The sequence below is a fragment of the Odocoileus virginianus genome, chromosome 26 (assembly GCF_023699985.2).
Source record: "Odocoileus virginianus isolate 20LAN1187 ecotype Illinois chromosome 26, Ovbor_1.2, whole genome shotgun sequence".
NCBI lineage: Eukaryota > Metazoa > Chordata > Mammalia > Artiodactyla > Cervidae > Odocoileus > Odocoileus virginianus.
Genome location: NC_069699.1, coordinates 14,497,396 through 15,008,328, shown reverse-complemented (window position 1 = coordinate 15,008,328; position 510,933 = coordinate 14,497,396). Strand labels below are relative to the sequence as shown.

Below are 510,933 nucleotides of genomic sequence, written 5' to 3'. Positions count from 1 at the left end.
TGGATCTCTGAAAAAGTACTCGTGGTCAGTTCTTGATTATTCAGAAGCAGGTTATCCTAGTAGATTGTCTGAGCCCCCAGCTGGTACCAACCCACTCCCCTTCCCCAGAATATTTCACAGCTCAGTAACCCATGAAGTAAGTAGGCAAAGAAAAGAGAGATGGGCCAATTGCATTGCTACTTACCAGCCATTGGCAATGCATTTGATTAGGAAGAGTCCCAAGTAGTTTTGGAGTTCTTTGAATTTTTATTTTTTCTACTCCCAGTTAATCAGGAGTTGCCGATCCCCTGAGTAGGACCGCCTCCATGATTGGAGAGCATGCACTCGTGACTGCAGGGTAAGAGTGAAAAGCTTTGATTGTGGAATGGCACCGACAGGACTGTGATTGTGTGTGGGCATGTCCCACGTTTCTTTGGGAGATGCTTATTTGAGAGTGGCCCAGGTGAGAGTGCTGTGAGGCCGCCCACACGCCTGATGACAGCTGTTCTGGATGAGAGATGAGCGCAGACTGGCTTCTCCCCTCAGTGCATTGTGCCTGTTGTACGCCCCTGGAGGCGCCCTGGAGCCGGCCAGGCGGGGTACACAATCTTTTTAAATTCCATACGGTTGCCAGCTTATTTCTTTCACTGTTTACTGTAATATCCGGCGTGTTTTTATTTATCTAATTTTTGTATTCAGTTATAACCATGGTAGGGGTAGCAAATATCTGACAGGTGTAATCCCTGGTGCTGCAGTGGACCTTACTTCTTTCTTTTGGACAAGATAATACTGTGAGTCTCCCTCCTTCCTCCCCTCCAGTTTGTTTTCTCCTTTTTTCCCTCAGCCTCTTGCACCCCCTTTCTTTGTACCCTCTCCTCCAACTATCATATGCACAGTCTTCTCTCTTTGTGTGTGACTGTTACAGAATTTCACTTTTTCAAAATTCAAATCAGGTGTTTGCTCAAATGAGGGGAGATTTTTTTTTAATGCTGAAAAGTCAGCAGAATACTTTTCTTTATGTTGTTTCCCCCACAAACCCATCAGTCTGGGAGAGCGTTGGGAGTGGAAATCATGTTGCCTGGGATGCTGGTTTCTTTGTATATTATATAAAACGTATGTAAATGTCTCTCCATTGGGCTGGGGTTCGCATTCTCCCCGCGGCCGCGCGCCGGGGGGGAGGCCAGCGGGCAGGCGGCCCTCACCCTGCCTGGCACGCGCAGAGACCCCAGCCCCTCTGTGTGGGCAGGGTGCTGTCAAGACCAGACCTCGGGGGGGCGGGGGGTGGGGGGCTCTTGGAAGGGAAGAAGTATCACTTCTTTCTCAAGTGGAGTGTTTACACCTTGCTGTAACATTTGAACTTTCACAAGAGATGTAATAATTTTGATAATAAAATTCTTAACCATAATAATCATAAGTTGAGAACTCCTTTGTCCGATTCTGTGACACTGCCTTGCTTAGTTTTCCTGAAGCTATCCTTAAAGGGAGCAAGATGGACCCACATTCAGGGGAGTGTGCTCTTGGTGGAGTTGCGTTGCCCATAATGGGGCCAGGAATACAGATTGATCTTCCTTCACCATTTTATGAGTAAGATCAGGCAATAAGGGGGACTTCTCTGGTGGTCCAGTGGGTAAGAATCTACCTTCCAGTGCAGAGGACCCAAGTTCAGTACCTGGTTGGGGAACTAAGATCCAGCATGCTGTGGTCAACTGGCGAGCCCTCACACTACCACTAGAGAAGCCAGCACGCTGCAGTGAAGAGCCCGCGTGCCGCAACGAAGACCCAGCATGGCCCAGAAACACGTCAGGCAGGAATCGTGTACTACAGAGTTGCTGTGTGCTAAACTGTATATAAGGTGCTGGGAATGTGAAAATCAGACGGCCACCTGCTCCATTCCTGGCTGCTTTGCTCTCGGTGTGATACAGATGTTAGAATCTGAACTGTGGTAAAGAAATAAGCACGTGCACGTCGTATACAACTTCATAGTTAACCAGGCTCTTCCACTTAAGTCATTTGCTATCTCATTGATCCTTAAAATGTATAAGGTAGGTATATTATCTCCTATGATTTTTTTTTTATAAGTTTCAGAGGATACAATGTGTCTAAGATTTCTCTCATCCAAATGACAGTTTCAAACTGACAGTCTTGGAAATTTTGCAGTTTACCCAGGAAACAAAGATGCTTTGAAACTAACTAAAAATCATTTAACTAACTTTTCTTGCCTTAAAAATAACAGTCCAGCCTTTTTAGCTCTGAGGAATCATTTTTATGGTACAGGGTTCTCTCTTTGACAGAGCTCACCGTGAAGAAAAAAGTGCACTATTGTCCAAATGGACTGTATTTACTTCAAAACCACACCAACTATCAGTTATCAACCAGAGCTGGAACAGCCTTCGTAACCTGCTATGAGGCTGAGACAGAAAGGTTCCTGTGCTGAAGATCAGTAAAGGAAAGGGCTTGGAGATAAGCATAGCTCCTGAAGGAGATGCCGTTCCCTGCTCCTACACTCAAAACTTAACTCTGGGAAGATAATAGTTTGAATATTTCTCAAGTACTCCAGAAAAGCACACAGGGCAGTCATGATAGCAAAACAGAACCTTGGACAACTTTATATTATAGGAAGCCTAAATGTCCCCATCAGCCACAAAACAAAGAAAGCACAAGACTTTCCTGTTACCATGTTCTTTTCCAGAGGAAGCAGTGGCAGGTCTGTTGCATCTCAGAACTCCAAATGAACACTCACTCGGAAGCTCAGCAAGGCAGTGTGAGGACAGCAGGCAACCTAGGCTGGGTTTGCAGTGTGTACAGAGGGTGTGGGGTTAAGTCTGAAGGTGCGTTCGCAGTCTGGGCCCAAGAAAATTCTAAACAGAATTTTGCAGGGGTGAAGGATGATGTTAAATGAAGTATTTTGAATGAGTAAAACTAGGATTGTCTGTAAAGGTGTTAAATAACTTTACTTTGTTTTTAACTCCTGAGAGAAACAGTTGGCATAAAGCTAATCAAGACAGTCTGGCATTGAAATAAGAATAGACAAATAGGTCAGTGGAACAGAATATAGCACTCAGAAACAAACCCACACAAATACTTGACCAGCAAGGGCAATACAATAGAGAAAAGACAGGCTTCAACTAATGGGGCTTGAACAACTGGACATCCATATGCAAGAAAAGTGAATCTAGACTCAAACCTTACACACTTCACAAAAATTAACTCAAAATGGATCACAGACCTAAACATAAAAAGGGAAACTGTTAAACAAACCTAGATGATAACAGTCTATAAAGCATAACACCAATACCACCATCCTTGAAACAAGTAACTGATAAGCTGAACTTGATTAAAATTAACATCTGTTCTGCAAAAGACTGTCAAGAGAAGAAAAGCCACATACTGGGAGAAAATACTTGGAGAAGACACCTCTAATTAAAGGACTGTTACCCAACATACAAAAAGTAAGCAGACAATCTTCAGATTCAGTATAATCCTGACCAAAATTCCAGTGGCATTTTTCACAGAAATAGACAATCCTAAAATACGTATGGAACCACAGAATACCCTGAATAGCCAAAGCAATTTCAAGAAAGAACAAAGCTGGAGGCCAGTTTCATGCTTCCTGATTTCAAACTATACTACAAAGGCATGGTGATTACAGCAGTGTGGTACTGGCATAAAAACAAACACAGATGCATGGAATGGGACAGAGAACCCCAAAAATAAACCTGTGCACGTATGATTCATTAATTTATGACAGAAGGGCCCAGAATAAATAGGGAAAAGAGTCTCTTCATTAAGTGAGAAACCAGGACAGCCACATTTAAAAGAATAAAATGGGATAGCTATCTTACACCATGTTCAAAAATTTACTCATAATGGAGTAAAGACTCAAATGTCAGAACTGAAACGATAAAACTCCTCGAAGGAAACCTAAGGCAGTATGCTCCTTGCCATTGGACTTGGTGATGGTTTTTCGGATTTGACACCACAAGCAAAAGCAACAAAAGCCAGAGTAAACGAGACCTCATCAGGCTAAAAAGCCTCTGCACAAGCAAAAGAAAGGAAATCATGGACAAAATGAATGGGAGAAGATATTTGCAAATCATAACTCAAACATAAAAAGTTGAAATTAAAAAATGACCAGAAGATCTGTAAATACATTTTTCCAAATAAGACATACAGATGGCAAACAGGTACATAAAAGATGCTTCACATTACTAAGCACCAGGGAAATGCAAATCAAAAACTACAATAATGTATCACTTCACACTTATTAGCATGGCTGTTATCAAAAAGACAAATCAGTTTTAGGATCTGGAGAAAAGTGAACCTATGTGCACTTTTGGTGGGGGTGTAAATTGGTACAGGCTTTATGGAAACCAGTATGGATGTTCCTCAAAAAATTAAAAATAGAACTACCATACAATCCAGCACCACTGGTGGATGTTTATCTGAAGAAAACAAAAACAGTAACCCAAAAAGACATTTGCACTGCCAAGTTCACTTCAGCATTATTTACAGTAGCCAAGATACAGAAACAACCTATGTGTCCTTTAGTGGATGAATAAAATGTATATTGACAAGGTCAGCCATAAGCAAAAAATGAGATCTTGCCATTTGCAACAACACAGATGTTCCTTGAGAGCTTTATGCTAAGTGAAATAAAACCAGATACCATATGGTCTCACTTTATATGGGTAATCTTAAAATGAAGTCATGAATACAGAGAACAGATTGGTAGTTGGTTGCCAGAGGTTGAGGATAGGAGTAGGTAAAATGGGTGAAGGTGATAAAAAGGTCAATCTTAGACTTTATTAAATCAGTCTTAGGGATGTAACTACAGTGTGATGACTGTAGTTAATAATGCTGTATTTGCCAGTCACTAAGGGAATAGATCTTAAAAGTTCTTATCACAAGAAAACAATTTTGTAGCTGTGATGATGGGTGTTGATTAGACATTGTGGTGATCATTTCATAATGTATACATACATTGTTATTTATAAGAAACTAATACGTTGATGATAACCTCAGTTTTTTTTGTTTTTTTAAATTAGAAGTTGAGGACAGTATGACGGCAAATCTACATAGCCTTCACATTGTAGGTCCAGCCTACACTTCTAGCTATATTTCACTTAAATTAATTTTTATGTCAACTAATATGACTACTAGCTTCTTTATGGTCAAGATTTTACTATGTTTATAGAGTTTTGCATACAGGTTGTGCTTAACTCTTTGAGAAATTGACAGAAGGGAAGTGAGAAGGAATAGCACTTTTTTGAGAAATAAATGGATTTTCCTAATTAGAAGATCCAGTAGACAAAGTTGAGGTCATGAAGTATAACTTGAGAAAAATTGTTACCTGGAGAAACTTGGAAAACAGAAATGGTGGTAAGGGAAGGAGTAGTGTTTAATTTATTGCAAGGGCTTAGGAAGTCAGTCAGGCATGTTGGTTTTTAAAGACTCTTATTTCAAGATGTGGATACATTTTCAGGTCCAACGGTATTGATACCCACCAGTAGGTATATAGTCTACTAGAGCTCTTCAGTTCAAATAAAACTCTATTTAGGGTTACCTGGAGAATGCTTTCTTATCATATCATAAAGAAAACAGCCTTATTTTTAAATGGGCAAAAGACCTTGAACAGACAATGTACAAATGGCCAAGGAGCATGTGAAAAGATGTTCAGCAGCACATGTCACTAGGAAACTGCAGGTTGAAACAACAGTGTTATGTCATTACCTATTAGAATGACCAAAATCCAAAACAGGGACACTGTCACCTGTTGATGAGGATGTAAGGCAACAGGAAGTCTCATTCACTGCTGCTGGGAGTGCAAACGGATGCAACCACTTTAGGAAATAGTCTGGTAGTTTCTTAAAATATAAACATGCTGTACTCTACTGCACAGTGCAGCAGTCGTGATTCTTTGTGTTTACCCTATGAAGGTGAAAATGTATGTCCACACAAAAGCCTGCACCTAGATGTTTATAGCAGCTTTATTGATAATTGTCAAATCTTGGAAGCAACCAAGATGTCCTTCAGTAGGTGAATGGGTAAATAAACTGGTATTTCTGAAAAGTGGATTATTACTCAGCACTAAAATGAAACAAATTATCAAGCCATAAAAAAAATGGAGAAACGTTTAATATGTATTACTAGTAGAGAAAGAAAACCAGTCCGGAAAGGCTACATACTGGGTGAGTCCAGTGATAATGCAGAATTGTAGAAACGGTAACCAAATCAGTTGAAGGGACAGGAGGAGGAGTGGGCAGAACACAGTATTTTTACGGTGGTGAAACTATTTTGTATAATACTGTAATGAGAGATACATGTAGTTTTACATTTGCCCAAATCCACAGAAGGTAAACTCTAATGTAAACTATGGACTTTGGGTGAAAATGGTGTGTCAGTGTAGGTCCATCAGTTGTAACATGTCCCATTTGATGGGGGCTGTGGATAATGGGGATGTCTGTGCATATGTGGTGCAGGGAGAATATGGGAGATCTCTACCTTCTAACTTTCGTTGTAAACTTAAAATTGCTCTTAAAAAAGGTCTCTTTTTTCCTTAAGTGACAAAAGACCGGGGGGGGGGGGGGGGGCGGGGAAGCACATGTAAAACAGATGTTTCCAAAGACAGGCAAAACAATACCAAAAGTTATAATTCGAGAAAACTTTTCCTGAAATATTTCAAGCTACAAATTGAAAGAATATATTGCATACCTTGTAAATTCAACCCAGGATTCAAACCCAATATCAGAACATCCTAAAATTGTTGGGAGTTTAAAGAGAAGAAGAAGCAAAAATGAAAACCTTGGTGGATATCCAACCCTCCTTAACAAAGTTAGTTCTAATGGAAGAATGTTAAGCTCTATCAGGCTTCCTGACAGCAACACTTTATGGCGAGAGAGAATGATACATTTAAAATACTCAGACTATGAACCAAAAGTTTCATACCAACTATGTTATAGTAGCAGACTGTCATCCACATGCAAGAACTTGGGGAGCTTTATTCCTGTTAATTCTCTTTCGTAGCAATCTGTTAGAAACAGCTGATTGAGGTGACCAAACTGTCTTGAGAAACATCAGCAGGAAGTCTGATAGTTAATTATATGCAGTTAGAACTAAGAATGAATGCAGAATGTAAGGTGAGACTGCAACATGAGCTGGTTTGTGTGACCTGAGAATGTAAATACAGTGCAACTACAAAGAAATAAACAGGAAAGAATATGGCTTTACATATTCTTGAAATGATAGTTACATTGGTGGTATCATATCTGATGGCTTTAATGTGAGATGAATCCAGTCGTGAGAACCAGGGTTCACTTAGAGGTAAAAAAAAGTTAGAGATGTTAGGCCAAAACCTTCCTTGTATCAGTATTAACTTGATGTATTTTGTCACAGATAGATTAGATTGATAGATCCCATATCTACATATATATGTGTCTGTCTTAACTCTGTCAACTGGAAAGTCTTCTTAGAGAAATACCAGATTTTAGTCTGAGGGAGGAAACATACCGGAGCACCCTGAAACATCTTGTCATATCAGAGAGTGAAAGTGAAAGTCGCTCAGTCCTGTCCCACTCTTTACAACCCAATGGACTATACAGCCCATGGAATTCTCCAGGCTAGAAAACTGGAGTGGGTAAATGGTCCCTTCTCCAGGGCATCTTCCCAATCCAGGGGTTGAACCCAGGTCTCCTGCATCGCAGGCGGATTCTTTATCAGCTGCGCCACCACCGAAGCCCAAGAATACTGGAGAGGGTAATCTACCCTTCGCCAGGGGATCTTCCCAACCCAGGAATAGAACCGGGGCCTCCTGCATTGCAGGTAGATTCTTCACCAGCTGAGCTACCAGGGAAACCCATCAAGGGAGCAATGATACTATCAAAGACGATTTAAGGTTAGGTTGAACCAACTTAAAGAGGCTTCTGCTGACCAATAATACAACATTTCGAGCATTAATTATGATAAATGTGTCAGAATCAAATATGTTTAAATCTATGAGTTCATGGTAACAAAACACAAATAATTGTTCATGTTGGGAGAATATTAGGAAAGCAACTCTTTCTGAAAACTAGGAAATGAAAGAGTTCAGCATTTTTGCCTTTCCCATACAACTGTATAGGCTAAGTCGAAAAGGATGTTTCTCTTTATAGAACCTTTCCCACAAATAAGAGGATGATAGAAGTGGAGCATCACTATTTTTCAACCCCTAATTACACAAAAGCAATTAGACAGTATCTCTTGATGAAGAAAACAACTATGAAGCAGTCATTAAAATGTGCAAACACACACTTGAACGTGAATAAGCATCTAGATCCAATTTGCTGGAAATATAGAGAACAGAGGAAACTCGTTTAACTGAACCGCAAGAATAGAGCCAGCAAAATCCCAGCTATAGAACTCTATATAACAAATGGTCCAGTTTCTTCAACAAATTGCAAGGAGGGATAAAAAGGAAACCAAGTGGTGAAGACATATCCAAAGAATAGTCAAAATGAAACCATTTTGTTTGAAGACGCTCTCTTGGATGAAGAAGTTAAAAAGAAGGGAAGTGATTATACTAAAACTCCAGGCAGTGGTTACTCTTAGAGAAAGAAGGGGATAGTGTTTGGGAGCACTTGAAAGGCTTCTGGGGTGGTTAGCAAGATTCTCTTTGGTTATGGTTAGAAGATTAAGTATAATAGTTCATCTACCTGTATGTTTGCTTTGTACTGCAGTGTCTAACAAAACAAGGAACAGAATCTTAAATAGCCACAATGAACAGGCCAACAGCCCTGCAAAGGTCATTTGAGCCCAGGGCCTCTGTCTGACTTATTTGCATATTTCTAGAGCCTAGAGCAGTACCTGACTAGAACAGGCATTCAACCCATGTTTTGTTGAATAAGTAAATGAATCTGAAGAAGCCTCCAACCACTCAGGTTGAATTTCAATACCTAGGTGAGCTTTCCAGCACCTCCAGATCTGCATGGGTGCCAGCATATGACATCACCAGCCCTGCCCTGCCTCAGGAGATTTGAATGGGTTTTAAACTAGAGCTCTGTTGTAAACTTGGAGTCTGGCAAGTTCCACAGGCTTCACGCTCCTTAGTCACTTCCCATGATGACAGCCCTCCATGCCACCTGGCTGCCCAGTGCTTCTGCTTTTACAGCATCCCATCCTTCTGTCTCTCTCTGTCCCACCCTTCTTTTTAGTCTTTTCTGCAGTGCTGTTTTCTATAATAGACAACAAACCTTACCTCCTCCATATTGTCTTGACCTTAACTGAATATGGTCTCCTCCTCAGGACACCCTCTCCTTTGCAACCTTTGACGTGGAGGCTGCTCCTTTCTCTTCCTCCTATCGCGTGGAGGCTCTCCCTCAGTGTTTCCAGACAAAATACATCTTGTACCTTCTATTAAAATCTATTTCCTCTGCTGCTCACGCACTGGTTATTGTGCTTTCAGGCCTCTTCCTGCTGTGGTCTTCACCATCCAAACTCTGATTCTTTGATTCTTGGCTTGTCTCCTGCCCCTCCATTTCTGCCATTATTGTCACCATTTGGGTGGACATCCTAGCCAGGGTACCTTGCATCTCAAAATCTTTTTCAAGAATTACTCAGACTATTCAGGTCAAATACCCACCTTTCTGATTAGCTACAGTCTGCTAACCTTCCAGCTGCTTTTGTGTAAACCTCAGTGCTTTCATTTCTCCATTTTCTGCATCCGTCTGCCCCACTGCGGTCTCTCCGTTTCCCATACCCAGCCTTGATCTGTTGGTGGATCTCTGACTCGCCTTACCTTGCGCTTGGCTTTCAGTCTGTAGTCTGCCTTCTGTGCCTGCCCTCCCATCTGTTGCTGCCACCACACACCCAGTCACCTGTCAGTCCTTTTATTGATCCTTTTTTATCCTTTGACAATTCCATTAGCAACTGTTCTAAAGTTTCACAATTCTTACTCATTCCCTTCTCTTTCTTGCCTCCTGCTTCACTGAAGAATTGGATGCCATCAGGCATGCATGCGTGCGTGCATGTTAAGCTGCTTCAGTCATGTCCGGCTCTTTGTGACCCTATGGATGGTAGCCCGCCAGGCTCCTCTGTCCATGGGATTCCCAAGCAAGAGTACTGGAGCAGGTTGCCAGCAAGAGCTCCCTAAACCTTGTACTTAAACCCTGTACTTTACCCCACAAAAGAAGGTTTGCTGTTAGTCATTCTCTCTATCTTTAAACTCTTAACAGCCATGACCTATAAACACTCAGAACTGTTGCATATTAAAAAGAGATTCCATAGTCTCCTCCAGATTACATGCTGATCCTTGTCCACTGCTGGCTCACTTTACTTCACAGTTCCTGGAAAAATTTCACTGATGTCCCCTTCTTATACACACTTCTCCAGTGATGCTCACTCAGTCACCTGCCTTTCTCTCCCTGAACAGACCTCAATTCGATTCTACCCTCACTTCTGTGAACATGCTTTTACCAAATCTGACAGTGGACTCCTTGTTCCCAAATCTAGGGGACCCGTTTTTAAGTCCCAAGTCTGGACCTCTCCACTGCATCTGACCAGTTGAACATCCCCTTGAATTCTAAGTCCTTGGTTTCCCTAACACCACATTCTCACCATTCTCATCAGAGCTCTGACTCTTTCTGGCATCCATTCCTCTGACCATTATGCATTAGTGTTTCCCAGCATTTTGCAACTCCGTTCTCTCTTCACACAACAGTCACCCTGAATAAGCTCATTCTGTGCTTCACCTGTCATCTGTTGCCTGCATGTTCATGTTTATGGCCCAAATCTTTCTCTTGAGCCCCCAAAGCCATGTAAGTCAGCTGACTACTGGACAGTCCATCAGGATGTCCCACATGTATGTCTCAAATTGATTATCTCGTCCCCTGCTGTACTGGCAATTTTTCCCTTCAAAAAATTTAACTCTCCTCCTCAATGCCACTTAATCCCTTACCACCACCATCACCCATCAGTAAGTATAATTCAGATTCCTAAATGTTAAATTCTTTTACCTCTCTCAAAACCACTGCCACCACCTTGCTTCAGGCCAGACTTCTGCTTTCCTTTTTATTAAATTGTCCCCAACTAACTCAACCCCCATAATATATGAGAAAAGGGATCTACCTGAAATGCATATCTAATTGTGTCCTTTTTCTGCTTAAAATCCTTCCCTGTTGCTCTTAGGTCTGAACTGCTGGAAACAGTCTCAGAGCTTTGTCATCATCTGGCCTTTGCTGATCTCTCCAGATGAATCTCTGACCCTCCCTACCTCACATTTTACAGTTCAGCATTATTAACCTGCTCTTCTCCACAGGTTCAATTCTGTTTCTCATCTCAGCCTTTTTCCCCCAGCTGCCTTCTTTCATGAATGGCTTTCCCGGCCCCTGCCTACCTCCCTCCTGTCCATTCTACAGTAAAACCATCCATCCCCTGCTCTACCCACCCCGCCTAAAGCCATGTAAGGTATCCCTGTACCCACAGTACCCTGCACAAGGCAGATTTCACATTATTGTTACATGTTAATATCCCCAACCAGACCATTAAGACAAAGGCTCCGATTTTCTTAAGTTCTGAGCAGGTACTGTGCTCCAAATGTGTTGAATGAAGGCTCAATTCCCAAATGCAAAAATTGTAGTCAATAGAGCCGCCATCTGGGGCACGTGTAAGACCGCAGCACAGTTCACAGGCGCTCCCTCATCTGCTCCAAGTTCCCTGAGGGCGCTGTCGACACCCCTGCTTACTCAGTGGGGGTTTAGAGGTGAAAGGACTTGCCCACAGCCACTCAAGAGGAAAGGGTGGAGCCTCGTGTGCCAGTCCATGCAGTCAGGAGCTGGCAGAGACGGCCAGCTATTCTCTCTCCTGGAAACAACTCCAGTTTTAGTTGTTAACAGACTACATTCCAGTTAGGTGTGTGGTGTGACTCGGTCCTGTGGGATCTCAGGAAGTCTCCTTAAAATGAAATATGGGCCAAAGTGACAAGTCCAAACAAGGCCTTGAGGTGTCCTTGAGGATGAAAGCCAGGAGTGAAGATGGTGTGGAGTTCTGTGTCAGTCGTGATCTGGCCACCTTCATGTAAGGTCTGTTAATACACGGCTATACCTAGTACAAAGGGTCAGGCTGAATCTCACCCCTCTTAATCCCCTGGGGGCCAACTCAGAGAAGGAGAAGCTAGCATGGGTGATATATAAAGTGTGTCTTTATTTGAACATCATTCCACCTGCACTGAAGCTCAAATCCAGCAGCAGCAGAAGGGGTCAGGACCCAAATCAATGTTACCAAATTGGACAATGAACAGCGAGGACACATTCAGACGGAACTTACTAATGGAGTGTAGACAACACCAAGCTATCCTAATGACACATAGCACAGGCCCTCTGCCGGTCAGAGCTCGGGAGGACTGTGGCTCCCTTGTTCCCTTCTCAGGAAACTCCAGTCCCACCTGAAGGCTAGCCCTGAGCCAGGCAGGGGCCTGTGGAAGTTTCTCGTGCCAGGAAGATCCCAGCTTCTCCAAAGAGAGGGTTTTTTGGTTTCCCTCAGTTCACACTGGGAGCTGCAGAAGGGTGAACCCCTGTGCCCAAGCAGGAACCTCCAGAGGCAGCCAGGCAGAAATTTTTCCCACACACAGCCTTCTCTGAAAGCTCCCAACTTCTTGGCTCTAACAGGCCTGAAAAAGATCTTGAACCTACCCATGGTACTGATCCCCAAAGAGGAAAGTTCTCACACCCTGAGACCTGGAAGGGCGTGAGCAAGCGGCGCTCTGGACCCCCTCGAGGTTGGAGCTGCCTTGGCCTCTCCTAAGAGAGTCCTGCATCCGGCAGAGGAAAGCCTTTCTGGCCCGGGCAGGCGAGGAGAGGAGTGCCTCAGTGGGCCGCTCACACAGCTCAGCCTTTCAGCGACCAAGAGACTCAGCTGCGAACAGACCATCTCCTCTGCTTCAGCCTCCTCCCAAAGGCTTAAACCACGTGGCCAGGTGTGGGTGAGAGCAAACCACAAACATCCTCGCTGTGATGGCTTCCTGGCTCCGGAGAGCAATCTGGGTCCTGGCTTGCTGACGCTTCAGCCTCACCTGGGGCCTCTGGCTGAAGCATCTCCTTCCTGCTCTGTTCCCACCTCTGCTGAAGCCTCAGGGACAGGACTTTGGTTTGGTACCCACTCCAGCCTCCTTCCCTTCCCTAAGGTACCCTGGTGTTCCTCCAGCCCCACCAACAGTCTCCTCCTAACCCCAAGCTCCTGGGTGCACTGCCCACTGCCCCTTAGTCAGGGCAGCAGGGGGCTGGGTGGACGGTGACCGGGAAACACCGTCCAACCACTCCAAAGGAAACCTCCTCCATTTCTACCACTCACCCACTCCAGTGGTGCTAACCTGCTGGGCAATCACCTAGATGCGATTCCTTCCCAACAGGGTGGGGCATGGCTGCCTGGGCCCTGCCTCTGCCTCTCAGGAGCTAGGTCCTAAGCTTCCCGCCAGCAGCGCACAGGGGTTTGTGGCTCCCATGGGTGGCAGCGGCTCCCCATTCCCCATCGCCCTCCCCTTCCTTTCTTCCCCAGCACCTGGCCGCCTACAACTCCTCTTCCTCTGCCTCCTTACCATCCCTGTGCCTGCCTTGTCTCTGGCCACCTCCCCTCCCACATCCTAGTTCTCCATCCATCACATCCCCCTCTCTGGTCACTCTTTCACTACTTTGTAACACCTCATTCAATCTCCTTCTCTGTAGCTCCATCTCTGTGCCTCCTTCTCTTTCCCCAATCTCTGTCTTCTTCCCATTTCTAATCACTTTTTCCTGCTCCCTCCTCCTGATGGCTTCCAACATTGGGTTTTGCTTAGGATCTTGAAGGAACTCACTTCTGCGCGCCCCTCCCCACGAGGCTCCCCCCACCCTCTCACTCAGCTCGGGACCCTGGGGGGAGCAGGAGGGGGGGCACAGTGCAGGGGCCGGACGTGGGGGAGGGGCTGGGGGGGTGTTTGCCCAGGAGGAGGAAGCAGAGGGCAGGGATCAGGACTGAGCACGTTCCAGGTTTCAGGAATCCTCCCAGAGCATGTGATTCCAGATGGAGGACTTGGGCAGAGGATTTCTAGGGTGTCTCTTGGCAGCCCTAACTCTCAGGCCCAGTGGAAATGAACACAGGGCTGTGAACACATGGCACTCGCTGCTTTCCTCCCTCCTGCGGCCGAGGCCAACGACATGGTGACCACGAGCTTCCCCACTGAGCCTGCAGGGGCCTCCCGCTGGCCCTCCACAGTGGGCCAGGCAGCAGGCACCTGGAGACAGAAGTAGGCACACAAGATGAAGCTAACCGGCCACCCATCGGGGGGCTGGAGGGGGCCATCCACACCCCAGGCCAGATAGCTCTACCACCAGGCCCCCCAGGCAGTGACAGGAAGTCAGACACATCTATAGTCTCCATCCTGTGCTCCTGGTGGGGGGTGTGGGGGGGTGGCCCCACAGTTGGGGGAGGGGGGACAGAAGACCCTTCATCTGCCCCACACACACTTGCACACACACACACTCACACACATTCACTCATGCCTCGGCTCCAAGCGTGCCACTGGGTTTGAGACCCTGGGCAAACCACAAGGCGAGAGGTGGGCAGGGAGAAGGAAGAGGTGGGGACAGGGTTACAAGGCCTGGGGATGGGGACAGGGGGTACCCTGTTCAGAGGTGACCTGCAAGTTCAAGTTATGCAGAAAAGTATCAAAGAGGCAAGACAGTCTCTGCCCTTGGCAGAAGGGGTGGGGGGGACAACATGAGATGGGGCAGAGGGGTGAGGCGTCCCCTAATCCCCACTCATGGGCCCCTGCCCCAACCCCCAACCCTGACAACAGGGCCAAGAAGTCTATGCTGTACAAAACAGGCCAGGGTCAAGGTCCAGTCCCTGGTGAGCCGTCCGCGCAGGGAGGAGACGGCCGGCCCCAGGCCGAGCCACTTTCAGCCCCAGCCTGCAGCAGCCACGCGCCACCAAGACAGGAGTCTGAGTGCGGCCTCCTGAGAGGCCTGTCCTGGCTCAGAGTCAGCGCTGACAGGGCTCCAGTCAGCAGCAGACCCGGAGGCCCTGTGCTTTCTCCCTCGGTGCAGCTCGGATTCCTTCAGGAGAGCTGGAAGCAGGCTGGAGCAGAGGGGCCTCAGGGAGGCCGGTAGTGCCTGGAGCTCTGTGAAGAGATGATGGAACCGTTGTTGGCAAAAAAGAAAAAAGGTAGGAAAGAGTCCGGTCTGCCCTGGAGCAGTATCTTGAATGAGTTTCTGCAGGAGGTGGGGACCAGAGGAGGCGAGGATGGAGCCAGGCCGCAGCCCTCCAGACAGGGGGAGCCTGGTGGGGAGCCACAGCACCTCTTTCCCCAGAGACTCAGCAGGACCCCGGCCAGGCTGGAGAGGAGGCGGCGGCCAGGGGCTGGGGGCCAGCTCCCTTAGGTCAGCTGAAGGAGGTGCAGACCCCCAGGGTCTGCAGGGCCTCTCCCCTCCCCCAGGCTGCATGTCAGCCCCAACCTCTCTTCAAAGCCCAGAGTTCGCAGGCAGATAGCAGGTGAGGTCAGTCCACGATCGGGATCTTCCCTCGGAGCGTGAATGGAGGGATGAGAGGGCAGGAGACAGGACAAGCTGAGGGCAGGTCAACTCCTGGGCTGTGATTCCGGCCTTCAGGGTCCCTGTGTGTGAGCAACGGGACACGGGAGGACTCCCCATCCGGAGACGTCACCCCCTGGCCGCAACACAGAGCTTACTGTAGAGCCCACAAAATCTAAGAGAGACAGAGAGAGAGAATTGGAGAGAGTCAGAGGCCGCCCGGCACTGGGGCTCCCTCAGCCCCTCCTCAGGGCAGAGCTGCGTGGAGGGGTGAGCTGCACAGGTTCAGAAACGCCACCAGGCCCGACGAGCCAGCTCATTCAACCTGAGCCCCAATTTCCTCCTCGGTACAGCGGACATAACAGCCTACTCCTTCACAGAGTGACTCTGAGGGGTCTAAAGACATGAATGATGCCTGCCGAGGACTCTGCACATAGTAAACAGTGAAAATGCCAGCACCGTAGAGCTTAGTTTTGTCCCAGAGCGCTGTGGCTCGGAGCTGAGCTGTGAGGCTCGCTCACCTTGAGAGCCCAGTGAGGGAAGGAAATCCCAGATGCTGAAGGAAGGCAGACTGGGGCTCCCTCATGTCTTTTTTAGGGCGCTTTGGGGAAGGAGGAGAGGACGCCGAATGGGACCCACATGGCCAAACCCCCTCCGAAAGGCCGCGTCTGTCTTTGTACTGCACTTCTGGAAGCGGCCACCAGAGGGCAGGCTCCGACCTCACACGAAGACCATAGAAAGCAGCGGGCGTCTGACTCCAGAGACAGGCGCCTCAGCAGCCCAGGAGGGCTCTGAAAAGGGGGCTGGCAGCAGGGAAGAACTTGGCCTTCAGACTTGGACCTGGGCTCAAATCCTGGCTGCACCACTTAGGTGACCTCGGGTAAGTTACTGGACCTCTCCAGACCTCGGCCATCCCACTTATAAAATGGTCACGGTGCCTGCCTAGTGGGAAGCCGTGACAAGTGACAGCTTTCACTGAGCATTCACCACCTGCCCCCTCATAGGCACAATTTTGCTTCATTGCAGGACAGCCCTGTAAGGTGGTACCTTTCTCAACACTGTCATTTTTTTTTCCTTTTTCCAGTTTTATTGAGATATATAGCTGACATACAGCATTGTATAAGTTGGAGGTGTAGAGCATAATGGTTTGACTTATATACTGTGAAAGTATTAGCAACCAATTTAATTTTTTTCTAACTTACTAAATGCTTAATATATTGTGACCTTCATTTAAAACACATTACAAGTGCTCAGGGCTTGAGCACTTGAGCTTAGAAGCATCCCAGGTGCACTGGGATGACCCAGAGGGATGGGATGGGAAGGGAGGTGGGAGGGGGGTTCAGGATGAGGAACACATGTAAATCCATGGCTGATTCATGTCAATGTATGGCAGAAACCACTACAATACTGTAAAGTAATTAGCCTCCAACTAATTTTTAAAAAATGATATAAAGGGAAAATTATCAAACTGGAAAAAAATAAATAAATAAAACATTAAATTTACATAACCTACATTACGTGAAATAGGCTACAAAACCCTCAAAATTTTTTGGCATTCTGAAATTTTTACACAAACCACAGCTGGGGGAGTGCTGATTCATTAGACAAAATCTGCTCTTTTCTTCTTTCTCTTACTCCAGTAGTCACCTCTAAGACACGTTAGAGGAGGCTGAGTCTTCCCTATCATGGGGGGGGAGGGCAGGGTGGTCACTCTCCTCAGAGAAGGAAGCCTCATGGAGAACAGGGACTGGGACATGAGTCAGTATCACTCAGATTCCTCTAAGATGAGAAACATCTGACTTGTAGAAGGAAACCTCTCAGGAAGATGAAATGAAAAGGCTCTTCTGAACCTGGAGTGCCCCCCCCCGTCCCTTGTCTCCTCTCACGAGGACAGCTCTGAGGGGTTCTTCTGGGCTCAGGTGAGGTGAGTTGGGTGGGGTCTGGGGAGTCGAAGCCTAGCACTGGAGCAAGGGTCCCTATGGTCATCTGGTGTGCCTGTTTGTACCCAAGTCCCACTATGCTGAGAAGAGCACGGCGACTATGGACAACTCCACAGATCAGGTCTCTGAGGATCCTCAGGGGATAAAAAGACCCGAGTCTTACTTTTTTTTGTCCACCATTTTCATTTAGGTACTGCAAGAAACTGAGGCTCAAAGAGGTAAAGTCATTTCTTAGCTCAACCTACTTCCAACAGTCTGCCATCATGGTCCAAGCATACTCACACCACAATACTAGAGTACCTCCTGGCAAATGTGCTAATAACCACCACTATCATTATGCCCATTTTATAGATGAGAGACTCAGGTGAATGTAATTAAAGGCAAGTGCTGAACATAGATCAGCATCAGCATCTGCTAACAGCTCAAGGAAGGCTGAGACTAGGATAACGGTGAAATCCGATTTCTCAAGGCAGAAAACGGGCACGCAGACAGGCAGAGTGTCTCCCCCTTCTCCAGGGGCTGTGTGGGCCCCTGGGTCAGAGGCTTGACCTTCCTTTAGAAAACAATCTGGAATTATCACTACAACTGTGAGTGTGCAATTCCACTTCAGGGAAAGACACTGAGAAAGCAGAAGACAAAGACCAAGACAGTCATTCTTGTAATGACCTTCCCAGTAAGTCATTCTTGTAATGACCTTCCCAGTAACAGGAAAAAAAAGGGAACCTCCCTAACAGCCCCTACGAGGAGAATGGTTAAGAACCTACAATTCTGAAGTCTTATGTAACACTAAGCATTGAGTGAAAAGGACAAGACGGTCCTCCATAAAATGATAAAGATCTTAAAGACGTGCTCTAGAACTGAGCCCTAAGAGCAATCTGAGGAGGGATTTGTTTCCGATGATGCCTCGCCTGTATCAGCACGTGACCCTACCATGTATTCCATAGAGGGATGTACGTAGATAGATGCACAGGTAAGCCTCTGACAACAGTGGTTAAGGCTCTGGCCTTGGTGGTGTCAATTTTTTCTTTACTGTATATTAATGTTACCTGGTACATATGGAGGTTTATGTGTACTATACTAGGTATAAAGCATACTGTACCAAACATCTGTAGGCTCACCATGTAGGAACTTAACTCACCAATAATCTGTACCCATCCACCTGTCCCCCACCTCACATCCTTGCCTCTCTGCTTCCATTCCAACCATAGAGAACCACCATCCTACCTTTTGTATTGACCTTTTTTTGTTTTAAATACAATATTAAGCTGTATTTAGTATAGTGTTACTTAGTTTTTAGCTTTAAAAATTTTTTAAAATGTCATCTTCTGGAATTTGATTCCCCCTGCCTCAATATTATGTTTACAGGATGCAGCCATTCATTGTTACCTAAAACTGGCATTCATTCATTTCCACACTTGTAAACAACTCCATGATGTAAATACACCACCATGTATTTATCCATCCTCCAAGCTGTTTTTAGTTGCTTGCAATTTTGACACTGCTGCCGAGAGCATTTATGCACATTTCTCCCGGGTTTACACTCCTGGTAGGGTTTGCTGGGTCAGGCCCCTGCAGGTGTTTGGATCTGAGGGATAACCTCAAGCCGTCCCCAGGGCAGCCGGCCTCTGGCTACGGGCCCCTGCCGGGGCTTCCCTTGCCGTGGACGGTGTCCCGCCCGCCCCCGGCCGCCGCCCAGCCGCCCACTCGCCTTTGTTCTCCTGCTTGAGCTCCTCCTGCAGCAGGTCGGTCTGCCGGTTACCCAGCACGAAGGCGAGGAAGGAGAGGATGAGAGCGTTGAGGATGCCGATGATGGCCAGGATGTACGCCCAGCGCACCGAACAGTCCCCCAGGGAGTACTTCCCAGTCTTGGCCCCGCACATGTCCCGGATCGTCTCGGCGTCCCAGCCGTCGGGGAAGATCATGCAGCCCAGCACGAGGCACAAAGCTGAAGGGGCGCCGGGCCAAGCCCACCGCCGGGTCAGGAAGCAAGAGAGAAGGGGTTGATTACTTCCCAGAGCCTGAGGACCACCAAAAGCCCCCCGTAGGCTGGGACCCCGCACCCCCACTCCGCCCATCAACCCAAGAGCTTGTTAATCTCCTACCGACCTAGAAACTAAACTCTAGGAAGGCCTCATGCCTTGGAGAGCAGAAACGCAATGCCTTTGCCTGCCCCACCAGATCAACAACTCCTCCAGGAAGCCCTCCTGGAGACAGGAGAAAATAGCGAACCAGGGTCACCTCCTTCAGCTCCCTTTAGTATCTTGGCACATCGCTCCCTCATCCCCCTCATTCTTTTTTATTTCTGTCATTTACTCAACAAATTTTTATTCAGCATCATTTTCCAGGTTCAGTAGGCCACCTCCAGGCTGGGATCTCCCCCTCCTGGCAGTGAGAGTTTTTGATTGTATTTGCTGGAGTGATGTTCTCCTTTTAGTGTCTGAGAGTCCGAGAGAGACTGCATCACTGTGTCTGAGACACAAAGGCTCCCAAAGGTTCAGGCTGGAGCAACGGGGCCCTTGACCCCATGCCAGGCCCACAGGGTGCTAGACCCGGGTTTAAGATGACAGTCAGGACAAAGTGGGGGTGGTGGTCAGTTCTGCCGACTGCCTACGAGACACAGCTAGTCCCCAGGGTGGGTAGGCACCTGGCTTTGCCATCTCCTTCCTTCAACTACCACAGCACAGACTCCTCCCTGCCTGAGTTCTGCCTCTTCTGGTCTATCCCCCACCTTCCAACAGGACAGTCCTTCCGCACACCCCCAAGGATGTGTTCCTCACGCTGACACAGGGCGCCTCAACAGCACTCTGATCTTACACACACACAGGAGCAGCCCTTCATTCCCCTCTCCTGTGCTCGCCTTCTTCAAGACAATTCTCCCAACAGCTAGTCCATACAGTGTTCAAGTGCTCAAGGGGAGGCCACCTCTATTTAATGGCTGGAAAACAAGTTTGCGGCAAAGGGAATGGCAAATGCAAGAAGCCTTGAGGCAAGAATGAGCTTGGTGAGTTAAAAGAGTTCCAACACTTTGAAGATGCTCTTTAGAAACCCAAATGGGGAGGAAAACTCAGGGAGACATCAGGGCTGGAGATATAAATGTGGGTGCTGTGGACATGTAAATCCCCAGGGCTAGACATTATAGAAACTTAAGGGAAGGCCCAGAACTGAGCCCAGAGGTACTCTAATCATTTATGGGGCAGGAAGAGAGGAGGAGCCTCTGGAAAGGGCTTGATCCATTCATCTCCCCATATTCCCCTAACACTTTCCAAGACCCTCCAGGACCCTGGAGAGAGGAGGAAGGTCAATTGCCAGGGGTGAAGAAGTGGCAGATAAGGACCCTAACGTCATGGCGTCCCCAGGGCGCTCTGAGGGGTGGGGGGGGAGGGCACTTCCACCTCCCCATTCTTGGTCCTGAATCTCAGCTTGAGGCAGGGGTGAGGAAAACCCACCCCGTCCCTCTGCCTCCTCTCCTGTGTACAGTGTTTCCTCTCCCGCCCAGAGCATCCCCATCTCCATGGAAACGCGGCAGTATCCTGCGGGTGGTCCTCCTCCCTCCACAAGCTCAGTGTTCAGTGAGTTTTTCTTCCCCAGGGCTCTGCGCCTGCACGTTCTCTTGGTCTCCTTGCCTCATCACTTACGTGTCTCTCTAGTCGTGCATCTCCATTCCTTTCTCTTCTCCACCCTTTTCATCTTTTTTTGCCTCTCTCTTCACATGCCCTCTCTCCAGCTAGTCCATACAGTGCTCCAGCCTCAGTCGTGACCCTCTTTTTTCCTTAGATCTCAGCATTTGACATTCATTCAACACCCCTCCTCTTCTGTCTTTCTTTTCTCACTTCTCTTCACCTATCCCCTCACCCTTCCCCCTCTCTGACTCCATATATTCCACAAATAAATTCCAAATATCTTCCATGTGTCAGGCACTGTGAAGGCTGCTGGGGATACTGGCAGGCATGGTTTCTTGTCCTCAGGAGCAGAGGTGTGTGGAGAGGAATCAAATCAACACACAAACAGAATACTTATACGTGTCAGGGAATGGCTGGAAAGAGACCCAGGATTACAGGGACACGCAGAGAAGGCAGGGGCTGGGACCTCGCCGTCTCTCACTCACGCTCTCTGCCTCCTTTGCTCTGCAGTGCTCTAGGTGGTGGCGATGGGGCCCCAGAGCCTGCTCTGGGAACAAGAAACACCCAGAGGTAAAGCACACAGAGAAAAGTCACTCGGACAGGTTTCCTGCGACCTGGGAAAGACAGGAAGAGACCTCCAGGGACAGTAGGTGATCAAGAGGCTCAACAGTCAGTGTAATAACTGGAGGCAAGGCAGCCTTCAACATCCCCATTTGCTGGATGAGGAAACTGAGACTGAGGTCTTTCGAGTACAAGTTCAAGTATCTTTTTGAAGTAATGAGCTGGCTGAATTGGGTAGACACAGGTGCAAGGTGCAGGGTGGGGCAAGTGGGGTGTATTGTGGGATATATAGCATCCCCCTCGGCCTCTACTCACCACCCACAATGTCTTATGACACTGTCAAATGTCCCCTGGGGGGCAAAGCTGTCCCTGGTTGAGAACCACTGGTCTGGGGAAGGAGCTCTCAGATGGAGCACGACTGTCCAGTCACCCTAGAGTCCTCTGACTTCCCAAGCAGTCAGGAGGCGTTGTGAGAAATTTAAGGTGACACTATGCTAAATTAAATGAGTCAGTCACAAAGTTATTAATAATATGATAATGCCAACAAGTAGTACTGAGTGCTTAACTATGTGCTAGGGGGCTAAGCTCCTAAGATGCATGATCTTATTTAATCCGATAACAAATCGAGAGGAGGGAAAAATGATCATCCTCATTTTACAGATGAGGAAATTGAGGCTCAGAGGAACTAAGTATCATATCCATGTCACACAGCTAGGAAGTGGTGGGCTCTGTATTCAAACCCAGACAGGTCTTTACTTAACGTTTCTCTTTGAGCAGACCCACTTCTTTTTTTTTCTGGCCACACTACACAGTTTGTGGGATCTCAGTTCCCCAACTAGGAATTGAACCCAGGGCCCAGGTGTTGAAAGCACAAAGTCCTAACCACTGGACCACCAGGGAATTCCATAGACTTAGTTTTTAACTGACAGGCATTTACTTACAAAGTAAGCTTTATATCACTACCAAAGAAAGGAAACCAGGATCGTTTGCCACAGATGGAAGGAAACTATAATCACAAGTATGTATATCTGCTCAGTCGCTAAGTCACGTCCGACTCTCTGCGGCCCCATGGTAGAGTGAAACCCAAACATTGTTCTTAGGTTCAAGCTGGACACTTTTACCTGTCAGATGCTCTGAGCCACCTCAGAGTCCCTTGAAAAGGAAGGAAATTCTAAAAAAAAGAAAAAAAGAAAAGGAAATTCTGACAGGTGCTACAGTGTGGAGGGATCTTGAGGACACTATGCTAAATTAAATGAGTCAGTCACAAAAGGTCAAATATTGTATGATTCCACTTACATGAGGAACCAAAAGCAGTCAGATTCCTACAGGCAGAATACTGGTCGCCAGGGACGACAGGGGAGGGTGTGGGGAGTTAGCATTTATGGGGACAGAGTCTCAGTTCTGCAGGTGAAGAAAGAATTGTGAGGACACACGGTACGGATGATTGCACAACGGTGTGAATGTACTTAATGCCACAGAACTGGACACCTAGGAAGTGGTAAAATGGTACATTTTATGTTATGTGTATTTTACCAGAAAAGAGAGAGAGGAAGAAAGGGAGGAACGGGAACACAGAAAATGACATGATGTATTTTCCTCATGGATGTGTATGTAAATGCACACAAAAAATATCTTGGAAATACAGAAATCAAGTTTATAACCATGGTAGCCTCTGGGCAAGGAGAGGATGGGGACTTTGCCCTGTCTGTAATACTTCAGCTCTTCATGGAGTGAATGTATTACTCATAAAATCAAAAAACATAATTAAACATACTGGTTTTTCAGAAAATACACATATATACATACATAAGCTTGCAAATCTATAAGTCTATAAGCTTGCAAGTCTATTAAGAAGCAACTTAATGATGGGCACCTCTGAAACACAGCCCGGTATGGTAGAGGAAAGGAGGGAGACACTGTTTATTCTCTGCCCTCCCATACTATTGGAAGTGTTTAACATGTGCATAGATTACTTTGATGATAAAATAATATTATTATGCCCAATCCTTTTCCACCTATGTCTGGCCATGAAATCCTCTTAGCGGTGTAAGCCTTTAAGAATAATTTTAAAAACTAAAGGAAAGTTGAAAGGAAAAACGATACCTTGGGTTTAGGGAATAAACCCAGAATAAGACTAAAAAAGTGATGAATTAGTAAGAGGACATAAACAATATTTGTTTTCTTTAAAGTGTGTGTGTGCTGTAAATGTGCCTTTATTTAAAGCTTTTTAATTATGCATTTTATTCTTAGCTATTTTAGCAGAGTTTCATTATGATACCATTACACTATCCTCAAGGGACATCCACGGGGCCAGTCACTCCTAGAGGGAGGCCTTTGTTTATGCTCAGCTGGCCCCTCCATGCCTGATGTACCACAGCTGCTACCCATTACCAGGAGGTCAGACTGGATGCCCCCAGGGCCTTCTTTTCCTGAGCAGACTCCAAAGAGGTTTGCTATGGACTGAACTGGCTCCCCACAACATCATCTTTTGAAGCCCTAACCTCCAGTGTGAGAGTATTTGTGGAAGGGGCCTTGGGGAGGCAATCAGGGTTAGATGAGGTCATGAGGGTGGGGCCCCATGATGGGATGAGTGTCCTTAGAAGAGACACCAGGGCTCTCCTAGTGGCCCAGTGGTGGAGAATCCACCTGTGAAGGCAGGGAGCACGGGTTTGATCCCTGGTCTGGGAGGATCCCACATGTCACCGAGCAGCTAAGCCCATGTGCCACAACTACTGAAGCCTGTGCTCCACAAAAAGAGAAGCTACTATTGTGAAAGAGAAGAGAAGCTACAAAGAGAGAAGCAATGAGATGCCCATGCATTGCAACAGAGCGGCCACCGCTCACTGCAACTAGAGAAAGCTCACAGCAAGGAAGATCCAGCACAGCCCAAAATAGAGAAATAAAAATAAATAAATGTTTTAAAAAGAGATACCAGAAAGTCTGCTCTCTCTCCACACCTGCCATGTGAGGACATGGCAAGCAGGAAGGAGGTAGCGGTTTGCGGGCCAAGAAGAGGACTCTCCCCAGAACCCAGGTCTTGGAATTGCCTGAACTAAAAGAAAGTAAGTGCGAGCCACCCAGTCTGTGGTATTTTGTTGTTGCAGCTACATGCAACAATTTGGATGCATCTTAGAGTCATAACACTGGGAAAAACGGAATCCACTTATATAACATCCATACCGATAACCCTGGTCACTTCTAAGGAGGGAACTGAGGGGGTGAGGACAGGACAGGACAGAGACCTTGCACTGCTAACCTGCGGTTCCTTTTGAATTCAGGACCACGTGAAAAAAGTGACCTACTGAAACCATAAGGTAGGTGGGAGTTGATCACTAATAAGTGACTATTGCCAGAGATTTTTCACTCACTCAGAATGAAATAATTCAAGCAATCAAGAATCAAAATGCACAAGTCAAATGAAACTCACAGAAATAATGAATTAATCACACACACACAAAAAATAAAACCAAAAATCTCTAGACCCCTATTGACTGAGCTTGCCAATTTCTAGGAATTTAAGAAAATGTTCAAGAATGTACTCTAAGATCTAGCTATGTGGATGTCTATCACGTCATTATTTGCAAGAAAGAAAAGAAGGAAGAGATGCGAAGGAAGGCAGAGAGGGAGAAATAATAAAAGAAGGAAGGAAAGAAAGAAGCAGCTAATTATCCAACATCACAGGAATATTCGTTCATACCCTATTAAATTATATTGAGTAAGATTTAATGGTACAGAAATTACTCATGATACGTTAGGTTTCAAAGGATGTGAAAAATAACATACAATATAATTTTATTTTGGGGATACTTACATGGTTATAGCAATAGTTATGTAAGTTTACCACACCAGGTCCTATGCTAAGTATCTTACACACATCACTTCATTTAATCCCCACAACACTCTATGGAATAAGCACTGTTACTATCTTCTTTTTACAGTTGAGGACATAGAGGCACAGAGAGGTAATCCAAGTTATCTAAGACCACAGAGCTGGTAAGTTTACAGAACCAGGATTCAGACCCAGACAGTCTGGCTCCAGAGTCTGCTCATAACCAGTACTCTATACGATTGCAGACCAACAGTTAAGATGACTGCTTCTGGGAGAGTGAGATGACGTGTGTAATCTTGCTTATCCATATTCTCCAGTTTTCATACAAAGAACAATGGTAATTTGACAAAGCTGTAGGTGAGAGATACGGAGGAGCAGTATAGCACAGGATGCACGGATGGCTGTCCATATCCTGTATCCTCTCTGAGTCCCTTCCTCACTCTAGGAAGGTTTTTCTAGAAAGAACCAGGCCGACTTTGGGGCTGAGAGGAGCCTGGAAAAGAGTCTGTGTTGGCACTGCGACCACAGCTTTCCAAGGGAGTGCTTCCCCAGACCCGGTGCACCAGGGGGCTGTAGGAAGAACCCCCCTCTACCCCAGGACAGAGGTTGTCCTCGTGTCCTTCATACCAGCTCTGTCCTGCACCCCAAGAGCAGGGGCTTGTGGTACAAGGGAGACGGGGTCTCTCTTAACAGTCACCCCGACCCGCTGGATTTGAAGATCCAGGTCCAATCTCAGCGCCTCTGTCAGCTGGGGAGCTCAGGGGTGGAAATCCTGTGCCGGGGCTCCCCATGGCCCCCCCAGCACCCTGACTCCTCCCTTTCCCTCACCCCCACATCCCATCCACTTGCAGGGCCAACTGGCTTGACCTCCAAAACGTACCTCGGGCTGACCTCTTTTCTCTGTCTGCACTGCTGCCATCTGTCGAGGCCGCGTGGTCTCCCTCCCGCCTGACCGCGGCGGCTCCTAACTGGACTCTCTGCTCTCATCCTTGCCCTCGCTTCATCTGCTCTCCACTCAGCATTCAACGGAAGCGTTCCAAAGCAGACAGTGCACTCACCTGCTCAACACCTTCCCAAGTTGCCCCTTAGGCTCAGGATGATCCCTGCGGCCTGGTCCCGGGCTGTATGGCCCACGGGCTCCCTCTGCTTTCCTCCAAGCCACCCGGCCTCTCGGTCCCCACACTCCTGCCACACTGCACCTCCTTCCAACCGTCATCCTAACACTAACCCTAACTACCTTTCTTGTTCAGCCCTACTCCCCCTGCCCTGGAGGTCTTGGCACTGACTGTTCCCTTTCCCTGGGACACTTCCTCCAAGCCATTCAGTTCCTGGATTGTGGTTCCTGATCTCGAGGAGACTACAGTTTAGTCAAGGGACTGTTAGGAACACAAATAATTGTACCTGGTGTCACAGATGCTGTTACAGAGAAATGGGATACCCGTCACTTTGTGCAGTAATTATAATATTTGGGAACAGTATTTACTGCACCAGCCCTGGGTCCAGCCTGCACAGAGCCCTCGCGTGGCCTCTGGACAATCCTGGAATCTGCCGTCTGCTGCATCCCCCGCTGCCCTGGCTCAGCTCAAGGACTCGGTCAGGAGCCTCCTGCCGCTCTCCCTACTTCCTGCCTCACTCCTCCAGTCTGGCCCAGGCCCATCCAGGTGGCCCCATCCTTCCCTGGCCCCTCTGGCTCCTCCAGGAAGCTGTCCTTTCTCGGGGCTGTTCTTCTCAGCTTCTCTGTTGCTAATTTGAGCAGCTGCTCTGGCTCCTCTCTCCAAGCCGCCTTTTCTGGCTCCTCCTCCTCCTTGCATCTTAAAGGTTGGTGTTTCTGGGCTGTCTCCTCTTTTGCTTCCACACGCTCTCCCCTCTCCCCCGGGCCATTTCACCCACACTCAGACTCACATTTGCATCTCCAGCTGAGACCGCTCTCCTCAGGCCAAGGCCTGAAAAGCCAACAGCTGTCAGACCCTTCCTCTGACAAATTCAGCATTTCCCAGACTGAGCAGATCTCCCTGCTGTGTCCTTTGGGCATGTCATTCCAAGACACGATCGTTCAACGAGGGGACCTGGAATCATCTGCAAGGTCTGCCTGTCTTCACCTCGCCCCAACAGACACACACCTGCTGGGCTCCTAAACAGGTCTCCTCCTTCCCCTCCTCCAGCCTCAGTCCCTTTCACCTGGACCACTGCCACTGCCCTCCACCAGGCTCCTGATCGCCCATCAAGCCTCCATCCAGTCTGTTCCCTGCAGCAGCTGCCCAAGTCACCTTGCTAAACCCACATCTGGCCCTGGTCAATCCCATGCCTACATGCAATTGCTCAGAACCTAGGAATAAGACCCCAAATTCCAAGGCCAAACTTTCTAAGTTCTCTGCTTTTCTAGGTGTATCTCCCAGTTCTCAATTTTCAACCTTTCTTTTTTTTTTAATTGACGACAATTTTACCTAGATTCACTCTAACCTTAACTTCCCTCCAGTTCCAGAAGATGAGAGACCCTTTTTTTTTTTAAGATTTTTTTGATGTGGACTATTTTTAAAGTCTTTATTGAAGTAATTACAATATTGCTTCTGTTTTATGTCTTGGTTTCTTTTCATCATAAGGCATGTAGGATCTTTTCTTCTCCATCAGGGATCCAACCCACACCCGCTGCATTGGAAGACAAAGTCTTAACCATTGGATATGAGCTAGTTATTATTATAGTCTCCATTTTATAGTGGAGGAAACTTAGAGTCAGAAATTGTATAACCTTCCAAAGGACACTTTAGTTGGTAATGCCACACTCAGGATTCAAGTTCAGGTTGGCTGACCACTGAATATGCTGCCTCCAAAGGAGAGGGTGGTGGAGCTAGGACTTAACTCAGAGCTCATCATCTGTTTATTCAATAGACACTCTGTGCCAGGCAGACTCCTGATCCAGGGCTCTCATTATGCCATTAAACAGCTCTGGGATTAAAGGTTCATAATGATGGATAAGATGAAATGGAAATGAAAAGAATAAAATAAAAATAAAAGACTGTCAGAATAAGAATAGTTCAGCCCTCAACCTCTTTACACCTCCAGCCCATCCTCTCTACCAACAACCAGATCTATGCTTCCCACCCCCACTCAAAACACTCCAAGACCTTTCTAGGTATTATACTACACTAAGGAGCCATACTGGAAGGAACTGGTAATTTGCTTAAGCTGAGAAAAATAGAATTTCACCATGGAGAAAATACCCATAGAGAAAGTAAAAAAATAAACTGATGGATAATATTTGCAACTCATATCACCAAGAGCTAACTTTTAACTTATAAAGACTTCTTACAGATCAAAGAAGGAAAATACCATTAGCTTTGTAGAAAAATATTTATGAACTGACAGTTTACAGAAGAAAGACAGGAACACCTTGGAAATATTGTGGATCTAGTTCCAGACCACCACAATAAAGCGAATATCATAATAAAGCAAGTCACACAAATTTATTTTTGGTTTCCCAGCACATATAAAAGTTATGTTGACACTGTACTGTAGTCTATTAAGTGCACAATAGCATTATGTCTTAAAAAATGTACAAACTTAATTTTAAAATCCTTTATTGCTAAAATAAATGTCAAAACAATTACAAAGATCACTGATCACAGATCAATCATAACAAATAAAATCATGAAAAAGTTTGAAATATTGTAAGACTTACCAAAAACGTGACAAAGAGACACAGAGGGAGCAAATGCTATCAGGTAAATGGCACCAATCAACTTGCTCAACACAAGGTTGCCACAAAGCTTCAAATTGTTTTAAAAAAAAAAAAGGCAATATCTGTGAGGTGTAATAAAGTGAACTGCAATAAAATGAGGTTTGCATGTATATATAAAAGGCACTCAGCCTCATTCCTAAGAGAAAGACAAATTACTACCATAAGAGACTACTTTTTGCCCACTGGGTTGTCAAAAATAAAATATTTGATAACACATTCAGTTGGCAAGAATGTGGGGAAACAGGTACCCTCATATACTGTTGCTATGAGTGTATCTTTGTGTGACTTCTATGGAGGAGCCTATGACTGAATCTGTCAAAATTGTAAACACAGAGAGCATTTAATCTGGCAATTCCACTCTAGGTCTTTATTTTATCCTAATACTTATGTATGTGTCTTAATTATTTATATACAACATTATCCACTGAAATACTGTTATGGCAAGATGTTGTAAACAATTTAAATATTGATTTCTAAATGATGATGCATCCATACAAGAGTATATTATAGGGATTCCCCGGAAGCCCAATGGTTAAGACGTTGCCTTCCAGCGCAGGGGGTGTAGTTCAATCCTTAGTCGGGGAGAACTAAGAATCTCCACATGCCTCGTGGCCAAAAAACCAAAAACATAAAACAGAACCAATATTGTAACTAACTCATTAAAGACTTTAAAAATGGTCCACACCAAAGAAATCTTGGGGGAAAAGTATATTATGCAGCTCTTAAGGAAAAAGTAGCTCTCTATACACTGATTTGGTATAATTTCCAAATGTGTTGTTGAGTTTAAAAAGCAAGACAAACCAACTGTTTAGTATCCTACCATTTGTGGTGGTTTTTAAATATGTCCACAACTTTTAAAATATACTCTTTTCAAGAGGAGGAGCTGAATTCTCCTCCCCTTGAATGTGGGCTGGATTTAGTAACTCACTTCTAAAAATAGAGTGTGGCAGAAGTGGCCTGTGATGTCTGAGATTAGAACATAAAAGGCAGTTGCTACGACAAAGGAGGCAAGAACGCTCAATGGAAAAAAGATAGTCTCTTCAGCTAGGGGTATTGGGAAAGCTGGACAGCCACATGTAAATCAATTAAATTAGAACATTCCCTCACACCATATATAAAAATAAACTCAAAGTGGCTTAAAGACCTAAATATAAGACATGACACCATAAAACTCCTAAAAGAGAACATAGGCAAAACATTCTCTGAAATAAAGCGTAGCAATATTTTCTTGGATCAGTCTCCCAAGGCAAAAGAAATAAAAGCAAAAATCAGCAAATGGAACCTAATCAAATTTACAAACTTTTGCATACTGAAGAAAACCATCAACAAAATGAAAAGACACTCTACAGAATGGGAGAAAACATTTACAAACTGTGCAACTGACAAGGGGTTAATATCCAAAATATATAAATAGCTCATACAACTGAAAAGAACCAAATAGTCCAATTTTTAAATGAGCAAGGCAGAAGACATTTCTCTGAAGAAGACGTACAGATGGCCAATAGGTATCTGAAAAGATGCTGAACATCACTAACTATTAGAGAAATGCAAATAAAAACCACAATGAGGTATCACCTCACACTAGTCAGAATGGCTATCCTGGAAAAGTCTACAAATAATAAATGCTGGAGAGGATGTGGAGAACAGAGAACCCTCCTACACTGTTGGTGGGAAAGTAAATTATTGCAGCCACAATGGAGAACAGTATGCAGGTTCCCTAAAAAACTAAAAATAGAAGCAACATATGATCCAGCTATCCCACCCCTGGGCATATATCCAGAAAAGACAAAAAAAAAGCAATACATATATATACACACACAATGGAATATTATTCAGCCATAAAAATAATGAAATACTGTCACCTGCAGCAACATGGATAGACTCAGAGAATATCATACAAAACAGAAACAGACTCACAACTAGAAAACCAATTTATTGCTACCAAAAGGGAAAGGGAGAGGGGAAAGGAATAAATTAAGAATAAGGGATGAACAGATACAAAATTCTATACATAAAATAGATAAACAACAAGGATTTACTATATAACACAGGGAACTATATTCAGTATCTTATAATAACTTATAATGGAATATAATCTGAAAAATATATAACTGAATCACTTTGCCGTACACATGAAACTAACACAATATTAAATATTGTGTAAATCAACTATACTTCAGGTTTTTTTAAAAAAAATGCAGTATGATGCCCAAAACTATCTTGAAAAAGGAACACAGTTGGAGGACTCACACTTCCTGATTGGAAAACGCACTAGAAAGCAACAGTAATCAAGACAGTCTGTTACTGGCATAAGGGTAGACATACAGATCAACAGAACAGAAGTGAAAGTCCAGAAATTAACCCATAGTCAACTGATTTTAGGTAAGGGTGCCAAGATCATTCAATCAGAAAGAACTCTGTTTTCAGTAAACAGTGCTGGGACAACTGGATAGCCACAAGTAAAAGAAAGAAGTTGAACCCTGACCTTACACCATATACAAAGATTAACTCAAATGGATCAGAGCCCTAAGTATAAGCATGAAATCTATATAACTCTTAGAAAAAAACATACAGGTAACTTTTTGTAACCTTGGATTTGGAAACGGATTCTTAGATATGACATCAAAAGCACAAGCAACAACAACAGAATGATAAATTGGACTTTATATAAATTTAAAACTTTAGTGCTACAAAGAACACTATCAAGAAGGTGAAAAGATAGCTGTAGAATACTAGAAAATATATGCAAATCATATATCTGATAAGGGGCTTACATCAAGAATAAAAAGAACTCTTATAACTCAATAGTAAAAAGAAAAATAACCCAATTTGAAAATAGGTAAAGGGGAAGGGGATGTGGGGAGGAAAGCAATAGGTGAGTGAGAGATTAAGAGGTACAAACTCCCAGCTGCAAAATAAAAGAGTTATGAGTATGTAAGGTACAGTGTGGGGAGTATAGTCAATAACTATGTAATATCTTTGTACAGTAACAGAGTAACCAGAGTTATCATGGAGATCATTCTGAAATATATAGAAATATCAAATCACTATGTTGTATGATAGGAACTAACATAGCACAGTAGGTAAATTATACTTAAAAAAATCAGAAAAAGAAATCAGATGACTTGTGGTTATCAGGGGTGGTGGGGGTGGGGTGATACAGAATAGGATGAAGGTGGTCAAAAGGTACAAACTTCCAGGGATAAGATAAATAAGCACTATGAATGTAATGTGCAGCATTAGAAATGTAATTACCACTGTTGTATATTATATAAAAAGTTGCTGAGAGTAAATCCTAAAAACAAACAAAAAAGAGTAAATCATAAAGAGTTCTTATCACACAAAAAATTTTTTCTATTTCTTTAATTTTGTATCTACATAAGATGATGGATGTTCACTAAACTTATTGTGATAATCATTAATAATATATGTAAGCCATATTATGCTGTATGCCTGAAACTTATACAGTGCTACGTGTCAACTGTATCTCAATAAAACTGAAAGGAAAAAAATGGGCAAAGAACTTGAATAGATGTTTCTCCAAAGAAGATATGCAAATAGCCAACAAGCATGTGAAAAGATGTTTAATAGTTAGAGAAATGCAAACCAAAACCACAGTGAATTACCAGTTGATACCCAGTAGGATGGCTATAATCAAAAAGTCAGATAAAAAAAAAAGATAATAACACAAGTGTTGATGAGGATATGAATAAGAACCCTCACACACTTGCTGGTGGGAATGTAAAATGATATTGCCACTTTGGAAAACAATACAGCAATTTTTCAAAATGTTCAAGTTGCCACTTGAGCCAGCAATTCTACTCCCACATATATATCCAAGGGAACTGAAAACATGTATCCACAAAAACTTGTACACAAATATTCACAGCAACAGCATTCAAAATAGCCAAAAGACAGAAACAATCCAAATGTCCATCAGCTGATAAATGGATAAACACAATGTGGTATATCCGTACAATGGAATATTATTCAGCCATAAAAAAGGAAATAAATATTGACATATGCTGCATCATGAATGAAACTTGAAAACATTAAGCTAAGTGAAAGAAGTCAGTCACAAAGACCACAAATTATATGACTCTATTCACACAAACGGAGATAGAAATGGCAAGCCACTCATGTTCTTGCCTGGGAAATCCCATGGACAGAGAAGCCTGGTAGGCTACAGCCCATGAGATTGCAAAAGAATCAGACATGACTTAATGACTAAACAACAACAATTTATACAAAGTGCCCAGAACAGTCTTACTAGATAAGAGAGTAGGTTAAAAGTTGCTTAATGGAGGGAGAGGATGGGGATGGTAGGCTTAGGGGGTGACAACCTAAGGGTATAAGCCTTCTTCTTGAGGTGATGTAAATATCTTAAAATCAATTGTGGTAATGGTTACACAACTCTGTAAATATACTAAAAAAAACCACTGAATTGTACACTTTATACGTGTCAACTTTGTGGCACGTGATTTATATCCCAATAAAGTTGTTACCAAAAGAGGGGGATGCGCAATGCATCTTCTTATTTCTCTCTCTCAGATCACTCATTCTGAGGTCTCCTCCAACCCAAATCAAGCTTCAGCTGACCCCGGTCCTCACTGAGGTCTTGGATACAACTTCATGAGACATCTCGAGCCAGAACTACCCCATCTAAGCTGCTCCCAAATTCCTGTGACTCACAGAAACAGAGATAAGAAATGCGTAAGCCACTGGGCTGGGGAGTAATTTTCTCTGCAGCAATAGATAACTAGTATACCATTAATGAAAAAAAATACATTGTTGGCATTTGCTTGTATATACTCTATTTCTCAGAAAGGATAGTCAAGAAATGGTAAAAGTGTTTGCCCGGGGAAGAGACCTCTGGGAGGACATATATCTGATTGTACGTCATTTCATCTTTTGAATTTTGTTTCATGTGCAATGTATCAACTTTTCCAAAAAGAAAATGAAAGTCAAAGAATTTTAAACACTTTTTTAAAAAGTCAACAACTATCTGCTGCTTATAAAGTCAAAACTCCTCAACGTGGTGTACAAGGCATCCACAGTGCAGCCCATCTTTCCAGGCTCAGCTCTCACCTCCCCTCACACTAATTGTTTGTGGTGCCCAAAATGCACCAGGCTTTTCCTTCCCCCACACCTCCAATCATACTGTCTCTTGTGCCTGGCTCCCCTTCTCCTTCCTCCCCATCCTGTAAGATTCAGCTCAAACGCTGTTACTTTTTTAGAAGACTTCCCTGGCTGTCCTTAACGTGTCAGAAGTGCGTGCCCCCAAGATACCCTTGCATGATTCAGTCATTTCATGTGTCATCCTACAGTGTGATGATCTGATTTCTTTCCTATATCTCCCATTAGACTATGAGCAAGGACTCCTTTTTTTCCCCCCACTTGGCAATACCATGGGCTTCCCTGGTAGCTTGGATGGTAAAGAATCCACCTGCAATGTAGGAGACCCTGGTTCAATTCCTGGGTTGGGAAGATCTCCTGAAGAAGGGATAGGCTACCCACTCCAGTATTCTTGGGCCTCCTTGGTGTCTCAGATAGTAAAGGATCTGCCTGCAATGCAGGAGACCTGGGTTCAATCCCTGGGTTGGAAGATCCCCTGGAGGAGGGCATGGCAACCCTCTCCAGTATTCTTCCCTGGAGAATCCCCATGGACAGAGGAGTCTGGCAGGCTACAGTCCCTGGGGTCACAGAGTCCGACAGGACTGAGTGGCCAAGCTCAGCACAGCACAAACCACAGGGCATGCAGACCTTTCCTGACCGTTGATGGAACCCGCGCAGGGGAAGTTCGGAGGCTCAACCACTGGACCGCGTGGGAAATACCTGGGAAAGAGGATTCACGCAGGCTTCCCTGAGCTTAACACACAGAGGAGGCTGTCAGTAAGAAGACTGGTGTGAGAAAGAAAGGAAGGCTGTAGGGAGAGAGGGAGCAAAGCAGAAAATGAAAGAAGGGAGGGAGGGAAGGAAGGTGAAAGCAAGAAAGAAGGAAGGAAGGAGAGTTGGTGGAGAAAGAGAAGGAGGGAGGGAAAAAGGGTGGGAGGAAAGAGAGTCCCCAGATGTGCTCAGCAGTCTCACTGCATACAACAAAGACTCTCTGGATGAAGAAAACCCCAAACCAGGTGTGAAACATAACCCAAGGAAGTGGGGAGGAATGTGGATACATATTCTAAGCTGCAGTGACATTGCTGCTTGTAGCTCAGAGACCCCTGATGACTTAGGACACACACCTCGGGCTGGAAGAGGCTCACCTCTGGATTACTGCCCGGCCCCTGGTGTCCCCATCAGTCTCCCCAGCTCCCACTCCGTCTCACATGCTGTCTTCTCCATGGTGATTCTAGCACAGGTCAGTGCCTTGCACAGAGTAGGCTCTCAACACTCAATAGATGTGGTCAGAATCATCTCCCTTCTGTAGACAAAAGTCTCACTTTGTGACCATGAATCTTTCTCTTCTCTCTGGAACTCAGCTTTTTCATCTCGACAATGAGGGTGTGGAGCCAGCTGATGAATAGGACCCTTCCTAGCTAACAGTCCTTGGCTTCTCAAGGCCTCTGATCATCTCAGCAAGTCCAGAGTCTTTCACCTAAGCAGCAAGGGCTCCTCACAAGCAGCTCTTCACGCAGACTACGTCACAGGAATAAGAGTGACCATGCATCGGTTGATCACTCTACGCCAGGAACCACACTCAGCATTTTAGCCCCATGGCTTCCTTTCTTTCCATGACCTCTGAAGTAGGTATAATAATCATCTCCATCTTACAGAAAAGGGAACTGAGAATCAGAGAAGAAACCCCATTTATCCAAGGAACACAACTGGGAGGTGGCAGAGCAGGAAGTCTAAGTCCTCCAGCACTTCTGCACACTGCACCCTCTGACCTTGAACCAGGCTTCCAGCCAGCAACCTCCCCTGGCTAACCTCACTTAGCCCACAGGCAGGCACTGAGTACACCGACCTTACAGTTGTAATCTGTGTATTCACATCCTGGGTTCCAGTTCAGGGGTAGAAGCAGGTTCCAGATCCATTTAGACTCATAAGAAAGTTTCAGCTCCGCCCTTCGCTAGCTGTCTGACCTTTAGACAAGTCATTTTAACAGATGAAGAGCAAATGACATAATGAATGTGAAAATGGCTAGCACCTCGTAAATGGGAAAGACCAGATAAAGCACAGCAGAGAGATTCTGACAAGCCCTGAGAAGCTGACGCCTCACTCCACAAAGAGCCACCTGAATCTCCCAGTCTTTCCACTTAGCATTCGACTCTTCTGGCAAATTCATCCTGTCTTTATTCTCATCCTGAATGTTCCTTTATAAATCCTTCATAAATCCTTGAGCTTTCAAGTTAGACAGACAGGGTTACAATTCTGGCTTGACCGCTTACCCACTGTATGACCTTGGACAAATGACTCTCCTTTCCAAGGCTCAGTGTTCTCACCTATGAAATATTCATTAGGGTACCTACTCCATAGGAAGGTGTGAGGCGTCAATAATAGTATGCATGTAAATGTTTAGCATGTGGTCAAGCATATAATAAAGACTCAGAAATTGTTAACTGTTTTTTCCTGAAGAATAACAGCGGTCATAGCTTTGAACTACCTGCTGATTAAAATCTAAAATTTCTGACCCAGTACTCAGAGCCTCGCACACTAGAGCTCCATCATTCCTTCTTGGCCTTGTTCCTTGCTGCTCCCCTAAGTGAAGTCCACACTCAAGCCAGATGTGGCTTTCTCCCCTCTGTCTCTCCACCCATGATCTTCCTCTCCATTCAGAATGCTCTCTCAAACCTCACATCTGGCCACACCCAGCCCTACTCAAGCTTCACCTCACAAATAAGCCAGCAGCCTCCTCAATTGCCCTGGGTTTCCACAGCACCTAAGGCTGAGCACATATTAGAGCTCAGACTGTCCAGAGTGAGGTTTCTGTCTGCAACTGTCTAATCTACAGTACCTCTCCTCCAGTGGTCACACCTGATTTTCCTGCATGGGAATTTCTTTCTCCCCTATCAGTTCATGTGTCCCAGGAATGGGCATGTAGCGAGACCTCAGACAAAGTCTCACTGATTAATTAAAAGGCAGACACTTGACCAAAGCTGAGCCAATCAGAATGAGCCCTGGAACTTTTTCTGCAACCACTGAATAACAAGTGTTCTTTTGTCCACAGGCATTGCTAAGTTGAAGCAATGTAAATTCAGAGCTGCTGGTAGCCATACTTATCACCTTCAAAAGAGAAGTGAATTTAACAATAAGCCAACAGAGGGAAATCAGGAAGTGGAGAGAGACTTATTTTTAATGACATTATTTGAGCATCTGGATCCATCCATGCCTGAAGCCAGCACTCCTGACTATTAATGTATGTGAGCCAAAATCACTACCCTCTTTCAGTTCAGTTCAGTTCAGTTGCTTAGTCATGTCCGACTCTTTGCAACCCCATGGACTGCAGCACACCAGGCTTCCCTGTCCATCACCAACTCCTGAAGCTTACTCAAACTCATGTCCATTGAGTCGGTGATGCCATCCAACCACCTCATCCTCTACTGTCCCCTTCTCCTCCTGCCTTCAATCGTTCCCAGCATCAGGGTCTTTTCTAGTGAGTCAGTTCTTTGCATCAGGTGGCCAAAGTATTGGAGTTTCAGCTTCAGCATCAGTCCTTTCAATGAATATTCAGGACTGATTTCCTTTAGAACTGACTGGTTGGATCTCCTTGAAGTCCAAGGGACTCTCAAAAGCCTCCTCCAGCACCACAGTTCAAAGGCATCAATCCTTTGGCACTCAGCTTTCTTTATAGTCCAACTCTCACATCCACATGACTACTGGAAAAACCATAGCTTTGACTAGATGGACCTTTGTTGGCAAAGTAATATCTCTGCTTTTTAATATGCTGTCTAGGTTGGTCATCTAGGTTGGTCATAGCTTTTCTTCCAAGGAGCAAGAGTCTTTTAATTTCATGGCTGCAGTCACCATCTACAGTGATTTTGGAGCCCAAGAAAATAAAGTCTGTCACTGTATTGTTTCCCCATCTATTCGCCACGAAACGATGGGACTGGATGCCATGATGTTAGTTTTCTGAATTGAGTTTTAAGCCAACTTTTCCACTCTCCTCTTTCTCTTTCATCAAGAGGCTCTTTAGTTCTTTGCTTTCTGCCATAAGGGTGGTGTCATCTGCAATATCTACCCCCCTTTACCTTATTTTAATTTACTTAAGTCAGCTTGATTTGGGGTTCTGTCACTTCACTGAGAGACTGGTGACCAATATAGTGATTCAGCTAGATGGTAAGCTTCCTGTGAGCAGAGATTGTGCTTTATAGACTTAGAAGCCTTGAGGTCAGAGTTGATCTCAGTGTTGCAGCACCTAGCAGAGGGATGATCACTGAGCAAGTGAGAAATACACAAGGGAATAAGTATCTCTTTGTATTTTCCCAATGGTCCAGTGCTCTGCACTCAGAAGACTCTAAAATACTTGAGTAAAAGGACTTCCCTGGTGGGCCAGTGGTTAAGACTCCATGTTCCCAATGGAGGGGGGCAGGGGTTTTACCCTTAGAAGGAGAACTAATATCCAACATGCCTCATAGTGCAGCCAAAAACAAACAAAAAAACTGAGTAAATGTTCATTTGAACAAAAACTATACAACTGGCATTCATTTTTTTTTTTTTTTTTTTACTTTGCTGCATGGTATGCAAGATCTAGGGATTGAACCCATGCTGCTTGCAGTAGGAGCACAGAGTCTTAACCACTGGACTGCCAGAGAAGGCTCTCTACTTCTTATGTGATACAAACAAGGTCCTCTTCTTCTCTGCAGTTTCTCTGAGAATGACTGATTTCTCCCTTTCTAAGTAGAATGATCCTAGTGAAAAAGTTTTTCTAGGAACCCCACATGGCTGAAAGATATATTTTAAATCCACTAATCTGACTGATTAGTCCCCCATTGTACAGATGAGAAAACTGAGATTTAAGCTAAAAATGGTTGCTTAACACTGCATGGTGGGTCACAGGAAGAATTAGCTAAGATACACACACACACCCCAGCACAATGCCATGACTAGTAGTCCAGTGCTCCGGCCCCTGCCCTTTATGAAGCAAAGTGAATCAATCACTAACCCAGAGCTCAGAAATCTCTAAGTAAGATAGAATGAACTGCTCAACTCTGATAACCACCTTTGGAGTGAGGCAGTAAGACAAGGGAAAGAGCACTGGGCCAGGAGTCAAACCTAGTTTACTCTATTACTGGCTGTGTGACCTTCACTTCCCCAGACTCAGTTTTCTCTCTCTAAGATAGGAGTGGAAGAAGGCAGGGTTCAAAGAAGCTGATTTCTCAGATCCCTGAAATTCTATATTTACATGGGGTTGTTGCATATTTCATCAAATCCCCAAGATTAAACCCACATGGATTACAGAAAATTGGAAAACCAAGAGGTCAACAACCCATCTGCAGACTACAAAGTAAGATTCAGGAAATGGGAGTTCCAGCTGAGTTTATATTCTTTCTGGCTCATCTTATAAGAGTAGAATGGAAATCACTTTCTGGGAATTGACAAATACCCCCCCACACACATCCTACAATTCTCCTTTCTCATTTTCCCCAGAATCTTAAAAGACCTCCATCTAAGTTGATTGGAGTGACACGGACTTGAAACAAGCCCACCAGAATGTCCATACTGAATAAATGCTGACTTTGGCAAGGCAGTCCTTTTGAGAACTTGATTAGTTCTTCCAATGAGCCAATAATTCCTCCCAGCATTTGTAACAGTCCTCCTGGGCAAGCAAGTCTCCTGATTTTGCTTTCACACCTCGACTTTCATCTCCAGCGACCATTCTCAATTTGATCACCTCCTGTGTTTTCTACACTTGGCCATTTGCAAAACCCAGAGACCTCCTTGAAAAGATGGTGGTTTTCCCTCCATGACAATGTTCAAGAGCATATACCTCACAAACCAAAGATAATTCCCTACTGTGTTTTAAGCAGTGGAATCATCAGCAAGTGACAGAACACCTTCTACAGGAGGTCTCTTTTGAAGGGGCTGACACTTGTTGAATATCCTGAGATGCTTATTTTTAAACACCATCTTAGCTGCATGATCATCACATTTTCCCTCTTCTTTCTCAGCCCTGGAATGCTCTCAACTTTTTCCTTCACCAAATCTTCATCAGTCTTCCTCCTTCATATCCCTGCCATACCCTGGCCCCATTTTCCCCAGCCCAACTCTCTTCCCTGCCTGCAATTAGGCAAATGCCCAAGTTGCTGAATCTTCAAAATCTGTCTTCGATCAAAAGGTAGGCGGGGATGGGGGGAGGGGGGGTCTCTAATGGATCCTGGAAAACTATCTCAGCAGTTCCTACTCTCAAAAGGCCCTTCTCTGGTCGTTTGGGCAAGGTGTCTGTCTTAGCCAAACATTTCAGAGAGTCCCCAGAGACTCATTCTCACTAGGCATGGCACCAGAACCCTTTCTGCCTTTGGGGTGGGGGGCTGCTGAAGACTTGCCCTCCAGAGACCCATGTTTCCAGGTGTTGTTAACCACCCACATTTCAAACACTGGATAGACACAATAGACAGCCTTCTCCAACCCCCCTCATCTTTTCACGGCACTTCAGAGTTTACAAAATACTTTTTCATGAGTATTTGAAGTCTTCTCCACCGTTTTACAGATGAGAAAACCAAGCCTCAGAGAAGTAAACATCCAAGTTGATAACATAAGCAAGTTAAAGGTCAAAGTCAGACCTCTTGATTCCCCATCTCATGCTTTTTTTCAGTGCAACAGAAATCGCTCACATATAGAGTAACTTGTCATTCAGATAATTATTCCCCCTAAGACAGTCAAAAGAGACTCTCAGAGACCCTCAGAAACTCAGACAAAATGCTTAACACATCAGTAAACGCAATCTTCCCACATCCAAGCACACAAACCTATAGACTCAGCTCTAAGCCTGCCCTCTGCCCCAACGTGTCTCTCTCATAGAATCCCCTCCCCAGTGGCTACTGAGAGTCAGTGAAGGAGGTGTGTCTTTAGACAGAGGAGCAGAATCTATCTCTGATTCCTTCAAAAAGGGGTCTTGGAAGAAAGGAGCCCCGTCCTCGGCGTCTGTTCTAGGGGTCCCGCCCCCGGCCCTCCCCTACCTGCCAAGAGCTGCATCCAGGCGCAGATCTTGTAGACCGTGGCCGTGTTGCAGAAGAAGAAAAGCGCAAAGCAGGTGATGCAGCCGAGGATCAGCACCATGGAGAGCAGCACGAAGAAGGCGGCCGCCTTGAAGGCGCCGGACGGGATGGTGCTGAAGTCGGTGAACGAGCCGCGGCAGGTGAGCTCTCGGCCCGCCAGCCCGCTGCCCACACAGTAGTGGAAGAGGCCGAAGTAGCCAGGTTTGGGGGTGCTCACGCTGTCGCCCACCCAGTAGGGCTGGATGAAGACCACCACGTTGATGATGGCGAAGCAGATGGTGAAGATGGCCCATAGCACGCCGATGGCCCGCGAGTTCCGCATGTAGTGCTCGTGGTAGAGCTTGGAGGCCTCCTGCGAGGGCAGCATGGTGCCCGGGGGCGGGGCCGGCGGCGGCGGCGGCTAGCGGGGGCCGCCGGCCCGGGACCGACCGCCGGGCTGCCGGGCGGGAGCTGGGGACGCACGCGAGAAGCGGCCCTGAGCCAAGGTACCCGCGAGGGCGGGGCCTGAGGCGGAGCTGAGCGGACCTGGGGGCTGGTATGGAGGAGCTAGGAGGGGGTCATGAGAGTACTGGGGAGGTGTCGGGGTAGGGGGAGACTGGCACAGATCTCCAATTCGGGGACCTAGGAAGAGGCCATGTGAAAGTTGGGGGGCTGGGATGAGGGGGCTGGAATGAGAAAACGGGAGCGGGGGGAGTGCTAGAAAGTGGTTATGGTGGGGAGGGGGCTTGGGGACCAGTATTGGCGGAGTAAGAGGGGAACGTGGGGAGATGGAATGGAGGCTGGGGTCCGGTACTGAAGAATTAGCTAAGGGGTTTTACAGGGAGCTCGGAAGGGAATTTGGGGGTTGGTATTAGGGGTAAAAGGAGGTCTGGCATTGGGTGTCTAAAAGGGGTCCGTGGAGAGGGAGGTGGGCGCTTCCGTGAGAGGGTAAGAAGGGGATATACGGGGCAAGTACTAGGGGACTGGGAAGGTGATATGGGGGCTGGGACAGGGAGGGCGAAGTGGAAGAACCAGGATGAGGCTAGAGGAACATCGGGGAACCGGGACTGCAGGGTCTGAAGACGGGGCGGGGGGTTGGGAGGGTCCCTCAGAAGACAGGGCTGGATGGAGGCTGAGAGGAGCCTAGGTTTGGCGCGCCAGGGCTAGGGAGAGAGGTTTTCCAGGCCAAGGGGACGACGGACCGGGGCCGGCGGGCAGCCTGGGCCGCGAGTTAGTGGGCAAGGGGCAGGGGGCCGTCGCCGGGGCGCGGGGGAGCGGCCGGGCCCCAGTAGGGCCGGGGGTGGGGGGTGGGGGGCGGCTGCCCCGCGCCCAGGCCGGACGCGCGCGGAGGCTGCGGCCGGGGGGAGGGGGTGCGGGGAGACCAACCTGGGCCCGGTCCGGAATGGCGGGTCCGGGACTGGCACGGCCTAGGCGCCGCGGCTCTGCGCTCCCAGAGGCGGCTTGCCGGGCCCAGGCGGCGGCCTCTGCGCGGCCTCCATCTTGCTCGGGTTCTCCCCGGGGCGCGCTCCCGCGCCGAGGCGCGAGCTCTCGTGCACCGGCGCGGCCCGACGGAGGCGCGTTCCTGCAGCCGGCGTGCGGGGCGGAGCGGAACAGGAAAGGGGAGCTCCGCGTTCTGGCAGTCCAGTCAGGGAGCGGGGTAGGCACGGTCCTGGGAGTCCCCAAGCCCGAGCAGTAAGCCTCCTCCACAGTAAGGCCTTCTAATTTGGGGGACCCCATTTTCCCAGCCCGAGCTGTGGGGTTGCGGGGCCCACCCAAAGCTCATGGGAACCAGGGAGGGTCCGAGCAGGATATTAGTTGATAAGAGTTTGAACTGACCCCTGGCTCCCAAGTTAACTCAGGTAAAGCCTATCCCAGTGCCTCGAGTTGCACCATTACACTTCCAGTTCTTTGGGTCTTGGAGGCATTGAAAGTTCCCAGAGGCTCCTAGGAAACTGCCAACACCTCTGGGAGAGGGACCACCCCCCAAAAACTGTTAATAGCCATTCCCGGGGCGGGGATTCGTTGGCCGCCAGTGCATTAGGAGTTAGGCCTGGAGAGCAGGACCCGGGGTGAGTATGGGGAACAGGAGAGAAGGAGGCTGGGCTGGTTTGTCTTCCTACACTTTCCCAGTGCCTGACATGAAGTGGATACATCATGAGCGTGTAGTGTGTTAAAGGACAAAGCATCCAAGTCCAGACTCATGATTAGACCTGAGAACATGAGGGGGCATTCCAGGTGGGCCAGTGCAGGTCATTTCTTCCCTGCTGTGAAATAGCTTTTGGTTTAGGTTCTGCCAAGGTGGTCTAAGTTGGCATCCAGAAAACTCTGGCTACTACTTACTGTCTCCCTGATCTTGCACTTGCTCTTTGAACCTCTGTTTCCCCATCTGTAAAATGGGCAGATTAAGCCCCACTTGACATGTATTGAGGGGTGGTGAAAATAATGTTAGTACGATCCAAGGACTGGACCATACACAGGGATCAGTCTGATGAAATTTAGAACTATCTACAAAGAAAATAATAATAATAATCATCATGTGAGATTGCTACCTGTCTTTTTTCCTATGGGGAGAGGGAGTGGGTTTTTGTGGGTCTTTTGGTTGTTTTTGTGTTGTTGTTGGTTTTCATTTGTTTGTTTGTTTGCTGAGATGATGTACTTCTTGCTTTCTTGGAATTTTTTTAAAAGAAATGGTGTTGATAGTTAATGGCATTTTTTCCCTTCAATGTCCAAATTTGGCAAAATAATAGATAGGCAGTGTTGTTTCCAAATTAAGAAAAAAAAATTATGTGCAGTCCTCCACAATTTGAGGACCACAGACCCACATGAAGTCATTTCACCTGAGACAGTTTGCTCAATCGATTTGGTTTCCCCTTCCATTGGTTCCTTGAAGAGGCATCCAGACTGTCTCCTGAGAACCTAAGATCCCAGAAGCATTGAGCTGGAAGGGGTTGTGGAGAGAGCCTCATTCCATACCTTCTCCCACTTGACAGATGGAGAACAGAGCCCAGAGGAGGATTGACTTGTACAAAAAAGTGAGTCTTTACTGCCAATTAAACTGATCAACCTGATTCATTACTTTTTGTAACCTACCCAATAAATATGTGATAGGCTCCTGCAGCGTGCCAGCACAGCACTATGCTGGGCCTTGGGGAGAAGATGGCAGGTAAAATAGATGTGGTCACTGCCGTCCTGAGGCATACAGCTTCATGAGGAGATAGAAGCTGCTGGGAGGAGCAGGGAGGAAAGTTATCCTCATAGGGCACCTTGAAGTCTTCTTCCGTGGGTGCTCCTGGTATGGCCACTATTCTGAACATAACGTTACTGGAGCCAGAAACTCCATCTTTTCTCCTTATCCTGCCATGAATTATTGCCTTTTTTTTTTTCCTATCCTGCTGAGGCAAGCTAGGCACTCCAGGCCAAAAAAAAAAAAAAAAATCACAGAAGTCCACTTACTGTTCTCTATCCAGGCAAGAACTGAGAGTTCTTGCTAAAATGGGGTCCCAGCTCCTCACTGGTTGCTCTAGTCTAGCTCGGCAGAACACTGACCCCACCCTGGAAAGAGCTGCCTGCCACCCATACTGCCTTTGTCTTTAAAGAAACTCCTTTCCCCTCACTCAGTTTCTGGATTTGGTGATACTCACCCTCTATCACCACCACACTCCTCTCTTAAGTGAAAGTGAAGTTGCTCAGTCGTGTCTGACTCTTTGCGACCCCATGGACTGTAGCCTACCAGGCTCTTCTGTCCATGGAATTTTCCAGGTAAGAGTACTGGAGTAGGTTGCCATTTCCTTCTCCAGGGGATCTTCCTGACCCAGGGATCGAACCTGGGTCTCCCGCATTGCAGGCAGACGCTTTACCATCTGAGCCACCAGGGAAGCCCACACTCCTCTCTAGAGCCAGGCAAATGATCAGACCTGGATAGTGAGAATATTCCATTATTCAAGATACAATGATTGGCTCAAGGGTGGGCCCATAAACCAACCCAAATAGTTGAGAATGATATCTAGGTCATTTGTTGCAGTTGACAGGAAAGGTTTTTATCCTCCAACTGAGTTTGTTGAGCTGGAACTTCAGCTTCAACCAAAGAGTGGGGTATCTTTGACAGCAGAACAGTTGTGGACTGAAGTTGGAAACTATAGACCTTAAGGAAAAGATGAACCTGGCCTGAGCACCTGGACATTTTCACCTGGAGAAAAGCCCCCAGAACATTTCTAGCCAATATCCTAGCAGAGGAAAATCTGTAACTTCCTAGATACCCTTATGCCTAAAGTAAGTATTCAGTTACAATAAACAGTTATTAAGGACTTAAAACATTCTAGCTCTCCTGATTTTTGCTTTAAATATATTTCCTCATTTAATCTTCACAATAACCCTATGAGATCATGTTATCGGCTAAATTGTATCCCTCCTCCCTGCCCCCAAATTCGTATGTTCAAGTCCTAACTTCCAGTATCTCAGAAGGTGGCTATTTGGAAGTAGGGCCTTTAATGAGGTGGTTAAAGTAAAGTGAGATGATATGAGTGGGCTCTAATCCAGTCTCACAACTGTCCTTATAAAAAGAGGAGTTGAGGACAGACTAGATGATGACCATGGGAACACAGAAAGAAGCCATCTTCTGAGGGGCTTCAGAAGAAACCAAACTTGCTGATGCCTTGATCATGGACTTCTAGCCTCCAGAACTGTGAGAAGATACATTTCTGTTGTTTAAGCCACCCAGCTTGTAGTATTTTATAATGGCAGCCCTAGCAAACTCATACAAATAAGTACTATCTTACAGATGAGGACAGTGAGGTATGCCTGTATTACAGATGAGGGCAGAGAAGTTAAATTACTTCCCCAGTCACACCTCTAGCAAGTGAAACAGCTGGGATTTATGTCACGCCCACATTCTTAATTACTGTGCCCTATAGATAATTCTGTAGAGTGGGTTCAATTCTTCTCAACCACCCGGGTTTCCTTTTTATTTCCATATCGTTTGGTTACTGACATCAGACCATCTGGTTTCAAGTCTCAGTTTTTCATCCCTTAGATCATACACTGTAAGGATGCAACCTTTAGGCTATATATGGTCATGTTCATGGTTCCATGAGAAAGCCCAAGAGGATAAGCCAGTGTGTCCTCAGAGAGATGAAGAGATTCTTAATACTTTTAAGTGAAGTGAGTGAAAGTCACTCAGTCGTGTCCAGCTCTTTGTGTCCCCATGGACTATACAGTCCCTAGAATTCTCTAGACCAGAATACTGGAGTGGGTAGCCTTTCCCTTCTCTAGGGGATCTTCCCAACCTAGGGATGGAGCCCATGTCTCCCACATCACAGACTAATTCTTTACCAGCTGAGCCACAAGGGAAGCCCCAATACTTTTTAGAGCCTGTGACAAAAGTTATACCTGTCTTTCCATGGTTTTCTTGAATCCCACTCTTTGCTTTATGATAGTCTGAATTTGGGGGCAGGGAGGAGGGATACAGTTCAGCCGATAGCACAATCTCATAGGGTTATTGTGAAGATTAAATGAGGCAACATATTTACAGCAATGATTAGGGGAGCTAGAATGTCTAATATCACTGAAAGAGTCGAAGCAAAGGCCCTTTCTTTCTCTTTCATCCCTCAAACGTTAAATCTTGCTCTTTGACTAACAAAATCATTTATTACTTCAGCCACTAGGTATCAATGGTATCAGTGGCACCTTTTATTTAACAGGACCTTTGCTAGGCAATGGGGACACAAAGATGAGGAAGACCCAGTCCCTGCCCTGAAAGAACTCGCTGTCTAATCTCTCTTAGGAAACAGATGGGGTAGAATAAGCATGACAGAAGTTCACTCAGAGATTTTCAGAGCCACGTGCAGGGGCTCACTGGAGCTGGAGTCTTGAATGAGTCACTTGGACTTTTGGAATCTCAGTGGTTTCATCTATGAAAATGTCATCATTAAAAAAATACTCTTTCATGAATGATTAAATAATGTGCTTTATACTTGAAGCAAACTAGAAGTGTAAAGAATTGTTCATTCAATAATAAAATGCTTTCATAGCTGTACTGTGTCTCTCCTGAGAAGTATGTGTTTTTTTCAGGACTCTTGGGGTGCAAATGACAGAGACCCAATAAAAACTGGCATAAGCGAATAGGTTCCAGCATGATCCAGCCGTTTGTGTGATGGGAGTCATATCTTCCTATGAACCCTGCTTTCCCTTCTGTGGTTAGGTCCATGCTCAGGCAAGATATTCCTAAGCCATGGCAAGATATGTCTGCTGTCTTTGTGATCAGAGAATATGGTCTCTTTGAAACTCAGACTTTGGAATTTGTGGAAGATCCATTTGAGGCCTAGTACATGATTCATTTTCATAAATGTGCTTTCAAAGAATGTGATTTCCTTGTTAATGGAAGGAAGTTCTTTCTATGTCTATTAGCTCAAGCCTATTAATTGCATTCTTCACATTTTCTAGATCATTATTCTTTTTTTTTTCTATCTGCTTGATCCATCCATTTCTAGAAAAATATGTTAAAATCTCCCATTATGATTGACTATGAAGGGAGATGAGGAAATTTTATGGATTGATGGTAATGTTCTGTATCTTACCTGGAGTTTAGGTTACACAGATACATACATTTGTCAAAATTCAACAAACATGCACTTAAGATTTGTGCATTTCAGTGTATATAAAATTCATTTCAAAAGAAAAAATTGCAACCAGATAATCAACCTTACTTAATGAAGCCTTTAAGGGAAAAGTAACTGAATTTACTTTGAAATGCATACAAAATAAGATGGTGTAGTAAATGGATAGAAAGAATCAGAGATTGATAGATATGTGAAAAAGCAAAAGCAGAGTAGAAGTGTTATTGGTAGAACTAGACAGTAAGTATTTGGATGTATGCTCTAAGATTCTTCCAGCTTGTGGTACATTTGAAATTTTTAATTAAAAAATATTAGGGAAGAAAATCTGCCATTATGATTGATTTGCCAATTTCTCTTTGTGAGTCTATTGATTTTTTGCTATATGTATTGAGACTAAGTTATTAGATGCATAATAGCTTTCTTTTGACCAGTATTTTCCTTCTGTATATTCTTTTATCTTTAGTCTTTCTGTCATCATGTTTTTGGAGTGTCTTTTGTAAAAATCAAAAAGCTTCATAAAAAAATCTAGTATGAAAGCCTCTGTCTCATAATAGGTAAACATTGATCTGTTTACATTTATCATGATTATTGATCAATTTGAACTTATTTCTACCATCTAATTTTATGTTTAACCTTTACTGTGCTTTTTCTATGTATTTTTTTTCTCCTTACAAGCCTTCTATTTTTTTTCAAGTCTTCTATTTTAATGGTTTCATTTTCTTTTTTCTTGGTTTTGCTTCTCCTGGTTTGGAAGATCTGTAATTCATACTTTTGTGAGATGTTTCTCAAGAGAATCCTCTTGGTTTTCAATACCAGAACATCATAGAGATTTCTTATCTCTCAACACAATATTTTCTGGCCAATATTTCCATAAGAAAATTTTAAGTTTACATCCCTAAAATTCAGCACACTGTTCTAAACAAAACTCAGTGTTGAAAATAGCTTAAGCTATATTAAAACCACTATTGATACTATATCAGAAATAAGTGTTCTTTGTAAATTGTGCCTCCACATCCACAAAAAGAATGTGTATCTCAGATGTCTTTGGTGCGGAGAGAGAAATCAGGGTATCAGGTTATTGCACACGAAGTCGTTGAAGCTGTTTGCTAACAGCGGTAGCATTTGTTTGGTGGTTCGCAAGCAGAGTTTTTTATTTTGCTTTTTGTGTGTAGTAAAATATACATAACAAAGCTTATTCTTTTAATGATTTTTAAATGTTCATTCAGTGGCATCAAGTACATCACAATGTGCAGCCATCAACACTTCCATTTCCAGAACTTTTTACTCATCTCAAACTCTGTACCTATTAAACAATAACTCCCTATTTCCTGTGTCCCCCAGGCCCTGGTATCCTCTGTTCTACTTTCTGTCTATTAATTGGCCTCTTCTAAGTATCTTATCTAAGTGGAATCATACAATATTTGTCCTTTTGTATCTGACTTATTTCTCTTAGCATGATGCTTCCAAGGTTCATCCATGTTGTAGCATGTGTCAATATTGTATTCCTTTCTAAGCTTACTGTTTCATTGTATTCTATTTCCAAGGTTACTATTTTATCCATTTATCAGTTGACGGACATTTGTATTGTTTCCACCTTTGGACTATTGGGAATAATACTGCTGTGAACATTGGTGTTTAAATATCCATTTGAGTCTCTGCTTTCAATTCTTTTGGCTGTATACCTATTAGTGAAATTGCTAGATCATATGGTAAGCCTATGTTTATCTTCTTGAGAAACCACCAAACTGTTTCCACAGCAGCTGCACCATTTTACATTCCAACCAGCAATGCCAAGTGTTCTGATTTCTCCACATCCTTGCCAACACTTGTTATTTTCTGTTTTGTTTTGTTTTGTTTTATTATAATTGTCATCCTACTTGGTATGAAGTGGTATCTCATTGTGGTTTTAATTTGCATTTCCCTAATGACTAGAGATATTAAACATCTTTTCATGTGCTTATTGATGGTTCATACATCTTCTCTGGAGAAATATCTATTCACATTCTTTTCTCATTTTTGGATTGGGATGATTGTTTGTTGTTGAGTTGTAGGAGTTCTTTATATTCTCAGAATATGAATCTCTTATCAGATATATGATTTGTAAATATTTTCTCTCATTCAGTGGTTTGTCTTTGCACTCTCTGGATAGTATCCTTTGATACACAAATGTTTTAAATTTCGATGAACTCTAATTTATCATTTTTTTTCTTTTATTGCCTGTGCATTTGTGTTGTATCCAAGAAATTATTAACAAATACAATGATGTGAAGCTTTTTCACTGTGTTTTTTCTAACAGTTTTATAGTTTTAGCTCATATGTTTAGGTCTTTTTGACCTTTTTGATCTTAGTTCTATTTGAATTAGTGTTTGTATATGGTGTAAGGTGAGGGTCAAACTTCCTTGTTTTGCATGTAACTATTCAGTTGTCCCAGCATCATTTATTGAAAAGACTGTCCTTTCCCCCATTGAGTGGTTTTGGCACCCTTGTTGAAAATCAGTTGGCCTGTATGTGAGGCTTTAATTCTAGACTTTCTAGTCTATAGTCAATTCTATTTGTCTGTATGTCTATCCTTACGGTAGTGCTATGCTGTTTGAAGGAAATAGTGGTTTTAATCATATAAAATCTTAATACAATACACTGTCGCTTATGTGCAGGTGTTGCACTGTATTTTATTTATGTTTTAGGAAACTGTTTGTGTTTGGTGTTGACACATCATGCATTATAATTTTTCCCATTTAAAATAATGGGAACCACACTTCCTTCTGCTCTGTGCTTTCACACAGAACATCTGATTTCTGACACAGATTACTAATGTTAAGCAAGAGATTCTTGTATTTTATTTCTGTCCTTTATTGGTAACCCCACATTTGTAAACAGAAATACTTAACATGATATCTAAAGTAAATTAAGATTTTTATACTCCTTCTATGCCAAAATGGATATTAGAATATTTTAGCTTAGAATCATGTTCTTCCATTTTTGTTGTTGTTGCCTATATATTTTTAGTCCCATCTTCTAGTTCAGTTCAGTTCAGTTCAGTCGCTCAGTTGTGTCTGACTCTTTGCAACCCCATGGACTGCAGCACACCAGGCCTCCATGTCCATCACCAATTCCCGGAGTTTACACAAACCCATGTGCATTGAGTCGGTGATGCCACCCAACCATCTCATCCTCTGTCGTCCCCTTCTCCTCCTGCCTTCAACCTTTCCCAGCATCAGGGTCTTTTCAAATGAGTCTGCATTACATGGCTGCAGTCAGAGTGTTCAGTGATACTGGATCCCTAGAAAAGAAAATCAGTTAGTTTCCACATTTCTCCCTTCTATTTGCCATGAAATTATGGGACCAGATGTCATGATCTTAGCTTTTTGAATGTTGAGTTTTAAGCCAGCATTTTCATTCTCCTCTTCCTCCCTCATCTAGAGACTCTTTAGTTCTTCTTTGCTTTCTGCCATTAGAGTGGTATCATCTGCATATCTGAGGTTGTTGATATTTCTCCCGGCAATCTTGATTCCAGCTAGTGATTCATCCAACCCAGCATTTCACATATTGTACTCTCCATATAAGTTAAATAAGCAGGGTGACAATATACAGCCTTGATGTATTCCTTTCCCAATTTGAACCAGTCCATTGTTGTATGTCTGGTTCTAACTGTTACTTCTTGACCTGCATATAGGTTTCTCAGGAGAGAGATAAAGTGATCTGGTATTCCCATCTGTTTAAGAATTTTCCAAAGTTTGTTGTGATCCACACAGTCAAAGACTTTTGTGTAGTCAATGAAGCAGAAGTAGACATTTTTCCGGAATTCCCTTGCTTTCTCTCTTATCCAGTGAATGTTGGCAATTTGATATCTGATTCCTCTGCCTTTTCTAAATCCAGTTTGAACATCTGAAAGTTCTTGAGTCATGTACTGCTGAAGCCTGGCTTGAAGGATTTTGAATATGACCTTGCTAGCATGTAAAATGAGTGCAATTGTATGGGAGTTTGAACATTATTTGTATTGCCCTTCTTTGGGTTTGGAATGAAAACTGACATTTCCCAGTCCTGCGGTGGCCACTCCTGAGTTTTCCGTATCTGCAGGCATATAGAGTGCAGCACCGATGACACAGCGTTCTCACTTCTAGGCATTTACATTAGAAAGTGAGAACTTACATTCTTATAAAAGCCTGTATGTGAATGTTTAGAGTAGCTTTATTTACAATTATCAACATGGAAACAATCCAAGTAGCCCTCAATTGGTGAACAGATAAACTACGGTTCATCTATACAATGGATCCTACTCAGTAACTGAAAGAAACAAACTACTGATACATCCAACAACACAGCTGAATTGCAAATGCATTATGTCAACTTAAAGAATTAAGATTGAAAAGGGTACATACTGCATAATTCCATTTATGTGACATTGTTAAAAAAGCAAAACCCACAGTGAAAGAAAACAAACAATGGTGGGAGTTTGGGATTGCATTATGCACACTATTTTATTTAAAATAGATAACCAACAAGGACCCACTGTAAAGCACAGGGAACTCTTCTCAATATTCTATAATAATTTAAATGGGAAAATAATTTTAAAAAGAATAGACATATGTATATGTATAACTGAATTACTTTGTTGTACTCTTGAAACTAACACAACATTGTAAATCAACTATAACCCAATATAAAATAAAATTTAAAAAAAAAAAAAGAAAAAAAGTGGTTCAGGGTATGGTGAGGAGCCAACATCAGAAGAAATTTTGGGGAGTAGTTGAACTGTGGTTATACAACTTTATGTGTCTGTCATTACTGAAATGAGTGAATTTTATCATCTCTGAATATACCTCTGAGACTTCCCTATTGGTCCAATGATTAAGACTCCACCCTTCCACTGCAGAGGGTATGGATTCTATTCTTGATCCTGGAACTAAGATCCCACATACTGCATGGCAAGGCTAATAATAATAAAATAAATAAAAATTTTAAAAATTTATCAATAAAACTGACTTTTAAAAATTACACTTAGGATCTTTAACCTCTTGAGAAACCTGTATGTAGGTCAGGAAGCAACAGTTAGAACTGGACATGGAACAAAAGACTGGTTGCAAATAGGAAAAGGAGTACATCAAGGCTGTATGTTGTCACCCTGCTTATTTAACTTATATGCAGAGTACATCATGAGAAACGCTCGGGCTGGAGGAAGCACAAGCTGGAATCAAGATTTCCAGGAGAAATATCAATAATCTCAGATATGCAGATGACACCACCCTTATGACAGAAAGTGAAGAAGAACTAAAGAGCCTCTTGATGAAAGTGAAAGAGGAGAGTGAAAAAGTTGGCTTAAAGCTCAACATTCAGAAAACTAAGATCATGGCATCTGGTCCCATCACTTCATGGCAAATAGATGGGGGAGACAATGGAAACAGTGGCTGACTTTATTTTTCTAGGCTCCAAAATCACTGCAAATGGTGACTGCAGCCATGAAATTAAAAGAAGCTTACTCCTTGGAAGGAAAGTCATGACCAACCTAGACAGCATATTAAAAAGCAGAGACATTAGTTTGCCAACAAAGGTCCGTCTAGTCAAGGCTATGGTTTTTCCAATAGTCACATATGAATGTGAGAGTTGGACTATAAAGAAGGCTGAGCGCCAAAAAATTGATGATTTTTTTTTTAATTGATTGTTTTGAACTGTGGTGTTGGAGAAGACTCTTGAGAGTCCCTTGAACTGCAAGGAGATCCAACCAGTCCATCCTAAAGGAGATCAGTCCTAGGTGTTCATTGGAAGGACTGATGTTGAAGCTGAAACTCCAAAACTTTGGCCACCTGATGCAAAGAGCTGACTCATTGGAAAAGACCCTGATGCTGGGAAAGATTGAGGGCAGGAGGAGAAGGGGACGACAGAGGATGAGATGGCTGGATGGCATCACCTACTCAATGGACATGGGTTTGGCTGGACTCTGGGAGTTGGTGATGGACATGGAGGCCTGGCGTGCTGCGGTTCATGGTGTTGCAAAGAGTCAAACACAACTGAGTGACTAAACTGAAGAAATTTTTCCTTGATCTAGTTAATAAACATGTTCCTCTATATTTCCTTTAAGAAGCTTTATGGTTTTATTCTTTACATGTAAGCCTGTAATCCATTTTGAGGGGTTTTTTATTATTTATTTTTGGCTGCACTGGGTCTTCATTGCTGGGCTTTCTCTAGTTGCGGAGAGCAGGGACCACTCTTTGCTGTGGTGCTCAGGTTTCTCACTGCCGTGGCTTCTCTTGTTGTGGAGTATGGGCTTTAGGTGTGCAGGCTTCAGTAGTTGTGGCACATGGGCTCAGTACTTGTGGCTTGTGGTCTCTAGAGGGCTGGCTCAGTAATTGTGTCTCACAGGCTTAGTTGCTCCTCAGCATGTGGGATCTTCCTGGACCAGGGATCAAATCCATGTGACCTGCATTGGCAAGCAGATTCTTAACCACTAGACCACTGGGGAAGCCCTCGAGTTAATTTTTGTTTATGATGACAGTTTCATTTGAGGTTCATCTTTTTCATATGGTTATCCTATTGTTCTGGCACTTTTTATTGAAAAGACTATCTTTTCTCCTTTGATTGGCCTTTGCACCTTTGCAGAAATCAGTTGAATCACATTGAGATACCTCTTCACAACCACTAGGGTGGCTAAAATTAGAGAGATAGTAAGTGTTGATGAGGATGGAGAAATTAGAATCCTCATACATGGGTAGTAAGAATACAAAATGGAAAACAGTTTGGAAGTTTCTCAAAATGTTAAACATTGTAGTACCATATGACCCAGCAATTCCATTCCTCACATAGGAGAATAGTGACTAAGCCACAGCCTTAGATCTTGACACAGGAAGGATATAAGAAGCAGAAGTGATTCCTCCTGGGAAATTCTCAAAGACTAGCAAATGCCATAGAAACATATTCCCACACTGCCTCTAACTTGACCATCTGGAGCTTTGTATACCCTAAATGCACATAGTTTATCTTAATTTGGGGGCAAGTGAGTGTTCTTCATGTGTTCCAAGCTCAAGTCCTTCCTAAGAGAAATGAAAACATACACACTCACAAAAACTTGTGCACAAATGTTTATAGTGGCACTATTCATATTTTTGGCACAATAGTCAGAAAGTGGAAACAACCCAAGTATCTATCAACCAATGACTAGATACATAAAATGTGGTATAACCATGCAATGGAATAGTATTCAGCCATAAAAAGGAATGAAATAATAATACATGCTACAACCAAATGCACTAATGGTATGCTAAGTGAAAAAAAAGTCACAAACGATCACATATCATGTGACTCCGTTTATATGAAATGGCCGGAATAGGTAAATCTATGGAGAAAAGTAGATTAATGATTGCCTAAGGCTGGAGAAATGGGAGAATGAGGAGTGACTGTTAATGGGTATGGAGTTTCTTTTTGAAACTTTTCAAAGTTTTCATTTTGAGGAGATGAAAATATTCTAAACTTGGATTTTGGTAGTTTGCACAACTCTGTGAATATACTAATGTCATGGAATTATATATGGGTAAATTTTATGGTATGTGAATTATCTCAATAAAGATACTTAACAAATTGGTCATGTATGTTTGTATCTTTTTCTGGATTCTGTTCTGTTCCATTAATTTGTGCCTGTCCTTTCAACAATACCAGTTTACCTTGACTACTGTAACTTCATATTAAGCCTTGAAATTAGGTGGTACACGTCTTATAACTTTGTTCTTCTTTTGAAAATTAGTTCCCTTATTTTCAACATAATTCTTCTCATCAGAATGTTGATGTCTATCAAAATTCCTGCTGGAACTTTTAAATGGATTGGTTTGAATTTATAAATCTATTTAGGGATAACTGACATCGTAATAATATTAAGTCTTTTAATCCATGAACAAGGTATATTTTGGTGTTTTCTGTTTTATTTCTTTCATCAATATTTTATAGTTTTCAGCATGTGAATCTTATACAACTTTTGTTAAATTTATACTCATTTCATAGGCTCTTGTAAATGATACTGTTTACTACATTTCAATTTCTGATTGCTCATTGCTACTATATATATATATATAAGTACAACTTATCTTTTTATATTGACCATCTATTGAGTTGCCTTGCTAAATTGTTTATCAAGTCTAGTAGTTTTTTAATAGATTTGTTGGGACTTTAATGAACATTGGATCAAAGATTAAATCAAAAGGGAAATTTTTTGTTTTAATATTGGAACAAATGAAAATGGAAATCCAACATACCAAAATTATTAGATCCAGCAAAAGCAGTCCTAAGAAGGAAGTTACAGTGATAAATGACTACACTAAAAGTAACAAAAGATCTCTAAACAACCTAACTTTACACCTCAAAAAACTGGAAAAACAAGAACTAGCCCAAAGTTAGCAGAAAGAAGATGGCAAAGATCAAAGCAGAAATAAAATAGAGACTCCACAAACACTAGAAAAAAAAATCAGTGACACTGAGTTGTTTTAAAAAAAATAAAATTGACAAACATTAGCTAGACTTACTAAGAGAAAAAACAAGGACTCAAATAAATAAAATTAGAAATGAAAGAGCAGGTATTACAACTAATACTGCAGAAATGTAAAGGGTCATAAGTGACTACTATGAACAATTATTTGTCTACAGATTGGACAGTCTGGAAAAATGGATAAATTCCTAGTAACATACAATCTGCCAAGACTGAATGATGAAGAAACAGAAGACCTGAACAGACCAATAGTGAATAAGAAGATTGAATAAGTAATCAAAAATGTTCCAACAAAGAAAATGCCAGGACCAGTTGCCTTTATGGGTTAATTCTACCAAATATTTAAAGAAGAACTAATGCCCATCCTCCTCAAACTCTTCCAAAAAAATTTAAAGGGCAGGAACACTCCCCAACTCATTTTATGAGGACATTACTCTGATACCAAAGCTAAAAAGGATATTACAAGAAAAGAAAATGGCAGACCAATATCCCTGATGAATATGAATGCAAATATTCTCAACAAAATAAATACTAGCAAACTGAATTCAAAAGTTCATCAAAAGGCTCATACATCATGATGAAGTGGTATTTATCTCTGGGAGATGGCAAAGATGGCTCAATATATGCAAACCAATAAATATACTATGTTAATGTAATGAAAGATCAAAACCATATAATCATCTCAATAGACACTGAAAAAGCACTTGACAGAATTCAGTATCATTGCATGATGAAATCTCTCAACAGATTTTGTATAGAAAAAACATATGTCAACGTAGTGAAAGCCATATGTGACAAATTCATAGCTGACATAATACTCGATGGTGAATGGTTGTAGCAAAAATTAAGGATTCTCAGGTTAACTTTGTAACTCAACAATGACAGTGAGGATCTGACAACTTCCCATCTTTCCTCTCCGCAATCCATGTTTGTAATATTCTTTATTATGGTCCCAAGATGGCTGCAGCAGACAGTGCCATGCCCAGAGAAGAGGAAGAAGACTTTCCCTCTTATGCAACTCTTTCTACTCCGCAGGAGACTCTTCCCCAGAGTCCCTTTGCAAACTTGCCCTCAGATCCCATTGGCCAGGACTCAGTAACCTGCTGATATCTTCAAGAGAGGCTGCAAAAGTGACTCTGAGCATGCTCCACTCTCTACATTGGGAATTGAGCTCTTCCAGTGGTGAAGAAAGGACAAGTTAGAGTTGGAAATTGTTTTTCAGTAGGCAACATTCCCAAAGATTTCTAGGGGTGTATACCAAGAGAAAAAAAAGTTTGTTACCAACTCAGTCTACCATATTGGCTGAAATTCAGTATTACTTTTATAATTAGAATAAAATAGGGCTTAAAACTCTGAAATAAGAATTCCAACCATCTCACACAGATGAGTCTCCTGCAGACTACCTCTGCTACAGACCATGGTGTGTACCTTGACCTGTGAGTGAAATCAGTCTTTAACTCAAGGGAGCTGAAACTTCCAGATCATTAACTTCTTTTCAAAAAAATCAAAACTTCTATAAGCTTCCTTATAGCTGTTACTTTATGAAGAAAGTGATAATTTACTTTAAAGAAATATTGAGGAGTCAAACTAGTTATTGTTCTCATTTGCAATATAAACTTAATAGCTATAGTTTAATTATGTATAAGATGGACATTTCCAGCAAATGTATTATGTTGAGTTCCCAGGGCTTGGTGACATCACACTGCTTCTCTTCTCTAAATGTCTCTTCTGCTTGCCTATGAAAGATAATTCTTATCCCTATAAACAGCCAATGTTGGTTTTTCTCTGAAGTGTCTAATATCCTGTTTTGAAAAAAAGGACCAAAGAGCTATATAACTAAAACACACACACACACACACACACACACACACACACACACACAAAGATAAATTTTGGTTTACTAATTAAAAAATAAAAAAAGAATCCCAGCTATTTTAACTAACCTCCCAGCCATCCTCCCTAGCAAGAAACCCAACGTATTTAGAAAGCCTAGTTGACTTGAATGTCATTTAGTGCAACAGGAAAAAACAAAGAAAGCATTTGTTCTCGATTGCCATGTGTTGGGTCTTTGTAACACACGTTGCCTTTAATCTTCATGATGACCAGTGTGATAGATGCTCGTGTCCTCACTTTACAGATGAGGAAACTGAGACTTACAGAATACAAGTGCCTTGCTTGGGAATTTCCTGGTAGTCTATTCCCTGCCAGGCCCAGTGTTTGATCCCTAGTCCAGGAACTGAGATCCTGTGCACTGTGGCAAAAAGAAAACAAAAATGCCTTGCTTGAGGTTACACTGCCTGGAAAGCCAGCCCAGCCAGGACTGCCTGACTCTAAAGTCCATGCATTTTTCTTTGGGGATTCTTCCTCCTCTTTCACCATCCCAATGACTTGTAAGGATAGATTTGACACTCAAAAATGGAATTTCCCAGACTTCCTCTGGGCCAAAAAAATCCATCTTGAAGTCAGAAATCATGATAGTGGGACTCGTTATTAAATAATCCACCAGACAGGTCCTTGATTAGCAACTCTAACCTAGAATCTCTCTGGGAATACCATTTAGCTATATTAAATTGAGAGCTTAAGTTAGTCTGAACGAAGAGTTAATACTCTCTCTGATTCAGGCAGCTGTCCTGGGAGCGAGGTCCACTGGGAACTCAGCCTCCTGGTTCAGATTTTCAGCAGAGGAGATTCCAGAAGAGCAAACTTTCCCAGAGCATCTTAACTGCTCTTCCTCAGCACTCTGCGGGATTGCTCTTTAGCGTCTGTCTTCCCTGGTGCCTCAGTAAAGAATCTGCCTGCCGGTGTAGGAGACATGGCTTCTAATCCCTGCGTTGGAAAGATCCCCGGAAAAGGGAATGGCAGTCCACCCCAGTATTCTTGCCTGGAGAATTCCATGGACAGAGAAGGTTGGTGGGCTGCACAGTCCATGGGGTCACAAAGAGTTAGACTTGACTGAGCGACTAACACTTTCTCTAGAGGACAGTGAATAGCAAAGCTCAAAGATCCATTACTGACTCTCAGACCCTGCACAGTGCCTGACATATAGTAGCACTCTATACAAACTTGGTTAATTAGTTGACTGATTAACAAGTCATTCAAAGTACTAGCGTTCTCCTCCTACCCCACTGGTAGCAATGTAAGTTGGTACATCCACTGTGGAAAACAGTATGGAGGTTCCTCAGAAAACTGAAAATATGGGATTTCCCTGGTGGTCCAGTGATTAATACTCCCTCTTCCCACTGCAGAAGGCACAGCTTTCGTCCCTGGTTGGAGAACTAAAATCCTGTTTGCTGCATGGCATGGCCAAAAAAAAAAAAAAGAAAACTAAAAATAGAATTACCAAAAAAAAAAAAAAAAGAATTACCATATGAACTAGCAGTCCCACTCCTGGGCATATATTCAGACAGAACTACAATTCAGAAAGATACATGCAAAAAACAAAACAAAACAGAAAGATACATGCACTTCTGTGTTCATAGCAGAGATGTGGACTATTCATAATAGTCAACATTCAGAAAACTATGATCATGGTATCCGGTCCTATTGCTTCATGACAAATTGATGGGGAAACAGTGGAAACAGTGGCTGACTTTATTTTTCTAGGCTCCAAAATCACTGCAGATGGTGATTGCAGCCATGAAATTAAAAGACACTTACTCCTTGGAAGGAAAGTCATGACCAACCTAGATAGCATATTAAAAAGCAGAGATATTACTTTGTCAACAAATGTCCATCTAGTCAAGGCTATGGTTTTTCCAGTGGTCATGTATGGATGTGAGAGTTGACTACAAAGAAAGCTGAGCACCGAAGAATTGATGCTTTTGAACTGTGGTGTTGGAGAAGACTCTTGAGAGTCCCTTGGACTGCAAGGAGATCCAGCCAGTCAATCCTAAAGGAGATCAGTCCTGGGTGTTCATTGGAAGGACTGATGTTGAAGCTGAAACTCCAATACCTGGCCACCTGATGTGAAGAGCTGACTCATTGGAAAAGACCCTGATGCTGGGAGAGATTGAGGGCAGGAGGAGAAGGGGACGACAGAGGATGAGATGGCTGGATGGCATCACCTACCCAATGGATATGGGTTTGGGTGGACTCCAGGAGTTGGTGATGGACAGGGAGGTCTGGCATGCTGTGGTTCATGGGGTCACAAAGAGTCAGACACGACTGAGCGACTGAACTGAACTGAAGACATGGAAGCAACATAATGTCCATCAACTGATGAATGGATAAAGAAGCTGTGGTCCATACATACAATGGAATATATGTGTATATATAACTGAATCCTGCTGCTGCTGCTGCTAAGTCACCTCAGTCGAGTCCGACTCTGTGCAACCCCATAGATGGCAGCCCACCAGACTCCGCAGTCCCTGGGATTCTCCAGGCAAGAACACTGGAGTGGGTTGCCAGTTCCTTCTCCAATGCATGAAAGTGAAAAGTGAAAGTGAAGTTGCTCAGTCGTGTCTGACTCAGCGACCCCATGGACTGCAGCCTACCAGGCTCCTCCATCCATGGGATTTTCCAGGCAAGAGTACTGGAGTGGGGTGCCATTGCCTTCTCCGAATGGAATACTACTCAGGCATAAAAAAAGAAGAAAATAATACCATTTGCAGCAACATGGATACAACTATAGATTATCATAGTATGTGAAGTAATTCAGAAGGAGAAAACAAATACCATATATATCATTTATATGTGGAATCTAAAATATAACACAAATGAACTTATCTACAAAACAGACTCACAAACAGAACAGATTTGTGTTCTTTAGGGTAGGAGAGGGATGGAGTAGGAATTTGGGATTGGCACATGCAAACTACCACATATAAAAAGGATAAATAGCAAGATCCTCCTGTATAGCACAGGGAACTATTTCAATATTCTGTGATAAACCATAATGGAAAAGAATATAAAAAAGAAAATTTAATAGTGTATGTGAAGTAGTTTCATTATTTGTAAGTGAATCAATGTAAAGCAGAAATTAACACTAAGATTGTAAGACTGACATGACCCCTACTACTCTGCTCTAGCTTCCTTTACCTGGGTACTCATAGTCAACTAGTTCTCCATCTGAATTGTCTTTCTACTCTGAACAGACTACAAGACCCTAAACAAGAGTCTTCCAAGTTGGTGACCTTATAACTGCAACAGTTCCAAGGCCAGAAATCTGAAACAGGGGGCATCCTCCATTGCACCCTCTTAGAGGTCTATCATCAAGGCACTGGCCCAGAATTCAACGTCTCTTTTGCAGTCATTTGGGACACTTGGAGAATGTCCTTGAAAGTTTCTCAAATCCTTCCACACTGTCTCGAATGATCCCACATTTAACCTTGAAGGATAATCCCTATCTGGGCCCCTCCCAGTGTTGATGGGACTCTAACGGGTTTTCTGGTAAACTGCTGCGTTATTTCCTTAAAAAGCCAAGGGGAAACTAAATTGGAAATTAATGGCAAACCATATCAGATTTTTTTTTGATACCTGGAATGCACTCTCTAAACTTCACTTGCTCTGGAGCCTGAACATGGCCTGCTGGGAAAACTGGCAGAAACCTGAGGAAGGTGAAGATCAGTGTCAGCTTCCCTGAATCTCTGTAGCGCCTGGGTGAGGAAGGAAGGCACAGCGCTCTTGTGAATTTGGTTTTGGGGTACCAATTGGTTATCAATCCTTTCTTTCTTAGGGACAGTTATTGTTTTCTTGTCTGTTTAGTTTTGTGTCTTTAGATCTTGGTTCAGGTTTCTGCCTGCCTGGGGCATGCAGGTTGTCATCACTCACATCTATAGGTTAGGGGCCCCAAAATTAGACTGGACCAAAAAATGTGGTCTTACTGACTGTTGCCAAGGAGCTTGACAAATGTCACCTGCCATACGAATAAACAAAGGATGTTCTTGTTCAGTCGCTAAGTCCTGTCCGACTCTTTGTGACCCCATGGACTGCAGCACACCAGGCATCCCTGTCCTTCACTATCTCCCAGAGTTTGCTAAAACTCATGTCCATTGAGTCAGTTATGCCTCCAACCACCTCATCCTCTGTCGTCCCCTTCTCCCAACTTTAGTCTTTCCCAGCATCAGGGCCGTCTTCAGTGAGTCAGTTCTTTGCATCAGGTGGCCAAAGTATTGGAGTTTCAACTTCAGCATCAGTCCTTCCAATGAATATTCAGGACTGATTTCCTTTATTTATTTTTTTAATGAGGATGACTGGTTTTATTTTATTTTATTTTGTAGTGGGTTTTGTCATACATTGACATGAATCAGCCATGGATTTACATGTATTCCCCAACCCGATCCTCCCTCCCACCTCCCTCTCTACCCAATCCCTCTGGGTCTTCCCAGGGCACCAGGCCCGATCACTTGTCTCATGCATCCAACCTGGGCTGGTGATCTGTTTCACTATAGATAATATACATGTTTCAATGCTGTTTTCTCGAAACATCCCACCCTCGCCTTCTCCCACAGAGTCCAAAAGTCTGTTCTGTACATCTGTGTCTCTTTTTGTTTTGCATATAGGGTTATCATTACCATCTTTCTAAATTCCATATATATGTGTTAGTATGCTGTAATGTTCTTTATCTTTCTGGCTTACTTCACTCTGTATAATGGGCTCCAGTTTCATCCATCTCATTAGAACTGATTCAAATGAATTCTTTTTAATGGCTGAGTAATATTCCATGGTGTATATGTACCACAGCTTCCTTATCCATTCTGTCTGCTGATGGGCATCTAGGTTGCTTCCATGTCCTGGCTATTATAAACAGTGCTTCGATGAACATTGGGGTGCATGTGTCTCTTTCAGATCTGGTTTCCTCAGTGTGTATGCCCAGAAGTGGGATTGCTGGGTCATATGGCAGTTCTATTTCCAGTTTTTTAAGAAATCTCCACACTGTTCTCCATAGCAGCTGTACTAGTTTGCATTCCCACCAACAGCGTAAGAGGGTTCCCTTTTCTCCACACCCTCTCCGGCATTTCTTGCTTGTAGACTTTTGGATAGCAGCCATCCTGACTGGCGTGTAATGGTACCTCATTGTGGTTTTGATTTGCATTTCTCTGATAATGAGTGATGTTGAGCATCTTTTCATCTGTTTGTTAGCCATCTGTATGTCTTCTTTGGAGAAATGTCTGTTTAGTTCTTTGGCCCATTTTTTGATTGGGTCATTTATTTTTCTGGAATTGAGCTGCAGGAGTTGCTTGTATATTTTTGAGATTAATCCTTTGTCTGTTGCTTTGTTTGCTATTACTTTCTCCCAATCCGAGGGCTGTCTTTTCACTTGCTTATAGTTTCCTTTGTTGTGCAAAAGCTTTTAAGTTTCATTAGGTCCCATTTGTTTATTTTTGCTTTTATTTCCAATATTCTGGGAGGTGGGTCATAGAGGATCCTGCTGTGATTTATGTCAGAGAGTGTTTTGCCTATGTTCTCCTCTAGGAGTTTTATAGTTTCTGGTCTTACATTTAGATCTTTAATCCATTTTGAGTTTATTTTTGTGTATGGTGTTAGAAAGTGTTCTAGTTTCATTCTTTTACAAGTGGTTGGCCAGTTTTCCCGGCACCACTTGTTAAAGAGGTTGTCTTTTTTCCACTGTATATCTTTGCCTCCTTTGTCGAAGATAAGGTGTCCATAGGTTTGTGGATTTATCTCTGGGCTTTCTATTCTGTTCCATTGATCTATATTTCTGTCTTTGTGCCAGTACCATACTGTCTTGATGACTGTGGCTTTGTAGTATAGTCTGAAGTCAGGCAGGTTGATTCCTCCAGTTCCATTCTTCTTTCTCAATATTACTTTGGCTATTCGAGGTTTTTTGTATTTCCATACAAATTGTGAAATTATTTGTTCTAGTTCTGGGAAAAATACCGTTGGTAGCTTAATAGGGATTGCATTGAATCTATAGATTGCTTTGGGTAGAATAGCCATTTTGACAATATTGATTCGTCCAATCCATGAACACGGTATGTTTCTCCATCTGTTTGTGTCCTCTTTGATTTCTTTCATCAGTGTTTTACAGTTTTCTATGTATAGGTCTTTTGTTTCTTTAGGTAGATATACTCCTAAGTATTTTATTCTTTTTGTTGCAATGGTGAATGGTATTGTTTCCTTAATTTCTCTTTCTGTTTTCTCATTGTTAGTGTATAGGAATGCAAGGGATTTCTGTGTGTTAATTTTATATCTTGCAATTTTACTATATTCATTGATTAGCTTTAGTAATTTTCTGGTAGAGTCTTTAGGGTTTTCTATGTAGAGGATCATGTCATCTGCAAACAGAGAGAGTTTCACTTCTTCTTTTCCTATCTGGATTCCTTTTACTTCTTTTTCTGCTCTGGTTGCTGTGGCCAAAACTATGTTGAATAGTAGTGGTGAGAGTGGGCACCCTTGTCTTGTTCCTGATTTCAGGGGAAATGCTTTCAATTTTTCACCATTGAGGGTAATGCTTCCTGTGGGTTTGTCATATATAGCTTTTATTATGTTGAGGTATGTTCCTTCTATTCCTGCTTTCTGGAGAGTTTTAATCATAAATGCGTGTTGAATTTTGTCAAAGGCTTTCTCTGCATCTATTGAGATAGTCATATGGTTTTTATCTTTCAATTTGTTAATGTGGTGTATTACATTGATTGATTTGCGGATATTAAAGAATCCTTGCATTCCTGGGATAAAGCACACTTGGTCATGGTGTAAGATTTTTTTAATATGTTGTTGGATTCTGTTTGCTAGAAATTTGTTAAGGATTTTTGCATCTATGTTCATCAGTGATATTGGCCTGTAGTTTTCTTTTATTCTGGCATCTTTGTCAGGTTTTGGAATTAGGGTGATGGTGGCCTCATAGAATGAGTTTGGAAGTTTACCTTCTTCTGCAATTTTCTGGAAGAGTTTGAGTAAGATAGGTGTTAGCTCTTCTCTAAATTTTTGGTAGAATTCAGCTGTGAAGCCATCTGGTCCTGGGCTTTTTGTTTGCTGGAAGATTTCTGATTACAGTTTTGATTTCCTTGCTTGTGATGGGTCTGTTAATATCTTCTATTTCTTCCTGGTTCAGTTTTGGAAAGTTATACTTTTCTAAGAACTTGTCCATTTCTTCCAAGTTGTCCATTTTATTGGCATAGAGCTGCTGGTAGTAGTCTCTTATGATCCTTTGTATTTCAGAGTTGTCTGTTGTGATCTCTCCATTTTCATTTCTAAACTTTTGTTAATTTGGTTCACCTCCCTTTGTTTCTTAATGAGTCTTGCTAATGGTTTGTCAATTTTGTTTATTTTTTCAAAAAACCAGCTTTTAGCTTGGTTGATTTTTGCTATGGTCTCTTTAGTTTCTTTTGCATTTTTTTCTGCCCTAATTTTTAAGATTTCTTTCCTTCTACTAACCCTGGGGTTCTTCATTTCTTCCTTCTCTAGTTGCTTTAGGTGTGGAGTTAGGTTATTTATTTGACTTTTTTTCTTGTTTCTTGAGGTAAGCCTGTAACGCTATGAACCTTTCCCTTAGCACTACTTTTACAGTGTCCCATAGGTTTGGGGTTCTTGTGTTTTCATTTTCATTCATTTCTATGCATATTTTGATTTCTTTTTGGATTTCTTCTATGATTTGTTGGTTATTCAGAAGCGTGCTATTTAGCCTCCATATGTTTGAATTTTTAACAATTTTTTTCCTGTTATTGAGATCTAATCTTACTGCACTGTGCTCAGAAAAGATGACTGGAATGATTTCAATTTTTTTGAATTTATCAAGACTAGATTTATGGCCCAGGATGTGATCTATTCTGGAGAAGGTTCCATGTGCACTTGAGAAAAAGGTGAAGTTGATTGTTTTGGGGTGAAATGTCCTATAGATGTCAATAAGGTCTAGCTGGTCCATTGTGTCCTTTAAAGTTTGTGTTTCCTTGTTAATTTTCTGTTTAGTTGATCTATCCATGGTTTTGAGTGGGGTATTAAAGTCTCCCACTATTATTGTGTTACTATTAATTTCCTCTTTCATACTCGTTAGCGTTTGCCTTACATATTGTGGTGCTCCTATGTTGGGTTCATATATATTTATAATTGTTATATCTTCTTCTTGGATTGATCCTTTGATCATTATGTAGTGTCCTTCTTTGTCTCTTTTCACAGCCTTTATTTGAAAGTCTATTTTATCTGATATGAGTATTGCGACTCCTGCTTTCTTTTGGTCTCCGTTTGCGTGAAATATTTTTTTCCAGCCCTTCACTTTTAGCCTGTATGTGTCCCTTGTTTTGAGGTGGGTCTCTTGTAGACAGCATATATAGGGGTCTTGTTTTTGTATCCATTCAGCCAGTCTTTGTCTTTTGGTTGGGGCATTCAACCCATTTACATTTAAGGTAATTATTGATAGGTATGGTCCCGTTGCCATTTACTTTGTTGTTTTGGGGTCCCCTTTATACAACCTTTCTGTGTTTCCTGTCTTAGAGAAGCTCCTTTAGCATTTGTTGAAGAGCTGGTTTGGTGGTGCTGAATTCTCTCAGCTTTTGCTTGTCTGTAAAGCTTTTGAATTCTCCTTCATATCTGAATGAGATCCTTGCTGGGTACAGTAATCTTGGTTGTAGGTTATTCTCTTTCATTACTTTAAGTATGTCCTGCCATTCCCTTCTGGCCTGGAGGGTTTCTATTGATAGATCAGCTGTTATCCTTATGGGAATCCCTTTGTGTGTTACTTGTTGTTTCTCCCTTGCTGCCTTTAATATTTGTTCTTTGTGTTTGATCTTTGTTAATTTGATTAATATGTGTCTTGGGGTGTTTTGCCTTGGATTTATCCTGTTTGGGACTCTCTGGGTTTCTTGGACTTGGGTGGCTATTTCCTTCCCCATTTTAGGGAAGTTTTCAGCTATTATCTCCTCGAGTAACTTCTCATGGCCTTTCTTTTTGTCTTCTTCTTCTGGGACTCCTATGATTCGAATGGTGGGGCGTTTCACATTGTCCCAGAGGTCCCGAGGTTGTCCTCATTTCTTTTGATTCTTTTTTCTTTTTTCCTCTCTGCTTCACTTATTTCCACCATTTTATCTTCTACCTCACTTATCCTATCTTCTGTCTCCGTTATTCTACTCTTGGTTCCCTCCAGAGTGTTTTTGATCTCATTTATTGCATTATTCATTTTTAATTGACTCTTTTTTATTTCTTCTAGGTCTTTATTAAACATTTCTTGCATCTTCTCAATCTTTGTCTCCAGGCTATTTATCTGTAACTCCATTTTGTTTTCAAGATTTTGGATCATTTTTATTATCGTTATTCTAAATTCTTTTTCAGGTAGATTCCCTATCTCCTCCTCTTTTGTTTGACTTGGTGGGCATTTTTCATGTTCCTTTACCTGTTGGGTATTTCTCTGCCTTTTCATCTTTTTTAGATTGCTGTGTCTGGAGTGGGCTTTCTGTATTCTGGAGGTCTGTGTTTCCTTTTTATTGTGGAGGTTTCACCCAGTGGGTGGGGTTGGACGATTGGCTTGTCAAGGTTTCCTGGTTAGGGAAGCTTGCGTCGGTGTTCTGGTGCGTGGAACTGGATTTCTTCTCTCTGGAGTGCAATGGAGTGCCCAGTAATGAGTTTTGAGATGGGTCTATGTGTTAGGTGTGACTTTGGGCAGCCTCTAAGTTGACGCTCAGGGCTATGTTCCTGTGTTGCTGGAGAATTTGCATGGTATGTCTTGCTCTGAAGCTTACTGGCTCTTGGGTGGTGGTTGGTTTCAGTGTAGGTATGGAGGCTTTTGGATGGTCTCTTATTACTTAATGTTCCGTGTAGTCAGGAGGTTTCTGGTGTTCTCAGGTTTTGGGCTTAAGTCTCCTGCCTCTGGATTTCAGTTTTATTCTTCCAGTAGTCTCAAGACTTCTCCAACTATTCAGCACTGATAATAAAACTTCTAGGTTAATGGTGAAAAGATTCTCTGCCATGAGGGACACCCGGAGAGGTTCACAGAGTTACATGAAAAAGAGGAGAGGGAGGAGGGAGATAGAGGTGAGCAGGAGGAGAAAAAGGGGGACTCGAGGAGAGAGACAGATCTACACATTTGTCTGTTCCCAAAGTGTTCTCCGTAGCCCAGACACCCACAGAGATTCACAGAATTGGATTGGGAAGAGAAGGGGAAAGGAGGAAATAGAGGTGTTCTGAGGTAGAAAATGCAGAGTCAAAAGTGAGAGACAGTAATCAACACACTCCTGAATAAAAATGGGAACTGAATATTGGATTTTAAAATGTCCAAAATTTATATCACATACTGAAAAACAAAGATTAAAAATCTAGAGTAGAGGTTAGACTCTTAAAAATACAATATTAAAAACAAAAACACAAAAAATTTAGAAATATATATGAAGTTTGGTTTAAAAATAAGGCTTCTCTTTTTTTTTTGCAAGGTTATAGTGGAATGAAAATGAAAATTAAGGAGTAGTAGAGGAGTAATAGAGGACTTTATAAGAAAATAAGAGAAAAAGAAAAAAAAAAAGAAAAATAATTTTTTTCCTAATTAAAAAAAATCGTCAAAATATATGAAAATGAAAGTTAAGTAGTAATGGGGGAGTAATAGGGAATTTTAAACAAAATAAAAGAAAAAAATAAAAAAGAAAAGAAAAAAAATTTTTTTTAATTAAAAAAGAAAAGGTAAAAATATATCCAGGAATTTCTCTGGAGCTGTTGCGGTCAGTGTGGGTTGGATTCAGTGTCAGATAGCTCCTCGTTCCAGCTTACACTTCTCAATATCTATAGGCCCTTCCAGTGTAGCCGGTGTTACCTACAGGGATTTTAATCTGTTGCACCGGTCCTTTCTGAAGCGGTTCCCTTTGTTTATTTGGCTTCTGTTTGCCGTCTATTCAGTGCCTAATTTCCGCCCTGATACAGGCGGGCGGAGGTGGTCTCTTGTTCAGGTTCACTAGTTCCATCGCGCTGCGTGGAGGGTAAGCGCTGTTTTCCCCGTCTACGCTGCTCAGGCTCCCGGCTGCTCTATATGGAGCGGGCCCTGCGTTGGGTGCGGTTCCAGTTTTCGGGTACTCCACAAAAGCGAGGACTCAGTTGCGCCTGCGTTTTGTGCCTTCCCTGGCCTGAGCAGCTCAGGCAGCCAGGAGCTTGACGGATGCACTCTCCCCGGGTGTGGTGCGCCGTCTCCCCGCCACGGCCCCAGCCTCAGTTTCCGCCCGCGCAGGTCAGGTGTGTGCGCCTTGAGTTTAGCTGAGACCCTCCCGGCGGATGTCGACCATCCAGAATCTCAGGAAATCTTTGGTTAGAAACTGGAGGCCCATTTGCAGTGTGGTAGGGGATGCCACCTCTAGGGCCGAGTTTGCCCCTTTCCCCTCCCCTCTGCCTCCTGCCTCCGGTGGGGCTGGGCCGGCCCGCAGCCGGCTAGCTCCTCTGGACTTGCTCAGACCCTTTGTTCTGCGAACAGCCGGCAGTGTGTTCGGCCGGTTAATTTTCTCTCTCTCTTCTGCTGTCCCACAGTTTAAGTGGGTATCTCACAAGAGCTCCCTCCGATTGCCCTCAGGACACTCAGGCCCGGTCCTTACCCTAAGCAATGCTGCCCGCTCCTCTCCGTTCCGCCCCCACTTGCTGGTGGAGGATGCGGGCGTCTGAGGTACTTTTCTGCTGGGAGTTGCTTTTAGGCAAGTAATCTGTGGGTTTTATTTATTTTTCCTCCCAGTTAGGTCGGCCTCCGAGATTCGAAAACTTCCCCCAGTCCCGCCAGTGCGAGGGTTTCCTGGTGATTGGAAACTGCCTCTATTAAGACTCCCTTCCCGGGATGGGTCTCCATCCCTAGCTCTTTTGTCTCTCTTTTTATCTTTTATATTTTGTGCTACCTCCTTTCGAAGACAATGGGCTGCTTTTCTGGGCACCTGATGTCCTCAGCTAGCGATCAGAAGTTGTTTTGTGAAGTTTTCTCTGCGTTGAATTGTTCTTCCGATGAATTTGTAGGGGAGAAAGTGGTCTCCCCGTCCTAGTCCTCCGCCATCTTGGCTCCTCCTGATTTCCTTTAGTATGGATTGGTTTGATCTCCTTGCTGTCCAAGGGACTCTCAAGAGTCTTTTCCAACACTACAATGAAAAAGCATGAATTCTTCCACATTCAGCTTTCTTTGTAGTCCAATTCTCACATCCATACATGACTCCTGGAAAAATCATAGCCCTGACTAAATGGACCTTTGTTGGCAAAGTGATGTCTCTGTTTTTGAATATGGTGTCTAGGTTTGTCATAGCTTTTCTTCCAAGGAGTAAGCATCTTTTAATTTCATGGCTGCAGTCACCATCCACAGTGATTTTGGAGCCCTTTCTCTTTTTCTTGGGTTCCAAACGATGTAGCTGCCATCAAGCCAGCCACCAAGTCAGCCACCCCAACTGTGTACCCTGAAGTGAGTCAGGATGGAGAAAAGTAGCATCCTGGTCCTACATAGTTAAGGTGCAAATCAGAGGAATGATTTCAATGAACCCACACTCTTGCATCTTCCATGTATAGAAAAGAACTGAATTCATAAACTTGAGATATATGGCTTTCTTTAATTAACAGATGTTCTCACTACCTGGCTTTTGTTACAAAACTCCTATATATTCTGGCTCCTCCCTTACCTCTTTGGAGCAGCCCCTCACAGCTGAGAGGCTATCTTTCAGACTTAAGTCCTCAGAAAGTCCACTGAATAAATCATAATTCTCAACTTCTAGGTTGTGCATTTTTTCAGTCAACACCAGCTCTCAAGGGGATTATCTAAGTCTTTGGCTACCTTTGGGAGTGGCTCTGGATCTTGGGAGAGGTAGTATCTTTTGCACTCTCTCCGGGCATTCCTCTTGCACCCATGGGGTTGTTCAACACTGCCAGGAATACTTACTCTTTTTCCCAAATGAAGCCTAACAAGATATTTGAAAGGATTTTTTTTTTTTTTAAGTAGCTGTATGGTTAGAAGTTGGCCAGATTGGAAGCTCATGTAGATTTGGTTAGGAGCTTCTTTTTGGGCCCTCTCCCCTAAGGAAACCATGTATCCAGTGGGGAGGGGGGGGGGCGCGACAAACAGCTCTGAATTTAAAACGTTGGAATCTCTTGATTATTTGAACATCTTATCCCTGATATAAAGAAGCAAATAAAGTAGTTGGGTGGGTGGGTCAGCCTGTGATGTCATTCAGGTTGCAACCCAAGTTTTGGAGGAATTGAAGACAACTGTCCTTTATTTTGCTTCCCAGGTGCTGCTAGTAGTAAAGAACCTGCCTGCAATGCAGGAGTTCAATCCTGAGTTGGGAAGATCCCCTGGAGGAGGGCCTGGCAACCCACTCCACTATTCTTGCTTAGAGAATCCCATGGATAGAGGGTCACAAAGAGTCAGACACAACTGAAGCAACTTAGCACGCACATCGTTTATTTAGAACAAGAACAAAAAGCCTCACCCATCCTTTTTACCAATCCCCAAACCTGCCCTATTCATTGGAGGAACTTATATTCTTTCTCCTTGTCTTTGAGATTTAAATGTTGTACTGCTCTTTTCTAGGTAATTAAATTTGTAAATTTGCCAATCCACAAAATACTGGTATAACAGAGTGCAAAACGCAAACTTCAAGGAGGAAATTCTTATCAGAAAGAGAGAAAAAGGGAAAGGCTATTTGGAAGCTAGAAAAATGAAAAGTCTTGAGAGTTTTTCTCATAAATACTACTAAAAAATTTAAGGCATCTGAACAGGTCAGCTTAACTTATTTCATCTGTTTGAAACATAATTTGAATCTGCACCTGTTTCTTGGCTAAAATTTTAAATAGAAGTTTGCTTCTGTTCTGTGTGTATATATTTATATGTGTATTACAGGTGTGTGATAATTTTTCTACCTTCCGATGGTATTTCCAAAATTTGTTTGTAAAGAGTTCTATTTAATTGGGGCTTCCCTTGTAGCTCAGATGGTAAACAATCTACAATGCAGGAGACTCGGGTTTGATCCCTGGGTTAGGAAGATCCCCTGGAGAAGGGAATGGCAACCCACTCCAGTATTCTTGCCTGGAGAATCCCATGGACAGGCCCCAGTCCATGGGGTTGCAAAGAGTAGGACACAACTGAGCGACTGTCACTTCACTTCACTTCTATTTAATTGGCTTAAAGAAATTAAATATTTATATAAATAAAATATATTCTCAGAAATATAGAAACTAATTCAAGTATTTCTCAAGGTCACATGACCTAGGGTAATCCTGACGGGGGAAGCTAGTTTAAATTTGCTGGTTTATTTAAAACAGACATGTATTTAGAGTTATTCGCAATAAATACAACTCAGACATACAACTTTTATTCTACATAGGATTACTAAAAGTCAAATAAGCGCCTGTCACCCGTTACAGCTTTTGTTAGCCAAAAAGATAACCAAAGATGATGGTCAGTTTAATGTTTCATGAAATTTTCATGAATAATCCAAATATAATTGTTAAAAACAAGAAAATTAAATAGATGTAAGTAAAAGCTTACAAATGAACTTTTTCTTTTCTCTTTTTTTCTTTTTTGGCTGTGCAGCTCCGCTTACAGGATTTAGTTTCCCTGATCAAGGATTGAACCCCAGCCAGGGCAATGAGAGTCCTAACCACTGGACTGCCAGGGAAGTCCCTACAAATGAACTTTTCAACAATAATTATGCTTTATGGTAGGTTTGGCATCTTTGATGGTTCAATGGTAAAGAATTTTCCAGCCATTGCAGGAGATGTGGGTTTGATCTCTGGGTATGGAAGAGTCCCTGAAGAAGGGAATGGCAACCCACTCCAGTATTCTTGCTTGGGAAGTCGCATGGACAGAGTACCCTGGAAGACTATAGTCCATACGGTCACAAAAGAGTTGGACATGACTTAGTGACTAAACAGCAATGGTATGTCTACTTAAAAACAGTTTCCAAAATCTTTTTTACAATTTGAAACCCTGAAGCTATACTGAGATAAGTTATAGATATTCACTGACTATCTAGATCATTTCCAAATATGATAAAATACTGAAACATTAACTTCTGAACATAGGTTTATCCACTTTGGCTTCCTTTACAGAGGAACTAAAGATATTTGTTTCTGTTAATAAATGTGTTTTGTGCCACAGTGAAAAATTTACCATGAGGAAGAATAAACTTCCAGAAAATGTGAAATGTATTTTTAAGTTTACAGTCCACAAAATACTAATGTAATAGATTGCTTACTTCTTAGTTTTCAATAGGAATTAAGAATGCTAAAACATATACATAATTAAAATTACTGGAAATAATATAAGGAACATCTTTATAAAAGGAAAGTAGTCTGGAAAGCAAAGATTTTGTGTGTTACCAAAATAATTTACTGTACTTCTTTATCTTAAGGAAACTCTGAATTTTTTTTTCAATGAAAAATTTTATTAGGCTCAAATAAAATCAGACATGGAGCCCATTGCTTATTGAACCAAACCAGCACTGTCTTACCAGCTACAAGAGGGCTTTTCCATTTGATTTTTATTTTTGCAATTTGCATGACAATTCAATGAAGTTATCAAAATAAAAAGTAACTTTTCTTTATCAAACCACAAAAAAATTCATTATCCTATTCTATAATGTAATTGGAACTTAATACCATCCACCCCCCTTTTGCCAATTGTACAAAAAATTTTAACTTATTGCTAAATGCTGTTTTATTTATAATGTGTACTTAGATTATAACATTTTAGTCACTAGAGTTATCATACTTAAATTTGACAATTTTTAACAACAGCACTGCAAAATTATTAAAGAATGATAGGCACTAGAGGCCAATTATTTTAGACTATGCTTTTGATGGAGAGAAAGAACTCTAAAATTATATATAATGCCAAAAAATAAACACTTTTGATATGTGGAGGTTTTCAAGATTATTAGCAGTTTTATTTTTTCTCAAAAGCCTGGTCATATTTTTTTTAATAAATCTTTTTTTTTTCAGGCAGCTTGCCACTTTGTTTTTTAATTGAAGGACAATTGCTTTACAGAATTTTGTTGTTTTCTGTCAAACATCAGGAAGAAAAATATGGAATGCTTCACGAATTTGCATATCATCCTTGCACAAGGGCCATGCTAATCTTCTCTGTATCATTTTAATTTTAGTATATGTGCTGCCGAGACACACACAAAAGCCTAGTCATATTTTTTAAGACAGTTAATATGCAAATAACAAACCCTGAATCTTAAAAGACTAAGGGTTTGGGGTTTTTACAACCCTGTAACTTTCTATGGTTGCCTTCAAAGTCTTTACATGTTACTTTGGTTACATGAATATTTTCAACAAACTTACCCAAAATCAAATTATAAATTAATTTTTTTTTTACCTGAAACCAACTCTGGGATTTTCCAAAGAACCCCTAGAATGTTTATTCTCTGTCCTTGTAAAAAGAAAAATGTTAAGCTAATTAGGCTTATTTGATATGTTAAATTACAAAGGAAACACTCCAAGTGATATTTAGCTTATCTTTGTAGGAGTACATTATTAGCCTAAGTGTTCCAGGAATTATAAACTTTCTATAAATCTGATATGCCTTCTATAAAGTTATCAGCCATAATTCCAGTTATTATCTTAAAAATATTGGGTGTCACAGAAATAACCAAATTTCTTTGTTTATTCCATTGTAATGAACTCATCAGATCTTCAGTCATGGGCATTTTACAGCCCTTTGTCATTTATAGACAGTTACCTTTTTACTTTGTTGCTTTTGTAAAGATGAAATTCCTGGAGAGGACCTTATGGAGGGTTCTTGACCTCTATCATCACTGTCGAATTACAGGGTGTCACAACTTGAATGCACAGTGTTTCACAACTGAAGAAGACCCCACCTAACACCCGGCCCTGTGTAAATGTGGAGACCTCAAAATCCAGTTGACTACGGAGAGAAGCAGGCAACACTGAGGTAGACTGCTTTCTTCCAAGAAGTTAGATCAAGAACGTTTCTTTCCATTCCTCCTTTCTTCTCTGACCATCCTTTTTCAAATTCTTACATGATTCTACTCCCCACCTTTTGCCTTGCTCTAGCCTGAAACGATACTTGTTCACACGTCTCAGGTCATTACAAAGAAGGGTAAACTGACTCTTGGACTGGCTTTGATGCTGGTGATCTTGTCCTTTCTGGCTATCATAAACTTCTCTCTGGTTTCCAACACCTCTGTTTCTCTGGAACAAGCTCACTGCATAAACATTTCTGGGGAAAGGGGACATAATTACACAAAATATATAAACAAGTCAACTGGTTTAAAGATGTCCCCAGTTTTTTAGCTGGATTGGATCATGGGGACCCTGGCTCTGGAGTACTCTCCAAACCATGACTATTGTTTTGTTTCTAGTAATTATTATTGCCTCCCTAATAATGTGGGGTCTCCCAAAGTTTTAAATGCATGTAGGGAGCCGCTGATGGTTTCATCAGCCAACAGATGGTTTCTCTCTGACTGAAAGGACGAAAAGAGAACAGAGGAACGGAACCAGCTCCAAGACATCACTTGACATCATCTCTTGTGACTACTACACTGAGAACACAAGAGGCAATGGTGACTGAGGGTCATGTTAGTACTGGCACTTTTAAAAAATTGCTTATTTATTTAATTTTTGACTGCCCCGGATCTTCATTGCTATGCATGGGCTTTCTCTAGTTGCAGTGCACCAGGGCTGCACTGGAGCTGTGATGCGTGGGCTTCTTATCACGGTGGCTTCTCCTGTTGCAAAGCACGAGCTCTAGGGCATGTGGGCTCAGTAGTTGTGGCCGTGGGCTTAGTTGCCCTGCAGCACACAAGATCTTCTTGGACCAGGGATCAAACCCATGTCTCCCACACTGGCAGGCAGACTCTTAACCACTGAACCACCAGGGAAGTCCAGCACTGATATTTTTCCGAGATCAGACGAGATCGGGCGCGTTCAGGGTGGTATGGCCGTAGACAGTATTGATATTTTTGATCAAACCTTGTGAATGGTCAAGAGGACGATAAAAGGGAGAATTACTTACCTGGTGGCTCAGATGATAAAGAATCTGCCTTCAATGCAGGAAACCCGAGTTGCATCCCTGGATCAGGAAGATCTCCTGGAGAAGGGAATGGCAACCTACTCCAGTATTCTTGCCTGGAGAATCCCATGGACAGAGGAGTCTGGCGGGCTACAGTCCATGGGGTCACAAAGAGTCAGACACAGCTGAGCAACTAACACTGAAATAAATTTGTAGGACAAAGATTGGAACCACTCCTGCCCAGGGTGCCAGAGCAACAAACCAAAACTTAGTAACTTTGGTGTCTCTATTAGTGTGCCGCTTGACCAGAAATGTAGTATATCTGTTCAGCCAATCCCCAAACACTAAGCCAGCCCTGGGCTCTATACTTACTTCATGGTTTTTCATTCATTTTCTATTTTTCTCTTCTTGTTCCTTATTCTTTAGTTTCAGCCTGATCTTGCAGTTTTTTAGATCCTTGGGACAAAACACTGGTCACTTCATTAAGAATTAAAGTATGTTTAACACCTACATTTTCTTCCTTAATTTTTTTTTTTGACCTGCTGCTTAACTTGTGGGATCTCAGCTCCTAGACTAGGGAGTAAACTTGGGCAATGGCAGTGAAAACATGGAATCCTAAGCACTAGGCCATCAAGGAATGCCCCTTAATCATTTTTTTAAACAGTACTACTGTGGGCAAGAGTTCCTTAGAAGAAATGGAGTAGCCATCATAGTCAACAAAAGAGTCCAAAATGCAGTACTTGGATGCAATGTCAAAAACAACAGAATGATCCCTGTTCATTTCCAAGGCAAACCATTCAATATCACAGTAATCCAAGCCTATGCCCCGACCAGTAATGCTGAAGAAGCTGAAGTTGAACGGTCCTATGAAGACCTGCAAGACTTTCTAGAACTAACACCCTAAAAAGATATCCTTTTTATTATAGGGGACTGGAATGCAAAAGTAGGGAGTCAAGAAATACCTGGAGTAACAGGTAAATTTGGCCTTGGAGTACAGAATGAAGCAGGGCAAAGGCTAACAAGAGTTTTGCCAAGAGAATGCACTGGTCATAGCAAACACCCTCTTCCAACCACACAAGAGAAGATTCTATACATGGACATCACCAGATTGTCAATACCAAAATCAGATTGATTATATTCTCTGCAGTCAAAGATGGAGAAGATACAGTCAGCAAAAATAAGATTGGGAGCTGATTGTGGCACAGATCATGAATTCCTTATTGCCAAATTCTGAATTAAAGAAAGTAGGGAAAATCACTAGACCATTCAGGTATGACCTAAATCAAATCCCTTAACGATTATACAGTGGAAATGACAAATAGATTCAAGGGATTAGATCTGATAGACAGAGTGCCTGAAGAACTATGGATGGAGGTTTGTGACATTGTACAGGAGGCAGGGATCAAGACCACCTAAAGGAAAAGAAATGCAAAAAGGCAAAATGGTTGTCTGAAGAGGCCTTACAAATAGCTGTGCAAAAAAGAGAAGTGAAAGGCAAAGGAGGAAAGGAAAGATATCCATTTGAATGCAGTGTTCCAAAGAATAGCAAGGAGAGATAAGAAAGCCTTCCTTGGTCATCAGTGCCAAGAAATAGAGGAAAGCAATAGAATGGGAAAGTCTAGAGATCTCTTCAAGAAAACTAGAGATACCAAGGGAACATTTCATGCAAAGATGGGCACAATAAAGGACAGAAGTGGTATGGGCCTAACAGAATCAGAATATATTAAGAAGAAGTGGCAACAATACACAGAAGAACTATACAAAAAAGATCGTCACAACCCAGATAATCATGATGGTGTGATCACTCACTTAGAGCCAGACATCCTGGAATGTGGAGTCAAGTGGGCCTTAGGAAGCATCACTACAAACAAAGCTAGTGGAGGTGATGGAATTCCAGTTGAGCTATTTCAAATCCTAAAAGATGATGCTGTGAAAGTGCTGCACTCAATAAGCCAGCAAACTTGGAAAACTCAGCAGTGGTCACAGGACTGGAAAAGGTCAGTTTTCATTTCAATCCCAAAGAAAGGCAATGCCAACGAGTGCTCAAACTACCACACAATTGCACTTATCTCACATGCTAGTAAAGTAATGCTCAAAACTCTCCAAGCCAGGCTTCAACAGTACATGAAACGTAAACTTCCAGATGTTCAAGCTGGTTTTAGAAAAAGCAGAGCAGGAGGAGCCAAGATGGCGGAGGAATAGGACGGGGAGACCACTTTCTCCCCTACAAATTCATCAAAAGAACAATTCAACGCAGAGAAAACTTAACAAAACAACTTCTGATAGCTAGCTGAGAACATCAGGCGCCCAGAAAAGCAGCCCATTGTCTTCAAAAGGAGGTAGCACAAAATATAAAAGATAAAAAGAGAGACAAAAGAGCTAGGGATGGAGACCCATCCCGGGAAGGGAGTCTTAATAGAGGCAGTTTCCAAACGCCAGGAAACCCTCGCACTGGCGGGTCTGGGAGATGTTTTCGAATCTCGGAGGCCAATCTAACTGGGAGGAAAAATAAATAAAACCCACAGATTACTTGCCTAAAAGCAACTCCCAGCAGAAAAGTACCTCAGACGCGCGCATCCTCCACCAGCAAGTGGGGGTGGAACGGAGAGGAGCGGGCAGCATTGCTTAGGGTAAGGACGGGGCTTGAGTGTCCTGAGTGCAATCGGAGGGAGCTCTTGTGAGATACCCACTTAAACTGTGGGACAGCAGAAGAGAGAGAGAAAATTAACCAGCCGAACACACTGCCGGCTGTTCGCAGAACAAAGGGTCTGAGCAAGTCCAGAGGAGCTAGCCGGCTGCGGGCCAGCCCAGCCCCACCGAAGGCAGGAGGCAGAGGGGAGGGGAAAGGGGCAAACTCGGCCCCAGAGGTGGCATCCCCTACCACACTGCAAACGGGCCTCCAGTTTCTAACCAAAGACTTCCTGAGATTCTGGATGGTCGACATCCGCCAGGAGGGTCGCAGCTAACAAGGGGCTAAACACAAGGCGCACCCAACAGGCGCACGCGGAAACTGAGGCTGGGATCGCGGAGGGGAGAGGGCGCACCGCACCCAGGGAGAGTGCACCCATCAAGCTCCTGGCTGCCTGAGCTGATCGGGCCAGGGAAGTCACAAAACGCAGGCGCAACAGAGTCTGCGCTTTTGTGGAGTACCCGAAAACTGGAACCTCACCCAACGCACGGCCCGCTCCATATAGAGCGGCCGGGAGCCTGAGCAGCGTAGACGGGGAAAACAGTGCTACCCCTCTCCCCGGAGCACGATGGAACTAGCGAACCTGAACAAGAGACCACCTCCGCCCGCCTGTATCAGGGCGGAAATTAGGCACTGAAGAGAGTGGGAAACAGAAGCCAAATAAACAAAGGGAACCGCTTCAGAAGGGACCGGTGCAACAGATTAAAATCCCTGTAGGTAACACCGGCTATACCGGAAGGGGCCTATAGATATTGAGAAGTGTAAGCTGGAACGAGGAGCTATCTGACACTGAACCCAACCCACACTGACCGCAACAGCTCCAGAGAAATTCCTAGATATATTTTTACCTTTTTTTTTTTAAATTAAAAAAAATTTTTTTCTTTGCTTTTCTTTTTTATTTTTTCTCTTTTATTTTGTTTAAAATTCCCTATTACTCCCCCATTACTACTTAACTTTCATTTTCATATATTTTTACGGGTTTTTTTTTAATTAGGAAAGGTTTTTTCTTGTTTTTTTCTTTTTCTCTTATTTTCTTATAAAATCCTCTATTACTCCTCTACTACTCCTTAATTTTCATTTTCATTCCACTGTAACCTTGCAAAAAAAAGAGAAGCCCTATTTTTAAACCAAACTTCATATAGTTTTCTAAAATTTTTTGTTTTTGTTTTTAATATTGTATTTTTAAGAGTCTAACCTCTACTCTAGATTTTTAATCTTTGTTTTCCAGTATGTGATATAAATTTTGGACATTTTAAAATCCAATATTCAGTTCCCATTTTTATTCAGGAGTGTGTTGATTACTGTCTCCCACTTTTGACTCTGCGTTTTCTACCTCAGAACACCTCTATTTCCTCCTTTCCCCTTCTCTTCCCAATCCAATTCTGTGAATCTCTGTGGGTGTCTGGGCTACAGAGAACACTGGGAACAGACAAGTGTGTAGATCTGTCTTTCTCCTCTTGAGTCCCCCTTTTTCTCCTCCTGCTCATCTCTATCTCCCTCCTCCCTCTCCTCTTTTTCATGTAACTCTGTGAACCTCTCCGGGTGTCCCTCATGGCAGAGAATCTTTTCACCATTAACCTAGAAGTTTTATTATCAGTGCTGTATAGTTGGAGAAGTCTTGAGACTACTGGAAGAATAAAACTGAAATCCAGAGGCAGGAGACTTAAGCCCAAAACCTGAGAACACCAGAAACCTCTTGATTACAGGGAACATTAAGTAATAAGAGACCATCCAAAAGCCTCCATACCTACAGTGAAACCAACCACCACCCAAGAGCCAGTAAGTTTCAGAGCAAGACATACCACGCAAATTCTCCAGCAACACAGGAACATAGCCCTGAGCGTCAACTTAGAGGCTGCCCAAAGTCACACCTAACACATAGACCCATCTCAAAACTCATTACTGGGCACTCCATTGCACTCCAGAGAGAAGAAATCCAGTTCCACGCACCAGAACACCGACGCAAGCTTCTCTAACCAGGAAACCTTGACAAGCCAATCGTCCAACCCCACCCACTGGGTGAAACCTCCACAATAAAAAGGAAACACAGACCTCCAGAATACAGAAAGCCCACTCCAGACACAGCAATCTAAAAAAGATGAAAAGGCAGAGAAATACCCAACAGGTAAAGGAACATGAAAAATGCCCACCAAGTCACACAAAAGAGGAGGAGATAGGGAATCTACCTGAAAAAGAATTTAGAATAACGATAATAAAAATGATCCAAAATCTTGAAAACAAAATGGAGTTACAGATAAATAGCCTGGAGACAAAGATTGAGAAGATGCAAGAAATGTTTAATAAAGACCTAGAAGAAATAAAAAAGAGTCAATTAAAAAATGAATAATGCAATAAATGAGATCAAAAACACTCTGGAGGGAACCAAGAGTAGAATAACGGAGACAGAAGATAGGATAAGTGAGGTAGAAGATAAAATGGTGGAAATAAGTGAAGCAGAGAGGAAGAAAGAAAAAAGAATCCAAAGAAATGAGGACAACCTCGGGACCTCTGGGACAATGTGAAACGCCCCACCATTCGAATCATAGGAGTCCCAGAAGAAGAAGACAAAAAGAAAGGCCATGAGAAAATACTCGAGGAGATAATAGCTGAAAACTTCCCTAAAATGGGGAAGGAAATAGCCACCCAAGTCCAAGAAACCCAGAGAGTCCCAAACAGGATAAACCCAAGGCAAAACACCCCAAGACACATATTAATCAAATTAACAAAGATCAAACACAAAGAACAAATATTAAAGGCAGCAAGGGAGAAACAACAAGTAACACACAAAGGGATTCCCATAAGGATAACAGCTGATCTATCAATAGAAACCCTCCAGGCCAGAAGGGAATGGCAGGACATACTTAAAGTAATGAAAGAGAATAACCTACAACCAAGATTACTGTACCCAGCAAGGATCTCATTCAGATATGAAGGAGAATTCAAAAGCTTTACAGACAAGCAAAAGCTGAGAGAATTCAGCACCACCAAACCAGCTCTTCAACAAATGCTAAAGGATCTTCTCTAGACAGGAAACACAGAAAGGTTGTATAAAGGGGACCCCAAAACAACAAAGTAAATGGCAACGGGACCAAACCTATCAATAATTACCTTAAATGTAAATGGGTTGAATGCCCCAACCAAAAGACAAAGACTGTCTGAATGGATACAAAAACAAGACCCCTATATATGCTGTCTACAAGAGACCCACCTCAAAACAAGGGACACACACAGACTAAAAGTGAAGGGCTGGGAAAAAAATATTCCATGCAAACGGAGACCAAACGAAAGCAGGAGTCGCAATACTCATATCAGATAAAATAGACTTTCAAATAAAGGCTGTGAAAAGAGACAAAGAAGGACACTACATAATGATCAAAGGATCAATCCAAGAAGAAGATATAACAATTATAAATATATATGTACCCAACATAGGAGCACCACAATATGTAAGGCAAACACTAACGAGTATGAAAGAGGAAATTAATAGTAACACAATAATGGAGACTTTAATACCCCACTCACAACTATGGACAGATCAACTAAACAGAAAATTAACAAGGAAACACAAACTTTAAAGGACACAATGGACCAGCTAGACCTTATTGACATCTATAGGACATTTCACCCCAAAACAATCAACTTCACCTTTTTCTCAAGTGCACATGGAACCTTCTCCAGAATAGATCACATCCTGGGCCATAAATCTAGTCTTGATAAATTCAAAAAAATTGAAATCATTCCAGTCATCTTTTCTGAGCACAGTGCAGTAAGATTAGATCTCAATAACAGGAAAAAAATTGTTAAAAATTCAAACATATGGAGGCTAAATAGCACGCTTCTGAATAACCAACAAATCATAGAAGAAATCCAAAAAGAAATCAAAATATGCATAGAAATGAATGAAAATGAAAACACAAGAACCCAAAACCTATGGGACACTGTAAAAGTAGTGCTAAGGGGAAGGTTCATAGCGTTACAGGCTTACAAGAAACAAGAAAAAAAGTCAAATAAATAACCTAACTCCACACCTAAAGCAACTAGAGAAGGAAGAAATGAAGAACCCCAGGGTTAGTAGAAGGAAAGAAATCTTAAAAATTAGGGCAGAAAAAAATGCAAAAGAAACTAAAGAGACCATAGCAAAAATCAACCAAGCTAAAAGCTGGTTTTTTGAAAAAATAAACAAAATTGACAAACCATTAGCAAGTACTCATTAAGAAACAAAGGGAGGTGAACCAAATTAACAAAATTAGAAATGAAAATGGAGAGATCACAACAGACAACACTGAAATACAAAGGATCATAAGAGACTACTACCAGCAGCTCTATGCCAATAAAATGGACAATTTGGAAGAAATGGACAAATTCTTAGAAAAGTATAACTTTCCAAAACTGAACCAGGAAGAAATAGAAGATCTTAACAGACCCATCACAAGCAAGGAAATCGAAACTGTAATTAGAAATCTTCCAGCAAACAAAAGCCCAGGACCAGATGGCTTCACAGCTGAATTCTACCAAAAATTTAGAGAAGAGCTAACACCTATCTTACTCAAACTCTTCCAGAAAATTGCAGAAGAAGGTAAACTTCCAAACTCATTCTATGAGGCCACCATCACCCTAATTCCAAAACCAGACAAAGATGCCAAAAAATAGAAAACTACAGGCCAATATCACTGATGAACATAGATGCAGAAATCCTTAACAAAATTCTAGCAAACAGTATCCAACAACATATTTAAAAAATCATACACCATGACCAAGTGGGCTTTATCTCAGAAATGCAAGGATTCTTTAATATCCGCAAATCAATCAATGTAATACACCACATTAACAAGTTGAAAGATAAAAACCATATGACTATCTCAATAGATGCAGAGAAAGCCTTTGACAAAATTCAACACGCATTTATGATTAAAACTCTCCAGAAAGCAGGAATAGAAGGAACATACATAATAAAAGCTATATATGACAAACCCACAGCAAGCATTACCCTCAATGGTGAGAAATTGAAAGCATTTCCCCTGAAATCAGGAACAAGACAAGGGTGCCCACTCTCACCACTACTATTCAACATAGTTTTGGGAGTTTTGGCCACAGCAACCAGAGCAGAAAAAGAAGTAAAAGGAATTAGGAGAAGGAAATGGCAACCCACTCCAGTATTCTTGCCTGGAGAATCCCATGGATGGAGGAGCCTGGTGGGCTACAGTCCACGGGGTCGCAAAGAGTCAGATATGACGGAGCGACTTCACTTTCAATTTCAACCCTCACCTGAGACTTTCAGCTCTTGTGTTTGCTATTGATTGTTTTCTTGAGTTCTCAAAGACCTGTGACCATAATTTTTTTAAGTTGCCTGTTTTCTAATTGCATCACTTTATACACTGTTGTCTAATAATATGTGGTATTTAGAATGCCTTCTTAATTATTTTGAGCAGCCATTGCCTGTATTTTCTTAGCACCTCCTTGGTTTTCTTATGTGAACTCATCTGACAGGGAAATGCAGCTTTTTTGTTTGCCCTCTCTGCATACTGGACCATCTAAGTCAGTGTTCTAACTAATCCCTGACGGTCTCTGAGCTACTGTTCTACCAGACTCAGTAGTTATGTACTTCAGGAATTTTTCGGTAGAATTGGTCCTATTAGGAGACTCTTGGTGTCACCTTTGTTATCTTAAAAGCTGGTCCCTTCGCTGAGGCTCTTAATTTTTTGAAAACTTGATTCTATTTCAGCTGAAAATTGGCAAAGCTATTTAAAAAATTGATGGAAGCCATTTAAGAAATTGAAAAGTAATCGCAAACAACATTGGGTAGTTGTGACTTTCAGTTCTGTATCAGTTGAATTTTTGTGCTCTTTTCCCTGTGTAGGTGGTGGTTCTATTTTTCACCAATAAAACTTTTTATTTAAAAAAAAAAAAAGAAGTAAAAGGAATCCAGATAGGAAAAGAAGAAGTGAAACTCTCGCTGTTTGCAGATGACATGATCCTCTACATAGAAAACCCTAAAGACTCTACCAGAAAATTACTAGAGCTAATCAATGAATATAGTAAAGTTGCAGGATATAAAATTAACACACAGAAAAATCCCTTGCATTCCTATACACTAACAATGAGAAAACAGAAAGAGAAATTAAGGAAACAATACAATTCACCACTGCAACAAAAAGAATAAAATACTTAGAAGTATATCTACCTAAAGAAACAAAAGACCTATACATAGAAAACTATAAAACAATGATGAAAGAAATCAAAGAGGACACAAACAGATGGAGAAACATACCTTGTTCATGGATTGGACGAATCAATATTGTCAAAATGGCTATTCTACCCAAAGCAATCTATAGATTCAATGCAATCCCTATTAAGCTACCAATGGTATTTTTCCCAGAACTAGAACAAATAATTTCTCAATTTGTATGGAAATACAAAAAACCTCGAATAGCCAAAGTAATCTTGAGAAAGAAGAATGGAACTGGAGGAATCAACCTGCCTGACTTCAGACTATACCACAAAGCCACAGTCATCAAGACAGTATGGTACTGGCACAAAGACAGAAATATAGATCAATGGAACAGAATAGAAAGCCCAGAGATAAATCCACAAACCTATGGACACCTTATCTTCGACAAAGGAGGCAAAGATATACAGTGGAAAAAAGACAACCTCTTTAACAAGTGGTGCTGGGAAAACTGGTCAACCACCTGTAAAAGAATGAAACTAGAACACTTTCTAACACCATACACAAAAATAAACTCAAAATGGATTAAAGATCTAAATGTAAGACCAGAAACTATAAAACTCCTAGAGGAGAACATAGGCAAAACACTCTCTGACATAAATCACAGCAGGATCCTCTATGACCCACCTCCCAGAATATTGGAAATAAAAGCAAAAATAAACAAATGGGACCTAATGAAACTTAAAAGCTTTTGCACAACAAAGGAAACTATAAGCAAGGTGAAAAGACAGCCCTTGGATTGGGAGAAAATAATAGCAAATGAAGCAACAGACAAAGGATTAATCTCAAAAATATACAAGCAACTCCTGCAGCTCAATTCCAGAAAAATAAATGACCCAATCAAAAAATGGGCCAAAGAACTCAACAGACATTTCTCCAAAGAAGACATACAGATGGCTAACAAACAGATGAAAAGATGCTCTACATCACTCATCATCAGAGAAATGCAAATCAAAACCACAATGAGGTACCATTACATGCCAGTCAGGATGGCTGCTATCCAAAAGTCTACAAGCAAGAAATGCCGGAGAGGGTGTGGAGAAAAGGGAACCCTCTTACACTGTTGGTGGGAATGCAAACTAGTACAGCTGCTATGGAGAACAGTGTGGAGATTTCTTAAAAAACTGGAAATAGAACTGCCATATGACCCAGCAATCCCACTTCTGGGCATACACACTGAGGAAACCAGATCTGAAAGAGACACATGCACCCCAGTGTTCATCGCAGCACTGTTTATAATAGCCAGGACATGGAAGCAACCTAGATGCCCATCAGCAGACGAATGGATAAGGAAGCTGTGGTACTGTATACACCATGGAATATTACTCAGCCATTAAAAAGAGTTCATTTGAATCAGTTCTAATGAGATGGATGAAACTGGAGCCCATTATACAGAAGCGAAGTAAGCCAGAAAGATAAAGAACATTACAGCATACTAACACATATATATGGAATTTAGAAAGATGGTAATGATAACCCTATATGCAAAACAGAAAAAGAGACACAGATGTACAGAACAGACTTTTGGACTCTGTGGGAGAAGGCGAGGGTGGGATGTTTCGAGAGAACAGCATTGAAACATGTGTATTATCTATAGTGAAACAGATCACCAGCCCAGGTTGGATGCATGAGACAAGTGATCGGGCCTGGTGCATTGGGAAGTGCCAAAGGGATTGGGTAGAGAGGGAGGTGGGAGGGAGGATCGGGTTGGGGAATACATGTAAATCCATGGCTGATTCATGTTAATGTATGACAAAAACCATTACAATATTCTAAAGTAATTAGCCTCCAGCTAATAAAAATAAATGAAAAAAAAAAAAAAGAAAAGAAAAAGCAGAGCAACCAGAGATCAAATTGCCAACATCCATTGGATCACTGAAAAAGCAAGCGAGTTTAGAAAAACATCTATTTCTGCTTTATTGACTATGCCAAAGCCTTGGACTGTGTGGACCACAACAAACTGTTCAAAATTCTTAGAGATGGGAATACCAGACCACCTGATCTGCCTCTTGAGAAATCTGTATGCAGGTCCGGAAGCAACAGTTAGAACTGGACATGGAACAACAGACTGGATCCAAATATGGAAAGAATATGTCAAGGTTATATATTGTCACCCTGCTTATTTAACTTATATGCAGAGTACATCATGAGAAACGCTGGACTGGATGAAGCACAAGCTGGAATCAAGATTGCGGAGAGAAATATCAATAACCTCAGATATGCAGATGACACCACCCTTATGGCAGAAAGTGAGGAAGAACTAAAGAGCCTCTTGATGAAAGTGAAAGAGGAGAGTGAAAATGCTGGCTTAAAAGTCAGCATTCAGAAAATTTAAGAGCATGGCATCTGGTCCCATCACTTCATGGCAAATAGATGGGGAAACAGTGAGAGACTTTATTTTGGGGGCTTCAAAATCACTGTAGGTGGTGACTGCAGCCATGAAATTAAAAGAGTCCTGCTCCTTGGAAGAATAGCTATGACCAATCTAGATAGTATATTAAAAAACAGAGACATTGTTTTGCCAACAAAGTTTTGTCTAGTCAAAGCTATGGTTTTTCCAGTAGTCATGTATGGATGGATGTGACACTTGGAGTATAAAGAAAGCTGAGCGCCGAAAATTGATGTTTTTGAACTGTGGTGTTGGAGAAGACTCTGGAGAGTCCCTTGGACTGCAAGGATATCCAACCAGTCCCTTCTTAAAGATCAATCCTGTGTGTTCATTGGAAGGACTGATGTTGAAGCTGAAACTCCCAGTACTTTGGCCCCCGATGTGAAGAGCTGACTCATTGGAAAAGACCCTGATGCTGGGAAAGATTGAAGGCGGGAGAAGGGGACAACAGAGGATGAGATTTTTGGATGCTATCACCGACTCGATGGACATGAGTTTGAGTAAACTCTGGGAGCTGGTGATGGACACGGAAGCCTGGCGTGCTGCGTTCCCTGGAGTCGTAGAGTCGGACACAACTGAGCGAACTGAACTGAACAGTACTAATCTGTTACAAATACTGAAATATTCACAGATTAAATAATGAGATGTGCTTTAAAACAATTCTATTCGATGGGGAAAGACTGACTAAACAGGATAGATTGATAGTATTTGGATTATTGTTGACACAAGCTAATGGATACATGAAGGTTGATTATACTATTCTCTCCATTTCTGTGACTGTTTGAAATGGTCTGTTAAAAAAACAAAAATAATATGGGGCTTCTTAATCACAGAATTTCAAGCCAGTCATGATCCCCCTCGCCGCTCCCTTTTCCTTCAATAAATTGGGTTGACTATTGCAGCATCCTCCTCTCTCTGTAATGGTTCAATTCACTCTTCCGCGGTCTTTCCGTGGTTCCGTCCTCCTAGTTCCCGCGCTGTCCACCTCCCCCCACGCAGTCCCAATGGTTTAGCCTGGTTTTCCGGGGGAAACCCCGTGGGGCGGAGCAGGAGGCTTCTGCGAGTGGCCGCGGTCCCCTCCCCGGAGACCACTTGGACCGCTCCGCGTCGGGGGTGGGCGGGTAATCTTGGGGCAGGACGGGAGTCTTGGGCTCCAATTGGTCAGTGCCGGAGTAAACATCCGTCTGGGTGGGGCGGGACCGGAAGTGTAAGGCGAAGGCGGTGGCTGAGGCGGCTGTGGAGATTCTAGACTTGTACTTGGTATCCGCAGGTGCCATGTGCTGGGCTGAGCCGCGCTGAGGGGGCCGCGGGGCGCTGAAGGGGACGGGAGGCTGGGCCATGGCTGGCGCTCGGGCCGCCGCTGCTGCCTCGGCGGGGCCCTCGACTTCTTCGGGCAGCCCACAGCCACAGGAGCCAGGACTCGGGGAGCTGCTGGAGGAGTTCTCCCGGACTCAGTACCGGGCCAAAGACTGCAGTGGGACGGGCGGCTCTAAGGTGAGTACGGAGCAGCAGGGAGCACGAAGAGAAGGTCCCTGCCTTGGGAAGTAACTGAGGAAAGCCTAAGGTCAGGGGTCAGAGGATGGAAACAGAGGGAAGTTCCCAGGGTCTGGACTTGGAGAGTAAGGGTCCGGGTTTAAAAACCGAAAGGAGGAACTGGGGTCAGAGTGAACCAAGGAAGGACGACATTTTGGTTTGAGACAGAAAGGTTGGAGGCCAGGGATCAGCCCTAAGAGACCATGTTCAGAGATTAGAGAGGGGGAGCTGAAGGGTGGGGATAATTCTCTTGCATCAGGTATGGGGACAAATGCCCTGAATTCTAGACTTTTAAAAAGAGGATTTCTGCAAGTCAGCCAGAGATTAGAGTGAAGGGGCTGGAGGGGTGGTGCAGAATGTAGCAAAGAGGTAAACTGAGTTGTGTTGCCTCCTTAAACAGTCTCAGCATTACTTAGAATTAGATCCATCCCTTTCCTTCTCCCATGGAGTAGGAAAACAGCCCACACTCTCTATTCCTTTATCAAAAGCAAGTCTTAGTTCCTCTGTTTTTCTACCCTTGGGATTCCCTTCAGTCTCCTTATTGCTAGACCTGGAAAGCTTCCAGTCTGGTCACGCCATTTCCATCTTAGGCACTGCCTGGCAGTCTGATGGGAATCTTGCTGACTCTACCATCTTTCATTCCTCACGTGGTTTTGGCAGGTGTAGCATCAGGTTTTCCAATGGAATTCTCTTCCATGCAGGGCCATGAAACTCTGGTCTGGCTCCATACCATCAGCATCACCTGGGATGTTTATTAAAAATAAAGGTTCCTTGGTCCCACCCAGTCCTACTGAGTTAGAATTTCTGAGGTTAGGAACCTGGAATTTGTCATTTTTAATAGGCTTCTTAATGATGTTCATGTCCCTTGAAATTTGAGGTTTCCTCATTCCTGTGAGTTTTTCCTACTCCATCGGTCTTTTGGGTGGTTACAGGGTCAGTGGTTTTCCTGGGCCTCTTTTCATTTTACACACCCATGTAGATCAGTGTTGTAAAAAGTTATGTCTGACTTTCACTCCAGCTGGCCTTAAACTTTCTGACCTTTTGCAGGCTTGTTGAGATGTTACAGGTTTTATGTCCTTTTTCTAGGGGGCCTTTCCCGAATTGAGCAAAATAAGAGCAGTTTCAAGGGAGCTGTTCCTTCTATTTCATAAGCAAATTGTAAGGAGACACCTTTGTCTGCAGCTTCTAGTCATGACACTATTTAGAGCTTCTAGGTACTGTTCTGTGAATGGAGAATTGAGAAGCATCTGGAGCCAAAGGAAGATAATGTATTGATGCTGGTTAAAATAACCTAGAGCAAAGGTTCTTAATACTTAGGGATTGTGGACCCCTTTGAGAATCTCATGAAAGGTGTAGTCCTCTCTTTGGATGCCTAAGAAACACAGTTTCAACAACATTGAGGGCTTCAGAGTCCCTCCCTGCCCCCACCAAAGTTTATTACATGAGTTCATGAACTGCACGTTTAGGGCCTATGACCTAACAACAGGTCTGTTCCTTGTATTGAATTATAGAGGCACGCGGTTATCCCCAGAGATTTCTCCAAGGCAGGACCCGCCTAATTCTCAATCGTAGAATCTTCTTACGTTCATATCTCCTCGTCTGTGCAGGTTGAGCGCATTGAGAAGAGGTGTCTGGAGCTGTTTGGCCGAGACTACTGTTACAGCGTGATTCAGAACGTGAATGGGGATATCTGCGGCCACTACCCACAGCACATCGTGTTCCTGGAGTATGAGAGTTCTGAGAAGGAGAAAGACACGTGAGCATCATGTCACCAAGGCGTGCCCTTCTGGGAAGGCCTTAACATCTCATCCCCAGGGTCAGGAAAGTCTGTTGTTGGGCACGGCAGACTCTCTTTTCCCAGATGTTAAGCCTTGTTGGCATCCTGATAGCACAGCGTAGAAGAAGGAGCTGGAAGTCATGGTCCTGGACTCCTGTTTTACTCTCACCCTATTGCTCATTGTCCTAATACAGCTGACCTCACGCCTCCCCTCCCTGAATCTCAGTGTTTCCTTTGTTTAAGAGTCAGTGGGAGGTAAGCTTTGTGGACGTGCACACGTGCGTGTATAGAGCTTCAAAGCCTGAGGTCAGTGTACTTGCTGGCTGCATCACTAACTTGGGCAAGTTGTTTAACTGCTTTGGCTCTCAGTTTCCTTATCAGTCTCTACCTCTGTTTCAAAAAGTGGCTAGTGCAATCCCCGCTGATAAATGGGACTATTCCAAGCGTGATGTGTGTGCTCTAAGAGTTAGAAATAAGTGCTACTATTTATTGCTGCGGCTGCCAAGTCGCTTCAGTCGTGTCTGACGCTGTGTGACCCCATAGGCGGCAGCCCACCAGGCTCCCCCGTCCCTGGGATTCTCCAGGCAGGAACACTAGAGTAGGTTGCCATTTCCTTCTCCAATGCATGAAAGTGAAAAGTGAAAGTGAAGTCGCTCAGTTGTGTCCGACTCTTAGTGACCCCGTGGACTGCAGCCTACCAGGCTCCTCTGTCCATGGGATTTTCCAGGCAAGAGTACTGGACTGGGGTGCCATTGCCTTCTCCAACTATTTATTGAGGACCTACCAAAGCCCGGGTGCTTTTCCCTAAGGTAACAGTTCACCAGGTACTAGTGACACAGAGCACCCAGCACAGGATGCAGCCCATGGGCAGCAAGTAAACGGTAGCAGTTGTTGGACACTGATAAGTAATCAGGCTCATTACTTATAAGGCTTATAAGTAATAATAAGTATTTATAAGAGGCTTATAAGACTCTAGGAAGTGCTTCATGTTAATCTCAAAGTTTGTTCTGCTAGACTTCCTGCTTGTGTTGATTTTAAGGGAATTCCAGGAGGTGTTGCCAACAATATCTGAAACCCTGGCCCCAGGGAAGCGCTGTTATGAGAAGGGCTACAGTAGAGTCATTCTCCGGGGTGCAGCAGGCCATCATTGCTCACAGCACTGCTCAGAGCTCACTGGCTAGATATTCTGAGTCCTGGGCTCCAGAGCCACTGAATCAAAATCGCAGCATAACAGTACGGCCCATACATACATAGAGGTTGGAGAAGTGCTGCTGCAGACAAATTGAGGAGAAGGGTAGATCCTGCCTGTTGTGTGAGTGTTTGGGGAGACCCTATGGTGGAGATGCCTTTCAGCTGGAATTGGACAGACAAGTAGGAATGTCCCTTAAATGTCCTTAGTTAGGGACTAGCTTGTATGGGGTCTTGATCACTGGTCCAAGGAGTATAGACTTGTGGGTGTTAGTGGTTATTGGGCTAGTACCCTCTGAGCACTCACTGAAATCACAGATTTCAGGGGCCCTAAATCAGAATTTCTACATCACAGAGAGCTTCCTAGATGAGTCCTTTGCTATAGCCTGGAACCACAGGGAGCCAGAGAGGGCTTTCACATAGAGAAGTTTGCTCCTGTGTAAGATGGGAGATGTGTAAGTGTGCCCTCTAACCAGGTTGAGGTGGATTCCCTGAGAAAAAGGAACATATTGGGGGGATTAATTATATGTAGATCATAGCACTTGTATGCCTGCCTTTTCTTTCTATCACTGCCAGGAAGCTCCCACTTTGCCTAGCAGAGTCACCTTCCAGGCCAGGACCACCACAGTATATCGCTAACCCTAGAGGAGTTACAGTCTGTTTTTACTTTTCACTTCTTGCAAGGCCTCAAAGTGATACTAAGTGGGCCATGTCTGTTGAAGAGAAGGGAATATGTGCATGTGTAGGTGAGAAGAAATAGAACTTTTTGCTTCTTTACATGCCTGAATTTGGTGTTAATATGACACTAAGTTAGACTGAGTTGCACAAGGTAGAACTAGATTTAGGAAGTGGTTTGGTTCTATTGACCCACCTCCCCAGTTTTGCCCATCGTCTGGGAATAGAAGCCTGGATGGTGCTCTCTGAATGGCCAAGACGTGTTTGTCAGTAAGACAAACTACTGCCATGGGACACATCTCGGGGGTCTAGTTGGAGACCCTACCAGAGAGATGAAATCCTTACCTTTAGGTCTGGTGGGTAACACAGACCAATAAGTGAGCAATGCCATTGTAACAAAGGCCAGAATTAGGGCAAGTGTAGGTGAGGCATTGGGAGACAGAGTTAAAATTCTGCACTTGATAATTCCCACTGGTGTGTAAGCATAGGGTAGGGGGCTTCCCTCATACTGCTGATTTTCAGACACCAGCTGTATGTTCTACAGTTCAACTGAACTCTTGACACCATCTACCCAGAGATAGCTTCAGATCTACAGGTTAAGGGCTCAGTCCCACAAGACAAACATAAATACGTAGCCCACTTTCATTCCTTCAAATATGAGTATCATGTGTCAGACACAGCCCAGTGCTTAGCATGGTAAGAGGAAGATTCTAAGGCCAGGAAATAATAAAAATAAAAACAGGAACCACTGAGAACAGAAACTGAATTGGTTCTTTGAGTAGGGGACGCAGGACAATAAAGCACCAGCTAGCCTAATGAAAAAAGTGTGCCTTCCTCCACATAAGACTGCCCAGAGCCCTGAGGATAGAAGTGCTGGCATGTTCTCTCCTTTGGTTTTGTGGAGCATTTGTTGAATGGAAGTATTCAGCCTGGGAGACTCAAATGCAGTTTCAAGGCATTTAGAGCTGCTGGTGTGAGCTCAGAGTCAGTTAAAGCAGAAGGTGCTGGGACTTCTGGGCTCCCAGTGCAGAGGGCCTGGGTTCAATCCCTGGTCAGGGAACTAGGTTTTGCATGCCATAACTAAAGATCCCACATGCCTCAATTAAGACCTGATTCAGTCAGATAAATAAAAATAATTTTTTTTTTTAAACTCAGCAGATAGTGCTGACCTCATCTGTGCAAATGACCTGGGGCCACCAAAAGGTGGAAGGAAGACTAATGTAAGCAGTATTATGTGTATTTTTTTTATATTCTGTTGGCATCTGAGTTTAATTAGGCAATTATTTTGTACTCAGTTGACTTTTTATTTCACAGAGTGAGGGGAAGGTGGTAGAACTTGGTTTCCAGTGAGCCATGTTTTTTCTAGGGCCTGACTGATTGGCCTGTGCCAGCTTCCCTGGTAGCTCAGCTGGTAAAGAGTCTTCCTGCAATGCAGGAGACCCCGGTTTGATTCCCGGGTCGGAAAGATCCCCTGGGAAAGGGACAGGCTACCCCCTCCAGTATTCTTGGGCTTCCCTCATGGCTCAGATGGTAAAGAATCCACCTGCAGTGCGGTGACCTGGGTTCCATCCCTGGGTTGGGAAGATCCCCTGGAGGAAGGTATGGTACCCCAGCTCCAGTATTCTTGCCTGGAGAATCTCCATGGACAGGGGAGCCTGGCGGGATTCAGTACATGTGGTCGCAGAATCAGAGATGACTGAGCAGCTAAGCTCAGCACTCTGTACATACCGTGAGGAGGCACTCCAGCCTTCTTCCTTCCTTCAGAAAAGAAAAAAATCTTGGTCGTAAAAATAACATGGGGACTTCCCTTGTGGTCCAGTGGTTAAAACTCTGAGCTTCCACTGCAGGGGACACAGTTTTAATCCCTGGTCAGGGAGCTAAGATCCTGCATGCTGCACAGTGCAGCCAAAAACAGAAAGAAAAGGGGAAAAAAGTCTTATGTAGTCACTTCTCTATTTGAATTATAGTAAAGATGTAATAAATTTGTGACTTAAAATGCTTAGTAAAAATGGGCAAAAAGTCTTAAATCATACCTTGCAGAAACATACACCATGGAAAATTTAAGTCCTCTTTCTTTATCCTCTTGTTTTCTTTCTACAATCACCAAACTGCTGAGTCAAGTTATTTTTTTATTATTATTATTTTTTATGCTTCCTGTACCTGCTTTCTCTAACCTGTATCCTCAGATAAGAGGATTTTTCAGTGGTTATTTCTTCAAATAATTTTTCTCTCCCTGTCTCTCTTCTCTTTCTGAGACCCATATAATGCAAATGTTAGCACATTTGATGTTGTCTTAGGGGTCTCTTAAGTTCCTCTCATTAAAAAATTTTTCTTGCTGTTCTCATTGGGTGATTTTTATTTTACCATCTTTCAGATCGCTCATCTGTTCTTCTGTATCATCTAATTTGGTATTTATTCTCGCTACTGTATTTTTTATTTCAGTTATAGATTCTTATTTTTCTGTTTTTTTTTTTTCTTTCTTTTTTTTTGGATTGGAGAATAATTGCTTTACAGTGTTCTGGTGGTCTTTGCTTTACATCAGCGCAAATCAGTCATAGTTATATATGGTAGCGCTAGTGGTAAAAAGTCTGCCTGCCAATGCAGGAGACATAAGAGATGCTGGTTCAGTCCCTGGGTAGGAAAGATACCCTGGAGGAGGAGATGGCAGTGTGCTCCAGTATTCTTGCCTAGAGAATCCCATTGCAGGAGCCTGGTGGGCTACAGTCCATGGGGTCACAAAGAGTCGGGCATGACAAGTAACTTCACACAGGTGCATGCACAAACATATATATATCTCCTCTCTCTCTAGAGCCATTCTTCACCTCTGCATTCCACCCCTCTCGATCATCACAGAGTCCCAGGCTGGGCTCGCTGTGCTATACAGCAGCTTCCCGCTTGTTATCCGTTTTACACATCATAGTATATATATGTCAGTGCTGCTTTGTCAGTTTGTCCTACACTCTTCTTCCTGCTGTTTCCACCAGATCGTTCTCTATGTCTGTGTCTCCATTTCTTCACTGTAAATAGGTTCATCAGAACTATTTTTCTAGACTATATATCAGGTTTTTATTTGGAGACCTTGTTTTAACTTCAGTTTCAAATCCTCACTTGATAGTAGTTATTTTGTTAGTAACTGGCTTGAGAATATATCTATGAAGGCTACTAAGAAATCAGCAGTGTTTTCAGAAGACTATGTTTTTATTTATGCCAACGGAATTTAGATATGCTTAAAGAGGTACCAGTGGTATTTAGGAGTCACTGAACTTACTCCTTCTGAAACAGTTATTTGTGTGCACATGATATGCAGTGACACTAGCAGGACTGGGATGTAGGAGGGATGACACCCTCTCAGACTCAGCCTGGAAACTCAACCCTTGTAAGGAAGGAGCTTGACTATCTTCCTTCCTCTTCCTCCATTACTCTGCATAGCCGGGAGAGATTCCCACTGTTGAACTTCCTGCCTCCTGTTTCTCTTGGAACCAGAAGTTCTTACTGGCTGATGTGGAGCCTTTTGTTAAGAATCAGTGGGTGAAAAAAAAAAAAAAAGACTCAGTGGGTGAATCTGTGAGAGCAGACCCTTATTTTAAGGGTCTGCTATAGGTGTGACTTGCTTAAACTCATTTCTAAATGTGTCTTTTTGTGTGTGTTCTAGAAGCTCCCTTAGCAGAGCTGGGTGCGTTAACTTCCATGCTTGTCAAGGCCACGAATAGCTTCTTTTTCACCACCTTTGTTCCAGCATTCCCTGCCCTTTGACATTTTAGACTATTAGTGTTGGTTGAAATGTTGATGATGTATCAGAGGCTCATAACCATGTGGAATGTGAACTTCATCATATCCTGCCATCTTTGTGAAAGATCACAAAGATGGCCTCATTATTGCCAGAGGGTTCCCAACATATTTGTCCAACTTTTGGGGTGAAAAACCGAGCACCCTGGACATAATCAACATTCAGTTTGCTCCCTGTGTTTCTTCATTTTCAGTACCGTGTCTTCAGAGTTGCTCACTTTTTTGTTTTAATCTTAAAGGTTTTGAAATCAGGATGATTGCAGTTTTAGTACCCATAATCTAGCATTTTTTTTCTTTTCTTGAAAAGCATAAAATGTCTGTGATCTAGAATTTAGGAATCTGAGCATTTATTCAATTTGAAATGAATATTTACACACACACACCCCTAGCATGGGTTACACAGTACTCATGCACAAGCAGCCTAACCTACCTCTCTTGCCTTGTGTTAGGTTTCAGAGCACCGTGCAAGTGAGCAAATTGCAGGACCTCGTCAACCGCAGCAAGACAGCCAGGTGCAGAGGACGGTTTGTCTGCCCGGTGATCCTGTTCAAGGGCAAGGTAAGACCTCCCCATAGCCACTCTCCCTCCCTTGGAGGTACCTGGCTTAATGCAGAGTGTACAGTTGTCTCAGCAGTGGCCACAGGACAGAAAAAGGTCAGTTTTCATTCCAATCCCAAGGAAAGGCAATGCCAACGAGAGCTCAAACTACCATACAATTGCACTTATCTCCCATGCTAGTAAAGTAATGCTCAAAATTCTCCAAGCCAGGCTTCAACAGTACGTGAACAGTGAACTTCCAGATGTTCAAGCTGGTTTTAGAAAAGGCAGAGGAACCAGAGATCAAACTGCCAGCATCTGTTGGATCATCGAAAAAGCAAGCGAGTTCCAGAAAAACATCTATTTCTGCTTTATTGACTATGCCAAAGCCTTTGACTGTGTGGACCACAACAAACTGTGGAAAGATTCTTAAAGAGATGGAAATACCAGACCACCTGACCTGCCTCTTGAGAAACCTGTGTGCAGGTCAGGAAGCAACAGTTAGAACTGGACATGGAACAACAGACTGGCTCCAAATAGGAAAAGCAGTGTGTCAAGGCTATATATTGTCACCCTGCTTATTTAACTTATATGCAGAGTACATCATGAGAAACGCTGGACTGGATGAAGCACAAGCTGGAATCAAGATTGCCGGGAGAAATATCAATAACCTTAGATATGCAGATGACACCACCCTTATGGCAGAAAGTGAAGAAGAACTAAAGAGCCTCTTGATGAAGGTGAAAGAGGAGAGTGAAAAAGCTGGCTTAAAACTCAGCATTCAGAAAACTAAGATCATGGCATCGGGTCCTATCACTTCATGGCAAATAAATGGGGAAACAGTGGCAGACTTTATTTTCTTGGGCTCCAAGAAAAGTCACTGCAGATGGTGACTGCAGCCATGAAATTAAAAGACGCTTACTCCTTGGAAGGAAAGTTATGACCAACCTAGACTACATATTAAAAAGCAGAGACATTACTTTGTCAACAAAGGTCCGTCTAATCAAGGCTATGGTTTTTCCAATAGTCATGTGGATGTGAGAGTTGGACTATAAAGAAAGCTGAGCACCAAACAATTGATGGTTTTGAACTGTGGTATTGGAGAAGACTCTTGAGAGTCCCTTGGACTACAAGGAGATTCAACCAGTCCATCCTGAAGGAAATCAGTCCTGAATATTCACTGGAAGGACTGATGTTGAAGCTGAAACTCCAATACTTTGGCCACCTGATGCGAAGAGCTGACTCATTTGAAAAGACTCTGATGCTGGGAAAGATTGAAGGCAGGAGGAGAAGGGGATGACAGAGGATGAGATGCTTGGATGGCATCTGACTCAATGGACATGAGTTTGAGTAAACTCCAGGAGTTGGTGATGGACAGGGAGGCCTGATGTGCTGCAATCCGTGGGGTTGCAAAGAGTTGGACACGACTGAGTGACTGAACTGAACTAAACTGACAGTTGTCTTGTTGCCAGGCAAGTTTGGGTGGTTACCGGGTGCTTGGTGTGGTGGGAAGCAGGCCAGAGAATAAGACCAATTCCAATGCCACTTTTTTCAAGGGTGAGTCTAGGTAGGAAAGGGATGTCACAGCGGAGGACTCTACCCTGTGTCCTGGAGCCCTGCTACCTAGGCTCTGATCCCGACTCTGCTGCTTCCTGCCTGTGCAAGACCTCCATTTACTCCTCTGTCAAATGGACAAAATAATCATGCCTACATCACAAGTTTATGAATAGATTAGATCAGATAAGTTATTTGTCCATTCTTTCAGTAGTGTAATTTACCAGATATTTATTTATGTATCATATTCAGGTCTTAAGGTACCTCAGCATATATGATAAACAAAAATTTGCACCCTTATCAAGCTTATATTCTATTGAGTGTTGTTAATTTGGTACCCAAATAGGGTCTCATTTCACCTATTTTTATAATCCTTTGATGTATTAGATATTCCCATTTTGCAGATGAAATGAAGGCTCAAAGTGGTTAAATAATTTCCCTAAGTTTACTTTACACAACTTGAGAGCTGAGATTTAAACTTACTGCAAAATGCCCTCAAGTTACTACACTGTAGCTTAGGGCCACATAGTGTGGTATCAGAGGAACCCACCAAGATGGGCAGTAGTGTGGACTGACAGGCATGGCCTCATTAAGTGAGTGGAACTAGGCTACAAGCTTTGGAAGAAGAGTGGGAGGGTATTCCAGGCAGGTGCCTGCCTGGGGGCTTACAGTGAGGCAGGCATGAGAAAGGCTGGGAGACTACCTCATGGGAGTGGAAGTAAGTGGCGGAGCTGAGGTTAGAAGGGACTGAATGCAGGAGGCTTGATGCTGGCTGAGGTGTTTACATTTGCCAGACAAGCCTCTGTGATTTCTGGGCAGGGAAATACAGGATACAAATATCATTTTGAGAAAGATTAATCTAGAAGAAGCAGACTACTAGCTTGGAGGAGGGGAGGAGAGCAGAAATGTCTGCCCCCTATTCTGTTCATCTGGTAGGCACCTGCGTGTGCTATGGTCCTGGCACCTCTGGGACTTTAGTCCATTCTCCCAGCATGAAGGCAAGGGCTGGGGCAGGGCAGTGGGAAAGAGAAATGCTAGACTGATTCCTCTGCTTTTGTACCTTCATGTGACAAGAGGAGATAGGAAAGGAGAAACAGCCACAGACTCTCATAGGGTAAGTCTGTTTGCTCTCCTCTCTGCCTTTCTTTCGTAAAGTGGAAGAAGAGCAAATGTGACAGGTGAGTCAGGAAGCCACAGACTTCATAGAGTTGGTCTGTTTTAGGGGAAAGTATGTCTGGGAGTGAAGTTCCAGAAACTGATCATCTTAAAGCTTATTTATTCTCCCTTCCCCCTTTGGAAAATTTCGTGTTGCTCTAAGCTCTGACACCTCCAGTTTAGGTAATTGCTATGTGGATCATAGTGTTTGTCACTAGAAATTATGTAGGAAATACTCAAACCAGTGCTTCCCACAGTGTGTTCCATAGAACAGTAGTTTAAGGATACGCTTGTGCAAAGCATTCCCTCTCAAATAAGATTGAGAGACATTGCACCCTAGATTCACCCTGACCCCCGAGCTCCAGATTCAGGAGATACATTGGTAAGCATATGTCAGTGTAGGAAAGGCTCTGAGAAGTCCTGAAGCAGAGGAATCTGTGTGGTGTTGTCAGGTCTGTTCTTTCTCACTCTGCAGACCTTGAGGAGGGAGTTTCCAGAATGCACTTGGGAAATTTCGGTGAGACTGAGAGAAAGAGCCCCAAGGCAACACATTTCAGAGGGAGGGTGAAGAGTTGGAGGGATTATTCTTTTCTTTTTTTTTGCTGTACCCCAAGGCTTGTGGGATCTTAGTTTCCCAGCCAGGGATCAAACCCAGGCCTGATCGACAGTGAGAGCATAAGAGCTCTACCTGCTGGACTGCCAGCAGATTCCTTTGTTGGGGGCAAGGGTGGTATTGTTTTGAGGAGGCTTTGACACTTAAGGGCTTCACCATTCATCCTGCTTTCTTCTCCATTTGCACCTTCTTGTCTGTTGATGTGATCCCATTGTGTTCCCTGTAGCTTCCCCTGACTCCGTCATGTTCACTGGCTTAATACCTACTTACATGCATTTTATTCCTCTTGTGTTTGAAAATCTGCTGTCTCCTCTCTGCCGTAATCCCTATGAGTCCAGAAGCCGTGTCTTATTACTGCTGTCCTCCCACTGTCTAGCAGCTGCCCACCCAGCTGGTGTGGGCAAGCTCTCTAGGAAGACACTGCTCTTGGGTTACACAGTAGTGGGCTCTGTGCTGGGTTCTAGGGGGACAGGTGACTGAGACAGTCTTGTCACCCTGGAGCTCAGTGAGTGGGGAAGGCAGAGCTATGAACTTGAGGATCAGGAGATGAGGAAGAACAGGAGAGGGTCTTCTGTTGTGAGGTGGGCATCTTGTCCTCAGGTGGGTCTCCCAGCAGGCCCTAACGAGTTTGGTGACAGCAGCGTTTTCTGTCAACATACCCAGCCAAGCTGGGCCGGGGAATGTATGCTCAGAAGTGCCAACTTCCTGCTTTCTTCCAAACTCAGTCCATTGTGGCTAGTGCAGCTTAGGAACTAAACGTCTGATTTTGTTTCATTTCAGTTACTTTCTATTTTATAATTGAAGCAATGTAGAAATTTTTTTGATTAAACACAATTTTCTTTTGAGGTAGGACTACATTACCCTTTAAACACTGAAAATCATCCTATTTGAGATGTGCTGTAATTATAAAATACATGTTGGATTTTAAAGACTTAATCCAAAAAAATGTAAAATATTAATAATTTAAAAAGTGATTATATGTTGACATAGTAATATCTAGGGACATATAGGCTTTAAATAAGATATATTATTAATTTTTTAATAAAACTCAGTTCAAGTATTTAAGAGTAAGCTGTTCTCATGTGCCATTTTCTTCCCCATCACTTGTATCTGGTTTTTAGGCAATTAAAATTGGAACAGCTCCTCTTTCTCTCTGTTTCTTCCCTTAAGAAATGGGGAGCAGAGATCAGCTGCTTTTATTCTGCATGCCAAAGTTGGTACTACATTTACAAATCCTACAGAGCGATCTTCCTCATGCAACATTAGAGGTCACTCCTGATTAGGTAAATGGATAGCTTTCAGAGTGTATCCTGCTTTCTCAGTGAAGAGCTAAGCTTAAAGTATGGAATTGGTGGGCTCTGCATTGGAGCCATGAAGCCCGGGAGCAAGGTCAGGCATGGACCCACCCGTGGGGTACGGCTTCCCCCAGACTCCAGTTCTCAGGACCTTCCTGTGGAGGTTGGTGCTTCACTTGGGAAGCCAGCCAGTCGCCCATCGTCCCCGACCTGATGAGTCCCCTGGGCTGGGTGTGGCTGCCTCTGTGACCAAAAAAACAGGGATGGATCGAGGGGATTTGGGGAAATTGGGGAGCAGAAAGAAGAATCTGAGCCTTGAGAAGAGCTCTGAGCTCAACAGCTCAAGAGGGGATGTGTGTCTGCCTGAAAAAGATTTAATAGAAATAATGGAAAGAAGAGTGAGATTTGGTGCCACAGCTTGGATGATGGGGGAGGGGGACATGGTAACATGTGCTGGCCAAACTCAAACAACCACCCCCTGCCCCACTTGTTTGCTCATGAATCAGACCTCCCCCAATACCACTGGAATCTTGAGGATCCTCAGCCTGCAAATGGACACTCCATTGCTGCAACTTCTCATTACTAGGCTGGTCTCTTCCGAGTAGAGGATGTTATTTGAGGCTGGAGAGGGATCTGTGGGTGAACTTGGAGCTATAGGTAAACTCTGGCGTGTACGTTTTTATCTGGAGACAGTTTGTCATTGTCATCAGATTTGCAGAATCCTTTTGGACCCAGAGAAAGTGAAACATTCCCTCGTGGAGTGCATTCTGCTCAGGCTAGCAGGACTCTGCCCAAGCCCTTCTTTACAGGCTTCCAGGACAGCCCTACCTCAAATGCGTTCTGTCCCAGCACTGGCAAAGCGCCCCCCGGATTGTAGCAGCTTGCTCTTCTATCATTTGCCCCCTGTCCTAAGCTGCCAGTGATGACCTGCCAGTTCCTACCATGCCCCTTTCCTGTGGCAGCAAAACTGTTTCTTCCCCACTGTCTTACAGGTGGAGAAGGAGACGCCCTCTAGCAATATTCTACAGTCTTCCAGGGACCCTCCTTATACTGCCAGCCCGCATGACCCAGTCAGAAATTTCTCCCCTCCCCCAGTTTAATCTCCCAGCCACCCTCACTGCCTTCCTCAGCCTGTAGCTAAACCCTGGGGTCACCAGATCCCAGATACCTCTTCCCATTCCCCCACCCCTCTTGGATCTCATCAAACACAATTTTTAAAGATTCAGTCTTAGAATCAGATAGTGAGAGGCTTCCCTGGTGATCCAGTGGTTAAGAATCTGCCATGCAATGCAGCGGACATGGGTTCAGTCCCTGGTCTGGAAGTTGAAATCCCACACACGGCAGAGCAACTGGGACCTGACACAGCCAAATAAACTTTTTTTAAAAATTAGATAATGAAGTTCACACCTGTTGCCTGGTTTCTAGAGTTCTAGCTCTTGCAATGCTGCTTCAGTGATGAGCAAAGAGTAAAAGCATAGTTAAGCACAGTTACAGTTACTACATTCCTTTAGTACATAGGAAAGAGAAGGCAAAATTTCTTAAAAAAAAAAAAAAAAAAAAAGCCCCCAAACGTTTCTCCCTTAATTGACCCTCCTGCTCCAAAGTTTCCCTTCCCTGCGCTAAACAGTTGCAGTGACAGCACACAGGCTCTGGAGGGAGGTGGGTTCGGTCAGATCCCAGCTCACTCCTCACTGTGGGATCTCAGGCACTGCTTCATCTCCCTGTGCCCGTCACTCTTTTCATCTGTGACGCAGCAGCAGTGCCTGCAGTCAGCCACTCTTCCCTCATGGGCTTGTGAAAACCCAGTGGAAAGGTGGTGCTTGTGTTTCACTGACATACTGACATGCACATGTGATAATCACCAGGTCTTAACCCAGGTAAGACCACTTACACATGACAACCACTGAATCTACCCATTACCATTAGTGACACTCTGGTGCCTCTCGTTTGGGAGTGAGAACCCCTTGACAGAGGCTATAGCTTAAAATCTAGGCTTGCTTCAGAGAGACTGCTGTCGCAGTGGCCCTGATGCTGAGAAGACTTTGGGCAGCACTCCTGCACCCATTCTGCTGGTCTGGAATGATCAGAAGAGTTCCAGGGCTTCCCCCTACTGTGTGCACTTCAGAAAACCACCTGACTGTTGGTCAGAGGATACAAATTTCCAGTTGCAAGATGAATAAGATCTGAGAGTCTGATGTACAGCATGGTTGTTATAGTTAATAACGCTGTATCATATACCTAAAAGTTGTAGAGAGAGATGGTCTTAAATGTTTCCACCACACAAAAAAAGAAATGGTAATTACGTGACCTGATGCAGGTGTCAGCTAACTCTGTGGTGGTAATGGTTTTGCAGTATGTTAGTGATGCAAATCAGCATGTTGTGCACCTTAAACTTACACAATGTCATGGGTCAATTATATTTCAAGAAAGCAGGGAAAAGTAGAACCAAAAAACTCCAGAAAACCATCTGACCCTGAAAATGTGATTTCTCTCCCAGCACATTTGCAGGTCAGCCACACTGGCTGGATGGGGGGAGCTGTATGGACGCACTGGCTACAACTATATTTTCTCAGGTGAGCCTTGAGCTGCAGCCTCTGTGACTAAGAACAGGAGCCCAGCCATGGAGAATAGCTACCCAGGGCCACAGCGGTGGTGGTGGTTGTGGGGATGGGCAGCAACCTGGGGCGGGGGCAGGGACGTCTAGAGCCCCTCCCTTCATCACCTGAGAAGATGCTTGTGGTGAGAAGAATGCCAGGCATGTGGGGCATCAGGTCCTGGAAAAGGGAGGAGCATGGTCCTTGGGGTGGAACCAGGGGTCAAGCAGCCCTTGAATGGAGCCCCTGTCACACCCTAAGTGCTGACCGCAGGTTCCTCCCACAGGGGGTGCAGACGACGCCTGGGCAGATGCAGAGGATCTCACGGAGGAGGACTGTGCTGTTCGGTCAGTGCCAGGCAGTTATGGGTCTGGGCATGGGTGAGGGGCAGGTATGTGACCAGTGGTGGCCGTTTCCAGCTGTTGGCCGTGACATTATCAGTGGTCCAGGTGAGTGGATTGGCTTCCTTCGTCCACGTCCCTGAAACAGAGTGGCTGAAGTCCGCCCTGTAGCCTCACTGCAGCTGACTTTATGAACTACCTGAGCAGTCTCTCTTTATCCTGGCTGCTCACCAGGACCCCAGAGGGAGTGCTCCAGTCCTGGGGTTCCTGGCACTGCAGGCCCAAGACATGGCGCAGACACCTGTGTGTCTTCAAGCCCCATAGTTTCCAGGATGTTGACGTCCGGCCTACCAGGTGATGCCGGACACACCTGGCCTGGGGACTGTGGTCAGCACATCGGCGATGCGGGCACCAGGAGTTCCGCAGCTGCGTGACTGGTGCCATAAGGGAGTACAACACAGAGGAGTGCTTTAGGTCCCCAAAAGGGAGGGAGGGGGCTGGCTCCCACTCTTCCTACCTCCTTTCTAAATACTTTGTAGAAAATGACAGTAAGGGTGTTTTGGAAAAGCTCCTTTGCATGGTCTGTGCCACATGGAAAGTCTTTAACTGGTGTCAGGCATCTCTGGAATGCACATGAGCACCCTAGTCAGATCAGCTGCCCAAAATCACGGCTCGGAGCTTGAAAAGGCATCTTGCTGTGCCTAGCTTCTGCCTGCTGGTTCCACGAGCAGTGGCTCTGGCTTGCACACAGGAATGTTTGGCTCTTCCCCCGAGATCAGACGACCTCTGCCCCAGCCAGGCTGTCTTCCACATTGCGCACTGTTCTTGGCGAGGCATCTGCTGGGTTCAGCAAAGCAGTGGGCATTAAAAAAATAAATTAACGGTGACTGTTTATTTGTTCTACTTTTGCCTTTATCTGTATGACTGATCAGAAGGCAGCCTGGAGATTAGGAAAATTTCATCTTTCTCCTTGTTTCAGAGGCCTTCTAAGCAGAGGGAATTCACTTGCTAGTATTTTACAATCAGTTGATAAAATAGCTCTAAAAAGTCCATCTCCCAATGAGAATTCCAATCTGTTACATTTTGAGCAAGTCATATGGCTAAAAATGGTAATAAATGGGGGAGAGGGAGGAGGGTAGAGAGAGATAAACTCTAATGGAAGCTCAGAGACTCAATCAGCCACCAGCCTGCTGCTTTTTAGAACTCGGAGATTATCTTGAGTCTTCTGGCTTAATGTCAAGCAGCACCAGAAAGCCCTTTCCCGCTCCAGCTGCATATTGCTTCTCTTTGAAATGTGTCCCAGAGAGCAGGATAATCTCTTGGAAAGTCACCTTCCCTCACCTTCACTGGGACCGCTGTCCTGTCTGGCCCTCCCAGCCGCCCTCTCCTGGAGGAGGGAAACAGAAGTGCTCCTGTAGCTCCTGGACTTCTGGGAATGGACACTCAGTGCAGCTTCTCCCTCTGGCTGTCTTGTTTCAGAAGTTCCGACACGCATCTCTTTGATAAGGTCAGAGGCTATGACATCAAGCTGCTCCGGTACCTGTCAGTCAAGTACATCTGTGACCTGATGGTGGAGAACAAGAAGGTGAAGTTTGGCATGAAGTGAGTGCAGAGCACCCTGCTCCAAGTGGGTGGAGGCCATGTCTTCACAGGCTCGTGGGCTCGGGGATGGTGCAAAGCAGTCACCAGGGCACACTGGGTGCCAGGCCTTGAGCACCCTCTTCCTGTATCCTCGCACAGCCCTCCCTATGAGGAGGTTCTCTTGTCCCCCTCCTGCAGGGGAGAAACAAGCCACAGAGGTTAACTCACTTGCTCGGGGTGGTCCAGTAGGCACCGGGGGAGCCGCCAACGTCTCGCGTACTCTGCTGCCACTCCGCCATCTCTGGTGGATTAGTATCTCTTTTAAAGTGGATCTAAAAAAATAAGGTGGATCCAGAAAGTCAGTAGTCACTCAATTTTTATATGCTGTACGGACCAAGTGTTCAGAAGACAAAGAAAAATGAGAAAAAATGGAGTCTAGGTTGGGGTGATGAATTTGCGGAATTTTCCCAAAGTGTTGCTTGTTTATTTTTTTTTATAAAACTGACCTTTAATTATGCCATGTTTATCTTAGAAGATAAACCACGCTAAGGCTAAGTTACAGCTCAGCTGTCTGTAGGTCCCCCTGTCAGAGTAGTCCTCTGTCAGATGCTGCGGGAGCATCCTCGCCCGATGCTGGAGAAGACGGTGGAGAGGAGAGTCCCCCTCGGGGCCCCTGCTGAACAGCATCTCAGTGGTTGTGCTCTTTTCTCTCTGCACTCTCAGTCAGGGCGGCTGTGCTTCCTTCATCTGGGAGGCTTATAAACATTGGGGTTCTGTGGCTTCAGGTCCCACCACAGGTGCTGTGGTGTCGGGGAGAGTCAGCGCTCTCACCTGGTGACTTCGGGTAGGCAGCAGAGAGGTCCCGTTCATAATTGTTCAAAGTAAGCCTGGCTGAAGGGCCTCATCCCAGCTTGGAGAGAGGTTTCTGTGGCAGGAGGGGTGTTTGAGGCTGTGGTGGTGCTTGCGGGGACTGGCATGCATGGGTTGTGATGCTGTAACACGTTGTGTCCTATCTTGTAGTGTTACCTCCTCCGAGAAGGTGGACAAAGCACAGCGCTATGCCGACTTCACTCTCCTCTCCATCCCGTATCCAGGTAGGGGCTCCTTCCAGGGTCTGGTCAGGGGACAGGCTTCCTAGGACTGGGGCTCTTGCGGCCACCTGCAGGCACTGGCCGCTCAGGTGCCCTGGAGCTCCCCGGTAGCATGCACTGTCGCTCAGTGTGGGACAGTGTGGTTCCCAATCCTTGGCTCTCAGCTTAGGGTAGGACACTGTCCTGGCACGGGTTTGCCCTGGGAGGGGCCCAGGGATGGAGTCCAGACTCAGACCCAGCCTCCTGCACCCTTGAGCGAGTCCTTCACCGTGCCAGTCCCAGGTTTTCTCAAGCATCACTGGAAGTTGGTGAGGCTTAGCTCAGGGTCTTGTCGGATTAGGTGAGGTCAGGTTAATCAGCGTGCTCTGTGCGACTAACGTGTTGTTCTTGGGGTCAGCCACCAGTTGTGCCGTGCTGGCTATGGTGACGTTAGCGCTCTGTCCTCAGTTGCACCCACTTTGCAGAGCTCTGTGGTGAGCACACAGCTGGCTGCATGTGTCTCTGGCACAGACTGTATGCAATCTGTAGCCAGGGCAGTGTTCTCTACACTGCATGGGTCCATTGGTAGCATTGTAGCCTTCTAGCAACACCTGCTTGTTCAAGGAGGTAAGAGAGCCCTAACCTCAGCGCCAGACTTTGTGAACAGACAGCAAAAAGTGAACTCATTGTCCTTAAAACCTCTCTCTGCTCTTAACACCAGCCCTGCCTTCGGTCCTGTGCTGGATCTTGTCTCTTCATCTTGGAGCCATGGGGCCAATGGCAAGAGCAGACTGGTGACCCCAGGTTGCTGTCTTGCCACAAGTCCTTCTCTAGAAACTCAGGTTTATCTGGTGCCTGGTGTTCAGAGGGTATCCTCATCAGTGTGAGCTGGCGGTACCTGAACCACGACTGCCAGTGGCCTGGCTGTCTCACTCTGGCCTCATTCAGGGACTCTCCTCCCTCTTCTCTGCCAGCTCAGCATGTGGTGGCTTGTAGGACTGGGTGTGCATCTCAGCTGCAGCACTGTGTCCTTGAACAAGTCCCCTAACCCTTCCGAGGATAAATGAGGATAACGCTGTTTATTTCTGGGTGATGTGCCAGGTCCAGACCTGACCGGTGCTCGCTGACACTGGGCTGAATGACGGGTGCATGGGAGGAAAGGCTTGTTTTGGGCAGATGCTGAACTGTTATAGTGATGCCGTGGGCTTGGCAACATCAGAGCTGTCAAGAAGACGTCCCACCTGGGGGTCTGCATGAGGGCTTCCATAGTGTAGTTTTCAGGTTGGTTTTCAGACCAGGCTCCCCATTCTCAGGAGATGCTTCGGGGTCCCCAGACTGAAGTACTCTGCCTAATGGGAGAGCTCTGTGTTGGCTAAGGACCCAGGTGTCAGCTTTCTGTATTTGTATTCAGGTTCTCAGTAGGACTTGGTTTAGAAAAAATTGTTTAGCTCCAAAACAGTGGCACAGTATCCTTTCTGCTGTCATTGGGCAACTTGTTATAAGACTCCTGAAACTAATACCATTTGACCCAGTTATTCATTAGGCTGTAATCCAGCCAGCCTGGCCCGCAGATGTTCATCACATGAGTTTATTTTTTTTGCCACACAGCATGTTAGTTCCCCAAGCAGAGATTGAACCCATGCCCCTGCATTGGAAGGCAGAGTTTTAACCACTGGACCACCAAGGGAGGTCCCTCATCATGTCCATTTACACCCAGCCAAACATGGGTAATGTTTTCATTAATCAGAATAACAATTACGTAAATGACAGCACAGCCACCCATAGTATTGTAGAATGAGATACTACACAGTCATAGAAAAATGCTTAAGGCGCTCATAATAAGCACAATACAAAATGAAATAGTAAAATCTCAACTGTGTGAGAGGAAAAGTGCTTATACAAAGGTTAAGAAAGAAATACGCCAAAATGGTAAGATGATACTATTTATCTCTGAATTTTCTTCCCTTTTCCCAGAATATCATGGACTGGATCTGATAGTCATGTGTGTGTGTTGAGGGGAGAGTAAGGGGGGGTGGGTAATCAATAAAAATTCAGAAGCCTGGGGTGGGGGAGATGCCATGTGAGGGCACAGGAGAAGCACCTTTTACTTCTTGTGCTTATGGTCTTGAATTTCTTCATCTGCCTATGTTACTTCATAACAAAATTAACATTATCCAGACCAGGTCCTGAAATGCGCTCTGCTGCCATTTTGGGGGTCTCTGTTGAGCCCCTCTGATGAGTTTGAAGCCCAGACAGGAACTGTGGTGGTATCAGTTCTCTGTTAGACTAACTTAGGCTTCGACTGGCCCTTGAAAATGAGAAGTGTTCTGGGAGCACTTCCCTCAGGCCCCAAAATAGATGGGGCTGAAAACTCCCGAGCACAAGTCTAATTTGTTTCCTTCTTGAGTGAGCGCCTGCTCTCTCTTTTCTTTTGGGTCCATCCCTTTGCCTCTCAACAGGCTCAGAAGCCCACTGAGGTAATGAATGTCAGGCCTTGCCCTGGGTATCGAGGCTGTTTTAATTCCCTCCATTTCTCACAGTCAATTGCTTCTGTATCACACGCTGCTCAGAGCTGGGCCTGGAGCCTGCAGTGTTGATTTGAGTGCTTGAGTCTGAGAAAGCAGAGCCCTTCACGAGAGCTCTGAGGAATAATTGGTGTCTCTTCTAAGCCTGGGCTGATAAGCTCACGGCCTCTGTCTGATATTTATATTTCTTCTTTCTCCCAGTGAGGCACCCAGGAATAGGCTGAAGTGTTAGGGCTGAGTATTGTTGCCTGACTTCCCCGTCTACAGAGGGGCATGGGGACTTAGAGTGAAGGAGGGCAGAGGTGGGGGGTGGATAAGAGCCACGTCTCCAGGACACAGGGGCTCGGTCTCCAGATTTTTCCCTTGAGAGGAACCTTTCCTTTGTTCCCTGGGGTGACCTCAGGCTGAGCGTGGCCCAAGGAGCTGGAGAGTTCCCTGAGAATGTTGATGGCCTGTGGCTACCTTGACAGAATTCAGGCAGTTGTTCTGTTGCCTTTGGGGACCTCCGCAGACTTGGACCTGTGGCCAAAGGCTTATGTCCTTCAGAGTTTGTGTTGGCTCCAGCAGAGGACCTGAGAGGAATGCAGGAAGCCTCCCGCCATCCCCCTGGCCCTGGCCGTCCTGGCCGCGTGGTGAGGGCAGGCCTCATCCCCCCTGGATCGAGCCGCAGGGCTGCGCTGGGGCTCTTGGCTTCGGCTTCAACAGGAAAGTGGCCCCAGTCTGCTGTCGCCTGAGGGCTGTCAGTGCTGTGCCAGGTGGTCTGTGTGTTATTCCATTTTATCCTTAACCACTTGACGAATGAGAAAGTCAAGGCTGAGAGAAGGTAACTTGTTCATGGTCACAGAGCTAAGCTAAAGGCTGACGCTTGAGGCTGGGAACGTTGGCAAGGCCCTTTTCACTCATTTTCTCTCGATTCCTGAGGTCTTACCTTGGTGGTGGTTCTTAGAGCGTTTCGCTTGTCAAGATGGGCATGTGTCTGGAGCCCCTGTCCCGTTTCAGACACTGTCCATGGTCCTTCCCTGCATGTTACAATGCTCAGTCCTCACTGAAAGCCTGTGGGCCTGCTGTAGGCAGACCTCATTTTCCTGCTCTTCAATTTATTACTCTTTACATATTACATCTTCTATAAACTGAATGTTTGTGGGAACCCTGCATCAAGTCTGTTGGAACCATTTTCCCAACATTTGTTTACTTCATTTCTCTTTGTCCCATTTTGATAGCTTTCATAGTACTTCAAAATTTTTCATCATTACTACATTTGTTATGGTAATGTGTGATCAGCGATCTTTGACTTTACTGTTCCAACTCATTGTAGGCTTAGATTTTAGTCAGCAATTTTTAGGAATAAAGCTTTTTTTTTTTTTTTTTTTGCCACACCACGTGGCTTGCAGGTTGTTGGTTCCCCAACCAGGCGTTGAACTGGGCCCACGGCAGTACCCTTGAGTCCTAGCCACTGAACCTCCAGGAAATTCCCTCAAGTATTTTTTATATTTAAGGTATATTGGTTTTTTTAGACATCATGTAATCTCATTTAATAGACTATAATATAGTATAAGCATGGCTTTAATGTGTATTGGGAAACCAAAAGATTTGCATGGCTTGCGTTATTGCAGTATTTGCTTTATTGGAGTAGGAGCAGGGTGATCTTATGTGACTAGATAAGTTGCTGAGAAAGTGCTGCCAGGGTTCAAATTGTAAGCCCCGCTTTTGTCCTCTGGTTGTTGGCACTTCAGGGGTACATAGAGGAACCTGAAATGAAAGGAGAGGTGACCAGCAGCCACTGAGCACAGATGGAGAGAGAGGTGTGCAGGCAAGCGGGTCTCATCAGGAAGGGTCTGTGAGTGGAAACTGGAGGGGCATCGGAGGTGCCCGCCCGCCCTGTCCAGTCCCAGCTCGTGTCAGCTGGTGGCCACCTTGGTCCTCCAGCACCCAGGGGCGTCTCAGGACACTGGGCCAGGAAGAGTGGTGTTGTAACTCTGCCCTTCTTTTCCAGGCTGTGAATTTTTCAAGGAATATAAGGATCGGGATTACATGGCTGAAGGGCTCATTTTTAACTGGAAGCAGGTATGAACAGTACCACTTGTCAGCTTGGGTCTTCTGTTCCTTTGTGAAGGGAAACCAGCTAGAAAATTTTGAGGGGAAAACAGCTACCCTTTTCATTTCTTTTCTCTTCCCTGAATGAGTCTCATTTTTTTTTCTCCCTCTTCTCCTTATATATACATGTTTAAATTCTTATCACATAGTGTTTTCTCTCCCCCTTTAGTTTCTCCCTTTCTTTAAAAAGCTTTTCAGGGACATGGTAGGAGAGGCGCTTCATCTTTGCTTCACCACCTTCTGTGGGAAGAAGGGCAGCCTTCTGGTCCTCCCCAGTGGCTGGCAGTAGCTCAGGAGCTGCTGGAGGCTGATTCCAGCCCATCACCTCTGTCTCAGCAGCAAACACTCAGATGGTCAACTGAAAAACTCCACTCGGCAGTGATATCTGGTCCCTTTGATTTTTTAAGCTTTCCTTCTCAGGGTCGCCCAGGCATCTGGCTCAGAGAAGGCAAGCACTGTCGGGGGAGGGGGGGGACACCCTGCCTGCTCATGGTAGCCACAACTTCAGGGTCTCTGCCTGTCACCATAGCGTCTCCTGGTGGCCAGCCTGTGTCTTTCACACTGTCTCTCACAGTGTCTTTCTGTCCCCAGGACTACGTCGATGCCCCTCTGAGCATCCCTGACTTCCTGACTTGCTCTCTGAATATTGACTGGAGCCAGTATCAGGTGAGGGGACCCCTGGTGCCCACCCCACAAGCCCCTCAGGCAGAGGTCTGAATGCCTGGCTCACCTCCAATCTCTGACAGCCTAGGAAAGGAGGAGCTGTTGTCTGTCTGACTCTCTCTCCTGATTTGCTCTTGGCCCAGAAAATCAAAGCTTTCTGAACATGACTCACTGAAAGATTTGCATCCACCAGGGGGTTCTGTTTCCAGAGGAGGACTGCATGGAGTTTGCTTTTCCGGTTCTAGGACTTAGTGACTTTTTTCATTTTACCTTTTAAATGCATGTTCCATCAGAGGAAGTGCAGCACTCCCTGACCTGATTTGCTCATAGAAACCTGAAAGTTATTTCCATTGTGCGTCTCTCTTGTTACTGTCTGCCGTGGAAGGGGCGCCAGTCTTACTGGATGAACCCATCTGTCTACCACGTCTGGCCCACACTGTACAAGCCTGTGGCCCATTAGCAATCTCCTTGCCACCTGCTTCAGCCAGGACAGGGAGCCTCATTCTGCCCACTGCCTTCCCCACACCTATTCCCTCTGCCTGGCTGGCCCCCCACCCCCCACCCCCAGGCTCCTCTTGCCTGGCTGACACACTGTCTTCAGGATTTGGCTTGAGTGTCCATTCCAAGAAGACTTGCCTGATGGGCCACCTATCCCCATCCCTGGGGAGTTGGGTGCTTGCGTTACATTCCCATTAATCCCTGGGCATGTCTGTCTGGGAGTTTTCCACTGAGCTCTAGTTACTGATTTATAATAGAGCTGCTTCCCCATCTTCTGTAGACTGAACACCAGGAGGATGGGGAACCATGGCTTGTGCATCCTAGAACTGAAAATGGCCTGGAGCCAGAAGGCTGAGCCGCTGAATACCTAGAAAACATCCTGCTTCCGTCCTCTTTTCATCTTCCCCCTGGGTCTGGACGGTTCCCATTCAGCCTTGAGATCTCCCTCTCCCAGAGGCCCAGTCCCGCCCCCCTCCGTTAGGCAGCTCTGTGTTCCAGTATCACCTTGGACTTTGTCATCCTAGTAGCAGATGGTCTGTAAAGGCAGAGGCCATGCTTTCCCTGTTTTTTTCTTGTACATCTGCCCCCGGACACAAGGCAGATGCTCCCTAACTATTGGCATGAACCAGTTATAGGGGTGTTGGGTCTTCTCTGGGTAGGTGTTTTTGCAAGAGAGGGGACTTCAGAAGGAGAGCCGATAGGTTGTTTGTTGTGTCCCAGAAAGGTGGAACAGGCTGAGGAGCCTTGTTCCCTACTGTCAGGCCCCAGTGTGTCCCCAGACAGGCGGCATGGCCAGAGAAAGTGGCAGGCCTCCTCCTGAATCTGCTGTGTGCAGAGCCCTCAAGCAGGCCCCACCCAGCCATCACCTCTCTCTCTGCTGGCACCACGCTTTGCCCTTGTGCATACAGATCTGAGAACCACCTCCTCACCAAATTCCCTATAACTACATCAGTGCTGTCAACTGTGTTGACAGTATTGATGCTGCCAAGGAAGTCTGTCTCTCTGGGAAGGGTCCCTTATGTGCGAGGAGTTTTGTTTAGTGGAAAGAGGCCCTGGGTGTGAGCTCCTTTGACTGTTCTCACGGGGCTGTGTGACCTTGAGCTAGTGACCTCACTTCCCTCTGAAAGCAGAATTGACAGCAGTGTTTCAGAGTTGTGGTGAGGTTCAGATATGATCACTGCATGAAAGTGTCCTGTTAACGGAAATGCCGGACCAATTTAGTGATGATGATTAGGGGGCGACTCCTGGCTTACTGACTCGGGAGTGAGCATTCATAAAAGCCCCAGGCACGAGGATAGGGGGCAGGGCTTCCCCCAGCCATGCATGCTCTCTGGTGTTGCTCAGCCAGTTGGCCACACTGCGCTTTGTGTCCTCTTCCTCAGTCAGGAGTGAGCTCGGTCCTTTCAGCCCCTGAGCTGACTCTTCATCTCCCAGGTCCACCCATCACCACTCCCTTCACCCTCTGCCAGGTCACCCAGGCCCGGGGCTCTGGGCCAGGCCTCACTTGGCGATCCAACACCTACAGTCTTTCCCAAGTGTCCAGTCATGTGGACACCTGAAAGTCAAGCTGCCCAAAATGGAATTGTCAAAACCCCCAGCACCTCCAGGCCCTTCACCATTTACCCAGATGCTCAAACTAAAAATGTTGGGGATGGTGGTTCTTATCCCTCACATCGATGGCTAGTTCCCATCAGTTCTCTAAGTCTCTGCCCCAGGGATTTTCTCCAGTCCTTCCTGCTTCCGTCTCATGTCACTGGCCTAATGCAGGCTACCATCATCTAATGGCTAAGAGTGGGGCCACATTGAGGGGCAGCCGACTGGAAGTAAGGAACGTAAAGCATGTGAACAGGGCCTGGTAGAGAGCAGTACTTAGGTGACGGGCCAAGATTGTCATTGTCACTTCGTCCTTCCAAATTCCATCTGACTTTTCCTGTTATCCTCAGAAGTCCAAGGACCCTCACATGGTCCACCAGTTCCACATGGCCCAAGCTTGTTCTGGTGACTCACTGGCTGTCCCCTCCCTCTCCTCCAGCCACCCTAGCCATCTTCCCTAGGAAAGATGCTCGCCAGCTTTGCACGTGCTGTTCTCTATGCCAGAAACACTGGGTGCTTTCCTTAAACCCTTTTCTCACATGCATGTCACCATCTCTAAAAAGCCTTACCTAATGGTCCCTGAGGATCGGGCTAGGCTCACCTCCCATTACATGGTTCCACAGCATCTTACAGGGATTCTTTTAGTCAGCACGCCTGTAGCAGTTCACTTTGCCTTCCCTTCCCTGCATCCATGAGAGCTGGGGTTATTGTGTTCACTGCTGTGTCCCAGAGCCAGGCCCACTGTGGTGTTCACAGCAGTGTTCCCAGCGCATGAGGAGCAGTGCTGCCCTCTGAGTAGCCGAATGGAATCCCCTAGTGCTCTGCTTTTTCATTCTGTACCCAAAGACCCCTTCCAGCCACTGCTTCTCCTCACACAAACCCCTGACCATGAACAGGCACTGAAGGAACTTTCCACGGGTACCTCCTAGTCCCTAAGCACTAAGCCTTATAGATGCAGAGCCCTCATTGGACTTGGTCCAGGAGAAGAGACAACATCATAATTGTCATCTGTGTAGAAAGATTATCAGCCAGTGGCTACACAAGAAGACTCTATACGTAGATAATGGGGCTGGGCCTTTGTAGGAGTTTGCTAGCCAGGGGAGAGTACTCCAGGCATACAAATGTAAGCCAGATATGTGGTACTTGGCTCTGCACCCGTAGGCTTTTTCATGGCACACGTGGGGTGAGTCAGAAATGAGTGTAGATTTTCATGCATTTCCATGGTCCTCTTCATATTCTATACTCTCCTTAGACATTCATTTCCTCACTCTAGTATTCGAGGAAATAGACATCACAGTGTAGTGTGTGACTGACCACAGGCCTGGGGCCAGACCCCACCTCAGCTTAGCTGTGTGACCTTGGGCTTTCGCCAACCCAGTGCTCCCCAGTCTGTGGTTCCTGCCCCCGCCCTAGGCGCCATGGCCAGTAGTGTCTCCTGGCGCTTCCTGGTCATTGGTGTCCCCTTCAAACAGCTGCTGTGTTCGGGGGGCCCTGCAGCCTCGTCCTTGGTGGCCCTGCCATCTCCTGGCTGCTGCAGCCCTCCCCACACCCGTCCAACCACCCCGCACATCTGCCGCAAGTCTCCTGCCTCTCCTGCTCTTCCTTCCCTGGGACTCAAAGTGAGGAGGAAATCTGGACAGTGGTGTGTCTGACACGTTGAACCAGACAAGCAGAGAGACCCCCAAGCTGCCATGGGTAATAACTTTATTAATGTGGCGCTGCAGCAGCTTTCTCTGGAGCCACTGAAAGTGGGTCAGGGCTCTCCAGGGTCTGTGGGAGGGTCAGGTAAATGAGCCTGTTTTAAATTCCTGGGAAAACCATTCCAATTACAGGTGCTGTGTTCACCCTCCCCGTGGGAGCACTCTTGCTGGCATTCACCGTGGCCTCTCTGCACAGCCCAGACACTGAGAAGCAGTTGTGTTGAGAGACTGTCCCCAGCTCAGGGGGGAGGGGGCCATAGAACTGGGTCAGGCCCCTCCGTGGAGTTCCAGACTCCAAAGTGGGCTATTTCTCAGAGTGTCTAGTTTAGACCTTTTGCTTGGGCTAGAACAGAGGTTCAGATCTCTAATAAGCTTTTGCTTATTTTTTTTATCTCCTACCACATGGGCCTCCTGTTTTAAAAGTTTTGTCTGCCAGACTGCATTTGTTATTCATCGAAAGACAGTATAGTGAGTAGCAGTAAAGAAGCGATTGATGAGAAGGCTGATATTTTCCTTAGTTTCTATGCTGTAATGGCAGATGAAGTGGCTCTTGCAGTTTGGTGACAATGGCCACAGGCTCGAGGTTCTTTGTTGACTTCTGTTAACTCCCTGGACAGCTGTGCTTGGAGCCCAGGACACAGAGGAGGTTAATATCCAGCTGTTGCTAGTGGGCGTGGGGATATGGGTGGCCCGGGCCGCTGATGGCTTCCCCTTCCTCACTCTCCCTTTGGGAGGGAGCACGCCAAGGGTGGGGCCCGTGGGGAAGGGGGCGGGGGCATGTGGGAGTGAAGTCACAGCGCATCTGGGACGGGGCCTGTGACCATGAACTGGGGTACTTCTTGCCCCAAAATAACTCTTACTAGTCTTTTATTTTTAAAATATTTTATAAATTCCCATTCTGAGTTAAATACCTATTCCTGGAATCCTTTTCTTTTTCTTTTCCAACAGAGTTGGGACCTGGTGCAACAAACACAAAACTACCTGAAACTGCTGCTTTCCATAATTAACAATGACGGTGAGTCCGCTTCAGCCTGCCTCAAGCCAGTGGATGTTCGGGGTGTTCCCAGGTCTTGACAGCACCAGTGTGTGACTGTTGGAGCCTTTTGCTCTATGGGAGAAGGATATGGGGATTTGCTTATCATTGGTTGATTTATTCCATGTCCTCAAAACCCTAGAAAACAAAATTATGAACTTACGATCTGAAGCACACACAGGATGTTCCTACACTGGCTCAGCTGGCTGTGAGCTTTGAACCTCAGCCTTTTGTGTGAGGCTGCAGTGGCCTCTTCTGGTTCAGAAAGTTGAGAGAAAGTCAGTCTTGGCCTCTTCTTGCTCACATACAAGCCCATGGCAGGCCTGTTCTCCGGATGGTGCTCCAGCCAGTTTGACTGTTTTGATTGGATGATCCCATGATGCTCAGTGTCCTGGGGAAGTCTGACTCTGACTTTTCCTTATCAGTCAGGACTTGTGTGAGGTTGCACTTGCTTGAACAATATAACCAAGAAGGCCCAAGAGCAGAGCCAGGTGACAAATAGCAGAAACAGTCTCTCCTTGTCTCATATCCACTGTTTAGTTAGCTCAAAACCAGCAGTCATTTCAGACTTGTCTCCTGCTGTCTTAACTCCTCCAGAAGAGAGACACGGTCTCTGTCCCAGAGCTCACACTCATTGTCTTCGTTTGGGTCAGGTGCCCATCCTTCCACTGTGGCGGGGTTGGCGGGACATCCCATGCCTGCCCCTGGAGCTATGCTATGGTTCTGGGGTATCCTGGACCTCACCTCAGGCCTGGGCAGTGGCACAGCCCCTTCTCATCGCCTGTGTTTGCTTTTCTCCCGGCCACCTGTCCTGTGTTTCTGCATAGACGACAGCGGGCTGCTGGTGCACTGTATCTCAGGCTGGGACCGGACCCCCCTCTTCATCTCTCTCCTGCGCCTTTCCTTGTGGGCTGTGAGTACACATGGGCTGGGCTGGGGGTCAGGGAGCCTTCAGAGGCCTTTCCAGGGTCTGCTCTTGGGGAGCACTGAGCCTGTCTCCAGAAGCAGAGAGGGTTTGGCTTGAGGGACCTCAGGTGTCCAGAGCAGGAGTTGTAAAGTTTGACCCTCTTCCTGGGCTGTGGGGCAGCCTGGTTGTCAGGGGGCTGTGGGTGTGGTTCAGCCCCTGAGGCCGGGAGGGGGCCTCTCTCTGATCTGGACACATCTTTTCCAGGACGGGCTCATCCACGCGTCCCTGAAGCCTGCTGAGATCCTCTACCTCACAGTGGCCTACGACTGGTTCCTCTTTGGGTGAGCCTTTGGGGGACGGACGGCAGGCTGTGGGGTGGGGGCAGTGCCTCAGGAACCAAGTGTGTGCGTGGGTGCGGGGGCTCCTATGACAGGGTTGAAGGTGAAGATAGTCCCACCCCCTTGGGAAGACAGGAGGCACTGGTCAGGCCCCCCTGAGGCTGTGGGGCCAGAGCCATAGGCTCTCCCCGTCCTCCTGCCTGTGTGCTCCTGGCTCTGACTTCCTTGCCTTCTTGTTTCAGGCACATGCTGGTAGATCGACTCAGCAAAGGAGAGGAGGTGGGTACTGCTCACAGTCCACGAGCACATGTCAGGGCTCTGCGAGCTCTGGCTCCTGTACTCCAGAGAGGGACAGGATGGCAGTCTGTTTGGTGTCCACACTTTGGGAGCAGTTTCTTGCTTGGTCTGTGCTGGGGTCAGGCAGTGTGGCGGGAAGAAATCTAGCACCACAGCCCCCCGTGCTGCACCTCAGTCCCCCACTCTCTCAGGAAGGACACTTACCTGTGACCTTCATATGTCAGTCCTCGTCCCCTCTTTCTCTGCCATCCTTTTTACGGCTGACCTTGTTTTCTGCACTCAGCTTTGGAACCAATTTACAAGTCGTTGCTGTGCCCCTCACCTTTACAGCTGAAACCCAGAAGCTCTTCCTTGGCCTCTGTCCTCATCACACCCACTTGGCACCTTTAAGCCCTAGGGCCGTCCGTGCAGGCAGAGTCCTGCCTGCTCCTCACCACCAGCCCAGGCCCAGCCAGGGGCCCTGGGTCCCCTTCCTGTCTGGGCACTGTCCCTCCTTCCTCCTCTCTGCCCTGTCCACACAGCATCCTTTTTGTAACCTTCGCCTTGTTACTCTTTTTTCAGCCTATTTTCCCTATACGCAGACCTAGAGTTGGACTTGAGTATGTTCCCTAGTTGTGCCACTTATTACCTGGGTGACCTTGGAAAGTGTGATTAACCTTGAGTCTCCTGGTGTCCATCCTGACGCCTCACAAGGAGAATGAGTCCAGATGCCCAGCGTGGGAGTTGCACGCAGTGCTGTCTCTTTCTCCACACCCCCACCCCCCATTTTCTTGAAGCATCCTTCTCCCTTCCTGAGGCTGCCTCTTTCTGGGATCTTATCTTGTGCCTTTTTTTGTTCCTCCCTCTCAGCTGCTCCTCTCCCCTTGCAAATCTCTTCTGAGCACTTATCGCATCTGCCAGAACTGCAGAGTTCATAAGCCTGTTCCTTAGAGGCCTCCGTGAACTGTCAGAGGCGGTGACTTTGGCACGGAAGGCTTATGAGCCCCTCTACAGCCTCCCGTTTTGAGCCTTGCCCCAGGACCTGCCACCCGCCCACCACCACGCTGTCCCCACCCGCCGAGGCAGGCCAGATTTCACCTCAGAGACTGGACGGGGGTGCAGCTGAGCCCAGTGGGTTCTGGATTCAAACCCTGGCCATGTCTTAGTGTAACCAAGAGGGTCTCCTCAGCTAGGAGGGCGGGTAGAAGGTGGGCTTTTCTCTTAGCCCGCCTTCCCTCCTTCCCACTTCATACATACAAGATACCGATACTTTAAAAACATGCAAAAGGCTGGGACTTGTTAAACAGCCCTCTGTACCCTTCCTTTGCCTTTGAGATTCTCTGAGCACATTAGCATATTAAAGTCTGAAAAGGCTGTAATGAAGACAGCTATTTCATTTTATGTAAGAGGGAATTCCCTGGCAGTCCAGTGGTTAGAACTCTGTGCTCAGGACTCCATGCCTTCATTGCTGAGGACCCAGGTTCAATCCTTGGTCAGGGAACTAAATTCCCACAAGCCAAAAAAAAAAAAGAAATTATGTAACAGTTTTCAAACTGTACTGACCTTGGCGCCCTCCTTCCTCTTTTTGAGGAAATCTTACAGGGCTCTGGGATACTTTAGGTGTTTCTCCCAAGTGAGGGGTTGATGGACCACATCTTTCAGAATCACTGCAGAGACAGTGCATTGTGTGTACCTTGCAGAGGCCGAATGGACGTGGGTGCTGGCTGGAAGCAAAAAGGGTGTTTGCCCACAGAAACAGGGATGTGGATGTGGGGCCAGAATTCAGGGCCTCTGCCTGCCTTAGCCCGCCTCAGCGTTCATCCTGACCCTGGTCTCTGAGCAGTGCAGTCTTTGGGCCTGAACCACACTGTTCCTGGGTATTTCCCCTATGAAATCTGATTCCTTACCCTTCCATGATGTTCCTGCTGTGTCTTGCCTCCAGATTCTCTCTCCCAGCTGTCCTTCCCTGTGACTCTGTCTGCATGGTGTTCTCAGGAGAGACTGTGGGGGAGAAGCAGCTATTATCTTCATCTTTTTCAGTAGCTTGAGAACACATGTGTTGAACTTGAAGATGGTTTGAAACATCCCTGGCTTACCCTCTTGCGTTCTCAGGAAGCAAACATAGTCCCTTCCTTCCTTGCCCAGCCCAGGCATGCCTGCCTGAACTGCTGCGCCCTCTCTAGCACCCATTCCATTTCCACACCAGAATATCTGACAGGGTCCCCGGAGCAGGGCTGCTGTCTGGCAGGGGTGACCAGGGTCCCTGGCTGCCCTCTCCTGGGAGTCTAGCCACCTGGATCCTTCTCCCCAGAGAAGACTATCTTCTTATGTGTGCTGCTTTTTGGTCTGTTTCTTAGATTTTTTTCTTCTGCTTCAATTTTTTGAAGCATATCATCTCTGAAGAGTTCTCTGCTCTGAAGACACAGAGGTAAGGAGAGACCTGCTCTTGCTGGAAGGCAGGTGCACTGGGAGGGGCTGTGCTAGGGCAGGTAGTCTCGCTTGCCGTCTTCTCCCCGCCCTGCTTCCCCGCATGCTGGGCAGGCTGGCCTTCTGTCCCTGCCTTCCTTCTGAGGGCACATAGGGGTAACTGGGGAGGGCCAGAGGGTGAAGAGGCTCATCTTGTGACTAGGGGTGCAGGGCATGTTGCTGGAGGGAAGGGATGGGGAGACCCCCAAGCTGCCCATGCGACCACCTCCGAGGCCAGAGTCCTCCTCCCTTAGTTGCTGCAGAGGTGTGTCTGTGCAGCCCCCCACCACGGAGCAGTGTGCTCACACTTTGGCACACACAGGGGTCTAGGCCTGGTGATTGCTTTAGGACCCCTGTGAGGGTTGGTGTCTGTGCCGTGTTCCCTCACCTTCCAAGTCCAGGCCCCCTAATGTGTTGGGCCAGACTTGACCTCTGAGGGGCCATGCTGACAAGAAGCAGGCTTTGCTGGCCTCCCGGAAGTGAGCCTTGGCCTTTTGCAACAGGCTAGGTAGGACCTGTCTCCACTGAGTTCAAGCTTCTTTTTCAGTTGGGCAGCATAGTGGGAGACAGAGGAGACCTCCCAGTCCAATCTGGAGCTCACTGTTCTGGGTTCTGTTTATAGGAGGAAGAGTTTGCCAGCTCGGGATACAGGCTTCACCGTGGAAGATATCTGCATGCTGAGTGAGTTATGGGCCCTGGCGGACTTGTCTCTGTGCATCTTTCTGAGTATAGACCACATAGGGATTGTTTGTTCTAGAAACTTCTCTTTCCAGTCGTATGGTATAAAAGAGGTGGGGGACCCCTTATAGGTGAAGATAACGTGCTGACTGATGGTCCTGGCCTCTTTTCAGGGCGGAAGGACCGTGGCAGCACCACCAGCCTTGGCAGTGACTTCTCTCTGGTCATGGAGAGCTCCCCAGGAGCCGCCGGGAGCTTCACCTATGAGACTGTGGAGCTGGTCCCTGCAGGAGCACAGACTCAGGCAGCTTGGTGAGGGCCAGGCTGGAACTGAGCTTGCTAACAGCTGGGAGCCAGGGCTCCAGCTCCAGGGAGCCCCAGGAACAAAAGGGCCCCAACAGTCGGCCTAAGAGCTCAGCTGCCTGCCCTGCTGTCTCTGCTGGGCCTCAGAGGCCAGCCATCTGGTTGGGGAGTGATGCTGCCATGCTGGCCCAAGAGCATCAAGGGCCAGTGTTCCCTGTGGGACAAAGGAAGAAGCTGCAGGGCTGGGCAGGTGGGGTGGGGTGAGGGGAGGGTGTTAAAGGGACTTCATGGGGGCACTCCCTTGTATCAATTGCCTGGGAGGTGGGGCCAAGCTTAGGAAAAGAAAGAAGTACAGAGTAGGAAATGATGGTTGCAGATCAGGAGTTCATTTGACGGTCAGCTACTTTGAGAATCAGATGACTTTTCTCCCTGGACAAAGGGCTCGAGATTTTGTACAACACTTTAACGAGTTTTAAAACTTGTTCAGAATCTGTTGCCCAGCATGTGCACTGAGGCCAGTAGGTCAGTGTGTTTGGACGCCATAGTCCCTCTGTGAAGACCCAGCTCTCGTTGCCCATGGCCAAGCCCAGGGGAGTGCTTAGTGTACCCACTCCCATGTGGCATTTTTCCAGTGAAAGTAAAAACTGGGCCCAGAGACTCAGCTCAGGTGAGCAGAGGGTGGGCCTGAGGTGGTCCTTCACCAGCAGCCCTGTCTTCCCACCACAGGAGGAAGAGCCACTCCTCCTCTCCACAGAGCATGCTCTGGAACCGGCCACAGCCCTCCGAGGACCGCCTGCCTCCCCACCAGGGTCTGGTGGAAGCCAAGTCCTCCAGCTCCTCATCCTCGAACCATTCTGACAACTTTTTCAGGATGGGTAGCAGTCCCCTGGAGGTCCCCAAGCCCAGGTGAGGAGCTCCAAAGTCCTTCCCTCTTGATAAGACTGGAGCATGGGATTCCAGGGCACACGGCCTGGTAGGTGGTATATCCAGGAGACCAGAGGGGATCGACAGACTTGCAGGCTCCCCCACTGTTTGGAGGATGAGTTCATGTTTGGGTACAGAGTGAAAGCAGGTTCACAGAGCAATCTGAGACCCCTCCCTCCTGGAGCCCTGGCCGATGGGGAGTCGGGAAGGTGGAGCAGTTGTGATGTGATGGACAAGGAGTCGGGGCTGCCACCACCTGCTGCCTTTGCCAGGTCTCAGCCCCTGTGAATGCCACATTCCGATTAAAGAGGCGGAGCTGGGTCCTCTTGAGTTGCTTCTGGCTCTCCCATTCCTTGTCTGAATTGGTGGGGCACGGAAGAGAATGGACAGTAGGGAATCAGGCTAGATGTGTGTGGCTGGGGCAAAGCTCACAAGATGTTCACCCAGCAGGAGAGCAACTCAGCCAGGACGGACAGGTGGGCCTGGAATGTGCTGCCGAAATGATGTTTCTCTGGTGAGATTAAAGCTGAGCGCCGGGCAGGCTTAGGATTGAGGGATGGCCTGGCATTTGGAGAAAGGATTTCCTCACTGACCTCATACCTTCCATGTCATACAGCCAAGGAAGAAATCTTGTGATTTATTTTGTTTTCTAAAGCCTTGAGAATGTCTGGTCCTTCTGGAAAGAACAGAGCAGTGTGCAACTTGAGAGGTCCTTAACAAATGCCATGGAGAAAAGACCTTTAGCAGAAAAATCATAAGTATTAAAGTCCACTCCAGATTCAAGCCTAGCTCTGTCTGATTTTCCAGAATTTCAGGTCTTTCCTTGTAGCAGACAATTTACCAAAGAGGAAACTGAGCCCAAAGGTGGCAAACTTACTATATAAGAAAAGACCTGAAACTTTGGAAAATCTCCTTCCTTCGCCATCCTCTGGTTTTTCCTTTCTGGGCAAAGACAGGCACTGGAGGAAGGTGGGGAAGAGCACCCTCCCCTCGCAGGCTGAGCGGGTCAGCTCTAGGCTAGTAGGAGCTGCACTGTCCAGAGGGGTCACCTCTGAAGGTGAGCCCTTCAACTCCTAGCACCGCCATGTCTGACAAGGCTGTAGCTGAGTCTGGTAAGCAAAGGCCACAACCCGTCTGTCCCCACGGGTTGGCGGAGGCAGCTGAGCAGAGGTGGCACCCGGCAGATAAGCCCCCTGGCTGTGCTCGCTCACATCCTTGGTGCCACTCCATGTCCCTGTGTCGGCTTTCCTCAGGGCTGCTGTGGGGCTGCTGCGGCACCGCGTGACCCTCACTCTTGCGGGCTGGAGCTCTTGTTCACCATCCCTCCTTTTCTGCCTGTGCAACATTGCTGACAACTGGAAAGGAAACCAGAAGATTCCCCTAGACTCCTGGGTCCTCCTGGTCTTAATTGTCCAATTGTTAGGGCTCCCCTACTGAGGCAGTACCCCACCACACACCTTAGCTCTTTATCATTTTCTTCTTCCCGACATTCATTCCAATTTTGTGATCATTTCCCCTCTGTCTCCCCAGTGGTTATCCACCTGCACTGGGCTCAAATGCTTATGGTTGGTCCAGGATGGTCCAGAAGGCTGAGGAGGATTGGGAGGATCGGGGGTGTCCTCCTGAACTTGGGACCCTGTGAGCTGCGGCCTGGCGGAGGCGGCTGGAATAACTGGACCAGAATGGGGCTCAAGGCCTTGGAGAAGCATGGGGTGGATGGCTGTGTGGGCTGTTCTGATGGCTCTGCTGGGCTGTTCTGGCAGTGCTTGCTTGTAGCCAGGCTGGACTAGGAGACAGGGTTCCGGATTGGATGCTTGTTTGCCAGGGGTTTTGAAAGACTAGATTCTGATTTGGAGCATTCTAATTATAATTATGTATCTCCATTAACATTAAAATTAATTTAGTCTTTCTTATCTTAAAGAGCCTGAGGGATCCTGTCATTAGCTTTCCTGCTAATCTTCGGTAGCAATAACCAATCAGCTTTTTAATGCAGCAGGAGGAGCTGTGTGGAAAGCTATGTGTGACAGCCAAAATTCCCCTAATAATATGAATTCTCTGGGTTTCATATGCTGCAGAGTCCTAAATTCTACCAGTGTATCTCTCTTTTTTTTTAAATTAAATTTTTTTTTTTTTAATTGGAGGATAATTACTTGACAGTGTTGTGCTGGCTTCTCCCATACTACCATGTGTGAATCAGCCATAAGTGTGCACTGGGCTGGGCTCCCTGTGCTCGCTACACAGAAGCTTGCCACGAGCTGCCTGTTTTACACATGGCAATGTGTATGTTTCAGTGCTACTCTCTCAATTCTTCCCACCCTCTCCTCCCCACCCACCCCCCACCATGTCCATATTAGCATAGCTCATTTAAGGTAGGACTTGCTGGGAAAGAAATTGGGGGAGCTTTGTCCAGAGTTAAGAAATAGGTGTCGGGTTAGGAAGAAGGTTCTGTGGGGTGCTGATTCTGATCCAGTCCCAACCCCATACCCCTCACTGGCAAGACTGGTGGCCCTTTTGTATCCTTAGTTGTCACTACAGTAGCTTCTGAGTTGTGTTTCTGGACCACTGTTAAATCTCTTGTCATCTGCAGTGCTGGGCTGGGAAGAGGCAGGACGCCTCCCTGAGGCCTGGTCAGTAAGGTGCCCCTCTCCGTACGGTCTTGGTCTCTGCTCCAGGGCCAGACATCTCGGAGGCTGGGGATTGCTAGCATTGCACCGTCCTTGCCTGGGGTGGGAGGATGCTATCGCTGGGCCCAGCTGGAGGCCAACCTGCCTGAGGAGCAGATGAACTTGCCTGAGGGACATCCAGCAGCCTGGTTGAATAGCTGAGTGACAACATAGGCACCAACTCTGCTGCCCAGATAGCCACTCCTCCCCCATCCTTCCCCACCTACTAGCTGCTTGTTACAAGCAATGGGCTATGTCCCAGGCTGTGTTTAATGAGGCAGGGAAGCCAGGTTGCTTTATGTGACACATAGGGTTCCTGTCCCATGTTTGATGGGTTCTCACTTGGGGCTATAGGTCCAGACCAGGGATGAGTGGTGAGGAGTGTTAAGGCATGGCCAGCTTGAGACTGAGATGGGTAAGAGAAAACTTGGAGCCTCAAAAGACTTCTCCTTGGGCTGCTGCAGAAATGCAGAGGTCCCTGGTTCTCACACACTCACACACACACACACACACACACACACACACAGCAATGCTGGATGAGTGGTGAGGAGTGTTAAGGCATGGCCAGCTTGAGACTGAGATGGGTAAGAGAAAACTTGGAGCCTCAAAAGACTTCTCCTTGGGCTGCTGCAGGAATGCAGAGGTCCCTGGTTCTCACACACTCACACACACAGCAATGCTTGAAGTCCAGGCTGGGGGAAACTTGATAATCTTTCAAATCTGATAAATCTTGTCCTAGCTGTTGCTGAGTTTGAACACTTCCCTTCTGAGCTCATTTTTTTCATCCCATCATTAAAGTAGGAATAGTGATCTTTGTCTTCAGAAGTTTGGGTTTAAGTGAGGTGACCTTGGAAGCACTGTCAGCTCTACCATTTTCCAGTTTGAGGATGGCTTGGCCCCATGTCCCCTCCAGTCCTGTAGGTAGATGGGTGGAGGTGGATGCTGTGTGTACTTGAGTTAAGGTGTAGGGCAGAAGGGCATGGGGCTTATTAAAGCTGCTTGCGTTACCTGTGCCCTGGGGCTAACTTGAAGGTTTTCCCTCCTTCTTTCACTTGGCAGGTGCAGTTGCTTCCTTCTGGTAACTGTTTCCTGTCATCTTTACGGCATCCCCTCTCACCAGCTAATTTATTTATTTATTTTTTCACCAGCTAATTTAAATTGGCACTTACAAGTACCTCTGTGCTTCGTATAGCTCCTTGCTCTCAAACCCAAGAACTCAGTGGTTATGTTACTATGCAACCCTTTCTTTGACAAAAGCCTCAAATAGAAAGGTTCATTTGGAGCCTGTGTACTCAACTCTTGAAAAAGATGCAGAAGATGGTTGGCTGCTTGCTGAGATTACTCTGACCCCTGGGAATCATGCGTCCTGTTGCTATTTATGTGACCTGCTCCATGCCGCAGCTGTCCCTTGGCCGCTTCAAGCATGGCTCTTGCCTGGCGGTGCTGCCTGCCTGATAGGGGAAGTACAGGGAAGGTAGCCTAGAAGACCAGGAGCCCTTGCTGTCTGTAACCACATTCTACCTGGCTGTCTTTTTCCCATTGGAAGTGTGAGTCTCGATAGCCCTGGGGAGTGGGGTTAGGAGCATGGAACCCCCGTGTTCCCTGTTCTAGACGTCCCTCATCCTGCCCAGCCTCCTCTATTTCACGTTACTTTCATTCCCTCAACACTTTGCTGTCTAACAATTGTTTTCCCCAAAACTGGAAGAGAATGTTTATCTTAAACTTGGAGCAATAGATGAGGTTTGTGGAGGCAGGCTGACCTCAAGAGGGGTTGCACGGACATGAGACCCCAGCATGACCCAGAGAAAGCACAGGACCGGCCCCAGACTGTGGCCTGCAGCTTGCTCTTAAGTGTTAGTCAGCTGTTTGATTTATAAACAGTTAAGGATCACCAAAGATACAGCATCTGGCCGCCAAGCTTCTCCACCTGGGAAGAAGGAAGCCCTGCTCTGTCATCACCAGGGCTTCCACCAGGTAGCAGCCCACATCCTGTCCTCATCCACACCCTGTCGTCACACACCTTCCAGGGTAGACCAGGAGCAAGGAATATGGCAAGTCCCTATGTTTCAGGAGATTCCAATTCATGGCAGCTTTAATATGGACAGCCATCTGTTTTCCGTGGTCTCAAGGTGATTCTGTTGTATGACAAAACCGTAATCAAACTTGGCTCTAAAAAATAAAAATCTCTTCTTGTACTCACTAACTGTGGTGGAACCTTGGGCAAGTGTCTTCCCCTATCTGGGCTGCCATTTCTCTGCCTCTAAGATGGAGATGGTTTAGAATTAGCAGAGATGTAATGCTGGCCAGAGCTGCACTCAGTTTGGCCACTGCTTGCAGATAAAGCTGGCCTGGGGACCCAGGGGACTGTCACCTCAGTCTAGAAGTCCTTGACACCAGCCAGTTGGGTGGGCCAAGGTCAATTCATTTTTCAGTTCCCTACCCCCCTATACCACAATTCATGCTTCTGCTCTGTTTCTGGGTCCCTACAGGAAAACCTTCTGCTATTCTTGAATTAAAGGATAAAGGGTCAAGCATCAAAGATGATGCACCTCTGGGGACAGGGACCTGGTGTAGCTGATGGAAGGGCCTTGTTTGATGTTTCCCTATCTCCTCCCCCACCCCCACCGACTGGGCCACTGTCCAGAGACAGCAGAGAAGGCTTGGCTGTGAGTGGGGAGCTGGTGGCAGTGGTATATTCCCAGTGCAGCTTTCCTTTCCCCACATCCCGCAAACCTCTATTTGAAAAAGGTCTGATGAAGCTGTCAAGTTGGCTGCCTGATTCATCCCTCCCCTTTGGGCATAGCCAGTGAGTTTGCTGGGTTGATGCTTGTGAATACAAACTTTGGCTCCTGAAAGGCACTGCAGAGGAAGAGGGTGGGGCTCAGGGCACCCGTCACCCTCCTTTTCAATCTAGGTCACCACGTCCACCATCCCCAGGAGACTCATTCTCTCATCTCTCCGATAGGACCTCAGTGATCCTGGGCTCTGCGTTGCCCACCCTGCCCGTCTCCATGCCAGGAATGTGAGGTGATCCTGCCTCTCTGGCTCCTGGAGCAGTCTTGCTCCCCTCCTTGTGGTGCTATTGAGATTTTACTTGTTCGGTTAGGCAGAGCAGGCATGCCCTGATCCCTGGCTTTGGTTGCTGGCTCACCTTTGTCACCATGCTTTGCTCTTGTTCTTTTGCTCCTGTAAATCTTTGCATGAAGTATTGTCCTCACAGCTAAGCCTGCCTTATGGTCTTGACTCTTCTCTCTTGGCCATAAGCTATGCAGCAGTTTTTGCACTTTGGGAGAAAGTGGTTGACTCTACAGATGCTCTTCCAATAGGCCCCTGTGGCCAGGTCCCAGGGCTACCACAGCCCCACCCCCACCCCAACTGTTCCAGGGCCTCCCCTGTCAGGCACATGACTGACTACATCATCTCCCCTCTCTCTCCTCTTTGCCCCAGATCAGTGGACCATCCCCTGCCCGGATCCCCTCTCTCCACAGACTTTGGCAGCTGGCAGATGGTAACAGGCTGTGGCAGTATTCAGGAACGGGCTGTCCTGCACACAGACTCCTCTCTCCCTTTCAGCTTCCCGGATGAGCTCCCTAACAATTGTCTGTAAGTGTCTTGCTTAAGAAGACAGGATGCCCCTTCCCCTGCCTGTGTCAGAAGCCGCCAAGCAGTCAAGTGCTGGCCAGGAATGAGGTGGCAGCTGGCCCCAGGGAGCTGGCCTGGGCTCCCTGCCCCTTCTGAATGTCTCCACTACGTATACCTCACTGGTCTTGCCCCCTGAGGTGTGAAGGGGGCTGATGAGCTGCTCAGGAAGGGTGCTGGAGTGTGTTCACTCTCCCCAGCCTCTGACACCCATCCATGGGTGTCTTGGGGCACACCCCTAGGGAAAGCTGGCTGGACTCTAACTATAGAGGATGCTATTTCGGTCCAAGTCTTTGCCTGACATGAGAATCCTTTGAAAGCAGAACAGTGGGGTAGTGAAGGTAGGTGTATGGTGGAGACAGAGCCAGAATGGAGCTGGGTTAGCCCAAGGGCTGTGCTCCCAAGCAGAACCGAGGGTTCCTTGCTGTTCCCTGGCCCCTTTTGTCATCTGTTTTTGCCTCTGGTCAGGAAAGAAAATTGGACGGGAATACTAAAGCCCACGCCTATAAACTCCTCTCCCTCCAAGGCTCCAGTACTGGGCCTCCAGCTCAAGCAGTGCATCTACTTGAGCAGCTGCTTCTCAGGCTGCCCTGCCCCCTGCCTGCTCTGCTGTTTCACGGATGTCAGATGGCAGGGAGCCTCCGGTGGCCTGGGGAGCAGGATCTGCTTCTCAGCTGTGGCTGCCTGAGGGCCTTCAACTCCCCACCACCCACCATTGCCCCTGCCATGGGCTGAATGAGCTTCAGGTGCTGGGTGGTTGTCACCACCTTCAGGATCAGCTCATGCTCTCCAGTACTGACAGGTTGGAGGCAGGTTGCCCTTGGAAGCTGAGGCGGATTCTGCCTAGGGCAGGCAGGGGCCAGACCTTGGGATTCCCAGATGGTCCTCGCAAGCCCTGGCCCTGCATCTCAGGAGTAGCCCAAGGACTTCAAAGGCCTCTAGGGCTTGGCTCAGCCTTCTCTATAGCCACTCCCTTAAGCCAGAAATAAGATCTCTTAGAAAAATTAAAGACATAGTTCTCTTCGTGTTTCCGTAGGCTCTTGCTATTGAAGCCAAACACCCTAGGAGCTGCAGGAAGCTGACATCTCTTCCCCTGCATAATAGCACCCTCACTTACCTGGCATTAGCCACTGAAATGGGCAGCTTCAGCCCTGGATCCTGTAATTAATGCCTTAGGTAGTTCTCTGTGCTCCCAGCCATTCCTCAGGTTCTGGGTGATTCCCAGAGGAGGGCTAGGTTCTCCATGATCCCATGGCCTCTGAGATTGCAGGGTGGGCATGGACTCAGGGTTGATGACTGGTGAGATCACATAGTATGTGGGTTCAGTGCTTTGGCTTTGGTGTCAGAGAGAAATTAAATCCAAATCCCAGCTGTTAGGTTTACAAGTTCTGTCTTGGGGTTGAACCCTTGACTGCTGTGAGCCTGCTAGCTCATATCTTGAGAGGGAATGACACTGTAGGAGCTCTGCCCACCTTGTGTCCTCAAGCGGATCACATCCTCTCTGGGCTCCAGGTATCTTGTTTCTAAAAGAGGTTGTGATCTTTTCCCTTTCTGCCTCCCAAAATAGGGGGCAGTGAAAATGCGCACATATGGACCTTCAGGTAGTCCTGTGAATATGAACTACTAATCTGAATTTCTCCTGGTTATATGCTCTGAGGGAAAGCTAAAGAGGCACACATGGTCTCCAGCCTATGTGAAAACTAATTAGGAAGTAAAGAAGATCTAGGGCCTCGAATCTCCCCCACATGCCAAGAGAGACTTGGGAGTTGTTCATGGTATTGCAGGAGTCCAGGATCAGCCTCACTTCTTTGTGCTCCTGCTACAGTTATTTGACTTTTCTTCGCCCTAGAACTTGCTGCTACTTCTGCTATTGCTGGTGTTTCGCTCTCTCACACACACAAGCACGCATACACACACCCCACTCCCAGCAGTCTACTTTTCTGGGGTCTGTTGTCTCCATACGTAAGCCCTGGACTGTCATTTATCCTCATACCTCCAATGTGCTCCCCAGGCCCCAGGTACAAGTCATCTGGACTTGGGAATTGGGGATATCGCTGCTGCTTCTGACAGATTCACAGGAAGAATTACCCAGACGTTGGTCTCTAAGGGGAAATTTTGGAGGGAGTTGGTGTTCAGGGCTGGTCTTGGTGCTTAGGTGGATAGGAACGTGAGAGCTCATCTCATGTAGGTCTGTGACCTTTTCCCTAATTCCATCCCTCCTCCCCCTAGACTTCATAACTTTGAGTCCAGAGGTTGTGTGTGGTTGGTACCTCAGCCCTTTTCTATGCATGACCCTTCAGGTTACCAGATAGTCTCATGTGGAATTCACACTTCTTGTTATCCTTTTTGACTTGTGATAAGTGCCTGTAGAGGCCAGGAAAGGAAAAGTAGAATCAGAAAGGAAATCCTGCTGGAAAAGCCAGCCCCTTCCCCGAGGTTTCCCTGGGGACTGCAGTGACTAAAGGTGAGGGCTCTGGCCTCTCCAGGTAGGAAGAGCAGCCTGAGGGAGAATTTAAGATGGGAACAGGACCGAATGTTTGGTGCCTGAACCGCACGGGCAGCATGGCCAGGGGCAGATGCTGGCCTTGTACTGGCGAATGCAGGACAGCCAGTGGGGCGTAAGGATGAGAATGATGGATCCTGCCCCGGGATAATGCATTAATTCTCTCTTTCCCTCCCTCCCCACAGACTTACAGCCCTGAGTGAACGAGAGACCCGGCTACAGGAGGTGCGCTCAGCCTTCTTGGCTGCATATAGCAGCACAGTGGGGCTTCGCGCAGCAGCCCCCAGTCCCTCTGGTGCCATCGGTGGCCTGCTGGAGCAGTTTGTCCGTGGCGTTGGACTCCGGGGCACCAGCAGCAGCACCTTATGAAGCAGCCAGCCCACGACAGCTTCCTGATCCTCTCTCACCTGAGCGGAATCAAAGCCATGCCCAGCCAAGGGGTGCTTCAAGGTCGGGGGGGAACGTCCCTTCACCATCATGCACACGGCAGCCCCGAAGCTGAGCAGGACCGAGGACGGGGTTCTCCCACCCCCAGCTTCCTGACTGGTGTCTGCCGACCCACTTGTCACTGCCTCCCACCCTTGTTAGTCTTTGCCAGGATTCCTGTCAACTCTCAGAACTGTGTAGCATTTCCCTGGAGTCTTGGGGGAGGCTGAGACTTCACAAAAGACCTCCAGTTTCCATTCTTGTGTCCTGGGGAGGAGGGCTCACCTGCACTGAAAATGAGGCAGTTTAACACAGATCACAAAATGAAATCAAAGTCTTTTTGAACAGCTACTTTCTTGCATCATTTGGTTGCTGTCTTTGTGGAGTTGATTAGAAGGTTCTCACTTTCCTTCCTTTTGCTAAAAGAAGGAGCTTTTATAGGGGGGATGGAGGAACATAGGAAGCAGGAAGAGATTGGAGACTTGGATGTGCCTCTTAATTCCTGAGCCATGAGAGTCTCCAGTGAGATGGCAACACATTAGCAGTAGGCTGTTAAGGTTGGAACAGTGGTCCTCAGGCCTGAATGGGCCCCAGTCACTTGGGGAGCCTGTTGATCCATGCAGATTTCCAGGGCTTCCTGAAATTTAGACTTGAAGTTGCTGAGATCTTCATTAAGCTGGAATAAGGGGTGGGGGGAGTCTTTTTTTTTTTTTTTTTTGGCCATGCCCTGGGATCTTAGTTCTCTGGCTGGGGGTTGAACCTGCACCCTCAGCAGTGAAAACGTGGGGATTCCTAACCATTGGACCACCAGGGAATTCCCAAGTAATCTATTATTAACAAGTTCAGCAAACAATATGCTCCTGGTACAGGTGACCTGCAGGCCCTGCATTTGGTGAGGAATTGGCTTCCAGGGCCTGGAAGGCAGTAGGTGATATGGGGAGGGTGAACCTGGCTGACCACCACCGTAATTTACTGTGTGATCTGCAGTGAGTTGCATCCTCACAGAGTGTCTTCACCTCAAACACCATGAAGTCATCTGGGTTCAAAGACATGGACGAAAGGTTTTTCGCAGTGCACCGTTTACTGACCTCTGACTCTAAACACAGAAGAGGTCATTAGTGTGAATGCCCAGAAGAGGGAAATGATACCAATGAACATTTCTTGAGTATTTACTGTTTATAATCCACTACGTTAAATCCTGTTTATAGGTTATCTTGATGAAATTTTACAACACCTCAAGTATGTGCTATTATGGCCATTCTTAGCAGTGAACTGACTGAGCCAATGAGATGTTGAGTAACTTGCCCAAGGTCACACAGCTAATGAGAACAAATGTGTAACTACGCCTATTCAGAGACAGGAAGGGCCGGAGTGGCAAGGGGAAGAGCGGATTGTTGAGGAGCAGCTCAGGAAGAGCAGTCTACCCCGGTGCCCACTAGGTACCCAGGATGCCGGTCAGCATCCTGGACAGCGCTCGTGGGGGCAGGCCTGGCTCTCTCCTCGGGGAGATGCACTGGGAGGACTCTCCCACCTAGTGAGTGGGAGTTCGGATCTGTGTAAGGTTCCTGGCCTACAGGAGGCTGCTCCAATGGGGTGGGGGCCCCCCGCGGGGCCGGGCGGGGCTGCATTGCCATCTGGAGCCGCTGCGCGGCCGGCCACAGTGAAGGCGCGAGCAACCAGAGCGCACGCAGGGCTGGAGGGAGCACAGCCTCTGCCGCCAACGCCGCGGCGGCACATGGGCCGACCCCGCCGCCGCCGCCGCCCCTAGCAGCCCCCGTCTCGCAGCCTCCCGCAGCTCCGGCCACCCGACCAGCCATGTCTTTCAGCGGAGCCTCCGAGCGCAGCGTCCCGGCCACCAAGATTGAAATTACCGTGTCCTGCCGGTGAGCGGGCCGTGCCGGGGAGGGCTTAGGCATTGCCCCAGCACCACCCAGTTCAGGGGCTCAGCGAGCAGGGGGTAGACCCCAGGAGAAGAAGCATCCGGGCCGGGGAAAATCGCGGATGCAGACTCAGGGGAGTTGCTAGCGGACGCGGGGAGCGGGTTCCCTTGAATAGCCCCAACCACAAAAGAGGGCTCAGCCTGCGGCTTGAAGGGATGGGTCGCGGGGATCCAGTAGGATCTGCGCCCCAGGAGGGTAAAGTTCTGGGGGCTAACCCTCTTTCCTGGGCCCTTAGAGGCAGTCTGGACGCGTCCAGTCCGCAGAGGAACAGCTCTTAGGCGGAGATTTCCGGTGTTGTCCAGGGTGCTGATAACGCGGGACCCCGGCAGGGTGTAGTTACGGGGGAGGGAGGTGTGATTTGAACCCCGTGCCTCCCTAGGTGCCCACCTCTGGGTAGGGTACCGGCAGTGGGCTCCAGGATGATCCACTCGCTGTCCGTCTGTTTGTCTCTTTCTCTAGAAACCTGCTGGACCTCGACACCTTCTCCAAGTCCGACCCCAGTAGGCGGCACCAGGGTCGGGAGGGAGGGAACTTGGGGTCCGAGAGCACCTGAGGGGTGGGGAGGGGGCGGCGGGCCGACCTGACGTCCTTCCCTCCCCGCCCCCGCTCCCGCTCCCGCCTGCAGTGGTGGTGCTCTACACGCAGAGCCGGGCCAGCCAGGAGTGGCGGGAGGTAAGTCCTAGAACCCTCCCCGAGTCCACGGCCGCGCCTGGGAAGCACCTGCCCGCTTTAGCAGGCCCCGTGCTGATTGTCCACTCCCCATTCAGTTCGGACGGACCGAGGTGATCGACAACACACTGAACCCAGACTTCGTGCGCAAATTCGTCCTCGACTACTTCTTTGAGGAAAAGCAAAACCTGCGCTTCGATGTGTGAGCCCCGCCCAGAAACCCGGCTTGGACCTCCCCCAACCTGGATCCGCCCCCCAGCGGGCCCCCGACCTGGCTCCACCCCCAGGCCCAGTTCGGTGGCACTTTGAAGGACTCCTCTCTAGGCTTAGCGCCGCCCCCAAGTCTAGGTTGGCCACTCCCCAGGCCTAGTCCTGCTGACAACCCTTCTCCTTAATTGGCTCCGCCCCTTTCTAAGTCCCACCTCTGAGGTGACCCTGCCTCCAGCAGGCCCCGGACTTGACCTCGCCCTGGTCTGACTCCCTCTGACCCCGACTCCTGTCCAAAGGAGGTCCAGGTTGAATTCCAGTACAAGACTGCCCCATCCTCCACCCACAATTTTAACCTGGACTCGAAATCGGACCCCTTTTCCAGGCTCTCTCCCACCACCCCCGCCCCATGTTGGTCCCACTCTCTTCCCAGGTACAACGTCGACTCCAAAACCAACATCTCCAAACCGGTGAGCTACCGTTCCCTCACGGGCAGGCTGGGCACACAGGCGGCGCTCACTGCGTGTTAAACGACCCTCCTTAGAACCCTCCTACCCCTCAAACCCGACTCGACCTTCTTCGGCCCCGAACCTGCCCTCCCTACCCTCCTCTCCTGTTCCTGCCTCGGTTTCCCGCCTGTGCCTCTTACTCACTGCTACTCTTCCTTTTCGACTGCTTCTGGGACCCTCAGAAGGTGAGGCTGAATGGGGCTGGGCGGGGTCAGCGTGTGGTGTGTGTGAAAGGTGAGGGGTGGGATGGTATCTTGGCAGGGTAGAGGCCGTGGGCTCCAGATATCAGGACCAAGAAGGGCGGCTTGTCTGGCCGCATCCCTCCTCTGAAGTCCTGGCTGGGTGGTTCCACTGCCTCCAGTCACAGTGGTCAGTGCAGCAGCATCACCAGGGCCGGGCTGGGACTCTCACCACCAGCCACTCCTGTCCTCGCTGACTCTGTATCCCCGTGCAGGATTTCCTGGGCCAAGCGTTCCTGGCCCTCGGAGAGGTGATCGGAGGCCAGGGCAGCCGAGTTGAGCGACCCCTCACGTGAGCTGAACCTGAAGGGGAATGGGGGACGGGCGGGCCTCCGAATTCTCCTAAAGATGCAGCTGACTGTGTATTGTTGGAGGCTGGGATTCCCCTGGTCAGGTGCCTTCAATGGCTCCCATCACCTCCTGGGAAAATCCAATCTTCAGGGCTTTGCTCAATTCACTCTCAGTCCTGACGTATCTCCTCTCTCTCTCATTCTCTCTCCTCACTCTTTTTCTGAATCTGATTCAACCTTTAAGGTCCACTTCCAAGTCTTCCTCACTAAATCAAGTTCTCTGGAATTTACATTACATTCACTCACTAAATATTTATTAGCACATTTTGTATGCTATACCCTGGGCTGGGTACCAAGGATTTGTCCATTCCACAAACACTACTGAGCATATACTCTATGTGAGCCACTGTTCAAGTGGCTTGGGTTGCAGTGGTGAACGAAACAAAGGCTCCTGCCCTCAGGGAACTTATGTAACAGAAGAGGGAGAGAAATAGTACAAAACTGAAATGATAAATAAGTAAATTACATAATGTCCTGGAAGACATGAAGTGCTGTGGAATGAAAGTAGAACAGAATTAGAGTGACCAGAAATGCAGGATGATGGGTGCTGCAGTGTTCTATAGGAGGGTTGAGGAGGCCTCATGGAGAGGTAACTTCGGAGCAATAATCTGAAGAAAGTAATGGAGTGCGCTGTGCTGATATCTGGAGGAGGGATGTTCCAGGAGAGGAAACTGCCTGTGCAGAAGTCTGATGTGTTCAAACAGCAGCACAGAGGCCAGTGTAGGTGGAACTGGGTAAGCAGTGGGGAGAAAGGAGGAGGTGAGCTTGGTGAATTCACGGTTAGGGCCTGGGAGCCACTGTGAGGACTTTAGTTTTTACTCTGAGTTGGGAGTCAGTGGAGAGTTCTGAGCAGAGGAATGCTCTAACTTGCTTTCAAAGGATGCTGCTGGGTTGAGACTACATCCTGGGGGGGCGGTGGGGGGGCAAAAGTGGAAGTAATCTACGGTGCCAGCAGTGAAGGAGGAGAGAATTAGTTAGATTCTGGATATAAACTGAAGATGGAGCAGCAGATTCCTGACAGACTGAATATGGACGTGAGAGAATAAAAAGAGTCGAGGATGACACCAAGGCCTTTGGCCTGAACAAGTGGAAAGATGGAGTTGCCATAAATAGAGATGATTTTTTTTTAGGTGAGGGAGGAGTAAGTTGTGGGAAGAAGTCAATGAGGAGTTCAGTATGACGTATTGAATTTCATAAATTTTTATTAGACAAGTAGATGTGTCAAATAGGCAATAAGAAACATAAATCTTACATGCTCTTTTAGGACATGAGATTAGATGAGATCACTAAGGGAGTGAGGAAAGAGAGAGAAGACCAAAGACCAAAATTCCATGTGTTGGAGCTAGGAAGGGAGACTGAGAAGGAGCATTAATGAAATGGGATAACCAAGAGCGGGTGGTGCTGTCCTGGAAGCAAAGGATGTGCATCAATGACAAGAGAGTGGCTGATCATGTCAATGCTGCGGCAGTCAAGAAAGGTGAGGATTGGGAACTGGATATTGGGTTTAGCAAGACAGCAGTCGCTGGTGACTCTGCTTGTCAGAGTTTTGAAGAAGAGGTTTGGATAACAGCCTGGTTAGGGGGGTTTAGAAGAGAATGGAAGAGAGAAATGGGAATTAGGAATCTTTCAAGGAATTTTACTGCAAAGAGGAGAAGAGAAAAGGAGGGGTGGCTGGAGAGATCAAGAAGAGGTCTGTAATATTTTAACCTGAAAAAAATTATATCACATTTGTATGCTAATAGGAATGATCTAGTAGAATCTGAAAATCTGACATAATACAAAGAGGGAAAGAACTTCTCTGGTGGTCCAGTGGTTAAGACTCTGTTTCCAGTGCAGAGGGTGTAGGTTCGATCCCTGATCGGGGAACTAAGATCCCACATGCCTCATGCCATGATCAAAAAAACTGTGAATGGTCACAGTTGCTGGAGTGATGTCTCTGTACAGGCAAGAGGGAGGGTGTGGAATGTAGCACACAGGGGAGGGATAAATAGGCACATGGTAGTCATTTATAGCAACGGTAGGAAGGCCTCGTGTGGGAGAAGATACTGGAGGCAGGGTAGGTGTCTGGTGGGTCTGTGGACACTGTCTTCTGGTTGCTTCAGCTTTGTCAGTGAAGTAGGAAACAAGGTCATTGGCTGAGAGTGAGGACGGAGGAGGAGGCTTTTTGGGTTGAGGAGAGAGGAGGAGGAGTGCAAGCGCCATCTCACAGCACTGGAGAGTGAAGGGACTCAGAATGCACAGTCTGATTAAGGACCTTCTTGACCCTTGTGGTCACACATCTAAAATGAGTGTGGGTTTTCTTCTGGCCATATCCAGTTGCACAGGTGTGGTATGGGTTAGGCAGAGAACTGGATTTAACTCAGGCTGTGGTTCTGCCAAATAAGTAGACGGAAGTGAGAGAAGGGCTAGGGGAAAGGAGTAGGATGCAAGGGAGTGATTATTATAGTCCAGAGTGACTGGAATTCACACTGGGTGAGGAGATGAGGGAGAACATTAAGGAGAGAAAGAACAGTGAGAAGGCAGTAGCATCAGTGACTCGCTTCTGGGTGTGCAGGTGGAGAGTCCCTGCACTCATTACACGCTATCTTTTTAAAGCACAGAGAATCAGAGATCAAAAGAGCCAACGAAATGGTTCAAATTCTCATATCAAAGATGACGAAAATCACATGGCAAGTTGGAATCAAAACTTGAACTGAGAATATTCCCAACCTAGCTTCCTCTCTGTCACACTTTGGCTCTCCTGGAGTTTAGGGTTGGCAGGCCCATATCCACAAGGCCTCTGACTGCTTGGAGACCCAAAGCAAGTTGGAGATGGGTGTCCAGGCATATGCAAGTGTCCCTTCTTGGATCAGAAGAGGATAAGGCTGCCCTGGTCTTTTAGACCTCACTCTTCACAATCTTCTGAAAGCACAGCATCTTTGACCTAACAAACCAGTCCTTATGCATCAGGACTGTTGCATCACATCACATTCTACATCCCACCTGCCCCTGGAAACTCCCTGAAGGCAGGGTCTGGCAGAGCTGGATGGTGCCAGCCGGCCAAATTGTACCTAAAACAATGCCTGGCGTATAAGCAGAGTCTGCTTTGAGAAACAGAACCACCTTCATATCTACCAAGCTTACCAACTGCTTTTTATTCCGTACATTCATTCTGATCTTTTCACAACTCTAAGAGGTGGACAAGATTCCCATTACATAAAGAGAAAACCAAGGGCCCAAGGAAAGGGAAAACAACTTGCCCAGAACTCTAAATCCTATGTTTCCCATGCTCCCCTTATGAGGTGTCCACACAGGCTAAATTAAGCCCTTCCTTCCAGACCAGAGACCCTTCCCAGTCCAAGTCAGGTCCTACCCCACCAGAGATGGAAACACTCAGGACAGCCAATAAATGGCAAACTGAATCCCCTGGCCTACCCAATCCCAGACTGGCCACCCCAATCCTGTTTCCGACCCTCCCCCTCACAAAGAGGCTTCTTCTGCTTCCAGGGGTGTACCGGGCAAGAGGTGTGGGACCATACTGCTGACTGCAGAGGAGCTGAGCAACTGCCGGGTCAGTAAGGGCCACAGGCTAGGCCCAGGAGGCCCTCCTCTCCCCAGCTCCCTGCAGCGGGCTGTCTGAGTGTCAGTAGTCCAACTTCATCCGCAGGATATTGCCACCATGCAGCTGTGTGCAAACAAACTGGACAAGAAGGACTTCTTTGGGAAATCAGACCCTTTCCTCGTGTTCTACAGGAGCAATGAGGATGGCACGTGAGTCACCGCTCCCACTGTTGCTGTGGGCCCGTTAGGGCTCTTAGGCTGGGACATCTTAGACTCCATCAGGACCTGAGCCCAGAATTCACTTAAAGCAGCACCCAATATGTGCTTAAACCAAGCATATCAGGCCCGTCTCTGGGCTCAGTCCTACCCCAAAGGCAGGTTCCAGTCCTCTTGTCCTCTCCAGGTTCACCATCTGCCACAAGACAGAGGTTGTGAAAAACACACTGAATCCTGTATGGCAGCCCTTCAGCATCCCCGTGCGGGCCTTGTGCAATGGAGACTATGACAGGTCTGTGTCAGTATAAGCTAAGGAGTAGGGGGACAAGGGTGTGAGAGCGGGGTTCTTGGGCCGAAGAATGAAGGTAGAAGCGCCATAATAGCACTGGAGGATCCTGCTCAGTGAGACAGAGTTTTGGACATGGAGATGGGTGCCTGGAAAGGCAGGTGGATAGCCACATGGATGAATAGGTAGATGGACAGATGGATGGGTGGATGGATGAATGGATGAAAGGGCAAATGAATAAGTGAATGAGCAGATACATGGATAGATAATCAGGCAAATGGATAAACTGGTGCATGAATAGATGGGTATGTGGATGGGTGTATAAGAGGACTGGTGGGTGGGATGGATGAATGGATAGCAGATGAATGAGTGAATGGACTGCTGGGTGGATTAGTGGATGGATAGATGATGGGTGGATTAATGGATGGATGGCTAAATGCATGAGAGGCTGGATGGGTATATGAGAGATCGGTGGTTGGTTAGAGAGGCAGAGGGGTGACTGAAAAAGCAGGAGGGTAAACAGGTGGAATGACAGGTACATTAATGGATAGACAGATGAACGGGTGGTAGAGGGAATGGATGGGTGAGTGTAAAGTAGATGGACAGGCTGACCATATGAATTCACAAATGGGCAGTATGAAGATAGGTGAGTGGGCCCATAAGTAGATGGTTATGTAGACGAGTGGTTGATTAGATAGACAAATACCAGATGGCTGAGTGTTTGGTTGGGTAGATGCGTGGAGATACAGATGGATGCTTGTATGTATCAGTGAGTCATTGAAGGGCGGGATGTATAGTTATATGGGTGATAGAGTTTAATAAGTAATTGATTGGTAAATTTGTATGGGTAAAACAGTGATTAGATGGCAGGATGGATGGTTGAATGAACTGCTGCATAGGTCAGTGGCCATATAAGATGACTTAGGCATAGCTGTTAAGAACATGGTCTTTGGAAAAAAAAAAAAAGAACATAGTCTTTGGAACCAGGATGTCAGAGTTTAAATCTCAGCTCAGCAATTTACTTGTTATGGTCCTTAGTCAAGTTACTGGTTTCTGGGCCTCAGTGTCCTTATTCAAAAGTAATAATAGTATTAATACTTGCTTTACAGAGTTCTTGTTAAATTAGTCAGTGAAAGTGCTGAGATCAATGCCTGGAATGTGTGTGTGTGTGTGTGTGTACTCAGTTGTGTCTGACTCTTTGCGACCCTCTGGACTACAGCCAACCAGGCTCCTCTGTCCATGGGTTTTTTCAGACAAGAATACTGGAGTGGGTTGCCATCTCCTACTCTAGGGGGTCTTCCTGACCCAAGGATCAAATCCACATCTCCTGCATTACAGGTGGATTCTTTACCTTTTGAGCCATCAGGGAAGCAAAGGAATTCCCTGGCAGTACAGTGGTTAGGACTCTGCATTTTCATTGCTGAGGGCCTGGGTTCAGTTCCTGGTCAGGGAAATACAATCCCACAAGCCATGCAGTGTGGCCAAAATATTTTTTTTAAATCAGTAGTAAAGAATAGTAATAGTAGTACAAATAGCAGCAGCAGCAGCAATAGTAATAATGATAGTGTCAGTAGATAGCTGGGTACATTCGTGGACTGATAAATGGATAAGACAGATGGGAGGAAGGTTGATAGCAGGACAAATGGATGGATGGAAGGATGATCTGTGTATATTCAAGACCATCTTGACTAGATGGATGGGGGTGTCTCAGATTTATCCTACAAACCTAGCCTATGTTTATCTCCTACATTTCAGAACGGTGAAGATTGACGTGTACGACTGGGACCGGGATGGAAGGTACCACTGCCCTCTCCTATAATTAAACCAAACAGTTCCCTGAAATGTGTAGCACACTCACTAGGAACCGCAGAGTAGCCCTGGGAGCCAGAGATGGTGACGACCCTCAGTTGTCTCTCGGGGACACCGTCTCTTCCCTTCTCTCCCTCTTAGGTTGGTCTCTCTTCTGACCCAAGGCCCAGTGCCTGGCAGACCAAGTGGCGGCAGGGGATAGTGAGGGTAAAAGACTGGTCTCAGGGGTGGCTCCAAGCCAGCAGCAGTCGCTTACCTGCCCCTGGCCTCGTTGCAGCCACGACTTCATCGGTGAGTTCACCACCAGCTACCGAGAGCTGAGCAAGGCCCAGAACCAGTTCACTGTGTATGAGGTGAGAGCTCAGCCCCGCCCAGCTTTCCCAGGCCTCCACCCCAAGTGTGCTCAGTCTGTGCTTCCCTTCCTCTGTGTCCCACCATCACCGTTACCTTACTGCACTTAGGTACTTAACCCTCGGAAGAAATGTAAGAAGAAGAAATACGTCAACTCGGGAACTGTGAGTACTCCCTAGAGCTCTGGCCCTCTGTGGATCCTTCCGTTTCTGTCCCCAGCATGGGGACACACAGCATGACCACTCGGTGAGGGTATGGGAGAGCTATGGGAGCAGACTACTTGCACATAGTGATGTTGGATACAAGGTGGCGCCATTTTGTTTTCCTTTTGTTTTGTTTTTTATTGTTTTTCCCCTCACCTAAGGAAATTTGTTTGATCTTTAATCTTTTGCAGGTTTTTCTGGGGGGGAACCCTAAGTTTTATTTCATATACTTTTTAAATATACAAAAGTATATTTAATATACTTTTGGAAATCCAAGTATGTTTCTGATGGCTTCCCCTTTTGCCCTTTCAGAAATTGAACAGGGTGGGTCAGCGGCTGGAGTCAAGTGCCTCTTTCCCTTTCTCTAGCGCAACCACCCTTTCCAAATAGCAGGGCTGCCTCTTCTGTCCCACAGGTGACGCTGCTCTCCTTTTCTGTGGACTCTGAGTTCACTTTTGTCGATTACATCAAGGGAGGGTGAGTCACAGCCAAGCTCTGGACTGAAAGTCCAGCAATGTTTCTCCCAGTTCTGAGCCTCAGTTTTACTCTTCATTAATGGTCAAGATCCGATGAGATCTTGAAAACACGTGGCAGACTATAAATTGCAAAGTGCTGTCCATCGTAGTTCTCTCCATGGGGCTGCCTTTCAGCCCTAGCTTCCACCCCCCTGGGAAGATGACAGACCAGTGGTCCCCCGTAGCCTTACTGGAGCCCAGACAGAAGATATGGCTAGGCAAGAGGGAGAGGCCAAGAGAGAAGGAGAAGACAACCAGGCTCTAGGGGACGTTCTCCTTGGCTTAGTGGAGGCAAGCAGGCCTCGGAGAGGTACTTTTTTTCTCTAAACCTGATTTTAATGTAAAATGGAGATGTTAATTACTACTTTAGGACTATAGTAAGGGTTAAATTAAATTATGCATATTATGTCATGAGGTAGGCATTTCGGAATGAATGAGGCATGTGGGAACACACTCCCCAAAGTGTGTTCCATGGGCCATCAGCATCTGCCTCACTTGGGATTTTGTTAGAAATGTAGAATCTCAGGCTCCACCCAGACCATCCAAATCATAATTTGCCTTTTAACATGACTCCCAGGTGATTCAGATGCATACAAGTGTTTGAGAAATCCTGGTATAGTAAGTATTAGTCCCTCATTTCTCAATCCATCTATTTCCCCAACAGGACACAGTTGAACTTCACAGTAGCCATTGACTTCACAGCTTCCAATGGTGAGGCATGGATGGGGGAACAGGGTGTAGAGGGATTCTAAGGAAGTCATTAGGGATAGGCCTGAATTAAAACCTGGGAATAAGAGTTAACCTACCCAGGAAGCCCAGCCTTGAGGCAAGGCCCAGTCAGGCTAATACTGGGGCAGGAGTGTTGTGGAGGTAATGGTGGGAGAGAGTACAGAAAGGTAAGTGGGTAAATGGATCAAAGAAAATCGAAAGGATAAATAGCTCTAGGTAGCTTGAGAAGTGGATGAGTAAATGAATGGATGGGAGGGAACAGAAGTGTACTAATGAACAGGTGAAAGGGTGGATAAATAGGTGTGGGTAGACAGATGAATAGTGTGAGCCAGTGGGTCTGAGTGAGTACCATAGGCTGAAGAGGTGGACCCATGAGCTGGCATGTGGGTGGGCAAATGGACAGGTGTTTAAACTGGGAAAACAGATGAGTGGACAGGTGGATAGTGCATGGATCCATATGAGGACAGACAGGTGAATGAATGGGATGAATAGAGATGGATGAATGAGTAGATGGACAAAAGAATATGGTTAAATGGACGGATGGGAAAGAAAGAAATGGCAGGTTAGCAAGTGGATAGATGGCAGGCTGGCTGGCTGGATGCACAGGTGGGTGGCTAACTGGATAAGAAGATGGAGAAGCAGATGGATAGAGATGAACAGGTAGATGGATTTATGGCCAGTGGATGGGTGAATAGATGTATGAGCAGGTGGATGAACTGATGGATAGATATAGGGGTTGGTACATGGATAGTTTGAAAATGAACATTTGTATGACTGAGTAAAATAATGAAGGAGTACATGGGTAAAGAGGCTTCTCTGGAGGCTCGGTGGTAAAGAATCTGTCTGCCAACACAGGTGACATGGGTTCAATCCCTGGGTTGGGAAGATCCCCTGGAGAAGAGAATGGCAACCCACTCCAGTATTCTTGCCTGCAGAATTCCATGGACAGAGGATATAGTCCACGGGGTCATGAAAGAGTCGGACACGACCTAGAGACAAAACACCAACAACAGCATAAAGAGTGGATGAATGGATAGGCAACGCATAGATGCATACAAAGACTGGCAGGTGAACAGACAGATCATCAAGATGACCATGAGGTGGGGCTCCTGTTTCCCTACAGGGAATCCCCTGCAGCCCACCTCCCTGCACTACATGAGTCCTTATCAGCTCAGCGCCTATGCCATGGCCCTCAAGGCAGTGGGAGAAATCATCCAGGACTATGACAGTGACAAGCTCTTCCCAGCTTACGGCTTTGGCGCCAAGCTCCCTCCAGAGGGACGGATCTCCCACCAGTTCCCCCTGGTACGGTATGGGCCAGAGCCTAGACTCCACACTCTGGAATCTGGCCCAGCCAAGTTGACAAAATTCTTCTACTTAGATTTTCTTCTAAGGGTCAAGGACATGCAGAAGAGCAGGATCTAGGGGAGGGTGGCAGAGCAAGGAGGGGAGCTGGGTTGGAGTCTGGAGGGGAGTATGAAAGAGAGCGGTGGAGAAAGGCAAGAGTGAGCTGGGATCAGTCCAGCAGGGCATCTTCCCTGACAGAACAACAATGATGAGGACCCCAACTGCGCGGGCATCGAGGGCGTGTTGGAGAGCTACTTCCAGAGCCTGCGCACAGTGCAGCTCTACGGGCCCACCTACTTTGCCCCTGTCATCAACCAGGTGGCCAGGTAAGGAAACTGGATGGACCTGGGGGAAATTAAGGGGACCAGACAGGGGATTGACTTCCCAAGGATAGTGAATTTAGGCTTTGGGGAAAGGGTGAAAGTTTCAGTGTTGGCCAAGCTCTGGTATAAGGAAGTTACATCAGGCCTTATTCTGAGGTAGAAAGAGTGTCAGTGAACTGCCCCAACCCCACTTCCTGGGAACAACAAACCAGGCGTCTAGTTTGGGGAAGAGAGAAGAACCTATAGAACAGTGGATGAGGCACAAGCTTTGGCATCAAACCTGGGAGTGACCCTGGGTCCACCGTCACTAACCTCATCTGACCTGAAGCAACTTAACTTCTTTCTAAGCCTCCATTTCATCCATGTAAATGGGTATAATAATGGATGATAAAAGCATCTTATTTTTCTAGGGATATTGGGGATTTAAAATTAGGTAACAATATAAGAATAATTAGCACAGTGTCTGGCCCATAGTCAGTGCTCATGGTAGATTAAAATGAGCTCAAGTTGTAGATTAACGATGAAAAGTAACTTCTAAAAATAGAAGAGTAACTCCAAATTTTCAGAATAAAAACACAAAGCAAAGAAAATCCAACTTATATATCAAATGATTTTTAATGCAAAAAATGACTGAACTAAAACCGAACATATGTCAATGAACTTAAGTTGGATAAATTTACCTATTAAAAGAAAAAGTTTCTCTGATTGATTAAAAAATAATAATTCTACTATATGCTAAGGGCTTCCCTGATAGCTCAGTTGGTAAAGAATCCGCCTGAGACCTCAATTCGATTCTTGGGTCAGGAAGATCCCCTAGAGAAGGGATAGGCTACCCACTCTAGTATTCCTGGACTTCCCTGTGGCTCAGCTGGTAAAGAATCTGCCTGCAATGTGGGAGACCTGGGTTCGATCCCTGGGTTGGGAATATCCCCTGGAGAAGGGAAAGGCTACCCACTCCAGTATTCTGGCCTGGAGAATTCATGGCCTATAGAGTCCATGGGGTTGCAAAGAGTTGGACTCAACTGAGTGATTTTCACATACATACTATATGCTAAATAGAAGAGACCCATGTAAAACAAAATACCTCAGAAAACTTGAAAGTAAAAAGATGAAACAAAAAAAACAATAAAAGTGGAAGAATTTCAGGGAGATATATATATATATCCAGAGACTCCCTTTTCCTCTAATAAAGATTAGCTTATCTTCTAATTCATCATGAGATAATAGTTTCTTTAATTACAAAAGTAATGTAACATTGCTGTTGAAATTTTAAGGATGGAGAAATTAAATAAGAAATGACCCAGAAAATGGCCCATGAGAATGTGGAGATATATATATATATATAAAAACTATATATATTATATATACATAGTTATATATATATAACATATATAATATAACTATATATATTATATATACATAGTTATATATATATAACATATATAATATAACTATATATATTATATATACATAGTTATATATATATAACATATATAATATAACTATATATATTATATATACATAGTTATATATATATAACATATATAATATAACTATATATATATAGTTAATGATAGTCTTTTCCTTATGTAGCCATAATGGCAGTCAAATTTGATATAACATTTCACTACTGATCTTTTCACTTAATAATGGGACCTGAGCACATTTTCTTTTGTTATTGCTATTAAACAGATTTAAATATTATCTTGGGCAAATTCACTGATCCACTCATTCATTTACTGATTCAATGAATATTCCATAAAGAAAAATGTAGCATGAACGTGGGCTGTAGAGCTAGACCAAGTTAATACACCCACTCTACTACTTACTAGCTGTGTCACTTTGGGCACGACTCTGAACCTCTCTGTGTCTCTTTCCTCAACTGTAAATGAGAATAATAATAGCTACATCATAGGGCTGTTGTGTGGAGAAGGCGATGGCACCCCACTCCAGTACTCTTGCCTGGAAAATCCCATGGACGGAGGAGCCTGGTGGGCTGCAGTCCATGGGGTCGCGAAGAGTCAGACACGACTGAGCAACTTCACTTTCACTTTTCACTTTTCAATGCACTTCTCAGTGCACTTCCAATGCACTTTTCATACATTGGAGAAGGAAATGGCAACCCACTCCAGTGTTCTTGCCTGGAGAATCCCAGGGACAGGGGAGCCTGGTGGGCTGCCATCTGTGGGGTCGCAGAGAGTCAGACATGACTGAAGCGACTTGGCAGCAGCAGAGCTGTTGTGAGGACTAACTTAATATTCGTCAAGCACATAGAACAGTGCCTGCCACATGGTAAGTGGTATAGGTGTGAGCTATTACTATTATTATCATTATTACTATTCAAAGGGCATCTGTATGTGCTCAGATATCTGCTGGGGTGCTGGAGACTCAGATGAATCAGATCTAGTCTCTGCCCTTGAGATCTCCCGCCTTGGCTCAGGAGACAGAAATATAAATAAATCATTACCTTCTACAGGCCAGAGCTTCCCAGACTTTTCCAGCAAGTCGCCTATTGGCAAAGGCAAACAACTGCTTCCCCTAGGGGAAACTGGGGGCCTGGTTGAAAGCAGCCAACCTGAAAATGTCTTTGAAATCCCCATATTTTATCTTAACAATTCATGCAAATTTTACATGCTTCTGACATTATGTCCATATTTGCTATAATTTAAGGTGTGGGGAGGTGTGTTTTAAGTATACTTAGAGACATCTAGCATTATCCACCAGATCATATAGTGTAATGGGTGCTTCAGGTATCCTGTGACCTTGGGTTCCCCTTGGCATACATGTTGGTACACTCATGGGTGTAAGAACCCATGAAGGGCATGCAGCCCATCTTGGTGGGTGGCATCCAAGAGACCCAAGGCAGCCTAGTTGTGGAGGGACCTGACTGCTTGGCTGGGTGCAGAGGGCGAACTGGACTTTATCAGAGGAAGACGTGCAGAGCAGGCCTGGCGGCAGGAACTGCATGTGAAGAGCACAGAGGCACGAAGGGGCAAGCTCGGTAGACAGTGAACAGTACACCCAGATCAGAACGTGCAGTGTGCATGGAGGAGTAGCCAAAGAGCAGGCGGGAATGAAGCCTGGCGGCACCAAGAGCTCAGGCTTTAGGCTTAGTCGGTCAGGTGTGGACTGGGGCCCTGGCTTCACCACCCCTTTGGAATGTTATTACTCATGCCTGTAAACTTCACTTTGGAATAACAAATGTGCCCACCTCTTAGAATGGTGGTGAGGATTCAATCAGGTCATGTATGTCAAGTGTGCAGCCATGATTTTGATGATCACAGATGCCTCTTCGTTGTCTGCCACCCCACGGACAAGTGGGGCGCAGACTGACTTCCCCCGGCCTGTCACCCAGCTCCAGGTCTAAATGGCCTTGGGGGTGCCAGACTTCTGCAGGGAGCCACAGATGTGCCTCCCAAGTCCCCAAACCCTTCCACACCACCCCTCAATGCTCCTGCTCACAGATCCCTTTATGAGAGTTACCCATTGCTCTGACCTCCTCTGTCTTCTGTATTCTACCTGCAGCTCCTCAAACACACTCTCTCTCAGTTTGCACACGCCATTCCTTCTCCCTGGAGCACCCTCCCTTTACCCTCCCCCTCCCCCACCGCACCTCTGCCTCCACCTCATCCTAGCTAACTCCTACTCACTTTTCAGGTCTTAGGTTAGACGTCATGTCCTCAAAGCCCTCGCCTCATGGCATCGCCGTGCTGTAAGCATCCATCTCCCCACAGGACAACAGCCAATTCTCTGCTGCAGGCTCAGTACCAACTTGGTGCCTGACACAGCAGGTGTGCAGTGATTATTTGCAGAATGAGTGAATGACAGGAAACAGTGGCAGCCCAAGCCTATGAAGAGGCCGCAGCCAGAATTCAGGAAAAGAGCAAGGCTGCTAGGGAGGATCATGGCCCACTCCCACCCTGGGCCCTGGGCAAAATGAACTGTAGCTGTTTGAATTCTCCACTCTCACTATGCTTTCCTCTGGATTTTTTATATCAAGCTTAGATATCAGCACTGCCCGACAGAACTCTGCAGTGATGGATGCAATGATGGAGATGTTCTGTATCTTGTGATGTCCTGTATGGTAGCTCCCAGCCACATACAGATGTTGAGCACCTGGAGTGTTGCTTGGGCAAACAAGTAACTGAGATAATTTTATTTAACTTAATTTATACAAATTTCCATATGAGCTGGGGACTGTCTTACTGGATAGTGCAGCTCCATCCTTTCCAATCCTCACAGGGCTTGAGACTGGAAGTCAAGAGACCGAGTCTGCCATGGCCTTTGTGCTGTCTGAGGTCTTGTTTCTCTTATGTATAAAATAAGGGGACTGGTCTCAATGAATTCTGAACTCATTTCAGATCAAAAAATCTTGAGAGTCAAAGACTGATAGTGAGAGAAGGAAAAAGACTGGGAGCAGCTGTTAGATTGGCTGAGGAGCCAGAAGCCTAGGCAATGGGATGTGATGAGCAGAAGGGAGAAGGGAGAAGGAGAAATGGGTGAGAAAAGGGAGAAAGAAGGCCTTCAGTCTTTGGTCTTGTTCTTGTATAAACACCAGGATCACTCCAGGGCCAACAAAGTCGTGTGTGATCTGGGCCCCACCCCATTGCAATCATATGGTCCACGCTGCTCCCCTCACTTTCTGAACTCCAGACAGAGTAGACTTCCTCCAGTCTCATTACAGGGACTTTGTCCATGCTGTTCCTTCTATCTGGAGTGACCTCCCCCTCCCCTTCACTTAGCCTCCTCTCCCTCCTCTTCTCCTTCATCCTCAAACATTGTTTCCTTAAAGAAGTCTTCATTGACCTGGGCCATGTCAAGATCCCCTACAGGATGCTGTCATAGCAGTAGCTTTTTCTCTCCTAACTCTCCTCACAAATGCAATTCTACAGCTATTTCTGTGATTGTTGGTTCACTGTCCATTCTCAAAAGGATTTGGGGGACTGTTTCTTTCTCACAGTGCCTAACATAGCCTACCTAACACAGTAGCTACCATAGTAAACACTCTGTGAGTGTCACTGGAGGGATGGTAGGAGTGGGCAGGCAGCAGCTCTGGGAAAGGAGCATGAGCTTCCGAAGCCGCAGTCCTTGTCCTCTGCTTACCGGGCCAGCTGTGGACGTTTTAGGGATAGACATTTCTTTGGACTCTCTGGGCTTTCAGCTGAATTCTGATCTTAGCCTCTCCCCCAGGGCTGCAGCCAAGATCTCTGATGGTTCCCAGTACTACATTCTGCTCATCATAACTGATGGGGTCATCTCTGACATGACGCAGACAAAGGAGGCCATCGTCAGTGTAAGTCTGAGGAGGGTTCGGCAGGGAGGGGTCACTGTTAATAACTGTCCAGGGGTGGAGATTTTGCCCTACATGCAAGCTAACAAGTCAGGCTGCCAATTTCATGGATGCTGGCAGTGGACACAGACTTCTGGATCAAAAGCAAAGGTGCGTGGGACTTCTCTGGCAGTCCAGTGGTTAAGACTCAACACTTCCACTGCAGGGGGCATGAGTTCAATCCCTGGTCGAGGAATTGAGATTCCACATGCCACTATTCCCAGCAATAGCAACAGCTCAACTATCAGCATTGGCTCTGATTCACTAAGTCCCACTTCCCAGAAGATAATGTGCCAAGGGCCAGATGACCAGTGGTTTGTATTATGGAACAGAAACCCTGAGTGTAGAAAGCCTGAGCCTTTTATCATGGGCAGTAAGCATGCCTGCTCTTTGTTCCAGCAGGAGACATTTTATTATACTGGACGTAAACAAACCCGCCCTTTGCTGTGTATAGGAAGACCCTGTATCTTTCAAGGCTGTTACATATGCAGACATACTTGAAAAGACAGTCTGGCACAAAGAGAAATCAGTGCCTCTGCTTGTAAGATGTGCTGAAATATCACACACAGAGAGAACTGTCCCCCAAGAGTCACTTCCCTTGTTATGGCTGCTCACCCCAACCAGTTACCCTCTTTCCCCTCACAGGCCTCATCACTGCCCATGTCTATCATTATTGTCGGTGTGGGACCGGCCATGTTTGAAGGTGAGTAAGATGGGGGGTTTTCATGAGTGGGACCAAGAACTGGGGAAAATAGAGGAGGATCTGGGAACCCAGGCCTGTCTCATAGAGAAGATAGGATGGATGCCTGTGTCAGACCTTGGCCAAGTCAGACCTTCTCTGAACCCATTTCCTCATTATAACTGAGGTTGTTGATGCAAATACTTCCCTCCTGGGGCTCCTAGGATGATGGAATGCCTGGGAGGAAATAATAATAACTCCATTACAATGCCTAATATCTGTAGGACTTTGATACAACCATTAGGTGGTCTCTTGATGACTCCAAAGGGGAGCTAAGAGGCAGAGGGTAGCATGGGTTGTTGTGGGAAAGGCCAATCAGCTGAGGGGTGTCTTTTCTGCAGCTATGGAAGAGCTGGATGGTGATGATGTGCGCGTGTCCTCTAGGGGACGCTATGCTGAGCGCGACATCGTTCAGGTAGACCTGATATCATGGGGACAAAAGAAAGTCATGGTGTCAAAAGGCATGGTGGGAAGGAGGGGCCAAGTTTGCAGCCATTTCCCTTTACTGCCTGCCTTTCTTTTTTTTTCAATTTTTATTTATTTATTGGCTCTGCTGGGTCTTCATTGCTGCATGCAGGGTTTTCTCAAATTTATGGGAGTGGAGGCTACTCTCTAGTTGAGGTGTGTGAGCTTCTCTTGTTGCGGAGGTTGGGCTCTGTGACCCGTGGCCTCTAGACCATAGGTTCAGTAGTTGTGACGCGAGGTCTTAGGCGCCTCGAGGCCTGTGGGATGTTCCTGGACCAGGGATTGAACCTGCGTCCCCTGCATTGGCAGGTGGGTTCTTAACCACTGGCCCACCAGGGCAGTCCCTTTACTGCCTTCTTAATCACTTACCTTTCTTCCCTTCACTCTTTCAGCCTTCCTACATTCATTCAACAAATTCTTTTTGAGAAACAGGCAGGTTGCTGCAGCCATGGTGGATTCGTAGTGTAAGAGATCCCCAAGGCACCTGCCCTCTAGTGGAGGCAGCCAGTAATAATGGCACAGTTTATTAGATTGTGCTAAGTGCTCCAGAGGGACAGCAAATGCCACAGTAAGAGTCTGTAACCGGGATCTGATTAGGCAGGATTGTCAGGGAAGGCTACTATGAGGAAATGACATTGGAACTGAAATCTAAAGCAAGGTATAAGCATAACAAGCCTCAGAGAAGCAGCAGGTGAGAAGGCCCTTAGGTTCGAAATAACTGGCCCAATCATGGAGAAGGCAAGAGGCCTGAGTGGCAGGATCACAGCAGTGAGTGGAAAAGGAAGGCAAGGCCCTGCCAGTCATGGTGAAGTTTGGGACTTTGTTCTGAAATAATTAGAAAGCTCTTGAAGGATTTTAGATAGAGAAGTGAGATGGTCAGTCTCACATTTGAGACATGCAGAGAGGCTGCAGGAACGTGGACTGCAGCAGGATGAGGGAGAAGGCAGGAAGATCTGTTAGTGAGGAAGCCTTCGAAGCAGTCGAGGGATTTGGGTGGGAATAGGAGCAGTGAGGATGGAGAGGAGAAACAGGTTCAAAAGACAATTTAAGAAAAAATGTATGAGAATTGAATATTTGATTAAATGGCGACAGGAAGTCAGGGGGGCTTCAAGAATGATTCTTAGTTTCCTAGACTGAGCCCCTGGGTGAGTGATAGTCTCACTTACTGGGAAAGGAAAGGCTGGAGGAGGGGCAGATTTGGCAGAAAAGCCTAGAATTCAGGTGTAAACACATTGGGCTTGAGTTATCCAAGACAAATGAAAGGGGATGTGATATGGGCAACTAAGCTGTGACTCTGGGCCTTAAAGAAAAGAAGGTAGGGATGGATGTATAAATGTAGAAGTTATCAGGGAACAGGGTCTTTTTTTTTTAATTGAAGTACAGTTGCTTTACAATACTGTGTTAATTTCAGTTATGTAGAATAGTGATTCAGTGCTTTTAGTTTATACTCCATTTAAAGTTATTACAAGATAAAAGCTACACAATTTATCCTTGTTTCTTATTTATTTTGTCTATATTAAGTAGTTTGTACCTCTTAATCCAGGGAACAGTTTGTAAATATGTTGAAAGTGTATGAAATCACCCAGGAAGAGAATTAAGAAAGAAAAGGCATCAGATTTAGAGATTAGGCAGACCTAGAGCATTGGGGTTGGTTCAGGGAGGCATCCAGAAAGGTAGAGAAAATCTAGAAGAATGTAATGTGTCAAGAGTGGGAAGTGTTCAGGAATTTATGGTGAAATGTAATGGAAAGCTCAAGGGGAGTCAGCAAGATGTGTGACAATCATTGCCTGCTGGACTGATTGGGGAACATGGTGCGGTTGACTTCATTAGCAAGAGCAGTTTCAGTAGACTGCATGAAGCCAAATTAGAGTGGTTTAAGGGTGAATAGAAGGTGGAAAAAAAGTGGGTGGGGAGAAAGCAAATGTAGAAAGTTCCTCTAGATAAAGTGGGAAAGAGAGTGATCCTTAGAGATGTTAGGGGTCAAAGAGGAAGCCTCCTTCCTGCCACCTTCCCCAGTCCTCTCTCTCCTGGCCACCCATATCTGATCGTGCCTGTCGCAGTTTGTCCCATTCCGAGACTATGTCGACCGGTCGGGGAACCAGGTGCTGAGCATGGCCCGACTTGCCAAGGATGTGCTGGCGGAGATCCCAGAGCAGCTACTGTCCTATATGCGCACCAGGGACATCCAACCTCGCCCGCCACCCCCTGCCACCCCCAGCCCTACACCAGCTCCAGAGCATCCCTAAATAGCCCACCTAACCAATGCCCAGCAGTCTGCCCGCCTGCCCACCCATTGCTTCTGCTCAAAATCAGAGGCACCTGGAACCTTGGACCTCATTGGGAGGGCAGCTTGGAGGATCAGTATTGGCTGGTCGAGCCCTCTGCCCCATCACCCGCAGAAGGGCCTGGCACTGTCACCACCTCCCTGCCTTCTTGCCAATAATAAAACTGATCTTTACTCCACTTCTGTCTCATGGGTCTTGGGGAGGGAGGCTGGGCTGCCAGGGTCTGGGACACACCAAGAGAAAGATGGAGCAAGGACAGCTTCAGCTAGGGATCACCCCCATCCTCACACACATTCATCTAAGCCTTCTTCAGATGGTCTTCAAATACTTTAAGAAACAAGTGAATCTTTATGTGTGTACGTTTCTCCTGAGGAGAGAGGCCCATAGCTTTTTATCAGATTCTAAAAGGGATTCTTGACCTCAAAAGGGGTCAGCTTTAAGATGATTCTGTATAAATCTGCTCTAATCCATCTAGTTACAAGTTTTTTGAGTAAGGATATTTAAAAAGCTGATATTTTCTTTGAGTATTCACTACATATCAGACATTGATAAGTAATTTACATGCATCATCTTATTTAATCCTCACAGCAATCCTGTGAGATAAGCACTGTTTTATCTTTTGCACATGAAGAATCTGAGGCTCAGAGAGGTTAAGTCACTTATTAAACAGAACCCAACAGTTTGACTCCAGATACCAATGTTAACCAGCAAACCTCTTCCTGGAGTGCCAATTTTATTAGGATGTTTAGGGGAAGACATTGTATATGAAAACAAATACTTTATAGTGGGTTGAATGCAAGGTTTATACTAAGATAAATTAGAAGTTTCCAGATGTTTTGGGCTTTGCCCCAGAACCCTGGCAGACCCCTTCACGCTCCCCGTTGATGGCAAAACTGGACAGGCTAAGCAACAACTACTGTTTTACAAATAGACTCTTCCTGGCACCAAGTTCTCAAAAGCCTACCCCCCCCCAAAAAAAAAACTGACAATAGAGTTGTCGAGCTCAGGTTTACAAATAAGTAATATGAGGTAGGAAGAATTTAACAAATTGCCCAAGTTCACATGGCTACTAAGAGACCCAGTCACATTAAAAGTAGCTGTTTTGACATCATGAAGCCATTCCCCGCCTACCTACAAGGTTCCAGCATCTGAATCTTATTTTACTTACACAGTCCGTTTTACACCCAACCAGCATTTTGCACCGCCCCCAATCAGGCCGCTACTTTCAGATCCACACCTTCCCTCAGCCTTGCCCTTTTACCTTTTCCAAGCCCCGCCCTTTCCCTTCAGCCTCGCGTGGCTTTTCCCAGCTCTATCTTCTCCCCAACCCAGCACCAAGTTCCAGGCCTATCCAAAGCCCCGCCCTTTCTTTTCTGAGGCCCCCCCTCTTCTGTTTAGTCCCACCCCTCACCCCCAGTTCAGTCCCTATTCTCCTTACTGGGGCCTGCTTTACAGATGGCCCCGCCCACTCCCCGCAAACCCCGCCCCATAGACTGGTTTATTCTCTTCCAGCCCCGCCCCGCCCCTACCCATAACTCCCGGTGCCCCTTAGGCTGCAGTACGCGTCCCTCTTGCTCCTGGCCCTGCCCCCAGCCCCGCCCCGAGGCTCCGGCCCCGCCTCGCCGCCTTCCTCGGAGACCAAGGCCAGGTCCCTACCGCAGCCGCGGCGCCAGCAGGAGGGAGGGAGGCGGGGGAAGAGGCAGAGGGGGAAGGGAGAAGGGCGGGCTCCTTACGCCCAGTCCCGCGCTCAGCGTCCGTGCCGGCAGATTCGCTACAAACGGCCCGGCCACTCCGGATCCCAAGTAGCGCAACTTCTGTCTCCAGAAACTCAACTCTAAGATGGAGGCGCTAGAAAAGCCCTGTGAGGTGTCCAGAGGCCCCTCCGAATCCCAGAGAATGGCCTCTCGAGCCTCAGCGGGCGGGCGGGGATCTGTGGCGAAAGTGCAGCTCGGCAGCGCCGCGGCGCCAAGTTTACCCTGCGCAGACGCCGTCGCCGCTGCTGCTGCCGCCGCCGCTGCCACTGCCTTTGCCGCCACCGTCTCCACCGCCGCCGTCCCCGCGCTGCCTCCGGGAGCCTCCATTGTTCCGGCGGCGCCGGGTCCCGAGACCCGGCAACCTAGGGGCCTTCGAAAGGGGCGGCGGCCGCCGGAATTGAGACGCTCGGGCGCCAGCGGGACTGGGAGCGGCAGGGGTCAGCGCGGGAATCCCAGGGAGCCGGGCCAGAGCGTGGGGCGGCAGGGGGTCGGGGTGGCGTGGTCTGCAGTCTCCGGAATTGGGGCTCTCCCTCCCCGGCCCGTCTTTCCCCGCCGGCCTCCCTAAGTGGGGTCGGAGCCCCGGCGGGCGTCCCCGGCGATGAGCCCGGACTCGAGGTGGCCGGTGAGTGCGGGCCAGTGACCAGGGCGGGAGTGGCAAGCTGGGAAGGGGTAGGCTAGTTTTGTGGGGCACGCACTGAAACTGCCCGGCCCTCGGGCCGGGCCACTCTAGCCGGAAGAAGTGACAGTGCATTAGCCCCCCGCCCGCATCCCTGGGCAACAGTGTGTCCCTTCGGGGCTGCCTGGGTCAATGGCAGGAGGAGAGCCTTGTTCAACTTGTACACTTTGATCAAGGGGAAACGTCGCCGCATCCGGGAGAGGGCTGCGGGCACCGCCTGGGCCTGGCCTGATCGCTCTGGCCTCCGCCCCCTACTTCCTCCAGCCCCCTGAGAGCCTTAGGCAGATGCGGTCGTCATACCCCAGGGCCTGGGGCCCTCCCCACGGACTTTCGGGTCTAAGTTTCCGTGTCTCTTCTCTGCGCGTCTGCTGCTGAGTCCCAGCGGAACATTTGCCGGGGGCTCTGTGCTGCTTCGGGAGCTAGAGCAGCAGAGCTGCAGCCTTCACCAGGGACTCATTGAAACAGTAGAGTTTGTGCTTCTGATTGGTTTGTTTCAAGATAGCCACAGGTAGGAAGTAAGGGCAGTTTAAGTAGTTTTAATGAAATGGCAATCAGGGGTTTGGACAGAGGCTGGAGCAGTTCACTGGCTGGGTTAAGTCACAGGAGACAACTCTTGTTAGTCAGGGAGCTCAGGGTGGCTTTGCTTGGAATGGTGCCCAGCCCATAGTTAAATTGTTGAATTCAGCTGGGCCTGGAGAAATTGGGGCAGTCTCTGACCAAGCTGGGCTTCCTGGGGGCTGGTGCCATCTGCTGTCTCCACTCACCCAGGAACACTGGAGAGAAGGAAGGGAGGGCTCTAAGGACCAGCATGGAGCTGAGTGTGCCTGGACTGCCATGTTCCTGTTTGTACTCTTAAGGCCTGGTGTCATTCCCAAGGCCAGGGCATAGGCTTACCCCAGAGGCCTCAGAAAGTCATCCATGTATTTCTGCTGGAGTCCAGGACCAAATCATTTTGGCCACCAATTCAAACTTCCGCATGGGCTGACACTAGCTTTCATCCATCTCAGTCCCTAATCTGGTGATCCTCTCATTTAGCTATTCATTCAACAAATTATTTATTCATTTGCCAAAACAATATTGCATGCCAGGTTCTGGGTCTATGGAAATGGGTAGGCTCTCGTGTCTGCACTGTACAGCTCCCAGTCTAGTGGAAGGAGACAGAGAACTTTCAGTGTGGTGAGTGCTGTGGTGGAGCTGAGGATGAAATGCTGTGGAAACACAGCTCTCTGTGAGAGAGATGAAGAAATCATAACAAGTGACATTTGAGCCATGTTTTGAAGAATGAGTAGGAGCTCACTAATCAGGGAGGGTGGAAGGCATTTTAAATAGAGATCATTTTGCGGGAATGAGAGCTGGTAACATTCAGGGAATGGCAAGTTGCCCTGGTTAGAAAAAAATACAGCTATAGCTGGTGAAAAGCAGGATGTAGAAAGGAAGACTAAGGCCACAGAATGAAAGGTACACCCTGACTGTCATCATAAGGAATGTGGATATTATCCTGAAATCAGCGGGGAACATCAGGAGGCTTCTAATCAAGACACTGATATGATTAATGCTACTTGGTAGAAAGATCATTCTGGACACATTTATGTGAGATAAAGCTAGAACTGAGACACAGGGCAGAATGATCAGACAAGAGGTAATAATGCCAAGACTATGACCATGGTGTGGGCGAGATGGCGTTTGGACGTGCTGTAGAGGTCGGCTGGCCAGGACGCTTGGGGAGAGGGAGGGCTGGAGCGCGCGGAGTGGGCGGCCCAGGCCTATGCTGACCGATCTGTGCCTTCCAGATGTGACAGCATGGGGGTGGACTTTGACGTGAAGACTTTCTGCCACAACTTGCGGGCCACTAAGCCACCCTACGAGTGCCCCGTGGAGACCTGCCGCAAGGTCTACAAGAGTTACAGTGGCATTGAGTACCACCTGTACCACTATGACCATGACAACCCACCGCCCCCTCAGCAGACTCCACTCCGAAAGCACAAGAAGAAGGGGCGCCAGTCACGCCCAGCCAACAAGCAGTCGCCCAGCCCCTCCGAGGTATCCCAGTCACCCAGCCGTGAGGTGATGAGTTACGCACAGGCCCAGCGCATGGTGGAGGTGGACTTGCACGGCCGCGTGCACCGCATCAGCATCTTTGACAACCTGGATGTGGTGTCTGAGGATGAGGAGGCCCCCGAGGAGGCCCCTGAGAACGGCAGCAACAAGGAGAACACTGAGACACCCGCCACTACGCCCAAGTCAAGCAAGCATAAGAACAAGGAGAAACGCAAGGACTCCAACCATCACCACCACCACAATGCTTCTGCCAGCACCACTCCCAAGCTGCCAGAGGTGGTCTACCGGGAGTTGGAGCAGGACACCCCTGATGCACCGCCCCGGCCGACTTCCTATTACCGGTAAGGCCACCTCCACCTCCCAACTCTGGAAAACTGGTCAAGCAGGGCTTAGGAGCCAAAAATAGGTGACAAGCAACAGATAGGAAATGGCAGAGGTAGAGCATAGCAGCAACACACTGGCCCTGCCAAGGCAGAAGTGCCCCAGCTAGCGGTGATGGCACTTCCCGTACACTGCCACATGCCGGACCCTGCCCTGGGCGCTTTATAGCCATTCCCTTGTCTTATTCTCACAGCTCGCTCAGGTAGGTATTGTTCACGGGTGAGGAAACCACAGTCCTGAAGAAGGACCGGACTTATGAGCAGTCACATGCCAGTAGATAGCTGAACTGGGATTCAAACCCATATTCCTCTGACTCCAAAGCGGCACTATTTCTCCAGCATCAAAGGGCCCATTTGTTGTTCTTGACCCTTTTTACTCCATCACCGTGACCTTGGGAAAGGCATCTGTCTGGCTTTTGGTGTTCCAGTGACCCCATCTGCAGTGCAGAAGTAATATTCCTCTGCTAGCCTCAATGTAGAAGACTAGGGACACTGACTTCATAGAGTCCTAAAAGCTATTTGTAAATCTGCATAAGTAATTTCCCTGTTACTTGCCCAGTTATTGTCACCCATCCTTTAGCATGCAGAAGCAGTGTTTTCGTCACCTATGTTTCATACTCCTCCAAGAACCCTTTTATTTCATTTAACTGTTTCTTGGTATCCCACTTCCTTCCAAAAATTTGTCACAGTGGCTCCTAATAAAAATCACAGTTGAAAGGCTAAATATCTTCAACATGAGGTAAAAAAAAATGGAGTGGGGGAAGTATGGTAGTGAAACTACATTCAGAAACCCTAGCTAAAGGATGGAATAAACACCAAGTGTGAAACTTGTTTCTGAGAGTCTTGGCATCCAAGTCAAAGAGGGCAATTGGGTGAGTTAGTTAAGAAGCTGTCTTTGGTGTCAGCTAATCAGAAGGCCTGATCTCTGACAAGGACTTCTTAGAAAGGTTTTTCTGTGAAAGGTAGTTTTTACCAAAAGTGCAATAGTAAGTACTAAATCTCAGTTCTTTACAAGCAAATTTTGGGGAACTCAAGTGATTTTCTTTCCTCTCACCTCTGTTCACATGCCAGCCTGTCTTTTCCTCCCCTCTTCCATCCTTCCATCTGTCCAGCCCAGCTCCATGTCCTTCTGGCTTTTCACCGTCTCTCTTATCTGTTAGTGCTCACTGCCATGCCCACCTCCCAACACACAGACCCCTCTCCCCTCCTGATTCTTCAGCACTCTCTGCTCCCTTAGGCAGCACAGCTTAGCTCCTGTTCATTTTCTTCCTCCTTCCGCTCAGAGTCGCTCTTCCCTCTTGTGGATCAGATCTGTACTCCAGGCAGCGGCCCTCAGCTGGCCCCCTGCCATCTGTCAGGAGGTGTGTTGCATGTAGTTTGTTACCACTGTTAGCAGAACTGCCTGTTTGGGAAATTATTTACTTGTTATGTAAATGTGAGAAGATTCGAGGTCATCTCTCTAACAATACCACTGGCTCTTGCTCGCATCTGATAAACTTTCTTGAGGGGGAGAGGGAGGGTGGAGTGTCAGCTGGTGTGTCGGGAATCGCACACGACACGCAGCCTACCTTATCTGCGCCACAGCCTGTAATCGGAGTGTACTGTGGGAGTGTGCTCTGCACCATCACATAATGGTACGCGCGTCATGGCAGAGAAGAGGCTGAGAGCTGGTGCCAAGGCCTGGAATGGGCCAGATGGCTCACACTAGCCCAGAGCCACACCCTTTTTCAAGGATGAAGATGTTGCAGTCACCTTGGGGACGAGGTGAAGGGCTAAGCAAGAAGCTGCTTCTGACAGACACAGCACTTTAGTCTCTCTTCCCTTCCACTCTCAAAATGTCCTTCAGATGAACAACACTGACTGCCTCTTTCTGTGTGGTTAATCAGATATGGTCCTTGCCTCTATCCAGTAGTGGAGGGGTTAGGACACAAAAACAGTTACAATGCAAGACAGGGTCGGGCAGAGCTATACCAAAGCTAATAATCAAGCTAACATGTATTGAGTACTTGCTCCAGGTACTGTTCTGAGCACTTTATATTAACTCATCTAATGTTCCCAACAGCTGTGTGAAAGAGGTTCAGGTTAGTATCACCACTTTACAGATGTGGAAACCAAGGCCCTGAGAGGTTAGCTTACTTGCCTGCTGTCACCCAGAGCACAGCTCCGGAGCCTATGCTTGCCTAGCCCACTCCAGCTCGCAGAGTCACATTTTCCTTATGGTGAGCAGAGTGGAGGCCTGGGAGCTAACATTTATCTAGGGCCTGCTATGTACCACTTGATTTAGTCCATTCATTTTTGTAATTGCATTTAATCCTGATGTCTTAGGAAATGAGGAGTATTATCCTCATTCTCTCATCAATAAAACTGAGGTTTAGAAAAGAGCAGGGATGTCCCGGATGTCCCACAGTAACAGAGCCAGGACCTAACTCCAGGTGTGTTAGAGGCCAAAGCCATGTTCTTTTCCGTCGTTGCTCCCTGCAGCTTTATGACGGCAGAGTCAGGCCATCTGGAGTGCGCAGAGCAGGGGAGTGGGGAGCCTGCTGTGTACCCCAGCGCCTGGAGCCGCCCCTGGCTGCAGTCCCGCAGGCCCAGTGAGTGCTGTGGAGTGGAGTTTGAATCCTAGCTCTGCCACTTGCTGGCTATGTGAACCACCTGTGTGGGGCACTTAACTTCCCAAAGCTTCCGGTTTCCTCCTCTATAAAAGTGAGGGCAAGAAGAACATTGACCCAAGGACTGTGGGGAAGATAACTGTGATAACTTAGCGCAATGCCCGGTCATAGTAAATGCTCAGTAAATATTAGCTATCCTAACTGTTATCTCCCAAGGCTTTCCAGAGAGCAAAGAGTACCTAGATTCTGAGGGAGCCCTGAGCTGCTACTGCACCAGCTGGGAGAAGATCTACAGCAGCTCCATTCAGGACACAGCCAGCTGGTACTCACACAACTTAAATGTAAATTGGCAAGTGAAAACTGAGGACCTTCCTGCCCCCGACTCCTTGTACCATCACCCAGACCACTGCAGTCACGGGTCCTAGCCGCCCCATCCTTCTCCCTTCAGGATCTTGCTGAGCCTCTGCATCTCAGAGGAGGCAGTATGGCAGCTAGGACATGAGCTTTGAGCTCGGCATACCTGGGTTCATATCCCAGCTCTTCCACTTTCTCACAAGAGAGCCGGGCCAGGTGAATTCACTGCCCCAAACGTTAGGTTTCCTTTTCGGCACAACAAAAATGATGACAGGCCTTAACGGTGCCTGGAGTAAAGGTGAGGCTAGAATGAGACAACATATACATCAAGGCCGAGCCTGGAACAGGGTGAGTGCTCGGCAGATGTAACCCACGTTCTTTAAGGGAGGGAAATCTCAACCTTCTGATGCCGAGCTGCCTGTGTGCACTGCAGGTATATTGAGAAGTCGGCCGAGGAGCTGGATGAGGAAGTTGAGTACGACATGGATGAGGAGGACTACATCTGGCTAGATATCATGAATGAGCGGCGGAAGACAGAAGGTGTGAGTCCCATTCCACAGGAGATCTTTGAGTACCTAATGGACCGGCTGGAGAAAGAGTCGTACTTTGAGAGCCACAATAAAGGCGACCCCAACGCACTCGTAGACGAGGATGCTGTGTGCTGTATCTGCAATGACGGCGAGTGCCAGAACAGCAATGTCATCCTTTTCTGCGACATGTGCAACCTGGCCGTGCACCAGGAGTGCTACGGTGTCCCCTACATCCCTGAGGGCCAGTGGCTGTGCCGCCGCTGCCTGCAGTCACCCTCCCGCGCTGTGGACTGCGCCTTGTGCCCCAACAAAGGTGGTGCCTTCAAGCAGACAGATGATGGGCGCTGGGCCCATGTGGTGTGTGCCCTCTGGATCCCCGAGGTCTGCTTTGCCAACACGGTCTTCCTGGAGCCCATTGACAGCATTGAGCACATCCCGCCCGCACGCTGGAAGCTGACCTGCTACATTTGCAAACAGCGGGGCTCAGGGGCCTGCATCCAGTGCCACAAGGCCAACTGCTACACAGCCTTCCACGTGACGTGTGCCCAACAGGCTGGCCTTTACATGAAGATGGAGCCTGTGCGGGAGACAGGTGCCAATGGCACCTCCTTCAGCGTCCGCAAGACCGCCTACTGCGACATCCACACACCCCCAGGTTCAGCTCGCCGCCTGCCTGCCCTGTCTCACAGTGAAGGGGAGGAGGATGAGGAGGAGGAGGAAGATGAGGGTAAGAGTTGGAGCTCAGAGAAGGTCAAGAAGGCCAAGGCCAAGTCCCGGATCAAGATGAAGAAGGCGCGGAAGATCCTGGCAGAGAAACGGGCAGCGGCCCCCGTGGTGTCTGTGCCTTGCATTCCACCACACAGGTACGGGGGCAGCAGATGGGCGGGCCGGGGAGGGAAGAAGCCCTGTTGGAGACTGACAGTCCTCTGAGTGGAGACAGGCTTGGGTTTTCTTCTTTCTGTCAGGAGCTACCTAGAGGTGGTTGTTGTTTTCATATCAAAAGAGATTAGCTCTAGCAGGTCACCTGACGTTGACGTTAGGAGCCAGAGACTTCAGCTCTTCTCTGGCCGACTGAGCAGGTGTATTTGAAACTGCCCGCCTTACTGCTGGGGTGGTGGAAGTTAGGAAGACGGTGGAGTGGCCACCAGCCACAGTGGAAGAAATAGCCTGACTCTGAAGGGAGAACAGAATGGAAAAGAGGGAAGGAAATGCCCAAGGAATTGTGATACGGCCTCAACTGAGGGCTGTGAGCATCAGTTACTTTTCACTTTCTCTTGTGCTACCTAGACAGTTTCCTGTAGGTGACTGCTATGTCGTAGCACTTCATTTTAAAACCTTCGCAGGCTCGGCCTGAGTTGGGTGTCCCAGGGTCAGTTAGCACTCAGGGCTGCAGTGACAATAAGCAGTCTTAGGGGCCAGGCTCGCTCACCTCCCCCCACCAGTGAACAGGGTCAGTACTGGGAGCTTGGCTTCCTGTCTCCTGAAGTGCCCTTGACAGCCAGCTGTGTTTGCTCTTCTTTGCCCTAGCCCAGTGTCACAGGCCTTCTTGACAATAGATTTATTCCCTATTCAGCCCCACGCAGAAACTCTCATGAGCCAAAGTCCCCTGTTCTCTGTGAGAAAATCAAGGCCCAAGAGGTTTTTCTTCTCTTTGCTCTCCTGTTTCCCAGGCTCAGTAAAATCACAAACCGCCTGACCATCCAAAGGAAGAGCCAGTTCATGCAGAGGCTGCACAGCTACTGGACGCTGAAGAGGCAGTCGCGGAATGGGGTCCCTCTGCTGCGTCGTCTACAGACCCACCTGCAGTCTCAGAGGAACTGTGACCAAGTCGGGGTACTATGTCAGATTCCCTGTGGGCTCTGGGAACTAATGCCAGGGGGACGAGGACAGAGACTTATCATTGGCTTGTTTTTCTGTACCACCCAGCATGTGGGATCTTAATTCCCCAACAAGGGATCAAACTCGTGCTCCCTGCATTGGAAGCACAGAGTCTTAACCACTGGACCACCAGGGAGGTCCCCAGAACAGAGATTTGTGACTGCAGTTTCCAATGCATGAGGGCTTGAGCTGTTTGTTCCTTTAATCTAGACCTTAAATCAGGCTAAGGATGAAATCCTTACACATTATCCTTCATGCATTATTCCTTGTGTTCATCCTTTCATTCACAACAAGCATATACCAAGCACCAACTCTGCTGGGCTCAACAGACACAGTGGGTTGCAGAGTTTCCACATTAGTTGGCGAACCTACCAAGAGATCACTGTGCTCCCAGCTTTGGCTTTTCCTGCCCTTGACCCAAGTTTCCTGGGCTCTCATTGCCTCTGGCTCTCTTATCATCTCCTGATCCCCCTTTTGCCTCTTCAGAGAGATTCCGAGGATAAGAACTGGGCCCTCAAAGAACAGCTTAAGTCCTGGCAGCGGCTTCGGCATGACCTCGAGCGAGCACGGCTGCTGGTGGAGCTGATTCGCAAGCGGGAGAAGCTCAAAAGGGAGACGGTGAGTGTTCCCAGACCAGCTTTTCTTTATAGTGGAGAAAACAGACACAGAAAAACAGAAAACACAGAAAAGTATGCGTCCCCTGGCCAGGAAGGGACGAAGCTAATGTGAGAGTCGGGTAACCTGGAGCTCAGTTTGCTCTCAGGCTCATCAGAAGCAGAATGTCACAGGAGAGTTTTATGAATGGACTCCTTAATGATGTGATGCAGGTCGCTGGTGCTGGGAGTTCAAGGAAGGGGAAGTCCGCAGTAGTGAAGTGCACCCAGCAGTGTGGGGTGGGGAGGAGGCGAGTTCCCACACCAGCTACAGCCACCTCCCCCGACCCCTCCACCAAGGGACCAGCCTGGGCCTGGCTGATGGGGCCTTTATGTCTGTCAGATCAAGGTCCAACAGATCGCCATGGAGATGCAGCTGACCCCCTTCCTCATCCTCCTTCGAAAAACCTTGGAGCAGCTCCAAGAGAAGGACACAGGCAACATCTTCAGCGAGCCGGTCCCTCTGTCTGAGGTAACCGAATTGGACGAAGTAAGAATCCCTTCCCCTCACTCCACCTTCTTTCTGTTCCTCTCCCAGATGGACCCTTGCCGCAGGTCTGGGCCGGGGGCTAGGAGGGGACCATGAAGAGAGGGGCTGGCGGCTCTGGGGCTCCGGGGTGAACCGGAACCACAGGCATCACCTGGACTCTGTCTTGTCCCTGTCGTACCTCAAGGGCCCAGAATGGGAGGCAGTCTGCACTCCTTCCCCAGAGGCAGGGACTGAGTCTGCCAAGTGAATAAGCCCAGGGCAGGAAGACACTTTCCGGGTGCTGAACCCTAGAACGGAGAATTTAGAAGGCTCAGCACCTAAAGAACCATCTCTGAAGCCCTAGGTCCTGCCTGGCAGACTCTTCTCTCTAAAAGGTATAGAATGAGAGGCCTGAGGCAGCAGCCTCCTTACACGGCTTACTGAGAAGTCTAAAGAGCTAGAGGAATGCAGGGTGGTGTTACTTCCAGAGGATCCCCCTAGCCACTTTCTTATTAAGACCTCATGTGGCTCTAGGATTTGGCTATAATTTCATTACTGTTTTCCAAGCAAGTAAAAGAAGGCCCTGCGAGGCTAAGAGGCTTGCCAAGGTCACACAGCTTGTGACTGGAAAAGTCTAGACTAGAATCCAGCTTTCTTTTCCCCTGTGCTATACACCTGCCTCTGACTATAGTAGGAGGAGGTTGCTGGATGCATTTCAAGGGAGGTTGTTAGGAACGGGGTCAGGGGGAATGAGGAACATACCTCCACTTAGCCACCTCCCGTGTTCTCCAGGTACCTGACTACCTCGACCACATCAAAAAGCCTATGGACTTTTTCACCATGAAGCAGAACCTGGAGGCTTACCGCTACCTGAACTTTGATGATTTTGAGGAGGACTTCAACCTCATCGTCAGCAACTGCCTCAAGTATAATGCCAAGGATACCATCTTCTACCGGGCAGCAGTGCGGCTCCGTGAGCAGGGTGGCGCGGTGCTCCGCCAGGCCCGGCGCCAGGCAGAAAAAATGGGCATTGACTTTGAGACGGGCATGCATATCCCCCACAGCCTGACTGGAGACGAGGCCCCACACCACACCGAAGATGGTGGGTGATAAGTCACACACACACGTAGAGGCCAATGCCAGGGATGAACAGCTTTCCAAAAGTCCCCTCCTGGGAGCAGGCAGTGTAGGCAGGAAGCAGCTAGTCTGAGCAGTGGCAAACTAGCCCCAGGAATGCTCTCAAAGCCAGACTGGGTGAATGGAGAGCAATCCCCGCGTTTCTACATCTTGGTGCTACTATTTTACAGCCGTTCCCGGTGAGAAGCGGAGGGGAGAAGAGTGACTTTCTGGTTGCCTGCCCAGGTTCACGGGGCCCAGCAGGCTGCCCTAAGACTGACCTCTCATCCCCTGTTCCCACCCCCCTGCAGCAGAGGAAGAGCGGCTGGTCCTGCTAGAGAACCAGAAGCACCTGCCAGTGGAAGAGCAGCTAAAGTTGCTGCTTGAACGGTTGGATGAGGTGAACGCCAGTAAGCAGAGCGTGGGCCGCTCTCGGCGCGCCAAGATGATCAAGAAAGAGATGACGGCACTGCGGAGGAAGCTTGCCCACCAGCGGGAGACTGGACGGGATGGGCCTGAGCGACACGGCCCCTCCAGCCGGGGCAGCCTGACACCCCACCCAGCGGCCTGTGACAAGGACGGGCAGACAGACAGTGCCGCCGAGGAGAGCAGCAGCCAGGAGACAAGCAAAGGTCTGAACCCCATGGCATGATGGACCCAAGGCCAGCCAGACTTGGACTCTGCAGCACACACTCAGCCCCTGCCACCCCCCCAGGCAGAGGTCCCTCCTGCTCAGCTAGCTAAACTTTCTCCCTCCTTCCCCCTTCAGGGGCCTCTTAGCTGCCTCTCTCTGGCTATTTGTGTGAGAGACATTGTTCCCAACTCCCTGCCCCCCAAACGATCTCCGCTACTCTAGCTGAAGTTATGTCCTATATCCCTAGGGCCTACCGTAGACAGATGCCCTTCCCACTTCAGGCCCCTCACCGACTCTCCTTCTCTCTTTCTCTGCTCCAGGCCTGGGTCCCAACATGTCCTCAACCCCCGCACTTGAGGTGGGCAGGAGAACCTCAGTTCTGTTCTCCAAAAAGAACCCGAAGACAGCTGGACCGCCCAAGAGGCCGGGCCGGCCCCCCAAAAACCGGGAGAGCCAGATGACCCCCAGCCACGGAGGCAGTCCTGTGGGGCCCCCCCAGCTCCCCATCATGGGCTCCCTACGTCAGCGCAAGCGGGGTAGGAGCCCTCGGCCCAGTTCGAGTTCAGACAGCGACAGTGATAAATCCACAGAAGACCCCCCAATGGGTGAGCCTCACCATCACCCAGCCCCTCCAGTAGAGTGAGCAAAGCTGCCCTCCTTCCCAGTATAACTCCCACCTAGCCCTTCATTTGCCCTTAATATATCAGAGCTAGAAGGGCCCTTAGGAAGCCTGTCATTCAGTCTCCTCACTTTATAGATGGGGAAACTGAAGCCCAGAGACACTAACCCAACCAGATTCCCGTCCAGGGTGCCCTCCATTTTATCACTTCACCTTTTCTCTTCTCACTCTCCTTGGGGAAATCTCCTTTAAGCCACTCGTGTCCTAAGGCTAGTAACTGCCAAGGGAGGTGCAAGGGGTGGTGCAGGGCTGTGACCAGCGGTGGTGGACACTGCACAGAGCTGGCTCTGCTGGCCAAGGTTGGGGGAATTTTCCAGCACAGAACGGAAAGCCAAGCTCTGAGTCCCTCTTACCGTGGTAGATCTCTGATCTGCATCTTACTGACTGATTCCTTCCCTCCTGCCCCACCCCCAACCAAGACTTACCAGCCAATGGCTTCAGCGGTGGAAACCAGCCAGTAAAGAAGAGTTTCTTGGTGTATCGTAACGACTGCAGCCTTCCTCGGAGCAGCTCAGACTCAGAATCCAGCAGCAGTAGCAGCAGCAGTGCTGCCTCCGACCGGACCAGGTACCAGCCCTCTAGGTTTAGCCCTGCCTCCAGGACGGCATTCCAAATTTCCCTGTGGGGAGTGTGGTGGCAGCCATCTCCACCTGGATTAAGATGGCTCCGACCAAAGGTTCTCTGCAAAGTAAATAGAGCAGATGAGATTGTCACCATAATGAAATAGAGGGGACCATTCTTGGTTAAGTTCATGCTTTAGAACAGAGGGCTTCCCTGGTAGCTCAGATGGTAAAGAATCCACCTGCAATGTGAGAGACCCGGGCTTGATCCCTGGGTCAGAAAGATCCCCTGGAGAAGGGAATGGCAACCCACTCCAGTATTCTTGCCTAGGAAATCCTGTCGACAGAGAAGCCTGGCAGGCTACAGTTCATGGGGTTGCAAAGAATTGGACATGATTGAGCAACTAACACTTTCACTTTTCACTTAGAACAGAGTGCATAAACTGATTTGTGGTGACCTGGATTTGGCCTACAGACATATTTTATTTGGCCAGCATGATATTTAAAAAAAAAAAAACAAACCCAGAAGTGCCACATAAAATTCCCAGTTTCTGTATTCCCTTTAAAAATCAGACCTAGCAGTTCTGGCCACTGTTGCCTTAAGATGGGGCATACACTCATCACTACTGCTGTATCCAGCCCACTTCAGTCAGATCACCCCCAAACCCCTGAGGGCACTTGAGTCTGAAATTATTCAAGTAGCCTCTGCTTTCCAAAAGTCTTAGACCTTAGGGGCCAAGAGAAGACACCACCATGCCATTCCCCACTCTCGCTCTCCTCTGAGTTGAGCATCCCTTTTGTCCACAGCACAACGCCTTCAAAACAAGGCCGGGGCAAGCCCTCCTTCTCTCGGGGCACCTTCCCAGAGGACAGCAGCGAAGATACCTCAGGCACTGAGAATGAGGCCTACTCCGTGGGCACTGGCCGCGGCGTGGGCCACAGCAGTAAGTACGCCCGCCCAAAGCCAGAGGTGCTGGGGGCCTGGTGTCAGGGCCTTGCCAGACCCCTGGCTGCTGATCCGTCCCCTCTCTCCCATTCCTGTGAAGTTGTAAGGAAGAGTCTGGGCCGGGGAGCTGGCTGGCTATCAGAGGATGAGGACTCCCCCCTGGACGCTCTGGACCTGGTGTGGGCCAAATGCCGAGGGTATCCATCGTACCCAGCTCTGGTAGGCTTCTGCTTTTCTCGTCATACCCCTTGTCTTCCAGCCCCAAGACATACACTCAAAAGCAGCAGACCTCCTACTCTCTGCCGAGCTGCAGAGCGCATGAGTCTTTAGCAGACAGTCACTCAGAGGTCCCTCGTTAGCTTCTCCATCCATCCCTTTCTCTTCTCTTTACCTCTTGGGCTCTGAAATAGTTCAGCATGGGAAGAAGCCGAGGGTCAGGATTGCAACCCTAGTTAGATGATTACGTTTTTCTGTCCCCTCTTCAGAGGTAGTCTCCAAATTCTTGGATAGAGTAAGCCTCGGGGAAGGAGGAGACTGAACTAACCAAGGTCTTATTACACCCTTAGATCATTGATCCAAAGATGCCCCGGGAAGGTATGTTCCACCATGGGGTTCCCATCCCTGTGCCCCCATTGGAGGTGCTGAAACTTGGGGAACAGATGACCCAAGAAGCCCGAGAGCATCTCTACCTCGTCCTCTTCTTTGACAACAAGAGAACCTGGTAAGGGAGGAGGGGAGCAGTTGATGTGACTCATAGCCACAGATGCAACCCCGGCTATTGGGGGCAGGCTGCCAGGAAACTCCAGCACTGACAGCCTGGGTGATCATAAATCAGTGGGGGAGGGACTTAGATCGCTGAGCAAAAGGGTTGTGTTGACCAAGAGTCTGAGAGACTGAGTGGGCAGCAGCTGACAAACAGCTGTAGCTAGAAAACAGAGGACCATGAGTGACTGTGAAAAATGTAGGGGTGGCTCCACACCCAGACTAAGGTGGCTTCTAGATTTAGTTTTCCCACCTCTGCCTCCATGGTGACAAGATGTGGGGGATAAAGCAGACATAATCACTGGGTCTCTGAATCCCTGTTCTGTCACATTTACAAGTGTAGTCGTTTGTTGTTGTTGTTAATTGTCTGCGGAAGATATCTAATGTCAGTTAAGTCTGCCTGGAGCCCATGGGACAAGGTATCTATTTCAGGCTAGGTCATGGTTCCTTTTTGCACTCATAAATACCCTGTGGTTATCCCCCGGTGTGACTGTCAACTGGGCTATTTTCATCACTAGCCTGTGAGCGGTTCCTGGAGGGCACGGACTGCATCTCTCGGTTTCTGTAACTCCTACCAGAGCCTGGCCCAGAATGGGCACTTAGGAGTTTCTGAAGGAAGCAACAAGTGAGGGAGGCTGATGCTTGTTGTCCTCCCAGAGATAAGAGATGACTTTCTTAATCCTCGTCTCGTCCTACAGGCAGTGGCTGCCCAGGACTAAGCTGGTTCCTCTGGGCGTGAACCAGGACCTTGACAAGGAGAAGATGCTGGAGGGCCGGAAATCTAACATCCGCAAGTCAGTCCAGATAGCCTACCACAGGGCCCTGCAGCACCGCAGCAAGGTGCAGGGCGAGCAGAGCAGCGAGACCAGTGACAGTGACTGATGCTGCCCAGCCCAGCCTTCAGCGCCCTGCCGCCTCTCCTCCCTGTGGCTCACCGTCCTGGAGTGGCGCCGGCCTCTGCACTGACTCGTTCCTGGTCTTGGGGCCAGTCTCAGGGGAAGCTGGGTGGGGGAGGTCCCTCCCGCCCTGAGTGCAGCTGGACTGTACAGAACACTCCAAGGGCCCCTGGGGGCTCTGCGCAATGAGAGGGGAGGTCCCACAGGCCAGAAAGCTCCCGAGATCTCGCGGCATTGTAGCACAGGGTGGTGGGCCAAGGTTAGGACACTGTGTAAAACAGGCCATCCCACCACCTCTGCCTACTCGTGCCGGGAGAGTCCCTAACTGCCTAGTGGCCTGAGGCCCCTGAGGTGGTGTGGTGAGCGGGCATCTGCCCAGCCTAGCAGTGGGACTGATGTCTGTCCAGCCCGGAAGAGGGGCACTAGGTGACCCCCTCCCCTGCTGTAAATACTGTAATTAGCGGAGAATTTAAATTATTCTCATTTGTAACTGCGTTTCCGGGTCGCGCCAGAGTCATTTGGTACTAAAAAAAAAAAAAAAAGATTGGGGCCTGTCCCCACTTCCCTTCTTCCCATAGATTCCCCCACCTTTCAAACTGGTTTGTATTTATTTCAAAGGAAGAAAATATATTGATTCTTAGAAAATAAATGGTCTGTTTGGAATTCTTGGTTCTTGCCTTCTGCCAGGGCAAAGGGATGAAAAGGGAGGCTCTGTCCCTCAGGGATGGGAAATAATTGGGCTCAAGTGGTTACTGGCTGTTGCATTTGTAAGACAAAGATAATATGACAGCTCCCATTCCCTGTGTATTTCACTGAGTGGTAGACTCTGTGCTGAAGCACCTTTAGATCCACCCTTTTGTATAGTCCTTGCAATAACTATGGGGAAAGTTAACAGGATGGTTATTTCCATAAAGACACCAAGGTTTAGAAAAATTAAGTAACTTGCCTAAGTTCTCACAACAAGGAAGCTGCAGAGCTACGATTTGAATAAAAGCCTGTCTGCAAAGCAGCTTCTGTAACCAGTATGCCAAACTGCTGGAAGGGAAGAGTTTAGTGCCCATGCCTTCTTGAACTGCAGATGCTTCAAGTCCTTTGCCCGTTGGATGGTCCAAGTACTTCTTCAGAGTCACTATAGCTGTGACCTTCCCCTGTTTAGCTAGGGACTGAGCAGGAGTGCAGATTGATTCTTCATTCCCCACTTTGACACCTCTTCCGCTTCAAATACTGACTGGAGGAATGCCCTCTGAAGTGCTAGGCATCTGAGGGCTGGTGTCCTACAGAAGAGGCGAGCACAGGAAGCAGCCCCAGGGTCTTGCAGCTACTGAGCTGAGAGGCTACCAGGTTTACAGCCTTCTGCTAGATCCTGTGTGGGAGAGACAGACAAATCAGCTGCCAGTCTGTCTGTTAAGGAATCTGAAGGCTGATTATTCAGATACAATAACCAAGAATCACTATGCTAGAAGGGGAGAAACCGTCCAAATACAGTTCTTGTCTGTGGTTTTCGAGTCTCCAGGAGGGAAGAAGTTATATTGCTACATCTTCCCTGGACTAGGCAGCCGGCCCTGGCAACGGGGCTGCCCTAGGGCCACAGAGTTAGTGGTCCCGGGGCCTCTCTGGGTCGCTGGGCACAGTCCTGGAGTGGGCCTACAAGAGGCCCCTTTCGGTAGGGCTTTCAGGTGGCTGGTGACGCCAGATGGGACAGTCCGCGCAGAATCCTAGGAGACAGGCCTCTGATGAGGAAGTCAGTGAGGCCTAAGATTGTTCGGTGTCGAGGCTCTGGAACAAGCGCTTAAGAGGGCAGAAACTCAGAGAGCGAGGGAGTAGGCAGATTCCTCGGGATCCAGACGCTGTAGAGACATCTCGGGCTCGGCTGGCCCGGAGCTGCGATCCGGGCACGATTCTCGGTGAGGGGGATTCAGGGTAAGCAGACTGATGAAAGCGAGGATCAGCCAGAAAAGGCTCGTTGAGAAAGGCCCTAAGGATGCCAGGGGATAGCACTTGGTTCTGCGGCGGGTAGGCCCTGAGGGATCGCAGGGCTCGGAGGAAATCAGGCGCTGAGGACTGTAGCTTGAGGGCGCACTGTGCGTCTTGGCCGCGGAGCGCGGGGATGGGACGCGCCGGCGTGCCGAGTGCAGACAAATCCCACAGAGGAATGGCCAACAGCGGGCAGCGAGCCCAGAGCGCGCCAACCGCTGCAGCGCCTAGAAAGGCCCGCCCACTCTCCGCCACGCCAGAATCTCATTGGCGCCTCCTAACTCTCCGCGGATTGGTTACCTCTGGGTCCAATTAGCCTGGCCTGAGCCCTCCTTCCGGTGAGAGCGGTCTGCCCCCAGGGAAAGCGGAAGAACGCGTTACCGCGCGCTTCACAAAGTCCCGGTAGTTTGAGGGACTGGGTGGTATGCCTAAAGGCTATGAAGTGCGGGAGGGTCGAGACAGAGTGAAAGGGAAGAAGCGTTGAGGGAGCAGGGCCTGCGCGGAGTGGAGAAATTAAATAAAACTGCGGGCCTTAAATTAAGAGGCTAGGATTTGGTGGGTGAGCCCTTGAGAGGCGTGGTCTTTGGGGCGAGGTCTTTTGACAGGTAGAGCCCCTTCCGAGTGAGCCGGACCACCGCGGGGCGGGGTGGGGTCTGGCTGGAAATGTCAGGCATCTCCCTTCTGCCGGGTAGCATGAGGCATCGCACTCTAGCCTCCTTCCCGGCCCTATGGTCCTCCATCCCCTGTCCACGCTCTGAACTACGCCTGGACCTGGTTCTGGCTTCTGGACAGTCTTTCCGGTGAGTGACCCTGGCTCTTGGCTCCTCAGCACCGCAGGCCTTGGGTGCAAAGGAACGTTGGGGGTGAAGGAAGGGTACAAAAGAGACCGAAGCACCAGTGATGACCCTGTTAACTCCTTTATAAGGTGGAAATAATTAGCCTGCGCGGTGCTCTTGCGAGGATTACATAATGTAATTGATGTAAAAGAAAGCACTTGTGTTTTGCAGTTCGTGAGTCAGTTTTGTATATGGAGCAGTTATAGGATAGGAAGGCCCCAAAGGGTGCAGAAAGGGGCACTGAGTGCTAGGGCTGCCGTATGCCTGGGGGCGCAGGTGGAGGGAGCAAAGCCCTGCGCACTGGAGTGGCGTGCTGGCCGACCAGGTATGGACCCTGACCCAGAATGAGGAGCATCTTTACTGCACTGTGTACCGAGGGGACAAGGGCAGGGTTGGCAGGCCCACACGGGAAGAGCTAAAGGCCGTGCGACAGTACTTCCAGCTGGATGTCAGCCTTGCTCCACTGTATCAACATTGGAGTTCTGTGGACCCTCACTTTCAAGAGGTGGCTCAGAAATTCAAGGGTGAGTACAGAGCCTGAGGCAGAGGTTGGGTTGCTTGTGATTTGGTTAATTTACTAGGTTTCACCATCTGTAAAATGGGGATTATATCTACCTCAGAATTTTATGAGGATTAAAGAAGCTAATACATATAAAGTGCCTAGAATAGTGCCTGACACACAGTAATTATTATTACTACTGTTAATGTCCTGCTGACCACTATAGTGGAGTGATGGGAATATTGAGCCAAATCCTGGCTGTGTGATCTTGGGCTGGTGACATCGTTCATTCTGTAAATGTTACAGAGCATCACCTATGTGACTGGGAATACCACAGTGAACAAAACAAATCCCCAACCTCATAGTGCTTACATTGTGTGTTCTTGTCTGTGGAATGGGATGATAACACGGACCTCACAAGATGCTACAAAGAATGAGAGCTCCATTGTTACTGTCTTTAATAACGCTGTCCCTCATTCCCCTAGGCTCCCATTGGAGCCTAGGATCTGAGGGTAAGAAGAGCTCACTATCAACAAGTGATTTCTCATTTGCCTACCTTTCTGGTCCCCAGGTGTGCGACTCCTGCAACTGGACCCCATTGAATGCCTTTTCTCCTTCATCTGTTCCTCCAACAACAATATTGCCCGCATCACTGGCATGGTGGAACGGCTCTGCCAGACCTTTGGACCTCGGCTCATCCAGCTTGATGATGTCACCTACCATGGCTTCCCCAGCTTGCAGGCCCTGGCTGGTGAGTAGCTGGGTCCCTGCCTCCAGGCCTTAGAACAGCTTTCAGGGTCTGTTGAGTTCTCCCCTGATGCCTTTCTTCCATCTCACAGCTTCCTGCCTTTTAAAATACTGCCCTCATCCAAAACCACCCTGCCTGGTCTGGTCAGCCTCAGTTATACCTCATGTTCCCTGTCCCTGAAATGTCAGCACTTCAGTAGTCTGTGCTTTTTGTGCATGAGTTCATTGGCTCATCAGAAGACATCTGTATACAGTGTACAGTAGTTTGGGCTTAAGATACATGTTCTAGAGATCGCCTGCCTGGGTCTGAATTTCAGCTCTGGCACTTGACTTCTGTCTATATGATCTTGAGCTCATTATGTAGCCTCTCTGTGCCTCACGTTCTTAATCCATTGAATGGGATAACAATAGCTCCAACCTGTCAGAGTTTCATGAGGGTTGAGTAAAGGAATGCACAGTGCACCTAGCGTAGTGTTTGGCATATAGGAAGAAAGCAGAAAATTCAAATTGTTATCTCTGCTGTGAACCCAACAATTCTGCATCCCAAAACACACATGTTCTTCCTGGGAGCGCTGTGAGGGGAGTAGTTTACAGAGGCCAGTACATCAGTTGGCAGGTATGAGAGCCAGGCTGGAGGAAGTGCTTAGTGCCTGCGTGGCAAAGACACAGCCCCCGCTGGAGAAAACAGGATGTTCTGAGTGCTTAGAAAACCCATCTCGGGTCTCAGCTTCCAGCTTAGCAGTCATAATACCTCTGGGAATTCATTCACGTCTCCACGCTTCTCTTGTTTGTGGAATGGGAATGACAGTTTCCATCCAGAAGGGTTTAAGGCATGAATAAGGCAGCCATCTGAGCCACCAGGGAAGTCCTGAGCTTCCCTGGTGGCTCAGACTGTAACGCGTCTGCCTACAATGCGGGAGATCCGGGTTCAATCCCTGGGTTGGGAACATCCCCTGGAGAAGGAAATGGCAACTCACTCCAGTATTCTTGCCTGGAAAATCCCATGAACAGAGGAGCCTGGTGGACTACAGACCATGGGGTCGCAAAGAGTAGGACACGACTGAGCAACTTCCCTTCCCTAAGGCAGTCATGAGGTAGTGCAATGGGTTAAGAGCACCGGCTCGGTGTCCTCGACCTCAGTGCAAGGTCCCATCTCTGTCAGGTCCTTTCTTTTTTTTTTTTTTTTTTATTAGTTGGAGGCTAATTACTTTACATCATTACAGTAGTTTTTGTTATACATTGAAATGAATTAGCCATGGATTTACATGTATTCCCCATCCCAGTCTCCCCTCCCTGTCAGGTCCTTTCTTGAGCAAGTTACTTAACCTCCCCTAAGCACTCATTTTCTTCATCTGTAAAGTGGGGAGAACAGTAATATTGTCATCAAGGTCCTTGAGAAAAACATAATAGAAGCTGCTCCTGTTATTATGACTATTATTTTATTTATTTTTAGGTTATTTATCTTTGTCTGCTCTGGGTCTTCATTGCTGTGCATGGGCTCTCTCGTTGTGGCAAGCAGGGCCTACTCTTGATTGGGCTAGTTGGGCTTCTCGTTGCGGTGGCTTCTCTTAATGTGGCGCACAGCCTCTAGGACTCGTGGGCTTCAGTAGCTGCGGCTCTGGAGCACAGGCTCAGTAGTGTGTCACACAGGTGTAGTTGCTCTGTGGCATGTGGGATCTTTCAGGACCAGGGATCGAACCCATGTCCCCTGCATTGGCGGTAGACTGTCAACCACTAGACCACCAGGGAAGCCCTATGTATTATTTTAGATCATGAATGTGAATTCATGAATTCACACCCTTTGGAAAGGTTAAAGAACTCAACTGAGGAGTTCCTCCACGACAGCAAGTCCTTCTCAATCCCTGCTCCAGTGCACAGCACATAGTGCTCAGAAACATTTGTAGAGGGGCAGAACCCAGGCTTAACCCTTTGCTTTGTGTGTGCAAGTGTCCTGGGGTCTCCCAGAGGATGGCAAGGTAGGAGAAGGGTACTTAGGAAAAGCATACCTGTCGTTTGCAGGGCTCACACACTAGCCTGATGACAGGAAGGATTTGAGAATGTCTGACCCCTGTTCTCCCCACTCCCCCACAGGGCCAAAGGTGGAAGCTGAGCTCAGGAATCTGGGCCTGGGGTACCGTGCCCGCTTTGTGAGTGCTAGTGCCCGAGCCATCCTGGAAGAACGGGGTGGACTTCCCTGGCTGCAGCAGCTGCGCAAGGCCCCCTATGAGGAGGCCCACAAGGCCCTCTGCACTCTGCCTGGAGTAGGCACCAAGGTGAGGCCCAGGGTTGAAGGGGGTGGGTAGAAGCTACTCTGACTACCCATGAAGAGAGTAGCAGAGGAGGAGACAGTGCAGTCCTGAGAGCTGGGTGTGGGCTTGGCTTCTGGAGGCAGAGTGGGAGGGAGAAAGGATACCAGCAGATGTTTTTTTTTTTTTTTCCCAGCAGATGTTTTATTAGAGAAAATGTAGAATGCAGAAAGGGTATAAAAGACATTGCTCTTTGAATGCATTTTTAGAAAAACCATTTGTTCAGGTACATACACACACTGTCGTATGTGTGCAGAAATTTCTGGAAGGAATCATAGGAAACTCAATAGTGGTTACCTTTGGGAAGACAAATAAGATGATGTTTCCAACTTTTTTTTTAAACACCATACCGTGTGACATGCAAGATCTTATTCCCTGACCAGGGATTGAGCCCATTCACCCTGCATTGGGAGCTCAGAGTCTTAACCACTGGATCACCAGGGAAACCTTCCACTTTTCAGTTTGTTCTTCCCTTAAAATTATATGTACTTATAGAACTTTTAAAAAAAATTTTTATTAAAGGATAATAGACCTTCTTGTTTAATATCAAGAACGGTTAGGTATCAGAAAGATGATTGGAAATTTGGTATTTATTGTTTTCTTTTTTATATTTCTCTGAACTTTAAAAATGAATTTTTATTTAAATTATTCTTTTTAATAGGCTCTGAACTCCAGCCTAACATTAAATCTTGGTTCTGAGTCTCCCTGTCTGTGTAACTTTGTCCAAATCACTTCACCTTTCAGGACCTGTTTTCTTGTCTACAATAAACCTTCTTTTCAGGTTATGATGAAACTGGCACACATAAGATGTTTACCCAGTGGCACTCTCGTCACAGCTGTCTTTTAAATTATTAATAGAAAATACAGTAAGAGTGTCCTCAGAGTACAGAAGGAAGTTTCTGGCTTTGGGACTAGAAGCAGGTTGCTGACTGGGCCCTGCCATTCCTCTGTGGCTTACTGTGGCTTACTCTCTGTCTGTCAAAGGTGGCCGACTGCATCTGCCTGATGGCGCTAGACAAACCCCAGGCTGTGCCCGTGGATGTCCACGTGTGGCAGATTGCCCAGCGTGACTACAGCTGGCACCCAACCACCAGCCAGGCCAAGGGCCCGAGCCCCCAGGCCAACAAGGAACTGGGTAAGGAGAGAGAGTGGGATGTCAGGGCTGGGATGTGTGGGCTGGGGTGGTAGAAATACACCTCTCAAATAAATAAATAAATAAATAAATAACCAAAAAAAAAGAAAGAAAGAAATACACCTCTCCCTAAAACCCCACCCTTGTGGCTAGGGAGCACAAGGGGCTATTTAACGTCACCTCACCACTTCTGGTTTAGGTAATTTTTTTTTTTTTTTTTGGTTTAGGTAACTTTTTCCGGAACCTGTGGGGACCCTATGCTGGCTGGGCCCAAGCAGTGAGTGTACCTAGGCTTCCCCTCCATCTCCAGTCCAGACCCCATAGGACTTCTCCCTAGCCCTGATCTATTTTCCTCTGCCTCCATTGCTGTCCCAGTTGACCCTAAGGGACCCTCCACCCATGAACCCTTCCAGCTGCCCACACCGCCCCACCAGTCCTGAGCCGTGCACCGCCCCCACTCAGACACTCACCCCTCCCGCCCCAGGTGCTGTTCAGTGCTGACTTGCGCCAACTCCACCGAGCTGAGGAGCCACCAGCAAAGCGCAGGAGGAGGTGCCCAGGGCCAGAAGGCTAGGGGGGCACGGAGAAAGGGATCCCCGAACACCCCTCCCTCCTGCCCGCCCCCATCCAGTCTCATGTTGGAGAGCGGACTTCCTGCAACTACCTCAGGGGCCAGGCACCCTCAAATCAAGCAGTTTGCACCACCATGTGGGGTATAGGTTGTCTGAGGAGACAGAGCTGCCTGTGGTTTTGATCTCTTCCCTTTATTATAAGAAGGAACAATAAAATAGAAATATTTGTATGGAAAATGCAGTGGAGGGGTGGTACAGAAAGGGGTGTGGAGGGGGTGGGCAGGGTACCTCCCCAGTTCAGGGAGGGAGGGGGAGCAGGCCATCCCCAACCCTTCCTGCACAGCAGATCCTGACCCTGGATCCAGGCCCCTAGAGCTGGGGGTGCAGAGAGGGGCACAGTTCTGGGCTGGGCTCCACACAGCAGTCTCGACAGCAGCAGCCAGCCACCGGCCCTACATGGGAAGAGAGAGCAGAGCTGATCACAGGAGCAGACCTCCACTCCAGCCGGGCCGCTCTCCACGGACCTCCCCTGCCCTTGCACAGAACCCTGTCCTCACCCCCGGCTGCTGGTGCCAGGAGCTCGCCACGGCTCGCTGTCTGTCCCTGCCCCTCCTGGCTGGTGCCCAGCTGTAGCTTCCTCATGTGCCTCACCACAGCTGTGGCATTGAAGGCTTGCTGTGGAGAAAGGCAGAAGGGACTTTTAAGACAGTAGGAGATCATGGGGCAGGGTCTGGTGGTAGAATTCTTAATAGCAGTTCTGTTATTTTCATTCAAGTGATATTGGTTGATCCCTAAAACCCCCTGAAACCTCTACAAGACTTCATTAAATTATATTCAATCATATTATATAGTTACACACACAGATATAAAATGTATATATGTAGACATGTATAATTTTTCATATAATTCACATTCACATAATAGTCAACACTTTGTATAGCATTGTGTGTCAGATACTGTTCTAAACACTTAATAGATCATTTAATCTTCCCGAAAGTCTTTGAGGTCGGCACTATTGGTGTCAGCATTGTCAAAGGAGGAAAACAGGCACAGAGGTTAAATGACTTGCCCAGGTGTGTATCATTCTCTATTCAACCTGTCTACTGATATGTCTGTCAAATTTACCATGTCCTAAATCAAAATCTCCCCCAAAACAAGTTTCTGGCCCCAGGATCTCCATCTGTACCATCATCCACCTTGTCCCCAACCAAAATCTTGGGCGAGCCCTGGACCTCTCCTCCTCTCTCTTCCAGCATCCATTCTAACATCACTTCTGGTCAGTTCTGCCTCCCAAACGACTCCTAGTCCAGTGTTCTCTGTTCCCACTGTCACTGCTCTGATTCAAGCCCTCACTGTCTCCTGACCGCATGTCTGCCACAGTCCCCTAAAGGGTCTCCCGGCCTTCACCCTGCCTTTCAGCATCTTGAGAGCCCCTTGTAAAGGTCAAGTTTCAGCTGAAAATCCTCTGGAGCTCCTCAGCATCCTTAACATCAAGTCAGTGCTCTACTGTGGGACCTGAGCCCCCAGGCGGCCTGGCCCCGACCTGTCTTCAGCCTGGTTTCCTGCCTGCAGCCCCTTCAGTCCCGCCAGGCTTGGCACTTGCACTGCCCAAATGGCTGTGCTCTCTTCTCCTGGCCCTTTGCACCCTGGTTCCCTCTGCCTCAGACCGTATTCTTCTGTGCTAGGCTAATTCCTACTCTGCTCTCAGGCCTGACCAGTCTGTCAGGCCATGACCACTTTACGCCCCTTCCAGGACCCCATAACTTGGATTATGTCTCCTTGAGAAGCATACACTGTTCTCCCTCTAGTCTTGAAGATCAGGGACCATCACTGGAATAAAGTAGGTGTCACAGCATCGCATGAATGAATGAGACCCTTCAGTAAGCATCCCTGAGCATTTACTGTGTGTCCCACTTGGTGTGAGCTGGAGGCTAAATGGGGGTCATGGGCTCACCTTCCACTTGCTTTTGGCAAAGTTCTTCTTGATCTGCTCGCTCACCGACTGGTGAATATTCTTATCTAGGGCAGTATCTCCTGCAATCCTAGGACAGGTGTGTATAGAGGGCTGTCAGTGAAGGGAGAGGCAGGCCTAGGGGCCCCAGACCCCATCCTAGCCCGAGGCTTGTGGGATCTCTCACCAGGGGTGCTGCAAGGCCTGCTCACAGGTGAACCTCTTCTCTGGATCCTTCTCCATCAAGTGCCGGATGAAGTCTTTGGCTGAGCCCCCCAGACAAGAGCAAAGACAGCATGGCAGTGCCTGAGAACACCCCCAAGATAGAACCCACCCCCTCAGGTCTGGCCTGGCCTCAAAGCCAGATCTGTCCATGCACTGTCCCACCCCACCTGTACTCTTTCTCTAAGCCCCCCAACCAAACCCAGCTCTCCAGCTTTCTCCCTTAAGAACAGCTTGTTCTTAGAGAAGATTCGCACTGACGTGTAAATGATTGATAATGGCTTCACAGCTTTGCCACCTAACTGGAGGCACAAAAGGACAGATGAAAACATTAATGATGTTGTTTTAGGTACTAGGAAATCAGTGTGGGGAGGCAGTCTGAAAAATACTATGTCTGACCAGGGGCCAGGCAGAGAAAAGCACCCAGGGTGAGGTGTCTGGTCTTAAATTCAGTGCTTAATCTGGGGCTGGGGAATCTGGTGAAGTGAGGAGACCTTCCCCCACCCCTCCTCTCCAACCCCCCACCCAAGCAGATGAAGCAGGGACTGGAGGTAAGATCAGGGGAAGAAAGCAAAACCCCAAATACCAGAGTCAGAGATGTCATCCCAGTAAGGAGAGTCAAACTCGTACTCAGCCTTCAAGATCTGTTCAAAGAGTTTGGCATCATTCTCGTCATAGAAGGGAGGATAACCACAGAGCCTGGGCAGGGAGAAACTCATTCTCATTTCCACTGTCAGTGTACACATTGGCTCCCAGATGGAGCTTTGGTGCAGTGTTGAGCTTCATCAGGACCCCCAGGAAGGAGTTCCCCTTCTACAAAGTGGCGGATCTAGCTCTCTGCCTTGCTCACTCCTGTCTGACCCCACTGGCTTTCTACTCCATACTGTGCCACCATCTGTCCTTCCTCAGAGCCTTTGCACTTGCTCTGTGCTCTCTCTAAGCCACTCTCCCCGAACACTGAGTGTCTGGCTCCCTCACTTCATTCTGGATGCCACTCAGGCCACCTCCTCAGAGAGGCTCCTGACCTTATCTAAAACAGCATCCATCCATCCCCCTACCCTGCTAGATTTTTCTCCACACGTGTCTCACCACCTGCCATTATTTTACAGATTTATTTACTTGTTTACTTTCTGTCTCCCCTACTACTAGCATGTTTGCTCCCTGAGGGCAAGCACTGGGTCGCTTTTGTTCTCTCCTCAATCCCCAGTGCTTGGCCACAGTGGCCAGAAACATAGTCTCTACTGAGTGAAATAATACAGTCATTAACTGGTAGAGATAAATATGGATGGCAGGAAGGAAGAAATGGCACAGAGGAAGAAGAGAGCAAAGTAGGGGTGAGGAGAAGTCTGGAGTCATATCCGTAACAGCCACGGCCCCACTCACAGGATATAGGCGATGACCCCAATGGACCAGCAATCCACGGCCTTGCTGTAGGGCCTCTGGGCCAGCACTTCAGGGGCTGTGGAGGGAGCGGGACATGGTGTTAACAAGTCTCTCCCTGCAGCTCCCGCTTCTTCCCTGCCCAGCCCCAGACCAGGGCCCTCCGCACCCACGTATCCTGGGGTCCCGCAGGCCGTGGAGAGCACACTGCCAGGGTCTTCCATCTTGGAGAGGCCAAAGTCGGAGATCATGATCTTGGAGTCTTCGTCCAGGCTGTAGTACAGCAGATTCTCTGGCTTGGAGGGTGGAAGGGAGGGAAAGGAGGGTTGGAAATGGTCAGAGGCTAGCAGAAGCTTCTGCCTCCACAAATACCCCAATGAGCACCCCCGAAAAAGCCACTGTAGTTTTATAGCTGCCATCTTGGTTGGAGGCACAAGAAACTCAAGGAGGTTCTCAAGGAAGTTAGAAGTTCCAAAAAGGACAAGGACCTCGGGGGTATGGCGGTATCTCCTATAAACCTCAGGTGTGTATTGTGAAGCCCTGAAGAATTTTTGAGCACCTACTATGTGCCAGATCCTGTGCCGTGCTTGATTTCAGTTCATCCTTACCACATCCCTGCCAGGCCACTGTGAATAATCCCTCTCTACAGATGAGGAAACAGATGCCTTGAGAGGCAAAGTGACTTGCAGTAGGGGATCTATAGTTAGGCAGTGGCTGGGCCAGAATTCAAAGTCAGCTCTATTTCACCCCAGTGCTCTCCTCCTAGAGCAGAGTGCGGTGCACCACCAAACATGCACCTCATCATCATCTCTGGGGCTTTGGGGATTTCTGGCTTTCTTTGTGTTGTGCTGTCATCCAAGTTTTCTACAAAGAGCAAGTGGGAGTTTTATTATCAGAAAAACCTAAGATGTTACTGGGATAATCACCTTTCTGTTCATCTGAGTGTCAGAACTGGAATGGGCAGGAAGCAGTTTAGGGCTTACGAGGTCAGACAGAAAGGCCAGGCTCAGCAAGGGGGTGAGAGGTACCCAAGGTCACAGAAGTTTGTGGAGGCCCCACCCTTGGGTGCCCTAGCTCCCCACACATCCTCACACCTACCTTGAGGTCTCGGTGTATGATGCCCAGGTCATGCAGGTACTTGACGGCATCCAGCACCTGGAAGATGAGGCGGCTGGCATCCCGCTCCGTGTAGAAGCCTTTTTCCACAATTCGGTCAAACAGCTCACCGCCTGACACCCTGCAGCCAGGGACAGGGCAGTCTGGCCAAGACAGTGGTGGATGCAGAGAGACCAGGGAGGGGGCAGCAGGGATGGGTGTGAGAAGGGCTGACTCGGGGCCACTCACAGCTGCATGATGAGATAGAGGTGTCCCCCACTCTCGTAGATATCATCCAGGGCTACAATGTTGGGGTGCTTGATCCTGAAAGGAGAAATAAGGTGGTTCAGAGCCGACAGTTCAGCCACCTCCCTACTCATCTTAAGGAAACACTGCCTGCAAACCTGGGCAGGACGAGCCAAAGATCTGGGTCGCAAAGGGAAAAGCTGCTTTACCATGAGGTGTTACAATGTCACGGGAGGCAGCCGAGCACGGAGGCTGACCCGGCTCTGACCTGGCACAGCCCCGGGTCCTCGTCTGCCTCTGCCACATGCTATAAGGGCAAGTCTCCTCACCGCACAGTGCTGACTGCTATAGGAGTTTAACACTGGTCTGGGTTTATCAATTTGCCAGCCTCTCCCACCAGCATGTCACCTCTATAAGACCAGCAGCTTTATCCTGCTGACCACTGTTCCTCCATACCTGGTGCAGACTGCTACTAAGTCACTTCAGTCGTGTCCGACTCTGTGCGACCCCAAAGACAGCAGCCCACCAGGCTCCCCCATCCCTGGGATTCTCCAGGCAAGAACACTGGAGTGGGTTGCCATTTCCTTCTCCAATAGATGAAAGTGAAAAGTGAAAGTGAAGTCACTGAGTCGTGTCCAACTCTTAGCAACCCCATGGACTGCAGCCCACCAGGCTCCTCTGTCCATGGGATTTTCCAGGCAAGAGTGCTGGAGTGGGGTGCCATTGCCTTCTCCAGGTGCAGACTGAGTGCTCACTAATATTCACAGAATTGAATATAACCTCTCCAGGCCTCAGTTTTTTTAAAATCTGTAACATGAAGCCAGTGATAGTACTTCCCTCCAAGTATTGAGGTGAGGATCACATGAAGAAATGCAGGAAAGAATCTTGGCACAGTGCCTGGCACACAGTAAACACTCTAGAAATGAACCAGTGATGGTGAGTGAGTTTAATGGAAAGCTTGGCTCTGCCACAGACTTGCTGTGTGATCTTAGGCAAGTCCTTTGTCCTCTCTGGGCCTCAGTCTTCCCGACCCAGTGGTGGAAATGATTATTTCGTCCCTGCTTAGGGTGGTAGGAAAGCTCAGGTCGGGGGCTGGAAGTGGAGATTCTAAATGAGCTTTCCAGTGAGAACAGCAGGTTTCCCATCAGCATGAGCAGTTCAGACACCATCTGGTTGTCAGGGCATCAGCAGATGAGTGTTTTTAAACTTGTGAGGTGGTGTAATATGTGGGGCAACTTGAGGTAGGTCTAGAGATAGCATCAGCAGAAATACATGGGTTCAAGACATGTTCAAGGATTGACCTTTAGATCTGACTGGACATTAAACCATTGTAAAGAAGCAGTGGCATCTTAATCACATCTGTCATGTTTGCTCTCGTGCCAGGCACTTGAAGTAAAGGACCTCTAATGCTCCCCACATCCTACCAAGTGGAGATATTTACCCCCATTTACAAATGAGCAGTTTGAGGCTCAGAGAGGTTAGGTGATTTGCCCAAAGCAGAGAGAGGAGGGGAGTGGGACAGTTCAAGACAGGGTTGACCCAGGGCAGGGACAGAATATGCTCCACGCACTTGTGTAGGACAGCGATCTCGTTCTCCATGCTGCCCTCCTTGCCCTCCAGAGCCTTCTTGGAGATACATTTGATGGCCACTAGCTTCTGAGTCCTCTTATCTTCTGCCAGGATGACCTCGGAGAAGGCTCCTCTGCAGGGAGAGGGGATTCATGAGATGGTGAACCGGAACCTCAGCTTCCCTCCAGCCTCTCCTCCATCCCCCTATGGGTTTCGTGACCATCCCCAGGACAAGGAGGTGGAACGAGCCTCCCTCTATCACCCATTCACCTCTCTGGTGCCAGAGGTGCCCCAGCCTAGCCAATGAGAGTTGTCTATCCCCTGGCCACAGTAACTGGGTCCTGTGATGTAAGCTAGGTTGCTGGCACTTTGAGAATGAGGTGTTCTTTCCTGCTAAGTTGGTAGGATGTAAGCCTGGAGCTAATGGTAGTCATCTTTGCCAGCACTTGGGGAGAGCCTGCTTGAGAATGAAGCCAACACAAAGGAAATCAGAGCTAAGAAACAGTCAAAGAGAGTTTTCCTGATAACATCATGTGAGCCCCTGTATCCCATACCTGAAGTTTACCCCCTAGGCTTTTTGATTATGTGCATGACTGATTCATTCCTTTTTCTGCAAAAAAAAACCAATTTGAGTCATGGCTTATTTAACACCCTTTAGAACCATGAAGAACATCAGCATCACCTGGTAGCTTTTCAGAACTGTGGAATCTTGGGCCTCACCTTAGACCTACTAAAATCAGAAGCTGCATTTTAACCAGATCCAATACTTAGGCCACCTGATGCGAAGAGCCAACTCACTGGAAAAGACCCTGATGCTGAGGATTGAAGGCAAAAGGAGAAGGGGGCAGCAGAGGATGAGATGGTTCAGCAACATCACCAACTCAATGGAGATAAATTTAAGGAAACTCCAGGAGATAGTGGAGGACAGAGGAGCCTGGCAGGCTACACACAGTCCATAGGATCACAAAGAATTGGACATAGAGACTGAACAAGAGATGATGTGTATGCTCACTGAAGTTTGAGAAGCAGTGCTTTCGAAGAGACTTAGAAAGGAGCATACTCATTTTCACTAAAGTTCACTGGTTAACGAATGAGTGTTGACTAGTGCTCTCTAGAACTATTTGCTTTTCCTGGGACAAGAAGTCAGTCAATGAACAGCATCTCATGGTGAAAACTCAATCATCGACTAACTAGTGACTATGACAGCCTCATTGCTGGCTTCAGTCTTGTCCCTCTTCAATGTACCCTCTCTACTGTGGCCAGAATGACCATCCGGAATTGCAAATCTGCCACAGTCTTAAATGTTATCCTGTGGCTCATGAGATTAATTCCAGCCTCTATAGCTTGGCTTTGAGGCCTTACCTGACCTGTTCCTCTCTTTTCCTCAGTGTCTTCCACTCCTCCCCCCAGCCTCTGATTATAAGCTCCACCAGACTCTGTCTCTTTCCACACATAACATACCTCTGAGCCTTTGTTTATGCTATTCCTCCTCCCTGGAATGCCTTCTCCCAGTCTGACAAGTACTCTCCTACCCATCCATCAATCCCCAGCTCTAATGCCCCCCTCTCTAGAAAGTTATTCCCCACACAGAAGCTACTGCTCTCTGGGTTCAACAAAGTCCTCATTTGCAAACTTCGCTAGAACACAGCACACACCCGGTTGTCATTTTCCGTGGGCCTGTCTCCCTCATATGTTTGGGATCAACTTGAGGGGCAGAGGTCAGGTTTGAGTTATTTCTGGATTCTCACCATGGAGAACAGAGTCATGCCCAGCTTCAGTTCCAAAACCTAGGCCAGAACCCCCAGTTCTTGGCAGTCAGTTTAAAAAACTGGCTCCTTCATTCTTGCCTACTTTCTTCTTGTCACAGGGACCCAGAGCAAGAGCAGCCTCTGTTCTACCCCGTTAGCCAGAAGTGAAAACTCCGGGCCACTCGGGCCATACAAGGCCACCACAGAGCCTGGGCTGTAGGAAACAGGAAGCAGAGATCAAGTGGCCAGAGGAAGCACCACCCTGGACCCAGCCTCCCCAGCCAGCCAGTCCCAGAGTGAGGACCTTCCCCACCCCACCCTCCAGCTCAGGGACAGCTCCCCCTTCTCTCCTGCCTCTGAGACTCACGTTCCCAGAACATCGCGGAAGTCGTAAATGTCTCTAATGTCCTCCGCCTGCTTCCAGCTGGGGCCTTCCACTGCCCCCGGCATGGCCCACTGCCCCCTGGCCACAGCCAGGGCTCCTGGGAAAGGGAACGGAAGAAGGCTCAGCAGGGCTCAGACTTTCTTGTGGGAACTTAGTGAGGGCCCCATTGAGCACACATTTATTCATTCCTTGATTCACTCATTTGACAAAATCATCCAACATTCATTCACAGGCCATGGGTTCATTCAGCAACATCCATTCATTATATCCTTAAGCCGAGAGGAACGTCCTTCAGGTGGCAGCAAAATTCTTTGTTCAATAGTCACTCATTCATTCATTCAGCTCACCTCCCAATTTCTCCCTCTCTAAATCCAAACAGACGAGGGGACACTGAACTCTAAGAGGACACCAAAGAAGACCCCAGAACAATTTGTAGAGACACAGCCCCGGAGGATCCCCCTGTCCTCAGAACCAGCGATGTCACTGCCCCACCCCGGGAATTGCTGGGGTGTCTCCTCTCCCTCCTCCTCCCTTGCCAAGCCTCTCGGAAATCAGGTTTCCGGCAGCCTGGGCTCCCAGCAATATCTCAGCCACGTTTTTAAATAGCTCCTTCTGCTGTTACCACAGCAACAGCAGGCACAGCTGGAGCCACCCAGGCCTCCTGTTACCCCTCCCAGTCCTGACTCCCCATCTGGGTCCCAGTAGCCTGAGAAAGGGTCCCCCGCAACCTGTCCCCTACTGGCTTCATCTCACCCTGATCCAGCCTGTACTTTACTCTGTTGAGACCTCTGTCACAACCAGCAGTAGCGGGTGAGCACTCTCTCCCCAGTTATCAGACGGAGAATGGGGAGCTCAAGTTGGAGATAGATAGGATTTGGTTGGAGATGGATAGCTGCCCGATGAGGCTCCAGCTAAGCCCGCTGAAAGCAAAAGCCTTGGAGGGCACTGCAGCCAGACTAGGACCCACCCAGAAAACACAGCCTCTCAATCCCATCATAAGCCCACGGAAAGGGAGGTCAAAACACAGCCCAGTGTGCTGTGTGACCTCAGGGAGGGCACTTTCCTTCTCTGTTTCTTCTGCTGGAAAAAGAGGGGAAGGTGCCCTAACTAGAGCCCATGGTGTGAGATTCCACTCTTTGGATGGGACTTCGTTCCCGAGGGGCCTGACCACCCATCCCAGGGGCAGAAACTTCTAGGAAAGGAGACTTGATGGTAAGCTCCAGAGGGCAGAATTTTAAAATCCATCTGGAGGCCTGGTGAAAAAAAGAAAACCTCACAGTTCCATACATATCCCTGCACCAAGACCCACCCACAACCCTGAAACCAGACGCCTGCCCCCAGATCCGCACACTCCATCTCCAAATGAGTCTCTGATCACACATGTACACCCAGACATCAGCCCACATAAACTCACTCCCCCAGACACCCTCACACCCAGACATCTCTCCCACACCCCAAAACACATCCACACACACCAGGACAAGATGACACCAGACAGAACAGATACACACACACATACCTACCTCACCTGTATACTAGACATCCTGGATTCCTCACACCTGTCATCCTGCAGCTCCTGTACACCCCATTCAGTGGCTCAAATCATGTCTGAGTCTCGCGACCCCATGGACTATAGCCCACCAGGCTCCTCTCTCCATGGGATTTCCCAGGCAAGAATACTTGAGTGGGCTGCCATTTCCTTCTCCAGGGGATCTTCCCCACCCGGGGATCGACCCTGTGTCTCCTGCTAGGGAGGCGAATTCTTTACCACTAAGCCACCACAGAAGCCCTCCTATACACGCTAGAAGCTCTTAAACTCCAAATCCTTATACATCTAACTCCAAACATCCTCAGGACACAACTATATACCCCCCAACTCTGACTTACTACCCTTTGAGCCAGACTCCAGCACACACAACAGTTGGATACAGTCTGCAACAAAAACACGGATTCCCAGACATCCCCACCCAGACGGATACCCTTACACACCAACATGCCTGCAACTTCACATTTGATCCACTTGCCTATGCTAAGACATTCGCACACCCCAATACGGCTGCCACACATCTATACCTCCAAATGCCCAGTCCTTCCACACTCAGGCCCAGCTGAAGCTGAAGGCAGACACATACACACACATCCCTCCTCACCTTCCTCTTTTACCCGCTCAGTTTCCCACTGGCCACCTGGCACCTGCTGGGCCTGGGACAGAGCTGGGGGAGAAAGGCCCTACCCTGCCCAAGTAGAGTCCAGCACGCCCAGGCAACCCCTCCCATCCTTGGGAGAAGGTACCCAGAGGATGGGGGGTCCCGCCGCCCTCCGGCGCCCACGGTCGTGGGCGGGGCTGCTCCCGGGCGGTACCTGCGGCTGCCCCGCCGCGGGGCTGGCTGGGAGGCCCGACTTGGCTGGGGCCGAGCTCCGGCCGCCGTCCGCCGCTGCTGCGCGCCTGGCCCGCCAGCCCGCTCTCTCGCTGGGGCTCGGTTCGGACTCCGCTGGCTCCCTCCGCCCGCCTGCGGCTCTGATGTCAGTGGAGGAGGAGCCTGCGGCGGAGAGACTGGGGAGGTGAGGCCCCGCTCCGGGGCTGGGGAAGGGGCGCCCGGGGCGCGGGGCGCGGAGGAGCCCCTCGGTTCAGTCAGCGCAGCCGCTGGACTCGTTCTATCTTTCGTCTCCCGGAGGGTTCCAGGTTTCGCAAAAGGAACCACTGAGGCATAGAGAGATGAAGGGTTCAGAATCAGCAATTGGTCAGAAGCAGAGTTGAATTCGAACCCGAGTCTGCCGTCTTCCGAAACGGAAGCTGACCGTTTTCACCCTGTCTCTAGAAGTTTCTTGGAGACCAGTTCTGTGAGCTTCCTTAGGGCTGAGCTCTGTCCCCCTCCCCTCCCCGCCCCGGGAATTAGTCCCTGGGAAGGGCTTGGGCGACTGATGGGGGTGGAGGAATGGGGCCGTAGGCTAAGGCCAGCGCAAAAGTAAGCAATGGAGAGAGGCAGGCGTAGGGTGGGGGCCGCATTCTACCGGCGGGAAAACTAGAAGGTCCCTCTCTGAGGAAGAGCTGATGCTCTAATTCCCTACACCTGCCAGGCAGAACAGGTGTGGTGCCCAGAGGGCCTGGGGCGGGGACGGGAGGGGGAGGAGGGAGAGTTAAATCTGGATCCCGGGGGAAGTCGGCCAAGGAGGGTCACGTGACGGGGCCGGCGCCTGGGGCCCGTGGCTCAGGGCCAGGTTGGGGAGGGGAAGCCCGAAACCGCTCTGGGCCGGCAGGCAGGGGGCCAGAGGACCTGACTAACGTCATCCTGTGCAAGGCCTTCCTTGGGAAGATGGTGGGGCGGGGAGGAGCAACTCCCAGGAAGTCGGGGTGGGCCTGGACTGGAGCCAGCCAGAGGAGCCAGCCTGAGGGCCCCCGACTCCACCTCCATCACGACCGAGTGCTGCCCCCAACTTTTGAATTCCCGCTTTTTCCATCTGGAAATGGGGAGTTGTGCGTTAGTCGCTCAGTCAATAGTGTCGACTCTTTCTGACACCATCATTTGTAGCCCGCCAGGCTCCTCTGTCCATGGAATTCTCCAAAGAATACTGAAGTTGGTAGCCATTCTCTTCTCCGGGGGATCTTCCCCACCCAGGGATGGAAGCCAGTCTCCTGCATTGCAGGCAGATTCCTTACTGTCTCAGCTATGGGGAAAGGACGAGGCTTACCCCCAAGTAAGTTTCAACTGGCTTTTCCCTCTCTTATCCTAAAGACTGTGTTCTAGGGTAGTCAGTTTGTTATGCCTGTTTTATGGGTGAGAGAGGAAGATGGCTGAGGTTTCTAGGACAACTTACCTGGGTCACACTTTGTCTCCCTGAGTCTCAGTTTCCTCATTTGGAATATGGGAATATTGATGACTGACTCAGAGTGCTCCCGAGAATTCTATGAGCTGATGAATGTGAAGTGCCTGGAATACCATTGGGATTTAAAATATGACAGCTAAAATTTACTTTTACTTTAATATAAACAGAGGCTCAGAGAAGGGACCTGATTTGTCTGGGAATAAGGGGCTAAGGGGCAATTTCCTTCCCCCACATCTCCTTTCCACTGGTTAGATTCTTTAACTTGTCAAGTGACAGAATACCCAATTAAGCCAGCTTCACCAGAGAGATACCTGGGGCTTAACATAGCTGAGGCAAGACTGAAGGAAGAACACCATGGCTCAGCGTCAGACTGGAAGTGGAGACACAGTACTTGTAGGATTTGCTTCCTCTCATCTCTCCTTGTCTTGATTTTTCTTTTCACTTCGGTTTCCTTTCCTCTGCAGAGTGATCTCCTCTACCTGGCAACAAGCATGGTGTGAGAGCCCCAGCTTTCCAACTGAACCCAGCAAAAGAGAAGCTACACCCAGTTTCATATATCAGTTTCAGGGAAGGACTGTGATGGGCTCTGCTGAACTGACATGCCTGTGCTTTTACCCCTGAACCTGCTGGCAGAGGAATAAGGTACTATACAGGGTAAATGTAGTGTCATGGGCAGCCCCACCAGAGTCACACGGAATGAAGACGGCTATATTGCCCAAAGGAATAGCAGTGCTGGGCAGGCACAACCAAAATCCATCCCAGCCCTGCTCCCATCAGTCAGAAAAAAAAATCAGTTAATATGTTTTGTTACGTACTCTTCCAGACTTTTTATAATGTGTATACATATACCCATTACCTCCTATAGCCCCCATCTCCAATGAGCCCCCATCTTCAATGAGCATATTTCAAGGTACTAAAAAAGTAAGTCAAGGAAAGTCAAAATATATGGAAACAAGAAAGAAAAAAGTAAAGGAAGTAATTCCCTTCTCTTCTTTGTAATTAAAAAGTGACAAAACAGCTCAGAGATTGCCATCAGTTCTTGAATCCAACAGAAAATTAACCATTAGATGTGTGAATGATCTTCTGAGATTAGAGAAAAATGGAAGAAATCACAAGGGAAAGATGGACTGGCTTATGTGCAAACATAAAAACCTTTTTTATTGAGGTATAGTTGATTTACAGTGTGTTCATTTCTGCTGTGAAGCAAAGTGATTCAGTTCAGTTCAGTTCAGTTGCTCAGTCATGTCCAACTCTTTGCAACCCCATGGACTGCAGCACGCCAGACTTCCCTGTCCATCACCAACTACCAGAGTTTACTCAAACTCATGTCCATTGAGTCGGTGATGCCATCCAACCATCTCATCCTCTGTCGTCCCCTTCTTCTCCTGCCTTCAATCTTTCCCAGCATCAGGGTCTTTTCCAATGAGTCAGTTCTTCGCATCAGGTGGCCAAAGTATTGGAGTTTCAGCTTCAGTGTCAGTCCTTCCAATGAATATTCAGGACTGATTTTTTCCTTTAGGATTGACTGGTTGGATCTCCTTGCAGTCCAAGGGACTCTCAAGAGTCTTCTCCAACACCACAGTTCAAAAACATCAGTTCTTCAGCGCTCAGCTTTCTTTGTAGTCCAACTCTCACATCCATACATGACTACTGGGAAAACCTTATATATATATATATGTATGTATATATATGTATGTATGTATGTATATATATATGTATGTATGTATATATATGTGTGTGTATGTATACACATATATATTCTTTTTTATATCCTTTTCCATCATTCTTTTTATATTCTTATCCATTGTATCATAGGATACTAAATATAGTTCTCTGTGCTATACAGTAGGACCTTGCTGTTTATCCATTCCATATATAGTAACTTACATCTGCCAACCCCATCCTCCACTCCACCCCTCCCCTCCCTGCCTTCCCCTTGGCAACCGTGTACCCTGTGTCCGTGAATCTGTTTCTGTTTCATAGATAGGTTCATTTGTGTCATATTTTATTTATTTATTTATTGGCTGTGCTGTGGCACAGTTTGCATGATTTTAGTCCCCGACCAGGGTTTGAACCTGAGCCACAGCAGTGAAAGTGCCAGTTCCTAACCATTGGACCAGGGAATGACCAGGAAATTCCCTGTGTTATATTTTAGATTCTACATATAAGTGATACCATATTTGTCTCAGGGAATGACCAGGAAATTCCCTGTGTTATATTTTAGATTCTACATATAAGTGATACCATATTTGTCTTTCTTGGTCTTAATTAACTTACTGTAATCTCTAGCTGCATCCATGTTGCTGCAAATGGCATTATTTTGTTCTTTTTTATGGCTGAGTAGTATTCCATTGTATATATGTACCATGTCTTCTTTATCCATTCACCTGTAGTTGGACATTTAGATTGTTTGCATGTCTTGGCTATTGTGAATGGTGACATAAGGGTGCATGTATCTTTTTGGATTAGCGTTTCATCTGGATATATGCTCAGGAGTGGAATTTCTGCATCTTACGGTAATTCTATTTTTAGTTTTCTGAGGAACCTCCATATTTTTTTCCATAGTGGCTGTACCAGCTTATCTTGGAGGTTCACTTTTGTCCACATCCTCTCCAAAATTTGTTATTTTATAGTTTTAATGATGGCCATTCTGACCAGAGTGAGGTGGTACCTTGTAGTTTTGATTGTATTTCTCTAATAATAAGAGATGTTGAGCATCTTTTCATGTGCCAGTTGACCATTTGTATTTCTTTTTTGGGAAAATGTCTATTTAGCTCTTCTGCTCATTTTTTGATTGGATTGTTTTTTGTTGTTGTGTTGCATAAGCTGTTTGTATATTTTGGAAATTAAGCCCTTGTCGGTTGCATCACAATTATAAAAACACTCTTAACTTCTGTTGTTGGAAACAAACCCAAAACTCTACCTTATTCCAAGATCATAGCTAACAGTAAAAGGCAAACTTCAGACTGAGGAAATGTTTTAGTGACAATGGGTTAATATTTCTATTATGTAAAGAATATACAAAATTGATAACTAAGAACCCAACAAATGGTCAAAGGAGACAGATGAAACACAACGAACATGGAATATTCTCTACCTTGAAAGTAGTCAAGGAAGTACAAATTAAAAGAAGAAACCATTTATAGCTGATGTTAGTGTGAGCAATGGGTACTTCAGTATTTCTGGTGGAAAAATGACTTGCTAAAAATCTTTCTTTTGGAAAGCAATTTGGCAGTATGCATCAAAAGCTTAAATAATGTCCAACCTTTTGACCCAGGAATTTTCTCTTTTGGGAATCAATTTCAGGGAAATAATCCTAAATTAGGGCAAAGCTATGTGCTCCAAGATGTTTGAAGAAATATTTTTATAATAACAAAATTTAGAAGAAATTACCAAAAAGAGAATGACTAAAACATATAAGGTACATCTACCAGATGTACTACTTCACGACTTGTAAATTGATGGTACCTGCAGCCTACTTAAGAGTTTTCCTCTCCTTTTCTAGACATTAGGTCCCCAAGGACAGCACTTTCAATATTATTTCTCCTTCCATTCTTGAAGGCCCACAAGTTCTAGTCGAGCCCCTCATTTGGGGTTTTCCTCTGCCTCTGTGGTGCCTACCCCTACTTTCTCACCCAGGAACAGCCTATCTTTAGAGGCTCAGAGGTCCCTCTACTGTCTACCAGATCTCACTAAATTCTCTTGGCTAACCCAGGCATATTCTAGGGCACATATTCTTGGCCTTTCACTGATTCTCATCCCACAGAGAACCTAAAATTTTGTATGTGATGGTGCTGGCCAGCCCAGAGAGGGACGTTTATTTATTTATTTATTTATTTATCTTTCTGAAAGATCGTTAATAAGGTACCTTGGGAACTCAATTCATTAAGGAAAAAAAACCAGGTTGGTTTAACTATAACTGATGTTTCAGTGCAGCTCCAAAAGTCTTTATAAATACAGTCATTTGGAGAGGTGGTCCTGGTCCTGGATCAGATTATTCCTTGTGTTTCTGAGAACAGTAAGAAGGGGGAGAATTGTGATGTTGGGAATATGCTGCTGCTGCTGCTGCTAAGTCACTTCAGTTGTGTCCGACTCTGTGCGGACCCCATGGACTGCAGCCTACCAGGTTCCTCCATCCATGGGATTTTCCAGGCAAGAGTACTGGAGTGGGGTGCCATTGCCTTCTCCAGAGAGGGACGTTTAGAATAAGGCTTCTAAGGTCTAAGACCTGGCTTACAACACTGACTCACCACCAGCTATCTGATCTGGCCCTTCCCCTTTCTGTATCCTAGTTTCCTCATCTGTAAAGTAAGGGTAACAGTATTGCCTGCTCTGACATAGAGTTGTTGAGAGGAGCAAATTCATGTACAGTGCTTGGCATCACCCTAGCTTGGCGGTCCCTTGCATAACCATTCTCCCAGAGTTGTTTTAACAATATGTCCTGAGCTTTCATCAGAGATTGGGATAAGAAATCACCATGTGAAACTCAGTCTCCTTTTCCTGTCACATTTATGGAGAATATTATCTACATATGACTCCAGTTGAGAAATTTCAGCAGCATGACAAATTATTAGAATTTTTGTCAGTAAAACTGGGAGATGCCCTTTACTCTGATATCAAATGTTCTGAGACTGATTCATCATATTTCCATTTTGCACCTTAGCTTCCAGGAAGCTTAGAGCTAATTCTACTGGTTAATGACCGTGACTCCATTAAATCCGATGGGCTTAACTTTATGAAACTCATTAGACACACCTTCAGTTATGTTTTCCCAAATTCTTTTGAAAAAGAAAGAGACAAAGGGAAGAGAAGGAAGCCGGTATAGTTCAAAAAGAGGGCTTGACATGCCCCTTACTTTATCAACTAGAACATAGGTTTGGTTTCTCTAGGAGACATCCAAAATAATTGTCACTTAAAATAGAAATGTACAACAATCTGGTTACAGCAGTCTCAGGCTGGTACAATGACTACAAGGTAAGAGGAACCCTAGCTTTTTGTCTTTTTACTCACCTGTTCCTATGGTGTCTTGGACCACATGTTTTGAGAAGCGTGGCCACCATGCCTCATCCCAGCCGTGGGGAGAAGGGAGCATGGAAGGCACACCCCTTGGGATTCAAGCCCTCATAGTAACACACATCTCTTCCACTCACATCTGTCAGCCAAAACTTGATCACATGATCATACCTAATTGCAAAGGAAGCTAGGATATTAAGTCTTTCGGAGGCACATGTCCAGCTAAAAATCAGGAGTTCTATTACTATAGAAGAAAGGGAGAATATATTTGGGAGGACATCTGCCAGTTTCCGCCACATCCTCCATCTCAGATGTGATTCTTTGCACATGATTGCACTCCTGTCTGCTGCAGTTTCACCCTCACCCCCTCTTTTCAGCGCAGCCTCCCTGCTGCCATCAGAGTACTTCCCATTTTAGAGTGCTGTCATGGCACTGCCCTGTTCACAAACCACCCCTGACTCCCTACTACCTAGAAGAGTGACGCCCAGACTGTAAAATGCATCAGGAATCACCGCAGGGCCTGCTGAAACAGACATCTGGGCGCCCCCTGGAGCCCTGCTGATTGGGTAGATCTGGGCCCTGAGAATTTGCATCTTTATTAAGTTCCCAGATGCTGCTGATGTTTCTTGTTCAGGAACCACACTGAGAACAACCACTGACCTTAGGAATAAAGCCAGTGAACCTTAACCTGCCATTCAAAGCCTGCCCCAGCCTGGTCTCAACCTACTTTATGCCTCATCTCTCATCCTTCCCTCCCCCTCCACACATCCAGGGCTCCAGTCACACTGAAGTTCTCACCTCTCTCTAAGCAAGCCAGCTGTTCGCACCTCTGTGCCTTGCTGTTCCTTTTGTCTGGAATGTCTTCTGACCCTCAGCTTCCTTTCCACATTCTCCCCGAAGTCTTTCCTCACCCTCTAAATGAAAAGGAAGTGTTAATTGATCAGTTGTGTCCGACTCTCTGTGGCCTCTTGGACTGTAGCCTGCCAGGCTCCTCTGTCCATGGAATTCTGCAGGCAAGAATACTGGAGAGGGTAGCCGTTCCCTTCTCCAGGGGATCTTCCCTGACCGAGGGATCAAACCTGGGTCTCCCAACATGGCAGGCAGATTCTTTACCATCTGAGCCACCAGGGAAGCCCTCTGACCCTCTGAGCTGTTATTAAACCAGTCTCTGTCCCAAGTCCGTGCAGATTTTATACATTCTTCTGTCTGCTTTTATTGTCTTGTGTTTTGGTTGTCTGCTCAGCTGCCTCCCATTGTCACCCACGTAGTTTTAGCCAGGGTAACAGGATCACTGAGGTAGGAAACAAAAGTATGAATGAGGAAATGGAGGCAAGTAGATAGAGCGATAAATGTTTTTATGAAATGAATAAAGAGAAAAAGCAGTGAGTGAATTAATACATGAACAAGTGAATTATGGTCTGTTTATGCTTAGTTCTCTCCTTTGAGCCCTGAGCCACTCATCAGGAAAGGAATTTACTCTCTGACCATTTTTCCACAAACTTCCAGCCATTGCTTCGTTCTTTTTTTTCTTTGGCTACACCCTGTGGCTTGCAAGATCTCAGTTCCCCCGCCAGCAAATGAACCCAGGGGTCACAGCTGTGAAAGCCCAGAATCCTAACCACTAGGCCACCAGGGAATTCCTCATTGCTTCCTTCTTAGCAGAAGTCATGTGCAACCTTGCATCCCCCAGTTCCCCAGAGTGCTCAGGAGCTGAGAAGGCCTGGGGACCCACGCTAGGTCATGTTCCCTACACCAGGGTTTAACCTCTACCCAGTCCTGTTCTCACTCACCCTGGTGTTTCTGAAAGTTAAGTGTAAGGCATTGGGGACTCAGGCTAAACAATGGTAGTGGATAATTTTCAGGGATGATTTTCAGGGCCAACACACAAAAGACATGTTTTTACCAAATTGGTGATAAGGGGTCACTGTCATTTCCAGTTAAAACTGTAGCCTAGGGAATTCCCTTGCGGTCCAGTGGTTAGAATTTCACACTTTCACTGCTGGGGCCTGGGTTCAATTCCTAGTTGGGGAACTAAGATCCCACAAAAAATAAAAAAATTGGAGCCTTGAGATGCCGAAACTAATCTCCCCCTTCTCAAAGGGAACCCAGCTTTCCCCAAAGCCCATAAAGGAGGCCTTCTTTGGCTCTAATGGACATGGGTAGGCCATAAGAAGGGACTCCCTGTCCTGCTGTGGTTGTTACCTGTCACTGGTACTCCAGGGCTGTAACCATTCTTGCACTGAGGCTGTGTAGCCTCAGAAGGCAGTGAACCTTTTTGAGCCTGGATGTCCTCCTCTGCAAGGTAGATGTTACTCCTCACCTTGTAGGTGTGTAATGAGCATCAGATAAGACATGGGAGCGAAGCACCAGCATAGTACCAGGCAGAAGGTAGAGGTGCAATAGAGAATAACTAGAATTCTCACAACCGATCCTTGAAAGTTCCATTTTTTCCCTGATGAACTAGGCCCAGTCAGTCTTCTAGGGTTTTTCCTTCTATTTATAATGTCTACCTTCCTCTCTCCCAATTCTACCTAATCTTGGGACCTCGGCTGCCATCCTTCCTCCTCCACAAAACCGTCTCTGTTCCTGGAACACTGTGCTAATGACGCCTACTATACTTATGGTCTGGCCTAATGGACATGAAAACGAGTCCTAACTAAGAACAGGTGGTCTGTAGGCAGGGCTTCCATGTATTGCCGTACAGGTTGTGCACTACCTAAACCTAGAAGTACCATACACAGACTCTAAGGAAGTGGGGCCCTAATGTGTCATAGAGAGACTCAGTGTGCAAGTCAAACTGACTGAGCTTGAAACCATGCTCAACCACTAATCCACCACTTGAGCAGGCAAGGTATATCAGCTCCTAAGACTTAAGTTTCCTCATCTGTGACTGGGATATTATTAGTACCTACATGAAGGATGTTTGAGAAGATTCAATAGCTTAAAAAGTTTAGCAGTGCCTTGTACAAGGCCGAATTTATTGAGCACTTAATTTTAGAAATTAAGTGTGGGTGTTTCTGAGAAGGCTGTACAGAACCTCAGGGCAGTGAATCACTGAAATCTGCAGCAGCACCTCCCCCACCCCCCCACCGCCACATAGCAAGAGGCAGAGCCTCCCTCACACTGTCCTCAGGACTGCACACCACCCTTCTTTTTGCCAAAATCCACTTGTATTAGTCACATCTTTTCTAGTTGACAAATGACAAAGCTCCAAAGTAGATTAGCTTAAGCCGAAAGAAACATTTGTGGGCGAATATAACTGAACTCCAGTGGAGGATCCAGGGCATCAGCTATATCGTTTGAGAGCTCTTGTCTTCCATCTCCTGGCTCTGCTTCCTGAATTGGCTGTATTCTCAGGCAGACTTTTCCATGTGGCGGGAAAATGGGTTACTGCATGGTTCGAGCTTATAGTTTTTTTCACTCAAAAGAGAAGTCCTCCTTTCTTTCAGCATCCATAGAGCAGTCTTACGTAAGGCCTCTGATTGGCCCAGCTGTGGTCACTTGCCCACTCTTTGGACCAGTCATTGTGGCTAGAGGGATGGCAGACTGAGATTGGCCATACTGGTGTCACGTGTCCACCCTCGTCTGACAGCCCCACAGAGCCAGGTGGAATAGGAAAAAGGCAGTTCTCTAACAGGAGAGGTGTTGGCCGTCCTGGCCATCCTCCTTTAAGGCTCAGTTCATAGGTCACTTCCTCAGGGAATCTCTGCACACACCCCCGCCCCCAGATGTGGACCTCAACCTTCCCACAGTAAATTGCAAATTATTCTCTCTCTGACACTGAAGTTTAGGAACAGTTGGAGACAGAGACAAGACTGTTTATTCATCTGTTCTACCCTGTCTCCCCACTGCCTTAGGCTTAGTGGGGAAGCAGACTTATTTCTCATGGAGCGTGGTTTAAACACATTAGAGTCATCCCTTGCTAGTGGCTGGTTCAAGAATGCGCATGTAGGACCGAGATTGGGCTGGTGAGACCTAAGGGTGTCTGGGAAAGACTTCTTGGTCTTTGGGGTTGGCCGTGGAAGCCAGCCGGTACCTTCCTCCCCTCTCGTGCTGGACAGAAATAAGGAAGCATTTGGCCTCCATCAGCTGTTACTGGCTGCCACTGCACAGCAGGAAGGGAACCTACTTCAGGCAAAAGCTGCCACCACGGAAGTGTGGAGATACCCGGCCCTTTGGTCAGCCAGGGCTGAGGGGACGCCACCCTGCCCCAGGAGCACCAAACCCCTAGCTAACACGTGTCTTTACTGTCAAACCAGCCTGAGCTGAGCTGTTACCTGTGGCCACAGGCATCTTCAGAAAGTTCTCCCTGAATGAATGAGCCGGGTGAGTGGCCACAGGCTGACAGCCATCGCATGCCCTAGTCAACTCTGCCACTCACACCAGTTCCTTTCTACCCCACAGAATAGACATGCGGAGATTCTGGGTGCTTTTTAAAAAACCATGTTTCAATCTCTTTATTCTTAAGTCTGCACTTTACAAAACCACAAGGGACAAGTCCTTGAGGGTGAAAGGGGTGGGGACGGGAGGGGGTGAGGATGACCCAGAAATGAAGGCCCCCTCTCATTTGGGGGACCGAGCAGAGACTGGGCCCCAGGCCAGCCCAGCAGGGCCTCTCATGTTCTGGCTGTGTAGAGTTAGGCCAGAAGATGTCAGGGAAGGGCCCAGTCTCTAGAGACTGCTGCCATTTGACATTAGCTAGGCAGCCATAGGCCGAAGCTTCTGGAAGCCCAAAGGAAGTGGGCCTCCCTCTCCCAGGCCAGGGGAAGGCAGCCTGAGCAGGGGTGACAGCTACCCGTCCAGCAGCTTCAGGATGCTCTCACGTTCCTTCAGAGTCTTCCAAGCTTGGTCTTTCTCCTTCTTGGTGGGGGTCCGTTTCTTCTGCCGGGCAGCCATGATCTTGCGGAAGGCATCCATGACCTCATTGTCTGCCATGCGGACCCGCTGCCTCAGCTCCTGCCGGCTCACTTCCTCCTTCGCCAGCCTGTGGGGACCAGCCAAGCAGATGCTGTGGGAAGCCCCCTGACAGGGGCTCCTCCCTCTTCCAGACTGAGCCCATCTGCTACCCAGGGACCCATGGACCTATCCGTACCAAAAAGCAAAGTTACCAAGCCACACTTACGTGGTGCCCTGTGCCAAGTACTGCCTCTTCAAAGACAGTATTTCAATTAATCCTCATAACAACCTTGTGAGGTAGGCACTACTATTATTCTTGTTACCAGTGAGGAAACTGAGGCTCAAGGAGGGTAAGAAATGCCCCAGGATCCTACAACTAGTGAGCAGGAGATCTGAATCAAAGCAGGCTGGCTCCCAACTATCTTTAAAAGGTGTCCTGGTGCCAGCAAAAGACCTGCTTACTTTGGCATCCAAATTCCAGAGCCACCTAAGGGTCCAGGCAGCCTGAAGTTTACAGGAGGCGAGTGAGATGCCAAATTGATGCCTCTGAACGGAACTTGACCTATCAATTCAACTGATGGTGGAGCTAGAAGGTCACTAAAGAAATCCACGTAGTCTAACCTGTTGATTTTTCAGAAGCGGAAGCTGCTGCTCTGGGCAGATGCCTTGCAGCCTGTCCACGCAGGGCTGAGGGGTACACGGCGGGCCTTCGGACAGCCACTGCCCCTGACTTCCACACCTGCACAGCCCCACTTCTCTCTCCCCCTGCCCTCAACCTCCCTTCCTCTGTACTCTTTCATCTGTATTGTCCTCTTCTTGCCCTTGAGAGGGAACTGGAAAGAGGCTCTGGACTCAGCCTTGGGCTTGAGTCACAGCTTGGCTGTTGGCTGCCTGTGTGACCTTCGGCAGAGTACTCATTTTGCTGGGCCTTTATTTCCTCATCTGGTGCACAGGGAAAACTGCCAGCTGCTCTCTGGGCTGCAGCGGAGATGAAGTAAGAGGGCAGACATAAAACCCCCGGTACGTGGTAGACACTCATACACCCTCATCCTTAAATACCCCAGCACCTCAGCTGGGGTATCAGCAACTTTCTCTTCTAATGGTGCATGTCTTTGCCAGCCACTCAAGCAATGACCATAAGCCCTTTGCCCTGCCTCTCCTCCTAACCCCCAGCACCAGGTCTGAGAGACAGGCAATCTGGCCAAATGGATGAGTGTGCCCTGCTCTGTTGGGGCTCTGTGAGGTGAAGACACAGCACCTGCCTATAAGAAGCAAAGGGACTTAGTTGGGCTGTTTGTTTGTCTCCCCAATAAAATGGCAGCACCTCCCATGATCTCCCTCTGGTTACTGCCTGCATCCTTGTTGTGACCAATGCGGGGCAAGATGCATGGGAGTGAATACAAAATGAATGACATTGTACTTCAACACTGGTCAATTCCTGGTGAGAGGCTGATAATCACAGATGCCCAACTAAATGTTAACAGTTGATAATCTGAGGTAGAGAGTATATTGGTGTTTACTGTGCTAGTCCATCAGATTTTCTGCCTGTATGAAATTTTTCACTATAAAACTTGGGGGGAACAAAAGGTCTCTGGTTCAATCCTGAGTTTTGGCGCCAAAAACAAAGAACAAGAATAAAAAAAAAAGGATACTTTGGGAAAAAAAGAAAATCAGCATGGAGAGACTTAAAATAAGCCACATGACAATGTGAGTATAATTAACATCACTAAACTGTACACTTAAAAATGGTTTAGAGGGTAAAATTTTGTATTGTTTTTTACCAGTTTGAGGTAAATAAATAACTCACAGATGCCTCAGCTCTAGTCAGCGGAATTAGAATGTCTGAGATATAACCAGTGAGGTGGTGCCCAGCAATGACTTTTTTTTTTTCAAAGCTCCTCAGGTCTTCAGAGGCCCTGCCAGGTTTGGAAAGCCTGTCGTCAAGCTCCCAGAAGGTGACCCCTGTGGCCGAGGCCTCACTGGCCACCTCCTGGCCCAGTCCTCCTGTCCACACTCACCTCAGCAGGTCGTGCTTCTTGGTGCGGTTGTGGGCACTGAGCGCCTTCAGCTCAGCCTGCCGCTTGCGCAGCTCCGCCAGAACCTCGTCCTCCGAGTCCTCTGCGGGGCGGTCCTCAGATTCCAGCAGGCCCTGGGCGATCAGCTCCTCCTTGATGCGGCTCTCCAGGGACTTAGTATGAGGCACGCTGCAGGGGAGGCAGTGCTCAGCTCACGGGCCAGTCTGCGGGGGCCCCTCTGAGTGCCCAAGTTAGCAAACACCTTCCCTTCTCTCTGGGGCCCCCTCTCTGCCTGTCTACATATCACAATATAGAGACAGACACATTTGATCTTGTTTCAGACACAAGCAACAGATATCAATATATTATGTAAAATAAAATACGGGAAAACCTATAATGCTAACAACCTAGAGAGAATTATTATTTTGTTATCTGTTGTTATTACATGCCATTTTCTTTCCATATGGTATATACATAAAAATATGTATTTTATGTTACTATTATATAAACACTATACGTATCCTAGATTGTGTTACATATTAGTCGCACCTTTTTTTTTTTTTAATCTTTTGGCTACACCTCATGGCACTGTGGGATCTTAGTTCTCTGACCAGGGATTGAACCCGCACCCCCTGCACTGGCAGTGTGGAGTCTTAACCACTGGACAACCCGGGAAGTCCCTCTTCCCACTTTTATTATGGATTATTTTAGCTTCTTACCCACTAGGTACACACATTTAAATATATCTTAAATAAAAATAGGGTCATATTGTGCTACAACTGATGTTTTCCACTTATCACTCTACTGATCCCATCTTTTCATGTCAAATAACTATATTTCTCTAACTTGATTGATAGTTGCAAGTTATTTCATCATATGGAGTTACAACGAGTTAGCCAGTCAGTCCCCTCCAGTTGGACATTTAGGTTTACAGTGAGAACAGGGCCATGATGAAAACCCTGAACTAAGTCTGTGTATGCAGAAGTGCTGGGCCAGCCCACACATCTGACTTCTACTGGACTTTATCAAAATGTCCTCAGTCTCTCTATGAATATAAAGACCACCCCATGTTGGGACTGACAGAAGTCAACAGAAGCAGAGGCCAGCCTGTGGATAGGATGTCACTCACCTGAAGGGCTTGTTCTGATTGCGGGGAGAGGTGCTTGCCCCATCTGCCCCCGATTCTTTCCCAGACATGTCTGGAATAGGAGAGTCCTCCATGGGGGAAATAATATTTTCCTAGAAGAGCACAGAGATGTCAGAGGAAGAAAGAGCTGTAGTATTACCATTTTCCTGCTCCCCTCTAACCTACATGGACAGTCTTCACATACCGGAAATAATCTTTTCTTCTTTGCATTCCACCCATTCTGGGAAGTCTTCCCACACTGGCTCCAAAAAGCTTTGATCATTTTATAAATCTTGTTTTTGTACTGATACAAAAGGGGGCACAGAAGAGTGACGGCAACACTCGACAGCAGTAATGAGAAGAACTAGGGTTCGTCAGGCATTTGCAGCGAACCAGGGGCTGTGCTGAGCACACCGTGGCTGAGGCTGCTGGCTGTCCAAAAGCCATCCTCGCCTTTCTTCCACAGGAGCTAAGGGCTGCCCAGACACACCCCGCTTCCCAGCCTCCCCTGCGGTCGGGGTGTTCATGTGACAAATACTCTCCAGTGGAAGTGATTGAAGAGATGAGAGCCACAGCAGCGGGACCTTCACACACTCCTCCTTGCTCTCTTCTGTGGGCTGGAGTGCCGGTCACATCTGGAGTGACCCTGTGCAGAGCGCATGTTGACGACAGCAAAGTGGGCTTCCCTTGGGGCTCAGTGGAATGCAGGAGAGACATGGGTTTGATCCCTGAACCAGGAAGATCCCACATGCCGCAGAGCAACTAAGCCTGGGCACAACTACTGAGCCTGTGTGCCCCAGAGCCTGTGCTCCACAACAAAAGAAGCCACTGCAATTACAAGCCCAAGCACCCCAACTAGAGAGGAGCCCCTGACTGCCACAACTAGAGAAAAACCTAAGCAGCAACAAAGACCCAGCACAGCCAAAATACATATATACATTTTTTAAACAATTAAAAAGCCAGCAAACCTGGAGTCCCTATCTGATGGTGTGGAACAGAGATCTCCCCCAACCTCAACTGACCTGGAGCATGTGCCCAGAATGCTACATGGGAGGGCAAAATGCTATTGTGTTTGAGCCAGAGGGAAAACTGAGGCTCATAAGGTGAAGCGACATGCCTTGGGGTAGCCAGTGGGCATAAAGAAAGGGACGCTGAACCTGGGGTTTGAATCTTGCTTCTGCTTATTAGCTGTGTGATGTCAAGCAAACAGTTCCTTTTATGAGCCTCAACCTTGTTTGGTGTAATGTGGGGTTAACCACTATCTGCCTCTAACAAGAGGATGTGTAGAAAGCCCTTTGCACAGGGCCTTTCACTAATGCTCCACAAAAGGAACTGTGGAGTAGTGGCTACCCTGGAGGTGGGAGAGGTTAAACACTGGGAGGGGCACGAGAGGGCCTTTAAGGATACTGATGATGTTTTATTTTGTGATCTTGGGACTAGTTGTACAAGGGTGCTCATTTGTGAAAATCAATCAAGCTGTACATTTATGACCTATGTACCTTTCTAATATATATAATATACTTCAGTAAACAATTAAACTTTGAAACAGAGTGAGAGTGGTTCCTGTTTGGTGTTGGGGGTACTCACCTCCACCAAGGCCTGCAGCAGGCGCTGTGTCAGGGCACCAAAGGGACACCCGTCTTCTGGCTGCTCATGCTGGGCCTCAGACTTCTTCAGCAGGGCATCCACATCTGAATTGGGCAGAGACATGGTAGACTGGTGGGCTGAAGCTCTGGGAACTCAAGTCTTAGCCTGGGGTGGGCACGGAGGTGAGGAACTTACCTTTAGTGTCCAGTTCGGTCAGGGGCCCCATGAGGCCTTTCTTCTTGTCAGCAACGGCTGCTGCCCGGGCCCCGTCCTTCTGCTCCTCCAGCAGGTCCTCCTGTGCCCAGCGCTGGGAGTAGTGCTTCCCCAGGGGCGGAATCTGTGGGAGACATCCCACCCAGCCCCGAAGAGATAAATACAGGCCAGCAATGCCTGGGGTGTGGCAGGGTCTCTCTGTGCACTTGGAACTGCCAACAGGCTCTCTGTTCACCCTCATTCCTTCATTTATCTGTCTCCCAAGTATCTAGCCCAGGGCTGAGGCCTGAGCCTCAGGTGTGAAGAGATACAGGAGATAAAAATCTCTACACTCACAGTTTAGTAGAGAAGCCAGGTACATAAACAACTACAACACACAGAAGGCAATACAGGAAAATTTCCGCGATGTAAGGTGCAGAATGGTGTGTATACAGACAATTTCAGTTGACAGCTATTATCTCTAGAGAGAACTACAGGCCTTAAAGTTAGAAGTGAGAGAGAAATAGCTTATGCACTGTTTGAACTTGTGACTGCCTGTATAGATTACCTTTTCAAATAAGTTTTTTAAAAATTCAGACAAGTGGAGTGACAGTAGGTTAAGGTGTTGTGGCAGTGCAAAAGACAGACCAACCTTCTGCTGGGAAACCTGCAAAACCATTCTGATGCAGGTAACATGCAATAAGGGGCTGGAAGGGTATTAGTTTGCCAAGGGGAGATGGGCATGTGTAGAGGCCCAGAGACCAGAAAGGACCCTGTGTGAGCCTGGAGTGAGGGTAAGGTGCTTAGTGGGGCTGGCAAATAACAAGCAGTAAAGAGGTGGTGTGGCCAAGGAAACTGGAAAGGGGCACTTGGGCTGTGCTACCAAGGACTGAGGCCTGGACTTGAGTCTGTGGGTAATGGGAGCCACAAGAGGCTGTGTTGTAAGCACCTCTGATCATGATAGCGGACCTATGGGAGAATTCCCCTCCAACATTTTCCTGTATTTTCTACACTTTCTTTAACGGAACCTCTTTTATTTTCATCACAAAAACTAAAAATAAAAAACTTCTATACATTAAAAACATTAAAAAAGGGAGGGGGGATCAGGATGGGGAACACATGTAAATCCATGGCTGATTCATGTCAATGTATGGCAAAAATCACTACAATATTGTAAAGTAATTAGCCTCCAACTAATAAAAATAAATGGAAAAAAATTATAAAAACATTAAAAAAGAGAGAGAGGAACTTCCATGGTGGTTCAGTGGTGAAGACTGCTCACTTCTACTGCTTGGGGTGCAGGATCGATCCCTGATCAGGGAACTAAGATCCCACATGCCACGTTGTGCATCCAATAAAAAAGGGAGAGAGAGAATCCCTCCAGAGGGAAGCAAGTGTTAACAGGCTGTAAAGGTAAAAGTTGATGAATTTTTGAGCCAAAGCAAAGGGGATGACAGAGACAAAGGGCGGACCTCACTGAAGAAGATGCCTTAAGATGTAGCAGGGTAGAAGGGAGGAAGCTGAGAGCTAGAACCGGTGTCTGAGTGGGTTAATGGAACTGTCAGGAGGCTGGGGAGACAGAAAAAGGAAGATGATATACAGCTCTGTGATCTTTGATTCTGAGGCATCTCTGAGCCCTCTTGTTCTCCATCATGTCTATCTAGGCCTGGGGTCTTTACCTTGTAATGTTCAGCCTCATCTTCTGGGGGTTTCAGTAGCTCCTCTAGCGTGCGCACTTCCTCACTGGTGATATCAGCACAGTATGGCTCCACCGAAGCCCAGAATCTAAAGAGAGAAGCAGAGCCTGAGGGGGTGCCCCCTGCCCCACTAGCCTCAGCCCCAGGCCCCTCCACAGCCTCCAGTGCTCAAATCCCAAGGCCCATCTATGTTCCCGGGCCCAGAACCTGTTGGGGGCGTCATTCTTGGGGATACGTGGCACATCAATTGGGTCATCAGTGAATTCATATTCTTGGATCTTGGGCTGAAGGTTTTTGGATTTGGGTCGCCCAGGGCCAGGGCCAGGCCCATGTCCCGCCTTCCCTTCCAGTTTCTGCTTCTTGGGCTTCCCATGTTTGGGGGGAGCTCCAAGCTCATGGTCTCGACCCAGCTTCAGGAGTCGTCGGTCACCTTTCTTATCCTGCCAGTCAGTGAGGATCTGAAATTCAAAGACTGTCACTGAGAGTGAGAAGGAAAGACACAGGACGACTCCATCTCCCCATGAAAAATTAAGATCTGGAACTCAAGGAGGCTCTAAGTCTTTCCCCTTCCTCTTTTTATCTAGCAAACTCCTACTCATACTGCAAAACTCAGCTCCTTTTCTGTGCCCATCTCACAAGATTTTTTCATACACTTGTCATCACTCCATTCACTTGTCTGTACTGATTCACCTCTGCAGCACCCAACCTGGTCACACAGTGTTAGCAGGTCAAACAAGCAGATCACATGGCAGTGCATGTTAGCCCGAGGAAAATATGCTGGCAGTAACATTCTATTGAAGGCACGCATGCCTCCCAGCAAACCTTCACCTCAAATGTCACTGTGACTAGGAAGCCTTTTCTGTATCAGCTATCTAGCTTCTTAGATGCTAAAAGACAACCAACTATGCCACAGCCCCACTCGAAAAGCTTCCATGGGTTCCAAAGGACCACAAGTTAATTTTATTCATCTTCTGAGGTTCAGTTAAAATGGCATCTTCTTCCTATAGGAGTCTCTGGTACCTTGCAGCCCTAGGCCCAATCATGTCATCTGGTCATAACTAGAATAAACAGAGTACCTTGTCTCTTCAACAGGACTATAAGCTATTGAGGACCAGGAAGTTCATCTCAGCTATTTCTGTTCCCCAGGTTCTGGCAGAGCACCTGGCACACAGGGCTCAGAGGATGTTTATGCCATAAATAGAAATAATAAGAGTCAGACCAATAAATAACATTTGACATGCTTACTTAGTGTCAGACGTTGGGCTGAGCCTTTGCAAAAAATCTCTCCTAATCCTCACAAAAGTTGAGGGTAGGTCCTATTATCCAGCCCACTTTGCAGAAGGAGGACTGATCTGCAGAAGCAGGCAGTTAAGTTTTGCAACGTCACACAGCTCAGAAACCGCAGGATTCAAATGCAGGCCTCCCATTCCAGTTCCCCCAGTACTCCTAACAAAAACAGCAATTCACCTGATACGTGTCTGACCTCCCCTTCCCTTTACTTGGCGCACTCCCCAAGGCCAGAATTGTCCTAATTAACTCTACAGACTCAAAGCATTGTGAGGAGTGGGGGGTCCCTAGATGCTTAGTGAATAAGAAATCTCACAATTTAGAAGGATCATGCACTTTCTTGCATATTTTATGTGTCACACAAGCAATGTCTGGGTCTCTCTCTCTTCACCCCTGAGATCCTGTAACCGGGGCATCAGCAGCTGAGGCTAACTCAGTGAGACATCCCATAACGTGTCATAGTCCATCCCTGTAGTGGACTGCAGTGATGTCCCCTCTGTAGGCTATCACCTGGGTTTCAGCCTCAAGCACCCGCAGGCGCCGGCTGGCAGAGGAGAGCAGGGTCTCAAGCTCCAGCTGCAGGGTGTCCAGCTCCTCGATGCCGATGCCGTCGTCCTCAGAGCGCGCCAACACCGCCGTGTAGCGGGGACAGACCTTCAGGTGGTCCACAGACTTGAAGTCGTGGAACTGCAAGGGGCAGTCCTTCAGCTCACTCATGGCTCAGGACAGGGGAGCCTGTGGAGCTGGAGAGGAAAGGACCATTGATGGGGGGAAAAGTGGCACTAGAGAAGTCCAAGGGCTCCTTCCATCCAGGGACAGCTTCGGGGAGAGTCAGGCTTCAGCACCCTACTGACAAGGATGATGGCTTAGCTCCTATTCTCACAGCACCTACTGTGTGCCAAGTGAGGCGCAGACATTCTACTGGCTGCTCACTGAACTCCTCACTCAGGCCCAAGAGCAGGGACCACGCTCGTTTTACAGATGAGGAAACAGACTTTGTAAGGATGCGGCAGGTCCAAGCTTACCAACATGCAATTTGAATCCAGGTGGTTTTGAACTTTTTCACCTAACTGCCATGATATACCATACTACTATGCTTGTCTTTCTGATGCTCTTCCCTTCACTTCCACTCTTCCTGGGTTCTGCTGAGCCCAGAGTTCCAAGCATCCGGGACTTATGCTAATGTTCTTCCTGCCTCCCAGCCTCTCACTGTCTCACCCCTCCCGACCTCTGCCCCTTCTCTTTGCCCCAGATAGTAAAGAGATACCTGGATCTCTGGACAGCCAGATACAGCGGGATTCAAGCCCAGGCTTGACCAATATCTATGTAGCCCTGAACATGTTAATTAACTCTGAGTCGGTTTTTCTATGCGTAAAATGGAGACAAAAAGAAGCCTGAGTCTGTTTTCCCTTAAGTCTGAATCTGTAAAGTGGGGTAATAATGGTACCTACCTCCCTGGGATGTTCTGAGGATTTAGAGTTGATGCCAGTCAAGAGCTCAGTTCAGTGCCTGGCACAGGAAAAGTGGGGCTGGTTAATGGCTGACCCCACCCATGGATGGTCCCAATGTTCCGCCTTCAGGGTACCAGTCCTCTAAGGACACCCTACCGCGGCCCCCGCCCCCTCTACCTCCTCCTTGCTGCCTCCAGCGGCGCCGGGGCCGCGGGAGGGGCGGAGAGTTCCGGTCGGTGAGAGCAACCGCCCCGGAACTGGCTATGTGAGGGCCCCCTGCAGTTGACAAGGGGGCGGGAAGACGCGAGTACCGACCCCAGTCTTTTTTTGGGGGGGAGGGTTGCGGGCAGCGAGCTAGCCCGCTGCAGGTGGGATGCAGAAGGTATGCCCACGGGCGTACCCTAGGGAACCGCCCGGCGCTGGAGGGCGGGGCTCGGCAGCCAGGTTTTCGGCCCGGCAGTTAGTCTCGCCGAGCCCCAAAGGCTGCAGGTAGGAGGGGCCTGAAGATAGGATGGGGGCGCAGAACCGGAAGGATCGAAAGGCTCCTCCGCCTTGCCTTGCCCTAATATGGTGCCCAACCTGAGGTCGGGCTGCACTATTGCATGACTATGAGGGAAGACGGCGGGAATAAAGACGAGAAAGCCAAAGTTACAAGCAAGAGCTCCATGGGGAACGGGAGAAGCTTGAGTAGTGATTTTACGCTTCAGGAGCCTAAAGCTACTAAGACAGTCCTAACGGGAAAACTTTCGAGGGACCAAATGTTCTTAGCCTCGTCCTCCCCCGCTCGGAACACAGATGGTACGGTCCGGACGTCCGGGCGGAGACTGCGGCTGCGCTTCTGGAGAAAGGGCAGGCGTCGCGGGGCTGGCCACTTCCGCGCTTCCGCTTTCCGGCCCAGCCAGCGCCCGCGATGGTGAGAGAGCTGGGCCTCGGGCCAGGGACCCCTGCTGTTCTGCCTCTAGGCTCTGGGTCTGGGGGAGTTGCGACTTTGCAGCGGAGAGGCCCTGGGCCGAGGGATGCTGGGGGGTGCGGGGGTACTCTGAGGCTGGGAGAAAGAGGGCGGGGCAGGGGCTGAGGTGAGGAAGGGGCGAGCGGGGGACGCCTTCGTAAGAAGCAGGCTTTGAGGCTTCCTATTCTGTCCTTTGAAGCTGGCGGGGGATACTGAGGCAAGAAGGAAGCAGGAAGTGGCTCCTCCTCGGTTTGTGGTAGCGCCTCGAAGGCACGTAGTAGGCCTTATAGCCCGTAGTAGGGCCACTGAGGCATGTAGTAGGGATAGCTCCCTACCCAGAGTAGACCTTCACTATACACTCTTTTCTTTCTCGCTCGCTTGATCCCACAGTTCTCTGAGGAAGCCTCCATACTTCCTTATCCCACTCCTCATGTTGCCACCAGCTCTTACTTTTACCTCACTGAAGGATCTCTCTTTTGCTGCCTGCACGCAGACCCCTTCCTGGTCAGGATTCAACCGTATCAGCTTTAGTATGGAATGTTAAGCTCTAATGCCGCTGACCTTTCCCTTTCAGGAAGTCGTCCCTTTTGATAATTGTGGGTGTTTCTAAACGTCAGTTGAGTTTGGCTCACTGCCTTCCCCTTCTTTATCCTCTTCCTGTCGATACCTATTTAATGTACAGGTCTTCGTGACCGTATAATTTATGATGACTCTTAAGTCTGCCTTCCTCTATTTCAAGGTTCACCTGGATATCTTGAAGACACCTTGAAATTAGACATCAGGCTTAAAACTCTTCTCTCCCTAAATTTGCTTGTTCTCTTGTATTCCTTATTTTTGCTCTCTGTTTTCTTATCTCAGCTAGAAACCTGGGATATTCTGTTTTTGTTTAACTGAGGGGATGCCTCTTGATTTTTTTAAACATCATACTTGTTGAAGTATTACACAAGAAGATGCTTACTCCATTTGTGAAAGGGCAGACGTCATAGGGTTGACCACCTAAAATGTACCTTTTTCAGATTTGCTAGGAACTTTGACAAATACAATCTTGCCTGTCCCCCATTGCCCCAGGCCAGGCTCTCATTACCCTACTTAAATAACCCTCTGCTGGCTCTGTCACTTCCCTCTCCTCCAATCGATTCTCCACAAAGTCTGCATGCAGCTGTAGTTGTGTAACTTCCTCTTCAGAAAGCCCCAGAAGTTCCTTACCACTTTTAAGAGAAGAGCTAAAACTTCAGTAGCCTGGCATTTGAGATTCCTCATGAATCTCTGGACCGCCATTTGCAACCTCATCCATTGAATCTAAAATGCTTCCTGGCAACATTGTATTCATTACTACTTTAATGCCCCTATTTGTTACTCTAATCTTATTTTTTCATTCATTCACTTATTGTACAGAAACTGAGTAAGACAGTATATAGGAAATGTACTGACTGAGCAAGTTGCAGGGTATGTAAATTTGAATAGAATAGACACGGTCTGTTAACCATGGAGCTTTCAGTTCAGTAAAGGAGAAAATTACTTTTCTTGGAGCTATTTGAAGGGTGTATCATTGTAAATTATAATAAGTGCTATGAAAAGGGAAGTCAAGAAGGACCTCTGAGGAAAGAAGAGGCCTTCTCTGAATAAGCCAAGATCTAAACGATGACTTAGGCAAAGAAGGGGGAGAAAAACCTGCAAGATAGATGGTTCGGCATGTGTGAAAGCCTGGGGTGAGAAAGAACTTACCTAATGCAAAGAATTGAAGATAGTCCATTGTTGCTAGATGCCATTTCCTCTCCTGGAAATAGCATTTTCGTTTTTATCATTATAAAATCCTCCTAATCCTATTTCCATCTTCAAATCAAAACCAGTTTCTTCTGCAAATATGATTTGTAAATCTTAACTATTTCACATTGTACCCATTGTATCATAGTTACTGTCTGTCTCCCTGACCCGGTTGAACTGTTTAAGGATAGAAATGGTCTTAGTCATTGAATTCCCAACCCCTCGTGTGCCTGGCACACTATAGATATATACATTTGTTGACTCAAAGGGCAGATTGAAGACAGTCATTTACCTGTGTGCCTCTAGACCAGAGTTTCTCAACTTCAGCACTATTTGGGGCTGAATAATTCTGTTGTACATTGTAAGCAGTATCCCCGACTTCTGTCTATTCAATGCCAATAACTCCTACCCAGCCTCAGTTTTAAAAATGAAAAATGTCTTGCCATTGCCATATGTCCCCTAGTAGGCAAAACGGTCCCCTTTTGAGAACCACTGTTCTAGACTTAAAATGAAGGACGTCTTGAAGGCCTAGTCTGTTATGTTCACTGTCGTGTCTGAGAGCCAAGGACCTCAGTACTGCCTGGCTCCTGTGTAGCTGGACTGTGGGATCAGTGGATTTTGTGAGACAGATTCTGATTGTCCCTTGGGGTTTTCCTCCAGACTGCCACTCTCCGCCCCTACCTGAGTGCCGTGCGGGCCACACTGCAGGCTGCCCTGTGCTTGGAGAATTTCTCCTCCCAGGTCGTGGAACGACACAACAAGCCAGAAGTAGAAGTCAGGTATGGGAGGAAAAGGGGTAGGGGGTGATGGATGCAGCACCCAGAGATGACTGTTGTCAGAGGGGGCCATGAACTTCCATTCTGGAGTTGTCAGAACAACCATAATTCACATTTTTTGTCTTGCTGCCAGGTAAAGGATGGTTCCCAATTTGAAGTTCAGAAAATGGGGTCTCAGTGGGTTGACAGGACAGAACTCAGGGGAGAAGCTACTCTGGAGCCAAGATTTGCTTGACACAAGTTGTGACTTCTCAACATAGAGCCATTTAGGAAATATCTCCCAAGGAGGTACTGAACCCTCTAGCAATTTAAGGAGAAGACTTAAGAATTGAGTTATCTGAGATGCCATCTCTGCTGTTCTCAAATTTGAAGATCAAGGATCCTTCCCCTCAAAAAAACAAACAACTGGACTCCCATCCCCTACTACAAATATTCCATACTTTGGATTATTTTATCTGATACATGTTTTGTAAATAAATTTTTCTTTTTCCCCTTTGATGTTTAATGTGGTACATATACAACAGAGATAAGGATTGTTACCACAGTAAATTGATATGATTTGAATGTAAGAAAAATGACATGTTAAAATGTGCCCTGTTATGCTACTTAACATATATGGTTTCCACTAGGCATTTTTAAAGGATAATAGCTCACAGACACCACCAATACAGTTAACTACCGTCAAGGGATTCAGAGGCATCAAAATGAGAACTGAGTTGAGAGGGGTCATAATTTTGAATAAGTGAATTATTCTGGATTGATTATTAAGGGAGGCCAAACTGTTTGATTTTAGCTTGTCCTTATCTATAATGCAGGCTTTCTCATTCCCTAAACAGTGTATGGGTTTGCCTATAGTTATGAAAATAGGAAGCTGTCATTTGTAAAGCTCCTACAATGTGCCAGGCCCACTGTTATACATTTGACCGTTTTTGATCTGTCTCCAAATGAGGAAGTTGAGATTCCAACAGGGTAACTTGCCCAACAGAAGTAACAAAGGAGGCTGAATTTTAGAACCTTTTCACCCAGACTCCAGAGCCTCTGCTTTTTCTGCTGGAGAACATGCTCTCTGGCCCCCTTCTTGGAGCATCCCTGTTTGTGAGTCTCTTATTCCTTGGACTCTGTGGTTCCAGATAGTGATTCTAGAACCTGCCATGGAGTCTCCCTGACGATTCTGTTCTTTTATAGTACAGAGACCTCTGTCATTTTGTGTTCTCAGAAGTAGCAAAGAGCTTCTGCTACAACCCGTGACCATCAGCAGGAATGAAAAGGAAAAGATTCTGATGGAAGGTTCCATCAACTCTGTCAGGGTCAGCATTGCTGTGAAACAGGTGAGCTCACCCTAGATCCCCTGTCTCCCTGGGGAGGCCAGGGACCCCCATGTAAGAGGTCAAAATGCCAGATTCAGGGTGCAAAGAAACCCAGGTTCTCTTTCCAGGAAATAATTTGCTAAACTTATCAGATTTAGTAGAATAAAGGAAAGTCAGCCTTATCTTCTAGGCCTTGCTCTGGATTAGATAGCAGGTAATGTAGCAGCCAAGGCTACGAGCCAGTTTGGTGTCAGATCATAAAACTCTTCCTCATGAATGAAGAATAAGTTCAGTTCAGAAAAATAAGTAACAGTATCCAATTTGATAGCCATAAACTCCAAAAGTGAGATTTAGGGTAAGAAAATGAAGTGTAGTTTCATGTTTCTTCAATGTTTCACAAATGTCTGACATTCCCACTACCTCCATTATTTCTTCCATGTTTATGGACCACTTGGATACTTCTTTACTTAATAGATTTCTTTCAATTAACTTATTTTCTTTTACTTAAATTTACCATAGAAAGAAAAACAATATGCTTTGCCAGAATGAGGGCAACACTAAAATACAAGCACATTGAAAATAAAGCAGAGTCACACTTTTGCCTCCAAAAAGCTCTATCCCTAGGGCCTGCTCTTTGTTAAAAGGGGAGATTAATAAATGTTGGAGGCTGTTAAAGCCTTGCCAGCCCGTGATACAAAATTCGTCATCAGGAATATTGAGAGTTCCTCAGGGAGAAACTTTGGAGATTGTTTGATGTTCATTGTTATTAAAGTGGTGACCATCTAAGGTCATCTGATATTCTTCATAGTGTCTATCACTGACTGGAAAATGTAGCACTAGTGAAATGAGACTGGAAAGGGCAGATTTGAATATAGATGTGAATTCTGGAAGGATTGGATAAGAGATTGCGGCTTGCCAGGACTTCCCTGGTGGTTTAGTGGTTAAGACTCTGAGATTCTACTACAGGGGACTTGGGTTCGATCCCTGGTCTGGGAACTAAGATCCTGCATGCCACACAGTGTGGCCAAAATGTGTTTTTAAGTTAAAAAAAAAAATAAGATTTGGGTTTGTCAGAGTTACCTTTTTGGAATGGGTAAAGGCGAGATCACGATAATGCCCCACTAAGTTGGAGGGCTCTAATGTAGTGGACCCTCCATTTAGCTGGAAACCAGTTACTGCATGACTCAGACTTCAATACCCAACCCCAGTGTCTCCAGCGAACGTGGGGGAAATTGGGGTCAGAAGACCAGGCTACAAATTTCTGTTGGCCTTTAGGGAATGACTTTAGGGAAACACATTTGTTTTTTGCTTTTAACAGGCTGATGAAATCGAGAAGATTCTATGTCACAAGTTCATGCGCTTCATGATGATGCGAGCAGAGAATTTCTTTATCCTCCGAAGGAAACCAGTGGAGGTTTGTGATCCATGTGTTGGTAAAACCCAGAATTCCACTACTGAGTCCACTGTCAGTGGCCTGGGATTGTTTCTGAAACTGGGATTGCTTGCTCCCCCAGCTGTAGGGCACCCACAGCCTGAGTTGAGAAGTGGTCTTCATTTCGGCTGGAGTAAGAGTAAGGGGAATTAGCTTAGGAGGTTGGGTCTGTCTCAGCTGTGGAAAAGGCAAAGAAAGATGAGGCACGTTGCTCACCTTCCCAGAGCCTATATTGTGTGGCAGAAAGGGCATGATGAATCAGAATTCTAAACTCTGCCACCAACTGAGTCAGTCTTTCAAGGCCACAGTTGACATGGGGTCAGTTGTTGCCTGACTACTCCAGTGCTTGCTACAGGATTCTCTGCCTGCTCAACTCCTGCCAGTCAGTGAGTAAGCAACTATCCTGCAGAGCAGCAGACACCATTGTCAGACACATGAGTTGTTGGCCAGGCTCGCCCTCATCCTGAGCTAAAAATCTCTCCTGTTGATAGATCTAACCTCCAGGGCCACCAAGAATAAATAAAATTGCTGTTCTACACACAGTCTGACCCATAATTAAAAACCTCAATTCCTCCTCCTCCCACAGCATCTTCTTTTCTCTCTGGACTAAATGGTCCTGTTGTTTGAGATTCTTCTGTAACAAGATTTCAAGTCCTTTCACTCTCCCTTGATTCATTCTGAACACAACTATTTATACCACAGATAGTCTGCCAGAGATGTCTGACAGACAAAATTCTCAATTGGGATCAGTTGATTCAGCTGTTAGTTCCTTGGATCCAACATACACAACCCCACCAGAGCAGATGGGCTGCTGCCTGAAGGGTGTGTAGCTTGGGAGAAGGTCAGCTGGAAGCGCGTGGCTGAGCGACATGGAGGGCCTGGCTAGTGAAGTGCCCCAGGATGCTGATTCTCTCCCTCCTCTCCACTGTCTTCCTTTCCTAGGGGTATGACATCAGCTTTCTGATCACCAACTTCCACACAGAGCAGATGTATAAGCACAAGTTGGTGGACTTTGTGATCCACTTCATGGAGGAAATTGACAAAGAAATCAGTGAGATGAAGCTGTCTGTCAATGCCCGTGCACGCATTGTGGCTGAGGAGTTCCTCAAGAATGTAAGTGGAGTGTCCTTCCTTGTTTCCTTTCAGAAGTAGAAAGACCTAAAGGTTATGCTGAGAGCTTAGCATCTGGTGGGGAAATGGTGCCAACTGTGCGTAAATATTTTCTGAGGCCTCTAGGAACTCTGGTGGGCAGCAGCTCAGCCCCATGCTTTGGTGTGGGAGGGCCCTGAGGTTCATCTTGGAGAGCTATAGGGCATCTCCAGGGCCCTGGGCAGCGCCTCTCTTAGTCATTCATTTCTACGTCTCAGAATGTATAGAGTCCTTCCATGAATCTAGTTCCCTCCCCGAGTGAGTCAAGTTAAATCCACATGTGAATTTTCTGGGAATGTAGGGCAGTTAATCATAGTGTAATTCCACTTCTCAAACAGACTCGAATAGTTTCCTTTAGCGTCTGTTTCTCAGGCTTAAAGTCATGATTTCTTCACTCTGTTTTCCATCATTTTCATGGCTTCAGTCTACAGATCCCTCTTCAGTTGTTTGTGCCTTCCTGACAGAAAGGACTGCAGCCTTCTGAGGAGGACAGATTGTTTACATTGATGAACTGATGACACAGTTCTTTTTTAGACATTCACAGCATGCCGCCTTTTTTTTTTTCTTCTTTTTCCAAACAGTCTTTGGTTTGTTGACATGTTCTACTCAGAGTTGACTATGATCCCTAGATGGTAGAATCAGTGTTTACTCATACCAGTGCATACAGGTCCAGCCCAGAAGGAGCTCAGGCTCCTAAAAATGGAAATTACACCCACTTCCCCTGGGCCTGAATTATACTGAGGGCATTGTACAGAGTACCTGTGCTGTGCACCCAGGAGAGCACACCTCTTCAGGTCACACCAGTGGCAGTCAGACCACCTTTGTGTGCATCCGGGCCCACTGCCTCCTCAGGCATCTTACAGAACTTCTTGGCTAAGCCTCAGTTTCCTCGACCCTGAAATGAGACTGTCAATTAATATATACCTTTTCAGTGTAGTTGAGCATTAAATGAGGAAATTTGTATAAAGCCTATCACTTGGTACAGAGTAAACTCTCCCTGCAAATGTTATATGGCCAGGGCACGGGGGCATCTCTAAATTCAACTGAAGAAAGCAGAAAATAGTTCTTGTCCCAGTTTAATATTTGGCTCATTCATTCAGTAGTCATTTAGTTGTTACCATAATTGCATTTCTATAGTAATATAGCTGAAAAAGCACATATAAGTATCTCAGGGGGAAAAAAAAGACTTCCCATGTGGTCCACTGGTTAAGACCCTGCACTTCCAATGCAGGGGGCACGGTTTCCATCCCTGATCAGAGAACCAGGATTCCACATGCCGCATGGCACGGCCAAAAAAAACATCCAAAAAGCCAAGTATTGGCAATATCTCATTTAACACCTAAAACAATCTTTGAATCAGATGTTATCCTCATTTCATGGATGGATCAGCTGGGCTCAAGGCCGTCACATGTTTAAAGTGCCTCAGCCAGTAAGTGAGGGAGCCAGGACTCAGCTTTTCTGACTCAAAGGTCTGAGATAGTATCATGGCATCTGGCAGGGGTGACACTCAGTTGCATGTGAGGCTCGGGCCATTATGTGCATGAGTGAGGTGGGTTGTGTGGGGACCTAGGGAGCACATGCCTCACCCTAGGAGGGTCACCACCACCCAGCTCCAGCCCTCTGGCTTCATCAAAAGAATCTCAGAATCTGGATTTGTGTGCAGTGTCTTCTGTATTTTCAAGGTTGGCTAATTCATATTCATAGCAACTAGTTCATAATCTTTTAAACACTGAGCCAGACAGTGCTCCTCTTTGGGCTGAGTTCGGCAAGTGAGCCAGTAGTCCACAATGTCTAGTCTGTAAAATGTCCAGGGCGGGTCTGGGCACTGTGGGGGATACTTGAGGGCACAAAGCTTGTCCAGGGCCTATCCTGCTTGGCAGACCCCTCAGAGCTTGACGCAAAGCATCAGCTCCTGGGTCCCTTTCTGAATCCCCAGGCATTTGCACATGAGCCCCCGTTTCTACAGAAGGCAACCTCAGTTCAGCAAGCAAAGCACTGTGACAAGGCTTTTTGGCTGCCTCCATGGCAAAACCAAGGGGAGCTGTGGAAGAGCTCATATCACCTGTAATTTTTCTGCCTTGTTTAGAGCTAAGTTTTAGGGCCAGTGCCTGCTGATTTGAGACCAACTAGTGCACACCCACAGGGTGTCGTGAGACCCAGTCCTGCCCCACAGAAATGTGAGTTTAGCTGCAGCTCACAGATCAGCCCCCCTCCCCAGAACAGGCCTGCCAGGATACAGTAATAACCATTATTCACCGCCTCTTGGTTCTCTTGACAGTTTTAAACCACCTGGCTGGATCTCGCGGCCTTCCCCCTCAGGCTCCCCCGTGTCTCTGTGAAGTCATCCTGGAGTTAACTTCCCAGAGCAGCAGCGGTGACGGCAGCAGCAGCAGCAGCGGAGGGGAGCTGGGTCAGGGTGGGCATTAGATGCGGGAGGGGGGTGGTGTGCTTGCTCTCTGGGCCACAAAGCAGCAGTGGACCTGCCCCGAGGCCACATGTGCCTGGTCAGGCTGGCTTCTGATGTTCAGTCCCCTGGGCTGGGACGGATTTTTTTTTAACGTCTTGAAACTTAAAACTCTGTGCTTGTAGGAGACTGTAACCTTTTTGTCTTTTTTTTTTTTTTAAAAACCAACAAACAATCTCCACCTCCAGTGGCTGTGACTGGTCCCAGTGATTGTACGTTATTGGTCGCTGTGGGTCTGGGCGGGCCTGGAGCCAAAAGGCGACTACTGTTCCTCCCCGGAGCCATCCCAGGTGGGAGAGAGGGAGGTTTCAGACTTGTGTTCCTCTCCCTCGTCTTCCTATCTCCTTAGGCTCAGTAGAAGCGGTGGGGACCCTCTGCCAGCTTCCTGAGCCCTGCCTGCAGTTGGCCACCCAACACTGGTTGAGGACAAGGGCTGAACTGGTGGCTACCGGCCACGCCTAGGAGCTGGGGCCTGGAAGCTAGGCAGCCTTTGGCCTCGGGGGCCGCTTCGTGCCCTCCCAGCTGAGAGGGGTCGCTGTTTCGCCTTGTCTGTCAGTGCAGTGCCTGTGCTAGAGGTGGAGAGGTGAGTCCCCCAGAGCGTCCCTGCCAGGGCCTCCTGCCTGCCCCGGCTGCTCTGCTTCCATGCTGGCTGTACCTTTTCTGATTCTGGTGGATCCTCCCTCCCCTAATTAAAGTCTCTTTTTGCCCCTCTGGGGCTGCATGAGGTCTGTGCTCTGTGTGTATATGTGATGAAAGGAGGTGGAGCTGTTCCTTAAGACCATGTGGCAGGCGCTTGGACCTGGGGGTCCCCACCAGAGACAGCCTTGTGATTGGCCTCTGACAGTAGCCTGCTGGAGGACCCTAACCTGAGAGACCCATTGCAGTCCAGCTCCACCCATTTCTGAAACTGCTCTCTACCTGTATAGAGCTTTGACCCTTTTCACATAGTAAGCTCATTTGGGCTAGAATATAACATCAGAGAAATAAGCCCATTTCATGGCTAAGGAACCTGAGGTATCATGAGATGCAGCAGCTTGCCCCAAATCTCCCAGCTAGTGAGCAAGAGGGTGGAATTCAGATGCAGGACATCTGCCTCTACCTATGCTCTGATACTGATCACTAGCCACATGTGGCTATTTAAATTATTACAGTTGAAACGTTTAAAATTTATTGCCTCAGTCCCACCAGTGCTCAACACTTAAATGCTACTAATGCCTACCACTTCACATGGTTGTAGATAGAACATTTCCATCATTGCAGAAAGTTCTGTTGGACAGGATTAAACCCTGTTAGTGACACCTTGAAGTGAAGTTAAAAAAAAACAACACAACTTATGTTTGAGTCCTATTCTTAAGAATTTCATCAAGTTATTTATATTCTGTGCCTCAGTTTCTTAATCTATAAAGTGGAGATGTCAGACACTACCTGCCATTACAAGTAGTGAGTAAACAATGACTGATCTTTCCACCAACCCAGTATCCAAGCTATTGGTAACTTCCATTGTGCTGGTTGTTGGGGGTGACATTATCCCTGTCTCAGAGAGACTTGGGGGCCAGTGGAAGTGTTCAGTATGTAAATAAAGAGGTGCATTGAAGTGTTTCATGTTCACTAATGGAAGTCAGTGGGAGCCCACAGGGGGGTGTCTTTATAGAAGAGGATGCCAAGAAAAGTTTGAGAAGGGTTGGGCTTTGCTGAGTTTTGACAAGTTTCTTCCATATGGCCAAAAGGGGTCTCTTGAAACAGGACAAGGTACTGTTTAAAGGAAGGAGGGGTTGGGGATGGGGACAACTTGGACTGCTATCATCCCCTTTATGACATTACCTCTGTGACCTCCCCCTCCTGTCTTGCAGAATTAGGTGTGCCCTTCTGTGGGGCACATGGCCATAGCCTAGCTTTACAGTGATTGTTGCCCACGTGAAGGTGCGGTGAAGCTGGACATCCACTAGAGTATGGCAGCTGCTCACTCAGCCCTCACAGGACAGCAATGCCTGGGTGAGCCAGCCAGAATTCTAATTTGTCACGATCCATCTCCCAGGGTTCAGAGCTAAAACCAAATTTGCCGGCTGATCAGAACAGACTGGATGGTCTCCAATCAGCCAGTCCTCTCCTGAAGGCATACCTTTTGTTCCCAAAAGGGAAATTTTGGGACTGCTCAGTCACCAGCCACAGGGTTGAGAAGGTTAGGGTTGACTAGAAAGGTCTGTGGAGGACCCACCTTCACTTGTGTGAGCCAGTCTACCAGTGACTGACAGATCTGGGTTCCTGGGCTCTGCTTGAGAGGGCATTGCTCCAGTTTGCCTCTCACACTGTCCATTTGGTACTTGCCTGACTGATAGGCAGCCCTTATGAGTGATTATATGGACTTATGTTTAATCGTGTTTCTGTTTAAGAGTGGGGCTTTGGAGTCAGACCTGGGTTCCAGGGCTGCTTCTGCTATGCGATTTAAGACAAATTATTTAACATCTTGGAACCTTATTTATCTCACCTCTCACATTTGAGTGTGTAACAGTTTTCCTACTACCTCTAAAAAGGTTGCTTACAGTCTTGTCTTGAGGGCTGTTGCATAACTTGTTTTTTTAGTAGATTGAAACAATGATACTTATTTTCTGTTTCCAAGTGCTGTCTTTTTTTTGGTGGGGGGGCGGTCTGGCGGTTCTGCCCTTTTATTTTCCCCATAATACTGCCCTGGCTTTCAAATCTACCCCCAAGGACCTTACCGAAGCTCCATCTGCCAGGAGCTGCAGATCTGGTCAGCTTCCTTTTAGTTCCCCAGAAAAGTTCTTACCCTCTCAGGGCTGTTGCAGAAACTCCTCTCCCTGGAATACTATTCCTCCCTTGGCCAACTCCTCATCAATTTGCATTCAGTAGGTTTCAGTTTAAATGTCACCCCTTCAGAGAGGACATCATTGACCACTTTATCTGAAGTATAAAACACCTGTGTTATTCCTCTGTTGCTTGCTTTTTGTTTCTCTTCCACTGGGCAGTAAGTGCCATGAAATCAGGGACCATCTGTAGCTTGTTCTTCTGATCCCCAGCACCTAGCCCACTACTTAGCACATGGTCTTCGCTGAATACTGGGGAATAACTGAAGCCCCAGGAAGCGCTGGATAAGGAAATCAGGACCCTATTAGAAACTGGCAGGGCAGCCAGTGCTCTATGCTTCCAGCTTCAGTGCCCCATTCATGAAGGGTGTGGGGCAGGTAAGGCCCCGAGTTTGGCCCCGCTGGAAGTAGCCCCCGGAACTGCTACCTGAGGCCTGATTGTGCCAAGGGAATCGTTTCTAAGGCGACAAAAAACAGGGCGGGGCCTCAGAATGGAGGGTTGCAGGCCCCCGCAGGGCGCTCCCGCGAGACGCGACTGCGCGCAGAGGGGAGGCGGGCTCTGGGGCCCCGGGAATGCGCGCGGGCGCGCGGCGAGGGTCTTATGCAGGGGCACACCGCAGCGCTGCTCCTGAGGGCAGGGGAGCTGGGGGCCGCAAGGCAGGACTCCACCACCTGGTTTCGCCCGGAGGGGGGCCCTGTGTGCAGCTGGCCACGGAAGCCGCAGCTGCTCGAGCGCCGCGCCACTTCCCCCGCCCTATGGCCCAGGGCGCGCCACTCCGAGTTCCGGCTTCCAGAGGAGGCTCCGGCACACGGCCAAGACTGGGTCTGCAGTCCAGCCTCAGCGCGCCGCCTAGACTGCGCCCTCCAGCCCTCGGCCCACGACAGCCACGCCCAGGGCGCCGAGGATCCCCGCCCCGCTGGGCCCTCGCCTTCCCCGGCCCAGGAGCACACCCCGCCCCAGGACGGTGAGGCCACTTGCGGCCGCCCTTCCTGGCCCAAGGCGAAGTCTTGGGGCGGACGTGAGAATCCGGGGAACCGGAGAAGAGCGGTAGGGAATAGGCATCGGGATGAGGGTGGAAAGAGAAGGGGTGCCTACTCCACGCCCACTCCGCATCTTTCTGCAGGTTCTCTTGTCCTTTGGCGAGGATTCTCCAAGGCGTCTCAACACATGGGCCGGCTCCGAAACGCGAAGATCCACGTGGAGAGAGCTGTCAAGGTCGGAGGGGGTTGGGGAAGGGGCTAGAAAAGGCCTGGAGGGTGGCTCACTCTGCCTCCTTGCACTATATTCTCCCCTCCTTAGAAAATAAAGAAGAAAAAACCTTGATCCCACGCCTGTCTTCAAATACTTCTCCAGTTTTCAACACCCCGTCCACAACCAAAATTCTAGGCAGAATTCAGCTACTTTACTTTATCTGGGTTTCAGTCCTCAGCCCCCACCACTCTGGGTCCCTATCCTTCATCACTCTCATCAGGAACCTCTCTAGTTAAGGTCACTGGTGACCTCTAAGGAGCCAGATCCACCGGTCAGTCCCTTTTCTGTCCTGACCTTGGTTTGGCGCCTTGTGTCATTCTGCACCAACACACCTTTCCTCTTGGCTGTCTGCACACTCCTGCTTTTCCTTTCTCCCTCCCACGCAGCTACTTTTCAGTTGCCTTTGAAGACTTCCCAGGACATTCCTGTTTCCCTCTCTACACTTGTCTCCTTGGCTGTGAGTTCAATCTGTCCTGCTCCCTTTTCATTCTCTCTCCAGCCCAGCCTGACCTCTAACTGCATCCCTCCGTGGATCTAGTCCCCCACTTGATACCTCCATTGAGGGAACATCAAAGCATCTCAAACCCGTGTCTTAGACCATACTCTTCATTTTCCTGCCCAGACCTGTTCTTCTCCCTGCTCTTTGGTCTTTTCCATCTCCCAGTTGCTCGGGCCAGGAGATGTGATCTTTCTGTTCCCTCACCCACACATCTAATCCTAATTGCAAAACTAGTCTCTATTTCCAAAAGGAATTTCAACTCCCACCTTGTTCCCATCTCTGCTGGAGGCACCTAGAGAAACCACAACAGCCTTCTCACTAGTCTGCTTGCTTCCATCCTTGCCATCTGTTTTCCATAGGACAGCAAGCCACATTTAACAGCCTCCAATGATGTCACTCCCTCCCTTCACCTTATTGCTTCACACTGATCTTAATATAAAATTCAAGTTCATCCCAAGGCCTTCAGTGTCTTCCACACACCTCTTAAGAGGTCTCCGCTCATTTTCCACACTCCGTATACCCTAGCTCCCTTCCAGTTCCTTCTGACCCCTCCACCCTCAAGACCTTTGCATATGCTTTTCCCTCTGCCTTAACTGCCAGGTTTGCCCAGCTCTACATTTCTGGCTCCTTCCCAGCTTCCCTTGACTGATTCTCTGGATCCCCGTTAAAATCCTATTTCTTGAACTTCCCAGCCTGGATGTTAATTCCTGCTCTTTCACTTAACCACTGGGTAGCCAAGCTACTCTGTGCCAAGTGTCTCTGTGCCTCTGTTTCATAACCAGTTAAGTAGAGATCGGTTGCATGCGGGTGCTCAGTCGTGTCTGACTCTTTTGTGACCCCATGGACTGTAGCCAGCCAGGCTCCTCTGTCCATGGGATTCCCAGGCAAGAATACTGGAGTGGGTTGCCATTTCCTCCTCCAGGAGGTCTTCTCAACCCAAGGTTTGAACCCATGTCTCTAGCGTCTCCTGCATTGGCAGGCAGATTCTTTACCACTGCACCACCTTGGAATCCCCGAGTGGAGATGATAGTGTCTATTGAAAATACACATTGTTAAAAAAAAAAAAATACACATTGTTGTTAGTAATGTATTTAAGTGCTTAACACATAGTAAATGCTCAATAAATATTAGAAAATATAGTTGCTATTATGATTATTACTATGAAGGTTATTTTTCTACTTGTTTACAGTCTGTCTCTCCTATTAGAATGTATAAATTTCGTGAAGGCAGAGACCATAGCTGTCTGACTCACCATTATCTCCCCTGTGACCAGCACTTAGGCTATACTTACTGAAAAAGTATTTTGCTGTCACCTTATAGCAGAAGAAGATCTTTATGATCCAAGGTCGCTACCCTGTGATCCGGTGCCTCTTGCGCCAAAGGGGCTGGGTGGAGAAGAAGATGGTCCATCACTTGGGTACCACTTTGCCACAACCGCATAAGGATCTGGACAGCTCAGTAATGGGTGACAGTGACACGACTGAGGATGGTGAGATATCCCTCCCTTCCCACAAGCTGCTTGAGTCCCTTTCCTTTGGTTCCCACTGTCCCAAGGTTGAGGCTTTGATGTGGGGCTGAGGGGCAGGGACCGGGGCCTTCCCACACCTGGGCTCTACATCTACAGAGGATGAAGATGAGAAGGAGGCATTCCGGCCACCACAGCTATTTGACTTCGATGAGTTATTGGAATTTGATGACCTACATGGGACACATGCTCTGATGGTGAGGACCCAGCGGGCTGGATAGGGGTCTGCTTCTTTCAAGAGAAAGCACTAGAGTCCAGCTTGGCGACCCCAGACAAGCCATTTTGTAAATCTCAGTTTCCCTCTCTGCGGTAAAAACGATTGGTTCTCTAAAGCCTAGGTAGGCCAGTGGAGTGGTGAGTGACACAGATAAGGCTGGCCTTGGATCAGGGCTCTTTGCCAGGTTGTATCAGAAGCTGGCACAATCTCCACACCTGGTAATTTCCCCCTTCCAAATAAAACCCCATAGTTCATCTTCCTCCGTTGTTGGCAAGTGAAGGTTAGAAGGAAGGACTTAAAAAATTTTGAAAGAGGCTGGTATGATGATGGGGAGGATATGTGTGTTGAGATCAAGACACTTGGCTTTGAATCTTCGTACCACCACTTTCTGAGTTGGACTATGGCAAACTGCCATTTTTGTATGTCAGGTGAGGTTGAGGACTGGCAATTCCACATGGTCCAACATTGTGAACCTGGGACAAGTCCCTGAGCCTCAGTCCCCTCATCTGTGAAATGGGGATAATGGTAGCACCTACCACGTAGGGTTATGGTGAGGATTAAATGAATCGACATGGAAAGCTTAAGCACAGGGCCTGATGCACGGTGTTACTGGTTATCAGTAATCCTTCCTCCCAGAGTTCTAGGAAGGATGGGGAGAGGTGGAGCTCACGAGAAAATCTTTGTCACATGTTCTGTGACCATCAGCTTAGAGTCACTGCCCTGCCACTGAGTAAGCCACTAATGGCCAAGACCCAGAACGAGGTGTGGCATTCATTTGTGGAGTTTAGTCACAGCCTAGGGGCACCTGGTTGAAAGAGCTGCAAGCCAGCCTGCTCTCTGTTCATCAGTGTGTGCCCCAAAGGGAAGAGATGTCTTTTTTTTTTTTTGAGATGTCTTTTCTTAACTTACAAAAAGATGACATGTGAGCTAGAGGCCCCCTTGGGAGGATCCTGTCTCTCCATTGACCCACCTTGCCTAGCATGGCAGGGAGAAGCTTCCTCAGGCCTTGTGGTGCCCACATCAACCTTCCCTGTCTCCTCCCCTCTCCCCAGTCACGTATGGTTCGGAACGAGATCCCCTACTTCATCTGGACTACTCGTCGGGACATCCTGGACTGTCGCTTCCTCTCCAAGGATCAGATGATAAACCACTATGCTCGGGCAGGCTCCTTTACCACAAAGGTGAGCTCTTAAGAGCGCAGGCATGGCAGCTGCCAACCCCCCAGCTCTTGGGCTGGTAGTCCCTTTTTCTGCTCTCCTTGTCAGTAAGAGTTCTCAGGAGGTGGGGAGGTACGTGGTTCAGTTGGATTTGGACACACCTGTGTTCAAATCCAACCTGTGCAGCATGTCTGGCACATATAGACACGGTGACTAAAATAGACTCCAGGAGCCAAATAGGGTCTGGAGTAAAAACAAACACCATAGCCAATGACTATGAGCAGGGGGACCCTTCTCTCCTAAGCAGAGACTGGTTGATGGTTGATGGTCTGGCTGATGGTTCTATTATATCTTGTCTTGGTTAAGTGACTTCACCTCTCTGAGCCTCAGGCTCCTCTTCTTTAAATGAGAATTCCAGTAAGACCTATTCTCTAGGGTTATGGCAAGAATGATAGGCTTTATAATTGGGACCTGCTGGTCTATTACTAGTGTGGACTGGGAAGGAGTCCTCAAAGAGGCAGGTATTTAAGGATGCAAAAAGATGGCTAGAAGGGTGCAGGGAATTCTAGGCAGAGGGAACCACATGGGCAGCATGTGGAGGTGGAAATGAGCCTAGCAAGTGGGGCAGAGGCTCTGAGCCTGTCCACGCAGCATCCCCTTGAGCTCTCTGGGTGGGTGCCCAGTGTGGAGAGTTCCTTGGAGGCTGCCTGGGCAAGTCCCACCCTGCCCCCTCAGCGGCTGACTCCATAGGTGGGTCTGTGTCTCAATCTCCGGAATTTGCCATGGTTTGATGAGGCTGATGCCGACTCCTTCTTCCCGCGCTGCTACCGCCTGGGGGCTGAGGATGACAAAAAGGCCTTCATAGGTAAGGAGATACCATCCCCATGCCTGGCCCCTCAAGCCAAAGGAGGAGGGCTAAAGCCCTGGCTGGTGTTGGAGAGCAAAGGGCCTCTCTCATGCCATCATCTACCCCAGCAGATTTCCTTCTCCATCCTCAACCCTCATCTTTCCCGTATGTGCCTCCCTTAATGAGCCCCCTACCTTGGTCACCCCAGACCTCCAGAAGAGCTGACATAGTTTATCTTATTTTCTAGAGCAGGTTCTAAAATTGGTCACTTAGTTGAGTTTGGAATCCAGAATAAGTTCCAACCCCCTGTCAGATTCCACTGACTAGATCGGGTTCCAAGTCCAGTTCCAAGAAAAGTTTCTAGACTTTGGGGCTCACAGACAGAGTAGGCTCCAACTCCAGCACACACTCTTAAGTTCAGGTCAGAATTTGGATCCACATTAGACGCTAGGTTTCAATTAGTCTCCAAATCCTATATAGATTTGGGGCCAAGGTCTGGTTCTCAGGCTAGAATAAGTATCAAAAGTGGATCAGGACATTGTAAGTCAACTATACTTCACATAAAAAAAATAAAAAATCACACACATGCACAATAGAAAAAAAAGGTGAATCAGGAACAGGAGGAGGAGAAATCAGACAGCAGAACCACGCAAGATTCTGAAGGTGGAATATGAGCCAAGTCAGGTCAGATTCTGGGGCTCATTCCACAGTGGAAACAGAAGCCAGGTTCTAAGTGGGGTTCTAGAGTCAGAAACAGTAGTCAGGTTCCGGATCCAGAGTGGGGCAGGTCATGATCAGGTTCCGGAACCAGAACAGGCCCGGAGCCTAGGGGCTGAGGAGGGTATCCCCTGCCCCGGGAGCAGAAGACTTCTGGCTGACAGCTGCCCGCAACGTTCTCAAGCTGGTGGTAAAGTGCGAGTGGAAGTCAAACTCTGTCGAAGAAGAGGCCCCAAGTAAGTACTGTGGTCACCTCTGCTCCCCTAACCATTTATCCTCGTACGCAGCACACCTCACCCATCTGTCATGGTATTTTTCTCATCCATCTGCCCATCCACCACCCCTTCCTACCTGCTCTTCCGTACATCTCCCCTTCTTTCTGTCCACAGTCTGTTCATCCATCTGCTTCCCTACTTACCCACCCATCTCACATTCACCTACCCATCCACCCATCCATGCATTCATCCTTCCCCCCACTGTTGATCTGTTCATTCACCTACTTCTGTCAACTCCACACTGCCTATCAATCCACTCCACTTTCCTGCCTATCTACATACTTATGCTTCCACAGACCCACCTCCCCATCCATGTACTTCTTTTCCATCCTGCCATCTACCACTTAATCTATCCTCTGGCCCATCCACTCATCATTCTTCTGTCCCACCCACCCACTTAGCCACATGTCTTCCTATCTGTTTGTTAATTGACCCACTGCCTCGCTCAGTCCTCCAGTGGGCCTGGCATGTGGCAGAGTGCTCTAGAGAGGACAGACTTAAGAGGACATGGTCCATCCCTGCCTGTGGGGAGCTCAGATCTGTGAGGAGAGGCAGCAGTAAAACCATGTAGTTTGATGTGGTCTGAGGACCGCTCGTGCCTTGTGAAGGGGACCCAGACAGTCTCCCCCTACTTGTCGGCTCAAGCAGCTGCTGGCCCTTTCCCTTTCTGGACTCAGCTCCCACCTTGCAGCTTCTGTCCTGTAGCCCAGAGTTGCCAGAATTCCTCAGGGGTTTGGTGAAATGAGAGGCAGCTCGGCTGTGAGAAGGAAGCCCCGGCTCCTCCCGAGGGAGACCTCCCTGGGGCTGTCTCCTGGTGTGTCAGGAGCGGGGCTCAAGGAGCCTCAGGTGTGTCAGAGCCCCCAATCACGGAGGGGCTGCAGGTGTGTCTGCTGGGGCTCTAGGCGCTGAGATGTTTGGGGACATTCAGGGTGAGCCTCAAATGAATGACAGGTCCTGCACAGTGAGGGGCAAGGGCGAGCACCGGGACCCCAGATGAATTTAGAACAAAGCCCCGGGTGAGTGACAGGTCCCACAGCAGTAGGGGCTGCAGGTGTATTTCAGGTGAAGTCACGGGTAAGGGACAGGCCTTGGGGCAGTGGGAGCTGTGGAGTGTGGGATAGTGACAGCCCCCACCTCTACCCCATCTCTACAGGAGACAAGCAGCCGAAGAAACAAGAGAAAAAGCCAGCGTCGGTGTCCCCAGAGTTTGTGGATGCAGCTCTGTGTGCCTGCGAGGAGCACCTTAACAACCTGGCTCATATGGACATCGACAAGGACGTGAAGACCCCGCTCTACCTGAGCCCCGAGGGCTGGTCCCTCTTTCTCCAGCGCTACTACCAAGTGGTCCAGTGAGTGCCTCTGCAACCCGGGCCGTGGGGCGTGCTCTCAGGCAGCTTTCATGTTCACAGCTGATGGTCAGGGACAGAACCTCTCTGTCGAATGCCCACCGCCCCCAGCTCCTCCCCAAGTCTCCCTGTTTTCATTCACCCACTCTTCTCCTTCAGAACCCTCAGGAGTTCTCACTGCCTTCATATCAGGGTCCCAACTACTCTTCCCCAGATCCCCGGTGTAGCATAGTGACTAAAATCATGTGCTGTCAGACAGATCTGAGTTCAAGTTCTGCCTGTCCTATTTCCAAGCTCTGTGACCTTGGGAACCTCACTCACCTATCTGATCTTTGCTTTTCTCAAATGCAGAATAGGTTTAAAAATAATGTCTGCCTCAAAGGTAGGATTAGGGTAATTTTTATGATGTGCTCCGCACTGACTCCTAGTATTCATTCACAAAGTAAGACTCTGTTAATTCATTTAGGTTTTATCCTGGAAACCAGCATTTCGCAAAGCCTATTATATAGCATGCTAGTTCTGCATGCTGAAATGGAGTTTATGAAAAAAAGGGTTTTGTGATCAGTCACATTTGGAAAACACTGAGTGGAACAAAGTTAAAATAGGTTTCCTTGATACAGGACTTTTCAGAAGATGGTGTAAACTCCCAAGAGGGACAGAGTATGCAGTGTATCCTGTACTTATGTGACCCCAGCCCCCTGCCCCAAGTATCCTTAGAGGTTGTATTTGCAGGACACATTTTGGGGATAGGTTCTTGAGCAGAGGAAAGGAGTATTGAGATGGGCCTGGGCCTGTTGTAGGGAGATGCTCTTCAGCACAGTGTGTAGGAAAAACTGGCAGGAAGAGGGCATGACGGCATTTACTGAGCCCTTCCTATGTGCAGGCATCGTGCCAGACCCAAGAAATGAAGCAAAATCCGTGCCCTCAGGAGCAGACAGCTCAAGCAGGGAGACTTGCAGCAAGTCGGGGCGGGCTAAAGGCCTCAGGTGGCGTGGTGGTAGAATAGAAATGAACAGACAGATTTAATGATTGATAGGGGACACTGAAGAACTAGTAAATGAACTTTGAATGAAGGACTTAGCCAGCAAACCCACATCATTGTATATTTTTTTAAACACTAGAGAATGAAAACTAGGTGATCCCATACTTTCCCCTTAGCTGCCAGAAAACATAAAGCTGCCCTTCTGAAATTAAGCATCACTGGGGGACTTCCCTGGTGGTCCAGTGGCTAAGACTCCAAGCTCCTGATACAGGAGGAAACGGTTCAATCCCTGGTTAGGGAACTAGATTCCACATGCTGCCACTGAAAGAGCCTACGTGCCACAGTGAAAGCAATTAAAACCGAGTACAGCCAAATAAATTAAAAATATTAAAAAAATAACGTCAGGATTGAGTTATAATAGTCAGTGGAAATAATGTCAGTCCTTTGCATTCTGGATGTGGGGCAAGTCGAGGGCTGAAGGAACCTCTCAAAAGCAGGATTAGGGAATTTCACTGGTCATGCAGTGGTTAAAACTCTGCTTCCAATGCATGGGGTGCAGGTTCAATCCTTGCTCGGGGAACTAAGATCCCACATGCTACATGAAGCAGTCAAAAAAAAAAAAGTTAATTAAAAAATCAGGATTACATAAAATATTACCTCATGTAACATTGCACTGAATTGTTAGATCATTAGCATTAATTAAGTCAATATTTACTGCTGCTTCTCAGCTTTTAAAAACAAATCCACAGCTCACCAGGCAGGCTTCTTTTTTCCCCCTCCCCTGACCACCAGGTCGACTTTCCACAGAACTGCTTGGTTTTTTACTAAATATAAAATCATACTGTCAGGCTGAATATGCTTTTTCAAATTGCATATGTCCCTGCCACTGCCATGTGACACTTTTCTGGGCCAGATCACAGATTTGCTCAGTAGATTCTTTAGGCCACGGCCACAGAAACGTTTCCAGCAAAGCTTGTGGAAATAGGAGAGCCCAGGAATCGTGTGTGAAAAAGAGGCCTTGCCAAGACCCCTCCATCTGATTGTCCCTGTTCCCAGCCCTGCCCAGCTGCCACTGCTGTGCCCGCCTTAGTAACAGAGACAAGTTCTCCGTGGCTGGAGACATCCAAGAGGCTCCAGCCTCTTTAACGTCCGAGAGATGTTAAAAGAGAGGTTACCATCTAGGGGAGGCTTCCTTCCTATTCACTCAAAAGAAAAGAAACGGGATAGTTTGGCTGAGGCCACCATCTGGGATATTTTGTGACTTGGTTTAGTTGAGGACATTTCGTGTCCTGTAGGGAACAGGTTCCTTTTTGTCCCCGAACTCTTATCCATACAGCCCAGTCACTGCCAGAGACTTCCTTACTCAACCATTCATTCATTTAACAAACTTCTAGGGAGTACCTAATAAGTGCTGGGGTACTACTTGGGGACGGGAGTATAACAGAATAACAACTACAAAAAGTATTCCTGGTCTCATAGAGCTTTCATTCCAGTGAGCAGAGACAGGCAGTGACCAAATAAATGTAGGTGTCAGGTGGTAAGTGATCGGAAGAGAAATAAGTCTAGGAGATGTATGATACAGTTGTGCAAGAAAAGAATTAGATGAGGAAGGGGCCCGCCTATCCACCAGTGTTAGGTTAAAGATTAGGAGAGGAGTGAACTGCCAAAAACACTTGTGGATGAACAATTCAGGCAGGCTAGAGTTTGCATCCTGGCTCAGCCTCTTAACTCAGTGTGTGGCCTTGGGCACATCCCTTAACCCTGCAAGCTTCAGTTTATACTTCTCTTAAGATGGGACCAGTAACATCTCCCTGAAGATGGATTAGTGATAATGTATATAAAGCCCTTGACACAATGCCTGGCATGTAGAGGTGCCTCATCATTTGATGCTGGTATGATTAAATTCTGCCAAAGAGCAGCTTTAATATAATAGAGAGAGAGGTGGCAGAAGGTGGAGTATTGGAGTGGGAGGGGGTACGGTAGGTAGAACGTCAGCAGTCAGGGACAGTGCCCTGGGCAGGGTGGATCTGGGGCACAGCCTGAGGGCAGGGGTGGAGGATTGGGAGAGCCCTATCCAGGTCTCGAGGGGAAGTGTGTGACCAAAGCTGGTGGGACCATGGCCAGGGGCCTTGTGTCTCCCCTTGCCTTGTTCACCAGGATGCCCCCAGGCCCAGCCCTGCCCAAGTCCCATCATCTCCCCACAGCGAGGGGGCAGAACTCAGGTACCTCGACACTCAGGTCCAGCGCTGTGAGGACATCCTGCAGCAGCTGCGGGCTGTGGTGCCCCAGATGGACATGGAAGGAGATCGCAACATCTGGATCGTGAAGCCAGGAGCCAAGTCCCGTGGACGAGGTGGGGGCCTGCCCCTGCTTCCCCGTACCAGCACCCTACACCCTCCCCAACCAGAGGCTCTGGATGTTAATAGTACCGCCTCTGTTGGAGCCAAACTGCCTAGGTTCGAATCCCAGCTCTGCTACTGATACACATTGTGACCTTGAGGAAGTTATATCAAGTCTTCGAACCTCAGTTCCCCCATCTGTGAGGGTTGATGATAATACCTCCTATGAGGCCAGAATTAAATGAGGTAGTGCATGTACCACTCAGCATGGTGCCAGGCACAGTAGCCACCCCATGAATGTTGGCTGCTGTGATGACAATAGGGCTTCCCTGGCAGCTCAGCAGTAAAGAATCCGCCTGCCGATTCAGGAGATAATAGGTTCAATCCTTGGGTCGGGGAAATCTGCTGGAGAAGGAAATGGCAACCCACTCCAGTATTCTTGCCTGGGAAATCCCATGGACAGAGGAGCCTGGCGGGCTACAGTCCATGGCTTCGCAAAAGAGTTCAGACACAACTTAGCAACTAAACAGCATGATGATGATGCCAGCGCGTCCTCTCCTGCCCTGAGAGTTTAGGTTAATGCTTTAGGCAGGCCTGGTGGTCTCACTGCAGTTACTTGTCTGAGGGCTCTCCGATTTGACTTACGCATCCTTGTATGGTGTGGAACAGTGGTTTAAGGGTGTGGATGCTGAGAATCAGACTTCCTCAGGTCAAACCGAAGCTCTGCTCCCTAATATTTGAAAGACCTGGGGTAGGTTAATTAACCTCTTCTGTGCTTCATTTTCATCCTTGGTAAAATGAAGCCAGTCATCTACCCAAGAGGATTACATGAGTACAATATGGAAAGTGCTTTGATCCTATGCTTTTAGAGTAACTGCTATGTAAGTGCTGTTATTTTTAGCCACTATGTTGACTGCTCAGCATGAATGGAACTGAACAGGGCACCTGCTGCTGGAATGTTGCATTAGCCCAGCCTTTAAAAGAGCGTTAAGGACTTCTGAGATGTAAAAAAACAGACTTTTGGCAGCAGATCACTTCACATACTGCCCTTGGGAGAATTTGTTTGTGTCCTAGTGAAGCTGTTGCAGCTCCACACACTGTGTGACACTCTCTTGGGATGTCTCTCTAAAACTAGCATCATAGTCTTTTCTTCTTCTGTCTCGGAAATTGTCTTGTTGGTTTTTTCCAGGATTGAAAATGCATATTTGTTATTTTTTTAAAAACAAGATCAGACAGTACAGAGAAGTGGAAGAAACCAAGGGCGCCTTTGATTTCACTGAGATAACTACTGTTTACCTTGTGGTGTGTTTCTGTACTTGTGTCTATGCATGTTGGGTATATGTATGTTTTATTCTACATAAGAGCATACTACTCTGTAGCTTCCTTTTTTCATTATTTATCTTTCCATATCACTGAGTATCACTTACTTGTTTTCACCTTTATTTTTTCTTAATAGATCTTAGAGGTCATTCCATTTCAGTACATCTAGATCTGCTTCCCCCTCACCCCCATTTTTAGTTTATTGTTATAGTCACTTTCAAACATACACAAAAGCATAGAGAACAATACAGTGAATTCCAGTGTATTTCAACATTTTCTCTCCATTTTTAGTAAAACTTAATTGAAATATGTATAAAGTCCATTGACAAGGGTACACATTGTGAATATACAACTCAGTGAATTGTCACATAGGGAACACACTCGTGGAAACAGCACCCAGATTACAAAATAAAACATTACCTTTACCCTAGAGGGCCCCGGGCTAACTCCTGGTCTCTGCCTCCCTGCAGTGGAAGCCCTTATTCCGACTTACAATACCATAGATTGGGTTGCCTGTTTTTGAGTTTTATATAAAAGTACAGTATATACTTTCCTACCTCATTCTGTCTTACAGCTGCACAGTCTAATCTTATTTATATGTACTCTCATGGTTTTACTTAATCCTTTTCTGATGGATATTTAGATAGCCATCAGTTTTTTCCCTATTTATTTGATTATTGATTGGTTAATTGCTGTTAGCAACACTGATGAATATCTTGTGCAGACATCTTTCCATTTACAGTAGCTTTTCCACTTATTTCTTTAGGATAAATTCCTAAAAATGAAATTGCTGGGTCAGAGGTCATGAACAGTCTCAATCTGTGGCTACACAAGTCATCATGATATTGGGAATCTTAGTAATCACTCCGGGCTTTAGAGAAAGAATCTGGCCTGGGAACCAAGAACAAGTTGTTCTGTGCCATTGGCAGGCAGGCAGACTGTTTGGAGGACCAAGCAGTGAAGAAATAAGATTGATTTGTGAGTGTATGTGTTTGTTTGCAGTGTGATTGTTACTGTAGACCCTTGAACAACATGAGTGCACTGCATGGGTCCACATATATGCAGATTCTTTCACTTTGTACCTACTTTAGTAGTACATGGGAGAAGGCAGTGGCACCCCACTCCAGTACTCTTGCCTGGAAAATCCCATGGACAGAGGAGCCTGGTAGGCTGCAGTCCATGGGGTCTCTAAGAGTCAGACACAGCTGGGTGACTTCACTTTGACTTTTCACTTTCATGCCCTGGGGAAGGAAATGGCAACCCACTCCACTGTTCTTGCCTGGAGAATCCCAGGGACGGGGGAGCCTGGTGGACTGCCGTCTATGGGGTCGCACAGAGTCGGACACGACTGAAGCGACTTAGCAGCAGCAGCAGCAGCAGTACTACATGATCTATGGTTGAATCTATGGATGCAGAACTGTGGATATAGAGGACTACTGTAAAGATACAATAATTTTCAACTGTTTAGAGGGTTGGCATGCCTAATCCCTGTGTTGTTCAATGGTCTGCTATATTTATCAGCATTAAAACGCCTTATTAGCATAAGATGCTTAACTTCACTTGTTACAAAATAGATAAAATTAAAATAAGATACCAGTCTACCTAGGAGAATGGCAAAAATAAATCAACAGTGTTGGTAGTATGTGGGCAAACACACAGTCTCATACACTCTTACTTGAAGTGCAAATTGATAGAACATCTTTGTTCTGTAAAGTGAAAAAATGCACATACGCTTTGAGCCAGCAAATCTATATAGAGATATTTTTTATAGGTAATGAATAATTATGATGAGTTAACATTTACTGAATGCTCACCAAGTGCCAGGCACTGTTCCAGTTCCTTAGGATGTTTAAATGCATAGAATGCTATGCAACTGAGGCAGACACAGACTTTCCCATAACTTGCATGCCCATCCATAGCACCTGGAAGCAGCACCTGGCTTCTTTGGAGCAGGAAATGTGTGTGTGTGTTTTTTTTTTAATTGTGTACCCTTTTGTACTGTCTACTTTTTGCCTCTGCTCTTTTATATTCTGTTAGTTATTACGAAAAACTAAGCAAAGTCATATATGTATATGGTTTTAAAAAGGCCCAATACTGTTTAAATTTTTATATGTATATATATATTCCTTTCCATCATCAAAATTGGTTAATTTAAAAAAAAAATCCTTGGCAGATTCTCAGCTTTCCCAAAGGGAACATGGAGAAAGGCAGGCTTACCCACTCGGGCCTATCAATCCTTAGGGGATGTGCGCTTAGGATGAACTGTTTATAGACCCCTAGCCCATCTCCCAGCCAAAGCCTAACCAGCTTTGTTTCCTAACTTTGATCCCTAACCAGCCCTATTTCCCCCTAGGTATCATGTGCATGGACCACCTGGAGGAAATGCTGAAGCTGGTGGACTGCAACCCCATGATGATGAAGGACGGCAAGTGGGTGGTGCAGAAGTATATCGAGCGGCCCTTGCTCATCTTTGGCACCAAATTTGATCTGAGACAGTGGTTCCTGGTGACCGACTGGAACCCACTTACTGTGTGGTTCTACCGTGACAGCTACATCCGCTTCTCCACACAGCCCTTCTCCCTGAAGAACCTGGACAAGTGAGCCCCCCGCCCTCAGTCCCCTCAGTCCCATGAGCTCCTAATCTAGTCGGGGAGCTGGCAAGGAACAGTACTTCCAGTGCAGTGCTAGGCTCCAGACACAGCCTCTGCAGGCAGGCCGGCCCATCATCCATCCACCCATCCTTCCACCCAGCAGATGCCTACGGCACGTGTACCCTGTGCCATCCACTGTTCTAGGCACTTGGGACACAGTAGTGAATGAGATGAACCCAGCCCTCAAGAGTTCACATTCCAGCAGGGAGAAACAGACAAGCTGTGAACATAATCAATAAAATCATCAATGGGTTAAAAGGTGATACGTGTTATGGAGAAAAGATGTAGAGCAGGGTAAAGGGGGATCAGGAGAAATAGAGAGGCAGCATTCACTTGGGGTTGAGAGGAAGCCTGTTGAGCCCTGGATTCAAGTTCATTTTTTGCAGCTTCCAAGCTCTATGACTTGGGTCAAGTGAAACCCTGTTTGAGCTTCAGTCACCACCATCTGTAGAATGGAGCCAGTAACATGGAGCTCATAGCTGTCAGTTAACTGAGTGCTTGCATGTGATGAATGCTAAGCACTTCATGTATATTACCTCAGACGTTCATGAAAACCTGGCCAAGTGGGTACTGTTACTACCTCCATCTTTTACATGTTGAAAGGAGCACGCAGCTTAAATGAGTTACATAAGATTTTACCAGTCAGCGATGAAGACAGGACTTGAGCACATGTCTTGGTGATTACGGGCCCTGTACTCTGAGCTACCTTCTTCCAGGCACTGGGAGAGTTAACTGTGACCCTGTCACAAAGCACTTCACCCTGTGGCCCCATACCTAGGACCCTCAGAGAGGTCCTGAGCACAGACTGGTAGCGGCCCTAGAAGACGGCAGTGAGGATTTTATCAGCTCACGCTGCACAGTGCAGTGTGTGCGGGGCTGGTTCCGGGGCTTGCCTGCCCCACCAGCGTCTGGGTGGGTGGGGCATGGGGCGCCGGCCCTCAGCTCCCCACTCTCTGTCCTAGCTCTGTGCACCTGTGCAACAACTCCATCCAGAAGCACCTGGAGAATTCATGCCACCGGCACCCTCTGCTGCCCACAGACAACATGTGGTCAAGCCAGAAATTCCAGGCCCACCTGCAGGAGACGGGGGCCCCGAATGCCTGGTCCACGGTCATGGTGCCCGGCATGAAGGCCGCAGTGATCCACGCCCTGCAGACCTCCCAGGACACCGTGCAGTGTCGGAAGGCCAGCTTCGAGCTCTATGGCGCTGACTTTGTGTTCGGTGAGGACTTCCAGCCCTGGCTGATCGAGATCAATGCCAGCCCCACCATGGCACCCTCCACGGCTGTCACCGCCAGGCTCTGCGCCGGCGTGCAGGCTGACACCCTGCGTGTGGTCATCGACCGGCGACTGGACCGCAACTGTGACACAGGGGCCTTCGAGCTCATCTACAAGCAGGTGAGGTGGCCAGGCCCAGGCAGGACCCAGGGAGGCCTCCCCATAGTAAAGCTCGGGGCTCTGCAGTCACACAAACCCGGTTTGGGTCCTGGTCTTGCCACAGTGACTGGGTACAGACACGCCACCCTCTTGAGCCTCCATTTCCCTGTCTGTAAGATGGTCATGCTGTTACCATCTTTCTCCTGGGGTTTGGGGGATGAAATGAGTTAGTGTGTTGGATAATATTTCTAGAGGCTGGTAGCATACTGTTAGAAGCATAGACTCTGAAACCGTCCTGGGTTCAAATCCCTGCTCAAATAAATAACTCCTGTTCCATGAGGTTCCAGTAAAACAGCAGCCCTCAAAATTATAGAAGCCCTGCTGTTAACCAGAAGGCCGTGCAGCTCTGTCTTTTCACTCAAAATGTGTTCAAGACTGAATCTTGAGACCTATAGGTATACTCTTGAGATGCTTAAAAGATGTATAGCTGCTTTAAAGGGCCTAATAGGCATGGCTTGGATTTCTCTGAAGTTTTCTGTTTGTTTTTGTCTTTTTAGATATCACTGACATGCAACATTGTCAGTTTCAGATGTACAATATAACAGTATATGTATATATTGTGAAAAGATCACCACCATAGGTCTAGTTAACATATATTGTCAAACAGTTACAAAAATTTTTTTCTTGCATGATAACTTTTAAGATCTACTTTCTCAGCAACTTTCAAATATACAACATTATTAACTATAGTCATGATTCTATACATGACTTATATATTTGTAACTGAAAGTATGTAATTTTTTATTCCCTTCACCCATTTTGCCCACGCATCTGTTCTCTGTATCAGAGCTGTCTGTTCTCTGTATCAGTGAGTTCAGTTTGTTTTTGATTTTAGATTCTGCATATAATTGAGATCATACGGTATTTGTCTTTCTCTGACTTATTTAACTTAGCATAATACACCCATGGTCTGTCCACATTGTTGCAAATGTCAAGATTTCATGATTTTTATTTACTTTTTTGGCTACACCACATGGGATCTTAGTTCCCCAATCAGGGACCAAACTGATGCCCTTGCAGTTCCCCAACCAGGGGCCAAATCTGTGCTCCCTGCAGTGGAAGCGTGGAATCTTAATCACTGGACTGCCAGGGAAGTCCTGAGATTTTCTTTTTAATGGCTGAATAATATTCCATCATATGTTTATATATACACATTTTCTCTGTTCATCTGTCAGTGGATGCTTAGGTCACTTCCATGTGTTGGTTATTATAAATAGAGCTGCTGTGAACATGGACTTGCAGATATCTTTTCAAATGGTTTTTCATTTCCTTTGGGTAAATACCCAGAAGTGGAATTGCTGGATCATATGGTAGCTCTGTCATTAACTCCTTGAGGAACATCCATACTGTTTTCCATAGTGGGCACACCAATTTACCTTCCCACCAACCTGCACAAAAGTTCCCTTTTCTTTACATCCTTGCCAACCCTTGTAATTTTTTGTCTTTTCGGTGATAGCCATTCTGACAGGTGTGAGGTGATATCTCTTGTGGTCTTGATTTGCATTCCCCTGATGATTAGTGATGTTGAGTACCTTTTCATGCAACTGTTTCATGTATCTGTATGTCTTCTTTTGAAAAATGTCTATTCAGATCCTCTACCCATTTTTTAGTCAGATTGTCTTTATATATTTTGGGGACTTCCCTGGCAATCCAGTGGGTAAGACTTCACACTTCACTGCAGGGTGTGTGGGTTTGATCCCTAATTGGGAAAACTAAGATCCTGCATGCTTCATGGCATAGGGGGAAAAAAAGATTGTCTTTATATCTTTATATGTTATTAACCTCTTACAAGTGATTTGCATTTTCTCCCATTTGATAGGTTGTCTTTTGGTTTTTGTTGATTTCCTTCGCTCTTCAGAGATTTTTAGTTTCTTTATTTTTGCTTTTGTTGCCAAATCCAAAAAACCATTGCCAAGACTGAGTTAAGGAACTTCCTGCCTGTTTTCTTCTAGGAGTTTTATGGTTTAAGGTCTTATGTTCGTCTTCACTCCATTTGAGCTGGTTTTTCTATGTGGTATAAGATAGTGGTTCAGGTTCTTTCTTTTGCATGTGGCTGTCCAGTTTTCCCAACACCATTTATTAAGAGACTGTATATTCATGCCTCCTTTGTCATGACTTATTTGACCACAAATGTGTGGATTTATTTCAGGGGTTTTAATTTTGTTCCGTTGATCTGTGTGTCTGTTTTTATGCCAATATCATACTGTTAGATCACTGTAACTGTGTAATACATTGATTTGGCCAAAAAGTTCATTTGAGTTTCCATATGTGGTTGGGGTGGGGGGAGGAATGAACTTTTTGGCCAACTCAGTAGTTTGAAATAGGGAAGTGTGATGCCCCCAGCTTTGTTCTTTCTCAAGATTTCTTCAGCTATTCGGAAGTCTTGAGTGATTCCATACATCTTTGGAGATTGATTTTTCTATTTTTGTGAAAAATGTCATTGGAATTTTGATAGGGATTGCATTGAGTCTATAGATTCCTTTGGGTGTTACTTATTTGTGTCATCTTCAGTTTCTTTCATCAGTAGTATACAGGTCTTTCACCTCCTTGGTTAAATTTATTCCTGGTATTTTATTTTCTTTGATGTTCTTTAATCTCTTTAAGTTAGAACAGCCCCACTGCTTTTTTCCCCACCCATATTTGGATCTTTTGAAGGCAGACTGGTTGTTTTATGGAACTGTCCCACATTCTGGATTTACCTGATTGTTTCCTCATGGTGGTATCTAACTTCTGTTATCTGAATGTCCTATAAACTAGAAGTTAGGTCACACAGCTTGATGAGGTTCAGATTACACGTTTTTGTCAAGAACACTTGAGAGGTGATACTGGGTGCCTCATACAGCATCACAAGGCACCCATTGTCAGACTGTCTCGTGATTGGTGATGCTAAGTCTGACCATGCGGTTAAGGTCATGCTACGAGATCTCTGCATGGTAAGTTGCCTGCTTTGCTTTGCAGTGATCATTTGCTTTGTAAGGTGATTCTTTGGCAGTGTGCAGATGACACATTTTCCTGTCATCCTTTCCACCTACTTGTTTTGATACTCAGTTTTGATTCTTGCCTATTCTGTTAGAGTCACAGAATGGTACATTGCTATTTCTATCATTCTTTCTGCATTTATGAACTGAGATTCTTCCATAAAGGTGAGCTTGTCTGTTTCAGCTGGGCTTCCCATGAGCTCTGATATCTGTATTTTTTTTTTTTATTGAAGTATAGCTGATCTACAGTGTTTTATTAATTTTTCTATACAGCAGAGTGATTCAGTTACACATATACATACATTCTTTTTCCTATTCTTTTCCTTTATGATTGATCCAAGGATATTGAATATAGTCCCTGTGCTATACAGTAGGCCATTAATATCTGTAAATTTTTCAAATATTTATTTATTAGGCTGCCTCATGTCTTAGTTGTGGCGTGTGGGCTCTTCATTATTTTCATTATGTCTTGCGGATCTTTTGCTGCAGGGCGTGGATTCTCTAGTTGTGGCGTGCAGCCTCAGTGGTTGCGGTCCAGGGGCTTAGTTGTTCTATGGCAGGCGGAATCTTAATTCCTTGACCAGGGATTGGACCCGCGTCCCCTGAATTGCAAAGCAGATTCTTAACCACTAGACCACCAGGGACGTCTCCTGATATCTGTATTTTTAACAAGCTCCAAATGACACTGATGTTTAGATAGGTTCTAATCAGGATCTGTTGATGACATGGAAAACCCCTCATCCTAGCTCTAGGTTAACAGGAGTGTCCCTAGCAAGATAGAGGGGCTCTTCTGTGTCCAGTGCAAGAAGTACAGCTCGGCTTAATAGGAACCGAACATGGTCCAGGAGCTTCTTTCTTGGATCTTTCTCTCTGCCTCCCTCTGTATATTTGCAACTTCATTCTCTCCACAGAATGCTTTCTTTAAGGTTCTGCTTCCCTTGGTTCAGATGAGAATTTAGGCAGGCTCCAGGCCTCTTATCCGTCTGGGTGTTGTAATTCACATGCTCTCAGCAAGGAATCTGGCTCATCTCAGGAAGCTGTCCATTGACAGCAGCTGGTGGAGGAGAGCACACACATTCCCGGCCTGGGAGTTAAGGAGGGCAGGGGGGTCGAGGGGTGGAGGTGGGGGCCTGGCTAAGAGCACCGCCCACTCCGCTGGTTTATTCATCTCAGGGGCTCTGTAACCCTCCAAGTACTGATTCAGACCCCTTAGAGGACAGAGACGGGCTTTGAAATGTCTCCTGACCAGATGCCCCAGAAGTTAATTCCATCTACCCCTGCCCTAAGTCTTTCTAGACCTAGGATTCTAGCACCATGGTCTGAGCAGACCTTGTCTCCACTTCTTCCCCACAGCCTGCCGTGGAGGTGCCCCAGTATGTGGGTATCCGGCTTCTAGTAGAGGGCTCCACCATCAAGAAGCCCCTGGCGCTGTGTCACCGGCGGATGGCGGTCCGCCCAGCCCTCCCTCACTTGCTGGCCCCGAGAGGCCCTGGGGAAAGCAAGGCCTCAGGAAGCCCCGTCCACAGGTCAGCTCCTAGGAAAGGTGCTGGGGCCAGAAGCCTGGGGCACACTGAGAAGCCAGATTCCACTGCCACCACCTCAGCCCCTGGAAAGGGGAAGAAAGGCAAGGCGAGAAGTGCCACAGCCCAGGTCCGCCCCAGTCTCCGGAGGTGGGACACCCCCAGCACGAGGATGGGCTGCATCTTTAGCATGACCTTAGCCAGCAGGGACAGGCATCCCCACTCTTTGAACAGATTGCCATTGAGTCTGAAGAACCCGCAGGCCCTGAGTAAGACCCTTCCCCCCAAACACCCCAGGGCCTCAAGACAACTTTTTCCTGTTCTCCAAGCCCCTCCTGACCACCTGGGTTTGCCCCCACCCACAGCCCCACCAGAGAGTCACCAGTAGTAAGTAAAAGCACCGCTTACAAAGTATTTTTAAAAGCTGCACAACTGAATGACTGATCCACTGCCCACAAAGTAGTCACGTGGCGAGGCAGCTGTCCGCATTTTGAAGATGCCAGGCGCAGTCCCAGGTTGATCTCCCTCCAGAGCCTCAACTTTTCCTGCTGCAGTACTCTGTCTCTGCTGCCGTGCAGTTGCCTCTGGGGGAAAGGAACTGATATCTGTACAGCACATAACAGTTTAAACTGTGTCACTACCTGACCAGCTCCTTTAGTTCTCACAGCCTAGCGAGGGAGGTGCTATGATCCCCATTTTCCAGTGGGGGTATCAGGAAGTGTAAGGAAGTTGCCCGAGGCTGCACAGCTCAGAAGGGGCAGAGCTGGGATGCAGACCCGGTCTGTTGGACTTCATACCCTGTGTCCTTCCCATGGCGTCTGGAGAAGGAACGGGGTGGGCTCCACCTGCCCTCATCTCTCCCTGCCTCCCCACCCTCCACGCACACCTTGAGGGGCAGCTGGTCAGCCTCAGCCCCTCCCCAGCCCCTCACGGCCCCTCTTGCTCCCACAGCCCCTTACCACTTCCCAAGCCTCCACAGCAAGGCCCAGCTGCCTTTTCCCCATGTGCCCTGGCCCCAGGGGCAGGTCCTCAGACTACAGCACAGCAAGCTGGCGAGCACTAAGGCCCTGTCGACCACAGACAAGGCCTTGATGACTCTACCAACCGCCAAGGTTTTGATTTCCCTCCCACCTAACCCTGAGCTCAAGCTGGCACCCAACGCCCCGAAACCAAAAAAGGTGGGCCTCAAACTGTGACCAGTATCCCGCTGGGCAGTGCTGGCTACCCGGGTCAGGGCTGGAGGGCACAGCTAGAGGGTAGCCCCCAGGCTGGCCTGTGCCCCAAGGGAAGGGCTTGCATCCCTCAGGACCCCCTTCCCAGATTCCTGATCATCTCTCCTCCTTCTCCCCTCCTTTCACACGGAGGCTCTTGCTCCCCAGCGCCTTCATGGTCCCCACTTTGGAAGTAATGTGTGGTCTCAACCCTTTGAAGACGGAACTCTTCCTAGCATCTATAGGAAGAGCAAGATCAAAGGCAAATGCAAGGCCAGACTCTGTGACAGACCAAAGGCCGAGACACACCTCATGACGACACGGAGCCTTCCAGGACCCCTGGCCCTTATCACAGAGCGGGGTTTGGAGGGCACAAAGGACACGTGGCCACAGAAGCACTTGCTTCCATCATCACCGCCCTTACCCTGGATGCAGCACCAAATAAAAAAGAGCAAATGAAGTCTTCGAGGCTTGGCTCCTTTTCTATTGGAGGGTGAAGAGGGTATAGTGTGACCCTGTACTCCAAGGCCCAGGACAAGAGCCAGAGGCTGTCAGCAACTCCCCCCCCCCCCCCCCCCCCCCCCGGCCAAGCACAGCCCCGCACTCCCACCCAGTGACAACAGGAGACTCAGCGGAGAAGAGTGGACCTTGCTAAAACCCCAGCCCCTCTCCTGAGGGAGTGGGCCCATCCCTTCCTCTGCAAGGGGCCAGGTCACCTCAAAAGGAAATATCCAACAAGCCCCTCTCATCTGAAAAAAGCTCAACATTCTTTAGTTATAATGGGTTGAATGTTGGTATGCCTTCCTAGAACCTGTGGATATGTCTATTTGGAAAAAAAGGCCTTTGCAGATGTAAGTTAAAGTACAGATTTTGAGAAGAGATCATCCAGATGGGGCCTCAGTCCAATAACAAGTGTCCTTACAAGAGACTGAAGAGAAGACAAGAGAGGAGGAGGCTGTGTGGAGACAGAGGCAGAGGTTGGTGTGATGCGGCCCCAAGTCAGAGGGTGCTTGAGCCACCAGAAGCTGGAAGAGGTAAGGAAAGATTCTCCCGTAGAGTCTTTGGGTAGAGCACAGCCCTGTCAACACCTTGATTTTGGACTTCCAGCCTCTAAAACTGGGGGAGAGAATCCATTTTGTGCTATTTTAAACCATTCAGGTTATGGTAAAAAAAAAAGTTTTTTTTTCCTGTTTTTTGGCCTCGCTGTGTGGCACATGGGATCTTAGTTCCCCGACCAGGAATTGAACCCATGCCCCCTGCCGTGGAAGTGCAGTGTCTTAACCACTGGACCTCCAGGGAAGTCCCCAGGTTGTGGTAATTCATTGCAGCGGCCCTAGGAAACTAACACACTAGTCAAATCAAGATAAATACACTCTGATCCAGAAATTATTGCATGGCTGAATGAGAAAACGCAGACAGGCAGACCCACAGCAGCACTGTGGTCACAGCCTATGACCTAAGTGTCCATTAACATTGGGTGGATAGACTGCAAGCCCCAGCATTCCAACTCCATGCCACACAACGGATGCATTTCCCAGGGTGGAGCGAGAACAAGTCACAAAAGGATATATACAGCACAGTTCCATTCCACAGGAGTTTAAGAAACAAGCAAAACAAAATACATTGTTTAGGGATGCATTTGTATGTGGTAACACTTTAAAAAAACAGACAAGGAAAGAATTCTCTCAAGTCGGGGGGAGTGGTTTCCAACTGTGACTATATAATAGTGCCCATTCTGGAGCTTTTAAAAAAAGATATCTCCATCCCAGACTGGTAAAAGTATCTTAGGGGTGTAGTCAGGGGAGGCATGGGGATTTCTTTTTTAAGCTTTCTGAGGGGGCAGGGTAGGGGTTCTAACGTGGGGCCAGGGCTGAGAACGGCTGTGTTCTAAGATAGGAGAAGGATGCCTCTGGTGCCAAGTGGTGGTTATGTGAGTGTCACGTGACAGTTATTCTTTAAATCACAGAGATGTTTTACGCACTCTGTATGTTTGAGTATGTTACACGGTTTTTTAAAGTAAAGGATCTAACATCTAAATGAGTAGTCAAATTCATGGAGACAGAGAACAGTGGCTACTGGGGCTGAGGTGGGTAGGGGATGGGCAGTTGGTGTTTAAGGAAAACAGAGTTTCTGTTTGGGTGGATGAGAAAGTTCTGCAGTTAGATGCAGAAGATGCTTGCATCACCATGTGAATGTACTTAATGCCACTGAACTATACACTTAAAAATAGTGAAGATGGTAAAGTCTACTAAGTGTATTTTAGCACAAATTAAAGAAAAAAAAAAAAAAACTCTTAACATTTTCTCAGCTAGAATTGGGCCAGAAACAGCCAAACATAAAGACCACATGTTGAGCTCGGCAGAAAGCACAGTCCATGATAAACATTTTCTTTCTCAGCAAATCCTGAAAACGATCCTGTGAGGTAGGTACTTTTATTATTTCAAGCCCAGAGAGGTGAGGTCATTTGCCCAACACCACACAGCAAATGGCCTTAGGATGCAATCTCAGATCTATCCCACTAGAGCGCCCAGCATCTGACATGGTGGTCTGACTGCATGCTGAGCACTGACCACACTCTTGGGCCTGACCGCAGCCCATTCGCCTCCCACCCCAGCTGCTTTCCAGCAAGACTACTGGTAGTGGAGCCCCAGGCACTGCAGGGTCCTGGAGAAGTAAGAGGGCAGAGGAGCCAGAAGCTCAACGGGTGGGTCCCTGGGCCTGGCGCCTGGGAGGTGAAGACAGTGCAGATGGAGGTGCAGGGGCAACCGGGCGGCCTGGGAGGGGGTCAGGCAGAGGCGGCCAAGGAGGGCTTCATCCAGGACCTGGGGGTGGAGAGACGTGTCAGCATCCAGCCAGGTGAATTCCAGGCAGCACTCAGCAAAACAAGAGCAAGGCAAATACTTTGTCCCCTCCCTCTGCATCCGTGTTCTGCGTGCCTCTGCACATGTAAATACCTTCACACTCACACACACACTCACACTACAGTAGCATAGACCAGCTAGGGGTCACCAAATCAGCTTCCTAGGCATTTCGCTAAACTGCATTCCCCAGCCCCTCCTGCAGGTTGGGGAGGCCGTGATTGAGCCCCACTCAGCGCAACAGGAGTGTTGAGTATGTGTCCCGCTTCCTGACGTGGCCCGAGAAACCGCCCCCCACTTCCACGAACCTGCCCTGTCTCCTCTGCTGACCAGATGGGCAGCAGCCAGGGGCCACCCAAGTGACCGGAGCAAAGCCTGCCCCTACCCCATCCCATTAACTGGACTTCACACAGAAGGAACTTGTTGTGTTAATACTCTGGTACTTGAGGTTTTTCTGTTAAAGCAGATAGTGTTACCAGAATACACACACACAACCTCTTACACCCACTATAGAATGGCAGGCTTAGAAGGACCTTTAAAAATCAGCTGGTTTGATTTCCTCATTGAACAGAAGAGACCCATAAGAGAGGGTGTCACTTGGGTCTGGTAGCTTTGGAAGCCCAAGTTGTGTAGCTGACGTCTGGAGGTGCTATCCATCCCTCCACCCCAGAAGGCCGCAGGCAGGTGAGCTTGGGTACCTGTCTTTGGGGCCTGGTGCTCTCAACAGGCAGAAGAAAGCGCTGGCCCAGGACAGTGCCCACGCGGGCAGAGTATGTGTGATCCCCAAGCACAGGGCAGAGCTGCAGGGCCATGTGTGCCTGTAGCTGGCTGGGAAACACTAGAAGACAGGAGAGATGGGACAGTTGGCAGGCAAGCAGTTCATTTCGTCCCACCCAGTACTGCCGCACCCCTCCCCCACCTCTGGGGCAATGCCACCCCCATTCTCAGATGGTGTGGTTTCTGTGAGGTGGACACTACCACCCCAGCCTCTGAAGCGAGGTAGGGGCAGGCAGAGCTGTCAAGCCACCAGCTTTGCGGGACTCATCCATGAAGAGACACAACCCTGAATTTTTTGTAATGCTTCTGGGAATGAAGAGCACTCTTTCCTGCTGTGGAGTGAGCCTGGAGCTACTGGAGCACCTGCATCTGCCTCCATGGGGGACAGCTGCTGCTCCTATGGGAGGAAGAAGCCAGCACGCGGGAGGTGGAAAGAGAGGAAGGAATGGCTTTCTGATGATGTCCTCCAAGCCTGGATGCAGCCAAGCCCGAACTACTTTTTTTTTTGGCTGCACTGAGTCTTCACTGCTGCATGTGGGCTTTCTCTAGTTGTGGAGAGTATGGGCTTCTCATTGCGGTGGCTTCTGTTGTGGAAAACGGGCTCTAGGGTGTGCAGGCTTTCAGGAGCTGCAGCACGCAGGCTTGGTATTTGCGACTTGCTGGCTCGAAGGGGTGAGGGCTTCAATAGCAGCACAGGGACTCATTGGTTGTGGCTGGTGGGCCCCCGAGTAGGCACAAGCCTGAACTTCTAAGTTATATGAGTCAATAAATTGCTCTTTTGGGTGATACCAACTTGAACTTGTTTTGGGGAAACTTAATGGGCATGAAATGGTTCACATATGTAAACTTACTAATACTCCTGAAAACCCTGTAATGTGAGACCTAGCATCATTCCACCTTATAGACAGGAAAACCGAAGCTCAAGAAGTAACCAGCCCACCACAGACTGGGATGCAAACCCAGGAACTGTCCCGTCTACTTTCATGTCTGGCAATAGGGTGGACTGTGTAATTTAAAAACCCATCTTTTACTAACCACCTAGAAACACTGGAAAACTGTAACAATCATCCTTTTAAATACACAGCTGGACACAGGGGAAAGTAAAGTCCCCTGGATGAAAATACAAAAAACAAATCCAGAGCACAAGAGAGTCAACATTTCACCTCTTCTAGGGGTATTTCCAATCTTGGGGCCAAGGGGGCTTGGGTTTAAGTAGTGACAAGGGGCCAGGGATGAGGCTGTGGTGCCCAAATGAAATCTGAGAGGCTACATCTTCTGTGCAAGGGTGGGCTAGGAGAAAAAGCCAGCCACCAAGGAAGGCAGATGAGCTCTGTAGGTATGGATGAGGGGAATGAAGATGAACTCCCAACTGTGAGCTGCTCTCACACAGGGTTGGGGTTCTAATACCACTTGAGTGATCTGTGAACTTCCAAATGAGGTGTTAATCTCTAGGTCCTGAAGCAGCGATGTGAGCCCACTCAGCAGAAGCAAGGCAGAACCTCTCAAGTCCCCACCACCAATGAGGCAGTAAAGGATTTCCACAGATGAAGATGAAGCACAACCTGGACCACAGAGCAATAAGGAGACATTCCACCAAGGGGAGCAAGTCTGCGGAAATCACAACAGAATTAGACCCTTAGAATCTCAAGACAAAAGAATGATAGAAACACCATATAGGTGTGCTTTAAATGAGTAAAGACAAGAACAAGTAATGAGAGAAAAAAACAGATGCCATCGCTAACTGGGTTCAAGGCTAGGAGAATGGATGGATGACAAGCACAGGGAAGGAGCTCATCAACAAAGAGGCTTGCCCAGAGCATGGACCTTCAGTTGGTGTATGTTCTTGGCCATTTGGGATTTATAGGTAAAGAAAAAGCTGACAGATCAGCAAGAGAAGGTGCGAAGCAATCTGAAGACTGACCAGGTCATTTAATTCTTGGAAAAACCTGAGTCAGTGGCTGTTGGTCACCTTTACTTACTGGTATGAAAAATAAAACCACAGGATGGACCACAGCAATCGGTGAGCAGACAAAACTTTAAATCAGAAAGGCAGGGTGGTGGTCCATGGTATGTGCCGTAAAGGTGGTTAGATGTGTAATAACTTGATCTCAGATCTAAGATCCTTTGAGATCTGAGATTTTAGCATCATGCTTTATTGGGTTTGAATACTGTTCTCATTAGTTTTATTACAGTCTAGACAAAAATGTTAGGACTTTGGGAATTCCCTGGTGGTCCAGTGGAATTCCATTTGGAATTCCAGTGCTCTTCCATTTCTGTGGGTCTAGGTTTAATCCCTGGTCAGGGAACTATCCCTCAAGCCATGCCATGCAGCCAAAAAAAAAAAAAAGGCTGATTTAATAAGAATGAGCAAAACATTGGTTAAAAAATGCAGGCAAGGGCTTCCCTGGTAGTCCAGTGGTTAAGAATCTGCCTTGCAATCAATAGACACAGGTTCCTGGTCAGGGAAGATCCCACATGCGGCAGAGCAACTAAGCCCATGAGCCACAACTACTGAGCTGCAACTAGAGCCCATGCTCTGCAACGAGAAGCCACCGTAATGAGAAACTCGACCACCACAACAAAGAGAAGCCCTCACTCTGCAACAGGAGAAGCCCACGCGCAGCAACAAAGACCCACCACAGCCAAAAACTAAAAACAAATCAGTCTTTAAAAAAAATGCAAAATAAAATACAATTTAAAAAAATGCAGGCAATAAGTCTAGAAGTATTCTAAGAGTTCATTTACCTTGCAGTTGGCAGGATTGAGTCACGATTTTCAGGCTGACTTGTGCCTTTGTGTGGACTGGAGGAAAGCACTGCTCCCTTGCTGGGTGCAGTCCTGCCAGGGCCCACACGTCAGCAGAGAGAATATGGGCTGGTCTGTAACAGAGCTACCTGCACATGGGCAGCCCTCGCTGCTTGACTGTTAAGACAGGAACACTCACAACTTTTGAAGACCAAAGATTGTAAATAAATGTTTTAAAATTTGGGGGGGGAGGCTATTTTTGTTAAAAGCATTATGCAAATTAAAAACAGTTTGATGTGAAAGAAAAAAGATGCCTTCTTTTTTTAAAAGGCCATCTGTATTTGTAAAACAACCAACTTGAATTTGTAGACACAAACAGTACAATCAATGTAGGTTAAACTAGCAGGTTAGATCCAACTGAAGAGAAAATTACTCAGCTGGAAAGTACGTCTGAAGATTACCCAGAATGCGGCAAAGATAAGACATGAAAAATATGGAAGAAAAGTTGAGACATAGCAGGTGAATGAGAAACTCAGACACTATCAGGCATTCAAAAGGGAGGATGCAAGAGGCACATTTGAAGAACTTTTCAGGATGGATTAAACAGGTTAATCTTCAGATTCAGCGAACACACTGAATCCCAAGAAATAAAACTAACCCCCCCCCAAAAAAAAACTAAACCCACACACCTGGATTCGTCACAGTGAAGCTGCTGCTGCTGCGTCGCTTCAGTCGTGTCCAACTCTGTGCGACCCCATAGACGGCAGCCCAGCAGGCTCCCCCGTCCCTGGGATTCTCTAGGCAAAAACACTGGAGTGGGTTGCCATTTCCTTCTCCAATGCATGAAAGTGAAAAGTGAAAGTGAAGTTGCTCAGTCGTGTCCGACTCTCAGTGACCCCATGGACTGCAGCCCACCAGGCTCCTCCGTCCATGGGATTTTCCAGGCAAGAGTACTGGAGTGGGGTGCCATTGCCTTCTCCGCACAGTGAAGCTAGAGAACATCAAAGGTAAAGAGAAGATGCTGACAGCAGTAAGAAAAAAATAGGTGAGTTGCAAAGGGGTGACCGTCAGACTGACAGGAGAAGCACTGCCCCCTCCAGGTGGAGCTGGTCACATACATCCTTGCAGTCCATCAAAGACTTCCCGGGCTGCCACTGAAACTACCACCTTCCTCCCATCGCTTGCCTCCCCAACCAAATAGAGTTTGTCAAGTCTGGCTGGGGCTCCAGACCCACCTGTCAGTGGCTGCAGCTGGACCAGGGCACAGCTAGAGCCCGTGGCAACCACACGGAAGTGGCTAAGGGTCCTCTTGACACCTTCCATGATGTCCTTTCGGGATGGGGATTGCACTGGAACAACCTGTGGTGTCAGCCCCCAAGAGTGAGCAAGCTTCACACACACCTGGGAGCTGCCCCCCAACCCTCCCTGTTCCCACCAGACTGAGGACAGGGCCACAGTATAGGCAGTCGTCATTCACCTTTTTAGGGGAATGAAGGGCCAGCCACCCCATATCTATACCCTTGACTCTTCTTGAGGGGTATATGTCTGAGGGTCCCCTCTTCCCCACCCAGGCCCTGACTCACAAGATGGACCCCATCAATGTGTTCCAGTTTCAGAGCTGCTTGGATCTTCCCTTCAGAAGTAACTGGGATCCCATCAGTGACAGCACTGAGAAAGAGGCAGGAGGAGGTCACAGAGTCATTTGCTGGGACGTCCCCGCTGCCCTGGAGCCTCCCAGCCCTTCTCACCAGTAGGTGGCTGTGGGTCTCCTGGCTCTCTGTGAGTGAGTGAAGAACTTCTGGAGGTGGCTTGCTGTCCGGGGACAACTGGAGAGGAGCACAAGCCCAGAGGCCTCCCTGGAGAAAGGAGACAAATCACAGAAGTTAAAATCCCTTGGGATCGCCCGCGAAGAAAGGAGACCCTGAGGAAGAAACGCGGACCTGCTGAAGACTGAAGAGTAACATCTGGGCTACAACACAGACCTCCTCCTGAGAAACAAGTAAGTCTTCCCCGTGTTTGATAATAAGGGTACATAGCTTAAACGTGTTTCTCATTTTGCTCTGGCTCCCAGGGAGCTCAGAGCCAAACGTCATAACAGTTACCACCAACTGCTGACTGTCTACCAGTAGGCCCTCTACTAGGAATTTCACATATATTAGCTATTAAATGGGTTTTTCTGGTGGCTCAGATGGTAAAGAATCTGCCTGCAATGTCAGAGATCCGGGTTCGATTCCTGGGTTGGGAAGATCCCTTGGAGAAGGGAATGGCTCAATTCCCCACAAACAAGCTTATGAGTCTGTGCAATTGCAGAAACATCTTATCTCAAGCACCATCTCTAACGATGGGTATTAGAGGAAAGAATTTCACAGATCAGTTAAAAATGCCGGCTATGAATACTGGACTGGAGAAGTGACTATACACTGGGCACAGATGTCATGAGTTCTGTTTTGTGATTAAAGAAACTAAGGCTCAGTTACACCTAGGATCAGTTTGTGCATAAGGATTTGAACCCAGATCTGGGTTCCAGATCCACTTCCTCCTCTTTTTCCTTGTTTCCTACCTCTGTGATCCCAAAGCAGACAGTGGAAAATGTCTGTTTATTTCTAAGTAGCTCTGCCCCCATCCCAAATAGATGCTTATCTTCCTACCTTCCTATCACCTCCACCACTTACTTCCCAGATGCTCGGACAACCTGGAGCTCCTGCTCCCCGAGCCCCAGGGACCGGCTCAGTTCTGGCAGCACTGACAGCAACGTCAGCTCTCCTGGTTTTCCTATTGAAAAAAAAAGGAAGACTACAAGTTGCTCTCAGAGACAACATCTCTTCTCTTCAATATTGTCTGCTCTCAGACACATCAAAACCCCCTTCACTGCATCTCTTTTCCCTGCCATACCTGTCACTGGCAGACCCTGTGGCTTGTTCAGTGTCACCAGAGGTCCTGAAACATATAATATATAAACGTCAGCAACAGCAAAAGCAGTTTACAAAGACTTTCTCAATTCATATTATCATGTGGTCCCAATACAACTCTCATACAGGAGTTATCAACCACACCCTGAAATAAACTTCTTTCTGAAACTTGCATATGCTCAGCTTGCTGCCTCAACCTCAGGACCTTTGCACTTGTTGCTTTCCGTGCCTCAGATTTTCATGTGGCTTGCTCCTTATATCATCATGGCTCCAATGTGATCATCACAAAGAGGCCTGAGTCTCCAATCTGATGTCTGCTCCTTTCTTGCAGATCTTTACCATCGCTGTTTTATTAACAGTGCCGATCACTAGTAAGTACTTTTTTCATTTATTTTCTGGTTAATCATTTTCTCCCACTGAAATGCTGGCTCCCTGAAGGCAGGAACCATATTTATTTTGTTCAGCAGTAGACAGCCATGTTCTAGAGCAGTGCCTGGAACACAGCCTATGCTCAATAAATAGCTGAGAAAATTCATAAGTCACTGGAGATTGAGGCATAGAGACATTGTTATTTTCCTAAAGCCACACAGCAAGCTGATTACAGAACTAGATATTACTCCAAAGCCCGTTTTGTCCCTCAATATATTAACACTTTACTGAGAGCCTACTAATACAAAGCTCTCTAGTTATACTCTCCCTCCCCACAGCTGTATCCCATGATGCTGAGGCAGAGAGAGTATGTGGCTGGTCCCAGCTAGTGAGGTTCGTGAGAGGGAGAACCAGGATTTGACCCCACAGGTTTTAGTAGGGTACCGAACCAGAGCCTCAGAAGGCTCGGGTGAAGACTCCTCCCCTTCCGGGTCTCTCGGCACCTGTCCCTCCCACCCCTCACACCTTTACGGTCCACCACAGCCGCCCTCAATACATCGACCAGTTCTTCCCGACTGAAGGTCTCTGGTCTCAGCAGTCCTGGGAAAGGCTGGTCACCCGGGGGATCCGACGGTTTGCTGGCGCCTCGACGTTGCAGCTGATGCCTGGGAAGGCTAGGTAAACAATAGGGGAATTACTGCTTCCGGTAGTGCTGCTCATTCTCATCTCCACACACATCTTCCCAAACCCTGCGGCTTCTTTTGAATGCTCCAGGAAGCCTGGATTGAGCTTCCCGAAATCTCAGGTTCGATTGGCCCCAATGTACAGAAGAGAAAACTGAGGTTCAGAGAGGTCGACGGCTAGTTTAGTGTCACACAGCAGAGATGAATTAGAACCCATATCTACCTAACTCCAGATCCCGCACACAACCTCTCCTAGCCCGTCTCCCTTCTACACAAAGCGGGGCGGGGGTTGTGTAATCACCGGGCCTTGGTGCCAAAGCCTGCGGCTGTGGGCGTTGCACGGATCCCCAGACCCCGCCGCCAGCCACCCCAGGCCTGACCCAAAACCCGACAGCCACCCATCTCCGGAGCGAAGACTGTGTGCCTGTGTCCGGAAGGGCTGCCCCGGGATCTCCCACAGCACGCTGATTGGTCAGATTGACTGTCAATCGGAATAACGAGGCTCCCGAGTGGTGAGAAAGCGGAGTTTTGCTTTCACCCGGGAAGGAAATGCAGACGTTCACGATCTGTGATTTTGAGGAAACCGAGGCACAGAGCCGAGGTAGTATTTACTGCAGGTCAGAGGACCGGTATTAGCACAAAGCCAAGTTTTCTGCTCATCACTGCAATTCTTTGGAGTCTTCTGACTTAAAAATAAAAAACCGCCACTGCACAATTTTGTAAGGCAAATTGGAATAAAACAAAATCCTCACTCATTTGTCTAGTGAACCTACTTCAAAGAATACAGCCTGGTGCATAATCCAAAAGCGAAAAAAAAAAAGCCAAAGGCAGAAACAGGTTCACTACAGCATTATTTATAAAGGTAAAAATAAATCTCAAAACTGTAAAATTGTCCTGTGATTAGATGCGTAAGGACATAAATTCACCCATTCAACGTTTTTTGAATGCTAACTCTATGCTATGCCTTGGCATCTGTGAACTGGAAACAGATTAACAAAGAGGCAACTAAGATCCTTCATGCCAGGGCATGCAGCCAAAACAACAAAAAAAACTAAGCCAAAATATAAAAGACTATGATTCATTAAAAAAAAATTTTAAATAATAAAAATAAGTAGAAGATTTTAAATGACCGAATTTAGTTACATGACCTTTCGGAAAAGTCTGGTTGACAATGACAAGGGCTAGAGTGGGTGAGGGAATGAGAATCTACTAAAAATGGGCATAAGGGAACTTTTTGGTGTGCAATGATTACATATCTGTATAAATCTGCCAAAAACTTACTGAACTAACTACCTTAAAAGGGTAGATTTTATTGGATGTAAATTATACCTCAAGAAACTTAATTTTTTTAATTCAAAGATTTAAGTAGTCAATTTTTAAAAATAATTTTTAAGTTGATGTGTTGTATTTTCATTTTTATTCAGTTCAAGAAGTTTTCTTTTCTTTTTTTTTCCTTTGGCACTACGGCATGAAGGATCTTAGTTCCCTGAGCAGGGATGAAACACACCCTCTGCAGTGGAAGTGTGGAGTCTTTTAACCACTGGACTGCTGGGGAAGTCCCTAAATAGTCAATTTTTAAATAAATCTGCACAAATTCAGACAGGACTGGCAAGAAATTTGGCAAGGATGCAAGTGATTTTATCTTGTTTGGGGCTAAGACATAAGTGTGCTGTGTCAAAAGGCCCCACAGTATTTTAGAACCCCTCTTCTGAAAGATCTCCTGTGCATTCATAATTTGCAGCCTGAATAAAGACGGAGGGACAGAACACAACCTACTTTGCCGACAGCAGACCTCTCCTCCACTGGCCCAGCTTGGCCCCAGGAAGGGCCATTCCCCCACTTGGACTGGCCCCTGGCCCTGTTTGAGGCTTGAGCTCCCTTGCTCTTTGGAATTTTCCCTCCACACGCCCCAGCCTCATCAAAGTCTGCCCTCTACTGTTCACTGCCTAAAACTGATGTGACTCCATTAATCTCCAAGCTTCCCGAAGGAAAGAAAGAAACCTAATTTTCCCTAGTCTGAGAGGGCTCAGTGCAAAGAAACAGTGATGAGCCATTTAAGACTCACATGTGAAACTCAGATTGTCAGGAGGAAGGTAAGTTGGGCCACCTCCAGCCCAACTCAGTTTATGACTAACTTCAGAAGAAGAGCAGGGAGGCCACAGCCTCAGCAAGAGTTGAAAGGGAATAGTTTCTCTGCTGATGTAAACATCATGCCTCATGCCAAAGGCCCACCCCATGGACCCAGGACAGCACTGAGCCAGCCCTCCAGCCATAAATGCAAGAGCAGGAAAGCCCAGAATAGAAATGTTCTTTGCTAGCTCTGGCAGCTTCTCCTACACATGGCTGCAAGGTATGGGTTGGCTGCAGGGAATGGGTCAGCTGCCAGAAATAACCCTTTACAAAAAAAAAAGAAATAACCCTTTACACTTTAACTTTGGTAACACAGGTCTTTATCTTAGTATTTAAGCCAGGTAGGTCTTATAGTTAGTCAGAAATGACACGTATTTGAATCTGAGAGACAGACTAAAGCACATTCACCTAAAAACTTAGCCTTCCATGCTTGTCTTGTTTGAGTTGCCCGATACTGAAAAATGCCACCTTTGCTGAGAAACTAACACTTTGTGGCTACCCAAGAGTGCATTTTGAAATCCTAAGACTGAACCTTCTGAACACAAAAGAAAAACTGTCTAGCAAGGTAGGAAGGCTTCGATGGAGAGTTGCATTGCAGATTGACTAGTCCTGTCCCACTTACACACTTAAAAGATTGTAATAAAATATAACATTGAGAAGTTAGAAGAGTGCCTTCATCCCACCCTCCCAATCAAAGCCCTTCTTCTTTTTTAAAAAAATTTTTAAAAATTGAAATATAGTTGATTTCAAGATGGCTCAATGGTAAAGAATCTGGTTGCCAATGCAAGAGACGCGGGTTCTATCCCTGAGTGGGAAAAATCTCCTGGAGCAGGAAATGGCCACCCACTCCAGTATTCACGCCTGGAAAATTCCATGGACGGAGGAGCCTGGGGGCCCTCTGGGGCCAACAGGATCACAAAGATTTGGACACAGTTGAGCACAGGCACATAGCTGATTTACAGTGTTGTGCTAGATTCTGGTCTACAGCAAAGTTATTCAATTAGATATATTTTCAAGAGTACATATCTAATATATATATATATCAGATTCTTTTCCATTATGTGTTATTACAAGATATTGAACATAGTTCCCTGTGCAGTAGGACCTTGTCATTTATCTATTTTATATATCTGTATATATGTATCTGTTAATCTCAAACTTTGCATTTATCCCTTCCTGCCTTTACCCTAACCATAAATGTGTTTTCTTTTTCTTCTTTAAAATTTCATCTATTTATTTTTGGCTACACTGGGTCTTTGTTGCTGTGTGCTGTCTTTCTCTCGTTGCGCTACAAGGAAGGTATTCTAACTGTGAAGGCTTCTGTTGTTGCAGGGCACCGGCTGTGGGGTACCCTGTCTCAGTGGTTTCAGCTTTCGGTCTCTAGACGGCTAGCTCAGTAGTTGTGGCACAGAGGCTTAGTTGCCCCTAGCCTGTGGAATCTTCCTGAACCAGATTCCAGCCCATGTCGCCTGCATTGGCAGACGGATTCCTAACCACTGGATCACCAGGAAAGTCCATAAGTGTGTTTTCCATGCCTGTAGATCAGTTTCCGTTTTGTAAATAAGTTCATTATATCATGTTTTTATATTTCACATATAAGTGATATCATAACATTTGTTTTTCTCTGTCTGACTTATTTCACTTAGTGTGGTAATCTCTAGGTCCATCCATGTTGCTACAAATGGCATTATTTCATTCTTTTTTATGGCCGAGTAGTATTCCATTTTGTGTATATACCACATCTTTATCCATTCATCTACTGATGGTTACTTAGGTTGCTTCCATCCCTTAGCTATTGTAAACAGTGCTGTTATGAACACAGGGGTACGTGTATCTTTTCAAATTTTCTATCTCTTCCAGATGTATTCCCAAGTGGGATTGCTGGATGATATGGTAACTTTATTTTTAGTTTTTTAAAGTGAAGTGAAGTGAAAGTCGCTCAGTCGTGTCCAACTCTTTGCAACCCCATGAACTATATGGTCCATGGAATTCTCCAGGTCAGAGTACTGGAGTGGGTAGCCTTTGCCTTTTCCAGGGGATCTTCCCAATCCAGGGATCAAACCCAAGACTCCTGCATTGCAGGCAGATTCTGTATCAACTGAGCCACAAGGGAAGCCCAAGAATACTGGAGTGGGTAGCCTATCCCTTCTCCAGAGGATCTTCCTGACCCAGGAATCGAACCAGGGTCTCCTGCATTGTAGGCAGATTCTTTACCAAATGAGCTATCAGGAAGCCCTTAGTAAGGAAACCTCCATAATGGCTGCACAATTTAAATTCCCACCAACAGTGTAGGAGGGTTCCCTTTTCTCCATACTCTCTCCAGCATTTATATTTGTAAACTTTTTGATGATGGCTATTCTGACTGGTGTGGGGTGATACCTCATTGTAGTTTTGATTTGCATTTCTCTAATAGTTAGCAATGTTGAGCATCTTTTCATGTGCCCATTCGCCATATGTATGTCTTCTTTGGAGAAATGTTTGTTTAGATCTTCTCAATTTTTGATTTTTTTTTTTATGTCGAGCTGTATGAACTGTTTGTATATTTTGGAGGTTAAGCCCTTGTTGGCCTCATTGTTTGCAAATATTTTCTCCCATTCCAGAGGTTGTCTTTTCATTTTGTTTATTGTTTCCTTTGCTGTACAAAAGCTTTTGAGTTTAATTAGGTCCCATTTGTTTATTTTTGCTTTTATTTCCATTACTCTAGGAGATGGATCCAAAGAAAATATTGCTGTGTTTTATGTGAAGGAGTGTTCTGCCCATGTTCTCCTCTAGAAGTTTTATAATGTCTAGTCTTACATTTAGGTCTTTAATCCATTTTGAGTTGACTTTTGGGTATAGTATTAGAGAATGCTCTAGTTTTGTTCTTTTACATGGAGCTGTCTAGTTTTCCTAGCACCACTTATTGAAGACACTGTCTTTTCTCCATTATATATTCTTACTTCCTTTGTTAAAGATTAATTGACTGTAGGTGTGCAGGTTTATTTCTGGGCTTTTTATTCTGTTCCATTGATCCCTATGTCTGTTTTTGTGCCTATTTTGTGCTGTTTTACTGTAGCTTTGTAGCACTGTCTGAAGTCTGGGAGGGTTATGACTCCAGCTTTATTCTTTTATTGCTTTGGCAATTCTAGGTCTTTTGTTGTTCCCAATCAAAGCCCTTCTGGTAGGCAAATTTACTTGGAAACTGTCACTTACCATCTTGGTTACACAGTCTACTTAAGTCTAGTACTAGTTTCGGAATTAACTGCAATTTTGTTTTTGTTTTTTTTGTGGAAAAAGTGCTATTTCCTATAACCCCACATTATGGAGAATGGTTTGACAACAGAGTTCTGTCTTCCCTTAGACCTTTCCAGATAGAACCATACTCTCACCTTGTAAAGAACAGAAGCACAGAAAATGTATCAGCATATATAGTTTATTGTGATCGCTCTAATATCTTACACAAGTGGGTTGACTCAGGAGCATTTGAGATGAGAGACTGGGAGGCAGGTAGTGTAATGAAAGTAGCATGTGAAGACAGCTTGCTGAGGGGCAGCCTCCCTGCCATTGCCTGCTAGTGACTAGTCTTAGTCCGCTAAGCTACCTGGGGCAGGAAGGAGTCAGGCCAGGCCAAGAGCCCTCCATTCTCCCTCGGCTGGCCCAGCCCAGGTTTCAGGCCCTTCTCCCCACTTCCTCATTCATGGTCCCGTAGAGCTGAGGGAGATGTGGGAAGGTAAGAAGCTCTCTAAGCTGCCAGGCTTGTGGGTGCTACCGGCTGAGCATGGGGTCCCCAGTCTGGTCCTTGGCTGGGCTTTCACTGCAGCATCTTCAGACTGGTTGGGATGAGGGATGTGGCTTTGCCCTTGGGGGGCTGTCCCCGCTCTGTGGCATCCAGGAGCTGCTGCAGGTAACAGGAGGTGCCGAGCAGCATGTGGCCTGTGGCCCGCATGCCGAAGAGGGCCCAGTGGAGAGCTTCCCTGGGTGGAATGCGAAGGCGTTAGGATCAGAACACCAAGAAAACCCCTTCCTGCCTCCTCTAAATGCCTGCTCCCCCAGGCTCTGTTTCATAAACTGCAGAGTGAGGTGCAAAGAGAACAGATGTTGCCTTCCCTCAGCAGATGGGACAGGGTCTGCCTTAACTGAGATGACTACGTATTCTCCTGCAAAATTCAATTAATTTTTCTAATACTGTTGGATCTTTGGATCAGCCAGATAGATGATTAGATGGATCTAATAACTTTGGATCAGCCAGATGGATCTACGTCACATGACTCTGCCCATTCATCACCTCTGTTCTAGACAGAAGTGTTACCAAGACATTTGTAATCTAGGTAGTTTTCAGAGTGCTGGATGCGACGATCTCCCTGCCTGGCGCTGCGGTGCACTGACAGAACTCCAGTCAGACAGGCTTGAGTTCTCACCCAGTCTCACCGGCTGTGACTAGCGTGGCAAACTGCTATAGCTCTGAGCTGCACCAGCCTCATCTGGGTCACACCACTTTGATCCCACACCGGGTTAAGGAGGTTGAAATAATATAAATCGTTTAATACGGGGCCTGATGTGTAGAAGAAGAGGGGAGACGTGGGGTCAAGACTAGGTGGTTGAGTGCTTGACTACTTTAACCAAATTCTCATCCAAATCTGTTTGAAAGAGGGTCACCACAGGTGTCTAGTCCTAGTGGGGAGAAGAAAACAAAAGGAAAATGAATTCTTCCTGGCTGACATTAAAATTTGTCTTCTGTTAACCTTCATTCAATAAATGAAACTTATGATTGAGGTGGAGGGGGATAGAAAGACAGTTTGAACCATGAACATCTGTACAGGAAAATCCTTCAGAAATTTAAAGGCTGTACCCGAGAAGAATACCCATTTCTCAGATTAGAGATTTGAGGCTTCAAACTAGCCATCTGGACATAGATAGGAATGAAATTCTGACACATGCTACAATATAGATGAACTTTGAAAACATGATGCTAAGTGAAATAAGCCAGACACCAAAGGGCAAGTGTTGTATGATCCTACTTACATGAGTTGCCTACAATAAGAAAATTAACAGAGCCAGGAGAACAGAGGTAAGTATGGCTGAGCAGGGCGGACACAGTGAGTATTTAATGGGTACAGAGTTATAGTTTGGGATGATGAAAAGTTCTGGGAAATGTATGTACAAGTGACCATTGCACAATATTATGAATGTACTTAATGTCACTGAATTTTATACTTAAAAAAAAAAGTGGTTAAAATGGTAAACTTGATGGTATGTCTATTTTACCACCATTAAAGAAAAAACACTTACTGACACCCTTAAATCATTCCAGGGATTCCAGCTCGCTATCATTATTGTTTTTCGGTACCAGTATGCCTTACTGTGTTTAGGTCAGAGTCCCACTTCCCCTAGACGGATGGAGTTTAAAGACTGAAACTTCTTGCTCTAGATTTTGCAACCTGCAGACTGTTGGCAGCAAGCCCAGATCAAGAGGGGACATGATATGGGGCAGGAGGAAAATGGAACGTCTTGCCACAGAACCAGGCCTAAGCCTGCCGCTGAGCGTCATCTGCGGCAGGCAGGACCCCGCAGCCTCAGGTCCCTCATTGCAGACTGCAAATGCAGAGAATAAACTCGGAAAGCCAAGAAAGTCTGCTATGCTCTAGCCTCATACCTTCTGGCAGAACTCTGGAGACCCAGAGGAGGATTTCTCAGAAGCCCACTGTGAATGACAATTCATATGTATTTTCATTGCTTCTCCCATTATTTGAATTAATGCTATATTACCAGCTGACACAGCATTCACCAAGGAACTGGAGGCTACAAAAATTCTTGCCCTCTGGGAGCTTGCTCTGACTTGTTTATCCCTGCATCTCCAGCTCACAGCATAGGGTCAGGCACATAGAGAGTGCTCAGTAAACAGTAAATGAAGCAACTGGGAAGCGGCATCTGTCAGAACTAACTGGCAAGAGGCCAGCTTTGTGGTTTTGAACTAGTTGGCTACATTTGCTTAATGGGGTAAGTGTTCTCTAGAGCACCGCTTGGAGCAACTGAATTTGGGAACCACCACCATACCTGTACTTTAATAACATATTCCCATGCTTCCTTCAATACTTGATTAGACTTTCAAAAGTAAAGTAAAAAGATTTTTTTTGAAATGTATTAGATATATAAATGATGATTACATATAAACTGCAGATTAATTCTGATCTATGGAAGGACAGTTATTTCATCCCTCCCACACCCATGGAAAAATCCAGGTTTGTATTTATAAATTTAGGTCAGCATTCTTGATGAATCTATACACGAGTGGGATTTTGAACTGATTGTAACTTCTTGCTGGTTCTCTCCTTAATTGGGTTCAGTAAAATTTTTGACACATGTTCACCTTTTAAAAGTTGGTTAGAAGATTACCTAGGAAAAGTTAACTATTTTAGGTGAAAAATAATTAGTTGTTATAGTGGAAGGTGATTAGGAAAGCTAAATGTATCCAGATTCCACCAGCAGGAGTGTATGAATCCCTTTGGTATACACTACAATATACTAAAACATGAGCGCAGCCATGAAGTCCTAGACAAATGCTAACTGTCATGGTTTGTCAGCATCAACACCAGTCCCAGGCTCCCAGAAGGCTGAGGGTACATGGGAGAGGATAGGGCCGCTCCCATTGCTGTGTACCCACCCCAGCCCCAGCTAATCCCAATTCACTCACTTCATGATGCGCTTGGCCCCGGAGCAGTGCAGATCATAGGACAGGGAGTATGTGCCATAGAGAGTTGCCTTCACGTTCAGGCAGCCAATGAAGTCCTGTGGGTTCACCTTGTATAGGTCGAAGGTTACTCGGGCCACATCGATCTTGGCAGGCTTGCGGGAGAGGGCGAGCTGGTACCTAGTGCTCTGCATCAAGACAAGTGTGTGGTTGGCATCCCTCAAGGATTTCTCCTAAGCTCCCAATATTCTCCCACGCAGGTGGGATGTCACCTGTTCTGATGGGGGCTGCCATTTCTGCCCCTTGTGGAGGACCATGAATACGGTGTCATCTGCCAGGGATTGGAAATACTCTTCTGTCTCTACAGTTGTGCCATCTTCCTCCAGCACCAGAAAGAAAGGCTTGTCTGCCAGCATCAGGGTATCCCGGACCTGGGGAATAAGGTAAGTGATGCTCTTGCCGTCATATGTAGCCACAGAGCTGGTTGCTGCCAGGGACAGAATGAGTGAGCCGGGTTTTATAGGATGGGACTGAAACCCAGAGTTCTTGCTGTGGGGTCACCATCCAAAGAACCTATGTCATGGTATTCCTTATCTGACTTCATGGCTAATATTCTAGAATAGTGCTGCCCAATAAAAATATAATGGGAGTCACATATACAACTTTTAATTGATATATAATTCACATGTCATAAAACTCACTCTTTGAAAAGTACACAATCCAGTAGTTTTTACTATATTCACAAAGTTCTGCAGCTATCACCACTATCTAATTTCAAAATATTTTCAATCCCATATTTACTCAAAGAGAAACCTAGTACCCACTAACTGTTACTCTCATTTCCTCACCCTTGGCAACCTCTCCTTTCTGTCTCTATGGATCTGTCTGTTCTGGACATTTCATATAAATGGCTTCTTTCACTTAGCAAGTTTTCAAAGTTAATCTGTGTTTCAGCATGATTATTTACTTTTTTATGGCTGAATAATATTCCACTTAATAGATATGCTACATTTTTAATCCATTCTTCAACTGATGAACATATAGGTTGCTTCTACTTTTTGAGTATCATAAATAATGGTGCTTTGCACTTTCATGTACACATTTTTGTGTGACATATCTTCTCAATTTTCCTGGATATATACCTAGGATTGGAGTTTCTAGGTCCTGTAATAACTCTATGTTTACTCTTTTTAGAGAACTACCAACCTGTTTTTCAAAGCAGTTGCATGATTTAATATTCCCACTAGCAACTTCTCCACATCCTTACCAACACTTGGTATTATCTGTCTTCATTTTAGCTATTCTAATGTTATGAAGTGTTTTTTATTTTCATTTTCCTAATGACTAAGGATGTTGAGCATCTTTTCATGTGTTATTAGCCACTTGTACATCTTCTTTGGAAAAACATCTATTCTGATTTTTTGCCATTTTCAAGTAGATCCTCTTTTAAGAGTTCTTTATATATTCTTGATACTGGACCCTTATCAGATATGTGATTTGCAAATATTTTCACCCATTCTGTGGATTATCTTTTCATTTTTTGTTAGTGTCCTTTGATGCACAAAAGTTCTTAGTGTTGATAAAGTCCAACTTTTTCCCTTTGGTTGCTTCGAGGTTTAGTGCCATATCTAAGAAACCAACGTTATGTACTCTTATTCCTATGTTTTCTTCTAAGGATTTTATAGTTTTAGCTCTGCATTTAGGTGTTTGATCCACTTTGAATTAATTTTATACATAATATGAGGGAAGGATCCAACTTGATTCTTTGGCATTTGCACAGCCCATTGACTCAGCACCATTTGTTGAAAAGACTACCCTTTCTCCATTGAATAACCTTGGCATTCTGTCAAAAATCAATTGACCACAGATACATGGATTTATTTCTTCCTTCAGTTATATCCGCTTGATTCTTATGTATTATGGGCTAAATGGTATCCCCATGAAATTCATATACTGAAGTCCTAATCCCCAAACCTCAGAATGTGACTATAATTGGAGATAGAGTCTTTACAGAAGTAATTACATTAAAGTGAGGCATTAGAGTGGGCCCTAATCCTAATGAGACTTTAAGAAGGAAAGGTGTCTTTATAAGAAGGAATGATTAGGGGCTTCCCTGGTGGCCCAGTGGTAAAGAATCCGCCTGCCAGTGTAGGAGGCACAAGTTTGATCCCTGGTCCGGGAAGATCCCACATGCTGTGGAACAACTAAGCCCATGTACCACAACTATCAAGCCTCAGCTCTTGGGCAACTGCTGAAGCCCCAGCACCCTGGAGCCCATGCTCTGCAACAAGAGAAGCCACCATAATGAGAAGCCTGCACATCACAGCTAGTGAGTAACTCCTGTTGCCTCAGTTAGACAAATGCCTGCGCAGCAACAAAAACCCAGTGCAGCCAAAAGGAATAAATAAATAATTTTTTTTTTTAAAAAGAAGGAATAACTAGGATAAGTTACTCCCAACCAAGTGGAGGGGGAGCGTGGAGATGGGGAAGGGTGTCATTCTTGCCCACTGTTACTCCCACCCATCAGTATTATGTGTCCTTGGTTTCCTCTCTGGAACCTTACTGATCAATAGTTTTAATTTTTTTTTTTCAATTGAAAAAAGTTTTTTTCTCCATGCCAAGGGGCATGTGGGACCTTTCCCCCTCCAGGGATTGAACCCAGGCCCCCTGCATTGGAAGCACAGTCTTAACCACTGGACCACCAGGGAAGGCCAAGATTTCCTTTCTGATGGCAACTTCAGTAGGCTGATGGTGCCCATCTGGAGTCTGTCTGTCTGGTGACAGGAGGAAGGCAGTGCATTACCATCTGATGCTAACAACAGGCCAGTGGTATTTTTCAGAGCGTATCTTTCTTAGGAACTCCATCCCTACTGAAGTCCTACCTCATGACACCAAGGCCAGAGGCAGCTATCAGCTGCCACCTCTCAACCAAGGTCCCCACGGTGAGCTGTGTGGAGGCAGGCCCGTGCCTACCTTGACATGGAGGTCTTCAAGACTGTGCACCATGATGCCCTTCCTCACACCCCGGTCAGCAGTGGTTACTCTGCAGGGCCGGGCCCTGGGGGCCTCTGCACTGGGCTCCGACAGCTGCTGCTGGGTCACCACCGAAGTGCTCACTGCCGTGCACCTGGGAGTCATAGGGAGCATCAGCATGGGCTGTCCGCTGCCCTCCAGCCCTTCCACCTCAGGGTAGCTCACTCCCCAGTTCTCTAGGCTCAGCTCAGCATGCTCCTCTTCCCCTGTCACCCACCCAGTCTGCTCTGCCTGGTCTTCCTTAAAAGCCTGCTGGATCAGTGCATCTTAAACTTTCGTGGACATATATGTCCCCTGGGGATCTTGTTAAAATGCAGGCTCCGATTCAGTAGGTCTGGGCGAGGTCTGAGATGTTACATATGTGATGAGTTCCCGAGTGACATTGATGCTGCCGGGTCTCAGACCGTGACAAGTAGCCAGTGACAGAAGGTGGCCCAGCCTATGCCCAGTTACTACTTTCCTCTCTCGGCCTCCTTCTTATCATCTGTAATGTGTGATGAAACGGCAAAGCTGAGGTCAGGATAAGACAGTTTTGAACTCAGATACACAATGGAGAACCAAAGGACTGCAGGGAACCTAGATTTTGGAGTCAGGCAGACCCAAGTTCAAATCTTGGCTTCTCTACACATTTGCTCCAAGAGAGCACCCACCCTGTGCCTCAGGTGCCCTGCCTATTAATGTGGCATAATAATCCCCGCTTCTCAAAATTGTGGTGAACTTTAAGTGAGATCAAGAATCAAAAACTTAAGCAGTGACTCCCTGTTTCTACTCAGGGTGTGATATGAGGATTGGGAGGAGGCAGCAGCCTTAATATCTCCTGGGGAATTGTGGAAGGATCCCACTCCAGACCTCCTAAATCAGCATCTGCATTTGAACAAGATGCCAGGTGACTTCTCTATCAAGGTCTGCCCTACAGAGCATGTTAGTTCCCCTTTCCTTCCCCACTTGGCTTTCCTCACCTGGAGAGGGACTTAGGGTAGAGAAGGCTGAGCGACTTCATGGCGTATTCCATCTTTGTCAGCTGGATAGTGTTGGGCCTGGAAAGGAAGCAGAGATAGCCCATTGCAGGGGATGAGAGGCTTCTCTCTCTCTCATCTTTTTTTTTTTTTTTTAAGTTATTTTGGCCACCCCACTGGGCATGCGGGGTCTTAGTTCCCTGATTAGGGATCGAACCCCACCCCCTCTGCAGTGGAAGTTGGGAGTCTTAAACAATGGATGCCAGGGAAGTCCTCTCTTGTTTTTTGAAACAGTGCAACCCCACCTCCATCTATCAGGCCTCCACTCTGGTTTCCCCTTGCAGCTCATACACACCTCCCCCAGCCCTTCTCCTGTCCAACCCCAGTAGACCACTGTGACCAAGTTGGAGATCCCCTCAGTGCCCAGGCTCAGCCCCCCTCAGCAGCCATGCCTCCCTCCCCGGCACCACTCACTCCATGTTTCTCTGACCCCTGGCTCCCGTCACACTGATCGGGGAGCCCGAGTCGAAGTGAAGAGGCCCTGCTCAGTTAGTTTCCGTCCTTGGGGACAGAGTCCACTTTACGCTGGCAGGAAGCTAGTCACACCACCTTAGTGCTGGGGACCTTCCCTCACCTGTCATCCAGAGACCTCCAGGCCAGGCACCCCGAAGACTAAGCCTGCTCTTTCCAGTGGCTCCTTGAGCAATCCAAACCCCTCCTGAGGCTTCCCACTGGCCAAAGGGACTTTCTACCATGGTGGGTTCTATATCGGTTCTAATACTGGAGCTGCTACCCTAACATGGCTATTGAGCACTTGAAGTGTGGCTAGTATGACTGAGAAGCTGGATTTTAATATTATTGAACGTTAACTGATTTAGATGTACACAACCACCGGGGCTGCGAGCTGCTGGCAGCCATCCTGGGCAGCACAGCTCTAGCCGACAGCCCTGGGCTGACCTGCCAGCCCTTCTCTCCTGAGCCTGCCTGATCCAAGCCTTCCTGCAGCCAGTTCCTCCACCAGCAGTGCCTCCCTCCAGCCCAGGGCTAAAGCTTTGCATCCTTGAAGGCCAAGTTTAACTGCATTCTGTGATCGCTCACAGAATTTCCCTCCATCCTACACTTCCTTCTTCCCAGCCAGGTGGGCCTCGGTGTCCGCTTCTGCCACACTCCCTCCAACCTCTCCCTGGGTGCCTCACCCTGAAATGCTCTCCTGTTTCCACCCCAGCGCAGACCGCAGACCGGGCCTGGTGCAGAGCAAGGAGCTCAAGGTATATATGGAGCACAGGCCCCTCCCTAGTCTTTCCTTTTGACAATGTGGGGGCCTCCCCAGGCCAGCCTGACTGGGAAAGCCCTCTGCCCCGACACAGCACTTTCCCCTTCAGCTTGCTCCAGCCTCACTCCTCACCCCCAATCACAAAACTGCCAAGCCCCACTTCACCTGTTCTCCAGGAGCCAAAACCAAACCCAAACCCAAACAAAAAAACCCAGAATGTAAAACTCCTTACCTCCAGCTCACAGCCTTTTAACCTTCCAATCCTGCCCTACTCAGCCCAAGCCTCCCTCCGCTTTATTTCCAGCTCCCAGGGCAGCCCCTCCCCCGGCCTTCAGCCCCAGCTGGAAGAGAGCGTGGGCACTGAGTGTAAGACACTTACCCTTGGGATGGCAGGCCAGCCTCACTTCCAGAAAAAGCCAGAAAGGAAGGGTGTATGCATGTTTCGAAAGCTTTGGGGCAGGGTATGGCCCAGAACATCGCATTGGGTACAGAGGGCACAGGAAAACAGGCCAATGTGAATTGTGATCCCCGCTCTACTTGTGTTAGCTGTTTGAGTGTAGACAAGCTGCCTTAACCTCCTGGAGCCACAGTCTCTCTCATCCGTTCAACAGGGATGACGATTCCTGTCTTAAAGGGCTAAGGTAAGGATCTGTATTAATACAAGTAAAGGGCTTTGCAACAGAGATTCTTAATAAACAAATATTGGTGTTACTGATAACATAATTATTTAATAATAGCAGAAGATTTAATAATAATAATTAACACCAGCTGAAATACATAGTGCTTAAGAATAAGATCTGTGATCCAGCAATTCTACATATACATAATATTTGGAGTTATATTTGAAGTTCCAAGGGAAATGAAAATCTATATCCACACAAAAACTTATACGTGAATGTTCATAGTGTTATTCATAACAGGCAAAATGTGGTTTCCATAAATGGAATATTATTTGTCAATCAAAAGTATATATGCTGCTACAGTACATGGATGAACATTGAACACATTGTGCAAAGTGGAAGAAGCCAATCACAAAAGATCACATATTAATATATGTTTGTATCATCTCATTTGTATGAAATGTCCAGAGTAGGCAAAATCATAAGGACAAAAAATTAATCAGTGGTTATTTAGGGCTGTGGCTGGGGAATGCAGAGGGAATGGGGACTGTTAGTGGGTATGGGGTTTCTCTTAGGGGAGACAAAAAATGTTTTAATTTATTAATCTAATCCCCGTCTATTTTGGTGATTGCACCAAATCTATTTGGAGGTTACACAACCCTGTAAATATAATAAAAACCAATGGATTGTACTCACCTAAGTGTGTATGGTATATGAGTTCTCTCTCAATAAAGCTGTTTTTAAAAAAGGGGTTCAACCTCATCTTTCTTTTTAATGATAATTTTTCACACTAGTGAGTCAGAATCACATGGAAGATTTGTTAAAAATCAGATTGCTGGGCTTCATCACAGAGTTTCTGACTCAGTATGTCTGGGGTGGAGTCTAAGAACGTATATTTCTGATTACACGGTGATGTTCCAAGGTTCCAAGGTGATGCTGAAGCTGCGGCTACTTAGGGACCCTATTTTGAAAACCAGCAACCAGCACTAGCTGTCTGATATAATTCATGTAAGCTTCAGCTGGATCTGACCAATAGCGATTAAAAATAGCTCCTACCCCATTGGGTTGTCATGAAGAATAATCATGAAAAGTCCTTGATATAAAGCTTAGTGCATCCTTCAGGCTCAAAAAATAGCTATCATCATCACCATCTTATTACTACATCTAAACCCTTCCCTAGAGAAGCTTGCAGACAACCATTATTCATTCATTCAGCAAATACTTATTAGGCATTTACTGTATACTACCCCTCCTAGGGCTGAGAATACAGCAGGAAACAAGACAACCTTGTCACATACTTAAAGAAGCTGACATTCCTGAAGGAAGGGGGAACTCAGACCATGAACAAATATGCAGATAATCAAGATAGTTTCAGAGAATGATGTTCTTGGAAGAATACAACATAAAGTGATGTGACAGCAACTGGCTGGAGAGCTAGATTGGCCTATGGGCTCAGGAAAGACCTCAGAGGTGAACTTTCAGCTAAATGATGACTGGTGAGAAGTCAATCTTTTGAAGATCTGAAGTGTCTTGGTCTGTTTGGGCTGCTATTCAGAAAGCCATAAATTGGTGACTTATAAACATCAAAAGTTTACTTCTTATAGTTCTGGAGGCTGACAAGTCCAAGATCAAGGTTTTGGTAGATTCCATGTCTGGTGAGGACCCACTTCCTGGTTCCCAGACACCTGTCTTCTCTTGGGATCCATACCTGGTAGAAGGAGCAAGGGAATCTCTTTCACTAGGACACTGATTCCACCTCCCGAGGCTTCCTTGGTGGCTAGTGGTAAAGAATCTGCCTGCCAGATTCCAGAACCTGCAGGAGATGCAGGTTTGATCCCTGGGTCGGGAAGATCCCCTGGAGAAGGGACTGGCAACCCAGTCCAGTATTCTTGCCTGGGAAATCCCATGGACAGAGAGCCTGGTGGGCTATAGTCCATGTGGTCACAAAAGAGTTGGACACGACTTAGCAACTAAACAACAATCCCACCTCCCCAAAATCCCACCCCCAAATACCATCACATTGGGGATTAGGTTTCAACATACAAATGGATGTGGAGCAGGGGGACACAAACATTCAGTCTATTGTGTTCCACCTGGGACTGGAAGCCAGTCTTTTGAAGTGCTGGGGTCGGGGGTGGGGTGGAGGTGGGGGTGCATTCAAGGCAAAGGAAACATCAGTGCAAAGGATTTGAGAAGGGAATGGGCAGGGTGAGAGGACGGAACACAAATCACTAAACTTTAAGGCAGACTAAGAGCAGAAGAAAAGTACTGATATTTCAGGGAAGAAGTTCTGGGGAAACTGTTAGGGCCCCTCCCTAGAACATTCATGCCTCAAATATTTATTGAACATCCAGTATTTGTTTAGTGTCTCACGATAAGCCAATGGATGACTCAGAAGCAGTCTGACGAACATCATGGAAATCACACACAGAAAAGACCAAGATAAGCACAAGCTAAAGCCAGAGGGGTGGGGGTGGGGGTGGTGAAGAACTGCTGAGTGACCCTGAGGATTCTTCATGGTCCTTAGAAGAGGATGATTTTGGATCATTTGGAATTTATGTACTCAGCGAGTATTTCTTGAGTTTTACCCTTTGCCAAACACCTGGGTTGATAACTCAGTTCATATCTATCTCTTCAGAGCTCACCTCTAGTTGTGGAGGCAGATTTCTGAGCATGGTTCTTAAATGCTGAAATGCATAAAATTATTTGAACATCTTGGAGTGGAGGACTCTAGTTCTGAATCAAAATTGAGAAGCAAAAAAAGAGAAGATTATATATTCAACCATATTAAAAAACTATTCTGCATCTTAAACTTGTAATACCATGAGTAAAGTCAAAAGACATACAATGCATAGGAAAAATATATGGCAACTAATATTAAAGAAGAGATTCTCTATCTCTGCTATCTATATAAATCAACAAGACCAACAATGCAGTAGAAAAAATGGACAAAGAATATGAACACAGTTCAGGGAAATGAAATGCCAATGACTCAACATATGAAAAGATTCTTCAGTTTTTTTCAGTAAATGTAATTTTGAAATTCTTATTTTATGTATTTTTTTCTTGCGGTAAAATGTACATAACATAAAATTAACATTTTTTAAGTGTACAGTTCAGTGGCATGAAGTTTATTTACACAGTTGTGCAACCATCAGCACATTCACCTCCAGAACTTTTTCATCTTTCTCATGTCTGTACCCATGAAGCACGTCCCCATTCCTTCTCCTCCCAGTCCTTGGCTACCACTGCTCTGCCTTCTGCCTCTTCCTAATTTCTTTCATGGCCTTGACAGTTTTAAAAAGTATAAGACCATTACAGTATACTAACACATATATATGGAATTTAGAAAGATGGTAACAATAACCCTATATGCAAAACAGAAAAAGAGACTCAGATGTATAGAACTGACTTGTGGACTCTGGGAGAAGGCGAGGGTGGGATGTTTCAAGAGAACAGCATTGAAACATGTATATTATCTGGGGTGAAACAGATCACCAGCGCAGGTTGGGTGCATGAGACAAGTGCTCGGGCCTGGTGCACTGGGAAGACGCAGAGGGACCGGGTGGAGAGGGAGGTGGGAGGGGGGACCGGGATGGGGAATACATGTAAATCTATGGCTAATTCATTTCAATGTATGACAAAAACTACTGTAATGATGTAAAGTAATTAGCCTCCAACTAATAAAAATAAATGGAAAAACAAAAAAATAAAGCACAGGACTTTGGAAGTTCAAAGTCCCAGAGAAAATCATCCATTCCATGCTTTAAAAAAAAAAAAAAAAGTATAGTTCAGTTACTTTGTAGAATGTCCCTCAATTTGAGTTTATCTGTCTGTCTCTTCATGATTAGATTCTGGCCAACTATTTTGGGCAGAAATATCAAATAAGGTATCAGCTTCCCGGATGGCTAAAGAATCCGCCTGCAATGCGGGAGACCCCTGTTCAATTCCTGAGTAGGGAAGATCCGCTGGAGAAGGGATAGGGTACACTGCAGTATTCTTGGGCTTCCCATGTGGCTCAGCTGGTAAAGAATCCGCTCGCGATGCAGGAGACCTGGGTTTGATCCCTGGGTTGGGAAGATCCTCTGGAGAAGAGAAAGGTTACCCACTGCCGTATTCTGGCCTGGAGAATTCCATGGACTATAGTCCATGGAATGGCAAAGAGTCAGACTCGACTGAGCGACTTTGACTATCATCACATTAGTGATGCTGGTCCTCAGTTATATCAGGAGGCATAAGGAGTCTGTCTCACTCGTGGGCAAGTATTTAGTTAACGCGGTGCCTGCCAGGTTTCTTCACTGTGAAGTTACCATTTCTTCTTGCAGAGATTAATCTGTGGGGAGATACTTTGAAACAATGTGGAAGATGCATGCTCTTGAGAGAGTCACAGATCCCTTCCAGGCATCAGTTTCCCCATCTGAGAAGTGGGGAAAGAGACGTCTGAAACTTGAATTCGAGTTTAAGGAAGTGAACGTGCTCGAGAGACTGGAGAATTATCTCCAGCCCTTGGCGAAAACCGCAAACGCTATGAGTTAATTTTCTGAGCGCTCCAAAGCCTGGCGAGAGACCGCCAGGGAGGAGCGGAGACGGGAAACGCTCGCGTACGCGTGCGCAGGGACGTGACCACAGAGTTGGTCTCCAGAGACAGAGAGGCCGGAAGTTGTCTTCAAAGAAGCGCTAGACTGTTGGGTTGGCTGAGCTGAAGCTATACGAACAGGGTCTGCAGGCAGTTGGGAACAGTAGTCACGGCAGTTCGTCGGCTTGAGGGGCTCCAGGAGTCTCGGCGGGGAAGATGGCGTCTCGGGCAGGCCCGCGAGCGGCCGGCACTGACGGCAGCGACTTTCAGCATCGGGAGCGCGTCGCCACGCACTACCAGATGAGGTATGAAGTGAGGCGAGGAGCCCGCAGGGCCAGAAACGCAATGCCGGCCTGGTCTCAGGGTTTTGCTCCCCAGCCCGCTCTCGGGCACCTCCCAAGTCCCCTCCTCCTGGCACGGTCCAGGACCCGCCCCCAATCCCGGGAAGCCCCGTCATTGCTGTGAGTCCCACCCTTTGATCCCCTGTACTTTGAGGGAGCCCGGGCCCTGGGTCGTGGTTATGTTGGCCCGGCTCCGACCTCGGGAACCTAATTCTTAATTGAGCTTCACTTTAATCTACCTTTTTGGTCTTGAGGAAGAATTGGTGAGCCAATAATCTCGTGAGAATGTAACATAAAATCCAGCACAGAAGTCTGCCCAGTATGCGGTAGCTGTTAAATTTGGGGTCGTTTTGGGGTGTGGACCCTAAAGCCGAGACTTTGTCTGCCTCAAATGAATTTTATGGAACACCCCTCCCCACCCCCCCACCCCCGTCTTGTAAGGGATAGTTCTGCGTTCGTTTATTTGTTCAACAAATATTTATTTACCTTCTACCCATCATGCATTGTGTTAGGCACTGAGAATATAATAGCGAAAGCAGCCCTGGTCTTCGTATTCATGTTCTACCTTCAGTAAAAATTTATTGACAAACAACAAATCTGATCCCTGCCTTCATGGAGCTTGAAGTCTACAGGTGACTGATCTCCCCCCCGCCCCGCCCCCGACACACACACACCTTTCTGAACTTTCTATTAAATATCTATATCTATATATAGATATAGATATATTTTTTAATTTAGAGGTTTTCATTCCTTAAATCCATTGAAGTCTCTCAGACTCTTTTCCACGTGTTTTTTCCCAGAATTTTAAAGAATGACAAGCTCTTTGGAACCTCACTTTATTCTTATGCTTAGACCCAAGGGAACCTCACAACCCAAGCTAGCATTTTCATGCCTGTCTAGAGCAGAAACTCTGCCCTCTGGAGATGTGAAGGGGATATATTTAGGACCTAAGAAAATTCAAAGAATAAGGGAAAATTTGCTTATTTTAGAAGAAAAATATTTACCTGAAGAAGTATGGACAGCCTGAGTTGGTTTCTTTGCTGCCAATACCTCATTCCATAGGCTATACTCCTATGCTACCATCAGAGTTCTCTTTCTTTTTTTAATGGCCGCACAGTGCAGATTGCAGGATCTTAGTTCCCTGACCAGGGGTTGAACCTGGGTCCTTGGCACTGAAAGCACTGAGTTCTAACCACTGGATTGCCAGGAAATTCCCCAGAGTTTTCTTTCTGAACACAGCCCTGAGTTACTCTTCTGTCTTTCAAATGACTGAGTCAGTCTTTGCAACTTCATATCCCGCTACTCCCCTCCCTCCCACAGTGTAGTCCTTCCACCCCCAGCCATTTGCTCTCCTGGAACACAAATGTTTGTGCCGTTTTGCCTACATGCTATTACCTCTGCTCAGAATGTCTGTCTCCACCTACCTCTCAGAGCCTAGCTCAGACATCACCCTTGTCTAGATAGCCTTCTCAGTCAACTCATTTCAGTCAGAATTGATTACTCCTTCCTGTGATCCCATATATTTTGCAACATAGATTTACAAGAGTTTTTCTAGTTTGTTTGTAATTACCTTTTTCTTCCTCTACCTTGTTCCCAGCCTCCAGGCAGGAACTATACCTTATTTATATCTGTATCCCTGTGTCCAGTACAATTGCTTGACATACAGCTGATGTCAGAAAACTCTAAATGAAAGATACTTCTCCCTCTGCTCTGCCCCACAGTGTGACCCTCAAGTATGAAATCAAGAAGCTGATCTACGTGCATCTGGTCATATGGCTGCTGCTGGTTGCCAAGATGAGTGTGGGACATCTGAGGCTCTTGTCTCATGATCAGGTGGCCATGCCCTATCAGTGGGAATACCCCTATTTGCTAAGCATTGTACCCTCCCTCCTGGGCCTCCTCTCCTTCCCCCGCAACAACATTAGCTACCTGGTGCTCTCCATGATCAGTATGGGGCTCTTCTCCATTGCCCCCCTCATTTATGGCAGCATGGAGATGTTCCCTGCTGCACAACAGCTCTACCGCCATGGCAAGGCCTACCGCTTCCTCTTTGGTTTTTCCGCCGTCTCCGTCATGTATCTGGTGTTGGTGCTGGCGGTCCAAGTGCACGGCTGGCAGTTATACTACAGCAAGAAGCTCCTAGACTCTTGGTTCACGAGCACACAGGAGAAGAAGCGTAAATGAAGCCTGCTTGATGGACTGCTGTGTGAGGTGAAGCCTGGGCCTCCCACCCAGTGAACTGAGAGGGTAAAGGGGCTGCTCTAAAATCTCCTTTGGTGGCTGCGATGTTGGCAACTAGTGCAAACTAAACCGGAGTTCTGCAGAGCCCCTTCTGTTGCCGTCAGCTGGTGGTGGAACTGTTTCATTTATTCCTGGTTGGTGGAACTGGGTGATCAACAGCTGTGAAACAAACTTCAGCTGGTTGAAGTTGAGGTCCTTCTGAGTTTTTCATCCTGACGTCTTCTTGGTCATTCTCTCCACTTCCATCCATCACCCCTTCCCGTCAAAACTGAAGGAGATAGGAAATCAGTCAAATTGTCCTTCAATCAACGGGTCATGGAGCAGGAAACATCTGGAAGGCTGCTCCCCCTGCAGGCGTTGGTCTCTACTGTGAAACCTTTTAATTAAAAGAACCTCAATAAAGTTACAACTGCCTAGTCCCCCCCTGTTCCTTGTGTTGGGGGTTTGATAGAATGTGAAAAGTTTGTTGTTTGATGGCCTTAGACACTTGGAGGTAGGTAGAGGCTCCCTGAGAAACCTGGCAGTGGCCGCAGGGAAGTGAACTGGGCACAGGGAACCTAAGTCATAGTTGAAACCCTGCAGCCGATGGGCCGGAGCTACCAGGGGCCGTAAGGCTAACCTCCCCCCATAAAATGATCCATGCTCATTTATGCAGCTTGGGTTATGGCTTGTCTTTTGACTGGATATTCATGTTTATCATTCAGTGTTAACCATGTCAGTTACATGTGTAATACTGTTCTATGGTATCCAAATGAATTTTAAAGTATCCTGCATATAGGGAATTTGCAGTCTCCATGAAACAACATCCTTGTGAAACATCTAGTGAACACAGTATGTAATGGTGTGGAGCAGGTAAGTGTAAAATGGATGTGGGAAAGAGATCTGTGAACTAAACCCCCTAAAGTCTGACACATAGTAAATGTTATTGCTTGAAGGATGAGTGTCCCTTTGCTCTTACCCGCTTGACTTTATCATGTCTGGATGACACCCAGATTCTAACTGCAGATCTCTGCCCTCCAGAGTCACTCTGTTCTATAAACATTATATGTATTCAATCTCTATAGGTACTGGCAGTACTTCTGTGTACCTAAGTTTTAGATGTCCTGATTATCTTTTCAAACTCAGTGTGTCCTGAATTTAACTCTTTGCCTTCTACCTCATATCCATTTGTCTTTCTGCCTCCCTGTGTGCAGATGAGTATACCAAGAGCACAGCTGTGAATCATCAAGTCCCTTATTATGTGTCCTTGTTTTCTGAACAACCAAAATTCCTTAATCCCTTTCAGACCTGTCCAGAGTGTGGTCCCAGTGCTTTATCTCCTGATACTCCTGCTTCATCTCCTGCTTTAACTCCTGCTTTATCTACTGATACTCTTACACACTGTCTGTCTCAGTCAGGAGAACCTCTTATGAATCCCCATATCAGTTCCATGATTTCCCAATTTCCTTCAAAATTTTCCTTTCAAAAAACAAAAGTTTTCCTTTTCTACTTCTTTACTACTTACTTCTCTTTCGTGACCTAGTTTATATGGTAATTCTGGAGCCTTCTGGTTACTTCAGTTCAAGGAGTAAGGTTTCTTTCTTTGAATTCACATGTCACTTTAATTTTATCTTTTCTATTGACAGAACTAACATTTGTTTCTCACCCCTTGCTGAGTAGCTAATGTATAGTGTGCTTTCTGAATTTATTGAGTGAGTTAATTTGTCCTACTGTAAACTAAAGTCATAGCAAAGAACTAGACTGATGCATGGGTAGGATTTGGAGAGCAGAGAGGTGTAGATGTAAATGAGTGGATAATGGAGTTATGTACACAGGGTTTTCTGCTTGTTGGGTTGTTGGGATTCTAACTTTTCTGGCCTCTCCAATCACTTTCCCCCTTGCCTCATGGTTGTAGTATTGCCTGAAGTAAGCAAGATTCCCTTTGAAAAGGATCTTGATTGAGTGGGAAGAGGACTGTATTGGATCAAAAGGCAGGTTCACATACCAAGATCAGCCCTGCCTAATTCACAAGAATGTTGTGAAGATCAAATAGTCTTGTAAAAGTGCTTAAAGAACTCTCTGTAACACTATATAAATGTGAGGAATCCCTGATTTTATGGAGCTAAAGGATGTAGGCATTGGAAGAACCCTTAGTGAGCATCTAGTCTGTGGGAAAGGCAGTGTGGTATTGTTGAGAGTTTCTGATACTACCCTGACTCAAATCTAGCTAGACGTTTTGCTTCCTTTTGCCTTGATTTGAGCCTCGATGTTTGATCTAATGTATGGGGGATCATAGTATCTACCACACATGGTGGTTGTGTGGGTTCAATAATGTATGTAAGTGTGTTCGTGCTTGTGCTTAGGCGCTGAGTCATGTCTGACTCTGTGACCCCATGGACTGTAACCTGCCAGGCTTCTCTCCATGGGATTCTCCAGGCAACAGCACTGGAGTAGGTTGCCCTGTCCCCGTCCAGGGAATTATCCTGACTCAGGGATCGAACTTATGCCTCTTGTATCTCCTGCATCGTAGGCGGATTCTTCACTGCTGAGTCATTGGAGAAATTCCGTGTAAGCCGTAGTATGTGCTTAGCTTAATAAATATCAAAATCCCTTCCAGTGATGAGCAGTGTTGGTGCTTCTTTCTCACAGTGGGAGTCCCAGCCCCTTCTCTTAAGCATAATTTCTTGCCTCCATATTCTGGAGTTTGATTCCTTCTGGAAGAGCAGGAGTAAGAAAGGGACACTTGTGTGCTCTTGGTTTTTGTTGGTCTAATTTGTTGGACCTTCTTGCCCTGGGTACTCTGATTGTAGGCACAGTTGCCTCAACAAATCTCAGGAATCTGCCATTACAGGAAAAGTCTAGAGACCCAGCTACAGTTGTCTGACCAGAGTCCACACATGGATAAGGCTTTGTCAGGAAAAACAGCTGTCCAAGGCCCCCACAGTGTACTCTCTACCTGAGCATGCGTCAAGGCCTGCCATGGCCTCCTGAGCGCCTGGCTTGGCCCCCAAGTAAAAGTTATTGGAGCATGAAGTCTGGATCAGCTCATTCAAACACAAACCACAGGTGAGACAGGCCTTGGCCACTTTCCAAAAGGATAGGCCCTAGTGCTGCAGGCCTACCACACACCACTGTGGCCATTACTCCAGTTGGCCACCTCCTTTTCCAACCACAGAAGTATTCCTGCTCCTCCCTTGTTGACACTTGCCAGACAATCCCTACTCCCCTAGAATTCTGATGACTGATAACTCACTCCCATAAGATATATGTATCCTTTATTCTTTCCACCTATTATGATTTCTTCCCCTACATTGTTAACCCTACCAACTCATCACATCGTTCAGTCTAGTACTTCTGTGGACTATGGGGCCCAGAAACCACAGATGTCCCTAAAGCAGTGTGTTCTGACAAAGCTAGAAAGACATGGGGGTGAGTCTCCTGTCTCCATTTTGTGTTTGGTTAAGTTGCTTATGGGCATGAGTTTGAGTAAACTCCGGGAGTTTGTGATGGACAGGGAGGCCTGGCGTGCTGCGATTCATGAGGTCACAAAGAGTCGGACACGACTGAGCAACTGAACTGAACTGAAGTTACTTAATCTTCCCGGTGTTCCCAAGTCTGTAAGATGGCTTGGTAAGACTGACCTCAAAAAAAAAAAAAAAAAAAAAGACTGACCTCAAGGGTTATAGACCAGTAATATGAGATAATGTGGGCCAAGTGCACAGCCCAGAATCTGATGGTAGGAGTTCAGCAAAGTGTTGGTCTTCCCAAGGGTGTGCTGGAATTCACCCACTGTACATTTTACTTTAAACTCCTTTTTGGGAAAGGCTCCACAATAAATGAACTAGCAAAACAAAAAAATATAGATCTCCTTTTCTCCCTCCTTTCCCCTTTTCTTCCGTTTTCTGCCTTTTATACATGCTCTTTTTCTTCCCTTTCTTTCTTATGTATGTGTATTTGTCTCTGTTATTTTTTTTTTTTCCACTTCTCCTCCCGTACCTTAGCCAGAGTCAGGGAACAATTAACCAAATGTTAAATGTTTTCATTGTGAGAATCAGAAGATGAAAGTGAAAGTGTTAGTCTCTCAGTTGTGTCCAACTCTGTGACCCCATGGACTGTATCCTGCCAGGCTCCTTCTGTGCATGGAATTCTTCAGGCAAGAATACTGGAGTGGGTAGCCATTCCCTTCTCCAGGGAATCTTCCCGACCCCAGGGATCAAACCTGGGTCTCCTGCATTGCAGGCAGATTCTTTACTGTTTGAGCCATCAGGAAAGCCCAGAAGATAAAAGGAGTCAAAAGAGATAAGTGTTTGAGAACGGAACCAACTTTCTAACGTGGTGTCCTGGCATTAGAAACACGTTATCAGTATAGATCTAAACCATTGTGGGCTAAGTGAAAAATTAGGGGGAAGACTCTGTAATCTGAGCCACCAGGGAAGCCCAAGAATACTGGAGTGAGTAGCCTATCCCTTCTCCAGGGCAATCTTCCAAATCCAGGAATTGAACTGGGGTTTCCTGCATTACAGACGGATTCTTTACCAACAGAGCTATCAGGGAAGCCTTAGTATGGCCAGATCACCCTTTCCTCCATTCACATCTTACCAGTTTGTTTGCGGTGATGGGCTCCAAGGCGAGAAGAACTTGGTCAGGTAGGCCCTTAGAAGTTCTCAGGAGCAGAGGGGCATGAGGCAGTGGGAGGAGGCCATAAGGATGGTAGAAAACAGAAAGGAACCAGAAGAGGCTGGCAGAATTGGAGTTGGGCTTAGAGACCTTGACCAAATCATTCTCCTTTCTGCTTATTTCTCTCCTTAATTCTCACTTACCTGTCTTGTAAGGTAGTTAAGAGAATCAACTCTGAAAGTGCTTATGAAATGTGAAGTAAACTGCTTAGGTGAAACATCACAGTTTACATTTACTCAACCACCAAGCACCTATTTCATGACATCCACTCTAGGCACTGGAGAAACATAAAGAATAAGAAAAGATCTTTCTAAGGAACTCAAGAGTTAGTATTTTTAGGATAATGGGTACAATGGGGTCTTCATTCAGTGGACCTGAAGACTTAGAAACTGTTGATAGAATTGGCCTAAAGATAGCTATGGTCAAGCTACTGAAAGGTACAGAGGGCTAACAACAGTCCCAAGGTACCTTCACCCAGTAGGTGTGCCCCCAGCTTTTTTTCCACTGTGTGTGTCCCCAAGGTGAGTGCTGAAGCAGCTCAAATGCTCCATGAGCTGGAGGAAGCCGTGGGACGCCAGGGAGGGTCCCCACAGAGAACGGAGCCTCGTCAGCATCGGAAACCACAGGAAACCAGGTCAGTGCCTGGGGCCCGTTCCCCCTGCTCCAGCACTCAGCTCTGAACTCTAGGGCCTCCTGAGCAGACTGTACTGATTAGTGGATCCTTGAAGCTGGAAGCCCTTTGGCGAAGAGCTAGAAGAACTGGCCAGTGTGTCATCAGAAAGCTACTCTTATCATCCTGAGTCAGCCAGGTAGGGGCCAGGGTGTGTTGGGGGAACGCGTGAGCTTTATGTGCCTGCTTTAGTGCTTTCTTGTTCCACTCTACATAGTGCTCAGTCACCTCCGTCTCTGGCACCCAACGCACAGAAGTGCTTGATAGCTCTGTCAACCCTCTAAGTGAGAGGATGAAGCGTGTGTCCAGGGGAGATCCAAGTCCAGGAGCTGCAAAGGGGCGGGTCCCATCTACAGGGTGTTGCAGGAGTAGGAGGGGTTAAGTAGATGCAACCTGCCATCCATCCCCCTAGCCCTGTACCCGCCTCTTTCCTGTTATTTCTTTGCCAGAGCAAGAGCCCCCTTGCCCTCTAGGTAGGGGAGCAGCAGGGTCTTCTGAGGGGCAGATGTCCCCCAGTCCCCGCGCTTGGGGAAGGAATGTGGCCTGGCTGGCTGGTTGGGATCGAGGAGGAGCTCTGGGGCAGGGCGGGGCAGGGGCAGGCTGAGGCGAGGGCTCCTGCTGGCACTGCACTCCCAGCTGCTGCGCAGCAAGCTGGCCCAGGCCCCGTCGCCCACCTTCGGGCCGTGCAGCCATGCACTGGGCGCCTTGACCCCACGGAAGCCCATGGGGAGCCCCAGACTGGCAGCCCTGCTCCTGCCTCTCCTCCAGCTGCTCACTGGCCTGTCTGCCTCCGCTGGGATTGGCTGCCCCCCCCTCCCCGCTGGAGAACCCGCGGTCTGCTGGCCTCTCGCATGGTAAGGTGCGCCTGCCACTGCTGGTGGGGACGCCTGGCACGTGCAGGCTCCTAAAACTCCCACTCTCCTGCCTGTCCTTTCCTACCACCCAGGTTCCTAAGCTCTGATGGCAGCATCAGCGTGTCCTCTACACCATCTTGAAGGGGTAGCCATAGTCCCAGGGCACCGAGGGCCTGGGCAGGGTGGAGCTGGGAAGAAGAGAGCCAGAGTGGATGGGCTATTGGTTTACGGGTCTCAAAATTAGGTGATGTGAGGCCAAGGCTGCAGGGAGAACACCCCTGTGAGAACCTCTACTAATTTTACTTCTGTCCTTTCTTTTCCCTGCCGGGTCCTGTGCTTTCAGGATGGCAGTTTCACTGGTGAGTCTCATTCCCTGCCCCGCTCCCCTTCCCTGTTTCCTCCATTCTGATTTTTTGTTCTCTACTTAAGAAGTGGCATAGTATCAAGGGAAAAGCACAGGGTTTAGAGTGAGGACAAGCCTGGATTTGTGTTGCATTACTGCCACATACTCCACACGTGGCTTCGGGCGGTGCATGGGTCTGAGGGGTACAGCAGCACAGTAGAAATGATTGTACAATGAAAACTGTTGTCCCTGAGCTGTGGGGAGGATTAAATGAGAGCCAGGTAAATCTCCAGGCCCTCCACCTTGACTAGTCCCTCACCAGTCAGTCGTACAACAATGATCCTATTTTACGCTACCTTCTACTTTACAAGATATTTTCCCACGCATTATCTTACTTGAGCTTGACAGCAGCCCCACTTTATGAATGAGGAAGCTGAGGCTTACAGGAGTCTGTAACTTGCCTCAGGTCACTTGGCCAGGGTGTAAGTGGAGTGCTCAGCCTCAAGTCCAGCTTGTCTAAGGCAGAAGGGACCTCCTGGGACCTTACCATCTGACTTCCTTTTCTTCTGTCACAGGAAGGTCTGCCCAGACTCCTCACCACACCCAGCCGGCCCCTCCCCTCCCCCCCAAGCCTCGACGCGCCTGGTGGTGCCACTGTCCCCGCTGCTGGTGCCTGCATCTGGTGTCAGGCCCCTCGGGTATGAGAAGCAGCCCTTTGGGCCATTCTTAGTGGAGACGGGAGTTGGGGGAGTTTGGGGTGAGCCAAGTAAAACGTATCATACTAGAAGAGATGTTGGTCCTGTTGTCAACCTCAGCAGAGACTTCGGCCATCCTGGAATAGCACACTGTGACTGATGAGTTCTGTTGTATCATTTTGTGAAGGTGTTTCTCCTTTCAGTTGGTACCAATTTTGGGGATTAAAATGTTTCAGTTCTATGAACTTACTATTATTAGTTCTGGTTGTAAGGCAAGATCTGTCTTGTAAGAAAGAACAGACAGATCTTATTCAACTCTACATTTTTCTTGCCTATCTCAGTGCCTGGGGCATATTAAATTCCCACACACTGCTTAAGAATTGACAGTTTATAATTTTTCACTGTTATAAAGAATGCTACTATGAATTTTTGTATACACATAGATTTTTTTCCACTTAAATTAATTCTCTTTGATTGTATCATAGCTTTCAGGACTATAGAAGTTTGGGATCATTTACCCTCCCTGGTGTAAAATGATTGACCGTCCAACACCAGGTCACATCTCCAGATAGGGGAGGGGCTGTGAAGGGCTGGATAGTAAGTGTGTTGTTTCCTGTGCAGGTCTTCAGTGGGGTTGGCTCCACCTCCTAGTGCAGAAATCCAAAAAGTCTTACAAGTTCTGGTTCTGTAGGAGACACAGGATGCCAGCGTCTGCTCAGGTACTCCCCCCGACAGTGCCAGCCCTGCCCTGCGCCCCACCGCCCTTCCCTTTCTGGCCTCTCCTCCTGTTCTCCAGTCACCCAAGAGGGGGAGAGTGTGGGGCTGACGTAGACTATTCTGTCCATTACACAGTTAGGGACACGAAAGCTTAAATGTTGAGCAGCTTGCCTGTCGTGCCCCGGGCTCCACAGGCAGGAATAGAAGCCAGAGTTCCTGGTTCCTGCCCTGAGGCCAGCCTTGCTGTCTGCCTGCAGAGGAAGTTGTTGAGTAGCTGCTGCCTGTCTGAGAAGGGCCATCACAACTCCAGCCCCTCCCCAGACACCTCCCACAAGGGACTGCGCTCCAAAAGAACCCAGCCTGTGGATCCAGAGGCAGGGGAAGGTCTCTCCAGATCTAACTCACAGAAGCTTGGAGGTAGGCACGTCATGTAACTGGAGATGCTGGAGCCAAGTAGTGGTGCCTGTGCTAATGCCAAGAGACAAGGCCACCAAATCGCCCTTCTCCCCAGGACCTGAGTTCTCCTTTGACTTGCTGCCTGAGACAAGGGCTATTCAAGTGACCATTCCTCCAGGCCCAGAGGTCAGTGTGCGTCTTTGCCACCAGTGGGCACTGGAGTGTGAGGACCTGAGCCATCCCTTCGATGCCCAGGTATGAAGTGCCATCTGCCCATAAAGCCAAATCACATAGGGCTGGAGCCAAAGGACCTAGCCATTGTACAGATGAGGAAACTGAGGCCCAGAGAGGAATGGTAATTGTCCAAGACTTCTTACAAGTTTGAAGTGCCTATCATGAAGATTTCTTTGAACTAGAGAGAGAATACAGGGGGCCATGTCTCCTGGCAGGAGAGGAAGGAAAGAGGGGGTAGAGACCTGGGACAACCATGAATGCCTAGCAAGGAAAGGAATATGGCACTTAACCTCAGTGCGATGATCCTAAGTGAGATTTAGGTTGCCTTTTCAGTTCCATCAAGAAGTTGTTTTCCCTGAGAAAATAATAAATTGGTCACATCTGTCTTGATACCCTTCGATCTCCCTCTCTTTTGTCACTGCTCCTCAGAGAATGAGATGTCCCCTGTTCTCCCAGCCTATGGCCTGACATCCCACCTCAACCTCCTGTTGTCATGGATGCTCTTATATACAGTTGGAGCCATTTGCAGGGACTGATGCTGTACCCAAGTCCCTCAGCTCTCCACACTTAAAAAGATGATGCCTCCCGACATCATCATGATGCTAGCATTTAATGCACTGAGTTGGTGCTTCCAGCACCTATCACCCTCCCCAGCATACAATAGGGGCTCAATAAATGTATATTCCTTTCCCCAACTCCTCCCTCCCCACATTCCATGTATTGAGACACTTAGAGCAGATGGTCAGACTACAGGACAGAGACCCCCTGAGAAGAAATTTGTCAGTGAAAGAAATAAGCCTCAGATAAGAGGAAAAGCAGGATGTATGGTGAGTAAGTTCCCAGCTTCTTCCTGCCCTTGTCCAGGGTGCCTCTGCTCTTTCTCAGGCCCCTCTTCATCTCTCCTTTGCTGAATTGTCCACAGAAAATTGTGCCTGGGGGCCGCACTGTGGACTTGCCTTATGAATTCCTTCTGCCCTGTCTGTGCATCGAGGTAAGCAGATGAAAAGGTGTGGGTGGTCCCTGGCTCCACTCCTAGGCCACCCAGACAGCACAGTTGGTCAAGTATATCTCCACTGAGTCCGGTTTTAAAAGGGCTGGTGTTAATGAGATGCTGGGGGAGACTAGTGCCAGCCTAACAGTGAGCCTCACACTGGGTCAGGGGTGGAGGTGTCCTGCTGATCATGGGATATTCCTGGGGGTGATTCCAACCTCAGCCCCACCCAAACCCACCTTGCCTTTGTTGAGACCCAGTGTCAGCCTACCCACGGAGCAGAATAGACAGCTTGCCTTCACTGGGTGTTCTGAGCCGTTAGGGTGAGGGCTCATGGCCACTGCAAGGTTGCATATGGCTCCAGAAGTGCCATTCCCACTAGCCCTACATGGCAGTCCTCCTCCTCTGCCTGTAGGACTGAGGGGGCCTAGCGTTACGACTTCTTTTAAGGGACTTCCCTGGTGGTCCAGTGGCTAAGACTTTACACTCCCAATGCAGGGGGGCCAGGGTTTGATCCATTGTCAGGGAACTAGATCCCACATGCTGCAACTGAAGATCTCCTGCGCTGCAACTAAGACCCAGCACAGCCAAATAAATAAATATATTTTTGGAAAAAGGCTCCTTTGGGCTAGACAGAGAAGTCTGGGGGCCCTGTTACCAGGAAGGAGATGAAAGGGAAGGTACAGGCAGAGACATGTAATGAGGAGCACCTGCGAGGGGTACAGCCACTGGATGTTGGGGGGAGAGGCCTGTCAGGGCACTTGGCAGCTTGGGGATCGCTGAGAATGGACACCTGGGAAGGCAGAAGTTGAGGAACATGGACCTCATGATTTGCCTCTTTCTGGGGCTAGGTTCTCCTCTCCCAGAGAAGAGGACTCAACCCCTCCCTCACTGATCTCGCTCCTGTAGTCTGGAGTTCCTCCCCAGGCGCCTCCACCCTGGCCCGCACCCCACACGACTCCCCCTCCTTGGTGCCCAGCCAGCTCGGGAAGCTTGTGTCCAGGCAAAGTCAAGCCAGAATGAGTTTCAAGTCTGAGTGATGTTGGGAAAGCCAGTCCTCTGACCTCCATCCCCGTTCCCTTCTCCCACAGGCATCCTACCTGCAAGAGGACACCGTGAGGCGCAAACAATGTCCCTTCCAGGGCCAGCCTGAAGCCTGTGAGTTGCTCATGTGACTCCTGTGCACGCACACCTTCTCTCTGTCTCTCTCCCACACACACGTACACACACACACACACACGCACACACATGCACACCCTCTACACTGGTATGGGAGGAAGTCCGCAGAAAGCTTGAGGCACTTTCTCTCTGGAATCAGTGCAGAGGCAAGTCATGGACTACCATGTCTGCTAAATCGGACCACTGAACGTTGTCTTAGGCACTGTGGGAGATTCAGAAATACCCACCTCAGGAGGCAGTGTCCTAAGAGGGTGGATCAGAAGACCTGGGCTCACATCCCAGCTCTGCTACTCATTCTTCTCTGAGCCTCAGTCTCCTCATCTGTGAAATAATAGTACTTGTCCTGCCTCACTTTCCAACTCCTTACGAGACTGGAATTCAATATTTTATGTGAAAGTGGTTGGTGACATCTATGCATATCGTTGAGCCCAAATTGCAGAGACAGGATGCTCAAACATGACAGATGAGTAGCAGCAAGCAGCCTATGGTCCAGGGCAGGATTGTATCTAAGGAATAGGCTATAGGGCATGATCTGTGGGGACACAGAAGCCCATGATGGTTGTCTCAGGGGAGGGAGAAGCCCATGGTGGTTGAATAGAAAAGGTCTCCTAAAGGAGGTGACACCTGAATTGGGCTCAGAAAAAGGGCGGGATTTAGAAAGCAGAGAAGGGAGAATAAATCATTCCTAATTTTGAGAGGAATGTAAGAAAAGATATGAAGATTTTGAGTTTGAGGAGCAGCAAGTATTTGGCCAGAAAGGAGGCACAAGAAGGAGAGGAGATAGCTGAATATAAAAGGTAACAGGAGGGGCTGGAGGCGGCATGCTCCTTTATCACTTAGGCAGACCATGGCTGTGCCAAGCTCCTTCAGAAATATCATCTCCTGATGCCCTGGGGATCGGGGTCAGTCTCAGGCCTCCTGGGCCTCACTCTCTGCCCCCGCTGCCTGCCCAGATGACTCAGACTTCTGGGAGTCAATGAACTTCACTGACCACAGCCAGCATAATCAGATGGTCATGGCCGTGACACTCCGTTGCCCACTGAAGCTGGAGGCCTCCCTGTGCCAGAGGCGGGGCTGGCCCACCCTCTGCGAAGACCTCCCCAATGCCACGGCTCGAGAGTCAGAGGGGGTGAGTCAGGCCTTCCTAGGGCCTGGGCGAGCAGGGCTAGGGCCTGGGGGCCTGCTCTCACCTCCCTTCTCCCCCCACAGTGGTATGTCGTGGAGAAAGTGGACTTGCATCCCCAGCTCTGCTTCAAGGTAACAGCATGGGCAACAGGGACCGGAGGGTGTGCGTGGTGCCTGGAGCTTGCTGACTTGCTCTTCTTGGATTTCTCAGTTCTCTTTTGGAAACAGCAGCCACATTGAATGCCCCCACCGGACATTCGGTGAGCCAATAAGTGACCCTGGCTGGGACCCCTCTCCCACCATTTCACCCTCACACAACTGTGGTGAAGTCAAACTCTATTCCTGCCCTAGACTTCTCTGTCAACTGCAGCCCAGCTCCTATCACCTCCCACAAAACATCCTCTCTCACCTGATGCTCTCCCCTACCTGCTCCCCTCCCCAGCAGCCCCGTCCTGGAATGTGAGCATGGATACACAGGCCCAGCAGGTGGTCCTCCACTTCTCTTCAAGGACGCATGTCACCTTCAGTGCTGCCTGGAGCCACCCAGGCTTGGGGCAGGACAGCGTGGTGCCCCCTGTGTACAGCGTCAGCCAGGTACGGCCTCGCCAGAGTTTGGCTCCCTGGGACCTATTGATTAGAGCACATCAGGGAGAGGCAAGCAGATATCTGCCTCACAGCATCTGCTGGTTTAATGACTTGATAAGCCTGTATTCCGCTGTGGGGTCAGTGGAGTCTTCGATGGAGCAGTTTCCAGGCCTTTCCTTTTCTGAACCAACAGGGATAAACAGGCAAGAGGATGGCCCTCCCACTCCCAGCCGCTCTCTGACCCACTCCAACTGCCACCACATTTTGTGCTGATGCCCTCTTCTTAACCAGCTATCCTCCACACACCCCTGCCCGCCTCCACAAGGCATCTGGCAGGAGTTCTGTGTGTCTGGGAGACAGAGCCCCAGGAAGCTGAAGTGCTCTTTGCAGAATACTGTGAACCACTGACAGATTTAACTCTATCATGTGAACTAAAAACAGCTAACTAGCGGACTCTCTTCTGTGTGTCTAACATAAAAACCACCATCAAATGTATCCGCAAAACCACAGCACCAAGCTGACTAAGCATGCTCGCTCTCTTCAGTTCTTTCTTGCTCACATGCAGCTTGTTTACTTGTTTTATATTCTTTAAGGGCTCCCAAGCAGACAGATGGTAGCAAATGCTACAGATTTAAGACAAACTCATGTGGGATGACCTAAAATAGGGAGCTATATCCAGGGACTCCTTTTCTGCTGTGAGCTGGGAACATCATTGAGTTTAACCATGGTTTGAGAGCCACTGTAAAATACCCACTCACAGCTGGCTGGAGAATGGGGGCTGAGGAAGGACTGGGGCAGGGGCTGTAGGGTGTTCCCAAAGAATGGAGATTGATCCACCCTAACCAACGCCCAGAATACAGGTGAAGCCACATCCTGCCTGTAGACGGAGGGCCGTCAGTTCAGCATGAGTTTATTCAGTGCCTGCTCTGTTCCCACTCTGTAATAGGCCCTGGAGATATAAGAAAAGTATGTAACACAGTCTCTGCCTGTAAGGAGCCTATCGTGTAATAAATAAGCACTACTACTAAATGAATACACACTACACTGTGTATTATAAATGGCATCCACCTGTATATTCCCACGTGAGGCTTTCAGTAACCCAGTAAAATAAGGATTATTATCCATTATACACAGATGAAGAAACTGAGGCTCAAGGAGGAAGGTAGTCTTATCTCGATGCAAAGACCCCCCTGCTAGGAACCACAAAGGCAGTAGTTAAGCCTGACTTTTGTTAGCTGTGGTCTCCTGACTCTACAACTTACATTCTTTCCAATGGACAAGCTGCCCCTCCAGGTTTGCAGGGCAGAGATTAACCTCCTGGTTCGTGAGCTACTAGAGGACAGAACCAATATCTGTGCCCACCTTGTTTCCTCAGGGCTTGGTACAGTCAGTACCCAGAGTATGTTGATGAGTGCCTGATTAACGTGTATCTGTGCCACAGTTCAGATCTGGGAATGATCAGCAGGATCTGTGAATGAAGCCTGGGAAGGCTTCTTGTTGGGGTGGCACTTGGTCCTAAGCCTGGTAGGATTTGGGGTGGGGGTGGCATGGAGAAGGGAAAAACACCACATGGGCAAAGGCTCAGGGCTGTACAGAGCCAGATTTGCCTCTATGGGGACAGTCATTCTGCTCTTTGTTCCCACAGACTCAGGGCTCAACCCCAGTGACCCTAGACCTCATCATTCCCTTCCTGAGGCCAGGAGGCTGTGTCCTGGTAAGGAATTCTGCCCTCACTCTGCATACACACCCCTGGCATCTACACCACAGGTGGCACATGGGGCAAATCCAGTCGGTAAAAATGTTTTATTTGGCCAGCACAGTGCTCAAAATTGGAAGTAGTTGCCACCATTTAATTGGTGGGAGATGTCCTATTTTAAAAAGTTGACTTCTGGCATTTCTTGAAAACTCAGAAAACCTGGTGCTTTGTGTCCACATTCAGACGTGGTGATTGGGATGGGAGCTCAGTGGTGTCTGATTGCTTCAGTCAGGACTTGTGCCCCTCCAGCTCCTCGTGGATACCCTGGTCCACTTTGGGTTTACTTTCTGAGTTTGCCAAAGCTGGTGCAGACGCAAACCCTGTGCTAGAGAAATGCCCTCTCCAGGGTCCCCTTCTCCATCCTCCCACCTCATTCGGCTTCCCCGGGGAGGAGGGTTTACCCTGGCTCACCAGGGTGTGGGGCTCTGTGCCCTCAGGTGTGGAGGTCAGATGTCCAGTTTGCCTGGAAGCGACTCTTGTGTCCAGATGGTGAGTTCCTGGGAGGGCCCGGGGAGTGAGAGGGAGGCTGGGCGCTGAGGAGCTGGGCTTCGCCTCACGCTGCTTGACTCAGCCTCTCACAGACGCCTGGGGCTCCTGATCCTGGCGCTGCTGGCCTTCACCACCCTACTGGGAGTTGTTTTGGTTCTCACGTGCCGGCGCCCACTGTCAGGTAAGCTCACTGGGAGGTAACCTGAGGACTGTTTTGGCTCCTAGGCCAGTTGCCCTCCCATTCCTCCCCTGCCCAGTATGCCTTCCCAAAGAGCCTCCTCCCTGCCGTGGGCACCAGCCCTGTTACCAAGGCTGTTAGCCTTAGGCCCCCTAGTGGGCAGAGATGGTTAAAGCAGGACAAAGGTCCCTAGAGACGCCTCCGCGGCGTCTCTAGGCGAGAGGCAAGTGAGGTGGAGATGCAGCCAGCTCTGCACCTGTCGCCCTCGCCCTTGCCTCTTCCGGGGCACCTTTATCTAAATTAGCCCAAAGGTGCCCTATAGACTAAAGCTGCCTTGGGTACCCAACCCTGGCGCAGATGAAGAACAGGAAAGGGGGGGCGGGGTGACGTTCAACCCTATCAGGTAGCCCCGAGACCTGGGAGGGGAGGGCTGGGTTTTCATTTAGCCCCCAACCCTGCTCATCAGTTGCTCCCGCCCCCAGGCCCGGGCCGAGCGCGGCCGGTGCTGCTGCTGCACGTGGCGGAGTCTGAAGCGCAGCGGCGCCTGGTGGGAGCACTTGCTGAACTGCTGCGGGCCGCGCTGGGCGGCGGGCGCGACGTGATCGTGGACCTTTGGGAGGGCACACGGGTGGCGCGCGTGGGCCCCCTGCCGTGGCTCTGGGCGGCGCGGGCGCGTGTGGCGCGGGAGCGGGGCGCCGTGGTTCTTCTGTGGAGCAGCGCCGGCCCCAGCCCCACGGGCGGCCCGGATCCTCGCGCTGTGCCCCTGCGCGCCCTGCTCCGCGCCACCCCGCGCCCGCTGCTGTTGCTGGTTTACTTTAGTCGTCTCTGCGCCAAGGGCGACATTCCCCCGCCCCTGCGCGCCCTGCCCCGCTACCGCCTGCTGCACGACCTGCCGCGCCTGCTTCGTGCCCTGGACGCTCGGACCTCTACTGAAGCCACCACCCGGGGCCGCTTCGTCGCCCAGCCGCGCCTGCGGGGTCGCGTGGAGCTGTGCCGCAGGCTGGAACTGGAGGCCGCCAAACTTGCCGACCAAGGCTGAACAGAACTCAGCGCAGTCGGGATGTCTGTGGCTGCGGGCCTAGGGTCGCTGGCTGGACCCCCCTCACTCGGCGTCCCCGCCCACTCTCCATGTCCCCCGTGTCCAACCTCTTCCTCCTGCTCAGGCTTCCTCAGAACCCTCAGAGAGAGTCTCTCTTTACCGAGAACTCCCTTGACCTCAGTCCTGTGGTGGGTGGGGATCATCACACTTCCTCTCTCCAGAAGTTGCAGAGAATCGTGCACGTAGGCTCCAGTCCACACCGGAGAGGTTGGGACAGGGCTTGGGGAGGCAGAAGAGATGGCAGTTCTGACTGGGAGGCGCCTCCAGACGGAGTACGGGGGCGGAGGGGGGCTCTGTGTTGGGGGGTGGAGGGGGCAGAACACCCCTTGGGGCTAAGGATCTGCCTTTTCCAGATGGGGGCCCTGCCCACAGTTGCAGGGAGGGAGGGCTCGGGACCCAGGGAAAGAATCTTTGGCCCTGGGTGGTGGGGGCAGAGATGGGACAGTGGAGACTGACAGAGAGGTGAATAAAAGAAAACGTGATGGGTAAACTAAGAAACACAAGGTGCCTCCTCAGTGTGCCCAGGGTGCTGAGCTGGGGGAAGGGTCAGCAGTACCCTACCCAGGGGTGGTCATACATCATTCTGTGGGCCCAGATCCTCTGTGTCCACATCCACATCCACCTTTGTCACGTTCTCACAAGCAGTGCCTCTGAAAAGGCAAAGAGGGATCTGCAGATCTTGATCCTCACTGTGATTCTTCAGAGAGAAGAAAGGAAAACAGGTGGTGTGGGTCCTTGGTTTCGCAGCTAGCCTGTGGCAACAGCACAATTAGGACCCTGCCTTCCTGCCTCTGGGTCCTGGGTTCCTGTCCCCTGACCCCACACTTCAGCATAAGCCAAGCAGTGATGAGAAGCCCACTTTCGAGTGCCTTTAGAGCTCCTGTTCCACAGTGAGGTCCCAGGAGAATGCGGGAAGGGACCTGGAGTCCCAGAGTCATATGGGAAGTGAAAATGCCCCAGGAGTGCCCAGAACCCTCCTCCTCAGGGACTCCCAGGGTGAGTAAGGCTCCCTTACTCACCCATTAGGCCGCCGCCCTCTGCAGGGCCCCTCCCAGCCAGGTGTCAGTGGAGAAGGAGGGGGAGGAGGGGCTGAGACACCACTCCAGTCCCGGGCTGCTGGCTCCCAAGTCTGGTGTTGGTGGGAGGGACCGGGCGGGGCGGGAACAGACGGCTGCCTGCCGGGAGCCAAAACGAAAGCACTCTGGCTGGGACTGGCCCGGAGTCAGGACTCCCGGGAGAGGCGAGCGAGAGCGGGCCAGCGCCGGGACCCCAAGGCTGAGGAGCGATTCCAGCCTCTCCTGCCCCGAGGCCCACGGCTGAGTGGGCGAAGAGGTGGTGTGTCTGCCCCCCCTTGGGGGGGGGGGCAGGACAGGGCCTCAGGCCTGGGTGCTGCCTGGCACCTGGAAGATGCCTGTGCCCTGGTTCCTTCTGTCCTTGGCACTGGGCCGGAACCCCGTGGTCCTCTCTCTGGAGAGGGTTGTGGGGCCTCAGGACACGGCCCGCTGCTCTCCGGTGAGTCTGGGGACCTGGGCGGGCTGAGGAAGGCTCCAGGTTCGGTCCGGGGCTGTTGAGGCCCTAGCCTGGCTCCTGTCACTGCCATCCCTGTCAGAACTGCCCTGGCTGGTCTGTCGGGTGCTGATGGGGTAAGAGAAGAATGGGGAGGGGGCAAGAGCTAGATCTGAGTTCTTCTGGGAGGGACTCAAAAAAGGGAGAAAGAGTCAGCGGCAGAGGGAATGTTAGGTTTGGAAGCATAAACTCTGACTTCTCTGTACCTCTCTCCCAGGGCCTGTCCTGCCACCTCTGGGGTGAGTAGCTCTACTTTTAGAGAGGAAGGGTCTTCCTGGGTTGGCAGCAGGGAAGGGGGCTGGGAGCTGTTCAGCCCAGGGAGAGCCCAAAGCTCCTTGGCCCTCCGGGGGTGTCAGGTGTATCTGGACTCCGGGGTCTGAGTGGCTTCAGCACCCACCCCGCCCTTCACATGCAGATGGTGACGTGCTCTGCCTGCCCGGGAGCCTTGCGTCCGCCCCAGGCCCCGTGCTGGTGCCCACACGCCTGCAGACAGAGCTGGTGCTGAGGTGCCACGAGGAGACTGACTGCGACCTCTGTGTGCGTGTGGCTGTCCACTTGGCCGTGCACGGTGAGCCTGGCATCCTGTGACTGGGCATTGGGTGCACGTGAGTGTGTCTGATGTGGACACGAGGGTGGGGGAGTCTGTCAGGCAGCCCAGGGCATCCTCAGATTCTCCTGGAGGGCACGGGCCAGTGCACACCCCCCAAGTCAGCCTGGTCTCACCGCCCGTCCCCCAGGCCCCAGGCCTGGCCTCTGCTTCCAAGCACTGAGCTTCCTGGAAGGAAGCCAAACCCAGAGCCGAGGCTGGACCTGTGCCTTGCTCTCGGGCCCTTCCAGGGTACTGGGGAGATCCTGACAAAGAAGAGAAGTTCGGAAGAGCCGCTGACCCAGAGCTTGAGGAGCCTAGGAACGGTGAGGAGAAACTGGCCGACCCAGCTGTCCCTGCCCAGAGCCTCGCCCTGGCCTCCTGGGCCTGACCGCCGCCCGGCCCTGTTCACAGTCTCTCTCCAGGCCCACGTCGTGCTCTCCTTCCAGGCCTACCCTACTGCCCACTGCGTTCTGCTGGAGGTGCAAGTGCCCGCTGCCCTGGTGCAGCCTGGTCAGTCTGTGGTACGCAAAACAATAATAACGCTAACCACTTCCTAGAGATGAAATTCATGAAGTACTTTCACGTGCACTATCTCTTTAAGTAAGTCCTGATTTCGGCAGGGCTGTGGGCAAGTCGTTTCAGTCCTTCAGGCTCCAGTTTGCCTATCCATAAAGCGGGAATAAGGATAGTCCCACCTCGGGACTTCCCCGGCAGTCCAGTGGTTGGGACTTCCAGCTTTCACTGGAAGTTTGATCACTGAGGTTTGATCCCTGGTCAGGGATCTAAGATCCCACAAGCCATGAGATGTGCCTCCCCCACCAAAAAAGAAAAAGGAGAATAGTCCTATCTCATAGGATTGTTGAGAGAATTAAATGTTGGCTGTTGTGAGAATTAAATGAGTTGATATATGTAAAATATCTGGTATAATGCCCAGCTCTTGGAAGAGTCTCAGAAAGTTTAATCTTCCTTCTGTAATCCCTTAACCGGCCCTGCTGTCTCTCCTCCTGAGGGTGTGTGCTTTAGCACTAGAGTCCTTGAGGACACGTTCACGATGGAATCTGGGGCCATACAGTATAGTCGTTGGTTGGGAATAGGGCAGAGGGTGAGTGGAGAGGGTCCATGGAGAGGATTCTGAGCCTCATACCACCAGCCTTCCGCCACCCTCTCCTCACAGGGCTCTGTAGTATTTGACTGCTTCGAGGCTGCCCTGGGGGCCGAGGTGCAAATCTGGTCCTACACTCAGCCCAGGTACCAGAAGGAACTCAATCTCACGCAGCAGCTCCCTGGTAAGTGACCCCAGAGCCTGAGGGACCCCAAGTCTGGCCCCTTGTCTCTCTCCCCACTGGCCACTGCCCCCCTGCATTCACCCCCTTCCTTGTCCCAACTTCACTCAGGCACTCTCACCCCCAGCCTCCCCAGGTGACATTGCTCCCCAGTGGGCACTGAAGTGGATATGGGCGACATTGAGGGGACAGGGAGTCTTCCCAGGGGTTGGTTTGCCCCCCTCCTTTCTTTGGCCCCTAACCCCACTGGAGGCTTTTCTGTGATCTCTCCCCAGACTGCGGGGGTCTGGAAGTCCAGGACAACATTCAGAGCTGCTGGGGTAGGAGCTAGGTCGAGCTGGGAGGAGGGAGGGGCTTGCTCTGGAGGGGGCGGGACCCTGGGAGTCAACTCAGGTCTGGCTGCCACACCCCACAGGCTCACAGAGCTCATTCATTCATCACACATGATATGCGGTAGCTCCTACTCACTGCTGGGCATTCAAAGCTGAATTCTCACTCCTTAGAACAAATATTTATTCATACCAGGGACATCCAGAGGTCCAAAGCATGGTCAGGATTACGGTGTAAACCTCCCCCCAATATATCAAAATAAAAATAGCTTTAAACCATAAAATAAGGGCTAAGGATCTCAAGGTTCTGATGATGTTTTTCACGTGCACTATTTGGACATTTGTTTCATTCCTTTTAAAAAAATACTTTATTCATCATGGTGTACCATACATACAGAAAACTGTAAAGTGCACTAATTTTAATTCCAGTTCAATTAATTTTTACATATGTGTACACTTGTAGAACTACCAGCCACGTCAAGATAGAAACATTGTGGTGCTTCTGAACTCTTAAATTATTTCAACTTCATTTTCTGCTTAGTTTCTTAAACTTAAGCTTGATGCCTCTTTGGTAATTCATTTAAGACTGCTCAGCACCAGGGCTTTGATATACAGATACACATCATGGATTTCATGTCTTTATTCATTTAGTAGACCTTGATTCACTTAGTCATCAGATATTTATTGAGTAATTATTCTGCCCGAGAAATATCCCTAGGCACTGGAGGTAAACCAATTAAAAAAAGAAAACCTGACAAAAATCCCTGCCCTCACAGAGCTGACACTCTAGCTGGGAGTCAGGGTCACGGTAGAGGTGACGGAGGACAAAATAAACACGTGGAAGTGTGAAATACACAATAAGTTAGATGGTAATTACTGCTACAGAGAAAATTCAGGGAAGAGGGATATGAAGGTTGGGAGTGGCAGTGGGCAGTGGTCAGTCAGCAAAAGACATGAAAGAGGCAAGGGAGGAGCCAAATGTGTATCCAAGGGGAGAGGGTTCCATGTGGAAGGAAGAGCCAGTGCGAAGGGCCTGAGGCAGGAGTGTGTTTAAGTATTAATAAGGAGGATAGTGTGTCTGCAGCAGGTGAATTAAGGACACAGGTGCTAGGAAGTGAGATTAGAGGGGTCACAGCAGCCAGACGGGAGGGACTTGCAGGCATTGTAAGGACCCTGACTTTTACTGTGGGAGTGAAGTGGTGGGGGCAGGCATCAGAAGGTTCTGAGCAGAGGAGAATGTTTTATTTTAGTGGTTACGGGGTACTTTCTGGCTGCAGAGGGAGAAGCAAGGAGAAGAGCCATCTCCAGACCCCATACTGGGGTCTGCACAGGCTCCATCCTGGGCTGCGGCCAAAGTCTGGTTTGCGATGGAGACACAGGCTCTGCCCTCCAGGGGCCCCTAGTCTAAGTGGTTTGAAGGAAACTCCAAAGGGCAGTGGGTGGGTATGACCCAGGCTTGGCTGTGCAGAACAGATGAGGGAAGACTGTCGTCTCTGCATCCCCCCACAGCCCTGCCCTGGCTCAACGTGTCTGCAGATGGCGAGGACGTGCGCCTGGTGCTGGATGTCTCTGAGGAGCAGCGCTTTGGCCTCTCCCTGTACTGGAACCAGGCCCAGGGCCCTATAAAACCCTGGTGGCACAGTAACCTGGTGAGGCCTCCCCCTCCCCAAGTCCATTCTCACCGTAGGCTGACACCCATGCTAAAGGTGCAAGTGCCTTATCACACGGGGACCCTTGAAAAGGACACAACCACCCACAGTCAAAGGAAGGATCATCAGTGGGGGAATAGCTCCCTGCCTCGTGTCCTTAACTTTGGCCTGCAGCCTTCCTCCTACTCATCTTCTCCAGCTTCTCCCCTTCTACTTGTCCCACAGACTGGGCCACAGACCATTACCTTGAACCACACAGACCTGGTCCCCTGCCTCTGTATTCAGGTAGGAGCAGAGTCCGACTGGGGGCCTGGGGAAGGGGATCAGGGAATCGGTGAGAGTGTTGGTCCTCACCTTCCTGGTGGGATCTATGGCTCCTGGGGGGCTGCCCCCCCCCACCTTTGCTGTCCTGAGTCCTCTTCTTGTGCAGGCCTTGAACACTCTCCCTGCTCTTTGAAGGCTTCTGCTACTCCTCCAGTTCCCTCTCTGGGCCTCCCTGGAGAGTAGAGCCTGTGTTGTGAACTCAGACTTACTTGAATCCTGATTCTTGCCATTTCCTAGCTCTGTGACCTTGAGCAATTCACTTCACCTCTCTGAGCTTGTTTCCTGTAAGTAAAATGGGAATAACAGTACCAGCCTAAGAGGGCTGTTACAAGGAAGTGTGCCACTTCCAGCTTATATATGCTATAATAATACATTCTCCCTCTGATTGTACACTTAATTGGTCATCAGGTCCCATGTTCTCCCTCTAAGATTCACGTCTCTCATTCTCACTACCTGAAACACCCTCATTTCTTTTTCATACACCCTAATCCTTCCAGTTCAAATGTTACTTCTTTCCCAAAGCTTTTTGTCAAACTCCTGGCCTTTCCTATGTCCAAACCTTCTTGCATTTTTGTCCTTTCTGCTCACTACTTATCATTTCTTTTGTTATTTGGGCACCTGTCTCTTCTTGCACACCACAGATCCTCAGTAAATTGAGTGCTTGACTTATTAATTTGTTTTATTCTTACTACAACTGTGAATCTGTAATTTCCCTGAAGGCAAGGAAATAATTCTATTCCAATTTAGTAATTTCCCTGGAGCTTTGCATAATGCTTGGCATGTAGTGGGTGCTAGTCAAGTTTGTTAAGTTAATGAATGAATTAATGCATGAAACTCTACTGCTTAGCACAGTGTTAGGACATGTGACAGACACTCATGAAATGTTTGCTGTGACAAACATTTCTCATTTGACAAAAATGTTCTCATTGCCAAGCACAATGCCTGCTACATAGTAGGTGCTCTTAAAGGTTTGCTGAGTAAATTATTATATTTCTCCTGTGCTTAGAACAAGGCTAAGCCAAGAATGGGTGCACTTAAAAAGTCTATTGGAAGAATAAATGGAGAATAAATGGATGTGTTCTTCATACTTAGCACAGTGCCTGGCAAGTAGTACATTCTCACAAAGTGATTGTTGAATGTCCCCATGCCTACCATAGTGCTAAGACACATAGTAGGTACTCATTAAAAATTTGTTGAATGAAGATGTTGCCAGATCTTGGCATGGGGATTGCCGACAGAATAAATGTGTGCAATTCTAGGACTTTGCAGAGAACAAGAAGACCATATGTTTGTGAAATACGTTCTCCCTCTATATTCAGTATCCTAGAGGGATTAGTTCCAGGACTTCTGTAGATACCAAAGTCTGCGATCCTCAAGTCCATTATATGATATAAAATGGTGTGCTATTTACATATAACTTACTCATATACTCCAGTATACTTTAAATCATTTCCAGATTGTTTATAATACCGAATACAACCTAAATGCTACATAAACAGTTTCTTGTAGACAAATTCAGGTTTTGCTTTTTGCAACTTTCTGGAATTTTCTCCCCAAATATTTCTGATCTGAGGATGAGGGAAGGTGGATAAGGAGGGCCAAGGAGGGCTGACTGTTTGGGGCTGAATGAATGCATCCCCAGGGCTTTAAGCAGAGGATTGGCTGGGTTGAACTGACCTGCGGAGCTCTCTTTCCTTTCTAGGTGTGGCCTCTGGAGCCCGATTCTGTCAGGACCAGCATCTGCCCGTTTAAGGAGGGTGAGTGAACAGGTCCTGCCAGGCCGGGAGCAGTGCGGGAGGGACCTGCTGGTGAGCAGTACAGTGACCTGGTCCTCTGCCTGCAGACCCCCGCGCACACCGAAACCTCTGGCGCGCTGCCCGGTTGCAGCTGCTTCCCCCGCGGGGCTGGCAGCTAGACGCGCCGTGCTCGCTGCCCGCCGAGGCCACTCTGTGTTGGCAGGCACTGGATGGGGGCCCCTGCCTGCCGCTGGTCCCGCCGCTGCCCCGAGAAAATGTTACTGTGAATGTAAGTGAAGCGGCAGGAGGTTTCTGGGGTTGGGGAAGGAAGGGGAGCCCAGGAGCCCACTTTCATGACCTCATGCATTATCCTCTTTCCACAGAAGGTTCTTGAGTTCCCCTTGCTGAAAGGCCACCCGAACGTCTGTGTCCAGGCAAGAAGGGGGTGCCAGAGAACTGAGCTGGGGACAGGACCACACGGACCCCCAGTCTTCTGGATCCACTTTATCCTTGGGTCCCTGGAGCAAAGTGGTTACCGGCTTCCTCTTTAGGAGCTCCACTATTTACTTTAGCAGTGCATGGCATGAGAGCCTGGGCACTTCACCTGTCTGAACGTCAGTCTCCTCATGTATTTAATGGGGATGATGATAGTAACTACTTCATAGAGTGGTTATGAAGATTAAATAAGTGCTTCACGTTGGTGACTGGCACAAACTAAATGTTCAGCAAACCTTAGCTGCTTTGATTAATTGCTATAATTATCCCATTTCCCTACCTGGAGAAATAGGTTGCTTTACAACTTCAAAAGGTGGTTATAAAAATATTAATTCAAGATTTATTGAGCAACTACTATATGCCAAGCACTGTTTTAGGCTCTTGGGATAGCTGTGTCAGTGAATAAAACCAATAAATATTCCCACCTTTAGAGAGCTTATGTTCTAATAGAAAAAGACAGACAATAGACATAATGAGTAAATTACATAGTCTGTTATAATTGTGTATAATTGCTATAGAAAAAGATGGGGAAGGATAAAGGAGGGTTGTAGTTGTAATTTCAAGAGGGGCAGTCAGATGAGGCTTCTTTGAAAAGGTGGTTAGATGAGATGGGAGTATATAAAGTGCTATCAGAAATGAAAAGAGTAGGGACTTCCCTGGCAGTCCAGTGGACTTTGCATTCCAGTGGAGGGGGTACAGGTTTGATCCCTGGTTGGGGAGCTAAGATTCCACATGCCTTGCAGCTGAAAAACCAAAACATAAAACAGAAGCAATACTGTAACATTCAATAAAGACTTTTAAAATAGTCCACATCAAAAACAAATTTTATTTTTTTAAAGAAATGAAAAGAGCTAATTTAGGACTGAGTTTCCCAGGTGGCTCAGTGGTAAAGAATACGCCTGCCAATGCAGGAGACGTAGGTTTCATCCCTGGGTTAGGAGGATCCCCTGGAGAAGGAAATAAACCCACTCCACTATTTTTGCCTGGGAAATCCCATGGACAGAGGAGCCTGGTGGGCTACAGTCTATGGGGTCACAAAAAAGTTCAGACACAGTTTAGAGGTTAAACAGGGAAGCAATTTAGGGCCGTCAGGCCCTTTAGCACAGATAACCTCACAAGGCTGAGGCTGAGAAAGATGGAGTGATTCCTCATTAACCAGCCTTGAACCTAGATCTGCCTAAGTTCAGGTCCAGAGTCCAGACCACCTCCTCCCCCAACCTGACAGGCCTCCCCCTTGTCTCTCCTTCCTTCTCTCCTGATTTTTCTGGCCTCAGGTTCTCTTTTCCTCATGTCTCTAACTCTGGCCTTTTCTGAGCAGGTGAGCACCTGGGAGAAGCTACAGCTGCAAGAGTGCTTGTGGGCTGGTGAGTGGGCCCTCGGGGCGGGGGGAGCTGGGGCAAGGCCACTGCGATGGGGTGGACCCAGGAAGTGCCAGCTTCTGGGTGAAGGTCAGGCATGGAGCAGGGTTGGGCTGGGTCTAACTCAGAGTGGGTCTCACCCTTTCCAGACTCCCTGGGGCCCCTCAAGGATGACATGCTGCTGGTGGAGACACGAGGCCCCCAGGACAATGGTTCCCTCTGTGCCTTGGAACCCAGTGGCTGCACCCCACTGCTCAGCAGGGCATCCACGGTAAGGGATGGCGGACCCTCCTCCATGTCCCTTTCCAGCTCCATCTCATACCTGACCTCAAATTTTCACTCTCTTGACGTTCCCCTCCTCTGAGCCAAGCCCTGTTGCTGGTCTCTGGGAATGTGGGGGTGACTTAGACTTGGGCCTTGTTCTCACTGGCCTCTCAAAAGTCTCCCAGCACCACCTCCCCACCCCAACTATTCTGCCCACCTGTAGTCTAGTGGTCCCCTAGGTGTGGTGGCTCTAAGTGACAGCCCCTACTCCTTGGCTTGGCAGAGGGCAGCTCGCCTTGGAGAGCAATTACTACAAGACGTGCAGTCGGGCCAGTGTCTACAGGTAAGGAGGTGGCAGGAGTGCCCTTCCCAATGCCAAAAGACAACAGGCTTCAAACCCTGTCTTAAACCTTTTGTACCTCTTCCTGTGCCTAGCAGGAAAGAGAACCCTTCTGGGGCAGGGTTCTCCTCACTGTCCTCTAGAACCCACCCACCCATGTGCTTATTTTGTGTCTAGCCCGGGGAAAGCTAAGGGTTGAGCCACTGTCCCCAAGTTGCTCACTGCTGGGTAAGAAACCAGCAAACAGATAACCACTGGGTTAAGACAGTCAATAACCAATGTGTTAAGCTTTGGGTTCCAGGGGACATTCAAAGAAAGATCTCTTTCTGTGGGCCAGTTCTGGCACCAGGAGGAAGGCACAGTCCAGAAAACAGGCACAGCATGAGCAAAGCAGAGCAGCTTGTGGCAACCTGCTGGGTGTGGGGGGAAATATGCATGGTCGAAGCTGCAAATTTGGGACCAGAATTTGGTGGGTGTGGAACACCAAGCTGGGGCCCTGGATTTGCTTTTGTTTGTATCTTACAGCTGTGGGACAATGACCTGGGAGCACTCTGGGCCTGCCCCATGGACAAGTGTGAGTATTACAAGAACTGCCCTTGTCTGTACCGGGAGCTGGAATCTTGACAGGGACCATTCCCAGGGAAGCACACACAATGGCCTCGTCCTTCCCTGGCTAAGATCAATCAGAGGGTAATTCCTTCATTAATTCACAAACTAATCTGGTGATCCCAGCATCACCAGACACACAATCCTTGTCCTCATGCCAGTGTCCAAAGCCCTGAATGCTTACAGAGGGGAGCTGACCTAGGTCACGTGAGTTCAGGGGAAAGGTTGGACATGAACTCTGAAGGCTGAGCTAGATGAAGGGGGTGGGTAAAGATGCATTTTTGTGAAGACCCTGGGTGATTTTTTGAGGAACTCCAAGGTGGCCAGTGTGACTGTGTTTTGAGAGGTAGACCTCTGTCATGAGATGAGGACATGAGGGCCATTGTAGGGCCTTGGGAACCAATGTAACCAATTTGGATTTTATATTAAGAATAGCAGGAGCTTCCTGAAAGGCTATAATCAAATTTGCATTTAAAAAGATCTCAGGCTGACATGTGGTAATGAAAGTGAAAGTCAATCAGCTGTGTCCAACTCTTTGGGACCCCATGGACTATACAGTCCATGGAATTCTCCAGCCAGAATACTGGAGTGGGTAGCCTTTCCCTTCTTCAGGGGATCTTCCCAACCCAGGGATCAAATCCAGGTCTCCTGCACTGCAGGTGGATTCTTTACCAACTGAGCTATGTGATAATGAGTTAGAGGCAAAAAAGAAAGAGGTCAGGGACATCAGACAGAAGGCTGCTGCAGTCATCCAAGAGAGTGAGGTCAAGAGTCCAGCAACCCTAGCCTTGGAGTGGGGACAATAATCTTAGCTGACATCTGAGCACTTACTGTGTCCATCCAGCATTATGTTCAGTACTTTATGTGGGTCAATACATATAGTCCTCACAAGAATCCTATGAAGTAGATACCATTGTTATCTCAATTTTACAGAGGTGAAAACTGAGGCAGGTGAAGTCACTTATCCAAGGACTCCCAAGTAGACTGATCTGTGTTCATACCCTGTACTCTGACCCTATGAGCTCTGACTTTGGGCAACTCACTTCATCTCTCTGAGCCTCAGTTTTTCTCCTTCGTTAAGTGGGGGTCTCTTAACAAGCCCATCTTCTCCCTTCATTCTCCTAGACATCCACCAGCGCTGGGTCCTGGTCTGGCTGGCCTGCTTACTCTTGGCCGCTGTGCTTTTCCTTCTCCTTCTTCTCAAAATGAACCATGTGAAAGGTGAGCGCTTCCCAGCTCTCCATTCCCCAGGGGGCAGGACTGGAAGTTGGCCAGGAGAAAGCGGGGACCGGGCTGACCGGCTGCCTCCGCTCCTCTCCCCTCGCAGGGTGGCTGAGGCTCTTGAAGGAGGACATCCGCGCGGGGGGTGAGTGTGAGCAAGAGCGGGGCGGGGCCCGCCCCCAGCGGGCCGGGCCTCGGGCCAGCTCACGTCTCCCTCCCGCTCTCTTCTCTCCCGCAGCTGCCGCCCGGAGCCGTGCGGCTCTGCTCCTCTACTCCGCCGACGACGCGAGCTTCGAGCGCCTGGTGGGCGCCCTGGCCTCGGCGCTGTGCCAGCTGCCGCTGCGCGTGGCCGTGGACCTGTGGAGCCGCCGCGATCTGAGCGCGCAGGGAGCGCTGGCCTGGTTCCACGCGCAGCGGCGTCAGACCCTGCAGGAGGGAGGCGTGGTGGTCCTGCTCTTCTCGCCCGGGGCCGTGGCGCTGTGCCGCGAATGGCTGCAGGATGCCACTTCGGCGCCCAGGGCGCACGGCCCCCACGATGCCTTCGCTGCCTCGCTCAGCTGCGTGCTGCCAGACTTCTTGCAGGGCCGCGCGCCCGGCCGCTACGTCGGGGCCTACTTTGACAAACAGATGCCCGCGGACGCTGTGCCCGCCCTGTTCCGCAGCGTGCCAGTCTTCTCTTTGCCCTCACAGCTGCCCGACTTTCTGGGGACTTTGCAGGGGCCTGCTGCCCCCCGCCCCCGGCGGCTCGCGGAGAGAGCAGAGCAAGTGTCCCGGGCCCTGCAGCCCGCTCTGGATAGCTGTTTCCGGCCCCCGGCTGCCCCGGGGACAGGACGCGGGATGGGGCCTGAGGCAGGAGACAGGACTTGAATAAAGTCAGACGCTATTTTTCTACCCGTGTCTCCAGTGTGTCTCCTCAGTGACTGTCCACCAAACTACCAGCATCCGGTATCCCCGCGCCCCTTTAACTCCCGGACAGGTGCAGTCCGGAGACGTCTCTGGTTGGCTGGCATGGGGTGACGCAATAGCACATGGCCCACTGTCATTGGCTGTGGCGTGGGTTCCGCCCCTCCCGGCTGCGGAGTAGGCGGCGGGTGCACGTCTTACGCAGCCGCTGCGTTGGGAAGACTGAGCTGCTGGCGGCCGCGGGCTGGGTGGGTCGTCTCTTTCTCCTCCGCGGCCTATGTGGATCTGGATCCTTCCTTGCCCGCTAGTGGGCCACGCCTTTGCCGTCTGAAGGCCCTGGACCTGACCTCTTCATATCCGGATCCGGGCTCCTCCACCCTCCCCCACACCGGGTTTCCGGACTCCTCCCCCCAAGACCGTTCATCCGGAGTCTTCTCCCGCAGTATTTAGGAATCTGACCAGTTCTCCAATTCCGCTGATTCAGCCTTTTAGAACCGTATTCCGACCCTAAAACGATGGGCTGACTCCTACCTCCTTGCCGAGGATCCTGGCCATCTCCCCCCGCAGTGGCGAGGATAAACTTATTACCGTCCTGGAATTTTAGAATAGCTTCCTTTACCTAACTGTCTCCCCTCCCTCGGACTTAACCCAGGCTAGCCTTCTTTTCTTATAACACAGATCTGGGCCCCCAGACCCGCAGCACCGCAGAACCCACCCTTTTCCTTCCCACTTGGCTTCCCTAGTGAACCCTCCCCATATCCTCTGTCTACAGGTCCCCAGCCTGGGAAAAGATGGCCCCAAGATCCTCAAGGGGCATAGCCCCAGCTCTGCTCTGTGGTCTGAGCCTCTTCCTTGGCTTCCCAGGTCTGGTCTGGGTCCAAATTTCTGTGCCTCCCCAATCTTCTCCCCACACTGAGCCCCATCCGTGTCACACCTGCCGGGGACTGGTTGACAGCTTCAACAAGGTGGGTGCATCAGCAATGTAAGAGGAGGGGGCCAGCTACTGTAACACAGGGGTTGAGAGTTTGGAGCTCTGGGATACAAGTCTGTATGGACTCATGTCCCAGCTTGGTTACTTGCTGTTTGAATAGACTTGGGCAGGTTGCCTCTCTGCCTCAGTTTCCTGGTTTGTGAAACACAAGTGCTGGAATGTGCCAGGCAGTGTACTTAGCTATTAATATTACTAATTTTCTCCATTTCCAGGGCCTGGAGAGAACCATCCGGGACAACTTTGGAGGTGGAAACACTGCTTGGGAGGAAGAGAAGTTGTCCAAATACAAAGACAGGTAAGAAAGAGGCTGGAGGGGTGAGTTTGTATACCTAACATCCCAGTCTGCTATGCTGGTGGAGGCCTAGAGACTCGTGGTCAATGTCTCTGAATACAGGACAGCACTAAACAAGCCAATCAGAATCCCACCTTCAAGGAGTTTACATTCTAGTAGAGGAGACAGTGAATAGATAAGTTGTTATTGTTTAATCACTAAGTCACTTCTGACCCTTTTGCAACCCCGTGGACTGAAGCCCTCCAGGCTGCTTTACCCATGGGATTTCCCAGGCAAGAATACTGGAGCGGGTTGCCTTTCTTCTCCAGGGGATCTTCCCGACCCAGGAATCAAATCCACATCTCCTGTATTAGCAAGCGGATTCTTTACCACTGAGCTACTAGGGAAGCCCAAATAAATTAATAAAGTCATATCAGGTGAAGCAGGATGGATTGCAGATTGGTGGGAGACATGGCATTCAGCGTATGACATTTGAACAGAGACCTGAGGTGCAGAAGTAGACTGCACCAGTTCAGGAAAGGGTTTGGACAGAGTGGGACTGAGCTTGATGTATTTGAGAAGCGGTTGGATTTGGAGTGAACTGAAGGGAGAATGGCAGAAGATGAAGGCAGAGGGCCCGGAAAGTCACAGACAGACATTTAGATTTTATTCTGAGTATATCAGGAAGTCATCGGAAGGTTTGGAGCCGGGAAGTGATAACAGTTTTATTTATACCTACAAAAGGTCTCTCATAGGGACAGATTATGGGGGGTGGGGGGGGGTGGTGGAGGAGCAGGAAGACCAGTTGGGAGGCTAGGTCATAGACTAGGCCTGTTGGCAGTGGTGGATATGGTAAAAAAGGGTCAGTTTCTGGGTTTATTTTGCAGATAGGATAGGACATGATGATGGAATCATTATGAGGTGTGAGAGGAAAGGAATAAAAGGTGCTCACTCCATTTGGGGCCTGAGCAACTGGGTGAATAGTGGGACTGTTTTCTGAGATGAGATAAATGGGTCTAGGGGAGGCATGGAATCAGGTGTTCTCATTGGACATGTTGGGCTGCAGCGTCCATTAAATAGTCAAGTAGAGTTAGATGTAGGAGTCAGGAGTTCAGGGGAGAAATAGGGCTGGAAACATGAATTTGACAGTCATCAACATATAGTCAGTTTATAAAGCCAGGGAACAAGATGAGATTTTTTTTTCTTTCTCCCCATTTATTTTTATTAGTTGAAGGCTAATTACTTTACAATATTGTAGTGGTTTTTGCCATACATTGACATGAATCAGCCATGGATTTACATGTGTTCCCCATCCCGATCCCCCCTCCCAAGATGAGATTATATTCAGAGGAGAGGCCCTAGTCCTAGACCCTTTAGCTTTTCAAAGTCTAATTAGGGATTGGAATGCCATGCTTGAAATTAGGCCATGTTGTCAGTTGTGATCCTTTGTACCTACGGGAAGATAGATCACTTCACCTTTGATCCTCATCCTTATCCGTAAATTGGGAGTATTAAAGTCAATCCAGTTTTATATGATTGTGGTAAAGATTAAACTGTGATTAAACCGCTAGAAAGAAAAGTTTTGTTACTATGTAACATTGGTCATTTTCCTTTCCCTCAGTGGGCCTCAGTTTCCTCATTTGGGAATGAAGGTGTTGACCACGGTAACCATAAGGGCAACTCTAGCTCTATAACGGTTCCTGTTTTTTGGTTTTATTTTAAGTCACCACCTCCTATATGCCAGGCACTGTGCCAGACCCTTTAAGCATAATGTAATGCATTTTTTGTATTGTATATACATTAAACATTTGTTTTTATTATTGTAGAATGCAATAACATAAAATTTACCATTAGATAAATTTACCATTAGATATACCAATGTATATTAAATATTTAGAATATACATTTAGTATATTCAGTGTTTTGCAACTATTACCATCATCTAGTTCCCAAACAATTTCATCCCCCAGAAAAGAAACTCCATCTCCATGGAGCATCATTCTCTCTTCCCCCAGCTGCTGGAAACCACTGATCTGCTATATGTCTCTGTGGATTTGCTGATTCTGTTGGAATCATACAATATGGCCTTTTATGTCCGGCTTCTTGCACTCAGCATAATGTTTTCAGGGTTCATCCACTTTGTAGCAAATATCAGTACTTTATTACTTTTTAAGGCTTAGTTATATTCTGTTGTGTTAATAGACCATATTTGTTTATCCATTTATCAGTTGATGGACATTTGGGTTGTTTCTACTTTTTGACTACTGTGTGTAGTATTGCTGTGAATGGTTGTGTACAAGTTTTTGTTTGAACACCTGTTTTGCATTCTTTTGGCAAAGTATCCAGGAGTGGAATTACTGAGTCATATGGTGATTCCATGTTTAACTTATGGAGAAACTCCCGAATGGTTTCCACAGTGGCTGCACCATTTTTCATTCCCACCTGCTATATAGGAGGGTTCCAGTTTCTCTACATCCTTGCCAGCACTTGTTACATGATATGTTTTTAACCACATCTACCAAGCAAGGCTATCATGTTCTGTTGTGCAGATGCAGGGACTGAGCTGTTTTCCAGCAAACCTGCAGGGGAGCCATTGTCCCCATTTTACAGATGAGAAAACATGCTCAGGAGAGGTTAAATGACCTGCCCGAGGTCACACCACTAGATTGGAACCCAGATCTGTCTGACTCCCAAAACTAGTACCTCTTGGCCTGTGGCCTTTGACACTGTGGCACCAGGTGGGGGAAGGGATTATAAGGAGGGTAGTCAGTGGGCTGGAGAGTGTTCCTACCATCTCCCCCTGTCCCGTCAGTGAGACCCGCCTGGTAGAGGTGCTTGAGGGCGTGTGTAGCAAGTCGGACTTCGAGTGCCACCGCCTGCTGGAGCTGAGTGAGGAGCTGGTGGAGAGCTGGTGGTTTCACAAGTGAGTGATGGGGGCCTTCCTGGGAGGGGCTCAGGCCAGGCCGGCTGGTAAAGCAGGGGGTGGTGAGCTCGGGGCTATGTCCTCCTTTGGCTCCTTCCTCCAAACCCACACGTGCCAAGGACTCCTGGGGAACCCAAGCTCCCTCTCTGAGCTGCAGTCTACAACTCTGCCAGACAAGAAGAGGGCGGTCTTCTGGGTCCTGTGCCCAAAATGGCTGTATCACAGATGCTGTGGGAGGGTGGGGGGTGGGGTGGGCAGCACCTGACCCTGTCTCAGCCCCGCACTGTCCCCCCACCTCAGGCAGCAGGAAGCCCCCGACCTCTTCCAGTGGCTCTGCTCAGATTCCCTGAAGCTCTGCTGCCCCTCAGGCACCTTCGGGCCCTCCTGCCTTCGTGAGTTTTTCCAGGTCCTCTTGGGGGCTGGAAGGGAACTGCTGGGGCCAGGGGCCAGTCGTGGCCCTGCCCCTGGCTGGCTCTGTGAGCTCAGGCTCCTCAGATCACTTCTCTGGACCTCTCTTCTCACCTGCCTCACAGAGCTGGTTGGTGAGATGAGCAAATCAATGGGGAATGACTCTGAAAAGAGATACGGGGCTAGACAGAGTCAGATGGGACCATGGTTTCTGTCATGTATTTGAGAAATCCTCTCAGCCCCAGCCCCACATTTCCCATGCCTGGACTGAGGGATTAAGGTATGACCTTCTTAGGGACAGGCCTTGAAGGCCCTGCTGTCACCAGTTTTTTTTCCACACAGTCCTGAGACAGGAGCTGAACTTACTACCAGCCCCTTTTAGAAAAATCTCTCTTGCAGCTGCACATATAAAGAGTTAGCAACAAAGATGAGCAATGCAGTCTTCCTAAAAGAAAAGATTTGTGATTAACCTAACCATTCCACAATGGAGTGGTTAAGTAAATTTCATAAAGTTTTATGACAGAATATTATGGCATTGTTAAAATGGTTTCCTCTCCAAAAACGTTTACTGACATGGGGGAAAATACTCTGTACATAAGATGTTGTATTTATGATCCCACCTGGTTCGGTGTCTGCCCACAGCCTGTCCTGGGGGTGCGGAGCGGCCCTGCGGTGGCTACGGCCATTGTGAAGGGGAAGGGACTCGAGGGGGCAGCGGACACTGTGACTGCCAAGCTGGCTACGGGGGTGAGGCCTGTGGCCAGTGCGGCCTCGGCTACTTTGAGGCGGAGCGCAACGCCAGCCATCTGGTATGTTCGGGTAGGTAGCCCAGAGGCGCAGGGCCGGGCATGGGTGAGTGGGATGCCTGTGTGCCCACCCTCATACTTCCCCCATTGCGCCAGCTTGTTTTGGCCCCTGTGCCCGCTGCTCAGGACCCGAGGAGTCACACTGTTTGCAGTGCAAGAAGGGCTGGGCCCTGCATCACCTCAAGTGTGTAGGTGAGTGGCACCCTGTCTGGGAGGGCAGGCAAGGGCTTGGTGCCCCATCAACACACATATCTCTAGGCTCGACCAATCCAGTCTCCATCTTCTTAGAGAAATATCAACCTGGGTGGAAAAGCGGGAAAGTAACCAGGCACTTTCAGTAGAGACCAACTGTTGTACAGCGGGAAATGTGTCTCATCCAGTTTGGTGGTGGTGGGGAATCAGGAAAGGCCTCTTGGAGGAGGTGTCAGCTTGGGTCTGGTCTTGAAGATTGGAGAAGGGTTAGCCAGGGGAATGAGGATACGGAACTTGGGGTTGGGAAACCTGTGTTCGAGACTTAGTTTGGTCCCTGTCTCATCATTTAGATAGACGAGGGTAAAGGTTAAGCTGCTGTAACAGAAAGATCCCCAAAGACTGTGGCTTAGTGAATATAGAGGTTTATTTTGATCTCATATCAGTCTTGAAGCCAGTGGTCCAGGCTAGCAGACCGCTTATCACGGTCATTAGGACCTGGATTCCTTCTGTTTTCCTGTGCAGTCCTCCTCTGAGGCTGGATCATGGGCACCTCTTTGTCTCACCACCTGGCACTGAAGAGGTGAGGTAGAGAACAAAGGGCACAGAGCATCTAAGTCCATTGTTTTATGGCCAAGTGAACAGTGCAGCATGTCACTTTTGTCTGCATCCCGCTAGCAAAAAACTCGGTCCCACAGCCACAGTTAGCCACTAAGTTGAAAACCAGTAGTCTCCAGTTGGCCAGCCCGAGTCCAGCTGCACCCCTGTGTCTGTGGTGGCGGACAGCCTGCTGTCTCAGCCACACTCTTTGAGCCCGGGCAGGTCCTTTCCCCCCACCCTGGCCTCAGCTCCCCTGTGGGTGAAATGGGGTTGAAGTCCCCACCCTGCCGGCCTCTTGGCAGACATTGACGAATGCGGCACGGAGCGAGCCAGCTGCGGGGCCGACCAGTTCTGTGTGAACACGGAGGGCTCCTACGAGTGCCGGGGTGAGTGTCTGCCCCTGTCTTCTGGGGACAGCTGTGGGGGGGTGGGCGGGGCTGCCTGACGCCTTTGCCCACAAACCGCTGCCTTCCCAGGCGCCCCAACCCCTCCACCCTAGGTCCCTTCTGGAGCAGCGCTCCCCCAGGCCCACGGGCAGCTCGCCCTCATGTCTCTCCCTCCAGACTGTGCCAAGGCCTGCCTGGGCTGCATGGGGGCGGGACCCGGCCGCTGTAAGAAGTGTAGCCCTGGCTACCAGCAGGTGGGCTCCAAGTGTCTCGGTGAGTGTCCTGCCACCCACGAGCGCCTTGCCCACCACGAATCGACAGGGGCTGGACTGTGGACGGGGTGTGGGAAGGAAGGGCGGAATGTTGCCTGGGCCAGGGCAGCGGGGTGTCAGGATGTGAGTGAGATGGGACCCTGGCGGTCAGGGCTCTGAGCCCTCCTTGCCCCCCTTCAAGATGTGGACGAGTGCGAGACGGCGGTGTGCCCGGGAGAGAACCAGCAATGTGAGAATGCCGAGGGCAGTTACCGCTGCGTCTGTGCCGACGGCTACAAACAAATGGAAGGCATCTGTGTGAAGGAGCAGATCCCAGGTGAGCCCCAGGAGCCTGGGGAGGGGAGTTTCCCATACAGGAGGAGGGCCGGCAAGCCCCTCACCTGGGCAGCTGCAGACCTTCCCTTCCCCACCCCTTCACGAGGCTGCCCTGGCACAAGAACCCCACCTCCCAGGCTGGCCTTTGGTGGCCTCACCCTTCCCAGGGTAGAAAGGAAATCTGACTTGGCATCAAATCATTCTGCTTCCCCAAGCCTCTTTCCCCATCTGTCCTTGCCCAGCTGCTGAAGGCTGTTGTAAGCTGTGGGTGTGATGAGACGAAGGACAATCAGAGTGATGGTGATAGTGACCACTTCCATGGTCTCGAACTACATGTCACATGCTGTTCCAGGCATGTTGTACATATTGACTGATTTCACCCCTAAAACAAACCCCATGTGATAGGTCTTATTCTCATCCCCACTCTGTGTAGTGGAAACAGGGGACACAGAGATGAAACAGCTCACCCAGGGCCCCAAGGTAAGCAGGTGGCAGAGCTGGGTGTCAAATCCAGGTGCTCTGACTCTGGAGCCGGGCTTGTACACATGCTCTGACATGACTGTCTCACATGGCCTTGGGCAGACCTCTCTGCACCTCAGTTTTCCATTTAGTGAAACATAGATAATAGCCCATCTGGGAGTTGTTCTCAGCAGTGAATGACGCCGTGTGCTGGCATGCCCAGCGGGCATGTATGTGGCAGCGATGATCAGGCATGTAGGAGGCTCCAGAAAGAGGAAATGAGTGACGGGCGCTTCTCTTGCTCAGAGTCAGCAGGCTTCTTCTCGGAGATGACGGAGGACGAGCTGGTGGTGCTGCAGCAGATGTTCTTTGGTGTCATCATCTGCGCTCTGGCCACACTGGCCGCCAAGGGCGACTTGGTCTTTACCGCCATCTTCATTGGAGCTGTGGCAGCCATGACTGGCTATTGGTTGTCAGAGCGCAGTGACCGTGTGCTGGAGGGCTTCATCAAGGGCAGATAATCGCTGCCACACCTGCATCATCTCCTCCCACCCAGGCTGCCCCCGAGGTCGGGACTCTCCCATCTGGACACTTGAGGCACTTGCTTTATTTCTGAGAGTGGGGTAAGCACCCCCTCCCCACTTTATAGAGCAGCCCAGACACTAGGCCCCTGGGGTGAACAAGTAGCCCCAAGGGCAGGTGCCTTGAGATCTTGACCTTGGGGCAGTGGGCCGGCTTCACAGTGTGTGAATTTTTTTTAAACAGTGTCTCCTCGTTGTGGCTGCTGGTGAGCTTTGGCCCTTGCCCAGGGTGGGGTTGGGGGAAGGTGTCCCTGCAGGGGTGGGCCCTTCACAGCCCCCTCCTGCCAGCTGCATGCTGCCAGCTCCTGTTCTGTACTCACCCCCCTGCCCCTCAGCCACTGATTTATTTATTCATCTCAGGAAATAAAGAAAGGTCTTAGAAAATGGAGAAGCTTGTCTTCCTACCTGTTCCCACCTGCCATGGGTTGGCTTAAGCTACTGAGAGCCCTCCACCCTTGGGGAAGTTTCCTAAAACCCTGGGAAACTGAGGGCTTTCTTGATGGGAGGAGTAGAAGGCAAAGGAGAGTCTTGGCCCTGAAGTATGTTAAAGAGGAAGGGGGATGGCGGAACCAAAGGAATGGAACTTTCTCGGTTCAGTACTACCTATCATTTGCCAAAGGACCCTGACAAATGACTCTTCTATAAAATGGGCATGATAATGCTTCCCATTCAGGCTTAATGTGAGAATTAAGGTGATGGATATAAAGAGCTGAAAAGTGTACAGCAGATAGATATTCCATGAAATATTGGCAGCCATTATTTCTAAAGCCTCCAAGGGGACTTCCTTGGTGTTCCAGTGGTTAAGAATCTGCCTGCCAATGCAGGGGACATGGGCTCGATCCCTGGTCCGGGAAGATTCCCTGTGCTAACGGGCAACTAAGCCCATTCACCACAACTACTGAAGCCCCCATGACCTTGAGCCCATGCTCTGCAACCAAAGTAGCCCTCCTTGGCCACTGGCCAGGACTAGAGAAAACCCACACACAGCAAGGAAGACCCGGTGCAGACCAAAAAAAAAAAAAAAGCCTCGGAGAGTTGAGTGCCCTTTCCTTTGGAATTCCTCCCTTCCACATTACACACAGGACTTGGAATCATTAGGTGGGTGGGTGAAGGGGGCCATCTCCTCTAAACAGGATCCTGGCAAGGGCAGAAGGAGGCATGAGCCAAGTCCTAAGGGTTTATTTCTTTGGCACAAAGGGGACAGTCTGGACAAGCAAGACTCATCTTCACCCTGGGGAATCTGGAGGGGATGTTTTCGGGCACCTGTACCCTGTTCCCCATCCTCAAATCCGTGCATGTCCACCCTGTATTCCGTATAAGTCTCGGCCTCTGTGCAAAATACCCGCTGAAAAAAATAGAGATATTTTAAAAAACAAAAATCCTGGGCTGGGGGTGGGTTCATGTCTGGCTGTCTTCGGAGGATGCATTCAGTTGGAGGCCCAGGAATACTCCTGGAATGTCTTTCAAATGCTCAAAGTCCCAGAAGGTTTGCGCTAGGGCTCCGAGGGAGGGGCCCTGGTCCTGAGTTTCTGGACCCCTCAAAGCTCGATGGTGTCACTGGAGGCGCTGCGCGAGTCTCCCGTCTTGCAGCGAGGCTGGACCCCATTCTGGGGCTCCCCAGACCGCGCAGGAGCCAGGGCAGGAGCTGGGGTAGACAGTAGCTGCACTGTGCTGGGCAGCTCATCCAGAGGCAGACTATCCACCGACGACAGCCCGTGACGCCACGGGTTCCAGCTGATCTTGAGCGAGCCCCGGGAGAAGCTGTCCACGGAGCTGCCGGAAGCCGCCGCGTCAACTTCGTCCACCACGTGTGGCGGGACCGGGCCGCGCATGCGCACGTCGCTGAGCGACCGGCTTCGACCTCGGAGGAGCGAAGAACCCAAGCCGTCGAGCTCCGCGTCGGGGTGGCTGCCCCGGCGCGACCGCAGCGCGCCCCCGGGCGGCGGGGAGGCCAGGCAGCGGAGGCCGCAGCGTCGGAAGACGCTGTCTTGCACCAAGTGCTCCCGGAAGAGCGCGGCATCGATGCTGCGGCTCAGGTTGATGGGTGATGGCGGCCGCAGGTCCAGCTCGCTTATCGATGGCGCCGGCCCCACGCTGCTGCGGGACAGTCCGGGGCCACCCTGGGGACCGCGGCTCAGTGACGCAGCCGAACCCCAGGCGCCGGAGCTGGGCGTGGCTGGAGGCCCACCCTCCGCCGGATTGCGGATGAGGCTCTTGCTGATGTCCAGGGTACCTGCGCTGACGCCACTGGGCCCCGCGTAGCAGTTGTTGGGCCGCTCCGGCACCTCGCTCTTGCTAGAGGGCGTGGGGCACGCCAGGCGCAGCAGCTTAGCCCAGCAAGCGTGCTCTGTGGGCGGCCTGGGCCGCGCGGAGGCCAGAGCGGCCAGCGCCAGGGTGAGTGCCCATGTCAGCTCCAGTAGGCGCAGCCAGAAGTGGACGCCCCACCAAGCCCACGAGAAGCGGCCCACCCGGCCCGGGCCCGGGTACAACCAGAGCGCCGCCGCCAGCTGCAAGCCGCTGGCCAGCAGCCCCAGCGCGCCGGCCACGGCCAGCAGCCTGGGGCCCGGGCTGGCATCCCAGCCCCTCGGCCCGTCCAACAGGCGGCGACGGCACAGACAGAGAGTGCCCAGAGCCACGGCCGCGCCCCAGGCGCACGATAAACCCTGGGCCAGGAGGTTGAGCGCAGGCCTCGCCGACAGCAGGTCTGTGGCGAGCAGCCCCAAGCCGTGCGCCAACGCCAGCGCTCCCAGGAGGAGCGGGTTCTGCAGCTGCTGTGGCAGGCCCACGCCCAGACCCAGCAAGGTCAGGGCCGCCAGCGCGGTGAGTAGCAAGGGGAAGGGCAGATTGTAGAGCACCAGGCCGGCGCGCAAACCCAGCCGTGCCTGCGAGCCATACGGGTCGGTGAGCATGTAGGCGGACCGAAGCCCCGCCGCTACCAGTACCAGCACCGCCGCTACCAGCGCCAGCCGGGGCCCAGCAGGGGCGGCTGCCAGCGACGCCAGTGCCAACAACGCGGGCAGCAGGAAGAGCACCCCCACCCCGTAAACGTGCAGCTCCCAGGAAAGGCTCAGCACCCGTCGCAGGGGACCCCAGCGCAGAGGGGGTGCCGTGGCGTTAGCTGGGGGGCTGGAGGCAGGGACTGATGCCGTGGAGCTGGCTGAGGGCTCCGGAGGGGGTGGCTGGCCCAGGGCGCGCTGCGTGGTGACCCGAATGAGGCCCCGGCGAGACGTCGAGGGGGCCTGGACAGGGGGTGCTGGGGGATGGCTTTGGGGGCGCCCCGGCCACTCCTCGGCTTCATCTGCAATAATAACAATATTAAAGTGGCCCTTTGAAAAGTGCTTTTGATTCCCCATCATGCTCTGGTGTGGTGAACAAGTTCTATAACTTTGCCAAGCACATCTGTAAAATGGGGATAGTTAACAGCACCCCCCACCTTGGGTTGCGATGAGGATTAAACATTTAGCATCGCCCCCAATACCCACTAAGGGTTAAATGGATGTGTCCTGTCATTTTTATTGACATAACAGCAGTTCTCAATAGGGGCTGCATATTAGAATCACCTGGAGATCAACTCAATCAGAATTCCTCTCGTTGGGGCCTGGGTTTTGGAATTTTTTCAAAGCTCCTCCAGTGAATTATGGGAGTTGGAGAATCTCTTGCACTAAATAAACCCATGTTAATTTAATTTAAGACTTTGCTAGTCCCCAGAATGCAAATGACTTCTCCCGGAGTACCCAGTGAGTAGAAGTTTATTATCCTAAGTTGTTTGAAGCTGTTGGTCAGTTCCTTTAAGGAGGTATTCATCCCCACTCATTCCCCACCCCTCCCCTATATGCGTCACACAGGTTCTTTTATTCCAGAGTACCCGCTCTCGCCAACCCCCCAGCCATGCCCTCACCTGGCTTCAGGGATCCCACAGGGCTTTCTGTTCGGTTTGCAGTTGGGCCAAGGTCCAGGGGGCCAGGGATGAGGGACTTGGGGGTACCTGGGGCCTCCACTGCACCTCTCACCCGCTGAGGGGAGATGGGATCTGCTCCATTCACTGCTGCCAACTCTGAAATTGAAAAAAGCAGTCATCGCTTTGCCTGACCCTCCAGCGTTTCCCCAAATCTAATCCTCCAGGAGAGAGGCATGATCACCCTCCTTGGCCAGAATGAGGTAAATGGGACCCAGAGGGACCAGAGGTCACACAGAAACGGGGACATCCAGTTGCCCTGGAACACTGCCCCTCCCAGCCTTGATCAGCACCCTCACTTTGATACCCACCTGGCTTGGGCTGCCCATCAGAAGTCTCTGAGACTGGAGGATCAGATGGCTGAGGTCCTGGTGAGCCCCTGACATCAGGGAGGTGAGCCTGTTTGGGGGAGGGACTTGAAAAACTGACTTCCCAGGCCTCCCCACCTCCAGCCATCTTGGGCAGCTCCATGGACTGCTCCTCAGCAGGAGGAAGGCTTCTGGCCAGTGCCAGGTCTGGCTGGGACTCAGGCTCCTGAGAGGATGCCCCCTCAGCTGGTGATACTGAGCCAGTATCAGGGGCTGCTGGACCCTGTTGGGTGGAGAGGGGGCCTTGAGCTGCCTCCTGGAAGTCCTCTTCACCCCCACCCTGTTCTTCCAGCCCTGGCCTCGCCACAGTATCCGGGTGGGGCGCAAGAGTTGGGGAAGGGCCCTTGTGGTCCCAGGGAAACGTCTCTGAGACCCTGGTCTTGCCTTTGGCTGACAGACCGTCATCTCTAGGTGGTAGCTGTCCCACTTGGCCTCCAGGTTCCCCCGACGTGGGAGGAACTGTGGCTAGCTGGAGTTGGAGTCTGGGAGTCGTGGGAAAGAAAGGGAGGTGGGGGGGCCCCAGTGGATAGGGGATTGGTGCTTCCTGCTCCATAGGCTCCTGTGAGTCAGGAGGTCCTGTCCAGCCCTGAGAAATTGGCCCTCGAGCCACCTGGAGGTCGTCGGTCACCGGGAGCCCTTCCCTCTGAGCCCCGTGGGCTGCTTTAGGTCCATGCAGGGCTGGGCCAAGGGGGTCTTCCGGCCTCTCTGGCATCTCCTCGGCAGGGACCTGGTCGACACTGGTGTTCCAGGGGCTCTCGTCTCGGGGCTTCTCCCCGAAGAAGTTGAAGGCCCGACGCTCCATGTCAAGAGGGCCCTTGTCATGGGCTCCAAGGGTCAAGTGTGGTTCTGAGTCCTCAAGGGGTCTGGGGAGGCCCCGGCCCAGGGCAGGGCTGGTCCCCAGGGACAGCAGGGGCAACAGCAGCAGGAGGCCATCCATGCAGCCCCAGGGGCTGGGGGCCATGCTCCACGCTGATGTCTGGGCCTCGAGCCCTCTGCTTCCGGTCCTTAGCGGATGAGCCTGAAGAAAGGAGAGAGGGATGGCGCTTGAGGGTGGGGTCTCCCACGGCTACCCCAAGGGGGCTGGTGGGAAAGAAGCAGCTCCCTCCTCTGCCCGTTCCCTCCTGTTCAGCCTCTGCATGCTACCAGGAGTCCTTTTGACACTACCTCTCTGGTCATGCCACTTGCCGAACTGCAGAACCTTCGATGGTTCCCCATCGCCCTCAGGAGAGAATATAAGGTCCTCTCCTGGCCCTCCAAGGCCACACCAGGCTGCTCACCCATCCCTCAGGACCCACAGAACTGCCTGACACTCCACGCTTCGATACTGCTCTTCCCTCAGGCTGGAATGCCGTCTCCCTTCTCCTTCACTTGCTGAAATCCTTTACATATGAATATATATATATTTTAAATCCTATTCTTGAAGGCCCAGCTCAAAAATTACAGAAGTGGAGAGGGAGAGGAATACGCCCCTGCCTTTGAGAAGGGACCTAGGTTTGAATCCCAGCTTCACCAGTTTCTGGGTGACTTTTCCCCTCTGCATCATGGTTTTCCCATCCGTAAAGTGGGTATAATAATAGTACCTAACTCCAAGGGCCTCTTATAAGTCATGACAAAACACACGATGGGCCAGGCCCATAAATGGAGCTGAGTAAGCATTAGGGCCCTCTGACTTTTCCTTTTGTCCAGAAAGCTTTCTTTCTCACCAACCCTCTAACCATGTCAACAAATAATTGGAGCACATACTGTGTGCCAAGCCTGGGGGATAAAGCAGTGAACAAGACTGGCAAGATCCCTGCCCTCACGGAGCTGGTGTTCTGAGTGAAAGACAGACAATGAATACTTTTAAATAAGGTGGGCTGTGGAGAACATAAAACAGGGGTAAGGAATAGAAGACTGGGGGACGGCTTTACACAGGAGCGCAAGAAAGGCCACTCAGGTGACATTTGAGCTAAATACAGAACAGGAAGGAGGAGTCATCCATTAGATGATGTCCAGAAAAAGCATTTGCTGGAGGAAACAGAAAGTGCAAAGGCCCTTTGCAGGAGAAAGGAGCAGAGAGAGATGAAATCAGGGAAGCAGGGCTTTCTCAAAAGCCACAGAAAGGCACCTGGATTTTATTCTCAGTGTCCCACCTAGGAAGCCAAGGGAGATGACAAGCATAGAAGTTACAATGGAGATCTGAGAAGTGTTTTAAAAGGGGGAGAGACGCCAGTGCAGAAATCCAGGTAGGATATGACAGTGGCTTGTTTCAGCTTGAGTATTTCTTTCCCCGACACCTCCACCCCTTCCCGTCACACCGGTCACATAGTATAGTAATCTCCTGTCTCCCCCACCCGCCTGGGGCTTCTCAAGGGCTGTGTATTTCATTTCTCATCTCCAGTCACTGCATATGCCTAGCCCAAGTATATTCCCTTAGAGTTCCCCTTCCTGAGAGTCCCTAATGTAGGCAGGAGGCAGGGAGGGACCCCACAGCCAGGAGAGGGGGACAGCGGCTGTGAGAGCCAGTGCCTGGGTGAGTTTAAGGGCAGAGACCCTGTTGGATTCCTCTCTGGGGACCACTTGTGCTCCAAGCTCCCAGCTTCCTAATTCTTGGTGGTTCACAGACACCTTGAGAAGCTGAAGAAAATGCCAGGTGGTCTCCTCAGGGAAATGTCCAGGCTCACCAAAGCTTGTGGGTAATTTTGGGGGGAATCAAAGACCCCTTAAACCCATCCCCCAAACTGAGTTTAGTTTCTGCCTTGTTAGTTCTTCTCAAACATGCACCGAGCCCATGCTCTGCTCCTGGTCCAGGCTAGATGCTGGGGACCCAAAGAGAAGGCTCAATTGCAGTGTCCAGAGTGGGATCGAGCTGAGGGGGAAGAACTGGAAGGCCATGGACACGGGCGCTGGTTAATAACAGTTCTCCTTTGTCGAGCTAGTCCCCACTCAGGCTCCTGTGCTAAGCTTAGCTGCATGTCCTCGATTTCATCCACCCCTCCCGACACAAGCAGGTGTGGGTATATCCATTTCATAGGGGAAAAAAAAGCAAGGTTCAGAGAGGTTGAGCAACTCAGCCAAGGTCACACAGGCTGCCAATGGCTATAGTAGGGGCTGTGAAACCCACACTGGCTCAGTTTACCCAGGGGGTCCGAGAAGATTTGCAGAGGAGGAGGCAGGAGAGTTGGGCCTTCGATGATAAACATGTGCCATCTGCTCACCACCCCCGATCCAAGAGATGTAGTCATCTCCGGATGAGCAGGGGGCTGCCCAGCTCTGGGCTCCAGCTGCTGAAGAGATGAAAAGATTTGTTGTTGTTTTTTTTTTTTTTTTTCAGTGGGGAGGGTGTTCTCCTACCTCAGGGGCTGGGGAGAGGCCGTCCCGGGGGTAGGATGCGGGCCGCCGCAGGGCAGCCTCAGGAGCCGGTCCATCTCGGGTTACCTCTCCTTTTCCTCCATCTCCTCTCCCTGGCTCCGCGCCTTCCCGCAGTGTCCTGGGTGGGGGTTGGCGCTAGTGCAGACCCTGCCGCTAGCACCTGAGAGGGGGGCTGCAGGCCATGCTCCCTGCCGGAGCCCCTCCACTGCCCCCCCGAGTCCAGCTCCTCACCTGGGCGCCAAGCTGGCAGCCCCCGCGTTCACCTTGCGCGCGTCCCTGAAGCTGCGCTCCACGCCGCATCCTCCGAGATGCTCAGACTTGGCTAACAGAGCCCGGCGCTGCCGATCGGGGAGCCCGCCCACAGGAGTGCCGTCCCAGCTTAACCCTTTCCCCTTGGCGGTGGATTCTTCTCCCAGTCCTAAGCTCCCCTCTCTGAGAAATTCTCAGGGCTAAGTAGAGAAGTGAGGTAACCTTGGAGGGATGTGGAAATCACTTCCGCAGCATCCCTGAAAACGGGGCAGTCAGTGTCTGTTTGCATACCTCCTGGGACGGGGAGCTCACTCCCTCTCTCTCTCTAGATCTATGTCCTTATAGGGATACATACACACTAGGGACCTCCTACAGGTAAATCCCACCTACAGCTTGATGTACACCCTTCAGCTTTTTGAAGGCACAACCACATACACATTTTAAATAGAAATGAGATCATACTGTACATATTGTTCTGTAACTCGCCTTCTCCTTCACTTCCCAATATATCCTGGCATATTTAGCATGTACATTTCTACAGCTCCATCTCATTTCTTGTATTCAGCATGGAGAATTGCAGCATATGATCAGCCTGTCATTTTTACTTAGCTAGTTCGTGAAGTCGGACATGTAGGTTGTTCCTAGCTATTTGTTAGCAAGAATAACAAGGCGCCAGCATTCCTGTACAGACATCTTTGTGCACGTACACTGGTGTACCTATCTTAATTTTCTGCTTGAGGCGTGGGTAGGTCACGGTCTCTGCACATTTTCAGGTAGGTCTGTCAGAATGCTCCAGGTCCCTCTTTGGACAGTTCCTGATGTATCAAATGGCCACCATAAGGCTCAGCACATTAAGGAAGATCCACACAAGGAATACACGTGGTCATTAAATATGATGTGGGATCTTTAATGGCATGGAGACATGTTGAGAGTAGACTGTTGTTTATTTATTTAAATCGCAGTCATTTGAGTTATAATATATGCTGAAATTATCCCAATTCAAGCAACATAGAAATGTTCAAAGAATACAGGAACTGTCTTACCCTTGGTCTCTCCAGCTCTGCCCCCCGCAGATGTACCCACCATTAACATTATACTGTTTTCTTTGCATCATATAAAAATATATAAGCACATGCATTTCTACAAAAATGGGATCATACTATGCATATTATTCCATAACCTTGTTTTGTTTTAAGCAGATATATGTTGGAAACATTTTGAAGGCAATACATACTAGCTCTGTCCTTTCTTTTAATTAGCTGTACAGTTTTGCATGGTGTGGATGTTCTGTTAGTTTGTCAGACAGTCCCAGTATTCCCCTACTGATGAGTAATCAGGTGATTAACAGCTTTTTTCCCCCTAGAAACAATACTGCAATAAGCATCCTTACATACTAATATATACATTATTATATGTTGATACTCTCATTTCTCTCAGATAATTATTTGTATGATCCCATTTTTGTTAATACCCATCAATCAGTCCATCACCTATTCTATCCCTAAATATTAGAAGGTAGAGAGTGATTGATGTTGTGTGTGTGTGCTCAGTTGTGTCCCTTTGCCCCATGGACTGTAGCCCGCCAGGCTCCTCTGTCCATGGGATTTCCCAGGCAAGAATACTGGAGTGGGTTGCCGTTTCCTTCTCCAGAGGATCTTCCCAACCCAGGAATTGAACCTGCATCTCCTGCATCGGCAGGCAGATTCTTTACCACTGTGCCAACTGGGTTACCAGGACATGACTGAGCGACTGAGCCCTCATGCAGATAGTGGTTGATATAATTTTTATCTAATTTTGCTTTTCTGTTTACCAGTCTTTTATACAACCATGTATTTCTTTTGTAATCAGAGGTAAGAATGATAGTATCATTTTAAAAAGAAAGAAAATCCTTCCTAGGGTTGAGCTGAAGTATCTCTGCCAGTGCTTTCCTATCTGTAGCTCTCACAGAAAACCAATCCTCAGCCCTTATTGTGTCTGACATGCTGTAGTGTAAAGAGTGGTCAGTCTCTAGTAGCTGGTAAACAGCGGAGCCTGAATCTAGCTTTTCTGACTCTGGGGGAGAGTTCAGGCTTTTCCCATTTTACCATATCATCTGACCAGCTTTACTATTTTTTCTTGTGGGAACCTCTTCAGGATTGTAAAGTCATCTGTTATTTCTCTAGGATTTTCTTCTTCCAGGCCAAACCCTTCCAGTTGCCTTAGCCTTTCCTTGAAGGACAGGGTTCTGAGATCTCACCATGGTGATGTCTCTCCTCTGTTTCTGTCTTACCAGGTCAACAACATTCTCTTTGAAGTGTGACTCTTGGAACTGAGAGAATAAAACTGAATGTTCACCTCCCCTTTCCTCGAGTCTACTCCTCTATTAATATGACCCCACCTATTAATATGCTGAAGTAGTGTTTCTGGCAGCCACATCACTTTATTCTCAATATTGACTGGGTCTTCCCCATCTCATTGTGTGCAGTTGGTTTCTTTTTTCTTCTCTTGGACGTATCCCATGGCATGTGGGATCTTAGCTCTCCGCCCAGGGATGGAACCTGTACCCCCTGCAGTAGAAGTGCAGTCTTAACCACTGGGCCACCAGGGAAATCCCCACAGTTAATGTTTTGATCCTCATTAGAGGATTCTATATTTGTTATTTATCTTATCTTGTTCGGTCTAGTCAGTCGTTCTGATCTTGTGGGAAATTATCTAGATCCTGTTTCTACATATAACAGATAGTTGGCATTTTTTGGCATTGTCCAAGATCTCTCTCCTGACAGCATCCTAATTTCCTTTGAGGGACCTCTGTCTTTTCCCCTGTGGGCAGTCTTGGTGGGAGGGCAGTTCTAGGGGCCCGTTACGGAAGCTGTGGGATCCAGGTCCCTCCATTCAGTGCCTTCTGGGAAAACTGACTGATGAGTCTCCTTTGGAAATGTCAAGATTCCCTCAGCAGGTTCAGGGCTGGCTTGGTTCCTTTCCTCAGTTTCCTCCAAGGAGGGCAGGGTTTGTGTGCTTGGACCCCAATTCATGCCCCTGCAGAGTCTCACTGGCTTGGCAGCGCCCCAACCCCCAATTCCCTCGGAATCATCAGGCTGCTGCTCCCCGGCTCTGGAGCCCCAATCCCATTGTGTTTCCAAACTGTGGATTGGTAGGGACTTTGAGATTCTAGACAAAAGCAAGGAGATTATGATCCCTTTGGCCAGAACCCATGATGAAAGCTGATCCAAAGGAAAGAGGAGACTGGCTAGCAGTGGAGGTGAAAGTTAAGTGGGGAACATGGGGTGCCAGTTATAGGTGGGGAGTATTCTGGCTGTAAAAAAAGTTCCTTGCCTCATCCTGGAGCGTCTGGGACAGCAAGGATGGGTGGGGGGTGATTCCAAGCATAGCATACGGGGTATGGTCAATAGCTTTGTTATCAAGCTCTTGGTCTGCCAGGAGCTGTGCTACACACCTTACATGCATGATTCTTTCTAAGTCCTGACAACCACCCTGAAATACCACCTTGTTTTTCCAGTTAGGTTTTGTAAAAAAAAAATATGTGTTTATTTCTGGCCGTGCTGGGTCTTTGTTGCTGCACAGTCTCATTCTAGTTGCGGTGAGCAGGGGCTCCCAGTTGTGACGCACAGGCTTCTCAGGGCAGTGCCTTCTCTTGTTGCGAAACACAGGCTCCAGGGCGCATGAGCTTCGGCAGGTGCAGCACGTGGGCTCAGAAGTTCTGGCACACAGGCCCTGTTGCCTCGCAGCATGTGGAATCTTGCCGCATCAGGGATCAAACCTGTGTCCCCTGCATTGGCAGGTGAATTCTTAATCCTGGACCACTAGAGAAGTCCCCTAACCCTATACTATTATTATTATTATTTACTTTTAATTGGAGAACAATTGCTTTATAATATTGTGTTGGTTTCTGCTGTCTATCAACATGAATCGGTCATAGGCATACATATGTCCCCTCTCTCTTGAACCTCCCTCCCACCCCATCCCACCCCTCTAGGTTGTCACAGAGCACCGGTTTGAGCTTCCTGACTCAGACAGCGAGTTCCCACTGGCTATTTTATATATGGTAATACACGTGTTTCCATGCTACCTTCTCGATTTGTCCCAGCTTCTCCTTCCCCCACTGTGTCCACAAGCCTGTTCTCTGCCAACAACTTGATATATTTTTATGCTTTCCATTTTACAGCCAGCAAGCTCAGGCTCAGGGAGGTTATGTAATTTGTCCAAGGTCACACAGCAAATGAAAAGCCAAACCATAAGAGCCAGTGATCTTAAGAGTGATGACACTACCCTGCCCCTCTGGAAGAATCGCAGAGAGAGAAGGAGAGATGAAAACCCCAGGCTTTCCCGGTGGCACTTACTGTGCTAGGAGTTTGAATCTGAAAATAGGCCTCCAGTGCTCACTTCGGCAGCACATATACTAAAATTAAAAACAGGCCTCCAACTGGGATCTCCGAGGAAAGGAGAGCCAACCACCAGCTTTGGGAATTTTTGAGAGCTCCTACCCCAGAGTACCTTGGAAGCTCCCAGCGAAGGGGAGAGAGAATAAAAAGGCAAAGCCATGGTGAAATCTCCTGCTTGGACAGGACACTTGGCTGGCATTTCTCTTTTGGTGAGTCACTATGGTGGGAAAGAGCAGGGAAACAAAAGGCAGCTTGGGAGTGGGACTGGGGGAGATGGTGCCGTCTGGCAGACTTTGTTCTCGGCCACTGTCTTTAGCTCTGAGGGCAGGAACAGTCACACTCCCACATTGAGCCTCAAGGGTTCCTGGAATCTTAATTCACTCTTTCTCAGATTTTAGCCTCCATGGATACCAGCTAAATGAACCCTATTTAAATATATATATATTTTTTTTAATTAATAAGTCTGATGATCCAGTACACACTGTAAAAATCAACTGTCCTTTATTTTATTCCCTCTCACTCCCAATTCTTTTCAACTCTTTCTGGTAGTTCTGATTATTTCTTTGGTTTTTATATGTATTTTCTAATTGTCAGACTTATATTGCTAATTTTTTTTTCAGCTTTAGGTTTTACCTCTTGACTACTACAAAGGAACATGAAGATTTAGCTTTTATATTGCCTTCCACATTTTCCTGTGCCGCTTTTGTTTATATCATCAATCTGCATTTACAATAGTCCAACTGTGAAACAAATTATCCAAGCTGAATCAGGAGTGTGCTATGATTATAATTTGTTTGCTAGATGTTCTGCTTTTCCTGGGGTAAGTGTGGCTTGGGTTTTTATTTACTTAATTGTCTATGCATCTGTCACTAATTCATTCCCCATAATCTTTCCTTGAAGTGAAAAACAATCTGAAGATTTGGTCTCCCATTCCAGGTGAGAATACTTTCAAAAAGGCTTACAGACTTCTATAACAAATACGTAGTTTCTTCAACAAATTAACAGCTTGAAAAAACCAGGGGGAAGGGAAAATGTTATAAAAGACTTGAGTCTTTGCAGTCAAATGCCATGTGCATGGTCCTCGTTGGGATCCTCATCCAGACAAAGCAAAGACACAAAGGTGTTGGAAGATAATTGGGTAATTTGAACATTGATTGGGCCTTAGCATGGACTAAACAATAAACCTGTTTGGACTCGGTGAATAATGGTATTATGGGTTATGTTTGACCATTTCTTCATCTGTTAGAGCTACTTACTAAAATGTTTTTGTGTGAGATGGTATCGTGTCTAACATTTACCGCTGAAACACTCCAGGAAAAAAAAATGCGTTTGGAAGATACATGAAAGGTTGACAAAATATTGATTATTATTCATTATCAGTGAAGGGAGATGGGTATGTCCTTATACTATCCTCTCCACTCTTGTGTCTGGTTGAAATTTTTTATAGTAAAAAGTTTAAAACAAAAAAATTCACAAAGAAATGGAAGAAAGGAAAAGACTGCACAGGGCTGCCTGTACAATTGGTGAACTGGTTGTAGAAATAAAACCTTTTACATATTGAGTACTGCCCGTTTTGTGTCTAGTATGCATTTTGGGTTTAGTACACGGATATAGAACTCAGGTTTCTGAAGCCCGCTGACCTTCCCAGGCTCCTCCAGAGCCCGGGAGATGGGGATGGTGGGACCAGGGTGAGTACAGGGTCAGGAGGGCTGCCAGCGCTGACGTTAAAGCGCAGGAGAGGCCTAGGGACAAGCTGGCAGGCCCCTGACACCCCTCTGCACCCAGCATTCTCAGATGTCGCCTCCATGCTGTCCTCATACATCCTGGATAGTTTCCAAGAGCCCCTCGTATCCATGACCTTGAGAGATCTTGATGTCAACAGCCAAGGGCTTTACCCTCACCTAATAGGATGTAATTCACCTATTTAAGGTGTTCTATTCAGTGGTTTTTATTATAGTCACAAGGTTGTGTAACTATCACAAGTACAAAACATTTTATCATTACCTTTTATTACTGAAGTACAGTTGATTTACAACGTGGAATTAGTTTCAGGTGTGAAGCACAGTGATTCAGTTATATACAGGACTGCAGGTTTGGTTGATGGCTATTTGGGTTGTTTCCACTTTGTGGCAGTTATGAATAATGCTACTGTGTTTGTGTACAAGTTTTTGTGTGGACATATATGTACTCCTTTCTCTTGGGCTGTGTCTCGGAGTGGAACTGCTGGGTCATACGGAAACTTTGAGCTTTAGAGGAACTGCCAGACTGTTTTCCACAGTGGCTGCAGCTCTGGGCTGGGAAAGGAATGGATGGGGTAGAAGGGGAGAGTAACAGGGTGGTGAGTGGGGAGACAGGCCCAGAGAGGGGAAGTGCCTTACACACAGCTACACTGAGGCAGAGGGAGAAAAGGGGGGCTAATGATCGTGACGGCCTCAACTCCACCCCAGCAGCAGGTCCCTTCCTACCAGTCCTTCCCAAAGGTTCCTGAAGTAACATCAGGACCAAGTACTTGTCTGAGGGGTGACTTAGAAGCTCTCTGCCATCTGGCCTTGCCTCTGCCTCATCGCATCATGTCTTTTTTGTGTATTTTTTTATTTGGCTGCATTGGGTCCTACCTGCAGCACACGGGATCTTTAGTTGAGGCGTGTACTGTGGCATGTGGGATCTAGTTCCCTGACCAAGGATCGAAACTGGCCCCCCCTGCATTGGGAGCATAGAGTCTTAGCCACTGGACCACCAGGGAATTCCCAGGGGTGCTTTTCACTGTGGTTACGAAGCTGGTGTCTCTGTGAGAAGACAAACTGCCTGAGAATAGAAAAAGCAGACTTGAGAAAGCAACCAAATCTGGATGATATCACTTGAGGCCCTGGCTCCAGTTACACTGAAGTAACTGACCACTGGGCATTTTAGTTATTGAACCAATTTACATTAAGGAAAAAAAAGAAAACTGCTTAAGCCAGACTGAGTTCTGTCAGTTGCCACTGCACTATTCCTCACAGGGTAATCCCCCATGTCTCCTGCATATACCCCTGCCCACCGGGCTCCTCAGACCATACAGGGGAACCACGCTGGCTTTTGCCTCTAAGCACAGGTTTACCTGCTGTCCTCCAATCTAAGTCATCACTATTTTTCTGAGTTGTGTTTTGCCACTGTCGATCTTTAATCTTCCATGCAAGGTGCCTTTCATACCACCATTATCAATAAGTGGACATTTCACGTTGCTCTAAATGGTTTTGGGTGTTAAGTCCAGGGTGATGGTAAAGGTGGACTGCTCACCTAGCAGCCTGATCCAAATTAAACCCCAAGAAGCAGACGTAATAAGCAGTGCTCCCTGAACTTGTGTGCTGGTTCTGAGAAGAGCCTGCCAAGGCAAACTTGGCTTTTCCCTTTGACTTGCTGTAGAGCTGGGGCCAAGGACATACACATTTACCACCATGATGGGTGAGAACAGTCTCACACATTTTACCCACCCAACTTCACTACAGGGAAAAGGACAGACTGGGTCAAGAGGCAGACCGAGGACACGCTGTAGGAAAGGGGGTCCTCCCCTCAGTCCCCGCACTGTCTCCATTCCTGCCCGATTCAGACCTTTCTGTATATACCATACCACTCCCCACTTCGTCAGGAAGCAGTGGACTGTAGACATTTTCATCTGCGGGCTTTGGCTAGTTCCCTTCCCTTTGCTTGGGATGCCTTTCTACACTGCAGAACTCTTTCAAGACCCAGAGCAAAGGTTAGCTCCCCTGGGAATCTTTGCTCCTTTAATATTTTAACAACTGTTTTAAATATTAGCAGCTCCTAACCTTGGGTCAGCGTGTCACTATGGATAGGCTTTAAAGGGTCTATCAGTGCTCCTGGGGTTACCCTAGAGGTCTATGCTTCCATCAGATTCTCAGAGATACTGTGACCCAACGAATGATTAAGGACCACCGATTTTTCATGTGTCTCTCTTATGAGTTCCTGAGGACAAGAGTCCCATTTTTTCCATTTTAGACTCTCCAGCACTGGTCCACAATACATACTCATAACTGTTGGCAGAAGGCTGTGAGTGACCCAGAGGTAATGTTTGTACAGGCAAAGACAAAAAGACAGGATGATTTAATTTGTAGAGTTGAGTTGTTTGTTCCTGATTACAACGTTCAACGTGCAGATTACATTCACCTCTTGGTACAGAGAAGGCCCTCTGCTACCTCCCTGGGACAGTTAATCCAGACAGAATTATTCCTGGGCAACCCTTACCTCTGTGTCTGCCAGCAATCACCTTCTCTCCCTTCTTACAACCACATGTAAGCTCTCTCTCATCCAGAATAACTCGGACATGGGGTCTTTCATTCAGTGGAGTAGCCATGTATAGTACAGCTCTACTGATTTAGCAGTGGATTTAATATATTATGAATTCCAGATGAAGATTTCACATTACTTAACTGCTGAAGTCTTTGAGGATCCCAAAGGCATTTGAGGATCTGGCAGTGTCTCAGGGTCACCAATTTTTACTTGATAGTATTAAGACAGAGAAGTATTAAGACAGAGAAGTATTAAGACAGAGAGAAGGTTTGCTAAGTCTGTCCTGGCCCTGGGTATTTACTCTGGAAAAGAGCTTGAGTCAGGTTTTGACACATTTGCTTTTCATGTCAGTTGCAGGCACAAAATGAACAACACAGAAAGTTTCATTTTGTTTATCCATTGGTCCTAAATTTTCAACAATGAAAATGTATTATTTGTGAAAGGGAAGTTATACAAATACTAAGAAAAAATTTAAGGTGAAATGCAGGGTGTTTGGATTCCAAGAAAACAGGAGTTTACTGAGGTTTAAGTGTCAGAATGACTGCACGTAATAATTAGGTTTAATTGACAATGCTTTTTCCATAGACTGAGTTTTTGCCATTTTTTAATATTATCATTAGCTTGAGTGTCCCCCCTTTCTCTTACTTTTATTACTAGAGTCACCAGAAGGAACATTTAAAATATTTAAAAAATAGCTGTTTCTGGGCAAGTCACCCAGCATACACTCCTCATGTTTCCTCTGGGTTCAAACATGAAGGGGATCCCACCTCAGACAAGAACAATCTTTGCTGCACCCCCGCCAGCTCATGCACCCCTCTTTTCATTCCAAAAGGCTCCAGCTCAAACGAAAGTTATAAGGTTAAGCGCTACTCCAAGTTCCAGACACAGCTAGCCCCTGCTTGGTCTTCAAAAAATCGAGGTCTGTAATTCCTTTTTGAACATGCCTTCGAAATGGAGGTCTTTGGCCATGAGCTCCTCTTCGACGTCATCCAGTGCCCACTGGTGATCCGTCAGCTCCAGAGCTTCCCACTCTGTCTGCAAAGGACGAGAGACATGGGGGCGGGGAGACAGGGCTGTTACAGGAGCAGTGCTGATGTGCTCAGGCCTGGAGCGGGTCCAGCTCTGCACGGGTGACACTCACTCAGTCCTGTGAGGGCGGCGCCGCTGTCCCCTCGCCCGCCCCGCCCCTAAGTTACAGACAGGAGACCAGGCCAAGAAAGACACAACCTGCTCGGGTCCCTGGAGCTGGCAACTAATGACATTTCTCAGGCATTCTATTAATGCTGACTACTTCTGCCTTTAATTAGTAGGTCTTTAAAAATGCTCTACGAAACTTAATGTGCGATATATATGTTAGCTCACAGGTATGGGTTTTTAAAAACAGTAACTTACACAACCCATTCCTTCAATGTGTGCACTTCAGTGGCTTTTCGTATATTCACAGAGGTGCAACCACCACTGCTAGGTAGTTCCAGAACACTTCTGTCACGGCAGACTCACTCTGTATCAAACAGCGACACTCCCATTATCCCCGCCCCCAGCCCCTGGCAACTGCTACTTCATTTTCTGAGTCTTGTCATCTTTTCTGGATGCAGTATGTGGCCTTTTGTCACTGGTTTCTTTCACTTAACATTTAAAAAAAATTTTCTTTTGTTGAAGTATACTTGATCTACAGTGTTGTCTTGGTTTCTGCCATACTGCAAAGTGATTCAGTTATACATATACATTTAGCTTTTTCATCCTTTTCCACTATGATTTATTACAGGATATTGGTTATAGTTCCCTTCTCCTAGCATGTTTTTAAGGTGCCTCTCTGTTGTGGCATGATTCAGCACTTCATTCTTTTTTATGGCTAATATTCCACTGCATACATTCCATTGTCTAGACATTGCATTATCTGTTCATCAGACGATGGACATTTGGATTGTTTCTAGTTTTGACTATTATCAGTAGTATTCTGAACATTCTTGTACTCAGTTCTTGTGTGAAAATATGTTTTCAGTTCTCTTGGGTGTTTAGCTGAGAGCAGAACTGCTGGGTCATATGGTAAGTGTGTTTAATTTTTTGAGGAAAGACTAAGAACTGTGTTCCAAAGCAGCTGCATAATCACCAGCACATATCACGGTTCCAATGTGTCCACATCCTTGTCAACACTCGTTACTGTCCATCTTTTTTATTATAACCATATGAGTGAGTGTGAAGTGGTATCTCACTGAAGTTTTTTTTTTTTTTTTTCCTCACTGAAGTTCTGATTTGCAAAAACCCCCAATGACTAATGATGTTGGGCATCTTTTCATGTGCTTAGCTTATTGGGTATGTGTTCGTCTTCTTTGGGGAAATGAGCATTCATATCCTTTGCCAACTTTTTACTGGATTATCTTTTTATTGTCGAGTTGAAGAGTTCTTTATTCTGAATCCTGGACCCTTACCAGGTGTATGATTTGCAGACACTTTCTCTGATTCTATGGGCTGGCTTTTCACTTTGTTAACAGTGTCTTCTGAAGCACAAAAGTTTTCATTTTGACAAAGTTCCACTTATCTATTTTTCCTTTTGTTGCTTACACTTTTGATGTCATATCTAAGAAATCACTGCCTAATCTAAGGTCACAAACATTTACACCTATGTTTTCTTTTACGAGCTTTCTAGTTTTAGCTCTTATATTTAGGTCTTTGACCCATTTAAAAACTTTTATTCACGATGTTTTTTATTGTGGTAAATATTAATATACATATGAAACAAAATTTGCCATTTTTAACCACTGTTAAGTATACAATATAGTGGTATTTTTTAGGTTCACAATCTTGTGCAACCATCACCACTATTTCTAAATTTTTCATCCCCTGAAACAGAAACTCTGTATGCAATAAACAGCAAAACTATTCTTTCCCTCACTGAATTATTTTGGCACCTTTCTCAAAAATCATTTGACCTACATGTATGAGTTTGTTTCTGAACTCTCAATTCTTTAAAAATAAAAACAAAACTTTTTTTATTTATTGGCTGCACTGCACAGCATATAGGATCTTAGTTCCCTGGTCAGGGATTGACCCTGGGCCTCCTCCACTGGAAGCACACAGAGTCTTAACCACTGGACCGTAAGGGAAGTCCCTACTGAATGGAGTATCAGTTCTATTCCACTGATCTGCAAGTCTGTACATCCGGCAGTCCCACACAGTCTTGATTACTATAGCTCAGAAGTAGGTTTTCAGATCAGGAAGTCTTGAGTCTTCCAATTCTGTTCTTATTCAACATTGTTTCACCTATTCTGAAGCCCTTTCACTTCCGTATTATCTTCTGGATCAGACTGCCAATTTGCACAAGAAAAGTTGGTGGGATTTTGAGTCTGTAGATCAACAGATCAAGGAGTACTGCCATCTCGATAACAGTAAGTCAAGATAATATGTACATGGATATATTTGCATTTATTTAGGGTTTCTTTAGTTTCTTTCAGCAATATTTTTCAGTTTTCATGGTACAAGTCTTGCTGTTTTGTTAAATTTATTCTTATCCTTTTTGATACTATTGTAAATGGAATGATTTTCTTAATTTCTATTTTTTATATTCTTTATTACCAGTGTGTAGAACTATGACTGATTTCTGAAAATCTTGCTGAATGTATTACATGTAATAGCTTTTTGGTGGATTCCTATTAGGATATTCTATGTAAAAGACCACATTACTTGCAAACAAAGACAGTTTTACTTCTAAAGCTTTTTTAAAAAAATTTTGGCTGCATTGTGTCTTCACTGCGATCCATGGGCCTCTCCAGTTGCAGCATGTGGGCTTAGCTGCCCTCTGGTATGTGGGATCCTAGTTCCCTTACCAGGGATTGAACCCAAGTCCCCTGCATTGGAAGGCAGATTCTTAACCACTGGACCACCAGGGAAGTTCCTACTTCTTCCTTTCTAATCTAGATGCTTTTTATTTCTTTTTCTCGCCTAACTGCCCTGGCTAGAACATCTAGAATAATGTTGAATAGAAGTGGTCATAGTGGACATCTTTTGTCTTGTTCTTACCCTTAGGGGCAAAGCTTCCAGTATAGTATGTTAACTGTGGGTCTTTCATAGGTATCTTTCATCAAGCAAATTCCTCTCTATTTCTAGTTTTCATCATGAAAAATTAGTGAGATTTTGCTGTATAAAATTATATTGGATTTTATAAACTCAAGAATCATTTATGAAAGGCTCAAATAATTTAGACTTTTTTGGGAGCAAGCCACATGGCCTGTGGGATCTTTGTTCCTCCACCAAGGATTGAACCTGGGCCCTCGGCAGTTAAAGAATGTGGAGTTCTAACCACTAGACTGCCAAGGTATTCCCAATTTAGATTTTACTGAATGAAATTTATATCAGGGTCCGAAAAAGTTCAAAATATTCCAAACGTCTACCTGGCATCTCTGATTGGGCTGCTTTGACAACTTCATTTACACTGTGGATTAAATTGGGTGAGCACTTAAAAACCACCGGAAGTACCAAGAATCTCTAACTTACTCATCAGATGATTCTGTCTCTGGGATATGAGACGTGTAAATGCAAACACATTTTCGCTAAACTTAAAATGATGGAACCATATATATACCACACTCACTTCAGGGAATTCATCTTTAAAAGTAACTCTGGTAACACCTTTGAGCTTCAGAGAAGCTGGGAAGAGAATGAGTGTACCTTAAAAGCTTTGTTGGTGTCTGCGGGCATGGCCATGGCTGCTCCAGTCATCTGCTCCTGCATCATCCGAGATTGGTCAGCAGCTGCAGCGTAAGACACACGCCAGTGAGTGCCAGGGCACAGCCCGCACCCAGGACCCTCAGGGAAGCGTGGTCCTCACACAGCACTTACAGATGCTTGGCAGTGGGTTAGAGAACCACGGACAGCTCACTGACTGGCCTTGTCACCCACTTTGTGAAAGTCACTTTACCTCTTGCAAAAAATGACGTGATAACAGCAGGAGAAGGAAGATTAACTAAAGGAAGCTCTAAACTTTATTTCAAATTTAAATAACATGAGCAATAGCTATGAGTTACTGAGCAACACCAATATGCCAGGTACTTCACCAAGTGCTCCATGTATCTACCTTATCTACTCACAGCAAACCCAGAAGTCAGTTATTAAGGTCCCTACTTTACAGGTAGGCAAACAGAGGACTGACGTGGTTAAGTAACTTACCCAGGGTCCCAGCTATTTAAGTAAGAGAGCCAGGACTGGTACTGGTCTCTAGTCAGTGGGCGAACTGATCAAACCAGCCTTCTCTCAGCTTCAGGCTTACATTTACAGGCTTACATTGCTGGTGCTGGATCCCTTATTGGAGGGTATCAGACTCTGCATAACTAAATACTGTCCCCGTGATTAATGAGGAGAATTCAGATCTTCAGTCTGACCTTGGGATGTTTAAGACTCTTTCAGAATACCTCAGAAACTTAGGAATAAGTTTAGGGAATGAAGCACCATATTTCACTCTGTTCAATACAACACAGCCTATCTAAACACTCTGGCCCTGGTATGAATGACTCAGCTATTGAAGTAATTGCCTCTTACCATTATCTTGGCCCAAAATCAGAGAGTAGATGCTCCGAAGCCCAAAGACGTTGAGGAAATACCAGGATGCAGAACTCACCCTAGGAAGCAAAAGTGAAACAATGTAGGTAGTTATTTCAGAATAAACTAGTTCATACATTTCTACCACCCAAAGTTGTTCAGAGTATATAAGGAATCACCTGGGGTCAGCCAGTAGTCATCCAGAGCACAACCAAAGAAGAAACACACGTTGTGAAGGCCATGTTACAAATATTAATAGTTATAGCTCTCTGCAGGCAAACAGCTGAGCCTTGTGGACAGACCTGGGTCAAATCTCGATTCTTCCACTCACTTCAGAGAGTTGCCATGAGGGTAAAACGAGGTAATATATGGAGGCTAACGGCTCCTTCTTTGGCATTCAGTAGCAGGAACTGAACTCACAACTGGTGGGCTTCATTTTATCAGGGAACATGAGTTTTGTTTAATTATCCTGCCTACATAGTGAGTTTTCAAACCATTTATTATTTGTAATCATGACAACAACACACACTTGTTATTGATGTATATAATAAATGCAAATAATACTGAAGTTCGTAAGATATAAATTGAAAGAGGCTTCCTGTCCTGAATCCCATTCTCTAAGGAAACCACAAGTGTCAGTAGGCTTCATATTGAAGACTGTGGTGGCTAGAAAAGCCATTTCAAGTTTTGAACTATATCCCAAAGCTCTCTTTAGGTTAGGTTTCCCACCTTGCCCCAATGAAGTTAATATGTTTGCATATAATAAAAAACTAAAATGAGTGTTAGAAATGATACAGAGGGAAAGGACCCACACTTCATTCCAATGCTTGGGCCACACTCATCTGTACATGATCTTTCAGATTGGTAAGCTAGTTCATATGTGGTTCCAGGCTCCTTTGTCCACACGAGCATGTCAGAAACATACTTGTCCAGGTGCTGACAAAAGATGAAACAGCTTTTCTCCAGCCCATGAAGTTTGTGTTTAGCCCACAGGAGACTGGAAGGTCAAAGTTTAACAGTTGTGCCACTTGTAGTAAGTATACCTTTTCTCCTCTCAGGGAAGTGTGCATGCCCAAGACTCTCCCAGCGCCGGGTCTATCGTGTCCCTCCCAACCAACCACAGACTGCTCCAACTGCGGAGTGAGTCAAGATCGGCAATGGTGACCCCCATTGCCCATTCTCCTCCTCCTGCTGTCTGGCTATTTTATTTTATTCCAGCCTACTCAATTTTATTTTGGCCACGCTGGGTCTCTGTTGTGGTGGGCAGGCTTCCCGAGTTACGGTGTGCCGGCCGAGCTGCCCTGCTGCACGTGGGATCCTAGTTCCCTGACAAGGGACTGAACCTGTGACCCCTGCGTTGGAAGGTGGGCCCTTAACCACTGGACCACTAAGGAAGTCCCTGTCTGGCTGCCATTGGACGCGAGTCTCTGGGAAGCCATAGCCAAAATCATCTTGGAGAGACCACATGAATAAGTACTACTGTGCTCCAGAGGCTGTAGCACTGTCCTGAGAGCTCTTCATATTCGGGGTTTTATTACTCTGATGTAAAAAACAGAACGGTAAATAAGACACAAGTGCTGGATTGGGACAGACTTGTGGTCAAATCTCCATGGCTCCACTTGATAAGGTTGCTACGAGAATAAAATAATATATGGACTGTATCTAGCACAATGACTGGTACCAGTGAAAAGGATTAATGTTGTTATTGGAAGTGATGTATTTTGAAAAATAATACCAACATCCACTTCCATAAGCTCCAGGGCATTTATTGTTAAAAAGTCTGCTTTGGCCAGAATTCCTGCCTTTAATTTTTTTGGGGGTGGACACATCTACTTTTTTGAGTTCCTAAGACCCAAGAAGCTAGGGGAAAGAGCTTGATACATTCTCTCCTTTTGCAAGAAAACTCATGTAAAAGTTACCATAATCTGTGGCATTCTGAGTGGAGTTTCAATGAGGAAAAACTCCAAAACCCTATTCCAGTGAAGCAGGCAAACTGGAAATCCTGTTGTTTAAAGAGATCCCTGTTTTAGATTTTGGTTGGTGTTTTTACTCAATAGAAGAAAGTCCATACCAGGAGGCATCTAATGTAAGTAGTTCAATTCCTTGCTGTAGCATAGGCTTAAAACGGAGGGTCAGTGGAAATGGGACCTTGGCTGCGGAAAAGAAAGAAAAAGTTCAGAATCATGCCTCTGTAGAACAGTTTAATAAATGTGATGCACATATCTCCCTGAGGAGATGGGAACTCTGTACCATACAGTGTTTAGAAACTTATTTCTAAACTTATTTAGAAACTTATTTCCACAAAGAGACTTATGTCACTTTCTGAAGAATTAACACTCAAAAGTCACTCGATTCTAGTTCTTTGAACAATACCAGATTGTCTAGTGCTTAAGAAGTAGGGGCTTAAACTAAGCTGTGCCCCAAAATCTGGAAAAGAAGCCAGCACAAGTCTGTCAAACCCGAAGTGGAATATATACGCACAAAGAAAGACATTCCTGAGACACCAAGTTCATTTAAATCAAAGCGGCTCACAAACACATCGACAAGCAACTGACTCAACACCTCAAAAATGAAGTCAAGATAGAAACAGGCTTCCCTTCCTCCTACTCACTAGGACACAAAACTAATTTTGGATACAAAGTAGTCAGCCACTTGTTCAAGTCCCTTAGTAAAAAAGCATCTGTGTCATGAATGTATGAACACTTTGGGATAACAGCCAGGAAATCAGAGCATGATCAATTTTTTTGTTCAAGAGCTGTTATCAAAAAGAAAGAACTGTTATCAACTTCCACTCGAGAACATAGGACCTGGGACAGTAGTATGTCAGCAGTACCTGGGTTTCTGAGTAGGGTCATGGGAAAGGATCAAAGATGAAGTAAACCTGAAGTCTTCTGAGTCTGTAACTTACTTGTGACAAAGCCTGAAAACGTCATGTTGATCCATCCACCAATAAGAATCATAGGCAGGACATTGGTGACATTGCCTTTCATCATGTCTGTGAGCATGGTGGGATCTAAGACAGAAAAACAAGCAACCAATAGCTGTTACCACTGTTGGTAGGGATTTATTCCTTGTTTTTTGTAACTTTTAAATTTACTTGATAAAATTAATACAAGTAATACAAGTTCATTGTAAAAAATTCACATGACATAGAAACACAGGATGTGGACAGTTCCTCTGCCTACTGTCTAAACACTTTTAACTGTTGTATATTCTTCTATCTTTATATGTCAATATAAATGTACATATATACCTATCATGTATATATATGCACACACACAATAGTTTCTTTCTGTATATACATACATGAAGGGATACTATGCTTACTATTCTGCTTCTTAATTTTAAAAATTAACATATTGTGAATATTGTTTCCATATTGGTGTAATATGGCTCATTATTTCTAATGTCTGCATAGGCATCCACTGTGGTCACACTCATCACTTCTGGTTAGACCAATAGATTGTTTATTGGCAAAAAAAAAAAAAAAATGTTGCCAACAACTTCCTTGTACATAAATCTGCAAATTTGTGTAAGTGTTTCTGTGAGAGAAACTCTTAGAAGAATTTTTGGACCAAGGGATCTGACCATTTAAAACTGACTTTCAGCAACAGTAAGAGGACTTCACTTTCCATGACCTTGACAGTAGCAGCTTTGGTCAAGCTTTTCTTTTAAAAAAAAAAAAATCATTATTCTTGTCTATCAAGCTGAGTATGTAGTATATTTCAATAAGTGCTTTCATAACTTCACATCATCAATTAAGGAGAAAGGACATGTTTTGACAAAGAAATTGCTAATACTCTACATTAACTAGTAGGCTTTAAAATTCTACTATCCTACTCATCTCCCTGCACAAAGTGATGGCATTAATATTACTAAAGATAAATTTTTGGTTGACTAGATGAAAAAGGCATTTGAATTTAAGAGAAGTACTCTTCAGGGTCAATCTAACATTCCCATAGAAGGCCCTCAAATTCCAGTTTAAGAAATAACCTGTGTGTAGTCGGTCGCTAAGTCATGTCTGACTCTTTGTGACCCCATGGACTGTAGCCCACCAGGCTCCTCTGTCCATGGGATTCTCTAGGCAAGAATACTGGAGTGGGTTGTGGTCAAGCTTTTCAATCGTTTCTAATTTAATGGGGTAAAAAGGATACCGTGTTTTAATTTGCATTCCACTGATTTTAGTGATGTCAAGTATCTTTCCATATACTTATTGGTCTTTTGTTTCTTATAGATTTGCTAAAAGACTTATTATTGAAATCAATTCCAGTACCTTCTGTCTGGGTTTATGATACTGGTTATCTAACCTAAAGAAATAGGTACTGAAATAAATGGATAAGTAAAACCAAATAATATGTTATTTTTGTTTTACTTTAAAGATGATGTATTTTTCACATGACTGGGATCAGAGGAAGTAAGAAATCTGTTAGAGGAAAAACTGTAGGGGGAGAGCAAGCAATCATGTCTGACAAGGAAATGAATCACCGAGGAAAGCATTTAGGCAGAATCTGGGAGTCATCTGCCAGCAACAGGATTGCACTGGGTGGGACCTGGGACTGGAATGCTTTCCAGCCGTGCCCCTCAGAACCCTGGGTCTTGAGGAACAGCAAAGGGGAGAGACCTGGGGACAATGGCCCTACTCCCTGTCCCCTTAGCCGAGAGCTCTTGCTTTTAATTCCACTTTATACATTGGAGTTCTCAAGGTAAAAGATTTATTTGAAAGAGAATCCCCCGTTTGTAGATCCCTATATCAGATGATCCCTAAGTTCCCTCAGATTACTGTCTTATACCATTTAAATTTCAAATAAAAGGACATCCTCCCTGCTCATCCCCCCATCATGTTAAAAATCTTCCTTAAAGATGAGAGAGGGGAATAAACATACCAGTCATAGGAGAAGGCGGCACAACCTTCCTTTTAGTTTTTTTGAAAAATCCATCCTCTGGGTTGTTGAAGTAATATTTTCGTGTCAGGAAAGACTAGTAGAAAAAAGAACTTTTTAAGTCTTAAAACTGTGACATAGAACATTGTCAAATTATTCCCCCGAGGTTTAGTCAGAAGGCCCGTGTAATATGCCATTACATTCAGAACTGGCAGCCTACTTGGCAGCCGACTTGACACTTTAGCTGAGTCACATTTGAAAACAATTTCTCAAGAAGAGCAAGGTCACAATGACAGCAAACACCACTAGGCCACAGCTTAATTACTGACTTGCCTGCCTTCGGCTTTCCCCGAAGAGTCCCCTTATAAAACATTCAGGTATCTACTGTCCTTAACAGTGAATCGTGGAGCTTGTAATAAAAGATAAATGAGTACCTGTTTGGGAATGTACTTTCCATTTTCCCTGAGGACTCTGCTTCGAATTAGGACTTGACTGAAGGGAAAAAAAAAAAAAAACAAACCAAACCAAGACAATGAGATTTTTAAAAGTGAAACTCTAGAAGAAAATGAGAGAATAAAGTAGAAAACCTATTTAAACACAAGAGAAGGCCTATTTGGCAATAGCTCTGTGTGGAAACTTTTCAAAATACAAGTGCCTTTAACACCAATAGGACATACTTAACCCAACACTCAGCTTTCCACAAGAAGTTTTCAGGAGTGACTCTTTCTGAACAAAGATTTCTGAGGAAGGCACATTTGGGACATTACGCTTTCTCTTACTTTATAATGAGCTAAGAAGGAACTTTTCTCTGAGTAAAAAGAGTACCAGTTGGATGCTTCTCAAAAGACCTGGGGGCAGAAGGGAGGAAGGGTGAGGATAAAAGAAGGAAGTTAAAAAAACCCACAAAACCAGAGAAATGATTACAGGGCTTGACAGGGTTGTTACCTGAAAGACAACAAATACAACTTCTACTCAGGGTGCAGATGTTGGTAAGCTCTCAGTAAACACTTACTGAATTAATAAATGAAATTATCTGGTGATATTTGAACATAGTTGATCCTTACAGATAACAAAGTGTACCAAGTGGGCGGTGTCAGAACAAACACCAAACAGAAGAGATCAAAATGCTAATTTTTCTAGGTTTTCAAAAGTTGTTTTAATGAGGGGAGGAAAAAACCTCCTTAATGGAAATCCTCCTTGAAAAGCAAAACAAAACAGAACACTGTAGACACAAGCCTAAAGAGTTGAGAGGTGAGATGTTCCATTCCCCGGGAGCTGGAACTAAAGCTATTTAAAATCTGGCCTGTGTCGCAATGCTGGTCTGTGATGAGGTGAGAACAGACACCGAGACTAAAGGTTTAGAAACTTCTATAGTATGTGACATTGTCCAAACATCCAAATATGTGATCAAAAATTTTTACCAAAGCACCAGCCGGTGACAGACTGAAAATTAAAAAACCAAAACTGGTCCTTTACCATGGACAGTTTAAGTAGCACTGGGTCTAGAATAATGAGTAGAAATTTAAGCTATGGAGTTGGACAGATGGGTTTGAATATTGGCTCTGCCACTTGTTATCTATGTGATCCTGGGTGAGTCCCTTAAATTCCTACATCTCCATTCATATTATACACAGTAACAGGCTTATTCTCATTGAACAAATACTTTTCGAGCTTCTGGGTGCCATGGTAGGTGACATGAACAACAGTGATCAAAAAGCAAGTATCTTGGACTTCCCTGGAGGTCTGGTGGTTAAGAATCTGCTCTTCTACTGCAGAAGGCATGGGCTGGATCCCTAGTCAGGGAATCCTACATGCTGCGGCCAAAAAAAAAGAGGCAAGTATCTCAAGAAGGTTAAAGCCTAGTGGGGGAGAAAAACAGTAATCAAATAACCACAGGAATAAATATCAAATCCATTTGTTACATACCAGGAAAGAGAGACGGATAATCTGAGTGTGTTAACAGGGGGATCTGACTGAGTCTATGAAGTCAAGGTCTTGGAGAAAGCTTTCCTGAGGGGGTATCATTAAGCTGAACCTTGGCAAAGAGCTGGAGCATGGGCAAAAGCCCTGAGGCAGGAGCGAGCACTGTTGTTTCTGGACCAGGGAAAACGCCATATGGCTGGAAGAAAGAGGACTACAGAAACATGGTGAGACAAGGCTTGAGAGGCTGGCAAGAGCTAGACTACGTGTGAGTCTCAGTGCTATTTTTAAAAAATTGGTGTGAAAAACATCAACACAAAATTTACCATCTTAACCACATTTAAGCACACAGTTCAGTAGTGTTAAGCATATTCACATTGTTGTGAAACAGATCTCCGGAACTTTTTCATCCTGCAAACCTGAAACTATTCTCATTGCACAATAACGTCCCCATTCCCCATCTCCCAGCCCCTAGTAACCGCCATTCTACTCTGTGTTCCTGTGAATTTGACTATTTTAGATACTTCATATAAGTGGAATCATATGGATATTACCTTTTCGTATCTGGTCTCTTTTGTTTAGCCTCATGTTCTTAAGGTTCATCTGTATTGTGACCATGTGACATGATTCCTTTCTTTTTTAAGGGTTCCACTGTATTTTAATCTTTATCTTAAAAGCAAAAGGAGGGAGGAAAGGAAACCCCTGTTGGTGGGACTGTAAATTGGTACAACCTTTATGAAAACCAATATGGAGGTTCTTAAAAAAATAAAAATAGAATCACATTTTTAATATATATATCTATATATGCAACCCTGTGTTCATTGCAGTATTAGTCACAATAGCCCAGATACAGAAACAATCCCAAGGACTTCCCTGGTTGTCCAGTGGTTAAGAATCTACCTGTCAATGCAGGGGACATGGGTTCGATCCCTGGTCCAGGAAGATTCCACATGCCATGGGGAACTAAGCCTGTTCTCCACAACTACTGAAACCCATAAACTTTAGAGCCTAAGTGTGGCAACTCCTGAGGCCCAAATGCCCTGGAGCCTGTGCCCTGCAACAAGAGAAGCCACAGCAAGGAGAAGCCCATACACCACGACTGGACAGCAGCCCTCACTCTCTGCACACAGAGGAAGTCTGCACACAGCAAAGAAAACCCAGCACAACCCCAAATAAGTAATAATTTAAAAAAAATCCTGAACGGATACAGACAAAATGATATATGTGTAGACACACACACCAGAATATTAATTCAGCCATGAATAAGAAGGAAATCCATTCACTTGCAACGACATGGACAAATACCATGCATACATTATACAAAATGAAATGAGCCAGCCCCAAAAGGACAAATACTGTATGATTCCACTTATATGAAGTACCTAGAGATAAAGTAGAATGGTGGGTCTCAGGAGTTGGGAGAGAAGGAAATGAGTTGCTATTTAATAGGCTCAGAGTTTCTGTTAGGGGTCAGGAAAATATTGTGGAAGTGTATCGTGGCGGCAGTAGCACAACAAGGTGAATGTACTTAATGGCACTGAATTGTATACTTAAAAACAGTTAAAGTGGGCTTCCCGGGTGTCTCAGTGGTCAAGAACCTGCCTGCCAATGCAGGTGACATGGGTTCAGTCTGGTTAGGGACGATCCCACACGCTGCAGAGCAACTAAGCTGTGTGCCGCAGCTACCAGGCCCACACACTTAGAGCCAGTCTTCTGCAATGAGAGGCCACCCCAACGAGAGGCATGCAGACCGCAAGCAGAGGGTAGCTCCTGTTCACTGCAACTAGGGAAAAGCCTGTGCAGTAATGAAGACCCAGCACAGCCAAAATAAATAAATTTTAAAAAAGGAAAGTGGAAAATTTTATATGCATTTTACCACAGTTTTTTAAAGAGCAAAAAGCAAATATTAAAGGATTTTAAGCTCAATTTTTCACATATGTCACTTAAGGTGATTACCACTGTAGTTAGCATACCCTGAGCACTAAAATGATAGTATTTCCTATTTTCTCTTTGCATGTTTTATCACTTGGACTAAAACTCCCTGAGAGTAGGGTCTTGTCATATTTTGTACCCCCTAGCATACAGCACTGGAGAAGGCAGTGGCACCCCACTCTAGTATTCTTGCCTGGAAAATCCCATGGACGGAGGAGCCTGGTAGGCTGCGGTCCATGGGGTCGCTAAGAGTTGGGACACAACTGAGCGACTTCCCTTTCACTTTTTATTTTCATGCGCTGGAGAGGGAAATGGCAACCCACCCCACTGTTTTTGCCTGGAGAATCCCAGGGACGGCGGAGCCTGGTGGGCTGCTGTCTATGGGGTAGCACAGAGTCGGACATGACTGAAGTGACTTAGCAGCAGCAGCATACAGCACAGTGCAGGGAACATGGTAAGTCGTCAAGAAAACCTTGTTCACTATAGAGAATTCAGGACTTCCACAGGCTGAACAGAAATTCAGATAGATCTCTATTTATATTGCTGACCAATTTTGCAGAAGTGGGGTTGAGAATCATGTGAGGCATTTAAACCCTGGAATAAGGCCAATTTAAATTATCCTGTATATTTTAAATACTCAGTTTCTCTTAAGGTCTGCAAATTCTACAAGAATTTTTGAATTTTGCATTTTTATTTCCATTAGTATCTAAATATAAGTCCCTGCTCGGCTAAGCACAACAAGACAACAACTGGTGATAAAGGTAAAGCTTATCTTCTGCAGTCATAATTTGCAAGTGAAAAACATTTTCTTAAAATAAAACTCTAGTTTTCAAAGTCAGTATTTTTCAAACTGGAGTTTCACATTCTTAAAGATCTATTTGTTTTTCCTTTCCGAAATGTCACTATATTCTACAAGCTTGAGAGTCACTTTTTACATACATTCTATTCCCAAATATGGTCTAATGTTTTTTCATTTATATATTTCTCAATTTTGGTTTAACACACTTTAGAAAAATTTTAGTAACTTCTGAGGCAGCAAAACCTTTTATGAAAACAAATGTCCCATTTGTGATCATTCAAGCTCATGGAAACTTATACCGTATCTAGAGGAAAGTTTTACAGACATCATCTAAAATTTAGTCCCCACTCCTGCTCCATGAGGCATGTCCAGTTATCATCCCCACTTCGCAGATGAACAAGTGAAACACAGGGGTAACTCAGCCAAGGAAACTCAGCTAGTGCGGGCCTGATGAAGCCGGGCAAACTGACATAACCCCTGTACTTTCTTGCCCAAGGTCACGAGAGAGTGAGACTGCTGGAGAGGGGAGGGCGCTGACCTGTCGGAGACTTGCTCCTGGGTGAGCTTCTTGTCGCTCTGCAGCAGGATGGACACGTAGTGGCGGATCATGCCCACGAAGAAGGTGATGATGACGATGGGCAGGACTACCCAGAGGCGGATGTTGGAGTCAAGCAAGAGCTCCGGCCCCGCCATCTTCACAGAGAGTGGGCTCCCGGCCGAGTGTAACCGGGTCTTCTTTCCGTCTGGGAACCGGGTCCTAGTTGAGGCCGCCTCTGGGCCTTCTCACGCCCCTCAACCAGGCGAGCCCCGGATCCTACGGCGGTGATGCCCCTTGAATCCTGCCCCCAGCCGGGCCGCCGGGCCGCCCACTTCCGGCGCGGATGTTTTACGTCACGGCGAGGGCGCGCTGCAGTGGCGTCAGTGTGGCGTCGTACCGGGCGGGAAAGTCGAAGAGGAGGGCCGGCGACACCTTCTCTGTGGGTGAGTGGGGGCAGCGGTCGTCGTCTCTTGAGGCTTCGCGATCTTACGGCCTGGTTTCTCGGTCCCAACAAAGTCTAGCCTTTCCCTCTGAGCCTCCGTGCCCTCAACCTCAGCTTCTTCAGCTGTCTAGTCGCGGGATAATACCTCCAGGTACCTTCCTGAGTCGTTAAAAAGACGAAGCGAGGAGAGACTTTACCCCCATCCCCGCCCCCCGCCCCTCCCCGGAGAACCTAGTCCAGGCAGCCCTCCTGGTTTCCCCGGGTTTGAGGCTGCTGGACGGGTTAGCACGTGTTAAGGGCGTGTTCCCTGAAGTCCTGAGGCCATGACTTGCCTTAGTTTTTCCTTCTGTAGAATGGTTGATAATGCTTATAAATAGTAAACGAGGCAAAGGATAAAGAAAATGCTTAGCATGACTCTTGGTGAGTAGTAAATGGTAAATATTGTTGGAACTATATATTGGGTGGTAGTTAAGAGACAGACAGGTCCTGGAGCCGGATTGCTAAATTGGAATCCCAGCTCTGCCACTGGTCATGGAATTTTCCAGGCAGAAATACTGAAGTAGGTTGCCATTTCCTACTGCAGGGGATCTTCCCGACTGAGGGATTGAACTCAGGCGTCTTGAGAGTAATGGTACCTACCTCAAAAAGTTTTGTGAGAAATAAACGAAGTATTAGATATAAAAGACTTAATAGTTTCTGTTAGATATTAGTATTTACCTTTCTGCCAGCCATTCTCATTTAGCAAATATTCTCAGAATTTTTTTTTTAATGCTAGGTACCATGCTGGGCCCTAGGGATACCTGAGATAAACAACACTGGATTCCTGCTCTCAAGGAACCCCTCAGTCTAGTGTGTCCTAAGGTTTCTTACATATACTCTGGAGCAGAAAAGCTGGAGGAGTAATCTCCTTTGGGGATAAGAGTCCAGTTTTCAAGGAAGAGGACATTTGATTGAGACTTTAAGGAGAAGGAGTAATTTGCAGGCAGAGAACAGCATTTCAGTTGCAGCAGGAATCATTTTTCGTTCACAGATGTAACCCCAATGCCTAGCCCAGGCCCCAACATTGGAGTTTTGGATTAATAAGTTAAAGGAGTAGTAGATTGGGGCTAAATGGTGAAGGATCTTCAATGTCAGAGAACTGTGGGTTTTATTCTTCAGCAAGAGAAAAGTGATCTGGCTAAAGACGCAACTAGGTAAACAAGTCGTGAATATAAGCAAGTATTGACCAGAAAGAGGAGTTGAAATTTTCTCAAGACCTGGCTTTAGATAGCATTTTGTAAAGTCTTTGGTTTTGGATAGAGCATTAATTGTTGTCTTTGAGCTAATATATTTTTTTACAATATTGTAGTGGTTTCTGTCATACATTGACAAGAATCAGCCATGGTTTTACATGTATTCTCCATCCCGATCCCCCCTCCCCAAGCTAATATTTTTAACTTCTTAGAATTTATCTAGCTTCTACAGACTAACTTATGTTCTCTGATTTGTTCTGCAAAGTAACTTACCTGAAGAAGACTTTGGTCAGAATGATTTCCAAAAGAAGACTGTCAGTGTCAGAGGATAAAGTGAGCCTGACAGCAGATACCTCTGGTAAGTGTCTAATCATTTGTTGCTTTATTTTTGTAGCAAATGTGTGAGGCACTAAAAGGGATATAAAGTTCCTCCTTTAAAGTGTTGGAGTCATCAAGGCTTAACAGGCAGGACACACAGAATCCAGTAGGTGTGTAGATTTGGAATTTCTACCTCTAATTGCATGTATGACTTTGGGCATGCCCAGGAAGATCCCCTGGAGAAGGAAATGGCAACCCACTCCAATATTCTTGCCTGGAGAATCCCATGGATGGAGGAGCCTGGTGGGCTATACAGTCCATGGGGTCGCAAAGAGTTGGACACAACCTAGCGACTTCACTTTCACTTAAAGTCTGTGAGTTTCAGTCTCCACATGAGAGGAATCTGTATACATAAGAACTTACCTATCGTACATCCTTTAGGTGCTGGGACACAAAGATAACTACATAGTCTGTGCTTAGTGGCTCAGTCGTGTCTGACTTTTTGCAACCCCATGGGCTGCAGCCCACCAGGCTCCTCTCTCCTTGGGGATTCTCCAGGCAAGAATACTGGAATGAATTGTCATGCCCTCCTTCAGGGGATCTTCCCAACTCAGGGACTGAACCTAGGTCTCCCGCATTGCGGGCGGATTCTTTACCAACTGAACCACCAGGGAAGCCCAAAACATCCTGTTGCTGTTGTGTTAGTCACTTAGTCATGTCCAACTCTTCGGGACCCTCACGGACTGTAGCCCACCAGGCTCCTCTGTCCATGGAGTTCTCCAGGCAAGAATATTGGAGTGGGTAGCCATTCCCTTCTCTGGGTATCTTCCTGACCCAGGGATTGAACCTGGGTCTCCTGTGTTGCAGGCAGCTTCTTTACCATCTGAGCCCCAAGGGAAGCCCCTAACCCTTTAAAAACTATGGTCATCTTTCCTCCCTTAAAAAAATTAATGATCTCAATAAATACTGTGATGGTGATATATAAAGGAATAGCATCATATCAAAGCAAACACACCAGAGGCAAAGAAAAAGGACAGATTCTGTCTATAATGAGAATGCAATTGACAGAAGCCCTAAGTATTTCTATGAGAAGTAGTTGATTGTCTTTTGTGTGTTATACTCATCCACTCTATTAAGGCAATTCTAACATTGCCTCATTAAGGGAGGAGAGTAGATAATCATACTGAACCTCAGGTACCGTTTTATTTATGTTTGCTTATTTTTTTTAAATTACTTCTCATGGGTTGAAAGCTTTGGGATGAAATCAGTCTGGACTTTGTACTCAAAAATATGAGGTAGGAGAATCTGCCATATTCTTTCTACCTCTGCATCCTGATCATTGGTTCTCAAGCTTCGCTGCAAGTAAGGATTATTGCCTGCAGAATATAAATTATTAAAAATTTAGATTCCCAGGCTCCAGCCTTGAAATTTTGATTCTGTACATCTGGATGTGACCTAAGAATATTGGAAGAAATTGGAAGAATATTGCTTCCAATAAGCTTCTCAGTGATTCTAATGCAGTGGTTTATAGAGTACATGAAAGACCCTGACTGCTTTAGAATTTGGGTGGAAAACATTTCTTTGGTTATTCTTGTTAGAGGTGGCATATTTTGAATTCTTCAAAAGAAAACTGGATAGGTGAAAATAATTGTTTGTTAATTGTTCTGTTTGTCTGCAAGCCGTTATTGTTGACCTTTGTTAGAGAGAAAATTTCACTGCAGCATCAGTTCCAATACAGTCTCTCAGGAACCCATCAACTATCCTAGGGTTATTGTTCTAGGATTTACATTTAAAGCTTTGTTCTATTCTTTGTTATATTCTTGAAATTTTTTTCTGTTTTCAGAAGCCAGGAAGCAGCCACTTTCCAAAAAGACAAAGAAATCTCATGTTCACAATGAAGTTGAAGAAAATGACAGTGTCTTTGTAAAGTTTCTAAAGACATCAGGAATTACTCTGAAAACAGGAGAGAGTCAGAACCAACTAGGTAATATTTTAATGAAAATCTTTTCTCTGGGTATAGTGAAAGGGCTCAGAACTGAATAATGGATTTTCTAGAGAGGCAGTGAAGATTAGAAATGGGAGCACCATCTGTCTTGAGACAAGGATGAAACTGAAATTACATTTTAGTTAATGCATGTTAAGTAAAGTATGTTCTTTTTTTTTTTAAAGAAAGAATGTTACACATATAGTATTACTTTTTTTTCTTGTGACAAAATAAATACCCGGAGAGTATTTATCTGGGTGAGAATAATTGCAGAGGAAAATTTCTAAATAAAGCCATATAAGGCCCTACTTTGGGAGCATAGATTATTCCATTCAGCTAAGGGTATGGCATCTTTTTATTTTAATACTTAGTGGCTGTCCTTTACTAATGCTAATTCTGTTTTGCTGTGGGTTTATTAGGTTGAGAATACCCTTATTAGTTTCATCAGACAGGAACGTAGGTGTTAGGAAAGGGAGACTATAGTCAGAAGTGTTCAAGACACTGGGGACCAACTAGTGTTCTTTTCTCATAGCTGTGGATCAAATCGTTTTCCAAAAGAAACTCTTTCAGACTCTGAGGAAACATCCTTCTTATCCCACAGTATGTATTTTCTCCCTAGTACTTTTTTTTTTTTTGGCAGCAGTAGTCTTCAATTGGGAATTTAAAGTCACTGGCATAAAGTTGAATGTGCTAGAATCATTTTTGCTAACCCACATCAAATGTTAAACTAAAATTTTTACTCTTGTTTTTCTTAATGTTACCAAGATAATAGACGAGTTCGTTAGTGGCCTGGAGTCTTACATTGAGGACCAGGACAGTTTCAGGAACTGCCTTTTGTCTTGCGAACGTCTGCAGGATGAGGAAACCAGGTGTGGAGATGAGTCATTGAGTCTTGGTGAAATTTTACACTAGTTGGATTGGGGGGTGTGGGGAGGTTAGATAGAATGCAATTTTTTTTTTTTTAATTTTGCTTTTGATTTATAGCTCTCTTTTTTCTCAGAGTTTTAGCCTAACCTTTAAATTATTAAATTCAGGATACTGAGACTTAAGAATCCAGAATGTTTTCTAGAATGTGTGTCACCTCTGTTGGTAATAATTTCAACTCTTTATTTCTCTGTGACTTAAGAGCTGTCTTCTCATGTGCTGTATTTCTTCTCTAACAGGATAGTTTCTCCTAAAAAACTAGATATTTAACCAATTTTATTGGACAAAGGATAATAAAAACAGTAACACAAAATAGAAAACAAGTTTCTCTCTCTCTTTTTTTTTAACAGCATGGGTACATCTTACTGTAAGAGCCTGATTAAACTGCTTCTGGGGATTGACATATTACAAGTAAGGCTGTGCCACTTTTTGTGTGAACATCTCATGGATTTGATTTGTGGTGTATGCCCAAGTATAAATGGCTGGAGCACAGGATAGAGCAGGGTTAATAGCATTTGAATTTGTAGCAGTTTCCCACAGCCCTGTTGCTGAGATGAATCTGGAGAGCAATATCTGTGGTTTGGACTGAGCTGATAGTGTATTATATCCTGAAGTCTTGTTTGTTTGGTCAGCCTCTGCTTCCTGTTTTGTAAAGCTTCATGCTATGTGCTCTGTATGCCACATATGTCTCTGCTATATTCACATCTGCATCATCTCCCGTTTAGCTTTGTATTTCCTTATTAACTAGATTTTGCCATTTTCCTCCTCTTTGTCTCTCTATTTAGTAGACAATTTCTCCCACTGTTAATCTTAGCATTCTCTCTTCCTTTTCATTGGAAATCTTGAATATCATTTAGTTTACTTAAATCTATAAGAGCTCCCTTGTTCTCCTGAAGAGAAATCTTCTTTATTGCAAACTATTTGATAATCTGTTAAAATTTGCATGTCATGGGTTAACAGTTGTCATTATAATTAATCATACTATTGATTATCTGATTATTTTAGTATTGCCTTGGTAGTCATTTTGCAATTTTTCAGAGGGTGGATTATTGATAAATTTTTGTATTCCAACATGTTCTGTTCAAAATATAGGAAGCATTCAGGTGGACATTCTTAAAATGAGGATTTCAATTACAGCAGGGTTTTGCCTCTAAGAATCTTGATGGAGAGAATTACCACTAATTGTTCATTTCTTTTGTACATTTCGAGACCATCTCCTAACTCCCTGTGTCTTCTTTTTTAGCCTGCCGTTATCAAAGTCTTATTTGAAAAGTTGCCAGAATTTCTTTTTGAAAAGTAAGTGAAGTTATATACCCTGTTGTACTTAATGTTTCTCTGAAAAGATTGCTCTGAAACATCATTGGTACCTCTGAAGAGCATATTCATCATGACTCCTGATTTTTAAGTGACTACTCAAGTTTAACTGTGGTGACTTTGGAATTTTAGTAACATGTCTATGTTTTCCTAGAAGGATACATGATAAACTGGTGGTAGTGATTGTTTCCAAGGAGGGGAGCCAGTTGGTTGGAGTCAGATATTGTCTTAGTACTGTTCTTTACCTTTTCAGTTTTAGACTGTATGTGTGCTACCATTTTTTAGAAATGTACTTTAGTGGTTAAGATTCTAGGCTTTCACTGTCAGGGCCCAGGTTTGATCCCTGGGTGGGGAACTAAGATCCTGCAAGCCATGTGACATGGCCAAAAGAGAAAAACAAACACAGTTTGTTTGTTTGTTTGATTTTAAAAAATAAGGGGAAAAAGAGCAGCCTAATAGAAAAGTAGATAAAGATCATGAATAGATAATTCACAGAGAAGAAATATAAGAGCATTAAATGTTTTTTAATGCCCAAGTTCATTAATAAATCAAAGACAACAATTTCAAATAATGTTTTTTTTTACTCTCAAAGGATCTCCCTTGTTGAGTGTAATGAACAAGCCAGTTCGTACGTCACTGGTAAACATATATAAAGCAATATAATCACTCTGAAGATCAGGAGGTTGTGTGTATCAAAACCTTAGATTTTGCTTTATGTTCAGCTATACCTCCTAATTTATCCTAAGGTAGTAGCTCTGAATGAGAGCAGTAATGAATATTATTACTGTTTAAAATAAAAATTGTAAACAGATTTTCAAGTATAAGGGATTGGTTAAGTAAATTAGTGTAGGTATATCATGTGGATATTAAAAATTATAAAAAGAATTATATAATACCATCTAATTAAAAAAATCCAGGTTGCAAGTCATATTTACAGTTCACTCAATATTTTGTTACAAAAAGTCATTCATATACATTTACATAGACATGTATGTAAGTGATGGACATTTCTGGATGAGAGGATTCAGGTCATTTTTTTCTCCTTTTTAAAATGTGCTTTTTCAGTGTCTTATATGTATTAATAGTAAACTTGAAGGTTTATCTTTAAAAATTCATGCTTTGCCTGATGAATAGATTTCACTAGATGATTTGTGTCCTGGCTAGTCTTTTTTAGTAGTTAAACTTGACTATTATAAACAAAAATTGAGTGTTGTCAAGAAGAGGAGTTGGGGACAATCCAAAACTTAGACATAGGAGGCTGGGAAGAAGGCAAAGACTGTCACCTTAGGGAGTATAATACTGAGCCAACTTTTTTTAATCCATATATGGATGGTTTTTGATACTTCCACAGACGTAATCTCACCTGACCTTCTAGGTTTCTATATCAGTAAAAAATATTCTGCTGTTTCAGTACTTATCACATCTAGGTAATTAGTTTTTACCTTTTAAAATAATTTCTCTTGCCCAATTTATTAATAATCTTTATTTTTAAAATTGTTTATGTATTTTAAGAGATACTCTCCAGACCTTTCGTCCCCTCTCAACCCTCCCCAGATATAGTCACTAACAGTTCAGTGCGTCGTCTTCCAGACATCTTTCTCAACATACATGCATATGTCTTATGTTTTTTTGTATCACCTGTGTGTCTCCCACAGCATGCAACCTGTAGGTTAGTGTTTAGTAAATGTTAATTGAATGGCTGAGATGTTAGATGCAGTATTAATGTTTGCTGCTGTGTAGGTCAGACAGGCTACGTTCCTGATTTCTCATTCACCCTAACATTTCAGAGTGAACAGTGATGGAATCAGCATACCTCGACTCATCATCAATCAGCTGAAGTGGCTGGACCGAGTTGTGGATAGTAAGGTAGGCTTGGGGACTTTTTTGGTCTCGTCTTTAGAGAGTGTGTTTTCTACACTTAACACAAAACCTTTGGAATTTGCAGGGTTTTTTGCCTTTCTAGACAGGAAATTCATATTTTTTTATCCATTAGCTTTTTTAGCTTTCGTAGTTTGAAAATCATGGTTATTTCATTCTTTAAATGTCTTAAAAAAAAAAAGAAATATATATCACTGTGATGGAAGTGAAGAGTCTTGTCCAACTCTTTGCAACCCAATGGATAGTCCATGGAATTCTCCAAGCCAGAATACTGGCGTGGGTAGCCTTTCCCTTCTCTAAGAGATCTTCCCAACCCAGGAATCAAACCCAGGTCTCCTGCATTGCAGGCGGATTCTTTACCAGCTGAGCCACAAGGGAAGCCCATAACTATGATGACTGGATGTGATTTATTAAATTAATTATTTGGAAGGAATTCACGAATTTCTCAAAATACAGGGATTATTATGTTTTATTTTTCTAAAAAAGTGAGATCTGAAACCATCCTACTTCACTGCAGATGTTTTGATTTAATTACATATTGAGGAAAGTTTCTTTGGGAGTTTTGTTATTAATTACCTTGGTAAAGATTAATCTGTTTTGAGCCTTGTGCTTACTCTTCAGAGTTCTTAAAATCATTCTACTAAGTTTTGTCACATTCAAAGGCTAAATCTTTATTTGGAAGAACATGAGTTTTGGAGTCTCATCTGGGCTGGAATTTTGGGTCTGGCACTTATTAATTGTGTATCCTTGAACAACACAGATCCCTACCTTTTAAAAAAGGGAATAGAGGTATAAATATTAAGTGAAATAAAGATACTAGATAATATGCCATCCAGCCTACTTTTTTGTTTCTTTTTTTAAATATAGATACCGTCTCATTTGTGAAAAATCTCTAGGTGATTTACTTCTGATTTTAGATTTTGAGCTTGGGTGTATGTGTAGTTTACTCTTGCCTGGAAAATCCCATGGACGGAGGAGCATGGTAGGCTGCAGTCCATGGGGTCGCGAAGAGTCGGACATGACTGAGCGACTTCACTTTCACTTTTCACTTTTATCCATTGGAGAAGGAAATGGCAACCCACTCCAGTGTTCTTGCCTGGAGAATCCCAGGGATGGGGTCGCACAGAATTGGACACGACTGAAGTGACTTAGCAGTATGTGTAGTTGTTATATTGTACACAAAATAATTCCAGCTCTATATTTTGTGAGTAGGAAGTCTTTCTCTATTCTGGATGCTGTGTTACAGTTCTTATAAATAGTGTCCTCCACTGCAGGATCTCACCACCAAGATCATGCAGCTGATCAGTGTCGCTCCGCTGTACCTACAGCATGACTTTGTCATCAGCCTACCTGAGATCCTAGGGGATTCCCAGCATGCTGATGTGGGGAAAGAGCTCAGGTGGGTAAGCACCTTGTTGCCATCCTGAGCAAGACTTCACTCTGGGGGCCTGTTGCCGCCGTATGAAAAGGGTAATAATATTGTGTTTCTTTCTGTATAAGAGAATAATACTTGTCTTACTGGGATATTGAATTTGACTTGTTTTTCTAATAATGAATATATAAGTAGATCTATGTATCTGTTGTGAATATGAAGTCTGGCTTAGGATTAGGCATATAAATTTGATCTGTGGAGATGTAAACTTTCCTTTGTTTATGAGCATTTTTTTTGTTTTGTCAGCATTTCCTCTACCCACGGGTGTCCTCAATCATGACTGCACATCCATGTGGTTTGTGGAACCTATTAAACATCAACGTTCTTTGGTCCCTAAATGATTCATTCTAATGCACATGGTTGTGTCAGATCCATTGCAGAGATCCATTGCTTTCTAACATTTATGTGAAAAATTCTAATTGATAGAGCAGTAATGAAGAAAGGGTAATGCAACTGTGTATTTATCCTAGAAGTAATTAAAAACTTTTCAATTTATAATACCTCCTTTTCTGTAGTTATCTGTAAATCTGTCTCCAAAAATGTCTAGTGATTTCTTGCCTTTGTACTTTTGGGCAGACTGCTCCTTCTGTGTGTAGCACCATACCCCTCACTTTGCCTGCCTGTCCTTTTGTATAACTTTCTTTTAGAATCCATTGCTGTCCTTCTCTACTCTGTGCTACTGTAGCAGCCTGCACATTTAAGTATCATATACTTATCATACTTCATTGTAATTGTTGTGACTTTTCATCTTCCTTTTCTGAGGAAGGATATGTACCAAACTCAGCAGTGATTTCCTCTGAGTAGTGGGGATGATGAGATAGGGTTTCTTGTTGTTGTTTGAATTTTTCAAAATGTGCATGTATTATTTTTACTCAAGAGAATTTTAATGAAATATACTACAAATAGAGTTTAATGGGAGCTAAGTATATCCTCTCTTTCCATACCTTGGATGATTTTCCCAAGTCATTACTTGCTCAGTTCTGTTAAAAGTTGCATAATTTCTTTTTCACTATTCACAGTGACCTTCTAACAGAGAATACTCTGCTCACTGTCCCGATCCTGGATGTCCTTTCTAGCCTCCAACTTGAGTCAAAGCTCCTGATTAAGGTAGGGAGGACTCTGTTCTCCAGGAACAGAACTAGTCTTCTTGCCTCCCAGAACCAATGTCAATCATTCATTGCCCTGGACCAATTGTATATAATGAAAATTTCATTTTGAAACAGTGCTGAATGACACCTACTCTTCTTTTTTTATGAATTTCATATGCTATACTGTGATATATGAACTGTTTGTTTTTAAGCAGTAAGTTTTAGTGGAAATCTTCTGTGTTGCCTGCGTATTTATAAACTGCTCCCATAGGAATAACAAATTTTTATGCCTTTCTGTAGCCAGTGGAAAATTCAGGCTCCAAAATGTAGGATAATAACACCTCTATATTTATCACCTGTCTGTTTTTTAAGAAGCTGTAGGATTAACAGTTGAGAGCTTGTAATTTGGAAAAAAATAAAATGTGTTTTTCTTCTGAAATTGCAAGTGAGAAGCTGAGTGAGAGAAATAATTTTTCCAATTTTACCTAATGATTTGTTACTAGATTGAGATATTAACATGGAAATATGTAAGACTTTTGTGTTTTTGTGTTTAGGTTCGCCAGTTAGTGATGAGTAAGCTATCGTCTGTCAGTTTGGACGACTTACCTGTGATCATCAAATTCATTCTCCATTCAGTAACCCCCACAGATGCACTTGAGGTACTCTGCTATTTCCCAACAAATACTGTAGGGTATTATATCCTGGAGAGTACAGAGAATAGCTGTGGTGCTCTTGTGAAACTCAGCAGTCAAAAGAAGCCTAACCTAGAGGAAGATATATCAAGATAAATTGTTTAAAAGGTTCTGATTGCTCTTCTCTGTCCTGAAACTAATTGATAATGCTGATTAGTCCAGATAGTATTCAGGGGAGAGAATGGATGTACTAGTCAGACTTATTGTTCTATATAAGCTGCTTTGGTTATATTTGCTATTTCAGTGTAGTGCCTCAAGGAATTCTGGAATTTTAAGAAGCATGACGTACTGTAGTCACATTAGTTATTTTCATCAACAGTCTTTCTAACTTGTTTAATAATTCATTTAATTTAATAATTCTTCCTCAGTCTTTGAGGAAAATGTTATGGTTCTTCTGTTGGAAAAATAAATTGTGCCTAGCTGCTATGAATGATCAGAACACACAGCTAACACATTTATTTGCTGTAGGTAATTTCTGAGCTTCGAGAGAAGTTGGATCTGCAGCACTGTATTTTGCCTTCACAGTGCCAGGTTTCTCTAAGCAAGTTGAGAAATAAAGGACAAGCAAGGTATAAACTCATAGACAGTTATCACCCTTTTTCTCACATGAGCGGAAAGTTTTCTGACATTTATTGTGGAGCCAGGACAGAAGATGTTAATATTTACAACTACAAATTATGTAGTAATATCACAATAATGTACTACTATTGTTTTTCAGATAATATTTGTATGTATAAGTGTGTATATATACATGAATGTGTGTGTGTATTCCCTTTGCTGTTCACATCAATCTCTGATAGACTGCAGTAAATTTTTATTAGCCATTTTACGCATGAAGTTGTGACTAGTTTTAAGGCACATGCCTAGGAAGCAGGAATCCAGATCTTACAGGTTCTTCTCTGGTAAGAATGATTTCCTTTCCCTCTGCTACTTGTAGTTTTTCAGGAAATCGAGAAAACAGCAGTCAAGACTGTGTTACTCTTCTCTTTGATGTAATAAAGTCAGCTATTAGATATGAGAAAATCATTTCAGAAGCCTGGATTAAGGTGAGTGAGAGCTTTGAACATTGAGGAAGAAGTGGGTGGCAATCAGTGATGGATGTGTAAGTAAAGGTAGTTGAAATAAAAGTCTTGAAAGTCAGTCAAGTAGAAATAATAGATGATGGTTTGCCAGATGAGCATATTGGTTCAAACGTTTTCTTATGTGTTGTAATATTTTTGTGACCCTTGTTTTTCCAGGCAATTGAAACGACCCCCTCGGAGACTGAACACAAGGTAATGTTCATCTTCTGTGAATTTTAAATATTATAGATGTAAAATTAGTGATATTGCCTGACTTTCTCTTCCCTGCTATTTGCTCTGGTATCTTCCAGTCATGCTTTTGTAGCTGCTCTAGTAAACATTAATTGCTTGAGGAAGATGATCTGAAGGGATGGCTTGCCAGATGGTCTTTATTCTGGCAATACAATGAAATAAAATATCCACAAGAGGAAACAGTAATATTCCAAACAGTCACAATGAATTGCAGTCAAAGAAGCTGAGTCCCCTCCCATGAGGAGATGAGCACTAGAGTCACCTGGGTCATGAGTCAGGAATTCAGGTTCCTCTGTCTGATTGCCCTTCCTCCAATTTCACATGGAATTGTCAGGATAGTAGCATTTCATGTTTTATTTTCTTTTACCTGACGAGTGAACCAAACAGCCCATTTGTTAGTGGGGTGATGATACTGAATCTGTCTTAATTCTGGAGATGTTTTCTTCAGTCAAGAAGACAGATGATTGAGTTCCTTATGTGCTCATTGGTTCTGTTCAGAGATTTTCTTTAGTTGAAATCTCTTGTTTTGGAGGGTTTTGTTAGTTGGATTATCCAGTTGTTGGATCACTATTTTAAAAGCTGTTGTGATATTGAATAAAATAATGAAAAACTCAGTTTTTTGTGTGGTGGCAGGATAGGAGGGGATCAAAATATCCAAGACAACTATTGTATTATTGCATAACCCTTGGTCTCCTGCATAGCTATTTTTACAGATTTCTATTCAATATATAAATATAATTTCGTGTTCTGACTCTTTTTCTCTTCACGTTGTATCATAAACATTTTATGTGTTTCTGCGTTGTCTTTATTTTCATTTTTAACAGCTGTATTTTCTGCTGTAATCTATCTTAATTTTGGTGTCTGAGTTGGGCCATCAGTGAAAGGATGTCCCAAGTAATTTGTTGTTTTTTGTTTTTATTACTTAGAACATCTAACCTTTTTAAAAATATATTTTACTGTTAATTGAGATAAAATTGATAAATTGATAATATTATGTTAGACATACAATGCAAGGATTTGTTATTTGTATAAGTCATTTGCAAAATGATCACTAACAATAGTTGGTAATGTTCATCACTGTACGTTGCTGGTACAAGTTTTTTTTTACTTGTGGTACGAACTTACAAGATCTGCTCTCTTAGCAGCTTTCAGATGTGCAATACAGTATCATTAACTATATTCTTCATGCTGTATGTTACATCCCTGTGACTTATTTATTTTATAACTGAAATTTGTACCTTTACTCATTTTACCAATTCCCTCCTACCACCTCTGGCAACCACCAATCTATTCTCTGTATCTGTAAATTCATTTTTGTTTTATTTTTTAGATTCCACGTATAATTGAGATCATACAGTATTTGTCTTTCTCTGTCGTATTTCAGAATGATACCCTCAGGGATCATCCATGTTGTTGCAAATAGCAAGATTTCATTCTTTTCTGTGGCTCAATGATAGTCTCTCTGTATGTCACATGTCACATTTTCTTTACCCATTCCGTCAGTGGACTCTTGGGTTGTGTCATGTCTCAGTTATTGTAAATAATGCTCTAATGAACATGGAGATACAGACATCTTTGCAAATTAGTGTTTGTTTTCTTCAAATGCATAATCAGAAGTGGAATTGTTGGATCTTAGTAGTTCTAGTTTTATTTTTTTGAGGCCCCTCCATACTGTTCTGCATAGTGGTTGCATCAATTTACATTCCCACCAACAGTGCACAAGGGTTCCCTTTGCTGTACCTCCTTTGTTATTTTTGTCCAACATTTGTTATTTTTTGTCCTTTTGATTATAGCCATTTTAACAGATGTGACGTGATACTTCTTTGTGGTTTTGATTTACCTTTCCCTGATGATTAGTGATGTTTTACATCTTTTCATGTTGGTTGTCTGTATGTATGTCTTTGGAAAAATGACTGTTCAGATTCTCTGCCCATCTTTTAGTTGGATTGTATTTTTGCTATTGAGTTGTGCAAGTCCCAAGTAGTTCTTTTCTTTTTTGTCCTGCTTGGCTTTTTAAACTCTCTCCCTCTCCTTTGTTTTTTTTTAAATTAAATACAGGTAATACAAGCTAATTGGGAAAGGAAAAACACCACAAGTATCTAAATATCTGTAAAATAAAGTTTACCTCCAATCTCTGTGTCACTCTTCTGGATTATCATTCTTCCAGATTTTTCTTATTCATACCCGAGTTGTATATGTGTGCAAACACAAGCATACTCAGTCTTATACTTACACATATTTGTACTTTTATATTGTTTTTATAAAAATGGAATCTTACTGTGATTATTGCAGTTTGCTTTTCTTTTGCTTCACAATATAATGTGAATGTCCTTGTCAAAAAATATAGTATATCTCATTTTTAATGGCCATATAATATGTTGAAAATGACCATCATAATTTATATAACCATGTTCAGATTGACAGACATTTTCAGTCTCTTAACTTTTCACAAACTAATTTTCCTAATAATAATGAAAATATATACTGAATTTGGCGAGTGATTTTTTCCCTTAGTAAACGTGAAGCTGTTCAAAGTTGTTTCTGTAATAGTACTACTTTTACTTGTATTCCAATATTTTAAAAATAATTTTTTTTTAATTTATTTTTGGCTGTACTGGCTTTTCATTGCTCCACGTGCTTTTCTGCAGTTGCAGCGAGTGGAGGCTACTCTCTAGTTGCCCTGCTCAAGCTTCTTATTGCAGTGGTTTCTCTTGTTGCAGAGCATGGACTCTTGGGCTTTTGGGGTTCAGTAGTCATGGCTCTGGGACCCTAGAGCACGAGCTAAGTAGTTGTGGCACATGGGTTTAGTTGCTCTGTGGCATGTGAGATCTTCCCCCATCAGGAATTGAATCATGTCTTTTGCATTGGCAGGCAGATTCTTTACTACTAAGCCACCATGGAAGCCCTTCAATGTTTTCTTAAAGTATACCAGTGGCTAATAGTTGTGACAGTTCATTTCTCTGAAAAATCTTCTAGGTTTTATGAAAAATGTAGGTACTCCCATGGGTTTATGTTGAGCTAATGAGTAGTCTTAATGGAAAAAGTTGAGAGCTGCTGTTTTGTTGTAGTAAATGTACAGATTTAGTAAACTGTTTTTCTATTGGTGCATATTTATTGACAACAGATTTTTGACCTGGCAATGCTTCTCATCATCTATAGCACCAACACTCAGACAAAGAAGTACATTGAAAGGGTGCTAAGAAATAAGATTCGATCAGGCTGCTTTGAAGAAGATCTGCTACAGGGTACATTCTATATTCATTACTTGGTAAGTTGTCAGAGAAATCAGGCAGCATTAGTCTGAAAGTTATAGAGGTTCTTTTAACCTTTCCTACCTTGTGTGGAAATCATGACACCGCCACCTTTGCTGGGTAATAATCTTTTACAGGGAGCTTAGTATATTTCAAAACATAGTGGGATTATTACCACCTTGATTGTGACGTAATAAATATTAATAAAATCAAACTAAGATTGGTTTTCATCTTAAAAAAAGCACAAAATTGGTTCAACAATTTGTTGAACACTAGACTCAAACCATGTATTCTCTTTTTTTTTTTCATGTATTCTCTTTTATAAGAAATATTGTAATTCTGGTCTTCTATAATTTCATTTTTGACCTAAAGTGGAGAACTTCACATCTCCCTTAGAAATTGTCATACTAGTTTCAACCCATTGTTCAAGTCCATTGAGACTTTTGAATCTTAATTTTATATTAATCATTTTAATCATCTAGCTCTCTGTGATCTGTAACTTTTGACAAACTTGCCTTCTGTTTCCTGTTTTAAGTAGTTTCTAAAAACCCCTGAGTATAACATTATCAGAGGAATGCTAGTAGAGACATAATTATATATCTATTGAATTATCACTATTTTAGCCATTCAGCATATGACCCTTAGGTGATCATTCTTGTTGAAGTATAAACCACTTGATAGGGAATTTTATAATCTAGAAATGGTATTTTCCAGGTGAATATTCAGGATATTAACAGTGTACACCTTCTTGGAAAACTGGGTGAACCAGAGGTTTGGGACTTGGCTTAGGAACTAATGAGAATATGTAGTTGAGTCTTAAGACTTTATTATTTAGGAATGGATTTAAAGTTTGTATTATTTTATCTTACAGTCTTTTCTGTGCTTATTTGTGCTCTGATACGTGTTTTGGTCTATAATTTTGCACAGGGCAGAAAACATATATAATTTTTTATTACATCGTCCTCAGTAAAGCATTATTCCCATTTAAAGAAACTGAACTTAATAACTGGTTGTTTATTCTGGTTCCATTCATGTCCACCTACTGCCTTCTTGTTACGACATAATCAGTTCTCCTCTTGATGTACTTTAAAAGTAATCAGTTTAATTAGATTGAACCTTATAGACTGATTTAAAATCATAACCAGGGAAGAACAGGCCCACTGTATCCCCAGGGAGGCAATATGATTAAGTGAGGAAATTTGAATTTAGAAGATTTGGGTTCTTGTCCCAAGCTGGCCAGATTATAAGCTATTAGGCTTGTGATTTAACTTCTTTGAGTTTAAAAGTCAGTTCTTACCCATATATTGAATTTCACTGATTCTAAGAGAAGCTCAGAATGAAGGGTTATTCTGAGTAAAACAGAGATTGAGATTCCTTAAATTAAAATAAGAATTAGGGAGAACTCTGACATCTTAAAAGAGTTAGCAATAGCAGCTGTAGGTGCTGTGATAACGAAGTCTCTCCCACAGCTTCATTTTTCTCTACTCCTGTCTCCTCAAGGTTCTTAAGGATGTTTGTCCATCCATTTTGTCACTGGCTCAGAGTTTGTTGAACTCCCTAGACCAGAGCATAATTTCGTTTGGCAGTCTTCTATACAGATATTCATTTATGTTTTTTGACACTTACTGCCAGCAGGTATGTTGAAATATTTATCTTGGGAAGGAGGGAACAGGGAAAAGGAAAGAAATGCCATCCCAAATGACTTGTATGTGATCCAATATTTATTTCTTATTGGTTGAAAGGCATTGAAGAAGGAAGAACTCTGAACTGGGAGTTGGGAAAACTTAGTTCTAGTCCTGGTCTCTGAATGAAGGGATTGGACTTGAGGATCTAACTCTGTTTTGAGCTTTAAGATTCTCTCAGTCTAAAATGAAGCTCCAGCTCTAGTCTACTTGAAACAAACATTTGCCTTGGGATTATCATGTAGGTTTCACAGTATGGGAATGGCAGTTTTAAACTTACCTGCTAATAATCTACTGCCAGTTGATCCTGAAATTGTTCTCTAGAAAAAGGTGTTATGAGAAAGAAATGAGAGAGAAATGCCTGAGGGCCTAACACTGTTTCCATGAATACCAGACACCACATTTATTAGCACACGTCTAGAGACGGAAGGCTGTACTTGTGGAAAATGATTAGGAGAACAAAGAACAAAGTGTCTTGTTTTGTATTGGTCATTTATGTTATACCTTTATTAACAACATTAAAGCACATTTGAATGGGGAACTTTTAAAAATGAATACTGGGATTTATTTGGTAGTCCAGTGGTTAAGACTTTGTACTTCTGATACCAGGGGAGCAGGTTTGATCCCTGGTCAAGAAACTAAGATTCCACGATGTGGCCAAAAAAAGAGAGAATTTTAAAATTTTTAAAACTTAAAGCAGGAAAAAAAACACATTAAAAGCAGAGTAATAGACATCTGGCATGAGATAGCTACTGCATTTGAGAAAAACCTTGTGACTTGGTGTGAAACAGCAGTATAAAGGAAGGGAGGAGTGACATCTAAGACATTTGTGGAGAACCATCTTAATGTCTTAGAGACACCATCATGACCCATGTTTACTTGAAACAATAAGTCTAACTTTAAAAAAAACTTTGAAACCTTTAGCTTCTTGAGTGCCACCTTTTCAGTACATTTTAATAGATTAAGTACAACAACAATTTAATAGGTAATATTTGACACTTATGAGAAAAAAGAAAGATTATACCAGGAAGCAAAATCCCGAGGGCTTAGATAGTGCTCACTAGTAAAATATGGGGGCTAAATCAAGACTGGATGGTAGTGTAGTTAGAGACATAATCCTAAACCTCCTGAATATAATGTTAGTGAAACCAGTTTATAGAAGTAGGTGATAGAATGAGGTGGGTTGGGATTTTAACCAGGTTGAGATTGAAATGGCCTCGGGCACAAACCAAAAGAGGTTTGTCATCATCTAAAAGAAGATGACCGTGCTGTATTTTAGCTTCACACAGTCCTGTTGACTTTTCTCTGCATAGGAAGTGATTGGTGCCCTAGTGACCCATGTCTGCAGTAGAAATGAAGTCGAAGTTGATGCTGCATTGGATGTCCTTCTCGAGTTGGTAGTTTTAAGCCCATCTGCTATGAGGATGAATGCTGTCTTTGTGAAGGTATATAGTCCTACCGTTGACATATATTGAATGATTTTTCTTTCTTACATGTATCTGAGAGACACTTGATAACTTGTTAGCAATTTATTTTTTATCTTAGATACCAAGCACTATAATTTGTAGAAGTGGAGGGGATGAAGGTGGGGTAACGGGGCAAATAATAGAAAAAATAACTCATCTGTCTGTGTATTTATTAATTCAGCAAATACTTCTTTATACCTAATGATGTGCCAGGCTCTATTCTGGGTGCTGTGGATATAAAATTGATGATATAAAATTGCCTTTGGTGATAGAAAGTAAGATATATAAGTAAGTCACTATATATATACAACACGACGCATTCTCTAATAAAGTGCTGTAGATACACCAGGGCAGAAATAATTAATTTGGACTGGGAAACTGGAGAAATCTTCAAACAAGAGATAATATTAGAGTGATTCTTGAAAGGTAGGAGAGATTTGTCAAGAAAAAATAAAGGAAGTATGTCTGGGCAGAGAACAGTTTGAACAGAAGCACACTGGCGCCCACGTGCATGGTGCGCTTGAGAGGTGACAAGTGAGGTCAGCATGACTGGTAGGTGGGTAAGGTGGGAAGCGAAGACCAGATTGTGAAGGGTCTTAAGTACCAAACCAAAGAGTTGCAACTTTGTTTTATAGACAAGAGGGAGCTGGTAAAGGGTTTTAATGGAGTTTGACTTAAGTCCTTCCGTATCTGTAAAGAAAGAATAAGTAATTCATGGAGTACAAGATGAGAAATAAGGTCAGAGACATAACTTTTGGCAGAATATTGTTTTCACTAAGAAAAAGGGAAGCGTAGAAACAGAGTATAGGTAGAATTAAGAGCTATGTTAGGATGACTAAGTAGAATATCAACTCTTTGGGCTCTGAGGCATAGTTTTAGAGAACTTGAGCTTTTGTGAAACATGCCTGGCTGTCTGTGTGTGCCTTTTATGAGAATTTTAATTTTTTTATTTAAAGGAAAAAGAAAAGTTAGTTGCTAATCTCATCGTTGACATTTTTTTCTCCCAGGGCATTCTGGATTATCTGGATAATATGTCGCCTCAGCAAATACGAAAACTGTTTTGTATTCTCAGCACACTGGCATTTAGCAAACAGCATGAAGCCAGTAGTCACATCCAGGTAAGTGACAGTGTGTTGAGAGAGAATCTTTTAAACCTCTTCAGTTGAAATTTGTTGAACAAAATTCCCACAGCCTGTGTAGTAGTATAACTAAAGTACATAGCCATAATCCTACTGCTGCTGCTAAGTCGCCTCAGTCGTGTCCGACTCTGTGCGGCCCCATAGACGGCAGCCCACCAGGCTCCTCCATCCGTGGGATCTTCCAGGGAAGAGTACTGGAGTGGGGTGCCATTGCCTTCTCCGAGCCATAATCCTAGTATTTGTTTATTCTTTTCCTACTACAAACATTAAATGCTTACTGTATACCAAGCACCACGACAGTAGATACATATTAGACCTGCCCTTTAGGAGCTCAGTCTGTTAGTATGGAAATGAGCCTGTAATCTGCTCATTATGAAACAGTAAGAGAAGCCATTCAGGTACTGTACCAAGCGCCATGGAAAAACAGGGACTACTCTTGTTCTGTAAGGAGCATCTCCATCTAACGTGAGCGCCGTCTGGTCCTTCTCTAATTTGTGAACACCATTCACCGAAAAAGCCAAAGCCAAGCAAAGTGTCTAAAGTAAGATTGGGTTGGGATCAACTCATAGCTCTTTTGCATCTTCAGTGCCACCTTGTGGCAGTAATCCATACTGGTCTTTTAACAACTTTTTTTTTTCTTTTTTTTTACTAAGTTTAAAGAATTGGCAAGGTAGTATACACCATGGTACAAAATTCAAAAGATATGGAAAGGTAGTGAAGAATGTATCCTCCTTCTCAGTCCTCTAGGCTGAGATTCTCTAAAGGCAATCACTGTTACTAGCTTATAGCTTTCTGAGATGTGCTGAGCATTGACAAATTTGTATTTACCCATATACCTGTTTTTCCACACCTTATCATCTTGTTTTGTGTCTTGCTTGTTCCATCTAGCAGTATAGTTTGAAGATTTCATCATATCAGGAATAATAGAGCTATATCATTATGTTTTAATTGCAGTAAAACATACATAAGATAAATTTTACTATTTTAACCAGTTTCAATTATACAGTTCAGTGGCATTGAGTGTGTTCACAGTGTTGTGCAACCATCACCATTATCTGTCTCCAGAACTTTTTCATCATCTCAAATAGAAATTCTATCCCCATTAAGCAATAACACCCCATTTCCCTTTATTTATACCCTAGTGACCTCTTAGCTGCTTTCTGTGAATTTGTGTGATATAGGTACTTCATTTAAATAGTCATACAATATTTGTCCTTTTGTGTCTGGCTTATTTCACTTAGCATAATGTGTTCACAGTTCCTCCAGGTTGTAGGATATATCAGAACTTCATTGCTTTTTATGGTTGAATATTCCATTGTATATATAGACTGTAACTAGTTTATCCATTGAAGGATATTGGATTTTCCCCACCTTTTGGTTATTTTGAAGAATGCTGCTATGAACATTGATGTACAGGTGTTTCTTTTGAGTCCCTGTTTTATATACTTGGTATATACCTAGGAGTGAGATTTCTGAATCATATGAAGATTCTACGTTTACCATTTTGAGGAGCCACAAAACTGTTTTGCACAGTGGCTATACCATTTTGCATTCTAATAAGCAATAGAGGGTTCTAGTTTTTCTACATCCTTATCAACACTTGTTTGATAAGTGTATGTGTAAAGTGGTATCTCATTGTGGTATGATTTCTGTTTTCCAGATGAAAATTTGAAAGTCATCATTAGATGACTAATGATGTTGAGCATCTTACTGTATGCTTATTGGTTCTTGTATATCTTTGGAAAAAGTTTGTTCAGGTCCTTTTGCTCACTTTTTAAATGGGTTACTTTTTGTTGTTGTTGACATGTAGGAATTCTATATATATTCTGGATGTTGGTCCCTTATCAGAGAAATGATTTTCAAATATTTTCTCCCTTTCTGTGGATTGTCTTTTCAGTCTTGATAGAATCCTTTGGTGCAGTTTTGATGAAGTCCATTCAATCTTTTTTTTCTTTTGTTGCTGGTGCTTTTGGTGTCATGCTTATTTTTTAAAAAATCGCAAAATTTGAAGTCATGAAAAATTTCCCCTATGTTTTCTTGTCAGGATTTTACAGTTTTAGCTCTTAAATTTATATCATTGATCCACTTTGAGTTAATTTTTATATATGGTATAAGGTGAGGGTTCTACTTCATTTTCGTGTGTGTGGGTATCCAGTTTTCTCTAGCACCTTTTGTTGAATAGTTTGTCTTTTTCTATTGAGTGGGCTTGGCACCTTTGTGGAAAATCGGTTGACCATATGTGTGAGGGTTTATTTCTAGGATCTGTTCTATCTGTTGATCTTAATGTGCTTATGCTGGTAGCACGTTTTTATTACTATAGCTTTGTAATTTTGAAATTGGAAAGTGTGGGCCCTCCGAACTTGTTCTTTTTCAAATTTATTTTGGCTGTTTGGGGTCCCTTGACATTCCATATGAATTTTAATATGGGCTTTTCTATTTTTGTAAAAAATGCTGTTAGAGATACTTGCCTGGTGGACAACTGAGTAGGACTCTGAGCTCCCAACCAGGGGGCCCAGGTTCGATCCCTGGTTGGGGAACCAGATCCCACATGCCACAACTAGGAAGCCCTAATGCCGCAGTGAAGATTCCACAAGCCACAGCTAAGACCCAGTGCAGCCTTAAAAAACAAATATTTAAAAAATACTGTTAGAATTTTTAAAATGATTACATTGAATGAGCATATCATCATCTTAACAGTGTTCAGTCTTTAGTTCCATGAATGTGGAATACCTTTCCTTTTATTTAGGTCTTCTTTAATTTCTTTCAGTAATGTTTTGCTCTTTTTTCAATGTGCAAGTCTTTTGCCTCCTTTGTTAAATTTATTCCTAAGCACTTTTTTTTCTGTTTGATTATGTCTGCCTGAGTGGCCAACATAACTCACATTATCCATAACAAGCAACTATCCCAGCAGTAACAGTAATATCTATTATTATTGAATGGCTACCATATGACAGACACTGTTCTTGGAATTTTTTGTAATTTGGTCTCTGATCCTTGCAAAACCTTTTCCATTCTATAGATGAAAAAAATTGAGACTCAAAAAGATTGAGTGACTCATCAAAGACCACACAGTTGATAAATGATAGAAACCTTGCTGTTCTAGGTTGTTTGGTTCTAATATTTGACTCTTTGGCTGTACCATTCCAACATCTTCATCATTATTTCCTTGCAGGATGACATGCACATGGTGATACGAAAACAGCTCTCTAGCACCATATTCAAGTACAAGCTTATTGGTATTGTTGGTGCTGTCACCATGGCTGGCATCATGGCAGCAGATAGGTATGTATGGAAATTCTGACTTCTATGGCTCATGGTTAGTTAATCAAGTTGCTGTCTTAACAAAATAAAGTGTTATATTGTTTAGACATCATTATAACAGAAGAATTAAAACCATAATAAGAGAAGTTAGCAAATGTTTGTTGTTACTTTTCCATGTTCTTTTTAATCTTGACTGTATATACTACCTATAATTTTTACAAAATTGTGATTATAGTCATTACATTCTCATTGTTTAAAACTAGGGATTGCTAAGAAATTAAGTTTTAGAAATGGTTTCTACAAAAGGGGAACCATGATCCTCCTGGGATGCTTTTTTTCTGCATCTGCTTCAATCTTAAGCATTAGACAATACAGGTTTCTCCATTACTGTGTTATTCTTGTCTGAAACACTTTGTTTGATATAAATAAAGTCTTCTTTTTTAAAAAAATTAATGAATTTATTTTAATTGTGATATAAATAAAGTCTTCTTGTGGATTTTCCCTCCTAGTACTAGTTCTTTGATTCCACAATTATAACATCTAATAGAAGCTTGGGGCTTGGTAAGTTGTTACTGTTGTGAAGTCATGAAATTTAGTTCATGCTTCTTGGAAATGATTTGTCATGAATTCCTCAGAGCTCAAGAAACATCCTTAGAGTTAGCATTAGTAATCTGTAGAGCCTGCATAGTATACTGGTTAAAAGTTCATTCTCTGGAGCCATATTGCTTGCCTGGGATCAAATATTAGCTCCATTGTTCTTAGCTGAATGATCTTGGATAAGTCATTTTACCTTTCTGTGCCTTTATATTTTCACATGTGTAAAGATATAGTATTTATTTTATAGAGTTGTTGAGAGCATTAAATAGAACAATGCCAAGTGCTTGCTCTTATGATTTTTACTAATTTAGTTAGTGTACACTTAAAAAAAAATCTGAGGTAGCCATCATTTGCTCTAGTCCACATTTTGTAAGGCCTTAATAAATACTTGGCTGTGCTTTCATGCAATTTCATCTCCACCCTAATCCTAGGGAAGGCAATTTTTAAAAATGTGTTGCTGGTTGTTGCAAAATATTACAGAAGTGAATCTAAAATAACTTGTTTTTAGAAGTAGATCTTCCAATTTGACCTCAGAGAGTGGAGACCTAAGCAATGAAGAGTGCACCCAGGTGAGTTCTTGTCTTAGGGTTGGATATGTTTATGAGTAACTGAGAAATTGCTTCTGGTCACTGTCAGCTGAGTGCCAAAGAATTGATCCTTCCGAACTGTGGTGTTGGAAAAGACTCTTCAGAGTCCCTTGGATTACAAGGAAAGCATACCAGTTAATCCTAAAGGAAATCAGTCCTGAATATTCATTGAAAGACTGATGCTGAAGCTGAAGCTCCAGTACTTTGGCCACCTTCTGCAAAGAGCCAACTCATTGGAAAAAACCTTGATGCTGAGAAAGATTGAAGGCAGGAGGAGAAGAGAACGACAGAGGACAAGATGGTTGGATGGCATCACCAACTCAATGGACTTGAGTTTGAGCAAGCTCTAGGAAATGGTGAAGGACAGGGAAGCCTGGCATGCTGCAGTCCATGGGGTTGCAAAGAGCTGGACACAACTGAGAGACTGAACAACAGATGTCACCTTACCAAAGAGTGCTTCTTTTTTCAAAATATGTTTTCCTGAACTCATAGCTCTTATAATTTGTACTACTCATTTGGCCTTTAGAATCCCCTGACTTGGGTTTTATTTTAATTCTATATCTGTCTGATCTCCTAATTGAATTGTAAATTCCTAGAGAGCAAAATAAGTGGGCCATGTTTGAAGAGTAACAGGTTGACTAGAGCATAGGGACAAGTAAGTGTATAATTGGAGAGCTGGAGATACAGCTAGTTTGGAGATAGGAACAGAGCGCTCTGAATGTGAATCAAGGCGGTTTGATGCAGCTTTTACACAGAGGTAGTCCTTAAGGGTTTTCGCGTAGAGAAACTAACCTGGCTCGTGCGTCTGATGGATTGGAAAAGAGGAAGAGTGAAAGGGAATGGACGGGTCAGGAAGCTTAGGAGAAACCTCAGGTGAGAGGTGGTGATGAGGGCTTTGCCAGTGAAATTGGAAAGGGAAAAACTTATTGTTGAATGGGGCGAATAGTTTTTAATTAGGAAGCATCAGCAACTCAAGGACGAAACCATTCTTTCTCTTCGACTGTTTCAGGTGATCTCCTTGCTACAGTTGGTTCATTCCTGCAGTGAGCAATCTCCTCAGGCCTCTGGACTTTATTATGATGAATTTGCCAACCTAATCCATGGAAGGATGCTGGCTCCAGAAGCCCTGGTGAGGCCAAGTATCTTTTCTTAAAACAGTGAAGCTCAAGGGCTGCTTTACTATATGTTCTTCAAATCCTTCTCTCTGTTGTATTGTAAAAATAGATCTGCCTGTGAGCTCTCCCATATTCTAATTGGGAAGTCTGTTCTGATTCACTCTGCCCCAGACCTCTCCTCTGAGGCCTCCTTCACATACTAAGAGTGAGAATCATGATCATTTGGTTAATGATGTTGTTAAAAGCCACCATCTATTCTGTGCCAGGCACTGTATTAAACATTTTTCATGTAGTATGTCTATTCCACATCAGAATAATGCAGTATCTTTACTGTTATTTTTTCTTTTCAGAAATGAGGAAACAGGCTTCAGAAAGGTTAATAGTTTATTTAGGGCTTTATAGGATGTACACCCTGGGCTACACCGACCTTTTTGTTTGTTTGCTTCTTGAAGGAATGGCTTGGGCAGACCATCTTTAATGATTTCCAAGATGCGTTTGTGGTGGATGCCTGTGTTGTTCCAGAAGGGTAAGTGCTGTTCACCCACTGACATGGTTGTATTGGTAAACAAATTTTGTTAGTTATGTTGATAGCTGGTACCAGTCTCAGAATGTTTTTGACTTCAGCCAAGTCTATCCTACTCCTCCAACTTCCCTCCTCCCAACCCCAACACCCCAGCAGTCCCAGCTCCAGGATTGCTAGAAGATTCCCCACATGTTCTTTCTCACTTCTCATAATAGAGAAGATTGGTTTGTTCTAGTGGTTTTTCCCATAGAGTTGCCATACCCTGATGGTGAAACCTCAGATTCTCGGTTCTCTTTGCAGTGATTATCCATTTCCTGTGAAAGCGCTCTACGGACTAGAAGACTACGATAGTTGTGATGGGATTGTCATCAACCTCCTGCCACTGTTGTTCTCTCAGGACTTTGTGAAAGATGGGAGTACACTGACTTCGCAGGAATCAGACCAAAAGTCAGTATACTTTTTCTTCTCTAAAACCTCTGTTGGTATGTTGAATGTTCACAAGGAATGCCACAGTTCTTGTAATCTGTTGGCAACTTGATTGAAAAGGATTTCTCCCAAGACAGGTGGTATTTGGATGTATTACCAAGAATGGATCAGACTCCTTGTTTTCTCCCAGATCCTGGGATTGGGATTTGCAATGGCTCATGACAGCCAACAGATACTTTGTGAGGCTGCTTTTGTTTCTGTTCCTTTTTCCTACCTGGGAATGTGTTTGTCTGCCTTTGCCAGTCATGTGCCTTCCTTCCGTCTAACCTGCACTTTATCTTACTGCGGACATTTCACTCTTACCTGTGTCTTCTTCCCTTTCAGTTCATTATCTATTTGCTGAACATCCACTACGTTCTTTGTCATATGATTTTAAAAGCAGAGATTTATTTTGGCTAAAACTCATTAATTACCACATTGGGCTCTCTATAAACATGGACTAATATGTCTATAAACTATGATCTAGAAATGGATTTTCTTTCCCAGGTTGGTTTCTCCGTTGTGCCTGGCTCCCTATTTCCGGTTACTGAGACTTTGTGTGGACAGACAACATAATGGAAACTTGGAGGAGATTGATGGTTTATTAGGTATAGAATGAAGTTACCAGATTCTTTCTTCTTTGTAACCTTTCTTTGGTAAACTTAGGGAAGTGGTACATTGGTACCTGTGCGGGGAGGGGAGGGAATTTTCTAACTTCACAGAGACTTTTAAATTGTATTTGTTGACTGCTACATGGTATGAGGGTATTTTTGAGACTAAGTGAGACTTGACCTTCAAATACTAATTAAAGGGGGAAATAAGTAGAAGGAGACCTAGCTCTGGGGGCAGCATCCAGCTTCTGTTGACTTCAACTAAAAGAGATTAGAAATGTTTGTTCTTCTCTTTCAGATTGTCCTATATTCCTCACTGACCTGGAGCCTGGAGAGAGACTCCAGTCCATGTCTGTTAAAGAGCGTTCGTTCCTGTGTTCACTCATATTTCTTACTCTCAACTGGTTCCGAGAGGTGAGCAGAGTTACTGGGACTCACCTACTGTCTGTAATTTCTCTTTAAAGGAAACTATTTTCTTGGTTTCTGTGAGACTCCCTAAAAATCGTCCACCAACCTCTAACCCCTCTGTGTCTCTTCAGTGATTGTGTCCCACCCTTCCCTAATCACATGTTCCTCTTAATGTAGCCAAATCAAAATGCTTAGAATTCACTTAATGTTGCCCATTTTTTTACTGCTTCCAAGCTTTTTCACACTATTCTGCTTCCTGCATGGAATAACTTCACCTTCTCCAATGTGAAAATACTGTTCCTTCTTACAGGAATGTGCTTAATATTTCGATTTAGTGAGATCAAGTGAAGATAGTTTTCACCATCCTTTAGAATATATTTGTACTTAATGAAATACACAATAATAATGAAATATATTGAAAATGAAAATAACATCTTCTATCTATATCACATTTCCTTTCTCATGCATATTGTTTCTAAGACTATTTATTCACTTGAGTGGTCCCTTCTTATCCTGACAACTGTATTATGATATAGGCAGGGTAGGTATTACTATCCTTGTTTTATACATATGAAATTGCAGGTATAGAGAGTTCAAAGTCATTAAAATTTATCAAACACATGTGCCAAATGCTGAACTAGTTTCTTTATTCACACTTAATCCACACAACTACATTCCCATTTTATAGTTAAAGACATAAAAGCTCAGAAAGGTTCAAGACTTGGCCAAGGTCACACAACTAGTAAGTAGCAGACCTTGGACTTGTTTCACCAAAGGTTGAACTCCCTAGCTGCAGAGCTGTTCTGCCTTGTTACTTAGCTAGGAATAAGTAGAACTGGTATTAAAAGTTAGATCCTCCTGTATGGGCCCAGGGCTATTATTCTCTGCACACCTTGCTGAGAAGACTTAGACATTGCTCACTAGGCTCACAGATCCTTTCACTGAATGGCTCTTTTAGCTCTTGCTAAAGAATGCAAATGAGGTTAAAATCTGAACAGTTCACAGATATGATTTGTACTTCTACAGGTTGTAAATGCCTTCTGTCGGCAGAAGTTGCCCGAGATGAAGGGGAAGGTGCTCACCCGATTAAAGCACATTGTAGAACTCCAGCAACTCCTGGAAAAGCACTTGGCGGGTAAGGGAATGGTCCCTGCTGGGCAGTAGTGAGGAGATGGAGGACAGCCTTTAAGCCAGACTCAATGATAGCTGCCCCTAACTCATGTGGGACAAGAAGATGTTTGCTCAACAGAAATTTTGAAAAATGAATACAGCCATTTTCCTCCCATTGTTTTCTCCAGGAGACCTTGGTGTTTGAGAAAAAATAAGATATAAAACATTGGTTGGGCTTTTGTAAATTACTTTGCTTCTTCAAACTTCAAACTTACAGTGCCCTTTACCTTCCTGAACATCATCAGGAGTAAAGCTGAGAGGCCTCTTGATACCCTCTGACCATTAAGAAAACTTGTTTTACAGTTGTAGCTTGATTTTCTGGGGCAAACACAGAACCTCCCTCAGGCTCTCATCTAAATAATTGTGTGTAAAACAAACTACTATGTGACTCTTTAGATTTTATTTTATTTTATTTTTTTGCTTTTTATTTATTTTTAGTGTAGTGGTTTTTGCCATAGATTGACATGAATCAGCCACGGATTTACATGTGTTCCCCATCCCGATCCCCACTTCCGCCTCCCTCTCCATCCCATCCCTCTGGGTCTTCCCAGTGCACCAGCCCTGAGCACTTGTCTCGTGCATCCAACCTGGGCTGGTGATCTGTTTCACCCTTGATAGTATACTTGTTTCAGTGCTGTTCTCTCTGAACATCCCACCCTCGCCTTCTCCCACAGAGTCTAAAAGTCTGTACTGTATATCTGTGTCTCTCTTTCTGTTTTGCATATAGGGTTATCTTTACCATCTTTTTAAATTCCATATATATGCGTTAGTATACTGTATTGGTCTTTATCTTTCTGGCTTACTTCACTCTGTATAATGGGCTCCAGTTTCATCCATCTCATTAGAACTGATTCAAATGAATTCTTTTTAATGACTGAGTAATATTCCATAGTGTATATGTACCACAGCTTCCTTATCCATTCGTCTGCTGATGGGCACCTAGGTTGCTTCCATGTCCTGGTTATTATAAACAGTGCTGCGATGAGCATTGGGGTACACGTGTCTCTTTCAGATCTGGTTTCCTCGGTGTGTATGCCCAGGAGTGGGATTGCTGGGACATATGGCAGTTCTATTTCCAGTTTTTTTTAATTTTTTTAATTTTTTCCATTTACTTTTATTAGTTGGAGGCTAATTACTTTACAACATTGCAGTGGTTTTTGTCATACATTGAAATGAATTAGCCATGGATTTACATGTATCCCCCATCTATTTCCAGTTTTTTAAGGAATCTCCACACTGTTCTCCATAGTGGCTGTACTAGTTTGCATTCCCACCAGCAGTGTAAGAGGGTTCCCTTTTCTCCACACCCTCTCCCAGCATTTATTGCTTGTAGACTTTTGGATAGCAGCCATGCTGACTGGTGTGTAATGGTACCTCACTGAGGTTTTGATTTGCATTTCTCTGATAATGAGTGATGTTGAGCATCTTTTCATGTGTTTGTTAGCCATCTGTATGTTATCTTTAGATATTAAATGTAAGTTTATTTTTAATTCTTAACTGTTTGGATGCTTTATATCCTTTATTTAGAATTATTTTATGTTAATTGACCATAATCAATTAATGCAATACTTCTATAAGTTATCTTTGGCCATTTTACTGTGCCAAAATGGTTAAGTGTCAAATGACCTGAAAGCATCTGATAGACAGTCAGCCATGCTTGGTAGTTCTGGAAACTAGTCTTTAGCTACTTGGGTGATTATCCTTCAAGTTTAACAGTGGTGTATGCTTGGTATACATTGACCTTCCTGCTCTGTTTCAGTCACCCCAGACTATGTTCCTCCCCTTGCAAACTTTGACTTGGAAACTTTAGAAGTAACACCTCATACCAGTACTGCCATTTCAGCAAAAATCAGAATACAAGGAAAGACAGGTATTTTCTTTCCCTCTTCCGTGTCCTCCTATGTGTTGTGTTGAATTGATTTAGAGGTTATGTGCATCAAGGCATCAGTAATTGGAGAGATTATATAACTGAACCCTTTCTTTAGCATGGTTATCAATGAACTGTAACTTAGGGTCATAAAATTAACCTCGTTCATCTCTAGATAGTCTTTAGCAGGTTGTTTCTTGAAGGCAGTGATATTTTGCAAACAAGATTACTGATTACTTCAGTTACTTTTCTCCTCTTGAAACATAAGGAGGAAAGAAACGAAAAGCAGATGGCAGCAAAACATCCTCCCCTGACGTGCTTTCAAAGGAGGATAATTCAGAATGTGACCCTACACCAGCTGAGAGGAGCCAGCAGGAAAAGGTATTGGAATGATGGGTCTCTATGAAGGTGTGTAACAACCCAGTGAAATTAGCAAAGGGCCAGCATTATCCTATGCATTTTACAGAGAGAAAAGTTACGGAAAGGAGAGGTGAACAAACTCTCCTAGGCCTTGGAGTGACCCTCTCAGTAGCAGAGATTGGGTGAGACTCGAAGTATTTGTCACTACCACACACTGGTTCTTCTCATTATTTTCTTGATCATATTACTCCCTTTTTTGCACCCCAGGAGTACTTTGAATTATCTCGTAGCAATTATCAAATTCTGTCTTTGGATGTATTCTAAATATACTTCTTTTAGCCTTTTTTCCTCTTCTGATCCCAGATTATTCCCTTCTCAGTGAATTGAGATAATATGAAATGCTTAGTAATTTCTTAATACAGATACTTAACAATTTCCTATAATTGTACCACTCACAGAGTTGGTTTGTGAAATTGCTTAAGCTGCATGGATCCCAATTATTTCTGTTCTTTAGCTGTTGTTTAGTGAATATTTGTTATGTATAACTCCTCTGATCTTCCCAAAATCAAGTTTAGTATTGATACCTATATATAATAGATGAGAAAACTTAAGACTCAGAGAGAGTAGGTGACTTGTTTGAAGTTATACAGTTAATAAGTGCTTGAGCAAGGGTTTGGAGCCAGATTTTTTGGTCCCTAAGCTCACAGTTTTCTGGTCCACACCATAGTGCCTTGATTTGCCTAATAGTTCATCCCTAAGTGGAAACCAACCAAAAGTCTCGATGTGCAACCTATATCCCAGTGTTACATTAGGTACTGTGTCTTGGGAATATTTTGAGACCTTGGTAAAAGAAAGTTGGTAAAAGAATGTAATAAAGTGTAACTTTTTGTATAAAGTAAATGCTTAACTGCACTTTGAAACCTTCATTTAAAATTAGATTAATATAGAAGCCTTGTTCTGTTGGTTACTTGTACTTTTTAGGAATTCAAAGGGAAAGAAGAAAAGACATCAGTGTCATTACAGAATTACCACGCTTTTTTCCGAGAGCTGGACATTGAGGTCTTCTCTATTCTGCGTTGTGGTCTTGTGGCCAAGTTCATCTTAGATACTGAAATGCACACTGAAGTAAGTGACAGAACTGAGATCCCAGAACTTAATCTTTTTTCAGGAATTTCCCCAGCTCTCTTCCAGTTTCACAAAAAACACCGTGACACTGGGAGAAGTTGGACCCTGGCTTCCAAAGCCTTTATATGTGAAAGTGTAGATTAATAATTATCCTCATCATCTTGATGTTTATAAATCTAAGTTTCAGGGTTTTTTTTATAGTACATTAGACATTGCAGAATATCGTGCTATATCATGCTAATGGTGTGATCCTTACTTTAAGTTACTAATAACCAGCTGTTTGGATTACTTTTATAAAGCAGCACTATTTGTGTTTATTAGTTACTCAGTGTTCTTTTCACTTTTTCATGGTATTTGTTCAGTGTCCATGAAATACTTGTTGAGTAATTTTTTTGTATTTGCCACTCACCTAGACTTTGGCAATTCAGTAGTACATACAGCATGTTACTCACCTTCATAATTTAGTAAAGCAAGCAGACAACCTTAGTACATGCTATGTGGATGATCTGAACCAAGTACCAGTGAAACTCTGAGGACAGAATGGTATTTATAATGAAATTGAAAGTGGAGGACATTTACACAGAGAAGGTACCTTTTGATATGGGATTTCACCAGAGGGTAGAGGTTTTCCAGGTTAAAAAATTTTTTTATAAGAAATTGTGTGGATTTTTGCCATAAATTTTTACAAGAATCTTTATTTTTATAAGAATGTATTGTTTTTTCAGTATTTCTACATCAGCCTATACTTGGAGGTTCTCCATAAATGTACAGTTGAGTGAAAAATTTGAAGTGAGACTGCATTGGACCCATTCTGTTTTTGGTAGTGCAATGCACTTACAACGATTCTGCCAGTCTTATCTTAATAGTAGTGAAACATTTCAGGGAGAGAAAATGCAAAAGAATTATTTAATGAACAGAGAAAAGCAAAATTTCCTTGAATTAGCCATTTTTTAAAAAGAATCCCAAGGTATTTAGGAAAGGCATCACTGGTCCATAGCTGGAAGGAGATACCAGAGGCATTTATTTCTAGAGAAGAAATGTGTCTTCTAAAACTCTACTGCCTCATTCCTATTTATTAATTTTAAATTTTGTTTTACTTAGGAAATGCATGACTTTGATTTGTTGACAGAGCACAGCAGCCATTTATGTCAGGTGGGGGAAATTTCCCCCCTTTCTTTTGGTAATGATCAGATTTTTTACACATTGTAGACAGTAAAAACATGAACTGTGTCCCCAAAAGATGGCTAGAGCATGTTGGGAATTATTCTTTCCTCCTTTCTTGTAACAGGCTACAGAAGTTGTGCAACTTCAGCCTCCTGAACTGCTTTTCTTGCTGGAAGATCTTGCCCAGAAGCTGGACAACATGCTAACACCTGTGGCCAGGAGAGTCCCCTTTCTTAAGGTTAATACAGACAGGAGCACAGGGCCTGTCCTGTAGATTTGGAAACAAAAAGGTTGTAGTAGTGAATAAGTTGTCAGTTTCTCTGATATTGTTTTTGGGTAGTGTGGTGGTAGCCCTGTTGCCAGCCCACAGTCACCTTGCTTTAGAAAGGAACTCTTAAAACCGAGAAAACAAAAAAGCCACCCAAAATAAGATGTATTTCCAAATGCCCTGAGAATTCCTGAATCCTGTTCTTTGCTTGGGTTTTGGTTTTAATACCCTCCCAAACAGCCCTTGTCCAAGGCTCAGCATAGTAGTTGACTGTCTAGAACAGTCCACAAGCTTGAGTGTATAATGGACAAATGCATGTAGCATCTGGGGAAGCCAATGGATGATAGGAACAGCAAACTGTGAAAGTTTTAGGTGTAAATGTTTAAAATATCCAGTTAATTGATTCTTTTTGAATTTAATATTTGGTCTACATTCTTATTAGACTAAATGATTTCTATTTTTGTGTGAGCTTTGTCTCATTAATAATTTGGGGTTTGTACTTCTCAAACACTGTGCTGTGCTTAATTGCTCAATTGTGTCTGACTTTGAGACCTTATGGACTATAGCCCGCCAGGCTCCCCTGTCCATGGAGATTCTCCAGGCAAGAATACTGAAGTGGGGTGCCATGCCCACCTCCAGGGGATCTTCCCAACCCAGAGACTGAACCCAGGTCACCCGCACTGCAGGCGGATTCTTTACCATTTGAGCCACCAGGGAAGCCCAGCAATACTGGAGGTGGTAGCCTATCCCTTTCCAGGGATCTTCCCGATCCAGGAACTGAACCTGGGTCTCCACATTGCAGGCAGATTCTTTACCAGCTGAGCCACCAGAGAAGTCTCCTCTCAAACATTGTGTACTCTATAAAAGCCAATCTCTTGGTTATTTGAAGATTGAGTTGAGTTTCCTCTGTCAAAATATATCCCTAGTTTCTTCTTTCCGCTCTACCTGCTGGCACAAGGTTTGGTTAAACCTCATAACAGACTCTTAGTTTCAAAGAAGTTATCCAACAGTTTCTTCCCTAGTAACTCAATTTATTATAGAGCAAAGGAAACCGGAATATTGGATTCTCACATCTCCACCAGAGATCTGCCCCAGAAATCGCGTTTAGGGTTGTTCAACTGCTGAACCCTATGTGTAACCATCTGGAGAACATTCACAACTACTTTCAGGTCAGAAGCCTATGTTAATCATTATAGAGACTTAGAAATTGCTAAATGATGAAGAGATTTCATTTTTGGCTGAAAAATCTTGAAAGGAAATGAGGGCAATTGCTAAAGCAACAGTCTTAAAAGCACCTTTCCCTTGTAGTGCTTAACTGCTGAGAATCATGGTGTAGTTGATGGACCCGGAATTACAGGTCAAGAGTACCACATAATGTCTTCCTGCTATCTGAGGCTACTGCAGATTTTTCATGGGCTTTTTGCTTGGTAAGTATGTGGCAAGTACAGTAGGTAGAGATAATCAAGAATGTCCTTGCTTCTACCTGACAGTCACCAAGGCACTTGAGGTATAGAAAAGAAGAAAAGGACTCTAAAAGGTTGTGTCAATATGACACTTATTCTTTCTGGAGTGTTTTTGTCTGCATCATTTCATTTGGTTTGGCACACTTTATCTGTTATTAACTCTTTTGAAAATCAGATGATTTGCTCTTTTCTAACCTGTAACAAATCTAGCCATTTGATTCTTGGCTAGTTCGCTGTGACACTCTTTCCCTAATAGCACCAGAGAGTGTTGTAAGAAGTTGTTACTCAGCAAGTTGTAGATAAAGTCCAGATTGTGTGGTAAAGAGCTGCAGGCAGTGTAGGCCAGGGTGTCTAGGGATGCCTTCATGAAATCGTGGGGCTTCGTGGGGCCCTTGGAGGGCGGATGGCTTTGGGGAGCTAAAGGAAGAAACTGTAAGGCACGGCGTGGACAAGAGTAGGAATGAGGGAGGTGTGTCCCTTACATGCTTCTGTTCCTCAGGGCTGGGTCTTGGCCTCTCTGTTCTCATATAAGTTTCCTTGGCAGTCTTAGCCAAGGTTAAATTCGGGCTAAAATTTAACTTCTGAGCTACAGGCATTTAACTCCCAACTGCCTACTCACCTCCTCCTTATAGCTGTGTCATTGACAGCTCAGATTCATCACATCCAAAGCTTGCTTCATCCTCCCCACCACTCCTTCTGCTTTCCCTGCCAAGACAGATGGCACCACCAGTTGCCTGAGCTAGAAGCCAGGAGTTGTTCTTTGTCCCTTCCTTCTCTCTACCCTTTCTCTGTTCTCCATCTGTTCACAAAATCCTGTTGAGTTCATCTTCTTGATTACATCTAGATGGCCACCTGTCCTGTCTTTCTCCACTGCTTCCAGACTCCTGTTATCTCTCACCAGATCTAGAACAGCTTTACAGTTGGTCTCTCTGCCTCCACTTTTCCTCTTTTGGCCCCTTCACACAGCAATTAAAGTGATCTTCACAACATAAATCTGATCGTATCCTAGCCCACCTTTGTTCTGATTGCCATTAGATTTCTCTTGAATTCAATCTCTTCTACTTAGCTTCTAAGGACTTTTATTATCTGACTCCTGCTATTCTACTCACTGTGGTGCACTCTGCCCTCCAGTTATACTGAAATAATTTCAGCACCCTATAGAGCATTTACCTGGATGGCTCCACACATACTCATCCTTCTGCCAGGATCTTCACCTTCCTTAACACCCCCCCATCCCCCAGCCCAGTCTTTTTTAACTCATCCTTGAGATCTGGATTTAAACTTCAGTTCCTCAGGACCATCTTCCCTGACCCCTAGACTGGGTAAATCTTTCTGCCTCTCTCATCACCACTTCTTTTCTAATACTCTTAGGATAAAACTTCTCACATTTTATTATAATTATTTGTTCATCTGTCTTCCCTGCTGAACTGTGAGCTCTGTGAAGGCCTAGATCAGCCATTATCATATCCTCAGTACTTAAAAACAATGCCAGATAAAGGATTTGAACAGATGCTTAATCAAGGAGATATGTGGGTGGCAAATAAACACATGCAAAGATATGCAGCAGTGTTAGTTATTAAGAAAATACAAATTAAAATTAGAGCGTGGATGCAGTAAAAAGATTTATCTTGCCAAGTGCTGGTGAGGATATAAAGTAATTGGAGCTCTCACATGCTGCTGGTGTGACTAAAATGGTATACTCACTTTTGAAAATCATTTGGCAGTTCATCAGAAAGTTAAATATACACCTACCATACCACCCAACCATTTTCCTGCTAGTAAAAGTAGTAATTTATCAAAGAGAATGAAAGCATATGTCTGCAGAGTCTTGTATATGAATATGTGTTGGAGTTTCATTTGTAATACCCTCAAATTGGAAACAATTCAAATGTTATAAAATGGTGAATGGATAACAAATTGTAGTGTCTCTATGTGGTAGAATACTAAATGCAACAACATGGATGAAAAAAGAATTATATTGAATAAAAACCAAGGCTGTAAGAGTATGTAGTACTTTGATTCTAGTTATGTTAAGTTTTAGAAAAAGCACATAATCATGTAATGACAGAAAACAGTTCATTGGTTGCCTCTCATTGGGTGGGAGGATGGAAGGAGAGCTAGATTACAAAAGAATACAAGGAAACTATTAAGAGGAATAGATATGTTTATTATTTTCATTGGGGTGATGGTTTCTTGGATTTATAAGTCACGGATCAAATTCAGCATTTTAAATGCATGCAGTTTACTGTATGTCCATTACACTTGAATAAAGCTATTCATGAAAAAAAAAAAGGCCCTCAGAATTAATTTGTGGAAGGGAAGAGAGACTACCACTGGTGATGCGGAAATGTTTCTAGAGGAGTTAAAGTTCCAGGGGTTCAGGTTGTGCTGGGCCTTGAAGGTCAGGCGAAAGAATTTGAATGTTGTCCAGGAAGGCAATTTTGCAGTTTTATGATCACATCCGTGGTATAGTGAAAGCAGTGTTTTAGAAAAATCCTCTTGGCAGCAACAGGCTGGCCTAAATGGATTGGAAAGGCGGCCAAAAAGACCAGTGAAAAGATGTTGGCATGATCCATGCATGGGATGATGATAAGGGCCTCGCCTAGAATGATGGTCTTGGCTTGGAAAGGACGAGATAGTAGGAAAGATAATCAGAAGACAGAACTGTCAAGATTTGACTTAATGTGGTATGGATTAGACATTGATTTAAGCAGTTTCACAGAATTATTCCTGGGGTTTTTTTTGTTTGTTTGTTTGTTTTTGAGAATACTGACAGCCATCTCTAAAATGTGGAGAGCAGAGTTTTTTCCCCTTGGAAATAAACCTAGGAGGAGGACTGTTAGGTCCTTAGGAAGAGGCTGTTTTGGGTGCCCCTTAGCTTCTAGTCTGGCATTCAGAGCTGTGACTGGATTTAGCACTTGTGTACCTTCAGTGCTTTAGTGCTTTTTCTTCTGTTGGTTTATCGACGGTACAGAGCAGTGGCCAGGATCCTTAAATGCTGTCCACATAAGTCTGCCTGAAACTGAGCTCGGCCACCTTTCCTTGATTTTCCTTTAGGAGTGGATTCTGTCAACTTCAAAATAATAATTTACTATACTCAGCCCTTGGGACCCTTGCTAGCCGAATGAAGCCAGGAGAGCGTGACCAATCCATGGAGGAGCTGCTCAGGTGAGCTGGACCGCATGTCCCTGAGAGCTATCTAAAGAAATTCCTAGGAATAAAACTGGCAAGATTTCTTGGAGATAACTTGGTATTCTCACGGCCTTTTCCTCATTTATGTGAGCTTTCTCATGTGTGTATTCAGATATATCCTGAAGCTTTAGAAACTGTTGAATAAATCAAACTAAATCCTCATGTGTCCATCCTGTTAAGTTTGCGTTTTCAGGTAATGATGGTGAAAGTGCTAGCCATCTGTAGTCAACTCTTGATTATCCAGGTACCTACTCTGTCTCCTAATTGGGTTGGATAATTAGGTAGCAGTCAGTTATCACTTCCCTCACCTTGAAAGAAGAGGAGCCTAGACTGAGAAGCACAGGAGATGAGGAGCTCTGGGAGCATGGCTTCAGCCTCTGCCCCAGCTTCACCCAGAGCAGTTTGGTCCTTCCCCTACCTCCCCTGAGCGCCTAGGCCATCCCTGAGTCCACAGTCTGCCTTTAGAACCTTATTTCATTTTCAATATAGTTCTTTTAAATTTGTTTGACTTACTTTCCACCAGTCAATCACTACTTGACTCTGGTTTTGTTTTAACTACAATTTTATTTTTTTATTTTTTTTTCATAACTACAATTTTAGATTAATTGTGTTTCTTCATCTGCCATTACTTCAGAATATGAAACGCTAACCGCATATGATACATTTACCAGAAGCTCTGCCTTATCATTTCCTTTCACCTTGTCCCTATGAACCCATAATTTAAACATTATACTCAGTGTGTTGCCTGTTGCCTTAAAGAGCAAATAATTTACCCAGACTTGCACAAGTCAGCATGGCCTAGGCTGACACTTGGGTTATCTTTTCAATGCCAGCACCCCATACACTGGGTCAGGCTTCTACGCCCTGGGTTTCTCCATACAAAGTTACATTGCTCTATAAGATCTTGAAAGAAGGTTCTACTAAAGCACCTTGCAAATGAGGAGGATTCTGCTTAGACCATCAAGCATTTCAGTGGACTTGTATAATTCATGGATTTAGACACATCTGTAATACTTGTGGTGGGTTTTTTTCTTCATTGTCTCTGTACAGGCAGAGCTTCCATTACTTGCAGAATTTCCATGCCAGCATTCCCAGTTTCCAGTGTGCTCTTTATCTCATTAGACTTTTGATGGTCATTTTGGAGAAATCTACAGCTCCTGCTGAGAACAAAAGACAAATTGGTGATGGATCCTCTTTTCTTCTTCATGAGTAGACTAGTAAACTTGGGGCTTCCTAGAACCTTATAAATTTTACAAGCAAATCTCTCCATCACTGTGGATATGCCCTCTTACTATACCAAGAAGGACATAGTCCCAGTAGAAGCTATGTCTGAGCTCTGCTGACATGGCTTAAACTGAGTGTGGTTAGTTTACTTGGCTGGATTTGCTGTTTAACTTTTGTTTATTCATATCCTTCCTTTGTTGTTGTTGTTATTAAGTATCTGAGACATTTGACAGAAAAACAAAAGCCATTAAGTTAATAAAATGGGACAGAAAGGAGAAATCAGGATTAAGTGTAAAGAAAAGTCTGGTCCTATCCCTGATATTTTTCTTTAACTATCCTTGACATAGCTCTTAGAATGCATCTCACTGATAAATCTTAGTTGGCAGCGCAGGCAGAAAGCATGAAGAAAATGCAAAACCTTTATTATTCCTGTTGCTTAAAGGGGGAGGGTTTTATATGAATCTTGGAGGTCCATACTATTTATTGTTTATTGGCCTGCCAAGGAGTACCCGAGATGGACTTCCCACTGCCCAACAGCATTTCCTTACTCTGTGTGTCTGTATGGTTCATGTCTGTGTCAAAACAGGATAAGAGGGTGGGACATGTTAGGTCTTAGAGAAATGGATTTATTTCTGGTAGAAGGACTAATAGAACAGGAACTCATGAGAGCTTTTTTTTCCCCAAAGTTGTCTGTTAGCCTAGGAATTTCATAGTAAATGTAAAAGAATAACCTTTTTGATCAATTATCATCCCCCGAAGACTGCAAAACAAGAATGCAGAACATTCTTTGCATTCAAAACAAGAGTGCAAAATCATCCCCCAAAGACTGCAAAACAAGTTCATTTTCCATGAATGAAATTTGTCTTGTTTCACCAACAGCTTCCCTGGCCAAACAGTTCCTCTGTCGAGTGTGGCCTAGTGGAGAGAAAGAGAGGAGCAACATTCCTAATGACCAGCTCCAGTCTTTGCTTGGGTAAGAGGCTCAGCTTTTGTCCACAAGCCAAATAGCCTTCCATTTGCCCCTGTTAGGATCCCTTGTCTGGTCAAAAACTGAGAAATTTATCTTGGTTGACGATAATTTGGACGCAGTGAAATAGGTGTGAAATTAATGTAATTTAGAATATGTGGACTTTCAGATCCTCTAGTTCTGTTTTATACTGTCAGTTCTTTAGTAAATCAAATCATAGAGGAAGTGGAGTATCCTGCCTTGTTAACCCATGAGTCAGATATTGCCTGCCATATCTAAGACACAGCCATCACTTCCAAGATGTCTAACTATTTCTAATGGAGACATCATTTCCTTTACTCCTGACAGGTAATTGGAATCTTTATTTTATTAAAAATAAATGCTGGAAATTCCTTGGTGAACCACTGGTTAGTGCTCAGCACTTTCACTTCTGTGGCCCTGGGTTCAGTTCCTGGCCAGGGAACTAAGATTTTGCAAGTTGTGTGGCATAGCGAAAAATAAATTAATAAAATAATTGCTAACAGTTGGTTTAAAGCTTAGTACCTGAATATGTCTCAAGAAAGAAATCTTGATTTAGAAATTCTGTAACATGTGTTCATACTCCTATGGCTATCAATGCAGCATCTACCTGGAGCACACAGACAGTGTACTGAAGGCCATAGAGGAGATTGCTGGTGTTGGTGTCCCAGAACTGATGAACTCTCCTAAAGAAGCCTCTTCCACATTCCCTACACTGACCAGGTAAGGGAGTTCTCTCCTCTAGTCCTTTCCCTAAGTTAGAGTCATACTAATGTATGTAGGTTCCAAATAACTACCTTACTCTTCATCTAGTTCTGATACAGGAGGTATGTGCAGTAATTTTTTCAACATATAGAATGTCTCCTGTGAATTCTCTTCAAGCAGCCTTCACCCTGCCCATATGAAAGGATGTTATTGAGGAATGACTTTTCAGTAGTTACAGTTTTTAGAGACATTGGATATTTAATCACCAAACTTTTCAGTGCTTTCACCCTTTATGTGTGAGATTATTTTTACAATATTTTAACCACCTTTAGAAGGATACAGTGATTATTGTGTCTAACCGTATGTGTCTCAGTTAATGGGTTTTGTGTCTCAAAGTATCAGTGGTTATCTGATATTCATATGGTCTTTATAGTTTATAATGCACTCTTATATCCCTTATCTCTTTCGATCCTTTTGATGAATTTGTGAGGTAGATAGCATTACCCCTGTTTTACCGATAAGGAGAATGCGCTTTAGAGAGTGAGCTTGCTTGGAACTGGCAACTTAAAAGTTGGATCTTCTGACCACTACTTTCCTCCTCTTACTCTGCCACCACACTCTCCCTTTGTGAAATTAACCCCATAGTTTCATAGGCCGTCTTCTTGGCTCATTTCTAAATCCTTCTTTCTCTCACATCCTCCTCAAGTGGACCCTGGTGAAAGCATGTTTTGAGAGGTGGGGAGGAAAATCACTTTGGGTTCCCTGGTTTCTTCCCAGGACTTTCTTTGTGATGAGTGCATCATTGTGTGAGTGTCATACTTTTCTCTTCTAGGACCACGTTCGTCATTTTCTTCCGAGTAATGATGACTGAGCTAGAGAAGACAGTGAAAGGTCTTCAGGCTGGAACAGCAGCAGATTCACAGCAGGTGAGTCAAATTGTCCCACCTCAGAAAGCAGACTCTGGATTATTCGGAAGATGCTAGTGGTTCTTCTCCTTGGGTCTAGAATTTTCTCCTAAGCTATTTCCTTTGACTTACTGAGATCCAGAACTTTTTTCAAAGAGTTCTTGATTTCCTTTCCTCTAGTTGGAAGTGAGAATTAGGCAATTTTCCCTGGCTTCTTCCTGGGGGTAACCTTGGACTCCATAGAGCTAGTCTGGAAAAAAATATCTTTGGTTGCAGCCTCATGTACCCAGCTGCAACTTGTGAGCTGGCATGAGGTGAACATGCCTGTTTCAGATGCTGTGGTCCTAGACCTTGGCAACCTGCTAACCAGAACAGAACTAGCCTGCTGGGAGCAAGAGCTTGCTTAGGGAATCAGAGAAACTACAGGGATATGTTGCAGAGGCTTTTTCCTACTTATAAGTTATTGAAGAGGAGTTGTCTTCTTAGAAAGTCTCAATAAGGTACCTTAGTGATACCATATATATGCAGGACTCCAAACCATCTTGTGGGTTCACTGGTTGCCACATCTCTTTAGGAAGATAATTGGTTTAAATCACTATATAGCTCTGTAGTTCAAGAACCATATACTAGTGGCAACATGGTAAAAGAAGTATATGGCTGCAATTCAAAGATGCTGTATATTTGGCTGCCCCCAGATTCATGAAGAGAAGCTCCTCTACTGGAACATGGCTGTTCGAGACTTCAGTATCCTCATCAACCTGATAAAGGTGAGTATGGAGAGGCTCCCTGTTCATCTCACTGGCTAACTGCAGAAACTGCCAAGGGGCCCGACTTCCAAAGTGGACCCCTCAGCTCCTCTCCCCTTCGTTGGCACCCCCATCTGCCCCCCTGTGCCCTGCCCATCCTGGACAACACCTTCCCTGCTTCCGTGCAGTGTCGTTTCCTTCTCTGCCTTCCTCCTTCCAGTCTGTACCACAGTATTTACTATTTAATGACTCCTTCCCCCGTCATTCCCCCACGCTCTCTCACCGCACCATGAATCTGAGCACCTTCCCCATGGTCTCCGTCTTCCAACTTGAATGTCTTCTTTATCCCTCATTTACATTCTCTGCTCTCCCCCACCCCATGATTTTGCCCAGACTGTTCCCCCAGCTTAGAATGTTTTTCTTTCCTTTCTGCCTCTTTCTTCAGGCTTCCCATCAAGATTTGGGATCTCTTCAATACCATCTTCTTAACATTCCCTGTTGGAATCAATTCCTTGTTCCTCTCTGCTCCCCTCTTTTCTTGAACTTCAGTTACAGTGATTACTTTATTCTCCTTTGTGATTGATTTGTTGACATGCTGATGTGCCTCCTTCATTTTAGACCTGTGTACAACACTCAGAGCTGTGCTTTGCACGGTGGGGAAGAGCTGGGGTGCTCAGAGGAGCAGATCTCAGCTCTGGTTTCTTGTCCTTCATCTTCCAGGTGTTTGATAGTCGTCCTGTTCTGTATGCGTGTTTGAAGGTGAGCAATAGACTGGGCCCTCTAGTGTTTATTCTTCCTTTGGGTCAGCTGAGTGGAATTGCTTAATACCTTGCCCACAAGCCAGTCTCCAGAATCTCTGCTGATAGGTAGTCTAGAAAAGACCATGAATATGTTTTCCTATGAGTTTGAAAACTTAGTCTAAGAACTAGGGTGATTGGCTTAAGGAGCAGTAGTCACTCCCTGCCATTCCTTCCCAGTCAACAGGAAGGAAGGAAGGAGTGGGTGGCGTCATTGATGTAGGAGCTGGCCTTCTGGTATCCTCCAGGGGACTATCCTGGATTAGCCGTAGGTTTGGTGACAAACACATTGGGTTAAGAGCTAAGGAGGGCGTAGGGAGGATGCTTCTCCCCGTTCCCAGCAGTTGCTTCCAGTAGGTGGTGCCCCATACTGTTGTCTCCTGGCTTCTCTCTTCCTCTTTCCTCACACCCCCACTGGTGCCAGTGTGAGGGATGACTGAGAAGGGGGGAGTCCTTTTCCTGATGGCTACATTGGGCAGTTGGTCATGTGCTTCCTCAGCTCTACCCAGTTTTTTCCTTTTGAGAGTAAGTTGTCCTCTGGGAGCTGGGATTCCCCTCAGTTCCCCTGTGCCCTCATTCTCAAACTGAGCAATACCCCTGCACATTGACTGTGTGCAGTAGGTAAGCCTGCTTAATTCAGGGTGTAACAGGCCTGTTTAGCCTTTGCATTAAGCTATATTCTCTGAATTAACCTCTTGAACACTTTCCGATTTATTTTTTGCATATAAAAGAAAATAAACACTCTGGTCTGGGAAATGCTATGCTGCCTCAGGCAGGGGCATTTCTCACGAAAAACCTCAACTAGAGGTCCTCACCAGCTTCTCTCTTCTGTTCCTCAGTATGGGCGTCTCTTTGTGGAAGCATTTCTGAAGCAGTGTATGCCGCTCCTAGACTTCAGTTTTAGAAAACACCGGGTAAGAACTGAGAGCAGAAAGCAAAGGCATGCTCTGTATAGTTGTTCAGAAAATATGTCCACAGCAACTCCTGAGCAGCCATGGGGATAGCTCCCTTACTCTGGTTCTGGGCCACAGGTTGACATAGTTACCTTTGGTCACTTCAGCTCTCCCAGAGATGCCCATGGAGGACTGAATATTCCGTAGTGGACCCACCTTCCGACTTCTGCTCCAGATCTGAGGATGGTTGTTTCTTTTAGCCTGGTTTTATTATGCTACTGCAGTCGCAGGACCTCACATATTAGTGTGTCATTTGTTTCTGTGTACTTCTCTGGGTCTGGTCTCAGGAATTACAGAAAAAGGAAAGAAAACTCATTTTGTCATAAACTGTGCTGTAAGCCCAGAGTCCTAAACACTAGACTGCCAGGCAAGTCCAGGAGATGATTTCTTGCATATATTTGCCAAGTTGAACTTTGCAGAACACTCATATTCTGTTGGTCCCTCGTAGCTCAGAAAGAGAAAGGGGGAGGACAGCCAGTGAGCCCCCCTCCTTCTCTTTGAGGGCCAAATCCATATAAACTTGAAAAATTTTGAATCACTGTGTTGTACACCTGAAACTTGTAAAATTTTGTAAATCAACACTTCCTCAGTTTGAAAAAGAGATGATTATCCATCTATGGCTGGAACCTGAGGCTTGATCCTCTTTGGAACTCTTGGTTGCAAGGATATCTTGGGCGTAAAATGAAATGAGAATGTTTCATATGGCATTTGTGCATGTTGTTGGTTGTAGGAAGATGTTCTGAGCTTACTGGAAACTTTCCAGTTGAGCACGAGACTGCTTCATCACCTGTGTGGGCATTCCAAGGTAAGAGGGAAAGCAGATCACAATTGTTGTTTTAATCTGTGGTTGCTCTTTGGAGATCCATGGGCTCCAGTGCCTTCTTCCTTTTTTACCCTTCTTAAGTCTTTATTTCTGAGACTATGTCTGTCCAATGGCAATTTATCAGAGTGGTCAAAGCCTCAGTTGCTGGCTGAGATTGGGTAATCATCTCGAGGGAAATTTCTGCATCTGAAATTTGACTCAAACTCCATAGCCCTGTTTACTCGAGGACCTCTTCTTTGGTGAGAGAATGTTGGTGGGTGTGTAACTACGTACCATACTCTGGGCAGGAGGAATATTATGGAAGTGATGACTCTACTGGAGCCGAGAAGTAGTTCTAAAAGCAGCTGTTTTTAGAGCTTTTCTGCTGTATTATTTCCTAGTCAAGGAACACATCTTTCTCTTGTGAGAATATTTTAGCATTCAAGGACTTTTTCACTTAAAGTGTACAGTTGAGCCCTTGTCACTTTTTGTCTGAAGGGGCACAGAACTGTGGAATTGTGAAGTCACTGGCAAGCCCATGATTCTTCCACCCAGGTCCTGTCATTCACTTCCTCCCCTGCTTCTAAATTTTTAAGGTGCTGAACAGTGGAATTTTAAGGACTCCCTCCACTAAACAGGGGTACTTTCTATTGATTAATGTCAGTATAATATGTGTTCAAGAATATTTTAGGTAAATTCATTGATAATTGATCAATGAGAGATTATGATGAGGAACTGAGAGATATTGGTGATATGTCTTCTAGGCTGCTTTAGCTTAAAGTACAGCTACCATTCTCTTCAGAGTACTCTCAGTTCAGTTCAGTCGCTCAGTCGTGTCCGACTCTTTGTGACCCCATGGACTGCAGCATGCCAGGCTTCCTTGTACATCACCTACTCCCGGAGTTTACTCAAACTCACGTCCATTGAGTCAGTGATGCCAACCAGCCATCTCATCCTCTGTCGTCCCCTTCTCCTCCCACCTTCAATCTTTCCCAGCATCAGGGTCTTTTCAAATGAGTCAGCTCTTCACATCAGGTGGCCAAAGTATTGGAGTTTCAGCTTCAACATCAGTCCTTCCAATGAACATTCAGGACTGATTTCCTTTAGGATGGACTGGTTGGATCTCCTTGCAGTCCAAGGGACTCTCAAGGGTCTTCAACACCACAGTTTAAAAGCATCAATTCTTCGGTGCTCAGCTTTCTTTATAGTCCAACTCTCACATCCATACATGACTACTGGAAAAACCATAGCCTTAACTAGCCGGACCTTTGTTGGCAAAGTAATGTCTCTGCTTTTTATCTCACGTTTGCTCCCTCTGATTGCCCTCAGGGCATTCGGGCCCGGTCCTTACCCTAAGCAATGCCACCCTCTCCTCTCCGTTCAGCCCCCACTTGCTGGTGGCGGATGCGAGCGTCTGGGTTACTTTTCTGCTGGGAGTTGCCATTAGGCATGTAACCTGTGGGTTTTATTTATTTTTCCTCCCAGTTAGGTTGCCCTCCGAGATTTGAAAACTTACCCCAGACCCGCCCGTGAGAGGGTTTCCTGGTGTTTGGAAACTTCCTCTATTACGGCTCCCTTCCCGGGACAGGTCTCCATCCCTAGCTCTTTTGTTTCTCTCTTTATCTCTTATATTTTGTCTACCTCCTTTCAAAGACAGTGGGCTGCTTCTCTGGGCGCCTGATGTCCTCTGCTAGCGATCAGAAGTTGTTTTGTGCAGTTTGCTCAGCGTTCAAATGCTCTTTCGATGAATTTGTAGGGGAGAAAGTGGTCTCCCCGTCCTGTTCCCCCGCCATCTTAGCTCCTCCCTCTGTCTCTGCTTTTTAATATGCTGTCTAGGTTGGTCATAACTTTCCTTCCAAGGAGTAAGTGTCTTTTAATTTCATGGCTGCAGCCACCATCTGCAGTGATTTTTGAGCCCCCAAAAATAAAGTCTGCCACTGTTTGCACTGTTTCTCCATCTGTTTGCCTTGAAGTGATGAGACCGGATGCCATGATTTTAGTTTTCTGAATGTTGAGGTTTAAGCCAACTTTTTCACTCTCCTCTTTTCACTTTCCTCAAGAGGCTCTTTAGTTCTTCACTTTCTGCCATAAGGGTGGTGTCATATGCATATCTGAGGTTATTGATATTTCTCCCAGCAGTCTTGATTCCAGCTTGTGCTTCATCCAGCCCAGTTTCTCATGATGTACTCTGCATATAAATTAAATAAGCAGGGTGACAATATACAGCCTTGACGTACTCCTTTTCCTATTTGGAACCAGTCTGTTGTTCCATGTCCAGTTCTAACTGTTGCTTCCTGACCTGCATACAGATTTCTCAAGAGGCAGGTCAGGTGGTCTAGTATTCCCGTCTCTTTCAGAATTTTCCACAGTTTATTGTGATCCACACAGTCAAAGGCTTTTGCATAGTCAATAAAGCAAAAATAGATGTTTTTCTGGAACTCTCTTGCGTTTTCAGTGATCCAGCGGATGTTGACAATTTGATCTCTGGTTCCTCTGCCTTTTCTAAAACCAGCTTGAACATCTGGAAGTTCACAGCTCACATATTGTTGAAGCCTGGCTTGGAGAATTTTCAGAGTACTCTACCAGACTACTGTTTGGGGAATGTGTCTCTGGTCTATACTGGCAGGGTTTATGTTCTTGTTCAGTGTTTAGGGTGTTAGGAATTTGAAAGTTTCTGTATAGGAAACATGAAAGCATGATGATAAATGCAGATGAATTGGTTGCATTTGTTTCCATTCAGATTCACCAGGACACAAAACTCACCAAACATGTGCCTTTGCTCAAAAAGACCCTGGAACTGTTAGTTTGTCGAGTGAAAGCCATGCTCATCCTCAACAATTGCAGAGAGGCTTTCTGGCTGGGCAATCTTAAGAATCGGGACTTGCAGGTAAGCCTGGGACCCCACCAATGATAATCTCCTACTCTCTTCTTCTGTTCTTTGTGAGAGCACTGGAAAGTATCTAAGGAAGGTGACCTAAGCTCCACTCTCTTAATACTCAAAACTGCTTTTCTCTTAAGTGACTGTTTAGCTCTTAAAGGTACTTTGCTCTTGGGCCCTGGTTGCAGGTTGCACCCCTCAGCAGCAGCAGCAGCAGAGACACCAAAACATACCATTGATGTATCAGTATAAAAGGCTTCAGACACAGAGGAGCAGATCAGGAAAACCTTTTTCTACAACTATGGAGAAACCTTTTTTTGTTGTTTAGTTTTGTTTTTTTAATTCTAAAACCAGTTTGTTCTATTCCTGAAATTATTCTCCGTACTGATTTTTTTTTTCTGGCTGATTTTAACAAGTAAGCATTTCTTAGTTCTTTCAATTGTCTGACTGATGGGCTGAAATCTTGTGTTGTTTATACTATTTCTTTGATGTAACACCATTTTTCAAATATATTCCAAGACCTTCTCATTCATGTTTATATTATCTGAGTCTCATAATTTATACATGAAAATAATAAATCCCCAGAGAATTAGCTTCCTTTCTTCACTTCAGTGTTATTAGCTACTCTTGTTACTATGAGAACTGAAGCTCAGAGAGGTTAAGTAACTTGCCATTCAGCGCTATGAGTGGAGAAAGGGTTTGAGTCCAAACAGTCCTCATCCAGATTTGGTATTCCTGAATCACTTATTATACTCTCTTTCAGCCTCTAAATGGCCATTTGTGATTGGTGTGGGTTTTTTTTTTAAGGTTAAATTTTTTTAAATTATTTATTTTTATTGTTGGGTGTGCTGTGTCTTCATTGCTGCTCAAGGGCTTTCTCTCATTGCGGCAAACAGGGGCTACTCTGTAGTTGCCACTCACAGGCTGCTCACTGCAGTGGCTTCTTCTTGTGGAGCTTGGGCTCCAGGGCCCTTGGGCTTCAGTAATTGCTGCATGTGGGCTCAATCGTTGTGGTGCACGGTGCTTGAGGCATATGGGATATCCCCAGACCGGGGATTGAACCAGTGTCCCCTACGTTGGCAGGCAGATTTTTAACCACTGGACCACCAGGGAAGCCCTGTATATAGTTGATGTGTTGATGTTCACGTTCTCATACTTTAAGGTATTTGAGAAAGTTTAGAATTGTATTGAGCATTACCTGAGTCATCAATACAATCTGGCCTTGTAAAGCTAGTATGATACTAGAATACAAAGATGAATCTTCTGTAAAACTACATATTGGGGACTTTCCTGGTGGTCCAGTGGTTGAGAATCCACCTTCCGATGCAGAGGATGTGGGTTCGATCTCTAGTCAGGGAACTAGGATCCCACATGTCTGAGAGCAGCTGAGTCCGTGCCCCTCAACCAGAGAGAAGCCTGCACACCCCAACTAAGACCCAACACAGTTATAAATAAATAATTTAAAAAAAAAACAACTATATATTGTATGAGAGCCATAAGCATCTCAGAAGCCTTGGGTTGATTATCGCTTCTCTAGGTGCTAGATCATAGGTTGGTGTCCATGTTTGATCATATTTGAATGACTTTCTTTGCCTTGCCTGTAAACTTAAGCTTTTCTCCCCTTGAGACGCATGTGTGATCATTATAACCCACCGTTTGTCTTGGCCCATTCACATTCAGGGTGAAGAGATTATATCCCAGAATTCCCAGGAAAGCACTGCAAATGAGAGTGAGAGTGATACATCATTCCACGTCTCTGGGAGCCAAGCAGCAAAGGTATGTGCAGGACTTTTCCTGCCTGAATTTATAATTACTTCCTTCTGTTGCCATCTCTATTCCCTCTAGAAAAGGCTTCTGCACTTAAGTGAATTCTTTGAGGGCCAGAAAAAAAACACATACACACAATATTATAATCACTCTTGAGTATCTCAAGGTGTGCCATATGTTATACAGTTGAAAATCCTCTTCCATTATAGCCTCTTATTTTCCCTGAATTTGTATCTGAAACCATTTTAGAGGGGAGATAGGAAGAGGTCAAAGTGTTTTGTGAGTGTTGAAAAGAATGAGTTAAACCATTTAAACATGCTGTTTGAATATGCAAAATAGAAATGTAGAAGCCAAAGCACACACTGAGAAGCTGTCACCACTGAGAGTGGTGGTCCTTCTGCTCTCCTGGGCCACTCCCGGTGCTGTTGAGGTTTTACAGCAGAGAAAAATGGATTTATAAAAGGTTCTTACAGTTGGGCAGGTTATAGATACCGAGAATCTCAGACTTAAGAACCCTGCTCTGGATACAATTTGTAATGCCATTTGAGGCTGCAAAAAGACCACTTAGTATGAAAAATTCTTTTATTACATGGTTCTCCATTTCATTTGTATCGAATACCTCCACCTTGTTCTCATAAAAAAGTTTGAGGCAGACAATATTCTGTTACTTTGATGCTTTGTCCTAAGCAAACCTTTCAGATTAGATTTTGCAAATCAGAGAGAATCTTATGCATGATTCCTATTGTATTTTGAATTTAACCAGCATTTCATTCTATACTGAATGCCTATTTTATTCCTATGTCACATACATGCTGTAGTGCTGGAGGGATGTGGGCTTATGTAAAAATCACACATGGTTGGGTTGCCAAATGGCCCAAGTCAGCATCAAAATGGCTCCCTCTATCATCTTGGGTTCAAGGCCATGATATGAGAATGGGGCAGCCTCTGATTCTTTTCTCAAAAGAATGGTTTAAACCTATCATTGGTTTTAACAGTGAAACAGTTTAGTTGTACATGCTGTGGGAGCAGTGTTGCAAGTTATGGGGTTGCTCAGATGACCTAAAATAACTATCCTTTGCTTCTTAGGATGGCGAAGAAGATAAAGCAAGTGATGGAGAAAAGGAACAAGAGAGTGATGATGATGAGAGTGATGATGACTCTGATTAGACTACAGAAAGATGCTCCTTCCCCATCTTTGCCAACCACTTACCATTTTGTGTTCAGGGTTGCAGATCTGCTGCCTGTCCTTCTTTCTAACTGGAAGCATCCTGTTTTGTCCTTCAGAGGGGGTTCTGTTGAGTCAACTCAGTTGTGGATTACACAGACTGTCTACTAACCTTAAAGATGGTGGCTCAGTGTCTCCTATGTTAAAGACGGATGTAGCGCTGCTCACCTGTTCGGGTGAACATGGCAGTGCTGTGCTGCACAACAGTCACGAGCAGCTCTGGGAGCTAGTTTTCAAACTCTGGATTTATTTTACAATTTAAGCTTTTACCAGTTTTCAAATAAATTCTAAGTTCTGCTTCAGCTACCTTTTCGAATTTCTTTCGTAGGTGGAACTGAATTGGAGTTTGTGTGGAGAAATAATGGAGAATTAAAATCACATATTCCCTATTAAAAGGACTGTCTTATTTGAGATGAAAACACATTTGGAATCTTTTTGGAGGAGTGGCAGATTTCTTTCAGTGCTCAAAGAAAGTCAAATGTCTGGCTGCATTTTGAAGTTTTTGGTGGTTATGTAGACATATAAGACAAAGGTGAAAAGGGCAGCATCCAACTCATGTTAACTTTGCATAAATAATTTTTATTTCCACATTATTCTGACTTATACCTATAATCTAGTTACAAGAATACTACAAAATTACTTCTGGTTGATTAAAAATAGAACATTAAGCATACACTTCAGCTAAAATGGGGAACTCTTCATGTCTTCTGCTCTTATTTCAGTGCCAGACTGTTAATATTTAAAATTTGTTAATATTTCTACCTACTTTATACTCTCCAGTAGTGTTAGGGTGTGGCTGGTTAGGTTTTTATGTTGTTTTTTGGTGGGGTAGGTTATTTAATCATTGACCTACATACACATTTTTTACCCCTTCACCCTCATGTACATAGGAATCCATAATCTTCCTTGACATTCGTTGTTTCCCCACCTCATTGTGGTTTTAGTGTTGAAATGAGTTCACAGTAGGCTCATTGGTATATATGGTTTAATGGTTCTTTATCACATGTACATGTCAGTGCTAGTTTGACTCTCTTTCAAATGGTTGTTCAGCTGTACATTGGAAATGTTCTCCTCCCTTGCTCTGTCACTGGCCCATTTTTGGAGGGAAAGGGAGGAGAAGGGCTCCTGAATTGTCACCGCCTGACTTAAAAGCAAAATAGCTGGGGCAAGCACAGTTTCCTTTACAGGGACAGCTCTATGTAAGCTTCAGGCACATAGCGAAAGACATGGTGTGAGGAACAGGGATCAGATGGGACCCTTTACTTGGAATGTTGCAAGGCAAAGGTGCACTTCTTGTACGTTGCATACAGCAAGAGGATGGAGCGTAACATCTGTTTGCACATGGTCACTGTCATCTGAATCTGCGGTTCCTTAAGTCCAGTGGGCCACTGGTGCTCCCGGCTAATGATTTTGCAAAAGGCTGACTTGTCTGAAACTCTGAAGGTCCCAGTCCACTTTGGTGGCTGAGCCGTGATGACCCTGCCAAAGACAGAATCCACTCCACTGAGGCGGACAGGCTGAGGCTTCCTGACCAGCCCTTTCTTGTTGTTCATGGTTCGGAGCTCTGATGTGTGACAGGGCAACTTGGGGCTCACCCCAGGCTCCAGGAATGGGCTGTCTAGGACTAGAGTGACCTCTTGAAAGCACAGCTGCACTTCAAGGTCAGAAGGGGTATGTGGGAAGCAGGGGGAAGCCCTAAAGGGGTGCTTGGAAGAAGGGGTAGGTGTTGTATGCCGCAGCCATTGGAAGCTCTCATCCAGTGGAGTCCATGGTGACCAGAGCTGGTATCCTGCCATTGACAGTCCTAGAGGAGAGGAATCAGAACATGGAATTTCCCTAGCATGCTTTTGGCAAGGATAGGGCTGTTCAAATTCACATTTCTGTCTCAGTATTAACTTTACCTTAACTCTGTAGTTCTCATGAACAGATTCCAGTACTTGTTAGGATACAAGTAATTCTATAAAGGGCATAGAGGATAGTGGCAAGTTTTGAATATGGTAACTGCTGTGTGTTCTCTATTAAACCTAATCACAAGCCTCTGAAGATAGGTTTTTACCCATGGTACAGATGAGGAAATGGATTTATCCAAAAGAGTAGCCCTGTGTGGTATTAGGATCTGTGCTGTGTTGATAACTGCTAAAGACAGAATCTGTGCCTCTCAGGTGGCAGAGGCTGCTGGCACTCCACAGTGAGACATTATTTGTGGATGAGTGCTCAGAAAGGCCTGTCTCACCAGATATTTGTGACTAAATCACATGTACTTTATACCGTTGGTTCTCAAAGTGTGATTCTGGGACTGGCGCCTTAAGTGCCTGTGGAAACATGGAAGAAATGGAGATTCTTGGGTCCCCTGCATTCTGCACTTAAACCCTCTAGGGGAGTCTGATGCACCTTACAGTTTGAGAACTTATGCTGTTCCTTTAAGGAACTTCACCATTTACTATTCTTTATTATGGACAGTCAGAAGATCAGAACCTCTTGACACAAGTGACCAGCTCTCTTAGAGCCCTGAGGTACTTCTACACCACCTCAGAGGAATTACACCAGGCAGGAGGGGAAAAACTTCCTAAGGCCAGACCTTTTCTAGTTTTTAAAGATTTTTCTGGTTCTCCTACGTGTGTGTTTTTTGGGCTTCCCTGGTAACTCAGCTGGTAAAGAATCTGCCTGTAATGCAGGAGACCCTGGTTCAATTCCTGGGTTGGGAAGATCCGCTGGAGAAGGAATAGGCTCCCTATTCCAGTATTCTTGGGCTTCCCTGGTGGCGCAGCTGGTAAACAATCCATCTGCAATGCAGGAGACCTGGGTTCAAAGACTGGGTTGAGGAGATCCACTGGAGAAGGGAATGGCTACCCACTCCAGTGTTCTGGCCAGGAGAATTCCATGGACTATACAGAATTATAGAGTCGCAAAGAGTCGGACATGACTAAGCAACATTCACTTCATTGGGTATGTTTTGTTTTTGTTTTTTTTCTTATCTGTGAGAGACCCACTGGTTGAGATTTTTTCCTTTCTTTGAAGATAAAGGAAAAGGCGCGGAGGATATGTTGCTAACTCAAAATTTACCCAAGTAGAATTTAGACTTTCCATCTTTCTACTTTAAAATTGTCAGTATATAAAGGATTTCACTGAATTCAAGAGAAATGTAACATTCAGCACTACCTACTATGATAAGGGGCACAGCAGACCCTTTTCTTTATAGTCAAATATATTTCTCTGTACCTTCACAATTCTTTCACAAAGGTAGCAGCAAATGGGATCCCATCCCACCCAGTAATGGCCCAGCAGTTTGACACCCTCACCATAGTTTGTGAGACAGTGAAGTTTTGTTTTGAAAAGAGAATTGTTGGTGACATTTGAAACAGAAGACCTGCCCCTGACAGTTGTTAGTAGAAAGATTTGTTGATTTCTCCAGCTGGGAATGTTTCTCCTGAGGTATGCAAGCTCTTGTGCATACTGTGTTCAAATATCAGGACTGCCTTAGGATGAGAAGGTGACATCCAAGGGATAGTTATCTGTTCGAAACAGCCTGTGAAAGGCTTCTGGTACTTGATATTCTGACCCTAAGAGCACACATCCAGGATCAGGGCTGCTCTGGTACCCCATCAAGGCAAGGTGGGGGTGGAGAGTGTTAACTCTGAATATATGATACGGGAAAAAAAAAAAAAAAAATCCAGGAGCCTTTCTTCCTTGTTTCTTGAGAGGAAATAGGGCCAGAGGGAAAAGACTTTATCAAATGTCCAGCTGGAATACTCAGCAGAACCAACATAGGATGAAAGAGGGCGTCCGAAGGATCAAATAAAGCTAGTTCACCACTCACTCCTACCAGCCATGAGTCTCCATCATCCACTTCAGAAGGAGTTGAACCTAGTCAGCCTGTTCAAGCTGCTCTAAGAGCTCCCAGGTAGGGAACACCTGCTTCTAGCCCCAAAGGTTTTCCTTTCATACCCTTCCTCCCATGTCAAGAAACCCAGTCCCTTCATTTCCGCACCTGGGAACGGGGAAGACCACGTCAAAGTGCAGCTGAGGTCCTTACGAACTGTGATCCCGAGGGGCTGGACCTGCCTTGAGAGGGGCAGGCTCCCCCTCCCAGTCAGAAGAGGGGCTTGTCCCCCGGGGATCCCTACCCCCAGGCAGGGGCCGGGCGGATCTGGCCGAGGCGGAGGTGGTGATGGGACCCCGGGCCCGGTCCCACCATCCGGGCCGTGGTCTCACCTGCTGAACTCCGCGGGCCTCACGCTCCAGAGTGGCGGCGGCTGTTCCCTGGCCGCATCTTTTCTCCACCGGGTGCTTGGCAACAACCTTTGTGACCCAGGACCGTGGCGGCGGGGCGGGAGGGGTTGGGGGTGGGGAGCGGGGAGAGCCCGAACCGCGGAAGGGGCGCGGTGAGCGGGGGGATCGAAGCGCCCCGCTCGCTCGGAGCCCTCATCTCACTGGAACAGCTGGTCCGGGATTCAGCCTTCAGGAGTGCTGAACCGAATTCTGTTCCCCTCCACCTCTTCCCCACCTCGCCACAGCGATGTGCCTTTGATCCATCTGGTCAAAGAGGACTACGGAGCCCATTTCAAAGACTAGCCAGGAACCTGCCTGCATAAATGTCAGGGGAGGGGGGAGCTGTGGTTAGTATTAAAAGGTAAGCGCTACCCTTTATACCCTGCCCTGAGTTACCCAGAGTTCTGAAGGCTTTTTGTGGCTGCATTGAATAATCCCAGTGCAAGGACCCAGACAGGTGCTCCCCTGTCAAGATGGAGAAAGATACATCTCTCCTTGACTTCCCAACCAAAAACTTTGCTTTCTGTTAAACTTCAAAAAGGAAGATTCTCATTCTCAGAAAGCTGAAAAACTGACACTTTCACCTTAGTAAAAGAGTGATTTGGCTACTTGTGAACTTCATTGCAAACAATTACTCTGGAAGGCTGGGGAGAGGTAGGTTTACCCAGTTGACTGCTATATCCACAGTGCCTGACTATCACAGTGCCTGGCAGGGTGCAGTATTTGTAGGAAGAATTAACCAATGGCCCACCTGCCCTTCCCTTACCCAGAAACCGGCCATGCACTTTGTGAACCCAGGGAACACAGTGCAAACAGCAGTCAGGCTTGTGTGACTCTGGGTGAAGCTGAAGTGGAGAGACTGGGCATCTCTGGGATGGGGTCAGGCTGAGATCCTGGTTTGGAAGACCAGATAGTCTTTAGGGACTTGTCAAGGATTGTTAGATGCCCACTGTATGTATGTGCATCCCTGTGGAAGGAGAGATAAGTGGAGAGAGTTGGAGAAGCTGGTGGCAGAGAGGGGAAAGGGACAGAGAATGATGAATCTTGGAAGAGACTAAAATGATTTTAACTTACCACATTTTACCCCAGTAAGTTTATTTTTATTTTCCTCTTGAATAATTTTGCATAGTTGCAATTTTTTAAAAAAAGTGTATTTTGTTTTCCCCTTCAATTTATCATCTGTGTTATGCTGCCATAGTATTTTTCCTGATTAGCATTTAAATGACTGCATAATACTGCTCTGAGTGGCTATACCAAAGTTTAGCCATTCCCCAACTGTTGAGGCGGAGAAGGCAATAGCACCCCACTCCAGTACTCTTGCCTGAAAAATCCCATGGATGGAGAAGCCTGGTAGGTTGCGGTCCATGGGGTCGCTAAGAGTCGGACAGGACTGAGCAACTTCACTTTCCCTTTTCCCTTTCATGCATTGGAGAAGGAAATGGCAACCCACTCCAGTGTTCTTGCCTGGAGAATCCCCAGGATGGAGGAGCCTGGTGGGCTGCGGTCTATGGGATCCCACGGAATCGGACACGACTGAAGTGACTTAGCAGCAACAGAAGCAACTGTTGAGATTTTTAAAAAACAGATTAACTCAAAGAACACCTCTGCACTGAAAGTTTTTTTTTTTCAATAATTTTGTTAAATAATTCAAAAAGTTTGAGAATATATACAGCTCTTGCTATCAATTTACAAATTTCCTTCTGAAGAGACGGTCAGTTTAGTGTGATCAGCTAATTGCGACGTTTATCGATTTCCCCTCAGCCTCTTCATAACTGAAAAAAACCACAGTTTGTTCATTCGATAATTGCAAAGTGGCACATCATGCTCTGTTGTCTAAAAGGCATTTAAACAATGATTTGTATTTAATGTGGTTTAATTGGTTATGCCCAGCTTGGTTTGGACATAGATCGCAAGCTTACTTGGGAGCACTTGAGAGAAGGGGTGAACGCGGCCCCATGCGCCGCCCCCCCCAACCCCCAACGACCATAACCGCCAGAGACGGAGGTGGGTAATTGAGGGGGATCTTTGCGTCTGCGCACCCTATTTTCCTCCTCGGCGTGGGGCGGGTCTGCTCACGGGCGTGGGAGCAAAGCGAAGACGCCACCGAGGACTTGACAATGCGCAGGCGCGCCACAAGGCCCTGGGATTCGTGGGTACCCGGGCCAGGGTGTGGGAGAGCGGCGCAGGCGCCCTGGCGGCCTGGAGGGTCGAGGCGCCTGCGCAGCCGCGCTTCCTCAGGCAGCAGCCATGGCGGGACAAGAGGACCCGGTGCAGCGGGAGATTCACCAGGACTGGGCGAACCGGGAGTACATTGAGGTCATCACCAGCAGCATCAAGAAAATCGCAGACTTTCTCAACTCATTCGGTCAGCGGGCGAGCAGGGGGAGGCTGGGAAGAGGGAAGCCCGCTGAGGGAGGGCGCCGAGAGAGCTTTGAAGCGGAGTCTTGAGTGCCCTAGGCTCCTGCTGATTTTCTCTTCCTCCTTCAGGCCGCACCTTCCCCCTCTCGCCCTGACCCCGGGCTCCACTGGACAGTCCCTGTGGGGTTACCCTGCCCCACACCGAGCTCATCGGCAGCTTTGCCTTTACCCCGGATCCATTATCGAGTCTTTCCTTTTCCCGGACACGTCCTGGCAACCCCGTCCATCGTCTGCGCCTTTTCTTCTCTTCAGTCGCCTCCCTTCCTCCTCTGTGCTTCGTTTCCAGTTCCCACTTGGCTCTCAGAACGCAGCATGATCTTGTCATTACCCTGTAAAGACTAGAGGTTTCCCATCTCCTTTCGGATCGAGCCTTCCAGTCGCCGCTCCGGCCCCTTCTGTCAGTCCCTCTTGTCCTGTGCTGAGCGGGAGCAGACGAGGGCAAAGTAAGGTCCACATCTTGTCACGCCATGGACATCTCTGCGTTGCTAGTATGAAACCGACAGTGGGTGTTCTGCATCTAGCAAAATCTTTCGTAGGCATTAGCCTACTCGTGACAGTCTTGAATTCTTTCCGCTTTGTCCCACATCCTTCTGGACAGCAAGCCCCTAGCAGAGACCCCTACCTCCTCCAAGTGTTTCTTTGACAGAACTGAGCACTCGGTAGACTTTCTGTGTCATTACAAGGAGTGGGAATGACGTTTTTCCAACTGGTGTGCTTCTGGTCCATTCTTCTAGCAATGTTAAATGCTTAAGATTAAGGAGGGGTAAATGATGTATAAGAAAAGATTTCAAAAGGAATTATTTTCTAGCTAGAGAAACACATCCTAAGGAGTATAAAGACAGAGCAAAAGTTTGATCAGAAGGCATCTGCAAGAGAAACTAAGTCTTGAGTACAAGCCTCTCTCTTAGGCTCGGTGGGGGAAAAAGCATCATTTTCCTGCCTTTAAAGAATTTCTGTCTTGAAAATGAAATAATGACACCTTCAGAACAAAGCAGAATATTGTTTATGTTTTAATATATTTACATACAAGGTGTCTTGGTTTAGTGGATTTCCTCACTTCGGGAATGGGAGCGATGTTAGTATTAATGAGAGACAAGAACAGGATAAATTTTATGTCAGTGACACGAATTCACCCATATAACTTACTATAGTGGTTGTAATAGGAAATGGTAGTCAAGAGATCATAGAACTCATGTATCCTGAAATTATTTTTTAAATTTCAGTGCAAACTCTTCCAGTGTTAGTTCTCCTGATTGTCTCTTCTGCTTCCCTAGAGAGCTGAACTATTATGGGGGTTCTTTAGGGCACTTTATACTCATAACTTTTCCTCAGACGAAGGACCAGATAAAACAAAATATTCCATGCACAGGGAGGGATAGAGTGATGACAGAATGGCATCTTTGAAACTTTGGCTTAGACTGGAGAAGCAGTGGAATGTGGTTGGACAAATAACTGACAAAGAATTTTTACTTTTTAAAAGATATTTATTTATTTGGCTGTGCTTTTTGACCTTTGTTGAGGCAACTGGGATTTTTAGTTGTGGCATGTGGGGTCTAGTTCCCTGACCAGTGATTGAACCTGGGCTTCTTGCATTGGGAGTACAGAATCTTAGCCACCGGACCACCAAGGAAGTCCTGAGAGCTTTTACTTTTAAAACCAGAAGTAAAAGACTTCATTTACATGGTAGGAGTTAATATCTGATATGTAGACACAGAATATCCTAACAGAGTATTAAGAATGTCAATTCAGTAAATAAAGCATCTAAAATAAGTTAAAACTGGGGCTGTTTTTCATAATTAAAAGTGACCTAGTGTCTCAATTCCCCCAGTTTGTCTCTAGGTAATCTAATAACTTCATTTCTGAGCATTCAGTCATATTAATCCACCTGCAATGCAGAAAACCCCAGTTTGATTCTTGGGTCAGGAAGATCCCCTGGAGAAGGGATAGGCTGCCCACTCCAGTATTTTTGGGCTTCCCTGTGGCTCAATTGGTAAAGAATCCACCTGCAATGCGGGAGACCCTGGTTCAATTCCTGGGTTGGGAAGATCCTCCGGAGAAGGGAATGGATACACCCACTCCAGTATTCTTGCCTGGAGAATTCCATGGACAGAGGAGCCTGGCAAGCTACATACAGTCCATGGGGTTGCAAAGAGTCGAGACACGACTGAGCAACTTTCACTTTCAGTCATATTAATAAACATAATAAATATGCATTCATCTCTGACATAAAACTTTTTGGCATGTTACTGTAGTTTTAGTTGGTGAGTCTTGGAATTAACCAAAAATTGAAGTATTTGAGCTTAGAATTTGTGGAGGAGAAATGTGTCTTTTCTTGCTATATAAGCAAGGAAATATATGCTACTGTGAGATTTTATCAAATACATGTGAGTTACATTTTATCAGATAGAAGAAAAAGGCTTTTGTCTCTCTCTTTTTTTAATTTCCAGCAAGTCCTTGACTAAGGAAATAGACACACAGGATTCCAGTCTTTCAGGAGCTGGAAGAAATAGTTTCGCTTGACTTTGGCCATTATTTTCCTTTAAGGTGGGGATAATGGCCTAACATTAGTAATTACTAGGTGATTTTTGAAGATTTTAGAAAGTGGATTTAGCCCTTCTTTTAAAGAAAAGAGCAGTTAATTACAAATAGGAATAATTAGGAAGCAAAATTAAAGGTTAAAGCAATTTGACTTAGCAGTTAGATATACCTGAGGCAAGGTCCCGAAGATTGACGATATCACGATATAAGAGTTTAGACAAAGACCAACAGGCTGAGAAACTGGATAAATCATAAAGATAGTTGAGTACATTGTCTTGGCATTGGATGACTCAGGATGAATGAGTGTGGGATGTATTTTCCCATTCTAAGCCATTTGCATGACTCTTCCATTCTGATGTGTGGCTGGGGGGCTTGTATTGTGTGTAATGTGATTTGGTGGCACAGAGGTTTAGCAGGTGTTTCCTTTAAGGGGGCATCTGTAGCTCTTTGAAAATGGCAGCAAACCTACAGTTCTCACCCTGACCATAATAGGCTGTGTAGGCCATGTGCTTTGGAGAGGGAATTGTTTTTCCAGGATACCTAATGACTCTGAACAGCTTTACCCTGTGATTCTGGCTGGTGAGAGTAGGGTTTTGATCCATTTGTGGTTTTCTCTTTGAGCGTGGGAGGACGCTCAAAGCATCACATGCATCATGATGTACCACAAGCATCCTAACACTGGGCCTTTTCTGTACTTTGAATGAATGAAGTTTCTAAAACTAGATTGTTACAAATGATAGCTTTTTATTTTTATACCTTTTTTCCCTGACTCTGAAGCTAATACATGCAGAGACATGTAACCAAAAAGACAGAGTGTGTAGCTATTTTTAAATCTCGATTTTTTTTAATACTTAGCCAACAAATATTACTTGCCTGTTGTGACTCCAGCTGTGTGTCAGATGCTGTGAGAAAGGAATAAATAAGAATAAATGGACAGAGCCACTTCTAAGAGGTTTAGAATTTTGTTGGAGAGATAAAGTCTTCCCTTGTGGCTCAGTCCATAAAGAGTCTGCCTGCAATGCGGGAGACCTGGGTTCGAGCCCTGGGTTGGGGAGATTCCCTGGAGAAGGAAATGGCAACCCATTCCAGTATTCTTGCCTGGAGAATCCAATGGACAGGCAGGCTACAGTCAATAGGGATGCGAAGAATCAGACATGACTGAGTGACTAACACTTTCACTTTCATTTTGGAGAAATAAGATCTTATGAGAAAGACAGTGTTGATTTTTGTAGGCTAAAGTTATGTGCAGTAAGAGTTGAGAGAAGTTGTTTGATAACTGGCATTTGTTAGCAGTGGTCATGTATGCATTTTTACATGACCTTTAAACACCCTGATGAGGACAGATGGCATTTTCAGTTACAGGCTGATGATAATGTACATATAAATGCATTGTGGTTTCAAATTTGTCCAGCTTCCAGGTGCTTTCCCAGTATTTTGTTTGAACTAGTATGTATTTAATGAAATATGAAATATAACTGAAGTTTCTAGAGTTCAACATGTTAAATTTTCAGCAGTGCTTATCCGTGCAGGCCAGTAACATGGTGTTGTTCTTGGGTTCTGACTCATCACCAGATTGACAGAGCTGGAACAGAACAGCCACCCAGGAAGGAACCCTCCCTCTCACCACCCCACCCCTTCATTTTGGCCATGACTTTTTTTATGGGAAATGACAGGTTGTCAGTGATAACATGCGTGCTCATTCTGAATAGCGTTTGAGTTTCTAAAAACCAGGCTGAAAAGAGGTCCTGTTGGCCCTGGGAATTAGAAGCAGCAGCATTTGCAGATTAAACACAGGCGCGCGCGCATGCGCGCGCGCACACCACCCCACACCCCCCTGCTAGGAACATGTATATGTATAGCTGAGTTCCTTCACTATTCGCCTGAAACTATCACAACATTGTTAATTGGCTATACCCCAGTACAAACTATATCTGGTGTTTAAAAAAAAGCAAACTCAATATTTAAAAGAAGAAGGAACAGTGTCCAGGATAGGCAAATCCTTACAGAAGAGGGAGGATTATGTCCACTTTGAACTGACTTGAAGGAGAATACTTAGACAGGCAGGATGAGTTAAGATTTGGACTTGATGAAATGAAAGTCGAGGCAAGAATCAGGGTGTGGGAGATTTGTTACATTGGGTGCTGAAGTACTTTTGCATAACATCTAAGGAAGAGTTGAAAAGGAGGATCGTGATCGTGAGCTAAGTGTTAAATCACTGGGTGGGAGACTGTCTTGGAGAGCAGATAATTAGAATTTCAGAAGTGAGGATTATTGAGTGATGACTGAACATCAGTGTTGGAGGAGGGTGGCAATAATTAGCATGCCTGGAATGTTGAGAACAGTTGGAGGAAGAGTGGTCAAGTGATTTCTGTTAGAGAAGTTTTGTAGGAGAAAAGGTATCTTAGGGCACGTCTAGGTTTCCTTTTGGGCGAGGTGGTAAAAGAGACTGGAAAAGGTAGAGGAAGAAAAGGAACTTTTTGCAGATGGAAGGCGGGCCCCACAGTGTTTTTGATACTCTCCAGGTTTTCTCTTGTTCCAAAAGGCCTGTGCAGGAACTGTTGGGTCATCAAGTGCCCCAAGAGTAGCAGCATGGCAGGGCCTCCATGAGCTCAGCAACACCACACCTTCTCTCCTTCTCAAGGTCTGAGGCTTCCTTGGCCTCTGCTTTTCTTCCCTATTGAGATTATTTTCTTCCTCGTGTCATTTCCCCTCTCTTGGAAACTCTTGGTTTGCCCATTAATTATCAAGTGGCCATCTCTACAGCCTTGGTGTACCAGTTTCTTATTTTCTATGGCTGCCATAACAGATTAACACAAATGTAGTGGCGCAAACCACATACATTTGTTATCTTAAGTCACGTACATGTGAAGTCCAGCAGTGGTTTGCTGGGCTGAAATCAGTGTCAGCCCAGAGCCTCCCTCCTCAGCTGGAGGCTCTAGGAGAGGAGCTGTTTCCTTGCCCATAGCTTGTAGGCAGAATTCATTCTCTTGCAGCTGTAAGAATAAGATCCGTATTTCCTTGCTGGTTGTCAGCTAAGGACCATGCCCAGCTTCTAAAGGTCATTTGCATCCCTTGGTTCATGCCCTCCTCATTCCACCTTCAGAGCTTGCAGTGACAGGTTGAGTCCCTCTCACATCCCTTATCCTTCTTCTGCCTTTCTCGTGCCTTTCATGTCTATATTTATGGACTTGTGATTACATGGGGTCCATCTGGGTAATCCAGAATCTCAAGGTCCTTCACCTCAGCCACACCTGCAAAGTGCCTTTTCCTGTGAGATACATATTTGTGGGTTCTGGGGATTAAAGTCTGGACATCTTGAGGGGGAGCAGTATTCTCTGCCTGTCACATTTGGTAGGAGGTTAAGCAGATCCTCCCTAAGCAGCTGTGTTCCTAAGATGCTTCTCACCTTATCCTCCCACTGCCTTGCCTTGCCCACTCGCTCCCATTTGTGCCTTGCATGATACAGCATTCCTCCTCTTCATCTTAGGGGGCTGGCATGTGTCTGCGTCTGGAATGGCATTAATCCTAAACGTCCATCTTCTTTCACCAGATATGTCTTGTCGCTCAAGACTCGCAACACTGAATGAGAAATTGACAGCTCTCGAACGGAGAATAGAGTACATAGAAGCCAGGGTGAGTATGCCGGGCACAGGGCTTCCTCATGAGGCAGGCGTGACTATGTGAGAGAGAATGCACGTTCTCACTTGTTGCTGCAAAAACTTGGAAGCAGAAACAGGCTTAGAGAAGTTAAGTACCTTGCCCGAACTTAAACCTGCTTTCTGGGACTCCGAAGCTGTTGCCTTTTTCTACCACTCCCCAGCTACCTAGGATATAAAAATTTAATAAAATTTTAGACGCTGCTAATGCTTTTGAATTTATCTAACTGTCAGTTTTCCTTTGACAGGTGACAAAAGGTGAAACCCTCACCTAGGACTGTGCCATGCTGCTGCTGGGAAGTTTGCTCTTACGGCACGCAGCCTCTTGTGGGAAAGGCCCCAGCAGCCTTCAGCTCCTTCCTCTCTCCTTAAAGAACAACAGGGCTTATTCTTGTTTTTCTTCTTTTCAAAAGTGTGGCCTTTGGGCTCAGCCGTGCACACCCAGAAGTGTGATGTGGCATGTGGGGAGCAGTCCAGGGGACCTCTCGGAAACATTGTTAGGCATTTTACCTCTTCAGTAACGTTCTGTAGAACTACTTGTCAACACATTTGAGGCACTGAGAGCCAAAAGCCTGGGACTCTGTCAAGGTCCTCCCCACCTCTCTCTCTCTCTCCTCCTCTTCTCTCTCTCTCTGAGTCTTTCCTTATAGCTCTCATTGCCTGTGCATTGATTCTATAAACAGTCCTTGTCTTCTTCCCACCTTTGGCTGGGAGTGGGAAGCAGTCCTGGCTGAAATGCCCTGGCGAGGTGGCTTCCAGAGAATGTTGTTGCTAACCTACCAGTTTCTTGTCCTTTTGGGGAGGTCAAGGCCAGGCCCCCACTTGGCTTGAAAAGGGACATTTTCAGAGTTTTCTGTCTGTCACTTGGGGTGTCTTTACCTCTCATATTTCCCTAATAAACTCCTCAACTTTATCTGACTGCTGTGATTGTGGTGGGGAGAGGAGCTAGAGACGGGGTGCACCTCTTACACAGAAATCTGATGTGTGCGATTCTTAATCTAACAAAACTTTCAGATGTAGCCGTCTGATCAAAGCCTAGGTGGCTTGCAAGCTGGAGCCCCATATTTGGACTTTGAGCTCATTCATCCTGGGAATCCTTTGGTCATTCAGCAGACATTTACCAAGTACTTACTATGTAGGGACTTAATGCTCCAATAAAATATACAGTGTTGAATCAGGTGTGATGCTTACCGTCTATTGAAATACCAGCATCTACATAGTTTAACTGCAATCCATGGCAGACAGTGAGTTTTATTAGGTATAAGCTAAATGTCTACTTTTATTTATTTATTTTTTATTTTTTCATTTATTAGTTGGAGGCTAATTACTTTACAATATTGTAGTGGTTTTTGCCATACATTGACATGAATCAGCCACGGATTTACCTGTGTTCCCCATCCCGATCCCCCCTCCCACCTCCCTTCCCATCCCATCCCTCTGGGTCTTCCCAGTGCACCAGCCCTGAGCACTTGTCTCATGCATCCAACCTGGGCTGGTGATAAATGTCTACTTTTAAAAGGAAATCATTTAAACAGAAGGGTCTAAAACTTTTCATTCTAGCATCAAAGCTTACTATAAACTTGTGCCAACCCACTAGGCTTACCCCCATTTAGAATTTTCATTTTAGTCACATAGAAGTAATTCCTCCCTATTCAGATCTTATTTGCCACTGAAGGTCTAACTTAAGGCAAGCGTCCTCCATAAAGTTTTCCTGACTACCTTTTCATTGAGTGCTGCAGTGTTGCTTTTCTCAGTCCTACCCATCCTACTCAGCCCTGAGTTTGATCTTGTTCTCTGACTTAGCATCTGCATCTTACAGTATATCTGAGCACCTTAGTCTCGTATTGTCCAGCTGGGTACTTTGCAGAAGGCAGGCAGTCAGTAAATAGCAATTGAAGTGACTTGCAGAGCTCAAGCTGCGAGCACACATCTGTGCTTAGATCCTTGTTTAGACCTTTGGAAGACCATCTGAAGTAGTACCTTCATTTAAAAAGGTAATGTTACAATGGAGGCAAAACTGTCATCCTTTACTTTGGTAATGGCTGTTTTTGAACGTTACTGAGCTCATCTGATACGCTTTTAACAATTGCTTGAGATTGTTATTCATAATATCTTCCCTGTCCTTTCCGGGATAAAAAAAGTTACTATTCCTGAAGTTCAGGTTTTAGATTATCTGGTGCTCTGCAGTTAGTTTAACAGATACTTATCAAATTCCTACTATATTCAGTGACTATAATGAGTTAGTAATAGAGGCAAAAATGATGGTAATCTTCCTTAGATGACATGTGAAAATGATAATTTCTATGGTGCTATAGACATTCCTATTGATATTAAAGTAATATTTCTAAAAGAAAAATAGTGCCCTAAATAATATGATGTTGCTAATGGTAAGCTACTAGTTGTAGGGAAAACAACTGGTATGGGAACCAGTGAGCCCAGCCTCCTCTAGTAGAGGTAACTGCTCCATCTTACCTGATACTTTGAGGTGTCAGGGTGCTTTCCTGTGTAATCACCCCCTTTATATATTGAGCCTCAGCTCACTCAGGGATATATAACCAGCATTATCTATAATTTATTGAGTGCTACCATGTGTTAAATGTTCTAAGTGCTATGTGTACTTTATGTCATTTAATCCTAAAGCCCTAACAAGTAGGCTTTCTTCATGAAATTTTTTTAAGATTTTTTTTTGATGTGGATCATTTTTTAAGTCTCTATTGAATTTATTAAAATACTGCTTCTATTTTGTGTTTTGGTTTTTTGGCTGCAAGGCTTGTGGGACCTTAGCTTCCCTACCAGGGATCGAACCTGCAACCCCTGCACTAGAAGGCAAAGTCTTAACCCCTGGACCACCAGGGAAGTCCCTCCATGCACTTCTTTAGAGAGGCTGAAACTTGTGCCAAGTCATACAGAGTAAGTAAAGGTGCTAGAATATGGACCTAGACATATCTGACTCAGATTCTACTTCTGAATGTGGTATAACCAGATCTACAACTTTCTCATCCCTAGTTGAATGCTATTAAATAATTTTTAAGCTGCTACACAGCAATGTTAGTTTTACCTGCCTCTTCACTGTCCTTCTTTTGGTAAAGAAGGCTTCATGGGTTTTCCTGGCTGTGTCTGGCAAATGCTGTTCACATTGATGTCTGTGTTGTCAAGTTTCACTTCTTCCAGCTTCCTTTCTCTGAGCGCTTGTGTCTTGTCTTTTCTGGAAGTCTTGCCTAGGGAATTTTATCAACTCTGGCACTTGGCCTCGCTATCTGTGGGTTTCCTTCTTCTGAAAGACCATATTTGGTCAGGCTCCAGAAATTGGGATTTATTTCTCAGGTTATACACATCTTTGCACATAGGTCATTTCAGCCCATAAATAGTGTTACGCCAAACCACCATTTATTTTGACCCCAATGTGTCCCTTCAACTTATTAGAGTTCTGATACATTTCACTCTCATTGATGATAATGAAGTCATGGTTTGCATTTTAATCCATACTAAGTCACTGAGGTTTTTAAATTTAAACATAAAATGTTTTATCCTTTTATAACAAATTAAGATGTTGATAGGATAGCTCCTTTGATTTGACCCATTGGAAATTAGGAGTTCAGAGAGGTTAAATGTTAATATTGTACCCAGCTTTTCTGAATCAAGATTGTTCTCAGTCATCTCATCATCATGAACAAAGTTGTTCTGGATAAAAGAACTATCAAAACTCAACAGCTAAGATAACAAGCTAATAAAGAAATGGACAAATGGTTTGAACTGATAATTCAAAGACAAAAGGATGACAGACAAGGTCATGAAAGATCTTCAACATTGTTAGTCATTGGGAAAATATAAATTGAAGCCTCAGCCACATACCACCTTACGCAATCTATCAGAATGGCTAAAATTTTTCAAAATGCACAAAATCCTGATAATACTATGCAGGCAAGGATGTGGAGCGACTGGAACACCCATACATTGCTGGTAGGAATGCAAAATGATATAACCCACTCTGGGAGAACAGTTGAGCGATTTCTCACGAAGTTAAGCATGTACTGACTGTGTCTCAGCAGTCTCATCTGTAGATGATTCTCACCTAAGAGAAGTGAAAGCTTAAGGGACACACACATAAAACCTGTATACAAATACAGCTTTATTCATGATTGCTCAGTGTCCCTTAGCTGGTGAATGTATTGTGGAGTACCACTTGGTGATGAATAAACTTCCTACGTTCTACAATATTGATGAATCTCAAGCACACTAGGTGAAAAGCCAGACTCAGAATTCTACATGCTGTGTGGCCCCATTATATGACAGTCTGGAAGACTATAGAGATGGAACAAAGATGTATCAATAGTTGCCAAGACTTCAGCCTGGGGGTAGGGTTTGATTACACTCATTTTTGGGGGGTGGGAGAGGGTGGATTGTTCTGTACTTTGATTGTCCTGATGGTTACATGACTATGCATTTTATCAAAACACAGCTCTATACACCAAAAAAGAGTGAACTCTACCATATGGAAATTTAAATTTAGGGGGAAAAAATAGCCTGGTTAGACACATCAAACTCATGGTAGTTATTGCCTCTGAAGAAGGAGGGGAAACAGAAGGTGGAAGTTAAAGGAATTTTGGCCTCGTCATTTATGTTGTCTTAACTTTAAAAAGTAAATATGACAATGTACTGTTTATTTTATATGGTGAGATTATCAGTGTTTGCTTTATTACTCTATACTTTTTAATTGGTCAAAATATTGTTGTTTAGTTGCCAGGTTGTATCCAACTTTTTTGGGGCCCCATGGCCCAACAGTCTCCTCTGTCCATGGAATTTGCCCAGGCAAGAATACTGGAATGGGTTGCCATTTCCATCTCCAGGAGATCTTCCCAACCCAGGGGTCAAACCTGCACCTTCTGCTTGGCAGGTGGATTCTTTATCACTCTGCCACCAGGGAAGCATAAACAAGGCAAAATATATATTAAAAGAAAATTCTGAAAAGGCAGAGAAGTAGAAGAAAAAAAAAAACTAGTTGTTTTGAAAAACGAACACATTTTCTTTTTCTCTCTACTTGTTTGGCATAGTGTAAAATGTACTCTAAGAACAACATAGCCTGTAGCTTGGACTTAGAATACCCAAAATACGTTTTCCTTCCTCTTAAATATGTAAACTTTTGCAATGATACAATGTCAGTGTTAAGGTCTGTGTTTGTTTAATAACTTGTTTTAACTTATTTCCTCTGTATTCTCTTGTGGCAAATGAAAGAATTTCCATTGATGGTGGTGATATAAAATTTCTTCTCAGATGTGTTCAATTGGGTATGCCTAGAAAAACTTTGAAAGGAAGTACAAAAAACTGATGATACTTACTGCCTCCAGGGATACTTTTGAGGTGGTTGGGGGAACTAGGATGAAAGGGAAAATTCACTTTATCCTACTTTTCTGTACAAAACTCAAATTTTGTGATCCAAAATGGAGACCAAACAACTTGATTGATAAAATTAGTAAATAAATAATAGCGCAGATGGTAGGGAGAATATGGCAAAAATCATGACGGTCTTAAGGCAATGAATGAAGCTAAAGAAAAACCTATGGGAGGCACAAAAATCCAATGTTCAGAGGAAACCCTGGGGCAAGATGGCCTAGCGCCACCCTCCGCCTCAGAGAAGATTAGTCCCCTAAGGTTAGGTGATACATCTGCGCATGCGCACCGCCTCGAGCCTGCCATCTTCAGGGTGTATTCCATCCTCCACCCAGAGCGCGCGAAAGCCGCACGTACGCCTGCCCGGGGACGCGCACGCAACCCCCGCCCCGCCCCGCGCGACCGGCGAATCCCGCGAGGCCGGGGTAGTCTAGGCTCTCGGAGGTAATGCCCCGGAAGGCGGGGGACGCGGAAGAGGCTGAGGCCGGCGCTGAGGAGGCGAGTGCAGAGGAACCCGGCGCCGAGCGGGAGATGGAGGCCGGGCGGCTGCGACCGGTGCTGCGCTCCGTGAACACGCGCGAGCCGTCCCAGGTCATCTTCTGCAACCGCAGCCCTCGCGTGGTGCTGCCCGTGTGGCTCAACTTCGATGGCGAGCCGCAACCCTACCCGACGCTGCCCCCCGGCACGGGCCGCCGCATCCACAGCTACAGAGGTAGGCGGGCCGGGGTCGCCCTGTCGCGCCCGGCCGCGCCGCCCCCTTGAGCTGAGCGCAGCGAGCCGCGCTCTAGGCCTGAAAACCACGGTGACGGTGGCTCGGTCTCACCGAATCCCCACCCCTTTTTGGGGAGGCAGCTGCTGTTGTCATTTTTATTCCCATTTTACTCTCGAGGAACTGAGGCCCCAAGAGAGGTTGTGACAGATTCAAGTTGACGCAACTAGTAAGTGACAGAGTATCTTTCTAAGACTGAGTAGTTTGCATTTGAAGATCAACCCCACGTGTATTCCATCCCTCACGCCCATTTGTTCAGTTTATGATTAGGAGAATCCCACATTCTCCGGTGTGCCCAGTGAGCCGGTCCGCGTCGGGTCCCTGCCTTCATGAAGTGTCTCTTCTGTTCAGTGGGGCAGAAGACACAAATACACAAATAGATTAAGAAGAAGCCGGTGTCATAATTGCTGCAGTAGGAACGGAGCACAGCATTGCACCTGCTCAGTGAAAGGAAAGGGTGTGTGCGTTCAGTTAGGGGAGCTTCCCGGAAAAGAAGGGGAATCCTGGAAGATGCATGGAATCTGACCAACCCAAGACAGGAGTTGAGAGCTGTAGACGGAACCGCATGGCCTGACACCTGGAACCTGGGAGAGGGGAGAGGGTATGGAATGGTGGGAGAGGAAATGTGAAAGATGATTTTACCCCTAAGAAAATGGGGGCCATTGGAAATTATTAAACAGAGAAATGGCATTGCCTGATTTAATACTGAAAAGCTTCCCCAGGATGCAAGGTGATTTGGAAGGGTAAGACTACTGGTAAGACTTAGAAAACTGTTGTAATAACCCAGACTGGAGATGTCTAGGGCTTACTGCCTAAGGAGGCAGTAATCTTCCCTTGGTTTTCAAAAAAAAAGTTAACGCTTGCTAAAATTTCGCTGTCTTTCTCAGAGGATCTTGATGAATCTTTTTTCCTTGAGGATAGCATAGTCAGTGATGCTCTTCAAACTTTTACGCCAAATTTCTCCTAATAGTAAATGAGGAATGGGAATTCTTTGGGCTTCCCTGTGGCTCAGAAAGTAAAGAATCAGCCTGCAGTGCAGTAGACCTGGGTTCAATCCCTGGGTTGGAGAGATCCCCTGCAGGAGGGTAGGGTAACCCACTCCAATATTCTTGCCTGGGGAATCCCCATGGACAGAGGAGCCTGGCGGGCTGCAGTCCATGGGGTGACAGAGTCAGACATGACTGAGTGACTAAGCACAGCACCAGTGTTTTGGGGCTCAGTGCTTTTTCTCCTGGCCCTGTTGGATCCCTGGTGGGGAAACTAAGATCCTTGCAGGCCACATAGTATCCTAGGGGAAAAAATACTTTTTTTTTTTTTTAAATGAGGAAGAATTCAGTTCTTCCAGAGACTCACATTTCTGCAGTCTTTTATCTGGGAAATTGTGTGACTTTTTTATTCTCTAAAATTTATCAGTGCCTTTTTTTTTTAACATTAAAAAAATTACTTACATTCTGAATGTACTTAATGTTCCTAAATTATACACTTAAAAGTGGTTAAAATAGCCAATTTTATGTTATGTATATTTTATCACAATAAAAAACATTACTTCTCACTTGACATTTCTTAAATTTTGCCTCCAAATCATCATGTAAACATATGCCCAGGATCTCATGCTGTTTTTATTCTGAGGCAGCCTCCTTCTTTCCTTGAACAGAATCTTAGGACTGGGATTTTTGTCTCCTTCCAACTGTCCCCCTCTCTCTCTTTTTTTTTTTTTTGCAAAAGATATATTTATTTCTTAAATCCATTTTTCTAATTTTCATGCAGTAAAATACTCAGATCCTAGCATTTAATAGGTTTTGACAATACCTAGATCAAGTTATAGATCAGAATATTTCCATTATCCCAGAAAGTTCTCCCTTGCCCCCTTCCACTCTTCTGATTTTTCACATCCTTGATTAGTTTCATCTCTTCACACAGAATGTACCTTTCTCTGTCTGGCTTTTTTCTCTCAGTGTGATGTTTTTGTACCTTGTTTTTGAGAAGCACAGATCTGAGGGGTTGGTGACCTCTCTTTAGTTTGCACCATTGGATGTGATTTGCAGTTCAGATACTTTGCTTTTGCACCAAGGTAGCAGAAAGGGCCTTCGTTTTGGAACCTGGTATAGTTGCTCTTCTGTCTACTGTCTGCATTGCCTTTTGTGAGGATTCCATAGAATAGCATTATTGGGGGGGCTTTGTATGGTATTCGAGCACAATGAGAGGCAAGTATTTCAGTCCGAGGACATGAAGGCAGTAGATATGTGACTACTTAACCTCTGCTTGTCTTAACAGGTCACCTTTGGCTCTTCCGAGATGCTGGGACATCTGATGGGCTTCTGGTTAACCAAACTGAGCTATTTGTGCCATCTCTCAATGTTGATGGGCAGCCTATTTTTGCCAACATAACACTGCCAGGTATACCGATGTTCCATCTTACTTTTTAAAAAGATAGGCTGTTGTGCTAAGTAGAGGATAGGCCCTTGAAGGAGCTCAGTCCTTAGTGATTTTTGCCTGATGCTAGGCAAGGTATCCAACTTTTCTGTGTCCTATCCTCCACCATAAATAAAATGTAAGTAATTTACTGGTATTCTCTATGTTGAACAAAGATGTTGTGGTGTCTCAGAAGCTCTTTGGGTTTGTCAGGAGTGGGCTAAATTAAAGTAACTGATTGTAGAATTATGAGTGCATTTTGTTTCCCTGGCCTTGGAGTAGAATTATGCCCTGGAATCTCAGGAGAAAAAAATGTGTAGAGAGTGAGATATCATGGCTTATTTATGACATCTGGTGTTGTATCTTTTAATGTAATTTAATCCAATCAAGCTTACTGTGCCAGTCAGGGGTTTAAAAAAAAAAACTCAGCAAACTGAACATTAGCTTCATAGTTTACCACTTGTTTAAAACTCAAGTGATTTTATTAGGTTGAGCCCTAAGAAACTGATCTTTTGGGTTAAAAAAAAAAAACCTAAATATCTGTGGCTTCATAAGGTTCAGACTAGTATGTGTATATAGATTTTGTTTTAAGGCAGTGGATATACAGAAGTGAACACTGGTAAGTTAAAATATAGGAAATTTTGCCTTATAGGAGACCTTTAAAGAATAAGTTCCCCAGTGAGTTAAAAATAGGATTTGAGGAGATCAGTGACAGCTGTAATCCCCAAAAGGCTATAGACAGAAGGAGGTTTCAATAACGAGAGGTTGAGACCTGCCTCGGGAGGAACAGAGTAGTCAGCAGCTGGGCTGACTTCCTAATATGTGGGACCCAGTGCAAAATGAAGATGTGGGACCTTTTGTCCAAAAATCAGGAAAACTACCATTTAAAATGCTAAAATATTTTCCCTTTCTTCTGTGTGTCTCTCACAACTTGTTACCATGTTTTTTCTGTTTGCTACTTAATGCTACTCTAGGAAAAGTTAAAATTTTTTAATTACTAAAAAAAATAGGATTTGAGGGACTTCCCTGGTGATCCAGTGGTTATGACTCTGTGCTTCCACTGCAGACAGCACAGGTTTGATCCCTGATCAGGGAAACTTAAGATCCTGCAAGCTGTGAGGTGTGACAAAAAAAGCAAAAACATAGGATTTGAGTTCCCCCCAAATCCAGTTATATGCTGTTTTGGTTATCTTTTGCTGTGTGACAGCTACCCCTAACCCAACAGCAGCCATTTTACTTGTTCGTAATTCTGCAGGCAGGGCTGAGTTCAACTCAGGGGTCATCCTCCTCTCTGGTGGTCACTGGTGTGGCTGCTCTCTGCTGGCAGGTTGCCTGAGGACTGGGCCTCTTCGTGTGGTCTCTCTTGCTGCATAACTCAGGGCTCCTGAGGGCGTAAAAGCGATCGTTGCCAGAGCTTCTTAAGGCTGAAGTCCAGAATCACCACAGCGTCACTTTGCCCACATTCACTTAAAGCACATCATAGGCTTAGCCCACTCTCAAGGGAAGTTCCTCCACAGGGTCATGAATGCTATGAGATGTCTATCGGAGCCATCACGTTAACACCCTGCCACAACCCACTTACTCACCTTTTTTGTCCAGCGTGAGGTTCAGCTGTCGAAAATGTAATGGCTTCAGTTGGCCAAGCCTCTTGAGCGCTCGATCCCCAGGCCTGAGTCTGCTGCTGAGTCGGTTTTCTGCCCTTACAGTGTACACCCTGAAAGAGCGGTGCCTCCAGGTTGTGCGAAGCCTAGTCAAGCCTGAGGATTACAGGAGACTGGACATTGCGCGATCCCTCTACGAAGATCTGGAAGACCACCCCAATGTGCAGAAGGACCTGGTGCGGCTGACACAGGAGCATATTGAAAACCAGCGGATGGCAGGGGAGACTGAAGATTTTTAATTGAAAGTTACACTCCTCGGTCTCAGCTTTTGACGGTCCTGACAAGTCTTGATCCAGAACTAGGACTGGTTACCTTTTCTCGTCTCATTCTTGGAGTGAAAATGCTCCATTGCTTAAAACAAAGTTAACTGACCTCACTACTGGGCATTGTGATGTTTAAGGGCAAATATCACAAAATGTAATAATTATGCCTGCCTCTTGTAGAAATATTTATCAAGGAAAAGTAGTTGCATCTTTGCTTCCTAGTGAGTCAGGAAAGTTTCTGTGTAAGGACTTTGGTGGAAGTAATTACAGCGAGAATTGTAGCTTATTCTTGAGTTGTAAGGAAGCAGTGGCTCCTGCTTTTCATTGTTGTGTTGTGGTTGGTGATGTGCCCACCTCCTGCTCTGAGAGACGAAAATGTCCTTGGGGCAGGGGAAAATCTGTCTGCTCTTTGAGACCCTAGTGCCTCGCACATTATGAGCCTTCCCTCTGTGTTAATTGAATGAAACAAACCAGTGGTCCTTTGGTAGAAAGTGTTTAGAGGTTTTGACCCTTTTTTTGAGGGGGGGGGTGATAGTGGGAACCTTAAAGTATATACAGTAAACAGGTGTTTAAAAGGGAATCATTTTTATAGGAAGCAGTTTTTTTTTTATGATTTTCTAAATTTTGACTTTTCTTAGTCCATTGTTGTCACAGGGCTGTTTTACTTCTGTTTCTAAGCCAGGATTAGCTTTCTACAATTCTTGTGGTGATAGCTTTTTGAAACTTGCTATCCACACAGGAGATAAGAGAAAATAGCCATTGCCTTGTTTAATCATAGTATTAAAGAGCTACTCCTGTACTATAAATTGGTTTTTGCCAAGTGTGGGTATTTCTGTTCCTTTTTGTAAATCCATGACGTTTCTGTTTAATTCAGCAGTTTTTCATCAGGCAGGATCTGGTGACACTTTGCACCTGGCTAGAGGAGAAGACGAAGTCCTCTAGCCTCTGGGATGTTACAGGTAACACACTGTGGATTTAGAGAGTAGCCTGGAATATTTTATAGTTTTGTATATGCCCAGATCCTTGCCTATAGGCTGGACTTAAATTCATTAATTTGAATTCAGTACTTCTATCAGGCATCCTTTTTTAGTAGCTAATGGTTTTAAAAAAAAAAAAAGGATCCTCCCCAGTAGAGAAAGTTTTGGGAGAGACAGAAAAATAAAAGGAAGAAAAGATCAAGGTAGATACATTGTTTAAATACAATCACTAACTTAACATTTTGAACTTCCAGCCTTTTTTTGGCTTGGTTTTACATAGTTGAGATCATACTGAATATACAGTTTTATATTCTACTTTCTCATTTAACTTTATAACAAAATATTTTTCCATGGTATTATAAGCTCTTCATACTCATGAGTGCAGCCTTCCTTTTATAAATAATGTGGGACTCTTTCTTGCCATCCTTATTAAATCCTTCTGCTAACCTTTGAGTGCGTTTCCTGTGCTCTGATATCAGAGTGAAGTGAATGAATCAAATGCCTTACAGTATTTCCACCTAATCATATTCTCCTCTTTCAACATTCAACAAATAAGGGGCTTTTTAAAAAAATCTGTTGTGTTATTCATTCAGTGACACACCTCTAATTTTTTATCTAATTTTTGTTGTTGAATTGTTGGGTGGAGAAGAAAAAATGCTGGTATAGAAGGCAGCCATATGATTTCAAAAGTAGGACAGTATGAGAGATTTAAAGAAGTCTATTGGTGCTGGATTAGTTCAATGTTGGTTTTATTATTTTTTTAACCTGCCACGTGTCAAAATGTTCCTGTTAAAACTTACAATTTGAGTACTGTGGTTTTTGTGTTGTCCAAAGAAAATTGAAAACCTGTAGCATGTATGTACTCATTTGAGATCTTATGAATGTATTAAATGTATTGCTCTTGAGAGACTGTGGTCTTACCTGTTTTCAGTTTTTTTTTTTTTTTTTTTAAAGCTTCTTTTGGATACAGTAAATGGTGCTGAGTAAAGGAAATAGGTAGGATGTCATTTGCCAGGTTCTTCTGTCTTGCAGAGGTGTGAAGACTGTTTAATGGTCTTGGGGAGGGGAAACCAAAGCAACCTGGTTCTCTGTCCCTTTTCTTTCCAACCCTGGATTTTGTTTAGAACTTTAATTCTTTTAGCTTTTCTTTTCTTGTAAAGATTAAATATCACTAAAAATTTTAAGCACTACAGAAAAAGATGAAGAAGAAAAGCATTCACATTGGGAACAACGGCTTTTTTTTATTTTCATGAAAACAGAATCAGCCTTAACAAACATCTCCCTAAAGAAGATACACAGATAGCAACTAAGCATATGAAAGAATGCTCCAGGAACTTCCCTAGCAGTCCAGTGCTTCAGACTCCATGCATTCAATCCAAGGGGTGTGAATTTGATCCCTGGTCGGGTAACTAAGATCCCACGTGTCAAGCGGTGTGACCAAAAAAGTATTTAAAAAAAGAAAAGATGGTCCACGTAGTATGTCATCAGAGAATTGCAAATTAAACAGCAGTAAGATACTACTATACACCTATTAGAATGCTCCCCCCCCCACACACAAAAAGGCTCACATCCAGAACACTGACCACACCAAATGCTGGTGACGATGTAGAACAATAGGAACTCTGAGTCATTGCTAATGGGAACACCAAATCATATGGCCACTTTGGAAGACAGTTTGGTGGCTTCCTACAAAATTAAACGCTTATCATATATCCAGTAATTATGCTCCTTGGGTATTTACTCAAAGGAGTTGAAAACGTACGTCCAAAAGCTTGCACATGGATGTTTATGGCAGTTTTGTTCATAATTGCCAAAATTTGGAAACAAGCAGAGTATCCTTCAGTAGGTGAATAGATGCATATGTAATATATCCAAATAATGGAATATTGTTCAGCACTAAGATGAAGGGAGCTGTCCACCAAGAAAAGACAGATAAAACTTAAATGCTTATTACTAAGTGAAAGAAGACTGCTTGAAAAGGTCACGTACTTTATGATTCCAACTCTACAACATTCTGGAAAAGGCAGAATTGGATTTAAAAGGGATTGAGGGGACTTCCCTGGCAGTCCAGTGGTTAAAACTGCACACTTCCAATGCAGGGGTCATGGTTTTGATCCCTGAATGGTGAGCTAAGATCCCATGTGCAGTTGGCATGGCCAAGAATAAATAATTTTTTTACGGGGCAGAGAGGGTTTGAGGAGGTGGAGGAATGAATAGGTAGACCACAGAGAATTTTTTGAGGTAGTAAATTTATTCTGTCTGATATAATAGTGGATATATGTTACTATACATCTGTCCAAACCCACAGAATGTGCAACACCAAGAGTGAACCCTAAGGTAAACTGTAGACTTGGGATAATAATGATGTGTTGGTGTAGGTCCATCAATTGTAACAAATATACCACTTTATGGGGTTGTTGATAATGGGAGAGACTTTGGGAGCAAGAGGTATATAGGAAATCCTGTACCTTCTTAATTATGCTGTGAACCTAAAACTGCTCTAGAAAATAGTCTATTAAAAAAAGTGGTTAATATCTCACTAGGACTTACTGGATATTGAGAAGATGAAAAGAAAACAGGGTGCTCAGCTCACTAAGGACATGAAATAAATACCAGTATTTTACAGTCCTGAAATAGGAACACCAGTATGAACTTTTCAGATATTTCATGTTAGGTTTCTGTATCCTGTTCTTAACACCTCAGCCCTGCTCTATACTAGTCACTGGGCTGCCTGTTACCCCTTCACCATTTCTCCTTTCTGTCAGCTAAGCTCCCTACCTCAACAGAACATTTTCCTGGAGACTTCCCCCATCACCACACATGTGCAGTAATCCATAGGCAGATCACACCAGTTGACTCTTGGTGTTGTACATTCTGTGAGTTTTGATGAATTTATAATGACATCTATCCACTTTTATATCAGACAGAATAGATTCACAAATATGCTTGTGATGTTAACCAAAGGTGTTGGGCAATAGCACTGGACACTTAAATGAGAGAGAAACCTGCAAAACTTGTTTCAGGAAAGTACAAGTCAGCATACAAATAAATAGCAATAGGCTCTCTCCCTATTCAGGTAGAAAACACAAAAGGTTGTTTTGTTCCAGTTGGGAAGAGTTGAGTCCCTGATAACTGGACTGGACCCACAAATGTTCACAACAGACCTAAGATTGCTGAAAGACTCAGAGGAAATCATTTTAGCAAATTATTTTATCTTTAGATAAATTGAAGGAGAATAAATTGGGCAAAGGATAGCCTAGCAGCAGTTTGCTAGGGAGGACATAAGATGACATTCTTCACCTGAAGGAGCGGGGTCAGATACCCTGGTCCAACTTGGAAATACTAAGAACTTGTGCTTCAGTTATCCAGTGATCAGAAACAATCAGATGGAAACTAGAGTGGAGAATTATTCTAGCAGGTCTGGGTTACCCTTGTCCTGTAGCAAATGCAGAGAGTGAAGAGAACCCCTACCGTTCCTGAGGATGAGAAAGCAGACACCTCTGGAACAGAGTCCAAATACTGGAAATAAATGTACATTAATAGGAGATGGGCCAAATCGTGTACAGTGCTCCTAAATAAACCATTAAAAAGCAAAAGGTAGATTCTTATGTATGGACATGAAAAACTATTCATTATTAGTTGAAAAACATTTATAGAAAATTGTGTTTTTAAAATTTTTATGTTAAAAAGTTAATTTTATAGAGGTCTAAAAATACATGCAAGTATATACACTAAACTGTTAATAATGCTTGTGCTTCCAGGATGAGACTATGGGAAGGTGTTCATTTCTCTGTCTCTGTCTCTCTGACATAACAGGAAAAAAAAGTTATATATATGTATATATGTAGGTCTTTGCCTGAACTCTAGGTACACAGCTCCTAAAACCATTGAATTCAAATTTCTAAGTGAGTGCTCGCTTCGGCAGCACATATACTAAAATTGGAACAATACAGAGAAGATTAGCATGGCCCCTGCGCAAGGATGACATGCAAATTTGTGAAGCGTTCCATATTTAAAAATAAAAAAACAACAAAAAATTTCTAAGTGATAAGATCACTAGGAGCATCTTTTATTCTAATGAGAGGACTCTGGGCTGGCTCTTGTATGACTCCTGGAAGAAAGCATGGAATTTTCAGTCCTTGCCACCCTTCTCCAGTCTAGGACACAGGATCTAACAGGTCTAACTCCATATTTCTCTTCATCTGGATGTTCATCTGTATTCTTTATCATATCCTTTAATAAAGTGGTAAGTGTATACATAAGTTCTTTGGGCCATTAGCAAATTAATTAAACTTAAGGAGGGGTCCTGGGGACTTCTGATTTGTAGCCATGTTGGACAGAAATAATGAATAACCTGAGGTATATAATGAGTAGTACAACTACTTGGACTGGCATCTGAAACGGGTGGGGACAGTTTCATGGATCTGAGCCCTTAACCTCTGGGATCTGACACTGTCTCCCGGTAGATAGTGTTAGAACTGAGTTAAATTGGAGAACACCCAGCTGGTGTCCTAGAGGATTGCTTGCTGTGGGGAATCTACGCCCCCTCCCTCATTTGGTGACTACAAGTGTCCCAGGTGAAGTGTTGTGTGTATTGAAAGTAACTTGGGTCCGTTTGCCGCATGCAGTAGAGCCAACCTACTTAACCCTGAGTTGTGGTGAAGGAAACTCCTGTGTTTATTTGCAGGGCACCGAACAAGGGAGTCCAGGCAGCTAGTACTCAAAAAACCTGAACTTCCTGAAGCCTTTCAGGAAGATTTTTGTTTTTTTTTTTAAAAACCTTTTATGTAAGAGTATAGTTGATTGCAATGTTGTGTTTCAGGTATACAGCAAAGTGATGCAGTTATGCCTATACATGTATCTATTCATTTTCAAATGGAGAAAGGTTTTCAAGATAGGGTGAGGAAGTGGGGGTTGTGGGGTGTGTGATCCAGTCATGGATATTCTTCTGATTGGTTGGTGATGAGATAATGAGGAATTAACATCATCAGCCTTCTAATTCCGACTGGCCTGGGGTCTACATGCTTGTATGCAGCATACAGTTAACTTCTTCCATCTGGTGGGGGTTTCAGTATCTATAAAATAGTTCAAAGAATTTGGCTCAGAATATTATGTATAGTCCTTGAGGAAGAAGTAATAGTCCTTGATTAATGGTGAAACAGTTTAATGGCTAAACTATTATTATTTTGTCTCACTTGACTGTCTTCCTTTCTTCATTTTCATACTTCTCTGATTAAATTTACTCTTTGGAACTCATGGAGAGTCTAAGAGGCTAAATTTTTTCTACAGACAAGATGGAGGCAGAGGACATGGCAGGGCAGTGGGACTTGTTCTGAGAACACGCCCCATAGGGTCCTGCTCGGTTACAAAAGTAAAGAAACACAGAGGCGAGAACTGGGTTTTCCCCTACGCAGGTGGAACAAAGTCTAGGCCTGGCTTTTTTCCCTTAATTTCACTTCTTTGTTGAGGACAGTGATTATATACTATCAAAAAAACCAATAAAGTTATTTTTATTAAAGAAGAAAAATATGTGCAAAGTACACCGAAAAGCATTATTTTCGTTATTTCCTTTTTATCAGCCTTCTTTCACGTCCATCTTCCTGATGTCCCACGGGTTCTCAACTCTGCCTGCACATAAGTAGAACTACTTGGGAAGCCTTTTGAAATGCCAGTGTTTGCATTCCAACCCAGAACAATCGCACCTGGATCTCTGGACAGAGGTAGGGTTAGGCCTGTAGGTTCTTTTTTAAAGTTCCCAAATGATTCTAAGGTGTAGCAGGGATTGCAGACCTCTGTATCTTCAAGGGAATTAAACATGAACATGGAGAAGGCACTGGAAACCCACTCCCGTACTCTGGCCTGGAAAATCCCATGGACGGAGGAGTCTGGTAGGCTACAGTCCATGGTGTTGCTAAGAGTTGGACATGACTGAGCGACTTCACTTTCCCTTTTCCCTTTCATGCATTAGAGAAGGAAATGGCACCCCACTCCAGTGTTCTTGCCTGGAGAATCCCAGGGACGGGGGAGTCTGGTGGGCTGCCCCGTCTGTGGAGTCGCACAGAGTTGGACATGACTGAAGCGACTTAGCAGCGGCAGCAAATATGAACAGGTCAAAATGGCACAACTCTATCACTAATTACATTTAGGTTCAGTAACTGTTTTTAACTGACCCTGGTAGGGAGGGTGTTGGTCATGGAAAAGCTAATTAGGAGAAACTGTGTATTGTTCAGGATCACAGAAAATTTTTCAGAGAACAAAATAGGGAACAAAGAGCCCTTCCTTGGGATCAGACTTGGGTTGAATCTTGTTACTTGACCAGTTTGGCTTGGACAAGTTACAACTGACTCAAGCCTAAGTTTCCTCATCTGTAGAAGGGAAATGATAAATGTATCCTGTAGGATCATTGTAAGGATCTACACACAGGTAATATGTGTTAGATGCCTGGTACCTGATAGGTGAGTGGCAACTCTATTAATTAGTGATAACAAAGACCTTACTTTGAAGAACTTATTCTAAAGAATGGGGACAAAGTCATGTCCATAGATGGCCTGCTTAGGCCCTGCACTACTCAAGCCTCTCTGGAGGAAAGAACCCAGCACCTAGAGCAGTGTCTGGCACATAGTAGCTGCTCAATAAGTACTGGCCCTTAAAGTCACAGTCTATCCTGAGTCTCCTATTTAATACAGAGTCCTACCCCTGCTTCCTCTGGACTCCTGATTCCTCTTAAAGTACTCCTCCCCAGCACAAGCATCTTTTAGCATTTCATGTAACTTATTTCTTCAGTACTGTTTTATTTATTGCTACTTTCCTCCACCCACTCCCACCCCCGTCTAGATTGTAAGTCCCATGAAAAAACGGGCTTTTGTAAGTTTTCTGCACTTTTGCATCTCCAACACCTAGAACAGTGCCCAACTAATAGCAGGTTATTAATAGACTATCTCTTGAATGAGTCGAATGTGGCTGAGGGGCTAAAGCCCTGGAGGTGGAGTCAGAAGGTCTCTTGGGATCACCACTGAATTTCCGTGTGGTCTTAAAGGTCTTTCCTCTCTCCTCTGGGCCTGTTTCTCCGCCTCTGACCCTGACCCTTTTGGTTTCTTAGCCATTGGTCAAGCCGGCCGGGAGGCGTCGCGCCCCCGGTGTCCGCCAGGGGGCAGTCGCACACAGGGCCGGCCCCGCCCACTTCCCGGCGGCCCGCGGTGGGTGGGCCCACGGGCCGGCGGGTACAGAAGCGGAGTCCTGCGTGCGTCGAACTCAGTTGTCAGCCCGCCTGCCCGCCAGCCCTCAGAGCCTGGCCATGTCCTGCTACATCTACCAGCTGCCCTCCTGGGTGCTGGACGACCTGTGCCGCAACATGGACACGCTGAGCGAGTGGGACTGGATGCAGTTCGGTGAGTGGTCCTTCCTGCGACCCCCACTAAGCCCCCTCCCCGCGTGTCTACCGTGGTCCTTGATGTCAAGGGCTCTCTGTGCTGCTCTCCTGGGCCCGGGCCTCCTGTGTATCCTTGGGTAGGCGCTGCCCCTTTTCTGCTGGTGATCTGGAAGGTGTGAGGTGATCTCGGACGATTTCTGCTGTTACTCAGTCTGTCGCTAAGTAATGACCGGCTGCACTTCGCTGTTTACGGTAAAGCTGAAAATTGTTGCTGTCAGCAGTGACTGGTGCTTACTGTGTGCCGGCCCTGACGCAAGCACCTGACACGGATTACCTCATTTAATTCCCACAACAGCCGTAAAGTGCATATTTCTCTCACCCCATCTTACAGACCAAGAGAAGGATTTAGAGGTAGAGTCGCTGGTGCGGGCAGCCACTTGTGAGAGTCACTTGTTTCACGCAGTTCCCAAGTGGCGGAGTTGGCTTTAAACCCGGCGTCTGGCTCCGCCAGGACATCCCTAACTCCTTGGTGTGTTTTCTTTGTTTGCGCCTGGTGATTGACTGAGGGCTTGGCATCTGGGAGCATGCTGAGCATGTGGTCCTCAGGCGCCCAAACACAGGTTTGTACTCCAGGCTCCACCACATCCAACTGGTGACTTTGGGCAAGTTGCTTAACCTTAATCTGAGTCTCAGTTTCTTAATCTGTAAATAGAGGTGGTTGTGAGGAATGAAGATTATATAAAAAGCTCTTGACACCTGTGTGTCAGAGGTTCTTGTAGGTATTAAGGAAGTGTTAACAATGACCATTCTTAGTTTTTTTTTTTTGCTTTTTCTTTTTAAAAGTTTTTTTTTTTTAAACCATGCAACTGGTGCCACTTTATTTGAAAGGTAATATCTGTATTTTTTAAAAACTGAGATTATGATATATACCAGTTGAACAAAGAATGTAATATTTATGTATGGTGGAAAGAATAATAATAAAATGAACATGCATGTTGTTATCCGTCCCGTTTGAGGAAATTATATATATATATATATATATATATATACACCATGCAACTGGTGCCACTTTATTTGAAAGGTAATATCTGTATTTTTTAAAAACTGAGATTATGATATATACCAGTTGAACAAAGAATGTAATATTTATGTGTGGTGGAAAGAATAATAATAAAATGAACATGCATGTTGTTATCTGTCCCATTTGAGGAAATTATATATATATATATATATATATATATATATATATATATATATATATTTGGAAATAATATATATTTTAAACTAGCAGTTCTCGACCAGGGGCAATTTTGACCCCTTTAGGGAACATTGCTATTGTGTGGAGACATTTTTGGTTGTCACAGCTTGGGGGATATAGTGAGTAGATGCCAAGAGTATCAGTAGCTCATTCATGTCTGACTCTTCACGACACCATGGACTGCAGCCAGGCTTCTCTGTCCATGGAATTCTCCAGGCAAGAATACTGGAGTGGGTTGCCATTTCCTTCTCTAGGGGATCTTCCCAACCCAGGGATTGAACCCAAGCCTTCTGCATTGCAGGCAGATTAACCGTCTCAGCTGCCAGGGAAGCCAAAGATGTTGCTAATTGTCCTACCATGCACAAAGCAGCCCCCTCCTCAAACAACTATCCAGACTGAAGTGTCAGTAGTGCTGAGGTTCAGAAATCCTGCTTTAAACCAGTCACAAAAATAATACATGCTTATTGCAAAATACTGAGGAAAACAAAGATTAGCTCAAACTCTGCCACTCAGTGATACCATTCCTATCATTTGGGTGCCGACAATAATAATAATAACAGCAAGAGCCAGTAACATGAATTGGCTTCTCACCATGTTCCAGCAGAGTGCTAGGTGTCTTATATCTTCTAGTCTTTTTTTTCCCTAAGTATATTTATTTATGAATATACATTTTCCAAAAGTCATATAATTTTGTACATTCTACTAGTCTACTTTTCTCACTTACACTGCATCACAATTATTTCTCCTTGCCAAGCAGTATTCCTTAGCAACACAGACTTCGATTTTTATTTCAGTGTGCATTCTTATTCACTGTTTAGTGGAAAAAAATAGCAGAGGTACGAGGTTCAGTGAACAAACCAGGCCCCTGGAAAGTGCTATCTTTCCCCTCCCGGGCCCTCAGCCTCCCCTTTCCTCCCTGCAGAAGCAGTCCCTTGGTAACACATCCGGGCATCTCTGAGAAGTCTGTCACCATCTGATTTTCTAGACCGCACTGTGGCCCTTTGCTCAGATGATCTGTGATTTGACTGTTTTTGATTGTTTCCTGGGTAGTGAACAAACACTTTATGTAAGAGCCTCTCTCTAGTTTTTTCCATGTTGGCCTCAGTTATGAAGGCCAGAACAACTTTTGTTTCTAGGATATTGATTTAGAAGGCACTCCTGTGAAGTTCTTCCTCTTTTTTTTTAGACTAAAAAATTTTTTAAATTGAAGTATAGTTGATATACAGTGTTGTAACTTCTGCTCTACAGCAAGCTGATTCAGTTATATATATCTATATATTTAAAAAAAATTATTTTCCATTGTGGTTTATTACAGGATATAGGATATTGTTCTCTGTGCTGTAAAGTAGGACCTTGTTGTTTGTCCATTCAATATATAACATTTTGCATCTGCTTATCCGAAACTCCCGATCCATCCTTCCCCCATCCCCCTCCCTCTTGGCAACAAGCCTGTTCTCCATATATGATGTTTAAAAAAAAAAAAGCACAATTTCATTGAGGTATAATTCAGCTGCCATGCAGTTCACACATTTAAAGTGTACCTAAAAGGCATCTAGTATATGCAAAGTTTTATATCCATTTCCATATCAATCTTAGAACATTTTAATTACCCCGGAAAGAAACCCTATACCCCTCAACAGTCTCCCCAACACTCCCAAACACATCTCCTGTTTCCCCCCAGCTTTAGGCATTGCCTATTTTGGACATTTCATATAAATGGAATAACTCATAAAGTATGTACTCCCTTGCAACTGACTTATTTAGCACCTTTCCATGGTTCATCCATATTTTAGTGTGTATCAGTGCTTAATTTCTTTTTATTTATTACTGAATAATATACCATTGTATGGAGGTACTTCATTTTATTTATTCATCTGACAGCTGATGGACATTTGGGGTTCTTTCCACTGTTTGGCTATTATGAATAATCCCTCTGTGTACAGTTGTGTCCGTCTTTGCGTGGCTGTATGTTTTCATTTCCCTTGGGTAGATACCTAGGAGTGGAATTACTGAGTCACAGCGTAACTATGTTTAACACTTTGAGGAAGTGTTACACTGTTTTCAGAAATGCATTTACCATTTTACATTCCCACCAGCCGTGTATGAGGGTCCCAATTTCTCCATGTCCCCCTCTATCCAAGCGCTTGTTCCTATCTGTCTTTCTGAGTCTCTAGCCGTCTGACGAGCCATTCGAGGAGGTATGAAGTGATTTCTTGCTGTGGTTTTGGTTTGCATTTCCATAATGACTAATGATATTGGGTGTCTTTTCATGTGCATTTGTACATCCTCTGGCCCCTTAGACTCTGGAGACACCAGAATTGCTCAAGGTCCTCAGAGGCTTCCCACTGTGATTTAGGTTATAATCCAAATTCCTCACCAGGCCTGCCTCATCTGGCACAACATGAGCCCCACTGACTTATGTGACTCTCCTCCCACACCCAGCTCTTGCTCACCCTGCTCCAGCTATGCTAGCCTCCTTGGTCCAGACTCAGGGCCTCAGTGCTTGCTGTTCCCTCTGTCTGGGACATTCTTCCCCCATCTTCCCCAGGGCTGGTTTTCTAGTCTCTATTAGACTTGTATTGCTGCTGTAACAAATTACCACAATTTAATGGTTTAAAAACAGCCTTTATTGTGTTACAGTTCTGGAGGTCAGAAGGCCTAAAATCAAGGTGTTGGCAGGGCAGCTGTCCTTGCAGAGGCTCTAAAGGAGACTCTATTTCCTGGTTTTTACCGGCTTCTAGAGGCTGCCTGCATCCCTTGACCTGTGACCCCTCTTCCACTGTCGAAGACAACAGGGTAGCACCTTCAACTCTCTCTGACCTCTGCTTCTGTAGTCTTCTCTGAATTGGACACTCCTGCCTCCCTCTAAGGACTCTCGGGCTCACTCAAATAATCCAGGATAATCTTATCTCAAAGCCCTTAACTTAATGCCATCTACAAAGTCCCTTTTGTCATGTAAGGTGCCATATCCACAGGTTTTGGGGTTTAGGACACTGACATTTTTGGGGTGCATAGTCTTTCAGTTCTCAATTCATCCGACACCTTGTTTGAGAAGCTGACCCTGTCCTCCTTTTTTTTTTTTTTAATCTCATCTCTATGTTTTATTTTCTTCATTTCTCTTAACATGCTATGACCTTGTTCCTTACTTGTCTATGTTTGTCTGTCCCCAGGGAATGTAAGCACCATAAGGGCAGGGACATCACCTATCTCGTTTGCTTCTGTATTCTCAGTGGCCAGCCAATGCACACTCTGTACCACTTGAGTGAAGGATGGGCTGAAGGATGTGGGAATGGTGAGGACACAAGATGACCTGGAGCCCCGTGGTCAGCTGTCTGTGCTGAGTCAGAGGCCACTGGGCTGGGAGCCAGCCATGGCCCCCAAGTAGCCGCTCCTTGCCAAGGCAGCACTTGATGGTTTTCTGTTCAGCACAAGTAATTGTGATTGTCCTTCCAGCCCTGAAGAGTCTTGGCTTCTGCGAGTCTCTTTTTTTGTTGTTGGGGTTGAAAGACCTTACTGCAAATTCCACAATTTATTCTTCTTTTTTCTTTAATGGCATTCTAGCTTTTTACTAATAGAGATAATGCCAGTCATTTTAGAAGCGATCATTCCTTAGGGCAGATTGTGATACTGGGGAGTGGAGGTGGAAAAATCTATAAAGTGATTAAAAAATCATACAGTCACAAATGTGCAAACTCTTTGGATTTGACCATTTTGGCAGATAACATGTTTGCCTCCTGTTTGTTTCCCTATGATTGTGACTGCATTGATGTTTCCCCTTGGGGGAAGACAGGCTTCTCACAGTCTCACCCATCCCAGGTGTATTTCACGGGGTGCTGGGGCAGGGGTTCCTTTGTTGGACGGCTCCCCTTCTTCCTCTCTCATGCACACACCGGTCTTTGAGTACAGCCCTGCTTTGTCCCTGCCCAGCCGTGTGACTTCAGGCAAGTGACCGCCTCGCTCTGAACCTTTAGTTTCCTCATCTGTAAAATGGGGATGAGTTGCTGAGAGGCTTAGAGGGCAAGACACTCTCCCTTTCCCTCAATCAGGAAGGAGTCTGGTTAGTCCAGACAAGTAACACTTCATCCAAGGGCAGATCATTTCAGGAGACTGTTCCCTCCCTGCCCCAGAGAGCTTTGAAGATGGGCAAGGTTTTCTCCTGTGTCCTGCAGGACTCAGGATCCCAGACCAGGAAGGATGATCATCACGTAGTGTTAACTATTGGGGATGAAAGCAGGTTTTCATAAAGTATAGATGGCTTAACAATTACAGTGAGCATTTATATCACAGGAATGTTATCCTATACGTATAACTAATCTAATCCTTGCAACAACCACTGAAAGCAGGTGCTATTGTTCATCTCATTTGAAAATGAGGAGACTGGGGCACTGGGGAGGTGAGGGGCGCCTTCCTTAAGCACACTGCAGATAAGTAGCAGAGAGAATATCTGAACCCAGGCCTCAGAATCCAAAGTCTGAGGACTTTGGTGGTCCAGTGATTAAGACTCTGTGCTCCCAATATGGGGGACCTGGGTTCGATCCCTGGTCAGGAAACTATATCCCACATGCCACCACTAAAAATCCTGAGAGCCACAACTAAGACTTGGTGCAGCCAAATAAATGTTAAAAAAAGAAAAGAAAAGAATCCAAAGTCTGGTCCCTGAGCCTGCGATTATAACATCCCTCCTGCTGACATAAGCGTGTATTTTTATTTCTGATAGAAGAGCCGACAAGAGTATAACCAGTGATTTCCTTGGGGTCTTCCAAGTGGGGTGATCACAGGGGCTTTGATTTTCTCCCAGTTCCCACATGTTCCACATGTAATAACCAGGTACTGCTTGTGAGTGTTGGGCAAAGAGCCGAGGACTCAGCAGGCCACTTGTCAGTGACTCATCCCACTGAGATCTCTATCTTGTCTTGACCCTGGCTTCAGGGTCTTGTTAAATGCTGACAGGTCAGTGCTGTGAGAGATGTCACTTTCACAGAGCTACAGTGTCCACACTGCAGGGCAGCTCCGGGTTTAATCGCTCTTCCTCCCACGTTGCCTGTGAGGAAAGTGGAGCCCACAGGAGTGAGGGCTGCCGCAATGGAGCCCTGGGGGTGGCTTCTGTTCTTCCCATGACATCATGCTGCCTCCAGAGAGTGGGAGGTGAACCTGTGGACAGAGCTTGTGTGCACAGAGGGCTGGGAGGAGGGGTTCCTTCCTCTTCGCCCCACTCTTTTCTCTCTGCCACTGGAAGCAGCCCCTGACCCTGCTGACATAACATCCCACGGACCAGGAATCTGGCCTGGGGTTTCCAGTGACTAAGGTTGCAACTCAAGAACTTTCCATCTCTAACCAGGCACTTCTCCCAGAGGCTTTCTCTCTGTGGGAGGCTGTCACGACCTTCCCCATTCCTCCAGAGGAACAGGGACTGTGTAATAGGATCATGTCCCTCCCCGGCTCTGAGATGGTCCATAGTGTCCTGGTGTCCGTGACTCTTGGGATCAGGTTCAGACTGTAGCCTGGCATTCGAACTCCATCGTTATGTAATCCTGGCCTCTTGTCTTGCTCTTCCCCACTCAGTTCACTCATGTTTGTATATTTTCAAGCAGAAAAGCTCTGTGGACTTTGGGTTGACTTACCACTGTATCTCTGGAGTTTGTCACAGGCCTGGAGCTCAATAATATTTTGTTGAATGAATGTATGACTTGATGTTCACATAGATATCTGCTCCATGATTTCTGAAATCCTGAAACTGAAGTCTGATTGTTTTAGTCCTAGTTTAAAAATAAATAAGTGCCTCCCCCACTTCAGAAAACTCAGCAGAATACTATGTGACCGTTCAAAAATGCTAAATATGAAGCGCTTGTAACCAACTTGAAAAATGCTTACGGTATAGTGTTAGTAAATGAGGTCTAGATACACATTGTTTCTTACAGTCTGGCAGCAACTGCATCCAGAAGCACCCCTGTGTGTTTTGAAGGGGACAGTCTTAGAAATGAAAAATATCTTAGTGGGATGCTGTGTCATGTATTAGCTTTTTTGCTGCTGTGTTTTCCAAGTTTTCTTTAGCAAACAACCATTAACTTTATAATAGAAAATGAAAAGAAGTAATGCATTAGTTTTAGTATTGTAGACAGTGTGTGTGTGCTCCATCGATTCAGCCATGTCCAACTCTTTGCGTGGACTGTGGCCCACCAGGCTCTTCTGTCCATAGGATTTCTCAGGTAAATACTGGAGTTGGTTGCCACGCCCTCCTCCAGGGGATCTTCCCGACCCAGGGATCTAAGCCAAGTCTCCTGCATCTCCTGCATTGCAGGTGAATTCTTTACCGCTGAGCTACCAGGGAAGCCCATTGTAGACAGTAGCCCCCTGTAAATTGTACACTGCTTCAGAGTTGACAGAGTGCTTGTAGATCCATGGCTCTCTTGCTCCTTGCAACAGTTCTGCGAGGATGGTGGGCTGTGGATTCATTGATTCATTCATTCAGTTCCCCCTGCCAGGGCTGGAACTTAGGTGAGGAGAATGGGATGCCCAGGGCAAAACTATAGGAGACATCTACTCTCTAGCTGCTTCAGGTGCAGGACCAGCCCTAAGAGTGAGCACTTCCTCCACGGCCTCACTTTGGTCCTGGCCCTGCCCTCATTCTATGCCAGGCCTTCTCTGTTCTGAGGCTCTAACAGTGCCTACATGGGACTTCTGTTTAGAAGGGAAGACAGACAAAGTTCTTTTACCTTCTGTTACACTTGAGGAAACTGAGGCTCCCATCCCACTGGGGAGGTGTCTTGCGCATAGCAAGTAAGCAGCTTAAGCTCAAGGCCCCTGACCCGCTTGTCGTGGTCTTTCTCCTGAGTCTTGTGTGGTCGCCCAGGGTGCCATTTACATTCAAGTGTGAGCATGCTGGTCCTGGCAGTGTTGAATGACTTGGGCTGCCGGTGGAGCCCAACTCCTGGAGGAATTTCAGGTGGAGTGAGGGGCAGGTGGTTTGGTGATGGACGGAGCCGGGCCAGCATGGGGACCCTCTGGTGGAGGGACTGCCCTTCTGACTCTTAAGTATTTTTTCGTGCTCACCTTCCAGCCTCCTATGTGATCACAGACCTGACCCAGCTGCGGAAGATCAAGTCCATGGAGCGGGCCCAGGGCGTGAGCATCACACGAGAGCTTCTGTGGTGGTGGGGCATGCGGCAGGCCACCGTCCAGCAGCTCTTGGACCTGCTCTGCCACCTGGAGCTCTACCGCGCGGCCCAGATCATCCTCAACTGTGAGTCCCCACCGTCCCCTCGTGGCCAGCAGGAGCTGCGCCTGCTGGCCTTGAAAGCTTTCCTGATCTTAAAAACATTTACCACCCAAGTAAGAAATTAATAACAGTGGTCACGACCCCCAGGGAGAGGAATGGTGTGGCCAGAGAAGCAGGTGTTGGAGATTTTATTTGATTGATTTTTTATTGACAGTCTCTCATGCACCTTTTACATGTTGGTTCTCTGTTACAAAAATAAATAGAAATTTAAAAATAGCTATAACAGTGCTTGCTTCGGCAGCACATATACTAAACTTGGAACAATACAGAGAAGATTAGCATGGCCCCTGCGCAAGGATGACACGCAAATTCGTGAAGCATTCCATATTTTTTATCAAAAAAAAAGAAAAAAAATAGCTATAACATAACAATTCAAGAAAGTCGGCAGTAAAAATTATTTATATCCTCATCCCGTTTCCCAATTTGGCATCCCAAGAAGTAACTACTAGTTACACTTTCTTGTCTATTTTCCTAGAAATTTTCTAGGCAAATGTTTATATGTATCTGCAACACTTTTAATACAGATGGTAGAGAGAACACCGTGCACTCAGATGTCCCCTTTGTTTTCACCTGGCAGTTGATCTTCCAGGTAGTTTCATATTGAGATCTTCTGTCAGCAATGATATTGTATTCCTATGACAGATGTATGGTGATTTATTGATAGGTGTTCAGGTTGCTTCTAGCAGTTGCCTCTTGTGTACAGTGTGGGACACACACCCCATTTGCACGCATGTGAATCTAGTTGTGGGATGATTTTCCCAACATTGGAATGGCTGCGTTGAAAGTTTGTATATTTTAAGTTTTGTTGAATTCAGTACCAGTGTTACAAACTGCTCCCCTACAGATATGGCCATGGTGGGAATATATTAACAGGTAATAAATAATAACCTCCCTACCTTGAAGGGTGTCAGTGAAACTGAAGAAGTAGAATATGTCAAGGGCCTGGTGTTCAGCCAGTGCTCAGCAGAGGCAGGGGGATGAGGGGGCCTGATTATCTACACCTGGACCCCCCAGCCCCATGTTCCCAAAGAGACCCTTTCCATGTGGGGCAGTGAGCCAGGCCTCTCACAGGTACTTACTGAGCCCCTGCCCAGGGCCTGGTGCTGTCCGAGGTCCTGGAATACAGGTGGGAAAGCAACAGGTCACTGCTCTCATGGAGAGCATAGTGATGAAGAGATGGCAGATAGGAAAACAGGTAAAAATAATGGGAGGGAGTGACTGAGTCAGGAGCCTTCTAGAACATGGTGGTCATGAAAGGCCCATCTCAGGAGGTGAAGTTGGAGGAGTGAAAAGAAGGTACATGAGAGGAGTTGGAGTAGAGAGCCCAGGGGAGAGGGAACAGCCTGTGTGAAGGTCCGGGGGTGTTGAAGGAACTGGCATAAAGCTGGTGTGAGAGGTAGACAGTGGGGGCATGCAGAGCCCCACAGGCCTGTGGGACACCTTGTGGGCCCTGGAGTTGTCCTATCTGGGGTTCCTGAGCTGGGAATAACCGGACTGAACCAACAGACCTCAGTTCAGCACCTGCCTCCTGGAATCAGGGAGGGCTTCCAGGAGGAGGCGTGGGGGCTTAGAGACCTCCATCCTCAGAGATAAATCAGGAGCTATCAGGGTGGCTGATAGGTGGAGACACACAGTGGTTGGCGTGACCAGCACCAGTCCTGTGTAGCTACTTGCAGATCCCTCTCTGGCTTGTCTGCAGCCCCAGAACCTGACATGTGGCACACTCTGAGTTGAGTAGATGTGCTTTCACATGTTTTTCATGTTTTGATAGAATTAGTGATAAACTCTAAATGGGTTGAAAAAGAGGTGAGGAAATTTGTGCCTGTCCAAGGATGCTAAAAAGAGAGAGAGGGGGAAAAAGAGAGAGAGAGTTGTGGAGAGTGGGGACTGCAGAGTGGAGCAAGAAAGCTGTTGTTGGGTCATGTCAGCCAGAATGGAGGGACCTCCCACCATTTTGGGGAGGACACTGGTTTAGGGTACTGGGATGCTGCAGGGGTGTCTGGAGGCCTAGGGGCAGACATGTACCAGGAATTGAGATACATCTCTCATTGGACACACCAGCTTGCCATTGACGTCAGAACCTGACTGTTGACTAATCTTGAACATATTCTCAACAATTTGAGGTCAACACACAGCTTAATGTCAGATTCAGAGAAACACACTCACTGCAGTGTGACACTCTGAAGCTGACACTGACTGGGCACTTTTGAGGTACCAGGCGCTGCACTTGGCTCCTCCCAGAACCCCCTCGAGGTGGGTGCTCTAAGGAGCCCCTTCTCCCGCTAAGAGGACACTGAGGTCAGGAATGGCTCAGAGCCTCCCCCAAGGGCATAGGTCTGGTCACACCCAGGCGCGTCTGGATCAGAGTCCTCATTCTTAGCTTTTCTCATGGGAACCTCACTGCATGCAGTGTTTGGTCTTCCAGGAAACTAATATTTATCTGTCAGCCTTTCTTCCTAGAACTTTACTCAGTTCCCTACTTCCCTGTTCCAACTGCCTGTAACCTCTCAGGACTGTGAGAGTCTGCCTGTGTTCCCCACTCCTCCTTAGCTCTGCTGATTGAAATTGCCTGAGGAAGAGAGATTTGTTTTGGGATTTCAGTTGTGTTTTCACTATTGCTTTCAGTCCTCAGGCAATACACTTCCCCTTTCTGTATCTCGGGGTTTTTTGGGGTTTTGTTTTTCTGTTTTTTTGTGTTTTTTTTTTTAAATTAGGAAAAGTGGTCATTTTTTGAAATTGAATACAAAAAGCATGAGTGAGGCATATTAAATTTCTGTTATTCCAGCCAATTAGATCAGTTTTCCCTTCCCTAATGGTAACATTGCCTTTGTTTAGTCCATATGTCCAATGGAACTCTGTGCGATCCCATGGACTATAGCCCACCAGGCTCCTCTGTCCATGGGATTTCCAAGGCAAGAATACTGGTTGTCATTTCCTTCTCCAGGGAATCTTCTCAACCCAGGGATTGAACCCGCGTCTCTTGCATTGGCAGGTGGATTCTTTACCACTGTGCCACCTGGGAGACCCTAATTGTAGCATTAGTTAGACCTTGCTTTGCATTTACTTGCTGAAGATTGTTTATGAGCTTGCTCAGCTGCCCGTAGCAGTTTGAGAACCTGACTTCTGCCCACCACTTTTCAGAGAACTTTAAGACTAGGTTTGAGTAAAACAGAACTGGAAAACTAGGTAACGTATTTGTACTTAGCAGAGACCTTCCGAAGGTTGTACCTGAACCAAAAGGCTGAGTGTGGGATTCATGGGGGGCCACATGTGTGTCCTGTCTCTTGAAATCATGTCCTTCAAGGGGCTGCTGGTCCCATAGTGTTAAGAGCTGAGTGTGTGGGGCTCTGTTCCTTGATATTTTCGCAGCCTTAATTGCCAAGAGCATTAATATTCAATTGTCAGACATTAAATGTTATAAGAATTAGAAAAAACTAGTACAGAGGCCTTACCATTCCTTTTTCTGGCAAATCTGCTTGCCAGTGTCGACCTTTTTTACTCCTTTAGCTGTTTCTTGGTAGTTTCCTATATTAGCATCCCAGGTTCATTGCTGTTACTAAGGGCAGACTACAGTGACTTAAATAAGACTTAAAAAAGACACTGTGCCTCCACACATGCCTTCCAGCCAACAAGAAAGGCACGGTTCCCTGGGAACTGCAGTGTAACCTCCCTTCACAGGCCATTGGCCAGGGTTGGTCACATGATCCCACGCAGTTGCAAGGGAAGCTGGGAAATGTGATCTGTAGCTGGGAGCCTGTGTGCACAACTGAAGTGTCTATTACTCTAGAAGACGGGAGGTACGTGTTGGAGGGACAGCTGGCTTCCTTTGGCCCTTTGCTTTGGGCCACCCAAACATCTGTATGCATCCTTCTTCCCACAAACACAACGTGCTCACCCTTTCCCCGGGGGAGTCTCTTCCGGCAAGGGGAGTGAGCCCTTTGCTTGGTACATCTGTAGCCCCTGTTCTTAGTTGACCAGTGATTCTTAAAGTGCATTCCTTAGACTTCTAAGTCTCAGCATCCCCCGGGAACTTGTTAGCAATGCAGGTTCTTGGGCCTTACCTCAGCTGCCGGTGTAGATAAAGGTTTAAGAACTGCTGTTCCAGCACCTGGTTCTGTGATTTCTGACCCTGTTTTGAGGGGTAGGGTAGGTATTGGCGGAGCTTCCCTGCTCCCTTCGGTCTCATCAGAAGTGGAAACTGGAGAGGCTGCCCTCATAGGGGGTTACGTGGCTTTTACAGCTCCCTTCCTGCTGGGGAGAAGTGGTTTAGGGGCCTCAGAGGAGCTGTGGGGTTAAATAATGACCAGCTTTTGTCACACCAGGCTTGTGGTTTCTTTGGCAGTACATTTCCCTTAAAATGCTAGAAATTTCTGGTCTCTTGGCTTCTAATCAGTTCTGTATGTGATAACCACAGCTAATGATACAGCCTAGATAGCTTAGTTCTTAGCCCTGAAAGGTTTGATTTTTAACTTAGTGGCCTATGTACTCAGCCTGCCCCACCCCCACCTCCTCCTAATTTAAGGTGCACACCTGGAGCCTCCCCTGAGGACACCTGAAATGATAACTTGGATGGGACAGAAGTGTTCTTTTGACTCTTGCTTCTGGGCTCTGTGTCTGGCAGATAGTGGTGGACTGAGAATTGTGGAGTGTGGATTAGAAGGGTTGGGGCCATGCTATCACCTCCTGCTGGGACTTCCCTTTGGGACCCTGGACACGGGACGTGGTTCTTGGTCAACTTGGATTTTCTACTAGAGGCCACATCATCATTTTCATCTCCACTTTAACATGGTCTGGCTCCACGGGAGTTCTTCTCCCTTTGTTGGAGGTCTCTTGAAAAAGAAGCCACATACACCAATCCTCAGAACATTTTCAGCTGCTCCATTTAGAGTTAACGGGATTTCTTAGCACATGGACTGCCTTCCTAGGGTCACAGGTGACAGTTTTGCTTTGGTATAAGGAGAGTAATCAGCTTTCCAGCCTGCCATATCTGGGTCCTTGCCACATCTAACATTATTATATTGATCTGACTCCTATGTGTTGTGCTTCATCACTCAGTCGTTTCCAACTCTTTGCGACACTATGGACCTTAGCCCGCCAGGCTCCTCTGTCCATGGGGATTCTCCAGGCAAGAATACGGGAGTGAGTTGCCATGCCCTCCTCCAGGGGATCTTCCCAACCCAGGGATTGAACCCAGATCTCCTGCGTTGCAGATGGATAATTACCAGATGAGGTACCAGAGAAGCCCTGGCTCCTATAAGAAAGGCCAAAATAACAAAGGGTTAAACTAGAAGGTTTATCTCCATTAGTAGTGTGTGTGTGGGCAAAAAAGCTGATAGGGTGGATCCACAGTGTCAGGGATTCAAGCTTTTATTCTACCTTATCCTGCTATCCCGAACATATGGTTTCCAGCTTGTGGTTTGAGATACTCACTCCAGCTCCTCTTTTCCATATTCCAGGCAGCAGAAAGGGGTGGGGAATTTTCTTTCCTTCTAAGGGTACAAGCTGAAAGATGTACTTTTTATCACTTCATTCAGTTCAGTTCAGTTCAGTCGCTCAGTTGTGTCCGACTCTTTGTGACCCCATGGACTGCAGTACACAAGGCTTGCCTGTCCATCACCAACTCCTGGAGTTTGCCCAAACTCATGTCCATTGAGTTGGTGATGCCATCCAACCATCTCATCCTTTGTCATCCCCTTCTCCTCCCACCTTCAGTCTTTCCAAGCATCAGGGTCTTTAATGAGTCAGTTCTTCCCATCAGGTGGCCAAGGTATTGGAGTTTCAGCTTCAGCATCAGTCCTTCCAGTGAACACTCAGGACTGATCTCCTTTAGGATGGACTGGTTGGATCTCTTTGCAGTCCAAGGAACTTTCAAAAGTCTTCTCCAACACCATAGTTCAAAAGCATCAATTCTTCGGCACTCAATTTTCTTTATAGTCCAACTCTCACATCCATACATGACTACTGGAAAAACCATAACCTTGACTAGATGGACCTTTGTTGGCAAAGTAGTATCTCTGCTTTTTAATATGCTGTCTAGGTTGGTTATAACTTTCCTTCCAAAGAGTAAGTGTCTTTTAATTTCATGGCTGCAATCACCATCTGCAGTGATTTTGGAGCCCCCCAAAATGAAGTTTGCCACTGTTTCCACTGTTTCCCCATCTAGTTGCCATGAAGTGATGGGACCAGATGCCATGATCTTAGTTTTCTGAATGTTGAGCTTTAAGCCAACTTTTTTTTTTTAAGCCAATTTTGTCACTTTCCTCTTTCCCTTTCATCAAGATGCTCTTTAGTTCTTTTCACTTTCTGCCATAAGGGTGGTGTCATCTGCATATCTGAGGTTATTGATATTTCTCCTGGAAATCTTGATTCCAGCTTGTGCTTCTTCCAGCCCAGCATTTCTCATGATGTACTCTGCATATAAGCTAAATAAGCAGGGTAACAATATACAGCCTTGACGTACTCCTTTTTCTATTTGGAACCAGTCTGTTGTTCCATGTCTTAATTCTAACTGTTGCTTCCTGACCTGCATACAGATTCCTCAAGAGGCAGGTCAGGTGGTCTGGTATTCCCATCTCTTCATTAAGTTCTATTAACTAGAACCTAGTCACATGACCGTAATTAGCTGCAAGGGAAGTCTGAATGTAGCTTAAAAATGTGGTTTCTATCCAGGCAGCTGTCTGTCTAGCTAAAACTTCTAAAATGTAGGAAGACAAGGGGAATGGATATTCTCACCACATTTGCACTATCTCTAAATAATGTGCTTATCCTGTTCTTTTCATATATATCAATTTAAATATTATCCATTAACTTCCTAGAAGAGAATTTGGCTCTACATGTTGCAGTAAAAAGGAAAAAAGAGGTATGAGTTTTTCTTTTTCCCTTTTCTGAGAACAAGATGATAAAAATCGGTGAGCAGGCCTGAACATTCCTTGTTTCTTCAGTCTAATTGCTCTTAATTTTGCATGTCGGTAACTAAGTTTGCTTCTCTGCCCCCTAACTGCAGGAGCCACAATGCACATTTTCTCCCTTGACTCTATGCTAAGTACATCCCCTATTTGGTGTTTACCCTTACAATACCCTTCCCCTTGTAGTTACACATCAAAAAGAGGGCCGCAGAGCCCCCTAACTATCAGACTCAATTATTGGATTACCGATGCCAGTTTATGACTGTCTTTGAAACAATGCAAGAGGAAGAAATCAAGATCCTATCACCTTCCTTCCTCATCACCATCTCCTGACTACAAGCCCTTGCCTTATAGAAGTCCCTAAAATCTTCATGGAGGAGGGACGCACTTCTGGAGGCATGAACCTGCTATGTTCCCCTGTCTACCGGCTGAGAATAAAAGCCATCTTCCTATTTCCTCCAAACTCTGTCTCTGTATTTTTTATTTGACTTTGGTGGGCAAAGAAGGCCAAGGTTTTGGCCGGCAACATACACACCTCCCTTCCCCGTTCCTCCCAGTATGTTTATAGCAATACATGTATACCCTCTGTAATCTGTAGATGGATTTTTAGTTCCTCTATAGTCTGTAGGTTGTTGTTCTAACTTTTAACGAATATCATTACATATTTAATGAATTTTCCATCCGCTCTAAACAGTGCCACCCCTTTTTTAAGATTTCTTTTGATGTGTGGACCATTTTTAAAGTCTTTATTGAATTTGTTACAACTTGTTTTCTGTTTTGGTTTTTTGGCCAAGAGGGATCTTGGCTCCCTTACCAGGAGTCGAACCTGCATCCCCTACACTGGGAGGCAAATTCTTAACCACTGAACCACCAGAGAAGTGCCTAGGCAGTACCTCCTGATGCTTCACTTTGTAAAATGAAGTGACTTTACCTTGCCCTTTGTTACTCCCCCCTCTCACTTTCCCCTCCCTACTTCTGGCAGAGACCAAACATAAAGTGACTTTCCGTGGATGTCTTCACATCCAGGCTCTTCTGAGCCCACAGAGAAGAACGGGGCCTTAAGTGAAGTTCCAGTCGCTGGGTCAGGAGAGGAAGAGGAATGGGGCCTTTGTATAGGATTGAAAAATGTCCTTTTGTGATGGGGAAAGTACCGTACGCATAGGATGTCCGCTGGGTGACTCATGGTTTAGAGTAGCATTTCCCAAATCACGTGCCTGTGCGCTCCAGCAAGTTACTGCCTGCAAACAAAGGGTTCATGAAGAAGCAACCTTGGGTAATCTGAATGCTTTATCAGTGCCCCTAGGATACACACCAATGTTTTAAGGCTCTGATAAGTTCTATAGTAAAGGAACCTATTTAGGCCAGTATTTTCCATTTACATTTGACTATGGAGCCCTCTTTTCATTTGATACTTATTAATATTCCCACGGAACCAGTGCACTGTGGGAGTCACTGCTCTAGTACATGGTGGCCATGGTGCAATTGTTGGGCATCCCAGGGGAGCCTCATGATGGAGAACCTGGAGCATCAGGGGTGGCATTCGCATGGTCAGGCCAGCATCAGAAGAGCCTGACCCTGGGACCTTGGGTCAGCCATCACCCTGGGGCTTAAAACCCGAGAGTTCTTCTCCTGATGGGGACTTTTCCTGACCACCAGGCTTAGGGAGAGGGCTGTGTGCTGGCATCTGGGGGTCTCAGGAGCTGGAATCAAGACAGAGGCCAAAGTATCAGAGCTGTGGCTTCCAGCCAGAGGTAGGTTGGCTGTCATCACAGCTGAGCTTCAGAGCTGATGAAATGCCACTAAGGTGGGCACAGGAGCTGAACCTGCCAACAGCGGTGGTCTGATGGGTCTGGCTCTGAGCATGAAGGCATGAAACCAGCTGTGCCTGACCTGTGAGGTGAAACTCTCCCTTGTTCTTCCCCATAGGAAGTTAAATACACAGTTAAATCTGGAGAAGAGAGTCGAGCAGTGAACTGAGACCTGTTATCAAGCGCCCACCATGTGCTAGGTGCTGAGGACACAGCAGTGAAAATACAGACTAGATCTCTGACCTGAAAGAGTTTGCAGTTTAGTTGAGAGCTGGATATGCACAGGGTGATGGCATAGAGATGGGTACCCAGCCGCAGCAGGAGTGCTCAAAGGAGAAGTGTAGCTCCAGTGGGTATGTAGGTAGGAGGGTGGGAGAGGGGAAGGTTTGATCTCATCTGGGGAAGCTTCCCTGAGGAACTGAAACTTCAATCTCCACTCAGAGGAAGGGTGGGCCAACCACACAGGCATTTGCAGGCAGAGGGAACAGTGTGTGCAAAGGCCCAGTGGTGGAAAGGAGCGATGCTTGGCCATGGTCAGGTCTGCTTTCATCGGGAGTGAAGGGAAGGTTTGGGAGGGAGTATCCCCACTGCTCTGGCCGTGGTGGGGAACAGGAGCCTCTGAGGTTCCAGGTGTCAGCTGAATAGGAGAGCAAGAAGTTTCTGGAATCTGAAGGGACTCCAAGGGAGGTGAAGCAGGTTTCTTCTCCCCATCTGCTGCTGTCATCCTCCCGGGAGTTTGTTCTTTCAAGTTTCCCAATTTTCACGCAGTCTCTTCTTAGTTGAGCAACCTTCACAATTTCTAACTTTTGTTTGGTGGCTCAGCCAAAGTCATTTCCTTCCTGGAGCTGGGCTCTCGCTGGATGGGGAGTTTCTGTCTGTTGTCCAGTTTCCTAAAGTGAAACGGAAGAGAATGAACCCTTTCTCTCCCAAAGAGGCTGAGCAGTTGCAAGGACCAGACAGGGCTGGTGTGTGTGTTCTGGAGATTTCCCCAACATCTCGCTCCTTTCCTACCATGAGGGAACAACAAAATGAAGGAAGGACTCAGGTCCTAGGACCCCAGGAGACTTGCCTCTGATGGTGGCACTGCGCTGGACCAAGAGCCCGCCTCCCCCCTCCCACCACATCCCAGCCCGGAGTTACGCTATCTGAGTGCTAGTCACCACTTGTATTTAGCACCTAATGTGCTGGGCAAGTATCTTACCTCACAAATCTCGCTATTCTCATTTTATGAATGAGGAAACTGAGACGCAGGGATTAAGTAAGTCACCCAAAGCCACACAGCGAGTAAGCAACGGGCTGGGAAGGGATGCAGGTCTGCTTGACCTTAACCCCTGCTGGGGGACATCACCAGATGGCATCAAGTCTCACTTTCCCCTCTGAAAAACAGGCATAGACATTGTCCTGTCTTATTGTCTCATAAACGGGGAAGCTTCAGAACATAAGCGGTGCTAGGCTTTTCAAACATCCTTGCTGTGTGAGTCAGCGTGGTCTCCTGACCCTCCTTCCATGCATTAGTGATTCCACTGGAAACGAGCGAGGCTTTGATCACTGTGGGTTTCTTGGGAGTCCGTGTGAGCATGGACAGAGGGGCGCATGCGGCGCCTTTCAAGCAGTCCCCAGTTTTCAGAGGACAGGTGGGAGCCGGAGGGAGGGGAGCTGGGTTTACTGAGCCCCCGCTGTATGCCTCGCTGTGGAAAGAAGCTCCTCTGGGTTACGCGCACTGGACGCATGTTGAGGCTGCCCATTAATCAGGATGGACTGTGGAACATTGCAGTCACAGATAAACCTGGAAATCTTAGCTGTTCAATGTAGCAAAGATTGATTTCCCAGAGTCTGGGGCTGCCTCCTGCCTTCTGGCATTTGGTAGGCCATCAGGAATGCATGGTTTCCACAGTCACCATGGAGGGAAAGAGAGGATGGACGAGGCTTGCTTTGTCCGGGAAGTGACAATGGCATCTCCACTTAAAACCTATTGGCCAGAACTAGTCACGTGGCCCCAGCCTAATTGCAAGGGAGGCTGGGGTCTGAGGGGAACAAATGACTATTTGGTAAGCACCGTCTCAGCTCTAGGGTACCTCTCAGTTCAAGGGGTTTTTTTTACAAGATTCTACCTCCCCATGGCCCACGAGGTCTCACAGGGTCTAACCCTTGCCCAGTTCTCTCAGCTCATCTTGGCTGCTCCCCCCACCCTCCCATTCATTCAGTTCAGCCACTAGGGTCGTCTTTCATTTTAGGGAGCTACACCAAACTATCTTCTGCCTCAGGATTTTTGCATATGCTGTCCCTTCTCTTTACAATGTTGGTCCCTGCCCACCCCCCTCCTCCAGCTCCCTTGCATTCTTTCCGTGGTTCATCCCTCTCGTCTTCTGAGTCTCGACTTAAATGGCACCTGTCCCCAGAAGCCTGCCCTGGACACCCCGTGTAAGTAAGTGTTGGGCACCCCTCCCTTCCTCCAGCTTGTTTTCAGCGCAGAACTCCTCCCAGTTTATAATTAGATGTCTTTGAACTATCATGTGGGTTTTTATAACGGTTGGCATCCCCTGTCCCTAACACAATGAGTAAGTGAGTGAGGATGGATGAGTCTTTTTAGCAGCTGGGTAACAGTTCCAGTGGAGGATCCTAGATAGGGTGATTGGGAAGACAGGTCATGTTCTCTGACTTGCCTAACTTCATGTCTAGCTTGAGCTGGGAGTTTCTAGGGGTGTGTGTGGACTTTGCATGCCCAGGGAGGGAAAGGAAAAGGAAACGAGCGGGTCCAGAAAGTTCTGTTTGTCCTGCCATGGCCAGCCGTCACCTGGGTTCCTCACTTAGGGGCTGAATCACTTTTATTTGCTCTCAGAGGGATCCATTTAAGCCACATGAGTCAGAATAAACACAAAAAATAAAGACAAATATATAAATACTAAAAACAAACAAACAAACTACATCACTGTTTACCTTGAGGTAACACCCCTCAGCTGAGGGCTGTGAAGAATGGGGGAAATTCCAGACTTGCTCACTGGGGAAATACCTTACCGGCAGCTGGACTGCCCTTTGCTCAAGTGTGTGGCTCCCGGATTTGCCACTGCATCAAATGTTCCCGAGTTGCCAGCCCCAGTGAGGAGACCCCAGGGCCCTCTGCCAAGGGCCCAGCACGCATAAGCCTTTTGACCAAAGGAAGTGGGGCCTCCATAAACAAAATATAAGTAAGAGAACTATGTCAGGTTTCACTTTACTGAAGTACTACCTAGAGATAGCAACTGGCCCTTCCCCCCAGAGTTGTCATCTGAATTCAGTAGGTTACACATATGGGAAAACACTTAGGAGAAAAAAACGCCTGACCTCAACTCGGGGGTGATGATCATAACAATAGTAAATTACAATAGTAGCTTATAACTATTGAGCACTTACTTATTCATCATCTCTGGGGGTGGAGGGCACAGTTCCTCGTCCCACTTGTCAGATGAAACTTGGAGAGTTTCCTTTGCCCACGAGCCTGGCTGCGGTGTGCATGAGTGGGCTGGAAGCCCTGAGTTCACTATAGGGCTCCACAGCACATGTGATCTGTGACTCGTTAGAGAGAGTGGGACATCCTGAAAATACAAAGCAGAGAGAAAAAGGAATCAGATCCACTGTCCCCTGGGAACTATGGAGAGAGCAGAGAGAAACGCTTCTGACTCTCTTCCTCTGCCCCTTGGAGCTGGAAGCTCAATCCTCATCATTCTGGGTTAAACCAGCAGTTCTGAGCCTTATCTAGGGAGCTTTCGAAAACATCCAGACTCTGATTTAATTGATCTGAGAACCAACACCTCAACCCCTTGGCACCCACAGCCACCAACGATGTTACTTTGAGCTTTGGCATCTCCTCCCATTCCCAGGGGTCTTGACAGAAGAACCCCAAGTTGCCTGTCCTCCAGGGTGTGAGCTGCCAACGACACAGCAGACAGAGCAGGGCACAGCTCTCCTCTGTTTGGGCTTCTGTAATACTCAGCGCCATGGCCACTGCACCTTCAAGGCCCTGCCACTGCCCACTGAGACTCACATGTCCATTGGAGGGTTTAAACTGTTGGAACTAGTTGTCCACCCCAGATGCTTCCTTCAGAGAACCTAAGTTGGGATCAGAGATGCTTCCTCTGTGTCTTTTGAGCAGCAGGAAAGGACAGAGAATGAATGAGTCACAGTTTGTGCCCTCTCCCGTCACTGGCCCAGCTGTGTATCTGGTTTTTGTATCTGGTTCCACTGAGTCCTGGGATTGTCCTGGGATAGAAGGGTTATAATTATTCTGACTCCATAGAAGATGCAAATGAAGCCCGGAAGGTTAAGAAATCCAGCCTAAAAGGGGCTGGCTCTGGAGGCTTCCCCATACTTCCTCTCGCTTCTACTCGGTGATCACAATTCCTATTTTTGGTTCTCATGATCCAGCAAAATCAGCTTTTTGTGTGGACTCTTTTTGAACATGTCATTGCAGCAGAGAAAAGAGTGCTGTCTCCTGGAAGCGAGAGGCTGCTCCCATCCATCAGTCATAGGAATAAATGATGTCACTGACTTGCTTTTTGGTCTTGGCAGACAGGAAACTTGTGTGAGTTAAAGATCATCATGACCCTTTTGTGTGAGCGTTATGTCCTCCTTTGCCCCATCCTGCCTTTGATGTTCTATTTTTATTTCAACAACACTCTGCTGTATGTACTGGCCCAAAGGAGTGGGCGTTGTATCCGCTCAGCTATCACGGATAAGTTTCCAGGCAGTAACAGGGGAAAAGCCAGTTTCTCCCACTCCTGGGTTTGATGATAGGAAAAGGGACAAGCAAAAGTGTGCCCTGCACCTTCCAATTCAGATCGGGCACCAGCAATCCAAGAGTCAAACTGAAGATATGTCATGTTTATTTATTGTCTGCATCTCAAAACCATCTGAAAACCCGCAGAGTGCTGAGACGGGGGTTTCACAGGAAACTGAAGCTTCTCAATTTGATTTGCTACCGCAGGCCTGAAGCTGGACTCCGCCAGCTGTCCTCTATGCCCTTGTGTGTGACTAGGTGGGCCCGGGGTGGACTTCAGCTGAAATGCTCTGATGAGTTCAGTTTCAGGCTGGAGCCCCCGCCGGGTGCCACAGGACTGTTCCCTCCCCGCGGGTGTGTGCCCCAGTCCCACATGTTTGCGCAGACTGCAGTGCCAGCTGTAGGCTCCTGCATGTCACTGCACACTCTCCTTAGGCTGAGAATGTAACAAAGCCGTTTCTGTTCCTGAGGGTGGAGACCAGAGAGGTCAGCCACAGATGCGTGGGTGGCCTTGGTGTTCCTACCAAATAGATCTTGACTGAGAGGCAAAGGTCTGTGCAGAAAAGGAAAGGGGAAAGGGATAGATAGGTCACTGACTTGAGGTCAGGCTGGAATGGTCACCTTCACTCCCGTTTGACGGATGACGAAACAGGCTCAACCAGGCCTCGGATGGGGAAAAGGTGCCAGTTGGGGTGCAGGTGGGACCTTTAGAAGCTGATATATCCGGGAGCATCTCCTGCTGTGCTGGGCTGTCTGGGATCCCCTTCACCAGCAGGTCCGACTGGCCCAGTGCAAGGGGAACTGGAGCCACAGAAGAGCCACCTCTGGCCCTATGCCTCATACACAGATGTCATGAGGACGGCTTGGACGTGGCCCTTTGAGAAATGAGACCCACACAAGGCAGTTGGTGGAGAGCGGGGTGTGTCAAGGGGCCACCTCCGCGGGCCAGAGAGGGGAGAAGAGGGCTCTGAGAGGCCCAGAGGCCCCTTCCTCCTAGGGTGTTCGCTTCTGCTCCGTATCTTCCCAGATATCAGTGTTCACCACTGGTGAATGTCCCTGTTGTCAGTCTCTACAAAAACTGTGTCACCCAGAACCTGAGGAAGGCAGTGTGTGATGCGAGCAAAGACGTGGGAATCCGTGAATCCTGGGGCAGGGCTGCCCTTGGGGAGGAACCTCGCTTCTGGGATCACAGTTTGGGCCAGAAGGTCCTCTCCCTGATGAGACTGGCACTGGGGGCAGCGTGGTGCCTGAGAACCCCAGGTGGGGAGAAATGAAGTGTGTGACCTCTGGGGGCCCCCATATGGGGTGGCGTGAATTTCAGTTTGGGAAGAGGGCAGTTTCAGTTTGGGACGATGAAAAAGTTTTGGATGGGTGACGGTGATGGTTGGACAACAGTGTAAATGCACTTGTCTTTTTAAAAATAATATTTATTTATTTATTTATTTGGCCGTGTTGAGTCTTAATTGCGGCCTGTGGGCTCTTTATCGCAGGCATGCTGGCGTCTCTCTAGCTGTGTCGTGTAAATGCAGTTAACGCCACTGAACTGTAAAATTATTAAGATGATAAATTTTATGTTTTATGTATTTTACCACAACTTAAAAAAACAAGTGCAGTAAAACAACAATAAAAAATTGTAAATGATTCAGAGTTATGTTAAATGAAAAAAAAAGACTCCAGCCCTACATTCTTTACACCCAGTATGTGGGCTGCTTAAGAGATAACCCATGGGACTTCCCTGGTGGTCCAGTGGCTGGAACGCCATGCTCCCAATGCAGAGGGCCCCAGTTCGATCCCTGGTCAGGGAGCTGGATCCCATGTGCTGCAACTAAAATCCTGCATGCCACAACGAAAATCAAAGATCCTACATGACACAACTGAGCCCCAGCACAGCTAAATATTAAGTCTTTTTTTTTTTTAATAAAAGAGATAACCCAGTATCTGAAAAATATGATACCACCACCACCAATGAAGTTCCCATGTTTCGAGCTAATCAGTTAACATGTGCTCACTCCTCTGGTCTCATGGAAGTTGTCCAAAGCCAACACAGCTAGGAGGTGATGAAACTGGTGTCCGTGCCAGAACCTGGACTCTGAGCAGCTAAGCTCTGCTACTTCTTTATAAGATAAAAGCTGTCTTATAAGATGCCGTGCTGTGCTTACTTTCTCAGTCATGTTCGACTCTTTGTGACCCCATGTACTGTAGCCTGCCGGGCTCCTCCGTCCATGGCAATCCTCCAGGCAAGAGTGTTGGAGTGGGTTGCCATGTCTCTTCCTGGGGGTCTTCCCAACCCAGGGATCAAACCCAGGTCTCTCGCATTGCAGACGGATTCTTTACCATCTGAGCTACCAGAGAAACCCATGAATACTGGAGTGGGTAGCCTCTCCCTTCTCCAGGGGACCTTCCTGACCCAGGAATTGAACTGGGTGGATTCTTTACCAGCTGAGCTAACTGGGAAACCCATCTTATAAGACAGTTCCATTTAAAGGAGTAGTATGTCAGTGCCAGTAAAGGAAACAGGGAAAAAGTCACCCATTATCCCTCCTTCGGCCTTCTGGATACTTTTGTGCATTCCTTCTGGCCGTTCCTCACTTGCGCCCACCCTGTACCCTTTGTCCTGCTTTTCCTCGGATGGCGCCGCCCCAGAGCTGAGCCACCTGCAGAGGGGAACAGGAGTGCTGAGGACATTGCATGTGAGTGGTTCTGTCCTTGCTGGGTGAATGACAGTGAAACCAGCCCCAGGTTTGAATCCACCAGCTCTTTGGCTGGGAACAAGCCATTTCACCCATCTGAGCCTCAATATGCTCAAAAGTAAAAGGCAGAGATATCTGTCAACCACCAGAGATTGTTGAGAACATCAAATAAATGTGTATGGCCTTCCACGTGCAGTGCTGTGAATTTAGGCCTTATTATTGTTCTAGTCCCAAAGCTCCTGTGTGAGAAGTTTGGTCCCGTGGCAATGACCAGTTTTATTTACTGAGAGACACAGTTTGTGTGTGTGCTCAGTCGTGTCAGATTCTTTGTGACACCATGGACTGTAGCCTAGCCTAGGAGAATTCTCTATCCATGGAATTCTCCTAGGCAAGAATACTGGAGTGGGTTGCCATTTCCTCCTCCAGGGGATCTTCCAGACCCAGGGATCAAACCTGAGTCTCCCGCATTGGCAGGCAGACTCTTTACCGCCGAGCCGCCCCAGGGAGCCCCAAGATGCACTTTACCTGTTGGAATAAATGCTCCTGCAGACCCGAAGGCTGGAGGTGTTTTGTTGAAGCCCCACCTGCTGCCCATGTGAGCACGAGCGAGTGGCCAGTCTTCCCCACACTTCGGGGCACTCTGTTTTTTTGATTCTCAAAAAATATGGGTCCACCTCCCACCACCAGGAGGTGAAGGGCCTTGAAGGCAGGGCTGTAGAATTTGGATTTGGTCTGGGAGGAAGTGGGGGGTGGGGGGGTGTCAGAGGGTTCATGTGGGGAGTGTGTGTTTTATCCTGGAAGTGGGGAGTCAGAAGGGCTCTAAGCAGGGAAGTGGCAGGGCCAGGAAGGTATCTCAGTACGATGAGGCCTGGGGAGGGCTCTGGAGGCCACTGGAGCTGGAGGCCGGGACCAACCTGAGAGGACGGCAGTGCTGGGGGAGGGGAGAGGAAGCCAATTCTTAGGAGCAGGCTTTGTGGAAGCTGGTGGAGACACACCCTCCAGCACCTTTGGGTTTCCCAAATCACTGCAAAGAGGAAGTGATTACTCTCAAAAGGCAGCTGACCTCCACCCAGGCTCTTTCAGCAGGTCCTGCCTACTCAGGCTGTGCGATCTCGGACAAGCCACTTAACCTGCTCTGGCCTCAGAGTCCTCATCTCTGGCAGGATGCACTGAAGGACCCTGGGAGGATTTCATGCTTGCAGAACTGGGGCTGACCAGACGTCATGGCTCGCAGTTGACGTGGCTGCTATTTTCAGGCTTCCCATCTCTAAAACAGGGAAGGATGCACGTGTTTGCATTGCTCATGGAAGGGGAAGCTGGAAGACTGGCAGTCCTTTTATACTTAGGGGCTTAACTGGGGACTCAGCAGGGTGGAGGTCTTTGAGTTCCCCCATGTGTCCAGGGGACTTCATGGTCTACAGAGTCCTTTCATGTCTGCACTCTCATTCCCTCCTCCCAACAGCCCTGTGAGGGGAGCAAGCAGATGTTATCATGACTGTCAGTTCTGTCTCATAGCTGAGGAAACAGGCTCAGAGAAGGAAAGTGACTTATCTAAGGTCACACAGCTGGTAGGATTGGAAGTCAGGTGTATCTGACTCAAGAGTGTCTGAGCTGGACGGTCGCAGAGATTGTCAGGTCCAAGCGCTATACCTTACACGTGGGGAGGCCAAGGCCCAGAGAAGGAAACAACTTTCGGGGCACATGAATTTAAAGCCAAGCCCAGACTCTGAGCCAAGTCTTTTGACTTCTCCATCCAACCTCTCGATGGCTAATCCACTTCATTGAATGATAATAGCTTGCTTTCTTCCTACCTCATTTCAGGGAAACCAGTTCTTGAAATCAAGTCTTCCATCCCAGACTTCTTGGACACTGTGAAGCCAGGAAAGCCTTTGGCAGCTTCTGTAAGAAACACTGAGGATGAGCAAGAAACGGGGCAGCCTGTGAGGCCACCCACCTTTCCAGGCTCAGGTAGTTTTAATTAAACTTAATTTTTCAATTTAAAGGAGATTCATTTAAGGAACTGTTTTATCTCTAAGGCTATTTAGCTCAGGGTATAATAGCAAAAAATTGGAAACAATGAGGGTGGGTGGCAAAATTAATCACAGATGGTGGTAACAGTAAAATCCTGCTAACAGTGATATAGGGATGTATATCCATGGGCTTCCTTGGTGGCTCAGATGGTAAAGAACCTGCTTGCAATGTGGGAGACCTGGGTTCAGTCCTGAGTTGGGAAGATCCCCCGGAGGAGGATATGGCAACCCACTCCAGTATTCTTGCCTAGAGAATCCCCATGGACAGAGGAGCCTCGCGGGCCACAGTCCATGGGGTTGCAAAGAATTGGACATGACTGGGCAACTAAACACAACAGAGCACATGTATATACACATGGAAATATGCTCGTGATATGTTGAGGTTAAAAATGTCAGGCGACAAAAGGATATATGCCATCTATTACCTTTTTTTTTTTTTTTTTTTTGGTTTGGCCTCACTGCACAGGATGTGGGATCTTAGTTTCCCAACTAGGGGTTGTTCCCTGAATTGGCAGAGCAGAGTCTTAACCATTGGACCACCTGGGAAGTCCCCCATTTTTGTAAAAAGGAAAAAGAAACTCAGTAACAGAGGGCTTTGTATGTGTTACAGACTGTTCTAAATTTACCCTTCAAAGATGTTGACCTTTTTAAACCTCCAACTAACTGTAGGAGTTTGGTATTATTTTTCTCCCCATTTCACAGATGAGGAAACTGAAGCACAGGAGAGGTTATCATCATGTGTCGCAAGGAATCATACACCTTGGAGTTGCCACCATGTAAATGCTCATTAAACGTTAGCTGATCTTAGGAACATTCCAAGCACCCCAGCTAGGTTGAGTCTAGAAAGTTAATTCTAGGCCAAGTAGTCTGAATTATTTCCTATAGCCTACCAAGTTCATATGCTACGGGCCCAGGTTTTTTTTTTTTTTTTTTCATTTATTTTTATTAGTTGGAGGCTAATTACTTTACAATATTGTAGTGGTTTTTGTCATACATTGACATGAATTAGCCATGGATTTACAAGTATTCCCCATCCCGATCCCCCCTCCCACCTCCCTCTCCACCCGATCCCTCTGGGTCTTCCCAGTGCACCAGGTCCGAGCACTTGTCTCATGCATCCAACCTGGCCCAGGTATTTTACCTTTGGTTCCCCAAGCCCCAGCACAGGCTCTGGGCAAGGAGCCTAGTGACCTCTTCATCTGCTCTCCCCAGGCCCCTGGCCCTTGCAGCGATGTTGGGGGTTGCCAAGGGGTGCCGCCTGCCCCAGTCTTCCTCCCCTCTGCCTGGCACAAATCTGCTGCTTTGTTCTGTGGAGTTTGAGTACAGAGCATGAAAGCGACTTGCTCAAGGTCATGTGGGTAGGAAGTAGCATCTGAGCCATGTAATTTGAACGCTCATGTCCCCAGCCACTGCACACACCACTGCCCCAAAGCCTCTCAGCCCACTTCAGTTGTCTCCAACTCCTTGTCCCCGGGGAAGGACTCAGCCAGTAGGTGACTTCCGCAGGGGACCTGTTCTTCATGCCATCCTTCCCACATCTCCCCTGGAGTCCCACCGACCTTCTGTTCTTCTGCAGTCTCCTGAGCAGAGAGCCAGAGACCCCAAATCCATGAAACCTCCCAAATTCGTTGTTGTTGAAGCCAGGGTCAGTGTCAGCTGAGAGGAGCCAGCATGGGCTTTTGCATCTGGCAGACCTATACTTGAATCCCAGCTCTGTCCTCACCAGCAGGAGACTGAGTACCTTAGCCTCTCTGTACCTCATTTTCTTCATCTAGGAAATGGGCATAATAATAGAAACCACATCATCCTGTGTGGGAAGTAATCAAACACCTGGGGTTGCCACCATGTAGATGCTCATTAAGCATTAGCTGATCGTAGGAATGTTCCAGACACCCCAGCTAGGTTGAGTCTGAAAAGTTAGTTCTAGTCCAAGTAGTCTGAATTATTTCCTACAGCTAAAGAGTTTTTTTGTTAAGGACAGAAGTCTGATCAGTGATGAAAGATAAGGGGATATGGTCCTAAAGCTCATGTGACAGTGGTTGATAGCCAAAGGGAAGGAAAATAATGAAATAGGGAAATTCTAGGAGAGTTCAGGTGAGGCTAGAGAAGATTACTGATATAGCAGCTTCTTTGGAGGTTCCTAAGCTTGGCTGCTGTGAAAACAAGCACTCTGTGTCTCTACCAGCCTTTGCACCTTCGCTTTCTTGAATGGCACTTGGGAGGAAATGTTCTTAGGCAAGTCAGGACGATAACTATCTGTAGACAGAGACAGGAAGTCTATTGTCTATCTTTGCCCAAGCTGAAAATATGGGTGTGATTATTAATTTCCTCAAGTAATCCAAAGCCAGTCTTCTCTTGGGAAAACCCCAAGGTTCTGCTGGGCCCCAGAGTTCCAGCTGTTTCTCTCATAGGAGTGGAGAATGTGGAGGCAAAGGTAGCTGGGGAGGAGGACTGACAGGTGGGATCGGCACCTCCTGGCAGTCACTGAGTCAGCTTGACAACCGAGGGCGGAGGGCTCTTGGTAGCTGGGGAAGGAGACATAACCTGTCAAAACTCCACGGCTGACCAAGTGGTGGGAGTGGGATTCAGCTCATGGGAGTTGCTCCAGAGTCCACATCTTAACCTCTGTATCTCCTGGTCCCCTGGCAGTAGTTGGGAAGGAGGTAGGGAGAGACATGGAGAAGGAAAATACACAAGCAGATGAGCCATGGACAAGTTCTCAGGACCTCCTTAAACAAATGCCCAAAGCTAGATTTCAGATAAGAGGGCACTGAGTGACGGAAGTAACTGTCACAAAGCCTTACCTATAGGAGAGGCATCGGCTGTTCATCAGAATTGATTTGCTCTCATTCTGTATGTAGTTTTACCGGCCTTGGTACCCCGTATATACCAGAGGCTGATCTTTGTGCTTTACGCCACCTTTTAATCTGGAAAAGAACTCTACAAAGAAGGGACTATTACTGTTTCCTTTTGTTGTTGTTGTTTCTTCATTTTTACACCTGAGAATGCTGAAATGAGGCACAATTACCCAAGTTCAAATCTTTAGTAATGACAGAGCCAGGGCGGGAGCTCAGTTCTGTCTGCTACCAAGAAAGAGACGGGGAAGCTGTAGAGGCTGACGCACTGCCTGCCATGGGGAAGGATCCAGAAAACTCCAGAATGAGATCCAGCACCCTGCCTGCAGTGACGCAACTCAGCAGGACGAGATTTCGGTGCATCCTGCTTGAGCAAGCAAACATTCTAGAAAGATTTCTGTGGGAAATGGCACACGAAAGATGAACTCTTAGTGTTTTGGAAATGACATTTGTGTAGACTAGTGTCTTCCATGAGTGTTTCCAAAGAAAGCAAAGGCTTGTTCTTACCTGATTTCTCAGCCTTGCAGTACTGGCCCAAATTCCACTCCCTTTTCCCCCACTCTCCACACCAGAGAGATAAACAGACTGAACCACCCCTAGTAGCTCTCCTGTGTCACAAGAGCAGGCCTCAGTGATCCCGCTCCACTGAGAGGCCTGGTGCAGCCCCCAGAGCAAACCCCAGGTATCAGACCAGAGAATCATGGCTGTGTGAGGCCTGTGCGGACCTTGGTGTGGCTGGGCAGTGGGAGAGGGTGAGGGACCATGTGTGCAGCCTAGTGCGGCCACCCTGGGGTGGGAAGAGCAGATTGTGCAGATATGCAGGAGAGTCGAGTTGGCCTGGAGCAGCTGTTCCCAGAGTGTGGAGCCTCTGCCCGCCAGTGTACATGGAGCACAGGTGTTAGAGCGTGTATTACATGCACAAAAGACTAGGGATTCAGTGCTGAAGACTTCAGATGTGAATTAGAGCAGAGTGAAAGAGAACATCATGGAGCAGCATGGACGCGTGGCCCACACCTAGGAGGTGGACAACTGTGATCACTGTGACTCAGGCCAAGGGTATTGAGCCGAGATGGCAGGGCAACGGTGGAGGCCTCTGAAGATGGAGCAGCTGCGGGTGGAGCACCCACCCAGGGAGCCTCCCCTCTGCACCCAGCCACCAGCGGTGGGGTGGGGGTGGGGGTGGGAGCTGCTGTGGGAAGCTCAGCCTGGGGGCAGATGCACAGAGGGATTTGAATGAGCAGCTGGTCTTTGGTCAGTTATACTGCCAGCCGCTGGTCTGCAATGTGTTGCTGGTTTTACTTAATTTGTTTTACCTTTTTATTTTTCTAAATTGAAGTATAGTTGATTTCAATGTTGGGTTGGTTTCAGGCATACCGCAGGGTTATTTAGTTATACAAATATATATTTCTATTCTTGTTTTTCAGGTTATTTTCCCTTATAGGTTATTACAGAATATTGAGTATAGTTCCCTGTGCTATATAGTAGGTCCTTGTTGGTTATCTATTCTGTATATAGTAGTGTGTATCTGTTAAACCAAGCTCCTAATTTATCTCTCCCTCAACCTTTTCCCTTTCATTTATGGCTGAGTAAAAATACCCCATCTTCTTTATTCATTTATTCTGGTTTTATTTTTTCCTTTCTATTGGTCAAAAGTTTAATATCCTTGTCTGAGCTATAGCTCTTATTACTCAATTTAAGTTGAGGTGTACTGATGGACAGAGAGAGTATGTGTGACTGTGTGTACACCTGTGTATTTTGGGGGGGTTGTTTGTTGTTATTACCCCCATTCTGGGGGTCTCTTGTGCAGTGTGGGTGTACCAACATGATACCTTCTCAAGTGTAGTCCTTTAAAATATAGCCAGTGCTGGAAAATATGGAAAAAAGAAAAAGAAAACAAACAAAAACTCTAGAAGCAGCAGAAAACTCAGGGAGAGAGGCTTAGGGTGGCCCCTCTTCTCAGAGAATGAAAGAATCTCAGACTTTGTATCAGGTGAGTTTTGTTTTATTAGCTGCCTGGGTAAATAGTTTTGAAAAGCTGGTTTTAGTTTCACCATGGTGCTGTTTTCAGTCTTCTGAATTAATTTTTATGGCCAAAGTTCCACATTAATCACTCCTTTCCTGATGATGTAGGCCAGACATAATTGAAGCAGGTGGATTTCGTCCACAACCCTGGGGCCAAAGTCAGGTTCCCTTGGAAGGGCCGGCTCCCTGTTACACAGAGGCCAGCCCTATGGTAAGACCACTTAGGTATTTCCAGACGATGACATCTGAATCCCTGGCTTCTGGCCAAGGTCCACTTCCACGTGTCTCTTGGGAATCTTCTCCGTTTACTAAGGGAGTGAAAGCACAGACGCTGGAGCCACTGACTGGGTGTCTTTGGAAAGGTGGGGTCACCTCTCTGTGCCTTAGTTTCACCACCTATAAGGAGTAGATGATGAGTGTCTCCTGGAACTGCCGTGAGGGTGAAGTGAGTCAGGTCAGGGAGGCACTGGGAACAGCGCCAGGCGTGCTCTCAGTGTGTGCTAACTGAGCCTGCCTGGAGTGTTGACCGCAGCCTGGGCTTCCCCACTGCCTCCTCCTGGGCTGCTTCCACGGCCTTGGCGCCCTCCCTTCCTCACAGCTACTTGTTGCAAACCTTTCCCCCTGTTGGAGGTCCAGGTCAAGTGTTCCTTCCTCTGTGAAGCCTTCCTTGATCTCACAACTCCCTGAGACAGACCTCTCTCGCCTCTCCCCTGGGAGGCTGGTTATTGCCATTCCTGCCACATGGAGGTTTCTAGAAGTCAGGCTCCGTAGCTGATTCACTTGTGTCCTTCTCAGCTGCTTTCGGGGAAGGTGGGTTCGGGCTAGGAGTCAGAAGGCACAAGGAACTCCCTTTGAAGGCTGACTCTGCCACTTACCATCGGTGTGACCCGGGGCTACTAGCCACCTCCAGTGCCTCATTTCTTCCTCCTGTCACGGGGAATTTGTATAGGACCAACCCACAGGGCTGTCAGAAGTCTTCCACAGGGTAACATGTGAGCAGCCTGTAGGCTAGCGCCTGGGTGTCAGGAAATGGCTGCTGTCATGATCGACAGCGTCAGTGGCGTGAATGAGACACTGGCTGGGTCTGGGGACCAGTCAGGGACCCCTCCCACCTTCCTCCAGCAGCTGAGGCCTGATCCACTGTCTTTCCTTTCCAGGACCTGCTGCAGCCAGAGTCAGCCTCCCAGCCTCTCCTGAACATGCCTCTCCTTCCTTAAAAACCGACCAGCCTGCCTCAGCTGATTCAAAGGTAAACCCCCCACCCTGAATGTAACCCCCGGCTTTGACTGTCTTTCAAAAATGCAACATGTTTATTCCCTGAGACCAGTTTGGGGGTTAGAGGTCAGAGTGAAGGGGAGAACCCCATCGAATTACTCTGAACTTCTAAGACTCTTTAAGTGCTAACCCTCAATAAAACAGGAGAGAGGGTCAGGGAGAGGGTGCACTTTAGTTTTTAATGAGCTTTTCCATTATTTGTGTTTAAATGAGAGCTGATGATTGGCATCCTCCTCACCCCCTGAAATATCTTGGCGGCAGTAGTCATTTGCTTAGAACATGCCTTCCCTCCAACCTTTTTTCAACAAAAAAATATATCTGATTTATCCTGAATTTTTATGATTTGAGCCCAGGGTCACAAGTGACTTCTGTGAATCTTAAGCACTTTTTGCCTTTCTAGGCTCTTCTTTCATTTAAAAATTTTTTAAAATCATATTTTATGACTGCAGTGGTATAAAGGTGAACATAATCCAAGCTGGATTAAAAATTTCAGCATTATCTTCAAGGTGAAAAGTACACTTTTATTCTTTAGACTTTGAAAGAAATTATGTTAAGACGTTTTCATGGTGCCTGGCAGGGAAGCCAGTGCTACACAGATCTGGTCAGTGGAGCTCTTCCTTAAATGGGACTGTCACCTAAGCAAGGAGGTTTATATTTTAATAGTTAATCATTTTTAAAGACAACTGAATAATTGGGAGAATAATCATGAAGTAACGTTAAGCGAAAACACCAGAAATCAAAACAATATGTGCGATATGATCTCAGTTTTTATTTATTTATCCTTTATTTTTCTTCTTTTTTTGGCTGAACTGCAGCTTCTGGGATCTTTAATTCCCAGAGCAGAGATCAAATCCATGAACCCTGAAGCCGAAGTGCACAGTGCTAGCCGCTGGACTTCTAAGGAATTCCCACAATCCCAATTTAAAAAAGACATTTTCATATATCTAATTGGCAAGAATTACACCAAACTTTAATAACAGTTAAGAGGATAATGGGATCATGCATAATTAGCCCCCGACTCTAATTCTTTAAAACTGTTTATAAGAGCATGCCGTGCAGTGCTGTGCGTGCATGCTCAGTCGTGTCTGATTCTCTTATGACTCTGTGGACTGTAGCCCGCCAGGCTCCTCTGTGCATGAGATTTCCCAGGCAAGAATCCTGGAGTGGGTTGCCATTTCCTACTCCCGGGGATCTACCTGACCCAGGGATTGAACCACATCTCCTGCATTGGCTAGTCGGTTCCTTACCAACTGTGCCACCTGGGAGTTCCTTATAAAGCATATGTAACTTTAAAAAATGGAAATTTATATTTACCTATTTTAAGGAGGGCTGCTTTTCTTAGACTTACATAGGTTATGTGGACCTGTATCCTGCTTCTCAGCATGTATACCATGTGTAGGACCAGGGGCACCAGCCCAGTCACTGACCTGGAGTGGAATCTGACTTCAGTTGTTTGACCTTCTGATGCTCACCTTTGTAAACTGAAAATAAAAAATAAAGGAAACATTGACCATGGGCTGGGAATACTCACATTGTAGTTAATCTATAGGTAGAAAGGTAATTTTACCTTTCAGGATACTATGATTATCTTCATTTTTGCTGGTAAGCCAGTGAAGACTCAGGTTAAATAACTTGTCCAAGGTCATAGAGTAAGTTAGAAATGGAGCTGGGATCTGTCCTTTTTGTATTCCTCCTCACTGGATGAGATGATCCCATTCACCCCTCAGCTCTGCTATTCTGAGATTCCCTGAGGTAGTAGGGAAAATACTACTTTCCATATTAATTCCATATTAATCTCTGTCTCTTCTCTCTGAATTTCCAGGATTTCAGTGCCTCCATTCCTAAGCAAGAGACACTTTCAAGCCTCGCTGAAGATGACCTTTTCTGGAGTGAGGTAGATGTGATCCAGGCAACTGATAACTTCAACCCAAGCCACAAAATCAGTGAGGGGACCTTTGCCGACGTCTACAGAGGGCAAAAGCACGGCACACCATTTATCTTCAAGAAGCTCAGAGAGGTGGGCACTTCTTGGTTTCCAGTAAGAGGTGGAGGCTGCATGGTGAGGCTGGATTTTCATGTTTCATTGTCTTTTCCCACAGATGTCCTGTTCAGGTCCAGGATCAATTGAAAAATTCTTCCAGGCAGAGGTACAAATTTGTCGTAGGTAAGCCTCCTGTTTGGAAAATACTCTGTTTGATAGTGATGACAGCTAACCTGTATATAGTGCTTCCTATGTGGCAACATGTTTTAAGCATTTTCTTTATGTAATCCTCACAAGAACCCTATAACATGGCTACTGTTATCACATTATTTTACACATAGACAAATTGTGGCACAGAGATGTTAAGTGTTTTGTCCAAGATCACATAGCTAGTATGTGGCAGAGCTGAAATTTGGTTGGTTGATCTGACTCCTTCCATGCTTTTTCTCTGTAGCCACCGTATGCATGGATTAGAATTATAAAAGAACCTCGGCTCACTTGGCTCAACTCCTTCCTTCCGGGGGGGAAGAATCTGTTTCTGTCCCATTTTTTGAGATGGACAGAAATGTACTGATTCCAACTCTAAAAGCAAATGATGACGCACAGGTTCAGCCTGGCCTAGCTCTGTTTTAATGGCCTGAGAGCTAAGAATAGTTTTTACTTTCTTAAAGGGTTAAGCAAATAAAAAGAAGACAATTTCATGACACATGGAAAGTACGTGAAATTCAAATATCAGCATCTGTAATGAAGTTTATTGGAACCCAGCTGTGCTATTTATTTCTGTGTCATCTGTGGCTGCTCCTTCGTGATCGTGCACAGTGGAGGAATTGCACCAGAGGCCAGATGGCCTACAATGGCTAAAATACTTACTGTCTAGTTTTTTATAGAGAAATTTTGCTTACCTCTGGTCTTGAGCAATAAGGGCCTTCGAAAGTCATCCTCAAATCTGCATTTTACAGATGACGAAACTGAGGCTGGAGAAGTAAAGTGAACCTCCCATCACAGAGCTTAGTGGGGGCAGGGGGACTGGGAAAGAGAGGGGGAGGACATGTGCAGACTGGACACTTGTCCTGATGGATTTACAGCACACATACTAGGCCTCTGAAGTGTGCTGGACGCCAGCTGTCATTCAGGCTGGCGAGTCACTCTCTGAGTTTCTCTGCAAAATATGCAGTCTCAGGCAAGCGGTGTGTGATGATTGTGGTGTATTTTAAGAACTAAAGAAAGTTTTAAAGAGGAAAATAGAAACCACCGATTTTCCATAGCATCTGTAAATTACTGCTACAGTATTCAGATTTTTATATATTTTCTTTAGTCCTTTTTCTCTTCATATATATGTATGACTACACTCAAACACACACACATATACATATATACACACCCTTATCTACACACACACAAACACACACACACACACACACACACACACACACACACACACACTCTTAACGGAAACTAGAAATCTGATTCCCTCTCCATCTTGGTATAGTGCCTTCCTGGAGTAAGCAGGCATTGCTTCATTCATTCATTTGGCAAATGTGAGTCATCAAGGCCTTTCTTGGTTCTTGGGAGTGCAGACATGAAGAAAACACAGCCTCTGCCTTGGGGAAGTTAATGGTGCCATGGGGAGAGCGAAATGTAAATAACTAATGATGGTGAAAAGTGTGCAGAAATACAGTAGGATGGCCTAATGGGAAGTGGAGAGAGGCTGAGGGATCTGGCAGGAGGTCCTTGAAACTGTTTGGGAGAGTACATCAGGGTCTGCCTCGAGGTGGAGGAGGGGAGAATGAAGGGGGTGTTTTGAAAGCTATTTATGACAATGAAAGGTGACTAATTAGATGGGGGAGGTAAGGAGGTTCCTAGAAAATTGGATGGTTGGTGGTGCCCTTGGTTGAGCAAATAACTGAGGCTGAAGAATCAGGTTTGGAACTTGTTGAGTCTAGGTTGTTCACCTGGAACATTGGGATGCAATTTGACATTCAGGTCTGGACTGTGGGTTGGACCTGCTGAAATTTAAGGGTGGTCCTCATAGAGAGGGTGCACTTTGTAGAGGTGAGAGACCCCTGATGGAGAAGCTTATAAGATGAGATGATGAGCCCATCCAGGGAGACTCAGGTTTCAGAGAAAGGCAAAGGAAGAGGGTCTTGGTGGGAAAGGCCAAGGAAGAGCTGTCAGAGAGGTAGGAGAGTCGGGAGGGAACAGTGACTTTGAATCCACCAGAAGAGGATTTTGTGAAGAATCACAGGTGGTTGGGATATCATGTACTTCCAGTTCTTTGCTTTCAAGCTCCTTGAAGGCATGCAGTTGTCATCTCTACCCTCAGGAGTAAGAGCATTTGGTACCTGGGAGCTTCCTGGTGGCCTCAGGGGGTGGACAGGGCAGAAGAGGTGGAGGAGGTAGGAAATGGAGCAGTCTTTGATTATTCTTTCTGTCTGACTCCTCATGCCTGTACTGATGCCTAATTTCAGATGCTGCCACCCCAATGTCTTACCTCTGCTGGGCTGCTGCACTGGAGAACAGTTTTACAGCTTGATTTACCCATACATGGCAAATGGTTCTTTACAGGACAGACTCCAGGGTCAGGTAAGGGGCTGGGTCATGGTCAAAGAACAGGACTAGGCAGCACTCACTTACAGAATCAAGGATTAAGGACTTAAAGGGATTCAGAGGCAAAGGGGGCCATTGAGAGGACCTTCAAGGAGAGGAGTTGGGCCAAGATAGATAAGATCTGGCTAAACATCTTCAGGAAAAACTTATTTTAAAAGTTTTTTGACAAAGAGGCATTTAAGTCAAGAGTAAGACAAAGATAACCCATAGTGCTAAATATAGCACTAAATATATCCAGTTTTGTTCTGAAGGTGCAAGCCAATGCACTAGGACAAGAAAAAGAATGAACAGATACAGAGTATGGAAAGTGAAGGTAAATTTTTCTTAAAAATGATATTCTAATAAATTCCTATTTGTTTGTGAATGTGTGGAATATTTATGGAGAGATAAAGGAAACTGATGCCTTGACTGCCTCTGGAGAGAACTACATAGACAGGGCTCAGGTTGGGAGACAGACTTTTACTACATACTCATTTGACCTTTTGCATATCATACCACATGAGTGTTATATCTATTGTTATGATTTTTAAGACAAACAAGCCTCCTTCTCATAAAGTCCTCAAACAGAGTGACAAAAGTTATTCCACAACAGAATTATTGCTTCCCTTGGGAGGGTTCAGACAAAGTGGTTATTCACGGTATAATAATGATTGTTAGCTTTGCTGAGCTCTCACTTTGGGCAGGACACCGTGATAATGGCTTTGTACATCTCCTTCAGGCATTGCCACAACCCCAGAGGTTTCCCCATTTTCAAAAAGAGGAGTCTCTGCCACAGAGAGGCAAAGTAACTTACCCAAAGAAACATAGCTGATGTGTATCAGGGCAAGAGTTTAAATGAGGTTCATGTGGCTCCAGATTCCAGAGTTTTTGAGAAGAAATCTGGTAGCAAGGCCAGTTCTTAGAGAATATAGAATCTAAGACGTCACCTACAAAGTAAGAAGGGATTTTTCTTGGACATTCAGTCTTAGAACAACAGTGGAAGTATAGAGGGCTTTAGACCACCCATAATCTCTATCAGCTCTTGTGAAATCTCTCCAAATACTTATAAAATCATCTCATGTGCTTGATGTGCCAGCACAAGGTCCCTAGCTCCTCTCCCAAGCAGCCCCTCTTAGAGAAGAATTCCAGAACTGCTGCATGATAGTCATGATAAAAATAGCTGCTATTTATTGAGCACCCACTCTATGGCAGGCACTATGGTGGGGGCATACCATTCACTCCTTTGAATCCTTACTACAACCTTAAAGCATAGGGATTAACGTTTCTATTTTATATAAGAAAAAACTGAGGCTCAGAGACGCTGAGTGTCTTTTCCAAAGTCACCCAGCTAGTGTGTGTCTGGGCTGGGATTTATACCTAGATCTGTCTGATGTCAAAACCAGCTCCCTGCCAGTAAACCATGCTGGTTGAGAGCCCTATTGTAGGGGACCTGAGGGCTGGAGGAGAGACAGGAGCCCAGAACTCTGCCACTTTAAAGTCCATTGAGACTATAAAAAGGCACAGATGTCACTATTTTCTCCTCCTTTTCTTTCTCTTAGGGTGGCTCAGACCCCCTCCCCTGGCCCCAGCGCATCAGCATCTGCTCAGGCCTGCTTCATGCGGTGGAGCACCTGCACAGCTTGGAGATCATCCACGGCAATGTCAAGAGGTGAGAGAGGAGGGCTGGGCCCCGCCTAGGGCTGGGGTGACAGGGATGAGGCCACGCACACTGCTGGGTCCCATTCCTCTCCCTTTGTCTCTCTTTTCTTTGATTTTCTCTCCCCTCCTTGCCTCTCTTGGATCTCTTTTTCTTTGCTGTACCCTGAAACGTCAGTGTTTCTAGGTTGTACTCTGTCTCTGGTTGCTGTCAGCATGGCTGTCTATCTCCATGTTTGTCTTTCTCTAACAAAGGTATTTCCCCAACAAGTTTGTTGGTATTTCCCCACAAGCCTTCCATTCCCCTGCCATATTTCACTTCCCCTCCAGCAGCTGATCTGGACTGGGTCCTCGAGCTGTGGGCTGTGACTGCCAGGCTCCCTGGGCTTTTGAGACCTGCTCTCACTCGTGCATCTGTTGTCACAGATACCGTGACACAGGTTAGGTGTGCGCCCAGCATCTCAGTACCATGCTCCCAAGACTAGAAACATGGAGATGGATTCCAGAAGATACCAGGAGATCTGGCAACAGTGACCTTGAAACCATAGAATTCACACTTCCCCAGAGTTGTGTCCTCTTTTGGCCAATGGAAACCCTTTCCTCTTTTCTCCCCCCTGATTTTTATTGAATTGCGCAAACAATTGTAATAGTAAGAAAGGAAGTGAAGGGGCAAGAGGTCTTCCTGACCCTGTCACTGTGACTCACCACGTGGCCTCCATTTCTCTGCTTTTTTTTTTTTTTCCAGCCCCTGCCCGCACAGATATCTCAGCCCTAAGATAGCACCATTACCTGATTACCAATTCATAGTCTCTTTTTCCCCATGATTTAAACATTTCCTCACGTTGCAGGTCATCAATTTTTTGGTACTTCTTAGTCTTCCATTGAAGATATTTGCCCATAATTTATGTAACAACTCCTAATAGCTGATATTGGAATTGGTCTCTACTTTTTTGGGGTGACAAAATGAAAGGCTTTGTTGAAAAGGGGTGTTTAAGTGAACAGCAGCAGGGTCAGGGAACCCACGAGAACTGCTCTCTGTATCTACTTTTAAAAAACCATTTAGGGTTAGTTTGAATATTTCTTTTAAAGGGTTTTTTCTTTTATGTGGGTCATTTTTAAAGTCTTTATTGAATTTGTTACGATATTGCTTCTGTTTTATGTTTTGATTTTTTTTGGCCATGAAGCATGTGGGGTCTTAGCTCCCTACCCAGGGATTGAACCTACACACCCTGCATTGGAAGGCAAAGTCTTTTTTTTTTTTAACTTTTTGTTTTCTATCGGGGTATAGCCGATTAACAATGTTGTGATAGTTTCAGGTGAACGGTGAAGGGACTCAGCCATACATGTAGATATCCATTCTCCCCCAAAACCCCCTCACACTGGAAGGTGAAGTCAATCACTGGACCATGAGAGAAGTCCCCAGTTTGAATATTTTTATACATGTAGGTTAGTTTTTAAAAATTAAATTTTTTTCCTCTGGAGTACTTTCTGAGAGGATTCATTCCTGTAGATTAGATGCTTAAGTCTAAGAATATTTTTACTGTTCATCTTATTCCCCATGATCTGAGCAGGTTCATTCCCAAAGAATGCTCACGTTTAGACTTGAGTCAGCAAGGCCATAGCTGGGGGTTGGAACAGCTTCAGAAGAGATGGAGCCAGTACAGCCTCTGGGCTCAGGGCTGACATCCGTGGGGATAAGGATGGCTGCACCTCTCTGGCCACCAAATGTCATTTCTGGGGCAGCAGGACTGATCTTAGCTTCATCACCATTTGCTGGTGGAGGTGGGCTCCCAATCCCCACCTACCCCCATCAGGACTGGCTCATAAACTTGTTGAGGGTCTTCAGTGAACCTCACTTGCTGGCACTGCTCACTACTAAGTTGCTTTCCAAAAGGGTCTCCATAGCAACCTCTTCTTGTCCACCTCCAAACAAGAAGTTTCTCTCTGCCTTCTTTCCCACAGCTCCAATGTTTTGCTAGATCAAAACTTCACCCCCAAGCTGGCTCATTCGATGGCTCACCCATGTCCTGTCAATAGAACATCAAAATACACCATGATGAAGACCCACCTTTTCCAGGCCTCCGCTGCATATCTTCCGGAAGATTTCATCAGAGTGGGGCAGCTGACAAAGCGAGTGGACATATTCAGCTGTGGAATAGTAAGAGCTTCCTTCTGTGCTCAAATCAAGGCCTGCACACATCTGTCCTTCCCATGGCTCCTCTGTAAGCACAAACTAGAAATGTTCCATGAAGTACAGCAGGAGTTGGCAAACTATGGCCCACAGATCAGAACTGGCCTATGGCCTATTTTCTATGGCCTATAACTAAGAATAGTTTCTACATTTATAAAAGACTGAATAGTAACAACAAAAGCAATAATAAAAGAATGTGTGACAGAAATTGTTTGTGGCTCACAAAACCTAAAATATTTACTATCTAGGCTAGAAAGTAAATATCTCTAGAAATACTTACTTTCTAGAGAGAGTTTGCCAACCCTTGAAGTAAAGCTCCCCCTCCCCATGAGTGTCCAGATTCTAATAGGCTACAGATGGCTTCTGACTTCCATGATGTGCGTTCAGCCTGCCATCTAATTATCCACCCACTTGTCTATTTCTTCTTGTTTGTTCATCTGTCTGTTTAGTCCATCTGTCCATCAGTTCAGTTATTATCTAACCATTCATGCAACAGCCACCCATCCATTCAGAATCTATCCAGCCATCCAACCGGTGTCCTAATCTCCACTGCTGTCCATCATTACTGTGTGCCAGGCACTTGGAATATAAATGCAGCTAAAACACAGTCCCTCCCCCAAGAGTTCACGGTCTGAGTCTAGCAATCTCCAAAGCACGTTTCTATAAAACACCAGTTCCCTGAGATCTCAATAGGTTTGATGTGTTTAAAGGGTTTCGATGTGTTCAAATAGGTTTGAGAAACACTGGGTTGAACAAGTTTATGCAGAAAAAAAGTTACCACAAAAAATTTACCAGGGCCTTTCATATGGTAATGGTCTTTAATCTGGTAATAGTGAGACAAGGGTATACAGCGTGTCCCAAATTCCCTTGACTATGGAACCTTGTTTTCTTATCTCTAAACATCAGAGACCCGGGGATCCCAGTCTGGGAAGTTCGGGCTGAGAAAAGTGAGATTTCTAGCTGACCTCTGCCTAGAGCCAGCAGTTGCATCTTGGCCATTGCCTTCTCTCTTCGTCTCCGGCCTCCAACTCTGCACTTCCTCTCTTTGACCGCAGTCTGTCTGGTTCTTCCACTAATGCCCTTCCTCTGAGCCACCTTCTGCCCTCAGCCCAGCTTCCACATACCAGGTTCTGCTTCCCTCTGCCTGCTGGCCCATCAGCCCTTCTGATTTACTTGTCCTCCAGTTCTTTCCTGCCTCACCCTCTCCCCAGTCCCACCAGCCCCACTGTGGGGGTTGCTCAGTGAAGCTCAGCAGGGTCAGCCCAGGATCTTCCTCCCTTAAGAACGAGTGGAACTAAACCCCGAGACTGCCAGGCACATAGAGTGTAGAGCTGAAGAGTGTGAGTTTGAGTCCCAGCTCAGCTGCTTTCAGCTGTGTGACCTAGGGTATCACCAGTAACTCTGGGTCTCAGTTTTATATTCTGTAAAATGGAGGTGATGATGCATATAGAGATTAGTGAGATTCATTAGATAACATATACAAACCGGTTAGCAGAGTATGTTGCACTGATCAATATGATTATTATTATGGGGATTATTGTCAATTATTATAATTATCCCTGCCTTCCCACCCTCACTCCTGATTTCTGTTTATGCTTGACTTTTTAACTCAGTTCTTGATGTAACAGTTGACTTTCCCTTTCATTCATTCAGTGAGTGCCTACTGGCTCCCTTCAATCTTTTTCTCAGCCCTGCTGCTGATGGATGGTATGATTTTCAACTTTGGTTCTTATTGTGGGGAACACTGCCTTTCTCCTTCTCTGTTGTTGTTGTTTTTGTTTATCTTTTTATTGAAGTATAGTTGGCTTACAACGTCGTGTTAATTTCTGCTATACAGCATAGTGACTCAGTGATACACATATTTACATTCTTTTTTATATTTTCCATCATGATTTATCCAAAAATATCAAATGTAGTTCCCTGTGCAATATAGTAGTAAGTCACTTTTTTTTTTTTGATGAGTGCTAAGTAACTTTTTTAAAAGGCCTGGCACAGAGCCTGCCCTGTGGAAGAGGCAGAGGAAGTTTGTCTGTTCATTTCCTCTTGTTCTTCTCTCCAGTCTTGGCAGGACCTCGACTGGAGTCCCTTTTCTCTTGGCTTCCCTCCGCCAGCTGCAGGGGTGCCTTCTGTTGCCCCCTCCTGGCCACTGCAGTCTGTAAGTAACGCTGCAGGCCCTTTCAGGGTGGAGGAGGCATTCTTGGCAGTTGTTCAGTAGCTCAGTCGTGTCAGACTCTTTGCCACTCCATGGACTGCAGCATGCCAGGCTTCCCTGTCCTTCACCATCTCTTGGAGCTTGCTTACACTCATATCCATCAAGTCAGTGATGCCTTCCAATGATCTCGTCCTCTGTCGTCCCCTTCTCCTCCTGCCCTCAATCTTTCCCAGCATCAGGGTCTTTTCTGATGAGTTGGCTCTTCACATCAGGTGGCCAAAGTATTGGAGCTTCAGCTTCAGCACCACTCCTTTCAGGATTGATTTACTTTTGGATGGACTGGTTGGATCTCCTTGCTGTCCAAGGGACTCTCAAGAGTCTTCTCTAGCACCAGAGTTCAGTCAGTTCTTTGGTGCTTATCCTTCTTTATGGTCCAACTCTCACATCCATACATGACTACTGGAAAAACCATAGCTTTGACTAGACAGACCTTTGTTGGTAAAGTAGTGTCTCTGCTTTTTAATATGCTGTCTAGGTTTGTCATAGCTTTTCTTCCAAGGAGCAAGCATCTTTTAATTTCATGGCTGCAGTCACCATCTGCAGTGATTTTGGAGGCCAAGAAAATAAAGTCTGTTACTCTTTCCATTGTTTCCCTATCTATTTGCCATGAAGTGATAGGACTGGATGCCACGATATTCATTTTTTGAATGTTGAGTTTTAAGTCAGCTTTTTCACTCTTCTCTTTCACCTTCATCAAGAGGCTCTTTAGTTCCTCTTCACTTTCTGCCACGAGGGTGGTGTCATCTGCATATCTGAGGTTATTGATATTTCTCCGGGCAATCTTGATTCCATCTTGTACTTCTTGGCGGTAACTGGACCTTATTCTGTCTTTGAGAGAGGTTGTTGGAGGGAGATTTAACATTAAGCTGGAGTACCCATTCCCTCATATATACAGTCATTAGATCACCATGTACCAGATAAGGGTACAGGCTCAGATTTTAGTTTCTTGCCCACAGATCACCCAAGCATGTAAGGAACAGTCAGAATATGAACCCAGGCCTATGTGACTGTAGACTCCTTAGCAAGTGTGCTGTTACCTCTGCTGAGAATTTCTGTTCAAAGCAGGTCTCCCATTTATTAAGATACAAATCACAGTTTGTCAGTTTGGTGGTGGCTTACACCAGCTCAGGACTCTGCTCCTTTCATGAATGGATGAATTAATGAGCAAATAATGTTAATAAAAGCCTATGGATGAAAATGCTATGGATATTGCCAAGATTTTCTGTCTGGAATAGATATCTGCATGTGGATTCCTCCTTTTCTTGAGATTAACATAGCAGTGCCTGCTTACCATTTCTGCTGGGTTTTAAATGAAAATATCTTTAATATATAGTGTGTGTGTATACATATGTATGTGTGTATATAGATAGATGTGTTATATATATATATATATATAGAGAGAGAGAAAAGGTGTGTGTGTGTTTGTGTGTGTGTATCTATCTGATGGTAACACATACACATTTGGTTTTCATCCTCCTTGCTTTGCTATTAATTTAAACCTCTCCTAGCAGCTGGGTGATGTGTTTAGCTAGAGAAGGTGTTTAGTGATGTTCACACATTCCAGATTTGGGGCAAATGTCTATGCTGGCAAATGACAGAGCCAGGCCTGAAGCTCAGACTATATTCCTGAGAAGAAGCTTCTCTCTTGGCCAGAATCTCCTGTGTGAACTTGTGCATGTGTGTCCGAACCGTGCTAACTCTGTATTCTCTCCAGGTGTTAGCCGAGGTCCTCACAGGCATCCCTGCGATGGATAACAACCGGAACCCGGTTTACTTGGTAAGGGAACCAACCCCTTCTGGCTCACAGCTATGAGAGGTCGAGGGGTGGGGAGGGCAGGAAACCCCACTGTACCCATCTGTACCCATTTTTATTGCTAATGAGGCCTAAATCCAGGGTTTGATTTGTACCTGTGCAAAGCAGCTGTAACCTTCCCCCATCACCAGCCAGACAACTACTTTTGCATGAAAATAGAGTTTAGAATGTTTGGGGAAAATCCATTTCTTCTGTCTACATGTCAGGCAATCAAATAGGGTTTGTTTGGTTTTTTTTTTTTGGCCACACCACGCGGCATGTCGGCTCAGTTCCCCAATCAGGGATCAAACCCACACCCACTGCAAGGGAAACACAGTATTAATCTCTGGACCACCAGGGAAGTCCTAGTGTTTGTCTTTAAATTGATGAAAGTAAATTTCAGCCCTTTTACGTTTCTATAATAATTTCTAAATAATTTCTATTTTGCAGGTTTATAACAACTGTCATTCAAATATACATGTGTATGTGTATAGTGTCAATTTCAAAAATATGATGACATAGCCCAACTCTGTGTTTGACACTTTATATATGCGTGTGTAAGTGCTCAGTCATGTCCTACTCTTTGCAATCCCATGGACTATAGCCTGCCAGGCTCCTGTCTGTAGTATTTTCCAGGCAAAAATACTGTAAAGAGTTGCCATTTCCTCCTCCAGGGGATCTTTCTAACCCAGGGATCGAACCCAAGTCTCCTGCGTCTCCTGCACTGGCAAGTGGATTCAGCTGGGAGTTGGTTAAAAAAGTGGCAATAGTGGGGACTTCCCTGATGGTCCAGTGGTTAAGAGTCCTCCAGGGAACACAGATTTGATCCCTGGTCCATGAGCTAGGATCCCACATACCGCGAGGGAGCTAAAGGCATGTGCTACAACTTCTGTAGCCTATGAGCCCTAGAGCCTGTTCTCTGCAACAAGAGAAGTCAGCCTAAGGAGAAGCCCTTGCGCACCTTGATTAGAGAGTAGCCCCCACGCATCCCACCGACGGAAAGCCCGCGTGTAGCAATGGAGGCCCAGCACAGCCAAAAATAAATAAATAACGAATGATGGTGGGGACTTCCCTGGTGGTCTGGTGGTTAAGACTTCACACTTCCACAGGACGAGACCATGATTTCATTGGCAGTAGCCAACTGGGGAGGGTCTCCTTACACTGTTCCTTCAGGGCAACCACTCTGTACAGGTTCTCATTTGTTTCAGATGGTGTATTAATTTCCATATTTTTAATATATATATTAAATCTATATATTTAATATACATATATAATCAATACAAGTAATATATTTATAACCTACTTATATAAATGCATACATGCAAAATGTATCATGTAACATAATTTATGCTATACAAATATATCTATATATTTATATAGTAATATATCTATTGTTATTTATATGGCATACCTTCTGTTTTATGCATAGTTCAGATTTCTGATGAAATTTATAAAATATAAATTTGCAAAATTTATAAAATATAAAAATATACATAGTATTATTTATATAGTACATCTCTTATTAAATATATATGGGCCAGAATCCTACATCCTAACATCTTCCTGTAAATGTTAATAAAATTAGTATAATTACAGTATACTGTACTATATTGGTATAATTATGCTATACTGTACTATATAAATGATAGCTATTATCACTATTAATTACAATCACTAATAGAGCATTGTATGTTGATTCATATAGTACAAAATTTATAAAATATAAAAATATACATAGTATTATTTATATAGTACATCTCCTATTAAATATATATGGGCCAGAATCCTACATCCTAACATCTTCCTGTAAATGTTAATAAGGTGAGTTATTAGTATAATTACACTATACTGTACTATATTGGTATAATTATGCTATACTGTACTATATAAATGATAGCTATTATCACTATTAATTACAATCACTAATAGAGCATTGTATGTTGATTCTGTGTCAAGTACCACACTTTATGAACTATGTCTTCTAATTTGTGTTAATCCTATTCCCATTTTCCTGATGAAGCAACCCAGGCCTAGAAAGGTTAAGCCCCTGCATGATGATATGAGTGTGCTATGAAATGCCCTGTACATGTGGGGAATTTAGCTGTTCTCCAATTCTTGGCTGTTTTACTTGTTTCTGGGATCCTCACAATTATTTTTTAAAAACCATGTTGGTTTTTGAAGTGTTTGCAGCTCTGGTGCCATCCTGGAGGTGGGTGGGGCACATGTGTTTGGACTCCACACCCCTGGACCTCACATGGGGGTGTTTCCACTCTTTCCCACAGAAGGATTTACTGCTCCATGAAATTCCCAGCAGCACCACATCGCTTTGCTCCAGGAAGACAGGTGTGGAGAAAGAGATGGCCAAGGAGATCTGCCAGAAATACCTGGAGAAGAGAGCAGGGAGGCTGCCAGAGGCCTATGCCGAGGCCTTGGTCACGGCCGCCTGCCTCTGTCTGCGGAGGCGCAACGCCAGCCTGGCAGAGGTGAGCCTGAAGCTCAGCCCTTCCCTAGCGATGAGCCCTGTCTGTGAGTTGGCTTTATCAGGGGCTCATTATGATCCCTTTACCAGTCCCTTCACTGAGAAGTGATTTCATACTCCAGAGCCATATTTGGTTGCAAACAGCAGTGTCTGCTGGAGCTGACAGCAGCTGACAGCAGAGATCCTGAGGATGCCTTGGACCATACTCTCAGATGTAACAGAAGTCCATCTGCTTTCTCTGAACCTGCTTTATTCCTCGTCCTCTCTGTGGGCCCCTTTTCCTTCCCTCCATCCTCTTGGTCAGGGGATATAGCCATGTTCATTTACATGTCATAGTTCTGTTTTCACTAAGTGGCCAAGTCTCCAGGCCCCAATTTCAACCTCATAGTGAGAGAAACTCATTGGCTTAGCTGGAGTCAGGTGTCCACCTGTGGGCCAATCAGGAGTTCAGTATATAAACCTTCTGGCCAGGGGGGGGTCAAGCCTGGCAGGTGGCAGGGCCAAGTCCCAGAGAAAGGGATCATTTCTTAGCCTATGGACTAGGCAGACACACCAGAAATCAACCACCACAGCAGAATAAACATTTTCTATGGCTAGGATATGCAGAGGTGGTTTCCATGGTAGTAGGTGTAAATTTGGGGACCAAATTTGCTAGGTCTTTTTAAGACAAAATAACTGCCTGAGAGGGCTCTTAGAGGTTATCCTGCTGAGTGATTTTTAAGTGGTGTCTGGCAGAGAGGAGCTTCTTGGGAGTTCCTTGTAGCAGAAAGAGAGCTGCAGGCCCTACCCCTGACTCCAACCAGACATCCATTGTCACTTCTCATAACTGTATTGGGTTCTTAGTATTTTATTTGAGGAAAAGGTTTGGAAGCTGAAAAAACAAACAAACAAACAAAGCCTTCAAACACCAATGCTTATAGCCAAGCCTCCCATTTTATAGATGAAGTCGAGACCCAGAGAAGGGGGGATGAGGCCAGAGGGATTTTCGGTCAGAGCCCTCTGGACTCCTGGCTCAGCCTCAGGTTCACCATCTTTTGCTCCAGGATGTGGCAGGAGCCAGAGACCAAGTCCTGACTCTCAGCCTGGGCTGGCTCCAGCTATCTGAGTGCATTCACCTACTCAGTAGTGGTGTGCTGGACCCTGGGGATAAATGGGGAACAAGGCAAGCCCAGTTCCACTTTCCTGGAGTTCACAGGCTTTGTGCAGTAACTGTCTGGTGAGCGGTGTATGACAGGGGAGCCCCACCCAGGACTTTCCCAAAGTAATGTGTAAGCAAATGAAGAGCAATCCAAGCAGAAGGAACAGTGCATGCAAATAGCCTGAGTTGAGAGAGAGCCCAGCAAGGTGAGGGGCCTGGTAGAAGGTCAGAGTGGCTAGAACACAGAGTACATGGGGCCGAGTGGCTTGTGATGAGGCTGCTTGGGGGAAAAACCCAACAGTAGAGGGCTTTGCAGGCAGTCAGGATTTTGAGAAAGTCATTGGGGGTATTAAGCAGGAGCAGAACATAATCAGACTTAATGCTTTAAAAAGATCTCTTTCCCTCAACTTTCATTCGTTTTATTCTTTTGTTCAGGGTATCAGTTAAAGTACATTCAAAGAAGCTGCTCTGATAAGGAGACTCCAAAATAAGGGAGATAGAAGTTTATTCTTTTTAGCTCAAGCGTTTGAATGTTGGCAGTCCAGAGCCGATGTGGCAGTGCCGCAGTATTAGGGATTCAGGCTCCTGTATTATGGCTCTGCTATCCTTATCATGTGGCTTCCATTTCAGAGTCCAAGAAGGCTGCTGTAGCTCAGGCCGTCACATTTACATTCCAACCACTGAAAGGGAGGTCAAGAGGAGAACATATCCTCTTCTTTTTAAGGGTGTGACTTGGAAATGCACACATCACTTTTTCCCACACCCCATAGGCCAGAACCGAGTTATGTAGTTTTGTAGTTTTTAGCTTGAGAAATATTTATTGGGCATATCCTGTGAAGATTTATCTCAAAAGGTGTAACATTTTAACCGGGCCTTGAAGCAAGAGGAAGCATTTGGTATGTAGAATAAAAGGGACAGGGCACTATACATATAGACAGAGGAATGAGAAATGGTCCTTGTCCCCAATATTTCACAACCAAGCTAGGAAGATGAGAGATCAGTAAGGCCTGGACTTGAAGACAAGCAGACTTGGGTTTAATGGTCTGCTCTGCCACTCACTGACTGGGTGACCTCAGGCAAGGAACTTAACCTCTTCAATCTTTTAAATTTTTATTTATAAAAACTCATTCTACGTCATGTGCCAAAGGTGCTCTGTAAATTGCAAGGCACTGAGCAACTGAGATTTGTTATTTTTACTAAGGGTAGGTTTGTATGCCATCTGTATGAGAGACAGCATATGTGTAAGGAAGAAATATTTCTTCCCTGCCTGCCTGCCTTTAATCTTCCTAACCTCCCTAACCAGAAAAGCCCTCAAGTGCAGTATCTATATTACTTAGGGCATTTCTCGTTGAAAGTGATAGAAACTCAGTTCAAATTCTTAGATACAGACACACAGACATAAACAGAAAGAGAAAGAGACGGAAGCAGGGAGCCTGTGCATGAGCGATTTTTTGGCTCATTTAACCACACCACAGGCAGGATAGGCATTGCCGGGACAGCTCGGCCCAGGGTCTCAACCAGCAAAATTACAACAATTGGAATCTCTTGCGCCTGTGGCTCCCGTTCTCACTCTCTGCACCTGCACCACCACCCCTATCTTGAGCCCCTGCTTTACTCTGTGTGGGAGCTTCGTTTTCTCCTACTGTAAACACGTTTTCTTTGTGAGGTGGGGAATCTGGCTGTGCCACTGGGAAGGAAAATACAGTGTTTCCTCAATAAATGTTAGATGCAAGAGTCCCAGAGAAGGATTCTGATTGGCCTGCCTGGGTCACATGCTCAAATCTGGACCAATCATTAAGGTCACAGGGGTGGGATACTGTGATTGACCCATCTGGGTCATGTGCTGAGGTGGACGGTGGCGAGGTCAGCTCTTTTCAAAGGGAAGATGCTGTTCTTCCAGGCAAAGCAACAATCATTTATTAGTTCTTCAGTGTCTCTCTCTCTCTCCGCCTGCCTGGGAGATCTGTTAGATTTTTATTTCAGGAAGAATCCTTGATGAGTGCTCCTGTCTCTCTTCCCCAAGGCGTGTAGCTCCGTGACTGCTGTGGAGGAGCAGCTGAGAGGTCCGGAGACCTCGCTCCCTTGTAGTGGGCTTTCTGAGGCCACAGGCTCTTCCTCCAACACCCCGGAAGAAACAGATGACGTGGACAATTCCAGCTTCAATGCCTCCTACACCATGAGGGCTGCACCCTGGGCTGCGGCTACCCCCTCGCCTCCCCCGACCGCAGATGAAGAAGGCATGCTGCTGGCTGGTGGCGCAGTGGACGCTGACTCCTCCGCTGAGGCCTGTGCCTCTCCAGAGCCTCCCCAGGATGGTAAGCGTGGTGTCTCAGTGCTTATACACGGTCATTTATGTACCTTAACTCAGCCTATCACTTCTTCCTTTTCTCCCTCATTCATGCATTAATTTGGTTATTCAGCTGTCCACCTCCCAGTTGACTGGATGACGAGAGTCATCCTCCTCCTCCCCCCAGCCCGGATGTCCAGTCCCTCACTCAGGCCTCTCTATTGACCTAAATATCCTTTACCTCCATCTGCTCCTCTGCATGGCCTGTCCCTGTAACCCTCCCCCCCATCTAAGCTACTCTCGCTGGACGACTGTACAGCCTCCCTATGGCCTCCCTGATCTGCTCTGGTCCCTCACCAGTTCTTCTTCCAAGGACCAGCAACTGTGGTTTTTTAAAAACAACTCCTGTCACCCCTCATTTAAAGCCCTTCTATGGTTCCCCATTGCACTTAGAGACCAAGTAAAAACTCTCCCTTGTGACTAGCAAAGGTCTGTTGCCACCTGCCTTTTCATCCTCACTTCACACCTTGCCAGCTGCTTCCAAAGATACTCTCTATTTCTGCTTCCTGGGTCCAAATACACCAGGTTCCTTTTGAAATAAGCATTCAGAAGGCGTTTACAATTCAGCATCCTTTTCCCCTAGAAAACGTGGCTGCGTGTCTCAGACTCTGACCTTTCCTGTTGTTCCTCTTCCTACATGGAGGTGAGAGGAAAAAGAGAGAGTGTAAGCTTCATTCTAACACTGTCCCCCAGGGGAGAAACACGGAAGCCCTTCCTCTCTGAAAGGTAGGGGTAGGTGGCAGGTTTTCCCTGCAAATGCAGAAGCAGTGGCAGTGCTCATTCCACTTAGGCCTGATTCAGAACGCTGATTTAAGTAAAAAACTCTGACCAAGTCTGATTTTCTTAGAATTACAATAATAGTAGCTATTTCCAACTGTCAGTAGTTGCAAAAGGTATTTACATTTTGTTCAAGTTGCTTTTCTTTATGTTGAATGTTAGCTACAGAGACTTCCTGGAAAATCGAGATCAATGAGGCCAAAAGGAAACTCATGGAGAATATCCTGCTTTACAAAGAAGAGAAACTGGATAGCATTGAGCTTTTTGGCCCCTGATGACTTGAACACAGCTGAGGACCCTCGTCCTCCATTGGAAAGATGAACATCAAATCAAGAAAAAGATCTAAGGAAGAATCAAGATCTCCCAGGAAACACCAAACATCAGCTTCCATTTGGTCAGGCGGAGAGACACTTCCACTTTTCCAGAGTGAGTCAGGGGAGATAGGACTCAGCTTTCCAAGACACAAAAATCCATGAAGTCCTCTTCCTTTCTGGGATTTGTCAATCAGAGCTGTGGGTTATCAGGACACTGAAGTGGAAACCCTGGTACATGAGCCCAGGATGTGGGCAATTTTGTGGTTCTGGGGAGCATGTGATGATACCCACCCCCCGCAGATGCCGTTGCCTGGCTCTCACCCTCGACAACCACTGGAGCATTCTGAGTGCTGTTGGCACTTTCCGAAGCTAAGCTCTCTAGGTCATATTTGCCACTAGCCGCCTGCAAACTTCCATGACCTCAAAGACTTTCAACTTGTGTCCCAGTTCGGTTCTTCACTCCTTTCTCAAGGTCTCAAGTTTTACACATGCCAGACACTTGGCAGAAGGCACTTGAGGTCTCTCTGCTTTCTCTTTTGGAAATCTCGCAACTCACAGATATTTATTTAATGCTTACTCTGCACCTTTATTTTCCCACCCCATTAACGCTAATACTTTTAAAGGAGCTGTTATTTAGAGAGTATGTGTTATTTATGGCTGGGTGTAGAACCAGGGGAATTAGTTTCATGATTGATTCTGCTGCTAATTAAGTCAAGCATTTAATTTTTGGGACCTCAGTTTCCTTGTAAGTAACATGCATTCATTCATTCTCCCTCCCTGGGCTGTTGGGGAGGAAGAGGTAGAGACATGGCTACAGAAATACTTGGAAAATGCACATCTAGTTTTAGTAAATAAATTTTTAAAAAGGACATTAAGTGTCTACTTTTGTCATTCAACTAACATTTATGCAATGGGTTTATTTCTGAAAAGTCATGTTGCAAGTCTTTGTTAAAATGCTAGTTTAAGTTCAGTGTGTCCTATTTTAAATAAGCCTAATGTAGTGATTTTTTTTTTATTTTGTAAGATAAAAATACATTGGTAAAGCTAATGTGTATCATAATTAGCTGTGTGTCCAGATAATATGGAGAAGTTTCTCTGCATCCATGAGTGGTATAGTGCGGTAGCTAAGAGGTTGGGCACTGGCTCTAAACTGTTGGCTGTTAATAGTTGGATGATCTTGGGCCAAATGAGGGAGTTACTTTGAGCCTCTGTTTCCTCATCTATACAATGAGGGAGGATAAAAAGTACCAGTTTCATAGGTTTGATGGTAAAAGGGCATTCAACAGCCCCCCAGTGAAGTCAGCTTTGTACTAGTACATAAGAAATCTGAGTGGGCTCCAGCCCAAGTGGACAGTGATTTCTACTGACACCTTTGTCTTAAGCTCTGGTGGCTGTGAGGATTCAACTAGAGTCTGTGTTATGTACCCCAAAAAGGACCTGAGATGTGGTAAGCACCTTCAAATTATCAACACTATGTTTCCAAAGCATTTTGAGCAATAGAGGACAGTTGCCAATTGGGTAATGTTTCCATATGACCCAGAAGTTCCACTCCTATGTATCTAAGAAAGGAAAATATGTTCATACAAAAACTTGCACACCAGTTTTTATAACAGCAATATCCATGATAGCCAAAAGGTAGAAACAGCCCAAATGCCCCATCAACAGAATCTGTGGCATATGCATACAATGGAATTGTATTCAACCATAAAACATGAAGTACTGATACAATATGGGTGAACTTGAAAAGATAATGCTAAGAGAAGCCAAACACATATACTCCATTTTTGTGAAATGTCCAGAACAGGCAAATCCATAGAGACAGAAATTAGGAGTGTGTGTCGGGGGGAGCAGGGAGTGGTTTGGGGAGGGAAGTGGTAATGATCACAAGATTTTAGAGTGATGAAATGTTCCAAAATTAGATTATGGTGATGGTTGCACAACTCTGAAAATATACTAAAATATAATAGAATTATATATTGGTCAACTTTATGGCATGTAAATTATATCTCAATAAAATTATTAGATGCACACAGAGTGGTTACTCACAGACATAAAAAATTTTGTATCTTGAGGCTCCACTTATTTTTTGCTACACACAGGGTATTTTCATTTATTCTGGATCCTCTGTGTTTTCTTGTCTTTCTTGGCTATTCTTCCTCAACAGTACATTTGGAGCACTTCCTTCTTTTCGCCTGCTATTCCAGTGTATGGTTATTCTGTAATTTACACAACTAACTTCACTTGCTGGATACTGAGACTGTTTTCATTCTTCTTGCAACCAAACCTTCCAAACAGGTTACATCAGTATAAGGTCAGTTGGTGATGTATTGGAGTGCATTTCTGCACATCCTCAACTACAGAGAATATCATCATGCTTTTTGATCACTGCTAACCTAATGGGTGAAAACATAATTTTTTTGTACTCACTAAATGATTGAAAATGGAGCCATTTTTTCATACGGCAACATGAAATTTAACCAATTTTGTGATTTGTTACATTCATCAGTTCATTTCCTTTGCCCACTTAATTATCTTATTGCCAAAGTATTTACATAGTAAGGACATGAGCCCCTTGCTATGTGTTGCAAACATCTTTCCAAGTTTGTAACTTGTTTTTTAACTTTGATGTTTCTTTGCCAGAGGATAGTTCACATTTTTGTGTAGTCTTTTGTCCGTCCCCCCACCCCCACCCCCCGCCACCGTCCCCCCGCCCCTCCGTGGTTTCTAATTTCTAATTCCAAATCCGTCAGTTTCTGGGTTTGTCACCGGGTCTCTGAACCACAGTTTCCTGCTCTGAAAATGGAGTGATGACGCGAGTGTGGGTTTGATCAGCGCATCTGAATCTGAAGGCGCCCTGCTAAAGAGGACAGCGCTGAGCAGCAGGTAACAGCCCCGGGAGCACGGATCACTCCGTGACCCCTCCCTCCACTATCCGCAGGCCTGCGGAACTGCGACCCCGCCTCTGCTTCGAGCTCTGCGAGCTAACGTGTGTGGCTCCGCCCGTCTAGCTTCCGACCAATGGACGAGTTCCGTAAGGCGAAGGGTTCCGCCTCCAGACTTACTGACCAACAGAGGAGCTCCGTCTTGCTCGGAGCTCCGCCCCTCGTTCTGAGCAATGGACGCCCGCTCTTCAGCGCAGGACCCGCCCTCGCCGCACGCCGGGCTGCGGGCCGCACAGCTCGTTCCGGTAGGCGGGTCCAGCAGAGGCCGGTGTGGTCCCAGCTCCGGCGGAGGCAGGGCCGGCCCCGCAGGATTGGGGCGGACGGCAAGCAGGCGGTCAGGGCGGTGCAGGTTGCGGAGCCGACGTCCGGGCCGTGAGAGCAGGGACGGAGTACCGGGCAGACCCAGGGATATTCTGAGCAGGCGGACCAGGGCGCCGCCGACTAAGCGGCGGCTCGCCCCCTTCCGGCCCGGGGCTGGTCGGCTGGGCCTCGGGGGCAGGGCGGGCTGCGTGCTGGTCTGGCCCTGCTCTGCGGCCCGCGCTCGGCGTTCCGGGCCTCCCGGCCGCGGGCCCGCCCAGAGGCTGCAGGATTGGTCTCCAGGTGTGGACCTAATAGCGCCCTGTAGCCTTTTGAAGCGCTGACATCTGCGAAGGGCTTTGTATTGCAAACTCAGAGCGCGTCATAGTTCCGGAAGCGCTTTGACATCCCCGAAGTAGCGCTCTGCAAACTGAAGCTCTTGGTAATCGCGGAAGCACGTTGTGGGCTCGGAAACCTAATCGACAGAAACCTTTAGTAAATCCTGGGACCTTTTGGACTTCTCCGAAGCGCTTTAGCCTCTCTGAAACCTTGAGAACTGTGATGGGCAGTGGAAAAGGGGAAAGGTCAGTGAAGTCATCCCCTGGCTGTGACCTAGTGGCCTGCCCTCCCCCAGGGGTTCCCGGGAAGGCGGGAGGCTGAGGAAGGGGCAGCCAGCAGGGGTGGTGGTGGACTCCCGGCCGCCTGTTTACCTTACAGGTGCCCATGGCGTCGGAGCGGCGCAAGGTCAAGTACCACTGGAGCAGCACTTCGGATCGGAGTTCCCGCAAGCGCAGCTGCCTCCGGGAGCCCAGTGATGTGGCCCCCTCCAGCCGCCCAGCTCGCAGCTCTGTGTCGCCTTCAGGAGGGGCCAGCAGCCCCAAGCGCCTGAAAGCCCAGAAGGAGGACGATGTGTCCTGGGGCTCATCCCGCCGCAAAAGTTCCACCTCCTCCTCGCATTCCCGCCGCAGAAGTTCCACCTCCTCCTCCTCCTCCCATTCCTCTGGCCCAGGTGCGGGTGGGGCCGCCTGCAAACGAGGCTTGATTCCCAGCTCAAAGGGGTTCCTTTCGTCAGGGGTATCCCCTCTGCGCTCTGTCAGACCTTCTCTAGAAGAAATGGCTTCTCTCGAGGAGGAAGCCTGCAGCCTTAAGGTAAGTGGCCCCAACGCCTTGCAAACGGCAAAGCCCATTCCACTTGGATTGAGATGTTGGCGGTGGAGTTTTGGTGAAAGGACGCTAAGAAAAAGATGTTTGTTAAGATCTCTGGGGTCTTCCCAGGGAGCTAAGCGCATACTGGGTAGATGCCAGGGGATGGCCTGAAGTTCGGTGGAGAGGTAGTTTGCAAACTTGCCAGCACTTTTAAATTATTTTAAAATTCTTGAGGCTCTGCACAGGTGTGGGCCCAGCTTCCTGGTATTGAAGTGTTTCTCAGGTGCTTGTAACTGGCAATCAGTCATGGGGGAGATTCTCTGTGCCAGGTGGTTGGCGTTCCCCAGAGACATAGGTGTATGTAATTTACTTGTTAATTTACGGAGTTGTGCCATGTACCTCGAGGCACAGAACCAAAAAAAAGGATTTGGTTTTTGGTGTGGCTTTTCACCAAGGTTATGTTTTCCAGCACGTTGGCTTTTGCATGGTGGGGCAGGGTTATTTTAGAGGTTCAACATTTAGTTCCCCAGTGGGAACATACAGGAGGGTTTCATAATGTTGGGAAGCAGACTGAGGAGTTCTTCACGGAGGAGGTGCATTTCATCCACTTATTTAACTTTTTTTTTTTTTAAAGGATTAATTAAATTTTCTCAACACCTGCACTGTGTATGGGAGAGAGAAAGTTGAACGTAAATTTGGAAATGTTCAGTCTCTTCCGGTTGGGTTAGAGGGAGGAGACGAGTCCTAGTTTTTGTTGCCGGCTACTGTGTGAACGTCAGCCACCTCTTTAATTAGGTTTTGAGCAAATGTTTATTGAGGTCCTAGCTTGTGCCAGGCAGTGTTTCTAGTTGTTTGGGATTTGCTTTCTAGGTTTTGGAGGTATGGGCCTTTAGAGGTGGGGAGTTCTGTACCTGGAGGAGCAAAGAAAGGCAAAGTCTTACTTGGGTGAGATGGGCTGCCCTTAAATAAAGTTATCATTAAAAAAACCCAGAACGAGCCAGAAGGAAAACAGTTTGTTCTAAAGCCTTTGCTGAGTGGTTTCTGATGTGCAACTGAGAAGTGAGGCTGTATTTAGCTCTGTGTCATCGCTGGCAGGCTGTTATCCTTAGGAGAAGTGTTCCACGTGTTTTCAGTGTGACCCTCACAGTCAGAACCCTTGTATGGGCACATTGATTTTTTTTAAAAAATTTAATGGTGAGTTGAAAGGCTTTGTTTTTGATATAAGTGTGGGTAATATGAAGTATATGTAATATGATGTATGTGAATGAGGTAAATATGAGGCTAGTTTGATCTTGTCACTTATCCTTGATGCAGTTTCAGTGGTTTGGGGTACAGGGTAAAACGATCAGTTGGTTAAATTGAATCTCAACAACCAGATTGTGAGGTGAGGAAGACTCTAGCGTAGTCTTTCAGGTGTGCTGCGTGCTGGGCTGGGTTCTCTGGAGAGCTGAGGGTGTGGCCCCTGCCTCACCTCATGGCAGACACGGCTCTCTCTCCTCCAGGCCTCAAGGGCCTGCTTTACCAGAGTCACTGTCACGGTTAACCTTGGAGAGATGAGCAGTGCGGTCCTGTCTCAGAAGTCTTGGGGCGCTTCCCTTGGCTTGCTGTCAGTCATAAGCACGTGCGTGAGGGTTGTGTGTCAAGCACCCTGTTGGATGGTGGCCCCACGAGGTGGCTTCTCAGGAGCTTGGTATCTGGAGGGAGGCCTGAGGAAGTCACGAGACTGCCTCAGGATATGGTTTGGTGGAACGGAGGCTGAGGAGCTAGGTGGGGGCAGCTTGCAGTGGGGTGTTACAAGCCAAGGGAATTTGGATTTATTCTAAGCCATCAGGGAGCTCTGTGTAGGGGGAAGGCAGATTTGTGCTTTTGGAAGATCATTCATGTCAATACACTGTGAGACTTGATGGAATTAATCCCAACTAGCCTTCTCTAGTGCTGCTAAGCGCTCTCCCTAGAGAGGGTTTGTTAGTTTGAAAACAAGGTGCAGTACTTTACTCATGTAGATGAATTTGAAAATGTCTCTGACCTTCCCCTCTCTCTGCCCCTCTTCCCCGCTTCTTCAGTCATTTGCAGACTTGTTTGTCTAACAAGGCAAAGCCCCCTCACCACTCACCTGCCTTCTTCCCACCCGTCCACCTGCCCTTTGCATTTGCTCTGTGGACTTGGAGAGGTACACGCTTAGCTTTGTGCGTCCCCCTCAGCACAGAAGCCTCTGTGCCAGGGCATGGAATATTCCGAGGGGAAGATGTTTATCTTAGTTCATTCTGGCTGCTGTAACAAAATGCCACAGACTGAATAGCTTATAAACCACAGAAATTTCTCATAATTCTAGAGACTGGAAGTCTGAGATGAGGGTGCCTGCTTGGTGAGGACCCTCTTCTGGGTCACAGACTTCTCTTTATGTCCTCATATGACAGAAGGGGACAAGGACGCTGTCTTGGGGCCCCTTCACCAGAGTACTAATCCTGTCAATAAGAATTAGTCACTCTTATGACCTAATCACTTCCCAAAGACCACACAGAATAACACCACCATGGGATCAGATTTCAACATTTGAATTTTGTGGGCAACACATTTAGACCATAGCTAGACTGGCATTTTGGAATCATTAGAGATTCCTGCTGGCCACCATCTCCTTGTTTGTGCCTCATTACCTCCAGGATAATTGTTGGCAAGGTTTTCTCAGATTTTTTTTTTTTTTTTTTTTAATTTTTTTTGGTCTGTGCTGGGTCTTTGTTGTGGCAGATGGGCTTAGTTCCCCATGGCGCATGGGATCTTAGTTCCAGGACCAGAAATCTAACCCATGTCCCCTGCATTGGCAGGCGGATTCTTAACCACTGGCCCACCAGGGAAGTCCCTCAGATTCTAACAGTAGTTGATGATTTTCATTTATTTTTATTTTATTTTTTCGTTTACTTTATAGAGAAGGTTAAATGTCTCTATTATGAGCACCTTCACCTACTTATGTTTAGCCTTTAGTATGACATAACCAAATTTTTAAAATTTTTTTAATTTAACTGAAGGATAATTGCTTTACAGACTTTTGTTGTTTTCTGTCAAATATCAAGATGAATCAGTCATAGGTATACATATGTCCCCTCTTCCTCTCAGTCCCACTCCTCTAGGTTGATACCGAGCCCCTTTGAGTTCCCTGAGTCCTACGGCAAATTCCCACTGGCTGTTTTACATCTCACCCTCTGGCTGCCCTCCTTCCCGGCCCCGCCTTGTATCCATAATTCTGTTCTCTCATTGCTGCCCTGCAGATAAATTTATCGGTACCGTCTCTCTAGATTCATTATATATGATATATATACATTAGTATATGGTGGTTATCTTTCTCTTTCTGGCTTACTTCATTCTGTATGATAGGCTGTAGGTTCATCCACCTCATTAGAACTGACTCACATGCATTCCTTCCTATGGCTGAGTCATATTCCATGGTATGTGTGTCCCACAGCTTCTTTATCCATTCATCTGTTGGTGGACATCTGTTGCTCCCATGTTCTCACTATTGTAAACAGTGCTGCAGTGAACACTGGGGTACGAGTGTCTTTTTTAGTTTGGGTTTCCTTGGGGTACATGCCTGGGAGTGAGTTTGCTGGGTCGTATGGTGGTTTTATTCCTGGTTTTTTGAGGAATCTCCATACCGTCTTCCACAGTGGCTGTATCAGTTTACATGCCCACTAACAGTGCAAGAGCATTCCCTTTTCTCCACACCCTCTCCAGCATTTATTGTTTGTAGACTTTTTGTGATGGCCATTCTGACTGGTGTGAGGTGATACCTCATTGTAGTTTTGATTTGCATTTCTCTAATAATGAGCCATGTTGAGCATCTTTTCATGTGTGTGTTAGCCATCTATATGTCTTTTTTTGGAAAAATGTCTGTTTAGGCCTTTTCCCTACTGTTTGATTGGGTTGTTTGTTTTTCTGGTATTGAGTTGTGTGAGCTGCTTGTATATTTTGGAAATTAATCCTTTGTCAGTTGTTTCATTTGCTATTATTTTCTCCCATTCTGAGGTTGTTTTCCACTTGTTTAGAGTTTCCTTGCTGTGCAAAAACTTTTTAGTTTAATTAGGTCCCACTTGTTTATTTTTGTTTTTATTTCCATTACTCTAGGGGGTGAGTCGTAGAGGATCTTGCTTTGATTTACGTCATCACTTGATTTATGTTCTACCTATATTTTCCTCTAAGAGTTTTATAGTTTCTGGTCTTAAATTTAGGTCTTTAATTCATTTTGAGTTTATCTTTGTGTATGGTGTTAGGAAGTGCTCTAATTTCATTCTTTTACATGCAGCTGTCCAGTTTTCCCAGCACCATTTATTGAAGAGGCTGTCTTTGCCCCACTGTTCTTGCCTCCTTTGTTAAAAATAAGTTACTCATAGGTGCATGGGTTTATTTCTGGGCTTTCTATCTTGTTCCATTGGTCTATGTTTCTGCTTTTGTGCCAGTACCACATTCTCTTGATGACTGTAGCTTTGCAGTATAGTCTAAAGTCAGGAAGCTTGATTCCTCCAGCTCCATCCTTCTTTCTCACAACTGCTTTGGGGATGTGAGGGTGATCTGGTTGCGACATCTGTCACCCCATTGATCGCCAGGGTTGATTCGGCTGATCTGGCTGGCTAGGCGGGTGTTCCCTTCCTCCCTCACCGCTCCATGTGCGTCCCTCCCGAAGCTGTGCGCTCGGTCAAAGAGGACGACCATCCCCGGTCTTCGGTCAAGGGTAGCTGCGCTGCCCTGCTAGAACCTCCAAACAAGCTCTCAAAACTGCTTTGGCTATTCAGGATCTTGTGTGTTTCCATATGAATTGTGAAGTTTTTTGTTCTAGTTCTTCAAAAAATATCATTGGTAGTTTGACAGGGATTGCATTAAATCTGTAGCTTGCATTTGGTAGTATAATCATTTTCACAATATTGTTTCTTTCAACCTGGGAACATGAAATCTCTCTCCATCTGTTGATGACATGTCCAAATTTTTAATTCAGTTTGGGGGAGGAAGAGTGGAAGGAAAAGTTTGAACTTTATGATGTGCTGGAGAAGGAGGTTTAGTAGGTAAGTCAGGTCCGACTCTTTGTGACCCCGTGGACTGTAGCCCGCTAGGTTCCTCTGTCCATGGGATTTCCCAGGCAAGAATACTGGAGTGGGTTGCCGTTTCCTTCTCCAGAGAATCATTCTGACCCCAGGATTGAACTCGTGTCTCTTAATCTCCTGCATTGACAGGTGGGTTCTTTACCACTAATGCCACCTGGGAAGCTAGAGCTTGTCAAATGTGAATCTCAATATTTGACCTCTGTTCGGTTCAGTTACTCAGTCGTGTCTGACGCTTTGCGACCCCATGGACTGGAGCACGTCAGGCCTCCCTGTCCATCACCACTTCCAGGAGCTTGCTCAAAGTTATGTTCATCGAGTCTGTGATGCCATCCAACCATCTCATCCTCTGTTGTCCCCTTCTCCTCCTGTCTTCAATCTTTCCCAGCATCAGGGTCTTTTTCAGTGAGTCATTTCACATCAGGTGCATTCACATAATTCTCAGTCTTGTGAGGTGGGTAGTGTTATCTGTTTAATTTTTTTGAGAAGTAAGGCCATAGTTATGCTAAACCCTTAAGATTTTAAGCTTGTTTGGTTTTAACTGAAGTATAGTTGATGGCAGTGTTATCTTTCTGTCTTACTTGACAAATGCTTAGGTATCAGTGAACAAATATTTGAGCATCTACTATGTATGTAGGCCCTGGGACAATGAGACTCAGAAAGATTAAATGTCTGGACCAGGGCCACACAGCTTGTACAGGTCAGAGCTACAGTATAATCCCAGGTCAGTCTGACTTCAAAGCCAGTGTTCTTGAGGCTGCTGCCCTCCTGTGAGCACCTACTCGTCCGGACCCAGTATTAGATGGGAGGAGCAGGGAGGTGAAGAGGGCAGCGTCCTTCCTTTGAGGGGCCTTTTAGAGGGTCACGCAACCCAGACACGAGAAAGCCTTGTGCATCTTGGCTCCCGAGTGATGAGACTTTCACGGGGGATCCTGCCTCCTGCTTCCCTCAGGGATGTCTCAGTGCTTGGGTGAGGCTGTGCTGGGGCTGGTGGTGCAGAGAATGACAGTTCATCACAGTGAGATGCGTGGAGTGTGGCAACAGGGATATATGAAGTACGAGGGAGTCAGAGGAGTGAGTGACTAACCATCGGGCAAGTCCTCACAGGAGAGGTGTCATTTGAGTTCTCTTGCTGGACAAGGACATTTCAGGAAACAATGTGTGTCCCGAGAGGATTATGAAATGCTGTTCTGATGCTTGGGGCACTGCTTATTCCAAGGCCCTCCTTTCCCCCTTCTCCAGTGTTTCCCTCAGACACCTGGGTGAGTGGAGAAAGGTAGGAGATGATGCTGGAAGGAAGACTGGGGCCCAGCTTGGGAGGAGAGCTTCTGGGGTCATACTCAGGAGTCAGGCAGACACAGAGCCGTTGAAGCATGTTAAGCGGAGGTGTCACGTTGCCAGATTGTAGAATTCCTTGTGGCAGCTATAGAGAGAGGATGGGCAGAGGCATTCCTCTGTGGTACCCATCTCTGCCCATCCTGCATGACTGCTGCTCGGAGATAGCCCCCTTCATCTCTTTCAGCTCGTTCTTCTAGTCCAGTTTGTACTGAAGTTGTTAACAGTGGCTGACTGCGCTGAGGGCTGGCATGACGTCTCCACGTAATGTCTCATTTGCTAAGTGCTTCGTATATGAAATCACCTTTCATAATTTCTCATTTTTTTTCCTCCAGGTTGATTCCAAAGATAGCCCTCGTAGCTCCATGGAATCTGAATTGGAAGCGGAAGCGGAGGGTCAAAATGGTACAATGGAGGAACCACACAAGGTCCAGAAAAGGCAGAGGGATAGACTTCGAGACCAGGGCTCTGCCATGATCTACCTAAAGGCCATCCAGGGCATCCTGGGAAAGTCGATGCCAAAGAGGAAGGGAGAGGCGGCCCCAAGGGCAAAACCCCACGTGGCAGAGCGTCCCCGCCGCGGAGAGGGACCAGCCAGGAGTGTCAGCGAGGCTGCTCCTCGGAAAGAGGGCGAGTCCACCCCAGAGGTCAGAGCGGAGGGGGAGGACGCTGTGCCGGAGAAGAGCAGCTTCTGTGACAGGAGGGTGCTGATCCCTCGGGAGACGCACGACGAGGAGCCCCTGGCTGGCCGAAGGGTGGCCCCCGGGGAGTGCTCTCCACCCCTGGAGTTTCTGGAGGACTCTGACTCGCATCTGAATGGCCAAAAGGTGAGCCAAGCTCAGGTCAAGCATGGAGTTTTGAGTGTTCTTAAATGTCCTTGGTCTTTTTAGTTTGATCGTAAGTATTACTCATTCAACGCAGTCCTTGACTTACCCAGGGCTTCAGGAAACAAACTGATAGTTCTCTTGCATCATGCCTTTCAGATTTATTAAGAAACCTCAATTCAGTGCTAGCTTTGTTTTAGGGTTTATATGTTAAGATACAGATTTTCCTGTGTAACAAAGGCCAAAATAACATCCACTTAAGAAGTTTGCCTTACAGAGGATGGGTCCACGGTGTGGGCGACCCGGGTGCCTTCTGCTTGACTCGCTGCTGCCCCTCGGCGGTTTCCAGCCTGTGGTTTGTCTGAGCGGCTGTGACCAGGCTCCACGCCTTACACTGACATTCCAGGCAGGAGAAGGGGAGAAGAGCAAAGTACATTCCCTCCCTTTTAAGAGTTTGGCTCAGAGGTAGTCCCCACCGTATCTGCTCATATCTGTTGAGAAGAATCTGGCCAACACTTGCAAGAGAGTCTGGAAAATTCCAGACTGACTTCCATCCGGGAAACACTACATTCAGATGAACTTCTGTTGCTGTAGAGGTGGAGAAGGCAATGGCAGCCCCACTCCAGTGTTCCTGCCTGGAGAATCCCAGGGACGGGGGAGCCTGGTGGGCTGCAGTCCATAGGGTCTTGAGGAGTCGGACACGACTGAGCGGCTTCACTTTGACTTTTCACTTTCATGCATTGGAGAAGGAAATGGCAACCCACTCCAGTGTTCTTGCCTGGAGAATCCCAGGGACGGGGGAGCCTGGTGGGCTGCCATCTATGGGGTCGCACAGAGTCGGACACGACTGAAGAGACTTAGCAGCAGCAGCAGCTATAGAGGAAGGAGAAAGTGACACCGAATAACACTGAAGGGAGACTAGCAGTTTTTAACATTTTTTCTGATTCGGAGGGAAAAAAAATTCCTCTGTGGTACTTCTCTCTGCCCATCCTTCGTGACTGCTACTCGGAGGTAGCCCCTCTCGTCTCTTTCTTCTAGTCCATGTTTCTAAGTAATTTCGCATTGTTTATTTTTTTTAAATTTAGACATCTCTGGACTTTCTACACAGGAGACGAGAATTTAGTTCTCTACACTTCGACGGTACCCACACGTGTAAATGTATCCTCTCTGCCTTCCTGTAGCTCCCTGGTTCATAATACAATTTTTAGTCAAATCTATTTACAATTATTATGACCGTATTCATAGCTGACTGACTTAGTATACTCTGATTATAGTTCCATTCTTATAAAAGTTGATCTGCCTTGGAGTTCATCTTGCTTTGTTTCTTTCCCGTAGTTTTCTCTGTTCTTATGACTGTTTCATCTCCAAACTGCTAGTACTGTTGCAGGAAGGGGGACCCCTTCCAGGGCCCTAAACTGGGCTCTTGTCTAACCCTCGGAAATGAATTGTCCGAGACACACATGCTGACAAAGCAAGAGGTTTTATTGGGAAAGGGCCCGGCGGAGAGCAGGAGGGTAAGGGGCCCCAGGAGAACGGCTCTATCACTGGCTCACAGTTTTATGGTGATGGGATTAGTTTCCGGGTTGTCTTTAGCCAGTCATTCTGACTCAGAGTCTTTCCTGGTGGCGCACGCCTTGTTCAGCCAAGATGGATGCCAGAGAGAAGGATTCTGGGAGGTGGGTGGACTGGGGTGTCTCCTTTTGACCTTTCCCAAACTCTTCTGGTTAGTGGAGGCTTATTAGTTCCCTGTTCCTTACCAGGACCTTCTGTCGTAAAACAACTCATGCAAATGGTTACTATGGTGCCTGGCCAGGGTGGGCGGTTTCAGTCAGTATGCTTCCCCTAACAGTACCATAAAATTCTTCTCAATATTGTCAAAATAAGTAGTCTGCTCCCCACCTTTCTTTTTTTTGAGGGTATATTCCTTTTGCTTCCTTACGATTCCCTTTTTCCTCTGTCTCTTTTCATCTCTGCTTTCTTTATGAATAATTAAGGAGAGTGCATATGATAACACATACTTTTAAAGTTATAACTTTAACACATAACTTTTTAAGTTATAAAACACTGGCTCAATTTTTTGAGTTGTCCTTTTTTAGACATCCTGTTTCATTTTGAGGTTATAATACCTTCTCTTGTTTCTCTGAAAATATGAATTAAAAGCTTGTTTCGAAGTTTTCTCTCCACAGTACTTTTTTCAGTTTTCTTTTTTTTTTTTCCATTTTGGTGGAAGTCTGTTGAAGAACAGCCTACGACCACCGGTGGTGGTTCCTACCCATTCAGGGGCCTGAGGGGTGGGAGCTGCAGACAGTGTTCAGTGGAAGGCTGAGCACCCCAATCCTCCGTGGGGAACTACTGAATCAGCACGGGAAGGCACCTGCACGCCCTCAGACCAGTCTGCCACCTCGGGCTGAGTGGCGGTGAACTCTGGGGCTGGAACAGTCAGAGTTTTCTTCTATTTTTTGTTTTTTTCCCCTAAATAATTTGGTGTCTGTCTTTTGTGGTAGGCCTTTCCTCAGATGTTTCGGGTGTCTGTTCATATTTTAACGATGAAGCATTAAAAGCCAGTTGTCGGAAGTCTTGGTGCCCGGGTGGGCTTATCAACTGCTGCCTTTAACATCAGGTGGTCACCTGTAGCTTTATCCTCAGGCTGCTGGGGGGTGAGGGGTGGGGCCCTGGGACAAACCCTCCTCCGGTGCTCCGCTCTGGAGCACAGGTCCAGCTGCTGGTGTTTAGGGGTCAGGCTGAGGGAGGTGCCCGGGTTCATCAGCGTCTAACATGTGATGATCCTCGGCGCTGTGTCTGTTGCCCCTGACTCTTCCACAGGCTCCTTGGCTTAACTTTTCCAAGCTCACACCTTATCTTTTGCGAGGCGGGGAAGGGGCAGACCCATCTCTACAGGATGGGAGCAAGGATCTGGGGCTCTAACTTCACAAATCCTCTTTCATCTCCAGCCTTGCCTTAACATTTTGAGAGCTCTGATACCTCCAATTCCTGAGTCTTCTGGGGGCCTGTAGTATGATTCAGCATGTTTCGGGAGTTTTCTCACTGCAGGCCTAGGTTCTGGCCATCTGTGATCTGCTTATCCAGTGACCGTTCCTCTATCTGGATTCTAGTATCTGATTATTTTTTTAGTTTGCTTTGCTCTTTTTCTATTGCTTTCTCTTCATAGGTTTATGCTTTTTGAAGTCCATTTCCTGTAACTTTAATAAGAGCTTTTTGGCAGGGAGGACAAAACCCACGTGAGATGTATTTAATTGGAAACCCCAAGAGCAGTAGGTTTTGTAAACTACTTTCCCTGCCAACCCAGTGTATAATGCCTGTGTTTATTGTCTAATGTAGATCATTGTTTTGCTGCCTGGAGTTCCCTGGTATGGTGAACTTTCCAAACTTCTATACCCAAACTCCCAGTTGTCAGACTGGACACTTGGATTGCCTGTTGAGTATATATTTGGGTAGGTTAGCAGATGAGCGTTGAGATCAGACAGTTTGAGTTCATATCCTGGCTCTGCTGCTGTACTGCAGTCTTAACCTCTCTGAGCCCCCGTTTCTTCCTCTATATAAAAAGGCATGATTCTTTAAATGTTATCACAGACTATTACAGGGATCAGCAGACTCGGTCTGTGAAGGACCAGATAGTAAATATTTTAGGTTTTTTGAGCTTTTAAGGCCTCCATCGCAACTATTCAACTCTTCTGTAATGGCATGAAAACAGCCATAGACAATACTTAAATGAATGAGCCTGGCTGTGTTCCAATAAAACTTTCCTTAAACCAACAGGCAGTGTATTGGATATGGCTTGTGGGTTGAAGTTTGCTGAATCCTAAATTAATACATGAAAATACTTTTCTCAGTGCCTCATGTATAGTAGACTCTCAATAAATGCAGCTTTAAATCTCACCATACACACTTGAACCTCAGGCAGTCTTGAGTATAGGTAATTGTCGATTTTCCCAAAAAAGAAATCTAAAACCTTTTCCTGGCCAACTTGACTATATATAAAGTCTTTCAAGGTCTTAGATGACATCATCAAATTCTATTTATCATGTGTATTTCTAGGTACATGTGCATTTTTTGAAGTCATTTTTTCCCCCCACTCTGCCATTTACCACCCCCTCATATTTGATTAGTTTTATCGAACCTTTTCAAATGTTTCTCTGACATGGTCTTTGTTGTCACTGGAGTTACTTTTTGACTCATGTAATGTGATTTCCTGAACTTCCCTGATGAGAAGAATAAGAATCTGACTCAAGAGGTCTGAGATGGAACTGTGCAATTAGTTTTTTTTTAAACCAGTACCCTGAGATGATAGTCTGTGAAGCAGCCAGGGGACACCTCTGCCCTTCCATCTGAGTTGGAATTTTAATTGTTATTATTTCCATTTAAAGTTTCTATTATGAGATATTCAAAACATTTATGAAAATTACCCACCTACACATCACTCATCGTCAATAAGTATTAACTCACTGCAAGTCTTGTCTTGTTTGAGCAGCTCTGTATCCCTTTTCTCTCCACAAATTATTTGGAAGAAAATTGCACCTACCATATCATTTCACCCATAGATATTTTAGTGTTTATCTTCAAACTAGGATCTTTAGGGAAAAAACAAGCATAACTACAGTTCTAACCTCTCCCTCTGCCCTGTCCCCACAGTCCTTAATAGGGTCAGCTATCTGGTCAGCCTGGAGAAGGGAATGGCAGCCCACTCCATTATTCTTGCCTGGAGAATCCCATGGACACAGGAGCCTGGCGGGCTACAGTCCATGGGCTCGCAGAGTCGGACACGACTGAGCACACATATCCAGTCAGTGATTAAATTTCCCTGTTTCATGGCTGTTTCAGTTTGTTTGAAGCAGGATGTAAGAGTCATATCTGTTATTTTCTTAAGTGTTAAATCTCTTGGTCTCTGTAGATTCCTCCTTCCCTCTCCTACCCCATGTTATTTATTTGTTGTTATATATATTAAACAAACAAACAAAAAGATGTCATTTGACTTGTAGAATTTCCTGTAGCTGAGATCTCACTGATACAGTGTAGCACTTTTTGGTCTGTATTACTTTGTCCCTGGAAATTCTATCCCACATTGCAAATAGCTGTTCCCTTTGCATTCAGTTTGTTCAGTCTTTGGAGGTAAACTTTTGGGCATCCTACAGTGTAACCATGTCTAATTATTCTTTCCGTTAGTATTTTAGGAAGTATGGTTCCACTGTTTAAAAAATGTATTTAGTGAAAAGTAGCTTTCTAACTGGCCCTGCGTTGCCCTATTCCTCCTCCTACATATATGTTTTTTAAGTTTCCAGTGTAATGTTATGCATAACCACTTACCTTATTGCTTTTTAAAAAGTTATCTTTATAAAAAACTAAAAACTATCTTTAAAACCTTTGTTTAAAATGATGTCTAGCGCAGAATTTTGAGGTCATATCCCCAGGAATAATTATTAAATCTGTTACCTTTTTTTTGCTTCCCATCTCCCCTCTTTTAAAAAAAAAAAAAATGAGTTTAGGAAACCTCTTTAAATTCTCAAATTAGTTTGGCTGAGTTTTGTTTAGGGTCATTTATCTTCTTCAAATAAAAGAGTATATCTTGTACTACAAGAGACTTTGTGATGACTTGAATATGAAATGAACCCTCAGAAAAGGGAAGTATCATTTTGAGGAGAAACCCTTACCTTCCATTTGGATATTTTTTATAATTTTAATCAGATTAACTTTCGTTGTTGGGGGAAAAGAAAATAGTGAAATATACCTTGAAGGGCTATATTGCAAAGATGTTAACTGTTAGTGTATGTGAGAGGTATTTTATTGACGTGCTCACGTGTGAACAGGTTGGCACCTATCTGTGACCTCTCTAGCATGTGGTTGTGGGTGCTCAGAAGTCATACGGTAGTCGACCTCCCCCAGAGGAGTAAGACTGCCTTGACCTCGTCCTGGAAGCTGCAGTCCCTTCCGGGTCTATCAGTTACCAAACAGGTTGGCCCAGGTTCAAGGGGAAGGGTCACAGACCCCACCTTTCAATGGAGAGTAAAGTCAAAGAATTTGCAGACACATCCTCAAACCATTCAGACTGCATGCTCTACATTTTGAATGTGCTACAGACCTGCTGTTAGTGATGAGATGCTGGGCGGTGCTTTTCTCTAAAAACTGCCCCCCCCCCCCCCAATACCCTGTATGTTCTAGAGGGCAGTTTTTTTTTCCCAAGAGGGGTTCTTCAGAAAGGGAATGCGGGCGCAGCTTCCCTTCCAGGGATGGCACATGACACCATGATCCCAAGTTTATTCCGGTAGCCTGGCTCACTTTCTGGGAAGTAATCAAGAAGCCAGATGACAAAGTGCGCTAAGGAGTCAATGCCGTGCCATCACCGTGGCCAGAGAGCGGCCAGGGCTTCTGAGGTGACCGAGCACGGCAGGCTGTCCTCACACAGGATGAAGGCCAACCTTCTGTCTCTTTTGTCTGCAGCCTAAGGACCGGGAGGTGGTGATGGAGCGCGCCTCTTCAGGAAGTGACTGGTCCGACGTGGACGACATTTCCACTGCCAGGTTCTCTCAGGAGGAGCCCGTCTCCCTAAAACCCTCCGCCGTTCCAGAGGCTTCCGCCTTCCCCACGGACTACGTCATGTATCCGCCTCACCTGTACAGCAGTCCCTGGTGTGACTACGCCAGCTACTGGGCCGGCGGCCCCAAGGCCCCCGGGTACCCCTCCGCGGGCCGCGGCGGCAGCAGAACGACGCAGGCGGGCCAGAGCGGCCGCGGCGCCTCGCCCGCCTCGACGGTGAGCCCCCCGCTCACCTCCAGGGAGCCCGAGGCTGCCAAGGAAGGCAGATCCCGGAAGTCTCGTTCGTCTCGTTTCTCCAGAAGCTCGGAAGAAGGAGATGTGAAGGAGAAACGGACATTCCAGGAGGACGTGCTGCCGCGTCCGGGTGAAGAACCTGCATCTCACTCCCTGCCCAGGAGCCGTCGGGAGCCCCGGCTGGAGGGTTTCATCGACACCCACTGTCACTTGGACATGCTCTATTCCAAGCTGTCATTCAAAGGGACCTTCACCAGGTTCAGGAAGATTTACAGCAGCTCCTTCCCTAAGGAGTTTCAGGGCTGCATCTCCGACTTCTGCGATCCTCGCACCCTGACCGATGGCCTCTGGGAGGACCTGTTACAGGAGGATCTGGTGTGGGGGGCCTTTGGCTGCCACCCACATTTTGCACGTTACTACAGTGAGAGTCAAGAGAGAAATCTTCTGCAGGCCTTGAGGCACCCCAAGGCCGTGGCATTCGGGGAGATGGGCTTGGATTACTCTCACAAGTGCACCACGCCTGTCCCAGAGCAGCACAAGGTAATATCATCCTTAGTTTGCTCACAGTGTTCGTTCCTCTCTTAGTGGTTACAGAAGGGTTTCTCCACTTTGGGAGCTAAAGAATTTAGAATCTCTAAAAAGCTGATTGCTCTTATCCAGACCCCCTCTCGCTAGGTGTCATTGGGTAAATGCTTTGCAAGCTGTTTCTTTCCTTTCAGTTGTATTATGAAAGAAGAGGAGGGTTGGGGCTGAATGACCTTTATAGCTAATGATACAAATGTCAAAGCTTAAATTCCTTCTTGGGAAGCAACACATTTTGTTTGTTTAATTAAACAATATGTTTTTCTTCTGATTTTAAAGTTAGTGTGCCCATTGCAGAATATTGCAAAACACACAAATGAGCAAAGATCATCATTTCCCAATCCAGGAGAGATAGTGACCATGACTTCTCCCTCGCAGTGAGCTTCATTTCCTCTTGTTCTTTTTCAGCTGGCTCCTGGGGAGGACACATGCTCCATCGCAGCCACTGATCCTGTCCCCCAACAATTCTTTCTTAATAGTTTTTGAAATTCAGATGTGTTTTGGAATTCATATTTTTATTGTCACTATCCCTTGGAGAGTTGCAGGGGGCAGTTGGTGGCATGTCTTATGAGCACCTGTCAAAGAATCAAAGAAATGAGTGCTGTATGTACGTGCCTTTTAAAAAAGAATTTAGGAGATTTATAGAGAGAAAGTAGTAGTTTGAATGTTTTTTCCACCGTGAAAATGTTCCTGCTTCATTAAATATTCTTTGAAAAATAGGCTTTTTTAAACAGCCATGTAATGTTCCACCCCAAGTCTGTAATAGTTTGATTATACTAGTAGCTTTTGCTAGAAGCAAAAATTAAGTGTTGAAATTAGAATCTCTTGCAGACCTCTGCCTCTGGAGGAGTTCAAGGAGGGAAGATGTGTTAAAAAGGGCTCCAGTGGGCTGTGTGTACTGGGATTAGCTCATTGTTAAAGTCCTTGAAAGCATTCCATGCTGTTGGTTTCCAGGCTCACTTTCCTTTAGTTGAAAACACAGGTTAAACCTGAGTTATGTCAGAATTGGTATTGGCTCATTGCCACTATCTTGAGAAGAGGTAGTACTGAGTGTTGGACTTGAAAATGTCATTCTCAAGTGAATCACCTGACTCAAAAACATCTTCTAATTTGATGTTAAAAATTCAAACATGAATTATATTCCACGATTGAAAAAACTACTCATGGAAATATGAATTACTCTTTTTGTTCTTTTTTTCTAAACCTGAACTTGTTGGAGGAAAGTAGAAGTTCTAGCCCAGTTTTTTTCATTAAAATTGTTAGCAACATGTGTATTTTACCATTAAAGATTTTTAAAGTGGCTAGAGTTTTTTTTGTGTGTGTTTTTAATGTAATGTATCTGTAGGTGTTCACCTAGCAGGAGATCTGATTTTGGTTAAGAAAGCAAGTTGCAGGAAATACCTTTAGTATTTATTCTTTCCACAAGTAGTTGGGCACCTCTGGGAGTCAGGCATTGTGCAGATGTATCCATGGCAACTTTTTGCGTAGGAAAAGGTGTGCAAGGTGATGGATTCCCTCTGGGGAGTGGGAGTAGGAGGGAGCAGGGACAGTGAAGGAGAGGACACGTATCTTGGAGTGATGCTCCTGAGCCCTGACCCACCCCTGGAGCCCCAAATAAGCGTTGCCTCGTGGTTGCTCCATGCAGAGCCTGGGTTCAGGCTTGAATCGGGGTGCTCCAGCTAATTAACTGCAAATTATTTGACCTCACTTGGGGCCTCTGTTTCTTTACATGATGGGGTGAGCACCCTATCTTTGGGTGTTTTTGAGGATTGCAGGTTATAATACACCTAAATAATAATACTATCTAGTAAGCAGTCAGTAAGTGTTAGCTATTACTACATGAGTTTAAAAACAAAGAATGGGAGATGGTGGGGGTTGCCCACTGGACTGGCTGCTCTGGAGGTAACAGACATCCAGAATGGCCCTCAACCACAGTTTTTTGTCGCTACCTTCTTCCAGGTGTTTGAGAGGCAGCTACAGCTGGCCGTGTCTCTAAGGAAGCCCTTGGTGATCCACTGCCGAGAAGCTGATGAAGATCTGCTGAAAATCATGAAAAAATTTGTGCCTCCAGACTACAAGATTCACCGGTGAGAGCCTAGAACTTCAGCGGGCAAATGAAGTGAACATGTCCCTCTGTCTAGGATGTTACTGGGAAAAACAAATGCAGTGAGAAGAGCGTTGATAATGTTAGGTCTTTTCATAGAATCTTTTCAAAAGATTAACTGTCATTTTGACCCATGAGGAATTTCTGATACTTGACCACTTTTTACCTAAAAAATGACAGCTTCATATGGTTTGAGCTAACACCCTGAATCAGTGTGACCCCCATCCCATGAAGCAGGTTATCACGGAGTCCCGGTTCTCAGAAATGAGAGCTGTTGATTTGGGGGGAAGCTGCTGTGGGTCCAGTGGCTGGGCACACAGAGAACACTCCAGGGCACCAGAAAGGAAATTTTCTCTCCTGCTTGCAGTTCGATTTTCACCTAGAGATTCCTTCTCCAGGGAATCTTCCCAACTCAGGGATTGAACCCGAGTCTCCCGCATTGCAGGCAGAGGCTTTACCGTCTGAGGCACCAGGGAAGCCCTGCTTGCATCTGAAAGCTCGCCCCTCCCCACCTTAATGTCCAGGAGGTGTCTCCTCTAAATGTTATCTAGGGTTTCTTTAGTTGGGTAAACTCACCAGCCTCCTGCCATGTGCCCGTTCTGGGCATGGAATGGCTTGAGGGGGCCCTGAAGGAGCTGTGAGAGACAGTCGCTGGTGACTCCCCAGAGGGCGTGGGGCGGAGGAGGCGCAGGGAGCCAGAGCACGGGCCCTTGGCTGCCTCTGGCTACAAAGGGGCCAGGAGGTGATGCCCAGCTGGCTCTTTCAAGATGGGCGGGATGGGTTAACTGAGAAAGCACAGAGTCTAGATCCCAAGCGCGGTTGTGACAGGTGGCTGAAGAGGGTGGGGCTGTCAGGCCTGTAGACCACTGCCTTCCAGGCGCCCAGGCAAAGAGGGACACCTCTGAGTGGAGCGGCCACCAGAGATGAGATGAGGCAGTCACTGGGCCCTTCTGGGCTGATGTATATGCTACTGAGAACATAGACAGGTATCAGGTTAAGAGAAGAAAAATTCAGCTGTCGGCCCCTTCCGGTTTATTCGATTACATGGACGTAATTTCTGCCCACAGTCGCCGTGATCCAGAGGGGCTGCAATTGTCAGTTCTGCTTCTGACTGTGTCGACTGTGAGTCCTTGCCTTGGATGCAGTCTTTGCATTTCTGAGAATCTGTCCACCAAAATTAGAAGAGGTGCAGTGTCTAGAGGGGGTTGGGGTTTCGGCAGAGTGGCTCGTGAGAGAACCCTGATGTGGGAGTCTCCTCCTCGCAGGCACTGCTTCACCGGCAGCTACCCGGTCATCGAGCCCCTGCTGGACCACTTTCCCAACATGTCCGTGGGCTTCACAGCCGTCCTGACCTACTCCTCCGCCTGGGAGGCCCGGGAAGCTCTGAAACAGATCCCGCTGGAGAGAATCATCGTAGAGACGGATGCTCCCTATTTCCTGCCTCGACAGGTAGGGCCGTCTTCAAGCTAAGCTGAGGCGCTGAGGAGAGAGGGTGGGAGGTGGGCGGTCACCCATGCAAGGCTGGCAGGACCAGAGCCCCAGGACCTTTCCAGGTCCCGCCCTTGGCTGTGTAGATGTCTCCTCTCTGTTGCTTTGCAGAACCAAAGTCTAGGGGGCTGAGAAGCTGAAGGGTAACCACTCTCTTCCAGGCAGTGCAAAGCCCTACCCCGTAGAGGGTTGTCCAGGAAGCGTGGGACCCTGCTCACCCAGAGCCCCCATGACTGGGACTCTCCCTGCGTCTGCAGGTAAAGGGGTCTCTACACAGCTCCAGAGGCCCTGCTCGGGGAGGGCCGGGGAGGGACACGTGCCTGACGGCTGTGCGCAGGAAGCACAGCGATGTCCTCAATGCTTGGTGTCTTCCAGGTTCCCAAGAGCCTTTGCCAGTATGCCCACCCGGGCCTGGCCTTACACACAGTTCGAGAGATCGCCAGGGTCAAAGACCTGCCGCTCGCCAGCACCTTGGCCACCCTGCGTGAGAACACCTGCCGCCTCTACAGTCTTTAAGCAGGGAGGGTGCTGCCAGGAGTCTCCTAGAAAAGGTGGGGGGAAATCATATTATGTATGTAGTTTTGCAAAACTAAGACCAAAAATGACTTGGTCTGTATAAACGTGGAGCAGGTAAACATGGGGTGAGCAATGAGCCTGGTCTGTCTTGAGTGAACTTGAGTTTGTATGCTAACTCAGTTGTGTCCGACTCTTTTGCAACTCCGTTGACTGGAGCCCTCCAGGCTCCTCTGTCCATGGGATTCTCCAGGCAAGAATACTAGAGTGGGTTGCCTTCTCCAGGGGATCTTCCTAACCCGTGGATCGAACCTGCATCTCCTGGGTTGGCAGGCAGATTCTTTACTGCTGAGCCACCAGGGACGCCCCTGAAGTTGAGTTTAACCTTCATCCATTTCTCTTCCCCACACCCTGCAGGATGACCAGCGGCCTGACAGGAGAAAGGCCGCGTGCGCTCTGCCAATGGGTCCCTGCTCGAGGATGTTGGAGAGCCGGCTGGGATGGAGGAAAGCCGGACGGGGTGTTTCCCAAGACCTCCTCGGAGGCCTCTGCTTCAGGCTGGTGTGGGTGGGGGCGGGTGGGGTGGGGTGCAGTGGGGGGGCTCGGGCTGGCTTCCCAGCCACGGTGCTCCGGAGCGACCCAGGCAGAAGAGGAGGAGGGTGTGAGGGCGCAGCGAACTCACCCACCCCGTGCCTGTCTCTGCGGCTTAGGCACAGGCAGTCTGCATGTGCAGTCACGCTGCTCCTTGTTTAGTGCGCGTGAGCCAGTGGTGTGGTTCCTGGTTCTCTACTCTAAACACAACTCCCGAGTGGGAAACCTCTGGGGGACGTTGGCCGGAGACCTGCCTTGGAGGCTGACGCTCCCGTGGCCGCTGAGGGAGCCCCTCGCTCCCCGGGGTAACTCTTCAGCCTGGCCCGCGCCGTGGCCAGTGTCGGTTCTGCGTCAGCACTGACTCAAGGACCTCAGCTGCGGTCTCACTGGTTCCACTGCTGTTGACACAGAGAGAGCCGAGGGGCGTTCACTGTCCCTGGCAAGTCCTGGCTGAGGGACCCCCGGATCGACTGGGGGGCCTGAGGAGGAAGCCTATTTGAGGACAAGGACCCCAGGGAAGGTGTCCTTCCCCTTACGGAGGCCCCCAGGGCTGCAGCTCAGTTGTGCTGAATTAACTGGTAAGGGTCCAGTCTGCCGCAGAAACTGTCTGCTAGCCTCCACTTTGCCCCCTTCTCCTGCAGCGTTGGACCAAAAATACTCCTCCCGTTCCATCTCTCGTAATGGCCCCTGTGCGCCCCACCCAGGTCGAGAGGTAAACCGTTTAATTCTCCAAAGCTCTGCTGGTGCCGCCCAGCCCTGTTCCATTGCCTTTGCAGAACGAGAGGCCTGGTGTCCGTCAATCTCCCACTTCCCATCCTGGGCTCTCCCTCACCTTGGCCGCCACTGTGTCCTTTCTCCACGGTGGAAGTCAGAGCCCCTGCTCGGACTGAGCAGCCAGGCCATCTCAAACTCTGAGCTGTGCTCTGCGCCCTGCTGGTGCCTTGTGAAGGTGTGTTCCTTACAGAGCCTGGACGGTCATGGCAGTCGAAGGGTAAGAGTGAGGACGCTCTGCACTGGGCACAAAAGGATCCTTTATTCCAACTTCCTCAGTGAGACAGGCCACCCTGCCTCCTTTGTCTGTTTCTTGGAGACCAGTAGCCGAAATCCTAAGATCCATCACTTGTGCTGGATCCCTCTAGGTGTTTGTGGAAGGTGCTTTGGAACCTCATGAGCTGCAAGGAAAAGGACTTGGCGTTTTGTGTGTGGTATTTCCTCCTTGCCCTGGTACCTAAGTTGCTGGCCTGGGAAGTGGGCCTTGATGCACTGTCGACCTTCCATGGATGAGCTGTGCATCATCTGTGCCTGAGATCTGGGGAGTCCAGAGCCTTGTTCTGCTTGGAAGATTTGGAGGACGCAGTGTTTCAGAGTGCTCCACTGTTCCTCAGATGAACTGCCGCTAGCCATCTCCTTCATGCCAAGGCCTGGAAATCACGCCGCCAGCGAGGGAAACCAGCCGGGCCTGCGTGCAGTGTCTCAGAGTGACAACTCAGTGGGCAGCTGAGCCATCGCCGTCTCCCTGCCAAGGTGGAGCACTAGGTGCTATCTACTTTTATCTCCAGGACTAAGGACCTTCATTTCTATTACACAGTGAAACGTGACCTGTGGCAGGCAGGGTGGGGGTTGGGGGGTGAAAACCAGCTGGCATTGTTTTTCATTTACAGTTTTTGGATGGCCAGCTGGGTTGTTTCTGCTTTGTTGATGGAATGCCTCTGTGTCTCTGCCCCCTCGTCCCCTTTGGCCATCTCTTTCTGAAAATAAAGTGATGGATCTTCAGCCAGCTCCCATGGTCTCCATGTTTGTTTGTATTTCTCAGAGTGTTAGCAGTGGTTTGGCTGTTTCCTAGCTTTGTACCCTAAGGATCCAGGGGTCTGGAGACCTTCTCAAATATGCCTGTACTTCAGCAGAATTCAGCTGGAAGCAAGCAGCTTCGGTACCTTCTCCAGATCTCTGCTGCCTCTGAGCATTTACTCTCATTTTACTGCCCAGGAACATCCAGATACACTTCTGCTTCTTAGCCTTGAAAAATAGACACATTCTTTGTTCTCGACCAGTGAAACAGGAGGGGAAAAAATGGAATAAACGACAGTATTGTTGATGACTCCATTGCACTGTGGGCTCTGGACTGTGAACTCTGGTGCCTCTGGGCAAACTCTGCATGCAGTGAAACAGAGCTTCCTCCTGTCTTCCAGCTCTGTCTTAAGATATCCTTGGACACACGTGTTGAAGCCAAAAGTAAGCCTGTCCAAAGGGAGGCTCTGTTCCAAGAACAGTTGATGCATTTGGAATCTGTGGATGTCTCCTCTGGGATGCAGTCATTGGTTTGTGTATTTCCAGCACGTTCCTCACTGTCTCAGCTCCGTCCCAGCTGAGCGCAGGGCACCTGTGTCTGCCTGACACAGGGATGGTGTCTTTGCAGCTGGGAGTCTGCTCTTGGCCTTCCTGGTGTTTGGCATCTTTCTCTGTGTATTAAGTTTGGGACCAATAGTAACCATTTACTGCAAGCACTTTCATTTTTATGTCACTCATTGCTGTAAAACCCGGGCAAATGTCCACTGTATGGTGCTTGAACAAAGTGCCCAGGACGGCAGCAGAACCGTTGGTCAGTGGCCAGGCAGCCCTCTTGCTTGCTTTAAATGCTCGTTTGTCAACAGTGTTTGGAAGTGAATTCAGACCAAAGTGCGGTTGCTAAGCGTGGGTCTCTGTGTACACTGTCCTAAAGGAATTTCTTACACCCCCGTGTGTGTGTTAAGAAGTCAAATACACACGTTGTCATTCTAATGTACTGGGCATATAATTTATAAAACAATTTTTTCATAAGGACATTTTTTTTGTTGTTGTTTTTCCTGTGCTCAGCCCTTGCTCAGCCCCGGGGGGGGTAAATATACCTACTTCAGAGAACTGGAAGTTAGTGTTGTCAGGAAGTGATGTGGGCAGGAGAAGGTGTGAGAAGGCTGGCGTGGGACCAGGTTTGGAAATGCTGTTTTCTCAAGTGTGTCCCCTGTTTTCCCTGTGATCAGTTTTATTTCTTCCAGTTGTTAACCTGAAATTGTCCTTGACCTACTCCCAAGTTGATCCCATGTCTTATGAACGAAAATGAAAAATGGAAACAAAAGGCTACCTTAGGTAGCAGGGCAAGAGGATATCATCTGTTAAGCAGCAGCAGAACACAGGGGAGCCTAGGCCCAAGGCCACGCTCTGGGTAAGTCGGAAACCTGTTTGCTATGTGACCTTGGGAAGTCACCTAACTCCTCCAGACTTCAGTCTTCTTCCTCCTAAGTGGGTTTGTTGTGGAAATTAACTGAAATTACATTAAATTCATGTGAGACGTGTTTAGGACAGTGCCTGGGGCACAGAAGGAATGCAGTAAAAGGTGGCTGTTAGGATAACTGAATGCCTACCGTGTGCAGATGTCCTCCAGGGAGATACTGTGCTCAGTCTTGAGGTGACCCACGGAGGTGGGTGTTTCACATGGGAGGAGCCTGAGAAGTTCAGTGTCATGGGCTGGATCAGACAGCTGGTGTTCACATTTGGGTCTGAGTCTGAGGCCCATAGTGTTCCACCCCACCATGCCACCTAGGCAAGTGGGAGAGAAGGCTTGTGTGTGCCCCCTGAGAAAGGTGTAAAGCCTTGTCTTTGTGGGGCAGCAACAGGTGACCAGCATTCCTCGGAGCGTGGCACCCATCCTCCCCTGAACCCTGACTGGCTGCTTCTCCACCAGGTCAGGAGGTGGTTTCTTGGGCTGTTTGATGATGGTTGGGCCTGGGCTCCTCCTCTGGATTTTCAGAAAAGGGCCCTTGGCATTGCTAGCAGCGATGAGGGTGGCACCCCTGCTAAGTTTTGGAGCTGGGATGTACCTCAGCTCCAGACCCACACATGGGTCTCTGCATCAGAGAGAAAAGCTGGCTCACTGGAGGTGGACTCCACTTCCTCTCTCCCTCCACCCAAATCATTCACTGCTTTCCAATACCTTAGATTCCTCTAGTGGGGATGTGTGTGTGCCGAGTTGTGTCCAACTCTTTGTCACTCAACGGACTGAAGCCCGCCAGGCTCCTCTGTCCGTGGGATTTCCCAGGTAAGAATACCGGAGTGGGTTGTCATTTCCTCCTCCAGGGATCTTCCCAATCCAGGGACCGAACCCACATCTCCTATGTCTTCTGCATTGGCAGGTGGATTTGTTACTGCTGCACCACCTGGGAAGCCCCCCCTAATGGGGACGTCTTTCATACTAGGTTCGTCCCTTAGAGACAGATGCTTTCAGAGCCAAGGGCTCGGTGAGCTGAGTCACTACACAGCCAAATAGGTGTGTGTGTTTTCCTGAGATGGAAGGGCTGTGTGTGTGTGTGTGTGAGATGTGTGTTTTCCTGAGATGGAAGGGCTGTGTGTGTGTGTGTGTGTGTGTGTGAGAGATGTGTGTATTTCTGAGATGAAAGGGCTCTGTGTGTGTGTGTGAGATGTGTGTGTTCCTGAGAT

At 46.1% G+C, this 510,933-nt stretch overlaps 22 protein-coding genes, 3 long non-coding RNA genes and 3 other non-coding genes across 69 annotated transcripts; 19 read left to right on the top strand and 9 right to left on the bottom strand.

Moving 5' to 3' along the window:
- Window positions 1-12,130: 12,130 nt before the first annotated feature.
- Window positions 12,131-42,858, bottom strand: LHFPL4 (LHFPL tetraspan subfamily member 4). Of its 2 annotated transcripts, XM_070455599.1 has the most exons (4): window positions 42,713-42,858; window positions 41,309-41,797; window positions 19,158-19,394; window positions 12,131-15,684 (listed from the first exon to the last, which is right to left on the bottom strand). In XM_070455599.1, the coding sequence occupies exons 2-4, from the start codon at window positions 41,712-41,714 to the stop codon at window positions 15,584-15,586; spliced, it is 744 nt and encodes a 247-aa protein (XP_070311700.1). In that variant the 5' UTR covers window positions 41,715-41,797; window positions 42,713-42,858; the 3' UTR covers window positions 12,131-15,583. The 2 variants fall into 2 exon arrangements, with proteins under 2 accessions (XP_070311700.1, XP_020761858.1); XM_020906199.2 differs by having other exon boundaries at window positions 41,309-42,858.
- A 31,453-nt stretch (window positions 42,859-74,311) lies between these two features.
- On the bottom strand, window positions 74,312-74,416 carry LOC139031349 (U6 spliceosomal RNA). Its single transcript, XR_011483823.1, has one exon. It is a non-coding gene; the product is annotated as a U6 spliceosomal RNA (small nuclear RNA).
- A 14,348-nt stretch (window positions 74,417-88,764) lies between these two features.
- Window positions 88,765-132,854, top strand: MTMR14 (myotubularin related protein 14). 3 transcript variants are annotated; one of them, XM_070455568.1, is made up of 19 exons: window positions 88,765-89,069; window positions 90,716-90,864; window positions 96,984-97,092; window positions 104,186-104,261; window positions 104,569-104,629; window positions 106,103-106,225; window positions 107,225-107,298; window positions 111,793-111,863; window positions 112,485-112,559; window positions 117,296-117,362; window positions 118,208-118,293; window positions 118,552-118,628; window positions 118,868-118,904; window positions 121,259-121,329; window positions 121,990-122,048; window positions 122,219-122,357; window positions 123,075-123,254; window positions 129,383-129,538; window positions 132,263-132,854. In XM_070455568.1, the coding sequence occupies exons 1-19, from the start codon at window positions 88,914-88,916 to the stop codon at window positions 132,444-132,446; spliced, it is 1,950 nt and encodes a 649-aa protein (XP_070311669.1). In that variant the 5' UTR covers window positions 88,765-88,913; the 3' UTR covers window positions 132,447-132,854. The 3 variants fall into 3 exon arrangements, with proteins under 3 accessions (XP_070311669.1, XP_070311670.1, XP_070311671.1); XM_070455569.1 differs by lacking the exon at window positions 129,383-129,538 and having other exon boundaries at window positions 88,766-89,069; XM_070455570.1 differs by lacking the exons at window positions 88,765-89,069; window positions 90,716-90,864; window positions 96,984-97,092; ... (2 more) ...; window positions 106,103-106,225; window positions 107,225-107,298 and adding an exon at window positions 111,208-111,295.
- Window positions 111,377-168,855, bottom strand: LOC139031223 (uncharacterized). The gene is made up of 3 exons (XR_011483642.1): window positions 168,770-168,855; window positions 120,809-120,902; window positions 111,377-111,548 (listed from the first exon to the last, which is right to left on the bottom strand). It is a non-coding gene; the product is annotated as an uncharacterized lncRNA (long non-coding RNA).
- Window positions 133,220-154,732, top strand: CPNE9 (copine family member 9). Of its 6 annotated transcripts, none has more exons than XM_070455573.1 (20): window positions 133,220-134,386; window positions 134,903-134,943; window positions 135,069-135,115; window positions 135,211-135,314; window positions 135,753-135,789; window positions 136,283-136,359; window positions 139,904-139,967; window positions 140,064-140,167; window positions 140,361-140,465; window positions 142,215-142,256; window positions 142,546-142,621; window positions 142,730-142,783; window positions 143,238-143,299; window positions 144,002-144,048; window positions 145,190-145,371; window positions 145,612-145,739; window positions 150,927-151,029; window positions 151,711-151,768; window positions 152,146-152,219; window positions 154,286-154,472. In XM_070455573.1, the coding sequence occupies exons 1-20, from the start codon at window positions 134,319-134,321 to the stop codon at window positions 154,376-154,378; spliced, it is 1,566 nt and encodes a 521-aa protein (XP_070311674.1). In that variant the 5' UTR covers window positions 133,220-134,318; the 3' UTR covers window positions 154,379-154,472. The 6 variants fall into 6 exon arrangements, with proteins under 6 accessions (XP_070311674.1, XP_070311673.1, XP_020743150.2 ...); XM_020887491.2 differs by having other exon boundaries at window positions 133,223-134,386; window positions 154,330-154,616; XM_070455572.1 differs by lacking the exon at window positions 152,146-152,219 and having other exon boundaries at window positions 133,221-134,386; window positions 154,330-154,732.
- Window positions 156,530-172,157, top strand: BRPF1 (bromodomain and PHD finger containing 1). 6 transcript variants are annotated; one of them, XM_020887484.2, is made up of 14 exons: window positions 156,531-156,930; window positions 158,775-159,383; window positions 162,819-163,778; window positions 164,586-164,748; window positions 165,280-165,411; window positions 165,790-165,936; window positions 166,708-167,017; window positions 167,343-167,663; window positions 167,986-168,270; window positions 168,764-168,911; window positions 169,712-169,848; window positions 169,951-170,069; window positions 170,417-170,571; window positions 171,311-172,157. In XM_020887484.2, the coding sequence occupies exons 2-14, from the start codon at window positions 158,785-158,787 to the stop codon at window positions 171,492-171,494; spliced, it is 3,660 nt and encodes a 1,219-aa protein (XP_020743143.1). In that variant the 5' UTR covers window positions 156,531-156,930; window positions 158,775-158,784; the 3' UTR covers window positions 171,495-172,157. The 6 variants fall into 6 exon arrangements, with proteins under 6 accessions (XP_070311658.1, XP_020743143.1, XP_020743141.1 ...); XM_020887485.2 differs by having other exon boundaries at window positions 156,532-156,930; window positions 165,790-165,918; XM_070455557.1 differs by having other exon boundaries at window positions 156,530-156,745; window positions 165,790-165,918; window positions 169,712-170,069.
- A 1,628-nt stretch (window positions 172,158-173,785) lies between these two features.
- On the top strand, window positions 173,786-206,595 carry OGG1 (8-oxoguanine DNA glycosylase). Of its 3 annotated transcripts, XM_020887495.2 has the most exons (7): window positions 173,796-174,282; window positions 174,595-174,842; window positions 175,389-175,568; window positions 177,656-177,837; window positions 178,855-179,005; window positions 179,230-179,279; window positions 179,487-179,811. In XM_020887495.2, exons 1-7 carry the CDS (start codon window positions 174,146-174,148, stop codon window positions 179,574-179,576), a joined length of 1,038 nt encoding a protein of 345 aa, XP_020743154.2. In that variant the 5' UTR covers window positions 173,796-174,145; the 3' UTR covers window positions 179,577-179,811. The 3 variants fall into 3 exon arrangements, with proteins under 3 accessions (XP_070311684.1, XP_070311683.1, XP_020743154.2); XM_070455583.1 differs by lacking the exons at window positions 178,855-179,005; window positions 179,487-179,811 and adding an exon at window positions 202,336-206,595 and having other exon boundaries at window positions 173,786-174,282; XM_070455582.1 differs by lacking the exon at window positions 179,230-179,279 and having other exon boundaries at window positions 173,795-174,282; window positions 179,487-179,598.
- Window positions 179,748-190,616, bottom strand: CAMK1 (calcium/calmodulin dependent protein kinase I). 2 transcript variants are annotated; one of them, XM_070455581.1, is made up of 12 exons: window positions 190,532-190,616; window positions 188,153-188,267; window positions 186,039-186,170; window positions 184,472-184,546; window positions 184,226-184,364; window positions 183,297-183,423; window positions 183,131-183,206; window positions 182,334-182,446; window positions 181,713-181,791; window positions 181,529-181,616; window positions 180,132-180,249; window positions 179,748-180,026 (listed from the first exon to the last, which is right to left on the bottom strand). In XM_070455581.1, exons 2-12 carry the CDS (start codon window positions 188,233-188,235, stop codon window positions 179,944-179,946), a joined length of 1,113 nt encoding a protein of 370 aa, XP_070311682.1. In that variant the 5' UTR covers window positions 188,236-188,267; window positions 190,532-190,616; the 3' UTR covers window positions 179,748-179,943. The 2 variants fall into 2 exon arrangements, with proteins under 2 accessions (XP_070311682.1, XP_020743152.2); XM_020887493.2 differs by lacking the exon at window positions 190,532-190,616 and adding an exon at window positions 190,321-190,467.
- On the top strand, window positions 190,658-193,163 carry LOC139031222 (uncharacterized). The gene is made up of 3 exons (XR_011483641.1): window positions 190,658-190,732; window positions 191,701-191,866; window positions 192,460-193,163. It is a non-coding gene; the product is annotated as an uncharacterized lncRNA (long non-coding RNA).
- TADA3 (transcriptional adaptor 3) lies at window positions 201,436-211,823 on the bottom strand. Of its 2 annotated transcripts, none has more exons than XM_020887500.2 (10): window positions 211,660-211,823; window positions 211,260-211,317; window positions 210,319-210,551; window positions 208,729-208,979; window positions 208,504-208,609; window positions 206,828-206,969; window positions 206,633-206,736; window positions 205,049-205,158; window positions 203,923-204,108; window positions 201,436-201,992 (listed from the first exon to the last, which is right to left on the bottom strand). In XM_020887500.2, the coding sequence occupies exons 3-10, from the start codon at window positions 210,523-210,525 to the stop codon at window positions 201,800-201,802; spliced, it is 1,299 nt and encodes a 432-aa protein (XP_020743159.1). In that variant the 5' UTR covers window positions 210,526-210,551; window positions 211,260-211,317; window positions 211,660-211,823; the 3' UTR covers window positions 201,436-201,799. The 2 variants fall into 2 exon arrangements, with proteins under 2 accessions (XP_020743159.1, XP_020743160.1); XM_020887501.2 differs by lacking the exon at window positions 211,660-211,823 and adding an exon at window positions 211,437-211,649.
- A 172-nt stretch (window positions 211,824-211,995) lies between these two features.
- ARPC4 (actin related protein 2/3 complex subunit 4) lies at window positions 211,996-221,824 on the top strand. Its single transcript, XM_020887504.2, has 6 exons — window positions 211,996-212,172; window positions 214,633-214,751; window positions 215,965-216,076; window positions 217,374-217,469; window positions 218,430-218,600; window positions 220,915-221,824. The coding sequence occupies exons 1-6, from the start codon at window positions 212,170-212,172 to the stop codon at window positions 220,918-220,920; spliced, it is 507 nt and encodes a 168-aa protein (XP_020743163.2). The 5' UTR covers window positions 211,996-212,169; the 3' UTR covers window positions 220,921-221,824.
- Window positions 221,825-221,923: 99 nt separating this feature from the next.
- Window positions 221,924-246,655, top strand: TTLL3 (tubulin tyrosine ligase like 3). The gene is given in 14 exon segments (XM_070455561.1): window positions 221,924-224,887; window positions 225,047-225,138; window positions 226,994-227,162; window positions 227,298-227,395; window positions 228,468-228,596; window positions 229,323-229,437; window positions 230,283-230,372; window positions 231,565-231,760; window positions 234,944-235,092; window positions 238,752-238,995; window positions 240,012-240,447; window positions 244,818-244,990; window positions 246,364-246,475; window positions 246,478-246,655. Coding segments are annotated over 14 exon segments (2,544 nt in total). The 5' UTR covers window positions 221,924-224,523; the 3' UTR covers window position 246,655.
- A 1,956-nt stretch (window positions 246,656-248,611) lies between these two features.
- Window positions 248,612-276,548, bottom strand: LOC110133507 (mitochondrial mRNA pseudouridine synthase RPUSD3). Of its 5 annotated transcripts, XM_020887506.2 has the most exons (15): window positions 276,372-276,527; window positions 273,861-273,951; window positions 270,975-271,222; window positions 269,326-269,403; window positions 268,307-268,460; window positions 265,606-265,764; window positions 265,337-265,521; window positions 256,379-256,527; window positions 255,468-255,512; window positions 255,248-255,347; window positions 254,324-254,431; window positions 254,159-254,243; window positions 253,811-253,934; window positions 249,752-249,891; window positions 248,612-249,017 (listed from the first exon to the last, which is right to left on the bottom strand). In XM_020887506.2, the coding sequence occupies exons 3-15, from the start codon at window positions 271,070-271,072 to the stop codon at window positions 248,826-248,828; spliced, it is 1,617 nt and encodes a 538-aa protein (XP_020743165.2). In that variant the 5' UTR covers window positions 271,073-271,222; window positions 273,861-273,951; window positions 276,372-276,527; the 3' UTR covers window positions 248,612-248,825. The 5 variants fall into 5 exon arrangements, with proteins under 5 accessions (XP_020743165.2, XP_020743170.2, XP_070311678.1 ...); XM_020887511.2 differs by lacking the exons at window positions 270,975-271,222; window positions 273,861-273,951; window positions 276,372-276,527 and adding an exon at window positions 270,828-270,920; XM_070455577.1 differs by lacking the exons at window positions 270,975-271,222; window positions 273,861-273,951; window positions 276,372-276,527 and adding an exon at window positions 269,797-269,816.
- On the top strand, window positions 275,844-278,792 carry JAGN1 (jagunal homolog 1). 2 transcript variants are annotated; one of them, XM_020887516.2, is made up of 3 exons: window positions 276,035-276,096; window positions 276,645-276,764; window positions 277,854-278,792. In XM_020887516.2, the coding sequence occupies exons 2-3, from the start codon at window positions 276,745-276,747 to the stop codon at window positions 278,314-278,316; spliced, it is 483 nt and encodes a 160-aa protein (XP_020743175.1). In that variant the 5' UTR covers window positions 276,035-276,096; window positions 276,645-276,744; the 3' UTR covers window positions 278,317-278,792. The 2 variants fall into 2 exon arrangements, with proteins under 2 accessions (XP_020743174.2, XP_020743175.1); XM_020887515.2 differs by lacking the exon at window positions 276,645-276,764 and having other exon boundaries at window positions 275,844-276,096.
- Window positions 278,793-283,844: 5,052 nt separating this feature from the next.
- Window positions 283,845-294,843, top strand: IL17RE (interleukin 17 receptor E). 5 transcript variants are annotated; one of them, XM_020887529.2, is made up of 16 exons: window positions 283,845-284,553; window positions 284,897-284,912; window positions 285,472-285,594; window positions 286,213-286,310; window positions 286,566-286,725; window positions 286,820-286,959; window positions 287,861-287,929; window positions 289,021-289,087; window positions 290,062-290,237; window positions 290,318-290,365; window positions 290,445-290,493; window positions 290,676-290,827; window positions 292,464-292,532; window positions 293,012-293,063; window positions 293,146-293,244; window positions 293,724-294,843. In XM_020887529.2, the coding sequence occupies exons 1-16, from the start codon at window positions 284,236-284,238 to the stop codon at window positions 294,278-294,280; spliced, it is 2,193 nt and encodes a 730-aa protein (XP_020743188.2). In that variant the 5' UTR covers window positions 283,845-284,235; the 3' UTR covers window positions 294,281-294,843. The 5 variants fall into 5 exon arrangements, with proteins under 5 accessions (XP_020743188.2, XP_070311664.1, XP_070311663.1 ...); XM_070455563.1 differs by having other exon boundaries at window positions 286,503-286,725; window positions 290,679-290,827; XM_070455562.1 differs by having other exon boundaries at window positions 286,503-286,725.
- Window positions 294,844-295,496: 653 nt separating this feature from the next.
- Window positions 295,497-306,991, top strand: IL17RC (interleukin 17 receptor C). 5 transcript variants are annotated; one of them, XM_020887524.2, is made up of 19 exons: window positions 295,497-295,852; window positions 296,124-296,145; window positions 296,322-296,474; window positions 296,744-296,818; window positions 296,907-297,016; window positions 297,670-297,781; window positions 298,054-298,098; window positions 299,617-299,756; window positions 299,982-300,041; window positions 301,783-301,837; window positions 301,924-302,105; window positions 302,200-302,250; window positions 303,630-303,675; window positions 303,819-303,940; window positions 304,217-304,276; window positions 304,799-304,847; window positions 306,005-306,100; window positions 306,207-306,245; window positions 306,339-306,991. In XM_020887524.2, the coding sequence occupies exons 1-19, from the start codon at window positions 295,748-295,750 to the stop codon at window positions 306,965-306,967; spliced, it is 2,151 nt and encodes a 716-aa protein (XP_020743183.2). In that variant the 5' UTR covers window positions 295,497-295,747; the 3' UTR covers window positions 306,968-306,991. The 5 variants fall into 5 exon arrangements, with proteins under 5 accessions (XP_020743183.2, XP_020743186.2, XP_070311667.1 ...); XM_020887527.2 differs by lacking the exon at window positions 298,054-298,098; XM_070455566.1 differs by lacking the exon at window positions 299,982-300,041.
- Window positions 306,992-307,147: 156 nt separating this feature from the next.
- On the top strand, window positions 307,148-315,595 carry CRELD1 (cysteine rich with EGF like domains 1). 2 transcript variants are annotated; one of them, XM_020887530.2, is made up of 11 exons: window positions 307,148-307,251; window positions 307,776-307,968; window positions 308,207-308,289; window positions 311,078-311,188; window positions 311,489-311,580; window positions 312,239-312,415; window positions 312,499-312,594; window positions 313,494-313,577; window positions 313,755-313,850; window positions 314,031-314,165; window positions 314,930-315,595. In XM_020887530.2, exons 2-11 carry the CDS (start codon window positions 307,795-307,797, stop codon window positions 315,142-315,144), a joined length of 1,263 nt encoding a protein of 420 aa, XP_020743189.2. In that variant the 5' UTR covers window positions 307,148-307,251; window positions 307,776-307,794; the 3' UTR covers window positions 315,145-315,595. The 2 variants fall into 2 exon arrangements, with proteins under 2 accessions (XP_020743189.2, XP_070311681.1); XM_070455580.1 differs by having other exon boundaries at window positions 307,232-307,255.
- A 772-nt stretch (window positions 315,596-316,367) lies between these two features.
- Window positions 316,368-323,461, bottom strand: PRRT3 (proline rich transmembrane protein 3). 2 transcript variants are annotated; one of them, XM_020887531.2, is made up of 4 exons: window positions 323,110-323,461; window positions 319,471-320,545; window positions 319,103-319,258; window positions 316,368-318,502 (listed from the first exon to the last, which is right to left on the bottom strand). In XM_020887531.2, the coding sequence occupies exons 1-4, from the start codon at window positions 323,176-323,178 to the stop codon at window positions 316,743-316,745; spliced, it is 3,060 nt and encodes a 1,019-aa protein (XP_020743190.2). In that variant the 5' UTR covers window positions 323,179-323,461; the 3' UTR covers window positions 316,368-316,742. The 2 variants fall into 2 exon arrangements, with proteins under 2 accessions (XP_020743190.2, XP_070311661.1); XM_070455560.1 differs by lacking the exon at window positions 323,110-323,461 and adding an exon at window positions 322,861-323,103.
- On the top strand, window positions 321,548-339,399 carry LOC110133514 (uncharacterized). The gene is made up of 4 exons (XR_002312784.2): window positions 321,548-321,752; window positions 327,290-327,715; window positions 328,127-328,326; window positions 338,381-339,399. It is a non-coding gene; the product is annotated as an uncharacterized lncRNA (long non-coding RNA).
- EMC3 (ER membrane protein complex subunit 3) lies at window positions 332,282-347,546 on the bottom strand. Its single transcript, XM_020887537.2, has 8 exons — window positions 347,392-347,546; window positions 342,637-342,694; window positions 342,206-342,299; window positions 340,231-340,335; window positions 339,394-339,475; window positions 337,323-337,402; window positions 336,456-336,538; window positions 332,282-332,825 (listed from the first exon to the last, which is right to left on the bottom strand). Exons 1-8 carry the CDS (start codon window positions 347,544-347,546, stop codon window positions 332,697-332,699), a joined length of 786 nt encoding a protein of 261 aa, XP_020743196.1. The 3' UTR covers window positions 332,282-332,696.
- A 181-nt stretch (window positions 347,547-347,727) lies between these two features.
- FANCD2 (FA complementation group D2) lies at window positions 347,728-399,011 on the top strand. Of its 6 annotated transcripts, none has more exons than XM_070455553.1 (44): window positions 347,728-347,834; window positions 349,331-349,423; window positions 351,227-351,367; window positions 351,900-351,967; window positions 352,133-352,236; window positions 352,642-352,702; window positions 353,535-353,587; window positions 355,393-355,471; window positions 356,758-356,882; window positions 357,935-358,022; window positions 358,558-358,662; window positions 359,164-359,264; window positions 359,633-359,741; window positions 359,934-359,969; window positions 363,133-363,276; window positions 364,760-364,894; window positions 366,255-366,386; window positions 367,415-367,525; window positions 370,719-370,828; window positions 371,916-371,973; window positions 373,001-373,120; window positions 373,559-373,632; window positions 373,930-374,076; window positions 374,602-374,702; window positions 375,004-375,119; window positions 376,140-376,248; window positions 378,043-378,153; window positions 378,419-378,531; window positions 379,492-379,635; window positions 380,924-381,037; window positions 382,108-382,236; window positions 382,376-382,494; window positions 385,588-385,698; window positions 386,773-386,903; window positions 387,826-387,919; window positions 388,535-388,654; window positions 389,469-389,562; window positions 390,237-390,308; window positions 391,008-391,046; window positions 391,924-391,998; window positions 392,768-392,842; window positions 395,580-395,726; window positions 397,398-397,493; window positions 398,571-399,011. In XM_070455553.1, the coding sequence occupies exons 1-44, from the start codon at window positions 347,735-347,737 to the stop codon at window positions 398,649-398,651; spliced, it is 4,485 nt and encodes a 1,494-aa protein (XP_070311654.1). In that variant the 5' UTR covers window positions 347,728-347,734; the 3' UTR covers window positions 398,652-399,011. The 6 variants fall into 6 exon arrangements, with proteins under 6 accessions (XP_070311654.1, XP_020743194.2, XP_070311655.1 ...); XM_020887535.2 differs by having other exon boundaries at window positions 371,913-371,973; XM_020887533.2 differs by lacking the exon at window positions 347,728-347,834 and adding an exon at window positions 347,841-347,984 and having other exon boundaries at window positions 371,913-371,973.
- A 669-nt stretch (window positions 399,012-399,680) lies between these two features.
- FANCD2OS (FANCD2 opposite strand) lies at window positions 399,681-403,279 on the bottom strand. 2 transcript variants are annotated; one of them, XM_020887538.2, is made up of 2 exons: window positions 402,922-403,279; window positions 399,681-400,513 (listed from the first exon to the last, which is right to left on the bottom strand). In XM_020887538.2, the coding sequence occupies exon 2, from the start codon at window positions 400,503-400,505 to the stop codon at window positions 399,969-399,971; it is 537 nt and encodes a 178-aa protein (XP_020743197.1). In that variant the 5' UTR covers window positions 400,506-400,513; window positions 402,922-403,279; the 3' UTR covers window positions 399,681-399,968. The 2 variants fall into 2 exon arrangements, with proteins under 2 accessions (XP_020743197.1, XP_020743198.1); XM_020887539.2 differs by lacking the exon at window positions 402,922-403,279 and adding an exon at window positions 402,698-402,915.
- A 1,857-nt stretch (window positions 403,280-405,136) lies between these two features.
- On the top strand, window positions 405,137-412,503 carry BRK1 (BRICK1 subunit of SCAR/WAVE actin nucleating complex). Its single transcript, XM_020887541.2, has 3 exons — window positions 405,137-405,343; window positions 411,485-411,567; window positions 411,839-412,503. The coding sequence occupies exons 1-3, from the start codon at window positions 405,226-405,228 to the stop codon at window positions 411,863-411,865; spliced, it is 228 nt and encodes a 75-aa protein (XP_020743200.1). The 5' UTR covers window positions 405,137-405,225; the 3' UTR covers window positions 411,866-412,503.
- A 4,852-nt stretch (window positions 412,504-417,355) lies between these two features.
- On the top strand, window positions 417,356-423,967 carry VHL (von Hippel-Lindau tumor suppressor). The gene is made up of 3 exons (XM_020887545.2): window positions 417,356-417,690; window positions 420,022-420,144; window positions 421,866-423,967. Exons 1-3 carry the CDS (start codon window positions 417,426-417,428, stop codon window positions 422,057-422,059), a joined length of 582 nt encoding a protein of 193 aa, XP_020743204.1. The 5' UTR covers window positions 417,356-417,425; the 3' UTR covers window positions 422,060-423,967.
- A 3,002-nt stretch (window positions 423,968-426,969) lies between these two features.
- On the top strand, window positions 426,970-427,076 carry LOC139031341 (U6 spliceosomal RNA). Its single transcript, XR_011483815.1, has one exon. It is a non-coding gene; the product is annotated as a U6 spliceosomal RNA (small nuclear RNA).
- A 1,571-nt stretch (window positions 427,077-428,647) lies between these two features.
- IRAK2 (interleukin 1 receptor associated kinase 2) lies at window positions 428,648-483,643 on the top strand. Of its 2 annotated transcripts, none has more exons than XM_020887544.2 (13): window positions 428,648-428,780; window positions 438,745-438,927; window positions 456,941-457,087; window positions 463,184-463,275; window positions 465,124-465,318; window positions 465,401-465,465; window positions 467,751-467,865; window positions 469,428-469,537; window positions 471,487-471,682; window positions 475,642-475,704; window positions 478,002-478,202; window positions 481,360-481,651; window positions 482,623-483,643. In XM_020887544.2, the coding sequence occupies exons 1-13, from the start codon at window positions 428,726-428,728 to the stop codon at window positions 482,733-482,735; spliced, it is 1,827 nt and encodes a 608-aa protein (XP_020743203.2). In that variant the 5' UTR covers window positions 428,648-428,725; the 3' UTR covers window positions 482,736-483,643. The 2 variants fall into 2 exon arrangements, with proteins under 2 accessions (XP_020743203.2, XP_020743202.2); XM_020887543.2 differs by lacking the exon at window positions 428,648-428,780 and adding an exon at window positions 430,259-430,448.
- On the top strand, window positions 439,189-439,295 carry LOC139031337 (U6 spliceosomal RNA). The gene has a single exon (XR_011483811.1). It is a non-coding gene; the product is annotated as a U6 spliceosomal RNA (small nuclear RNA).
- Window positions 483,644-485,976: 2,333 nt separating the features above from the next.
- On the top strand, window positions 485,977-508,242 carry TATDN2 (TatD DNase domain containing 2). Of its 3 annotated transcripts, XR_011483637.1 has the most exons (9): window positions 485,978-486,597; window positions 486,731-487,162; window positions 493,914-494,405; window positions 500,856-501,725; window positions 503,727-503,854; window positions 505,137-505,320; window positions 505,735-505,910; window positions 506,290-507,454; window positions 507,603-508,242. XR_011483637.1 is itself a non-coding variant. In XM_020887547.2 (8 exons), exons 2-7 carry the CDS (start codon window positions 486,737-486,739, stop codon window positions 505,873-505,875), a joined length of 2,241 nt encoding a protein of 746 aa, XP_020743206.2. In that variant the 5' UTR covers window positions 485,978-486,597; window positions 486,731-486,736; the 3' UTR covers window positions 505,876-505,910; window positions 506,290-508,242. The 3 variants fall into 3 exon arrangements, 1 of the variants encoding a protein (XP_020743206.2); XR_002312786.2 differs by lacking the exons at window positions 506,290-507,454; window positions 507,603-508,242 and adding an exon at window positions 505,521-505,616 and having other exon boundaries at window positions 485,977-486,597; window positions 505,735-505,823; XM_020887547.2 differs by having other exon boundaries at window positions 506,290-508,242.
- The last annotated feature ends 2,691 nt before the right edge of the window (window positions 508,243-510,933 follow it).

Coding starts and splice junctions, on each gene's coding strand:
- LHFPL4 (XM_020906199.2), bottom strand. CDS start 41,714: ATGCTGCCCTCGCAGGAGGCCTCCAAGCTCTACCACGAGCACTACATG. Junction 19,395..41,308: donor CTGGATGCAGCTCTTGGCAG/GTAGGGGAGGGC, acceptor GCGCCCCTTCAG/CTTTGTGCCTCGTGCTGGGC. Junction 15,685..19,157: donor GCTCAAGCAGGAGAACAAAG/GCGAGTGGGCGG, acceptor TGTCTCTCTTAG/ATTTTGTGGGCTCTACAGTA.
- MTMR14 (XM_070455568.1), top strand. CDS start 88,914: ATGGCTGGCGCTCGGGCCGCCGCTGCTGCCTCGGCGGGGCCCTCGACT. Junction 104,630..106,102: donor GAGGAGGACTGTGCTGTTCG/GTCAGTGCCAGG, acceptor GTCTTGTTTCAG/AAGTTCCGACACGCATCTCT. Junction 106,226..107,224: donor AAGGTGAAGTTTGGCATGAA/GTGAGTGCAGAG, acceptor CCTATCTTGTAG/TGTTACCTCCTCCGAGAAGG.
- CPNE9 (XM_070455572.1), top strand. CDS start 134,319: ATGTCTTTCAGCGGAGCCTCCGAGCGCAGCGTCCCGGCCACCAAGATT. Junction 142,257..142,545: donor GACTGGGACCGGGATGGAAG/GTACCACTGCCC, acceptor GCCTCGTTGCAG/CCACGACTTCATCGGTGAGT. Junction 142,622..142,729: donor ACCAGTTCACTGTGTATGAG/GTGAGAGCTCAG, acceptor TACTGCACTTAG/GTACTTAACCCTCGGAAGAA.
- BRPF1 (XM_070455557.1), top strand. CDS start 158,785: ATGGGGGTGGACTTTGACGTGAAGACTTTCTGCCACAACTTGCGGGCC. Junction 165,412..165,789: donor AGAAGCTCAAAAGGGAGACG/GTGAGTGTTCCC, acceptor TATGTCTGTCAG/ATCAAGGTCCAACAGATCGC. Junction 167,018..167,342: donor CCCACACCACACCGAAGATG/GTGGGTGATAAG, acceptor ACCCCCCTGCAG/CAGAGGAAGAGCGGCTGGTC.
- OGG1 (XM_020887495.2), top strand. CDS start 174,146: ATGTCAGGCATCTCCCTTCTGCCGGGTAGCATGAGGCATCGCACTCTA. Junction 174,843..175,388: donor GGTGGCTCAGAAATTCAAGG/GTGAGTACAGAG, acceptor TCTGGTCCCCAG/GTGTGCGACTCCTGCAACTG. Junction 177,838..178,854: donor TGCCTGGAGTAGGCACCAAG/GTGAGGCCCAGG, acceptor TGTCTGTCAAAG/GTGGCCGACTGCATCTGCCT.
- CAMK1 (XM_070455581.1), bottom strand. CDS start 188,235: ATGCCGGGGGCAGTGGAAGGCCCCAGCTGGAAGCAGGCGGAGGACATT. Junction 183,207..183,296: donor CGGGACCCCAGGATACGTGG/GTGCGGAGGGCC, acceptor CTCCCTCCACAG/CCCCTGAAGTGCTGGCCCAG. Junction 181,792..182,333: donor GGATGACATCTCTGACTCTG/GTATTTGGGGTT, acceptor TGGGGGGCTCAG/CCAAAGACTTCATCCGGCAC.
- TADA3 (XM_020887500.2), bottom strand. CDS start 210,525: ATGAGTGAGCTGAAGGACTGCCCCTTGCAGTTCCACGACTTCAAGTCT. Junction 208,610..208,728: donor AAGAATGACGCCCCCAACAG/GTTCTGGGCCCG, acceptor TTCTCTCTTTAG/ATTCTGGGCTTCGGTGGAGC. Junction 204,109..205,048: donor AATCAGAACAAGCCCTTCAG/GTGAGTGACATC, acceptor CCTCCCCTGCAG/CGTGCCTCATACTAAGTCCC.
- ARPC4 (XM_020887504.2), top strand. Junction 216,077..217,373: donor TCAGCATTGCTGTGAAACAG/GTGAGCTCACCC, acceptor TGCTTTTAACAG/GCTGATGAAATCGAGAAGAT. Junction 217,470..218,429: donor TCCGAAGGAAACCAGTGGAG/GTTTGTGATCCA, acceptor TTCCTTTCCTAG/GGGTATGACATCAGCTTTCT.
- LOC110133507 (XM_020887506.2), bottom strand. CDS start 271,072: ATGTTCTGGGCCATACCCTGCCCCAAAGCTTTCGAAACATGCATACAC. Junction 256,528..265,336: donor GGGGCCAAGCGCATCATGAA/GTGAGTGAATTG, acceptor TTGTTTACCTAG/CCTTCCCAGGCATCAGCTGC. Junction 254,432..255,247: donor GTTGTCCGAGCATCTGGGAA/GTAAGTGGTGGA, acceptor TCCTTTCTCCAG/GGAGGCCTCTGGGCTTGTGC.
- JAGN1 (XM_020887515.2), top strand. CDS start 276,008: ATGGCGTCTCGGGCAGGCCCGCGAGCGGCCGGCACTGACGGCAGCGAC. Junction 276,097..277,853: donor GCCACGCACTACCAGATGAG/GTATGAAGTGAG, acceptor TCTGCCCCACAG/TGTGACCCTCAAGTATGAAA.
- IL17RE (XM_070455562.1), top strand. CDS start 284,236: ATGTGGCCTGGCTGGCTGGTTGGGATCGAGGAGGAGCTCTGGGGCAGG. Junction 290,828..292,463: donor CTGTGTACAGCGTCAGCCAG/GTACGGCCTCGC, acceptor TTGTTCCCACAG/ACTCAGGGCTCAACCCCAGT. Junction 293,064..293,145: donor GCGACTCTTGTGTCCAGATG/GTGAGTTCCTGG, acceptor TGCTTGACTCAG/CCTCTCACAGACGCCTGGGG.
- IL17RC (XM_020887524.2), top strand. CDS start 295,748: ATGCCTGTGCCCTGGTTCCTTCTGTCCTTGGCACTGGGCCGGAACCCC. Junction 295,853..296,123: donor ACACGGCCCGCTGCTCTCCG/GTGAGTCTGGGG, acceptor CCTCTCTCCCAG/GGCCTGTCCTGCCACCTCTG. Junction 306,246..306,338: donor GGAGGACATCCGCGCGGGGG/GTGAGTGTGAGC, acceptor TCTCTCCCGCAG/CTGCCGCCCGGAGCCGTGCG.
- CRELD1 (XM_020887530.2), top strand. CDS start 307,795: ATGGCCCCAAGATCCTCAAGGGGCATAGCCCCAGCTCTGCTCTGTGGT. Junction 311,581..312,238: donor CTTCGGGCCCTCCTGCCTTC/GTGAGTTTTTCC, acceptor GTCTGCCCACAG/CCTGTCCTGGGGGTGCGGAG. Junction 313,578..313,754: donor GGGCTCCTACGAGTGCCGGG/GTGAGTGTCTGC, acceptor CTCTCCCTCCAG/ACTGTGCCAAGGCCTGCCTG.
- PRRT3 (XM_020887531.2), bottom strand. CDS start 323,178: ATGCGGCGTGGAGCGCAGCTTCAGGGACGCGCGCAAGGTGAACGCGGG. Junction 319,259..319,470: donor TGATGGGCAGCCCAAGCCAG/GTGGGTATCAAA, acceptor TTTCAATTTCAG/AGTTGGCAGCAGTGAATGGA. Junction 318,503..319,102: donor TGTGGGATCCCTGAAGCCAG/GTGAGGGCATGG, acceptor TTATTATTGCAG/ATGAAGCCGAGGAGTGGCCG.
- EMC3 (XM_020887537.2), bottom strand. CDS start 347,546: ATGGCGGGGCCGGAGCTCTTGCTTGACTCCAACATCCGCCTCTGGGTA. Junction 337,403..339,393: donor CTTACATTAGATGCCTCCTG/GTATGGACTTTC, acceptor TTTGCTTCCTAG/GGTGAGTTCTGCATCCTGGT. Junction 336,539..337,322: donor GATTTTGGGCCAAGATAATG/GTAAGAGGCAAT, acceptor CTTACGCTGCAG/CTGCTGACCAATCTCGGATG.
- FANCD2 (XM_020887535.2), top strand. CDS start 347,735: ATGTTTTACGTCACGGCGAGGGCGCGCTGCAGTGGCGTCAGTGTGGCG. Junction 363,277..364,759: donor CATTCTATATTCATTACTTG/GTAAGTTGTCAG, acceptor TGTCTCCTCAAG/GTTCTTAAGGATGTTTGTCC. Junction 375,120..376,139: donor CTCTCAACTGGTTCCGAGAG/GTGAGCAGAGTT, acceptor GTACTTCTACAG/GTTGTAAATGCCTTCTGTCG.
- FANCD2OS (XM_020887538.2), bottom strand. CDS start 400,505: ATGGCAGGATACCAGCTCTGGTCACCATGGACTCCACTGGATGAGAGC.
- BRK1 (XM_020887541.2), top strand. CDS start 405,226: ATGGCGGGACAAGAGGACCCGGTGCAGCGGGAGATTCACCAGGACTGG. Junction 405,344..411,484: donor AGACTTTCTCAACTCATTCG/GTCAGCGGGCGA, acceptor TTCTTTCACCAG/ATATGTCTTGTCGCTCAAGA. Junction 411,568..411,838: donor TAGAGTACATAGAAGCCAGG/GTGAGTATGCCG, acceptor TTCCTTTGACAG/GTGACAAAAGGTGAAACCCT.
- VHL (XM_020887545.2), top strand. CDS start 417,426: ATGCCCCGGAAGGCGGGGGACGCGGAAGAGGCTGAGGCCGGCGCTGAG. Junction 417,691..420,021: donor CCGCATCCACAGCTACAGAG/GTAGGCGGGCCG, acceptor TTGTCTTAACAG/GTCACCTTTGGCTCTTCCGA. Junction 420,145..421,865: donor TGCCAACATAACACTGCCAG/GTATACCGATGT, acceptor CTGCCCTTACAG/TGTACACCCTGAAAGAGCGG.
- IRAK2 (XM_020887543.2), top strand. CDS start 430,355: ATGTCCTGCTACATCTACCAGCTGCCCTCCTGGGTGCTGGACGACCTG. Junction 438,928..456,940: donor GGCCCAGATCATCCTCAACT/GTGAGTCCCCAC, acceptor ACCTCATTTCAG/GGAAACCAGTTCTTGAAATC. Junction 463,276..465,123: donor CTGCCTCAGCTGATTCAAAG/GTAAACCCCCCA, acceptor CTGAATTTCCAG/GATTTCAGTGCCTCCATTCC.
- TATDN2 (XM_020887547.2), top strand. CDS start 486,737: ATGGCGTCGGAGCGGCGCAAGGTCAAGTACCACTGGAGCAGCACTTCG. Junction 487,163..493,913: donor AGGAAGCCTGCAGCCTTAAG/GTAAGTGGCCCC, acceptor TTTTTCCTCCAG/GTTGATTCCAAAGATAGCCC. Junction 494,406..500,855: donor CGCATCTGAATGGCCAAAAG/GTGAGCCAAGCT, acceptor TTTTGTCTGCAG/CCTAAGGACCGGGAGGTGGT.